Source organism: Vicugna pacos, chromosome 5 (assembly GCF_048564905.1).
Source record: "Vicugna pacos chromosome 5, VicPac4, whole genome shotgun sequence".
NCBI lineage: Eukaryota > Metazoa > Chordata > Mammalia > Artiodactyla > Camelidae > Vicugna > Vicugna pacos.
This window is the reverse complement of record NC_132991.1, coordinates 63460581-64037296: the sequence shown is the minus strand read 5'-3', so window position 1 is coordinate 64037296 and position 576716 is coordinate 63460581. Positions and strand designations below refer to the sequence as shown.

At 36.2% G+C, this 576716-nt stretch overlaps 2 protein-coding genes and 1 long non-coding RNA gene across 11 annotated transcripts; 2 read left to right on the top strand and 1 right to left on the bottom strand.

Moving 5' to 3' along the window:
- Positions 1–141327: 141327 nt before the first annotated feature.
- LOC116280463 (gamma-crystallin F) lies at positions 141328–143821 on the top strand. The gene is made up of 3 exons (XM_072960687.1): positions 141328–141336; positions 141421–141663; positions 143549–143821. Exons 1-3 carry the CDS (start codon positions 141328–141330, stop codon positions 143819–143821), a joined length of 525 nt encoding a protein of 174 aa, XP_072816788.1.
- A 154903-nt stretch (positions 143822–298724) lies between these two features.
- MAP2 (microtubule associated protein 2) lies at positions 298725–561702 on the top strand. Of its 9 annotated transcripts, XM_072961365.1 has the most exons (19): positions 298725–298973; positions 305657–305759; positions 361462–361510; positions 425527–425591; positions 462881–462958; positions 488399–488683; positions 509362–509475; positions 511657–511734; positions 523333–527088; positions 527282–527488; positions 527660–527794; positions 530663–530724; positions 534076–534246; positions 535208–535355; positions 539497–539837; positions 551909–552001; positions 553932–554013; positions 557466–557578; positions 557781–561702. In XM_072961365.1, exons 6-19 carry the CDS (start codon positions 488422–488424, stop codon positions 557994–557996), a joined length of 5778 nt encoding a protein of 1925 aa, XP_072817466.1. In that variant the 5' UTR covers positions 298725–298973; positions 305657–305759; positions 361462–361510; positions 425527–425591; positions 462881–462958; positions 488399–488421; the 3' UTR covers positions 557997–561702. The 9 variants fall into 9 exon arrangements, with proteins under 9 accessions (XP_072817466.1, XP_072817467.1, XP_031534086.1 ...); XM_072961366.1 differs by lacking the exons at positions 305657–305759; positions 523333–527088; positions 527282–527488; positions 527660–527794 and having other exon boundaries at positions 530666–530724; XM_031678226.2 differs by lacking the exons at positions 305657–305759; positions 523333–527088; positions 527282–527488; positions 527660–527794.
- LOC140696439 (uncharacterized) lies at positions 468951–485905 on the bottom strand. The gene is made up of 3 exons (XR_012072778.1): positions 485838–485905; positions 475464–475648; positions 468951–469177 (listed from the first exon to the last, which is right to left on the bottom strand). It is a non-coding gene; the product is annotated as an uncharacterized lncRNA (long non-coding RNA).
- Positions 561703–576716: the final 15014 nt, after the last annotated feature.

Below are 576716 nucleotides of genomic sequence, written 5' to 3'. Positions count from 1 at the left end.
TGGAACAGATCACGTTACTGACACTTGTTGAGCTTGGATTTACGAGTTAGCTTGTTAGCCCAGTAAACTGACACTAAACTTTAGATTTACAAGTTAGCCCGGCAGAACTTATATCAGTAAACCGACACTTATCACACTTAGATTTGTGACTGAGTTCGTTAGCCCAATAGACTGACACTAAACTTCAGATTTATGAGTTAGCCCAGCAGAACTCAGATCAGTAATCCAACACTTGTTGCACTTAGATTTGTGACTTAGCTTGTTAGCCCAGCTGGGCTTTTCCTTCACACTTAGTTTAAGAAAACAGTGTAGAATTGATTGACTTATGTAACTCAACAGTTCAAAGCTAGATATGACTTTAGGAGAATCTTTATCCAGGATTTAATCAATCTAACCAGATCCACTTTCTTTATTGTCTCAATTTCTTGGCTCAGTCTGAACAGATAGAGCCTGTTCTGTTTAGACAGAGCTAAGATTTTTTTAGATGCTGACTCTGAGACATGATTAAATGTGCAAAGATGTTATTAGGGGAAGTGACTATGTGAATGGAAATAGAGAGTAGGCTGAAAGAGTCTGGAGAGCCATCAGACCTCTGTGCAGTGAAGGAGAGAGAGAGGGTGAGAGAAACAGAGACAGAGACCACATAGAAGTGTCCTAGACCTCTGTGCAGTGTAAGAAAGGCTCAATAAGCTTTCCGGGAGTCCTTGAGCTAACATCAAGGAGCAAAGACCTCTGTGTCTTCTAGCAGTTCAGTCATTCGTAGGGAGCTGCCCTTGGTAGGCAAGACCTTGGTACAAGCCCAGTGATGAATTTTAAAATGCAGCACCTGGGACACTCTGTCAGTTGCATTCCTAGAGCAGGAGCTCTGTAGGCTCATTCTCATGGTTGCTATGGGCATGTTGTCCCATCACAGTTCCCAGAGAGCTGTCAGTAGAGTCTAGGAGATGTGGATCCTTCCTTGCATTCACTGAGAAATAAAGTTCACATCCCCACACTTTCAAAATTCAGATTCAAATCTCTTTAATCATAATTGGCTAGACCTGGTGGTGTGCTCAATCCTGACCTACTCATTGTGGCTGGGATTTAAATACAATATTGACTTAAGTCTAAGAGGACCTGCTGAGGAACTGGGAGAAACATGAGTCCTTCCCTATCCCTATTAGGTTGCTTTTGACTGCATATGAGGAAAACTCCAACTCGAATTAGCTTAAATGATGAAGATGTTTATAATCTCATATAATAGAAAGTCAGGGAGGAGGTAGATTCTAGGCATGGTTCAAATAAAACATTGCTCCATGTCTTTACAATTCTTCAAGGGTTAGCTGTATCATCAGACTGACTTCCTATGAGGTTTCAAGATGTCTGTCACCAGCAACTGAGGCAAAATATCTCTTTTGTTTATAACCAGCATGAGAAAGAGAAAACTACACTGACCATGGTGAGATTAGTTTCCTTAACCCATATGGACAGTGTGATGATCAATTGTATGTGTCAACTTGGTTAGACTATGGTGCCCAGTTGTTTGATTAACCATCAGTCTTGATATTGTTGTGAGGATAGCTTTTATGTATGACTAACATATCCAGTCAGTAGACTTTGTAAAGCAGATTATCCTCCGTAATGTGGGTGGGCCTCATCCAAACAGTTAAAGGCCTTAAAAGCAGAGAGGGAGGTTTCCTAAAGAAGAAATTCTGCCTCAAGACTGCAGCATAGAAATCTTGTCTGAGTTTCCAGTTGCTGGTGTGCCTCTCAGATTTCATATGCAAGACTACATCAAGTCTTATGTGAATTTCCAGCCTGCCTGCTTCCCCGTTTCAAACTTGCCAACCCTCACAATGGTGTGAACCAATTCCTTAAAATAAATCTCTCCCTCTCTCTCCCCTATTGGTTTTGTTTCTCTGGAGAATGGCTAATAAGGGCCACATGGGGGTAGATTAAATATTAGAACAGAATTTGAGTTCTGTGAGAAGCAAGAAGGAGGAAAAGGATGTGGAGTTGGCAACAGTAACATTTATTACACTGCTAGTAACTCTGCAGTCAGGAAATTCAGAGGAAGGTGGACTGGCTATTGAGAAGACTGACAATGAATAATCCTACAACCATATAGGTTTATCACATCAGATTTGGTTAAGAATATAAATAAAATTTTACCTTAATAAATTTTGATAACTCAAGAATAGTCACTCTAAAAAAAAAATTACAGATTTCAATTTCAAGTGAGTGATACAGGCAGCCACCAGCTCACCTAGTTTTGGTTTGAATCTTACAGTTTGAAAGGACTGGATTTGACACATCATTTGTCAGGGAAAAAAAGGAAAATGTAACTAGGACTTGAACTGATAACTAATAAGCTACACATATAATAAACTGTGAGGGTTATATTTTTACAATTATTGTATTTATTGCTATTATTATCTGATTTTATGATGACTAAATCACATTCTCACAGTGGATCATCTTTTTAGTCTTGGCTTCTGTGATGGAGTGGGCACAAACACATAAGACAAAAAGCATGCTTTTGGTACCATATCATCACTCTTCAACTTGCCACTACTTCCCTTTGGTCTCTGTGAATCCCAAGAAGGGTCATTGAAATAGCATTTGGCAAAGTCCCTGATGAAATGAAATGAATTTTTTAATGTGCAATCCAAATAATCACCAGCTCCTCTGTGTTCAGTCACACTTTTTGTCCTGAAAGAGGTCATTTCTTTGCTGAATGTACAGTCATTGCTTCAGTGTTTATTCCCTGATCCCCAAAAGACACACTACCATTTCTCTTTAGCACTTGTTTCATGTTGCATCATACTGACCGGCAATAGTGGCTGTGGCTAAAAGACAAAACAAACTAGAATTTTGTTTCTCAGATCAGACCAGGTATCAGTTCGAATGCTCACTGTCCTCTCCTTGCAGAACCCCTCAAGGTGGGCTTGTTTTTTCTTCCCTTTCTTCCCCAGAGTAGCCCATCATGTTTTCGGTAAGACAAAACAAAACAAAACAAAACAAAAGGAAACAAAACAAAACAGGAAAACTTAAGTGAAATTTTAAAAGTTGATACTAAACCCTGAGAATCCTGAGGTTATTGTGCTATGAGACCATTTCCTGGACTGTGAAATAATTTACTGATGAATTTAAAATAGCAATGCATTGGGTGAAATCCTACCAGTATGTTGTGAAGCATTATCAGAGCTCAGGAAACCAAGAATTTCTGCTGTAAGCTGGTTTTTTTGTTTGGTCAGTCAGTGATGGCAGTTCAGGGAAAACCAAGCTAGGTTGATTTTCAGTTTTCAAGTGTCCTGTCAAACTACTATAGTCAATTACAAATTTCAAGTACACTAATTTTAAATAAAGGAAAAAATTAGCATTTATTTGGTACTTAACTCTGTGCCAGACACTGTGCCAGGTGTCTTTACTTCTCTCAATATCCCCATTTTACTGATGAGGAAACAGAGGCTCAAAGAGGTTAAGCAACCCACCCAAGTTCAAACCAGTGTCAGTCTTCTACAGCCTGATGGGCTGAATTGTCCAGTGCCTCAAATGTGATTCATCATGAATCCCCGCGTTAACGGGGTGATCCTTTTCAGGGAGATGGTCATCCACAGTTATCGAACACTCAGTTTTCACTTGGTGCCTGCTGGGCAGTTTCATTTATGGCATCTAAAAATCCCTATTTTTCTAGATGGGGACACTAAGAGTTTGAGAAGTTAGGCAGTAAACCCAAGATCACATGGGTGTGCACAGAGGAGGAAGGAATTAAAATCAGATACCTCCGACCCTACCTCACTCCACAGGGCAAAAATTGCATCACTTTGGATAAAAGTGTACAAGACTTCAATATGCCAGTGTTATTGGGACTAAGTTATTAGTAACAATGAATATCATTTTGTAAAACAGCAAAGCACCTAAGAGCAGTTAATGACAAGGGCATGGAACAGACACATATTCATAGACTGGTAAACATATTATATCCTCTCCCCACTTATGGATGGGCTAAGAGAGTGTAGGTCCTGAGAAAGTGATTTAGAAAATGCTCCATACCCTAGTGTTCATAAAACCAACATCAATAAGTAAAGCATTAGTCTTTCTAGAAGAATCCATTTTCCTCTCTCCACGCTCCATCTCCCTCTCTTATATAATGTCAATATCAGGGCATTTTCACTGTGAATTAGCAACTATAAAAGAATTAATTGGGGTCTTCTTTGCAATGTATTAAGCCATCCCTCCTACCTTGGCATTACTATGTAAATGACACTTATATGTGAATGTCTTTTAAACACTTAAGTGTGTTTGAATTGAAAGTCTTGTTTTGATAACAGGATCTAAAAGTTATGTGACTGTATTTCTCTATTGATAGCTACTATTAAGTTGGATAACTTACATTATGCTCAAATTACAGTTTAGTTCAGCTTAACAAATATTTGTTGGATAGCTGTCATGTTTCAGGTGCTGGATTAATGGCTGGGGTTGTTTAGCTGAACAAAACTATGCCTGTCCAGATGCTCTAAAATAACAGATGAATAAACAGATGGTTCCTACTTCCTGGGATAAGAGATAAGATAGAGGAGGGCGCTGAAACGTGGGGATGTACAGGTGGCAGACTTCCTTGGGAGCAGATGACCCAGATTCCCAATTTATATATTTGCTCATGGTCCATCCTTTCTGTGGCTATTAGCTCTTAGAAAAGGAGGTCACAGCATGATAAACTCTACTTCCCTGTGTACATTATTTGCATGCTTGTGTCTTTCCTGCATAACTTGGTAAATTAACTTAGAAGGAGGAAGATTTGGTTTTTAATTTGGGTTACTGTGGACATTAGAATAAGATGGATTTTTAACATTGTTTGGGGATGAACATAACCACTGAATTGTGTACCTTCTGTATGATGTGCATATTGCATTATATTTGAGCTGGAGACTTCTGATTTGATCCTCTAAAGATGCTTTTCAGAGTACTACTTTTGCGTGGAGAATCAACCATTTTGAATTCTCTCATTCCTATTATTCAATAAATAAGCCATTCAGGTCTTAAATTAGAGCAAAGAATTTTCGTGAAACTAATAGAATCCATTAGCTCTAGCAAAGCAATTCATTAAGAGGGTGAAGATATAAGGAATTTAATAAATAGGTCAAAATATGGGGAAGCTTACCTTAAATCAGGACTTTAAATTATTTTTATTCCTTTTTTTGGATATGCCCAAGTGCTCTGATAAACATGCTAAAAGTGCATAGGAAATTAGAGGTTTTGATGAAATCACAAATTGGGTGATACTTGATCATCTGAAAAGACATTCAACCTCATTCATAATAAGAGAGATGCAAATAAAGCAAGATCAGTAGGTTGTTTTTTATCCTTTAGATGGAAAATGTTGAAAATTTCAACAATGTACTCTATGACAAGAAGGAAATAGATACTCTCACATATTGTTGTTGGGATTACAAATTGGTAAAATACCAGTGGAGGAGAATTTGGCAGTTAAATAGTGTATAAATTAATTATTGCTGGGTAACAAACTACACCATAACTTAGTAGCTTAAAATAACCACCACTCATTCAGTTTACCGTTCTGTGGGTTGGAAATTTAGGCTGCACTCAGCTGAGCAGTTCTTGAAATCTTCTCTTAGCTCTCACGCATCTGTCATCTGCTGAGGATCAGCTTGGCCGACCATGACTGGGCTATCTCACATATGTGGGGCATAGGCTGAGAAAGGCACATTGACTTGGCTCTTCCCTAGGTGGTGTTTTATCCTTCAGTAGACTTGACTGAGCTTGTTCACCTGGTGCAGGTAATGATCCCAAGAGAGTGAACAGAGCAAGGCCTTTTGAAACCTGGGATCAGAATTGCACACGATCACTTTTGCCGTATTCCATTGACCAAAACAAGTCACCAGGCCAGCTGATTCAACAAGTGGGGAAATAGACTCTATTTCTTGATGGGAAGCTTCACTGAGTCTCAAGGCAAGGGCATGTAAATATAGCTAGGAGCACAGCTGAGGACATATTTGCAAATAATCTACCACAGCTATTAAAATGAGAATTGCTTTTACCCTGTCACAAAGAAATCCCAAGTCTAGGCATCTACCTACAGAAAACGTGAAAAAGTCATGTGTATAAAATTATTTGTTGGAGCACTATTTATGGTCTTCTAGCTAAAGACAGAAAACAACACAGCAGTCCATCTACAGTTGATCGGTTCAATAAAGTATGGTGCATACAAGCGATGGCATATTGAGAAGTGGTACACGTGAAAGAAACATGTCTAGGAGTTGAAAATTGTTGAAGCTGGGTCTCAGCTCCCTGCTTTCCTCTCTACTTTCATATATGTATCAAATTTTTCATAATAAATAAGAAAAAAAGACCCGATTCCCCTTTTCATGACCCATATACATCAAACTAAGAAATAAAATGAAATAGAAAATGAAACTCACTCCTTAGTTTTTGTCAGCGAGTAATGCTATGTCTCCAAAAGGTAAACTATTTACCTCTAGGTGCTGTTAACAATTTAGCAGCATTCAAAAGATATTCATCGAAATTCCAGTTTTCTTGGCTAGGGGAGAGTTCTCCATCAACAAGCCTGATAGGATCTCCCCAGGGGCACAAATGTTACGGGGAGAAAATAATTGCATATTCACAGTAAACAGTCTCAAGCTTTCTACAACCCACATCTTGTTAAATAACTACTTGAACTGAGTTTTAGAAACCAGCAGCTGATGTAAAAAATGTTTGACATGTCTTTTTTCTTTGCCTTTGCTATATCAGCACTTTGTTTAAAACATGAGTAAACTGGGACTGTTTAAGACCTCATGCACCCCAAAGTTCATGTTTTATTCTGAACATGTCAACAAATTGTCCATAGATTTCTCAAAAATAGTCCTGATTCTCATATCTCAAGTTTTATAAAGAGCTTCTCTCTCATGCAATTCTCTGACAAATATCTCCAACCACATGAGTCACTGGAAAATACCAAAAGTGTCATATCTTTAAGGCAATAAAATCTCTCCCTTTGAATCTCTCTCTACTGGGAGTTGAGGAGCAGGGTTCTGTGGTTATCCCATATTTGGAATTAGAACTTTATTCTGAGGACTGGGCAAAGGCTTACAGATGTGTTAGTCCAATCAATAGAGCAAGAAGCATTTTTATGTTCCCAGTTTGTCAAATTATTCTTCTGGTCTCACAAACTGCAAATTATAACAGTTCTAGGGAGTCTTTAATTGGACTCTACAGTATCTGACTTGTTTTGATAGGTAGATGAGTACAATGACCAGATAGCAAGGAGACGGCAAATTAAAGTCACATTGAGCTATTCTAACATTTTGCAAGTGATTTTTGACTCACTATACTATTGAAAATTTTAATGATTGCTGGATTATATAGCTGCTTCTCCATGTTTATTTTCAACTGATTTGTATTTTAATTTTTTTTCATCAATTAATTTTCATTAAGTCACCAGGATCCTCTCTTATCTGTTTTGTAGACTTTCCCCATCTCCAGTTGCCATCACTCATCCCACACTCTCCTTGGACATCTCTGAAGGGTTTATGGGTCAGCCATCAAACTCTTGCTTGAGTCTGTTTATTATAAACATTATGAAGTATATAGTATCCAAAAAATATATAAAATAGTATAAAACATGTTCTTTGAAAACATAGTATCTACTCGCAAATTATTGAAAAACAGATTTTAGAATGAGGGCATTGGATCACATGGGTCTCTAGTCTTTGAAAACACAAACTGCATCTCTGATGAAAATGTATTAGTCAAAAAGAAATTCTGACGTTCAGAAAGTTGGAGGTGAGGGGAGAGACTAATAAAAGATGAAAAAATACAGTATATGAATTTTCATTCTATTTTATAATTGCTGGGCTGTTTAATCAAAGACCAAAATGTAAAAAATTTTTTTCTATCAACATACTTATTCTACTGGACTTGGTTCTTAAAGAATTTAATCAGGCCCAAGAGAAATAAAAATGTGAGTAAAAAGGAGTCTCAGTAGGTCTTATTCTTATCTGGTACTGCACTTTTTTGAATTACCAGCATTCATGTCTTTAGAAACATCATCCCTATGACATGGACATCAGCAAGAACATCAAAGTATTTTTGAAACCTGGAGAAAATGTGTGCCAATTAATTAACCTGTTTTTATCTGTGACTCTCTTACATGGTAGATTAAATAGGTAATTCTATAAAGCAAACTCCTCAAAAAAAATGGAAGCCTATTTTTTGAAGAAAGAAAATAAAAATTCTGAATTTAGCTCAAGATTAACACAGCATTCAAAGAAAAGACAAGAGAATTTATCATATAAAAGTGAGAAAATAATTAGTAGTATTTTTCTAAGGATATTGTGGCAGAGAATATTTAAACTGAGTCAGAGTTATGTTGTTAATTAGGTGAAGGACCCTAGGTAGCTCGCATAATCACTCTGGTTTCCCTCTTACAAATTGAAAGGTTCAAGCTATTTAAATTCAGGGAACATCCTTGAGATACTATTTTATTTCACAGAGGGGAAGATTTAAAGCCAGGCGTCATTATGAATACACAGCAGGAGTGGTTGTACTGAGCTCTTTTTTAACATAGAGTAAGGCTAAAAATCAAACATACTAGCCTTGCTCATGTTTTCCAGATTACCTCTCATTTTAACAGACAAAGTAACAGGTCACTCTGATGAAGATCACATTAACAGAAAATTAATATTCCTTAGAAAAATGTGTTTCAAAGCCTTGCATCATTTTAATGGATCTCAAAATAATTAACTTACCTACTCTATCAAGTGAATGAAATAACTCCAATGTTTTACTCTTTATTAATACTTCCTTTTCAAATTCCACCACACTTAATCTCTAATGTCCAAAATTCTTCTCAAAAGTTGCCTTCCTGTTTTTCTTGAATAGTTTCCTTCTGAAAACATGTGACTCACTTATCTGTATCAGAGTTTAATCACCATGGTTACAAGTTCTTTAATAGTGACAGGCAAAAGAGGAGTTAAAATATTTTCCTTGTTATTAAAATGCAGAAAGAAGAGCAATTCTCCATAAGGAACAGGAATGTGATGGAAAATAAAATTTTATTTCCACTTTATTCAGTAATGTGGTTAGTCAGTTTGTCAACAAATCTCTACTGAGTGTCTTCCTTGGGCAGGGCACTGATCTATGTACCTGTGACAGAAAGAAATTTCTTGTGCTTGAGGAAATTGTTACTTTCTAATAGAAGGAGACAGGCAATGAACAACCAGCAAAATAAATGGGTATATTAAATAGTATGTTAAAGGTGATTAGTGGTATAGAAAAAAGATGGTGAGCAGGAAATGGTGATAAGGAATGCTGAGGGGAAGAGTGCAAGGAGTCAACTGCAGACTTAACTAGATGCTCAGGGAAGGTCTCATTGGGGAGATATCTGAACAGACCGTAAAGATGTTAGAGAGTTAGTCATGAAGGCATCTCAGGGGAGGAGTGTTCCTGGTGGGGAGAGCAGTCTTTGCAAAGGTCCTAAAATAGCATGTGCCTGGTTTGTTGGAGGAAGAGCAAAGAGGAACTTCGGGGCTAATGGGCAAAGTGGAAAGTGGTCAGAGAAAGGATCAGATAGATGACAGGGAGCAGGAGGCTTTGAAAGTTATTGTAAAAACCTTAGCTTTCGTTCTGAATGAAATGTAGAGCCTTTGGGAAATTTTGAGTAGAGAAATGATAAGGTCTGACTTACATTTTAAAAGGATCAATTGCTCTGCTGGTTGTGTTGATAAGAGACTGACTGAGGAGGCAAGGGTAGAGGCAGGGAGACCAGTTAGGAGGCAATTGCAGGAATCCACGACGTGATGATGGTGGCTTACGCCAACATGGTAGCCCAGAAGTGATGAGAAATGGTCACATTCTAAACATGCTTTGAAAGTAGAACAAAAAGACAGTTGTATTTACTTCCTTGGAAGGTTGAGCTTACACCAAGGGTCCTGACTCTGAACTGAATTCTGCTGATGGAGTTGAAACTCCACGTGTTCAGGCTTCCTCCCCTCTTCTGCTGATGAAGGTAGAAGGCCCAGGAGAGCCATGGTATTAGTCCAGCATAAGTTATTCCTGACCCCTGTTAGGAATGGAATGAATTTACTCCAAGTGTGTGGGCTTCATCTTGTACCCTGTTGAAGGATGTTCTTTTACCAAAACAACAAATGTGTGTTTCATGTTGACATAAAATCTAAAGTTCATTCAGGAGGGGAAGTCAGTCATAGTCCTTTAAACATAATGTTTGTAGAAGTTTGTTCACTAAAGCATTTAGACAGTGTAGAACAGGGATTAATGGTATGATTTCTAGAGCCAGACTTGCCATTTGCAAATCCCAATGAGGCTGTTTTGCTACTCTATCTTACTTTACTAACCCTATCTTAAAGGTTTGTGGGTATTAAATGAAATTATATACACAAAGAATTTAGAACATTTTCTATACATAACAACAAGCACTATATAAGTATATGTGAATACTGTTTTCTTTTGATACAGAGTGGATGTAATATCATGTTACATTGCTGTGGCTGTCTTTGAACACCTCTCATCAGTCCTCTAAACTTTTCATTAGATTCTCAGTTAATTCCTCACCTGTGAAGAAAGTTAACCACCATCTTCTGCTCTCCTTTGTGTATATGTACCCAGAAAAACCTGGTTACTCTATAATTTCAAGTAGTTCCTTCACAAGAATGACTCGTAGGACCTATTCTATGCTACCCAACAGCCTCCAACTACCTATTTATGTTCCAGTTAGAGGTCCTACAATTATCTGAAATATATTTTAAACTAAACTTAGAGATTTCTGTTGTTGGCAATATGGCACACTAAACATTATGATGAGTTCCTGTTACATAACATCAAAAAATGCTCAGTGGAAATTTTTTTAAAATGTCATTTTAAATGAATCGATGAGCTTGCAAGAAAATCTGCTGAATGTGAAGTAAAGCTCTTATAAATGGAATAATTTTACCCCACCCCCAGTGAGGGTCGAGAATGCTACGAGCTATTCAAGAAAAAAATTATTTTACTCTTACATGGTCTCTTCTGGAGGACAGAAAAAGAAAGCATATGCTCTAACTTGTATTTTTATTATTAGAATCTTTTATTTATTTTAAAATTCAGGGACAATTATTTTGACTACATATAGTCTTATAAACAAAATCACATCATAGGACATAAGTTTTAAAGTAAAAATTCAGTCAAAAAAGCCATTGTCTGAATATACTCATAATCAACATGTTATTGAATATTCTTCCAGATGTAGAAATAAATAGCTAAGATTTCATGTACACATGCTTGTACATGCACATACAACACACTGCAGTATCTAAATAAAGTTGTATATTTTTACATAAATTTCAATAAATAATATATGATGTCTAACTTATTTATTAGCCTGGAAAAACATGATATCAAGGCTTGATAAAGAAGACTGAGAAAGGAATGATAAATTTCAATATTATTCAAGAATAAAGATAGGAAGACCCTAAGCAAACAATGAACTGGATCCAGCACTGAATTCAAACAAATGATCATATACTATCATGAAATGGGATTAATTCCAGGAATGCAGACTGGATTTAATATTGTACAAACAATGCAATTTTCATAGAAACAGATAAATGGAGTAAACTACATGGTCATTTTATTAGATGCAAAAGTATTTAATAAAACTAACATCCATCCATGATGAAAACCCTTAGGAAACTAGAAATAGAAAGGAAATTCATTAATATGATGAAGACAATTTACAAAAAACCCCAAAATTCAGTGGTGAAACTTTGAAAGCTCTCCCTCTGAGATCAGAGCAAGACAAGGAAGTCCGATACCTCCAACCCACTTCTACTCCTGTTCGGCGTGGCACTGATACCTTCAGCCATGCATTAAGTCTGAGGAAAAGTGTAAGGGTTCGAAAAGAAGGCACAAAGCCATCATAATTCCAAGATAACATGCTTCCGTATGTGAAAAAATATCCAAAAGAATTTGAAGATAGAATATTGGAATCAGTAAGAGGGTTTTGCAAAGCAGTTGGATACGAATCAATTGATGAATATTTGTTGCATGTGACATATTTCTCCAAGCTAGCAAAAAAGTATTAGGAAACACATTTTTTAAAAATTAGCAGTTTAAATGCTACCCAGAGTAAATATAGAGACAGATAGGCAAGGGCAACAATAACCTAGAATAAAATCAATACAAAGTGACAGTAAGAAATAGGCAGTCTTGAGCAAATCTTTCACAAAAGAGGAAATCCAAATGACTGGTAAACATATAGAAAGATTGCTCAACTTTATTAATGACTGGAGAAATTCAAATTAAAATCATCTACCAGTTACACAAACATTTTAAATTCTGACAAAACTGTCTATGTGAAGATGTGCAGCAAAGGGACCTCTCACAGTGCTGGTACGACTGTGCTTGATGTAAGCACAGTGCAAAAGAGTTCATCGTCTCTGTGTAAGTTGAAAAATATCCATATTATATAACCCAGCAATTCCAACCTTAGATAAAAATTTGTACATGTGCACCAAGAAAATGAAACTAATGTTTATAGTAGTCCCAAACTGAAACAACCCATTTATCTATTGATGGCACATCAGGTAAATAGTTTACAGTATGTTCATACAGCAGAACACCATATGACAATGGAAATAAAACTACAGTTGCACATTAACACAGATTAATCTCAGGAACAAAATATTGGCTAAAAGTACAGAGGAAAATATGTAGGAGGAATACGCTTGTCAGCAAGTTTTAAAATCAGACAAAATTCAATTATATGGTTTAGTGATGCATGTAGTGGTGATAAAACTATAAAGAAAAGTAAGAAATTTATTATAATAAAAGCCAGTATGGCAGTTACTACTACAGGATAGAAAATGGCGTATGACCTAGGAGAGGTGGGAAGTAGGGGTGACATTTACAATATTGGTGATGTTCTATTTCTTAACATAGGTAGTGATGGTGAGGAATTCCATTAATGACTGTTATCTCTCTATCCGTCTATCATCTCTCCGTCTGGATATATTTCACAATTAGAAAAGCTAGTTCTCTGACAAAAATGCCTGTGTGCCAACAAGCTCATTAGGAAAAACTCCTTTGAAAGTCAGCTTATTTGCCACTGTCTTCTGAGGTATTTCGTATCAATTAGCACCCACCTGAATGACTAAATCATTCTGAAGACAAGATTTGTTTAAAGAGATGTAATATGTATTTGAAAAGATAATCTTGAAAGATGAGGCTAATACCACAATTCTAATTAATATTTTGCTTTAAAAATAATTATAGTGGTCTGTCATTACTCTTTTCTCACATAAACTAAAGGCAAATTAGAAAATATACATTTATAATTTAAAATAATTGATTCTTTATTAATAAAGTAGTCCTTCATATGTCTTTATCACTTTTCCCAGATATTAAAGGCAAAACATGTTATTTTGTTTGTTTGTTTTGCTACCTATGCTGTTAGGATTTAATTAAATAAATGTCAACAGTAAACAAACTGTCTCCAAAGGCCATCATGAAGGCCCCCTAATTGCAGGAAAACCTCAAAGACACTTGATTTGAATTTCCTCAAGCACAAAAATAATAAATTTAATTCCACAAATGTAAGTGAATAAGTCATTTAAAAAAAAAACAAAATGGCAGAGTTTCAGTTTATCCATGGAGGATAATAACTATTTTTTCCCCACGCATCTCTCTTAAGCTGGCCTATGTAGATGCTTAGGGAAAGATCATTCCCACAAGACATGTACATTTCTAATGAAATGTAAAACTTTGGCTTCTTTAAATTACATTTAAAAGTCCAGGAGTGTGTATGGCATCTCTTAACAATGACTGTCAGTGATTTTAGGACCCAATTCTTCAGCTGGAAATTTAGTAAAACCTTGTTCTTTGTTTATTTGTTTTGTAAAATTTATTTTTTAAAAATTATTTATTTAAAAATATTAATGTACTGTGAAGGAAACTAGACACATCCAAGGAAGGTGTGATGTAGATTTTTATGTATTATACATATGATGCATTTTGAGTGACCAGTTGTGGACCACTAGAGCCCAGGGTATTAGGGGGAAAAAATCCGAATGGAATTAGTAGTTGTATTGACTGTTTACAAGTAACTCCCAATGGAAAGGAGAAGGCAGTGACCTTGCAAAATACAAAATAGATATGGTGATGGACACAGGACCCCACAGCAAGAGTGAGTCTAGAAGAATCAGCCAGAGACTCCCATAGAGGACAGTGTATGGCCCAGTGCTGTGTAGCACTTTATACCATTTGATGTGAGGCTTTGACAATGCACCTAGTTTCAGCACAACATTTCACAACCATTTGTGCGTCCTCAGAGAAAACTACATTGTCTTTCTTCATTTGGGGAATAGAACCTATATCCTTGGCTAAAAGCAACATTTTCATTTTAACTAAAAAGTTGTATCACCTGTTAATTTGGCAAATAGTGATGCAACAAAGAAGACATATTTGCTGGCTACGAGTGTGTGAAAGAGAGATTTGGTAAGCAGGAAGTGGGTTCCATTAATGCAGCACCTCTCATTCAATTTGTAATTAAAAAATATAAATGTCAAATACTAAAGAGAAATCAATTTGTTGGGAAGAAGATAGTTATGAATTGAAAGCTATCATTTCCAATACTGAGTGGGATCTTAAGAGTGATGCCAAAACCAAAGTGACTCAGGATGCATCTTATGAATTTTTATAATAGATTCTTAAAGAATATGGCATTTTTAAGACCCTGTGGCTGTTGTTAAAACTATGGAGTAAAATAAAAAATGTTAAAAAAAGACCCTGTGGCTGTTGTTAAAACAATATATATAAGCACAAATATTACGGTTGAAATTACATACTCACTCTCACTGTCAAATTTCAGATTTATATTTTAGATAAATATTGTGAGATTCAAGATTCTGAACCAGATATAGGATAGAGAAAAAATATTTTTCTTAATTTTTTTGATATTTGATTTATATACTCTGAAATGCACAAAATATATTTCATGGATTTTGGCAAATATATACACTCATTTCAAACAACAACAATCAATTTACAGAACATTTCTGCCACTAAAGAAAGTCCCCTGTACCTTTTCCAGTTAATCTTCCCTTTCTTCTGCCCTCAGAAATCATTTTTTTCTGATTTCTATCACCATAGATCAATTTTGCCTATTCTAAAATGTCATACAAATGAAATCATACACTGTGCATTATTTTGGGTCTAGCTTCTTTTGTTTAACATAATGCTTAGAGATTCATCCATATTGTGTATTTCAGTGATTCATTCCTTTTTATTGCCAAGAAACATTTCAGTAATATGGGATATAGGAATATACCACAATTTGTTTATTCATTTTCCTGTTGTTGGACATTTTAGGTTGTTTCTGTTTTTAGCCATTGTGAATATGGTGGTGGTGTGACATTGTTAAACATTTGTTAAGTAGAGATCCACAGTGTCAGAGGGTGAAGAGCCAAGATTCAACAAAAAACTGAAAGGAAAATTGAAATAGAGAATTTTATTACAGGTATTGGAGGATGTACAGGGCAATGCCTTGAGGGGCCACTTGGGGAAGTCAAGTCCAGGTGTACACTGAAGGAATATTTGTATAGAATTGATACTATTTCTTTCTTAATTATTTGATAGAATTCACCAGTGTAACTATCTGGGTTTGGCGTTCTCTTTGTGTGAAGGCTTTAATTATGAATTCAGGTTTCTGCAGCTAAAGAGCTGTTTAGATTTTCTATTTCTTCTTTTTAGTGACTTGTGTTTATCAAGAACTTTGTCCATTTCTCCTATTTGTTAAATGTATTGGCAACAATTTGTTTATAACATTCCTTTACTATCCTTTAAATATTTGCAAGACCTATGGTGATGTTTGCTCCTCTTTCTTTATATTGGTAGTTTTCTGTAAGACTTGGTGTCAGGGCCTCTTGATGTGCTTAGCCTTTAAGACAGCATTCCCCTCTATGGCTTTTCCTTTGCAAAGCATCAGGAGGCCCCTTGAGGTTATGCCCCTACCTAGATGGGCCTGATAAGGGGGAAAAAAAAGGTACCATAATACAATGAGCTGCAAATGTTAGCCAGCATGTGCTGACACAAGCTAAGAGAGTACCTGTGGGACTGGACACTTTTGTCGAATCATTGAGGGCTGGAATATAAGCCTGAAGAGAGGAGAGTGTGTGGGCTTGAGGGTACTTTCTCAGGATATAGTATTGAACACTTAGAAAACACCCCAGTAGATGGTTCCAACTTGCTGGTGGGTGGCTCCTGGAAGTCTAGAGAAATTGAGAGCTAATAGAGAGAGATGATGCAATACTTAAATTGCTGTAGGAGAAAGTGATGGAGAGAATAAAAGGGTCAGGGAAGTCAGCATGCTGAAGTGGATGTGTTGTGTGAGAACAAAGGACATGTTCAAGTTCTACCTTCCATAGGAAGTCCTGGAGGACACACCATTCTCAAGGCCATCAAGAATGCGCTGGGAAGAGAAGCACCACCATCATCAGTGGTGGCTTTTCAGGCCAGTACCAGTGGTATGAGAGGACTCTCAGAGGTTGGTTTGCTAATGGCAATGGGTACCAAGGGGGTTCAAACCAAGAGAATCCAGTTAGTGGTTCTTAACTGCTCCAATCCAAAGTGTTTCAATCATTGTAGTGACCAGCAGGGTCAGTATCTAAGGGGGCTTGACCTTCAGACAAATGTGAAGATGGTTAATGGAGCACAGCTTCCCTAGAAGAAATAGATGGACAGTTAAGAAGTACTGCTTAACTTACACGACGAGAAGAAAATCAGAATGGAGCTGTGAGGTAAATATTAACAGATGAAATGGAAAGGATGATCGAGACCTTTACAACGTGCCTTTTCCATGCCTTCATAAGATTACTAAAAGCACTGTGAACCCCTTCATGATATTTCATTAGTTGTCTGTGCTTTTATTCATCTAGATTTTCCCCATTTCATCAGCCAGTCAGCTGTCCAGCATGCTAGAACTTAATAAACAATTCATTTCAGTTTTTTTTCTGGGAAACTATGTAGTCTAGTCTTTGATCACAGAGCTCTGATGTTTATTAACTTAAATTTTCATTGAACTTAGAATAGACATGCAACTACAGTTTTCAATTCTGCACCTGCATACCTGGCAGTATTTGACTCCTGTCTCCCACTGGGAATAGAGTGGTAATGGACATTTCCAAGTCTGCTGAGGATTTTATGCATGACTCTTACCACTGTCTGTTTGATTTCTTTATATTTATTATAAAGAAAATTGTAATATCCATGTCCAGACAGCAAGAATTGTTCTGTCCATAATAAGGACTATTTTTATTTCACTTTACTTCACTTTTCAAAATCTCTGGGATAGCAGGACAATAACAAGAATGATTTTCTCCTTATTATCTCTTTGATCCTTCTTTATTTGCCGTGGCACTTGGATACTTTTTGCTTTGTCAGTTTAAGCATTGCATAACTTTGTCTTATGGCCCTGGATAATAACTTTTTATATATTGATGACTTAATTTATTGGATTTAATGTTTAACAAGCTTCTATTTTATAGCTAACACTTAATTGAGTGCTCAAGGTAGAACTGTTAAACCTTCTTTCAATACCATTTCTGGAGACATAAGGGCTTTCCTTTGTTCACATTTCATTATTAAAGCACACCAAGGTATTTGTTTCAATACGTTTGCTTTCCCCCAGCACAGAAAGCATTTGCATTTAAAAGTATCCATCAATATGAGGCACTTTTTATGCTAAGGAAACCATGTCATTTATAACAGAATAGTTCTGCTTAAAACTCCATGGAAACCAAATTCTCTCCATTTCTATCTTCAGCTTCCCAAATCCGTGTGTGTGTATCCAACAGTATAAAATCATGATTCTCCTCCCCTCCCCTTGCCCAGCCAACTCAAATATGGGAAGTAAGACACCAAACTGAACAGGTAGCCTGTGTGCTGGAGAGTTGGTCTTGTCAACACTGACTAGAACAGGATTTTCTGCCTTCTGCTTATAGAACCAATAACAAGCTCACTTCACTATAGGGTGCATATAGTAGATGGACAACCAGAAGGAGAAGAAAGTGACTGTGTTAAGTCATAATATAAAACTAGTGATGACTTTTACTTTGGATTGCTGACTTCCAATTTATCACAGACACACTGCAGAGCAGGACCGTTTCAGCCTTCTCTGTAGTCTAACTTTCTGGAAGGAGAAAATAATGGGAGATTCACAGCTACATTTCAGATGGTATTAATAACATTCATTTGTAAGTGATCAAAACCTAAGTTAAATCAGCTTAAGAAAAGAAGGAAATTTATTAACTCATACAAGTAGAAAGCCCAAAGGATGCACCAGTTCAGGTGTGGCTGAATCTTAGGGTTCAGACAATGTCATCAAGCTGGTATGACCTCATCTTTCAGCTCTGCTTTGTCTGTGTTGATGTCATTCTCTGACAGGCACCCCTGGTAGCCGAGGAGACCTTCTTGGCTCCAGGCTCATACATTAACCATTTAGTATCTTCAGGGAAGAAAGAGCTTCTACTCTGGTAGCTCTAGTGGAAAACACGAAACAAGATTGTGCTTTGTCTGGACTGAATCGTGTGCCCACTGCTGTGGTGGAGGACAGGGTCAGACCACCCTGACTGCTTAAAATGCCCTCATGAAGGAGGGAATCTGTTACCAAAAGAATGGGAAAGGAATGCTGGGTTGGCAAAACTAATGAATGTCTTTAAAAATCCCAAGTTCTGCTACTCTTAAACTATGCCTTCTTCCTTGGTGGATGAAAGTGTACTCCAAATTGGGAGAGCGCAGTGTCTCCAAGTTGGACAGTCCAAGTCACAGCCAACCAGCTCTAGCCTTGAGGAAAGGTAGAGAAAGAAAGGGCTGATGCAGTGGGCACTGTGAACTTTAGCTGGAGTCTCCTTGCAACTCTGTGCACCTATAATATCTGTATATACTTCTGTTCTACTGTTTTATAATTTCTGCTAGCTCATGTGTCTTCTTCACTGGGCAAAGAAAATCTTCAAAGTGGGGAATCTGGTGATTTACCTCTGTATTATAAATGTTTAACCCAATGTTTGACACTTAGCAGGTACTTACACTTCTGTTGAATAAATATATAAATGCCAAAATAATCTTTAAAAGGTTTTTTAATTATCATCATTATCATATTCAAAATCAAAGAAGCCTTATCAGTCTTGTTCCAGAATTTATGAGCCAAATCTTTTAGTATCAAAGATTTTATTATTATCGTTGTTGTTATAAATAACAATAGGAAGCCCTTAAATTTCACAGTGCTTTTTTTAAAGAGCTTTTACTACTGTTATATTTTTACTCAACAGTAATTTTTTTTTTATGTTTGATTTTATGTTTGTAGTTTAAAGATAATATGTTGTGTAGTTTTTTGGCATTTCTCCTGCTGAGTTTTCTTTGAGCTTCTTCAGTCTGTGGTTTGGTGTCTGACATTAATTTGGGAAGGTTCTTTGTGATTATTGTTTTAAATATTTCTTCTGTTCCGTTCTTTCTTTCTTCTTTTTCTGGTATTTCTACTGCATGCATATTATACCTTTTGTAGTTGTCCCACAGCCCTTGAATATTTTTTCTACTTTTTTTACATCTTTGTCTTCTTTGCTTTTTGTTTATAAGGATTTCATTGAGAAATCTTCAAGCTCAAGTCTTTCTTCTGCCATATCCAGTCCAAAATAAGCCCATCAACAGCAGTCTTCATTTCTGTTACAGTGTTGTATTGTTTTTTTTTAATCCCAAGCATTTTTTTTTTTTGGTTCTTTTTTAGGATTTCCATTTCTCTGCTTACATTGCCCATCTGTCTTGCATGCTGTCTACTTTGTCTATTAGAGCCTTTAGCGTATTAATGATAGTTGTTTTAAATTCCTAGTCTGATAATTCCTACATGCCTGCCGTGTCTGGTTCTAATGCTTGCTCTGTCTCTTCAGATTGTGTTTTTTGCCTTTTGTATGCCTTGTAATTTTTTCTTGATAGTGAGACATGATATACTTGGTAAAAGGAACTGATATAAATAGTCCTTTAGTGAAGTGGTGGGGGGAGAGAAAGTGTCCTAAGGTTCTATGATTAAGTCTTGGTCTTTTTTGTGAGCCTATGCCTCTGGACTGTGGATTTCACAAGTATTTCTCATCTTTTTTCTCCCTCCTTTGATGGGGCAAGATGACTAGAGCCAGCTGGAGAGTTGAGTATTTCTCTCCCTCCGGGTCAGTTAGGCTCTGATGATTCCCCAACAGGTTAGGCTCTGGTTAACTACTTTCTCCTGAATGCAGACCCTGTTTAGGAGAGTGGAGTCCTCTGGCATATTTTAGAATTGTTTCTTAAGTCCGTTTCCTGGAGGAACCCCAGGGGATTTTTTCTCCAATATTTACTGTGGGAATCTGATGAGACTTCTGGAGATAAGTCTTACAGTATTTTGGGGCTCCCTCTAGGTCTGGGCTCCCCTGGAGTTTTTAACTCTCAGAATTGTCTACACCAGGCCCTCAGCAATTCACCAAGTATGGGTCAAGTTTTTCTCCTCCGTTACTGTGGCAGCTTCCATTAGTGAGTTTCTGTTCCAGTAAGCTGTGACTTGCTGTATGTATCTCTCTGCCCCTCTAGTTTGGGAGCCCTGTGTCTTTCCCTCTCTTATGGATCCAAGAAGAGTTGTTGATTTTTCAGTCTGCTCAGCTTTTCACTTGTTAGGATAGATTGATTACTTCCAAGCTCCTTATTTGCAGAACCAAGAAACAGAAGTACAGCCATAAATTTCCCAGAGGTGTTATTATAACCCATATATTGAAGATGAGTGAGTTTACAACAGATTCCTATGGGTGTACAGCTAGTAAGTATTTAAACTAGTAAAAAAAGTTAAATTTCTTATTCTACAGTGGATTGGGTTTATCCCATTGTTCTTCTTCGTTATGGGTAGTTTATTGCAACATGAGATCCCAAGACATTTGAAAATAAAGAAGGCCCCAAAAGGGAGGAAGACGTAGAAAGGGGGATGGGTGGGGTCAGCAAAGTCATGATGCCATTATTCATGCTCTGTGTTAAGAAAAAAAATCACCCCATTTTCTAGACTGAAGACAAGGTATAATCCGTCAATCACAGAAACCTAGGTGCAAGATCCTTCCCAGGCAAGTACATTGAGAGCTTTTCATATTGTTGTGATCTGAAAACCAAGTGGCCATAATAAAGAAAAGAAAATACAAACAGAAAGATAAATAGAATGCAGAAACCCTACCTACTCCAGAACATATGCCAAGTAGAGTTGTTATTAACAATCTAAAGACTCAGTATGGGTTTGGTCAGCCCTGAAATTAAGGTTATTCAAATAAAATAGCTTGATCTGAGCATTATACTCACATTAATAACAAGAACATAAGGGTCCAATACTGTTCATCCTAAGGTAGCCTCTTTGATGGTTACTGAAGATTTAAATAATCACAGAAATGAGTGTAAACTACCATGAGTAAATTTGGGCATCAGAAATGAAAGCACAGCTCAAGGATGGCAGAGCTGAACATTTTTAGTGGTGCTGCCTGAGAAGCATTTCTCCTCTCTTCTTTAGAAGATAAGATAAATCTGTGAAGAGCTTAAAAATACAGCCTTTTATAGATAAACTCTGACCAAAGTGTCCAGGACCTGTCCCACGCCTAGTCCCTCATTTTGTGAAGCAGGACTCTTGTATCAGAATTACTCTAAATCTCACATACTTCAACTCTAACATTATTACTATTAATCATCTCTGATCTCTCATTTCTCCAATGCTGTGTCTAATATTTCATACATTAATTTCAACATTGACTATTGGATTTCTAAAACTGTTATTTTCTATGTGAATGAGTTTCCATTTATGTAGTCTGATATGCATTGTAATATTTTCTGGACTATTTGAATAATGTCTAGTTTTCATAAAACTTCTTGCTCTTTTCCTGGGCTAAAACTGTCAATAACTTTGAAATGTACTTAGGTGTCCTAGATATCCAGGAAAAAGACTAAGCAAAGACAATCACTGTAGTTTTTCTTTCAATGTCTTCTTACTTGTGATACATTCATTCTCAACATTGACAGACAACCAGCTGCCATGTATAAATGAGATACTTTCTCTGATCACCCCTCACCTGAAGCCCTCTCTCTCTGAAACACTTAAATCCTTGACAGTTGGTAACTGATCACTTTCTGCCATTCCCTAAGACATACGTTTTCTTTCATTACCATCTATTTTATTTTGTCCTATTTTCTGCATAAGTTTTCACAGCTCTATATATTTTTCTCTCCTCACAGTTTACACACTATTAAAATGGATGATTCATCCTACTTTGTATCTTTCCTAATTCTTATTATAATGGATACTGGGCATTGATCTTTGCTGATTTATTGAGTAAAATATATCAAGGTTCTCATGTTCCACAATCTTTGTAATCATTAGATTGAACACTTCTATCTCAACTTTTCCTAAGAGAAGAATATTTGCTGTTAGCTAGAATTTGGTTCCGTATTTACCATGATTGATAGGTCAAAAAGTACAGGTTAGCAATTTCCCGTCTCTTTCTCATTACTATCTTTTAAATACTCTCAAATTCAAATGCTTACAGAGGCCAATCAGATGACATATCTGTGTATCTATAATGAAGCTTTTAATTCCCAGGACACTCAATGCTATCACAAAGCAAAGAAGTTAGAAAAATGAACCTCTCTGATGCTGTACTCTGTATGTGTAGAAATTGGACAAAATGTTCTTTCAAGAGAGAAGAATAGCTCATTAGTGGCTTCAATTAGGTCAGCCCATTTATCTCACACAATGTCAGCTTCATAGCAGAAGCCAAATGAAAGAACCTTCAGAGACATTCACAGGAATCCAGGAGTCCAGAGGTCCTGCGTTATTATCAGATGTTTTCTGATCCATTAAACAATCACTGTGATTTCAGGAGTGCATCAGGGGGAAAAGTAATAGCAGGAAGACAATAAACATGGCCTAATTGGGTACTCACCATGACAGGTGGAATCCTCCAGACACAAAACACGGTATGGTTGAATCAATCAGTAACAAAGGGAGAGAAAACAGAAGGGTAAATGCTCTACACTTAGGTAGGATAAGAGAGGAAAATCCCAAAGGAGAATGGATTGGCATACAAAAAAACTGAAGGAACATTTGGAAAACCTTGCAAATCTTCATAGCTCTCAGGGAATATATTCTATACTCTGAAGGACTGAGATATAAAATCAAAGGATGATTCTAGCAAATGGCAAGCACAGTATGAAAAGTAAAACATTGATATTTTCCTCTTTATATTTTTCTGTATAAGCACGTAAAAACACTGATCTATAAAACATTGGTTTTGTGTTTTTATGTTGTTATGTGATGTACAAGCATAGAGAAGGTGTTCTCTCCAGCTTTCTGAGAGACAGTTCTCCACAGGCCTCTTGAGTTTCTGTATAGTGTCTGAGCAGTTGTCCTGTTCTAGACTGTCTTTCAAAGGTGTCTCTGTAGTGAAGAGTCTTGGATGATGGAGATGGTTTTTTCCCTAGAGCCATGAGTATGCTTACAGAGCCGTGGAAAACAGAGCATATATCTCTCTCTGGAGCGAAGGGAAGGCATGCTTACTGTCCACTTTAACCAGTTTGGGTTCCTTAAGCTCTAGGTTCCTCTCACATAATGTAATCTATTGTGGGTACAGGTGGCATCTGGCATCCTTCATTTTGCTATGTGGGAATTAGACTTTAGGAATCAGTGCAAAAAAATTGCTCATCATTTGGCTCCTATTATAGCTAATAAACTTTTTTTTCTGACCGAGGAGTCTCATGTCTTATATCAATATCCATAAAATTGTAACTCATACCATTCACAATTCTTTTTTTTAAATTGAAGTATAGTCAGTTATAATGGGTCAATTTCTGGTGTACAGCACAATGTCCCAGTCATGCATGTACATACATATATTCGTTTTCATATTTTTTTCATTGAAGGTTATTACAAGGTATTGAATACAGTTCCCTGTGCTATACAGAAGAAATTTGGTTTTTTTTAAATCTATTTTTAGTTTTTGATAAAGTTTAATTACTCCTTAAAATGTGTATTAGCACCTTCTTTTAATGAGTCAACAAAAAGCACATGCCCACAGTGCATAGCTCTGTACTCTTTGGCTAAATATATGGCTTCCTCTTTTTTTTTTTAAATCATAATCTACTCTTATTTGCTTTGTATGATTTTTACTGAATTATATCTTTGGTCCTTTCTCAGTGATAGAGAATCATTTATCCAAGTCACCATTTTATCAGAAAAAACATTATCCTGGAATATTAGCACAGTTTAATTGTATGTCAACGTGTCTTACTTATCTAGACTGTAACAGCTTTATAGTTACTTTCAAGTTGAAAGTTGAGACCATGTGTACCACTTTTGCATGTGATTTGTGTAGCACGTATTCCATTAAAATTTAATCACTTCAAATTTACAAGGGAAAGAATTGGTTTTTTGCTTGCTCATATTTCTTTAAACAAATTTGGATCATATCTTCAAGAATTACCATTATGCAATGGAAAAGTTAAAAGTAAAGATGAAAAGGAAAGATTACCTGACAAAATTAAATAAATATCCTTTTTATTGATAGTTCCAATTAGATGACAAAAAAAAAAAAAGGAGGGAAAACATGCCAGTTTGAGGGCAGGATAAAATGTCTACTTAATATTTAGTTACAGATGAGCCAGTCATCTATGCTTTGTATTTGTCTGTGTGGATTAACTATAGCAGCACATAAGAATGAATCTCAGGTGCTTCACAAACAAATGGCAAGTCATTGTATTCTGGTCCAGTGCTGGCTGACACGTAGGCTCAGGCTCCAGGGAACCCTTTAGGGACCAAGGAGTTGTCATTTGACTCCTCCACATTCTAAGGTCTCCAGTGAAATCTTCCACATAAGACTGTCCTCCCAGAGAAGAGAAAGGGTGAGAAGAGATCAGATCCACTTTTCATCATTATGGCAGAGTGGAATTCTTGGGAAGCACTCTCTGAGATGAAGGTTTGTGTTCAGGAAGATTTTGGGGGAGCACTCTTAGAATCAAACCTATGGAAGAGCAGAGGAAGCAGGACTGGGCAGAGAGAGAAGCTCAGCTGTGATGTAGTCAAAACAAAAGCCTCAGCTGACCCACAGGGAGCCCCAGGATGGCCCCTTGGAATTGTCCAAAATTTAGCCTAAAGGCCAGGACCCTCCATTCATAAGGTGATACGTCATTGAATGTAAATGTAACCAAAGAAGTCAATGTGACCCTGCGGGAGAGGAGGAGCAGGGAAAGGATCTCTCTTTAGGCAATAGCAGCCACTGGGAGTGGGTATTTAGCTGTGAGCTGTCAACACCCGCTGAGAGTGGCTGGGGGAATGAGTGCTTCCATCCTGAAGAGGGAGATCTGGGTGGCTCAACACGGGGTCCACTATAAATATCCTGCTTGGGAGTTGACTCATGTTGTTTCTGCTCACATTACATTGGTGAGAGCTTGTCAGGTGTCTTCAGCAAGCTCTGAGGAGTTTGGGGAGTGCTGCTCAAAGTAACTCTTCTACTAAACCCTCTGTACTTAAATGAAAATATAAATCTACATATTACTTACTACATTAAAAAAGTTTTTCTGGGGAAGAAATATTAGCTGAACTTAACTGTGTACTTAATGATGCACTTGCTTTACATTCTAGTCTTAGCTCCTTATAGCATGACAGATTAATAACAGTTTACAGAGTAGCACCTTGTCCGGGCACCACACTCTGAGGAGCATGGGTCTAGCGGTGTGCCTGGGTAGAGGAGGCTGCAAGGATGTGGTGGGCACTGAAGATCTTTGCCGCTACCTGGGGTTCCAGCCATCCGTCTCCTGCCTGGACCATTCTGGTTGTCCCCATCTTGATTTAGTCTCCCTACATCTCAAGTACTTTTACAGTCTGAGATCACCAGTTGCTTTTTTTCTTTTCCTTTTGTTGATGTTACATCAAATTTTAGCTGCTGGGGATTATTGCTGTTTCTGCTGCTTATTTCCCTAACTCCTGTAGCTCACAGAGAATGCTATAAACTTTGGCAAAATGGCTTGTGGAAACTGTTTAAAAGAGCACTGGGACAATGATGTTGGAGGCAGATACAGTTTAGGAGATCCTGGAAAAACCAGAGGAAGGTAATATATATGTATAAAGATTTTGTTTTAACTGTTTATTCTTTTGAAAAAGACAGTTGCTCCTTGGTCTGCTTTTTCATCTATTTTTGGAAAAGAATTGTAATGTTGACTGGGCTGATCTCAGAAATTGAAATCAAACAAAGTCAGGATGATTTTCATATATAAAATCGATTTATATCTTTTAACTATTTGATAGACTCTACTAAAGAGAAAATTATATAGTAGTTTGAATAATTTCATAAGGATAGAGAAATATAAGAAGAGAATAATTTAGGATTTGGATAAAGAAACTATTTACAGAAGAATGAACAGAATGACACTGAATGGTGTAGGTAAATTCTACCAGGAAGACAGCACACTTATATCAATCTTTATACTACAGAATAAAAAACTCTGTGGTTGTCTGATGAGCTGTTATTCAACAGAGGTAAGAAAGTTTTGTGCACCAAATGAGGACAAAATGGAAAAGATCTGGGTCCTTAAGAGTCAGCCTGGGGCAGTGGTGGCCCACCATCGACACTCACCTGGGTCCTACACCATGAGAGAAAAAAAATATGTTTTTTAGTTACACTCAGGTGACCTCTGGCAAAGTATTCTTAGCCTAACTACCAAACATTCAGTGTATTTCGTGGTAAGATTTCCAAAAGTGTTCAATTTCTCTCAACTTACTCCATTCATCTTCATTTCCTTTTTTTTAAAAAAAATTATTTATTTTTATTGACATATTGTCGCTTTACAATGTTGTGTTAATTTCTGGTGTACAGCATAGTGGCTCAGTTATACAGACACACATATATATATTTTTTTCATTTCCTAAATAAAAGGTGAATTGACTCATCTGACTAAATGATGTCTTCCACACTTCCACTCAAATTTATAGAATTTCATGATAGGAAAAATAAGGAGCCTTTTAAGAATTGTTTAGGGTCCCTTTAATCTTAACTCTTCTTGCATCTCATAATAAAAATTGTTTTATTTTTCTGATATGCAATGATGAATAGTGATTAAAATTTTGCTGCACTGGTGAATTGCATTATGAAATTGGTGCCCCCAAACCTATTACTATTAATAGCTTTTTTTAAAAACGAAGGACAAAAGTCTTGCCATCATTTAGTTATGCCATTGCTAATAGCTGCTTATCATCCGTAAGTTCTTTGCAGAAATGAATTCACTGAGGCAATTACATTACGATGGTTGCAAAAGACTGGACATTTAGAGATGACATTTTAACCTAATGTGGAATAGCTTCTGTTAGCAAAAATCTAAAGCAAAAATTGTAAATGTGTTTTGATTCAGTTAATGTTGGCATACTAGGTTCTGATCAAGTTTGATGAATTTCAAAAGCTGAAGATTTTCAAAGTTAAATTCAGATTGTAATTATACATTTTTACAACTCATCATCCAAAATAACTCCATGAAAATAGCAACACTTCTGTTGCCAGTCAGTTCATTGCCAGTCAATGGAAAAAGACCGAGTAGCCTCAGAATTAACTGTGCCAATTTAGATTAAAAATTTCTCAGCAAGTATCCTCAGAGTTGAATCAGATAACCACACCAATAAAAGCAACATATCTTTTTCAGTCCCAGTCATGCATATACATCATATATTCGTTTTCATATTCTTTTTAGGATGACTTTATACTCTTAAAGATTATTGAAAAGACCAGAGATATTTTGCTTATGTGGGTTATATCTATAACTATTTACTGTATGAGAAATAAAAACTGAGATACTTTAAAACTGAATTGCATTTCAACAAATTTTCAGATAATTGTGGATATCTGTTTTTGATACTACACCAAATCTGAACAAGAAGTAGTTTCCTAAAGATTAGCTTCAATGTGAAATCTGAAGCCATATCACTGGACTATGGTACATTAAAGTATACTTTTTTCTTTTACTTGAATGGATCTTTTGGCCATACAAGATTTTGAAACATCAGGCATTGGTAGTTTTGGAAAATATTGGTTTTCTGAGTTATGCATATCTTCCAGATGTCAAATTTTATTATCAATATCAAAAAATTACATTTGTTTAATATTAACACCCATCTTATCAAGATTTCTTTCAGGACTGGGAAGTTATCGAACTTATGGTGGTAGATGAAATTTTCCTGAATTTCTAATTTTTGCTTCAATGTTGTAATTTTATTATTGGCAGCAAATATTATGTTTTCCTTGAAGTGACTGGCTCACACCATTCATTTTTAAGAAAGTGGCAAATACTAAAATCTGAATAATCATAGCTTGTAAGTCATCTATTCTTTCTAAAAATGTTGTCCCATTAGGTAACATAACTTTGATGACTTGTTGATGTAGTCTAGCTTTCTCTGCAGTAAATCACTTCCCCACGCCCATAATTACTAATTAATTTGTAGGGGGTTATTTTGAGACTGCTATGTAGCCATCCTGTTCGTTGTCAAATATCCACTTATTACCTTCACTCCTTATTCATTTTTCTCTTTCTTAACCTCTTGAGTGTCACCCGCTCTCACCTTGCATGCCTCCCTCCCTGCACACTGCTTTTTTCCTAAGATTATCTGTGACCTCTTTCTTGCCAAATCCAGGGGATTCGTTATCTTCATTTGCTAAACACTCTGACATCTCTTGATACTATTGACTTTTCCAATCTCCGAAACTCTTCAATCATTTATGCAATGCTCACATTAAAAAAATTTTTTTTGTCCATTTCTTTGATCATTTCTTCACTGTGAATATTTCCCAATGCTTCACTGTGATTTCTTCTCTTAATAGTTTTGCCTCCTGAATGTTTTGGCTTCCATTTACCCAGATAAAAGTCTCCAGGTGGATTGGTGGAGCAGTAGTATAGAATAGGGAAAACAATGTTGTTGCTCAAAAGAGAATCTTTAGGGAGAGATGTCCTGCCTTTGAATTCTGGTTCTTCAAGCTTCTAGCTCTCTAGCCTTGATATTTAATTTAAATTTGCAAGACTTAGTTCTCTGAGTTCTTCGTGGTATCCCTGTTCTATGTCGTGTTACTCAAAATATGGAAAAGAGCCCTTTTCAATCACACATATGCAAACACATGCATTTTCTACTGAAAATTAGAGGCAATAGAATATCAGGGAAAAAAGCAAACCCAAATGCGCATATACGTGTCCTTGAAAGTCCTTCAGTCTTCCTTTGACCTCTAAAATTCTCATTCTCTATTTTGGGGTAAACACTTTCTTAATCTCCCTGGTCAAATTCAATTCCTCTCACTTTATGATACAAAGCAGATTAAAGCTCTGGAACCAATTTTGCCTATGTAAACACTCCACCGCTCCCTGCAGAACAGTGTGCCCTCCATCCCCAGACCTTCCATGGCACAGAACTAGCAGAGATGTAGATATTTTCATCTTTCCCTACTCCTACCTCACCAGTCTCTGTAATCGAGAGACCCACCCCTCTTACAGCTAACGTGACTCATGGGGCACCTTTTAGAAGTCAGAGTCACCATCAGACTTTGCATACCATTCTTTTTTGCATACACAAATATATATTTCTATGAAGAGCCTTAGGAAGTATTAACAGCTTATATCTCTAGGCTGTGTGACTGTAAGATTTTTATGTTTTTTATACCTTGAAAAATTGTCTGAAAATTTTGCAGTGAATGCCTGTTACTTTTATAATAAAAAAATAAGAGCAAGAAAAGCTCTTCAGTTCTCACCTCTCGTCTCACCTTCAGTACTGTATTTCCAAGAGACAAAGATGTCTCCACCAAGCTGATTAGAATTCATAAACACATCTATTTTCTCAAATTAGCTTTCTTTCCCACCTACTTCATTAAGCTTCATCTTGATTTTTCTGTAAAAGGCCCCGGGCTCAGTGGTTGGCCAGTCTGTGAAAGCTTACATTTCTCTCTTTTTATGTGTTCCCATAATAAGTAACAAGAGAGGTATCACGACATTAAAAAAAATAGTATGAGTTTGGAATTATAAAACTCTTCTAAGCACCAGGTGAGGTAACACATGCGAACTGTGTTTCAACTTTAGAGTACTGTCGATCATATATTGGTATATATTAGTTTTTATTTCCAAGAGCTTTGAAACTCTTCCAAAGGTTTGCTTAAAGTATTACATTTTGGGAAATATGTCCCAAAATACTTTTAAAAAAATGATATTCACAGAGGGCTAGAAATGATAAAACAGATCTAGGCATGTGGTAGGCAGCCTCTAACATGGCCCTCAGTGATCCTCACCTCCTGGTATTGGGGCCTTTCTCATGTATCCCCCTCCTCTTGAGGGTTGGCCGAACTAAGCGAGTGACTTCTATAAATACAATACGGTAAAAGTGATGTATATGTCACCTTTGAGATTAGGTCATAAAAAGACTGGCATCTCTCTCCTTCTGAGAAGAGCAAGCAGCCAATTTGTGAGCACTCCTACGGGGAGACCCAAATGTCAAGGAACTGGTGTCTCTGACTAACAGTCAGTGAGGACCTAAAGCCACTCAACAGCCACGTGAGCGAGCTTAAGAACAGACCCTCCTTACATGGAGCCTTGAGATGACAGAAACCCTAGTCAGTAATTTGCTTGCAATGTTGTGAAAAGCCCAGAGCCAGAGAACCCAGATGAGTTAGGTTAAGATTCTCCATCCACATCAACTATAAGCTGATAAATGTTTGCTGTTAAAAACTGCTCAATTTTCATTAATTTCTTACACAACAATAGATAGCTAATATGGTCCTCTGAAAAGACTACCGTTTAAACATAATGCATAAAATACATGTTAAATATTTTATACTTATTGTAGCATACAACTGAACAAATTATTTAATAGTTTTGAATCGGTATGTAATATTTTCCATACACATTTATTGGTATATTCTACATGTTTATAATTTTTATGTGTATTACTATGTGGTAATATTATCATCATGATATATCCTAACTTCCCTGATGAGTAAGAGTTCATTCTCTGGAACCAGAGTGCCTGAGTCAGATTCCAGAGACCTTGCATAAGTTACTTAATGCCTCTGTGAAACTGAGAGAAGAATAATGGTTACCCCATAGATTTGTTATAAGAATTAAATAAATTAGAACAGATAAAGTGTCTAAATAGAGCCTAGCACATAGTAAAAAGTTCAGCAAATGTTAACTTACTTTTATTTGCCATTGTTCATCTATTGTTGGGTGTTTCAGTTGCATCCAACCTGTGCTGGCTCCTGACTGTGTCTCTGATACCAGCTGCTTGGTTGCCTCTGAATTTCCTGCTGTTATGTTTTGTCAGACCCTCTTGTTGAAATACTCTGCAAATCTGTATCAAATGTCCAGTGCCTGCCACTTCTGTGAATGGCAGCAGTGTGGAAAGAATAGACGAATCTGAGAGACATCCGATTTCAAACTCATCTCTTCCGCTTACTAGCTTTGCAGTGTTCTACAAATCACTTACCTTTTCAGTGTCTCAGTTTCCACGTCTAAAAATAGGGCTAATAGTAATTATCCTTTAAGGTTGTTGAAAGTATTAGAGAAAATGTTTATTAAGGTAACGTTGATTGAGCCTCTGGCATTTGGTAGTTACTGAATAGTACTGCTTTCAAGATGTGGTTAAATCCTCCAGATGCTGCATCTGTTCCTCTAGATTAGGCTCCTTCCCAGTGCTTTCATCTGGGACTTCTCTTTCTGAGGTATAAAAAAGGTATAAAAAAGGAATTTATTTCTTCAAAAATGGTTGATTACTCACTCAAGTTGTTATGGTAGACCAGATGTCTTCACGTTAAAAATACTCACCCACCAAAAGATGTCAAGGATAGAATTTGTAACGTCCATTATATGGTTCATAAGATGTGTTCAGTGGGATCGTATGAGGATGTTTTTACTGATACACTACCTTGGGCCTTAACAGCAAAGATTCTGATTCAGCAGGTATAGGATGGCCTTTGTACTTAAAAAACTAAAGCACGACACTCAGAGCAAATCAATTCTCCAATCCTGTGAGTAGATTTCTCTAATCTGAATGAGAAGACCAAGACTGATGTGTCTGAAATCCTTCTCAGCAATGGCTGCATTTGAAAATGCTCTCTCCTCCCCAGAGTAAGTCTGAACATGTGACACTAAAATATTCTGGCACTTACTGCTTTTTAAATCAGAAAACAATTCTAAAGTTTTAAAAGAAATATTTCAGGAGAGCAAGAGTAGCCAATAACACCAAACATACAGTTTAAAGTAAATCCTATATACTGATTAGGACAGTAAATTGAATCGTTTTCGCTTAAATTGTATTGGCTGGCAATATAGCCTCCTTAGTGAAGACTAATGGTTCTCAAGCTTGAGGGAGCTTCAGAATCTCCCGGAAGCTTGTTAAAACAAGACTCACTCCCAGAGTTTTTGATATACTAGGTCTGGTCTTGGGCCTTGGGATGAGTATTTCTAACAAGTTCCCAGGTGATGCTGATGCTGCTGGTCCAGGGACCACATTCTGAGAACAACTGCTGTAGATAAAACCTGAGGATCGTTTCCTCTTGGAGGATGCTGACAAGAGTCTATCTCATCTGTCAGAAACACAGAGGTCTGCTGACAGTCTCGAGACAATCTATTTTTGACTCATCGTATTTTGTAAAATGCTCAGGATTTTCTTCTTGAAGTAAGAACTGAAACAACAGAAGAACATAGATTTTTTTTCCCCAAAAAAAGTTCTTAAAAAAGTAAGACCCTGAAAATAAATGTTTTTGTGCCCCTTTCAGCAGTTTTTATGACTCAGTGCAGAGGACTCAAAGACTCAAATCAGCTTCCAAGCTGTATTGGTCTCCCGGGGTTCTGCTGAACTCATCAGGCTACATAACACGCCTGCTCTCTGTGCTGGGGTTTGTGGTCTCTAATCGCTCACAGTCCTCTATGATGCCACTGCGTGAAGAGAAACTGTCAGCTTATAAGTCTGTAAGCAAGTGCAGAGAAGCACACAGGCCCCCTTGATAATCAAATGCCAAAGAGTTTTCTATTGCAAAGACTTCTTGTCCCTCTGGGTTCTCTCCCTGGCCATCTGAAGGTCTGCTAGAAGATTCATTAATAATAAATTAATTAAATTAGCAAATTGGTTGGCTCTTAGAGTGAGTGTTTCCCTATAAATGAATAATAGTACATCTTCTTGGTTGAAGTATGTTCTCTCAAAGACACTGGAGTCCTAACCCTCAGTACCTGTGAAGGTACTCATTTGGAAATAGGGTCTTTGCCGACTATCAGGTTAAGATGAGGTCATTAGAGTGAGTTCTAAGGTAACATGACTGGTGTCCTTATTAAAGGGGAAATTTGGACACAGAGACAGAACACCATGTGAAAACAGAGGCAGAGGTAGGAGTGTAGAGTGTGCTAGTCAAGGAATGCCAAAGATTACCAGCAAATCACCAGAGACCAGGAGAGAGGCATGGCACAGTTTCACCCTCATAGCCTTCAGACCTGCCAATACCTTGATCTTGGGCTTCCAGTTTCAAGAACTGTGAGGCAATAACTTTCTGCTGTTTAAGTCACTTAGTGTGTAGCATCCTGTGTTAGTCCTAAAAGCTAATGCATTAACTATTTGTGAAAACAAAATACTATTGTAACCTGTGCTATTGTCGTATTTTCATCTTATTAAAACTTTTCTGATTTTCTCTTCCCTGGTTAATTTTATTTGTTACTAACTGTCAGGGAAAATAAAATGTATTTCAACAAGTAACTGTTAGTGTGATTTTTCTCTGTTCTCTGATTGGAGGAAACAGATTCTGAGTATATTTTTATTCCTGCACTTTTTTTTTCTATATGCACTTGAGGCCTTAGATAACACTGCTTATGCATGCTTTTGCCTGAGATAAAACTCACTGGTCATCATATTTAGGCAGATTCAAACTTTACAGATCTTTTTCCTCAGATCAAAAGGCACTTTTTGCTTTTTTGGTCAGGCAGGCAGGCATATAATTTATTTTTTCAAATGGTGAGTCAGTTGTTCCAAATCACTGAGAGGTTAATTAATATTTCCCTACAAGAGGTATTTTTTTAAAGGAAGCAAATTTTATTTTCAGTAAGTTAATCAAGGGAAGGGATGGTTTTTGTTTTTGCTTTGTATTTTCCTGTTCAAAAGGAGAGAAAGTCAGACAAGGAAAAAAGAGGAGATTTTCATCAGATGAAAAAGTCAGACAATTCTTCTGTATTTTACCCACCAAGATATGTCCCTCTTTCTCCCTAATTCATTCTCTCATTCCTCTCCCTCACTCTCACACTATAATAGCACGATGAACTAAACTACAGTGAAAACAACCGTATAAGGAACAATATCTCAAATTTCTCTAATAAAGACCCAAATTATAAAAACAAAGTTTCCATTGTTTTTTGAAATGCTGAAACCCTCCAAAATAATTTTATAGATAGTTCTATGTGGTGGGTAAGTATTCAGAGGTCTTGGGCACTGAGATGAATAAAGTATATTTGCAACAACCCCATTTTTGTGCAGGAAGTCCTAGAAAATTTTCACCCAACCTGCAATCCCTTTGGGACTCTTTGGGGGCCACTGGTATTCTCCAAAGAGTAATTTTACTTATGTCCCTTATTAATTCCTACAGGTGAAGATGATGGATTTTCTGATCTACCAGTGAGGTGAAAGGCATACAGTAGTTTACTGCCTAAAACACCAGCAACTGGTATCACTAAGGGAGAGATGACTTTCTGTCCCCTAAGATCTACACATCCGTCTCAAATATCTGTGTGGTTCTGAGGTTCTGACCAAAGTGCCACATTTAAAATGAATTAACTCCAACAACTAGTGTTTGTAAAACTAAATGACTAAGGCCCTATTGAGATAAGACATTCCTGCTTCTGTTCGCACTATTGCCAGCCCCTTGTGACTGTTTTTACACCTCCGTCACTTCACTCCTAAATCACTTGGCCCTTGTAGGCATTACTCCTCCTGTAATTTTCATTTCCCAAGCCCTGCAATTTCCTTGAGATTCTTTTATTTCAGCATTTAAGCCTGCTGGATAATTTCTACCAATTTAAAAATTTCACTTAAATATGGGCCCCAGATTTTAAATATTTAAAACTGAGGTTTTTTTTTTCCTATAGAAATAAAATGATGAAATTGCATTGTAATTACTTGAAGTTTTAAGCTCTAATTTTATATTTGAGTATGAAGCCTGATAAACATAACTCTCATTTTAAGTTCATAGAATTTACTCATGAAGCCAGAGCTTGTTTTCAGGAGAATTTTTTCATGTGTATTTGTATCTATGTCATATTTATATCTATCATCATCTACAGCTAATCTGTGTCATCTATATCCATACTTACCTGAAGGGAAGACAATTTCTGCAGAATTCTGAAGTCATCTGTAGTTACCAGATAGTGAGGAATTACAGTGTCCTCTTTTCTAGTTACTCCTCTGAAGGACGAATGTTTTTTTAAGTCAAGACATGCCAGTATTTTTTAGTCCTAAATTTTTAAGTTAGCAATGCACTCCAAAACACGGATGTGTGCTTTTCAAATCTGGACTCCTCTCATTTCCTTCTGATTGCTAATGTATTACTAACCAAAAGAATCATTAAGTATGCAACTTAAATAAAGATCAGAATAATAATTTAGAATTCCTCTTCTTGATCATAACATACCCCGGAAACAATATGATTTTGTCTGAAACTCAAAGGGATAGGAAATACTTGTGTTAGATATTGTAAGTTGAAGACAAGTCCTTTTGTACTTGTGTGCTATTTTGACAACAATCTTCACTAATGGTTTTTTATTTAAAAATATATTTTTCTTGATTTTGTTATCTTCAAGGCTGGTAATATTGAAGATGATACATTTTTTTGTACATTTGGATTTGAACATGATAAAACTTGAAAATAATTTTTAAAGGTACAAACATGATAGTTGAAAGGCATTTGGTAGATCATTTGTACTTGCTTTTTCAGCTACTGTTCTTAAAATAAGCTGATTTTAAAAGGAGCAGGTCCTCCCAAGCTTTGCAATACTGTGATTTTCTTGTCCTTCAGTCAAAATCAGTGATTTGTTCAGAAGAAATAAGTACTTTTGATTTAGTAAGACACAAAACTTCATGATGATAAAGTACTTCATAATAAAAATCTTTCAACAGGTGATGACTTTCCATATAAAACTATTTAAGGAATATGTGTCTTGAAAAAACTGTTTTGTTCAATGAAAGACATGATTCAATCCAGTTTGGAGGTATGTTTTATTTTTATTTGCACTAGCCCCCCTCTTTACCTTTCCAGGAAGCACAATTTCTCATCCTTTAGAAATTATGGTAGGAAAAAATGAGTCAAAGTTATATAAATGCTCTTTAAGCCTGGATCAAAGTGGCATTTCTCACTAAAAAAATTAGGAAACTGAACTATTTGTGGCTTTTAATAATTTTATTCTCTTTACTAAGCTACTTCTTTACATCTCCTCTTGAAATCTCCCTCCCTACAACAGTCTTAAAAATGATTAGAGCATTTTTAAGTGAAATTTATGGAAGTCTGGTTATCATAGAAGAAAGCACACTAATTTTACATGTACATTTTGATGTACATTTTGATGAATTTTGACAAATTTATACACTCAAATAACTATCAGCATAATCAAGACACAGGCCATTTCCATCACTGAAAGATTTCCCTTGTTTGCCATTCTTTTAATTACTAATAAAGCTGTTACAGACATTCATGTGCATATTTTCCTGTAGACATAGGTTTTCGTTTAATTTGAATAAACACCTAGCAGTGAGATTGCTGGATCTTATGGTACATGTGTAGTTAAATCCTTTCCCAGAGTGGCTGCACCATTTTGCATTCGTGCTAGTAATGTGCGAGAATTCTAATTATTCTACATCCTCACCAGCACCTTAGTTTTGTCAGTTTTTTTACCCTAAAATTAGCCTTTCTAATAGGTGAGGAGTGGAATCATGTTGTGGTTTAATTTGCATTTCCCTAATGACTAATCATTTTCACAATCTTTTTGTGTGCTTATTTACCATCTGTATGTATTTTTTGGTGAACTGTTAAAATAATTTGCCCATTTTTTAAACTGAAGTATAGTTGATTTATAATATTGTTTTAGTTTCAGGTGTACAGCAAAGTGATGCAGGTTTATATATTTGTATTTTCAGATTATCTTCATTATAGGTTATTATAAGATACTGAATATAATTCCCTGTATTATATGGTAAATCCTTGTTGCTTACCTATTTTAGGTATAGTGTGTGTATCTGTTAATCTCATACTCCTAATTTATCCCCCAACCTTCCCCTTTGGTAACCTTAAGTTTGTTTTCTATGTCTGTGAGTCTTTTTCTTTTTTGTATACAGAGTCACTCATATTATTTATAAGATTCCACATATAAGAGGTGTTGTGTATTTGTCTTTCTCTCTCTGACTTACTTCGTTTAGTATGATATTCTCTAGGTCCATCCATGTTGCTGCAAATGGCAATATTTCATTCTTTTTTATGGCTATATGTACATGTCATGTCTTTATCCATTTATCTCTTTATGGGCACTTTGGTTGTTTCCATATCTTGTGGCTATGAAGGGATTCATTTATCATTTTGCAAGTACAAAATGACAATAATGTTTTTATTTAAAAATTGTTTTTAATTATGTGGAACCCTGCATAATTCTAATGAATACCATGCACTGTTGGTTGATTATTTTGTATAAAATTCACAAATATCATAGATGCTTTTATTTTGAGTAAGCAGATATAGAACTTCCTATGTGACATAATTTAGCTTTGTTTCTCAGTTCCTAATGCTGCATATTTTGCATCTCTGACCGAATTAGGCAAATTGCTTTATGCCTATTTAAGATAGTGAAATACCCCCTGGATTAAGTCTTTCTTATGTTCTGTCATCTTGGGTACCACTGACAGCACTTATTTTTCATTGCTATCCTTCATACTTTTCATAAACATTTCAAGAAAATTTATTTTTCTGAATTCCTTCTATTAACATTGTACAGGGGGAGGAGGGTATAACTCAAATGGTAGAGCGCATGCTTAACATGCTCAAGGTCCTGGGTTCAATCCCCTGGACCACCTCTAGGAATAAATAAATAAACCTGATTACCCCTTCACCCCCCAAAAATAAAAAAGTAAATAAAAAGTAAAAATTAAAAAAAAACAACCTAACACTATACACTGCTCTGGAGACACTGTAGAATCACACCCTCATCATCTTCATCAATGCTGTCAAGTAAGAGTGAATGGAATGATAGTAAAAAAAAGTCTCAAATTAATTATGATTTACAATTATCCACAGAGATAGCCAGTAGTATTTGTATCTAAATATTATAAAATAATCAAAGACTTTGGTTAAATAAATATATTATTACCACCAAATATAAAAGAATACAACTAATAAAGTCTGCCTAAACTATAACTAACCTCTCTAGCTCCATTTTGAAAAAAAAAAAGGTCATATAATCTATATCTTCCTTTAGAAGGATTGCATTTGTAGGCAAATTAGATTGATTTGTATAATTCCATTTAATTATAGCTAAACGTGTATGCTGAATATTTAATTAAAAAGTTTCTTTACAGAAACAAAAGCCAGTCTTTTAAAAAATTTTATTGTTTATTGCAGTGTAGTTGATTTACAATGTTAGTTTCAAGTGTACAGCGAGGTGATTCAGTTATACATATACATGAGTGTATATTTTTTCTTTTCAGATTCTTTTCCATTATATGTTATTACAAGAAGTTGTATATAGTTCCTTGTGCTATACAGTGGGTTCTTGCTGTTTATCTATTTTATATATAGTAATATGTATCTGTTAAACCCAAACTCCTAATCTATCCTTCTTATACTTTATGGAAATAAAAGCCAGTCATTTCCCCACCCCCTTTTCCCTTAAAAGGATTTAAAGCAAATAGCTAACAACAACTTCCACTCCAAATGGAAGTTCTGTTAAATGCCATAAACAGAATTGCTGGGAATATGACCAGAACCATGTCTTGTAGATTTTAGTAAGTTCAACATGTAAAAACGTGCTTTGATGGAACTTCAGGTAGTCATGATCCTCTAGGCCCATATGAAGCATCACCTTTTGAAGCAGAAAACATTCCTGGGAGCTAAGAAATCTGAAGCAAAGTCTTGGATTTTCTACAGTCTTTAAATATCAGCCTTACAAATTGATGGAAGTGCTGTTGAATGTATGTCTGGAGTTGTTCAAAATTGGGTCTGGCTATAATTACTGCTGTTTTGTTATTGGCTGCAGGACCTGTGGGTCTCTTCAGTGCAAAGGGTGTGGGCGACTTCTGGTCCCAACATATAACCCCACTTAAGAGAAGTCCATTTGGCCCCTTTGTTTGCTGACATTGGCTTCCTGTCCCAACAATTTGAAAGTCATCATCACCTCCAGCAATATTGCTCCACATGCGAAAAGAAGGTCTTCCTCTCTGGAGTCTCTTGGACATGTGGCAGAAAGAAGGGCACACCTTGGTCTGTTGGTAACTTTGTTATTCACATACTGCTTTGGGTAGCCACCCACTCTTACGCTGTGGCCCTGCTGCATTTTTCCTGTGTTCCTGTCTGCGCTCTGTAGGCAAAAATTACATGAAGCCTATGCTAATACTAATGGATTTACTATGGAGCAAAACGTCATAGTTACTGTATCTTGTCATGCATTTAAAATCACAATTCCTTGAACTCAGGCATCCTGCTGTAATGTACTCACTGCTTACTTGAAGCAATATTCATAAATGTACATGACTGTTTAACAGAAAAGAAAAATAAAGTTGAATGCAAGTATAGGTGACATGAAGAAGCTGGATGAAATATCTCTGAGAAATCTGAGCTCGGCAGCCACTGAGGACATGTTAGGTAGTTAGATAAATGGGGGCGCTGGACAGACAGGTGGAGGAGAGGGAGGATGGTCCGAAGACAGTGCTATGCCCACCTCCAGTAGAAAGGGACTTTACTTCCTCTAAATGAGTGCCAGCAAGAGACTGGTTAAAACCCGACAGCCACGACTGCACAGTAGCAGGAAGGACTTAACCAGACACAACCCAATGCTCAATGTATTATAATTAACAGTGCGGTTTAGCCGCCCAACCCTGCCCCATGGGTTTTTCTGTGCACACCATGGATAAGGACAAGTGCAAAGGGGTCAAACATGACTAAGCATTCCAGGGACAAGAGCTGTCAATCAATCAAGAGGCCACCTTGAGGGTATAAGAGAAAGGGGAGCAAAACCCACCACTTTTCCTCCCTTGGATCAGCCTGCCTCTCATTCTTGGAGGTGTGCTTTCCCTTTTTTAAAATAAATCTTTTAAAATCTCTTGCTATACAACGCACTGTCTCCTGACTGTAAACTTGTCTTTGGGGTATGATAAAAACGGGAATCTTTACCTTTTGGTGTAACAGACAGGCTCAGAGCTTTCTAGGCTAATCAAGGGCTGAATGGGGCTTTTGGTGGCATGCCTTGCCTCCCCGAGGAGTGCAGTTTGGTTTGCTGCTTCTCTTTAGTATAATGTGTGTTTTTCATTCTAGTTCAGCAACAGCTTTCTCCACTAGCTTGCCAGTGAAAACCGCTGAGTGAATCTGAATTTTCTCTAGAAGAAATCAACTATGGCTTATCTGCTTAGTGCCAAAGCCTGTCCTCATTTTTTGAAAACAGCGTCCTCAAAATTACCTGTAATGGCTGTGTGTGTGTGTGTATGTGTGTGTTTATGTGAGTAAACATGTGTATATTCAGCATATATTCATTAGTGTATTCCTGGATGATTCATGCCAGAATGATTTTTTTATTTGTTTGTCTTGTCTTCACTAAGATCCATTAAGCAAAAGGGAAGGTAAAATTGTGTATAAAGGAAGCTATTTCTGGTTTTGAGCTCATTCACTTACATAACAGTGTGAGTAGGCTGCTGACTCAGAAGCTTTCTTGCTTAAGTGATCTGGTAGAAAGATTTACAACGTTTACTTTTAATTCTATTAGCTGCTAAGTTCACTGAATTTTAGTATTTTTTCCAGAGAAAATCTTTATATATACAAACATATGTTATATATACATAACCTATACATACATATAATAATTCACATCTAAATATATGAGTATGTACAGATAACACATTTGTACATATACATGTAAGAATTAAGAATTTGGTGGTTTTCAGGGAGAAAAATCAAATATTTTCAAAATGATATTTTCATTCTTACTTTTCACATTAGCCAATGAAAGAAGACAGAATATAATTTGGGAGTTTTATTTATATAATATTTTACTCAGTAGGCTCACTGCATGCATTTGTTCTAGACCCTTATTATCTTCACTCCCAGTCCAAAGGAGGAAGAATCCATTCTTATGTTCTCTTTTGCCCTGATCCTTTTTCTTCTGCCTCCTGCTGCATTCATCTTTTTCCCAGAAGAATAAGCTCTCTTTTTCTCAGCTTCAAGTTCTCCTGCTTTAACTCTATATTCACAGATTGCAGTTTCATTATCCTCAAGCAAAGTCTTCCTGCCCCCTCTGGCACTAACTCAGCTCTCTCTCTATTTATTTCTCTTCATCACAGAACTTTGTGAAGGTCTAAAGTACTTCTACTATCCTTGCTTCATCCACTGTATCCTGGTTTCTAACCAAACCCCATCAATTGCTTTTTCTAAGGTCATCCACTTAAAACAACTGTGCCTAATAACCTAAATGAGTATGACTCTGCTTATTGTTGATGTCATTTATTTTTCAAAGCAATTAAATTCAGAAAAGAGCATTTATTAATTAAGTATTCCAGTTAATGTTGCTTTAGAGATAAACGATGTCGTCTCAAGGAACTTATAGCTCAGTGAGGACGATGGAACATGAATTAGGCAACAACTCATAAAGTTTAGTTTTTTGATAGAGATGTGACACTCATCATATGCTGATCAAGAATGTTTATTTATCTAGAAATACAAAATTTTTTCTAATTTAAAGAATTTCATGATTGACTAGACCTTGAGAAAGGGTTTGTTAAATTTGGGGAATGATGTAGCTTACAAAATTCTTTGATTTTTTTGGATGTAAAACATGAATTTTCAACTCAATAATAGTGTTTAACATAAGCAAATAAAGAATATCACACTTTTAAAAAATTAAGGAAAGTGGTTTAATTCCCCAAATAACTCCTTTCATATGCTATGCCTCGGTCATACCTTCTAGATTCTCTCATATTTGATAAAAACCTGAAAATTATTTTTACACCATTTAAATGTATATAACACATAATCTAGATTTCTGTAGTATTTAATGTATGTGTGTGTCTATATACAGATATAGAAAGAAGATTATTAAAAATAGGTAGATAGATAAAACAGTCTTCTTGATAAAATGGTACATGCCATTTTAAGAAGTATGTTAATTACTCATTTTCAGATATTTTTTATGATCCATGATAGGTCAAACACTGAATGTTTCAAGGAGAAGATGCATAAACCTACGGAGGAAAAAAAAGCTAGAACCCTTATGAAGACAGTTTAAATAAGATCTTACCTAAAAACCACCAAAAATGAGTTGAGACTGAAACCTCTTCAAAGAACAGGATTTTCCTTAATGATGCTTATAATCTGTATAATACACAACCTTGCATAACTGCACAGAAGACCAGCCTGTGAAGCACTAGGTACTGCTGGGGCTGCGCTCCCATGTCCATAATGTGGCCACAAGTAGTTTCTTCCTAAAATTCCCCAAGAACTTGGCCACATGTTTTGGTTTTCATGGACACAGCCCAGTGCTTCAGCCAACAGACATTTTCTACAGGCTAGATATGCAGAGGCCACAGTCTTGGAGGTGACGTGGTTTGAGAGCTCTGCTCCATGTGGGATAGTGACTAATGATCTTCACTCATACCTTCCTTTTTGGAACATTTTGATTTCAAGCGAGGTGTTGAATCAGGGACTGTATTACACATAAAGAAAAGGTAAAATCAGTGAAGAAGCTTGGTTATAATTGTTACAAAATCAGTAGAGTGGGAGGAAACAAAATCTGGCTTCTAAAGAATGACATGCAAGTGTCCAGTACTTACTTTAGATCACAAGAGTAGTGATAGTAACTGGATCAATTTCTACTGTTGTTTTGGTTCTTCAAAGCCCCAAAAAAAGTCTGCGTTTTCTTCATTTCTTGTGCTCAGATAATAAATGCCAGTTTACCTGGCCATGTTCTGTTCCTTATAATCTGAAAATGCCTGGTGCAGTATTTATGAATTATTAAGAAATGATTGAATGCTCTGTTTAAGTATCACACATTCAAACAGCAAGCCAAGCTTACACCATATTATTAACATAGAGCTTTATGCTTTTTCTAGTATTTTTTCATCAGCAGTGATAGTACTTTTGCCAAATAATGTGAGTAGCATTGTGTGCTATTGGTTGACATTCTGGGCTTCTGTATGTATGCTGGTATGGTAAAAATATATTAACAAAGAAAATGAACCAGTTACACTCAGAAAGATTGTTACAATGTGTATGCTTTTGAAAAGTTAAAGTTTAAGTGGATGCATCTGCCCTGATTTTAATGTGTTTATTATAAATCTAAATAAAATTACGGAGATTAGTATATGATTTTCACTAGATGGAGTCTAAGTAATTGGAGATTAAATATTTTTGCAAGACTTATTTTTGTGCATTTTAAAATTTTATGTTATCACATGAATTAATCAGCAGAAGCAAATTTGCAATACATACTTTTATTTTGGGAGAACTCATGAGGTTTTAGCTATTATTTTTGCACTTGTTGGCCAATCCATAAAGATAATTAAGTAGTATGAATATAAAAAGGAAACCTTCCTCTGAATTATTTCTTTATATTGACGTTCCATTTGGTGGTGGAGCACGCAATTTTGGCATTCCGTGTTATTTAGCACAGTGCCTTGACAATAGTAATGTCTAATAAATATGGACTGTATTCTTTTGAGTGATTTTAGACTCTATTCCAATTTCCCCTTATGATGTGCTCCTGCACCCACCATTAGTCTTTGCCAATATCCTTTATTGGAAAAAATACATCTTTCAATTTATGGAGGCACACAATGTTGGACTTCTGCTTTCAACACCTAATGACATCCCTGGAACTTAAGACAATCATTATTTGTATAGTAAGATTAGAATCAAAGTTAAAATGGAAAAAATTCACTCAGTTCCTAAGATATATTTGATTTCATAGAGCTAATATCCATTTATGATATTAAAGATGACTAGGGCTCTACTATAAACTATTCTATGTCTTTAACTTAGATTAATTGAATTTAATTATTAGCCTGGATCAGGGGTGTTAGCATTTTATTGTTCCTGGATGGAACTGGCTTTTTCAGCATAAAAAATGATGTAAATTATCTAATTTTTACTGTCCTGTGCATTTCAAAGCCTTGAGCAAATGTGACTTCAACTCCCAATCACAACTCCGTTATACATATGCTATGTTGAGAAAAATAACTGAAGTATAAATGTGAGAAATATTCTGACATTTTCATTATAACTTAAAAATTTTATGAGAAAATTGAAATACATAAAATGTAGGAAGTTGAGGAAAAGGCAATTAAATTGTTTTAGGATTCTTGCAATTGTAGTATTTCTAATTTCTAGGTCCTGAAAATACAGTCTAGTTTATATGGTTATGTTATTATGTGGTTCCTTGACTGTTGAACTCTTGATAGTTTTTCTTTCTTGACTCGTGGTTGGTAGATCTTCATTTATTCAAAACAATGTTTTCCATATTAAGAAGAGTTTTTCAGGGAAAAGTTACTTTAATTTCAATACAATTCAACAACAGCAATGCCCTATCAAATAGAAATAATACCCACAGTACATTCCAGAGATATATGTTCCCAGTTATTCTGTTGGAATTTTATCCAGTTGTTACTGAAAAGTTGGAATTTGAAATAAAAAGGGATATCATTGTCTGAATTAATTAACCATTCATTACCCTCTATATTGAAATAGTGTTTATTGAAGAACTGGTGAAAAAGTCCTTTAGGATATCAGTATATTTATTCTGACATTTTGTAGGCTCTCAAGTGTTGTAGCCTTCTCTCAAACGATAAAATCCTGGGGTTTCCATCAATATTAATCAAAGCATATATTTCTTTTTAGTGAAACTATATGTTTAGTGTAGCTTTATGAGAAAAATAAAAATTCCCCATAGGTGCAAGATTATGTTCTATAAAATACTCAATTATAATATTCTGCTAATTAAGACAGGAAAATAAAAAATAAAAAAATTTTTTAAAAGACAGAAAAATACATATAATTGCTTTCTGAAAAGGAAGTTATATTCACCTTATATAAGAGAACAGACATATATCATGCTTTTATCATTTTTTCCTAAGACTTCCCTTGGAAATGAGCATTTTTTCCTCTCATGATTTCTAGTAAAAGATTTTCAGTAAAGAAGTAAAGCTTTTATTTTATGAATTCAGCATGATAGGAAAAGGATGAGTGCATTAAGCAGCAAAATATTTCAATTGAATAAGCAAAATATACATGGTGATAGAATCATTAAAATTACATTTTGAATAATGCAGCTAATTCATATTGAAGTGTTTAAAGGAAGATTTTTCCTTTGTTCTTAACGTATTGGATTTTATTTTTTAAGAAGTTCTCATGAGTTAGTGCAAGGACCAAAACTTTTCTAATCTCAGCTCCGTCGCTCACAGCTCTATGGCTTTGCCCAGATCATGAAACATCTTGATGTCTCAGTTTACTTAAATATAAAATGGGCGTAGTAGCTCACATTTCATGATGGTTTTGTCAGGAGTAGTGATAATACATGCAAACTGACTAGCTATGTGCTTGCTACATTAATACATAATGATTCAAGTGATATAACTACAGAAACATTAAAAAAGAAAAAAGAAAACTAATGAAACACATTGAATCTCCCTACACATTATGAAATTCCATTTGAAGTTTCCCAAGTGTGATCATTGCAGCTCAATACAATCATTATTACTCAACACTTTTATAAGTGTGTCTGACACCACTCATTAAAACAGCTGCCTCCTTCTGGGAACTTTAATTGCCATGCAATTCATATGAAACCAAGAGCAGTATTAATGTGCTTCTTTTCCCCCTAGAATGATTGCCATTTATTGTGTGAAAACAAAGGAAAGGTCAAGGAAAAGACAAACGCACACAGTAGAGACCCAAAGTGTCATCGGCAGGTTTCAAATGATCTAGGACATCCTGGAGTAAGAGAAATAATCAGCAATTAATCAGTCCTTCATACTATGCTTTTCTGTAGGTAATAAACCTATGGGATCAAAATAAAAATGGCATTATCTTTTGCCTAAGGGGAAGATATTTAGTATACCAAAAATCAGTAAAAAGACAGAACAGTGAAGTCAAATGTTTGTACAAGTAAATAGCAAATGTTTATAAACACTATTTCTGTAATTTGCAAATGTTACTCAAATTCCCTGAGTCCTTGTTTACTCACCTCTAAAGCAGAGGTGTAATACCTCACTAGGTTATTGTAAGAATTAATAAAAACATGTGTGGGATGCTTATCTTCATGCCTGACACCTACTAGGCTCTTCAAAAGCCTTCTTTCCACTTTCTTCTCTCTTCTCTTATTTGTATAACACCTTGGGGAAAAATTCACCCTGTGCTTTTCAATCATTTGATTGAAATATGTTTCCATGTGAAATTTGGTCTGGAGTGTTACTTGGTTCTCCTGAACTCTTATTAGGAAGGACTCATTTCTCTTCCTGATTCTTACTAGTAGGACATATAATTTCTCTCATCAATTTTTCAGTCACATTTTTATATTTCAAAATGATAATTCTGCACTTGAAATTTGAATTAAACACCTTAAGTGTTCTTATGCTACCATTTTAAAAAGAAAAATGTAGCATTAGAACTCTCTTCAAAAAATTGCTACATACAAAATCCCTGGCAGGTGAATGTCACAAAAAGCACTTCTGACATCCTAGCTTCAAAACAATCGTAAAAATATCTTTGAAGTGAAAATGAGGGGGAAATTCAGCAAAAGAAATCGAAGAAGACAGGAAAACTGGACAAACAGAAAAACTAGAACATATTATACATAATATAATATTTTAAAATATTATATTTTGCATTTTTTTTAATTTGAAGGAAGAATTTATGTCTGACAAATGAAAGGGAAAATGAATTTTGAAGATGCATACAACATATAGCTCAACTAGAAGAAAATTAGTTGCAAGATTTAAAGATATGACATCAAATGGAAATAAAATTTAGTCATTTACAAACTTCTTTCCTGAGAATGTGTGGTACTAGTCTTAAGTAACAAAATTAGTTGTGTGAGTGTACATTCATACTTAAACTACAAAGGCCCATTCAGAGTTTTCAATCTAAAAAAAAGTGACATTGACTATTCTAAAATTTTTTAATTGTGTAACTTGAATTATAAATGAAAGTGCAGATTGCTTTGCTAGATAGTAGAAATGCTGTTAACCGTAGCAAAGTAACCATTTAACCTTAGGAAAGACATTAAGTTGAAATTCTGTCCCCTGTTGACCATTGTATGTTATAAAAGTAAGTGAGAACTACTTGAAGGCTAACTGATCATCTTGGGGAAGACACTTTGTTAAGAAATAAAATCACATGAAATCTAAATAGCAATGCTAGAGTTGCCCCAAATCTCCGTTTTACTAAATGAGATCCAGAAGAGTGTTTGAAAGCTCATTTTTAAAATTCAAGGACAGATTGGTATTTAATCGGGTAAGATATTGCTGAAAGATGTAGAAGAAGGGTGGTTTGTTTTAGCATCAATCAGTGTCCCAGGAAGTAAAAGAATCAAGTAGTTTGTTTAAATGGACAGAGTTTAACGAAGGGAATACGTATGTAAGAGTTGACAGGGCTAAGGAAAAAGAAAAAAGAGGTATTCATATAAATAGGAATTAGCAACCTTGGCCTCTGTTAGTACCCCTGGACTAAGCCATCAAGGTGAGGATATACAGTTACCATTTCTCTGGTGAAATCAAGAACCATGGCAGAAGGACTACCCTTCAGGGGTTAAATCATAGAAGAAGATGGCTGTCCAGAGCAGCTCCACCAGACAAGGCAGGAAACAAAGAAATGCCCTGAGCTCTTCCCCCTCCTACTCTCTGGCAGGTACCTTGCATGGGAGGAACCCAGTCTAAAGCCAGCCAGCGAGGGAGCCCACATACACAGCCTCCAGGGCACAGAGAAGGGAGAATACAAGTGGAAACTTGGTCAGAGGAGAAAAAAAGGAAGGAAAGAAGCATGACAGCATCAGTATTGAAAACAAGATTGAACATTGGATTATGAAATTGTTTGCATGCATCTTTCTCATTCATACATTCAGTCAAATCTTGGTAAAGTTTATTGAGTACCCAAAGAATGAAAAGCACTTTCATTCATGTCATAGCAAAGAGTTTACGTTAGCAGTGAAAGGTCTGGATTTGTTAAACATGGACACTGTGTTTCATCATATCAGTAGCAGTGTTTGCACACAGGGTAAGGGATTATCCAGTCAACGAGCATTTAGCTGGATTTTGTGGGGATTTTTAGAACATGAATAATGACAATAACAAAATGTAGAATTTATTTCTATAGTAGATACTTATAGTCTATGTGACATGTTTTTTTTTTTGCACATGTATTAGAATTAAGTATCAACACTTTTTTTTTGTTCTAAGAAATAGAAAAAATGAAAAGGAGTGCAAGTTTTAGGATGAGAGTTGCATATTTGAGACCAGAAATGAGACTAGACATTCTTAATAACTTCAGTGCAATAGGTATGGTGTACAAGCACCATTTAAAGATTTTACGTCAAGGATGGAACTTGAACTGGGGTCTTTAAAGACAGGAAGCATCTATGTAGACAGAAATGAACAAAGAAATATCAGTACACTAAAATTAATAAAATTATTAATAATATTAGCCAAGTCCATTCTAACATTTTCCTTATAATACATATTTTCAAGTTACAGCCAAATGGCTGTCTGTGAGGTAAAAGTTAGTAGTTGATGCTAAAGGTCAGATCAGAAAAAGAGTGAAATAAGTAATTGTTAAAATTAAAAAAATAATTTTGACTACTGAAATTTTTATTGAATTAACAAATTTCATCAGATAGTTTTTGAAAATATACCTTATTGAAACTTTAACTATAGCATCTCCTTTTCCTATATACTCTTCCCTCAATATGCTACATTCCCCACCATTTATATACACTTTTACTAAAATAAATATTCTTTTGCATAACCTTCACCTACAAGAACAACAACAAGAAATAAGTTAGCATATTGTATGGTACTTAAAATGACTGAATTATCTATGGATGTGGCCATGAGGAATCATTCAGAATATACTGATGGATAACAGATTTAGGCAAGTCTCATTCTTAATAATCACTCGTTTTTATTCTAGCTGGACTCACAGCCTTTTGTGCTTTTTAAACCAATTATTGGTATTTATAAAGGGTGAAAGCAGTGTTCTTTCCATTTCCGTTTTTGCAACTTTCAAAGAATATTATGACCAATGACCAATTTCAGGTAAACCACCAGGCAAACATTGCATTAATGGTTAAGAATGGAACAGAAACATCAGGTCTCAAGGCACAATGTCACAATCCTCAGATCACTCAACACTACGCATATTAAATCTGAAGTTTTAACCCACTTTTCCTATGGGATATTTGGTTTCTGTTTAGTTATTTTGCTGCCGGAAATGTTTTCTAGGCATTTTGCCCAGTTGGTTTTATTTCTGAAAATTTATTTATACCAAGTATCAGACTGAATTTCTGAGATAGATATTGGGGTTATGATTTTTACACTTATAATCATTATCAGTGGTATAATTTTAAAATTTTCTGAAAAAATGAATTGTAAATTACATGGTTTGCTCTTCTCTAGAGTACTATTTTCAAATGTCAAATCACTGTAAATAAAGTCAGAGAAACAATATACTGAAGTAATCAACTGCTGAATTTAGATGAAAATAGGATCTAAAATTCAAAAATGTCATAGTAAAATTTTATTAACAAATACAAAACAAAGTTATACAGAAACTAGATACATTGATGTTTATGTATTTATTAATATATTATTCACATTTGTGTATTTTATTAATTTAAGTCTAAAGCTATGTAATTGAGACTGGCTTCCTGTTCGTCAATATTTTCAAGAACCCAGAATTCACTTGTAGCTATCGCCAAACTGAAGTCTTTGTTATCTGCTTTGTCTTAGTCTTCCAGAAAGAGGACCATGAGACAAAGATTTGAGTGCAAGTACTCCTTTTTAAAAAGTGTATGGAACACTGGTGTGATTAATTTTATCTATCAAATTGACTAGGTTATAATGCTGATGTTATTTGGTCAAATACAGTCTGGACATTTCTGAGAAAGTGTTTTTAAGATGTGATTAACATTTAAATCAGTAGACTTTGAATAAAGCAGATTGTTCTCCATAATGTGGGTAGATTTTGTCTAATCAGTTGAAGGCCTTAAGAAAAAAGACTGAGAACCACTAAAGAAGAAGAAATTCTGTCTCTAGACTACAATAGAAATTCTGCCTGAGTTTCCAGCCTTTGGACGCAAGACTTCAGCAGCAACGCTTGCCAGAATTTCCAGCCTGCTGGCCTGCTCTGCAAATTTTGGACTTACTAGCCCCTACAATTATGGAAGTCAATTCCTTAAAATAAATCTCCATCTATCTATCTACTATGTATCTATCTGTCTATGGACTCCTTTCTAATACAACTGTAAGGAAGTTGAAAAGTATTAACAAGAAGAGAAGACAGCCAATAAAGAGCATGTTATTTTGGCAATAACCACAGTAGGCAAGTACAATGTGCTTTCTGCAGAAAACCTCAGGGACATTATTTAAATACATACCTCAGAATTATTTTCCCCAAGATGTGAGGAAGTTGAGACACTTAGACGTAATTTGCTAAAGGTCATTTGTTGGGGGTTGCTTCTGGAGTTGTTCATTCCTCAGCACTTCCATCCTTCCACTTCTCTGAGCACAGCAGTCCTCCACAGTCCTGAAGAAAAGCCTTGGGCAGGAAGATGCAGATGCTGGCAGTTGGAAACAAACCAAGGATGCACAGAAAGCATAAGTTCTGAGGGTTGTGCTCACAGCACTGTGACAGCCATGGGGCATGCTGCTCAAACCTTCCTTCAAGACAGAACTTGCCCAGAAAAGTGTCGTCACGGACACTCTCCAGCTGCAGCACCATTGGTGTGTGCTGTGGCATTCCTGCCAAGGACACACTCTCCTTGAGCAACACAAGCATGAAAACCATCGTTGTAGTAGGGCCTGGCAATTTCTGCCCCACGCCAGGCTTACTAATGGAAAGTCTTTGCTCTGAACCTCTCTCACGGGCTGCCTGAGACTTTCTCAAGTGTTGTGCTGTGTTTGAGTCTCTTCCTTTCCAATTTTATTTTCTCCTTCTTCTCCTTTCACAGATAGACCTACATCATGGTCCAAAATCTTTATTCCCAATTCCTGCCAATTTCCCCCCTTATCTTTAGCAGGCATTAGCCCTAATAAACCTATTGCACTTCTATTCTGTCTTGGCCTCTGCTTCCTGGAAAAAGCATGAAGCAATTTTGACTGTCTTGACCTCTTGCAAGTATCAGCTTGAGAAAAACTGAAACAATAAGGCCTTTACTTTTTCTCACTCATCTTCATTTCCCAAGTTCTTCTCCAGAGGGGAGGCTCACAGGAGTTGCTGCCCAATGATTATGAAGAAGTGAATTTGCACAGCCATGGAGTGCAGCTCTCAGACTCCGATTACACTGTTAGACTGTTTGACATTGTCCTACAATGTACTGGGCCTTTATATTTTCAGTATTTTCTTCCTCTTTGCTTATTAGATTGGATCATTTCTCTTCTCTGTCTCTCATCCATTTCACATTGACACTGTCACCTCACATCTCTCATGATCTTTGAGTGTGTTTTATATTTCAGATAGTTTTTTTTTTCATTTCTGTAAGATTTATTTGGCTTTTTAAAATAGTTCCCATTTTTTTCTGCTGAAATTTGCCAGTTATTCTATCACTTTGACCATCTTTTACATTAAATCCCTAGACCCTCAAACTGTCTTTGTTTTAAGGCCTTGCTTGCTGAGTTCCTCATAGGGGTCATCTTGTGGTTAGTTTTCTCAGTTGTTTTTTTTTTAAATATTGGTCACATTGCTTTTCATGCCTAAAAACTTTTGACTGTCTGTGTAACGCATATGACAGGTTCTAGAAACTCCAGATTCCCTTGTTCTCTACATAGTTGTGTTCTTTCTGGCAGTTAATGTGGCTCAATTCAAACACCCTCCCTCTGGTGAGCTGGGATATCATGGGGAGATCTCAACTCGGTTCCTTTATGCTTTCATTTGTTACTTTTTGGTTGTAAGTCTACCCTATGCAAGCATAATTCAGGAATCAACCAAGGGTTTCGATATAGTTTATGAATAGACTTTGTGGTTCCTTTTTCTGTGGCCACCTCCCCTTAGTTTGCTTGCATTTGTTTTGGCAGTTCCAAGTTTTATTACCTGACATTCAAAGTCATTAAATCTTTAGCTTTCTGAGTGTGTCCACAGTATGTAGTTTAAAGAGTGTCTTTCCAGTGAAAAGTTGTAGAAATCTGAGTCTCATAAAGTGCCATTTACTTTTTTAAAGGGTCAGATTCCCTTCAGTTTTTATCTGTATTATTTTCTGCATATCTGTAGGTGGCTGTACTTAATTGCTTCTTAGTTAAAAATAAAATATATCAGTATGTAGATGATGCTTGAAACCCTTCTAGAATATCTGAAGAGGCAGTAGTAAAGTGAGAAATGGAGAAAACTGAGGCTAGAAGCCTGGAGAAGACCTGATGAGACATACAAAGGGGATTAAAAGGAGAAGGCTGATTAGTAGAAAGGTGGGTTAGTTGTGTTAATAAACCCAACATGGAGAAAATTATAAGGAAAAAGACAAAGGTAAAAATGTTTTAAATCAGAGTGAGACTGAGTAAGAGAAATAAGTGCAGTTACATTGATGTCTGGAGTCAGAGCCCAAATCAGAGCATATCAAGAGAAAATTAAAAGGAGTGGAAAAGAGTGTACTGATGACATGTTTTAGAAATGAATTCATGTACGCATTTAAAAAATGTCTCAACTTTTTGGTGCAGTAAGTGCTTATTTTTCCTACATAACAGGAAGCATGATTTCAGGCAACTGCCAATGTCAGATCAGAAGTACAATATGGGGCTGAAATTTGTACCAAACTTCTTTTGTTTCCCATTAAAGATGGAAAGAAAGATCCACTTCTTTTGCTTTTTATCTGACTGCCCACTCCAAAGGAGGCTGGGGCAGTGTGTTGTTTAGGTAGGCACTTCGCTGCCCACGCAAAATCAGAGTTATCTTAGCAAAGACGTGGGGATTAAAGATGAGAAGACTCAGTAGCCTGGCTCCTCTCATACACAGGCCTACCTTTCATACTCCAAATTCTCCCCCAGGTGCTGCACCCACCTTGAAGTCCTAAATCTGCTTGTGAGTTACAGTCCTTTTCATCATTCATCGAAATAATGTTTGTCAGGCATCTGTTATGTGCCAGGTGCTGCTCTAAATTTCTCCCCATATATTAGAGACAAAAAAAGACAGACAGTCCTGCCATCACGGAGCTTAATTCCAACAAGAGGTCAGGTTATGTTCTCTAAATAGAAGTCAAATTACGTGCCCTTAACACACTGGTGGTGAAGGAATAGATGTGTGAAATCCCCATTTGGAAAAGGAGAGGACAGAAAATACGTGGAAGTCACTTTTGCAAAGCACACATTAACCATTGCTGGCTAGTGCACTAATTCTTTAGAAAGCAGTAGTGAGTGAAAGTTTGGGAATCAGTGATGGCTGGGTACTTTCCCACTGAAACTGTTACATTCTGACAAATTTCTGCTGGTTGATACATCCTGTCTTTCAATATGTTAATACAAAATAGCTTCTCTAATTAGTGAGTTTATATGTAAATTATATACTTAAGCCAGAAAGAAAAATTACAACTGCTGTCCTAGTGTGAATACTAACGTAATGAGACACCAGTTCCTAAGAGCACCTGGAATAGGTTTTTGGCTCATGGAGTCGCTCCTGAATGACACATAGAGGACTCCCAGAGGGCATCCTTGGTCTAGGCAGGAACACTTAGGCAGCTGCTGTCTTTGTTCGGCAGCACGTGCTCTTTTGTATCCTGAGTAAATGTTACATGAAAATTTATGAAAAAGCAACAGAGGAAAAAAGGTAGGAAAGTATGGGTCCAAGTGGCCAAATGGCTCTTGATTAGCACATAGAATGCTCTCATCTCTAAATGAGGATAATGCAGTGCTATGAATAATCTAGGTAGTTATTAATGTGTTTTCAATGATATCCCCATGCTGCTGTAGCCACTGATGGAAATTGCCTTGTTCTTAACAGCTCAGCAATTTAAAACGCAGGGGCTACAGTTCAGAGGTAGTTCAGTAAAGTGCCTCAAATTGCCCCATCATAGCATTCATGTTTCTAAGCAACCATTTCTATAGCAGTGTTCCACTAACCTATGATTATAGAAATTAGCACCCTCTACATACGGGGTTGAGTCATAGCCTTTCTGGAAATTTGAAATTCATCAAAATTTTGATTATTTTGACATCACTCATTAGTTTTACCCATTTCACATTTAAGACATTAAAAATTCAGGTGTGTTACATGGAGGGGGAAAACACATGAATTTCAATGAAAAAATACTAATGAAAGGTTGAGAAAGATCTCCACCTACAGATGCCCTGGGTCTAGGCAGAAAGCTGTTTCACCAGCTCCCCTTGAGGCTATTAGACTGCAGAAATGTGAATTACATCCTCAGGTCAGCAGCCTTCATGGCCTTCTCAGAAAGGAAAGCTTGAAAGTGTATGCTTTGAAGATGGCACAGTTGATAGTCATATAAGAGCTGACAATGCAATGAGGGAAGAAAAAAAATTTAACTGTAGGACTAACTGGGAATTTTTCACTTCGCAATAGTTGCCATTTTTTAAAATGGGGTTGGTCATGAGTCAGTAAGTTTGAGTTGATCTCCAAATGAGTATTAAGAAATTGTTAAAGAAAAACTGTGAAGGAGAAAGAAAGTCATGGATCCTGGTGGCTGAATGGTTCTTGATTAGCACATGGAATGTTTTCATCTCTAAATGATGAAATTCAGGTGTGTTACATGGAGGGGGAAACACATGAATGCCGCACTGTGAATCATCTAGGCCGGTATTAGCGCATTCTCTATGATCTTCCCACGCTTCTGCAGTCACTGCTAGAAATGGCCTTGTCCTTAACCGCTCAGCAGTTAAAACTCAGCAATTATAGTTCAGCAGTAGTTCAATAAAGTGCTCAGTGCTTCCGAATAAAGTTTCCTAAAAATCTCAGTTTACAGACAAGAGAAACTTTGAAGTAACAAAGTAGAAGAGCAGAGTAAACTGGCACTGTGTTTGAGGGTAGTGAAAATGTCAGAAGAGGAATGGAATGATAAATCCTAGAACATCTGGCTAATGAAACCATACCTAAAACAATCCAGTAATGTATCAAAAGTATTTTTTTAAGTGTGTGTGTGGTGTTATCTATGTATAGAACAGATTTGATCCAACAAACTTTATTACCCATTGTCACATAAGACTGACAGAAATAAATGATTTAGAAATCTGTTTGCACCCAAATTCTATAATCACTGAGAATTAATGACTGGTAGGACAGGGAACAATATAACACTGAGAAACCAAAGTGCCATTCCATAGAACTTTGATGTATCCAGTACTAAGGTGTTTACATACCTAGAAATTGTTCACTTTCTCCTCTGCACCTCAACCCAAACCTAGGGGAGGTCCAACAATCCAGGCAGGGAAACAATACAAGCAGAAGGTGGCCTGGGTTCTTTGCACCCTCACCCAGGGCCTTGGAAGAGTGACAATCTGTTTCTTCCTAATCTAGAGATTCTGCTCTCTGGGGCTTTCTCCCCAGTGATGATGCTGGAGAAGGCCAAGTGAAACAGGGAGGCTCTGTGACTTCCTGACCTATGACTGCACCCTGACTCTAAAGTCCATGGCAGAGCACCGAGCAGCTCTCTCAAGCACCCAAAGTCAAGTTATTCTCTCTTTACATGAGTCATAGGGTTTCCTTTCGTGGTATCACTTTGCCTGCAGAAACAAACACCCAGACTCCTTCTCAGGTATTTCCCCAAGCTTGTGTGCTGACACCACGCATGGCCCTTTCTCTCATGACTCTGTATTTCCTGTGCATGTGATTTTTCTATAGAGAAACTCCTTCTTCAAAGGGGTTAACTGAGAATGCAGTAGATACCAGGCTGACTTGGCTAAGATATTCAGCCATGTTCTTGGGATCAGTCATATTTTTAATTGTCTTTGCTCTTGGAATTAAGAGAATGGAAATTATTTCATATTCCTGCTAGTTTTCTTCTCTTCTGCCCCCTCTTTTCCTCCTCCTCCTTCCTTCTTCTCCTCCTTCTCCTCAAACCTCCCCCTCCCTGCTTTGCCTCTGATACCTTCTCCCCTTCCACCTCTTCTTCTTTTCCTTCCTCCCTCCCTCCCTTCCTTCCTGCCTTCTTCCCCTTCCTTCTTTCCTCTCTCTCTCTCTCATTTGCCTCTGACTTATTCATTGTTTTTAGATTTGAGGTCTAAAGACCAAAATCTTCATTTGTTTAATAAAAGATATCAGTAAACTTTAAATTACTAGTAAATAAAAGCAGTGAATTTTTTTTCCCCAAAATTGGCTTGGCTTTCCTTGTTTGGAGCTGATAAAATCTTCCTTCTGATCATCCTGCTTTAGGCAAGAATTATTTTTCATGGTTAAAAAACAAAACTGTTTTAACTGGGGCATTGAGTTACTCATTTCTCATAGTCATCCGTAGTCCTGTCTGTCACCAATTTGACCTATGAATGATTTGGACAGATTGCTTTTTAGCATAAAGGGAGCCATAAAACCTGTCATTGGCTGCGATGTTGACAGATTTAGAAACCATCAAAAGGTTAAAAAAGAAAAGTGGAGAATGTGGACAGTAGAACAAAATCAGTTCTGTGCTTTGGTACTGTCATAGGCAGGCCAGGGAGGAAAAATTATCGAGAAGGTGAATATAGGCAGGATGGCCGGTTCTAAGATAGAGAACTGAGAGTTTCCTGGAAGAGTAAGTCAGCCAATATTTTCTACTCAACCCAGCCACCTGACTAAACTAACATGGACTAAAGACTTTGTTTCAAAGTTGCCTAGCTAGGGCTGTCATAACAAAATATGGTGGCTTAAACAATAGAAATTTATCTCTTCGTGGTTCTGGAGACTGAAGTTCTGAGATCAGAATAACAGAATAATCAGCTTCTGGGGAGAGTTCTATCCCTGGCATGGAGATGACTCTTCTCGTTGTATTCTCAGTTGGCAGAGAGACAAAGCAAGTTCTCTGATGTCCCTTCTTATAAAGGCGCTAATCCCATCATGAGGGTCCTACTCTCAAGACCTCATCTAAACCTGATTATCTCCCAAAGGCTCCACCTCCAAGTATCATCACCCGGGGTTACAGCTTCAACGTATGGTTTTGGGGATGAAGGGAGAAAGAAACACAATTCAGTTCATAGCAAATCTTTCCTGATTATGTGTTAAAGATGTTCAAAAGCATAAGGTGGAAGAAAGTTCACAATCTTTACCCATTCTGCTCTCACATCACATCATGAACCAAGCTGAAAATATAAAGTACTTTGTGAGTGTTGGAATGAAAATTGCTCCAACCACCTCATTGCTCGATAGTACTCGTAATTTCAGGGACCCAGTTCAAAGCAAGAGAACTCAATTTTTCCATATCTCCATTGGGGCTATAATAAATTTTTAGAGCTGAGTAATTAGGAGACACTATTTCAGATGCACTTATTAGACAAATTTAGAATGTTATTTTTTTCTATAACGTTCTCAGGATAACTACACTCAAAGACAAATGCAAATTTTGATCTTAAGATTATATATTCTACAAATGCTTTTGCCCCATAGTTTAACCTTTAAATATTTACCTTTTGAATTCTACTTTTTGCATTGTAATTAAATTACTTTACAGAAAGATACACAACATTTGCTGGTCAATTATTGAGTAAATCATTACTTTTTTGATGAGTAATGGAGCTTCGCTTCATAAATAAAATGATAACTGGAAAGTTTAAAATTCTGTATTGTATTTGGTTATTCAACCTTTAGAATATAATGAGACTTTCTTATATTATTTAGAAAAGTCTATAAATTATGGATATCCTCTAATCAAAATTCTCAATATCTTCACCATATAAAACATAGAGTATCAAATATAAATATGGAATATAATCCATTTTGGTCATGGTATTTAATTTTTAAAATTTGGTTGCCATTTTTAACCCCATAGTTATAGCTATAATGATCAACTTTTATGACATCTCCATGACATTGGCTTTTGTTTAAACATGATTTTTTCAATGTAGTAATCAAACCATCTAGCAATACTCCCAATAAAATACTGTGTGGTTAAAATGGAAGAGAAAAAAATGCCTAGTAGACAAAAGGATGGCAGATCTCTGTTGTTGCTTTTCTGATGAAGTCAGCATAACTGATTATGAGCCACACCCACACAGTGAATGAAATCTAATTCAACAAAATTGTTCTTTGAGAAAGCTTTTACAACCTTTCTCCTCACCATCCGTGGCCCATAGACTTTCAGAGCTTACAGCCAAGCAAGATATTTTAAAAAACAAAACAAAACCCTTTTTACCCTTATTGCTCAATTTGTTTTGAGGTTAAAAAGAGGTCAGATTTGGGGGTTCCAGGTAGCAGATGTGAACAGCCAAAGTTCCCATTCCAACAACTAAAAATAAGCTGGGTGAATTACAGAAGTATTTTTAAAGTCATAAAAGAATAAAGAAAAGAATAAAGTGAAGACAAGATGAACTAAAATTCCAGAGAGGGGAGAATCCTTTCAGACTGAGTTGACAGCAGTAGACATTTTTCCTGAGGCCACATACTGATTCTGGGGCAACCTGCGGCTTGGAATCTTCAGATTAAGGTGCCCCATAGTGCATCATTTTGACTTCCCTTATCTGTTTCCCTCGCACAAAACCTAAGGTGTTGCTAAGTTTAAGAGAGTCTATCTATCCTGAGTTGGTCAAATCTGTCCATTACTTCCATGTTCCCTGTCACTATCATACTCACATCTTTATATAGATGTACTTCTGTGCTTGTATCATTTTGTTTGGATAACTTTTACCAAATAGGAAAATGTCCTATCTGTTTTAAGTAAGCTATCATTTTAATGTCACTTTACAGATACATAAAATAATACAAAATACATTATGTTGAAAGATGAATACATTATAATTATAAATTATCACAGTCAAATGAAACTTCCTTATGATTTACTGTCCATATTCTTTAGGGGAAAATATATTTAAAGCCAAAGTTAATGGGACGCTTTTGCCCCTGAAAGACTTATTCAGTAAAGGAAACAGAGATGAATGTGTTCAAGTAAATATGATAGAAGTTGTGAACTGAAGTGTTTCTGTTGACTAGCCTCAAATTTCTTTTTTAATCTGTAATTCCTGAATTTGGAGCTGTCAGTCCAAATGTCCAAGGCTCCACCTCCAGAAATTCTGACTCACCTGGGCTAGGCTGCAGCTTGATTTTACCAGGTGACCCATGTTATTCTGAAAGAGTGGCATACTTTGAGAAAATTTTATTTATGTATTATCACTTAAAACACTTTCAGCTGAATGTAAAGTGTTTCAATAGTAGAATTTTCTTCTGACAAGTGGTGTTAAAACCGAGCCCAAATAATTATATCCAAATATATATATGTATGTGTATGTATATGTGTGTATATATATATACATATGTGTATATATATATTTTTTTTTCTTAAACACTTGTATTTCAAGCACTGTGATACAGGAGTAGAAATGAGTAGCAAGTTATACAAAATTAAATGATTGCCTAAGAAAGTTCAAGGCCAAGTATGGGAGAAAGACAAGCAGACAATAATGTCAATGCCACAGGAAAAAATTTATGAGGTGTTATCAATAATATATACTAGAAATAAAAATATGAATGTGATATACGCTGTCCATAGTGGAAGAGGGAGTACTAAATGAAGGAAGGAGACACCTTGAGGGTAGATATGCAAGTCTTAAAAGTAACTTCACTGAGAAGGTAAACTCCTTCATAGCAAGTTCCTTTAGGAAAGATAGTGGTTTTTGTTAGCCAAAGTGTATTACTTCATTATTATAAATATTTCATACTTCTTTTTATATGGAGGTATGATGGATGGATTTATACTAGGAAAATAGCAGTTTGGGGCATTTCTGTTCGTGGTAGACTTTATTCTTCTTGGGAAGAATATTTCTATTGGGATCTTAAAAAGTGCTATTACACTCTCAATTGATTTTTCAATTAATTTTTTTTAATTGAAGTACAATTGATTTATAATATTATATGTTACAGGTGTACAATATAGTGATGCACAATTTTTAAAGCTTATGCTCCATTCATAGTTATTATATATTCTCTGTATTCCCTATGCTGTACAATATACCCTTGAAGTTTATTTTATACGTAATAGTTTGTACCTTTCAATCCCTACCCCTATATTGCCCTCCTCCTCTTCACTAGTAACCACTAGTTTGTTCTCTACATCTGTGAGTTCACTTCTTTTTTGTTATATTCGTTAGTTTGGTTCTATTTTTCAGGTTCCAATTATAAGTGAGGTGATGTCTCACTGTAGTTTGGATCTGTATTTCCCCGATGATTAGTGATGTTGAGCATCTTTTCATGACCCTGTTGGTCATCTACGTTTCCTTTTCAGAAAAAATGTCTGTTCCATTCTTCTGCCCATTTTTTTTAATCGAGTTGCTTGTTTTTTTGATCCTTAGTTGTATGAGCTGTTTAAATATGCTGGACACTTAGTTGAAGAATCAGTGTAATCTAGTGAGGAAAGGAAATCTTTCAACAAATGGTGCTGGAATAACTGAATACACGTAAGGAAAAAATAATGATCCCTATCCTCTACCTCCCAAAAACAAATTTGGGGTGGATCAGAGACATACATTTAAAGCTAAACCTATAAACTTTTCAGGAAAAAATACAATAAAATATCTTTATGACTTGAGGGGGTAGGCGATGTTTTCTTAAAACACAGAAATAACCATAACCATTTATAAAATATTATAAATTAGATGTCTTTAAAACCTTTTGTGAAATTCCAGTGGCCTCCTGAACCAATATTTGTCTCTTAGTTCTTATTTTTCAACATAGTTTATAATCTTATTAAACAATTTCAATATCTACTTAGCTTTGCTGGTCCAATGCTTCTATGAATATGGTGCCTTATATCTTTGTGCGGTTGGTGACTTTTTATTGGGAGCTTAAGAAGCTTGGGTTTAAAGTGCCTTCCTCCAGAGAACATTTGCTTTCACTTCTACAAGGTGCTTAGAGGGAATAATATCCTGAGTCTACAGGAAACTTGGGTCACACATGGACATGTGGCTAGAAATATCAGGAGCATTTTGTCCCCATTCCTGCACTCCACATGCTGAAACACACACACACACACACACACACACACACACTCCACACAGAGCCAAGGCGGAGACAGGTGATCTACCTTCCAATGGGTAGTTCACACACTTAGGCACTAAAGGTGTTATTATTTGGGTGACCTGTGCTTACATGTCCAGCCTAATTCTCCATCCTTCTTGGACCCTTGGTTCCTCCAGTGGTACCTTATTTATTATCGGAACCAAAGCTCTGAGTCAACAGTGGCAGCACAGACACTCAGAAAACATTTCTGAGGAATTTTTGTGAGGAAATATTCTAAGTAATTGTCGAAGAAATTTCTAAGAAAACCCTCAGGAAACATTTTTGGCCTCAAATTGTTCCCTTTATTTTACAGCCAATTACGTCAAGCTTTTTTTTTTAAGTCTATGTTATTCTAGCCTCTAGTAAAGACAGACATTCTCTTCAGAGCTAGTCACACATATTTGTCAGGGGAGGGGCTCATCAGCCTCATGTTAGCCTATGAAGAACATCAATGGTATTGAAGGTGTGAGGTCAGCTAATAAAAAGAAAATTCATTATGAGGAATTTTGTAGGAGTTTTTTTTTTTCTTTTCAGGGTTGGATTAATGATATTTGAGCTGAAAGAGACCTCAAGATTATCTGCTCCAACATTGTCCCTTCAGAGTCCCTTTAAAGGTTTAACCATATGTATTATATGCCTATAGTGTGTTTGACAAACTAGTAGGAAATGGAAAAAATTTAAGATCTAGTCTTTACTTGGTGGAGCCTATGGCCTAGTAAGGGATGTAGACACATTTCAATGTATTGTGTAAGACTAACAACAGAAGTACGCACCATGTATTATAAAATCACAGATAAGGAAAGTTACTTTGTCCTGTGGGTCATGGATGACTTTCTGGAGGAAGAATTGTCTAGTCTTGAACAAGGGTGGGTAAAATAGAGATAGGTATGATGGGTAGAGAAGGAGGTAAAAAGCATTGGTCAGAGACAACAGCATGGACACAGTAAGTGAGAATTAGCTGCACACCACACTGAGTCACACACAGAATAAATAAACTAGGTATTGAAAATTGTGAAGATGTGAATATTCTGAAACATAAAATGTGAAAAGGGATAAAGTATTAAAAGAGAAAACAATTTTTTAGCGATATTTTTACATGAAAGTACGATGGAATTAAGCCTGGTAAAGCCGCCTATATTTAAGTAAAAACTTCCAATCATATTATTAATGAATTTGGAAGTTTTATCACATTATTTTAAACAAATAGAATAAAATTTCAAATTTAATACTTAAATTTAAAAATTATTTGGACATTTTATACTTCCAGAAGCCAGATGTTTATTTTAATGTTTATAAAGTCCCAAGGAAAATAAAAGTAATATTTTCATGTATTTTTTAGTCACCATCTTACTCTCTATAAAATACATTCTGTGTTATATTACATAAGAGAAATAATTAAAACAGAGTTGAGATCAGAATATTCACTTAACTAGGCATTTGAGAAATTGTGGTATTACCTTTAGGTTGGAGTTATTGTGTGTGTATATGTATGTGAATGTGTTTACATAAATATAAAATCAAGTGGGTGGTCAGAGCATGACTTTTTTTCCTGGTTTATTTGATTGCCTGCATTTTCACTGATCTACAGCATTCCTGGTGGATCCTTTTTCTCTTGTTTTAGAGTTGTGATTAACATTCCGTAAGATTAGGTAGCTGATGATTTTATTAGAATATGGAAATTTAGAACTATAGAATTAACAAGATGTAGGGCTTGATATAGGTCTTCTAGCAGAAACTTACAACCAGAGAGATTAACTGAGTTGCCCAAAGGATCACAACTTATTGATGATCGGCTGTAAACTAAAGTCACAATCTCCTGTCTCTATGTTAGGGCAGTTACCATTATTAACCATCTATTAAGCTTCCGAACTTCCAAAAAGTTACTTGTAAAGTTTCACAAGGTGGTGTGAAGTCATTTAAAAAAATTCTTGGCAGCTAGATTTCTTGAAGAAAAATGTATAGTGATATATACATAAGGTGCTAGGAGTTGTGATTGCCACTTAATCATTAACTGATATTCTGGAGGATGAAGAACGCCCTCCAACATACAGAAGTTGAATCTGAATCAAAATTTTCTGTGTGCCTACTTTTTTGAGGGGGAGGGATGGACTGGTAGAAAGTTGTACTTAGCATTAGTGAGTAAAATTTTGCTTCTTGATGTTACCATTTTATATCACAAATAATTAGCAATTTAATTGGTTTAATTTAGTAAAGTGATGAAAGATCTTCACTTTAGTATTTCATTGATCATCATAATTAATCAGTCTCTCGAGTATCTTATATAAGCTACAAGAAAACCAACTCCACAACGAGTTCATATGAAATATCTCAAAAAGTGTTACACTGTTGTTAGAGAAAGAAGCATTTCTTAAATATTTACTATGTTATGTGATGAATCATATCTGTTCTAAATGATGACAAACTCAGCTTTTAAATTACTAATAAAGTATGTTCTTAATTACTTTGAACTACTAATTATGCTCCTGTATTTTACTCTTTTTTGGCCATATATCATAAGCACAATAAGTGAAGGTAATTGATGTAACACGTAAAATACTTCAGATAAAAGTGAAAAAAAAATTTGAAGACCACCAATTTTAGTATAAATAACTTAATTTTATTTTCTTATTTTACAATTTGAAGAGTGTTTTCTCCTACTTTCAGTAATTTGAAAAAATTTAAGAATTATAAATTATGTCTCCACAGAGCTATTGATATGCCTTAGGGCAAAATGATATTACTTATTTAAAATATTGTATTTAGTTACATGATTATAGTTTGTAATTGTTTGTGTTACAAAAATCTTATAAACAAAGATTAGGGGAAAACAATAGTAATATATTTACATAGAATAAAATAAGCTTCTTCACTGGGGAAAGATGACTGGGAAATTTTGAGCACATACTATGTTATGGTCTGAATAATTAACAAAGTAACCATTTTTAAAAAGAAGTGAAATATTGTTAAAGTAGACCATAAGACGACCAAAATTACTTATAATGTAATAATGTAATACTGTAATCAGAAGAAAATATAACTCCTTACAATAAAATATATTTTATTTTCAAAGGATCGGTTCCTCTTGGGAAAGCATTTTACAAAATATGTCAGAAGCCTTTAAAGGACTTATATTCTTTGGCACTGTGATTTTACTTCTAACAATTTAGCCTAAGGAAATATCTTAAAACATGGGGCATTAAAATAAAGGAAATATGTAAAGAGATTTAAATTTCTAAGAAAATAATTGGTAAAGGAGAAGATAGTCACTCAGAACAATAGTATGTGGCCATGAAAAATTATGAGTCTAAAGAGTTTATAGTAGCATGTGAACTTTGTTTTTGTTAGAGTTAACTGGAAAAAAAAGTAGCACACAAACTTGAATATAATTTGTAAACCCGACTACTTGAAACCAAGAGAAACTATTAATAGAAAAAAGTTAAAAAGAGATAAACAAAATGTTAAAAGATTTTTGTTGTTTGTGAGAATTTGGGAAATTATCCTTTTCTTTACACCTTCACATTAAAAGAGTTTCTATAAAGAGTTTTTATTTTTTATAATTCAAATCAACTTGTAAAAATAATTATTTAATAAAATAATGAAATAATATTCCAAATGTAGCATGTCTCTCTGTCCTTTCTTTTCCCAGTGTTACAGGGGGAAATCAAATAAAACAGCCCTTTCAACTTCTAAGTCAATTTCTTTTCCTTTATTTTTTTAACATTTTTTATTGATTTATAATCATTTTACAATGTTGTGTCAAATTTCAGTGTTCAGCACAATTTTTCAGTCATTCATGGACATATACACACTCATTGTCACTTTTTTTTCTCTGTGAGTTATCATAACATTTTGTGTATATTTCCCTGTGCTATACAGTGTAATCTTGTTTATCTATTCTACAATTTTGAAATCCCAGTCTATCCCTTCCCACCCTCCACTCCCCTGGTAACCACAAGTCTGTATTCTCTGTCTGTATTTCTTTTCCTTTAGCAGGAGTGTTTTGAATGTCTCTCCCTCACGTGCTCTGTTGGATATGCCATTTATTTCAGTTTTGATGCTGTGGATATTTTCATCATTAGTGTTTTGGGTATGCAATTGCCCAGCAATGTCTTTTCATAATGGGACAGGCTTCAAGTTCTCAGAACTTGCTGTGCAACAAACCATTTCACCAAATCACTATTTCAATATTCAGTGTATTATTATTCTATTATTTCATTTTGAAAAACAAAATCTTACTGCATAGACGTCCATGTTTGGCCAAGATGGTGTAATAGGGACCCGATGACTCTCCTGCCTGAAACGACCACAAAACTAACATATCAGTGTGTGTGTATATGTGTGTCACTGGTTTTCAACACTGGAGATCAGGCAACAAAGGACAGTGATTTCTGGGAGATGGGATTCAGCTTTCTCAAAAGAGATTGTACCACTGGACAGAAGTTTGACTTGACATACAAAAGAGAAACATATAAACCTGCCCCTAAGTAATATAGTGTACCCCAGTGTTAATTGTGGGGCAGTTAAACTGTTCAATTTATAACAATACAGAGGACAAATTGGGAAAGGAAGGTATTAGGGAATGTCTATGACTATGAAAGTTCTTCTTTATTAGAAATACAAAATAAACTATTTCTGTTTTATAATTTTATCTTTCTAAACACTTGAGTAATTGTCCCTTCAATACTGGAATGTCACGTTAATGAGGTCACTGGACAGAAAAGAAATGTACGAAAGCCCTGCTTTTCTGAGTCAAGCACTGGTAGTGTTGGACCTATTTGCTGGATTATTAGAGATTATCCATAGAATTTAAAAAAAAACTTAGAATTCTCTTTTCTTTACAAAGTTAGATCTCTATACTAAAAATTAGTGGCTCTGAACCACTCTTGACTTTGCTAACATTTAACTTGTGTAAGGTCCTTTAAATTCCAAAGATATTTATGCTAACTCCAAGCTTTTTCTCTTGATTCTGTTTGCTCTTGAATACACCAAAGAAAATGCATCTCAACAGGCTATTAAAAAAGAAATCAATAAAACTTCTTATTTTTCTTTAAGGAGAATGGATGGGAAGTGTGAAAGACACTGGTTTTAATGATGTTTAGCTCCTTTCCCTGATGGTTCTTTTTTGATCATTATTAACTGAAACTGAACAACTCTGAGGGACTTTATACTGTTTTACTTTAGATCAAGGTCAAAAGAAAAATAAAGTAGGATCAAGCTGAATTAGGCTGCAAATAATCACCTTGTAGTTTTTAGCCTAGTTGTTTTCATTGGAAACACAGAACTACATTTTTTCCCCTTTAATCAGATTTACTAAATTTCTACTTTTTTTATGGAGGTGGAGGTCTCGTGTGTACTTTTTCTTTTTCCATTACTGATTTCATCTGAAACTATTAATTTAATATGTTTTCTACTTACATTGTAGGAAGAACCATGTTCACATGCTCTTATCTGTGACTTTCATGAAGACAGCTGAAGGACAGAGTGGCCACGGTGACAGGAGAGTGCAGGTGCTGGAGTCTGTGCTGATGGTCAGTGGCATTAAAAAGGAGAGGGGGCAGCAGCTCCAGGAGGCCAGGAGCTCCCGTATGGCCTACAGTAGCCGGAGCAGGTCCCCCTGCTCGTTATCAGTGCAACTGCCGTGCTGCATGGGGGGTGCTCCTCTAGAGCACTGGCTGGGGGAATAGACCAGGGAGCTGGCAGGTGCGAGGGAGAGCTAGAGATTAAATCTCAGCTAATAAGTCTTATTAGATCTATACGAACCATAATGAGAGTACCGTTGATAAGAGCAAACTCAACTGAAATTGTGTTCCTTCTATCATCTGGGTGAAGACTTGGAAGAGATGTCAAGTCGAAGTTCTTACTTCAGTCATTACTGGACTGTACATATTTAATTGAATAAACTCATAGGTGACCATTTCATACTGTATTCACTTCCCTGGAAAATGACACCAGGGCATTCAAGAACAGAATCCAAACACTGCACAGTCTTTCTAAAGACAATTCTTGGATCCATAATAAGGAAAGTAGAGCCCCATGAACCTCAAAGTCCAGTCCTCTGATTTTGCAGATTTTCTGCTTTTGTAGATGATGAACCGCAACAACCGCTCAGCATCACACCTAAGGGAGTCGGGCTCCTAAGTTCTACTCTATTCAGTGCCTCGTGCCATTTTCACCCTAGGCTTTTCTTAAACAGTACAAACACTTTTAATGATCAAGATAATGGATGATAAGGCATGAGCTTGAGGCATAGAGGTGAGGTAAAAAAGTAATTTGCCAAACTTTTCCATATTGCACAGAGAAGCTATTACAGAGGTCAAGCCAAGCAGAGCAATGTTAACTCATCTTTACTGAGATGTTTAATTCATTAATTTATGTTTAATGTTAGGCCTATCAGTAATGTGAATACAATGATGGAAATGGCTTATATACTGTGATTTGTCTAGAGAAGAAAACTCCATAAAATTTTTCTTGACTTGGAAATTCAGCATTATTCTGAATGTTCTCCTATAAGCGAAGATGCAATTCCACCCCAATAAAATACTATAACTGATCATTTTCACAAAAGCCATTTACATGGTTTTAAACTTTTTGCATGAAACTGTACTATGCAGTGAGCAAAGAACCTCACAAGGAAGCCTAAGACATAACATTTTTTCAGAGTAAAAAACATAAGTACTCTATTCTTAGAATAAAAAATTAGGAAACACATGCCTTAATGTGCCATTCCATCAAGAAATGGAAACACGTGATAACTATTTTTGGAGTGACATCCTCCACAATAAATATACTCCTGTTAATTGTGATTGTTTAGGATTGTTACTACAGGCTAAATATTTAAATTGATGATATTAAAAAATTATTATTATGAAAAAGGTACAGAATTTTCTACACAGATTTTTTTTTACTCATTAAAATATATAGACACTGGTCTGGTCTTATCATTGAGGCAAATTATTATGATAAAATAACAAATACATTAAAAAACTTAAATAAAACAAACCAAAAATCATGTAATGATTAACTCATAAAATTAGGATTCTCCCTAAAATAAGGGAGTATTTTTTCCTTAATACTTGATATAAATTTAATTTTTTATAGCTGAGACAATATACAGCAAAATTTTTTAACTAAGGAGTTCAAAATAAAATTATACAAATTATTGATTTATCATGTTGCATGCAGTCATTGCATTAAAAAAAATCCTTAAAATTTTTGCTAAGGGAAAAGTCACTCATAGCCTAGCTAAGTTGTTAGGACCTCATAACTTGAAAAAAATTTATCCCTGGGAAGTGAGACAGAAAAAATCCCTATGAATATAAAAGGTCTTAACCTTATAATAAACTAAGGTCATTTTCCTGATTTCAAACTTTATGTCAGAATATGTTCATACATAAATTCTGATTATAATCAAGAAAAGGCTTTTTTTTCCTGTGCATAAATTATCTCAGATCAGATTTATTCAGCTGAATTTACTTGAAATTAAGTGTGGTGACCTCTGTTTTTTTTTGAAGATGGAGTGAGCTCGTCCTCCTGCTTATGATACTCAAAATCATGGTAAAGAGAAATGAAACAAACTGCAGAAGCCTCGAGAAGGGAGAAATAAGAAAGTAGACTGTCAAAAAACTTTGGGTGTTCAAGGAGAAACTTGGTGGGGAGCACCCTGTTTTTTGTTTTTGTTTTTCTTTTGTCTTCTATGTGTCCTGCTCTGGGCACAGTGCAGCCCTGAAACACCAACAGACACAGACAGAAACAAAGTGGAAACCAGCAGGATAAGCCTGCTGTCCCTGGGCAGGGGACCAGGAGAGAAGGAGGCCCTGCAGGACAGACATTTTGATGACACAGGCTTTGGTCCAGCTGAACACCACAGAAAACACTGTATCCTTCCACCACCCTGCTGCACATGGCTGCAGGCCCTGGGAACGGATGAACACAGCTCTGTCTTCTGTCTGGAAGGAATCTCAAGGTTGTGTGGCTCCATGCATCCTTAGACACGATAGGCCGACTTCATCTAATGGTTGTTGGAAATCTGCAGGAGCTGTGGGCACGAACAGAGCCTATTAAGTGTCTTGCCCAGGCAATGAGGTAGCTTCGTTTGAAGTCCTGAGGTCCCTCGCTAATCTGCCTTTCTACCTTTCAGAGTAATTTAATGATTATCCATTGTATTATGCCCAATGTTTTTGGTTGTGCTTGTCATAGAGAAATGAGGCTACATCATCTTACAAAAAATTGGGACTCCCAGAAAGCACTTTTGGTTTATTTTTTTAAACTGTAGCTAGCCAATTATAAAATTTGTCTGACAGTGCCAAAGACCCAGAGTAATCAAAATAATTTTTAAAAGGAAAAAGAAAACTGAAGAGCTTACATTGCTTGATTTCAAAGGTACAATGTATTGGCATAGGAATACTGATGAGTGGAAGAGAATTACAAGTAGAAACAGATCACTTATACGTGGCCAGTTTATTTTCCACAGCTGTGCTAATGCAATTATGAGACATGGGAAAAGATAATCTTTTCAATAAATGGTACTAGAAAAACTGGACAGCCGTGTTACCTCTCACCATTGATAAAAATTAACTCAAATAGATCATAGGCCTATATTTAAAAACTAAAATTATAAAGCTTTTGGAAAAAGTAAAGCTTTGGATGTAAAAATTGTCCAGTGAAGATAAAATCTTTTGGACGGCAGGAAGAAAGGGACTGAGAGAGAAAGGCTAGGGAATTCTCATATGTTGTTCTGTTACTGAGATGGAGCCTAAGGAGTGTCAGGAATAAAACAGCAGCTCCAGAGAATGGTTCTAACAGAGGAAAAGTCAAGCATTCCCACCTGGTAGCTCTGTGCAGTCCTGTGCCGCATCCTCGAGCCCTTCGTGGGTTGGTTATTAGTCTGAGAAGATGAACTCCTGTTAAGTAAATGAGTGAGCGTGACTGCCCCAGCACAATGTTGGTCTTTAGGAAGAGCTCTGAAGTAGCTATTGTGAACCGAGCCTTCATCGTTACTTTCTCAGTCTTATTGATTCTTATCTTGGCGGTGTCCTAGGGTACCTGTAATAACTACCCTCTACTCCATCCACGAGTAGCAAAGAGCTCTGACTGTTTCCACAACTATCCCCAGGTGTCCCTAGGTGCATTGTGATTCATACTCAGATTGCAACCTATTGCTATGTAAATGCTATAATCAGACGTTGAAGTAACATAAATCAGCTATAAACTCTGAATATATTCTGAGCCCCCTATGGTTTAATGAACAGAGAAGTTTCCTAATGATTCCAGAGTGCCAATTATCCACACACATGACTTCAGTTGGTAAAAAACAGACTTACTTTTGATGGTGTCTTCACTTCTGTTCTTCCCTAAACCCTTTTTTTAAAGCAGTGAAACGTGTTTAAAAAGAAATCATGGCAATACATGAGACAGATAAAAGCAAATGAACTCGATTCCTCAGATTAAATTTTAATTGTTTCTCTGAAGATACATTACTGATTAATGAATCTGAGGAGAACTTCTGAGAAAAGGCAGAGTTCAAAAAACACTGATCTCAACATATGAGTGTGTGTGCGTGTGTGTACTTAGCCGGACTTCAATTCTACTTTGTCGTTTTTTAACAAAGTTCCCTCTTGCCTTAAATTTGCATACTTGAAACTGGAAGTAGATGAAGAGAAGACCTGATGTGTAACAAGGTAGGTATGTAATCAAAACACCTAAGGTTCAAGTCCTGGTCGAATTCCTTGCAGAATGCTTGGACTGAGATTTGGATTACTAGTAGTAGCAAACTCAGTTTATGCTCATCCTAGACATGTACACTTGCCCAGTTTTCTGGATGGAGACATTTGAGAAATAGCTTGTGTTTCACCTAAGATCTGCAGCCAGGGTACCACTGCTGCTACCCGCGCAGAGCCCACTGGCAAAGAGTAATCACCACCCCTGTGCACTGGCTGGATTGGGTCTTCAGAACCATTGCTTCTCAAGCAGCTCTTTGGAGAGGTCAGTTAACTCAACAAGAAAGTGTGGAAGATTCAACTTGGATAAATGAGAGAGACAGGGGATTGGAAGACGTCAGTAGACAAATTCTTCTTCCTTTTCCCCAAAGATATCTTGGAAAGATGTCTCCTGACACTGAAAACCAAATGCACTGTTAGGAAGATGTAACCTGCTCATTAAGATTGCCCTCATATTTACTTTTCTTGGTTCATTCCTTCTTTCCCCTCACCCTTCCATCCTGGAAATTGGACTTTCCATTCAAGTATTATCAAATAAGCTTCCTTCTCAGGATGTGCTCACTTGGTCATCCAGAGTAAAACATTCCTATATGAAATTCATTTATAAAATCAGAGTAACTATCTAAATCACTAAATACCTGTCAGTATCCACAAAGATTAATTAATGAATTAAAGAATGAATGGATGGATAAATTTATTTATTTATTGAGGAAATATTTATGGAACACCTACCTTGCACTAGGCACCATTATGGGCAATGGGGATTCGGCAGTAAACAAACTGAAGGTGTGTTCTGCCTTCACAGAGTTCCCATTCCAGTGACAGAGCCACTGTGTGTTGCCCAAGCCTCTTTGCCCATGTGGAGGAGTTCGTCTCATCCTTGTTCTTTCTCTTGCCCTCATGAATGGGGGAGGGGACAACACCTGTAAGATGACTGAGTTGTATGAAGAAAATTGTCTGTGTCTCTGAATTCCTGGTGTTGACTTAGAACCCTGGGAAGGGACAACAAAATCAGATTCCTAAGTCTTGAGATTTGGGTCTTTGAAAAAACAACACTTCCACTGGTTTCAAACTAGGGCTAGGGTTAGATTTTTCAATCTTTAGAGAATGTCTGAGAAATATACCACATTCCTTTCTAGCAGAAATCAATAGACAGAATTGTCAATCTCATTATTTCCCAGCACGAATAAGGGGCTGTTATCCCTCCTCTCCAGACATTTCTTTGGCAAGAAAGTGTTACGCCTTAGAGATCACATTCATAAGATGCTCACAATATATTGAGTATGCTGCAAGGGCAACTGGGGAACACATATGTCCCTTTTGGAATTTACAGGAGCCGTAGTTATGAAGCCAGCCCCTTTGCTGTGGTGTTTTCACAGAAGCCATTCTCCAGGCAAAGCGGTGATTGCAGAGGAAGGGAGCCACTTCAGTTTGTGTTCAGGAAAAAGCAACAAGATTATAATACTTCCCAAATGATCTATAAAATAGAGCATTTTCAGATTTCATTCAACAGGGCCTGCCCGGCCAGCAGCTCTAAAAAGCCAATTACGGTATAAAGCTAATGTTCAGAGCTGTTGAGAATTAGAGATGGAGAACATCTACAAAGAAATTGTTCAAGCTCTTCCTGTGTCTGAATGGGAGACTGTGTTGCTTTTTAGTGGCTATGATTGTCAATTCAATTTTTGTTGTTGTTTATTAGAGTTAAAAGTCTTATTAATCCAAAACAATAGTTCTAGATTTATTTAAACAAAGTAAAAAATCAATCAAAATAATTTCTGTTTTAATGATGCATATTTCACTTGTGATTACAATACATATTTGCAGAATGGCTAAGGAGATAATTTACTTGATTTCAAGAGTTAAATATTGTTCCAACGTCATTGTTAATGTAAAATTCACAGTGTGTAGCTTCCATTATTGAGGAGTAATGTGCTATATTACACACCAGGGACACAATAAGTAGATTTTTTAAAGGAGTTGAAAAGAGTACTGTAGTAATAATGAAATAATGAATTTCATATTCATGGATGGTTTAACTATACTGACAAAGTAAATAATTCTTTTAACATGGCTTAACTTTCATAGAGTAACTTTAGAGGAACAAAATGTTTGTTATTTAGCAAACAAACAAACATGTTTTCTCCTTACCTTGTTTTCCTGTCCTTCATTTTTCTGTCCAGGTTCTGAGCTATTTAGGGAGGTTCTCTGCTGAGGTGCTTGGCAGGTGAGGGCAGATACCACACTCTTTGCCTAAGATGGGAGTTCCACTCTAGTTCTTCTACTGCCACATTTCTTTTCTAATTAGGGGGAAAATAAACCTCTTCGTGTATTCTTCCAAGAACCAAACAGGGTGAAACAGGATATGCTGTATTATGTCTGAGCCTCTGAGAGAAGTACGGAATAATGGGCATGACAGCTGCACCTGTAGCCAAGAGTTTTCTCCTAGGAGATGAAAACGTTTGGGAATAGGGTGGGAAGAGGCTGAATGTGGAAGAAAGCACGATCAGTAAAATTGATTTTTTTCAACTTCAAGATGTAACTGAGATGGCGAATGAAGGAACAAAGCTACATCAAAATGTCACTCTACTTTTTTTGTCTGTGAGCTATTTACAATATAGAGAAATAAGCTCGGGAATAGGACCTAATTGCAGGGTAGTGATGAATGTGAGATGTAAGAAATGGAAAGAAGAAGAGGGGAAAAGATATAAGATTTCCTACTCAAAATGAGCTTTCAAGTGAAAATTCTAAATCACATAAGTGAAAAAATATTTTAGTTAACAACAACATCAACAAGAAATTTATATACAGAATATGTACTTTGTCTGGCTGAAATTAAAACATGAAGAATGTTTGAAAAATTTCTTTTAGATTCTGAAAGAGACAAATTAAGAAATGACATTAATAAAAAAGAATGATAATGTTGCCAACACTTATATGGAGACCATTATGCTCCAAATATTGTTCTAAAAGCTTTCCTTTAACAACTCAATATTTTTTACAAAAACCTTAAGAGAAAAATTTCCATTTTGCAAATGAAGAAACCAAGAGAGGGAAGTTTAAATGATTTTCCCAGTCTAACATAGTAAGTGGCGGGGCTCAAATTCGAAACCCATGCAATCTGACTTCAGAAACTGGGCTCTTAACTACTGTGTGCCAAATTTGTTTTTTTAAATAAAAGAAAATAGCGAGAAAAATTTGAATAAGTACTAATAAATGTAAAAATAATCAAAAAGAAAATTTGGCAATAAAAGTTTAGTCATTTAAATGTCAAGTTGAGGAATTTCCCCTCTTTTTATTTCTCTGAAAGTTTTTGTCATAATGAGTTTTTAATTTTGTCAAAGTATTTTTAAAATATTAACTGATATGATCATGTAATTTTTCTTCTTTAGTCTGTCAGTGTGATGAATTCCATTGATTGATTTCTGAATATTGAAAGGCTTGCATCATTTCAATGAACACTACCAGGCCATCATGTATAATTTTTTATATAAATTCCAAATTCAATTTGCTAACATATTTTTAAAATTTTTGCATCTATATTCATGAGGAATATTAGCCTGCAATTTCCTTTGTTGAAATTTTGTAGAATTGGTAGTGAATTTTCACATGTGTGGCATAACTTTCTACTGGAACCATCTGTAACTAAAGATTTCTTTTGGGAGGGAGTTTTTTCAAATTATAAATTAAATTTCCTCAATAGTTATTCAGTTATTCCAATTATTTCATACTGAGTGTGTTTATTTATGTTTTCAAAGAAATTATCCATTTTGTCTAACTTATAAAATATGTGTATATAGTTATTTGTAGAATTCCTTTATCCTTTTGATGTCTGCAGGATCTATAGTGATATTCCCACTTTCATTCCTGAAATTACAGACTTTTGTCTTCTCTCTTTTCTGTGGCGGTCCTGCTAGAGGTTTGCTCCCCCTTTCCTAATTCTTTGGCTAGAGAAAGCAGGATTTTGTCGGGGCATTTTTGTCTGTGCTTGTCGGTGTTTCTAAGTTGCTGTCTTCTTCAGCTAGCTTCAGCCTCAGATGTACAAGGAGAAAAACAAAAACCTTGTGAACTCCCCACCATATCTTTCCCAGCCTTTCTGCCTTTTTCTCTTTACTTTTCAAAGGCTTATGTTAGTTTTACCTCCTGAGAGGAACAGGGAAAATGATGTCTACTTTATCTTCTTGGAAGTGGGAATCTTCGCCTTGTTATTTAAACAAGAAAACTTGGAGCTTTTTGTTTGTTTAGATGCAGCAATAAATAACTGAAACACTTACCAACTCATTCTATGAGTTTTTTAAACTTCATAGGCAAGAACAGTATGAAAATGGAAAAAAGGCATTACCCAGGCTTCCTTGGCCTGAGAAGACCAATATGTGACAGAGTCTCTGTGGTCTCCACAATTCACAAGCACATGAGAACTATCAGACCCTCACTGTTCCACTGCAATGCCCTGAGCTACATCGCCTATGTGTCTACTCCAACAGCCAGCTGTACTGTGTCCTGTTACCCATCACGAACAAGAGGCCAACTGAAACTTGGGAGGAGTTCATGTTTCAGGTGCTCAGCGGAGCTCAGTAAGCTCAGGAATTGGTGGATAGAGTGGCCAAGAGGATACACGCCCACAGAGGGAACTTGAATCCCTGTCTTGACGTATTTCTGATACTTCTGCCCTTTTGAGACATCTAGACTAGCTGCATCATGACCAGTCTAACAGACATATACATTCTGCTAGTGAGAGTGTTATCCTTTCTTTTAAATACTTGATTTGAAAAAAATTTGATTTGATTATAATTTGATTTGAATTCTTACCAGCTCAAAGCATGTATTTCACTTCCTTCTCACTCCATGCTGTTCTTCTGGTTCATCAATAGGACAGTCTGAAGTGTGGCTCCTGCACACACGTACAATGCTGAGTGGGTCTGGTACAGGGGAGGAGAAGGCAATGAAGACCAAGAGAGAAGACAGGCTACCAAAGATGAAATGCTCCTTTGGCACAAAATCTCATGATTCTGAGAAGTCCTAGAGAGGTATGAACTGTGGGCTGTTAAGTCATTCTGCAAAGGCAGCAAATGAAGTCCATCTAACAAAGTTATTATATTGGCTGTGCTGGACTAGAAGCCATCTTGAAAAGTTATATAGATCAAAAGTTATATAGGTCATCACAGCCCAATAACATGAAAATGAATCAATTATTAAATCCGTCTTCCACTTTCACTTTACCTTCCATAAACCCTTCTTCTCTGATGTTTGGTTACCAGAGAGAATGACATTTTCTGATTATCCAAAATTGTATTTAAACATGGAGAAACTAAGAGCACTTTTAAGGAAGCTAAAAGGGAATTTCACAGAGGTGTTTACTGACCTTTCAGGTAATGAGGCTACATAGGTGAGCAGAAGGATACAGACTGTCCTTAGGCTAAATAAAAAGAAATCCCTCTGGCAGCATGGTCTGTTCAGCCCCATTTCTGATAGAAAGGAAGTTATAGCTCTGGCAGAGACACACTTAGTAAGAAAGATGCCCTGGTCTGTACAATTTTTAGAGACTGGGCTCTTTCCTATTACATCATAGTAATCTCATAAAATCTATGATTATGATTACCAATTCAGTACATTGAACAGATAATATGCAGTAATAAGAATTCATCACCAAATGCATTCTTTGTAAAATCCTGATTCCTAATTAGTATTCTAAGAAAAGTGGCTATAATATATTTTAGAGGCAAATAAACACATTGAGAGATATTTTATTTTGTTTTATGTGAACTATGTGTGCACAGCTTACCTCAAAGTCAAATCTATTTCCTATATCCTGGAAATAATGTATGAAAATGTGACTCTTTCAATATATGGCTATTTTTCTATATTATTTTAGTGTTCTACTCAAACATTAATGTTGCTTTAAAGATAAATCTAGCATACCTGAAAGAATAAAATAAAATTGATGCCATAAAAGTGAAACTAGTTTAAGGCCACAATCCTATCAAATATTGTCAATTTGGTTGTTTATTTGCTTGCTTGTTTGTTTGTGGTGGGTCAAAGACTCTAATGTACCAAATTTTCAAGCTTTTCAAACATATAGCAAAAGCATAGAGACTTCTTTGGAATTTTTCCAAGAAGTAATATCATATCAAATCATGAATAAAATTAATCCAAACACTAGACAGAAAATACTGCAGAAAATATGCAAAGAATAAAATAGGTTGATTTAAAAGCAGTATCATATAAATGAAAATTCTAGATCCTTGCCCTTCAAAGGCTTACCCTCAATGAGCTCCTTTCAATGAAACTGAATTTTTCATAGTTTGTTCTTTATTCTTCATTTCTGAAAAGCTCAGTTTCTTTATTTTCATGTTTATAAGCTCGTTTGTTAGGTACAACCAGTTTGAGCTCAAGAATCGACATCTTGCAGGGCTTTCAAGATGGCAGAATAGAAGGATGTGGAGCTCATCTTTCTCTGAGAATCTACATCTTCATCTCTGATTAAATCTGCATTAGAAAACTGCTAATAAAAGTAAGTGCTATTACAGCACCAAATAAGTCTTCCTTGTTATTATGCAGTAAAATGTAGTTTTCCCAACTCTACCACAGTCCTAGATCCACTTTGATGACTCAAATACTCATTAGTGTGCATGGATAAAGAGTTGATACCTTTTCTATGGCCTTTTCTTCAGCAGTGCAAGAGCACTAACAGACATTTTGATTAAAAATTTTGTTTTTGTTTGCTAAAGGAGAAGGGAGCAGAATATTTAATATTAAAGATATTTAATTTCCCGTTGATATAAAGAGTTCCATTGGAAAGCAGGGTTAGAGTTAATTTGATATCAGAAATAATCGCAGGACTCTCTTTTTCCCATTATGTTGATATGCTATGCACAAATATAAATATCTTATATATGTAAACATGCAACATATGTTACTTATGCTTTGCCCTGGGACCCCCTGCCCATTGAGTGAGAAACCCTGTACACATATGCAGACACCTCCAGAGTATCAACTTAACACCCTATTTGTTTGGTTCTTTTGATGTTATGCTCCATTTTTTTCCAGCTACCTCTCCCATCAGTGATTTTACAATTTTGATTATATTTACAATTATGATTATAAACTCACCTTCTTCAGTGTCCTGAATACTTGAAATAGGGGTTGTTTATTTATTGGCTAAATAAAAAATAAAAACTATTTAATAGCCAAATTAGTCCATAAACATAGCACATAGTTTTAGTCATTTAGAAAATTTTGTCAGATAAATAAAATTGTAATACTCATCCAGTCTCCTGTCTTGGAAACATCTTAACCACCAAACAGAGCTGTATGTGGGAATTATGTCAAAGGTGTTTTTAAAAGCAGTATTAAAACATCTAGATTGAAACTCCAGATTTCTCAGAGGTGTGTCTGAGTGTACTGAACGTCTGGTACAAGGGAAATGTGCACAGTAATGTAATTGAAAATGTTAAGTTCTCTTAGAGATCTTCACCTTCTTCAAGCATGGCCTTGCATTCTGTTCCTAATTATCTACAACAGCATTTCTCAAAATGTTTCACAAAATTCTGGTTCCACAAATGTAAGATGGTTTTTGGAAAGAAAAAGAAGTTGCATCTGTAATAAATTAAATTTTAAAATTTCTTGACTAGAAAGGCTTCTCAAACATTTAAAATACATTTTGACTCTACTCAAAGGAGGAGACTGAGTATATGACGTTCACCAAAAGCAATTGCACCTTTTTTCTTGTGAAGCACGTCGCTGGGCTCGCTCCTCATCACACACAGGTGCGTGCCGATCCATGGTTTCCCATCAGAACAACCTGTTTTGCTGTGTAAAACCGTATAGGTTTATCTTGAACCTTTGCTCTGTGACCTGCTTTATATTCCAGATGTAACCCTCAGGACTGAGATCCTAATCCTCCATGTTGGTCTTATGTGGTCCTCGAAAAACATATGAACCTGGTAAATTCTGTAGCTCTTGTGTGTGAGTTTAATGATCAGAGTGGAAGCATCCTCCTCATCCTCTTCAGTAAAGAAAATCCTGTGTGAGTTTGGTTGGATAAGGTCGGGTATGATAAAATGAGCCAGTGGGAAATGGCTTCCCTCCCTCGGTGTCCACAGGAAATAGATGTCTCTTTTAGATGTCAGAGAGGGAGAAGAAAAGGTTTAAACTCAAACTTCTTTTTTTCTGTATCTGCCCTGCCTGTGAGGCCTGTTTCTTCCAGTCTGAGCTAAACTCACAGACTCAATGGCTCTATTTCAGTTTCATGTTGCAATTAAGTATTTTGTGTGTGTGTGTGATGAAAACTCGGCTGTAAAGAGGAAAGTCTTGCTCGTGAAGTGTAACATTGCTACACAACAGAACTGATTTTCCAACATTCAAGAGAATTCAGACCAGAAATGTATTCCTATGACGAGGATATTAGGGGGTGGGGAGAGGGAACAGCCAAGGGAAAACATGTGAAGTATTATGAGTACGTAATGGCAGTTTCAACTGCCAGCAAACACCTTCACTTTGGAGTACTCTAATACCCTTGCATAAATTAGAGCACCCCCAGACCCATTTCCTTGTTCCATGTTTGAAAAAATAGCAACATAGAATTATTTAGTGCATCGACATGAGTTTTGAGTCACCCCTTTACCCTCCACACACACAGCCTCTTCATGACCACACACACAAACACACACACACACCTTATGGGTAAGAAAACTCAGGACCATCGGGTGTCAGAGCAGGTGACCATCTTTATTCCATGGGAATTTAGTGAGAACACCTCCTCTATTGTACAGTCGGTCATATAGTTATGCAATTTGTTTCAGAAGGTCAGCTTTTTCTTTAGGGAGTCTCTGTTTCAATAGCAGCTAATATGCAAACTTTAAGATGAGACTGTCCTATTTTAGCCTGACCTAAACTACCTCTAAGGACTTTAAGTGTACACTTATTTATTGCATAAAGTGTAACAAATCATAAAAGTCTAATATGTTCTTTTCAAATACATGCACATTCTATGACATTTATAGTATATGCTATTTTGATATTTTAGTTCAAAAGCTAGGTTGATAAGGAATCAAATGCTGCAGTGCTTATCAGGTCATATACCCTCGGGCCTAACAGATTTGATGGAAAATGTTGATGTTACTATGAAATCTATTACATACTTAGGAAATCACTCTTATTGCTCTTTTCCTTTGATACCATGAGGGCTATGCCCCTACCTGCAATGCTAAGGCAGAGGGAAGGCTCCAAGTCTAAATAATTCCATGACTGCCACAACATAGAGCTCTTTCCCGGGTAGTCCTCTGACATCTGGCAGAGTGCCTGTCCAGGGTGGTTGTAGGTTTCACTCACCTATTCTAACTAATAAAAGCAAAATTTTGCTTGCCTTTGTTTTCTCTGCAGCCTGGAGTCCTGCCTTCATCAGATACACTGCTTGTATGTGCTGGCATAAAATGACCCAGTCGATACTTAAATTGCCAATAATTACAGGAGGATTTCAAACTTTAAGAGGGAGTTCATACAGTAGAAAAAAATTAAAGAGAAAATGGAAGTGCTCAGCTGAACTGATAAAGGATTTCTTTGTTTATTTTTTCCCCTTTGTTTATTCAGAAAGCTAGACTAAGGGCATCGTTGTGAGAGATGGCTCATTAGTGAAGCGAATCCTTGCGTCAGCTGGAAAGACAGCCGTACGTGGGAACTCTGACCCGATCGGATGCCATCTGCATTTCAGTCATCAGGACTGTATGGTGATGGAGGCATGAGCTAGTCTTTCTCACTAATTGGTAACTGCTATTATTTTTTAAAAGGAAGATCAAATAAAGATATTCATTCTATCATATGAGAATCAAATTAAACTCTAACAAACTTGAATTCAGCAAATGTTTGCCTCTGCTTTTAGTGTTACAAGCAAGAAACTGGTTGTCCAAAGGATCAAACCAAATCTTAATAAATGTTTTTTTTCTTCTGTGAGAAGACTAATAAACCATTTGAGATAAACGAACTCTTCCCAAGTCTCAGAACATCACTCAGAAATTCTCTTTTTTAAAGTGGTCGATCCATGTTAATTTACTCTGACCAGTGTCTATGAAAACATGTCTGACAGCTATGTACAGATATACTCCACGTGCGTACTTCTTAAATGTTTCAACCAAGGCCAGCTCCTAGACTTACTCTCCTGAGATGCTGAAACTTTGAAATGAATATAGAAAACAGCAGACGATCTGTTTAGGTTCTGGTGTTCTGACCTCAGGGTTCAGAGGGCCTTCTAGGATAAAAAAGAGTGTATTCTTAATGATGTCCGAACTTTGCTCTCTAGTAAAGAAAGGCCAACATTATCCCAAAAGACTGGGATAGGAAAGCCGTACAGTAGTATATTGCAACTTAGATTTTTAGTTTTTAGTGGATCAGTACTTTATGGAAAATCCCTAAAGTATCATTCTTTCATGTTTGAACGAGATTGTATTGTTTTCTCACAACAAATCCTAGTATCCCAGAGAAACTGCAGAGGTCAAGAATCTACCACCTGGAAAGAGAGACCATCTTTCACCAAGGGGTCTGTGAGAAGCCATGCTGATGTGTCCAATGTGCGTCCGTACTGTAATACGTGGCATCAGGGAACAGTAGGCTGTAGAGCACGAGTTTGTTCTGATTTCACACATCCTGCCTGATATCAGCCGGCAATGCCATGCCCGAACAAGGACAGTTAATGTACTCCAGGAGGGGTAGATCCAGGTTTTGTGGGTCCAGAAAATGATACACTCTGGGTAAACTCCTTTAAGAAAAAGAATCTAAAATCACAACTACAGAATGAGATACAAGATGAAATTTTGTTTATAATGAAAAAATGAATCACTATAAACTAGAAATTATAAGAAACTGACACAATACCACAAATATAAAATCCAGACAAATAACATAAGATTCTTATTAACCACTTAGCACTCTTTTGTATCTTTTTTCTCATCATCTTTTGATTGCATATTTTTATGCATTCTTAATATGTCAATGGTTTTATATTATTATTTTCCAATGGAGAAAGAGAATTCTGTCTTTAATGTGGCAGTTCTGACACCTTCATCTCCAACCTTGCTTCTTCCATAGCATACAAGACTGGGTGCTGGAGGACATGCTCATACTGCAAGGTGTCCCGCAGGTGAGCTGCACAGATGATGGAGGCATTGCCCCAGAAGCCTCTCCTGCTTTGAGACTGCCAGCATCAACTTCACTTCTATATGAAAGGAACAAACACATAAGGATATCTTACCTAATCCAAACTAGATGTAGTCACAAGTCTCCTTTCCCTTTAGCCAAATGTCAGTAATTATATTTCAGTACATCAACATAAGGTTAAAACCAAATGCATATAAAATAACATTTTAAAAAGTTTTTACAAAAACAAATGAGCACATGAAAACTTCACTAGTTGCCTTAATTCCATGCTAAATATTCTTTGGTGTCTCTACAGTTTTGTTTTTGGCTTCTAGGAGTACAATTTTGTTAGAAATGTTTTTGCCAAGACAGAACTGCAATGCCACTTTTTTAAAAAGTATTTTTCCTTCTTAATCCATTTGCACACTTTATAAGTCATTTAAAATATAAAAATATAATTTTGGAAAAATTTTTACATTTTTATTCCTGTCAAAATCAATTACTGAAAATGTTCCTATTATCAACAGAATTTATGCTATAATGAATTGACTAGAGAGTTGGTGTGGACCAGCAGTCCCAGTTCCTTTCATTTAACCTGGGACATTTGAAGCAGTTGGCTTGGGTTAATCTGGATATTTATAAATGTTATGGATTCTATGCTTTTCCTTAGATGAGAAGAAATCCAATTAACCAAAAAAAATTCAGGTATTAATTTTCACTTTTCTGCCCTTTTGACAATGTAAAATGATGCCTAATACTTCACTTTTTATGATTTTAAACTCCTGTTGATGATGGAGCAGGATCTTACATTGCAGGGCTGAGAAGGGACCAAGAAGGTAGTAGGAAAAGCAGAAGATGCCAGATAAGACTGTCTCGTAACCTGTGGCTTAAGATCATGCAACAAACATCCACCCCACCACCAACGAAAAGAAATACAATTGTCTCAAACCTGTCCACTGGGATGATTTCTTCTTTGTGTTAAGGAAACTAAGATATTATTTTTAACATTTTGAGCATTTAAAAAAGACTTTGACCTTGCCATCAATCTCATAAAAGCTCATCTTTAATTTGAAGGATGTAAGAAAAAAGAAAATTAATTAAAACTTTAAAGAAGCTTCTTAAGGAATCCATACTAATTTAGATATCTCAAGTTTATAAAATCTTTATGCAGTTTATACAAACTTTGTAGTACATTGGTGTCTGTTGTTTAATCATTCTCCATAAATATTTAGACAATGAAAGATAAATCTTGGAACAAAATTATATTTTATAAGTGAAAGTAAATTTTAAAATTGGTGTATTTTCTTTTATAGCACAGCTGTGATTTCTTAGTTATTGATTTTATACATTTTCAAGAAAGCAATCACTATGTTATTATTGTGAAAAATATGGTCTTTTTAAAAATTGATTTTCTATGTTTTTGTTAAGTTTCTATAAATACATTGTTATTTACTAAGGACAAGTGAGACATCTTTAAGCATCCCTGGCAAGGTCATGCTATGGTTTTTCAAAACTATTTTCTGCAGTGTAGTTATGGTTTGTAGGCTTAAAGTAAAAGTAAAAAAATAAAAAGAGTAAAATAAAACCAAAGAAGTCATGTCTGACTTTATCAAGCAGAAAGTTGTTTCTGTAAGCTCAATGTAAGCTCAATAAATACACAGAACTGTAGAGACAGAACTGACTCTTTCCAGACCAAAAGAAAAAAGAAAAAATCCACAGAGTATCTACTCACAAAATAAGAGGTACATGGATAATAGATAAAGCAAAAGAAAAAATTTAAAAAGTGACTGATTTTCCATACAAACAAAAGAGGAGTTTGCTATTATTTGCCAGCACTATCTTTTCAACCATGTCATCTGAAATAACACGGTCCAAGCTCCATTCTCCCTAATGATTTAAGTATGACTGGGCACACTGTTGAGCTAGCTGCTGTGAATTCAGTAAAGTTCTTCCAAGGAAAAACTTTTTTCCCCCTTTTTTTAAGTATTGAAAGAATTAGGCAAGAAGCTTGTCTATTAGTTCTTCAGCTGTCAGAGAGCTGAGGTGATTCTGAGAGCAGCATGGGAGCTCGGGGATTTTTCCTGGGATCCTTGGAGATGCAAGTAAAACACACAAAAGAAGTGTATCCGGTGGCAACCCGGTGGCACACTGGCAGATCAGGTAACGTTCTTTGATGTCCTTCTGACTCTGGAGTTTTTTGTGTATGAAAATCTATGATTTTTTCCTTTCAGGGGAAAAAAAAGCTTTACCACACCTTTGTTATTAAAGAAGACACTGGACCTAATGCAGCTGAGAATTACTAAGGTATAACATGAAATAATCTAAAATAATAGAAAAGTTATAAGTTCAGTAAGCATTCAATAAAAATTCAGATACAATATGTCAGTGGAAGTGTGGAAAAACAAAGAACAAAACCAATCAACAAAAAGCAGAGGGTCCAGCATTAGCAAAATTGGGTTATACTCCATGTTATATTAACATGATAAAATATCAAGGCATCATTAAAAGTTTTATGTGGAAGAACTAGAAATGTGTTTTTAATCTCATAAGAACATAATGAAATTAATACAGTATGTTCTTATGATTGTATCTATAAAACTTAAGCATCCAGGTAGGAAGTAAAAGGTAGAACCATGAAATATATGGGTTAGGATGATGAAAATATGTCATTTTAGTATGTTATCATTTTTCAACACATTGTCTTTTAAATGCAAAAAATGAGAAATATGAAGGTATTGTTTGTAGAATAGAGCAATGAATGAAGGTAAATTAATACAATTAAAGTTTCATGGAGATGATGATCAGACAAAAATTTGCCTTGAAGAGCAATACAAATCAAATAAGCAAAATAATTGGAAGAAACAGAGAGAAAAAGAAAGATATTCTATGAAGAACAATAGCCTGAGGTAGGTGACCTCTGCACTGGGTTACCAGACTGGAACGGGAAGTTGCTCCCAATTTCCCAACTTCCACCAGGAAATAAGATCAGAATTCAGTCGTCTTGCAAAAGCCATGAGTTATCCTCCGAGTGGGTAGTGGAATTGATAATGAAGGCATCATTGTAGTCTTGGATGAAGGGATGTCAGAGTGACAGCAGTGTTTGGAGGGTATGTCATAGACCATACACATTCTTTAATAAACTTCATTGTCACTCAACATATGTTTCAGAACCAAACAACAAAATCCATAATTTGTTAATGAAATTGAAACGCTTCAAATGACAAACTGTTTCCTAAGTGTGTTCTTGGGTAATTAATTTGAATGATTACTGCTAAATAATGATGACAAAATGTTAAATCACAAAAGTTTAGTTTTAAGTAGTGTTTTCTGTGAACACACATCACTTGAAATTTATTAAAGAGGTAAATAAAATTAAAAAGTCAAAATTTTGTTATTGCTTTGAATTGCTTTTAAATTCCCTGTGATACTCTATGAGCACATTGTGAGAGAAATACTGATAATACATATAACAACAAAGAACTCTAACTTAACCAAGAACACATACATAACTGCTACAATTCTATTAATAAAAAGAACCGTATACAAATAACTAGTGTATCTTATGGTCTGATACAGACATTTCACAATAGTAATCAAAATGGTCTATGAATTTATAAAAGCTTGTGCACCTTTCCTCAGTCATCAGAGAAAAGCAAATGTCAAGAGTTCCAACTATATACTCATCTGAATGGCAAAAATGAAAAATATTTTTAAAATACCAAGTGCTGGAAGGGATGCATAGCAGCGACCTTAACCCTCATATCTTCTCCTAGGATTGTAAATGGATGCAATTTGCAGTTTGGCAATATTTACTATACGCTTTTATATGATGAGCTTGTGCTTAACCTATGGTTCAGAAATTCCACTCCTAGGGATATCGACAGAAATGTATGTATGTATTTTCACAAAACACATTTACTAGAACATTCATAATAGTATTTTGTACAAGATCCCTAAACTGGAAATTATCCCAGTGCTCATCATTGTAGAATGAATGAGTAAATTGTGGTGTATTCACACAATGAAATGCTGTATAGTTATACCGTAGCATTCGTTGCTATACATCACTGACAAAGAATGATCTACAAATAAGCACAAAAATATGGAATTAATCTCAAAATCATTGTGTTGAGTAAAAGAAGCCAGATATGAAGTAATTTAATACACTATGATCACACTAATATAAATCGCAAAAACAGACGTAACTAATCTATGGTTTTAAAATGAGGAGAGTGTTTACACTGAGGGGGCAAGTTAGTAGTTAGAAGGGAACATGTGAGGAACCTGGGATATTGTTCTGTTTGATGCTCTGAATGATGTTTGTATGGGTGTAAGAGATTTGGACAAGTTTGCCTTATGATGTAAGTGCAATTTTGTGTGTACGTTATGCACTGAAGCCTCTTCTAAAATGCCCATCAGAGTACATTTGAGATTGCGAAGCCACTGTCTGATGTAAGTATAAATGCTTCCACCATATTTATTAAACATTATAAAATCTAATGAGTAGCTTTAAAACTTTGAAGATTCTTGTATGATTTCCACATTGAGTGATTTGTGTATGTGCTAATCTTTTTAAGTGTTTTAATATTAAAATTGGAGCAGTTTTCTGAAAAAAGTGTGTGATAAAAAGATGTTATTTAAACAATGAACACAATTGAGCTGTGAAGAAAGAGGAATTTTTCTTCTCTATTTATCTTACTTCTGTTGTTCAAGGAAATGGAAAATCATGAATGCCAAGGTCATCTGAAATACTCTAAAAGTGCAATTGGAGAGTAATTTGTGGGAGGAAGCAAGGCAAGAACTACAGACTGAGGCTCCAGATATCAAATATTCTCCAAATAGGCTTTTCCTTTTCTATTGTTTCCTTTCCTCTCTCCCCCTCCCCTTTCAAATTACCTCCTCTCTTCTTCTTTCACTTTCCCTACAGATGGAACTGAGACATTTTAGTCTCTTCTCTAAAAAAAATTCCATGCAATTTTTTCATCATTTCAAAAATTTTAATAATTATTTTAAATGTATTTAAGTATTAACCTGAAGGCTGTGTGATATTAACTATACACGTTCAAGTGAGATCCCTAAGGCAGAAGTCCTCTCTGTGGGAACAACTCAATGTTTAAAGTGCAAAAACATCTGAAGTAAAAAACCTTTATAGAAAGCCTGAAGATTTTCTAAAACTATCAAAAAAGGAACTTTACCTAAAAACCAAAAATTCACTTGAGGTTAAATGTTAAGAAAATTTTAAGAAAAGACTCTGCTCTCTTAATTTTCATAACTTTAGTCTCACAATAATTTCGATGATACAGATTTACATTTCACCTAGGAAGATTGCTTCTGTTGAGACTTTTGCGCTATCTGATATCACAGAAGAAAACTTCTGAATCCTCTAAAAGTCCTACTTCTGGAAACTTACCGTGATACTGAGCCTGAAAGGAAAATCATCTGCCCCCCTGTGCTACGTAAATTAAATTTGTTGATGGGCATTTAGGTTGTTTCCATGTCTTGGCTATTGCATATAGTGTTGCTATGAACATTGGGGTGCATGTGTCTTTTCCAATTAGAGTTCTCTCAGGATATATGCCCAGGAGTGGGATTGCTGGATCATATGGTAAGTCTATTTTTATTTGTTTGAGGAATCTCCATACTGCTTTCCATAGTGGCTGCACCAAACTACATTCCCACCAACGGTGTGGGAAGGTTCCCTTTTCTCCACACCCTCTCCAGTAGTTATTGTTTGTGAATTTTTTAATAATGGCCATTCTGACTGGTGTGAGGTGATACCTCATTATAATTTTAATTTGCATTTCTCTGATAATTAGCAATATTAAGCATTTTTTTATGTGCCTATTGGCCATTTGTATGTCTTCATTGGAGAATTGCTTGTTTAGGTCTTCTGCTCATTTTTGGATTGAGTTGTTTGTTTTTTTGTTATTCAGTTGTATGAGCTGTTTATATATTCTGGAAATTAAACCTTTGTCAGTCACATCATTTACAAATATTTTCTCCCATTCCATAGGTTGCCTTTTTGCTTTACTTATGTTTTCCTTTGCTGTGCAGAAGCTCCTAAGTTTAATTACATCCCATTTGTTTATTTTTGCTTTTATTTCTATTGCCTGGGTAGACTGCCCTAGGAGAACATTGCTAAGATTTATGTCAGAAAATGTTTTGCTTATGTTTTCTTCTAGGAGGTTTATAGTACCCTAAATTATATTTAAGTCTTCAAACCATTTTGAGTTTATTCTTGTGTATGGTGTGAGGGAATGTTCTAACTTCATTGATTTACATGCTGCTGTCCAGTTTTCCCAGCACACTTGCTAGAGAGACTGTTTTGATTCCATTGCCATTGTATGTTCTTGCTTCCTTTGTCGAACATTAATTGAGTTTATTTCTGGGGTTTCTGTTTTGTTCCAGTGGATCTATATTTCTGTTTTTATGCCAATACCACACTCTTTTGATTACTGTGGCTCTGTTATATTGTCTGAAGTCTGCAAAGGTTATTCCTCCAACTTTATTCTTTTTCGTCAGTATTGCTTTGGTAATTCTGGATTATTTGTTGTAGTTCTGTGAAAAATGTCCTGGGTAATTTGATAGGGATTGCATTAAATCTGTAGATTGCTTTGGGTATCATGGCCATTTTAACAGCATTAATTATTCCAATTCAAGAGTATGGGATTTCTTTCCATTTCTTTAAGTAATCTTTAATTTCCTTAATGTTTTGTAGTTCTCCACATATAAATCTTTCACTTCCTTGGTCAGATTTAATCCTAAGTATTTTATTGTTTCAGATGTGATTTTAAAAGGGATTGTTTCTTTACTTTCTTTTCTGGTATTTCATTGTTAGTGTAAAGAAATGCAGCTGATTTCTGTATGTTAAACGTATATCCTGCTACCCTTGTCTTTGTTTTTTTAAACTGTTACATCAGGCCCAAATCCTCCCAAGCTATTGGGTCTATGGTCTTCACTAATTAGTCTCCCTCTCTCAATCTCTAGTTCTCTCTTACATATTTAATTGGTTTCCATTCCTGAAAAATCTTTGGGGTCTACACTGCCACACTTTTGATAGGGGTAGGGGTTGGGAGGAGAAAAGAGATTGATAATCCTTGCTTCTTTGTCAAGGAATTTCAAAATCAGTTTTTTGTTTTTCAGTCTCTTTTGCATCTGATAAAGGGATCTTGTAAAACTTATACTTGAAAAATCTTAATTTGGTAGTGAGGACTGTGCTTCTAAAAGTAATATTATTAGCAGTAAAGGAACTGGATATTCGAACCAGTACCCAGAAAAGAAGTGTTGCTAAGGGACCAAGTCTTACACTGGAAATTAGAAAATCTGGGTTTGCTCTTATCTAACGATGAGTGATCCATGTGTAAGCCACTTTAATGTTGTATATCTCATCCATTAGTAATGAAGATCTTCTTTTCAGCCTCATGAGCAAATTATCAAATTTAAGAACCAATCAGAACAAAGAATATGATAAAGTGACTAGCTAGAAAAACATGTTTGATTAACAACCCTAAAACCCAAGCTCTTTATGTGTTAACAATGAAATCAAAATACACAAACATATTCTTTTGTATTTGAATCAAGTTTCTTAGTACTTTAAGTCACTGATAGTGTTTTATTTACTTATCTAACTCTTTGTTCCGTGTTCACCAGACTGTTTATACATAACTCAGTGTTCTTCCTTTGTAAAGAAGGAACTCACCTTAAAGTCCTGCTAGAGATTTATATTTTAAAAAGTCTATTTCTAGGTAGGAATGTATCTGTTATTTTTGACTGGAAAATAAAAGCTATATAGCCCATTTTGTTTCTCTTATTTGTAGTAACTACCAGAAAGCTTGAAGTTAAATTCAGCACCAACTACCTTAAATCTCCTCAACCCACATGCATTTTGATTCATTTATTTGGGCTCTGGTCTGCTTTAGCTTTAAATATCTTCTTTCACACTTTCTTTTTTTTCCTAAGCCACCTCTAGTCCTATCAGAATAAGAAATGGCATAAGTCCCTGGGGAAAGAACACGAAGTAGAGCTGGACATTTTTCTTACAGAAAAATCACTCTTTGTTCTTCCTATTCCATAAAAAACATTCAGCTTTCTGAGGAGGGAAAAATTGAAAGATACCTTTAATGTTCTTTTTTAATTGGGAAGATATATGTCATTTCCACCAAAGAGCTAGCAAAAGGAAATTATGAAGTTTTTGATTGCTAAGGCCAAAGGGAGCTTATGAATCACTGAAAGTAAGGGAGAAACAATTGTACCACTTGCAGAGACTCAGTTTGCTTTTCTCCCCATTGGTGAGCCAGACAGACAGTGATGGCTGTTCATTAGGTGAAACCAACCACAGTATTTAGTTTTCATTTGTCTTTTCTTCTTCTATAACTTTCAAGTACATTATTTTAAATAAGGAGGATAAAATAAAATAACATTTATTGAGCACTTATGCTATGCCAGAAAATGCTCATCATATTTTGACATTTCTCATTATCTCCATATTAATAAGAGAAGGTTATCAGGCTCAAGATGCTTAAGGAAATTCTTAAGGTTAAATAGGTATTTGTCTTTATAGCCTCTGTGTGTGTGTGTGTGTGTGTGTGTGTGTGTGTGTGTGTGTGTGTGTTTGGCACTACAGCAAGCCAAGCTAAATATTCTAATGTTTTTACTACAGTAAGGTGTAGCACTTTAAATTAACAGGCTAATAAGGCAATTAGTTTCAGTGATGGAAGAAAAAGAATCCCTCTGCATTACTGAACATATATTTGGAACTAGTTTTGAGCAGGCATACAATAGCTCTCCCTCCCTGTCTTATGGATGAGGAAGCTAAGATTTTGGGGGAGTTAAACAATACAGTCACGATACGTGGTTGTGAGAAAAGACAGGTTTCCAACCCAGCTCTTCATGAACTAAATTTTCAATAAACTGGGGAAAATTGCAAAAAATTGACTTAATTAAAACTACAGTTTACATATTGCTAGTGGACCTCAACTATTACTAACTTGGTTATCCATTTTATTATTTATGCAAAAGCAGAAAAGCCATCAAAACAATTAATGAGATGCATGTGAGACAGGCATATGTGAGTACACAGAAGCCTGATTTCTTTCCTTCTCTACCAACAAGTGCAGAGAGAGCAGCGTGGGTCTGGAAATGTTCCACAGCTTTCATCAGGCCAGATGTAAATAAAGTAATGATCCTGCTGGTGAATCCATCTTCCTCTCAGTTTTCTTCTTCTTTATGCCTTAATTGTTAACCACATCAGGCCAGTTTTTAGGATCAGATCAATTTAAAAAGAACTGCTCAGATTTCATTTTCTTATGATGTGTTAATTTGCTCTGCTTTAAGGGCCTGTTGGTTTGCTATTGCCACTGCGACAAATGACCACAGACTCAGTGGTTTAAAAAAAAATTTAATATCTTACCGTCTGGAGTTCAGAGTCCTAAAATCAAGGTGTTCTCCAGCCTATGTGACTTCCGGAGGCTCTAGGGGAGAATCCATTTCCTTGCCTTTTCCAGTTTGTGGAAGACAACTGCGTTCCTTGGCCTGTGACCCTCCTCCCAGCATCACCCTGAACTTTGCTTCCATCGTCCCATCTCCTTCTTTGACCTGCCTGCCTCCCCTTCCCCTTATAAGGACACTTGTGGTTACAGTGAAACCACCCAGATAATCCAGGATAATCCCCCCCCAATCTCAAGAACTGTAATCCTCTCTTCATGCATGTAAGTAACATATTCACAGGTCTTAGGGATTAGGATGTGAACATCTTTGGGTGGCCATTTTTCCATCACACCATGTAATATAAGAAAGAAAATGTTCTTTAATTTCATATGTACTCGTGAATTGGACATCTTGTTTTTGACAGCAATATTCAACATTTGTGTGAGTATTTTTCTATTAACATCTATTTTAAGGTAGACTGTATTAACTATGCTAACAATGAAACAATCCCTCAGTTTATTTCAATTCAACACACAATGACTGAATCCATTCAGCTGTCCTCTAGGAGTCAGGCAGGTAACCAGGGGTTCCTACATGGCATGACAAGAGATAAGACGATTTTGGAACACTTGGCTACTTGTTAACAATATATGCTCCAGAGGTGATATTTTGGGAGCAAGTGATTCAGAATATTCATTTATGGATTTGCCAATGATCAACACCCTCTACCAATGATTAGGCCTTAGTAAAGCCAGACCAATAGTTAACATACAGTACTTACATTTGTTGATTATTCTCATTACTTTATCTTTCTAGAAACTTTGGCAAATTTAAAAAATAGCACCTAAGTAGTTGTTCATCAGTTTGGTTCATTTTAAACAGTAGAAACATTCTAGGATGATTCCTTACATTATTTTGTGAGTGAGCATAACTAGCATTTGTGTATCACAAACTAAACACTTTTATGAAACATGTGCTATGTTAAATTTTAAGCTGAAGATGGCACATTATACCTGGAAGGCTGCTTTTCAGAATACTACATCTGAAGAGTCAATCCAGTTAGATAAATCTCATTCCAATCACTTAATTTTGCCATTCAACTCCTCAATTAGCTAGAACAAAGATTTTTTAAATTAAATTAATCAGATTAATCAGTATCCATTAACTTACTTATGTTTTTGTTTTTGTTTTTGTTTGGGGGGAAAGTAATTAGGTTTATATATTTACTTACTTATTTTAATGGAGGTACTGGGGTTGAACCCAGGACTTCATGCATGCTAAGCATGCTCTACCACTAAGCTATACCCACCCCTTTAGTATCCATAAACTCTCATTAAAGCAGTTCAGTAAATGGCAGAGCAAAATCCGAAGGAATTTGCTGGATAGATCAAATTTGTGCAAGTTAACTAAGTCAGTGTAATACAATATTGACTTTATATTTGTTGGGGATTCCCATATACTAATTGCAGATAAATGTAGCATGAAGTCAAAGTTGTAGAGATGATTAAAGAAAAGAAAAGAAGAGTAATATCAGCATCATGGAGACATAACATGCGCCCTCTGTCTCTCCCCTTCAGCCTACAACCCGTGAAACGTCTGTAACTCATCAAAGGTTCCTCGGTTCAGCACATCAGGATGCTAGAGAGTTCCACACACCTGGACATCTAAAGGTTGGGGGGGGGGATGGGAACATATAGAGGGGGGGATGGGAACATGGGAACATATATAGGAGGTGAAACCGGAGCAACAGTGCTTGCAGTCCTGGCCTCCCTGCCTTGATGGCTGAGACCACAGACCCAGAAAATCCGTAGCAGCTGGGGAGGCAGTGATTATGAATCTGGCCTCCTGGCCACAGCAGTGCTGGTGGCCACAGGGAACTGAGCAGCAGCAGCAGTGGGGCCTGGGACATTGGTCCCTCCAGTTGCAAAGGCTCATGTGACTCCAGACCCCAACCCCATCTGCAGCAGCAGTTCCCATGAACTCGACAACTCTGAACAAAGTGAAGGTGCCTGCAACCCCACTCCCAACACCCCACCCCACCCCACACATACAAAGTGGTGGTGTCAGCAAACAAGGCGACCCCAGATGCAGCAGAGGTGCCTGTCATCCTGATGCTCCATGAGGCAACGCCAAATGCAACAGTGACACTGACAGCAACAAGGCATCAGCAACCCCAGAGGCACAAGCAGCGACAAGGAGGGCACCAGGAGGACTTTTCCAGGAGAGGTGATGGAGGATGGAAAGTGCAGGGTCTCAAATATAGCCAGAAGCAGCACAAGTAAGGGAAACCTAAAATTTGTGCTATAGTGCCACCTACTGTAAAACAACAGAAAGACCTCTAATTACCAACCTGCTGAATTGTTAGAATAAAGTGACCAAAAAAAAAAAAAAAAAAAAGATTTACCTAAAAAGAAAGGTGTTTGCTATTTCAAATGCACTAGCAGAGGAAAAACTCATCAACCACCATTAAAAAAAAATATGGTAATGCAATATGACAAAAAGAAAATGACTATTCTCCAGAAACTAAATGTAAAGTCAAGAACATTTTGATCTAACCGATAGAGAATTCAAAACAGCTGTCTGAAGAAATGCAATGAGCTATAACAAAATGCAGAAAGGTAGTTCAACGAGCTCAGGAATAAAACTAATGAACAGAAGGAATATTTTACCCAAAATATTGAGACTCTAAAAAAGAACCAAAGAGGAACTCTGGAGCTGCAGAATTCAATAAATGAGATAAAGCATGCAATAGAAAGCACTGGCTATATAGCAGATCATATGGAAGACAGAATTACTGAGCTCATAGATAGAAATCCAAAAATGATACAGGTAAAAGAGGAGAGAAAACTAAATCCAAAAAAAGAAGAAATTCTAAGAGAATTTGTTGAATTCCATTAAGAAAATCAACATAAAGATATTAGGTATCTCAGAAGGAAAAGAAAGAGAGAAGGGAGCAGAGAGTTTATTTAAAGAAATAATAGATGAAAATTTCCCAAACTTGGGGAAAGAAATGGTTATACATGTCCGTGAAGCTAAGATAACATATAACTATCTCAACTCAAAAGACCTTCTCTAAGACACACTATATTAAAACTGTCAAAAGTCAATGACAAAGAATTTTAAAGGCAGAAGGGAAAAAGGATGGTAACTTACAAACAGACCTCCATTAGCCCATCAGCAGATTTCTCAGCAGAAATTATACAGGCCAGGAGAGAGTGGAATGATGTACTCAAATATTGAAAGATAAAAACTGTCAGCCAAAAATACTCTACCCAGCAAACTTATCCTTCTGATATGAAGGAGAAATACAAAGGCTTTCTGGGACAAAGGCTGAGGGTGTCCATCATTAATAGGCCTGCCTTACAAGAAATGTTGAAAGGAGATCTTCTACCTGAAACCAAAAGGCCAAACTCCACAAAACTTTTGAGTAAGGTGATAAATAGACAGAATCAGAAAATTGCAACTTTATATAAGTTGTTAAACACTTGATTTCAGTTGTTAAACACTTAATTATATCATAAAGATTAAAGAGCAAAAAAGCAGGAAAAATAACTATAGATATTTGGTAACAAATTCAAAATAAAGGGATAATTCGAGACAACAAAAACAAAAATGGAAGCGGGAGAAGACAGAACCCACAAAGGCAGATGAAGATACGATGCTGTCAGCATCATAAATAATTAATTTATCTGTGAGCTATTTTACACAAATCTCATGGTAACCACAGAATGTAAATCTGGAACAGAGACATGAAATACAAAAAAAGACAGAAAACTGAGAAAAACCTCAGAGAAAACCACCAAACTAAAATGGCAGACAGAAACAGAAGGAAAAAGAAACCATGGTGATGTAGGGCAACCAGAAAACAAAACATAAAATGGCAGTACCAAGTCCTCATTTATCAATAAACCCCCAAATGAAAGCGGATTGAATTTAGCATCCAAAAGACACAAAGCAGCTGGATAGATTAAAAAACAAGACTTGATTGTATGTTGCCTCCAGGAAACTCATATCAGCTCTAACTTTAAACTGGAATCTTAAATTTGAACTGGAAATATCAATATAAATACATGATTTTTTTTCTTAAAAATTCGTATATTTAAATTCTATCCATTAAAAAGTTGAAGAAACCAACGAACATTGATAAGAAATTTGCTTTAAAATAATTGAATCTGAATCAGATCAATTCTTCAGGATTTAAATGTCAGGTTATAAAACATAGAAATGGCAGAGAGGAATTTATATAACAATATAAGAATGCAGAAAGCAAAACCAGACCAAATTTTCCAGACAGATTACTTAATATCTTCAACAAGTAAACTGAAAAAAAAAAAAAGAAAGAGGGATAGTCTATAGAATAAAATGCATTCAAACAAATGTAATGTGGGAAATGTATTTGGATCCTAACACAAAGAAATGAACTATAGACAGCGACTACAAAACTATCAGGGAAATTCAAATAGGGGCTAGAAATTTAATAATATTAAGAAATTATTATTAACTTTTAGATGTAATAGTATCATTGTAGTTTATGTTTACATATATACATATACATACATGTATTTATATATGACATATTTATGCATACAAGTGTATAGTGTATAGAATTTGTATTAAAATATCCCAGTGAGGGGTAGGTAGCCATGAGTTAAAAATTTCTGAAGTTGGGTGGAGACATTAGAAGTTCATCACAGCATTCTCTTTACTTTTGTACATGCTTGTTATTTTCAATAATAAAAATATTATTTAAATGCAGAACTCGTTTCTCTTCCTCTCTTCTTTCTCCAGAAGATGGAGAAATAAAATTAAATGCAGAATAAGCCCTGCCACCACTTCAGCTCAGCACTAGCTATGAGCATTCCATAGGCAAAATAACACAGACAGCGAAAGGCATCCTTCTGTTAACACAGATCCAGGGACTACCCCTTTGTCCAAGACACCTATCATCCTTAGCATGATGAAGCAGCCTGCCTTCAGATTTAGCTAGAGGTTTTACATATATTTAAAATCAAAAAAATTTTTTGAACTTCAGTGCTCTTAGCTGGTGTGTGTCACGAGCCCCAATACTCCGTGTGGATTTTACACATTCTCATTATCTTCTGAGCTCAGAAGGCATATGCTAACACCCTCCACCTCGATCTCAATTAGGTCAAGGCCTTGTCTGCAGAAAAGGCTATTCTAAATGTAACTGTCCTGTCCCAACCCACTCCTCCTCTCCCTCCCTTATTCAGTCACTATTCATTCATCACACTCATTCACTCATTCAGTCACTATCTGGTCACCACACTTGCACAGAGCCTGTTCTGCAGCAGACACACTCTGCTAATTTCTTCAGAGGCTACAGGTGTGTTTGAAACATGATCTCCATTATCAGGTTGTTAAAAATACTAGAAGGGACAAACACGTGAATGCTTATGTTCCTGTCCAGAATATAAAACTGCTCCGAGAGAGGGAGAATCATTGGATGGGAAGAGGCACACCTGAGGCTGGCGCCGGTGTCCGCAGCATGCAGGGTCCTCCCTTGGTGTGGCTGAGAGGGCTGACATTCAGCACAGCGGCTTGGGTACCCACTCCTCCCCCACAGCACTAGTGGTATCCGGGGAACGTGCCAATTTAATTGACTCTCTCCTCCTCAAGATCCAAGCTGCAATTACATGGTCTCGTTATGTTGTTTGAAACAGATACTCGAAGGAAGGGTGGCGATGAGTAATAGGAATGGAAACTTAATAATTACAAGCGTAACTATACAAAAGCTACTCAAGCATGTTCCTTGCCACTAATTTTCTGGGTCTAATATGAGTCACTTTTCCCCCTGAAGAATTTGGAATCACAATGCTGGCAGGCTGCACTGCATCTAAAAAATGAATTTGTATTCTGCTTTCAAACAAATATTTTCGGAGTCCCTCTGCACTTCTTGAAGTATGTGTAGAGGTTGTAGGTTATTTGCATTGTATGAGGAGATTTGTAAGCATAAAAAGTTTTTTTTAATGCCTTTAGGTTTACAGTCTTTTAAGCAATTATTTTTTCCACCCAATCAATATTTAGAAGAAAAATAGTTCACAATAGCCCCATTTAGTCATGGCCATTCAGCTCACCAAATCCTTATTCTGTCTTCCCCAAAGAGACATTAAATCCAGATAATGCTCTACCCCTATTTTTCCTTCCTCTGTGCTGTGATCTTCATCTGACATTGATTACTGCACTACCTACTGTAAAAGTCAATTTTTATCCTAGTGAGTGACAATTGTAGGACTTCCAATAATAAGCTGACAACTCAGCATTTTTGCATTTTTCTCTTCGTGTGTCTTTTTTCTTTATAATTATATTCATTTTTATCAGTATGCAATACCTCATTACTATGTAACTCTCAACCTGAAAGATGTCTGGGCGACCTCTTTATGTTATACTTGCTTTCATAGCCCTGACCGTTGGAAAACACATATATTAACATATTATTCAGTCAGTTAACACGAACTTACCAGGCCCTACCATATGGTAAGCACTGTATTTGAAACCATTGGTATCAACTTTATCTTGCGATTCAATTTCACGTGGAAGTTCCACCTAATACAATTTCTAAAAGAAAGCTTACTAAAAAAATAAATCCCGAGAGTTTGACTGCTTTACTGCCTCTACAACACAATGGTGAATACCAGCATGCATACACTTAGATACGTTTGTTCTTGGAAAAGTCACCTTAGAACAAACAGATTTTTGTCTTAATTCAGGGTATTTGTGTTGGGAAGCATGTCTGAACCTGTGTGTGTGATTATATAGCTTCATTTGTATTTAATAGAAAGGAAACAGAACATACGGGCTGAGAAGTCAGAAAGGCCACAATTCTAGACGTTGTTCTGCCACTTTGACAAGTAACTGATTCCTCTGGGCGTCAGTTTCTCATCTGTAAATGGAGCTGCTACCAACACCTTGCCACTAATTTTCTGGGTCTGATATGAGTCACTTTTACCCCTGAAGAATTTGGAACCACAATGCTGGCAGGCTGCACTGCATCTAAAAAATGAATTTGTATTCTGCTTTCAAACAAATATTTTCGGAGTCCCTCTGCACTTCTTGAAGTATGTGTAGAGGTTGTAGGTTATTTGCATTGTGTGAGGAGATTTGTAAGCATAAACCTTATTGAATTCCCTTTAGTATGTTTTTCCCAGTTAGTATGTTTTTCTCAAGCTTGAATTTTTAGAACTTTCCCAAAGCATTTCCATTAGGTATTGTATAATTTACTAAAAATATGGTATATAAACATGATCACATTTTCAAAGCTTAACTGATTATAGGTGCTAAAAATATTCTTGAATCGTTGGTTTCACAAATATTGCTGAAGATGAAGACTATGCATTGATTTGATGTTTCTCATACACTGATGATACTTCCAAACTGATAGCAGTTGGCCACGTTTGGAAGTAATCTATGTCTGTGATATTTAGCAAGACAAACAGGCCTTTTCATGAAGTAAATCTGTGCTCTCATAGTTACGAGTTTTTAGTAAACCATCTGCATATGTGGGTGTGTGTGTGTGTTTCTGTGTTTCTGTGCGCTTAGGAATGATTCTAATTCATTTCAGAATCACAGACTTTTGACTCCAAACATCAAAAAAACTACAAGTGAATACTGAATTAAATATAACGTTGATTTAATAAAAGCAATGTGTTCACTTGTACAACTACTTTGTACAATCCTAAGGAACTACTGAAGCAAACACATTGTTCCAGAAGCAGCAATGGAGTCAAATTTATTCAAATATTTCAGTAGTACTAAGAAGGAACTTTTCCACACGTGCCATGCTGACTTTACAGTTTTTTTCCTTTACAGTACCAGGTTGACCTTTCATAGCACTCAAAACAATAGCAAAAGTTGAAATAAACCCTGTCTTTATTGCAATAACTTTTTGAAAGCCAGTGATACATACTTTAGCTGTAGAGAATTCTGGCATCTGACACACAGAGCAAAAGGAAAAAAAAAAAAAAGCTAAGAAAGGAGAGAGAGGGAAAAGAAAAAAGAAAAAAGGGTCACCTTCCTGAGTTGCATGTTGTCCAGTGTCTGAATATAAGTGTTACATGGTTTTTACCTAGTTTTCTAATTGTTTATGGGAGGACGGTAAGTGGTCTGGTCCTTGTTATTACGATGGTTAGAAGGCAAAGTTACCATTTTATTTAATTTTAATTTTCAAACTAGAAATGCTTGAAACTTTTAGTGTTCATACTATAATTGCTCTGAAAATGTGCAATAGTTTGTTTTACCCCTGCGGCAATCCACTTAAAACTTACATGGCTTTGCATGGTATAAAACTTCTATCTTGTGATAATTCTATAGAACTGATAAATTTATGACAATAAAAAGAGTCCCCAACTTTACCTTTTAGTATGCCTTGTAATTTTTTTCTTGGTAGCCAAGCATGACATACTGAGAAAAGGGGATTGCTGTGAATGGGCCTTTGGGTGATGTGGTGAAGTGTGAGAGGAGGGAAGCATTCTGCAGCTATAATTAGGCCTATAATTAGGCCTCCGTCTTTCAGTGAGCCTGTGCCTCTGGACTGTGAAGTCCACCAGTGCTTCTCAGCCACGGCTGCCAGCCCTAAGGTGGGACAGAGTGGCTGCAGTGCCTGGAGCTGGGTTTTTCCCTTCCCCCCAAGTCAGTTAGGCTAAGATAATACCCAGCAAGTTGGGCTCTCAAATAGATTTTTCAGGCATATTTCAACACGACTGCTTTGCTCTTCCCCCTGCAGGAAGCACAAGGGGACATTTCTCCGATATTCACTATTAGAATCTGTGAGAGCTCCTGAAGGTAAAATTCACAAAAGTGCAGGGAGTACCCTAAGACTGGGTGTCCTGGAGCTTTTACATCTCAGACTCATCCACACTGAGTATCCGGTGATTCATCAGTCACAGTTCAGGCTCTCCTACCCTGGCATCTGATCCTGTGGAAATCTTTGCTCCTGGGTTTCTGCTCTGGTAACTGCATTGGAAGTCTCCTTGTCTGTCTGTCTCAATTTGGGGAGCAATTGTTTGCCCTATTACCTCATTTCACTTACACATCTAAAAGGAGTTACTAATTTTTCAATTTGTTCAGTGTTTTAATTGTAGTTAGGACAGTGTGGTAACTTCCAAGCTCCTTTCATGCTGGACCAGTAACCAGAAGTCATAATCCCCAATTTTAAATAGTATTATTCTTGTTTCCCTCTCAATGTAAACATACTGTCTGACGTGGAGACTTTTAGAAATAGACTGCAATTGTTACATCCTCTTTATTTGAAAATACATTTTCCCCACATTCAATTCTTAAACCTTCATTTCACCAAATGCTCTTCATATCCCTTAGTAAAAAGATAGCATAAGAAGACACAACCTACTAATCCATTTGGTTCTCATCATTTTGCAGTGCCTCTGTTAAATTCTCTCTCTCTTACTCAGGAATATTAGCCCAGTGATCTGTGGATTCTTAGTGTGTATGTCTGTGTATGTGTCTTGGTGCGTACCAATACTGAACATCTCTATTCTTATTTTAGAGGCATGACTGAACAAGTTATGATTCCAATATAATGTACATTTCCATGATGATGTCATATCATTGCCAACATAATATCTTTGTATTATGTTACAGGTGATTTCTTTTGATAAGTTGGATATTTTAAATATACATAGAAATTTAGAAACTAATATTCTCAGTGGATGTGGCATTTGTGCAATCAAATTTATCTCTGCATTTTAAAGCTTCTTTTGCTTAATTTTGAATTAAATGTACTATTAATTTTTAATTATTTTCTTAATGACAGATAATTTGGGGAATGGCTTAGATCTTTTAGCTTTAACTTTCATTACACACAAACACATACATATAAGTAAATGTGAAATGAGAAAAAAATATATAAAGCACTTTATACTTTTTCACATTTACAGTGTCTTACAAGTTATCTTCTTCTTTCCTTTTATAATGAATCATATACTCATTTAATTTTACTCATGTATAACAAGCCAGATTTTGAACATTATCCTTCATTGAAGAGTATATGAGAGATTAGCATGGAAACTAGTGGTTCAGACATAACACATTTTAATTTGTTTTCTTGAGTTACAGTTCCATGCCTCATTGACCTATTTTTCTAGTTCATTATTTAGATATCAAACCTTTATTATTGATTACAGCACTCAACCTTGTTAATTTCATTGTGCAAAATTATGGTTTTAAAATATTATCATGGTCACATGTGGGTCAGAGGCAGTGTTTTTGCACATATACCATATCACTTAATAATGACAGGATTAAACTTTACAAGTTGATAGATCCCTACATGCTAGAATTTTCTGGCAGTGAATATCTCTATAAAGAGGTTTGTGACTACTGCTTATTTCACCTTCTTTAGCAGGATTTTATATAATGCAAAACTAAAGCTACAATCAAACCTCCATGTTGTGCAATCAATATCTCAAGTCACATTTTCTTCAGAAAATCTTTATCAACTGCTGCAAACCCAGCAGGTCTTTCCATTGGATTTTTGTGTTACTGTTTTTCAAAGTGTAAACATTGGACCACCTACATGAAATCACTTGGGGTAACTGTTAAACATGTGCATTCTTAGGCTTCACATCACAGACTTCAGTGGATTAGAATATTTGGAGTTGGAACTTGAGAAACCCAGATAATTTATAAGCTCCCAAAGTTTGAAAAATGTCACACACTTGATTTTACTTGTATATACTGTTTTCTAATTATTTCGAATATGTCAGTCTTCATTCTTCAAATGGATTGCCAGCTGTTTGAATAGTATTCACATTCTTCTGTGACTGTCTCGTGCTTAGCTAAATGTCTAGCATACAGCCGGTGTCGAATGAACACTTGAGGTTAATTTTTTGAATAAAAATCAAAACTTGTCCAGCTGTCATTTGATTTTTTGACCACAAATTATTTGACGAAAGAAAAATTATCTGCTCCAGCAACATAAAGTACCTTTCAACATAATGGTATAGAATTCTGCCAGGGCTTTAAAATATTATCTCTCTGATCTAGTTTGGATCAAATATCACTTGAGACAATTCTTTTGGCTCTTGTGTCCAAGTACATGTTACCTGCTCTTTACTTGTAGAAAATGTAGTTTCTCTTCTTCCTAAAAGCTTAGGTAAGACCCTAATTAGTGGATGTGATAAATCACAATCACACTAAACTCTTTAAAATTTCTATGACAACAGCTCTTTTACCTTTGCTGAGGTAAAATAACACTACTGAAGCAGAAATAAAACATTGGGATTAAAAACCATCTATTTAAAAGGCCCCTAACTCCCAACAGCAGTGCTAATCACCTTTGCCTCATTGGGTTATACTATGCTCTATTGAATTCAGCACTGATATAACCTGCTCTTGCTGTATTACCTTTTTCAACTGATGCCCCGAAAAAGCTGATTTTCCCCAATTGCCACTCTATATTTGCCCAACCCAAGGAAGAGACATGTCTCCATAAGGATTTTTTTTTAAATTGGGGTATGTATTATTGAACACTTTCCTGGGTGTGAAGACTTTCTTATGGAGAACAAATGAGGATGATTTCCCCCTTTACATACATCTTCTATAAAATAAAACAAACCAACAACAACAGCAGCAAAGTTTATAGAGGTCAAGGGGAGCTGAGGTCACTTGCATTTGTAGAGATCTGAGACTTCTTTTGTTTCCTACTGTCTTCAGATAGCCTCTTTGTCATGGTGCTAGGTTAGGTGAACTGGGAGTCAGCTCCTACTTGGAAACGTCCCACCTCTGTCTTTCTATTTCCTAAAAGCCGCGGGAAAGTGGACTAGCCAAGTTCTCAACCAAAATGAAATATGTTTAACAAAAGAAAAATCAGATTATTATAGCTGATACTTGTCAGGTTTGCTGTGAGCCAGGCACCATTCCAAGCGATACTCAAATATTAGCTCATTTATTTTATTCTCAATACGTATCATGATTTCCATCTTAAAAATGAGAGAACTCAAGTCTGCGAGTTTAAGTACCTTGCTTCAAGTCACTCCAAAAGTGTGAGTCCTGAGATAATACGTATTTAAAAAATAATTGCTCTCTAATTGTGAAGTAAAATATTTTTTAGAAGTTACACAGTACTGAAAAGTATTACTAGCAGAAATAGTAACAGTAAAATAACCAGTCTTAGTATTAACAAATAACCACAACATCATGTTAATAGATAACAAAAAAGGGAAAAAAATGGCTTACTTAGCTTTATTGATACAAAAAAGAGACATGAAATGAGAGTGTTTGGGAAGGACACTCACGAATAAGGAGAGCTTTTTGTTGCAACCTGTAGAGCCCTGGTCACATCTGCATGGGTTTTCTTATTGTTGGCTTATTTTATTAACACTGTTGTGCATTCTTCCCTTCAGGTATTTTTGTGTACAGGAGAGCTTCACAGTTTTTGGAAAATCATTATTTCTCTTAGTTGTCATAGTAGAAGCTGAGCGTATTGGGATTTATCTTGGCACTAAATTCCCAGGTCCTGTGACATGATAAAGTGATTTTGTGAGTATTGCAAATAAGCAGTAAATATTCAATAGCATTTTAAGACTTCTTAACTACTCCATGTCATTGTTCCCAAGATACTGATTAATGAGCAAATAGGAAAAAAAAATCTGGTTTAAAACATTCTAGCTAATAAAACACTGTCATTGGGCCTGGTTTTCATTCTTTTAGCTAGCTTGTAGGGACAAGTGTACTGTTTTAATTATTGGTGAAATGATTTTTACATTGACAAGAGTTAAAACAAAAGTTCCCAGAGCCACAGGGGAAATTATACAGTCTTCTAAATCCAGTGCTGTTGTAAATCTATTTATTTTCACTGGAATGAGCAATATCTTAGAAATTTTTGATAAGTTCTCACACTCAAGAAGCTACAATTTTTCTCAGAAGTTGATATGAAATGTCATAGACTCAGTCATGAATAAAATTGAAGTTGTGCTATCAGCCTGAAACTATTTCAGTATCACTGTCACAGAAATTTATGGAAATGCCCTGCATTTAGTAAAACAAAATATTTTAATTACCCCACATATGGACACACTTAGGAATAAGCAGAGTGTCCAGAAGTGACTCCAGGACCTTGCTCTGAACAATGAAGCAGGAGGGGCTGGAGCCGGTATCAAAGGCCAGGGACTTTGGTAGGCTGGCCTCTATGTCTTCAGGAGCTGGGCATCGAGCTAGAGTCCAAGGCAACTCCTGTTAAAAGCTGTCACCCCAAATCTAGACTGCCGGGCACCAAGCAGCGTGTGTATTCCTTCACAGACAAGGCTACTTTCCCATGGATGCCCTTTATAGACATGGTCTTTATAGATGGAAACCCAAGGATGAAGGGGGTCCCTCCAGCTGAAATATGGACCCAGCAGTGCCCATCTCTGACACGTGTCCCTGTGGGACGATTGGAGATGAGGGAAGCTGTACTTTCGCTCCTTTTATGACTGATCCTGGTCTTAGGAGTTTTCTTTTTTCTAACAAAATCTATTCTTTAATCCATGTTAATGTTGTAAACTACTCCTAAACTCTAGTATGCCACAGGGGACACCCAGAGGGCACCATGTGGACATGATATTATATTTTTAAAAAGTCAGTAAGTCACCTTCAGTGGAAGAAATTTCAAATGCAATATTTCTCTACTATATTGCTATGCTTAAATAAAATTGTACCCTGATTTTCATATACAAATCACAGATTCACAATGAAGACATATGCCTTTACCAAAATAAGTACAAAATAATTAAAACTCTGTTCCTGGAATTGGGTGTTTCCCCCATAACAAGATTATCTCTGTCTCATATACTTGAATACTTTTGGTATTAGCAATATTCCATTCTCAACTTTTATGATTGTAGAGAGATAATTATTTTCGCTATTTAATTGTCGATAATGTATCTATCAAGAAAGACTTGGCATTTTTTAAAACTTTTTTTATTGATTAATAGTCATTTTACAATGTTGTGTCAATTTCCAGTGTTCAGCACAATTTTTCAGTTATACATGAACATATATATATATTCATTGTCACATTTTTTTCTCTGTGAGCTACCATAAGATTTTGTGTATATTTCCCTGTGCTTTACAGTATAATCTTATTTATCTATTCAAGAAAGACTTGGCATTAATGGTGATAAAAGAGTATTTCATCTTTTCCCCTAAAATGGGTCAGACATTTTTGATAATTACCTAGTCACTATTTTAAAATATAATTTAAAAATCAGTGATACTTTTGCATGTTTTCAAAATAAAAATTGTGTGCAAAGGCACACTTTGAGACGTCTCAATCTCTTTGTGTTCCTATCACCTATATCACCCCTTAGAGAAATGTAGCAGTTCCTCATATATCTTCTGATATTTCTCCATGCCATTAATAAGCAAATAAAAATACAGATTCTCAATTGTCCCTTCCCTACATATACAATGTTTTACAGCTTGTTTTTCTCATTTAACAAGATATTCTGAGTTTCTGTGTATTAGTACATAAGGAAACCTAGCTGCCTAGTACACTGTGGAGACTAACCAAAGTGGTATCAAGCAGTCTTCTGTGCTAAAGTATTAAGTTTTGTCAAGCCAAAATAAAATTCACATTTTAAGTTACTGATTTTGACTGTCAAGTCAATGAACATGAGAACAAAAATCATGGAAATTGGAAACTTTATTATTATTATTATACATTGCCTAGAATTATATATAGGTACTTTTTTTTCATGTTATTCAAGCGTATACAAGTGAAACAGATGACAGTGTTATGACAATTATGCAGAACATGTATCACCCTTCTCTGGAAGGGCTTTCTGTTCTAAGGAAGGTGGCTTACACTGTGTGATAATAAATTGAACATTGATTCATTAGCTACAAAGCTCTTGGGTTTCATGCATTTCTTTCTCAGTTTTTGGCATTTTTGTACAGCTTAGCTATGTTCTTCTTTTGGAGAAATACAGTAGATCTATAAGTTGCTCTATAGACATTTTGATATACTGATAATATTTTTTATATTACTGGATTCAGTTCTACAATTCTAACACTGCAAAACAGTTGTTTTTAGAAGGGGGTCAAAGCTAGCTATACCTTAAAACATATGAAATGGATTTACTTAGTGTTACGTGTCAAAATTTCAAATTGGCCCTTTGATAGAAGAGGGTCAACTAAGATTTCAGACTTCTAAAGGAGACACTATTGATCTTTGTCCTTTAATTCTTCAGCCGCCCTAGCCGAAGCTATTTTAATCAAAACTGCAGCTAGCAACACAATTCAGAAACCACCCTCATTCATACTTTCAGAACAGGCAGTTCAACCTCCATAAGAAATGTGAACGTGAATGTCAGCAAAGATGTAGCTCTGGATGCTGGGCGTGTGGGACAGTAATCTCTCTAGTAGACAGAGGTTCCCGTTACAAGATGGAGCAAGGAAGATGCATTCTTTCTGCAGTGGATTTATGGAACTTCTTGGGGGGAACTTTTTTCTGTCTCCTCAATTCACCAGTTGATAGAAGTGTGTGGAAGGTAACAAGGCCATGGTCCTGGTATCCAGGCAGACATGCTCCATGAATTTTAGAGGTTGCCTTTTTATGATTTTATATTAAAATTGTAGGTCCACTGTTACTGTTACTGATGGTGACAAAAAAAGCATAGTGCAACTTTACAGAGCTTCTCCTACACCCTAAACCCAACACCCCCCACACCCTGCCATTCATCAGAATCTCCATAATACATCCTGTTTAAAAGAGGGAAGGGGAACAATAATTAGCTAGCTTGTGCTTTGGCTTTTGTAAATGAAGAAGAAAGAGGAACAAAATGACCATGTTTGAGGTTTATTTATCTAACCTAAACTACCAGTTTATTTTGTCCTATCTTGCTCATATAACATTTTTTGAAGAATCTTCGAGATGAAAGTATTGACTGAAATAAAATCACACAACATGAGAGTTGTGGGTTAGGTTTTATTTGGGGCAAAATCAGGACTATAGTTGGGCATCCCAGAAAGTTCTGAGAAACTGTTCCAGAGAGGCAGGGGGAAATTCGGTACATACATGATTTCAGTCAAAAGGGGACGTGCAGTCAAGCACACGTTTAGGCAGAGGCTTGCTGCTAGTCATGAGGAGCAGATGTCACCGTTAACGATTTTAGTGCTTTTCTAGATATGAGATGACTCAAGAATTTGGACTCATAAAATCTTCATCTGAAAGTAACTAATTATCTGAAGGCCTCTTCAGCCAGTTTTCTCAGAGCACAGAGCACCTCATTCTTGATCTCCACCTTGAACTCCTCTCAGGGAGCGTTGGAGGTCAGTGGTCGCAGCGGCTCGTGATTTCATCCAAGCAGCAGTAGTCGGTAAGTGCCAACGTGATCCAATCCTTGTAGAGGAGGGTGGCAAGTGCCAATTTTTAGTTAGCAGAAGCAACTTCATTTGTATTTATAGTGGAGTTTTAATTATCTTCCCAAATTGTAACTGGCCTACTTTTTTTCTGAAGTGCTAAGAAGATGCAGAGAAAATCTTAATTTTTACTGGAAATTCAGATCAAAGCAGCTGGGTTTTCAACATACGACATGCATAGTAATGTCATTATTTAGAAATATGGAATGCTAGTTTTTAAAAGGCAACGCTCTCCCTCTCAGTTTTTAAAAGACAAAGCTCTAAGTCAGTCTATATCCAAGAAAGCTACCGATAGCTTTTGGATCACAGAAGGTTGACTTTTATGAGACATCACATTAGTAAAATTTGAAAGAGTGCCATATAAACAGTAATACATTTATACTTTACATGAGAAATCCAAAATAAAATAAATCCAGTTCCTTATTATGCCCCTTAAATAATATAGGGCACAGTACATTTTATTTTGAGTTGGGCAGGAAGAGACTAAAGTATTTAAATGAGTGGCATGATCTAATTTATATCAGTATTTGACAAAAAAATCAATTGCTGCAGGAGTGATAATAAGCATCTACTAGAGATTTAAAACACTTTATGCCCAATAGATTATTTACTTCAACATGATAAACTAATTAACCAAAATCCTGTAAGAGCCCCAAATCTATTTTTTAATCCTTATTTATTCATTATTACCTCCTATTATAACTTTGTGACTAGAGGTGTACTAAGAAGATGAGCGACATCACAGCTGGTTACAAAAAAGGCAGTTTTTTTATTAAGGTGCTCTCTTGTGATAAAATTGTTCATTTTAATAAATAAAATTATCATTTAAAAATATCACTAAATCAGATAACATTTGTTAAATGAAATTACTGTTTAAACATACATCACAGAAAGAATTGCCTGATCAAGGAATCATAAAACAAAAAGAAGAGTCCTGCAAGTGGGAAAAGTGCATGGCCTGTTCAGAAGACAGAATAAACTCTTAAGCAAAAGGACACCTAGAATACCTATAAAACAACAAATGAAACTTTGGTAGGACTATTCTGAACACCATGTTATATGGAAATGTACACATTCCTCCTGTCATTCTCTATGTCATTCTCTTAATCAGTTATCATTCTGGTTTACTTTCTTCAATGCACTTATTGCTACTGGAAATTAATGTATTAACTTTCCTTCCAACTACTAGAATATGAGTTTCATGAGAACTGGAAAACTTTATTCAGCACTCCTGTGACTTGGCAGTCCAGAACATTTCTTGACATATAAAAAACACTTATAAATGCTTAGTTGATGTTTAGATGTGTTGATGTGTGAGCAGAATATATAAAAGCTGATGTCACCTGGGGCTTCTGGAATGGCTGAATGAGAAGCTAAGCAAATTCCCTGCCTTCTTGCACAGCAAGAGCAAGAGGTTCCAACAGGCACATTAGTGGATAAGCAGAAAGCACAGGAAGTTAGTACATGGCTAGAGGTCAAGTGTGGGCTTCTGTGACATTAGAAAATAGGACCCCTGGGTAACCCAAACAAGAGAGAAATCTAGGGCACTTACGGACCGACCATTTCCCATGGTCCACCAGGTACTAATGAGTAAGACTGGGGCTGGGAGGAACCAACCCACCTCTTCCCCTCTTTTCTCTCTTACAGAGTTAAAGCCTTAAGACGCTGGGCAGAATCAGGAAACAATTAAAGAGATTGATTAAAAAGGGAAAAGAGGGAACTCTTCGTAGTGATGGAAGCATTTTATATCTCGAGTTTGGTAGTTGCTACACAACTATATGCGTTTACCAAAATTCATATAATGATACCCCTAAAGAGTAGGTATTTTACTATTGGTTAAATATTCCTCTAAATCTGACTTTAGAAAAATTACTTTTCCACTCTACAAAGTAATTGTTATGCATTTAGACTATTAAATTGCACAGCTGTTCTAAACTAAACATCCTGTTGAAAGTAGGAATGAATGGTTTAGGGGTAGATTGAGGAGGAAGGTTTTCTCTTTGTTTTGTTGTGTTTTGTTTGTGAGTTTCTTTTAGGATGATGGAACTTCAACATGCGTGTATGTTGAGGAAGAAGGGCAGATAAAGCTGGAGAAGCTGAAGGTGAAAAAAAATAGTTGCTACTATCTAAGGAAATACAAATTAAAAATGAGAGGCTTAATTCTCCCTGTCACAAACAAGGGCAGTCTTTCCTCACTCTGTTTTCCTAGTGCATTAGTTTTAGAAAACCTGGTCATTGTAAGTTCTTTCTCTTACTCTGAAAAGAATATGAGTCATTTTAAAAATTAAATAAGCCTCTTAGCAGCTTTACAATCCAAGGATATCTTTCTCAAGATCTGGAAGCCATCTCTTTGAAATGTAATCATCAGGGAAGACAGCACCGCTGTGTCCCAGTCTTGTGGGAAGGTAGGGGCCTCACTTCAGTTGACACCTTGCTCCAAGTTGCAAAACTGCTCCCTCTCATAAAGATGTGACAAGTTGGTTTTTCCCATGGATAAAGCCAATTAACTAACACAGATGGTCATCCCAAACACTAGGTAAATTTAGGATGAACTATGCATGACCAAGAATGCTGTCAAGCCCTGTTCCTTGAGGATTATCTGTTATTTTTCCTGAGAACACATGTGTAAGGAGTTGTAACTGCTTGGGTTATAAAAAGGTAAGATTTCTTTCTCTGCAGTCTCTTTTGTGGGTTGCATGTGATGTGCCCCACATTCTGGTTTAACGCTTTTTCAATAATGAAACTTTTTCTGTCTTCCACATTTGTAGAGAGGTTTTCAGGGTTGAACAAAGATTTATTTTTAATTATACTTCCTAAACATTACCTTTTAGAGAAATATGCATCCAGAGGCAGAAAGGAGAGGGATAAACAGCACACGGGAGGGAATAGTTTATTTACAAAACAAGCAAGAAAAAAATCAGTGGACACGAGATTAATGATAAATGTCTTAGTCAGCTTGGGATGCTCTGACAAAATAGCACAGGCTGCTTGGCTTAAATAACAGGAATTTATCTTCTCAGCATCTCGGGGAGACAATTCAGCTCCTGGTAATAGCTCTCTTCCTGGATTGGAGTGAGAGAGAGAAATAGAGATAGAGGGAGAAAGAGAGAGAGAGAGAGAGCACTCTCGTGTCTCCAGTGTCACTAATCCCATTAAGAGGGCCCCATCCTCACGACCTCATCTAAAGTTAATCATCTCCCAAAGAGCCCACCTCCTGATACCATCACACTGGGGATTAGGGCTTTCACATATGAATTTTAGAGGGGTACAATTCAGTCCATAGCTGTCATAAACACTTATTATGGACAAAACTTAAGCAGTTATTACAATGGATCTATATTGCATTATATTACATATTCAATATTAGAAAGAATCATGAAAATTCTCATTAAATTGCACAATTACATTTATAATAATCTGACAAGAATCATCTTATTCTGAACATATTTTTTGTCTCCCTAAAAACCACCAGATCAACAGAAGGTAAAATTTAGATGTAGAATGTTTTTGACCAATAGTGTGGGACAGAATTTATACCACATAAAAATCAGAGAATGCTATAGTAACATGTATAAATTTGACTAGATAATTAAAGTATGAAATTTTCAAATTAGTAGTTTGTTCATATTCATACGTAAATGAATATGTTTTGGTCAGAAATAACTTCTTCTATACACAATTTTTCCTTCCTGCTTAATGAATCTTGATTAGAAAAATTCAGCAGAATGTGTGCCTCATATTTATAATTTTTTTTCTTTGAATTTGCATACACATGTATCCACTGTCCCTCACACACACATCATTAAGGATCATTTTTTAGAGTCAGAAAATCTCTGAAGGCCAGCAGTGAAGCTAAAAAGCTAAACTGTGGCTGGTATATTCTAGAGAAACTCTATATTCATTCAGTTCTACCTGTTTTCTATCTTCCTTCCTTCCTTTCTTCCTTTTTCTTTCTTTCTCTTCTTTTCTTTTTTTCCCTTCCTTCCTTTCTTCCTTCCTTTGATGCCATGGGAGTCAGGGAGGCCTGCTTACCACCTGGCCTTCCGCTTGACCTTCTTTGACACCATGTTGGTGGGGGATGGAGATACTTCATCAAAGTCTGGCTAGGGTGGACGTCTAGTTTCTCCCCTCAGCCTTTGCTGGTGGGAGTGGGGCTGCAGTTTTTCTCTGAGTTCGAAAGTTTTCTGTCTCTCTAAGCTGCCCCTTTTCTGGATCTTTCCTAGTGAAAGCAGACTTTTCTTGAGACTTTTTTCTGTCTGAGCCCATTGGCAAGTTGATGCTGCCCACTTCTCTAGTACTTGGGCTGGGACACACGAGGCAGAAAGAAAACCCAGGGGACTCAGCAGCATATCATTCAGGTTCTGAGGTCCCTAGATGGTCTGTCTTTTTTTTTTACCTTTCAGAGTCCTATGTTTGTTTTATGTAGAATGTCCAGGGTGGTTAGTTGTATTTAGCTGGAAGAATAGGGAAAATAATGTCTATTCCATCTTCTCTGATGCTGAGCCCAGAAACTGACTTTTTGTTTAGGTTTACTTGTATTTTCATATTTTCAAGTAATAATACTTATTCCTATCTGGGAACGAGATCTGCAAGTCTCATAAAAATGCCGTGTGAAAAATTAAGTTATATAGGCAAATTACCATGAAAAGAAATAAAAATATTGCCATTAAGAGCAAAGTACATTTTATATATTAAAAAAAAATGAGAAAATGAAATAAGTGATTTTCACTATGAGAAGTCAGTTCTTTAAGGCTTATGTGATTGATCTCTCAGAATGCAATTATTTTTTCTTATTGAAAGTTATTATGACAGTATTCAAGTATAACTTTTATGTGTTAGGCTAAGTATATAAAGATTTAAAAGCGAACACTCTGAAATTGCATTTTCTTTTCAGTCATATGTTAATGCAGTAGCACTATATCAAGTTCTCTGCCATGCCTTTTAGAAAACGGATTCCTGCAGACAGAGAGGGGCCCAGGAAAATGAGACAGTTAAGCAATGACATCATCAATCAGGAAGATGGGATTCTGATGCTATAAACTTTTCCATCAGAGGTGGAATGCCTTATCATTTATTACAATAGGAACTGCTGTCAGGATGTAGGAGTATCTGAGCACTTAGGTTCGAACAGTGGAGAAACAGCAGCACAGAAGAGAAGGAAGATGGGTAGGCGGTAAGATGGCACAATGGTCAGTGTGGTTGCTGGATGGAAATTTCCCATGTTTGAATCCCAGATCTTGTCACTGACTCTGAGTTCATCTGTGTTACTCAACCACTAAGAACCCTGAGTTCTTTATTTATAAAATAAGATTATTATAGTACCTGCCTCAGAGTTATCTTCAAGTGTAAACTAAATAATCTGAAGTTATTAGTTAACCTGATATTACTACTTTTCCTACCAAGGGGTGGGAGGAGGTTATTCTTTATAATGGAAATAAACTAATATTTTTTAAATGCTTACCGTGAGAACCAACATTCTAGGCATGCCAGCTTTGTTGCTGATCTCTCATATAAGGGCAAAAACACCACAAAATGAATGTTATAATTGAAATAGTGAAGGCTCAGAAAGGCTGAGCTATTTCTCTTGATTTCTGCAGTTAGTATGCAACAAAAACAAAGAAAGAGGAAGAGGGAGAAAAGAAAAAGAAAAAAATAGAATCAGATACGTTTATTCTATTTAATATGTGTCAGGCATGTTTCTAGACACTAGAAATAAAAGAGTGAACAAGCACAATTTCTTCCCTGGAGAGTTTTAGATTATAGTGGGGAAAGAGACAATGGACCACACGATTTCACAACAAGGAACCAAGGTCAAAGTTAGGGCTGGCCTGCGATTTTATGCATATGAGATTGTATTTATATCAGCTTAATGGAGGACGCCCAAGGGGCTTCCAAGGAGAGACCTAGGGTGGGATCTGAAATAAAGCAGAAATTTGTTGTCCTTTACCCACTATGTCATGCTGCCTGGGGCACTGTTTAGATTTCAGGCTCCAGTTGGGATCTGCAGCGTAGTTTCTTGGCAGCCCTCAAATTCTAACTGGCACGACAGAAGCGTGTTGAGGACATTTTGGGACTGGTCAGAATGAAAGGCTCTGCAGGGAAGAATGGATGACCCTGAAAGACCACAAGAACAAGGGTAAGTTTGGCTTTTTTAGATTCCTCCTATAGGTGAGATCATTTGGTACTCGTCTTTCTCTGCCTGACTTATTTCACTTAGCATAATGCCCTCAGGGTCCACACATGTTGTCACAAATGGCAGGATTTCCTTCTTTTTTCTCCAGTTGAGTGATAATCCCATTATATATATATATGGTAGTCATTTCACAGTACATACATATATCAGATCACTGTGTCGTATGCCTTAGACTTACACAGTGTTATATGTCAATTGCATCTCAATAAACCTGAGGGGGAAAAGAACAGTGATAGGTTAATAAACAGGTGGGCAACGGGTGGGGAGTTCATAGGAGGCAAGAGCAGAATCCGAACAGACACGATCAAGGACATTTGGCAAATCTCTGTGTATATCTCAAAAATGATACCATGGACTCCTGCATTTTTTGTATACAATTTTCCAGAAGAAATGATCTCTTTGCTCTGACTTGTGCTTGCATTTCGGTCGAGATTGCCAGCTGTAATCCACATTTCAAGGGTCAAATCTGCAGTCTCTATCACAATAACGGAAATCTCCATGTTCTTATCACGATTTCACCCTTTGGCAAAACAGTGCAACCACATCCCTGCTTAAACACAGGCTCATGTGGGTCCCAAGGCAGTTTCTAAATGGACAGGAATTATATTATGGGCCAAATAGCCTTAATTTAGGAGTTTTGGATAAATGATTAGTCTGGAAGGATGCCAGACCTCCGACTTCTTCAAATCCTTCCTGTTTTCGTTCCTGCTCTCTTGTTTATTTCTGATCTTTTATACCTGCCTGTTTCTCCAGTCCTTGCCTGTGTAATACAGCTTATTCAATAGCATGAAAAAATAAGAAACAAAAAAAGAAAGATCACGTATTACCCATATTCTCATCATTCAAACACACCTGCTATTAACTTACTAATTAATTTATTCTAGTTTGTGTTTTTTCTATGGATACAAATTCATTGGATGCATAATTTTGTGTGTTGGTTGGCTGAGCATTTGTCATCTTGAAGTTTCTATGTGACTCCTGACTACCATCCGTCTTCTACTTGAGTGTTAATGCCCGTTTCACAGTATATAGGAATCTACTTGCAAACCCTGTCCAGTGTACAATGTGAAGCAAGTGGATTGGCTTCAGCTTTTCTTAATGGAAGCTGGAAATTCAGAAACTCATTCAGTGTTCTTTTATAAAAATAAACATAAAACAGATTTTAAGATTTTTTTAAATATAAAGGTTAAAGATGGAAAAGAAGTATAAAGTCTGGGGCTGGCTGATTTGTTTCCTTATCAGCCTGTATTTAAAATCACAAAGCTAAATATATTATAACATGTCAATCAAAAACATAAATAGCTGTACACCATTATTCCTTGACACAACTAAGTTTTTAAAGTTTCTTCAATAAAAATGGAGCTGGGTAAAATGTAGCGTTTATTAAAAACAAACAGATAAAAGCGATATCAGCTTAGTTTTCTATGTGTTTGGGTGGTTTTAGCTATAACTGTTTGTAAACCAAAAGTGTTGAGGGAAACATTAAAAATATAAATAGCATATTTTAATAACAGAAGTAAAAATATAGCCAAACCTCCAGTTTGTGCCTTTCCTCCTCTCCTTCAGACCCTCAAGATGTATCAGTACGTTTTAGGGTCAAGAATGGCAGCTGCCGACAGTATTTGGGTCGGCAGTTTGTGGTGGAATTCTTAGACGATGCTCTTAAAACAACGTCTGCTGAAGTTCATTGTTGACCTGCCACAGGTGGAAGAGAAAAAAAGCCTCTGTGTCCTTTCAACTTGCTAAATTTTGTGTAGTGCCTCCTTGCTAGAATGTAAGCAGAAGTCTGCTGGAAGGGGATTCTGGAAAATACAGTTCCCAAACGTCCATTCCTTGTGATAAATGGGAGAACCTAGCAGAGGGAAAAGATGCATCTGGGCGCAAACAGCACTTCAGCCACGATTACACGGTCAAAACGCGTAACTGGGAATTTCTTCCATATAAAGATGGAAGTTGTATATTAGTCAAAGAATGGCTTCCCACTAGTCAAATTGAAAATTCTCTGAAAGGTATGACTTATCAAAACATTGTCAAGACAAATATTATCAAAAATATAGTTAAATTAAGAGGATATTGTGGGGAGGGGGTCCGACCTTCAGACAGCAGTTGGGAAACTCAGGATGTTAGATTTGCAGCCCAGTCCCTCAGAGGGACGGGGCAGCCCAGAGAGCTGGGACTTTTTGCTTATTCACTCTATGCTGAGTCAAAGGGAAGAGTTGCTCACAGTGCTCATGGACCCAAATGGAAGCCCCTTCCCATTTTGTGTGGTCCCTGGGGACGCATGAATGCCAAGCCCCATCGGCAACCAGAACTAGGCCTGTTAGGAGCTACTCCCTCGAGTGGCAGCCTTACGTAACAGCTGGGGCGCTAGATGTGTGGTCCAGACCTTCGGCTCCTCGGGGAGAAGCTGTGAGTCGGGTTCCCTCCAGATCGCAAGACTCTGTTCCCCGGGTGAGGTTTCCCTCAAGAGCGGAGTTGCCGGATTTCTCTCAGAGGGCGTTGGTCTGTGCGTAGCTGTGTGTATTCAGTGCGCCTGTGGGAGGAGGGAAACTCAGTAGCCTCCTGTGTCAACTATCTTGGTGACTTCATCTAATTTCTTTTTAATTTCACAAAAACGGAACATAAAACCACAAATTGAAAGCCAAGACTTTTTCACTGAGAACTTGGCAAGTTCGTTTTATAAGTGCAGATGGCCTGTTTCCCCTTCACTGGGTTAATGAGAATGTTATCAATTATTAAATGATATAAAGGCAAACACCTTTATTTCAAGAGGCAATTTCGTTTCCAACCTTGTTGGTATTTAATGAAACTTTCTTAAATGAAACACTGACAAAAAGACACTTTTGTATTTTATAAATCTTTTGTATCAAAATTTTCATCTTATATCTTCTCTTAAATTGAAGTTGAGCAGTCATGAATGTAATAAAAGTGTTCTCATCAACAAAGTCAAAATACAACTGTCTCCAAAATAAGATAACTCAGGTTATATTTTTAACTTTATTACCCATATAATATGGTTAAGTTGAAGTGAATTATTGAATAATTAAATGAATTGTGCATTTATCTCTGAAATAAAATTTGCAATTACTTCTGTTTAAATTTTGTAGTTCAAATTTCTTTCAGAAATATAATTTTCTTATGACAAATTTATGACAAAGTATGACAAACTTAAGCTGATAAGAACACATTTGTTTATTTTTCCAAGAGAGTGAACCCAAACATTTAAAAATTAAAAAAAAAAAAAAAACAGCTTTCAATGTGCCTTTTGCCTGCTAAAGAAATTAGGGAGATACAGAATGGTCATCATTCAAATAAAAAGGCAAAGGAAGAATTAATTATAAAAAATAAATTACTTAAATTTTCTTCCTTAAATTAGATTATTTTCCTCTGAAAGGGTTTCTGAAATCATACCAATTTATTCTCATTTTTTCTTTAAAGACTAATCATCCAGACTTTATCTTTTACTCACACACTTAGAAATCCAATTCACCTCAAAATGATACATTAGCATGTTTTTCAAAGACATATTCACAGGTGTGCATAATGTGGCTTATTAGCATAATCCACCTGCTTATGACATTTGGCAGTTCAGTAGCAAGTGATAAACATCTATTTAGGGTTAAAAGAAGTTCATGATCCATTAGCAATATTCAAAGGCATTTGAATCTGTACATCAAGCTCGTTACATGCTTATTAGTCTCGATGGTTAATTTATTCTCAGATTTTTGGAGCATATATCACTGTCTACAAATGCGTAAACATATTTATTATTAGGCATCACTTTGAATTATTTGTCATGTGAACCTCTGTCTTCTGGTATCATTCTTCACACACTGCCCGTTGCCAGTGTTGCCACAAACATGATCGCCACCTGCAAGTGCAGAAAGTGTTCTCACCCCAGAGACATCTTTTCACACCGTATTCTAAGTGACTTGGTTTTTAACAAGACTATCAAACTCTAGTCACAATCTGTGAGCAATTTATTGAATACAAGGGGATGGACAGTGTTCTCTGATAAGTAAGTTCATAAATATTACTTTTTCTCAAAAATTATCTAATCAGAAAACTGCTGGAACTAAGCTGCTGGAAAACAAGCTGCTGGACAACAGGCAGCTAGAAAACAAGCCACACCTAGATTCCCATGAGCTTGAAACATTGTATTCACACTTACTTGCTTAAAATGCACATGCTTGCTTTGTTTTAATATTTTATGCAGTAGATGACCTAGAGCACATATTATGCTAAAGAAAATTTGTGGTGAGCAACCCTGAGACTGACCATAAGGGCACAAAGGAGGGCGTATGTTTTCCTTAGGGTAAACAATGGACGGTCCTGGAAAGCCGGGTAATCCATTAACAGAACTTTGTTCTGGCATGAAAGCATGCTGTTTAACCCGAGAGAAATATTTGCTATCTCAAAATGTCCCGGAGGCAATCACAGACTCATAAATCTTATATACCCCAGGACGGTGATTGTTCCTGGAGGGATAGTCTTGGATTTAATCAATCACTTAGCAAGCAGAGTTTAGTGCTTACCACATGGAATATCTAAAGCCTTACCTCTTTGATCACAAGTTTTCCTGAAGCTGTATACTCCTAATAAATATGATGTCGACCAGGCTTTCGGCACTCTCGATCCACGAGATCTTGAGTCCCCTGGTCCCGTCTTTGCTCTTTACTTTGTCTCTTTGTTTGTTAAGTCTTGCTTCGTCTGTCCTCAGACATGGTCCTGAGCTGCGCTGGACGCAGCAGAAAACCATGAATCTTCTTGTATGCTTATCAGCAATAAAATACCAAGCACGTTAATTAGCCTAAAGATGTGGTTTCCCAACTAGTCTCACTAAGTCCCTCTTCTCTGAGGCTCTTTCCACCTAATGTTTACTTCTGTTAGACTAACATCTGTGGCAACTTGTCTTCAGTTCCTGGGTTCTGGGGACACAGATGCAGTATCACATTTTGCTTCTCTTTACCTGGGAAGCTGCTCTTGAAGTTACTTACTATGGATTCAATCCAGGGTCTATGGTAAAACAAAGTGTTGTAGGATATCTGGTCCCTTCTGCTCTTACAGTTAATTGTGATCCTTTGTCATATAACATTTTACATAATCTTTTAAAATAAATGGAAACAATTGACTTAAAAAAGAAAACCCTTGTCTTCAAAGAGGAGCAGAAAGCCAGATGTTTTGAGGATACCATATGTGATCAAGGGGAAGAAACATTACAAGTAAAGGAATCATAGACAGAAAGATGAGGATGTAAAAGCTGTAAGCTACTAAAGCTGGAGGCCTGGGATGTGACGAAGGGAGAGGATGGAGCCTATGGGGACTGAAACTGTAAGGGAGTGTGCAAGTGGTCCCTGATTAGCAGGGATCATGAAAAACATCCCTCCCTCAGGGACTTGGGAGAGGGGAACAAGAGCTGCAGCAAAAGTGTCGTAAAATTCGACCAAGAATCTCCCCTCCCTCAAACCACAAAAATGATTCTTTGTCGATGGACAATTTTGTTGCTTCTGGGGTCTCTGAAAGTGTGGAATTTATTAATCTCTAAACCAAGTAATCTAAAGTGTCATATTAATTTTTATGGGAAGAGAAATTATAAAATTTAAAATTTGTATTTGAATATAATGAATAAGAACATATAATGAATAAGAACAAAATATTTTTCTTCTAGTTCCTCTGAAATTTGTGGTTGTGTCTTGTGCTAATAGTTTAACAAACAGCATGGCATTTATGTGTTGACTCCATTATTCTTCTAACTGAAGCCTTGCTGCAAACTTCCTGAGGGTAGTCTTACCCTTGTCAAGAGGCATTCTGTACCAGGAGGGAATGCCGGTTAATTCAGACTAGTGTAAGTCTAAGGAAAATCTGTCTTGTAATGATATTTGCCAATTATTAATTTGTGTGTTCTCTCATTAAATATTTATTTAGTGCCACTTACGTGTCAGTCACTCTCCTATTTAACGGGATTCATGGAATTTATATATTTATTGAGGGGCAGAGAATTTATCAAATAATGAAAAGACTAAATTCCTTGTACCTGAAATGAGTGTTACAGAGGAGAGACTAGTCATTCTCCGAGAGCTTCTACAAAAGACTGATCTGGACTCAAATATCACAGAGGGTTTCCCTGAGAAACGGTGTCAGCTGGGATCAAAAGAAAAAACAGAGGAGAATGAGGAACAGGATTGGGTGGGGCATGTTCTATATAGGGGATGCCAAAGGGCAGTAAAGACATAAATGCAACAGCCCTGCAGCAGGTGGGCCATCGTATGGAGATGCTGAAGAAGGCATGTGACTAGAACCCACAACGCAGAGTTGGGAAGCTTGCAGTAAGTGAAGAAGACTGAGGGAGCCTGATCTGCAGAAACCTAGTAGCTCTCTGAAAGAACTTGGCCTTTGTCCTAAAGGAAATGGGAAGCTAACTACTGAAGAGTTAGGCACAGCTGGGAACAGCTAGCTCCTCCTAGCGGCCATACCGGAAATAGTCCTGAGGAAGCCGAAGAGAAGATAACCCTTAGGAGACCTGTGTATCCACCTACGCATGGCGTCACCTCGCCTTGCAGCACGAGCCCTTGTGGTTGTGGCTGTGTCTACTATTTTTCATTGGCTTGTTTGATTGAAATTCTCAGCTGACTCAAAAACTATGTTCACTTTTTTTTTAATTTCAAGAACAATAAATATGCCAAAAAAACCCAAAACCAATAAAACAAGGTGATGTACAAGAGGAGTGTGAGCTTGGCTGTGGGCAGCTATCCAGTGCTTCCAATTGTGAAAATCTCCAAGAACAGTCATTTTAATAAACAAAACCATTGCTTTTCCTTAAGGAAACTTGTATTCATTTTATTGTCACAGCAGAGATATTCTTTAAAACTGAAATAGAGTCAAGAGGTGTGTTTTGTAAGTTCTTTAGAACTGGGGAACTTATCAGGGCTTTTCTACACTGATAAGTCGTCTACACTGTGATAGCCTAGCCTAGGCAATGGCATTGTAATTGAATTGTTGACCTTTGTTCCTACATTCAAGGGAAAAAGCCACAATTCTTAATCCATAATCTCTTCTGTGTGTAAAGCAATATCCTTGTGAAGCTTTGACCCATTTTTGGAAAGGCTTATTAAATATACACATCAAAGAAATAGCTGCTGTTAAAGTTTGCCATGTTTCCCTTTTTTTAGAGGTTTGACATAATGTAGATTACTTAAGAAGGACTTCATGTTATGCTTATTTCATAAGGGCCAGAAGATTTGGAAAATAGATCACTGACTTGGCAAAACACTTAATTTCATATTAAAATTTTAATAAACAGGCCATGGCCTATGCTGCTAGGAGGTAAGAGCCTGGGTGACCTTGGAGAGTTCGTTACCCACGTTCCCATTGGAGTAAATGTTGGCCTCTCCTTTTCTTTCTAAACAGCACAGAATATGCAATGAGAATCACTGCACTCAGGGGGATGGTGTGGTCATCTGGGGTTACCATCAGGGCAGAGGTCCTTAACATTGCTGTCAATCTATGTTTTCTTGAAATAAACAAAATATATTTTAAAGCATTTACTGCATCATATTCTTCTTGCCACCAAGAAAGCTTCTTTTTCACCGATCAGGAAAACAGACATTACAATTGCAAAAATAAAAATAAACGATCTCCTAAATGAGGGGTCCACTCATGTGCCCGCAGAGAATAGCCAGAGGCTGAAAAGACAAGAGAGAACTCACTTCCTGAAAGTCACAGAGCCACAGGCAAGGGCTGCTGTTAGGGCCTGTGAGGTCAGTGGGGAGAGAGGGCAGGATGGACAGGAAGCTGAAACAAGGGCCTTGAGAAAAACATGATTTCCAGGTCAGAGTTCTTGAAATCACAGTGTGAGGAACAGCCCAGGAAATAAACAGAGACTAACTTTTCTCCTGGCATCACTTTCTTTTCTCCTTGTTATACTTTATTTAGAAGCAAAGTAGAATCAATAAAATATATTTTCAGGCAATCTGTACATTTCAGAAAACTTGTCATATTCATTCCAGTTTAAAAATTCTCTTAAGCTTGGTAGGAAGACTGGGATTTCATAATCACACTGATTTGCGAGAAGCCTGTGTAGGTGGGTCTCTGTTGATCTCAAACCAACTCTACTTCTACGTATCAGGCACACATGCTCCAGCAACGGATGTTGTCATGCCCTTTGCCTCATCTTCTTCCTTACCCATCAGTGATGAGGTGGGAATCAACTTGATAAGAAAATAAAAAGGATTCTTTGGTGAATGCCTTTATATCAGTAGATTTTTAAGAATTTCTAAGAGAGCTTCTGAACAGGAAATATGATCAAGGGAAAGGAGGTTTAATTTTTCTCTTTGCTCCCAATATCCCGATGTGGTCATGCCTGCATATAAGGTATCCTGATTTAAAAGCATGTACAGTAACTGTGGAGCATTATAGACATTCAAAATTGTTTGGAAACTTGTTTTTTTCATTAATTAGCTATTTATTAGAGAAAACTGTAATGTGGCTTTTCTTTTTACTATAATTGTGTCTTTAATCATTGTTCCTAGAGAGCGTTGAGAGAACAGAAGAGTGATGGAGCCCTAGGGAGTGTGTGTGCATGTGTGTGTGTGTGTGTGTGTGTTGTGTCTGTGTGTGCATGTGAGAGAGATTTTGGTGGATAACATGATGGAAAGTTCCTTCACATTTTCACAGGATGGGCTATTTTCTCCTTTCCCTTTTTTATCTTACTCTTCTCTGTTTATTGAACATGAGTTAAACAAACAATAAAAAATGTTTTTTGAATTAACCTTTCGATGCTAAATTTTTATTAAACTAACTTTAAGGTGAAAATATATTAGGAATGATCAGATCTGTCTACCCGTGGAGATAGATACATTTGATCAGGTGTAGAACCAGAAATCCATGAATCAGCAGTGGCCACTAAAGGCAGAAAATGGCCTCATATGAAAACAGGCCAGATGCAAAAATCAAAATACTCTAAGAGCAGTTCTTTCTTCCATTGTGGGGTGACAGCAACTTAGGTTAGCAAGTGCTTACTGTAACACATTTTGTTTTCAGGATTGTTAGTGCCAAATAAAAATATTCAGTGAGGAGATCATTTGAATAGTTTTAATAAAGTGACAGTGTGAAAAGTGGGTTGAAATTATATTTAATTTGCACCCAAAAAGTATCATTTGCTTACTCATACCAAAGCATTTCCTCTAAAAGCTAAGCAGTTTGCTAACTGGATTAAAAGATCATTATCTTCAAGCAGACTTTCAGAGGGTCTGTGAAAGCACCCTAGAGATAAGGAAATTTTGCTGTAGAAAATCTCCTCGATGTTTGCATATCGAGGGGCACGTGTGTTCTCAGTGACAGGGCTGTGAGCTTGGAAGTCTCAAGCCTGAGCCCACGTAACAGGCGCGCCGTGTGGCTGGAGGTGTTGAGTAGAGCAGTCGGGTACTTCGCAACCCCCTATATGGGGAAATGAGTCGATCAAGCCATTTGCTGGATCTGAATTTTTATTAAACACAATCCATCCTCAATTCTCTGTTTTTATTTTTCTTTAGAAAATTGGAGAGGAAAAGAGCTAACAAAACACCTCCGGCTAGGCTAGTAATAGATATTTTCTAAAGACTGATTGTCAGGCTTCTATTGGCATCTACCTGAAAGTCAAAATTGGCTTCTCTTACTGTCCTCCAGCAAGAAACCCTCCTTAAGATTTTACCTCTTCTGTGGCTCAGGTTTTGTCTACACTTTAGGGAACGTGGATAATCAACACAATTTAAACTAATACTATCCCACTTCCCTTACTCAGTCTTTAGAAAGTTTATGGAGGAGCTGGGATTTGAGCATAGAGAGACTCTTGTTTTTTACTGTAGGTAGACCCTTAAGAAAGGAGGAAATAATTAAGATTTTACCGACTGGCTAGACAGCACAGAGCCCAGTGTTTGTTGTAACAAACGAAGTTCAGTAAATCCCTGTTGAATGGATGAATGGATGGATGCATGAATGAAAGAAGATAAAAGGGAGAAATACATTAAAAATGAAAGGAGACCACGGTGAAATAAAAGGAAAGGGAGCTGATCTGAGAGGTCGGGGGTGTTGATGAATTCTGATCAGTCTAGTGGAAGTACCTGCAGTAATTTGGAAACAGAGAACTGAAGGGCAGTTGAAAAAAATAGGACTAGAATATTTTTCACAGTCATGGTTTTTCTGGTTGTAAAATTTATATACATTCATTGTAAACTATTCAGAAAATATGTGAAAATGTAATAAAGCATAAAAATCCATACTCCCTTATCTAGAGATAAACATTGTTAACATTTTCTATATTTGTAATTAAAAATGAGTCTTTGTGAGTTAGAGGAAAATCAGTTTTTTAAACCAGGCTTGATTGTGACTCTTTTTATATTTTAAAGAGCATCACATAATTTGCATTAGTAGACAACATAAATCTGTTTCTTTGCTTTGTGTCTTTTTAAATTTATTTTTTATTGAAATATAGTCAGTTTACAATGTTTTGTCAATTTCTAGTGTGCAGTATAATGTTACAGTCGTACAGATACATACATATATTGGTTTTCATATTCTTTTTTGTTATAGGTTACTACAAGATACTGAATAGAGTCTCCTGTGCTATACGGAAGAAATTTGTGGTTTATCTATTTTTTAAAAATATAAGTCTGTTTCTTACAGGGGCTGGTGGGAGAAAATGAACATTTCCAAGCCTCTTCTAACTTTTTGTTGTTGTTGCTGTTCTACTGTGTCAGGGCATGGTAGAATCATCCTGTATGCAAAGCTAGGCTTGTAGCTCAGGAGAGATTTCAGAGCTAAATTGCCCAGTAAAATAAAGTGGGAAAGACAGTATTTGGATGAAGCTAAAGGAAGGAGGGTCCCAAAGGAAATAAGCAAAAGTCTTTAGAAAGTAATCAAACACAGTTATAGTTTGGGCTGAAAGATAGTTCATGATCCAATATTTTATCTAACATTCTATCTTTAATTGTTTCTATTGGGCATTGCAAACCACACCCACCTCCTCTAATTTTCAGGAAAGCATATATTTTGGAGTCTATGTCCATGGAAACCAAGTAAAGAGATGATTTTTCCTATCTCTGGTAACATGATATACAAGAGGGCCACTGTTCATTGGATGGTGTTATAATCTATTTACTGAACTAAAATAGTGAATGTTGTAGCTTGCACGTGGAAAGAAGCTTTTAAAACAGGATCTGTTGCCTCCCATAGAAGCTCTTTCTCCCTATGCCATACTGCTGGTTATAATAAATGACTATCCTATAAATTACATACGACTTTTTCACTTAACAATAACATTTGTGTAAAATCTCAAGAAGTAGAACTTTGTCACTGTTTCTCAACCCTGCCAGTACGTTACAATCACTTGGGTAACTTTTAAAATATATGCTGTTCAGTCCTTACCCAAAGTTTCTGATTTAATTTCTTTGTAACTGACTTAGTTATAACTTGTGGAGACATAGATTTGGGGAAGATCAGGTCAGAAGAGCATGCAGAGAAAGTGAAACTAGAGAGATAGCTACCCAGAGCAAAGGAGAGAGCATTTGAAATTACCCACAGCGAGAGCACGGAAAAGGAAACAGAGAAACTAAAATTAAAAAGAAAGAAAACAAATCTAGGAGAGGATGGCTTATGCTATAATCTCTGGCTGAAGGGTCAAGAAGAATGAGGAGGACATAACGTCAACTGCTATTGGGAGTTAACTCAAGGACAAATCCCAGGATTTGGTTAGCAGATCACAGAAGAAGCTATTTAGGTGTGGCTGGGGAAATTCAGGGAGAGAGGGGGCAGGATCTGTTAAGAAAGAGATGGCATGGGGGAGGGGCCACGAGTGGACATAGCAGATGAAGAGGACGTCTTCAGTGAGTCGTACAGCACTTGAAAAGGGAGCTAGAAAAATAATTTAGAGCAAACGGATATTTTGGGAAGTGATGATGCTGAGAAAGCATGGACTCTAGGGTCCCAGAGGAAAGAGTGCCAAGTTTGGAATCAGACTGCTCAGTTTGACTCCCCTTTGTCAGTGCCACATGGGATGTGGTTTTGTGTGATCAAAATGTGTGATCTAGAGTAAATTCCTTCACCTCCTTATGTGTCAATTTTTTTGCTTCTATAAAATGGACATAATAATACTAGCTTATTGTGAAGAACACAAGGATAAATACAAATAAATGGTTTAAAGCAGCCTCCAGCTGTGTCGATTTCTTATTAGTTTATGTCTTTGACCCTGATTCATTTTTATTTTCATAGAAAATCACACCTAAAAACATCCCCACTTTTACTAAGAACATTTTTTCTGAAGAGAAAACTGGTGTTGCTGGAGCTCCCATGAATTGAATCTGGTCATTGAGTGAATGAGGGCCAAAGCCAGGCCAGTGGAAAATCCAAGTGCCTATGGAAAGGTAAAATATCCTCTTTTCACAGTAAAGCTGAATAGGTCTCAGAATTGATGACTACACAGAATCATTTCCTCCCTTTGATAATGGCTTTGCTTCCTTTAATTCAGATTCAGTCATTATCCTGTGGCTAAAATGACCCGTAAAAACCAGAGCCTCGCACACAAAAGGCAGTGCGGAGGGACCTGATGCGTCCATGTTTTCAGTATGTGGCAGGAAGCTAGGGTTACAGAGGGCGATTTCCCCCATGTTCTGAGAGCAGGCTATTAACATCATGCACCTCCCTTAATCTCTCAGACGGGCCTTTCATCTTCTCTTTTCCAAGTAATAACTTAGAGTATTAGATGTGAGTGCTCTTATTTTCCCTCAGCGGTTGTTCGGATGCTTCACAGCCTGCTCATTACCGCTCAGTTCTCTTTTTCACTGGACCCCAGTGATGCTGCTTCCCTGGTGACTCCTCCATGGCCGTCTCGAAGTAGTCACTAAACTCTCCCCAACTGTAAAACATTTCCTACTCTGAGAGACGCATTCAGTAACTAATAGAGCTTTGTATGCATATAATAGTTTTAATGCTTCTCAGCTCCTTACACTGTATTCTGCTTGTATCATTTGACTTTCAAGATTTTTATTATAATTTCAAATCCAAAGTTCTGTGGAGATGGATCTGTTTAAAGCTCCTATTTAGCAATTTTTTCCCCTAAATTATGGCTAAAGGTAGCTGCTAGTTTAGAACACATTGAAAGTGTTTCCTTCTGTTGCCATTAAAAGCCTTCTCATCCTTCCCTGGAGGCAGATGGACAGCCTACCAAGGACCCACTAGGTGCACAGATCTGTGCAGCAAAATTGAGATCTAGTGATGTATATGTTACAGAGGTAGGTTAGGTGTGGACGGGAAGGCCTTTGGGCAAGGACACGAAGCAGGTGCTTTGTAGCGCAGGCAGCTGCCCTTCTGTATTGATGTTCTATGCCTTCATGGTCGTCTTTTTCCTTATGGTCCAGTTTGCTTGGAATTAGAACTTCATTAGGTCGATTGATAACAGGACCAAGACAGATAAGAACCAGGTGACAATTTTGGTAAATGCCAGTAGACTGATGCACAGTATATTTTTTTAATTGTTTAAAAATAATTAGTACTTTTCTTTTCTCTCCTGAAATCTCATGGAATCATAGTGTCGAGGGAAGCTGCTAAGAAGAGACGCACAAACACATACACAAATAATTCAATTTTGGTGAAGTTATACAAAGTTTTACAGTTTGAAAAATCTAAAAAGAATCTCAATTTTTTGCACATAATGTACGTTTTTGTCATTTTGATAAACAAAATCATATTTGAACTTTACATACAAAGATGGGGAAATGGGATGGGGACTGTTAATTGAGGGAGAACAAAATCTTTTCAAAGCTTCAAAGTCACCAAAGTCACTCTCTGGCCTTGCACTTGTGACATTGTGTTCTTCACCGAGCAGAAGTGGAGTCATGAGTCTCTTTAGTCTCACTCCCCAGTTTCCAACATTCACTCCCACTTCAAAGCTCTCAAAGTATTCTGTTCACAGAGAACGTTATTCTATGAAATGAATTACTCCAAATTCTGCACACAGTGGAGCTGCCTTAGTTCCTTGACTTGGCTCCCAATTGTTCACTATGGGCTTACAACTGTGCAGATTTCTGGGTTGAGATATCATTAGGGATTCATGTCCTCCTTTCTGTGGAACCAGCATAGAGCAGTTCAGATGTTTCCTTGCGATAACTAACTATTTTTTGGAATCCTAGCATCTCAGAGAGGAAAGAGTTCTTAAAAGGTCATGGAGTCTAACATTCATCAGACATTTATATCCCATCTGTTCTCTCATGCTGGTTGTTAAAACATAACATGTTGATTTATCTCTACTGGACAAGAACTCACTTTCTCATAAAGTAGGCCATGCCAGCTCTGGGCAGTCTTGTGAGCTAACATCACTCTCCTAGTTGTCTAATGTCCATTCTACCCTTGGGAATGTACATCACTTAACACATTTCAACATTTCAGTATGTCTATGATGTCCTTGCATTGCTGTCTTTTTCTGCATTTTAGATGTATCTGATACCTTCAACCGTTACTTCACTAGCCTGATAATTCTTTAGTAAATTTGGTCTAACCAATTTTTGCTGAAGGGTAATGCCCGGGTCAGAACAGAAGACTTTCTACTGCTTCTTTAGTTCCTGGGCAGAACTTCCAGCTCAGTCCTGGATATACTAGTATCTGAAGCAACTTTCTGGGCAATGACCCATCCTTATAACTGTTCTGTGAAACAGCAAATTTGGCTTCACTGGAGGGATTAATGAAGCAGGACACAGCTGTTAAAAGTTTTCTTCCTGGAGACACTTACCTGAGATTTTTATCTTTGTTTCCCAACTCTTAAAAACTGAACAAGACTATTGACAAAAAGAAAATGAAAACTTGGTTCATTTATGTTCTAAGATTAATATATTTTTACTCAATTGTGTTATATTTGAAATTTCTTTGTCAGTATTTAATTTAGATTTGCATAATATTTTCAGTTGTGTGTTGTTGCAGATATTTTTATATACTAAAATGTTTTGATTATCATTATCTATTCTTATTACAGTATTTTGTATGAATGTCATCTCCTTTTTCGGCTCATTTTATCCCTATCCTCCCAGACTAGCCCAGAGCACTTGCACGCAGAGACAGCTAAGTTTTTTCCAGGCTAACTTTGTTTCTTGTTCAGAGCAAAGTCTTCCTGTTCATGCCCACGGCCAGGTTGCAGTAGAAGCCAGTGGACTGCAGGGTGGGCTGGACCAAGCAGATGAGGGAGAGTCCATGCTCTGTAGGTTCACACTGCTCACAAGAAAAAAATTCGTAACTATGTATGGTAAGAGATGTTAACCAGACAATGTGGTGATCATTTCCTAATAATATATATAAGTATATTCCTTAATTTAAAATAATAATAATGATAACCCAGGAAACCTGGAATTCTGAGAAAGCTGAGAAATCTGCTCCCATATGATCTTAAATGCATCATCCTATTAATCAGTTTAGGCCCTGAAGAAATAACTTCTCCCCGACACCTGCTCCCACCACCTCCCCAGACATTCCCAGAACTGCTAGGACTCAAAAAGCTCCCCTTCCCCCATTAGCTTATTAGGATCTGTCAGCCACGAGGTGGGAAAGGATCTTCATCTCTGTGTCACTCTGTGTCAATGTTGCCTTAGAAATTGTCAAAATTTAAAAATTCACAGGAAAGAAAAAAACACCTGTATCATCAAAAAAAAAAAAAGATTGGAGTCTGGGGCCCTTTGATGCATCTGGAACAGGTGGTGGGATTCCTTCAGCTAAGAAGAGGGGTTAACATGTGTTCACCTGCAACGAGGCTCTGTTCCAGCACTGTTCACAAACTATCTCATTTCATCTTCACAGAAGACCTGCGAAGCAGTTATTGTTAATCTCATTTTGCAGATCAGGTAACTGAGGTTCAGAGAGGCTAAAAAAATTACCCAGAATATTATAGCTACTAAGGCTGTTAAGAATGGTATTCTCGTGGGGTCATGTTCCGCCTACCTGAAAAGCTATGCTTTTTTTTAAAATTGCACTAAATTACCATGAATCCTATTTTTCTAAGAATAGGTACTTTATGTAACAAAAAACAAAGCGTTATGGCAGGTCCCAGGGGAAAAACAAAAACAAAAACAAAAAAACTGAAATTTCTCAGCGATATCAAGGGTCTTCAGACTTTTTCTCTGAAGGGCCAGATAATAAATATTTTAGGCCTTGCTGGCCACATGATCTCTGTTGCAACTGTAGCCATAGACAACACGGAAACAAATCGAAGTACTTGTACAACTTTAGTCATAAAAACGTATTTACAAAAATTATTTACAAATGCAAGTCTGAATCTAGCCCTACTTGGAGGGATCCATATGACGCTGAAGTGCTGGGCTGCCCACTAAGACCTCTCCCCTCCCTGTCACTTTGCTACTAGTCCACCCATGTGCCCAAGAAGGTCACCATTTGTAGGTGAGTCAAGATAACCCAGGAGTCTAGTCTATTTTACATAAGTCAAGATGAGCAAAACAGAATTTGCTTCTTCAGCTGTTAAGTATGTGCTTTCCATAGGTGGCAGACGTAATTTTCTGAACTTCCATGGATAATGTTTTAGATAGTTTTTCAAGGAAAACAACTAAATCAAGAATGAACATAAAGGGGAGGAAAAAAAAAAAAGAATGAGCATAACGTATTCTAACTGACTTCAGCAGTACCCTACCCTAGTCAGAAATGATATGCATAACGGCAGTAATCTGAAGGTTTCCTTCCTAGTATTTTGTCCCTGCCTTTTAGATAACTTTTATCTTACCCTATTTTTGTTAGATTTTTAGTTAAGCTTGACAAGGAGAAACAACTTTGAGGAAAAACAAAAATCATGAATTCTCCTTTTTTATTTTTAGTTTAAAAATTATAGGCTATGATCTGTGCAATGTTTTCACCCAGAACAGAACAAGTAGATTTTAAAAATAATTTAATACTAAGAGAAAACACAATGAAACAATTGCCAAATTGTCATCGTGTGGGAGGTTGACGTTTAAAGGATTTAAATGTAAAATTATATTTTTGAAAGGATATTATTTCTTTAATGTGTTAATTGAGCTATCTACAAGGAACAGCTCAAGGAAGAGTCAAATTAAATTTATCAATTTTTAAAAACTATCCATGAATGTTATTAACTCTCTCTCCTTGTAACAGGCTTTACCACGCATAGAATGGACATAAACCAGCAACTGTTCAAACTTGTGCTTTCTCAACAGAGCAATGATGAAGTTTAGATATTTACCCCTCTCTGATAAAATTGATATGACCAAGGAGAAAATGATTCTCATCTCCAGATCAGTTACACAATAATTTCATTCTCCTATGCCTCAGCACCTAAGCTAATATTAATCAGAGAATACTTCCTTAGGGTACCATTTTTTAATTGCTCTACATTTATGTAAAGATAAATGTCAATATTTATGCTGGTTTGAGTCAGATTTCCATTACTTGGGATCAAATGCATTCTATCTACAATCTATTTTGCTAACAATTGTTTGATACACTTTTATCATTATCTATTTTACAGTTGATGAAACTAAGGTATTCAAAGGGCAGATGATGACACTTAAAATTCTGGAACTTTATTCAGAACATAAGATCTGCTTCTGGTGGAGGTTTTCTTCTGTTCTGAGGAATACCCAATAATGCTGTATTTATTTTCTTCCTGTTGTGAGCATATATATATATATATATATATTTATACATATACTATATATATATATATATATATACTGGAGGACCCATCTAAGATACAGTGATTGTTTTCTAGACTAGACAATAATAATATAGTGCTCCCAGAACTTGAGATTCCCATGATAATTATGAATGAAGCGTGTTTATTTGGTCTCTTGTATGGAGTAGAACATCCATGACGTTAATGGGCTGACTTAATTGAAACACTAGCAGGCTACTCTTTTCCTTTTAGAAAACATTTTATTTATTTTCTTAGATGTATGCAAATATGTGTCAGGGTGATTCATTTCTCCAGCATTTTTTAAATAGTAACATTTTTGAGCAGTAATGTTGAGTATTCTGGGAACTTTTTGAAAGTACCATAGTAGAAATACAAATGTGCCTTTGTATTTTACCTTTCATAGTGTGAACAGAAGTACACTGGCAGCTGTGGGGCTCTGTTTAGCTATAAGGATAAAGATAACATGATGGAAAGAGCATTGAGCTAAAACTGAAGAAAACTGAATTCAAGTCTAGATTCTGATTAATTCTCTGGACCTAGTCTACACAATGAGAATGTTTGTCTAAATGACTTCCAAAACCTTTCCAATTCTGAGATGGCATATATTAACATGCTTTTTTTTTCTACTGAACATACAAAAGATGAGTTTGAATCTCAAGAAAATGTTCCTGACCTAAACTCTTACGGGACATCAAATGTTTTGCTAAGGGAAGTTGAAAATGCTACTTCACAAGAATTTAAAAGGGAAACTCATCTGCTTAGACTAAGACATGTGCAACTTCCAAAAGAGTCTGATAGTGACTCTAGAGGAACTTTCAAGGTCCTTGACCATAAGACTCAATTTCACTTGCAACTGTTCATGGTAACAAATGGGTGGACTCTCCTCTGCCTAATGCTCTTCAGGCAATGGTGTCAATATCTGGATATTCACTCAGCCCATGGAAGACAGTTTTCTGAATTTGCTACGTGATCATTAAGTTGGATAATATATAACACATATCATTCTGAGCCCTACACAAATCCAAGTCTTTATCTAGGAACTTTGTATCTAAGCCCAGGATTCCCAGGGCCCACATGGGGATAATTATAATTTCTGTTCTCATTGGCCAAAGCAAATAAAAGGCATTGTAATGCAAGGGGTATTGTCCTCAGAAGACTTAAAAGTTTCTTTAAAGGTTCTAACTTCCTTGACTTATGTAACATAACTGGGCATTAACAATCATGCTATGAAGCAGAAAAATACGATTTACAATCATAATAAAAATTAATAAGTAGACACAGACCCGGAAAAGACAGCACTGATAGAATTACAGGTGCACATACTAAAACAGCTATTATAAATATGCCCCATAAGTTAAAAATAGTAGGAAAAAAACCATGAACATAAAGAGTAGGCAAATGTAAGTTATAAAAAAGATTCAAGGGAAATTCTAGAGATAAAACGTATTGTATCTGAAATGGAAACACTGGATGTGACAGATAGCATATTAGATACATCAAAAAAAAAGATTAATGACCTTAAAGACAGAAATATAAAGTATGCTAAGATAAGACACAGGAAAGCCTAAAACTGAAAAAAAAATCCTCAGTAATTGAAGGAGACAAATATCAAGGTCTATCTGAGTGTAGTTGGAATTCCAAAAAGGAATGAGAGATATTTTAGAATATTTGAAAAAATAGTGACCTAGATCTTTCAATTTAATGAAAACTATTAACATACAGATCCAAAATCAATGATCCTGAAGCTGAATAAACATACAATGGCTCCAAGGCATAAAAGAATCGAATTGCTGAAACCAAATAATAAAGAGATAATTTTAAAAAGCTGTTGTAGAAAAGAGACACATTTTATACAAAGGCACAAACAGAATGACAGCAGCCTTGTCATCAGAAACTAGGCAAGTGAAAAGACAAAGAGTGGCATTTTTAAGGCACATTTTTAAAAGCCTGTCAGCCTGGGAATGTTCTATATCATGACTGCAGTAGTGAGTATAAGACCGTGCACTTTTTCCAGAAATTATGTCATTATGCCCTTAAAAGTACTAAAAGTTATTATGTGGAGATTAAACTTTAATAAGATGAATTTAAACCAAAATATTTAATGATTATGCACAGCAATAGAAAGCTAATGGTCTATTGCTTATTAGTTATTAAAAATTGAGAACACTATTGTTTCTGTAGGCAATTGCTGAGTCTAAGCATGTGGCTGGCGTGAAGTTTACAGTAAAGGTATATTACTTGAATCACAGTTAATTTTTATTATCCGTGTTTCGTAAGTTTTCTTTCAAAGACTCTGAGGAAAGCCTCTCCATATAAAAATAATTCTAAACGCATATGATAAAATTTTCTTTCTATCTTGGGGGATTCTTGGTTGCCTGCCATCCATGTAGGTAATCAAGTAAAAAAATCCCTTGTCTATGTGTGAAATGTAACCATTCTACACCAGGCTATATGCCATGAAGGTAGCTGGACATCTTGATCATCTTCAGATTGTGTAGGACTTACTGGGATGCACTTTACAGTGCACACTGCAGGGGGCTGCGCAGTCAACTGATAACGCATTACAAATGCCTGGCTCTTCCTACCACCCTTGCACTATGATCTCTTTACAGGTGACCAATATCTTCTCATTGTTTGTTCCACTGATTTTGGCAATTATTTTAACTGTCGATAACGGCCAGAAAAGGTACCTGAAGGGGGAGGGTATAGCTCAAGTGATAGAGCGCATGCTTAGCATACATGAGGTCTTGGGTTCAATCAGGTACCTCCTCTAAAAATAAATAAACCTAGACACCTCCCCCCACCAAAACAAGATGTTTAAATAATAAATAAAACATAAAGCTATTTAAAAAAATTTTTTTTGAGAAACTTAAAAAAAAGGTACCTGAGATATACAATAAATTGCTTTTTTATTTTCACTATTGAAAGTGCATCCAAAGCTTATACTTTCCTATTCTGTTTGAATGATCTTGGTTTCTGTGATGACCAATCACAAGAGGATTTTTGTAATCAGTCATAGATGATGAGTCTATTGGCATGTGTACTTGAGCTTGTGGGTCTCTGTATTTTCATTCTTGGCCCCTGTTTGTGTAGTAGTCATATGAATATAACAAAACTTATTTATTTATTCTTCTGTTGAGGGACAGTTATATTGTTTTCAGCTTTGGGGTATTAACAAGAAAACAGCTACGAATCTTTTGCGGATATGCGTTTTCATTTATTTTATATATATATATACATCTAGAAATGAAATAGCTTGCGTCATAGGACAGGAATAAAATTAACTCTGTGAGAAATTTACAAATTATTTTCCAAGTTGGTTATAAATACTACCCTCCCACCAGAAATGTTCAGATTTTTAGAAAACGTTCCCTCTAATAGAGCATTTTAAGAGGTGACATTCTATTGGTTTGTATTTCCCTGAGAATTGATATTTTAAGCACATTTTAATTTGATTATCAGATCTTAACACATCTTTTGTGAAGACACTGTTCATGTTTTATGCCTATATTTTTAATTGGTTTGTTTGACTTCTGATTATTTATTTGTAGGAGTTCTTTGAATATTTTTGATACAAGTTTCTTTTTTTAGATACACAAAATGCAAATTTCAGTACTACCTTGTTCCCCTACCCACTTCCTTAACTTTCTCTTCTTTTGGGGATAATTTCTACAAAATAAATTAAAAATAGAACATCTGATTTATGTTGAGGTTTAGAACAAAACACATACCCAAGATGAAATCTGCTTTGTTTAAATAGAATCAATTTCTCCCTCTCAAATGTCAATGCTGCTCCTGTTCTATCAAATTAATGATTAAAGTTAAATATTTCAAATATATCTGTCAAAATCCTTTTCATATTTTATCTTCCAATGTCTATTATATCTAATGTATGTACTGAAAAGCCCTAAAAGTGAAATCAGTTATAGATATATAGATGTTTAATTGAAAAGTTACAGCAAATAGTATAAAATATGGAATTTCTAAGATTGGGTGGGGTTTTTACTCCAGCTTTCCCTAATTTCATGCCATAAATTAGATGCTTATAAGTGAAAAGTAATTGATATAAATAATATACATAAATATATTATAATGTATATATAATAAATATAATAATATAAATAATAATCATTCTCAATTGGAGAAGGCTTTAAATCATTCTTCCCAGATGAAAAATAACTAGATACCAGAATCTTCTACATGGAAGGTGAATTCTAATTATTTGCTTCTTAAAAACTTGAAAAGAAACTTTATTTTTCTGTGAATATATCATTAAAAATAATTTTTGATGATGTATTACCATGTGATTTTTGGAATGTAACCTAGACAAATTTTTAAAAATTAAATGAGGTCATTATAAAAGACAATTTTCTTCGTTCCCACCAATCTGTTTACGTGACCACTCACTCTCAACCTTTACAGTCATAAAAAAAATAAAGAAAAAACAATTTTTTGACTGAATTCAAATCTGGTTTGCTTTTCACTTATCGAATGCTAGCCTTTATCCCACAATCAGAACACACTTTGTTTTGTCTAATCCACTTTTGTCCTCAACTTCCAGACAAGACATTCCAGACCATGAGCTCCATAAGGGCAAATATGTTGTATGATTTGGTTTAACAATATTTTAAGTCTGTATTTAAATTCACATTTTTTTTCTAATCAAGATATAACAACAACCATGGTCCTTCTACTTTAGCTTCTTGTCTTTGTGTTTTTAAATATATGTTAAAAGTCCCAGAGTTCTTGAATTACTAGACTTCTATGATGAATTTTACAAATGCAATTTGCATCTTTTCCTGTCTTAATAAAATCACTAAATAAATTAATAGAATACGTTTTAAGCATTCCCTTAGTCTATCTTAAAAAACCAAGGTTTCTTTAAAAAAATTTTTTTAAATTTATTCATTTCTTTTATGTTTAGCTATAGATTGTTCCACTTTACTTACAGTATTAACCAGGTAAAATATGGATAGACCTTCACTCCCCCCATGCCCATCACTACTGCGTTGCCAAAAGAAAATCCTTTATAATTACCATAGGGCTGCAAACTAATTTATTGTGTCCACTGTTGATGGGATGTGTTATTTTTTTTATATCTGGCAAGATAGGGAATCTTTTCCACCAGGAAGGATATATCCCTTCATATTATTTGGCAGGAAATATTATCCACAAAGGACATTTGAGAGTCACACATATGGAATAGTCTGTTGACTATTAACATCCCAAAGTGTATCCAAGAATTATTCAAATTAGTTGCCCTATCAACAAATTGAGAGAGCTGATTTATGGACAGGGATTGCCCTTAGGAAGGGACAAATTTAGAGAAGATATTTTTTCATCAGTAAAAAGAAAAATAATAGCTTAAATCAGGAAAATTAAAATAGTAATGAAGAGAATAATGACAAAAGGGATAATGAACAAACTATGCAAAGGAAAAATGTGACAATAAGGGGATAAAATATGTAGGAGAATGTAATTCTGATGACTCTGTATGGAAGCAATTTTATGCAACTGTCCTCTTGTTCTGAGGATCGTGAGTTAGCCAGCACTGAACTCTCTACTTCTAGAGTTTCCCTAGAAAACCTCAGTTAAGATCTTCAATGGGATTAGTAATATAATAGTATGTCAGTATGCCCAGAAAAATAACCTCTGGTTGAATATCATTGTGTACTTTCTTTATAATTGCTTAGGCTTTAATTAGCAATCAGGTTTAGTAAAGTGCATTCGAAATTTTTTTAAAAAGACATTAAATATTTAAAATAATTATGCTTTATCCCTTTTTGAAAAAAATAGTTTAGCAATTTCAAAATGTCTTTTAAAAATTATACTTTAAATGTAACTTTATTTTCTCCTCTGCCATTTTGGGAAGGAATTTTTTTCTGGTAAATACATATTTTTTTGTATTTAGAATTTGAATAACTTAAAATCCATACGATGCAATGTCGTCCCTGTTTCCTCTTTTTCTTATTGCCTTGAAGTTTGAAATTTCCTTTCATTTTTAGCATCTATTTTAGCTGACATAAAGGGCAGATGTATTATACATGTTTTGTACAGTCTGTATTTCACAACTGCTATCACAAAACTGATCAAGCATGAATTTACTTTAAATTATCTTCTGCTGTTAGCATGAATACTACAAATTTATTAAAAGCAAATCGTTCTCATGTTAAATATGCAAATAATTTGTAAGACCTTGATAGAAGACAATTGTGATGGATAAATTTGCCCTTGCCTCAACTGATTAATGTTCAGGCTAATAATATTTTGTATTTATCTACCTAGCTCCCTTGATAACCTTGGTACTTTTCTGTGACCAGTGTTAGGGAATTGCAACTGCCTCTTATTGAAACAAACTCAATTACAGAAATTCATGGTAGGTATAACATATGATTTAGACTAAAAATATAGTATGTTGGCTTTAAATAACTTATTCTCAGGATGCCTTAAAAATACATCAGGAAAGAGTATAATTAAGAAATTTATTATTTGATGCTTATTTTGGAAAAATAAACATTGATCAAAAGGTTCAAATAATAAAACAGTCAATTGGAAGAAAGTTTGCCACATCCTCTTGGGAAAACCTGTTGTAAGCCTTTGGAAGAAAGACCCCAGTGATTCAAGGTTTTGCATTTTCTTGCCAGTGTACTGAATATTACATGCTTTATTTGATGGTGCTCAGTTCCCCCACTTTACCTGCCTTATTTTCTAAAGGACTGTTGTTGTTGCTGTTTTCCCCCAAGAGTTTGGAGGAAAAGCTTAATTGCCTTGGTAGCACATTTAGGGTAGGCAGGATAAAACAGATTTATATCCTTGCTAACTTCTGGGCCCAATGTCTCTATACTATTTGTGTTTTTCTGTTCATACAGTAATAAAGTACTTCCCCATGATTTTCTTTTTTTTTTTTAACATTTTTTATTGATTTATAATCATTTTACAATGTTGTGTCAAATTCCAGTGTTCAGCACAATTTTTCAGTCATTCATGATTTACTAACTAATAAAAATTGATGCTATCCATTTTCAGTCTCCTGGAAAGTTTTACTTAAAAAGAAATCTACTCAGCACTAAGCTTTGCAGGTTAGAAGACTGAGGGTAATGTTGAAATTAAAAAAGTATTATGAACAACTGAACTATCCTTGATGATTTTTTAAAAAGTCAGATCAATAGATCCCTAAGTTAATCTTCTAATGGAACCATATCATCTTCAAAGAACCATTCAGAAATTGTCAAAACACAGCCCCAAACTGAAATCAGCTTCTAGACCAGACTGTGAATTTGTCAAAGCCCAGTTTTAGTGCATTCTCTCTGCCAGCTCTTCACTAGCTGGCACTTCACAGCCACTTTTCACTAGCTCACTGTTCATGGGCTAATCTCTGGTTGTCCAGAACTTTCCATGTGATATCCACCTCATTCTTGCACTCTTTGGCACAGTGCCATGATCCAGTGTTTCCAGACTTTATCACATCAAAATTTAGCAAGCCTGTGTTTCATGCTCACGAGATCTTTGCATGAGAAATCAGCAAGCTCTCTAGAGAAACTCATTTACACTGATCTGTAAAAGGATAACAATTCCATTATGTACTGGGGTTAGTAGGTAAAATATTTGTATTTTAAAGGGCATTATGAGAATCACAATTCCTTAAACCAAAGGTCTTCAAATATTTATTTTTTAAAAGTATCATTATCTAGTAATAAAACCCTGTTTTCAAATAAGTTTTTCTATAAAACAGATACAAGTGAAAGTGCTCTGGCTGAAGTAGAAGAATAGGAGAGGCACACACACACCCCACCCCCTTTCCCTCCTGCTTGCTCTCTGAGTGGCTCCAGAGCATCTCTGAGGAATTGCTGCAATTCCACACAGTCGGAAAATGATCTCATTAATGCAGTGGGGTAAGTGCTGGTGAGAATGTTAGGCACATAGTTTTCAAGAAAGGCTGATTTTGTTCCCCATGGGGACTTTTGAAAATATCTGAACACATGTCAGGTTGCCATAACTTGGGGAGGAAGGAAGTGGGTGCTATTGGCCTCTAGTGGATAGTGGTAAGGGTGTTGCTAAATATCCTCAATGTACAGGACAGTCTCCCACAAGAGTTTCCAGTCTAAAATGTCACAGTAGTGCTGAGGTTGAGAAAGCTTGCTCTAAAGAGAGTAGGGCACCAGGAGCTGCTAGGGGCCGGAGGAGGAGACAGAGCCTTGACAGGATGAAGGAAGACTCCAGCCTCTAGAGTCAGAATGTGACCAGGGCTTAACCAGAGAGTGACCAGGGCTTGTCCAGGGCTGGGAAAGGTAGAGAAGGCAGAAGCTTTGTAAAATGGTGGGATTTAAAATCTTGTTATAATTTGCAGGTTAACTTGCATTTGTCAGCAGCTAGATCCAAACAAATAAGCCTAGCACTTAGTAAAAAATATTAAACAGAAAGTTACGGTGTGACTAATAACCACCAGAGAGCCACCTCATGAACTCCAAATGTGAGGGTTTCCTGGCCTGTGGGGTGGCAGGCACCGGGCTGAGTCTGGAGGTGTCCCTGGTCCGCCGGGTCTCCAGGGAGCAGAGCAGAGCCAGAAGCCTAAACAGGGCTTCCTGAGGATCCAACTCCATCCCCTCCTTTCCTCAGGTGTAGTATCTGCTGCACCCGCTCATCCGCGGGGAGGATCTCAGAGGTTCTCTTAGAGGAAACCCCAATCCTCCTCTAAACGTCCTGCGGAGAAGGCAGGTGCGTCCCCACGCCCCCCAGCCTCACACCAGGGAAATGCTCTCTGATCTAAACGCCTCCTGCTGTAGCCCACCCTGACCTCAGACTCGGTCACTATCTGCTGTTGTTACTCTAAAAGACATCATTTTGAAATTTTAAAAAGTTAAAAAATACTTAATTACAATTATTAACTCTGTTAAGCGCTTTTGCCTGGTTCCATTTTCCTGAATAGGCTTCATCTAAAGGCCCCAGGGGCACCAAGTGACAGTTTTACGCGGGTCATCAGTTCGAAAGCTCTGGAGAGTCTAAGAGAAAACATACAATAAGTCCCCCACCCCACCCCCGCCGTCATTATATAGAAAAGAGAGAGAGAGAGGAAATCCTCCTCCCCCGGGGGCCCCTTTTGTGTTGTTCCTGCCGACGCAGCAGCCCTCCTGCTATATAGACCCGCGCGCCGGCCCCGCCGCACTGAGCTCGCGCCGCACGTGTGCTCCAGCCATGGGGAAGGTGAGCCCGGCGCCCGGGCCGCCAGGGGCCCCGCACACGGGGGCTGCGAGCCTGGCCTGAGCCCTCTCCTCCCCTTCCTTGCAGATCACCTTCTACGAGGACCGGGGCTTCCAGGGCCGCCACTACGAGTGCAGCAGCGACCACGCCAACCTGCAGCCCTACGTGGGCCGCTGCAACTCCATCCGCGTGGACAGCGGCTGCTGGATGCTCTACGAGCAGCCCAACTTCTCGGGCTGCCAGTACTTCCTGCGGCGCGGGGACTACCCCGACTACCAGCAGTGGATGGGCCTCAGCGACTCCATCCGCTCCTGCCGCCTCATCCCCCACGTGAGTCCCGTTCCCCTGGTCCCGCGGGCCCTCGAGTCACCCCAGCGCTCCAGGCGCGGGAGTCATTCTCTAGGGCGGTGGCCTTCTTTTGCCGGCCCTCTCTGCGTTCTCTTTCCCTTTATTGATATCTCGAAGGCTTCACTGAAAAAGTACGCGATGCAATGCTTTTAAGTGAAATTTTCTTTTCCTTTGCTAAAATTGAACTCACCTCTACTCGGAAAAAGTAGTGCATGGCCTTAGTTCACGGCCTCTACGGCAGAGGGGTGAACAAGCAACAGGTGGACCCACACTCAGGCGGCCTGAAACTGGTCACTGGGGCCGGTTCTCTCTGTCCTCTCAGTGAGACAGCGCTAGTAAGAGCAGCTAGTTCATAGAGCTGTGATAAGGTCCAAAGGAGACTGCCTGGCACGGACAAGCCACCCCCTCGTCCAATATCAAGCGTATATCAAGTCCTGCCTTGATTAGGCAAAACAAATAACCAACAGTGCGATTTCAGTAGCTCCTGCAAAGCTACCCAAATAAAGCCCCAGCAGCCTGGAATTCCACAGCTAGAGATGCTCTAATTTAACTATGACAGAGTCCTGTGGCCACTGCGGGGAAGTTTGAAACCCCGCAGAGGCTTTAATGCCTCAACAGGACCCAGACTGGCATTAGGAGCCTGGAAATCTAGGCTTCCACTTTCCCGTCCTGCCTCTTCTGATTATAGACCGAGAGCCCTAGTCAGTAGTTTCTCATAAAAGAAGACTTAGACTAGTTGCTGCACATGTGTTGGGCTGTTGTGAAGATCAAATTAGGTAACATACATATGAGTCCTTTGCAAACCGTGGAAGGTGCCTTGTTATCAGTTTTTTATACCTCAGAATGAATTGCTTATGACAGCCTTCCTAAAGAGGATTTAATGGTGGAAGAAGGAAGGCATGGAATGGATACCCACTCAGAAGGAACAAGCAGATAAAAGAAGAAGTGCTCAAGAAAAGACAGACAGGATTTGCTTAGGACCAACAGCCTACCTTCCATTTCCTTAAGATTTTATAATCTGTTGATCTAGACAGGCCTCATTCATCATCTTGAACTTCTGTTTTTATTAATTACCTAAAACTGCTTTTCTGGAGCATATACTAGAGCTGAGAACTGAACCCTCTGATGGCTCTTACTCTTTAGGATTTTGGAGCAGCAGGACTTAAAAAGAAAGGAAAGGATTAAGGATTTGCCTGGGCTGAATCAATCTGTACCTCACTTTGGGGAAAGCAGTTCGACTTCCTTTCTCCCCAGCCTCTTCTAATGTTACTGAGATTCAAAATCAAGCCTTTTGCCAGGGATGTATTTGTCTTTTTATTTAAATATCTAATTATTTTTATATCTTCCAAGGAGAGCTCCTGACTACCGTAAGTTTATAAAGGAAAGAGCAAAACAAATATAGAAAAATTGTTACTTAAGAATGGTACTAAATAGAGCCAGCATGTATAGTTCATATTGGTGGTGACCCAGAAAAACTCTAGGGAATACCATTCATGTCACTGTCTATGTGGATGGTGCCCTTTTGTGTTTTTAAAAAATTTTTAAATTTATTTTTGAGGGCATAATTAAGCTTACTTATTTATTTATTTTTAGAGGAGATACTGGGGATTGAACCCAGGGCCTTGTGTATGCTGAGCATATGCTTTACCACTTGAGCTATACTCTCCCTCTCCTTTTTGCATTTTGCAGTGTACAACCTATCCAACCATACACAGCAGCCCTAGTGTTGGCAGTCTCTTTCTTTAATTTTGTCACCTTTGATACAGGAAAGATAAAGCAATGCCCATCCCCCCAGGGGTGCGAGTGAGTGGTTGCTAAAGGCTAGGTGTTCTGACTTTTCCCCACCTGCTGATCGCTGAACCCACAGACAAGCTCCCATCGGCTGAGGATCTACGAGCGAGAGGACTACAGGGGCCAGATGGTGGAGATCACCGAGGACTGCTCCTCGCTCCATGACCGCTTCCACTTCAGTGAGATCCACTCCTTCAATGTGCTGGAGGGCTGGTGGGTCCTCTACGAGATGCCCAACTACCGGGGGCGGCAGTACCTGCTGCGGCCGGGGGACTACAGGCATTACCACGACTGGGGGGCCACGAGTGCCCGAGTGGGCTCCTTGAGGAGGGCCGTGGATTTCTGCTGAAACATTTTTACTCCACCCTTTTCTCCATGTAGAAGCTAATAAAATGTTTCCTGTGTGTTTCATGCAGTAAAGTGGTCCTCTTTTCCTTTTAGGCTCATTGGAAAGGTCCATCAAAATTAAAGCTGAGAATACAGTAGACTTGCTTACACAGGGTGGGGTGGGGTAGTAGTTAAGAGCACAGGCTCTGGAACCAGAACGCCTGGGTCCAAACCCATTTAATAGCTCGAGGCAATTGGCAAGTTACTTAGCATTTCTGTGCCTCAGTTTCCTAATTTGTAAAATTCGGTGTAATAATACTCTTCATTTCATAAGGTTGTAGTGTGGACTAAATGAGGTATTATTTTAAAATAACTTACACATTTTAGCTTTGCAGATAGTAGTTTCTAGGAAACTGTTCTGTAAGCTTGCTGTTGACACATCTCGTCACCTTCTTAGTAGAATTCCCTTTTGGAGACGGCATTAAGTAGGATGGCTAAGTGATATTGCTGTAGAGGGAGAAAAAGTCAGAGATAGAGAGATGTTAAGATAACTGTGCCAGACACAACTTCAGTGTAAATATATTTGACTGCCTGAATAAATTTATTAATATATATGTATCCAGAGCACAAATATAAGAACCAAGTGCCAACTTAATGAACAGTCCAAAGGACCCTTCCAAAAACGTTTCTGCTTAGGGGGGTTACAAAACACTCAGGTAGTGTGCACTGATAAAAATGAGCACAGAGTGACAGAAGTAAAGGTGGAAGGTACATGATCAGGAAACTAACATGCAGTTGTGCAAAGTTCTTAAATCTGTTATTGGCTAGGCTGATATTTCTCCCATACTGGGATCAATTTTTTATTACTTTTAATTCATGAATCAGCATTTGATAATGATCATAGCACTAAGAAAGAAAAAGGCAACATAGGAACCGACCATTTAATTGAATTCAAAATTTCTTTGCAGGACGATGAAATTCATCAAATGAAATCTGAGTGGGTATTCCCCATAAGATTTTCTTTAATTAAAAATACTACTGGGTTCAATCTCCAATACCTTCTCTAAAAATAAATAAACCTAATTACCCAACCCCTACCCTGCCAAAATAAAAATAATTAAATAATACAAAAATCAATCCATCAATAAAATATTAAAAAAAAAAGAAAATACTAGACTTCTCAATTTCAGATGCTTACCTGTAATTGAGAAAAGAAAAATTACTTTCCAGCTCAGGGGTTTGTCTTAATTGTAAAAATGGCAACCTCTTTTTGAAATAAGTTCTTGGTGAGCTGAATAGCTGTGATTAAGGAGGAACCACTGCATTATTTTCTACTTGAAAAAATATATACATCTGGGAGCTAGCAAAACTGTTGTTCCTCAAACCCCATATGTTAAAGGAATAAAATGGTCAAATGATTTATGCCTAACATCTTACTTCCCTAACACATGTGCATGTTCCAAGATATTTGGAGAAGGTCTAAGGACATTTAGATCTATGCTAATGCAGTAGCCACCATCACATGACTCTATTTGGCTAGACTTCATTTGGTTAAGTCTGAAGATGCGTCATCAGTGTAAAATACACACCAGATTTCAAAGACTTAGTATGAAAACTATAATGCAAAGTACCTCAATATTTTTCCAATTAATTTAATATTGAAATGATATTATTGTGAACATACTAGGTTTAATAAAATCTATTATTAAAGTTGATTTTGCCTGTCTCTTTTAACTGTTTTAATGTGGCTACTAAGAAAATTTAAGATTACCTTTATGCCTCTTATTATAATTTATTTCCCAGGCCCCTAGGCTAAAAAGATGAGTTTTAATTTATATTCAGATACAGCTTAGCTTGAAAATTGAGTTGTATAAAATCCTGAAAGTTAGGAGACAGAAGAGAATATGCTTAAGTTTTACAGTCATTGAACATCCATTCCCTTATTAGGAAAGACTCAATTAAATTATAATTTTCACCTCTTATGGGTCTGAGGCAGCGGGGGATGGATGCCCATACTGTCTCATCAGGTGGTGGTTCCATTAACTACACTGAATTGAAGTTTCCACAACAAATGTGAAGCGTCCTGCATTCTATGGATTCAGATCCCTTCTCTCCTCAGCTAATTTTCCCTACTCTCCCTCTCCCTGTCCTGTGAGGCCCTTCAGTGACAGGATTTTCATTCTGGAAGCTGACATGTCTGCCTCCCTTAACTTTTCAAACACTGTTGACATTGTTATAGACTTCGTAAAAAGTATGAAAAACAACTGGCTGAAAATATTCATCTTTGACTGTTTACTCTGGCTAAATCAATACATTATTTTTGAGCAAACTCACATGCTCGTATTTAGGGAAACAACCAGATTTTTTACGAGATGAAAGGACAGCAAACTACTAAAGAGATAAAAATGGTAAACACAGTAGAAACTGAGAAGGAACAGTTGAATATTCTGGAAGACACTGTTATCCAATGCTGGAACGTCAGGAGGCATGAGGGCTGAATACAAGCTCTGCAATCATGTTTTTAAAAGATTATGTAGGGTATTGTGCACAGAACTCAGATTGTCAAGGTTCAACAAGAGGACACCAGATCTCATTCATACACAGGGGTTTTCTTTACCATCTATTATTCATTCTACTTTTCAACTATTGAAAAAAAATCCGATAAAATGGAGTTTAATTTGATAATCCCTGAAATTTAAAGGATGTATATATGGTCCTGGAGGAAGGATAATTAAAGAGGGATCCTAGATGCTTCCTGCCTTATTAACGGTCCTGACAATCCATAGGCTTTTGCTGGTTACAAAGAATAAATTATTGTTCCAAATATGGGACGGCAGTAGAATCCTGCATTTCCATTATAGAGGAATTCAAATGGAAAATTTTTCCCTTCAAGATTCATGCCTTGATATTTTGCAAAAACACTTGAAAATGTTTGTCAAATAGCTGGATGAGAGTAGCTTTTTATGGTATTTGAAAAATAGAAACTAGAGAACTTGAGTAATCCATGAACTATATATTAATCTGTCCAACAAAACCTGAATATTGCATGCTGTTCTTTGTGGACAAAATGCTAATAGAGCAAAGGCAAAGAAAAAGACATCAAAAAAGGAAAATTTTTCTTTTCTAAGTCAGGTGCTAGTTTTCAAAACTCAGTTCAAGTACTGTTTTTTTAACAAGGTGAGGCCAATGGAATGTTTTCAGGATATTTGTTCTGACATGCAATTATTTTTATCCTGCGAATTTGTAGCCATAGAGAAAGATGCTGTCAGGCTGACTGACTAAAGGAATTCTCCACAGTCGAGGACACTAGAATGTTGATAAAAGACTGAATGAGGAGGTAATAAATTGTTTATGGCACTTGAGAGATAAAGAGTTACTTTTCTAAGAGTCATGTGTACTGATTGGTTTCATGAAAGACCTTTACCCTAGACAGAAGAGCTAAATGTCAAACTTCATAATTAAATAGAAAAAGAAAAACTGAAATATTTGATTTATAACAAATATACATTACTAATAGCTCAACCTCACACAAGAGGATCATTTGTGAGACCTATGTACCGATGTGTTCACTCACAAGCCCAATCAATTATAGTATCAACAGGAGAGGGAAAGAAGCATGCAGGAAGAGTAGATTTGTCTGCAGGATTCAGAGATTAGTTACTATTTTGTAGTTTACATATCAACTTTGTGAAAAACAAAGGCAGTGAAGCATTTTCAAAACTACCTTTTCAGAAACTCTCAGGCTACAGGTGCACTGTCCTCGGAATAGCCATTAGTGAAGGAGAGGACATCATACATTCCTCGATTTATGTAAAAAGCCATGCCTTTCCCACATCCCTGTCTTTAATTGGGCCAATGGGCTTTGTATTTGTTAAAAATCATATTCCTGATTCCCCATAGCTCAGCTCCCATACGAATACCTCCATGTTAGTCTGCTGTGCTTCAGGGCAAGTTGTCAGTGGTACGGTGAAGTGAGAATAGTCTTGGGGTTGGAAACCCCTGACTCCTTGCTTCTCCATGCACATCATCACATTTGGGCATATTATCAAATCTTTCAAAGTCATGATTTTTTTGTCTGTTAGATGAGGAGAGTGAGAAATTGTAAGTATTTGCCTTGCATAGTGCCGGGTGCAGACTAGGTATTTAGTAACTGTGGTGTCTCTTCCTTTCCTCATTGAAGCTGATTGCTCTGTTTTCCTGGTGATTCACAGTGGGACATTCGCTATGTTGAAAGCATTAGGAAAATCGTGGATTTCAGAGCCTCAAATTTACTCATCAGCCAAATAAAGATATTGAGAAAAGTGAGACTAACCACCCAGTAGAGTAGTTAGCATATAATAAATGCTAGTTTGATTCTTTCTTTTCTTAATTGAAAGGGATTGTGTTCGAGATTAATAGTTGACTATATTAGATTAACAAAATATACCAATCTAATCTTTCCTCTATTGGATTGCTTTTATCTAATGAGTTTGCATCACTAAATAACAAAATATTAGAAAAATAACTTAGAACAGAAAATCTTAGTTCTCTGAATTCCAAATCGTCTCTACTACATATTGATAAGATTACACCCAATGCCTTCCTATTTTAACTCCATCAGTAAATAACTTCAACCTGTAAAATATTCTCAAAGTACAATCAAGATGTGTGATCCATTGTGATCCTGTGCTTCGTTTGTCAGAAAGGAAGCTGATCAGTGGAGAAAAGGAGGGGTCCAGGAAGAGGATGGTAACATCAGAACTGAAATCTGCTCTGATCTGAGAAATAAATTTCTGGGTGGTTTTGTCTCCTTTGCTGCAGGTGCTATTATTGCCAGTCAATGCATCGTGATAGGAAACAAGTGCTAATGTGAAATGAAAATTTCTCTTTTAGGAACCATAAAATATGTTTAGGTAAAATAATGCAGTGAAAGGAGATGGTCTCTCTCTGGGCATCAGTGTTGACTGAATGCAGAGAAACCGGAAATTTATTCAGGAGTTTTTGGCAATTGATACCAAAAAATCTCTGAATATGATCAGGATTCTCAAATTCTGTCCAGAACTGAAACTAGGTAAGTGGTGGCTCCTTTTAATATTTTTTTAAATTGAAATCCACTTATTTCTAGAGTCGTACTCCTGAGTTGCCATATTTTATTCAGGCAAGTTTTTATGCATATTATTTGTCAAATGTTAGAAGAAAACAGCATTGTCACATTGTCACAAAAATCATTCGTCTCCGTATTCCTCATCAACTTCTCTCTCCTCCTTTCTGAATTTCCTAACAGTCAGATGTGGACATCTCCTGACCAGTGATGGCTGAGTATCCACCATCTATTATCTCCTTCCTCCTTCGTACAAAATGTGAACTGTGTTCAAGTCTCCAGCCTTCTCCATGTGCTCTGTGATTCTCGGGGAAGGCAAGTACATCTCCAGCTCCAAAGAGGTCAGTAGTCCTAAACCAACTGCATTAATCCTGCCTGCCTAGCCAATAAAGGAACCCAGCTTTCAGCCAGACAGAGCATGGCATTCTCCTGGTGACTGATACCAGATGAGAGTTGACACATGACCTAAACCAGCTCAACCACAAAAAATGTTATTTCATTTTTGGGGTAAAAGCTTTTTCTTTGTCCTGCTGTGTCATCTGGGTTGGTATTTCTGCCATCTTGAAACCTCGTGGGTAGGCTTATAATACAAGTCCAGAAACCACACTATGTTAACAAAGCCAATGCATGGAGGAAGACAGAACTGAGGAAACTGCAGAGAAGCCAGAGTCTTATTTTAAATATACTTGGAGACAACACCTCTCTCTGAACTTCCTTCCGTGTGAGGTGCTAAGTATCTTTATAGTTTAAGCTAATTTGAGATGGAGTTTCTATTACATGTAGCCCAAAGCATTAACGATATCTGAGAAAAGGAAAAACTGATTCTATCTTGAGCTCCTGAGAATGTCCTCATGAGTTTAATCCAATTGTGCTTTTCCAAATCCCAGACACTAGGTGGTTGAGATTTGGGCACATGATCAAGTTTGGCCCATGATGATCAAAGAGCTTCAGATCTGCAAACTGAAAATTTGGGGGACCGGAACTTTCTTTTGATTCTCCACTGGATCAGAATAAGAATGAACTCAGTTCTGGTGACGACCTGAAACCAGTGAGTCCCGTTTCTCTTATGCCATTTTAGATTGGATTTTTTATTCCTTGCAACTGAAAGCATCTTACATGAATCTTAAACCTCTAAGAAATACTAATTTTGATATATTTCTGGTTGAATTTCATTTATCATGTCTGTGATCAACTGCAGGCATTTTTCCAAAAGTTTGCAGGATTTATAAAGGCCAGAAACTCGTTCATTAAAAAAAATTTTTTTTAATCGGGAAATTAACATGAAGAAATAGGCAACATATTTTTTCCTGTTTAAAGTTTACAGCCAGTGGAGAATGTTCCTAGAGCTCTTCCTTTACTCAATTCGAGCAAAAGGAAGCAGCAGATTGGTCAGGCGCTCTCTCTGTTTTCCAAGAGGCCATGAGGCAGCCTGGGGAAAGTGAGAGGTCACCTTGATCATACTGCCGTGAGGTGTTTTCACTTGTTTCAGGTCAGGCACAAACAGCCCCTGTTCTACATTAGGAAAATAACAAAATTGATACCCGCAAAACTTATCTGTCTAATAACATGACATATTTTTATGCTTTTAATGCTGGATTTCAAACCATCCTGCTGGCACCAGAGAACTCAAAGCCAAGAAACTCTCCGAAAGGGAAAAGACACACAGCCCCACGAGGGCCTTCAGTGCTTCAGTCTTTGCTCCCAGCACCATTCATCCTGCTCCCACTTCTCATGGGAAACGAACATGGATTCAAGTTTGTTGGCATGGAATCTCTGCGTTAGTCACTGTCACACAACCCACTTTATCTAACAATATGCTAAACAGAAACTTTCTCACTTAGAGTCACTTTGATCCAAGATACCCAGATAAGCCCTGAGGACTATTAAAAAAAAAAGATGAATAAATTCTGGAAATCGAATGTGCAGCATGGAGACAATAGTTAACAATACTATATTATACACCTGAAAGTTGCTAAGAGAGTAGATCTCAAATGTTCTTCCCCCAAAAAATGGTAGCTGATGTGATCGATATGTTAACTCACCTTATTATAGTAATCATTTTCTGATATGTACATGTATCAAATCATGATGTTGTACACCTGGAAGTTAAAGTTCTGTGTCAATTATGTCTCAGTAAAGCTGAGGGGAAAAAGAAAAAAGAAAAAAAAAAAGACCTGCTGGGAGGTTTTTTTATATTTCTATCATTCAGAAATATTTTTGGAATTATTTTCTTTTTGAAACCCTCCTATGATATTTGACGTATTCTTTTGACAGTTGCTCACGATAACAAATTTCCTACTGAATGTAGAACAGGCTTATTCATCAGCACCCATGATTAAGGAGAACAAATTAGGTGAGTGATTTAACTGGGCAATAATGGTTTTTGATTAAAAAAAAATTAAGTGAGGCTCTGAAAAACCTATGTAGGTAAGCAAATGCAGATTATTTTTTCCTCTGATTTGAGTAGGACCATGAAAAATACTTGCTATCATCTTCAGAAAAAAATAAAAATGTCCAATAAAGCAACAAAAATTTTCCTCGAAGAATGCTAGTCTACAATCCCTTTGTACTCCTTTGGTTATGAAAACTTTTTCCCCTTTAAGAATATTCTTGGGTGGAGGATATAGCTTAAGTGGTAGAGCGCTTACTTAGCATGGATGAGGTCCTGGGTTCAATCCCCAGCACCTCCCCTAAAAATAAATAAACCTAGTTACCTCCCCCCACCAAAATAAAAAATAATTAAATAATACAATAATAAAAAATAGAACATAAGCTCTTTTAAAAAAAAGAGTATTCTTTAAAAACGAATTTGTGTTTGAGTGGGAGAGTTGGAGTATAACCTGCTAAACTAATAATAAAATATAACTTGGTGAGGGGAAGTGGGACCTAGAAGAGATGGTATTAAATACATGATTGTTGAAAGGAAAGGGGTCGTGTCTACCCAAGAAAAAAATCTGTATCTTATCTGAAATCTTGCTTAGGTGTTACCTATGAAACAGGGAAAGAGTGGATACTGTGCGATAAAACCACATAACAAAAGGCTCTCTCAGGTGATGGGGAGAGATGCAGCTCCAGGTCACTATAAATGGTAGCACTTACTGTATCTCAATTTGATCAATTCAAAAGCTCCCTCTACTCCAGACCTTCTCACATTCAGAAAGACTTTATGGCTTCCTTTTTGTTGGTGAAGACACTTAGACCTTTACAATTTAATACATCACAGGTTGCTTTCGATTTCATTCTCGGGGATACTGCTCATTTTCTGTGGCATGCGGGGAACAAAAAGTGACTTTTTTTTTTCTGTAATAGATAAGAATTTTAAGTACATTTTCCACATCTCCCAGTATTTTTATTTCAAAGATTTGTCAGGTCTGTCTCTGAAAGGGACTGAGATGACTTTGAGATTAAAATATACAGGGAAAGAGGCACTTAAGTCTAAAACATACCAGATTCCATTTCAAATAAGCAAAATGCACTTTAGTTACTAGTTTACTCAGATCTAAACACTTGGGGCAATGAAATAATTGTCTCCAAGCTCCGTGTCATCTACTGCGAATAAAGGAAGCAGAGTGGGCTGCAAAATGGGCTTTCATTTTCTCCAGATGCACGATTTTTGTTTAGACTGAAACCCCAGCTTAAATTTACCATGAAAATCCTTGTTTACAAATGGAAGAAATTTCTACTGGAAAAACTCATAGCAGGAGATAGTTGCTTCCTGGGAGCAAGCGGATATATCCTTCATCAAGTGAAATCAATTGTACCAGGAGTAACAGGACTTGGACACTTGGAAAAAACACAGAGTAACTGTTACAAGCCAACAATTAAAAGACATGTAAATGAATTTAAAATGGGCAAAAGGATCTGAATAAATATTTCTCCAAAGACGAATGAAAAGATGCTCCACATTATTAGCCATCAGGGAAATGCAAACCAAAACTGTCATAAGATGACACTTCACACTCACTAGAGTGGCTGTAATAAAATAAAATTAAAAACAGATAATGGGGTGGGGGGCAGGGTGTATATCTCAGAGGTCCAGTGCATGCTTAGCATGTGTGAGGTCCTGGGTTCAATCCCCAGTACCTCCATTAAATAAATAAATAAATAAATAAATAAATAAATAAACCTAATTATCTCCTCACCCCCAAAAATTAAAAATTAAAAAAAGAAAAATAAAAAAAATATTTTAAAAACAGGTAATAACAAGTGTTGGAGAGGATGTGGAGAAACTGGAACCCTCATACACTGCTGGTAGTAATGGCAATGGTACAGCCGCTTTGGAAAACAGTCTGTCAGTTCCTCTCATAGTCAAACTTAGATCTACCATGTTACCCAGCAATTCCAATGCTAGATACTTACTCAAGAGAAATGAAGGCATATGTGAACATGAAAACTTGCAAAAAAGTTCATAGCAGCATTATTCATCATCACCTAAGATGGAAAAAGCCCAAATGTCCATCTACTGTTGAATGGATAGACAAAAATATGACATATTCATACAATGGAATATTATTCAACAATAAAAATAAATGAAGTACATGTTACAACATGGATGAAACTTGAAAATGTTATGCTAAGCAAAAGAAGCCAGTCACGAGGGCTCATGCATTCTATGATTTAATTAATAGGAAATGTCCAGAACAGAAAAATCTATAAAGATAGAAAGTAACTTGGTGGTTGCCCAGGGGTTGGTGAGTTATTAGGTATATTGGAATTCTATCTTAATAATAATAAGATTATTATTAATCAAAAACACAAAGGAAGCCTTCAGGGTAGGTGGCTTACAAAGGCCACAGACAAAATAATCTTATACTTTGTTAAACAATTTTTTTCTCTTGTTACTAATAACTTTCTATAATTTCCTGCTCTACAATAGGATTTTATATTTGATCCTTTAGCATAGTTGGTAAAAAGATAATTTTTTGAACATATGGATGTGCATAACATGTTAAGTCATTTCCACAGTGCCCCATGCAATTATTAACAGATGTGCAAAGAGAAGCCTGGTTTTCTGATTTTCACTCTATGACATGGTCTCTTAGCAACACAACCCTTCAAGTGTCTGGTTCCCAATACTCGAGTCCAGAAAATGAAATTGTATTTAGAAAGCAAGGAAATATAGTCACAAGGATGTGCTATTAAAATTAAAATGTATGGATTTTAGAATCCAGACCTTTAGAAAATACAGTATCAAGAAGTCAGAGCTCATTCAAGCTGAAGTTGAATGGAATCATTTCTTATCTCAAATTGTGATGTTTTAAAAGGTCCTTTCTTTTGTTCTTCCTTGCAAGAGTGACGTCTCAGGGGGAAGACACAATCTGTTGGCTGACAGCTTTTTTTTCCTTTGGCCTCTCACGCGTGGACTTTAAAATTATATTTAGAGCTCAGCGTATTATCAGGACGAAGACATACTGGTGGAAAAGAAGATAACAGAAAGAACAGAGTGCTCTGAAACAGTAGGAGGAGGTGCTGAAGGTTGAAGAGATCTTTCTGGCAACTCAAACTCTCATTTCCATCAGCTCTGCCCTTTTTAATAGCTCAAACCAAATGAAGTCTTTAACGTCATCTCTGTTCCACAGAGGAAGAGCAATGCCCTCTGGCTGACAGGGATAAAGAAAGGCAAAGATGTTCCTAGAATTTTTCTCTGTTTGCTCTTTCAGATCTTTGACTTCTTGTTTTTGTGTGTTCCTATTGGCATTTGTGTTACCTTAAAGTCTCTGGGCTATGTTGCAGATGTTCTGTCTCGCTGGTATCTCGATGCATTCCCTCTGACAGAATAGGGACTCAAGAATGTTGCTGAAGGTTTGGTCTTTGTTTTAGTAGGTAGCGGGTTTTTGTTCCCTTGCTTTTATACTGTCAGCACCTAAAAATCCCAATTTTCAGAGACGTACATCTTTGTCTTCCTCCTGTCTCTTCACAAAATGAATTACATTTCTAGGAAAGAGGACCTATGCCTACTTTTAGACCACGGTTTGTTTTTTATTAAAATAAGTTGGGAGTTTGGTATTAACAGATGCACAGTTCTATGAATAAAATAGATAAACAACAGGGAACTACTGTATAGCACAGGGAATTATATTCGATTCCTTGTAATAACATATAATGGAAAGTACTCTGAAAGAAAATTATATATGTAACTGAGTCACTTTGTTGTACACCAGAAACTAGCATTGTAAATCAATTCCACTACAATAAAAAATTTTTAAAAATCAGCTTGAGAGGTGTAGAGGTTGCTTTGCAGTTGTTGTGTGATGCTGTGACTAATGACAGGAAGAAGTAGAGAAATCTGATGGGAAATTAATAGAACGAGCAGTCACTAAGGCTTCAGAAGAAGATGTTGAACTTGTAATACATTTGTTTGTGTGTTGTTTCAATTGGCTGTGTCTTTGTTGGGGACTCACTTCACACTTCGGCAGATTAATAGTGTCCAGGTAAGTATTGCTGGCCTCTGGTGATCCGAATTAAAAGGAAGCTATGTACAGCTCTTCCCAATCCCATCTCCACCATGTGGAAAGGAGATAAGACTTAGCTAAACATAAATGTTTACTAGCAAGCAGGCAAAAAAAGGGGGGAGGCAGGGGACAAAACTTGAGCCAGAGAAAGCACATGGCAAAGCTACCCACAGCAGCAATCCTTGTACAGCTTAAATGTTTTGTGGCAGAAAATTCGGTCATAGAGCTCCATTTCTGGCTCTCCTTTTTCAGAACTTGATTCTTGTCTTCTTTATTGTTTTCATAGTGTCTGCTTTTCTGATAGTGACAGTGTCACTTCAATTTTGGAAGTAGAGTATAAATAAATTTTAAAGTGGATATTGTGTGAGCTTCAGAGCCAGGCAGTGACAAACTGCTCCTTTAAAGAAGACGGCCGTGCCCACTTAAGCCTCACCTAATGCCCTGCTCGCTGTTTTGAGCTATTTCACTTGTTTTTACAACCTAACGTAGCCTTCTTCTAGGCTGTCAAATCACGCCATTCTTTCCTTCAAAGCCTGGTTTTCAATTTATATTGCTCATCCTTCCTGTTACTCCAGTGTTTTAAAAAAATCAAAAACAACAACTCTTGGATTGTGTTTGATTTTTCTTCTTTTTTTCTTTCTTGGTTGTTTTTTAGCAGAGGTACTAGGGATTGAACCTAAGACCTCATGAATGCTAAGCATGTGCTCTACCATTGAGCTATACCACCCTGCCCTGATTCTTCTTGTACTATTCCATATCTAGCTCACCTTTCAGCTTTTTCCTCAACATATATCCAATAATTGCTCACTTCCCATTAGCTCTGATACCTGCACACTGGACTGAACTCACCATCACCTCTTGCCTAGATTATTATAATAGTTTCATAATAAAGCTCTTTGCTTCCATCCTTTCCTTCTACAGTCTATTTTCTACACAGCAGCCAACGTGATCCTTTTATAACATAAGTCATATTATGTTACATTTCTGCTAAAACTCTGCCAAGTATTTCCATTCCACCAAAGTAAAAGCGTTAAGTCCTTCCTGTGACTGACATGTCATTACATAACCTGTTATCTTTCTAGCCCCCTTGTCTACTATTCTGCCGTTATTTTACTCTGAATCACTTACACTGAGCAAGCCAGCGTGCTCTTTCTTTAGAGCTTTTTCTCTAGCTGTGCCTTCTGATTGGTCAATTCTTCTCCAGATTTCTTGCAATTTCTAGCAATTTCATAACCTTCACGTCTACTGAGATATCACTTTCTGGTCATCCCATTTGATACTGCAACCTACATTTCACACTCAACTCACCTCCTGCCCCAGCATGTCTAGTCACCATCACTTTACTTCTTTTTAACCCATAGAAATTGCTTCCCTCTGACATATTCTGAGTTATTTATTTATTGTAGCCTGTCTTCACCCACTAAATTAAATTTCTTAAGAACATAAGCCTTTGTTTAGTTCATTGAAGATTCCCTTGTCCATTGAACAGTGCCTGGTACATGAAAAATAAATCAGTGAATCAGTATATTCATGTTAAGATACTCAGCCACTGAAAAGGAGTCTTGCGCTGTGGTAGTTCATTAGTCGGTTTTGTTAGAATACTTGTTCTTCATGGAACCTCGTGGACAGCAGGATGCTGATGCTGACACATATATTTACTATCCCCGTTATCTCAAACAGACTGCCTGATAGAGGCTCATTTATGGACCAGTGGGTTTTTAAATAAAAAGGCCTAACTCATGACAACTGTTTGTCATCTGCTTTACCAAATGCTGTTGCAAAACAAGAGAGATGGATGAGTAAGCTCCATGATTCACCTATATTTTTCCCTCATCTGCAAACACAGTCCTTTGACTCTTTCTATTCCATGAGTCATTCAACTTTTTATAGTTTCCCCATTTCTCTCCCTCCTTTTCCTATAATCAGCCTTCGATAAAAATAATAAAAAACATTGTAAATGAAATGAAGATATAGGTAAAACAAATCAAACCAAAACAGAAACATTTGATGCTATGGTTTGAATTTTATGTGAAATTTTTTTACATCTTTTTTTTTGTATATACCTAAAATGTAGGGATCTTTACAATCTGGGCTAGTAGTTTTGAGATGGTTTTATGTATGTGTGTATATATGTGTATGTGTTTGAAGGTAACTTATTTAATTTTATTATATGAATTTCAATTTCCAATATCATACATCTGTTCTGGAAATTGGGGAAAACAAAGGGAAGCATAAATAAGAAATTAAAATTACAAAATCCCACAACTGAGAGGTAATCACTGCTTACATTTTGTTAGAGATAATCACTGTTTACATATCTGTGTCTTTAAAAAATGTAATTTATTTCCTCTTAAATTTTTTCCAAAAGTAAAATTATAGTTTTAACTAGAGCTGTTTATAGTTTTTGAGTTTTAAATTTTTTGAACATATGATACACATGTTCTATAAAACTGTATAACAGCAAACAATATAGAAAAGGGCAAAAGAAAAAGTCTGAAATTCCTCAATTAAGAGTAATCATTTTTTAATTCATTAGAATTTTTTTCAAACAAGTCTCTTTACTCTGAAAATAGGATAGATAAACAGAAATAAGTTTTTAATCTGACATCATTTTTTCATTCTATTTTTGTTGAAAATATGAGAGAAAATGTTCTTGAATTTTGGATGAGGAGTAAAAGGAAGATTTGTGCACTATTGGTGGGAATATAAATCGGTGTAGCCATTGTGGAAAACAGTATGGGGGTTCCTCAAAAAAACTAAAAATTGAACTTCCATATGATCCAGCAATTCCACTTCTGGATATTTATCCAAAGAAAATGAAAACATTAACTCAAAATAATCTAGACACCTCCATGTTCATTACAGCAATCTTTACAATAGCTAAGATATGGAAACAAACTAATCATCTGCCAATGGATGAATGGATATGGAAACTGTGATATATATGTGAAGTAAGTCAGCCAGAGAAAGACAAATACTGTATGCTTTCACTTGTATGTGGACAAAAACAAAACCAAAAAACAAGTTCATAGACACAGAGAACAAATGGTAGTTGCCAGAGGAGGGGCATGGAGAGGTGGGAGAAATGGGTGAAGGGGGTCAAAAGGTACAAACTTCCAGCTACAAGATAAATAAGTCCTAGGGATGTGATGTACAGCATGGTGACTAATTAATGCTGTTCTATTGCATATTTGAAAATTACTAAGAGACTAGACCTTAAAAGTTCTTATCATAAGAAGAAAAATGTATAAATACATAAGGTGACATATTTACTAGACTTATTGTGGTGCTCATTTTACAATATATATAAACATCAGATCATTATGTTGTACATCCTTGTTGAGGTTTTTCTAGATGGTTAATATGGTCAGTATTTTATTTGGGACTACAGAGAATAACTTGTCAAGATGTTTTCCCCTTTTTCTTCAGCAATTCTTACTATACTTTGTCTTCACTCACCTTTGCTCAGGTTTCTTCAGAGATGTTTTCGTAGATCCCATGTATTTCTTTTGACTGCTGCTTTTCTTTGAATGGGAAGATTTGTCTGTGAGGTGTGAGCTTGGGTGGTTGGCAGTTTGATTTTTAAAGCACTGTCTTTCATCTGAGGAGCATACTTTCTTTCAGTTTTCAGTGTTCAGGGTTTATATGGGCCACAGAAAAAACTCTGAGGCCACAGGTCCTCCAAGGTTCCATCAGCTAATCATTACTTACTGCTTTCTCCACCAGACTTAATCTACCAATCTCTCCCTCGGACACACATCTAGGTAGGATGCACTAAATATTGTGAGTCAGCATAGTTCCCCCTTCAAATCCACATATTTTGCAATACAAACATCACTCAAAAAACATTGCCCACTTCTCTAGTCAAATCACACCCCTCGTATTTTTGTACACTATCTAAAATTCTCTCTCTTTTTTCACTTCTAATATTACTTATCCCAACAGAATGCAAACACTTGGATTTTGCTGGCCTTGCTTACTGTTATGCTACAGTGTCTAAAACAGTCCCTGGCACATAGTAAATGCCTAAAGTCTATTAAATAGTTTCATTAGTTGACAAATTTTGTCTCTTTTCAATATTTAATTAATCAAAGATAAGAATAGCTTTAGTTGTTTAAAATACAAAGTTGTTTAAGGTCAGTGGGTTTTCTTTTATGTATTAAGGCAAGTATAATATGCAAATAGTTGTACATTTGTACAAATACAGGTGTGCATTGTATCATCTCTAGCACATGGGGGAGGATTTTAAATCTCAACCCAAGGGTAAGAAACGATTTCTCACTAATTTGATCTCTGGACTAGATGTAAAATACACCTATGCCTCTATGTGTAATTTTAAATCTTCTACTAGGCATTTTTGCACCTTGTTAATATAAAAATACTTACTGAAATTAAAGTAGGTCACTGGAGATGAACTTGTTACTAAGCTCCGATACTGATCAGTAGATACTAATTGGGACCTATTGGGTTTTCTGATATTATTAAATTTCTCAGTTACATTCAGCCAGCAAATATCTATTTAACATTTATTATATGTCAGTCTCTATTGCGGGCATTTTGGATGTGTCAGCCAACAAGTGAATAAAAATCCCTGCCTTCACCAAAACAAGGCAGGGACAGGGTGAGCCTACACTTGCATGAACCTGAGAGTGAGCATCTCCTTAAATTTTGCAAACTAGATCTCTTGCTTTCTTCGTTCTAGGCCAGCTCTGTGACATGAACTGTACATTCTACAGGGGAAAACTGGCAACAAAGAAGATTAGTAAGTAAAATATATGGTATTTTAGATTATGATAAATGCTGCAGGATAAGATAAAGTAGGAAAATGGGATAGCAAAATTTTTGTTTGTTTTGGGGTGGGGAGATTTGCAGTTAAGGATGTTTGGGGGTGGTCTCCTTGAGAAGGTGGCACTTGGATAAGCCTGAAGAAGCAGAGGTAGTGACTCCTGTGGAGGCCTGGGGAAGGCATTGCAGACAAAGGAACAGAGAGTACAGAGAACTGGGGCAAAAACTTACTTAGTGTTCTAGAACAGAAGGGAGGCTAGTGGTTGGAGTGCAGTGAGCAAGCAATAGAGTCATGGGAAATCAATGACAAGAGTCAGGGGTTGGAGATTAGACCACTATGAGGACTCTGGTTTCTATTCTGCATGGCAGGGAAAGCACTGGAGAGTTTTTAGATGAGGATTGTCATGGTCTCACGTATTTTAACATTAGTCCTCTGTTGTTGTCCAGAGAAAAGACCTTAGGGTTACAAGGACCAAGCAGTGAGATCAGATAAAAGTCTATTGCAACAGTACGGGAGGTGAATGTATTCCAGATCTATTCTGAATGTAAAGCTGCAGGATCTACTGTAGGTTGGGATGGAGGAGAAACGGAAACAGAGACCTCAAGGGTGACTCATGGTTTTAGCCTTAGCAACTAGAAGAATAACATCATCATTAATCGACAGGAGAAGGCTGCTCAATTTGGGAGATGTTAGGTTCAAGATGTGTATTAAACATCTAAGTGGAGATGTTAGGTGGTCAATTTCCTCTAAGAATCTCGAGTTCAGGGGGCAAGTTCATGTTGCACACGTAAGTTTGACAGTCATCAGCACACAGATAATATTTAAAGTCATGACATGGGGAAAGTGAGGGTAAATATGAAAAAGAAGGTATTCTGGACTACCTCCTTGTCTTCTCCAAGGCATAGAGGAAAGGAAATGAGAGGAAGCCAGCGAAGGAAACAGAAAGAATGTGTGTTGGGCAGGGGTGGGTTGTGGAGGAAGAAGAGGAAAGAAAACCAAATGAGGGGTGTTGTCTTGAAAGTGACATGAAGGAAGCATTTCAAGTGCGTGTCGAATACTATTGTTATGTTGGATGTGCCCAAATCATATGAAGATACCATGGACCTTATCAAAACCCAATCTCACTGGAAAAATGAAGAACGTTGCTAAATATTACACGGGTTTGCTTTTTTTTTAGTACTCTCTGTACTTCTTGGATTTTTAAAAACATTTTATTTAGACTTTTATTGGTACAAGCTGAGGGGATACAAGTATAATGACGCGTGGTCCCTACTGAGATCTGCAGTCTGATGAACATCTTCTCCATCCTACCACTTTGTGTGAGAACGGAGGGAGGCAGAGAGAGAGAAAACAGGCTTCTTGGCAGGACTACCGTACTGTAAGTACCCTCATCTTACCCGGAGGACGTTTCGGTGACTTTTTATTGACCAGTTGAGTCCAGAGAATTCCATTAGAGCTGGATACTACAGTAAACTCCTAGGGATGAAATTTCAGATATTTCCAGCATTCTGGTTTCTAAAAAGGCAGGCTTCCTCTATAGTTGAAATTCAAATTTATACCAAGAGGATTAGAAAGAGACTAAACTACTACATTCTAATATTGCAAAGAGTCATTTTCTAAAACGATTGATATTTAACATCAAGCGATTTTTTTTTTAGCTTTTAATTACACCTGAATTTGGTCATGACATTTTGATAGATTTAGACAATTTTCAGCCTTCCCACAGTGATTCGTCATTCTCCCCTTTTGACAGTGAGTTCTTCCCACACAGAGAATCTCAGGCTTAGGGGCCTCAGTTGAACAAATATAATGAATGCCACCCAGCCTTCAGTTTCATGTTTAAACACATTTAAAGGAATTATTAATGACTTTGAAATAATGAAAGGAGCAGAAAGAAATTGCTTTCCATTATGAAGAAGAGAAGATCAAAATACTTCAGTCAAGTCTTCAGGAAAAGTGAAACAAGGGGAAAGATGTGGGGAAGGAAGAGAGTGGAAGAGCAGCCAAAAGGAGAAACCACAAAAAGAGGGAAATGTCTGATCCTCTGCACATTTCTCAAAGAGCCATTCCCCCAGACAGCAGGTTTTAAGCTACTCCTAAGTGGCAGGCATGGTGGGGTGCATCCTCAAAGTGATAGATGAAATGCATGAAAGGGCAGATATTAATAGATCAGTTTTCACACTGCAAAGTTTAAAAACAAGTCAAAGCAACAACAAAGGCATAAATACATTTTGTTGTATTCTTTCTCTTAACTAGATACAAATATGGAGTTATCTTTTTTCCTAGGGAACATTATTTAAAATTAAGCTTGGGTTAATTTACTTATTACTCAAACAAATGACACAAAAAGCAAACAAAGGAAATAGCTTGTCGTCTGAAATATTTTTATGTCAAAAACAAGCTTAAACATTTTGAGGCGTAGGGTTATTATTTCAGAAAGTCATGGTCCTTGACGGCTAATTTTGTTGTGGCAAAAATGTTATGGTGTAATTTCCAGTTTTTGCTTGGGAATTTAGAGAACTAGAAAGAATATTGCTCCTTGTCCTTACAGCAAAGATAAATTCAGACTAATTACAAGTTCATGAGTTTACTTAAACCCATCAGACAGCTGAAGAAGCCAGAGACAGGGGCCTGCAGAGAAAGGCAGGGTACTTGCTCACCTGTGGCCCCACCAGCCAAACATGGTAAAAGCATTATTCAGCTAGAACAGTGGATGGATGAGTGGAGGCTGAATGCAGGCTGGCAAGAAAATGTGAAGCCCTTGAGGCTAGAGATGCGGAGGAGGTCCATCACTCTGGCAAGCTTCGTTTCCCCCACTCTCCACCTGCAGTGGCACAGCTCTGGAGCAGCAGGTGCTACAGAATGATGAGAAACACTACTTGGAACCTTCACCTTAGTCTCCTTTAGAGACCAACAGCCTTAATCTAAGGGAGAGGAAGATGAGAAGAAAAAACAAACAAACCACAATAATAAAGCTATGGCCCTTAAGGGGCTGGTGAAAACCCGCTGCTGCTGGGGAAAGGGAGCAGAAGTAAACAAACATAAAAATCCCTCTACCCCTAGGAAAGTTTCTTGGTTTTGACATTATTATTTGGAAATAAGGGGAGGGGATAGCTCAGTGGTAGAGTGCCTACCTAGCATGAGCAAGGTCCTGGGTTCAATCCCCTGTACCCCCACTTAAAAAAATAAGTAATTACTTCCTCCCCTAGAAAGAAAGAAAGAAAGAAAGAAAGAAAGAAAGAAAGAAAGAAAGAAAGAAAGAAAGAAGATAGAAATGGAGGTAGACTAATCTTTGTTGTGGGGGCTGTTCTCTGTACTGAAGGACAGTTAACCAGGAGCACCACCCAGTTGTGATAAATAAAAATGTCTCCAGATACTGCTAAATATTCCCTGCACTGAGGATGAGCTCACAGTGCAAGAAGATTAATGTAATCTCACACTGAATGCCTAGCAGGAAGAAAGGCACGCCCATGTCCAAGCAAAATGTTTACCTTACTCCTCTGTTCTACATGACATATGAAAAAGGAAAGCAAACCAGTTCTTTGCCAAGAGAAAATTAATCAAGAGACCAGACTCAGGTAAGGCACAGATGTTGGAGTTATCTGCAGAAGAATTTAAATAATTATTATTTATACGGTAAAGGTTCTAACAAAAGGGGTAGATAACATGCCAGATCAGATGGGTAATTTCAGCAGAGAGCTGGGACAAAAAGGATGAATCAAGTGGAGATGCCAGAAATTTAAAAATTGGAAAAAACAAAGCAAAAACAAAAGAAAGAAAACAGAGAGATGAAAGATGCCTGCAATGGGCTCATCAACAGAATCAGCAGAGCCAAAAAAGACTGAACTTCAAGACAGGTCAAAAGAAATAGCTCATACTCAAATACAAAGACTGAAAAAAAATGACTGAAGCAGAATGAAACAATCAAGAGCTGCAGGAAAATACCAAATATTCTAACACACACAGAATTGAAATCCCAGGAGATGAGAGAACAGGACAGAAGAAACATTGGAAGAAATAACACATTTGAGTTGACCAGAAATAACAATAGACATTGAAACACACATGTAAGAACCTCAGAGAACAATCAGCAGAGTGAATGCAAACACACAAACACACACACACACACACACACACGGGTGTGTCATATTCAAGTTGCTGAAAAGACAAAGAAAAAATTAATAAATTAATAAAATTAATAGGATCGGGCAAAAGTAGGAAATTATCTCCTTGGAATTAGAGTATTACTGCTATTAAAAAAGAAATTGTCTTAATAAACACCATTAAAATTCCCCAAATGAATATGAAACATAAAGATCGATGTATATGAAAATCTTTTGTGATCCTGTAAACTAGAAATAGACAATCAGAAATTGAAATTTTGAAAAAGCAAAATCACTCATAGGAACACTGAAAACAAGAAGTGCTTTGGGATAAATCTGAATAGTATGTTCAAGGCCTGTATGATGTCTGAACACTTAAAATGAGAAACCATTGCTGAGAGAAATTAAAGAAGACCAAAATAAATGGAGAGATACACCTTGTTCATGGCTTGTGCCACTAAATATTTTTAAGATGTCTACTTTACTTAAATTGATCTGTAGATTCAGTACAATCTGAATCACAGTCTCAGGAAGCTATTTTGTAGAAACTGACAAGCTGATTTTAAAATTCAAATGCAAATTCAAGGGATCTAGAAGAGTCAAAATAACTTGGAAAAAGAACTAAGTTGAAGGGCTAGCAATACCTGATTTCAAAAGCTACTGTAATCAGAGGCAGCATGGTATTGGTGTTACTGAACCTGGGTCCCGCTGCTCGCTGCTCAAAAATCAGTACCTGAGAGAGGCAAACGGTGGTAGAAAGGAAAGTTGCTTTTAATGAGAACACCGGCCATCTGGGAAGATAGTGGACTCAGTGTCCCCCAAAACCATCTCTGAAGGTTCTGCCCAGCCATGAAAGTTTTAAAAGGAAAAGGGGAAGTAATCTGTGTTGACCATTGAGACAGAGGGTCAGAGTCATCACTGTCCCCTAATGTGCTCAGATTTGTTGACTTCTTGTGATTTTTTCGGGGGGGCGGGGGAATGCTATCTTGTTCACACAGTTTGTTAGCAAGATTACTGAAGAGGAAGCTAGGGAAGAGAGCTGCTCATCTGTTTATTACTTATTCTTCATTCCTACTTTGTTGATCTATGGAGAGAACCATAGGTTAGGCAAAGTATAGTGTTATTTATCAAGATTTGAAAAGTGTGCTTGGCCAGAGATGAGTGAGCATGGGGGTGCCTGGTTTAAGGTTAGTGACAAGACAAAAGGGACCAACTGTAGAGAGCTCTTTCCTGCAAAGAGCTCTTTCCTGCCAAAAGCTGCCTACATTGTCATGAAGGTATCTCAGTAGAACAGAACAGAGAGTCCCAAAATAAACCATAGTCTACAAAAAGAAAAATATTTGATGCCTTGGGTTAGACCAAGATTTCTTACCTATGACACCAAAAGCAGGGTCCATAAAATAAAAATGCTGATGAACTGGACTTAAATTTTTAAACTAACATTTCAAAATAAAAAGTTAAACATAGTTAGCTTAACTAGATTGCAGGACGGGAAGAGAGGAAGAATCAGAAGTGAGGCCAGCCTTGCTTCTTTCCCTTTCTGAGGACCAAGGGAGGGCATTTCCAGTGAACACTAAGAACTAAATCATGTGTCCTGATAACCCTCCAAGCCAACTTAAACCCACACAGCATTTCTTGGAGAGAAGCTTGTTTTTGCTACCTACTCACAGGGATATCAGCTCTTTCTATGAGGTTTTGTTTGTTTGTTTGTTTGTTTCTGGCCATTGTCATCAACAGAGTAAAATCCATATTAAGGGTCAAAAGGTTCAATTCATGAAGCATATATTCAGGAAGTAGTACAAATCCTAAAAACAAACTTAAGATAAGATCCCTTTTATTTGATTCAGGTGGGAAAATGTCAAAATGTCAAAATGTTTCCTGGAGAAAGCCTCAGATAAATATTTTTCTGTTTATACAGGCCAGCAAAGTGTTTCATGAAAAAAATAATGCATTGTATATATTAGGAAAGATTCCATTACAGTGAACCAAGTTCACATAGGATAATTCTTTGAAGGGCAATGATAAAGTAACTTGATATTTGTATGATTTTGATTTAAATCTCAATCACGTTCATACTTTTTATGCCTACTGACTTTATTATTTGTCTAATGTTTTATTAATGCTATTTTTCTTGGGAAAACATGCACATAGAAAACATTATGCTTTTGCTGCATATTTTGAAAAGTAAAGATCTATATTTATTATCATTTCATTCATACTAAGACAAGGGAAAAACAAGCCATGTGTAGGAATTTCTGCATTCAATTCAATTCAATGACACAGTATTATGAGATTCACTCAAATTTGTTTTGAATGTGTTTTCTCATTAAAATAGTTTTTGAGATTAGAAAGGAACATCACAATTATAGGGAAAAATAGTTGAAAAGTAAGACTAAAACATTCGCTTACTATCATGCCAGGACATTTAAACAAATGATGACCTTGAAGGCTCATGCCTCAATTCCAGGTGGTTTAAAATTTCAGTGAGAAGGGAAAAGTTGTAAAACCTTTAAATAATAATATAGGAGAAAAATCTCCCTGATCTCCTTTTCTCTTGAAAGAAGGGAAGAATTTATTAAACAAGATGCAGAAAAACACCAATCATAAAGAGTCTAAAATTCGTATTTATAAATTCTTTTCATCAAAAGAGTTTCTTTAAAAGTTAAACACACATTTAGTCTATGATCCAGCAATTCCAATTCTGTTTAAACTAGAGAATTGAAGACATCTTCATATAACCTGTGTGTGAATATAGGATCATTATTTACAATTGTCAGTAATTAGAAACAATCTAAACGTCCTTCAGCGAATGACTAGATCAACACACTGTGATATATCCAGTCAATGGAATACTACTCAGCAATAAAAAAGGAAAGAACTATTGATACAACACTGATGAATCTCAAATGTATTACGGTGAATGAAAGAAAACAGACTCAAGAAAGTTACATTCAGGGTGATTCCATTTATATGACATTCTGGAAAAGGCAAAATATAGAAGAGAAAACAAATCAGTTGCTACCAAGGTTCAGAGGAGGGAGAAGTGTCTGAATATGAAAGTACAGAACATGGGAATTCTTTGGGATGTTAAAATTGTTCTGTATAAGGTGGTAGTTATAAAAAAAATGCATATTTAAAACTCATAGAACTGTATGCCTAAAAAAATGAATTCTGTTGACAGCAATTTTCTAATTAAAAATAAATTTAAAAGATAGTATAAGGAGATGTACAAAAGAAAGTATAAAGATGTATCTAGAACCCAGAAAATATAAATGAACTCACAAAGAAAGGAGAAGAAAATCTCAATGGAAGAATGGATTTGAAGAGGTACAGCACAGAATTAAAACAAAAAAACAAAGGGCCATAAAGGAAATGATATGCTTGTACTCATTACTAACCAGGAAAATAAAATCATGGTAAGATATCATTAGTCACACCACAAATAGATAAAAGTCTTGTTTTAACAAGTGTTGGTGAAAATAAGAGCCAACAGTGCCCAGAGACATGCACAGAAATGTTTATTACACCCCCAAACTGGAAATGTCCCTGGTATCATGAAGAATTCATCCTGCTACACAGTGACTTTATGATTATTTTCAATTAGGGCTCATAAGTAAGGGATACTTTTGGGGATAATCTGTCAGTCCTCACTCCTCTCTTAGACTGATTCAGGAAAGGCAATAAGATGTGAGAGAGCTTTCTGACCACTTTGCAGAAAGTCTGCTCCATGCCCGAGAGAGCCACAAGACCTGGACAACATGTTGCCTTTAGAGCTCGTCCCATCAGGCTGTCACGCCTGCAACCAGGGCGGTCAGTCTACAGTTGGCCTGAGGAAGAAGCTCACATTAAGGATAGCACAGCCTAGGGACAGAGAGAACCTGAGTCCCTGATGCTCTTACTCGTCCATTTTAATCAACGAACTCCTAAGTCTACCCTGCTGCGTGATGTGTTCTATTTCTTCAGCCACGTTGGATCAAGGCTTCTGCTACTTTGGATGAAACTATCCAAACTGCTACAAGAAGCAAGCCTATGGACACCAGTGCTTGTTTACATGCATAACGTCCTGTGCCATGGATCTAACCAAAAAAACATCAGGGTACACTCTTTAGGCTAGATCTTGCCACAGGCCACACAATGATGTGATGTATTTAAATGCATCATAGTTTATCCTCCTGACTGTTTGTAATCTTTCCAAGTAATTGGAGAGTCTTCCTGTTGTTAATTTTGAAGGCATAAATCACAATGCCATCCTGTGTATGTGGCGCTAAGCTAATATATGTCTTACCTTTTATTTTCTGAAAAGGAAATTTTAACATTTTTAAATTTAAAAATGTATACAAATTATCCAGGTTTTACTAGAGAAAAAGTTACAAATTATATACTATTAAAAAACTATCCAGACATAACCGCTCTCAGCATTTTGTTTTATATATTTCCCAAAGTTTTAAGAATGTATAAGCACATATTTTTACAAAAACGGGACTAAATCATGCTCGTTGGTCTGAAATTTGCTTTTTAAAGCTCACCACTACATTAGGAGGCTCTTTCCAACCATGTTTTAATTCATCTGTCTGATTTATCTGGAACTACATCAAAAATGTCCTTGGATAATTTTAACAAGTATTCAATGTAGAAGAAGTAAATCACTGACCCAGAAACATTATCAAGTTCTCTTCATTTACACTAGGCACCTCCAAAATCAGCACTGATGAAGTCTTGAATTAGAATAACAGAAGACTATCAGTTAGACAAACTTTAAAGAAAATAATTCTAGAAATACCTTCCATTACTCAAACCAGGAAGTTGTGAGTCATTCTCTGATTATACCTTTATAACTGATTTAAAACATACATTATGTTGATGCTTTTCTCTTTTTGGTCAGTTCTTGGCCAGGAGACACAAAAAGATCATCATTTTTCTTATGTACATTATATGATATTAGCTTTGCCTTTAATCTTTTCTCTCCCATATAACAGTGAAAATCTACTTTCTGAGCTCTGCCATTAAGTGCTGCCAAGAAGTACCAGTAATTTTACTGTCTTGAGGTCAAGATCTATAAAAATTAACCTATCTGAAGTGTTACTATGGAGACAGGCAGATACTGCCTTGCAATATTACCAAAGACCATCTAAACGCTGCTCTCACTCATGTACTTGGAGAAGCCCTAGAGGTTAGAGGGCTAAGAAGAGAGCTGTTGAATCCCAGGGAATGGAAGATATCCCGATATACCGGAGTGGTTTGGACTCAGTGTAGTTTCTTTGCCCGGAGAGCTATTACATTGTATGCCACAGAATTGGTTGGGTTTTACTTTGCTCTCCAGTTCTCTCTCTCACTGCAAAGTTCATCCTGATCCTTAGTTCAAGGCCCACTAATGTCATCAGTCTGCAAGGTCCCCCATTTCTCAATCCCATCCAACTCCACTCACCCACACTAAGTAGCTGGGAATAAGGCATCTATTTGAGGACATAATCATTCTTAATGTGGCCTAATACCTCCACACCACTCTGCAAGTGGGCTGCACAGTCCACACGTCCACCAGAACTGAGTCTCTTCCAGTAGCCAACGTCCAGATGCTATGTATTTTTTTATTACACATACACTTGACCATATATATCTTGATTAAAAAATCTTTTAATTATTGCCATAACCTGCCTCTGAAATAGACCGTCTCCTGCAACGCCCCCTTTCATTTGCTCTGATTTTGCACTACTCATCCCGCGTATACCCTGTGTCTTACAGTTTCCCCAGGGCTCTGTAAGTAGTGGACTTTAAAAGCTTGCCCCTCTCTGAGCACTATTGCCATGATCTGGATTTTCTCTGCCCCTTCTCTTCCAACAGAAATGTGACTACTTCCGTAGTCTTTTTTCCCTTCCTGAGAAATGGCAAAAGAATGTAATGAATTAGTCCATGCTGGCGTCTCAAAGACCTTCAATCTCTCTGCTGATCGTCTTGGCGGCTTTGCAGGAGGTGAGCACTATTATCTCAGCCTGGTTGCTGGTGCTGTGAGTCGCGGTGGGGAGCACCGCGTGGGGGCGTCCTTTTCCAGTCTACCGAGAGATTCCTTTCACTCCACACCTTCACCTCAAACTGAACCTAAACCATAAGAACTAAACCCAGTATCAGAAGCCATCAGGAAGACCCTGCAGCCTCGTTAGACAGATGTTTGTCCCAGCTCTAGAACAACAATTGTAATGTGTAAAAAACAACACTAACAATAAAATAACAAAGGATCTTTTTGAAGCCCTGCTATGGTCCAAGGATTTTATCTACATCTTCTCTATTCCACACAAACACCTTACAAAGTAGGTAATATTACACACATTATAAGAAGAAAATATTGATATTAAAACTAGTTGGAAAAGTGATGAACTGTGATTAAAGTCTGTAGTTTAATAGTTTTGTTCCAATGTTAACGTCTTGCTTTGGATAGATGATCCATGATTTTATAAGATATTAATTTTGGGGAAAGTTGGGCAAAAGGCATATGGGGATTTTGCACTATATTTCCAACACTTCTGTAAATCTAAAATTAATTCAAAGTTAAAAGTATTTTAAATGATATTAAGGAATTTGTTCAAGGTCAGTTTTCCACTCTAACTTGAAACAGTAGAAATACTAGACTTGTAGGCAGAGAAACAGGAGGACTCCTGGGTTTAGAAGGAAACGGGCTAAGTCCTGCTCAGGCCAGAGGAAGAGTGTGGAAAGGACACAGCTAGAAAGGTAGACTACCCTACTTGTAATCTGCGTGGAGGATGGGAGGACAAAAGGAAGGGACCGAAGGAAAGAAGAGGCACTAGGAAGGCATTTGTTGGGACAAGACTCACATGTGAATTCCTGCTGCTGTCACTGCTCCTGCTACAATTACTTCTCAAGGGGAGGCTGATTTGGGAGTTCCACTGAACACAGTGGAAAAATCAGTCAGCTAATGTCCCTTGAAAAAACAAATTTTATATATTCTTTTCCCCCCATATAGTTCCCGCTCCCCAGTTGGCAAAATCACACGCACACGCACACAGATGCAATGAGACACCATTTCTCAAGGTCTTTCTATGGGGAAGGAGTAGGATGCTGTAACTTTCAATCTTTTTATCAGGCCAGAAACAGCAGGGGGTCCACTGGAACAGTTCTCATTATAGTTCAAAGACTTACGAAATATTTAACGTAAGAAATAAGGAAGTGTGAAGCACATCCAAAAGTGCCAGTGAGCATTAAATGAATATCCAAACAAAGTATAAAGTACAATTCTCTGAGCTATTTAAGCTTGTCAAATCACCAATTTCCAGTTTTACAAGATAATGGCAAGTTTCCATGGATTTTAGCCAAAAAAACACATCTAAATGACATTGCAGAATTTTAAATTGAATGCAATTTTAAGGATGAGCTAGAAAATGAAATTTGCTGTGTTGTCTTTCCAAATATCAGTGTGTTCTATCATTTTTTAATTTATTAAACAACACATAATATAAATGCAGCAATTTTGAAGTATACAGTACATTACTGTTAACTGTACACACATTGATATCCCACAGATCTCTAGAACTTTTTCATCTTGCACCACTAAACTCTGTACCTGTTGAACAACTCCCCATTTCCCCTTCCCTCCCACCCTGGCAACCACCATTCAATTTTCTGTTCCTGTGTCTGGCTGCTTGACTATCTCATACAAGTATAATCATGTATTTCTGTGAATCACTTTTGTCACTTAACATAATGTCCCCAAGTTTCATCCAAGTACAATGTTCTGAGGCAGGGATGTACTTGGTATGTTAGAGTCATAGAAAGAAAGATGACACGTTTAGAACTTGGTGGGCAACAGCCAACATGGTTTGAGGTGAGGTAGGAAGGTTAAGTAGGTTTGGTGCTTCGTGTTTATACATCAGGGTATTTGGATTTTATTCTGTGTTAATAAGAAGCGATGAGATAACTTTCAGCAGGTAAGAGGGCTGACCCAATTTATGTTTCGGTGACCACGCTGACTGCTGTGCGAAGAAAGGGCGGGGAGATGCATGCAGGCAAACACAGAAGCAGCGAGGCTCCTTAAAAGACTATCACAGTGACCCAGGGGTGAGATTAGGATGATAATCTTATTCTCAATGGAGAGAAAATGAATGGAAGCAAGGTGTTCCTTTTCTTTTTCCTTTTGCCTCCCTTTTCCTCTTCTCCCTTTGCTCCTTTTCCATTCTTTTACTTTCATTTCTTTTCCATATGCAAAGGGAGACGTCCCTACACTACAGTATATTCCTCCCTCCCTATGGAGGCTATGCTTTGTTATTTGGGCAGGAAAGGCTCATAGAACTCCTGTGGTCAAGAAGTGAAGGGAAAAAAAGGCTAATATCAGCAGAAAGCAAAAGCTGAGCAATCGGGAAACCACACTGATGGACTGGGGGTGCTTTACCACCAGAGAGGGCGCAAGGGAGGAGGTTGTGAAGCAAATCCAAGAACAAGATGACCAGAAGGTGCTCTTTACTTAAAGGAGTTGAAGAAGACTCATACAGCGTCCAGATCTTGGGTCGGGGCTTAGTGAAGGAGCGAGGCAGGCACAGGAATCCATCCAGCGTACTGCACTCTAAAAGCCAGGACTAGGACTAGAATCAATCTGGCGAGCTTCAAGGGAAAAAATGACAAGCCTTTTTATTAATCAAATAAAGTGCCTTTTTATAAAGCCAGCTTGCTTTGGTGGAGGGGAAAACTTGACCAGAACTAACAGAGTTTTCCTTCGCTTTTCGTTTGTATCTGTTTCTTCTAGAAACAGTTATTTTTCTCCCTCCTCTTCCTGTCACATCCACACATATGAGGTCATTTGCTTTCACTTCCTGTAATTATGAGTACAATTATGAGCATAACTATGAGTAACAGTAAACAGTCACTAACACCGTCAGTACAAATTAACTACCTATGTATTCATAGGCAATTTTTTGTCTTTTTTGTTTGCTTTTCTTGGGGACAAATTCTATGTTTCTTTTCTTTTCTTGGTTCTCCAATTATTTTTGATGAGTATTTATTATCTAGGAAATTTATGTTATCAATCCTCCATTTGCTTGTTTTCTCTACATATTCTCTAACCAGCAAGCATTGTTGTAATAAATCCCCAAAGCTGACAACTTACACATCTCATACGTTGTATATATATATTCTTGTGTTTTGGAGGACCTTCGATTCTCTTTCCCACTTCATAAACCCAACATATGTTGGTTATTTGGTCAGTTTTATTTTTTGGCTAATACACTGCTAAATACCGATCCCTCTTTCTTACTCCATTTCTCAGATATCTCCCTTGTTCCCTGAATTATTGAGGTTGGTCGTGATAACCTAGGTTTCTCAACTTGGACTATTTCAATATCCTTCTCTCTAGCCTTCCTTCCAGACATTTATTTTCTTCCTTTCTGAAACAAGAAATGTGAGTGAGAAGAAAACACAAGAGATTGAGAATAAGAAACAGATCTGCCTTCCCATTTTACATTATCTGGCTGGCAAGTCTAGAGAAAATATTTTGAATTGGTTTATTTATCACTACATGTGAATATTGCATGCAAAAAAGAAAGTCTGTAAGAATTATACTTCTACCTAAATAGACATTTCTCTAAAGAAGACATCCAGATGACCAACAGGCACATGAAAAGGCAATAACATTGCTAACTATTAGAGAAATGCAAATCAAAACTACAATGAGGTATCACCTCACATCAGTCAGAATGGCCATCATTCAAAAGTCCACAAAAAATAAATGCTGGAGAGGGTGTGGAGAAAAGGGAACCCTCCTACACTGTTGGTGGGAATATAAATTGGTGTAGCCACTGTGGAGGACATTATGGAGGTGCCTTAAACAACTAAAAATAGGCTTAAAATATAGTCCAACAATCCCACTCCTGGGCATATCCCCAGAGAAAACTCTAATTTGAAAAGACACATGCACTCCAACGTTCATAATAGCACTACTTACAATAGCCAAGACATGGAAACAACCTAAATGTCCACTGACATATGAATGGATAAAGAAGATGTGGTATATTTATACAGTGGAATATTACTCAGCCATGAAAAGTGAAATGATGCCATTTGCAGCAACATGGATGGACCTAGAGATTATCATACTAAGTAACTTAGAGAAAGACAAATATAATATGGTATCATTTATACATGGAATTTTTTAAAGTGATACAAATTTTATTAACAAATCAGAAAAAGACTCACAGACATAGAAAACAAGCTATGGTTACCAAAGAGGATAGAGTAGAGGAGGGATAAATTAGGAGTTTGGTATTAACAAATGCACATTACTATATATAAAATAGATAAACAAGGTCCTACTGTATAGCACAGGGAACCACATTCAATTTCTTGAAATAAGCTATAATGGAAAAGATTCTGAAATATATATATGTAAATATGTTTGTATATATATGTATAACTGAATCACTTTGATGTACGCTTAAAACTAACATTGTAAGTCAACTACACTTCATTAAAAAATAATAAATAAATTGGAAGCATAAATTAAAAAAAAAAAAGAACTACACTTCGACTATAAGTTTTTACTGGGCACACATCCTTCACTTTCCTGATGACATCACTATCTTCTAATCCTACCAAAGCTCCAGAGGAGCACAAATTATTGGCGGGGTCGACTTTGGGTGTTTGCTGTTGCATGTTTGCTCCACCTCTTCCTCCTTTGCTTCTCTCATCTCTCCTCACTGCCTTGACCATGAACTCGTCTTGGTTCCAGGCCCCACCTCACATTCACAGATCCCCAACAGCCCTACTGTGACCTTTGTTCTCACTGCCCCTTGTCCTCTCATCTCTCGGACTGGGTTACCCACAGCCCATGCAGAAAACTCAGTTTTAGGTTCTGTCAAAGCAAAAACTTCACCAAAGTTGAACAGGTATGGAAATTTTTATTCAACATCCTGCAACATGTTTGTGCTTGATTCTGCTGAAACAAAAGACAATTTTAAGAGCTGGGGTGATCATAGAAAAGTCATAAGCCCTATGTGCTTGCTAATTTGGCTTTTCTCAAAGGAAAAGAAAAAGAAAGCTTTCTCTTATCTTCATGACAGCCTGGAGTTTTACAGCTTCCAGAAAAGGGCCCCACCTAAGCTCGGCTCCTGTCTTCCCACAGAGACCGGGAGATAGGGCTGCTTGCCTCCTTGATGATCACATTTCAAAGAGAAGCCTTCTAGGGTTTCAGAAAGACAGTCCTGGGTTGTAAAAGTGACAAGAGATTTTTAAAAAAAAAAAATTTATATCTCAAAAGGGAAAAGAAAGAATTACAAGTTGTCTAAAATAAATGCTCTAAATAAAGGCAGGTCCGGGCCCATAGGCAGGAAGACCTTCATCTAAAGTTTGGTCAAGCTGAGGGGAATTTTAAGGCAGTCCCTGTCAGTTCATTTTACTCACAACAGCATCCATGAATAAATATCTACACAGTGAAAGATACTGGACGGTCCCAATCGACATCACCTTAGCTTTAACTGTAATATTCTCCCAATTCATTTGTCATGTATTCCCTGGGATAAGCTCCTTTTTCTCCTAAACCATGACTACTTGGCTACCTCCTGTATCACTGCCTGGGCTGGGCTGGGCCCCTGACATACCACGTCAAAATTCAATTCAATCCAATCGAAGGAAAACAGGATTAATTTTCCTTGCAAAAGAACTTCAAGTCCTGTTTCATATTACCCTAAACAGAAAATTGTCAACTCTTCTCTTTTGTGAATTTCTGAAACCCCCTGGAGGCTCTTCTCTAAATAAAACTTGACTTTGATTGCTCCTACTGCATGATACAAGTGCCTGAACTAGGTTAAAATGGAACATAGGGTCATATGGAATGGAAGGCTCACAGATGTACAAGTGCGGAGCCAGTCTGGTTCAATGCAGTGGAATAGTGAATATAGACACTTGTGCCAGGCTTTAAATATATGCATTGGTCCCTGCCTGTCCATTCACTCTTTGAGACAGACCTTTATGCTGACATCATCACCTGGCTCTCTGGGGCGCTGATTTGGTTGACATACATCTGGTCCCCCATCCACCCTGTTTGCACAACCACCCACATCTTGGCAGCCTAGCTCTCTGAAAACACACAGCTGCCTGATGGGATGACTCAGGACCGTGCTGACCGAAAACAGCCTCTGGCTTCAGCTGGCAAGTAGCTGTGTGTTCAAGGACAGTGTTCAAAGTCAAAAAGGTTTATGCCCGGGTCTTGTTAAGAAAAATGTTACCTCAGAACTATCTATTCTCCGAACATATGACATGTGTCCTGACTTCATGTCTTTCTAAATTCATGCCTGTTTGACCAGCAGTACTGTGAATCTCTCTTGCTGTTCTGCTGAAATTTTTTCCACCTGGCAAATTCCAACTGTCAATTTTGCTCAGAAATCATCACTCCTATAAAACCTCCTTTGATTTCTTGTGAGGCTGAAACAACCGGCGCTCCCATATGCCCACAGCACTTTGTAGATACGGCTCTCCTGGTGCTTACCTCATTGGCTCTTACTGCTCTGATTGGTTTTCTGACTCTTCTGCCAGAGTGTGGGTTTTCAAAGCTGGGGGTGTGTCTTACTCATCCTTCTCCATTTTTGCCAGAGCATCTAGAACAGCATGGGTCACAAGGAAGATTCTCCCCAAGTGAAGCAGTTCCCCATTGAGCACAGGTGCTTTATAGCTTCAATAGTTTTTAATCTCTTCAGGACCCCATCCTTACAAGGTTCCCATTTTGGATGAGGAAAGAGGCTCAGGGATGGTAAGTATTTGCCCAAAGTCAAAAAGTAAGTGGTGGAGTCAGACTTAAAATATATGATTATCATGATTATATTATACGGTAAATAAAGGATGAACTTATACTAAAAAACTCCAAATTACATTTTCCATTTAATGCTTATTGGGTATCTGAATAAATGAAAAAAAAATTAGGAAGGTTACTTTTCTATTAAATTAAAATTTTTTCTTTTATATATTCATCTACTCCACCAATTACTCTTGCCTTTCCTTGCAAAGAAACTGAGATGTGAGATTTAAGAAAAAAAAAATGTTATGACGTTCAGTCTGAATCATTAATTTTCTTCACATCAATCTTGTTTGAAAATAACTACTTGAATTAATTCATTCTGCCAGGCTCAATTTTACAACACTGGACTAATTGAGATTTACATTTGTCATGCAGAAGTCCTTGTATGTGAGTGTGTGTGAGTTTGTTTAAGTGTTCAAACACAGCTTGGCCATGTATCTTTAATTTTCAACTTGACTCAAGAAATTAATGGATCAACAGTCTTTCAGAAGAAGGTAATATCTTTTCGGCAAATGGGCATAACTGCCTTACATGTCTCATGTTCACTATTTTATTTTAGTATTTTTTGATATGTCTTGATACATAAGGATAACAGAAGCTAAGAATTTAAATACTCAATTGTGGTCAAAATAAAAATTACTCTCCATGCTACTCCCATTTGAATATGCATAAGGTATCATCCTGGAAAAAAAGATACTGTAACAAATAGAATGTATTAGTTTTCTATTGCTGCTGTGGCAAGTCATCACAAGTTTAGTGGTTCAAAATAATGCAAACTGATTATCTCACAGTTCTGTGGGTCAGAAGAATGGGTGGCCCAGCTGGTTCCTCTGCTCCAGACCTCACAAGGTCACAATAAAGTGCTGGTCAGCCTGGCTTCTTATCTGGAAAATCTAGGGAAGGATCCACTTCCAAGCTACTTCAGATTGTTGGCTGAATTCAGTCCCTTTGATTGTAGGATTGAAGTCCACGTTTTCTTGCTGGCTGTCTTTGCTCCTAAAAGCTGCCTCAACACTTTGAATCTCTGACTTTCCCTTCTGCCACATGTCCTCTGCCTCCAGCCAGAGAATCTGATCATCTCTTAGGCTCATGCAAGTACTTCAGGGCACCCAGATAATTCCACTGTTGGAAGGTCTGTAGCCTTGATTATCTCTGCGAAGTCTCTTTTGCCATATTCCCAGGTGTCAGGGATGTGGGCATGAACATCTTTAAGGTTGGAGGTGGGGCAGCATTCTATCTACCACACAGAGCAAATAAATAAAGGCAAACATGTAGAACAATTTCCTGATGATAGAAACCCAAGTCTGCAAATGGAAAAATTAAATTTATATACTACAAAAATCTATGAAAAAGGATGAGATGTATTATTTTTGTTGGTTGCATATTTGATTCATATTTTTTGAAAAAAATTACTGAGCAATATGTACCATACCAACTCTAAGTAAATAGTAATTTTAAAAACCTTGGAAACAGAAGGAGTGCTATAAGATGATCATTAACATTAAATCCAGTTAAACATAAAAATGACTTTTGTTAGAAAAGAATCTGTATGTATATATGTATGTATATGTATAACTGAATCACTTTGCTGACCACATGAAACTAACATTGTAAACTGACCACACATCAATAAAACTTTTCTAAAATGAACTCAGTAAAATAGTTTTTGAAGAAAACCCAAATCTGTGCTTTACTAGCAGTGATTGTTGTTCATGGACATAGCTAGATATCAGGGGATGAGATGTTAGTCACTGGGGTGACCCCAGTGTATCATTCAAATTAAAAAGCAAAATATCACTTATACCTTTATCTAGAATCTGTTTGTGAGTCTTCCAAAGGCCCTGGTCTAGTCTGATAAGAGAGTACTTGAGCAAATATACAATTTGGTTTCTCTAAATTGTTCCGTTTTATTTCCCATTTTTAACAGGGAAAGTCAAAGGGCTTTTGAAGTGAGGATTCCTTTTCAGTTTACATTTTTCACCCTGGATTCTTGCAGAAATGACCCAAGATGGAGTTCTATCTTCTTCAGATTAATCCTATAGGTACTGTAACAGCTGCCCCTTCTTATGTGTTCTGCAAGCCCAAAATTTAAAACTGATGACAATTTACCCTAAGGAAAAAAATCAGAAAAGCAAACATGCAGATCAAGGAATTACCAAATAAACTAATTTAAAATAAAGTTAAAAAACAAAGATGGACAGGTATATTCAAAGATATATCATTTAATAGTATGAAATCAGTCTTATTCTCAAGATATTTAATATTTTAAAAAAGACTTCCATACACAAAAGTTGGCATAATTTCCAATTTAAATAATACAGACTATTCAAGGACAATCAAGTGAAAATATCTGGGAAGTCAGGGGACAGAAAAGAATTAATTTTTATTTTCCTTTGAACTACAGATAAGCAATGATTTAAAAATACGGAAAGATAAGGTCAAATGCAGCAAATATCAATTGTCCATCTCTTTTCTCATAAGCACATGTCTAGTAGAGTGGTTCTGCAGAATCTCTCTTGGTGGCAAATCCATTTAACTCTTTAATGAAAATATACCAAATGGAAGCCCTAGCAATGCTTTACACCGAGTCTCGCCATGAGTCTTCATTCTCATTTAATTTTCTGTTCCCCTGTATATGTGTGTCTTTCCCATCTGCTCCTCACAAGGTGCTCAGCCCTGAAGTAGGTAACAGAGATACAATATGAAAAGAAGGAGGAAAAGAAAAAGAAAGAGGAAAAGGAGGGGAAAAAAAAAGAAAAGGGTAAGAGCTTTGGAAACTCCCATTTTTTTTTCACATGAAAATGCAGTGAAAGTACTCAAATAAGACGTATTAATTGTTATTTTAAAGCCTTAGAACTAGCCACCTTAGGCTAATATTTTAAAATAGAGGGTATGCCCATTGTGTTTTAGTGTGGGTCATTACTAAGAGGCTGATGGCTGAACTCAATTATCCTCTTACAGCTATTTTTATACATGAGTGTTCTTCAGACTTGGGGAATAAAATGTGAGACTTACCTTTCCTCTAGTTTTTAATATGCCTTTCAAATATTCTTCTTTACGTATACACTCAAGCTATTAAACTTACCCCGATAGCTGCTAGAATACGGGCTTGAATGAATTCACCTGGTGTCTGACACTACATTCCCAGCATCTGTAACATAAACTTTAAAGGATAAATCGGCACAGTAGAGACAATGAGAATTAAGTAATGTTTTAAGTCTTCCAAAACTATTCTATGCAATTAGTTCTAGGCTGACAATTAAAGGAAAAAATAGAGGAAGGAAAATAAAACAACCAAAATAATGAAAGAAGTTTAATGAGTTCTGAGTTCTATATTATCAGTTGACCCATGACTTTCATGCCTTCTGTCTTTCATATTAGGTAGGGGAAGCAATCCCCAGCTGTACATAAATTCCATCCCAGTTATATGTTTAGGCTAGTCAAAATGGCTGTTCTCTTGCTGTCTGTGATCCCCTGCTCCCCCGGGCCCTGCTGCACTCACATGACCATCCAATCCTCTTAATTACAGGACTTGTTAGTCCCCGGTAACTGATGAGCACATCTGACATCAATTTTCCCTATAAATGGTGGCCTCCTCCCCGGAGTAGAGAAGACTACTGCCATGTCCTGCCTGCCGTCTGTCGCATAGGGTGGGGTATCCCTCTAGGATCTTTTGTGTACCAACCCCCGTCCAGTAAGTCACTGATGTCTCTGTCACTGTCTCCATGCTCTTTCCTCTGCCTCGAGGCTGGGCAACTGCAAGGCTTGCAGGCCTGCAGGAGGCCGCTCAACACCAATGATTCAGGTAAAGGAGATGCGACCACCTCAAAGTCTGTTCAGAAATTCCAATTTTCATCTAAACTTTTATCTTAATTCCACCAGCAGTGGCATCTCCATATCTTCCCAGTCTAATCTTAGCCCTGTTAAGACTTCACCAACAGGCTGAATCACAATGCATTGGGTTCTTATGTCAACGAGCCCCAGGGAGGTTTCTTCCCCTACGCCCGCCGGCATTTTACCCACACAGGTGCTCTGGGGTCCCGGCTGGGGGTGGGACCAAAAGTCCCTGTCCTCTTTGTTGTCAGTCTATACCTTGAGTAATCTGCCTGATCATCACCCCAGGTGTTTCCTAGTCAGGGAACTCATTATAATATTTGCCTTACAACTTTTTTTTTTGAACCCAGGACCTCATGCATGCTAAGCATACACTCTATCACTGAGCTATTACACTCCCCACACCTTCCAACATCTTAAATTCCTCCAAACTGGGGTAAACTATTTCTGAACTGTTCTAATTATTCCTGAAATTTATTTCTTAAAATAGAATTTTAATCCTAGAGCAACAGAGCAAAGTATAAGACTTTTCAAATTACAACGCAAACAAAAAGTTACCTTTATTGTCATTAAAATGAAGTCTAGCAACCAAGTTATGTCGACATAGAAAGCCCTCTCACACTCAGGACCCACCTGTGACTCCCTGACAAAAAAGGTGGAATTTATAACAAATACTTTTCACCCTTTCAGCTTAAAATCACAATTATTGCCCCAAGAATTGATAGAAATAGCCCTTTTAGGACAGAAGACTCACTCCCTTAACTTGTGGGAGTCTCGATGCCTAACAGCTTACAGCTGAGTCTCTGTTCCTGGCAATTATTCTCTGCCCAAGAGAGTTGTCTAAATGGAGCAAAGGACAAGGCAAGCTTATGGCCACCAGGTGACTTAGGAGGCATTTGTGATACAAGTAACTATATAACGAAGTCCATGTATGGTCTCAAAGGCAACAGGCTTACAAACAGGATGCCATGACGCAGATTATCGATCTGCTGGGTAACGGTGTGATCCAATGCCCTTGGAACTGATTTCGTAGACACTTTTTTAGCTTGCAGAAAAAGTAGAGAATTTTGCAAGCACTGTTTTCACTTGAGATTTCTTTTGGCTTTCAGATAGCTCTAGGCCATGTTATTCAATATTAAAAGAAATGCGCTGAAGTTTTGCGTACATGACAACCACAGGCTATTAAAGACTTCGGTCTCTTGCAGATTTTGCTCATCCAGGAAATGAACTGCCAGAGTATGTGATGAGACTAGAAGTTCCATTTTGAAACTCATAATATGTGTGAGCATCTTTCTGAAACTGTAGAAAATACATCTGCTTTTAGGGTAGACAGAAAAATATGCAAACTCATATATATATAATATTATATATATCCTGCCCATTCAATGGGTCCAAACAGATGGTAAATACAAGTAATTTAAAGACTCTGTCTTATAGGAACCAGAGCCAATCTAACCACATAAATAACGCAAGTGGCGTATTTGTATCTTATGTTTATCAAAAATGTCTGACCCGTTGGCTATGAACTGTCAAGCTGAAGTGTATAATGGCTTTTATAGCAATAGACAGACATCATCTAATATCTGACGAGCATCTACTGGGTGCCAGTCAGTGAGCGAGTTATGAAGAATCCATTCTTGCCCTCAGCCCAAAATCTGGAGTAGGATCCCCATATAATTTACATGGGTTCAAAATAAATGGTACATTCTTTGGCATTTTAAGTTAAATTTTGTAAATTTTGAATTCAAAATTATATTGCTTGTGATAGTTCAAAACTTCTCTTACATTTAGTCAAGTCATCAAGCTTATAAGCGATATTAAACCTACCAAAAACTTAAGGAAAATTATATATACAATAATACTTTAGAAATCTTATGATTAAAATAAGACTGGATACTTGTGGCAGCCACTACCTTTCAATGTTGTACTGGAATCCCACCAATGCAGTAAGATTGGGGGTAAAAGAAATAAGCAATGTACCTATTGAGAAGAAAGATGTCTTTTCTTCTTTTCTTCTTTTTTAACAGAAAAGTGCTGGATGCCACATCAATGCTGGTATAAGAACGAGAGAATTTTACACTGGTTATAAACAAACAGTACCTAAAACAGAAATGAAACGGTGGTGATTAATGGTGCCTAACACTTTCTATACGATTACTATGTATCAAGCACTGACTAGGGTAAATGCTTTTCTTGGGTTGTCTCATGTAATCCTCACAACCGTCCAATAAAGTTTTCTCTTGCCATTATCACTTTACAGAATAAGAACTAAGTTTCCGAGATGTTAAATAACACACTGCTAATACTAATTCACCGCTAGTCTGTAGCTTAAGCACACCCTAATTCAATTGTCTAACATTCCAGGTCATAACCTTGGCCACTGTGTTTGCTGTCTTTCTTCCCCTGAAGGATAATTTTATTTGGCCCTGTTATACCCCATCAGCCAATAGTACAATTGTTAAGCCCAACACAGCCTGCTCTGAATATCAGTTAAACGATAAGAACAGCATTTTTGAATGTTGTGGGAAAATACTGTACCAGAAACACATGACTATTGGTCTTGTGTGTCTTTATCCATGTGAACTCCACCATCTGTACTTGGCTTTAGATATCTCTTTTCCTTGGAACACAATTACCTGTTTAAAGACTGAAAAGGATTAGAAACAAATTTCAAGGGGGAAGAGTTTCTTCTGAAAGATGAAGTAAAAACTTTTTCCTTCAAAAATGTATTGAGCATCTATCACAGGTGATACAAAACTGTTCTAATCTACCATGGATCTAATAGAATTTTAGTCTGCATGTTTCTCCAAAAGAACTAATTTAGTTCATCAGCTTCCCTCTAAGTTCTTCTTAAATAATTTCATTTACATCTGGGGTTTCAACTACTCTCATTGAATTTAAACCTTAAATACACACCTTGACTCTAATTCTCTTTCTAAAATTCTAGATCAATATATCCAATTACATGCTTGTATTTCTTCAACAAGGCTACTCAAACATCTACAAGTGAATGTATTTTCTTCCTCTTCACCCAACCTCACCTCACTCTTTCTTAAATTATATCTATTTTGTGTTATAACTCACTATTTATTGTACATTAAACATTTGTTATGCACTAGAAGAAAGTGGATGACTTCCTTTTGGACTTTTAAAATAGTGTGTCCATTAACTCTGAGGCTACTTAATTAGCAGTACTAACTATGTATTGTAATAAACCAAGTTTATTTTTCAAAAATACTATCATACTTGTACTAATAAAATTAGAAACTGTCTTGAATATAAGGAATACCCTTGTATTATTCAAATGACATAATAGCTTCAGATAAATCAATGAAATATCAGAATAACCATAACTTAAAATTGTAGCCTGAGAATGGTGGAGTTGAGGAAAGATTGGTCTAATGACAATGTTTTAAAATGAAGAAACTAATGGTCAGGGAAATTGTTATATGTAAACATCAATTTAATTTAGCATTTAGATTTTCTTGAGGCACGAAATACTTGGTCACATTTCATATAACATCATAAATTATCATTTTTATATAATTCACAAGCCACAGCCATAAATACACATCAATTATTTGTTATTTAAAGCTAGAAGCAAATTGTGATTATGAATACAAAATATTGTACATATAATCCTGTAGTGATTTCTCTTTTTGCTCAAAAAAAAAAAAGCGACTCTCCATTAGTATTAATTTCATACAAGCAGCTCTCCATTGAAACACTTTTGATGGAGAACATACGTTGTTATAGTTCACTTGTACCATGTATAAGTAAGAAATGTTCTTAAGCATTTTATGTAAGTATCCCATGGGATACAAAGGGTTTAAGGACCATCTGTTTTGTACCAATGTCATGTAAATTTAGTACCGAAGTATTTAAAGATAGTCTTCAGAACTTACATTTCTCCTACTAACTCAGTAGCAAAATTCAGGGTAAATTATAAGATTAGATTACATTCAATAGTCCCTTGCTCATATAGGTAGCTAAAGCATGAAACACAAGTGGCTTGGGTTTACAATTAATTTTAAACCTCTGACCATATTGGTTAGCGCCAAAGAACTTAGAAACGCTTTTCTTTAGTAAAAATGACTGACAGGTAGTTTAAAGGGGAATCGTATTTGGGAACAACGGAACTTTTACCGAGTCATCTGAAAGCCAAGTATACTGTGTTATTTCATAGCATACCAGTATATGAATCAATGATTTAACATGCTCTGATTTCCTTTGGACGGTCTCAGCGCGCCCCCTACCATTCTGAGGTTAAAATAAAAAGTAACTAAAACGAAATACTGAGCTAACTCTCTTTAGCATCCCTTACTACACATACTTCCCTTTCACTCACAGAGAAAGCTGAGTGCAAATCTGACATTTGATTTGGTTTAATGGATCTGCGGATGAACATTTATTTGCAAATTGGAGATTCCATTTTGTTCCATTGTGAAATAATCCCACACGCATTGTCTAAACTGTTTGTTTTACTGTGAAACCTACAGTCCCCACTACCATCACTAACAATTCCCTCTGTCCCCTTCCCTCCGTCTGTATGTGTCTCTCTGTATGTGTAAATGCGTGGATGTGTTAGGTTGAGAGCCCGCGCGCGCCTGGGTCCCGGCCTCCGGAGGCTCCAGCAAGCTGGTTGCAAGGGGCACGGGCGCGAACCTGGATTTTAGAGCAATTTGCACCAGCCTGAGTGAGGAGCAGGGACGCTCTTCCAGGGACCCGGGGGAAGCTCCACGTTCGCCATTTGGCCGGTTCACGGCAAACTTGTGACCCGGTGCGCGGCGCAGTCGGAGTCCGTGCCGCCGGGGGCAGAGGCTGGCGGCTCGGTCCGGTCTTGCCGGGAGAGCTGCTCGCTTCCCGACCTTGACTCGAGGATCCCTGCGGCTCCTCGAGGCTGCAGGAGCAGCGGGGAGGCGCTCGCGCTCCTCTTCCGAGTCACTCTTTTCCCGCCGCCAAGAGACCTGAGAGCAGCCTCTCCCTCCCTCCACTCTTGTCTCAAGTTCCAGCGCCCTGTTTGGGGCGCCCTGGGTGCGTGGGGGAATGGTCGGAAATTCCCCTCCAGTCCCGGTGCTGACCACGTCACCGAGACTTGAACGGTGCGGTTAAAGGTCTCCGAGACTAATGCAATCTCAATCAAAATCCCAGCAATTTATTTTGTGGATATCCACAAACTAATTCTAAAGTTTACATGGAGAGGCAAAAGACCCAGAATAACCAACACAGTACTGAGAGAGAACAAAGTTGGATGACGGAAGTTACCTGATTTTTAAGGCATGCTATGAAACTATAGTGTAATCAAGACAGTGCACAGTGTTGTTTTGGAGAAAGAATAAACAAATAGATCAGTGGAATAGACTGGAGAGCCCAGAAACAGGCCTTCATATATTTAGTCAACTGGTTTTTCGAAAAAGGAGCAAAGGCAATACAACAGCAAAGATAGTATTTTCAACAAATTGTACTAGAACAACTGAACATCCACATGGGGGGAGGTGGTCGGGGGTGTGTGTGGGAGGGGGCATGAATCTAGATGCAGACCTTACACATCTCATAAAAATTTATTCAAAGTGGATCTCTAACATGGATGTAAAACACAACACTATAAAATTCCTAGAAGATAATGCAGGAGAAAATCTAGATGAGGTTGGCATTGTTAATAACTTTTGGGATGTAGCATCAAAGATATAATCCATGAAAGCAAGAACTGATAAACTGAACTTCACCAAAATATATATATATTGTTCTGTGAAAGATAAAGTCAAGAGAATGAAAAGACAAGTCACTGTCAAGTAGAAAACTTCTGCAACAGACATAACAGCACTGTTATTCAAAATATACAAAAACTGTTTACAACTCAACAGTAAAAAAACAAACAACCCAACTAAGAAAATGAGCCAAAGAACTTAACATATCCCCACCAAACAAGATACATAGATGGCAAATAAGCATATGAGAAGATGCTCCACTTCATATGTCATCAAGGAAATACGAATTAAAACGAGATACCACTACATACCCAGTAGAGTGGCCAAAACCCAAAATATTGACAACACCAAAAGCTGATGATAACAGAGCAACAGGAATTCTCATTCATTGCTAGTGGGGTACAAAATACAAGCCACTTTGGAAGACAAGGAAGACATTTCTTATGAAACTAAATATACTTTTATCATATGCTCCAGCAATCACATTCCTGAGTATTTATTTACCCAAAGGAGCTGAAAACTATGTCCACACAAAAACTTGCACACAAATGTTTTTAGCAGCTTCATTCATAATGCCAAAACTTGGAAACAACCAAGATGACCTTCAGTAGGTGAATGAATAAACTGTGGTACATTCAGACAATGGAATATTATTCAGTGCTAAAAAGAAATGAGCTCTCAACCCATGGAAAGACAAGGAGGAAACCTACATGCATGTTACTAAGTAAAAGAAGCCAATCTGAGAAGGTTACATACTATATGATTCTAACAAATAACATGCTGGAAAAGGCAAAACCGTGAAGACAGTGAAAACATCAGGGATTGCCAGGGGTTGGGGGTGGGGGGTGGATTAAATAGTTGGAGCATAGAGGGTTTTGAGGGCATTGAAACTCCTCTGTATGAAAATGTTAGACTTCTCATAATTCTTGGAACCCTAGTTAATTTGTGTGGGTTTATAGAAGAAATCAGTGCAGCACATTGGGACAAGGATGCTTGTGATTTAAAAATAAGTTAGAAGGTGAAGGCTATGACAGATATGTGGGCATGTCTGTATGGAAGGGTCAGATACTATAAACTGGAATCAGCTTCCCATGAATCTGTGTGCTTTGATCTTCAAAAGTTATACTTCCCAGTTATCAGGTAATTCTGAAGTAGAGACTCTCAAAATATTATCTGAACATAAAGGACACTGGCCAGCTTCAGACGAATAATTAAGAGTTGCCACTATGTCACTATAGGAACTATCAAGATTCATTTTGCCTAGGAGGTTATCAATCAAAAATTCTCAGCATTTACTTGACATGCAGTTTATTTCTGTATAAATAAAAAAGAACACCATTTTCGATTTGCATAGATAATACAGAAAATGGTATGTGACCTCTTTTCAGATAAGTTCCACTTCATTAAATGTGTGGTGCCTCAGAACTTCAGTCTGCTGTTTTTCTTGTAAAGTGAAAATATATCGATTCACCACTGAAAGCAATTTGTGTCTTTCTTGTCACTGAGAGAGCATTTTTATTCCTTTAGCAGAGATTAGTTCCATTATTGCATCTCATTAAAGATTCAAAGCAATTATTTCATGGAAGGATATGTAAGTATCTCAGAAAAAAGGCCACAAGGCCAAACATACTTCAAGTTCAAAGAGACTTAAGCAGTTTATACATTAATAAACTAATTTAAAAGGTAATATTTTATTCTCTGTAATCCTCTAGCCAGTGTCCTAGGATGAATTATCTCTTTTTTTTTTTTCACTTTAAGAATATGTAATGGGAATGGAAGAATATAGTGGCTCAGGGGGTGGGTGCTGGCTTGCCCTTTTTACAATGTGTACAATTGAATTAAGATTTATAAAAATAGAAAAAGTTCTATAACAAGTGTGGCATTCATGTTTCTGTTTTTTTCCTTTTTCAGTTTTATTAGGTAGAATTATTACAGTTTGATTGCACATACACATTATATTGCATGTAAATACATATATACAATATACTGCACATTTTTAAAGTTTTCTTATTGAGCACTGTTATGAATTCAAACATCCCAAGATATAAAAGTGATTATCTTAAGAAGGAAGCAGTAAATACTGAGGAGGAAAAGGAATTGTGGCCTTTAAACCAGAGGCATAATACCATTTCAATAAAATGTAAATATTTTTCTTATTGTTTTTAATCTACCTAGTGATTTTTCTTTGACATAAAAAATGTTGCATGAGGAATAAAATCTTTACAAGAATGACAGGCCACTTTTTCTTTACACTTATTTACATTTTTTCAATATTTCAGCCGAAATATATAATGCTTGAGATAAGTTGAAAAACTGTTTATATCATGCTTCCAAATTCTCAGGAACTTGCTCTAGAGAGTTAATATGTTTTATTCCACAACTTTGTCATTCAGCGTGTTGAAGGTTCTTAAGTTTCCCCTTGCTCTACCCCAGTGTGAACATCTCTACAATGATTTAAGACAATGATATAGTTATTTACACTTTACTTATTTTAAAAAGGAACTGAGGTAGCTTATCTGGTGGTAGTAAGTAAAAACTGGACTCTGGCTTAGTGCCCAGGGAAAATCACTTTACTCAAAGTTAAGTGACCTAAAGTTTAAACTAAGAAATGCACATTCATTATAAACTGTAGAGAATGTGCTATGGTAGGTACATCTGAAAATAATGTTCTGGTTAACAACAAACCATTCAACTTTTATAGATATTTCACATGGGTTATTTTCTTTTTCAAAGAATTTTAACATCACCACCATGCAGTGATTACAGATATAAAAATCATGAGTTCCAATCTCCAAAACCAAATTGGACCCTTAGTTAAAATGTGTATATAACATGAACCCGAGTGAGCAGCAGGCCCAGAAAGTAGGTCAGGTGGCAACCATGCCTAAACAGAAACAGATTCTTCAAATGAAAAGCTAGGGAAACTACGGTTTGAAATGCTCAGAGTTACAGACGGTGGCACTGTGCCTTCTGGCCTCATGCTGTATAAGGCATTTAGCAATGAACAGCACTGGAGAGATGGGTGGCCTGAACTTGGTCACACTGCCCTCGGTGTTGCAAGCCCAGTTCAGCTGAAAATGAGAAAACTACATTTAAGAAAAGGATATCCCAAAGCCTAATCTTTCAAAATCTTCTGAATAATTTTTGTAGCCTTTTATAAAACAAAGATCAATCCTGGAAATGACTCCATGATATATTAACTCATTCTTTGCAACATTTTGGTAAAAGACATGGCTGTTTGGTTTTTCTAGTCTCATAAATGTAGTTTCCTTTCAAATCACAGTATCTTATTCTCTTCCAAAATATTCATGTATCTACACACTGAAGGTATGTTATACAGATTACCATCATCATCTAGCCAGGGAAAATGAATAGATGATAGATATTTTCTGCAAGGGACATACTATACCAATTATCTCTAAACTATATATTTTGAATCCATTTTATATATTGAAACCTTTTAAAGTTTAAAATTCATTTTAAAATAGTAAACCAAATATATATCTTCTATTATTATTTTATCTGTTCAATGACTTTAAAGAAAGTAAATATGTTTTTAAAAGGCAGGTGATCATGTCATACCTGTTTTTAAGTCCTGAGATTGATTAACTAAAGAACAGGCTAAGTTAACTGGGCCTTCTATGACTAATTAGAGAAGTCACAATGCATTGTCGTTCAACTGTATAAATGTGACTTTCTTGTGGTTCTTCTTCTGTGCCCTCATATAACAGCAGTATGCCTGTATGCGCAAAGAACATATATACTTGGTTCACTTATTAAAATATATGTCTATATATACACACACATATACTTGGTTTAATATAAACTGCTCTCTATGAGAGCCCATGCAAGGCATAAACTGTTTCAGTAAATGTTATTTAAAAGAATACAGATTGGCTTCAGGGTTATTTTTTAGAAATTTAATAAAGGTGATGGTTAACTGCAGGGTCACATGTGGGAAACTCCCTGAGGAATTGCATGCTGTATAGGGAGGAACAATGGGTTTCACTCATCTCCAGTTTTCAACTGCATCTTCAGTTACACCACTTGAAGTACTATGTATGGAGGTGTCAGGTAATAGTCAGTAATGTATTTTATCTTTAATCCTCACAACAACTCTGCAAGGTAGCTATTGCTATCCTAGTGTTATCGACAAAGAAACTGAACCTTCTAAGTGTTTAATGAACAGCCCAAGGCTCAGAGCTAGAGAGCTGTAGTGCTGGTGATAGTCTCAAGTGCTTTGCCCTGGTCCCAACCCCTGCCATGACATTACATCATGGTACCTCCTTTGAAAATGAAATTTCAACCACATTTTTAGTTAAGAGGAAGTCTGAAGGAACACTGAAAAATATTTTAACACCTTAGTACTAAGTAGACTATATTTTTCCTAAATATTATTCTACAGAATAATTTTTACCACCATTTATTCTCCTTATATAATTTAAATTATTTACTATTTCATATGCTCAATCTCTTTTTATTAAGCGGATGCCATGAAAAGGGGGGATGATTTTTAATTGAGAATGTTTCACTTGGAGAGATCTTAAGAGATCAAAACATTCATCTCCAAGGCTGTCCTAGGAGGGAACGATAAGAGCACAGATGGGTACATGGCCATTATTGCACATGTAACAAGTTACACATGATGTTTACTTTGGAAAATATTTATGGAAGTTAATTTTCCATTTAATTAGCTAGCATAACGTAACTGGATGTTCCAGAAAATATACCCTTAATTATATCTCAAGTTTATGATGATCTATGTTTTCTCTCTAATCATACATATCCAGAAGAAGTAGACAATTTGATTAACTCTGATGCAAAGGCCAATATTTTACCTCGGTTTGAAGATGGAATATACTTAACATCTTTAGAGTTGACAGCATTTCAGAATAAATGTTCTAAAGGAATTTTTTTCAATCCTTATGTGTAAAATCTCAGCAGACAAAATAGCAATCTCTTAGTGCAATAAGGCAATGCTTTCTGTTTGATATCAAGTTCCAACTTTCAATAACTGCTGGACAGAATCCAAAAAGCATATCTGAGAACATATATCTCAAGAATGCACTGCAGGCTTTACAAATATTGAAAAGGAAGTAGAAACATTTTTTAATATTATTGGAGCAAATAAAATTTTCCCCTGGTAAATGTACTTTATATGTGAGATATTATTTTTTTATTGAGTAAACATTTGAAAACTACTTGGGTCAACAAAAAGAAATCTACAAATAGTGAAGCAGTCAGAATTACCATCATGCATATCTTTTCCAGGATTTTAACCTAGCTAAATATACTAGTCCGTATGTTTAGGACTTAAAAAGTTGATACTTTATGAACTGTTTTCTCACTTTCCTCCATTTTTAACTTTTCTCAAAGCTTTTATGAAATTCTTGAACTTACAGTGAAAATGTCAGCATATTTCTAACTTTTATATATTTGTAGGGTTTTTGTTGTTTTATTTTTGCCCAGTAAAACATGTGTGTAACTGAATGAATGAATTAAAGTTATATTTGCAAAATGCTTTGAAATCCACACACTAGTAGAAAGTAGGAAAAGTATACACATTTTCATATGACCTGTATTAACCAGTTATATCTAAAAACAATAGAGTTCTCTATCCCTTATGCTGACTGTCTACACAAACTAAATCAAATTAAACGATCAAAAATAGATCTAGGTTCTACTAGAGCTCAAGTCAATCTTAGGAACCTAAGAGAGGTGTCAGTTTTGTCCAGGAGACAAAAATGCATCTGCATAATTTAGTGAGTTCATCTATTTTATTCTGAATTTTTGCTTCTCTGTGCACAGAGTCAGTGATTTTCTTAAGTCCCTACGGTGCCCTCAGGGCACTAAAAACAGTTTGTGATCATATTCTACATTCAATACATAAAAGACATTTTCCCAGAAAGAGGATGAAGATGGGAGCATATGGTATAGGGAAGATGGGAAAGGGAATAAAATGCAGACAAGGGAACCACAGCTAAGGCATCCTCCTAATTAATATGAGCTACAGAAACTGCACACGGGATCACTGAGAATAGTCACAATATATATATAGATGATTCAAATGAGGATTTTCTTTTTTCACTTCTGTTACTTAATTGCTTGAGTGGGCTGAAATGTCAGTCCCAAAACAACAGCTAAAACTCAGAGGCACTTTCAGAACCAATTTGACTGTTCTGTATGTTTCCACTCATCAGTTTGTGGTGACATGAAATTTTAACTGCAAATACGCCAAAGGTTTGTAAAAGTATTAAATCTTCAGTTAGCCAGTGCCTATGGAGAAAATGACGTATTTGTCTATCTAGAGTTTATCTAAATTTCCAAGAAAGAATTTAAAAAGTATATATTTCAATTTAAATAACTATTTAATATAATGTAGATGATAAAACCCCTTCTCTACATTTCCTAGTTAGTTTTCTTTATAATAATTTTTTAAAATCTGCTGTTATAAAGAAGCCTGATATTTCAACAAAAAGCATTCAACTCTATTCATATAATTTTGGCAAAAACACAGTCATTGGAATTATATACCATTAGAAATAGCATAAAGCTAAATGTTAATAGTATGGTGTGAATAGTATGCTGTTAGAGTGTGTGCTATATAGTAAGATATAGTAGCATTGATTTACTTCTTTCATTTTTATCATTGCATAAACTTTGTATTAAGATTTTCTTACAAGAAACAGGGTATACCAAGGTCACCTGATAGAGAGTTATTACCTGAATGTCAGAAATGCCTACAGAGAATTGGAAGACCAGTGGTAACCATTCAAGATACAATCAAAACTTATCTGAACCAAAAGAAGTGCCAGCAATATGAGCATCTCGTCATTCCCTTAGAAGCCAGCTGTCCCATCTCCCCGCTGTAGTGACTCAACCCTACTTATAAACCAGGTCGTTGTCAGTTTCCCCCTCAATAACTTGTGCTTATACTTTCAGTTCTTACTTCTACTGCCCTCTCTAGAACTCAAAATGGCCCAAGAAACAGGATCAGAATAAATTCTTTAATCACTGTACAACACAGAGCATCCTTACTGGGCAGTTATCTCCTAGGTTGCTGGGCTCTGGTACATCTAGCCATGCAGCTAATAATTAAAGAGTCATCCTTGACCAACTCGGAGGTTACAAGTATATATTCAGGACCACATTCATCAAGTTGAGAGTCCAGCAGGCAAAGATGGCGGCAACTCCAGCGTTGTGGTTCAGGGTGATATGCTGCCAGGAAGGCGCTCTGTCCTAAAGATGGTACTGCCTCTGAATACGTGTGTCACTACAACTGGTGGCCCCCCAAAACATGACCCTCATCGCCTGTTCTTGTAGGCTAAATTAACAAAAATGACTAGAAGTTCTGCAATTTGTGTTACTTCAGTTTTAAGGAGGGAAGTTGTGGTTGGATCTTTCAAAATGATTTGAAGTAACAATAGATTAAGAACTACTTTTTATTCCCATAGGGAACCAACATAAGTGCCTAACCTGGTTACAACTCCAATCCATCTAACTTGAGTGATATTTTTGGTTTAATCTTGTTTTCTTTATAAACAGAACAATAAATTAATTCATTGTGTTTTGCTACTATTTGGAAAAATATACTTCTATAGTCTATTAAAGGGCTTGGCTATTACCTAACATTTACAAATATAGGTATTGTTTGTTACCACAGTGGAAAACAATGAAATTACAATTAAATTTGAAATTCACATTTACTAGTCTTCCACTCTTTTTTAAAGAAAATTTAACTTTTAGAGCAGTTTTAGGTTGACAGCAGAATTGGGCAGAAGGGACAGAGCTTTTGCATATATTCCTTGTTCCCTTACATGTATAGTCTCTCTTATTAACGATATTCCCCACAAGAGTGGTATGTTTTTTACAACTGATGAACCTACAGTGAAGCATCATTATTGTCCATAATCCAGAATTCATTTTAGAGTTCACTATTGGTGCTGTACATACTATGTGTTTGGACAAATGTATAATGACATATATCCACCACTATAACATTATACAGAATATTATCACTGCCCTAAAACTCCTAAGAATTGTTTATTCATCCTTTCTTTACACTGCCCCCCAGGAAACACTAATCTTTTAACTTTCTCTATAGTTTTGTCTTTTCCAGAACGGCATATAGTTGGAATTATACAGTGTGTCGCCTTTTCAGATTGACTTCTTCCACTTAGCATTATACATTTAAATTTATTCCATTCATTTTCATCTGATAAAATAGATGAAGATGATGATAAATCGCAATTCAACAGCAGGATACTTTGCAGCGTTATATGAGAAATACCGAGAAATAGAACTTTTTGTTTTGTTAATATAAACTTTGAAATACAAGTCCTAAATGAGAAATGTCATAAACAACATCCAAGCAGGATACAATGTGGGCCCAAGGGGCATCTCACTATCTTCTATAGACACACACACAAATAATTTATTCAACTCTTTATCATGCGAGCAAACATTATTTCACATAGTGGTTTTGAAATCTGACTGTGAAAAATAAAATATCTCTAGTGATATACAAACTGATCAACCAACTATGTATGATATTCATGTAATTAAAAAATTTCAACACATTTACTTTCTTTTCTAAAATAGCACTGCTTTTTCTTTTTTGATTAAATTTTACATAGCATCACTTTTTTTTTTTTGAGGGGGAAGTAATTAGATTCATTATTTTCTTAATGGAGTTACTGGAGATTGAACCCAGAATTTCATGCATGCTAAAAATACACTTTACCACTGAGCTATACCCTCCTCCACATTTACTTTCTTTACATCAGTGTTGTTTTGTAATTCCAAAAGGTAAAATTAATACCTTCATGCTTTAATGACAATCACCAGAACATTTTCCTACTGATGACGCAGATTGCTTTCGGTTTATGCTACAATCTATTTACATTTCCTTCTTTTCTTATAGTAATTATTTATTTTTATAGAGAAATAAGACATGTCTCTTACATATAAAAATCTTATGTGAAAAAAATTAAGTATATATATGAAGTGTCTTAGAACTTAGAATAAAATGTAACATTGGGTATGAGGTGAATGGATGGTAAGTGCTATTATCCATGACAAGTTAATTCTGTGAAGCTTGAACTCTCACAATTTTCATTACTAAAAGTCATAAGAACAATGTCTAAATGTATATCCTTAACTGCTATAAAAAGACTTGACAAGATAGAACTCTAAAATCTCACATTCCTTTTCACTTGTATGTCAAGGCAATAAAGCCATATAAAGCTTCTCACCATGCCATTCAGGGAACTGCTCCATGCAGAGAGATCCTGACCATGACAAGGACTCAGGAAAAAAGGAAACAATGTAGTACAGACGTCATTGATTATGGATATAGGAATCTGATGCTGAAAAGTAGGCTTAATTTGTAAATCTTTCATTTTCATGACAATAGAAATTGCCGTCAAGACGTGGGATCCTTGGACTTTCTGTTTCAAACACTGGAGTAATTAATTGCAGCAGAATGATACATACAGTCAGCACTTCGTGACAAGTGTGAAGCAGGGAGAATGCTTCAACATTTCTTTCAGTTATGGGTTAGTGTGACTTCCACATGGGCAAAAGGAATCTTAATCCCTCTACTTCACCCTCTATGCAGTGATTCTCAAATCTGGAAATATTTTTTTGTTAAATAAAGATTCCTGGACCTCCATCCCAAATGAAATTCAAGATGTGAGATGTGAGATGTGAAGTACAGAAATATCTGCATATATTTTTTTAATGTCCTGGTCCTATTTTCATGAAGTTGGTACAATAGTAAGAAGAATGAATGAATTGAGAGACAAATTTATTTTAGCACCTAGAAATTAAATCTACCTCTTCCTAGAGACTTGCATTCATTTGAAGTAGCCATGTGGTATCACACCAGTTTCTCTTCTCTGCTGAGCTTTCTCTTAATTATTTCTGTGTGACCATTTCCAACCTGGAAAGTATTCCTCTTAACAGCAAAGATGGAAAGATTAATCAGTTCATTTATTTTTATTTTGTCTGTTCAAAAATGCCTACCTGGCAGCTCTTGTGTTCCAGGCACTCATGTGCTGGGGTAAATGGGCACAGGCATACGAATGATAAACAAGCACATTTTCAAATCCATAAACCACAACTGTGTTAAATGCTAAATGGGAAAATGCAGCAAGCACTACCTTAGTTAAGGGTCAGAGAATGCTCCCTCTTCCACTCACAACAAACCTCTCCACTAAGGCATAAGAGAGCTATGTCTCTTATGCCTCAATGTCATACTTGTTGGTTTTTATTTGAGCTAAACAATTCCAATCAGCCTGCACTTATTCTAAGGTTAGGCTTCCTGAAAATGGCAAGCTTTACGTGTTAAATTAATCTGTAGTTAATTAGACTAAACACTAATAATTTTTAAGATTTTTAGTACGTGGTTTCATTATCTTAGACTTTATTTAAAAAAATAACTTATTCATTAGTCATTTGGAATTTGTTGTTTTATGACGTTAGTGGTTAAAATACAATAGCAGAGCATGAATATAAATCCAGAGGAATGAGTCTGCAATTAATTAGTTTTAGGATTTACAGTATTGGGTGTCAAATTTGAAGACTAGGGCTATCCTAGTTTTTCTTAAATAATTCTTTAAACTTCTTGTTTCACCTACAGGTATAAAATCTTGCTAGAATATAAAGATTGCCTTATTGGTTAATTTAAAAGATATTAGAAGTACAGGGCTGTGTTCTTACATAACATTTACAATTTAAACTAGTTCTAACAATAGATATACTCTCTCAAGCAAATGTTAAGGAGAGTTGTTTTTCCAGAAATTTTAACCTGGCAGGAAATACCACTTAACATGTCATATGCTTACTTAAAAAAATGCCACCAAAGAAAGAAAAATAATGCAAAAGCAAAAAATAAATTTTGAGTGAATTTGGGGGTATAAGTAACAGCTTAATTAGATATCTTAGAATATCCCACATTCAAGCCCAAGCTGTTTAATCGCTTAGAATAACCTGAAAAGGGAAATCAAGGCTAAAAATGTTGCTATTTCATTTCTTATTTCATTTATTGTAGCATAAAAAGTAATAACATAGAAACTGGCGCTAAATTGTCTGGGTTTAAATTCTGGCTCCATCTATTCCTAGCTGTGTGACTTAGGGCAAGTTACTTCACCTCTGTGCCTCCTAATTTGAGGTCATGATAGTTCGTTTTTATAAACAACTTTCTAGGTAAAATTTTCATGTGTTTTTCATTCGTTTAATTGTAGTAGGACATTTTTGTCAAACCAGGGTGAAAAACAGCTTCAGCTTCATCTGTCACAGAGTTCAAGGGTCTGAGTCCCCCACCCAATTTGTTAAATGGTCTTAGGTCTATTCCTAGCTACTCAATTTTTACAATAAAAAAGATCATAGGATGTTTGTTAATATGCAGAATTATGGATAACTAAGTATTTTCTCTAACACTAAAAATCTAGATATTTAGAAATATTTGAAAGCATACCCAAATTTTAAACTGTTGTATGAAAGTATTTTCTGTCCTTCTTCTCCCATCACACAACCTATTATTCCCCCTTAGGGAATTAAAATTTTCCTTGACTGATTAGTGAGGCTGGGGAAAAAAGTGAGTTTTGCCTGGCTCAGACCCTTTGGGAGATATCTGCTTCGAGAATATATGGGCTCTGCCCTGCTCTACATTTAGTCCAGCAATTTTAGCGAGAGAAGACCCAGGTGTTTTCCATCAGGCAGATTTGAAGACCTGTCATTCTCTGACTGGTTTAATGGACCGAGCAGATATGAGGTAGTGCAGTAATTCCTGGCATGGTTTTCTGGTATATTGGCTCTGCAACTGAGTTTTGGATGGAATTTCTCAAAAAACAACTGTGAGCGAAGTTATTAGGGCCTGCAGGGTGGCCTCACCCCAAGCCAAATTCCATTTGTCTAAGTAGTTCTCAGGTGACCTTAAACACAAAGAAGAAATAATACCATTATCACATCTACAAACTCCAACATAAATATTTGTTGTTACACAGTCTTGTCTCATAGAACTACTTTTTTAAATAATTCACTGCTCTACTCAAAGTATTTATTTAAAATCTTTTCAGTATCTCTTGTGTAATGCCACTACATTTTAGAGTAGGACAGACTGTCGAGACAGTTTGCTGACTACTTCCATGCCATTTAATATTAACTAACATTTCCAAGGAAACATGCTTCTTAGCATTTTCTGTCCTGGTGAAAATTGTATAGATTTAAAATGTACAAAAATTCAAAGTTTGCATTAGCAATCTGGAACATTTTAAGAATCTGAGAGAGGAGCATATTCTAAGGTATTTGTGATGGAAGGCCAATGATGAAAGGTACAGAAATAGATACAGATATAGTTTCCCCACTTCTGGGATTCACAGTACAGCCAGCTGACTTCATTTAATTCATCATTTCCTAAACTGACTTGACTATTAAACATATCAGCTCTCAATGTTTATAAACAAAAAATTAACAGCCCTATGAACTTTTATTTCAGTGAATATGTCTGGAAAATATTTGACGGATTGAGCCTATATAAGAATAGTCTACTTGTTTATTAAATTTCTATATAGATTGAAAGATCTAAAGTAGTTTTGTAGAAGTAAAAGAACTATTTTAAGCTATTAGCCCTTTAGTTCCCTTTGTTCACTTGAAGGAAACATACCACTTTGACAGAGGCTTCAAGAACTTGTACACAACTGTGAATCTAACTTTTCCCCATAGTAATTTTATGTTCACATTTTCTAACAGTAATTGTCCACCCTCCTGGGGAGGTGGTGAAGTGAGCTACTAAGAAGTAGCAAAGGACGCCACTCCACACTGGGCTGAGTCATGTCTTGGTTAAATGGGTACTGGGGGGAGTTATTACCTATTAAAATTTTTCTTCCTTTTCCACCAGACCCTTAACATTATGAAATATGGTATTTTATTCAAATCACAAGTCATTCTTTCTGAACAAGATGTTGCATTTGATTACAGGACAGGGAAAAGCACAGAACTAAAAAATATGGAAAATGTTCACCTTTTGTGAAATCATCTTGCTTTAAAGACCTTTAAAGGCTGTTGGCTGAAGAAGCAATTGCAATCGCAAATTGTTTTTGAATGTCTTTGGGTGAGCACTTTTGCAACTACAAATAGAAATTATGTTAAACTTTCTACCATAGCTTTGATCCACAATGGATTACAAAAAAAAAAAATCTAATGATTAAGTAATGTCAATTGCAAAGATGACGTAATAGGGAAAACGTTTCATTTAAAGTAAAAGAAAATTTCAAATGATCATGCTAATAGACTATTACTAGTTTACCATAAGCCTAAGTCACAGATAAATATAAAAGTCTTACGTATGATGAGCTGTATATATCTTTCAGACTACTTCAGGTTTCAGACTTCATAGTTGTGTCCAAGATGTAATATACCTATTAAGAGAAATTACAAGCAATTTTTAATTTATTTGAATTACTTGGCCACTTATTCTTTATACTAGATATAAAGTAGGAATAGCATGATAAGGTAAGAGACACAAATTTTTAAATCATGTGAATATTTTATAGTGCACTGCTGAATAAAGAAACCAGAAATTAGAAACAGTCACAACAAGCATATGTCAAGACATGATATGTGTGTGTTTAATTAAAATGCTGATATATATATATATATATCAGGAAATATATATATATTAGAAAATAAACATATATATTAGGAAAAAAGTCTAAATGTGGACATTAAAAATCACAAATTTCACATAAGATTATTATGTTGTGATCATGATTTTGGAATATAATGTATTTCTATGAAATAACGTCTTGGAGAAAATTATTATCATTTATGTCTTCACCTTAAAAACCCAAGAATGAAAACATGAAAATGAACTTATAGTGCCATTTATAAAAAAAGATTACTATATTCCAGTGTTGGTTGTTGAAAATTTATTTAAATGTAAGGTTATAGGACTAATGAGAAAAAGTACCACTTCAGTAGAGGAAAAAAATTCTGGTTGTCCATTTGACAACCATTCTGGGAAGCAGACCAATGGCCCTTACCAAGGATCTGCACATCCTAAATCCTAGAACTCTGAATAAATTCATTTATAATGACAAAAAAGAATTTGATTATAATTAAAGATCTTAAAATAGAAAGATTGCCCTGGATTATCTGGGTGCACGTAATCTAATCAGTGAAACTTAAAGTGGCTATGGTCAGAGAGGGAGACGTGACTCCTGAGGAATGGTCGGAGAGATACGATGCTAACTCTGAAGGTGGAAGCAGGGGCCACAAGCCAAGGAATGTGGACATACTACTGAAGATGGAAAAGGCAAGGAAACAGATTTTCCCCCAGAGTCTGCACCCCAGAAGGAGTGCAGTCCAGCTGACATTTTGATTTTAGGCCAGGAAGATATATATCAAATCTCTATGAAATTATAAGATAATAAATGTGTGTTGTTTTAAACCATTAAGTTTGTGGTAATTTTTTCAACAGCAATTGAAAACTAAAGCAACCATTTTATTAAACTTTTATTTGAGAAAAGGAGAAAATTTAAGATATCATCAAACAGATACAAATGCTTAAGAGAAATTTATTCAAGGACTGTTTCATGTGCATCTGTTATACAATACAAAATTACCACGTAATGCCCACTTATCTTTAGACCTAGTGACAATCACCTGCTATTTGCCGTGTTCTATAAACTAAAGTGATGGCACTTAGGCTCATTAAATGTTCTATATTTATAAAATCCTGACTAAATTACTCAAACACTAATGGAGTCTTTTTTCCAGCTTTATTGTGGCATAATTGACAAACAAAATTGTAGTATAGTTACAAGTGTACAACATGATGATTTGATATACATATACATCGTGAAATGACTCCCACAATCAAGTTAATTAACACATTTATTTCCTCACATAGTTTCTCTCTCTTTTTTTTTTTTGGTAAAAACACTTAAGATCTACTGTCAGCAAATTGCAAGTATATAGTGCAGTATTATTAACTATAGTCACTATAGTCATATATCAGAGCCTCAGAACTTATTCATCTTTGTAAAATGACTATGACTCAATAAAAAATGTTAAAAAAAGAACTTATTCATCTTATAATTAAAATTTGTACCCTTTGACTAACTTTTGCCCATTTCCGCCCCCAACCCAGCCCCTGACAGTTACTTTTCTACTCTCTGTTTTTATGAGTTCCTTTTCTTTTTTCTTTTTTTATTTTAAGACTCCACATAAAAGTGATACCAGACAGTATTTGTCTTTCTCTAACTGGCTTATTTCACTTAGCATAATGTCCTCCTGATTCACGTGCACCTGAATTGTTGCAAATGGTAAGATCTTCTTTTTAAGACTGCCTCATACTCCATCATATACATATATATGGAATGAAAAGGATCATCTACTGCTTCCTATCCCAAATTATACACGGCACAGTGTTGGGGAAGAACGTCCTTCCCTGAAGTCCTACACCGCTCTACCGAAAGGTACCCATTAGAATTTCTGTGGACATGAGAATGCCTGAATAATGGCGAGATAAAAATTGGTTAAATGGCTGTCATTCAAAATGCTTCTCAAGTGACTTTGGTTTGGAACAACACCATGAAATAATGCTTTTCATTTTATTTTATCGCTAATTGCAAAATAATAAATGTTCATCGCAGATATATAGAAAATGCCAGATGAATAATAAAATTAAAATCATCTGAAATCTCATTACTAACTGTGGTGTTTAGTATTTTTCCTGCTACATAGGTATTTAGAACATGTGATTTTTTACAGGATCGAAATGGTATAGTATATATAATTACTTATTTTTTCCTCTTTTGTCATATTTTATTAAGTTTTCAGAACTGTACACATTTTTCATTTAAAATCTAATGAGGTTGCTACTCATTTCTCATTTCCAATTTAGAATGCCTGTGTTTTTGTTGTCATTATTTTATAGGATTTTTTTTTAAATCTAACTACAAAATGTATTTACTAATTCTATTATTTTACTGTTTTACAATTATTATTAATATAGTTGGATTAAATAAAAACTTTTTTCTCTTTCTTTCCATAAGCCTACTTTATGAAAATAATTTGAATAGATCAAATACATCATTTATTTTATTTTTAAATAATTTCAAGTTTTGAATTTTCCTATTATTCATGCTTTGGTAGTGTAACAAAAAGATTTGTTCTTTAACATGTTTGGTTTTTCAGTGTTTTGTCTAATTTTAAATACTCTGATAAAATAGGTTTATTTTCTCCCAAGAAATAGTCAATTACAAGAAATAGTCAACCCAAGAAATAGTCAATTACAAATTCTGAAATAATTAGCTGGTGGTTATTCAGACCCTTTATGTACTTACTTCTTTATTGCCAACTTCCTCTGGGAAAGATGGAAAGGCATGTTGACTCTTGCATGACCATTATGTTCATCATTTTCTTTTTTTAAATATGCAACAATATTTGCAGTGTAGTTCAGCTCAAAAAGATTCACAATGATTAGTGCTTCATTATTGTACAATCTCTTTGTGGAAGTAAAATAGTTTTCTAGTGAGAGGCATTATAGTGTAGTGATTAAGGGCTCAGACAAACTTGATTGAATCCTAGTTTCACCAACAGCTTCGGCAAGTTAATTACTCCCTTATTTCCTTAAATTCCTTCCCTGTGAAAAGTAGGATAAGCATAATATCTACCCCACTGTGCTCCTGTGAGAATGTCAGTGAATTTTAATATGGCAAGTTTTGAGAGGTATTATTTTGGTTTCCACTCAGTTTTAATTAATTTGTAATTTCCATAATGATTACTAAGATGGGTATTCATTTCCAAATATAGGGGGGTTTCAAGTCTAATAGCATCATAGTCAGAGAAGTAAGCATTATAGCTGGTTTCAGTTAAATGTGTCCTAAAAAAAATCCACTGTTTATGTGAATCTCTCAATTTTCTTCCAGTCACTCAGTCATAAGTTGCCTCATATTTTGTGAAACTATATTGTTAGGTCCTTATAAACTTAGGATTATTATAATGGCTTTTTTCTAGACAAAACTATCTAATTAATAAGACTTTAAGATTTCAAAGTGATGGCAGGTGCATTTCTGTAAAAATACATTTTATCTTGAGGTTCATGTCTTAAGAAATTTGGAGAAAGACTAAATTTGAGTACTGAGTAATCCATATAAGGAATTTTTGACAGAAATTCAGAAACTATATTTACTTCAGCATCTAAGGGAGAGAAATGAAACAGAGTTGGAGCCATCACAGAAGCTGGAGGATAGTGATGTTTGAAGGACAAGAAGAGTCAAGGAAGAAAGTTTCCAAAAAGAGGACGTGATTTTTCTTAAGATTGTCAATGCAATGAGAATATTAAATGACCATGGAATTTATTGATTAGCAGTGTAATTTAGTAGTGATTTTATAGAATAAAAATGTAAGAGGTAATTCTAATATAGCAAATAAAGGCTTTTTTAACATTGATGAAAGAGACTAGCAAGATTTATAGCTTAGCCATCAGGATGAATGAGCTTCAGAGGTCAGACAATGGAGAGACATAGGGAAGTAAAAGGGTAGTACCATAGCCCACAGATCTGAGGGCTAAACAGGGCAGAAAGGGGGGTCTCAGCTGGATGTTCATGAGTTGGTAACACGAGCATACGGGATAACCAGACCATGAAGTAAACAAATTAAAGACCAGGTTTTGCCATATTTTGAAGAACACTAACTATGAATTAATGTTTTAAAGTTATTAGGAAAGTTTAGTTTAAAATGAGTTTCTAACCTTTATCTCTTTATTAGATGAGACATAATTTCTAATCAGAGAATTATAAACCTAAGATAATCTATAAAATATGTGAATCAATTGGATTGTAATTAAATTTAAAAAACCAATTTTCAATATTTCCACATAAAATTGGTTTGGATAGTCCATGCCAACAAATAATTGAAATTCTTTAAATAGAATAAAATTTTTAGTAATGAAATTATGGGGCCTTCTCTTTGGAAATTCTCCTGGTAAAGTTTGTCTAAATCATGTGAGAAATAAGAATTTTAAAAGCTTCAAAGTCTGCAAAATCAAAAATTGTAAGAAATCTGTTGTTTCCAGATTGGTTGTACAAAATGGACTGTGACAAAAACAATAAACTATAGCCAGGAATTACAGAGAAGCTTTATGAACACATCTCCTTTTGTATTTCAGATAATGTTTCCTGTGTCTACAAAACACACTCAATGACTTGGAGCTAATGGTGTACAAGCAAAAGTAAAAGAAGCAAAAGCATGCCCAGAACTAATGGTATCCAAATTTTTCAAGGATAGGTTACTATAATCTATCATAATATTATCTATAGAAATAGAATATATATCAATATATGAATACATATCAATCAAGGTCCTGTCAGAATACAGGAAAACATGCCTGTTATTTTAACAGAGAGAGGATTTAATAAAAGGAATTGTTGAATGGGTATTATTAGAAAGCAGAAAAGGCAAAAGAAAAAGATGATGGTATTGCTGACAAGAGGTAGTGGTAGTCAGTGAAGAAAGAATAAACCACCCCTAAGTCTGGGGGAATGAAAGGGAGAGTTTGCTATTTTAGAACAAAGATCCTTGGACGAGGGGCTACACAAAGCTGGGACTCAGACCTCTGTGCAGGGGGTGCTGTTCAGCTCCTGCTGGTGCCTAGGAAACTTATGGACGAGGTCCCCCGAGCTAGAACCAGACATTGGAATGAAGATTTTTGTCACTTTTGAGCAGTTGACTTCTAAATATGTAGTGAATTTACTTCTAAATATGTAAGAATCTGATTGCTGACCCAATATGTACATTTTAAATTTCAACTGCCATTATCAAAAATTATGTGTTGATTTATAATCCCATCAACAGTGTATGAGAGTAACTTTCCCCACAGTGTCAAAATAAGATATTTGCTAGCACTTGGAAATATTTAGTCTGTAGGGAAAATAGAATGTTTTATATTTATTTGTATTCTTGGTTTAATTTATATGTCTAACTGGCAGTGAATATCTCTATATTGGCCATTTATGTTTCTTCTATTTAGAAGACCAACATTCAAATGTAATTTGTGTTTACATTAATAATTAGTATATATTCAGAATAGTAATCATTTGTCTATTATATACTATGCAACTAATTTTGTTTACTCTAATAATTATCTTTTTTTATTGAGGTATAGACAGTTTACAACGCTGTGTCAACTTCTGGTGTACAGCACAATTCTTCAATCATACATGAATATACACATATTCGTTTTCATATTCTTTATTTTTTAACTTTGAACAGGGACTCTATGTGAACCAAGATTTTAATTATTTGTCATCTATGTCCATATGAATTCCTCTTTTTTCTGTTTGTTTAACAAATATATTTTCCTATACTCATTTCTAATCAACTTTCTCTGCACTTAATGTTTATTGGATAGTCTGATCTATTATGACTGATTGTTATGTATTACATTTCCATATGTGCATTTGTCAGCTTTTTTTGTTCTTTTATCTTTAATTCTTCATTGCTTTCTTTTTTTCCTACATTCATAAAACAATGATGTATTTATATAGATCTATGGAATTTTTTTGGTATATGTAGGCATCCATACATTTTTAAAAATTATGGTTATTATTACCTATCTTTCTCATTTGATATCTTTTAGAATAAACATCAAATTTTAGAAGAATTGCCTAAATGTCATAAATCTAATAAAAATTCTGTTAAGTTATTCATTATGATTGCATTAGACTAGAGACTAGTTTGAGGAAAAACAGAGTATTAATACTCCAGGAATATGTAATGAATCTTCATTCATTCATTTTCTTTCATGCTTTTGAGTAAAGTTCTTATAAATTTCTTGTTATGCATTTTAACTAAGTATTTTGAGCTCTGAGATTTTTTGGTTTTTCTTTTTTTCTTTTTTTTTCTCTCTCTTTTTTTTTTTTTTTTGCTATTATAAGCATCTTTTCCCCCTTATATTTCTAAATTGTATTTTGCAAGTGTTATAAAACTAAACTATTTTTTTATTTGTCAATATTCTACTTTATCATCTTGAGTTTTAATATGTTTGAATTTTAAGTTATTTTCTTAATTTTCTAGGGAAATGATCTTATGGTCTGTAAAGTGTGCTGTTCTTCTCTTTTTCAATATTTATGTCTCTTATTTAATTTCTTTTGCTTACTGCATTAGGACCTCCAGCTAAATAATACTGTTGTCAGAATTTCTTATTTATTTCTGAATTTAATTAAACTTCTTCTGCATGTTCATGTTAATTTTTTTTCATAGATTTCTCTCAAATGCTATGGTGGATTAAAGACTGCCTCACATTCCTTCATACTGTTCCCATGGAGAGATGGGTTCTATGTCCCCTCCTGCTGAATTTGGATGGCCTTGAGGAACTTTGAAAGGAGGAAGACATCAGGTTCCCTGGCCTAGACTCTTAAAGATTAGCAGCTTCTACGTCTTGTCTCCTGGAACATTCATTCATTCTTAGACTCCTGAGCAGCCATGTAAGAATGGCAGCAACCCTAAGAGCACCACACTGTGAGGAACCCAAGATACAGAGGCCAAGTGTATGCTCCGTAGGTAAAAGCCCTGGGAAACTCCTAGTCAGCATCAGCACCAACGGCCAGCCTATGAGTGAGCCATCTTGGATGACTGTGCAGTTGACTTCTACAACGACAAAACTCCAAGTGAGAACTTTCCAACTGGTCTCAGTCAACCCACAGTAACATGAGAGATAACAATAAACTGTTGTTAAAGCCACTAAGTTTTGAGGTGGTTTGTTTACACAAAAATTGATTACAGGAATGGATACTCTTTATTAATTTAAGGAAGTTTTCCTTCCATTTCTAGTTTGCTAAGTTTTAGGGCAAAATACTCCTTTTAAGGTATAAACTGCATGGACTACATGGATAAATCTAACAAATAAGTTAAAATGGCTTCACAAATGGCTATCATGAAGATAGAAGGAAAGGATACATGAATTTCTCAAGAATTTTTATGACTACAAGAGAAGCTAATTTATATTAATATTTTAATTTATCTGTATTTATTTTTATTCACTTCAGGCAAAAATACAAGTTTAAAACTATCAACACATACAGAGCCTTTCAAAATAGCTCTGTGTGACTGAACATGTCAAAAGATTTTTGTCATTTTAGTAATTAGGTGAGAGAATTGATCAACAGAAGCTATAAGTGGAAAGAGAGTAGATGTGATTATTGGAACAAGTCCATTTAAATATGAATGACCTAACGGGTCCTTATAAATCTATATGCCAATACTAAAGATTTTCTACTAATTATAAAATGAATAAAATTAATCCAATAAAGTGCATAACACTTGAAAATAATCTTTCAAAATTGTTATTAAAGTATTAAATTGCCAGAGGAATTGTGTGGGGAGGTAAGCTGAGGAATTGGCTTCACTGTCTCATAAAAAAGGCTGCAAAATACCTTGATTCTTTTGAGATAGTCTAGATAACTGAGGAAAGGTAAGAATTCTTACTTGAACAGAAGTAATATTCAGGACAGGAATACAATGAATATAAACTCCATAAAAGCAGTTTGGAGGTTCTTCATAATGGGATAGCACATTTTGATGGAGGAATGGTAAGGGAGTCCCCATCAAACTAATATGACTTCAAAAGCTATCTTTTCTATTTGGTGTCAGCCTTCAATGTGTCTCCATTGTCAAAACAAACAAACAAATCTGTAGAGCTTGTGCATTGACTTGGGAAGAATTTCATTTGGTTTAATATCTTGCTCAAGCAATCCAATCACATTTTTGACACAGATGAAAATGTGCTTCTGGTTTTAATGTAATCTTTCTATTGTGGTTAAGAGAGACTTCAGTGACTTTGAAGTTGTATTTTAGCTTTTGAGCTTTTTTTTCTTCTTCTTAACATGAATGGAGGGATAATAAATTGATCTCAGTCAAAATTTGACTTGTTTATACATAATGTTATTATATTGTAGAAGTTTATAACAGGTAACAGGATGACAACCTTGGAAGAGTAAGATTTTCACTCAACAAATATGGGCAATGGTGTTTTCACTGCTTTGTATTTTATGTTTCTATTTTTTAAATTTAGTATGTCTTTTGGAACTATGGTTTTATTGAAAGCTCAGGAAGTTGAGAAAATACGAATGCTGCTTCGTCGAATAAAACATCTTGTATTCCTAATGAAAGACAAGAGTTTATTTACTAATCCCCAAGCTTTGACCACAGGACTCAGAATTCCTGGTTCAGAGTCACTGGCTTTGATGAATAAAGCAGAGCTACACTGGACAGTCTCTGGACTATCACATTCAAATCATCCTTGCCCTCAGCTTGGTTTAAATGGTGACATCCAGCATTTTAACAAGAGAAAAAGGAAAACAGTGAGGAACCACATGAGGTTCTGTGGACAAGGAAATCATCCAAGTGGCACCAAGTGCTCTTTCCCATTTTCACACCCAGCAGAGGACACTGGCTTGGCGCAGGCAACTCTCTCAAGATGAATACGGCTGCTGACATTTGTGATACTACTGACCTTTCTTGGATTATGGAATAAGCTGTTTTAGAGGATCACATTGGGGTCTTGTTTAGTCTCAAGTCATAACCTGCATAAGCAGGATCTGCACCACAGCGGCCTCCATTCCCAGGTCAGGGTTGGGTCCTCACTCTGCTGTCTTGGGCTTCCCACTGCAGTCATGTCTGCTAGAAACAGGCCTCTGCATGCGCCTTCCCCCGAGGCTGCTACGGCAGAAGTGGGGGCTTGCCTTTTGAACCTCCTTCTCTCTTAACATCAAGTAAGAAGAGGACCAGTGACGCAATCACTTTATATAACATGGGAATCATATTTCTCTAGCCTGGCTTCCTTATTTAAAATAAAATAAACTCAATGCCTAACTTTTAACGTATTCAGTACATGTAGGCATTTCTCCGAGATATTACGGATTCGGTTCCAGACCACTACCATAAAGCAAAATCATAATAAATTGAGTCATGCAATTCTTTTAGTTTCCCAGTGTGTATAAAAGCTATGTTTATACTATAGTGTAGTCTATTAAGTATGCAATAACATTATGTCTAAACAATAGTACATACCTTAATTTAAAAATACTTTCTTGTTAAAGAAGTCTAAGCATCATCGGAGCCTTCAGCAAGTCATAATCCTTTTGCTGATAGAACGTCTTGCCTCAGTGCTGACTGATCAGGGTGGTGGCTGCTGAAGGTTGGGGCAGCTGTGGCAATTTCTTAAAATGAGACAACAACAAAGTTTGCTGCATAAATCGACTCATCTTTCACAAACAACTCCTCTGTAGCATGCAGTGCTGTTTGACTGCAATATACCCACAGTAGAACTTCTTTCAATTTTGGAGTCAATCCTCTTAAACCCTGCTGCTGCTTTATCAACTAACTTTATGTAATATTCTAAATCTCCTGTTGTCATTTCAACAATCTTCACGGCATCTTCACCAGGAGTAGATTCTATCTCAAGAAATCACTTTTTTCATTCATCCAGAAGAAACAACTCCTCATTCATTTTAGCTTCATCATGAGAATGCAGGAATTCAGTCACGTCTTCAGGCTCCACTTCTAATTCTATTTCTCTTGTTATTTTCACCACATCTGCTGTTACTTCCTCCACTGATGTCTTGAATTTCTCCAAGCCGTCCTGGAGGGTTGGAATCAACTTCTTCCTGTTACTGTTGATGTTTTGACCTCTTCCCATGAATCACGAGTGTTTTTAATGGCATTTAGAATGGTGAATCTTTTCCAAAAGGTTTTTAATGTCCTTTACTTAGATTCATCAGAGGAGTCACTATTTATGGCAGCTATGACCTTATGACATGGATTTCTTAGATAATAAGACTTGAAAGTCAAAATTACTCCTTGATCCATGGGTTGCAGAGTGGATGTTGTGTCAGCAGCTTGAAAATAACATTAATCTCATCATTCATTTCCATTAGAGCTCTTGAGTAATAAGGTGCATTGTCAATGAGCAGTAATACTAAGAAAATAATCTTTTTTTTCTGAGCAGTAGTTCTCAGTAGTGAGCTTAAAATATTCAGTAAACCATACTGTAAACAGATATGTTGTCATCCAGGCTTTGTTGTTCCATTTATAGAGCACAGAAAGAGTAGATTTAGCATAGTTCTTAAGGAGCCTAGGATCTTCTAAATAGTGAATGAGCATTGGCTTCAACTTAAAGTCATCAGCTGAATTAGCCCCTACCAAGACAGTTATCCTGTTCCTTTGAAGGTTTGCAGCCAGGCATCAACTTCTCTTTAGCTACAAAAGTCCTATGTGGCATCTTCTTCCAACACAAGGCTTGTTTCATCTACTCTGAAAATCTGTTGTTCAATGGTGCCAACTTCATTAATCTCTTAGCTAAATTTTCTAGATAACTTGCCTGCAGCTTCTACATCAGCATTTGCTGCTTCACTTTGCAATTCTTTGTTATGGAGATGACTTCTTTCCTTAAACCTCATGAACCAGCCTCTGCTAGCTTCAAACTTTTCTTCAGCAGCTTCTTCACCTCCTTCAGCCTTTATAGCACTGAAGAGTTAGGGCCTTGCTCTGTTAAGGCTTTGACTTAAGGGAATGTTATGGCTGGTTTGATCTTCTATCCAGACCACTCAGACTTTTCCCATGTCAGCAATAAGGCTGATTTGCTTTCTTATCATTCATGTGTTCCCTGGAGTAGCACTTTTAATTTCCTTTAAGAACTCTTCATTTTCATTTGATGCTGTTTTATACAAGATACTTAGCTTTTGGCCTTTCTCTGCTTTCGACATGCCTTCCTCACTAATCTTAAACATTTCTAGCTTTTTATTTAAAATGAGAATTTAAAGTGAGAGACATGAGTGCTTAATTGGCCTAATTTCAACATTATTGTGTGTGTCTCAGGGAATTAGGAAGCCCTGAGGAGAGGGGGAGAGTTGGTCAGTGAAACAGAACACACACAATATTTATTAGGTTCCCCGTCTTATATGGGCATCTTTCATGGTGCCCCAACACAATTACAACAGTAACATCAAAGATCACTGACCACAGATAACTATAACATATATATTCATAATGAAAAAGTTTGAAATATTGCCAGAATTAACACCAAAATGTGACACAGGGACACGAAGTGAGCAAATGCTGTTGGAAAAATGGCACCAATAGACTTGCTCAACTCAAGGTTGCCACAAAGCTTCAATTAAAAAAAAAAAAAAAAGGACCTTTAAAGCACAATAAAGGTGAAGCACAAAATAACGAGGTTATGCCTATACTGGATTTTAACTCCTCCTTTTCCAAGAGTACATAATTACAGAAATATTCTGCTGCAAACTTCCCACATTTTTAGGCTGCTACTGTTTCCTTTTTCTTCATTATACCAACTGGAGATAATTACAGGTAGAACTTTAAGAGATGTTCTGTGCAATACATCTTCAGAACTAATAAATTTAGAAACATATTGCACTCAGGATTAACTAGATCTCCTACATTCTGCAAAATGTTCTCTAAAAATTCCTGCCAGTTTCTTTTTGTGGGAAAGAAGAGACAGTCAATCTTATAAGTGTATTTAAAAATTAAATTACTTCATAAAATGGTGGATAGCTAATAAAGTACATGTATAATTCTTGGACATTTCCTTTGTGATCACTTGGTTTTCATCCCTAAAGCCAGCACTTTCCTTTTAATGATTAATTTAAATTAAATTAAGTGCACTTTCAGATCTTTAGCTTGAAGGGATGAATAAGAACCTGTTTACTGCTCCAGCAGATCTATAGATCTAGCAGATGTCAACATCAGCATCCATTCGTCACAACAGGAAACATACTGCCTCCTTCACATGCGTGGGCTCATTTAATTCTTATAGCATCTCCATGCAGTAGACATCATTGCATATTTGCATCCCATAGGGGAGAACAATTTGATGTTAATTAACCTGCCCAAAGCTACATAATTCCTTAATAACTGAGCCAGGATTTTAAAAAAATCTTTCTTACTCCAAAGTGAATGTCTATAAAATACACTTAATCTGACCCCTTCAAATGGGTATTTCTCAGAGCTTCAAGGCTGATCTTACAAAGCAGCCATCTCAGTAGAATGTCCTAAGACCACCATCCAAAAATACCTCCACCAAGTATCTGTACAGAAATCTAAAATTCATCTCTTTCAAATTGTACTGTTTAATGTAAAGGATTGGTCCTTATTTCATATACCCCTTAGAGGCAACGTATTAAATCTTACCTGCTAATTTGCTCTCTATTATCACATCTTCTCTTTCTTTCCTCTTCTCTCAAGAAAACATTTTTTCTCCTTGCCTTGGACTGCTGCCATCCTTTCCTACTTCCTCTAGGGCAGTGGATCTTGAATAGCGTTCCAGGTCCTCACGGCTGGGCTCTGTCTTCTAAGCCTCTCCTCAGCCACAGAAACTAAGTCTTCGCTTTATGCTTCTCATATCGCATCTATTTAAATTACAGCTCTCAAGGCTAAACAATGATACAAAACACTTCTCTAGCATTTTTTTTCTCTCAAATATTCACCCTTTCTCTTGCACCTCAAGTCTCTAACTTTTTATGCTATTTCCCTCCTACACACTTAGTGAGCTACCTTGCTTTAAACTTGGGGATGATGAATAAGATCACTGAGCATTTTTCTTTTATTCTGAAATAATGAGCATTTTATTTTATTTTATGTGCTAGAGTTGCCATAACAAAGTATCACAGACCAGCTGGTTTAAACAACAAAAATTTATTTTCTCAGAGTCTTGGAGGCTAAATGTCTAAGTTCAAGGTGTCAGCAGAGTTGGTTTCTTCCAAAGCATCTCTCCTTGGTTTGTAGATGGCTTTATATTTGGCCATAGACTATATGTGGAGATAGGATTTTTACATAGGTAATTTAGTTAAAATGAGATCATTTGGTGAGACTTAATGTAATTCAATATGACTGGTGTCCTTATAAAAAGAGGAAATGTGGACACAAACACACACTAAGGGGAGAACATGTGAAGACAAATGGAGAAGATGACCAGCTTCAAACCAAGGAAAGAGGCTGCAGAAGGAACTCAGCCTACCAACACCTTGAACTTGGTCATTTAGTCTCCAGGGCTGTGAGAAAATGAATTTCTGTTGTTTAACAGCCTGTCTGTGGTTTTGGCAGTCCTAGCAAGTTAATATGTTGGTAATTTTTAAAAAATGGCTTCATTAAAGTAATGGAAGCAGAAAACAAATCTGACTGAGAGGAAGAACTAATAGGAAGCAAGAAAATAAGAAACACAAGTCATAGTTATATGAAGAACCCAAAAAGAACAGTATACTTCTTGAATCACTCTTATACATTCAAGAACCTTATTTTTAAATGAAATTTTAAATATATTATCATCTACAAATTGCTACAAAAGATAAACTCCATTTTATTTTGTCTTTGGAAGCTGTTTTATATCAATAGATATTCAAATATGAGAGTCTTTAGTGTACAAATAATTAGCATTTCCTTAAGACACTAATTTGGAATTCGTGACCATTCAGTCTGAGGCTAATATGACATTCTTCTCACTTTCTACGAGGAATCTAGCAGTTGATTATGACCAAACTCACTCTGTTTCCTAAATTAAAAGTAGGCAAACATTTTCTGCCATCTGGATTGATAATAAAACATCAAGTGCAAATCGAATGATTCTCAAAAATCTGTGCCAAGTGGTAATTTCAGTCACAGTTGAGAGAGGCTCGTGGAGATCATGAACAGGTGAGAGCAAGAGAGAATAAAACATCCTGGCCAATGTGAAAGCTACTGATTATGATAAAGTGATAATTCTTTTAGAAATAGAATATGTCACTACTACACAAAGTCAGAGACCCAGATGTCAGACAAATGTAAGGACACGGGCAAGTTCAGACCACACCAGGGAAGCAAGAGAAAGGGCATGCATGACAGGCTTATGCATTCAATTTCCCAGGTCAATCAGAAGGGGCCCAAGGAAGCTGACAGGTAAGTGCACGGTTAAAGCTGAAGATATGTGTGAAAAATATGCATGTAGTTTGAACAACATACTGGGCTCATCTTTAACACTTGGGACATGCATCCTAAGGTTCAGCGTGTGTGCAACTAGCCCATGAGTTTTAATTTCAGGGAAGAAGTCAGCTTTATGGGCTTTAGTCATTTTCGTGGGAGGGTAAATGACAGCTGGCTGATAGTAATGCCTCCAAGAATACAGCCGCCTTCTAAGGTCCCTGTAATGACAAGAGAGGGCTAAGAAGCTGCGATTAACTAGTTAGGTGAGCAAAGAGTAATGTCTGTGTCAAACCTTACCATCCTCTAGAAGCCAACCCCCATGCACTTCATAAATGCAGGAGAATGACAGAAGAATTTAGGGGGATCATAATTAGGAGTACAAGTTCCATGTCCATTTCCAACTTCTATCTGCAAATTTTTGAGGCAAATATTAAAAAGGAAAGGGTCATTTGTAATGGGTAACAGGATCTATAATTCTCTTAGAGAAGTGTCTCATTGTTACCAAGCATCTCAAGTCAGTTTCGTAAGAGTGATAATGACAGATGGCCAACTCCTCCAATGTGTTCATGATGTCACCAAGTTTTAAACAATAAAGCAAAAAAAAAATCCAATTTGTTTTAAGAAGTGATTTCATTTCTAATAGTTAGCATTTTGTAAGCCTTAGCAGATAACAGTTCAACATAACATTGAAAAAATTAGCTCACAAATTTCATATATCTTTTCAGTGAACTGAACACCTAAAATAACATCTCATAATTTCTCAAAAATTATACTTAGATAATGATGAAAATAATCAAATTGTCATCTGAAGATAGAGCCTTTGTTTAAGTTCCCAGTACCTGGTGAGATTAAATACTTAAAGTAAGATAAATTATGATATAATGCTACTCAATCTGCTACAACTACTCAAAATTTTTCTTTTGAAGGGCATTTAGATAAATTAACTTTGCATTTTCCTCTGATGTTATATCCTCAATTTGTGTCTTTAGAATCTATAACTCATTTTTTCTCATATGGTAAAATTACTTGATTGAATAAAATAAATCTCAAAATTCAGAAATCAACACCACCTTTTCTTTGCAATTTTGACTGTTGAATGATTCCCATCATTACCTGAACACAAAGCTAAAGAAACAAGAAATTACATATTTTAAGTGCCATTTAAATCTTTTCCTTTAAACTATTCTTTTTAGTTGAATAGGTTTCTAAGAGAAGAACTATCAAATTCTTCTTTTTTCTCTGAAAAGACTTATCACTTGGATTTTACCATTTACTTACACATTAGGAATCCAAGTCACTAATGCATTAAAATCTTTAAAAGGACAAATATCACCATCAGGTTAGCATGAGAAGGTAGCATACTCTGCTTGTGACATGAAGCAGTTCAGAAGTGTGCGATGACTCACATGGGGTTAAAACAAACATGTTCAGACATGGCACCTCTTAAGCATTGGAATGACAGTGCCATTTGTTCCACACTTGCCCCAGTGATAACTTTATTCGCAGGTCATTAGAAATGTACATCAATGTATAAAAATATGCAAACACATTTCTTCAGTGAAATTTCTCAACATTCTTTGTTGTAGTAACCATCTGTCTCCTAACATCATCCAAACCCACAGGTCTCTTTGTAAAGAACCAGGATGCCATATAATCACATACTGAATTGCGGACATCATGGAAAGCAGGATTTCCAGAAATATTTGCGCTCACCTTCAGCAATACATCAATCCCTTATAAGAATCTGTTAGCAACTTATTGATTGTAAGCAAATGGACAGTTCTTTCCTCTACGTCCACAAATATTGGTTTTGTTCAAGGAAAGTCTGAACCTAGAACTGTTAGGCTTCTTTGGCTTTCACAGTTGCCAAAAATAAAATTTTAAGTGTATTGTCTAGCTTAATTCTGAGGCCTGTCTTCTCACTTCATCCCTGTCTGCCAACAGCCCCACCAGTTCACCTCCAGCTACCTGTGCTGGGACACAGGTTTGGCACAGTATTTTTAACTCTTGTCAACTCTTACTGTTGCATATTGTAATTATTTAATGTGGGATTAGCTGAATGATGTCTATCATAAAAAAGTATTGTTGCAGAAATGCTGTTGTCTTCTGCCGCCTTCAGTTTCCTGCTCTTCAATATCATACACTTAAATTTTCCATAGAAAGGAGTAAGTAACAATTTATGTCAACCACGATAACTCGAACTGCTGAGAGGAACAGAAATGAGGAGGATTTTTGGCAAAGCGTGATAACCATGTGGGAGCAAGTGGGAAATAGAAATTCCCAAGAAGCAGAGTTTAGAAAAGTTTACAGAGAGATGGTTAAGTGAGAAAATGATACTACTTACTGTGGTTTTAAAAAAAAGTTAAAAGAAAAAAAGTTAAAAAGAAATTTTGATGCATTCAAAAATAATATTTCGATTCAGTTAGATAGCTCAGTAAATGGGGAAAGCCTGTATCTGCAGGTCCCCCAAATAACTCTTAGGTGTATCTGAGACATTCGTATATCCAAACAATAAAGCCAGATTTTTGTTTTCTACATCAACTTAATATCAAATATTTCTTATTGCTAGTTAACATCAACTTAATATCAAATAAACTAGCAGTAAGAAATATTTCACTGTGACAACGCTAACATATATGGTTGAGAAAAGATTTTTGATTAAGATGTGTGATTTAGTTTCCCAGCGTTAAGAATAAAATAAGAGAAAAGTAGATCCCTGTTCTTAGTTCTCTGTCTGAGATTAACCTTTAATTCTATGGATATATTTTTGGGTGTTAACGAATTTCCCAGCTTTATATTAGTACAAGTCATACTCTGCTCTCAAAGAGTTCACCATCTAACGCAAAGAGAAATACAGAGGCAGTTAATAAACAACAGAGTAGCTGATAGAAAGGAAAGCAGCGCGGCAAACCATTTACGTCTGTGTGGGGCTGCTAGAGGTTTCACAAAAATAGTTACACTACTTCTTAAGAGAAGACTTACATGATGAGGTCTTGAGGAACTCCTGCAAAAAGAGCAACCAGAGTCTGTATTAAGTAGAGGAGGATAAAGCATTCATGAGTCATTTCAGCATTTTCAGTTGAGAACAACCCCATTTAGAGTGGTTTTTATCTCTTTCTCTCATTCAGTCCCACTTAGGATTACTTGCCTTATTGTTTTATTACTCCTAAGAGTAAATACTAAGTTGTTTTAGGACAACCAAAGAACTGTCAAAGTCGGACTGGTTTGTAGAGACTTGAGGGACACTGAGGTATCCTACAGATCTGAGATAGTAACCAAATTTCAATGTGATGCAAAGCTTGTAAATGGGAATCTGTATCATTCTTGGGAAAGAGTTAGGTCTCATATTTTGTGATCCAAAAAATTACCTTGCAAACCTTTTAACATTGTGGTCTTGCTCTTATTACTTAGAATTCAATTTGTGTGTGCTGAAACCACCCCATGACAGCAAAGTAGCTATGTTCTAATAATTCTTGAGGTTATTATGATACTATTTCTCAGAAGATAATGCACTGACGTACTCATTTTCAGGATCAAAAATACTCAAGGTGCAATAGTGTGCACCATGAGTTTCAGACTGCTGTACAGTCATTAAAATAAATTCCAAGAATACACTTGCTTGGAAAATTCTAATTGGTGTGATTACTCTGGAACTGGAAATAATTCTTCTAAAAATATAAAGACTTATTTTAGAAAATAATCAATGGTAGAACACAAAATTGCCAAATGAGTCATTCAGTATAATAAAATATCTTTCCCTTGAATTCTGCTAAATATATTATCAGATTCAAAGACAGCACATTGAAAATTATTTTTCAGAATTTTTCTAAGAAGATCAAAATATGCACAGGTCAACATCAACAGAAGAGAGGGAAAAAAAATCTAAGAAATAAAGACAAGTGAACCACTTTGGAACCAATAAGAACAGATTAGGAATTTACTTAGAATTTTATTTCCTAAGTTTCCATCTTGAAGTTTTGAATAATAATACAGAATAAAGAAAGTTATTTTATTATCAGTTATTTTAAAACCAGTAAATACTAACAAATTATTTCTAGACTTGTGTATTAATAAGCTGTCTCCACAAAAATGTGCATCTCAAACAATGCCAAAACTCAGCAGCATATGACAGGAAGTATTCATTTCTCATTCACCTGACACGTTCTGAAAGCTCAGCTAATTTCAGAGAAAGATCAAGGGGGCTTGTATGCAGACTACAGATCAGTTTGTGTCTACTCTACGTGTCTCGCGTTTTTCAGACTCTCACAGGCTACCCGTGATGTTTGTCTCTTGGCAATGGCAGAAATGCAAGAGACCAAGCACTTCTCAACGTTCTGTTTGTGTCCTATCCCTGACAACACATTGGCCAAAGTAAGTCATGTGACCAAGATCTACATTAATAGGATGGGAAAGATCTACCTCACATTTGCCATGAGGCTATGGTAAGGGTGCAGATGCCATATATGGCTACCAAGAAATAAAGAATGAAGACAGGTAACTAAATCTGCCACAACCTTAACATGCTTTTATCCTTGAGAAGGAAAAATTTTATACATATTGCTAAGAGTCTGGACCTTAAAAACAGTGTTCCTAAGAATTAATATATGTGGGTAACAGTAAAATATCCAAAATTAAAAACAGAAATGCTTGGTCTAAATATAATACTATTAACATCAAAGGAGTATACAATTTGTCACCTATAGAAAAAAGGAGAAAATTATATAGCTAAACAGATGAGATGACAGAAGTGAAAAATATTAAAATGCTTAAAATAGGAAAAGAGATGAGACAAAATAGGACAAAAATGGGATAAGTGAGAATTATTAAAAACCAACAGCAATAAAATTAACATGGGTAGTGCAGAGAATCAAATCTCTGGAGCACAAAATAGAGTAGAATATCAGAAGAACTCATTTCCTTGTGGCAGTAGGACTAAGTGCTCCAGTTTCTTACTGACTGTCTGCTGGGAGTGACCTCCAGTTTCTTTCTATGTGGACTTGCCCAACGTGGTCATTTAATTATCCAGCAAGGAGAGCCTCCAGAGCAAGTCTTCTAGCAAGATGGAGTCTTATATAATAAAACATAATTATAGGAGTGACAGCCCATCACCTTTGCAATATCCTATGGGTTAAAAGGAAGTCTCAGGTCCTGCTCACACTCAAGGAGAGGGAATCACAAAAAAAGCATAAATACCAGAATGCAAGGATCATGGAGGGGCCACTCTGGAGTCTGTCCACCTCTAGAAGTACCAGTTTTGGCTCAGTAAACATGGTCACTAATAAACTGTTGGGAAGGTCATCTAGAGGGCATGTCTGCTGGTTCATCTGAGCGCTGGACCTGGGCAATCAGGGCATCCTCACTCAGTCCTTGGAATGTATATTCTGCTCACCATCCCACCGTGGGAGCTGTTCCATGGACATAGCCTTGAGTGGGTAAGGTGTTGTTGAGACCATCTGGAGTGAATACATGACTGAACCCAGTTACAGTCTCTCCATAAACTTATTTAAGATTCTGGTAGGCAGGCAGGAGTCCTGTTAGTCCTGTGGCCACCCAAGACAAGCTTCGTATGTAGATTCCCTTGCTTATTAAGCCTACTGCCAACCAATCTGGAGTGGTCCGCCTCTTTTTCAGGTCTCTCCTTGCCCTCCATGTATGGGAGCCAGTTTGCTAACCAATATAAATGGAGGCTCAATTTCACCTGTAATTTATATCCCGAGTTATCAAACTACAGCCCATGAGCCAGCCACTTGCTTTTGTAAATAAAGTTTTATTGGCACAAAGTCACACACACTTATTCATGAATTGTCTATGGCTGCTTTTCTGATACAATGGTGTATCTGAGTAATTGCAAGAGAGACTACAATACAGCACTTCATAATATCTGGACCTTTCAGAAAGTTTGCCAGCCTCTGATTTAAATAGTGGTTTTAGCATAGGTTAATTTCTTTGTTAGTTAGATTGATTAACTATATATTTTTCCATAGTTTTTGAAAAAATAGATGCAACCTAACAGATGAAATATGAGATGATTAGTGCCAAGCTTTATGAAATTGGAAATTTGAATATTTTCTTGTAGTAATATAGCACCATCTCGTGGAATGTTATGGAAACTGTGGGAAAAGTTTATTGAAGTACTGTTAAGTTACATTTTAACATCTAGAATGCTTTGATGTAACTTCTAAATTCTCCTGAAAATAATATGTAAAAATAAGTCCCACTTATTAAATTAAAAATATTTATAAAAGTTAGAAAATACATAATCCAAAATATTATTTTCTGGACAAGGAAATTGGTCTTCTGAAATTAAATGACTTACTTAACCTACACAGTAAGTTTAAGTGGGATTTTAGAATTTTTCTATAAAAAAATGAAGGTGCATTTATGTATATGAGTGTACATATTAATTAATATATTGAATTAAATATTTAAGTAATATTTTTATTTAAAAATCAATTCAGTAAATTTCAATGGAACTTTTTATTTAGAACAGTTTTAGATTTACAGAAAAATTGCAGAGAAAGTAAGCAGAGCTAATTTTTATGGACAGAAATCTAAATGGCTTACATCAATACCAAAATTGTGGTGAGCAGGGCAGATGCTGCTTTATGTGTCTGAATGGCTGTCCTGGGAAAGATGGATTACACTATGTTTCCTGTGGCCCTGAGGTATAGAATGAGTTCTGATGGACCAAAGATACAGGGTGACAGTTTTGTTCCAAGGCAAACAACAACAAAATCACCCAAAACATTCTAACTGAAAACAGAATGGGCAATCTGGTGAGTAATGTTTTCTGTCTTAAGGGCTAAGCAATCAGAAAAATCAGACTCTTCTGGGGAGTTTGGTAGAGCAAGGGATGTTATTCAATAGTAGGATGAAAGATGACAGTTCGTCCTGAAACCACTATCATGTATTTGAATTTGTATATTTGAGATGTAGAAATGCAGGGAGGATGTAAGTGACTTCAAACCATGAATAGTTAAGGGTGCCCATTTAAAGATTAGGTTAAGTGCATTCTGGTATATTGTGTTAGGGAGACAAATGCCACCTGTGTCTCACAGACCAGGAAGGGCAAACAAGCAGAAATCTGTGGGATGTATCCGAACTTTCAGACATACCCAGACCTAATGAGGATGCATTCTGCTGGTGGAAGATGCTGATCATTGTTTATCTAAGAAACCAGGAAGACCTGGACAACTATTCCAAAATACCCCCTTGCTTTCTCATTGACACATTCTCAGCTCAGAAAACTGTAAAATGTGGAGGTTCATAAAATCCGAGGACTGAAAACAGTTATTAACATCATATGATGACTTTATATCCTAATCATAAGAGCAAGAATTTCATCCTAGAGTACAAATTTGATATTTTAGTACTTTCAGCCTACTGTTTTAAATCCACATGTATGACGCATTTTGATGCCCACCACCCTTCCAAGGAGTGCTCAGATGCTCAGAAATGTGCTTTGCAGACTATGACTCTGCACACCAGTCCATCTCCCACTGCCATGTGCATGCTCTCCTCACCTGCCTTGGGCTAGGAACTCAAGGTCGTGCTACCCCACTGTGGGGATGCTATTCACCGCAGTCCTTAGCACAGACACTCCACTCTGGGTACATATGGGCACCCTCCTCAGTCCATTCAGACTTCTATTCTGTGCCTCCTTCCCACCATTTGTAACCCAGCATGGGCTCTGACTCCCCGCATCAGATCTGTTCCCTACAAGGATGCCCTCCTCACCCTCCTCTGACACCACTGGTGCCTTCTCATGCCAGCTTCCTCTGTCCTTGCTCAGTCTCTGCCCTGAGCCATCCTTCAAGGCACAGACGTCCTCTGCATTCCTCAGACTGTCTCTCCTTCCCTACATTTCTCTGCCCTACCTAAAGTTTCAGGACTAAGTTGCTCTGGAAAATTATTTAGTAATGAAAGAAAAGGAAGGGAAGAGGAAGGAAGAGGGAGAGAAAGCACACATTTGGAAAAGGTTTGGTTACTGTTCTGTAAACAAAGAAATATTTCTTGCTTTCTCATGGATAAATGTTAATGTTAAAATGTTAAAAATGTCAGTTATTCTTAGGATATATTTTAAACTATATTGCATCACCTTATACATTTGGCCTCTAATTTTATTCCATTTATCTTATTTAAAAAACGGAAAGCTCAGGTTTTGAAGCTGACGGGGCTAAATCTGTTTTTCTAAACAAGAGCACACTCCATGATTACCACACTACACTAATTATTAAAGCACATGATAGTATAATAATTTTAGGCATATTTCAAACGTACATTTCCGCTTTCTGAAATATGCATTTTCTCCTCTGCTCTTCTTAATTTTGTATTAACTGACATTAAAGAAATTATAGAAACTCGAAGTAGGTTTAGCATTTCCCAACATTGCTGTAACAAAGCAAAAATGGAATGAGATCTCATAGCAGAAAATAAAGACAGAAGCCAGTCCAGAGATACGGGAAGATGAAGTAATCCTCTTTGGGAATGACAAATCAATTTCATTTGAAGGAGCATCTTCAGATCTTAAAAAAACAATTTACAAAAATAATTAAGGTTTTAAACAACCTAGGAAAGGAAACCACTTAGATTACTTTCTTTCAAATAATGATGGCTTGATATTTGGGCTCTAAAACACACACACATATACCTATGACTCTAAATATTTAAATTAGTTATTGTTTGGGGTGGGGGTGGGTATAGCTCAGTGGTAGAGTGCATGTTTAGCATGCACAAGGTCCTGGGTTCAATCCCCAAGATCTCCATTTAAAAAACAAAAAAGATCAGTATTTAAATTAGTTATTGCTCAAAAAATTACAAACTATTTAGAATTCAGAAAATGTCCTTATACGAACTCTGTTGTAAATGGTTATTGGTTTCCATTCAGTGCAGACTATTTTTTTGAGAATACATGTATACTCATATGTAAATTTGGTAAATGTGGTTATGATTGGATGTGATTATGTTGTCATAATACTTTATAGATTTTTCCCTGTCCTTTTCAGTAGCATATAGGCCATACAGAAAAGTACATGGTTCTCTAGATTCAGAAATGAAGGAAGAAAAGGTATTATAGAATGCAGTGACACCTCAAGGGACTTCACTGTGGGGCAGATTCCCACTTGCCACCCTCAGGAGTCTTCATTTTTAAGAAGCATCACACATAATTCTGTTACATAGGTTGCACCAAAAAAACCAGATCTAACAGTTTGGTTTGGTTTCACAGTGCTCACAGAAACAATAACAGATTCCAGTGGAAATGAAGTATTGGAGAGTTTTATGCATAAAGGTTATTTACATACAAATTGAGTATTTGTCCACTGGAGGACAAATAATAAAATATATTCCACTGAAAACCCTCCCAAAATAACTAGGACAGTGCTGTCAAAAAGAATAATGTATCACAGTATACTAAAGAGAACAGGTTTCTGCAAAATCTTGAAAGTCAAAGCTTACACTCTACTTTTAGCATACAAATGATATGTACTCTCCAAAGCAAAATGATATTCCTTTTCCCAATATGAGAAACTATATATTTTGAGTAAAATAGAAAACTAGTATTCAATAAAGCATTGATCATTGAAGCATTTAAGCTGATGAACGTTTACATTTGATTACTTCTCAGTTTCATTCTTACTTCCTTTCAGTGGTAAAACATGTCCAATTCCCAGCTTTAGCACATGTCCAGCTCTCATCTTCAGCATAATCAATTGACTATTTACCCTTTGTCAAAACTGTAGGCAACACTGATTTCCATTTTGACAACTGAATTGCATCTATTATACTAAAACTCACAGTTTTTATTACATAAATATATTGGAGAAAGTTCTTTCCAATGCTCCACTTCACCATGCCACCCACTTTCCTGACATCACTTGCCATAAATCAATTCAACAAAGGTATTGTGAGTGATTTTTAGTATTATCCATCAATTTTACTTTTTTTAAATACTGAGGAACTCAGAATTAAGAACTTACCAACAGCTGGCAGAATGTGTACTGCTCCAAAAGCTTCACTGTTTGCATTTTTTTCCTATTTGCGTTTTTATCGTTCTGTGAACGTGTGCCTAGTTTGTCAAATAAGACTTAAATTTTAAGTATTTTTGTAAATTGCTTAAATATACATTGTATTCTATAATTTTAAAGGTATATAACAGTTATACAAAGGGAAATCAAAATGTTAAGCTCGCTGGAAAAAAATTAAAATAGAAGGCATATAGCACCATCTACTGATAAATCCATTTATTTATAACACAGCTTAATTTTATTTCATTGAAAATTAAAAATGAAAATTACAGGAAATATCATGATTCTACTTATTTGCGGATATTCCAAGGATTTTAATTCCTAGTCTATTTGGTGCTGATGATGATTGTTATTGATATAATGCAACAGGGAAAACAAGATAATTTAATACAAGTTAGCAAGAGTCATGTTTTAAGTGTGCCAGATGTCAACCTAATGCCTCTCAGCTCCAATCTCCCCTTCATTGTCTTGCTTGTGAAATTGGAGCTGAAACATTCTCTCCTCCCGGCTGGCAAGATGGTAAGCTTCTCCAGTAGAGGGACCCTGAGGGGCACAGCATTAGGAGGAAGGGGTTCCTCTTTCTGGTTCCAGCGTGCTTATTTTTGCTTCCTGCTCCTAGAGTGTTCAGACGGCGAGTGGGACACCCAGTTGAGCTCACTCCCAGTGAGTTTCCAGGACACACCCGTGGACAAAGACGTCCAGAAAGTCCTGCAGGCAGCACAGCGGCTTCCCAGCAAGTTCAACAGCACCCGCAGGGGGTGACTTCCAACACGGGCAAAAAATGTGTTCCTCTGGAGTGTACACAGAACTCTTACTACAATAGACTATATTCTGTGCCATAAATAAACTCTTGATATATGGGAAAGAAAGAAAATCCTGTAAAGTATATCCTCTGACCAAAGCAGAATTAAATCATAAATCAACAAAGGAAAGGTATCTGCAAAATTCCCAAATGTGTAGAAATTAAATAATGTTTCTAAATAACCAGGGATCAAAGAAGTTATAAGAAAAAAATTAAATATTTTGAACTGAACGAAAATGAAACTACAACATATTAAAAATGTGCTGAGTCATCACCAAGGCTGCAGGAATTAGTTGTGCACCTATTTGAGGAAGCCATTTAAAATCTCAGTGCCTTCATTTACCTGATTGTAAGGTTAGCAAGTTGAGTTTGGGTCTTTTTCCAGCTTTTAGTTTTTATGAATTTAAAATGTGAAAGCATTAAATCTGAAAATGCAACCTCAAAAAGATTATAGATAATAATATTGGAGAAGAACTATGAAGGATCTGGAATTTTAATTTCCTTATAAAATACTGATTGAAAAGAAGTGTTAGTCTAGACTTGCAGTTTTTACTTTACTTCTCAAAATCTAAATCCCATCGTGTTGGCAGACTAACAAGGTACTCCTTGTCATATAACCTCAGGTGGATTAGTGAAGTAACATATTGTATGATGTCCTTTGCAATTCAACAGCTGAAAAAATGTGTCCAAGCACACTGAAATATCTCACTGTACCCTTGTTACTTATTGCCATGAATAGAAAACTATGATTTTATATGTTTAAATTATTTTATACTTTCTCTTGGGTAAATTGGCTCAAACTTATATTTTAAGTTTTGAAAAATAAAAATAAAAAGGACAACTTAGAGTTGTCATTAGTGCTGGCTCAAATTTAACTGCAATATGATTAAATAAAATATTGCTCCATAAATTATTCTTTAAAAGGGAGTTTAAAAGAGATCTTTTTTTTTTCAGATGGAATCTCTGGTTGAAAAAGAAAAACTGCATTAGCCATAAGCTTGCTCTAATATTTTGAGATTTGCTTAGTAAAAAGTCTGCAGCTCCTCCCTGCTCTGAGTATGAAGAGTATGAAAAGCTTAAAGTATAGCAAGTACAGAGCAAGAGTTAGGCCAACTAAAAATAAAATATCTTAAGTCTTTATTGATTTGAGTCATGTATAGGTGCCAGGTGCACCACGTTCTAAGCAAAAACTGTCTTCAGGGACCTTTAAGATCAGCTGTCATCAAGTAAGAAGTAAAGAATCACCTCAGCTAGAATTGCCACACATTCTAGACTGATACTAACAATTGTGTGATTTTAGACAATTTATTTTACCTTGTTTTGTAAAAACTGATTTGTAAAATAAAGGAAATACTTCTAGCCCTCAAATTCACTGGTCCTATGACGATAGGCATTCTCTTTCTTTTAAAAGCTTCTCCTTACATCATCTCTGGCTTAAGCATTACGTAGCTTATACTGCTATTTGATAACCATTTTATTTGTATATCCCTCCTCCAAACCGAGATTTCATTAAAATGATGGTAAACACAGTTTTTAAAGGCCTAAATGACAGTGAAAATGAGAAATGGGAGACATGAGCAGAATATCAATCAAGCACATTATAAAATCTTGAAGATAAGATTCAAAAATGGTTTCAGCATAATACAGAACAGTCCATTTGTACCTGATGCTGGGAACATTTTCCATCTAATAGCACAGTTTGTGACACTGCACTGGCAGAAAAGGGGGGTTGTTCGCTCATGAGATTAATTCCCTTAGAAAAGAGACGACAAGGAGTTCCCTCCCCACTTCCTACACGTGAAGCCACAGTGAGAAGACAGCTGCCTATGAACCAGGAAGCCACCCTCATTGGACACCAAATCTGCTAGCACTTTGATCTAGAACTTCCCAGCCTCCAAACAGTGAGAAATAAATTTCTGATGTTTACAGCCACCTAGTCTATGGTATTTTGTTATAGCAGCCTAAACAGACTCAGATAGTTAAATTATTTAATTATTTCTTTAATTCTTCCAAAAATGTACACACACCCTGTTTGTTTTTTAAGTACTAGATCTTGGAAAGACCTTTAATCAAAGTTCAACTTCAAAAAAACACTTTAGTTGAATCCTGTGTCCTGCCCTAAACATCGTAACTCAAGGTACCACTGCCATCAGGAGGTACAATTGTGGCATAAAGTTACAGAAAAACTTTAGCAACCAAAGAAAATGAAATCTGTTTAAGAGAAGAGAAATATCACATCCTGCTCTGATTTTAATGGTGCCAAAATTAGGGTATCCAGACCAAAATTGAGAATAATACTTAATTTTGATCACCCTAAATGGTCCCATGCTGTTCACATTAACTTTGTTAATACATGAAGTAGTTTAGCTGAGTGTGAAAAATAATAACCTGATTAGTATTAATCCTAATAATGATAACTTAATTTAAATAGCACTTTATCAAAACTTTTCAAGATTTAATATGCAGTAAAGCGTACAGATACTGGAATCAGAATGCCCAAAATGGATTTGGGTCCAACACCTATAAATTGGGTCAACTTTGGCAATTCGTTAAAATTCTTTCTACTTTGGTTTCCTCTTTTGAAAAATGAAGAAACTAATAGTCCATTCATTGAAGGATTGTTGTGCCAAGTAGTTATTATATGTGAAGAACTTTTAACCATGTCCAAGATAATGTCTTAGGTGTTTTTATATGAATTTCTTATTCAGCCAAAAAAACAAAACCAAAACTTTAGTGGGGTTAGAATGCTGTGAATTCTCCATACAACGCATAAGAAAACAAAGCTAGAGGTTGTCTCTTTACCACAGTTAGGGAGTTTCAAATTAGTCTTTGTCAGAAAATCATTAAGAAAAAGGTTGTAAATAAACCCAACCAATAGTTAAAGTCTGACCCTGAACAAAAACTGCAAAATTAAGTTTCTGATTTAGAAAAAAATATGCGTAACATTGACCTTACATGGCTTTTGTTTAATTGTACTTGAAACATGTGTTTATATTTTGTGTCCTTTTTTTCCATTTTTATACATGACACTGAGATATAGTTAATACACTTTACTGAGATAGATTTTCAGTGAGGACTATGTAGAGCCTTCCTCCTTGTTCCCTACTTTCTTCCAAAAACCCCAACCCTTCCATCCTCACCCTAGATTGCTCACATAAAATTTTAAAACTTAATTTATCAGTAATAATAAAAACTTTCAGAAGGCCTGTATACCATGCGCTTTACATAACTTATTTTAGTTGATTCTTACAATAAACCCATAAGGAAGACATTAGCTCCATTTCACATATAAGAACACTGAGGCTCAGAGATGTTTAATAACACATTCGAAGTCATAAGCTAGCCAATGAGAATGCCAGGATCTGATCCCTGTGCTCTAATTTCGGAGCGCGTTCTTTGCAGTATGCCACGCCGCCTCTCAAAGACTTGAATTTACATAAAGAAAAATCTACTCATGCCATCTCCAGCTCTGTGTCTCCACTCCCTTTTAAAAAAAATCGCCCTGACTTAACTGAACAACTTAAAAAGTTGTTATAGGAGTGTTGCATTATAGTTATATAACTCTTATATACAGAAAAAAAAAACCAATTGAGGGGCATTCGGAAGACATATTCTCTGAAATTTTCCATTCTCCCTGTGACCATTACCATGTGAATAGCCCAGACTAGCCTGCTGAAGGACAAGAGACACGTCATCACCATCACCCCAGCTAATATCCAAAGGCCAGACAGACAATGCCACTCACTATGAGGCAATTTGACTCAATGTTTCCATTGCATTAAGAGAGCGACTTTTTAAGGCTGTAGAGCATACATCTGACCTGCAGAGGGCACCAGTGGCCCAAACAGCAGAACTTCGTGCCTCTCATTAGACTCAGTCTTGGAAAAACTCCCCTTGCCCTGTGAACTCGCTGTGGATTAAGGGGATCACTGAAAGCCAGCGCTACCACTCCTAGAGACTTGAGCATCATCTAAGACTTTCATGACAGAGTTTTCAGACTGGCCCCAAAATGATATATTTGCATAGTGTAGTTACATTGAAAACTTTGCAAATTGTTTATGTCGTTTATTTTTAGAGAAAATCAGTGTTTTTCAGAAGATCAAGATACAATTCAAGCTCTAAAATCATTCAATCCTCAATAATGTTATAATAAAAAAATTCTAATAGTGAAACCTTAAATTTACCCTAGCCCAAAGACCTGTCTACCTGACCTAGCAAAACCCCCAAATCATATACTGGAATATTATTATGCTATTTTCTGTAAACATATTTCTCCTTATTAAGTTAACATCCTTTTATTCACTCAAGTTGTTGCCTAGGAAGGGTATATCAAATGCAGGGGCCAAGCTGATGAAGTGCGTGCTCTTTAGCATCAAACCGACCTGGGTTCAAACCCTATTTCTGCCACTTATTAGCTGAGTCACCTCGAGACTTTATGTCTCTGAGCCTCAATTCTCTCATCTATAAATAAAAATAAAAATACTTGCTTCACATATCATTGTAAGAATTAAGTTAGATAATTGGCAGAAATGCATAGCACAATGTTAAGTGCACAGAATAAGGGCTGAGCAAATAATGGTTATATTATTGAATAGATACTATTGATTTGTAACTAGTATATTAGCAGTTCTTGTGTGGTGCTTGTTGTAAGGAGGACAAAAATCTTTGATAAGTGTCACTACTCTAATATTTGAATTATTTTATACAGTTTCTAGCAAAATCTTTAGCCACATTTCTGTCTTTAAGATTCACCTTAAGTCAAAGAAGAAAATGTTCTTAGGGCAAGTGGAGAGTGTAGCTGTTTAAACATCCATTTGCAAATCAAATATAATTTTCAAGATACTAGAAAAATTTATTCTCTTCAAATTTTAGAAGATTAAACCTTGTAATTTGATAAGCAATTTAATAAATTTATAATTTGGTAAATAATTTAAATGGTCTATGAAAAAATGTCATTAACTAAATATAAAGTTAGCTTAATTTTTTTGTCTGAATTATGAAAAAGTATGAATTACCAAACTTTCACCAAGTTTGAAGAAACCTATTAAAATAACAATGTAAGCAGGGAACTATAAGCTTGAGGTCAAGGCAACAATCCTGAAATAAGAAAAATAAAAATATTTTATAATCATAAATGATAGTAAATCACATAAGCTACCTGTCAATAATATTTAAACATCAAATTACAGATCATTAAAATAAAACTGTAAAAAATGTAAGTGGGAATAGATAGAAACACAATAGTTGGTGACAATCTAATCTCTATGCGCTTAGCACAAAAGTAGATCCAAAACATGAGAATCTCAATAAAAATAACTAAGCAGGTCTTACAGATATGTATCAAATTCAATGAAGTGAAAATTAAATGATGCATTTTATTTTTTATAATCGCATATGATATTTTAATATTGACTATTTATTCCAAAATAAACTGCTAATAAATATCAAAAAGTAAATGTTAACTTCATTATTATGTTATTATTGATAGTAACTAACAAAAATGTAAATAACTGAGGAATAAAATTTGCAATTAACATATAAAACCTATACAAAGAAAAAATTTTAAAGTAATTAAGGGGCATAAGGAAAACTTACTCTTGGAAATTTTCAGTTCTCCCTGTGACCCCTACCACATGAACAGTGCTGGCTAGCCTGCTAAAAGATGAGCGATATTATCACCATCACCCTAGCTAACATCTAGCCAATGACCAGACATGTGAATGAAGCTATTCTAGGCAATCCAGCCCCAGCCAAATTGCCAGCTGACCACAGAATAATCATGTGGCTGATCCACAAAAGTAATAAACATTTTCTGTTTTAAGCCACTGACATTTTGATTGGTGTGTTACACAGCAAAGTATAACTGATACAAGATTTAGGCAAGAACAAAGACAAGTTCACACTTTCTTCTGACATGGCCTCTATCAGTGATGGCATAAAAGAAATACAGAGCTTTGCTTTGCTGAACTTGAGAGTGTAGGATGCCTCTGAAGCAACAGCAACCTCCTTCCTACCATCACCAAAAAGCCAGCCCAGGACTTGCTCTTTGAGTTTCTCAGGCATGACACAGCCATAGTGAAGGTAATGTATTAAATTCTCCACGTCATTTCCTTACAACCTCTTTTTCTTATCTGAAAGAAAAGGAAAGCACCTTGTCTTTTGTTGTTTAGAAGAACCATAGAACACCAATACTCTATGCAAAAATTCCCTTTAAATTTCCAATCATCTATTTCCTTAGCCTATTCAAGATCCGTTAGAGGTAGGCAATCAACCAATGATAGAAACAAATATTCTGCTACAACCTTCTTTACGTCTCACATTTCACTGTGGATTGTACATCTACCATTATAGCGCCTCAGCCAAAATTTAGTCTAAAATAGTTCTGTTGTAATGTCCTTTATCATGAATTTATAGAATCTTTGCATAGAGAAGCCCTTTTGCCATTTGACTGAAATGCAGATGCTTTAAAGAGAAGTAATGAGATGCATTATTTCCCCTTCCCACTTTAATCTGGCTATTGTTCCTAGTGCTTTTCTTTTCAAGACCTTAGTAACCTCCATGGTGCTCAATCCACTGTTCCATTTCAATTCCCATATTACTCAACCTCTCAGGAAGATTGTACACAGCAGAAATATTTTCCACACTTGGTTTGCAGGACACAATATGATCCTGGTTTTCCTCCCACTTTGAAGTTGATTTTGCTCATCTTTCTTTGTTGTATTTACTTCCTCTTCTTAATCTCTAAATGCTGGGGCTCCCTAGGTCTTCATCTCCCACCAACATTAAACCCTAAGTGATCTATTCAGTAACATCACTTTAAATGCCATCCACATTACAACTAATGATCCTCACAGTTATATGCCCTGCTCTGTCCTCTTCCTCTGACTTCCATGCTTATCTACTTGACATCTCTACTTGGCTATCTCATAGCCATATATAATATGTCAAACACAACTTGATCCCATCCCATACATAAATACATTCATCACTTTTTCTTCTATATCTTAATAATAAATAATAATAATAATAAAAGAATACTGCCATTCACCTAGTTGCTCAAGCCAAAATCTTTGACATCACCTCTGAGTCTCCCTTTTCTCTCTAGTCTCCCTTTTCTCTCTACCCCATTGTTTTCTTAGTAAATTCTAAAAAATTTCTACTTTCAACCTAACCAAATACAACTCCTTCTTACCAATTTCCCACCTACTACCTTAGTCCAGGTCACTACATCTCACACCCAGATGATTGCAATAGCCTACTATCTGGTTTCCCCACTACTCCTCTTCAAGTCAGACAGTGTCATTTCCTGGCTGAAAATCTTCCAAAACTTCCCTTAATATATCAGAAAACCCCACAAATCTCTCTACAGCCTTTAAGACCACACATGATTTGATCAGTGGCTATCTACTCATGTCCATGTGCTTCTTCTTCCCATATGCTATTCAAGCCACACTGGTCCTTTCTGGTTCCAGAACATATCAAACCTGTGCCTGACTGAGGACTTTGCATCTGCTGTTCCTGCTGCCTAGAACTCTATTAACACAGGCATTTCCATGGAGGCATCTCTCACAATGTTATGATCTTCATTTAAATGTCACCATTTTAGAGCAGCTTTCACTCCTCTCCCTTCTATATCTTTACCCTGCTTGGTCCTTCAAGTACTTGGCATTTCCAAGACACAACTGACATGATATGCTATGTCTATTTGTAAATCTTCCATCTCCTCACTAGAATGTAAATTTATGAGGAATGTTTTCTATGACTATGCCACATGTCTATGTCTTAAACGAAACAACACATTTGCCCACAGGCAAAAATTCAAATGCCATAAACAGAGTCAAAAGAAAACAGACAAGCTGTGAAAAAAAAGTTTGCATATATGTGAAATACATAAGGCTCATTAATGACATCAAGAAAATGTATAGGTCAATAAAAATGCATAGGTCAATAAAAAGAAGAATCGAGTAGAAAAATGAAATCAGGACATGAAAGGGCAATTTACAAGAAGAGAAGTACAAATGTTCAATAAACATTTGAAGACGAGGAGGGGTTACTGGCATTTCACAAGCGTTACCTCACACCATCCTCAGGATAACCTAGTGTGGTATGTCTCATTGTGACTGTCACTGTAGAAAAAAAAAGTAAATTGAAGATGAAGAGAAGTTAAGCAGTTTGCCCAAGGTCAGAATACTAGGTCAGATGTCTGTATTATGATATTAAAAGATACAAATTTTATCTCTCAGTGGGAAAAGCAAGGAGAGCATTTTGCAAAGTACGACTCCACCCACATATTCAAACAAAAACAAGGCTGTGATGTCTATAGATGCACAAATGTATAAATGTACAGGAAAAGTGCCTGCAAGGGTAAAGACAAAACTGATGGCAGGGGTTCCCTCTGGGGATGGAATTTGTAGAGGCTGGAAAAGTCACCACATTGTCACTTGGCTTTTTATGTATCATTGATTTTTTTTAACAATAAGAATATACTAATGCATCACTTTTACAACTTAATAATTCCTAGTTAAAAATAAAAATTACTTTTAAGAGAGATTAAAAAAGAATATTTGTCTTCTTCAAAAATTAATGTTCTACGTAGGCTTCAAAGACAAAGCCTAAGGGGCCATGCATGAGAGACTTCTGCTTCCCCTTCATGTTAATTTGCCTCTCTTCTTTTGGTTTAGAAAAAGAAGTGTGGCTCATGTACAGAGTACACTCAAGTCTTAATAATTGACACCACAAAATACACAGTGAAAACTGACATGTGGAATTGAAAGCTCAGTGTCATACGTCAGGAAATGATAACTGGACATGCTGGTTCACAGGATTCATCTTAATTCTTTGCCATCAGAATTAAATGGAAAGCTAATATTCAATATGTGTCCCCTAGAAAATTGAAACGATGTCCATACAATTACTCTTCTGTTGTTACTACTGCAAGGGAGGAACTTGATCAGGAAGATGAAGTTGAGGTCTAAAGAATTCTCAGCATCTGGATTAGTACTCTTGGAAGAGCCATCTCTATAACCTCATAGCAACAACTGTTCACAGGTTGCCACCCATTCTTACTCCGATGTTATAATCTTTTCAGCTATCAAGTATATAAGGTGAAGGAAAAATTTAGTTAGATGGGGGCTGCACCTGGAAAATATAGGTCAATACCTGGGCACCAGAGCACTAGAAAGGATAAGAAATCATATTTATATCTGCTTATATCTATACAAAGAAACTCTAGTAGAAGAATATGTAGAATACTGGTAATACCAATTATCTGTGGGAATGGAGGTAGGGCCCAGGCCAATGATAACAGAAATGTGAACCATATAAATATATCTGTTCAAAAATATTTTAATTACAAACAATGTACCAGAGAAAACTAAATTGGATATAATGAAGTTTGATGACAGCTTCCGAGGTCAATATAAAAACAGATTTGGAAATCCTTTTGCCTCTGGCAAAGTTTTGGTAAGAGAAACCATATGCCTGCTGGGTCAGTTAAGAATAATTCACATCTTTATAATGATTTGCCTACAGTTTATAGATTTAATTATTTTCCTAGGTGTAATGAAGGATTAGCATCCACTTTAAAATATTCCATTAATTATCTAAAATTTTTAAAGTTCTAAGAGACAGTCTCTTCCACTACAGAATTGCTTTATCATATCCATTTCTCCTAATTAGCTCTTTGCTCTTTGGTCATGTTTCTCCTGGGATGAACTGAAAGAGAAACCCCATTTTCAGAATTAAAAAAAAATTACAAATGGGTTTGCTGTATTTCTTAAGATTTCTAAACATGCTTTCTTTTTAACCCTGGAAAACTGGCTCCTCAATTCTGAAAACAAGTAAAGTTGAGATATACCTGACTTTTATTGTCCTGTTTCAGCTACAAGAAAGAAGGCTTAAGAGTCTTATTAGAGTTCCTCAACTATGGTGCTACATTGGGTTTCCCAGAAGCTGATCTTCTGGAGAGGATCTGTGTGCAAGTAATTTGTTCAGGATGTGCTCCTCAAGACTATGAGTCATACTAGAGATAAAGGTGAGGTCTCTGGCATAAGTCCCATCGAGGGGAGCTCCCACCTGATCCTCCAGGGGAACTCTGGAGTGTGTGGTACACCTCATAGTTGTCCCCAGCAGGAATGAGGAAACTGAAATTGAATATTCCCACATGGGAGTGGTGGGCCACATAAATTAGGCTGAAGAAGAGCCTGAGGTCTGGCCATGGAAAACATACTGAAAGCCAACAAGTGAAAGGTGTTTGGGGAAGCAGGCAGGGGAGAAAGGTTCAGAAATGTACAAAGGAATCAGGGGCTGGAAATGGGGTGCCAACATTACCTGATGCAATTATTCACCAGATCTTAATCCCAGACTCAAAATGCATTTATGCATAATCTGTGTATAGAGCCAAGGCTATTATGCTTTTTCTAATAGTTGCCATATCTAACATGATAGACAGAATTCATGTGGATAATTTGACAGATAAAATTCCAATCCTAAATAGCATAAAAGAAGCTATCTTAGCACCTCTATTTTTAATATATTTAAACAACTTGGCAAATTCATTAAATTAATGAGTTGTGAGTATTATAAAAAGAAATGTTCTTCTCTATGGTGATGTCTTCATTGAGTAGCTGCAAATTAAGAAATCTGAAGAAACTTAACCTGCTAATTAAGTGTTTCCAAAAATGTCATATTTGGTTAAACTATTATAGAGCTAAAATTTCTGGATCTATTTTTTAATGTTAAGTGGAACACTTGAACAATGAATTTATGTAACAACTACTGTATCAGGGACGTCCTGGGCATTAGATATAAAATGAAGAACAAACTGAAAAAGCTCTTTATCATGGAGCTCACTTTCCAGAATGGGAATACAGACCAAAAATAAAGAAAGGAATATGTGACATTATTCCTAATATTGGCATGTCCAATAAATAATATAAAATAAAATGGTGTGATAGAAAATTAATAGGAGTCTAAAACCATACATGAAAATAAAACTAAAATGTTAACATAAGAAAATATAGACTGTTATTTTTGGAACTTTGAGGTAAAAAAGGACTTCTTGTTACCCCCAAAACAAACCATAAGGCAAAAATAATTGTATTTTAACACATCAATATTAAGAATGTCTGATCAATAAACTGAACCATGGACAAAGTTAACTAATGACAGACTGGGAAAAGATATTTGTAACCTCTAAAACTCAATGAGGATTAGTATATAGACTATCCCAGGAATTCCTAAAAATCAACAAGAAATAAATTGCTAGAAAAAATGATCAAAGGATATAAAAAAAGGACAAAACAGGAAATTTGATTGCTAACAACAATGTGAAGTAATACTCAGCATCATCGGTAATCAGAAAAATGCATATTAAAACAAAGTATCACTCTAAACATATTAAATCAGCATAAGTTTGAAATCAGAACATACCAAACATTGGAAAAGATGCAGAGAAATGGAAACCATCCTGCCCAGCAGGTAGAAGTACAGCAGTTACTTAAAGAACAATCTGGCAGACGGATGATGCCAAACCCAGACAGACTATGACTCAGCGATCAGCCTTTGGGAATATATCCCAGAGGAAAAATTGTTCAGGCTACATGAGTTCATTTTTGAGGCAACAGGGGGGTCAGGGGCAATCTTGGTATCCAGTAAGGAAATGTATAAACAAAATGTGATGATTAAGCACCATGAAATACTCTGCAGTTAAAACCAATTAACATTCATATAGCAATTTGCCTAGTGTCAAGTGAAAAAACTGAGAATAATAAGCTCTGTAGTAATATACTAGTTATATATATTGAAAATATACAAATACAAACAATACACTGCATATTGTATGAGGATATTTACATATCCAAGATAGATCAGCAAATAGTATAGTGGGACTAGGGAAAGGAACAAAGTCGAAAACAGAATTAAACTAAGAATAGCCTTGCACAGAAAAATTTCTACAAGGACTAGCCTCCAATTTTATATTTAGAATCTCTTGCAAAACTTTGACTTCATTTTTATCATGTTTCATATTTACCATGATCCATGTAATAAATTAACTCATTTTACAAACTCTCATGAGGGTCTCCTAAGAACCAGACTTTGTGTTGAGTGTTAGGCTTGAAAGATAAATGACACAAGGAGCATGTGGTCCTATTGGGGGACAGAACGCATATTTAGTAGTTTTGTGTCTTCAGATAAGTTTGGATATTTTATTGTCATGTGAGGAATGTGACAGCTATTTCATTGAAAGTGAATATTTTCTGCTTTTGGATTCTGGAACTCAGATTTAAATTTTGAATGCATTAAGAGTAGCTACCTAATCCCAAATCTCTGATTCAGCAGTCGCTGTCTTTTCCCATGGGTCTTGGTCTGAGTTTAAAATTATTTCGAGTGTCTGTCTCAGATGTGTATCAATACCATTAGTTACCCTGAATCCTTTTAGAAAACAGATGAACTACAAAACACAAGACATTAAAACAATTAGAAAACTATATTTAAATGCAAGCATTTGAATGCTTTTTATCCTGCATTTTCCATTGTTATCCAACATTGATATTGTACATCAACTTGGCAAAGTAAGTGAACCATACGTGTATTACAAAATATTTCTGGGAAACCTCAAAAGTTCCAATACAAGAGCAGCTTCAAGGAAATCTAAGCACAAGTTTGGGGAGGAGCAAGAGCATCCACCAATGATTGGACTCATAAAGTACAAACAAGACTGGAGTAAGCAGCAGCTGCAGACAATAAATGTTTCAGTGGTTTTCTCTGTAATCTCAGAAGTGTAGCAAATGACATTTTACTCATGCCCTAGGGCTCCTTCTGACTAAAAGCTCATTTCCTCTGTTTGAGCCGTGGAGAGTCTGCAGGCTCACCCTAACTTGGCCGTTTTCAGGTAGAAGCCTGACTCAACCACCAGCTACAGCTTCCTGTTGTCTCTTTAACCTTTATCAATGCAGAGAACCAGCACCTCTCCAAGTCGGTGTGAGAATTACCGGCATCGTAGTGACTCTCAGAGGCATTTGACAAAAACAGAACAAAACAACAACAACAACAACAAAAACCACTATGGCAAAGAGGAAATAATATCCTAACAGTCTTACTATGAAACGTAAATATAGGACTGACAGTAGCATTTCTGGGTTTTGGACTTGTCTTTTCTGCTTTATCTTCATATTTAATTAACTGGGCACCTTCTAAGCATACGAACATGTTTAGTCTTGAAGCAATCCTGAGTGACAGATATAATTTTCCTCATTTTATTTTAATAGATCATCGAAGCTCTGGAATATTAATGGCTTGTACAAGATAACATGGCATTAAAGTGAAGCTATTTATAAAGAATGTTATTAGACCTGCTATTTAGGCCACGGAGGATCTCAAGAAATTAAAATCCCAGCTTATTTGTAATTATGTATATTTACTGCAAGGAGGATGGTGCATGAGGAAGGAGCAGAAATCAGTTTATGCAACATATCGACTCGAGTTCAGTTATCCAAATTCCATGATATAGAAGAATCTTCATTAATACAAAGAAAATCTGCTTGACAGTTCTCAAGACAGAAAATCTGGCCACATTAACCACTCATTTTCCAAAGGGAAGAGTTTGCTTGGCATGGCTTGGATATCCCTTGGTGTGCTGTAGTTGTATTAGGCAGTACTGGCCATCTATCTCTGTGGGATCAGCCAAAAAAACCCTACTGTCCTTAAACCCAAGCAAGAGGGACTTCTACACCAAGCCGCTCTATTTAGAGGGCTCCGCATAGCATGCTTTTGCAAGATGATAAGTGTACTGAAGACACAAGAACATCCTGTTGGGGCAGAACCCACAACCTGAGTGTCCTCTCTTTTGATGAAGACCCTTCAAGCTCCAGTAAAGCTTCTGAACATCTTTTGCTCTATGTTATCAAAAGAAAAACATGCAGACAAATGTCACGAAGGTTTATGGGTCTGACTATGTTGCCTATGTTGGAAAAATATAATGCTTCAGAGTGTGGGAGAATATTGAGCAGTTTAAGCCCTTAAGTAATTGAAAAGACCAAGTAATATGGCAATATTCTCACATATCATGTTTCTAATTCTTACATTATTAAATATTGTTTCGCAGGAAAAATGATGGTCCATTTTATTGTCTCCCTTTATATAACCATTTGCAGAAATTCACAAATTAGTGGGGTATTTGCAACCACTGCAAAAGGCTACCAAAAAATATTTTGTGATATTAAATAACTTGTATATATATATTAAATAATGAGAGAAAGAGAGAGATGAAGTGTAATACTAGTTTTTTCATTGGCAACTGGGAAAATGCCAAACACTAGAACTGTAGATGATTTTTTCTTTATAAAAGAAATTTTTAACTGTAGTTAAATTTTAAAAATTAACCTAAAACTTTGAGATTTATCAAAATAATGCTTACTTTAAGTTTCAATTTATAAATTCGAATAATTTATAGATAATGGTATGTCAGCCTCCATTTGTTTCCTTGATGCAAGATGCCAAACGTTAGGAACTAGCCTGCTTCAGGGTCAGGCAACAGTCAATATAAAGTTGACTATGATCAGGGCAGCAGCTTCCCCTCACAAAGTAGATGGCACTGGCAACAGCCACCGCGATGGGGAGAGACCTGGCTGGGATGACTTCTTCCCAAAATGTCTGTGTACGAGGCAAGCACTGAGGATATTCGGTCTCTTCTTTCGGCTCATCTAGAACATGACAATAACTCATGATAGATATTTTTTGAGCTTTAAATCAAAGGTCAGGAATCTTTCTGGGACAGTAAACTTCTTAGTTCCTCATGCACAATAGAGGAAGTGGGTCTAGGGTCTGCCTCACAGAGACAAGCATTTGATCATAGGAGTGAATCATTGCTCTCCCGTCTAATCCTAGTGTGGATGACAGGGTGTGGATGCTTATCCCAAGTCCGGTCACAGTCCAGAGACAACTGAGAACAGAGGTGAGCTAAAGGCCATTTTGACTATGCCCTTCCGTGACCAACAGCCTCTTAAAATCTCCTTTTGAAAGGAAAGCGCAGAAAGAGATGGAGAGATTAATCCCTAGGTGATAATTAGCTAGACTTATCCCTTAGCTACCATGAGTTAAGGAGGGAAATTCAGGGTTGTAAAAATGATAGGAATAGTAGCAATAATTACATCTACCAGTTATTAAGCCTCAAATATGTGTCAGAGACTTGACAAACATTAATTAACACAGAAAACATGTGACAAATGCGTGCACTATTGAAGATAAGAGAACTGTGATTAAGTAAAGTGAAGTCAGTTACACAGAGTCACAAAGTAACTAACTGCTGAGCCAGGATTCCAACTCAAGCTTGACTTCCAAACTCAAGAAAACATTGACCTTTTCCCAAAGCCCGTTGCCTCCCTTGCAGAAGGGAGAACGTGCAGAGAAGAGAGCCTTAAAGAAAAGTACAGCTAGGGGTAATGTACAGACCATCTAGGACAGTGCTTTTCAAACTTGATGGACATTGGAAGCACCCATAGCTCTTGTTAAATACTAATTCTGTTTCAGTAGATCTGGGTGGAACCCAGCATTCTGCATTTTCAAAGCTTCCAATAACAAGTATCTGGTCCAATTCCATTAATAACGCAGATGAATAAAGTGAGGTCCAGAGAAGTTAGGTGATTGTTTCAAAGCCAAGCAATTTGTTCATTGTGGACAGATTGCTCTGGTACTTTTTCCAGTTCCCTGCACAAGTTGTTCAAAATGGGCGCACCCACATTGCTAGAGCAGTTCAGTCTACCCACATATCTGCTCTGGATAAATCCTGGTCCCGCATCCCTGCAACTTCATACTATTATAATATGTGGATCTGACATTCTCATTGTCTCCTTTCATGTCTGCTACCATGTTAAAGATCGCCTTGCTTTATGAAGCAGATTCCTAGAAATTATGGAGAAATTGATTTTTTGGTTAAATCATGTTTTAAATGCTTTGAAAAATCTTGTTCCTTTTTTTTCAGTAAAGAGTCATACATTCTATCAAATATGCAGAAGTTTTTAGAAAGTCTCAAAAGCTGAGATTTTGTTTCCCATAATATCTTAAAGCAGAGGAACACTAGGTAATTAATGGAGCTTACAAGCAAAATTAACTTATTCTAGACTCTAATTTGATCACATGGCACAGATCCACCAGTTATTAATAATTATATTAATAATTTTAATATGTAAGATTGTGTTATCTCCATTCAGAGATATTGTCTTACACAAAAGAATTAGCAACTCAAATTTATCTTTATTTCTCAGAGCTCATTATCTCAATTTAGAGAAAACTTTCTTCTGATCAAAGCATTGTAAGTAGATTTCTCTAGAACCGACTGCAATGCAGCCTAATCTTGGCAAAAGGAAAAGTAATTCATTTTCTAATTTCAGAAATCCTTTAAAAAACAGTGTCAAAAAATAAAAAATACCAGTGATGTGTCATAAGTAAAGTTCTTATTAGAGATGGGGCATCCTGTGGAATAAACATGTACGGGAAGTAATAAATTCCTTCAGGCAAACTGATTTTTATTTCTCTGAGTCATTCTAACTGGGAGCAAAGTATTGCCCTTGAACATAATTTGGCCTATTATCACAAACAGAAATGATGTTTATATATACTATTTTTTTGGCAAATCACATGTTACACTTGCTTGAGTATACTGAGTAATTTCTGGAGAGCTATTTGAGCTGACTGTGTTTTAAAATCAGGTCTAGCTCCTCTTTTGCCTTCCTCTGCGTGGTTGCCAGCTCCTAAGCAGCTTTTTCATGCCAGCCTTAATCAGACAGGATCACAGCAACCCTAGCGACCGACCGGACACCGTTCTTGCTTTCCCAGCGCACTGCAGCCAGCTAGCCCTTGTTCTGTTCTGCTCCTCTCCCTTCTCCTCCCTCCCTCCTTCTGTCTGCCTTTACGTAATTTTACTTCCTTGTCCTTTCACTAAAGGATCAACCTGAGGATTAAATATGATTAAATTGTACAGAGTTTATTACAGTTATTATCAGGAGAAATAATGTAAGTTGTTTTTGCCTCTCTCCTTTGCACATATGCACAAAATTATTCCCTTTAAAATTTTTAGATTGCAAACAAGTCATTTAGAAAACTGTCACATCATCACAGTCTAGTCAACCTGCATTATTTGCCATCTCCTCACATAACAGACAATTGCACATCTCTCTGCCTAAGCCCGGTTCCGTACTGTCCCCAGTGAGAATAAATCTGATCCATTCAGACACCTGTAAAATGCTACTCCTCCCTCAAGACCCAGCCAAATGCCACCTCCTGGCATCTACTTCTGTCTTGTACGTGGTCTGCCTGGCTTTACTCCCTTGAAAGACTATAAGGTTCTTGAGGTCGGTGCCAATGTCTTGTTTATCTTGTCTCTTCACAGGGGCTGTATTAGTGTCTTGTTCATGATGAAATTCACTACCAGTTTGATGGAGGTGAGAGGATAGCAAATGTCAATGATTCCATAGAGAATCAGTACTATAAAAACACCCAACTTCCATGGAGCGCCACTCTGGATGGACCTAGCCAGTTTCCTCGTCACTCATTGCAGGTTTTGAAAAAAATACTTGAATGGATCGATCTATGTTGATCACAACAGTGACTCTCAAAGGGTGGTATTCAGATTCTGATATCAGAAACAATAGGCGCTCTGGTTTGGAGATTGCTAAATCCTGTCTGAGATTTTCTGAATCAGTATCTTTAGAGAGATCATCCAGGAATAAGGATTTTTTTTAAACAACCACTCTACGTGGATCTTAAGCATACAGACCTTCGAGAATCAATGATTTAGAGGAAGGACATTTCACCTTCTTGATAGCCAAGGGCATGTAAGAGCTGAAGGAAAATAAAACTGGCTAGTAAAGAGAGAAACATTATACAGAATGCGACTTTAGAACATATCTGACTTAGTCTGTTCTAGGGTAGATTTCTCAAAAGCAGAGAGAAGTGTAAAACAGAATCTAATATCCCTTCCAGCTAAATGTTCCCCTAATTTTTGTCACAGCAGTATGCGGGCCATGGTTTTCATTTACAAGACTGGAAACTGTTAAATTTCCAAAGACTGATTAATATGCCTAACTATAAAAACGATGGAGAAGTAGTTTAGGCAAAATTGTTCAAAATTAATCTCCTGTTGTTCTGTTTTAAATAATATTCTGCCATTCCCCACACATTTTTTTCTCTTTCCTAATATGTTTTCCTTATTTTTTTAAACCCAAGCAGCCTGTGATCCACGAAGAGTCTGTTGAAATGTCATATGGAGTTTATCTTTTCTTCTAAGAGGAAGCTCTCAAAAGGGCAAAAGCTCTGTTTTGCTATATATACTGTGCAGGGTTGTAAACTCTCTGGAACCTGGGTGATAAATGCTCATATAATGAGTGTTTTCCCTTTTCCGGTCAGTTTCACATTGATTTCTTTTCTTCTAGTGAATGGATGAAGGCAGACAGATTTGCTAAAAGATTTAATAGTTTCTCGGTTTATAGTGAATATTTTTGCTGAAAGTTGATTATTTTCTGATCACATAATTTTTCCTTTTTTTCTTACAAGAACATTTACACATCGATAAAAAGGTAAAATGAAATGCTTTTTGGTGCCTGGTCTGGGTTGTAGGTGTTAACTGCTGCGTGTGCATGTGTAAATACTTCTCTGATTCTGGAGAACTGTGCCCTGTCCTCTGATAGTTAGGTATTGCCACTGGACTTGTTTGGTGAATGGAGTGGGAGGAAAAGGGACGTGTCATTTCTGGGTGGCAGCATTTAGTTGCTAGTGGTTGATGCAGATGGGGCAATCACGGGAGCACGCGTCAGTATAAAGGTGCTTCTCCTGAGAGTTAAGATCTAGGAACTTGTTTTAAGGTTGCAGAGCTTTGTTTTCATTTCTTTCCTTTCATTAGTTGCCAGTTTCTCCTCAAAACACTTGTTCTTAATTACCAGGCTAGACTGCCCTAGAAAACTGAGGAAGACATTGAAAAATCTTCCTACTTCGCAGAAATCTCCAGGATGAAACTCTACCTGACATTATCTCATGCCATTCGACCAGTTCTTCTAGGAGGTCAGTCTCTGGGGTGTTTTCATTCAATGTTCCCATCTATGTGTGCCTAATCTCTTAGGGATTTCTCAAGGTCAGGGTGCCTCATTAGTCTGTTGTACGAGTCTGCAACTAGCATATTTAGCTAACAAAATAGTTTCTCTTCCTAAAATTACAGAAAAATGGGTTATTTCACTGGAAATGGCAGTAAACTTGGTTTCTGGCTCCAGAATCTAGTACTTCTCTCAACCCTGTTGCTTTAGTCACCTCTGAGATGTACTGAACCATAGTCCCCAAACATAATCCAAAACAACATGCTTCAAAAACTAAAACCAATCTCAGAATTATACTAGTACAGCAGAAGAGTTTTTAGTTTTTATCTTAGAATATATCGAGATAGTGAATATATACAAAATGTTTATAACTTTATGTAAGGCATAAAGAATAATGATGTAGGTGCGGGAGGATATAGCTCAGTGGTAGAGTGCATGCTTAGCATGCATGAGGTCCTGGGTTCAATCCCCAGCACCTCCGTTAAAAATAAGTAAATAAATAAACCTAATTACTTCCCCAACCAGTAAAACAAAATAATTTTTTAAAAGAATAAGGATGCAAAAACCTTTGCACGATTCCCATCCAGTTTAATGTTTAATCTCCCCAATCCCATCTACTTATCTCCATTTAGAGTTAAACGGTATCCTGAATTTAGGGGATTTCATCTTCTACTTTTACTTATAGGCTTACCATCCATATTTGTAATGTTTTGTGTTTTTGGTTTGAACTTGTGTGCTTTTGACCTTCATAAAAATAGAATTAGACTATCAGTATTCATATATAAGGTATGTTCCATTCAGTAGTTTTATCATGAGGTTTATTCAGGTGGCTGCATATAGCTCTCAATCACTGATTCTTTATTGCTATATAGTATCCCACTGCATATTTCAAGGTATATGAAATACACATATATTTATCCCAGTATTGATTGACATTTGGTTTTGGTCCAGGATCCTTTCTTTGCAACTGTAGATGATGCTCATCTGAAGAGTCCTCTGCATATACTTTCAAATCAAAGATGATACCCATGAGCCACACAAACAGGTGTTATTGAATTCAGTTTTTAAAATCTGGTATGGTTGTGGTAAGTCACTGCAGAAGCAATTTGGTACAGGCTATTTTGGGAAAGCACACAGTGTCTAACAACCCTGGATGTCTCCATAAATTATCATAGGACATGGAGATAATTTGGGATGAGGAAGACAGGAAAATGACTTCAGAATTCCCCACAGAGCAAAACTGAATTGACTGGAAGCAACTGGGGAACTAGAGTTCATGCAAATGTGACTCAGCCCAGATGCAGAAATAATGAGAAGAAAAGCCCTTTCCTGAACCAGCTGGAGTGGAGAGAAGTGTGGTGAGTAAGAACCTTGGAGAAGAAGGTGAAAGGTACTCCCTGTGTTAGGTAGAAAGTACCAGGCAAGGAAACTCCAACCACAAGGAAAGAGAAGAAGCCTAGAATCAGAAACAGTTTAAGAATCACAAATATTTTATTTTCGTTTGAGGAAGGAAAATGTAAAATGTAACAGATACCAATAATTGGCACCCATGGCAATAACTTCTCTCCACAGTCATTGCTCTGTTGTCTCGGGCACATTGAAATGTTTACGTGTGAAAACTGGCAGTAGGAGCTAAATAACTGAGGCAAATAGAAGGATAAAAATTGAAACTTTGGGAGGGAGACAGAGAATCCCAGGAGCCTCAGAGCTGTGTGAAGGAGAAAGGAGAAAAGGTAAATTGGATCAGGGGAGCAGCAAAAGCATTCTTGGGAAAAAGACCTGTAAGTAAGCATTTTAAGATTGTGTGGTGTCTAGTCCTCCCTCATTTCCCCCATAGAGTATTCATAAAGGTCTGCATTGCCCTCATAGCTTTCATATAAATGGATCTATAAGGGGGAACCTAGGGATTGTCAAGCTATATGCCTCAGCCCACCTACTACAAGACATACAGCACAGAAGGACAGAGGAAGAAGCACAAAGGCCCATGAAAGAGTAAATTCCTGCAGTCTGGAGATTAGCTATTCTTTAAGCCATAGAATTGGAGTTTTAGCTTTGTGGCAATCCTACCTAGATTTCACTGGGCAAGAATGACTCAGCTAACATCTTGATAATATTAGTCTATATCCCTATAGAATTGTTAATCAATATTTTAGCTACGCAAGAGATTGCATGCATTCTTTTTCGTTGTCAAAAAAACACAAAGAGGAACTAAGTAAGAAAAAAGTGAAAGTCTCCAATCAAACCTTCCAATCTTTCCCTGATCTTGGAATCATCCCCAGATGTCTACACTGCTATTTATTTGATAGATTTCCTTCTGGAGCAGTTTCTTTCCATTTCCATACATATATTCTGCAGACTTTTTCATATCTTTGAAAAGCTCCTTTTTTCTAATACTGTCATTTCACCAAGAGATTATAAATGTGAAGTTTTGTACTTTCTGTATTAGGAGGTTGTCTGAGTTAAGAAGGGCAGCTCTCTTAGGGATGCTGATCCTAAATTAGACTCATAGTTGTGTCTCCAAAGGAAGGGAAATACTCTTTCCGTATTCCTAAAAGAACAATGTTTGTTAATAACACTTAATGGAATACTGCCACAATGTAAGCCTTTTCTAATTGAATGACCGAAAACATGGGTGAAAAGAGCAGAGAAATTTTTGCCCCTTCCCCAACTTGGGTGGAATCTTATTTTCAAGTGATAGTTTCTAGACAGAGTGGTGTGCCTTCTAATCTCCCTTGAGGCTGCTATCCACATTCTCAGAACATGAATTAGGGAATTTGTCATTGCCTCTATTTCCCTATTTATAATTAGAAATATCTTAAGGGAGGATGAGTCCTTCATTCAAGTTTTAGAATTGCTCAACCAAATCTTTCTGCCTATAATTTCCTTTTTACGTATGCATAAGAACATGCAATACGAATCTATCTAAATGAATTTAAAATAATTTCCTTTTCAATAATCATAAAATAAAAATTCTAAGTGAAACTATTATGTCAGAGTTTAATGGTCAGTGTTCTGTTTTTATTAGTGGTTCACAAAATAATCATGTATCTTACAATTGATAGAATCTTAGACTTAATGAAATCTGGTACTTTTAGCCTCTGTTGGAGCTAGAGGACCGGCATGTGGGCCAACTTCTAGCAGTAAAACATGCCTCTGGGAGACTTAGTATCAGATATGACCTATGTGAATAAATGGCCTTCCATTTTTGGTGGCTTGAGTGGCAGATGATGTGGTTGGTTGTGGCTGCTGTCTGGGCTGACTGTGCCCAGACAGTACTCTAATCTGTTTCTTCAGCAACTTGATTCTGCGAACTGTGTAACATCCTGAAACAAATTCCTTTTATGCAGAGATGAGCCCATGGAGATTTGCTGTTTGCAGCTAAGAGCCTTAACCAATATATTGATTACACTTGAGAATACAGTTCATAATAAAGTTGCTAGAGTAAGGATATATAATGCATAAATGATTTGGGGTCTGGATATTCATTCGGGAGATAGCCATGTTTGAGGCCCACCTCACACTATACATGAAATAAATTCCAAGGATATAATATCTAAATGTACAAAATAAAGTTAAAAGAAATATAATGACAATAATTAGTATTTATAAACGTATTGAGAATCATGCATAATTTGGTGGGGGCATCAAAGAACATAATCTCATTTTTGTAAACAATTTGGTATTATCTAACAAGATATTAAATACACAACTCTTTGAAGCAATGATTTTACTTCTAAGAATCCTACAAAAATAAAATACACATTTGCAACGATTTCTACATAGAAGTATTTATGACAGCACGGGTTTGTTACAGAAAATAAAAAATGAATCAACCTATGGCACTGACAATAAGGGAATTGTGGAATAAATAATGGTATGTCTCATAATGAGATATTTTGCAGCATCTTTGAAGAATGGGGCAGATCTCTATGTGATAAGCTTGATGGTTACACATGATACAGTCCAGTTAACGTGTGTGGGAATGTATACATGTTGAGAAAATGTTTGCTTACATTAAAATCTTGAAAGATGCCCAACAATGATCATCCTTGGGGCAGGGGAGACGGGTAGGAAGGGGATGAAGCTTTAACATTTTATTCTGTATTGTTGGGATTTATTATAATGAACATCATTGCTTTCATAATTGAAAAGCAATAAAGTTTGAAAAATAGAAATAGTCTCTTGCAAGGCAATATAAATACCTTTTCTGCTTCTATGGAAAAAAGAAAGAAGTTTCTCCTGAGACTCTTAGCTATAGATTCACTGTAAGTGATTAAGATTCTATGGGACTTTTTTCTGGGAGAATGAACACACCAGTTCAGTGCAGGTAGCTATTGTTCAGAGCACTGTTGCCAACTCTGCTTATATAGTTTAGGGTCTTCATCGAGACTCACATACCCATCTGGCTGGAGTAACAAGTTTACCTGTGTTTTCATAGATTAAGCCACATCATTCTTTAAAAATACATGTATGTGATAGATATAAACAATGGGAAGCAATACATGTGTCTCTTTTTTGTTTCATTTTTCTGAAATTCGTTTTAACCCAAATCTGGCATTTTTGTGACAAAAAGATTTGTTATAAGCAGAAGAAATGGACCTAGATCAATGAGATGTATATTGACTATAAATGAAGTAAATAGTCATTGCTGGAGGAATATTTTGATATCTTCATATTTAGATATTTTCTTGTAAAGTAATAGCCAACTGCATTACAGAACCAACTAAAGAAAAGTAAACCTACAAGCAGATAAAACTGAATTTTGCTTTGACATTGAGAAATCTCAAGCAATTAAAACTGACAATTATCTCAGATTAGAGAATTTTTGAAACAAGGGGTTGATTTGACTGATTCATTTTAAGTCATTAAAATGTATCTGTCGAAAGCTTCTGTCTGACTCTTAAGCTGTTAAACTTCCAACAGTTGAAAGTCAGTTAAAGGAAAAACAAATCTATATATTCAGCTAAATAAGAAATGCAAACAATATCTTGATATTCTTTGCTGTGCTTTGAAATTATATTCACAGCCTTAAAGGTACTCAAGTGGTTAAAATCATGTTATGAAATCCCAGTCTGTCCAAAATGTAGAATAGATAAACAAGATTATACTGTATAGCACAGGGAAATATATACAAGATCTTATGGTAGCTCACAGAGAAAAAAATGTGACAATGAATATATATATGTTCATGTATAACTGAAAAATTGTGCTCTACACTGGAATTTGACACAACATTGTAAAATGATTATAACTCAATAAAAAATGTTTAAAAATCATGTTATGAAAAGCAATATGTATTGGTGATATTAAATATGCATATTTGCCTATGACTTACAGTTCACTGAACCTTTATACTTTAAATGTGAAGAAACTTTGTGATGCTAAATAAGGGAAATACATGATAATATGAAAAAAATCAAGTTGTTATTGGTTAGAAAATAAAATATGTGTTTGTATTTACCTTAAAGTTTTCTAGCTACATCTCCTCCAGAACATGCTGATATTAAAATGATCGTGCTTTGACACAACAATGACATCTCAGGCAGGAGTAAGTCCTTTTCCTTGCACGTTATTAACCCTTCTTTGTTGCTAATTTTTCTGCCACTTAACATAATTTTAATATTGACTCCCATTTATATACTTCCAAAATGTTAATCAAGTCCCTTCCAATTTCAACCTTGTATATAATTCTGTGTGTACACAAATAGGATGTCTTATTGGTCTTTATATTCTCCCAATGCATAGCCCAGTACATTGACCAGAATGCCTCATCAATAAAAGCTTTATGATTAAATGATTGACAGCTAGTGTGTAGCTTCACTAAAGATATTTTATCATCTTGGCTATAACACAATAATGCAGCTTTTATTTTTCAGCAACTGAATGTTCCTGCTTCCACAGAAACCTAAGCTTTTGGTTACTGTGACATGTTAGTGAAAATATAAGTATATTACACCTCTTTCTCTAGGAGGAATTCCACCTCAATTCAGAGATGTAGAATCCTATAAACTTTGTACTGTTTGAGAATCTACAAAGGTGTACTAATGCATATGAATCTGACATCAGAAAGTTTTTACGGAAATTTGGGGGAAAATCAGTGTCATGTTATCTACTAATCTTATCTTTTCTCTTCTGAAAATTATATTTTGAAAATTTCCCAGATACCAGAAATTATATTACTTGTTTTGGTTAAATAATATGTTTTAGATAAATTAAATTCCCTCTTTAATTGTTAGCTACTTAAACATTGTCAAATGCTATTGCTAAAGCATAAAATTAACAGTTCTATAAGTATTTATTTATTTGTTTTATGTTAATTTTGCCCTATAATTCTAAATTATCATATTCAGGGTAATGAAGATTGCTTGCTGATTCTCTAAAACATGATTTCTCCATCTCCTTGGAAGTTTAATAAAAGAACATGAAAGTTTTGTGTTTCTTTCACTGATAGCTAATGTTTACCTAGCATAAAGAGTTCCCAATTATAAATTCAAAACAAAGACAGATAAAATACCCCCTATATCTCTGTAAGGCTTTTCCATGCAAAATACTTACGGGAATTAAAGGAAACACAACAACCAGAACAGATTACTGCCAGAGAATAAGATTCGTCGTAATGAAAGAGGATGTCATATCCTTCCTCCGAAAAGAAATAATCATTTAATATTTACAGTTTAATCTTCGCTAAACATTCATCCTTGTTTCTGAGTAATGGCAATACTATTGTTCTTACCTTCACATCCCTGGATTCCTCTTCCTTTTATGCAACCTTTGAGATAGATAAAAGAGATCTCATTAGCTCTTACAATAGATTATGTTGGATTTTCCCTCCCAAGTACTTTAAATAAACTACTAACCCAAAGGACAGCTGAAACAGAGAATTTTAGACATCATTCTTTAAGTCTTTAAAAGAGAGATATGCGATATGTGGATAGATCCTTTCTTAAGAACAATTATGTCAAAACACAAACTTGTGACTAGAAAAAGATAGTATTGAGCAATTATCACTTATTAGCACGTTAACATGCATTTACTATTTCACATTGTTTTATTTTTATTAATATTTAGCACGTGCCTATTACTTAATAAAATCAGCAAATGTCTTTTGAGAACTTACCATGCAAGACACCTGTGTATAGAAAGAAAACAGACCTAACTCATATTCTCAAAAAGTTTGCAACCTAAAGAGACAGACAAAAATAAATTATAATCACAATTATATGTGTAATAATTGCAAGTAAATTTATTGCCTTGATAATGACTAATGGGCAATGACAGTAGCAACTCTTTATCTAATATTTATTATGTGTCAGGCATCTACTCACAATCAAGAATGTCCTTACCATTATTCTCCCCATTTTACAGATGATAAAACTGAGACAAAGAGGTTAGGTAATTTTTCCAGTGTCCTAGAGCTAGTATGAAGCATAGCTGTGATTGACAGTGGTGTTGTGGGAAGAAGTTGACTAAAGAAATTAAGTAGTAGTGTTTTGACTTGATACTATAGTTATAAAGACAAAAAAAAAAGAATCATATAAACTGCTAGCTCTCAATGGTAAATCTGTTTCTCACAGGCATATATGTTAGCAATCTGAAATTATTTTATATGTGTACTAGAGTTAAACAAATAAGTAAATATATTGTAAATGATGAGAGCCACATCCCTCACTGTTAGAGAACACTACTCAGCAATGTAAAGTTACAAATACGCACGAGGTACATGCTAGAATGAATCCTGTGATAGTGGATTAGAATTGGAATACCTGTAAGAATTCATTTTATGTTAAGGTATATATTTTAATACATTATATATTTTAAAATATGCAGATAGACAAATAGATGAATAAATGACACAGAGTATACAGAAAGAGAAATATACTGACTTTATTGTGGAGAAATCTGACAGTAACACCTAAACTGATGCTCAAGATTAATATAACCAGTCATAACACATACTGGTATCACTTAACTCTAATACACTAAGAAGGGCACACCTCCTCTGTAAATTTCATCCTCAAAATTCATATTCTCAGTCTAATCATTGGAAAATATCAAACAAACCCAATTGAAGAACATTCTACAAAACACCTGATCACTACTCTTCAAAAGTGTCAAGGTCATAAAAGGTAAGGAAGGACTGAGAAACTGTCATAAGTTGAAGAAAACTAAGGAGACATGACAACTGAATGCAGCACAGTGTCCTGGATTGAGTCCTGGAACACAAAAAGGGCATTAGTAGAAAAACTGGGGAACTTTGAACAAAATCTCTAGTTTCATTAGTAGTATTGTACCAATATTTACTTGTTAGTTTTGATAATTTTACCATGATTATGTAAGATGTTACTATTAGGGGAATTAGAGTGAAGAGTAAATGAAAACTCTACATATTATTGCAATTCTTCTGTAAGTGTAAAATTTTTTTGTAAAAGTTGAAATGAAATCCAAAAACATATAAAATGTGCCCACACAAAGGTTTATAAACAAATGTCTACAGCAGCATTGCTCTTAATTTAAAAAAGAAAAACCTAGAAATAACCCTAATGTCCATCAATAGTTGAGTGAACAAATATACTGTGACATTTATACAATGGAATATTACCCACCATTGAAAAAAGCTACAACATGGACCATTGTCATAAACTTTACACTGAGCGAATGAGACAGGCATCCAAAAGTAACTACTGAGTAATCCATTAATATGAAATTGTAGAATAAATAAAACTAATCTATGATGATCGAAAGGACATAAGTGGTTGCCTGGGGCTTGTGGTAGTGGGAGTAGAATACTGACTGAAAAGAGAGATAATGTAACTTTTAGGGATGATGAAAATATTCTATAATTTGATCAGGGGTGGGTTCCATGAATAATTATATTTGTCAAAACTTATCAAACCATACACTTAAAATGGGTTCATTTTATTGTATGTAAATTACATCTCAATAAAGTTGGCTAAAAATTAAGAAAAAGTGATCAACAAAAGATTTAAATTATATACTTTGCTAATTTCTCACGGTAGTATCACCTGGCCATGATTTCTGGGGCCCATTTGGCCATGGTTGGCATGGCCCCAGAACTATTTTCTAAGGAGAACTCCTCTGCCACTTCTGTGCTGAGATGGAGGAGACATCTCTCCAGACAACTGTCTTCATTGGCTTCTTCAGTTTCAGTGAAAATTTTGATTTGTCTCCTCAATCTGGCACAGTATCAAAGCCTGTGGTTCTGTCCTTCATTCTCAACACAAAATAGCTGCCTTTCAGGTCTCACCAAAAATTAAACCCTGAAGCACCCTGTTGCTAATTCTCATTAAAATTTTGACTATGATAAATAATTTTACTTGGAGGATTGCCAGTATAAGTAGTTATTCTGTTCATCCAGAAGTATAAATTCTTTGGTCCGCTTGGATTTTCTTCTAATAAATCGTACTTTGGGATTAGACCATCAGCTTGAGTTCAGAAAACTATCAGGAAAAACATAAAACTCAATATTGTAGCTACTCATTTATTCAACTTTTTAAAACTTGATTTATGACATATTAACTTTGAGGAATCTGTGAGAAATCCAAGTGGCTATGCAATGTGGGAATGGAGTTTCTAAGTCCCCAGAGGTGTATTATTTTCATTGAGGAAAGATAGCCAACAACATTTTTAACAATAACAAATGAGGCATGAACACTGACCCACCAGCAGGAACACCTCCAGAATGTTAGAGCACTTCTTAAAGCATCCCTGCTTTTCCAAATTTCACCCCTGGTTACTGGATGGTGAGGATGAGCAGAGAACACTGAGGGATGGAGAAAAGGCATTCAGGGAAAAGGCCGTTCACCCATCAGCAAGGAAGTGTTTCCTCATTTTAATAACCAGGATGGCCATAATAATGCATACTCACTGAAAAGCCATCCTGAGTGCAGTTGAAAATACTTATTAGCATATAAGCCGATAGTTTATCAATGAAGACTATTGGGAGAAATTTCTTCCAGAATGATGTAAAGTGATACAGTTCTTAACTATCTGGTTTTTAAAAAACGTATCCCATGGAAATACTGAATCTCAAAAATCCCTTTCTCTCTCTGGTTATTTAGAAGCTTAGAACTGTATCTACAGCCAACTCTAGTTATTATATTAAATATTTTAAAACTTGATACCTTGTATTCCTGCATGTGGCTGTGTTTTACTTTCATTCTAACTTCTTATTTATCTTTTGAATGCTCCTGCCCATCAATTTATGTGTATCATATTGTACACATTTCTTAAAGAAACCACAAAACGTTTAACATTTTAATATATTTTAAATTAAATATATATATATACATATATATATATTATACACACACACAAAGGATAGGTTAACTTATGTGAGTTGGAGAAAAGGGTAATTTCTGAACTAGGAATTGAAGACAAAAGTGTTTACTTGGTAGACACAGGGACAAGGACATTCCAGAGAGCAGTCACAGTATATTTAAAGGCATAAATCTGTGAAAACAGCATGGCATGTTGTTGAATTACAAGTAGTTCATTTTTTATTAGAACAAATGGATGGGGAGAGGAGAGATTTGCAGAGGCCAACTCACAAAACAAAAACAATGAGTTTGGACTATTTCCTGTACCCAACAAAAATATAATGAATAATTTTAAGCATGAAGGAAATGTGAATTGATTTGCAATTTAGAAAGAAATACTTTAGAAGCAATATAGGAAATCACTTTGAGGTTGGAAGACGTTAGGATCTGGGATATAAATTAAATGGCTATTGAAATACTCCAAGCGAAGGATGACAAAGAAAAAAATATGTTCACTAAATTTTTGAGATTATACAAAATCTACAAACACTATTAAACATTTCAACATTGCTTCATGTGTTTATACCCACAGCCAGAGCATAAGCTCCCTTAGTAGCAGAATCATGTATGTATTTCTTATGAGTTCTCTCCCACTGTGGTTAGCACTAAGAGTACATTGAAAAAAAATGTTTTCTTTGATCTAAAAAATTTTTAAATGTTTTGAATCATTAATCAATTACTAATGTCAGCTGCTAGTAGGAGACTAGAAATTAGTAGCTTTAATATGGTAGAAATTCATTTCTCTGCATTTAAAAATATATTGTCAAGGTAAAGCAACAGTGGTGGGAGTGGCAGCTCTATTTGTTATCAAGGATCCATTGTATTATTGTTCTGGGTCCCTAGCCTTAGCAAATGGCTTATATTCTCAAAGATTCTTTGTGGGCCGAGGTGGCAGCTGGAGCTCCAGCCATCATATCCAGGAAGGAAACAGAATGGAGAGAATGATGGGCAGAAGGGACAACACAGGCCGACTATCTGTATTCTCACTCCAAGAGGTTTTCTTCCCACTGAACACTTCCCCACCTAACTTCCCATCTGATACTTTCTGTTAACATTCTTTTATTCTCAGTGGTTGGGAAATGTAGTCTTTCCACAGGGCTCTGTAAATCCCTAAATAAAATTAGAAGTCAAACTAAGAAAGAAAAGTTGAGTGACTATTAGGTGGGCATTTCACAGTCTCTGTCACAAATAGCTGTAGTGCTCTCAGTATTTTAATACTTTTTCTTTCATTTAACCCAAAGAATGTTCTGCAGAGAGTCACAAGACTCCCTGAATCCATACCCAGCTCCAGCGGCTACTAGCTGTGTGAACATGGGCAAATATGTTATCCACTCTGTGTCTCAGTTTCTCCATCTCTAAAATGGGGATAAAAATGGTATCGACATCATGGGTGGTTTTAAGGATTAAATGAGTTAATGCATGAATTCACTTAAAAGAGTATTTGACTGACTATATAAGGGTTTTCTATTTTTGTTACGTATATTCTACCAGGGAAGGTCTAATTGTTATTTTGGGTGGCGACGTGCAAACTTAACTCCTCTAACTCCAAGCTCAGTGATCTTTCTACCCCCAGCACTGAGTCCCAAGAGAGGGATGCAAGGAAAAGATCATAGAAAAAGAGAGACAATAAAGCCCAAACACTAGCGTCATCCCTTTGCAATTTTGCTTAGGGCAAGTGCATGGCTAGGTAGTCCGTGGCTTTCAATATTTAATAAAGTTTCATGCAGCCCCCACAACCTTGCGTACCTAAGAGAAAAGAATATCTCAATCTGTCATTTAAAAAAGCATTTGTCAAGATGAGACCAGCTTATGTATTTGAAACTGTATTTCAAGCATTTAACAGTAAAAAATTTTTGTTCTTCTTGCTGCCTAAAAGCAAATTTCAAACCTTCAAATGGTTTTATATGCTAATCATAATAAAGTGGCTTTAATTCTAGACAACAGCTGTATTCTCTGTTCCTTTTCACGGTGACCTGGCATCACTAGTTGGTTAGATTGTTTCTTATGTGATTGGAGTTTTGTCAGGAATTCTCACATCCTACACCTGTTGGCTGAGGCAATACCACCTCAGCTCATTGATTCAAAGCACTGGAATGAAACCAACAATTGGGACTGAAACTGTAAGTCTTATTGACAACAATGGCATCATAGACTCGTGAACCACAGCTATGACTTTGTGTTGATAACAAGTTGTGGCTAGAACATTTTCCTTGCAATTAAATTTCTGAAACACTTCTTTCTTAAATCAGAGCAGTAACCCACAATTAAAGCATGTTTCTAAACTTCCTCTAGCCTCATTTATGAGTATAACATTATATTAAACACATTAGAACTGGGTATTCCAGACAAGTGTTGCAACTACTATAGGGTGTGCTTCTTTTAAAGTGAAATTATCTGAGTCTATTGTGAAGACAAAGCAATTATCTCAGTCTATTGTGAAGACAAAGAATCCATAGAGTAAAGTGAAATCCATGGACCTGTTACCCTTAAGAAGGAAAACAGTCATGCTATGAAGAAATACAAGCATTTGGCAGAGAAGGCTGCTAGTCCATCTTCCATCTCAAGACATAGCCATCTAACACGGGCAGCTATGAACAATCTAACACAATCCCTTTTTTGTTTTCTTATTTGTTTGAAAGTCTGGGCAAGATGCATCCCAACTTTGTATTCCTTTTTCCTTTACTACATCATGAAGATGATAAAAAAAAAGTATTAGTACTTGAAACTAATTAATTTTTAATTGACCTGACTGTAATAAAATGCTGTACAAAAATGCTAAGTACAATATAAATTATGGATGAAAAGCAGTCATCTGGCAGCTTGCATTACTATGGAAGCATTTATAGTCTTTTTCAAAACATTTGGAGTAGGGTATGTCAGGACAGAGGGTGCCAAAGTGCAGAATGGGTGGAGATGCTTTTCATTCAGAAGTCAGAGGTGCAAGAGTCCAGGCTGATGGTTCAAGGCTGAAGTACTTTCACAGGTGCTCATTGATTGGGCCTCTTCCTCCCATGTTTACACACAAATGAATAAGCATCTTTATATTTAGCATCTACCTATTCAATTCTACTCACTTGAATCTGCCCCTTTGCATTCTTTGTCAGACTTGTAAGTCCATCAGCCATAGGGTGCGAGAGCTTCTTGGGGTTCTCCATGGCCTAGACCGTGACAGCTATGAAAGGAACACCTATTGATTAATTTTATAGCAAATGTCACATGTAAAATGAGAAGCACATATTGTTAAGGAAACATATAGTGCACAGCATCTGGCACTAGTAAACATTTAAGAGAAATATTTGTACTTAGTGAATGAAAAGTTCTGAACAAGAACTTAATAGAATATGGAATTAGGTGTTTACGACTTAGGTATGATAACTACATACTTAAATTATAACTATATAAATTAATGGAAATATGCATGTAAAGAGAATAATTTCTATCACAAATATCTTTAAATTCTCACTCCTCTTTAAGGAAATCAAATCTGGAAATGATTTATGATGAGTTTTAGACATGGATTAGGCAAGAAGATGAAATTCAAAGCAGGGAGTCCAGAATAAAGGAAAAGCACAATATAAAAATATTGACAAATTAACATTAATTTTAGAACCACTTAAATAAAAATAAAGTTAAGCATGTATTGTTTCAAATCTTCCTCAATGAAATAATTTTTTTCAACTAATCAACCAATCATGGAACCCGATAATGTCAGAAAACAAGGCTTTGTCTCAAATATATATGAAAGAATTTTACAGATCTTCAGGCTTTATAGAAATTTTATTTATGTGCACTCTTTTCTGTTTTTATCAATAATTCACAAAGTCAGTAAAAGAAGGTTTCCCTGAGAATCAAATAACTGACTGGTGTGTAGTTGGTTCTGAAGCCATGAGGGTATATACTGTGGCTTGAAAGGAGAGAACACAAAATCCAACGATCATCAATTGGAAGTATAACTCAAAGAGCCTTCCTTAAACTCAGTGGCTTTACCAGGAATACCTAACTAACTAACTAACTAGCTAACAAACTCACTCATTCACTCCCTCTTTCTTATCTCAATCTATGTATGCGTGTGTTTAAAATATTTAGATATACATGCACTGTGATTTTATATACTATACCATGTATCTTGTGCACATATGGCACACATACAACATGTATATGCCTATAAATACACAGTCACACATTTGTCCACGGAACACTGAACGCTCCACTTCCCCCTTAAACCTATTCTTATATACTCAATTTCCAGCCAACAATGTGACGTTTCAGAACCAAAATTACTTAAAAGAAACTTCACACCTAACTTCTGCCTTCTTACAGATTTTCTGTGGCAGCAGGTTTTCAAACTTTACTCCTGACATTTAGAAAGCCTTACTGCTGATCTCAGATAATGGAACTTAACACCTAAATTTTTGAACACTGAGTCTACTAATCAGTCTACAATATATCCTTGTGAAGTAAATAATTACAATTTTCACAGATTTTTTTTCCATGACACAACTGAGACTTGGTTACATAAAGTATCTAATAAAACAGGACATTAATGAAACTTAATTCAATATTATCATTTACAGAGAGGGAAGGACATAGGAAAGATGAAATGATAGTTCAATAAACAATTATTGGGCCCTTATTATGTGCATTACAAGTGAAGAAGAAAAAGAAATCATTTCTGCTTTTAGTGTGATTACAGTACAATGTGAATACATGTGAAGAGAGATTTGTTTAAAGCACATTGGAAGCACAGGGGTAGGAGTGACTACCTGTTGTTTATAGGGGAAAGGTAGGAAATATGTTCTTCTAATAACTTAATGAAGTATCTTGAAAAGTAAGATTTCACTTAGCAGACAAAGAGAAGGACATTTCTACAAGAGAATCATGACATATCAAGTTATACAACACTTTTTTCAGCCAAATAAAATCACAGCTGTAGAGTAGGTCTGAAACAACCCCAAGGTTTCAGTAGGAAATTGCAGAACATATAGAAACCACATGATGAACAGTCTTTATTCCTCCTGTGGAATTTAAATCTATTTTTGGCCCCCAGGAGCTACTAAAGTTTACATAGGGGAGTGAAGGACACGATCTATTACATTCCAGAAGACTTTCTCTGTAAGTACTGGTTCAATTCATTAATTTGAACAATAAGGAGAATAAATTGAAGAAAAGAAGATCAACATTAAGTTGTTGAACTGGGTATGAAGAGATGGTGGTAGTTTCCATTCTCATTTTAGAAACAGAATTAACAACACTCAGTGACTTTAAACATAATTGATGACTTTCCTTCACTATTGGCTTCCCAAAGTATGCCAAGCTTTTCCCTCCCAAGCCATTCATAGATTTATTTGGGGGGCAGGGTGGTATAGAGTAGCATATGACCCAGCTCACTGGATTGCTGCACCAAATGGACTATGTATAGATTTAGAAATCATATAACTTAGTGTTTCATTTTAAGACATTCTTATATGAAGTTACGGTACTGCCAACCTCCTAACTTAGAGCCTAGAGTTAAGTCAAATTTACACAATCAATATCTAGTTATCTCCCAAATGAAACCCAGACTAAGACTGATTGACTAATGGAGCTACAGAGGGAACCAGTCAGATACAATACATTGCTTCTCATTTCTGCCTTGCGTCAGAGAGAAGGAAGAGTGTGAAGAGTCAGGAAGGGTATTTAATTGCTCTTAACTTTGTGGTTCCATAAAAGCAATTAGAGAGGTCAGTTAATTACTCCATGATTTTCTGAAAACCTTTCCATTTTTAGTTTCAAATGAACAGTTCTTGCTTTGGGGGCAAAAATTTGGAGAAGACTAATGTATAATTTTTATTTTATCTTTTCATATAAAATAGCAGAATGTTAAAAATAAGTTACCAAATAATGAAAAATTGAACGCTTTTAAAAAATTATGTCTCTGATAACTGAGCTAATATTCAAGCATTTGTACATATAAAATGGCAACCCCCAAGTCCTATCAATAAAACGTTAGCTTAAAAATGAGGCTTGGCCAAAGAGATATTCATTGTTATTAATGTGATTATGCCCAAACCTTATGCATCATATGGGAAGTAATTAACTCATAAATTAGCCCAATACTTTTGAAATATTCTATTTTAAATACTCTTGTATTAAAATCCATTATAGTTTGAGGTTTGATATAGAAATGTATCACAGTGATTGTTTTTCCTCTCTAGTGCTACATTAGAGTCTGAGGTAGGAGTCTTGGAGAAGAGTAATGTTCACCAAGCCATTAGGTGCAATGACGAAAACAGAAAGAGGGACGGTTGACTAGCATCATATGTGCCTTCAGTGCATGTCACATGTCTTCATAGGGGAACCTCACATTTCCCCTAGAGTTCTCCATGAGGAAAACTCATGCTCGTTTTCAAGTCTGAGGTCTCAGAAAATTTCCCTACTTCCCAAGGTCTCCACTATAAGAATCAAGACAAGATTCTTCAGCCATCCAGGAGACTGTGGAGTGCAATGCTATAATCAGAGTAGTAGACAGATTGCTCACTGGTGTCAGGCATAGAGAAGCTATCATGCACCTCAGGTCCTGGTCTATTCTTCGCCTTCTTATTCATGAGCTTAGGCATATGACTTAACCCAGCTGTGTCTCAGTTACTCCCCTGTCAAAAGTGTGAGAATTGTAATTATCTACCTCTTAGGGATGTTATGACACTAATTAATGCCTCAGATCTCTATGACTAAAAATCATTCTGCACAGATGTTAATTACTATTATTCAAAGAACAGCCATAAGGCCAGATGCAGTAGAAGAAGGTGTTGGGCAGGCTTTCAATCTCTTTAATGAAGGCCAAATAGCAGTTAGTAGGAAAAATAGTGGAGAAAAATAAAACAATTAACAAAGGACTTAAAATGCAAGCATTATATGAGCAGAGCTTAAGCAACCAGGCATTTACTGAAAATGAATGTGCAGTGCATGTTCCATAACTGAAAAATCACTGGAAACTTTAATGGCCTGGAGCAATATGTCACAAAAGAGAAGATGCTTTTAACAATTCCTGAATCCTAGTGGAATGAACAAATCGTGAAGGATACTGCTATACTCTGTATAATCAAAATGACTAATTCACTTAGAAGGCACCATGTGAGTTCACCTGCCACTGATCTTTAATTATGTATAGTATTTCAAGATGTCAAAACTAATAAATCAAAAAAAAACTAATAAATCCTTAGGGCTTACAGAGGGGAACAATGGTCAAATTAGAGAATTTCAGAATCTCCCTTATTTGTTACTTTATAATTGAGTAAAGTAAGATATTCTTTCTTAATGATGTTTGAAAGGCTGATATTTTAAAATATATTATGGTGATTTTCTTGTGATTTCTATAATTGTATCCTGACTTCTGCCCACAATTCACTGTCCAGCTATGCCTGGGGAAACTTGAGGAAGACAGGTACTCAGTTCTCTCTGACAGATCTTGTATACATACCATGACGTGGTAACTCTTGTGGGGTGATTCCTTAAATTTTCTGGATCAAGAAAAATAGTCTGAGCAGAAAGGTAGGGAATTCTAAAGTCCTTTCCATTCTAAGATTACAGACTTCTTAGCACCCACATACTGCCGATTATTTACTTCACATTTTGCCCTTTCTACTAAGACTTCTCTAAGATGACGTAAGTGTTCTCAGCATTACAAGCTGCTGCAATAGTCTAAGGGCAGATACGTCATGACAATGACTGCAGTTGTGTGGGAGTGAGCCAAGCAATAAGCGGCCCGGCTGAAAGACTGTGGAACTTTCTCTGGGGGTCAGGTCGTTATTCAACGTGTCTAAACTGTGTCTGACAAGTGCTTGTATTTGTGTTTGTGGAGATCAGATTTAACATGAATTGAACGTGTGCTGTATGCCAATCATAGCCACGGCTGTTTTTCCATTTCAGATTAAAAAAATAAAACAAACAGAAAGACAAGTATAATGGGTGTTTTATTCCATTTCTGTCCAAGGAGGAAACTGAAGTGAGAAATTAAAAAACATCCTAAGATAGTTTAGCAAAATAAGATGCCTTTGGCTCCCAGTCTAGTGATCTGCCATCTCTACCCATGGCGTCCTCTGATGTCATAAGTATGTAAGTATCTAAAGAGGCTCTATGAAGCGTGAGTTTGCCACTTCCTGATGGACCCTGCCCTAGATCACAAGGCTACACCTAGACATATTCAAGAAGTAAAAGTAGTAGCCAGCTTGAATTACATTAAATAGCAGTGGCAGAAAAGATGAGACAAGAGGCTAAAAGATTGGCTGTCACCAAATCACCATGGCTGGGAAAACTACAGATTCGTCCATGTCTACAACCGTAACTATGGAGAATCTATTATGTATCATCTCTCCTAAGTCCAGGGATGGCAGAACATTCAAGAGACACTAGATCCTTTCCTTCAAGGGGTTAACCATCCATGAAGGAGACAGTCATGAAACAAATAAGTCAACAAACATTTAATTACAAGTGTGAGTTGTGCTAAAATGAACATAAACATTTAGTTACTATAATACCCAGTACATATAAAATAGCTGATATTTGTTCAAAGTAGTTGTATTTTATTCACCATAAAAATCTAATTTCAATTAATGTTCTATATCCCTATACCCAAATGGGATTGCCCGCTGCCTTTCCTCTGGATTTTCACAGTTCCCAGGACTTCCAGTGAACTTTAAGGCTCTGCATTGAAGGAAGATAGAGTTGGGGGTGTAGTTATCATGAGGAAGTAATAAACCAGATGTCAGGAAAGCAGAGAGGTTGAGTCCAGAATAAGAAAACTGTGGACCCTGCCATGTGGCCTGGATCAATTCCCCAGGGGATTAAGAAGTCTGGTGCCAAGTCCTAGACAACCCTGACCAAGAACAAAGGGACTTTTTCTCCTGAATCTATAGGTGAAATGAAATTTGCAGGTTGATCTCAATGACAACTGTTCTTTGAAGTGGTCACTGTGACCACAAGCATCTCATTACCACTCACTCAGCATCTGAACTTGTATAAGACTTGGAACTGTCAGTATTTGTAGATAGCAAGTGTGTAGGAGCTGAGACTTTTACATCTGTTTGTATATGAGCCTTGATTTCTAGAATATTCTCCCTCTTAAAGTTCTGTAGATAGCAAGTGTGTAGGAGCTGACTTTTACATCTGTTTGTATATGAGCCTTGATTTCTAGAATATTCTCCCTCTTAAAGTTCTGTTTTAACAAAAGTTCTGTTAAAGCTTTACAGGTCTCTGAATTATGTTGTCTCTTCCTTACTGCAGAACAGCATTATACCTAGTGCACTGTCCTTTGCCAGCTCAAATAATGGGGCAGAACAGCAATATAATGGGCTATGATAGCAATTCCTAACCCATTCCACACCTGACTGACCCCAGGAATGAGTCAATAAGGCCTGTAGCTCTGTAATGAGAGCTTTGTAGCTCAACAGTGGAACACTGAGGCAGGACATTGCAAAAGAAAACCTAGGAGATGTACTAGAGCAGTTACAGTGGCTATTAATGTTTATAAAAGCCCAATTCATTCTGTAATCTGATCTCTGTGTGGTACCCGAAGCTTCCCTTGCTTCCTTTTCTGAATCACGTCTCCTTTTCAAGTTCTCTATGCCAAAATAATTGAGGCCTTCTTGCTAAAATGAGACATACGAGATTTATAACTTTGAGTTCTCAAAAGGAGGAAGTAGAATGAATGAAAATAAGACTCATCATTTAAAATTAACTCTCTCCTGCTGACCCCTCATTCTACGCTCAGATTCTAACATGCGTATCTGGTAGGGAGATGTCAGTGAGGATTATGATTCCACAAATAATTTTAATTATTTTAATTCTTCAGCAGTTTCTGATGGGATTCAACTTTTTAATCCTAAAAATCATGTGAGGTAACTTGAACACCTGCCCCATGATCTCAAGTTGACTAACTGTGAAAAGTTCAGCACGTACCTCTTAAGGCCTAAGTGATATTGCAATTTGATGGAGGATAGTATTGCTGTGAGCTGAACTGTGTACTCCACCCCAAACTCATATGTTGAAGCCCTAGCCCCCAGTGTGACTGTATCTGAAGATAGGGCTTTTAGGAAGTTAATTAAGGTTAAATGATGTCATGAGAATGGAGTCCTAATCTGATAAAATTGGTGGCCTTCTTAGAAGAGGAAGGGAGAGCACTCTCTCTCTTTCCAAGCACACACACCAAGGAAAGACCATGTGAACACTCAGAGAGAAGGTGGCCATCTGCAGGCCAGGAAGAGGCCCTCACCAGAACTTGACCATGCTGGCACCCTGATCTAGGACTTCTAGCCTCCAGAACTGTCACATAAAAAAATTCCTGTTGTTTAAGTCTCCCAATGAGCTGGGAGAAGTTGAATGTAGTGTACCACTACATTCTCTCCACTCTGCCTGCTTCTCAGCCAGGTGTCCAGGATGACCAGCTGTGGACAGAGGTAAAGACCTATGGGAGTCTGAAGTTCCAGTTTGTCAACCATTTGATAATCTTTGCATGCCTACTTACAACCATCTAACTCACAAACTGTTGAAGGGTATTCTTATATGACTGAGCAATTTCTTGGGGGAACTGGTAATCTAACTCATGATAAAATTAATTTCTCTGGCCTGCCCTCAGCCTATATGAGAAACTCAGAAATGACTGTCACATGGAGATGGCCTCTGCCCTCTCTTAGAAATGCTATTCTAACCATCTTCCTTCTCTGCCAAAGAATTCTGCTGCTCCACAAACTCTAGTCAAAAAATAGTCACCACATGGAAGCAATCTAAATGTCCATCAACAGATGACTAGATAAAGAAGTTGTGGTATATTTATACAATGGAATACTAGTCAGCCATCAAAAAGAATAAAATAATGCCATTTGCAGCAACATGGATGGACCTAGAGACTGTCATTCTAAGTGAAGTAAGCCAGAAAGAGAAAAACCCCCTATGATATCACTCATACATGGAAAAAAAAAAAGAAGACACTATGAACTCATCTACAAAACAGAAACAGACTTGTAGACACAGTAAACAACCTTATGGTTACCAGGGAAAGGGGGTGGAAAGGGATAAATTTTGGAGTTTGAGATTTATAAATTTTAGCCACCATATATAAAAATAGATTTTAAAAAATTCTTCTGTATAGCACAGGGAACTATGTTTAATATCTTGTAACAACTTTTAATGAAAAAATATGAAAACAAATATATGTATGTATATGCATGACTGGGACATTGTGCTGTACACCAGAAATTGACATACTGTAATTGACTGTACTTTAATAAAAAGAAAAGAAATAGTCACCAGTTCCCTAATTAAAGACTCACTCAAAAATCTTCATGGACAAGTAATTTAGGGGCATGTAACTGCATGAGAAGATGAGTTCAGAGCCCCCAACCTCCATATTGAGGAGGGTGGACTCCTGTACTCCTTTCTCTAAATCTCTTCCCTCTGATGCTCTTCTCACACTCACACCCTTTTGCTCCACCTCACCAGTGGAGAGACAAACCAGTTCTTCTGGTTCTCATAATTTCTTCCCCAAAGGCTTTATTCTGACACCTAGCCAGTCTCCACTGAAATGTCAACCTTCTGTCTTTTCCCCTCCCACACTCCCTACCTCCGTGGGTGTGCGCACATGCATGCCTGCATGTGTTTTGTGATTTTTTTTTTACATTCATATATCGAGACTGGAGAAGTGAGAAAGAAAATAAAACTCATTGTTCCTTTTTCATAGGTAAACACTTCACAGCTCTCCCTCTTCTATGTAATTTCTATTGCCCTGCTGCAGATAAAGGAGCTTCTATAGATACCCAAGACAGGTGCACAATTGAGTTCCTGATGAGACATTTTCTGCTCGGCTTTGTAAATAGATTTGACAACAGCTTCCAGGAAATTGCATCCTATGTTTCAAAGCTAGACCTGGCTGTCAAGCATGCTGAGTCATAACCATTGAGTCAGAGAGTTCCATGCTGTAAGGGAATTTTTCTAAGATTAGCCAACCTCTCTGCACTGGGATGAGGAAAGCAGCAGAGTTCCCCAGCAAATGATCCTGAAGAGGTAGGAAAGCCCTCCCTTTTTAAAGGGTTTGTCATTTGTTTCTTCTTCAAGGTCCTATCATTATTGTCCCAAGAGTTAAACACAACTCTGAGCTTAACCTGGGAACTAGAAGCTTATAACTCAGATTGCTGTTTTTCTCGTAAACATAAATATGGAAGAAAGTAAGAGATGTGACATGAATAGTTTAATTAAGCTTTTGTAGGATTAAAATAAACACATAGTTAAGGCCATGAGACTAGTATTAGAGATCTCAGTATTGCAAAAGTAAAATATTAGCCATAGAGCCATATTCTTCTTTGCCTTTAATCCTTAGATGATCACAAATAACCAAAAGTCTACTGATATATTAGAAATGGTGGCCTAGATATGACAAATTCAAACATTATCAGGACCCACAGGTCTTAAATTAATTGGACCTCACAGAACAAGGTGAGCTGGCTTTCATCTTTCAAAAAGGCCATCATTTCAAAGAGTTGAGTATAATATTTCAATGTAATTTAGCGTTAAAATATATATAAACAAAAAAATTAGTTACCCTTTCTTAAGTGGCAAATATCCAACCTAAAATCATTACACTAATGCTGATCACACTTCAGAAACCCAGGGACCTCCTGTAATAAGTCTGTGGTCTCTATAAACTGATCTCAAAGGGGAAGGGACCAAAGAACTTGCAGGTATGTTTAAAATGACTGAGAATACTATGAATCTAATAATCAAAAAACTTAGGCCCACATTTTCACATTATATTCATGCATTTCTCAATATGTGATGCCAAAGTAAGGTCTTACATTAAATCATTATTTCTTTTTTTGCTTTCTATTAATTATTGAACAGAAACAAATAAAACTTGATTATATCCCAATAACGTGACATTAAAAAAACAGTCTACAGAGTTATCATTTTTTTCTCAGAAATGGAAAAAGTTTTCCTAACAAAAGTATTATTGGATGAGGATGAATATAGGGTAAAATTATTTCTACTACTTTACCTTCAAATTTTTCATCAAAATTTCATAATTAAACTACTTTTCATTTTTATGAACACTATGTTATTCATTTAAGGAAATAATGATAAATGTACTTGAGGCAGAGACTAAATACAGCTTTTTTTCCAAATAAAATGTACTTGAGGCAGAGACTAAATACAGCTAACATTTTTTAAAATCCGAGCTACTTACTGCTTCTTCCCTCAGTTCCTTTTGATCCATTTGAATAAGAAGGAATGTATAGAAGGGTGAAACATTCTTTACTATTAAGGACTAAATGAGGGACATTCACAATTAGTGGTAAAATAACAGTTGCCCTAAGAGGCAGAGGTACAGAATGTTGGTAGCTCAGCTCTACTATCCATAAGGTGTATCCCTCAGATCTGACAAAGAATTTAAGGAGTTTCAGGCAAGGTTTGGATCCCCCAAATCTTCCCCATCATCTACTGAAGCTATCAAAATTCATTATCCTGGATCTTGAGACATTTTGGTGATTTAGTCATCCATTAAAGCGCACAAAGCTGAACAAGAGGATATGCTTTGGTAGCAAACAGTTTTGGGGAAGAGTAAATAAAGGTGCAGGTAGATGCTGGTTGGAAAGGCAGAGTGAGACAGAAAGGGCTCTGTGATTGAGGAAGCGGCCGAAGAAAGGGAAAGCAAGGGAGCAAGAAAGCCATACTTTGACATCTAGAAGCCCTCCTGTGCATGCCATGCACTAGGTGTGATATCTTGAATTACAAGTCCTGATTTTTCACCCTTCCTTATATCCACCCTCTTTTCCACATGCCATTGAAGTTCCTTCTCCTAAGTCAGTGTGCCCTTTTCTGCCATTGACTTTGAGCTTGGTCATGTGGCTATCCCAAAGGATACTAGCAAACGTGATGCAAATATGCTTGCACATTCCATTGTCTTTCTATGATAGCTATGAGTAAAGTATAATGGAGCTAGTGCAAAGGTCCAGGGAAGAGTGGAGAGACATGTGGAGCACAGGTGAATTCAGTCTGCATCTTGGCGCCAAACCCCTGCAGACCTGAAAATGCATGAGCGAAAATAAACGATTGCTTCTTTGAGCTACTAAGTTTTGAAGTGCTTCTTTTGCAGTCTCATTGTGGCAATAGCCAATAGATACATTGATCTGGGAGCTGGAAACAAGACAGTAAACAAGACATAACCCTTGCTGTCAAGGGATTTACCACGTGGTAGATGATACAAATTAGTAACCAGAAAGTAAATTGCTGCCAACGATACTATGAGATATCCAACCTGATCCTGGGGACTCAGGTGCCCTGGCTCAAGTAACATCTAAGTTCAAACCTGAAAGATGAAGAAGAATGAGCAAACATAGAGGGTTGGAGGGGAGCTGTGATTTGATAGAGCACTACAAGTTGAGGAAATGTGCAAAGATGTGTAAAGACGTGGGCATGTGAGAGAGCACAAGGTTTTAAAGGAATTGTGAGCAACAGGAACATGGAGTTTGAGGTAAGGAACAACAGCCAAATGATTCTAACCAAAGGGTATACCATGTAAGAAGGACAGCAGGAATGGGTGTGAGGTTGTGGTACAGTACAGTAGAAAGATTCTCAATCTGCTAAGTCACAAGACCAGAGTTTCACTTTATTCCTTTTCTAACTCTGCTTCCTTGTATATGTCACATCTGAGCCTCTATTATTTGGTTGTGATTCAGAAATAATGAAACTCACCTAAACTGTTGTGAACATTCTTCATAAATTATAGAACTCTATGTAAATGCTATTATATTTGATAATAACAATATTATCCATCTATAATGTTGAGAAAGATAAAAATAATGAGTAAGATAATATGATTGCATATAACTTCCTATTTTTCAATTTTTATTATTTTAACAGGAATTTTAAGAGTGTGTATAAAGATAGGCATAGATAAAATTTTTCTAAAAGTAATAGAACATTCTCGGTACTCATGTTATTCTCCCAACCAAAACGTTTCTCTGCCCCCTCTAAACATAAACACAATGCTGGATTTTGTGTTAATTCCCTTATTCTTCTTTATAATTGTATTGTTTGTGTGTGCTTCCTTAAGTGATATCCTGTTTAGTTTTGAAAAATTTACTTTCTTACTGCATTTATCCCTGTATGACTTGCTTCTCCACTCAGCACTAGGTTGTGAGAATCATCCATGCTAATGTGAACAGACTCCAGCATTTTTGCTATGACACCCAGGGATGCCAGGCACATTCTTCACCATGTGTTCTGCTGCACATGTGCAAGGATGCTTTGAGACTCTGTTCCAAGGAGGGCAATTGCTGGGTCATAGATTATGTACATTTTCAAATCTAATAAGAGTATTAATTTTTTTCAAAAAGGTTACCGCAAGCAGTGCTTATGAATTCACACTGATTCTTTCCTTGCTCGCATTTGTTATCGTGCATTTCAATTTTGCAAGTCATCCTGGACCCATCTCTCCTTTCTGTCTCTCCTTCCTTGCCTCCCTCCCTCTTTCATGTACTTTCTTCTTTACCCTCCATCACCAACATGGAAAAAAGGTACTCATGGCTAAAGTTTCTAGGGGGGAGAGTGCAGGCAGGGGAGTGGGGAGCTAGAGATGCTTTGCAAGCTTTTTAGCACAGGCATTGCTACTTCAAGTTCCATGATGAGACTATCGTCAGCTTGGCAATCCTTATGGTATTTTTCTCCAGACTGCTTTAGCATCGTTGATTGCAGAAGGACATTTAAAAGGTGACCACCTGAATCAGAGTTAGTGGTCAATGTCAAATGCTCTAGAAGCAAAGCTGCTGTTTTAAAAATCTGCACCAACCATGTTTTGGAAGGTACGCAAATAGATGAAATCTTTTTCTGAGGACTGCAATCGCTGACTGCACTGTTTCCATGGCAACCCATCCCGGGCAAGGTATTCCAAAGACTCTTTATTTAAGAAATATCACAGCCCCAGGGAGTCACTAGTCATGTCAGACCACCATAACCACAATGGCAAAGATTATCCCTTGCCCATCAGAAAAGGATAATCCTTCCCCAGATTTCATGAGTTTCTGACACATCTTGAGAGGAATAAAATTCCATCCCGAAGCTTTTCTATTCATTTTGCTTTCTTGGAGCTAATAGAGTATTCAGAGCACAAAGCAGGAGGAAATGGGGGTTGGGGAATGGATTCATTCTGCCTCCAGTGGTTCTATTTATGTGAGCTATCTGGAAATATTCAACACAAGGATTCAGAAGGCCTAGGTTTTAATCACTCCTGCTGACTGCTTGATCACTCCTGCTGACTGCTTGATATTAATGCTTGAGTTCGGGGCTCTTTAAAAATGACAGAATTGACCTGGTTTACTTCAAAGGATCTTCAAGTTATCATCTGAATAGTGTGATGCCATGTACTACTATCTGTCATATAAGACTTCCATACAAACTTATAACTCCCTTAGAAAAAGATCAGTAAGAGTAAAGTTGAAGTCCTAAGAATCTGGTCATCACTGCACCACATTTTTTTTTTTTTGCGTTGTATAAGATTTTCATTTTGAAACAAGTTAAAAGATATGTTTTTATCCTGTACAGTCTCTTCCGTTGGAATTTAGGAGGATCGACTTTTGTAATTCATCATGTCACAAAATGTAGCTCTTTTCAGTGCTAATCACTGCATATTCATAATCTCCTCTGACGAATGTGAGAAAGTTAGAGTGCCCTGGTCATCCTCTAACTTTACACAGCAGAAATGACATTAAATCTGAACTTCTCTGCTCATTTGCTCACATCACTGACTTCTGCTTTGGGCCTCACTATTTGTGAAGGTGTTGCCCAGTGGATAACAGGATGGGGCTCTGGGAGTGGACAATCTGGTCTCTATTCCTGGATCAGTCCCTTCCTGGCTCTTTGATATCAGGCAACTTCTATACCTTCTCTGACCTCAGTTTCTACACAAGTAATATAGGAATAAGAATGGTACTTCCATCCCAGAGTTATAAGAAATAAATAAGCCAATTCTTGTAAAGCACTTAATACTGCCTGGCATATCATAAGCATTCAATAAATATTAGCTATTATTACTTCATCATTTCAGAAGCATTCCTTAGGGTACCATTCAGTGCACTAAAGTGCTCATTTAATTGATACCAGTGAATTTGCCCAAATGCTTATTTGCCTTCAAAGTAAGCAGTTCATTGCTTACTTAATTGCCTAATGCACTCTACCATATTTCAGTCTACTTGAATAATAGCACGTCTATTATGAAGAATTATTATTATCATTTTAGAAATTATTAGGAAAATTAATGCATATAATAAATATAGAAAGTTTATTAAATTTAATTCTTTGGAAATATTGGCAAACTATTGTTAACATTTATAGTGTTTAATATTTAAGAAGCAGTAAAAATAAGACAGTCTCATGTTTTCTTTAAACAAATCTATTTTTCAGTCTATCCACAGTCAGTTTCTCTGTATATCTCACAGTAATTCAGACACAAGATTTTTCCCATTTCAGTTTGCAAGTGAATTTCAATTTTACAAGCTCTTCTGGTCCCCTCCTTTTCTTCCTTCTTTCTCTCCCTCGTTCTCTTCTTGTGGTTCCTCCCTTCTAAAGTCTCCACTTACTAAGGCTAATCAAAATTGTTCAAAAGTGACTTGAGCAACTGGTAACTACAAGTGTCAGGAATCCAAAGGAGAACTGTCTCCCATAAAACCATTGCCCACAACAGCATCTGCATTTTTATTTAATCATTTTTATTATCTGTTTAATTTTGATACCTGATTATTTTCTAAACAGATCAAAGGTGGTATTTTGTTTAACAATACATTTTCTATGTAAAAACATTTTTTTAAGTTTTTGCAAAGTGAATCATCAGTGTCATTTTTTCTTTCTTTTTGTGTGTGTGTATGTGTGTGTGTACACATATATATATATATATACGTATATATGTATATATGTATATATATATATATATATGGATTATCTATCACTTAATGGATTTCTTTTAAGCAAGTCCCATCTGTATTTTTCCATCTCCAACAAGGGCACAACCAGGCCAACTGCAGCAGGAATGCAGTGAGATATTTGGAAGGATTTCTACATTGTTGTGGCTGGCAAATCCTGGGGTGCTTTACTTAAGGCAGAAAGCTCTTTCTCTGAAGTTTTTAGGAACAGGATGAGTAACTTGTCTGGGAACAATGCCATCTTGAATTCTGAAGGACAGGCTGGAATTTCCAGATCATTTAATATAGTTCCATCTTATCACATGCTTATCAAATATTCAGTGCATTCATTGATGGCCAGCCTCCTCCAAAATACTGAAGTAATCAAAATGTGGCTTGCTTGACTTTCTCTGCAGTGTAGTGTTACTCATAATATTGCCTGAATCCTTACCAGGCAACTGGTGTGCTTATCTCTCAAAGCCTGTGAGCCATCCAGTGTGGGAAAAACTAAGACAACGAGCATCACCCTATAAAGCAATCACTCGTACATAAATACTTACATAATTATATTGACTTCTCACAAAACAAAACTTTGAGGAAGATATTCTTCTTCCCATTTTGCAAAAGGAGAGTAAACCAGCTTATTCAAGGCAAACCAGCTGACTCCAAATCTGCTGCTTTTTCCAACAAACTAAGTTTTTCTCTATCGCCCAGTAACTCCCATAAATTGACCACAAAGGATGGTTAATTGGGATGTTTCAGAGACTGTGGAAAAGCAGGCCTGGAAGTATAGTTGCGGGATAGGAAGAACTTTTTCCAGCACTCCTCAAATGGTGGTAAATAGCCATGTTCATAGTCTGACCATGCCTGTGCTCAGGATTTCAGATTTCTCTGAAACACAGTAGCCTCCACTCTCCATGGGGGGAGGGGTATGCTCCAAGACCCCCACTGGATGCCTGAAACTGCAGATTGTACTGAACCCAATATTTACAGTCAGCCCTTGAACTCAGAGATTTGGAGCACTAACCCTTACACAATTGAAAATCCACCTATAAATTTATAAATTTACAGTTGGGCCTCTCCATATCCATGGTTCCACATCCACTGATTCAACCAAGCATGGATTCAGCCAACCATGTAGCACTGCAGCACATATTTACTGGAAAAAAGAAACACGAGTCTAAGTGGACAAGCAGAGTTCAAACCCGTGCTGTTCAAGGGCCCACTGTGCCATTTTTTCCCATACACAACTACCCATGGTAGTTAATTTGTAACTTAGGCACAGTAAGAAACTAATGCTAGCTAGTAATAAAACAGAACTATTATAACAATATATTATAATAAAAGTTACGTGGTCTCTCGCTCTCAAAATATTTATTATACAAGTTTAATGCTTTTTCCATCTTAACTAAGCACTAGATGCACTGTGGCTGTAACTTCTGCAGTTTGAGGTGTGACCACAAAACAAGTGTGAATTTCCCTTTTCCTTCTTCATAATTTCACAGTTAGAAGATTCATTCTTATTGTAGATCTTAGCAACCTCAGCATACGATATTTTTCTTTCCTTACAAAGTTGAGAACTTTCACCATTTCACTTTAAGGAAGCACTTAATAGCTTCTCTTTGGCAGATCTGAATTGCCAGCAGCCTTACTCTTGTGCTCTGGGGCCCTTGTTAAGTAAAATAGGGGTTACAGTGAACATAAAACCATCATGATACCAGGACAGTTGATCTGACCTCTGCTAAGTGATTAACGGGGATTATACTGGACAAAGGAATGATTCACATCCCATGCAGGATGGCGCCAGATTTCATGAAGCTACCCATAACGACATGCAATTTAAACTTAACAAGTTGTTTATTTCTGGAATTTTCCATTTGACATTTTCCGACCACGGTTGACTGCGAGTAACTGAAATCGCAGAAAGTGAAACAAAGGATAAGGGGGAACTACTGCAATGCCATTTGTCCTTAGGCCGTCACTTGCATGGCTGTGTGAATCTTGGAGGAAAACAACAGCTATTCTTAATTCAGTAAGTTACTCCACCAGTCATTTTGCTCATGGCCAAGATAGATCATTCCTTAAATCTTTTTATTCATTTACTCCACAAATACTAAGAAATGCCAGAAAAGGAAGAGTAACACTATTCTACTTAGACATAATAATTATTTTGAAATTTTGGCCTCAGCATCTTTGCTACACTTGTAAATAAATGGAAATCCTTTAATGTTACAAAAGTAAATGAGTGGAGTAAAGTTTCATCAACTGTTGAGTCATGCCTGTATGTTTGCCTAATGATTCAAAGACTCAATTATTTTGGAATGAAACTCTTCATCATTATGTATCAATATACCCTTGGACAACTTCACTGATAAAAAATTAGCATTTGTTAAAGTAAACATTTTTGCTTAGAATTTAAATTGTATATTTAAAACAGTTAAAATTAGTCATCAGTGTTTAAGTGATGTGTTATTTATTTATTAAATATCATTATTAAGTGTTAACATGTTTATTATGTGCTTTGCTCAGAGTCTGACACTGAGTAACAGTAAAATAAAAGTTATCATTATTTTTATAAATCTAAAGAGCATAATCCTATGTATTCTTTCATTTTGTTAACTTTTATATTTCTCTTCTCATGGTAATTTGATCCATCACTATTTTTTAAAAGACACTTTGCAACAGTAAAACAACGGAAGTTAAAATATATATAAGTTACACTGCAGTATTGTTATATATGCTTACTATATATTTCACTCTCAGTTCCCATCTATTGTAACTCCTTTGTAGAATCTTCATATTGATCTATATTTTAACATTAAAAAATGATTTATTAATCTTTACAAAAGCATATGGGGATTAATGTATTGAGTGAAACCTTTTACTTATTCAGTTCAAGATTCAATGAAAATAAATTTTTTAAAAATTCTGATTATAATTGTGTGTATGTGTCATCACAATTAGATTATGTGCTACCAGAGGGCAAATATTTTATTTTCAGTAAGTTTTACATTCACTTACTCATTTATTCATGTAAGAATTATTTATTGCAAACTTATCATGTGCTAACCTCCAACCACACTGGAATCCATGCATTTATCTCCATTTTCACCACTACCACAAGGGTCCTATTCAGCAACATCTCTCACATGGACTCTCACAACAGCCTCCTGAATATTCTTCCTACCCACAAGAAAGCTCTGGGTTAATTTATGACTGTCTTTACCAGGAGATATGTAGGATGTTGATTCATTAATTTCCTCATCCACCTTCCTTGTTAGAAATCAATTTGTTAATTTCTTTGGATATCAATACAGATATATGTGTATATATATATAGAGAGGGGGGTATATGCAGATATTTATATATGGAGAGAGGGGAGACAGACAGACAGAAACAATAAGAGACAAGAATTAACGGAAAGGAGGATCACAAAAATTATTTGAGTGAATAAAATATTTAAGTATACTGAAGGAAGAAATATAATACAGTTCTAGGTTATTTCTATTCACTTTTATAAGAAAGATCTCAAACAAATACGCTTAGGCATGTTCAGTAAAAATATCACCATCCTTTAAAAATTGGTTAGAGTGTACCTACAAAATGTACCTGAAGGATAATTACAGTGGATTTTGAAAAGAAAGAGTGGTTATGATGTCCACTTATAGTTAAGAGAAAATACCACTGGAGGAGGCATTTTACTTTGTTGGCTTTAAAGCAGAAAGTGTACTTGATGTACATCCAAAGAGGTGTCTAATTGGTTGTTATAAAATGGGGGACACAGTCAATAAGAATAATAAGTATTTATAGTGTTGAACAGAAATGAAGTGGAAAACTACATTCATGGCACTGAGCCCTTTGACCATGTTACAAAGAACAGCCATTTTGAAAAGAATTTTAAAACATCGTGACTTTAAAGAAAAGTAGTTAGGGGAAGTATTTCATATTTACATATACATTTGTATTAAACAATGTCTTTTGTGTATTTTCTCATACTTTTATTTCGGCATGTATTATTTTATTTTACAGTAATTTATATAACATGTGGGCATAGAAAATGTAAATAATTTAAATAAGAATTAAATAAATAAGAGACCCATTTTATTTCATATTACATGCAGTAAATCTTATATATCATGAGTATTTTTCCCTCTATTACAAATTCAAGACAGACTACAGATCAAGATCCTGAGCTCTGAAGTCAGAAATTCTAGAATTATATTTTGCTACTTACTATTTTTGTGCTTTTGCTTACTCAATTTCTCTAAGATTTAATTGCCTTATAAATATAATGAGGGTAATAAAAGCACCTACCTCTTAGCACTGATGTACAAACTAATGGGATTATGCATAAAGTACTTAGCTTAGCACCTAGCACATACTAATGCTCATTATATTATTTTTATCATTTTAATGGCTGCATATTATCCCATTATAATGTTATACCTGAATTTATTTAACAAATCCATCTGGATGGTTACTTAGGCTGCTTCCAAATTTTATCATTATTACCAAAGCTACAATGAACATTTCTATCATAAAATCTCTATCATTTTTATTTTAATGTACTCCTATGTGTGGATGGAATTGCTGGTCAAAAAGCATGCCCATTTGTAGAGCTCTTTAGTCATTTATATTTGGTTCAGGAAAGAAAAAACAAGACAAAAAATTAAATAAATAAAGGTGCCTCAGTTGTAGAAAGATATATATGCCTGATAAAATTTCAACTCCACCCTGAAGATGGGAGTAAGGGTAAAAAAATTAAATTCACAACATTACACCCATAACTAATGCAACTTCAATTAAAACAAATAATGTAGATTACATGTAGGTTATTGGAATAAGACTTACAAAAGCCATGTATAATACAAAGGCTAAGCATTCCAGAGCATTCCAGCCTTGGGACAGCAGCCTGAAATAACTCTGCACCAGTTCTTTCAAGAGAACACTGACAGACATTATTCAAGGAAGAGAGAAGAAAACAGAAATATAAAACATGTCAGTACCAAAGGAATGGGTGGGTTGAAATCCTGTGAAATCTACACATAGAGCACAAAGTTATATATTTATTTGTAACTGGAAGAAAAAATAACACAGATTATGATGTATTCTTTCATAGGACTGATACTTCAAAACAATAGATCCATCAGTTTCTGAAGAAAACAACGTTAAGTCTAACATAAAATTAAACCTGATAGTATTTCAGCTATGCTTAACTCAGCAAGCAAACAAAGAGATGAGTTGGAGGTCTACTGAAGCAGTGTGGGCAATCAGTAGCTAGACAAGACTCAGGGGACTGGGGATATATCCTGTCCATTCACACAGACTCCTTCATGTTATGATGTTTCTATCCCGTAGCTGTGAAGTATTAGTGTCATGGAAAGTTCCAAGGCCCAGTGAAGTCAATAGTTACAACTATAGCAAACCCATGACTGCAGAAAGCAAAACAGTACATGATATCACATATGCAAAGTTTGCAACATAATGCATGTTCTAGGGCTGTGTGAAAATTGCAAAATTTTCAAAACAAGAGGAACTGAAGACAAACAAATGAAAAATAATACAATGAAAGATGTATTTCTATATTCTTACTTTCAGATGATACTGCATATTTCTTTTCTCTCTTTAGGTAAAATATTTAAGTATTAAATACTTAGTAAAGCTAGTTTTTAGAGCCACAAAAAGGGTAATAAAAACATATACATTTACGGTTTATTGGATCCATGTTGGGCAGAAGAAAGTAGTTTAAAATACTACCTTAGTTTTTCTATAAGGTACTCTAAGATGGAGTTAGAAAATCAACTGTTAACTGGATGTGGGCTAAATATACTCAAAATAGAGGCCTCAAATTATCCTATGAATAAGGAAGCCTTATTCATTAAAAGCTACTACGTCTTAAGCTCTGAACTACTTGTTGTATATAACATTATTTCCATTAATCCTTCCAACTACTCAGTGAGGAAGGAGAATACTATTTTCCTACTTTAGGTAAGAGAGTCTGTGTATTTTGCCCAACATCACACAGCTGGTAGGAGGTAGAGCCAGGATTCAAATTTAGCAATTTTTTGTGATTTCAAAGCCTCTTATTTTAAACACTCTACTATCTAACTTTTGGTTAGAAATAGCAACTCACTTTCAGGGTAGAGCAGACCCATAAAACCTGGTTGCCTGTCTAAATCTCAGATTTGTATATGGGATCAAAATAGGTTATATAATCTTGATATGGGAAAATCAGGCATCACCCTCATTAACCAAACTTCTAGTTCAACTGGAAATTGTAAAGACTAATAACTCAGCAAAAGGGATTGTAGGAGAGATGTGTCTATCTATAGCTTAAATAGATCTGATCCTTGTCTCATTAAAAAAAATTAATTTATTAATTAACGCCATTAAAAGACTAGGATGCAGAATATACCTGAGAATGTGGCTAACTAAAATGGGGGATATAAAAACAAAGCTAAGGACTGGGTGAAGACATTTCAAGGATTAATGATTAGAAAGAAAAAGTGAAATGTGATGAGTGGGAGTGAAATAGGATACTGAGAAATGTTAAGACCATGTGGTTGCCAAGGAGACACCAAATCGTGCTGTGAATGACCTAGCTAGGAGAAATATTCATAACGGAGAAAATGGTTTTGAGAGAGATATAAGGACAATCACATTTTAAAGCAGCATATGGGGAAAAAAGACACACTAGAACATTTGGTTTTTGAAAGCGTAGTAACAAAGAAATGTTGTGGGGAAAAATAGCAATAGATTAAAGAATGCCAAGGTTGGAGAACTGTCTGTGTAAAGGAAGACATACCAGAGAACAATAAATGCATTTTCAGAAAAGGGCACTAGAGGATAATTATCTAGTGGAGAATACAGAGTGACTTTGCTGGTGTCAATGAGCATCAGCAACCAGAAAAATAACTTTTACGCTCACTTGCCCATAACAAAATTACTTTAAGCTCTGAATAACTTCCTTTCTGATTCACAAGACCAGATCTGTAGAATCCATTTATTTATCCCTATCATTTAATGCATTCTGCATTGTCAGCCACCAGGTGACTGCTGATGTTGCATGTTTATAAAGCAAGACCCAATCACTATGTATGAGAAAGTATGAGCAAAGCACACAGTACACAAAAATGCATTTTTCTAAAAATTCGAATATTTCATTTGGTTTATCTTTACATATTAGATGGCAGCCAGCACAATGCCCTATATATACTAATTGCTTACGAATTGTGTTGAACAAAGCACTAATACTAACTATTCACTAATCATCATTATCATTGGTAAAATGGGGCACTTTTAGAGCATGATCTAAAGAAATAAAAACTGTGAGGAACAGTTGGGTTTTTTTAAATAAATGAACTATTTGGCATTGTTTATATTTTCTCATTTTTTTGTTAGATTGGTTGATAAAACTCAATCTTTAATGGAGCAAATTTTAGCCATTCCTTTCTCTTAGTCTTCAAATAATAAGAAGCTGTAAGCCTTTACACAGCTCAAAAATTCTTTGAAAAAATGATGAAACTTTACTTGGTAGAGATTGAGAATATTTTTGATGGTATCACCTTCTACACACGACTAACACCTCACCAACTTGTATCAACATAAGAAAGAATTGCTTTTTGCTTAACTTGACTGTATTACTTGGTAAATGTAAGAGGAATGTGTACATGCTTATCTACAAGGGAGACAATGCTCCAATAGAGGACCCTGTACTTCTCAGAAAGAATCACACACACACACAAAGGGAATAAATGGAAATTCAATTGGTCAAAAAAAGAAAATTATACTAGGTAAAGAGATCAGTATGTTCAAAAGGAAAGAACTTTATCGAGAACAATATCCAATTTTCACTTTAACAATTGTAAACTTTCACATTTCTTCCCCGAATACCATTGTTATGTATATTCTCACACTGGAAGTAGTATTATAGCTGCTTCATTTCCGATTTTAGGAACTGCCATGATATTCTCTGTTAAACTTGGTACTCAAAATGCCTCATGAAAAGTTCAAGCTCTTCTGTCTTTAAGATCTTTCCTAGCAAAAGCATTCTTTGTAAAAATAATCACATTTAACTCATAATAATGATGATGTCCCTTTTTTCCTCAACCTTTATTTTTAAATAGTAGATGCAATATTAGATGCAATGCAATGCAAAAATCATATTTCAATGAAACTGGTGATTAGAAGGCATCCAGCTTATTTTATTAGCTCAATTTAGAGCAGAATCAGAAACGCTATTTTGACTTTCTGTGAATACTTTTATTTAAGGATAAAGTTTAAAGACTTGTGTAATAAAAAGTGATTAAAACATATAATATAAATTTTTTAATGCAGCTTGGTCAAGATTTCACATGTTAGTCTGGATTTTAGTTTGATTTAAATAATAAAAGTTACTGCATGGTAAAATATGTGTATATTCTATTTTATTTAAAATAAAATTAATTCCTTGACTTTTAAGCTGACATGTGTTCTGGATTCTTCATGTGAAAGAGCTAAATTAAAACAGATGATAAACAAGTATTTTGGGACTTGTGTTATAGCTTACCTCTTTAATTTGAGAAATAATATATCTTCAAATGTCCAATATAGCTTAGGTCACAGCATGGTTAACTGTTTTTTTTTTTTTCCCTCTTTTTTCTTAGTAATTCACAATAAAATGGCAATGGACTGGTTGGGGCAGCATATATGACTAGGAGGCTTCTGATACTCTTCAATTTATGTCAAACTACATTTATCTCTGCATTTTTCAATCCTATTGATTAAAACACAAAGACTTATTCAGAGTGCCACAACAGTCAGTGCAAAATTATTTGGCCTCTAGATATTTGAAGACCTTGTCTTATGACCTTGCCAAGTATAATGATTTTTGAAAAAATTACACTCAAACCAGAAATGCTTTTCATAATTATATTGGCTACTCTAAGTATGACGTCATCATTTAAATATGTGTTGGTGTTTTGAGTAGGGGTGTGTGTGTGTATGGTTAGGTGGGCTTGCAAGGATGAGAATCTGAGACACTAGGAAGAGAGTATAAATGATCTATAATGTGTTAAAAATCATATTTGTATTTTGTATTTGTCATTTCTTTTACTCTCAAGTATTGCCAATATTACTTTTGCATAAGTATAAAGAATAGGCAGCTGCTGCAGTGCTGAAATCGTTTTTCTGCCGAATTGGAGGTGGGTTGGAATTTCACACTGTCCAAGGTCTGAGCATGCTCAGTAGCAATCATCATAACTCAGGGCCGGTTAAATGCAGCACAAAAGTACTGTTGTTTGTTGACGGAAAAATACAAAACCTCTGAATTATCCCCATTGGCCTTGGGGCAAACTGACTTGTGTGTCAGGAGCAGTTCGACCCTGTGCCTTTTCCAGCACAATTGTACTCAGCTCGTAAGAGCAGCTCCATGACACTGCTGATCAGTTTTATTACAGTTGGCTTCTAAGCACCTGACAAGATATGGAGGGGTAACCTTGCTTCTCTTGGCAGCTAGAGTTTACGGTATCCTGTGCTATAATCTTCATCCTATATATCTTCAGAGCATTGTCACTTCACAAGAATAAATATCCTCATTTTATGTTGACTAGAACATTGCCCTGCAAAACTGGAGGTGCAGCCAAAATATCCTTGATCAGTGAGAGAGTATCATTCACACCGAACAGGAAAAGTGCTATTTTGCACCAGAGACAGTTTATTAATTCTCTATAGCAATGTCTCATTTTCAAATGGCTTCTTTTGAAGTGCTGAGTTGTACATAGCATTGAGAAGAACTAAATCATAATGACTCATGTTTGGAGAACAGCTTGTTTTCATATTACAGCGTAATCAATTTGGATATGATACATTGGCACACAGCATTTATTTCAACCTCATCCCATTGCAAAAGTTAGAACACCAAAACATGCACATGCCCCATGCTCTTGTAGATAAGGCTGTGGAAATCATGTTCATTACTTTCTGCCATTTAGAAAGAAGAAGTAAGGCTGGTGATTTGGCTATTGCTGTTGACAAGTGGAAGTGAGGAGATGTTGGATTTTCTGTGTCTGTCACTAGCTGCATGATTGGCAAGAGGCAGCTGTGGTGTGAACAGGAGTGGTTCCCTGATAATACAATCTCATTTAGGGCGCTGTTCTTAAACTTGTTAGTTACAAACAGTGGCTTCACCATTTGTAGCTTTCTGGTTGTGACAGAAGTAAGAGCTCCCCTGATTGGCCAACCCAGAAGTGAGCTTCCCATTCTCATTTGAAGGCCAGGCCTGAGCCCCATATTCTACTTGTTCTAAAAGTGTGTACATATTTTATTTACTGTATTAAATCCCTTTCTGCCTAAAGTATTCTGAGTGGGTTTTGTTTACTGCAAGGTAATTCAGACAGAAATACTCTTGCTTTCCATAGGAAAACTCAAAATTGAATAATGTAAAGACATGCTAGAAATTTCAGCCTCTTTAACTGAATAGTTTACTGTAGACTGATTCTCCTCAAGAAGAATGAGAATAGTTGGACAAAATATAAACATATATCTGTATGAAAGTAGCTCCAAATGAATATTGATAATATAAACCAACAGTAATAATAAGGTATTTTTGTGTTTTTAAATATCCAGAGAAGTAAAATATATGACAATTCCACAAATGAGTCAGGAGGGGATAAAAGTGGAATTAAAGTATTCTAAGTTTCTTGCATTTCCAGGAAGTGGTGAAAGTATGTACACAGGTTGTAATCACTAGTATAATCACAAACAGGCCAATAAAAGAATGTATAACAATATAATAGAGGTAATATGAAATTTAAAAATAGTTGATTAATCCAAGTAAAGGTAAAAAAGAAAAGAAAAAAGAACATAAAGTAGTTTGGACAAATATAAAGCAAATAATAAGATGGTAGATTTAGCCTTCAAAGTAAGTAAATTATAGTAAATAGAAACAGACAAAACAGATTAAAATTGTCAGACTGGAAAAAGAACGAAACTCAATTCAATGTTGCATACAAATTGTTCATGACTTAAGAGAACACAAAAGGACTAAAAGGAAAGAGAGTGGATAAAGACAAATCCATGTGAACACTAGCCAAAAGAAAGCTGATGGAGGTATTCTAATATAAGACAAAGGAGACTTTAAGATATAACCACCAAAAAGAGAAATATTTCATAATTACAAAATAGCCAATCAACCAAGAACATATAATCATTCTGAATGTATTTAGCATAGCCTCAAATATTTAAAGCAAAAATTGGTTGAATTAGGGGTGGGAAGGGATAAATTTGGGAGTTTGAGATTTGCAAATATTAACTACTATATATAAAAATAGATAAAAACAAATTTCTTTTGTATAGCACAGGGAACTATATTCAATATCTTGTAATAACCTTTCATGAAAAAGAATATGATAGTGAATATATGTATAGGTATGTATGACTGAGACATTATGCTTTACATCAGAAATGACACACTGTAACTGACTACACTTCAATTTTTTAAAAAGCTAATGAAAAATATTTCTCCCATGAGAATGAATAAATGTTCAAAAATGTTTAAAAAATGAGTAGAATTAAAAGAAGAATTAAGTAATCACAATTGGAAGTTTCAACACATAGCCCTCAAAAACTAACAGAAAAAGCTAATGAAAAATCAGTAGGAAAGAAAATATTTAAAAACATAAATTAAAGGTTGATCTAGTAGATATATATATAAGAAACAGTGACTTGTACAACTGCAGATTACACATTAACTTTAAGTGCAAATGACATAGTTGACAAAATTAACCACATGCTGCATCATGAAAGAGTAGTCTCTGACTACAGTAGACAAATATTTTTTTAAAAAGCTAGAAATCAATAACAAAACTGAAATGTAAAGATGTTAAAATTTTTTGGAAATGAAACAATACTAAATAACCCATGGGACAAGAAGGAAATTACAAAGGAAAATAGAAATTATGCCTAACTAAATGACAGTTAAAATATGACAAATATTTATCAGATGGAGCTGAAACCATGCTTGGATAGAAAATTATTGTTTTTAATGTATATATTAGAAAAGAATCTCGCCTTCTATATCAGGAAGCTAGGAAAAGAATGCCATATGAAACTCAAAGAAAGTAGTACAACATAAATAAGAAAAGTAATAGAAAAAATCAATATGGTAGGAAAAAATTATTTTCTATTTCAACAAAGACAAAAATTGGTTTTTCAAAATGACTTTAAAAATAATAGAGTCTTGCTCCTGGGTATACATTTGAAAAAAGTAAAAACACTAATTCAAAAAGATACATGCACCCCAATGTTCATAGAAGCAATATTTACAATTGCTAAGATATGGAAGCAACCTAAGTGTCCATTAGCAGATGAATGATTAAAGAAGATGTGGTATATAGTACAACGGACTACTACTCAGCCATCAAAAAGAAGGCCATTATGCCATTTGTGGCAACATGGTTGGACTTGGAGGGTATTATGCTGAGTGAAATAAGTCAGACAGAGAAAGACAAATACTGTATGATATGACTTATATGTGGAATCTAAAAAAAACAACAAACTAGTGAATATAACAAAAAAGAAGCAGACTCACAGATATTGAGAACAAACTAGTGGTTACCAGTGGGAAGAAGGAAGGAGAAGGGTAATATAGGGGTAGGGGATTAAGGTACAAACTATTATGTATAAAATACACCAAATGGATATACTATACAACACAGGGAATATAGCCAATATTTTATAATAACTATAAATGGAGTATAACCTTTAAAATTATGAATCACTATATTATACTACCTGTAACATATAATATTGTACATCAACTATACTTCAATAAAATAAAATAATCAGCCCAGAGAACCAATGTTCACTAATGCTATAGGAGGTATTTATCAGCAACTATAAATTATAAACTATTATAATTATTGCTTTTTAGAGTTAATGAAGAAGTGTTTTCCTTTTTCTCTTATATTAGAATTACAAAAGCTGAGTTAGAAAAGGATATCAGCTCTTTAGTCTATGTACAGTCAGAAAATCAAGAAGATAATGTTGTGTGCTTTGTTCACCCAGATAAAAGGACATACACAATCTGCAGTGTAGTCACCAAAACTCTGCCCTGCTGAAGCCAAGAGAAGGCCTTTGTTATGCCAGTGGAGTAGGATAATTTTTTGAATCTTTGGTTTGTGTTTTGCCCTAAGTACACCTCAATAGTTCCAAGAAGCCAGCCAAGCCCTTAATATCTTAAAAGGCACAGAGTGGAAGTTGCTTGCATTCTACAGCTCTTCCTGACTTTGGTCAATGCCTACACTCACTAAAGAAGCCTGTCCATGTGGCATGGAGGCAGATGGGATAGCTGGAGTACCTTCCAGGGCAGCAAAAGGGAAGAGGAAAAGTTTTCTCAATATTGGAAAGAGGTCAGGATTCAGAAGGCCCAGTGAGACACAAAATAGGGCAAGACAAGGGGGCATCTGTATGGTACACCAAGAGAGTTGGATGCTTAGCTCCCAGTCCTTTCAAAGACTCTTGAACACCAAGCATGGACTAGAAGCAACAGAGAATCAGAGCCTAAAAGGACCAAGCTAGCTGGACAATGGCCATCTCCACATTATCCACCCGTGAGATCCACTGATCAATGACCACAGCTATGATCTTCACTATGCTTGGCCACCATTTAAGATCCTGAAACTTTGCACAATGTTTGGGACAGGAGAGCAATAATAATAATTATTTTTAATTCCTATCCACCCCAAAGTATGAGATTTTAGTTTAGTGAATTTATAAAGATGTGCAATAGTTTTTACACAAAATTTTTTAAAAAATGACAGGGCCTTGGAAAGGTTATGAAAAAGAAACATAAAAGGTACAAATAATGAATATTATGAATAAAAATTACATGCAAAATAATTAAGATATCATAAACAACTTAATACCAATAAATCCAGAAATTTAGAAGAGCAAGACAACAATCTGCAAAAATATAGCATATTAAAAATATATCCAAGTGGAAATAAAAATCTAAATACATTTAATAAATACATTTAATTTCTAATTTAACAACTTTGCCACAAAGGAAATACCAGGCCTAGGTGGCATCAATGGCAAATTCTTCCAATCATTTATGAAAAAAAGAATACCAAACCTATGCAGATTCATCCAGAGATAGAAAAGAAGGAAAATTTCCGAAATGGTCTATAGGACCAAATAAACTTGGCACTAATGCTTGCTAAGAACATTACAACAAAGAAAAATTATAGATTAAGTCCTCTCATAAACATAGGTGTAGGACAGTGAACATAGAACATGAACATAAAGTATTAACAAACCAAGTCCAACAACATATAACAGAGGTGATACACATAATCCAGCTGAATATATTTCAGGAATTTAAGATTGGTATAACATTTAAAAATAAATAAACCTCCTCACCATATTAACATAATAAAAAAAGAAAAATTATATAATTATCTCAATAGTTGTAGCAGACAGAATAATGTTCCCCTCCCCTAAGGATGTCCACACCCAATCTTCAAAACCTGTGTATATGTTACTTTACGTGGCAAGACAACTTTGCAGGTATAATTAGCTTATGGACCTTGAGATGGGAAGATTAACCCGCAATACCTAGGTGGGTCCATCCAAATAACATGAGTCCTTAAAAGTGAAGAACCTATCCCAGCTGTGGTCAGAGAGACGTAATGTAAGAAAGATTGAACTTGCCCCCACCACCACCTGCCGCCACCCATACAAGCTTTAAAGATTGAGATAGAAGGCAAAAAAATGCAGTAGCATCTAGACGCTAGAAATAGTACTCAGTTTGCAACCAACCTGGGGAGGTGGGAGTGAGAGAATTTGGTTGTACAATCACAAAGAACTAAATTCTGACCACACCTGAAATGAGGAAGGAAACTGATTCTCCCCTACAATCTCTAGTAATGAAGGCAGATCTGCAGACACTGATTTTAACCCTAGAAGACTTATGCCAGACTTCTGACCTATGAAAGGGCAAGATAATACATTTGTCTTGTTTTAATGTACTAAATTTGTGGCAACTTGTTATTGCAGTAATAGAAAACTAATACAAATATATAAAAAGCATTTGATAAATTTCAATACTCATTCATAATTTTAAAAATTATTTTTAAAATAGTAAGTAGTATTTTTAATCTGATGATGGACGTCTACAAAAAATTTATACATATTTATACAAACATCATACCTAATGGTAAAATATTAAAAGTATTCTCTCTGGGATAAGGAATGAGAGAAAGGTATGTAATATCATGACATATCCAACAGTGTGCTGGAGGTCCTTGCCGGTAACAAAGTCAAGTAAAAAAAGTAAAATTTATAGGGATTGGAAATAAGGAATAAAACAGATAAAATGATTATGAATACAAAATTCCAAAAGAATCTCTAGGGGAAATTATTAGAATTAAAAAGTGAAGGTTATTTTTTATGTTATTCATTTCACTGGTTGCAAATTTATATAAGAATTAATTACATTTTTAGATATCAGCAACAAAATATTCAAAAACAATTTTTAAAATAATATCATTTATGAGAAGAAAACATCAATCTCTACAAATTACGCAAAATATGCAATATCTCTTCACATAAAATGATATAAAATTACTGAAATGTATCAAATAAGACCTAGTTCAAGTTGTTGATTTTTTTTAAGTGATCTACAGACTCAGCATAATGTACAATTTAGTATACTAATTCCAAATAGTATATGAATATGTATAGGTTCAAGGGTAAAAAATATAATTTTAAAGAAGAACCAACTGTTTTGAGTGTGTATTCTATTAATGGTCAAAACTGAAAATAAAGCTACATTAACTAAGACAGTGTGCTCTTGTCACAGGAATAAATAGACCAGACCAAAATAGAGAATACAGAAACAGAATCACAGATATTAGATCCCTGAATTTTGATGGAAGTGACACTCACTGAAAAGGGAGAGTGTTTTCAATAAATGGTGCTGAGTGAAGAGGAAATTCATGGTTTAAAAAAAGACTTTTATATCATACCATCAACATTAATTTCAGGTATATTATTCATCTACAAATAAAACCTAATAAAAAAGCTTCTGGAAATTAAATGGAAAAATGCCTTATGACCTCATGTTGGGGACAGCCAGGCTGAAGAAATATCCTTCAGAATATGCTCTCTGACTACAGTGAAAATAAATTAGAAATCAATAAAAAATAAGATATCTAGGGTAATAAACAACACATTATTTTGAATTTAAATGATACAATTTTAATCACAAGAGAAATCAGAAAATGTTTTGGATTTAACGATAATAAAAATGCAACATAAAAATGATGAGAAGCAACTAAAGCAATATTTAGAGAGGATTTTAATTTAATTGCTTATATTAGAAATAAATATTCAACATCCAATCAAAAATTACTAGTTAGGCTAAGATGCAAGAAAATAAGACTTATAACAAAAAGAAATATTACCCAAAAGTAAAAGAAATCAGAAATAAGAGAGATGATGAAACTAGGAATGAATGGGTCTTAAAAAGGCAAAAATACTAATGTTCTAGTGTTTAAAGAAAAATATAAACACAGTGAAGATAAAATCGGAAAAGTCAAAAACAATGGAACTTCTAGATGCATCCAAAATGTAAATTATCAGTAATATCAATGTAAACTATAATTATCAGTAATTATACTAAATATAATGGATTTTCATAGTGTAGATATTGGCAGATGGATTTTAAAAATTGTTTCAAATATACGCTGTCTATATGAGAAAGATTTTATATTCAAAGATACAAAAGGGTTGAAATATAAATCTATAAATAAAATCCTCTACAAACTTCTATCAATTCAAATTTATCAACATATAAAAAGGACTATACACAAGGATCAAGTGTGACTAATCTCAGAAAATGCAGGATTTGTTCAACATATGAAAATCAATCAATATAATAAACCATTTTAATATAATTAAGGACAAAAACCACATGATCATCTCAACTGATGCAGAAAAAGCATTTGACATCATCCAACACCCTTTTACAAGAAAAACACTCAACAAAGGATGGGAATTTTCTGAACCTGATAAAGGACATTCATGAAAAACCCACAGCTAACATCACACTTACTAGTAAAAGACTGAAATATTTACTTCTAAAATCAGGAACATGAAAAGGATGTGTGCTTTCACTGATATTCAGCATTGTAATGAGGTTTCTAGTTAGGGAAACTGAAAAGAAAAAAAATAATGACATACATATTAAAAAGGAAGAGCTAAAACTATATCTATTAGCAGATGACATGGTTTTGAATATAGAAATTCCTAGGAATTAACAAAAAACTACTAGAGCTAATAAATGAGTTCAGCAACTCTGGAGAAAACAAGATCCATTATATTTCTATAAAGTATCAACAAATAATCTAAAAATAAAATTTAGAAAATAGTTCCATTTGTAATAACATCAAAAATAATAAGATACTTAGAAATAAACTTAACAAAAGAAGTATAAAATTTGTACACTAAAAATACCATTGAAAAAGTAATAAAAACTTAAACAAATGTACACACATCCTGTGTCCGTGGATTAGAGACAATATTGTTACAATAGCAATATTCCCAAACTAATAGATAAATTCAGTGCAGTCCCTATCATTGAGACTCGTATTTACCAATCTCAAAAATTATTACAAAGTTATAGTAATTAAGACAGTGTTGTGTTGGCATAAGAATGGACATATAGATTAATGGAACAGAAATGAGATTCCAGAAATAAACCCTCACATTTTTGGTCAACTGATTTTCAAAGAATATGCAAAGACAATTCAATGGCAAAGGAATGGTTTTCAGGAAATGGTACTGGGGCAACTGGCTATTGATATGCAAAAGAATGAACTTGGAGCTGCACCACACACAATGTACAAAATTAACTCAAAATGAATCAAACACCTAAATGTGTCTGGCTGCTTTAACTCAGCAAAATGTCCTTGAGGTTTATCTTGGTTTTTGCTTTTATCAGTATTCTGTCCCATTAATTGTGTAATAGCATTCTAGTGTAGAACTATGTCACATTTATTTATCTGTTCACTAGTTTATTAACATATGGGTGGTTTCCAATTTTCAGCTATTATGAATTATGCTGCTATGTACATAAAGATAAATATCTTTGTGTTGATATGTTTTAATTTTTCTTGGGGAGATAGCTGACAGTGTAATACCTAGGTTATATATAAGTGCACATCAAATTTTTTAAAAGCTGACAAACTCTTTTCCAAAGTAGGTGTACAATTTAAACTTTTACCAACAATGTATGAGAATTCCATTTTCTCCACATCCACCCTGACACTTGGTATTTCCAGTCTTTGTGATTATATCCTTTCTAGTGTGTAAGTACTGATATTTCATGTTTTGAATTTGTATTTTCCTAATGGCTAATGATATTAAGCATCTTTTTTATGTTCTTAGTAGACATTACTATATAATCTTTGGTAAAGTATCTATTCAAATATTTAGTCTTTTGAGGGCGTAAGAATAGGTTGTCTATCTTATTATTGAGTTCTGAGAATTCTTGGACATATAATTGTTGTTTTGTAAACTCAGGAGCTTCCCAGGTGAAATCTGAAACTGGCCCTTGGAGGAAGAGACTGGAAAAAGAGGCAGAATACTCCAGATTGCTAGATGGCAGGACTAATAAGCAAGGAAACTTACATACAAGGCTTGTCTTGGGCACATGCTTGTCAGAATTTTAGAAGTTTATATAAAGGCCTTAACTTGGTTCAGTCACATATACCAACCAGAGAGTCTCAACAACACTTTGCTCTCTCAAGGCTGTGTCCTTGAAAATGGCTCCCATGGTGCAAACGGTGGGCAGAAAGTACATCCCAATGATAGGCGCAGGGATGAGGAGCCTCTGATTGCCTGTTTGGCACAAAGGGCAACTGGCTGTCATGCCCTCTTAATGATCACCTCCAACAATGATTTAGAAATATTTCCTCCCAGTCTTTGGCTTGTCTTTTTTTGCTTTCTTTTCTTAATGAAATTTTTCAAGAGTAAAAGCTTTCAATTTTGGTGATATCAATTTTTGTTTTCATTTTGTATCACAGTTTTGGTGATATGCCTAAGAATTTTTTGCCTAGTCTGAAGTCACAAAGATTTTCTTTTTTTTTCTACTTTTGTAATTTTATCTCTTATATTTATGTCTCTAATCCATTTTGAGTCAACTTTTGATACACATTTTTTAGGGTCACATAGAACATTAAGTGTAGAGACTCTACACTTGGCCATAAAACAAAATAGTTAACAAAATAGCCTCAAAATAGTTAAGAGGATTAAAATCATACAAAGTATTTTTTCTACCACAATAGAATTAGATTATAAATTGATTATCAATTAGTATCTTTCAAATACATTCCTATGTGCAAATGAGACAGTCACAAAGGAAATAACAATATATTTTGATAAATGACAATGAAAACACTTCATGCCAAAATTTGTGGAATGAAGGTAATGCTATGTCTAGAGAGACATTTACAGTTCATTTATTTTAGGAGACAAAAAAGTCTAGACTTTATGATATAAACTTTTATCCCAGGAAGCTAACAAAAAGGAGCAAATTTAAAACCATAAAAGAAAAAAAGAAAATCATCAAGATAAATACAGAAATGAAAGAAATGGAAAAGACAAAATGATTGAGAAAAGCAATGGAACTAAAAGCTAGCTCTCTGAAAATCACTGAAATTTATAAGCCTCTATGCAGACTTATAAAGAAAAAAATAAAAGACATATCAATTATAAGAATAATAGCAGGGGCTCACTAAATGATACAAAATGATCCTAAAAGTATAGAAGGATAATAAATAACTTGATGAATGCAAATTTGACAATAATTTATATAAAATGGGTAATTTCTTAAAAGGACATAAATTATCCCTGACTCAAGAAAAAATAGGAAAGTTGAATAGCACTATATCTATTAGGAAAATTGAATTCATTACAAAAAACTTCCCCACACATAAAGTTTCAGATTTACATCACTTCAGTGGTAAATTTTATGAAACACTTAAGGAAGAAATAACACTAATTTTAAATACAGATGAGGAGAAAAGAAAAAAAACCTCCCCAATTATTATAAGTCCAGCAATACCTGATGAAAAAAAAGGAAAGATTTCACAAAAGAGAAAACTACTAAGAACATAGATGCAAAAATTCTTTAAGATATATTTGCAGAACAATCCTAATATATATATGTATATAATTAACAAATCAAAATTTATGACAGGGTTCTACATTGGTCTAACATAACAAAAATTTATGTAATTTATCATACATTTAGAATAATGGATAATAAAGGAAAAAAACAATATTTTCATCTCAGTAGAGAGTATTCAAATACAAATTAATGATAAAAACTCTCAGCAAAGTAGTAATACAGGAGAACATCTTCAATCTTATAAAAGGTATGTATAAAAAATTACAGCTAATGTGATAGGCAAAGATTAAAATCCGAATGTTATCCCCCTAAGATCAGAAAAAGTGCAAAGACATCCTCTTTTCATCAGTTCTGTTTAACACTGTACTGGAGGGGCTAGCCATTGCAGCAAGTAGAGAAAAGAAAAAGAAAAAATACGCATACAGTTTAGAAAAAATATTGTTTTTGCAGACAACATTGTGTACACAGAATACCCTACTAAATATTTACCCGAACAGATTCTGGAAATTCTGAGTTTAGAAAATTCATACAATGCCAGACTACTCTAAAAAATTAAATGTATTTCTATGTACAAGCAATGAATAATTAGAAATTAAAATAAAAAACCAGTACCATTTATAATAGCTCCAGGAAACATGAGTTATTTAGAGATAAATTTAAAGACATGTGTGTAAAACTTACCCACTAAAAACAAAACATTGCAGATAAATATTCAGTAAGATAGCTTAACAAATTTAAAAGTAGACATAGTAAGAAGTATGCTATCAGACTACAGTGGAAATAAACCAGAAATTTATAACAGAAAGATTACTCCAGAAATATTTGGAAATATCTCCAAATGTTTACAGATTAAACAACAGACCAAATAACTCATGGGTCAAAGAACAGCCTTGGGAGAAATTTTAAAATATTTTGAAGTAAATGCAAATGAAAATACAGCCTATCAAATTTTGTGGGAAACAACAAAAGCAGTGCTTAGAGGAAAATTTATAGAACTAAATGCATATATTAATAATAAAACTATTATTAACAATAAAAACCAGTGCAGAAATCAATGAAATTGAAAAAAGGAAAATAATTGAGAAAATCAACATAATCAATCAACATAAGTTGGTTCTTTGAAACGATAGATGAAATTGACAAACCCTAGCCATAATAACCAAGGAAAAGAGAGAAGATACAAATTATGAATATTAGAAATGAAAGAGGTGTCATCACTACTGATCCCATGGACATTAAAAGGAAATAAAGAAATATTAACAACTCTGTGCCCACATATTTGATAACATAGATGAAATGGACCAATTCTTTGAAAGATACAGTCTATCAAAACTCAAAGAGAACAGAATCTGAATAGGCCTATATCTATTTAATATATAATAATTAACAATCTTCTAAACATAAAGCATCATGCTCAAAGTGTTTCACTGGTGAATTCTACCAAATACATATATTTTTAAATGGCACCAATTTTATACAATCTGTTCCAGAAAATAGAAGCAGAGGGAATACTTCTTAACTCATTCTATGAGGCCAGCATAACTTTAATACCAAAATGAGACAAAGAAATTACAAAAAATGAAAAACATCTTTCATGAACATAGACATGAAACTCCTCAGCAAAATATTAGCAAATTAAATCCACAATGTATTAAAATAATTATACCATGACCAAGTGTAATTTATTCTAGGTATGTAATACTATTCTAATATTAACAGATCAATCAATTTTACCTGTCACATCAAGAGGATAAAAAAGAAAAGTCCAAGAGGTATAAACTATCAGGTATAAAATAAGATACAAGGATGTATTGTATAATTTGGGAAATACAGATAATATTTTATAATTACTATAAATGGAGTATAACCTTTAAAAATTATGAATCACCATATTGTATACCTGTAACATATAATATTGTACATTAACCATAATTCAATTTAAAAAATATGATATTATAAAATAAATACATAAATAGGTAAAGTTTAAAAAAAGGTCATATATCTTATCAATAGTTGCAGGAAAATCATTTGATAAAATCAAATCCTCATTCACAATTAAAACTCTCAGAAAACTAAGAATAGAGGGGAACTTCCTCAACTTCATAATGAACATCTACAATCTATAGCTAACATCATATTTAATAGTGAGAAACTAGATGCTTTCCCCCTGAGATTGGGAACAAGGTAAGAGTGTCCCTCTCACCTCTCCTGTTCAACATCATACTGGAAAGCCATGCAAATGCAAATAAGACAATAAAAGCAAATAAAAAGTATACAGATTGGAAAAGTGGAAATAAATTTTTTTATTTACAGGTGACATGTTTATACACGTAGAAAATTCCAAAGGATGTACTAAAAAAAAACTGCCTGGAACTAATAAGAGACTGTAACTAGGTTGCAGGATACATGGTTAATATACAAGTCAGTATCTTTCCTATACACAGCAATAAGCAATTGAAATTAAAAACATAATACCATTTACATTAGCAACAAAAAATGAAATACTTTGGTATAAATCTAACAAACTTTGTGTAAGACCTGTATGAGAAAACTTAAAAAAAAAATCTCATGAAGGAAATCAAAGAAAATATAAATAAATGAATGGGAAGATTCAGTATTGTCAAGATACTTTTTACCAACTTGATCCATAGACTCAACGCAATCTCAGTCGAGTTTGTAGTAAGTTACTTTGTCGATACAAATAAAGTTATCCTAAAGTTTATATGAAAAGGAAAGAGACCCAGAATAGCCAACACAGGTTTTAAGAAGAACAAAGTTGGAGGACTGACACTAACTCACATCAAGACTTACTATAAAGCTACAGTAATAAAGACAGCGTATTGCCAAAAGAACGACAAATAGACCAATGGGAAAGTAAACAGCTCAAAATAGACTCACACACATATTTTTAATTGATCTTTGATGAAGAAGGAAAGGCAATCAAATGGAGAAAAGATAATCTTTTCAACAAATGGTGGAAAACTATGGAAATCCACATGCAAAAAATAAATCTAGGCACAGACCTGGCACCCTTCACAATAATTAACTCAAAACAAATCACAGACCCTGCTATAAGCTGAATTATCTGTGTCCCCATCAGAATTCATATGTTGAAACCTAATGCCCCATGTGATGATTTTGGGAGGTGGGGTTTTAGGAGGTGCTTAGGTCACGAAGGGGGAAACCTCATGAGTGGGATTGGTGTTTTATAAAAGAGGCCCTGGAAAGCTCCCATGCCCCTTTCACCACGTGAAGACACAATAAGAAGGTGCTGTTTATGAAGAAGTGGGCCCTCACCAGACACTGAATCTGCTGGTATCATGCCCTTAAGATTTTCTAGCCTCCTGATCTGAGAAATAAGTGTTGTTTATAAGCAACCCAGTTTATAGTATTTTTATTTGAGCAGTCTGAATGGACTAAGAACCAAATGTAAAACAAAACTATTAAATCTTAAAAGATAATGTAGGAGAAAATCCTAGTAATCTTGGGTTTGACAAAGAGTTTTTAAATACAATAACAAAAGCATAATTCATGAAAGAAAAATTGATAAGTTAGACTTCATTAAAATTAAAAAAACCCTATTAAAAGAATAAAAAGATAAGGCGCAAGCTGGGAGAAAATGTTTCCAAAACACATATCTGATAAAGAACTGTATCCAAAATATATAAAGAACACTTAAATCTTGACAATAAGTAAATAAACAACTCAGCCTAAAAAAAATGGGCCAAAGATCTAAATAGACATTTCATCAAAGAAGATACACAGATGGCAAATAAGCATATGAAAAGATGTTCAAAATCGTATCTTATGAGGGAACTGCAAATTAAAACAGCAATGAGGTACAAATATCCACCTATTAGCAAGGTCAAAATCCAGAACACTAACACCAAATGATGTTGAGGTTGTAGAGCAACAGGATTTTCATTTATTGCTGGTGAAAGGTATAACCACTTTGGAAGATAGTTTGGCACCATCTTACATAGTTATACATAGTCTGCTATCCAACCCATCAATCAAGCTCCTAGGTATTTACCTAAATGAGTTGAAAATACACAAAATACACAAAAACCTAATCTTCAATGTTTACAGCAGCTTTATTCATAACTGCCTCAAATTAGAAGCAATTAATATGTCCTTCAATAGGTGAACACTCTAGCAGGATTCTTATTTCTAGGAACCAACCATATCCTATGTATTTATCTTTTTGTTTTGGAGAGAGGTAATTAGGTTTATTTAGTTACTTACTTATTTTTAATGGAGGTGCTGGGGATAGAACCTAGGACGTCATGCATGCTAATCTACCACTGAGCTATACCCTTCCCCCTCATCCATATCCTATGTATCATTTCATAGTGCCCTAAGACTCCCTTCTTCTCAATCAAAGCCACCTTCTGAGGAGGAATCCTAAGTCCTCAACCTCCCTGCTACTTGGTACGCGCTGATACTTCCAACCTCACCACAAGTTTTGCTGGGACATGGGATGAAGCTGGACAGAAGGAAACGATACACAAAGCATGGGGTGTGATTTTAGAGACCAGGATTTCAGATTTTGCTGTATTAGGGCTTCTAATTTTTACAGCCTCCCATCATTCGATCTCCTTTTCCATCTGAAAATTGAGGGAATTGGACTCTATGGATAATTTAAGTGACAAAATCAAATTATAATTACTGTTGATACTGCACAGACCACACCTCACTATCCTGACTAACCTTAAAAACACTGTTAGTACTCCATATAGAATCTTGAAACAATTCTAAGTTGTGTCTTACCTGTTGTACTTATGATGAAGTGCTATTCTCTTAAGAAGATTCCATTGTAAAGAAATCATCTGTTTTCTCAGTTGGTCATATCTCTTTCAGAAGTATTTAAGTGGTGATTCTTTTAAATGATGACATTTCAAGGTCAATATTTTCTGTGCTAATTCATTGTTCTTGTATTATTCTTCATGTTCTTCAGAATTTTCTTATTCATTATCTAATTATATCCTCATATTAAACATGCCAGAGGCTAGGACTGACATTTTTAAATCCTCATTTGACACATTCATACACTGAGATTTAGATTAAATGAACTGAGTCTGCATCACTCAGATATCCAGAATGTAACGTCCATGAAGGCAGGGATTTTCTTTTAAGGCAGAAGGGCTGAAGGTTCTGTTTTATTCACTGTTGTTTCCACACTGCCTAGAATGGCGCCTGACACACAGCAGGTTTCAAGAAACATTTGTTGAATGAATGAATGAATCAAATTAGTGACAGAGTTCAGTCTAGAATTCTCTAAACCTTCAACCATTGTTCCTTCAGTACCGACTGAAGTTGTTCTCTGTCCTCATGGTCTCCCAAATTTTCCTCTTTTCTGGATGCAACTGTCCTTAGGTTTGTGGAGGAGGCAAGGCCAGTGAGCCTCCTCCCCTGAGGGGCAACCAGCAGGGAGAGGGGGGCGTCTATGGGAGACTCCTCCCTGAGAGACTAAAGCTGACACTCCCCTTGAGTTCCTCAAGGACGTCAGAAAAGAAGGTGCGCCGGGTCCCTCTGTCTCGAGGGCGCTGGTCTCACTTTGTTGCTGGTGGCGGTTGTGGAGGGGGATTCTCTGGACAAGGACCCGCAGCCGCAGGCCCGCCTGGGGCCTGCGCTTGGTCGGCGCGCTGAGGCTGCCACCCTCGCGGTCCCCGCCGGGAGGCTGGCGGGCTGCGGCGGGAGGCGGGGCGGCGGGGCGGCCGCGCTCCCCCTCCCTGACGGTGCGGCTGTGCCCGCGGTTCGGGTCGCGGATTTGGGCGGGGCCTGCGGGGGGGGGCAGGAGGCGGGGCCTGCTGGGGGCGGGGCGGCCGCACGGGGAGCCGGTGGCCGGGGCGGCGCTCAGACTGGGCCGGGCGCTCCGGCTGCGCGGGCTCTTGGCGGCCGCGAGGACAGCAGCAGCATCCTCCTCTTCCTCCTCTTTTTCTTTTTTCCCCTTCCGCTTTTTTTTTTATTTTCTTTCTCCTTATTTTTCTCCTTCTTCCCCTGTCCCGTCTCCCCCTCTGCTGCTTCTCCGGAGGACATTAGGTCCTCAGATCCCTGAGCGGTGGCAGCGGCGACTGACCGCGGGTGCATCCAGTTCTGCGTCCAGGTAAGAGAGCCTTCCCGACTTCTGGTTCCACAGAGGGTGCTTCTCCTCCTGCCTCGCCCACGGCATAGAAGGAGCCCAGGAAAGGAGCGGGAATGGGAAGGGGCTGTCTCGTCCTCTGGCCTTGGAAGCAGGCGCAGGTTGACCGACTTGTCCAGCCTCTCACCTGGCGGAAGCCTCAGGCCCGGCCTCTCTGGGTGTCACTACCATAGAGCAGGGGATCAGGGCAGCTACCTGGCCTCTATATTTGTAGACGAGTGTGTGACCTTGGTAGGTACCACTTTGAAACGCCCAGTCGGGTTGGGTTACCTGTCTTGAGAGCTAATATTACCTGAGCTTTAAAAAGACAGGGAGTGAATTATACAAAAATAATGGGGAAAAAGGGATTTCGAGGTAGAGGATTTTTTTTTCTTTTTGGTCCATCTAACTGTAGAGAACTACACACTGACGAATGAGTAAGTCAGGGAAGCTTTGTCAGTTTGTAATCATTTTCCCTATAATTCTCCCAGAAACAGCTGGAAGAGCAAGATTGATGAATATTTATAATTTTAGAAAAATGAAAAATTAATATCTGGTCTTGTTGGAGGGCGGGACGCGAAAAAAATGAGTCTGGATGAGCTTGGACGTCCACATAGTCATTCTTTTTAAACGATAGGGGTGGAAAGCAGCATCTACAGTCCATTTACTCTTCTCTTTTCTTTTTTTTTTCTTAAAAGGCGTTTTGGAGGCTGCAGTGCCAGCTGCCTTTCTTCCCCAACCTCCTCTTTTGTCTAAGGATGGGAATTTAAAGAAAGAGTGTGTGAGAGGAGCCAGGAGTGGGGATGTGTATGTTTGGGTTTTTGTAGGGGGGTGGGGGTAGTAAAACAGACCAGGTCAGAAAAAAAACATCCTTGCAAACTGAAAATTGATGTTATACTGCCTGGCATCAGGGTTTCGGGATTTTGTCAGAAAATAAAAAAGCTTGCATTAGCAACAAGCCTGTTCCTAACAGTTGCTGTGTGCTATCAGCTGTAAGCACTTAGCAAAATGCTTCCAGGACATAGACCCTTTAAACTGACTCAGTGTGAAAGATTTTTGTTTAAATGTGCACACACACACACACAAGCATGCACACACGTGTGGTGGTATACACCACACATGCATAAACATGCATATATAATACGCTATATACCTAATATTGCAATAGGGAATGAATACTTAAAAGATGAATCTTCAAATGTTTATCTTTGAAGGTTTGGGGATTATGGTGTGAATAAACAAATATATGTTTTGGGGTATAATTTTGAATATGAGGCAGAGGGATTGATGAATATTGGTAAGGTGCTAACTTAAATGTTAAAAATATTATTTATTTTAAAATGATTCGTCTGGAAGAGGAAATGACTGCAAACTGAAATTGAGGTTTGCAGCCGCAGTGAGGCGATGGAGAACAAAGCCTTTTATGTGAAGCACATTATGCAAAATATCCCATGCTGAAGCTGCAGGTACCAGCCCAGTATAAAACATAGCTCTGTAACTCTGTCATTTCATTGTGGGCAATTTTAATTTTTTTAGGCAATGAAAATACATTAAATAAATAAAAGCTCTTTAGAATGCCCAAGAGGAAGATTATAGTCTTTGACCTGAATGTGACACAAAACATCCATTTAACTGGACAATTGGTGTCTATGTATGTATTTTGGTAGAAATCTTTATGAATTTGCAAACAATCATAGGTGCTTCAGTCACTCCCTCTTCATCCACAAAAGCATTTCCCCCGCAAGAAAAGGTGAAAAGCATAAAGACTTTAAATAAAGAGTATTATATTTGTGTGTGTATTTTAACATTGATTTCCTGGTAATTTTATATTATTATCACAGATTTACATCTGGATTCACAATTTGCATATTATCAGAGCTATTGTGCTTTTAGGATAAGTGGTACATGCTGTTTGTCTGTGGTGTATTTAAATTTAATTTTTAGTATTTCACAATATGCTATAATTTAATTTCTAAAAGTTTTTTATTTTTATTTTACCCATAAGTAGAAAATTGCTTAATTGGAGATATAAGCAATTTAAAAATTGAACTTTCTTTTTTTAAAAATATAATATTTTGAATGAACACATTCATTTTCATTTTCTTTGTTTCTCTCCTCTTTTATCTGCCCCGCCATCCCTCAATAAGCTGTTTCTTTGTGACTCGTGACTCTGTCTATGCTGCTTTAGGCTTCCAGTTTTGTCTAGACTATCAAAAGCAGAGCCAGTGTTCTCAGGAATTTCGAATTTAGGATTTATTATTTCTCTGTAGCAACTCTCCCAGGATGACTTGTTTACAGCACCTTCTCAGGGAGGAGAAGGAGAAAGAATGTGCTGAGAGAGCATGACCCAGTGAAACTGGCACAGCCATTACCTCATCATAGTAGCTACTTGAGATTCATTGACAGAGCAGGCATCCTTTCAGTGGAAACCAAGCACCAGGAGCACACCCATCTCAAGGCAGAAGGCCTTCTCTTCCCATAGCAGCCTTTACTAATGTTGCTCTGATGAGGTTAAAGGGGTATTTTCTCTTTTATGTATTTGTTTTCAGGGATCTTGAACTTGGTCAAAAATATGCAACCAGCAATGAAACTTGGCACAGCATCCTCTAAACCCGAAGGAATAATTTCATTCCTTTACCACTTTTGGCTTAAATCAATTTGCAAATTTTCTAAACATCAGAAGGGAGAAGGAAGAAAAATGCTTATTGGTGTATTTTTGCGTATTTTCTTATGACACATTTTTGGGGGTTGAATTTTACTAGCAACTAGATAACAGACTGGACTGCTATGCCTCTGAGAAATGTAGTTGCACTGTTGGACTTTAAAATAAAATAATTACAGCATTTGCTTAGATGTACACGTGACAACATGTGGATCCTTAAAATAGCCATTGATGTCCCCTGTGAGACTGATCATATGAAGCCAATTGGGGATTTTAGCATTCAAGTTGATCACTTTGATTAATGAATTCCTTTCAATGTTTAATTTCCTTTTAACGGATTAAGATAAAGAATTTGAAATAACGTTACAGTGGATGATAACACCATCTCTAGGTCGATACCATATTCCTTAATGCAAAAAGTAGGCATTTAGGTAAGTTGTTAGTAATGCATTAGTAAGTGTCATCCAAAGATAAAGTTCTAAAACAGTTGTAAACTCTTTTGTCTCTGATATATCAGTTAAAAAATACTTTTAAGCTCTTTGAATCTTGTCTGATTCCCTCAGATACGTTAGTTCTTCTCCTTTAATTCTCCCTATGCCTTTCTTGTCACCAGTGCCTTGATCTACTCAATCTAGACCTTATGTGCGGGTAGTATTTTGATCATTTCACCAATTTTTCCCCTCCCTTCACACCATTCTTTCTAATCTTATATTTGAATGTTAGTCTTCTTTAGGCATTTTGGCTTTAATACTAACTCTCAATACAAATTTAGCCTTTACTTTTGTTTAGGAGAGCATTCATTCCGATTTACTTGTTTGCTTTATTTAGATCTACTAGGTTTCTACTAGATGCAGAATATCATACTGGGGACTATGTCAAAAGAGACAAAAAGTACGATGGGCATGGCTCCTGGGTTTAAGAAATTTACAAATAGAGTTGGAGGGATTTATTTTCTTTTATAACGGGGAATAACTAAGAAGTAGCATTCAAATGAACAGCTATTGTGAGATATGACACACATATGCGAGGGACCCAGAGGTGATGTTCCAGTGCCTGAAAGACAAGCTTTTATGTATCAGTTATGTAAATGTCCTAATGTATATACCTTGTATACCTATCTTCTTTTTTCCATATAAAGTCTCTCTGTATGATTATATAAATATTTATATGTATATAAACTAGAGAATTATAAAATGTAACGATCTTTGAGTGTGTATGTATATATATACATACACATAAGGAAGGAACTAACAGTCTCTCAAATGCTTCAGCCAGTCAGCTGAATCAGCTGTAGAAGGTTAGATCATTAAATGCTGGACAGCATATAAACATTTCAATTCAGAGTATTTTGAGAAACAACTTTTGATGTTCTCAAGAAATAATCAATCCCAGGAATTGATTCTAGGCACCAAAGCAGTTAAAGAACTACAGAATAAGAAGCGGTACACAAAGGGCCAAAATCAAGGGAAAGGGTCTGTGAAAAGTTTGCATGAGTAGGTGGAGGTAAAGGAAGATGAGGGACAAAAGCAAGTTCTCAGCTGTGGTCCCTTTAGGATGGAGTTGTGCCTTTGTCTAGGTGGGTGGAGAGGGAAGAAATCTGTTTTGTTTTTCTACCTCAACATAATATTTTGTGCGAATCCCTCTCCTGTCATTACTTTGAACTAAGGCCATAAGTATGTCCTTGTAAAATTTATTAAGGATGCTTATTGGAAGCAATTCTATAGTGAATTAAAAAATTTAAAACAATGTGAACGCAATTAGTTGGCTTTTATGAGAAACACTTTGAATGTAATCTTTGAACTTAATCTTTCCTTTGAGTGGTAGTGTTTTACCTGTGATACTTTTTACTTACTCATTTTAGTGAAATTCTGTGGAAATTAAGACAAAATAAAGATCTCAAGATTTCCTTTTTCAGTTGGTTATTAAATTTATATTGTGGATATTGGGGAATGTTTTAAACAATTTGTTTTCCATTAATACACACCAGAGGGGACCACTCTTTTTTTTTGCTTTTTGTTATGTTAATAAGCCTTTTAGAGAAAATAATTTGACTTCTAAGATAACACAGCTTGACTTTTCCCTTCCTTCCTTTCTTCTTTCTTTCCTTTGCTCCTTCCTTTCAGTTTGTATTGGCAAAATAAAAACACTGATTATTAGAAAATGCAAATATAGCCTACTATTTTTATTGCAATTCATTTTCTGTTATATCTGTATTTCTTATTTAACATGCAGTTTTATACCAACTTCTCCTTTTCAGGGCTCCATCCCTATCTTGGCCCCTTCTTTTGACCTTGACTTTTATATCCTCTAGCCTTGAATAATCTTTTTCTTATATACCAGTCTTTGATCATGCTTCCTCACTCCAGAAGGCCTTTCCGAATCAGGAAGAAAAGTTACTGCCTTGTTTCTTTCCATTATTTGTGCCCAAGTTTACCCCAAGTCCTTTATCGTATAGACAATTGCTCAACCCAACTGTGTCCCTACCAGCCTTCTTCAAATTAGTTAAAAAAGAAAAATCCTGCAGGTGAAAACGGTACACCTATAAAACTTACTGCTTTTAAAATGAAAAATTTGGTTAACCAACTGCATTTTGTTATTGTATTCACCTGACATCAAATAAAATGGTTTCCCTGCTTTCTTTAAAATTAAATTGACTGGTAAACTCATTATGTGTCAGATAGTCCGTTGTCTTTATTTTATGTTAGCTAATTACACCATGTTCAGCTAAGTTGAACTAAATTAATTTTAAGTAAAATATTCCCAGTTATATTGCTTTGTACAGCATCATCATTAGCCATCATGAATCTATCCCAAAATGATCATAAAACCCAGTACTTGAATATCGTGAGTATATTTCATTGCTTAATTTCTTACATTTAGAGCAAACTTGTATGTAAGTATACAAACAAGCTCTTTTAGTTTGAGATAGAATAATCATGCCACTATGAACCCTTTACATTGCATTGCTTTAAGTATTAATGAATTTATAGTTGGTCACATCGTATTGTAACATTCGCAACAATGCTGTATTGTGTTGTTAATGGGCAGCAGTGAAATTATATAGTGAATTCGTATGAGAAAATATTTCTCAATTTTATTGACTAGAAAGCAGCACAATTAAATGATGCTCAGCGTTGAAATTTTATTATTTTGTGTGTTTGGGTATCATGCCTCTCAAAATTGTAATTTAATCTTTCCTTTAGAGCATACATTTTTGAAGAGAACAATATTTTTAACAGTATGCTGTCTGTTTTTTTCCTGTTGTTTATGAGAGCATATTCCTCTGGCCAACTTTGAAAACAAGTAAAAAAAAGTTTTTAGGATTCAGTTATGCATTCTTTTTATGTTAATGTTGTCTAGTATAGCTAGGAATAGATTTGATTCTGTAATTTACTACACATACTTACATTATTTGAACAGGAATATGCAATGTGTAGCATACAGTTTCTTTGCTCAGTGGACAAGAGTATGGAGTCATAGAATCTGTAACAACTTATTATTCGACCAAATTTGTCTACCTTGTGTTTCACAAAGGGCTAGCATGGTGGTATTTGTGTGTGTGCATGTGTTCGTGTGTGTATATGTGTGTGTATATAATAATTAGAGCTAGCCTTATATTTATATGTGCCATTTTTTATAGTTGAGATAAATTGTTAAATACTCAGTTGATTTATAGAAAATTAAAAATTACACTGTGGTGTTCTACATGAGAAAGTGTGGTATGAAATACAATTTTATAGGAAAAACAATGGCATAAGTATTCTTTAATGCAATCAAATTAGATGAATTTAACTTTTACTGTATTTTTCTCCTTGGAGAGAAATAACCAAATTCCATTGTCCATTATTTAAATCAGATGATGAAGTTAAATCTTGTACTCAAAATAAAAGCATCTCGATGTTGATCAAATGTCCTAAATTGAAATACTGGTCACTTAAATTTATCTTTTAAGAAGTGCAGTGGTACTGCTTTTGTATGGAAAATGCATTTATCTTCATTTAAACAGGAGAAGCCAGGATTGATGGAACTTAAGAAATTTAGCTTCCAAGAAAGCATTAAGAAAGCACTAAGCATCCTACTGGAAGCTAAATCGCTTATGAAACAACAAAGTGAGTATGATCTTGGGTTTATTTAAATGGGTTTGGCCATTGTGTCTCAAACTAAAACTTGCCTCATTTATAGATTACATGATGAAAATTATTATAGACCATTCAGTGGTCTTCAGTGAAGCAGGTTTTGTATGTTTTTTAGAGTTCTTATCATTTTCAGATTCAGTCACTAGTTACACGATTTTTGTTTTGTTTTGTTTTGAGTAGGACCACATTAAATGAGGGTGGTCCATATCAAATTTGTAAATTATGAAAACTTTGTACAATCCTGGACACTCTCACTGCCCTGTTTCAGCCCCTTCTAAATATTCTCATCAGATTTTGTGATAAGAATCCAGAGTTTTCTATTAAAAAACTGATATTGAAAATGAGTAAACTGATTTTTAATAAGGTCTTTCCCTTTTGCTCCCTAATGTATTTATAGTCTGTATAACAGAGCAGCTCTTTGTAACCCTATTAATTAGTGTGTTAGAAAGATTATGTACTTATACATCTGGAAACATAAAATGTCATAAAATGTACTCTTTACTTCTGTGCCTCTGCCCCATGGCAGAAGGGACATCAGTTCCTAAGACTTGCTAATTGTATGTGAATTAGATGACGTTTGAAGAGGAAGAGGGCCTGTCAAGAGCAAATAGTGTGAACCTCTGATGTGCATACAAGTAAACTGCTCAGGGAGTGGTTAAGTGACTTTCCTGAGGTTCTGAGTAGTGGAACCATGCCTAAGACTTACTCAGGTCAAACTCAGCTCTTGGTCAAGTATGCCAGCAAAGAACCATCCCACTCTGACTCTGCTTCCACCTCTGGTTATATTTCTGTTCTCTGAGCTAAGGGTGGGGTGATGTGACAGCCATACCTGTCCCACTCTGTGACTCAACTGTGACTTTCATATGGATAGAAAAGAGGGAGGGACTCAGAATTCTGTGCCATTCCAACCAGCTCCATGCCAGCTACACAACTGAAAGTGGTGAAACGCAATCTGGGCCAGGAAACACTGACAAGGTTGCTGCTCCAGGGCCATTCCTGCGGTTTGGATCTGTTAGGAAAGAAGTCTAAACTCTCTGGGGAAGTGTGCCCAGATTCAGGGCACTTGAAATGCCAAGGAGCTTTTCTCTGAACTTGAACTATCCATATTGATGCCTCCAGATTGATTGAGATTGTGTTTAAACTTGGCTCTGTGTGCAAGGGGAATCCAACAAAAATAGCCAGGTTGAAACTTTTTTTCTGACCTGTAGCACCGTGAAATTTGCTCAAAAATAGCTTTCATTTTGTGTCTCCCTAGCTTTAACAGTTTTAGCTAAAAGGAAGTGAGCTAGAAAGTCTGTGGGCCTCTGTGTCTGGGCCTGTTTCCCTCTTTTCAACTCTCATGTGTCTTCCTGTTTCTCTGACTTCAGTGCTCCATTCCTCTTGGTTTTTTTTTTTTGCTTCATCCAAGGAGACAGCAAATTAAATAAGAATTAGGTGTTTCCATGGTTACTGTGTTCAGTAGAGCTTCACCTGTACCCATGTTGCTTAGGCATTATAGAGTCTAAAGTTGACAAATATTTGAAAGGCATGAAAAACATCTTGGAGGAAAGAAATTAAGCAGAAATCATGCTTAAATATTTAAGAGGAAACATATTCCTAATTATTGAAAACTGAAACTATACCACTATCTAGGAAGTGAAGGAGTTCTAATGTCATCCTTCTGTTAGGGAATGTCATATGTCCTTATTCTCTACAAGAGCGTGTTTAATCACCAGTCAGAATTGGAGTGATTTTTTTAAGTCACTGAATAAATGAAACACAATTCCTTAAAATACATTTCATGCACATTTGTGAAAGAATAGGCTGTACATACTGTCTTCCTCTAAAGTTCCTTTATTTTGAGTCATAAATACAGGAAAAAAGCCATTTTAATAGCACATCAGGAATCTACACCTTTGAAGGCAAATCTTTTAAAATAAATTCTATGCTCATCTTAGACGTGGTTTATTGAATTTGATATTCTGAAAATCTAAATGTTCTGTAAAGAATTAAAGTACTGTCTTTTTAGTAAATGATGCTCTTACTTGGGAAGAACATTTTAATCCTAAACATTTCAGGGCAAATATATACTCTGTTTTTCTTCCACTTAAATATCAAACTAGTGTGCCCTAAGTATTTCTAATATCATGGTCCATAAATTAATCATACGTTTATTCAACAAATGGTTATTGGATCTTTAATACATAGCAAGAACTTTTCTGAATGTGTAGAAAATTGGAAAAACTATTCAAATCCCTGCTCTCATGGAGTTTTTATTCTACTAGTAGGAGACAGAAATTAACAGGTAAACTAATAAATGAATGAACATTTTGACATGAAAAATGCTCTAAGAACTATAAAACAAAAACATAACAACAGAGCTTGTCTGAGATGGGGTGAGCTGCCCTTGGAGATATGAGTAATGAGAAGCAGCCAGGCATATGAATGTCTGGGGGAAGAGTTTTCAGGCAGAGAGAACAGAAGAAGCAACAGCCTTGAAGCTAGAAGAAACCTGGCATATCTGAGAGACAAATACAAGGCCAGTGGCACTGGAGTCTAACAAACATGTTAGAGGGTAATGGGGAAGAAATCAGAGCAGAAGGCAGGTATCAGGCCACATATGTCCCCTTGACCGTCATAAGGGGTTGACTTTTATTCAACTTGCAGTGCATTCTAATTTTTAAGGTAGTAGTAGAAGCAAAAATTTTTTGAGAATCTCATAGAAGCTTTCACAGATTAATTATATCTTCTAAGTCCCTGTAGATATATCTGTATCTTATTCACTAATGTGTTAAATCACAAGAGAGAAATCATTTAGAAAATTAGAAATCAATGGCAGAGACAAGATTAGACTTTGTTGATCTGATCTAATAAATTCTCTAAACATAGGTAGCCCAAATTGTGTCATCTTCTTGAGATAGCGGAGAATTACATGTCTGAGTAATTTTAACCCCTTGGAGTCTTTTTGTACCTGAAACTACATTAAAAAAAAAAAATCGAAGCAGGAAAGTACAAGTCCATGTTTGAGAAAAGTGATCAGATCACTGTAGTTTCAATATAAATGTTTTCCTGGCTATTTCCTCACAGCAGCTTTAGTTGTAAACAAAACCAGGTGCCAAGCAACAACTAACATGGTACCGAAACTTATAAATAAGTTAAATAACAGAGTTGTATGTATCTTACTTCTTACAGGCAATGGCCTAAATGTCCTGAGAATTTAGTAAATGAGCTGATCCAGTTTCACGACGGTCTTGAATCACCTCTGTGGGTGATGATTAGTGTACCTCTTCATATATATTACCTGCACTAAAATATCGGATGCATTTATTCAGATATTTGTAGACATAACGTAATGCTTTATTCAACTTCGTGCTAAATACAGTTTGCCAGACACTTGATTGATTGTACTTTTGACATAACTCATGGCTGTTTACTTTATTCTTAGGTATTTCCTCAGTAGAAAACAGAACTTAATTTTTTATTCCTTTATATAATGTTATTTATAGGACATTTTCAAAATATCACATAACTTATGAGAAAATAGCATTTTTATTTCACAGTAAAGAATTGAATTACTGTTGATTTTTCTTGAGGTTTCTTTTTTGACTTCCATTTTGTTTTGTTTTTAGGATTAATTAATTATATGATGTAAACAGCTTTAATATGGAACCATTAGATAGACTGATATACTTATCTCCCAGACTTGCAATTACTCAAATTAAATATTAAAAACATGAATAACAAACCAACAAATAATTCAAATATATATTAAACAGTTTATAGTGTTCTTAGAATTGTGTTTAAGCCTTTTAATATTGAGATATCAATAAACATCAAATATAAATATCAAATATAAAACAAATATAAACATATTAATGAAAAGGTTTTAAAAAAACAAGAAAGTAATTGATTTTCTTCTATGTCTACAACCATGCTTATGCTGTGGAATGTAAAATAGGCAATATATTGTTCTCCTCTGGTTGCCACTCACTAGAGACACAAGACATAAAACTAATCCTAAAAGAACGTAATACATAGTAAGATAAAGGGTAAAGAACCCTAGTCTGTGCTGTAAGTGCTATGCTTCTTCAGAGAGGGGGGATCTATCACCACATGCAGAAGCTAAAGATTTCGTATGGAAGCAGGACTGGAGTGGGGCTGCATGCATAGTTGGGTTTGGAAAAGCACTCAGGATAATAGCAAAAGCAAAGGCATCAAGGTGACAAAGAACAAGGGAAACCAGATTGCCTGCTCTTGGGGGTTCATTTTGGAGAAGAGTAGAATGGGTAGGTGGTCTTGGATTTTAGAGGTCTATAAATGCTGGGTTCAGTAGGAGCTTTGGTTTTATCATAAGGCCATTGGAATCAGTGAAGGATTATGACTTGGGCAGTAAGGTGAGGAATGTGATGTTTTAAGATTAGCAAGACAATTTGAGAGGTCTCGAATTTCTACATATGGTGTGACAGAGACATCAACCTATTTAGAGGGAGACACTAAGGGACTTGTTTGGGAGCTATAGTTGCAGATATTTTTACAAACAACTGAGAAAATATCAATACCAAAGAAGGGAGGTGGGTGATGCTGATTGAGATGGGGTGAGGAATGCCACCTCTGTCAAAGGGTTCAGAAAGAGACCTGAGGAAGCCCCAAAGAGTTAGAAACCACACAGAACTGCAGTCAGTGAGTAATATGAGCTCCTATTTGGATTATGTCATGGGCATGCAAAGTATGTATTTTTAAAAGGACATCGGCGTTGGCAAACAAAGCAAAGAAATAAGGACCCATTTCAATATAACTCCTTCTCTGATTTCTAGGCCATATTGGAAAGGGACTGCATGACTTCACAGATTACTTCAGTAAACAGTCATTGAAAATCAATGATATGTGTGTGTATTAGTAAGTGAACATAGATTTTCTTGCAAAAATTACAAACACATCTCGCCTTTCCCATGTTATTATGCCCCTCAGAGGTTCGTCGACCTGCAGAGAAGGTTATATATTAGGACAATATACTCCCACCAGTGAGCTGAGGAGCCCTGGTTCAGGCCGAGCCATGTCTGGAAAATGCTCCTACTCAGAAAAGTGCTGTTGACTTAGACACCGTGGCGCTTATTCAGGCCATTTCTGGACGCAAGTCAGAGTCCTTCAGTGAAAACTCACCTTACAGTGAAACAGCTCTCTGGTGGTCAGATTCACTGTTACCATCTTGATAAAATCTAGATGTGCATGTATCCACAACACAGGATGTAGTCGACATAAAAACAGTAGTTCAAATTTGGGATAACTGTGTTATACAATTATTTATAATATAATCTAATAATAGAATAAATATGGACCCCATGTTGGAAAAATCTATAGCAACTCTAAGAAAAATTTTATTTCATTTCATTTTGCACTTTAGTATAATTTACTGACTTTTATTCTGTCACTAAAATTAATAACATTGAAAAGTTAAACATTTGAAATTGTACACAAACATGATGACTCATCACTGAAGGTCTGTAAAAATTTCTTCTCGATTTTGGATGTTAGAGAGGTTAAAATAGAGAACAGAGAGGAGAATCATGGTGATGACTTTGTGTAACTCCAGCTTTACTTTGCGTTGTTATTTATGTGAGCCCACATTGATGCTCTGTTTTATTTGTCATTTATAAGACTACATGCACTTGACAACGTAGTTCCACAACTACCTGTATTTTTTTTTTCCAAAATTAAAATAGCTTTATTGAGTCTTTTATGGGAAAAATGGATCTGTTCACACAGTTCAAATTATCTACTTCATTGAATGAAGACTACATTGAGGAAATGAGAACTACTTTTTAGCCACTTAAATATGAATTATCTGTTTATATCTACTTAGTGACAGTAATGGGTACATTTCTCATCTTTCATTCTGCAAGGAAGTTGAGAAGTGTTTCTCAGAGCTTGCAGAGGCCTTGCTCATCTCCACAACTGCTTGTGATTGTTACAGTCCACATTCATTAATCCCTATACTCCTTTGAATAAGGTGTTTTGTGTGTATATGTGTGTGTGTGAGAGAGAGAGAGAGAGAAAGAGAGAGAGAGAGAGAGAGACAGAGAGAGACAGAGAGAGAGATTTACATAGGGCAGCTGTCTGCATAGACTCAGAAAGGTAGTACCCCCAACAAATCTAAGTCCAAACCAAACTACAGCCTTCTTGGCCCTTGTTTCATTATCTTTAAAATGAGGATAGTTGCCAAACATCTCTCAGGTTGTGTGTGTGTGTGTGTGTGTGTGTGTTGTTTGTGTGTTGTCTGTTTTAGAGCTATGAATCTGGAAGTCAAATTAAGGCTATCTCTCAGGACAAGGATATGTTGTTCCTCAGGAAGTGAAACAGAATGAACAAAATGGTCTACATGCCAAAGTTGTAACTCCAATGTGAAAGGCAATGTGGACAAATTTACCATCTACAAGAAATGTCTAACCCTATGGGTCATATAGTCATTCTAGAACAGCTGGAAAATAAGCCCTTTGGGACATAAAGCTAAGCAGTTCACAAAATTTTAAGTCAATGTTAAGTCATCCCACTAGTTAATACTGAATTATACAGCATGAGTAGACATGGGCAGTGCACTCAATTTATTTGGAAGATGTAAATGAAAATAATATCTTACAGACTCTTATTTATTTTATTGTTTGTTATAGTCTATATAGTGACTTTATCGTGATGAATTAAACACTATCTATTACATTCTGTTTAGATTCTCTTTCTAGATCATTGTATATAGGCTGTATACATTTTCATAGAGTCAGTTCACTTTTTAAATATCTTTGGAAAGTTCAGTCTTATTTTAAGGTAGAGAATATGATACCTTAGTCACTGCATAATGTTTATTTGCTTGTTTGCACAGTACCTACAAGATATCCCTACTATCAAGAAAGTTGTGTGGATGAGGGGAATGATCAATAAATATTTTTCAATGAGTGAATGGTTTTAGAGAAATTAGTTTAGAACACTGAAGAATTTAACACAACTTGTTTAATAGTATACCAAAAGGAAAATCGTCACTCTTTTTTGAGGAGTAGTAAAATTGGAGGTAATCAACATTTTCTTTTTCTCTGAAAATAACAATTCCATTTGTCTAAAATACCCAATCTTTGCCTTTCTTTAAGACATATGAAACAATATCACTCTACCCTCTTATTGAGTTCTTGGGAAAGTCATTTGACTTCCTGGGCCTGAGTTGTCTAATATACAAAGTGAGGGGATAAATTTAATTGTCTCCAAGACCACTTCACATTCTATGGTTAATTGAAAGGACATTGTATTAATTCACACCTTTGCACAAATCAGTTTGTTATGTTAAATAGCTTTTTGCCCACCAAAGATTTGAGTGATTAGAAAACTGGACAGATAAGTTTTTTAATTAAGGGTAACAGTGTCACAAAGGAAGGTTGGAATTACGAGGTGCCTTTCAGAGGAACAAATCTATACATTGTGAGCATCTACTTTATATTCAACAAATGTTAATTAAGAATCAGTTATGAGCCCCTGACTGTGATGAGCCATGTTAACAATAGGAAGAAACAAACTAGACTGCATCCTTACCTTCTCAGAGCTTGTTCTCAAATTGAAGAAGACAGAGCTTCACATCCTTTGGATAATTAAACAGGCTTTACATGAACACTTAACCAAATCACATCGCTGCTTTACTTGTTTAAAAGTACTTAGGGGAGGAAACATATATGTGATAGCCTTAAATAAGAGCCAGGTCCTAATATAGTAATGTGTACAAATGAGTGGTACCAATAATCAGAGCTATTAGAAAGGTGAGACTGAGATAAAGTTTTAGGAAAAGAGGGGTACAACTCTATATACTTGGCAGATGTTTGCCCTTCTCTTAGTTGGTGTGGATTTTAAAAAGAGAAAGGATTGTTCTTGAAAAGATTATTTTGCAATAGAAAGGCAATATAATGTTTTATTCACTAATGTATGTGATACCGTATTTTATTTCTTGTGTGGTAAGTTTTAAAACAACCCATCAGACTTACTATGGGTAAGACTTAAATCCTTTAAATTTCTTGCTAGCTCTAGATGATGTTCATATATCCATTTAAATTCTCTGAGAACGTCTTCCACTTCAAATGTAAGCACTTTAGAAGACATGATGTTTGGAAAGGAAGGGAAGAAGAAGGAGGCGCGCCCAAAGGGTTTATTGTACCAGTTTTCAAAGCAGAGGCCAGCTGTTTGGGAGCTAGAATTAAGTTGTAAATTTTCAGAGGGGAATAATGAGAGCCATTCCTTTCAGACAATGCCCAGTGTAATCACAGTGAGAAAATGATGCAAGATTTTCTGCTATGCACAAATTGGGAATGATGAGTTGAAAGGCTGGAAGGAAAGTGATTTACAAGGAAGTAAGTGGACACAACCTACAGATTGTCTAGTACTCTGGGCAGTTGAATTAATGGAGGAACAGTCTTTCAACTCTGCTGGGACTGAACCCAAATTAGAAAATACCGTACACAGAGCTGAGGAAGTCACTGCTAACGCAGTTAGTACCATAGCTGGACTGTAAATATAGTGCTGGCATGAGCTGCATTTCAACTCATGTGGTTTCATGAATCAAAACAGAAGTCTCTGAATACAATATAGACAGTGCCACATGGGAACAAAATAGAAAGATTATACATGACCTTGTTTAGAATTTTCTGTATTAACCATAGGTCAAAAATCCATGAAAGTTTTCAAATCCAAGGATTTTCACAAACAAATGAGATTTTTTATTACATTTTTATACAAATTTAAGTGCTTCAGAAAAAGTCCAAAAGGCTGTATAACTCATATAGGCATATTTTCATTTCAACTGACCTAATTCTAGTATTTAGTGTCAATCAGACATCATGGTCTGTAATGAAGAAATCTAATATCAACAAAGAAAGAAAACTATAAATATATTGATTTATAATTGGGTTTTATACAAACTATGAAAGTGAAAGAAAAAAAGAACTTTAAACTCTAAAATTTGGAGGTGTGGGGGTCTGATACATTTTTATGAAACATTCATACATGATTTTGAGTTTTACAAACCAGAAAGTTTATATGGGCTAATTAATAATTTCTGTAGTGTTGAAACAGCTGAAGACCAGATTTCAGTTAGTAATGAAATAATAAGGGATTTGATTAGCAAATAAATGTTTAATTACAAACTTAAATTTTGGTATCTCCCCCAGCATCTACACACACAGACTCAGACACAGACACACACCCACAGTTGTTATTTTACATCCATCACTCTTACTGGCTGATCTGTTTCATTTTCAAAGCTTTACAACCACCTGAGTTCTAATAACTCTAATCTGTATCTGAAACTTGGGTTTCTTTCTGAGAGTCAGACTCATAATCCCCACTGTCTACCAGGTGGCTCTGCTTGGGTTCTGTAGGCACCTGAAACTCATCATGTTCATAATGAAACTTACTTCAACATCCATCCTACATTTCTTTTGCAGTCCCTATTTTAGGTCATGAAATTATTCCAAATCAAAAACAAAAAGTTATCCTAGGCTCGTAATATATTTCTTAAATATGTATTTCTTTCACATTTTTCTTCTTTTCCTCTCTACTCTCACTGAATTGATTCTCCAATTAGCCAATTAATTTTTCTGCCTCCAATCTTTTCACACTCTGTTCAGTCTTTAGGTGAACCAGCATGATCTTTCTAAACTGTATGTCTAGTCAGATCACTCTTCTGTTTAAAATCTTTCACTGTCTTTGTAATGTAACCAGTAAAGCCATGCAAATCTATAAGCATGCTAACTCTTGCATCTTACTTTCAGCTAGTCCCTGCCTATGTTTTGGCCTCAGCACTATCAAACTGCTGTAGTTCTTCACACATTGCTTGCTCTATTCTTCCCATTATAGTTTTTTTTCCCCATGGCTAATTACTTTTCATCTTTCAAAACCAGATCAGTTTTTGTAGTTCTCTCCTCCTACATGTTTATGCCTCTTGAGGGAAGGAGCTATGTATTCGTTATTGTAAATCCGGAACCTAGCAGAGTGCCTGGCAGACACTACATTATATAATTACTAGTTGAACTGAACGATGCTGGTTTATGGTTCTGTTTAGCTTTTGCTACTGATTGCATTGATTGAATGGGTGCTTGTCTACTGCATTGAGTTTCCATCCAGGGAGCTAACTTCAGTCAAATTCTTTGGTATACCAGGTGCTTTTCCCACAGTTCTTGCCCTGTACTCCCAAGCTCTTCCCCATCCGCTCTCAAAGAGCAGTTAATTCATTTTTATACCCAACCTTGAGTAAATTAAAGACTTCTTCACCTTAGATAATTCCTTTCTTAAAGGCTTCTTGTGAGAGTTAATATGAAAATGGTAGCCCAATGTCAGACTTAGCGCTGGAAGTCAAGTATTCAGTGAGTTTTCAGGAAAAAAAAAAAGACGTAATGTTTTCTAAAATGTTTCAGCACTGCTATTGGAAAATAAGAATGTTTAACTGCTGTTAGGAAAGAGGTGAGCTGAAACAGTCAGCTATCAAAGGACCAGGTTATCGGTCTCACTTTCCTTACTTGGCATGACTTTGAATTCTTTACACTAAACAAACCTCCAAGCAAAACTAGTTCTAAGATTATACTATTCAACTACTAAGGAGGAATTATTTAAGAATTTTCTATTTATAATAGTTAAATATTTTGCTTAAATGACAGTGATATTAGCATTTCACAAGGTCAACAAGGTTGCTAGTGTACTTGAAACCTATATTGTTTTGCTTAGGTTAACTTAATTTAATAGCAATAAATGATTTGCCAAGTAGATTAACCATTAAAACCAGCAAACTGATCAGAAGTTTAGCGTATTTGTCTCAAATCGGTGAGGGAAATTAGGACCTCCCTCCAACTTTAAGTCTTTCGTGGGGACTAAAGTATGAAATTTATATGTCTATTGTATTCAATATTTGTCTTTGCTCAGGGATTAATTATATTGTTCAGTCTCAGTGAATAAGTAAATTAATAATTTATGTCTAAATAATATAAGGGGACATATTTGCAGTGCCAATTAGTATCCTGTAACTAAAAGTTTTGAATTACATTTACATAGGGCTGTCAGGTCAAGTATAAACATACATTGCAATTAAATCCAACCAGTTTTATTTTTTTATTTATTAAAAATTTTTAAAATTGAAGTACATTCAATTACAATGTATCAATGGTGCACAGCACAATGTCCCAGTCATGCACATACATACATATATTCACTTTCATGTATTTTTTCATGAAAGGTTATTATAAGATATTGAATATAGTTCTCTGTTCTATACAGAAGAAACTATTTTTTTTGAAATCTGTTTTTATATATGGTTGCTAACATTTGCAAATTTCAAACTTCCAGATTTATCCCTTTCTCTGGTAACTGTAAAATTGTTTACTATGTCTGCAGGTCTGTTTCTGCTTTGTAGATGAGTTCATAGTATCCTTTTTTCCTTTTTTTTTAGATTCCACATGTGAGCAATATATGGTATTTTTATTTTTCTTTCTTGTTTACTTCACTTAGGATGACAATCTCTAGGTCCATCCATGTTACAGCAAGTGGTATTATTTTATTATTTTTTATAGCTAAGTAGTATTCCATTGTATAAATATACCACAACTTCTTTATCCAGTCATCTGTCAGTGGTCATTTAGGTTGCTTCCATGTCTTGACTATTGTATATAGTGCTGCTGTGAACATTGGGATGCATATCTTTTTGAATTAGAGTTCCTTCCAGACAACCAATCAGTTTTATGTGTGAGGAGGCAGGGCTATTGGTCTAAAATTTGAATTTGAACTGGGTTGATACTTTGAAACAAGATCTTTAGTAAGTTTTTGGTTGCAACTTAATAAAATTACTTTAAAATAATTTGTTAGTGAGAAAATTAAAATTAAAATATCACTTAGATCCCATTACAGTAACTTCTACAGGGATATGTGCATTGTTTATTTAACCTGGAATTTAATTATGATGAATATTTTTCAAATTGAGTCATCATTGAGCCTTAGTTTGTTGTTCAGATATCCTCAGAAGAAATGTGGAAAACACTTGGTTTCTGCATTAAAATTTTTTGATTGGGAGCAATTTTTAAATAGTGCATTTTTAAGTTCTAAAACATTTTATAAAATGCCACACCTTCGAAAGTATTTTGTTGTTACATTTTTAAAAGCATAAATCAAGGAGCTACGATCATGGATCGATTACTAACATTACCCTGAAGAAGACATGGTTTATCATCTTAGTGTGAATGCAACCTTGTTTCTGCCTGATTCTATAATCAGTAAATTTTCAAGAATGACATGGTTTTAAAGCCTTTGGAATTGGGGCATAATATATCTGGATCATTCGTATTTGGGTTTATAATCTATGAGAATATTCAGATTGTGATACCTAGTCACATAGTACCTAGTTAGCTCTACTTAAAAATGGCTCCCTCTTTAAGAAATTTTACAAATCACTAATAAAGCATGATCTTATTCTAACACATCTAATGGGCAATATGGATACTAATATCATTGTTGTCTTTTTGCTCTCTCAAAAGGGATTTATGTTTGCATTTTAAAAAAACCAAACCAACCAAACTGACTGTGAGATGCACCATGTAAATTTCTGCTTGGGCAGTGGTGATAATGACTGTCACATGTTTGGGTTTTCTTAAAACCCTAAAGCTATATGAGACTGGCTTTTCAGCAGAGAAATTGCAACATATTTACAGCATGTAGCCAAAAATATGGGTGGAGCCAAGAGAAAAGTTAGTGTTCTTGTTTCCTATGGAAAAGCAAAAAAATCACTCAGAACACAAGATCCCACTGGGCACATAGATAGTCTGCACTGAGAGTAAAATGTTGTTTTTATGTAACATCTTAACTATGATGGCTTAAGATCAAGAAAATCGTGTTCTACCAACAGGACTAAACTTGGGAATAATAATCAGAAGCACTGGCAGATCATTCAGACACCTACATCTTCCTAGAAAATTACTCATAATAGCAATGTTGCATTGAGATTTTAAGCAGCATGTTTAAATAATATGTGGGTTTAAACTCAACCAGACAACATAGGAGTTCTTTTTTTTTTTTTGTCTACAGACCATAAAATATACCATAAACTGAACAAAATGCCACATGGCTTTTTGACAATCATAATGTAAGTACCTCTGCTTCCTGCCCACTCTAGAATGTCATAAAAAATATTAGTATTCCACCACAAGATGCATCAGAACCAAAAATTTAAAAATACTTGGATTTGGGAGATATGTAGTTATTTACAATTATTAAATTTAATGCTATACTATAGCTATAAGCTTGACGTGTTGTTAGAAGTGAAGTTACTTAAGAAAAGTGTCACTTTTCATATAGTTCCTCAGAGTTCTATTCATTGACTAACAAACCTCAAATACAGAAGTAAAGGAGACCTTAGTAGACTGCTGAATGTGGTCCTGGCAGACCGTACCTGACTCGTTTAGATTCATGTTGGCCTTTAGTCAGTTTGATGGTAATTGTGTCCAGGGATCTGCCTTGGATTTTTTACCTTCTTTCACTTAGCTTTAATGGTACACTGTAATACTTTTCCTTTGTGTTGCAAAAGAAAAATCCCAGTGATAGCTTGGATATACTTACCTTCCCTGCCACCATTGCCAAACTCAGTTTTTTTTTTTAAATAGAGCTTCTACATTAAGTTGTTTTGAAAATATTGGATAAAAATGAAACTCACTTTAGAGGGTAGGTGTAGTTCAGTGGTAAGAGTGCATACTGAGCATGCATGAGGTCCTGAGTTCAATCCCCAGTACTTCTATTAACCACCCATCTCCCCCCCGACACACACACAAAATAAATTAAAAAAAAAATGAAACTCACTTTAAATTTATAATGGTGGAAAGTTTTTTTATGTTGACAGTCAATCTAGAACTACTCAGACATGAATGAACCAAGGGAAACAATTTTTAATAGTAACAACAAAAGCATCTAAAATTACATTATTAAAATGGGCAGGTGAAAGAGGAGGTTCCAGCTATCTTATCTCTCCACTCAAGTCTGAATAAAAATACCTTGCCTTTTTTCAGATCACAGTAATTGTTTTCTTCTTCATGGAACTAACAACAGAGTGAAACAGCCTGCCCCCTCACACCATCCTGTTATTCTATTTAAGTAGAGTAAATTCTGCAGAATTGAAGTGTTTGACCCTCTATTAAAATTTAATTAGTCCACGCCAGGTTAAAATACTGAGAGCTGTATACATTTTCCAAGACTTCAAAGGTTTGACAGTGTCGGTTTGATTACAGGTGTTTTCCCAGATCTTACCTCTCTAGGTCTTCTAGGTAGTTTAAGACTACGTAAGTCCCTTAAGGCCAACAATTCTTTTCTTCCAGCAGAGCTCCAGCTTGTCACTGGCCACAGCGTGCTTTCCCTTTCTGGAACTAATATCTAGGAAAACAACTGGAGGAATGCAGGGAGACACCAAACTAGCAGCCCGACTTCTCCCAGACCTGAGTTCTACATGGACTGAGACTGTGGCCTGGCTACTGCCTAGCCTAAGACATCCTTTGTGTTCATCTCCAAGTGACATTCTGCTCAATTGATCATTAACTTTCTGTCTGGTAAAAATATGACTTTTTAATGGCTCATAAGCCTTCACATTTGATCATAGGCAAGAGACCACCTTCATGGAATGACTGAATACTAGCCCACCAGTCTACCTTGAACCACTGAAATTTTGGTAACCATGTCGCCTTAAACTACCGGTTGTGCTCCTTGAGCTCAGGATTCCACCTTTTCCACTTTGCTCAGGCGAAAATATGTTGCAGTACTTAACAGCAAGCTACAGGAATCTCCCTTACTGGCATCTTAGTAAAACTTTCTCATTCATAGGGAGAAATTCTTGCTAAAAATCCAAGTGGTTAGTGAAAGAAGGAATATCACAGAGTCTGGAGAGTCTCAAGGGACACTCTCACTTGCTGTTGCAGAGGGCAGCCGTGTATGTCTTGATGCTCTCTTTAGTGATTTTGTTGACTCCCAAGGGTCACATAGCACATGACTATTTAAGTCAATGTCAGGTTGTTTCTGACCCTCTAGATTTGAGGGACCTGTACTATCAGAGACAATACTAGTCATGTCCTGATCATTCAGAGTATAGTGGGTAGTATTCCATGCCCTAGCTCAGAGGGATGCAAGCCATTCTCTTGCATGTCTGGCAAACCAGAATTCTTAATGATGCCAAGGATTAATAGGACAACATCCCAGGACCATATACTGGGAATCCAGAGTCTTCACTGCTTGTATTAATTTCTTGTGGCTGCTGTAACAAATTACCACTAATTTGATGCCTTAATAGAAATTTTCTCTCACAGTTCTGGAGGCCAGAATTCTGAAATTAAGATGTACAGTCTCTAGGATAGATTCCACTCCTTGCCTCTTTCAGCGGTTGGTGTTCTTTGGCTTGTGACTACGTCACTCTGCCTCCGTTATCACGTGGCCTTCTCTTGTCTCTCCAGTCTCCTCTGTGTGTCTCTCATAAGGATACTTGCCATACGGATCTGATAATATAAGATGATCTTTTCATCTCAAGATCTTTAACTTAGTTACATCTTCAAAGATCCTTTTTCCAAATAAGGTAACATTCACAAGTTCTGGTGATTATGGTGTGGACTTATCTTTTGAGGGATCATCATTCAACCCATTATACTGTTTTGGGTTTTTTTCCTGGAAAATGTGGTTGCCACTGCATACCATTTGTGCTTATAGTTGTGGTTTTTGGACTAAAGGAATACAAAGACATGGTATCTAAAGCCCATATTCATAATGTCATTATTAGAGTCCCACAACTGACTCTGATAGGTCTTGAACCTACTTCCATTAGGTCCACTTTTATTTAATGCCTGATTTTCTAGGAATTAGATATGGAGCTACCCAAGTTCAGCATCTTGGCCTAAAGAGGCAACTGGAATCCCAACTATTAGACTGTAAATTCCTTGGGTCTTATTTACCAGTATATCATATAGCACATTGGATGGGTCATAGTAGGTGCATAGCATACATTTTCTTAAATGAAAGAAGGAACAATAAGGTCAGAAAGCTGTTTCAGGTCCAGCAGACACACGTAGCAGGGAACAACCTGTCATGCTCCTTATTCCAGGACTACAGAAATACTTTTGAGAAGGACTCATTAAGAAAACCAGATGTTCAGAGAATGTCCTTCCTTCTCCTCTTTATAACCCAACTCTGAGTTTTCATTTCAGGTCCCACCTCGTCCGTCAAGCCTTCCCACCTTCTTAATCTATACCAGTGACCTCAGAATATTTTGCTAGCATACCGTATTACTAAAAGAGCAGTGAACATACTACTTAATACAAAAAGGGCAAAAGATTTATGCAATCTGAAGAGAAACTAGACTATACTACCTAATACATATTAATTTACTGTATTTTAAAAAGTTCTATAGATACAACTATTTTATATAATTATAAATATAAAAATAGAAATTAAAAAGGGAGATAAGCATGAAATAAAGAATTTATTTTTCTTGCAAATCACAATTGTATTAACATCTTAAAGGAAACTATAACTTGAGTGAATTTTACCACTAATGCTATTGGATTTAATCTATATTGTAAACTTCTTGATGATTGCTTGTTTCTTTGGCTGACTTCTTGTCAGATGTGTATAGGCTTTCATTGTCTTTGAAAAGATTTTGTACTGAAGGCTAGAGACATTCTGTTTTTATTGGTTTTTTTTCCCCCATGTATTGTTTTGTTTCCAGTATTACTTTCCATTTGCTGTTACTGCATGGAGACATTTTAAATTTACTTATTCATTTTGTGTTAGAGCATATAAATAAAAAAAACCTCATATCCACTCACCTGGGTGCACATAAACAGTTATACATGTTTTCATAAGCCAAGAGCATTGAACAAAAGGAAAAATCTCTTATTCTCTTTATTAGGGACTATGCAGTCGTCTTCTGGGTAGGTCACTTAGTCTTGGTAACATGTGGCATCTGACGTATAGCCCAAGTGAAGACTCTAGGTCAACTTACATATTAAATATTAGTAACATTTCATTGAATTTTTCCCCTTAAGAAAAAAATTATAAATGGACTTTCTAGTATTTACTTCCTATACTGTAATAGAGACCAAATATTTTTACAGTATCACTTAGTACTTGAATGCCTAGGACTTTTTATTATTTGCTTTTGTTCAAGTATATTTATATACTTCTCAGAATATCTGTAAAAAAGATCATATCTTACACTTCAGTATCCTATGTATCATCTAAAAGCATCTTGTAAATAGTTGATGTTCAACAGTACTGTTTAATTAAAGACTGTAGCTAACTGGAAAATCCTATTTCTCTATGATTTTTTGATTCATTATAAGTAAAAAAAATCAGAATCTAATAAGAATCAACTTAATGTAGCTTATTAAAATGGGCAGTAGAGTAGATCGTATGAAAAAGTATTTGCCTTGTATGGCAAACTATAGGCTACTATACAATAGCTATAATTATTAGAATTTCTAAGTTCTCTTGTGAAAGAGCTTTCTTTTCTTCAAAGCTATTAGTAAGTTTGAGTTTTACCTTTTATTTCCCCTGCTGAGTATATAAGACATTATCCATTGGGCTAGTAACATGAGGGGTATAGTCTAAATCCTCATCATTTGAATCTAAACAATTGAGTTACTTATTCACTGTTACTGCCATGTTACATCTTTTGATACTGAGGGGTCTTCAGAATGAAGTTGGGCCATGTTAAGGGGAGAAAAAGTTCATAGAAGATTCATCATTTACTCCTCACCCCTAGTGACTCTTTCCCCCTGGTGCGGGGAAAGAGTGTAACCCTCAGGGTCTACCCCATCCAGGTTCCTGTTCCCTGTGGCTTCTTGTTGGTTCAGCCAGTGGGAAACAAGAATAGGTGTTCAGCAGGTGGGAGGGGAAGAAGACAGTCAAGGTCAACCCTCTTCTGCCTCCTTGCCTCTTGCTGCTAAGTTCCTAGGATACCTGTGTTTCTTGGGTAGAGATGATGCTCCTTCCCACCCTCCCGCACCCTCCTCCTCAAGGGCGCTAGCTTTCATGGAGTCTGGTTACACTGTTCCTTCTTGCTCTCACGTCCCAGGGATGATAATAGCTTCCTACTTTTCAAGTCTCTGGTCAAGCAACATCCTTCGCTGGTTTCCTTAACTTTATCCGCACCTCTGTAAAGGATGCTTCATCAAAACCCCACTTTTCTAATTGAACTGTGACAGATACACATGCTGAACAAGGTTAGAGTGTTTAATACAGATTGGCAGCAAACCGGTGTCTGTAGGCACAGCTGCAGGAGGCTAAGAATAGCTCTGTCCACAGCAGCATCTTTTTTTTTCTCAGAATATTTGCAGTTCTAAGCTCCATTTGGGGGGCTCAGTTTGGACTTTAGGTGCCAGCTTTCTTCTTGCAAACTAATTCTCTCTCTACTTTCAAGAAGAGCTTGATACTGGTCAGAAGTTACTCTTGTTACTTGAGTACACAGTGTTTTAGAATTGGTGAATTTTAAAGAAGCTCAAGTCACCTAGCATTCACCTTTTCAACCTTCTTTCTCTAATTCTATGTAGGAAACTGTATTGACTGTTAAAGGGATTTTAGGCAGCACTGAGTTGATGTGGAAGTAATTCAGGACCCAAAAGAACACTCCTGAAATCAAAATAGGTCTATTTGCAAGTCTTGCTTTCAGAGTAAACTTGATCAAGGCTCTGGGGTTAGGAGTAGGGAAGGGTATGAAGTGACAGATAGGTATTTTTTTCCTCTAGGATTGGATCTGTGATCTCTCAGAGTAGACAGAGTAGGGGGAGGGTTGACATATATGCAGATGTTAAAGACCTGTTTCTAGAAGCTATTTGGTTTCCCCAACTTCTTCAAGGAGATAAAACCCACTTTCATCTAGTGCCCTGGCAGCTTCTTCTCTCTAGAAAGGCGTTCTGTCGGGAACTCTGCTGTCTCTTTTTGAGCATAGCTCAATTTTCTTTCTTTTTTTAATCTAAGGATTTCCTTATACATTTTGTATTTTCTCACATACCTAAAATAAAACACAGTATTTTAGGACCCCTTTATGATATCCTGGGGCACCTCCCTAGGCATCCCATTTTCTTTCTACCTTTGATGATGACATTTCTGACAAAGTACATCTTCAGAATGAAACTTTGTCAACTGGATCAGAATAAAAGTATATTAAAGGTTGGATCCAAATTTTTGCATCCTCAATAGCAGTATGTGCGGTACCTGCAGCACACGGTTCCATCCGTCATGATGTTCCTCTTCCTTCAGTTCTTAGCCTGTAGACACACCTCAGTACCAGCTAACAGTTCTTGATGTAAATTGAAACATGGAGGGAGGCAGAGGGGAATGTTTTTAATGTCTTGCCAAAACACCTTTGCTGCAACCTTATAGCATTCTTTTGTTTTATAGTCAAAGGGGATACACTCAGTTGGTCATCATCCTCTACAAACACTATTGATCTTTTTTGACTATAATTAATGATTTACACCCATCCATTTTTTCCTCTTTACTATAAAAAAAATTGAAAATATTTAGCCTTAGCCTTTGTTTCCTCATAATTCTTGTATTCCAGTCCTACAGTTGTTTTCTTTGTCCCCCTCTGTTTTCTCCTGCTTATCTATATTTTGAAGATAGAATACCAGAAAGTGAATTCTGTAGCTTATATAAAAACGTGTTTTAGACAGTGGAAATGTGCCTTATGGTCTTTGTGTTTTATACTCTGTTATTACATCTCAGAATGACAGTATAATTGTAGAGATGTTATTGTTTCTTTTGTAAACTATCTGAACATCCGGATATTTCTCTGCTTTAATGATGCATAATCAGCCATTATCCATCTTATATTTATGCTTTGGTTTAAGAAATTAATGACAAACTGGCAACGGTAATAATAATTTGGCACTTTTCTTAGCACATTCAATCCTGAATTAGTCAGATTTCATATATCCAAAAGGAAACATTTTCCCCCTAAAAAATAAAATGTCAGAGTCTAATCATTTAATATAAAAATATTTTAAAATTGAAATGTACAGTTTTAATAAACAACAATGTGACATAACAATTTAAGATGGACCGGAAGAAAGTTAGGATTACATATAAATACCCACGACTGGCACTGATTGTATTTGTTTTCTGACAGGATAAATCTGAATCATCCCAAACGTTTCTGTGCTCGTCTGACATCAGAAGTCTTCCAGAGAAAGATTCTCTTAGTAACCAAAATACTAATTTAGAATTTTTTATATTAATAAATTATTTTTCCAACCAAGAACTCCCTAGTTCTGTATTTCATGTCATGAAAAGCAGTGTTTCTCATATGAGTAATTGTCATGTTGTGGGCATTAGTAGCTTACACAGATGGGACTAGGTAGAGTCACCTTTCTACTGGAATTTTTTAAAAATAAGGAGCAAACTTTAATGCCATTATCTCAGCCCCATAGTGAGTGAAAAACCTTAATCCTAAAATCAGAAAAAAGGGATTCTGTATTAATGGTGTGAGGCAGGATTTTGTTCATCTAAAACTAATATGTTAGAAAATCATCATTATATTCACTGAGTGATAAGTATCTTAATAAATTTCATGTGTGGGAAACTAAAACCATCTATTTTAAAATATGGAGTATATAATAATATGTGATGATAGCTAATTTTTACATACCACGTAAGGTTTAAACATGTGCCTTGCACTTTTTCCAGTGTGTGTATGATCATTTACTCCTTAGAATAACCTTATTAAGTACTATGATTAACCTTATCATACAAATGAGGAAACTGAAGTGAAGGAGATGTTAAGTACTTTGTCTAAGGTCACACATGTAGTCAGTGGTAAGGTTACAATTTCATTTCATAATCTTAACAACTAGAATCAACTTTCTTCTCTAAAATCACATATGTTTTCTTTCATGTCGGTTTGAGTTCAGGATGTCCATGTGCTCGTTGATTGATTTCTCGATGTGATTCTGTTAATAGATTTCTATATTTATGTGATTCAAAGAAATATTTAGATTAGGTGACTTAGGTAATACTCTCCCTTTTATGAAGTTATTCTACATTGTGTGGGTATTTAGTTTTTATCAACTGTCACATTTTAAAGGTGCATTAAAGTATAAGGATGAACGAGTTGTCTTATCTTTGAAATTGCTCAAGCTCTATTCTCAGTTATGTGAGGTCTGTACTCATGATAACTACAGTTAAGGGCAAGTTTGTTTACTGTTGTTCTGTATTCACATTCCTTCCAATCATCTCCGAATGTTCAAAATATAGATGCATCTTTAGGAAGATTTCCTGACAAAGTGCAAAAATGTTTAGTGTTAACATGTAGAGCATTAATAAACATAGCTGCTTTTATTTCTAATATATTTAGAGCTGGATAACCCTGGCATATGAATATTTTAAAGAAAACTTCTAGTAATATTTAGAAAATCTACTTAGGAATCTTCGGGCTGAGGAATGGACTTCATGGCCATGGTGATTCAGAACAACTGGATTTTTATTCTTACCTGTTAATCATTCACCTGGCTCTAAATTTGATTGACTGGCTACCACTCTAGTATTACTACTACAACTACAACTACAACTACTATAATTCTAATAATGATCTTGTTAGGTTGGTTTACCCCAGTTTTATTGTCAGCTTCTTAGCACCAGGGTCAAAACCTGAGCAGCTTTAATCTAAAGCAGCAATAAAAGGAAGCAACGGTCATTCAAGCTCCTGGACATCTTGTCCCTCTCATGCCTCTGAGTACCCCTCAAATGGACTCTTTCACGTGGTAAGGCACATCTGAGATGCTAAATGGTGAATCTTGCCACTTTGAAAGGGGGAGTTGAAAGGGTTTGTAAAACCTTTCAGTGCAGCCTAGGAATTTTATTCTCAGGCTGAGGGGATTGGTTCCCTGCATTGAATTAAAGGATGGCAGGGCTGTAAAGGACTTTATTTTACTAAAGGAAGTTATTCAGAATAGAAAAATGGTCACATTGTAGGAATTTTAGGAGAAGAAAATTAGTAATCTCCCTTATCCCAACACACAGATAGACACACACACACACACACACACACTCATACAAATACCCACAAAGGTTTTTAAAAAACCCAAACAGATGGATCATTTTAATGAGAATCCTATCCCCACCAATAAGTGACCATCTTATTCACAATTAATATTTATTTAGTGCTTTATTGTCTAAAAGTGTATTTTACATGCATCATTTCATTGAATCATTACAACCTGTTTTGAAGTGGTAGTTATTACTTTCTTGGTTTTACAGATGAGGACACTGAGTCTTAAAGAGAAAAAAATCTTTGTTTATGGTAGCTGCCCAGAATAGCTTGTGTGTGGGTATTGACTTCTCTGTTCTACACTTCCCTGGGTCTTGTAAAATCCTCTTAAATGATCCACCACCTAGTTTGGAGGGGTACCTGTTGACTAAAGTATCTCAACTAGAGAGCAGAGAGCCAGCCAGCAGGAAATTACTACATATATGCACGAGAGAACCTTGTCATCACCCATCTTTGGAAGCAAGAATGATAAAACACTACAAACTAATGGTGTCTACAGAAATTCTTTCAGTTCAGATTTTTTGAATGAGTGTGCTACTTATAAGTGTACTGAAAAGAGTGCTGAATTCATGGTCAAAATAGGAAGGTTTCAACTCCAGTTTTTCTAATTGTGAGTTCTGTGACCTGAACATGTAACTTATTCTCCCCAAGCATTAATTTCTCATCCAGTAAAAGGATGAGAATATCTATTCTGTAACCTTCATAGTATCATCAAGAAGACCAAATTCAATGCAACATATGAAGATTCTTTGAAAACTGCAAGATAGCTGAGAAGTGTTCTAAGGTGAGGAATGGAGGCAGGGGTAGAGGTTGGGTCAGGATGTGTCCTAAGCATGTAGAGACCTGAGTTTTCTTGCCACTTTGACACTTCTGTCTAGAGTTAGGATGGTCCAAAGTGAGTGAGGAACTGTGTGCCACAATATTCCAATGTCCTTATCCACCATTCAAATGAATTGCAGCTGCAAAGGAAGTTGTCTTCATGGCATGTTTTTCCTTGATTTTGCTAGGACTGGTAAATATGTCTTTTTGTTAAATTAAAAAAGGTCACACTGTGTAACCACTATTGGTTATTAGTGTGTCCTAAGCATAAGGATAATAAAACAAATAAGGAGGTAAAATTTTTACCTCTGACAGAAGTCCCTGCTGTTAAGATGCCAGGAATTCCATTTAATAAAGTAAAGTCATTATAAAGGGCTTGGCTTGACTCCCAGAACAGGAGGTTCCCCAGTGAGAATCCACCTGTTAGCAAAGTCTTCATCTCTCTGTTTGGAGTCACAGAAGAATGTACATTATCCAGAGGAAGAAACAGAGGATCTGGAGGGATATTACTTCCCCCACACAATTCAAAGACTGTAGAGTTATACCTCTATTAGAAGATAGGATGTATTCCAACTATACCCTCTGTTGTTTGAAACTTTTTTTAAAAGGTAGAAATAATATTGGAAGCAAAGGAAACAGGGAGACAGAGATACAGATTAATACCTACCAAAATATGGTCCATGCACAATCATTCAGTAACTAGAACTCTCTCATGCTGAGGAGTTAAAATGCCCATTGAGAAATGGTTGGAATTGGCTAAGAGGATGTGTGACTGACTTTGAATAATAAAGCAAGTGGGAGTTTGGGAACGCTGAAGATATTCTGAATCACGAATTTCACACCAAGTCAGTCTTGTGTATTACTAATCACAATAATAATTCATATAGGTAGAGCTCTGTAGTCCCAAGCCTGGAAACTTTAGGCCCCAAATCACACAGGCTATCTCCTGCATATTGGAAGTCTTACGAAGTTGTATAATGTATACAGTGCTCCCTCTACCTTCCTGATAAGCAGTAGACGGCACTGGCTAAGAGCACAGGATCTAGGGCGGCTTTGGGTCAGTTACTGAACCTTTCTATACTTCATTTCCTCACATGTCAAGCAGGGATAATAATTACGCCTATCACATAGGGCTATTGGGAAGATCACATGATTTTTTGTATAGAAAAGCCTTAGAATAACTAACAGTAATGTTATCTGATGAATAATTATTGAACAGGTTTGAATGACAAGCAGATTTAAATCTATTGCTACTTGTGAAATTAAGTTTACCTCCATTAGACATTTTTCTTTTCCAGTACTTGGGCCCTTTCATGCCCAATCTGTGTGATGTGGTGACTAAAGGCATGAGTTATGAAGTCAAATTGTTTGTGTTGAAATTATGACTCTACTCTTTATTAGCTGTAATCTTGAGTGAATTACATAACTTATGCCTGTGTTTCCTCATCTGTAACATGGGGATGATAAAAATCATGAAGTCATTTTTTTGTGGTTAACGAGTAAATGAGATAAGACATGGAAAGCTCTAGAATAGTATCTGGCACGTGCTAAGTGCTCATTCAGTGTCAGCTGTTATTATCACTATTTTCCTCTGAAACTTTCTTTCTGTCTGTAACTGAGAATACTATATACTCCCTGAGTATCTGCTCTTTCCCAATGTTCAAGACCAACCTGATCTACATTGAAAGATACAGGTAATCTGTAAGTCATCACTCCATATCACAGCGAAACATCATCTTGTCCTCCAGGCAAACACTGACCTTGTTGTCCAGCTTTCATGCGTGGCTTTCTAATATGGTCCTAGTGTCCTGGTTTCTAGTGTAGCACTCAGCTGATCCTCCCTTAGGACTCTCTTGCACCCCTGGGGTCCTTTATTTCTGTCTTTCAGGACAGTCAGTACCTGAGATTCATTGGCAGACCTCTCTGATATTCACTTCCTGCCAGGCCGCCATGCATTTTGACTGGTAGAAACTGGGGACTTCAAAGCCCTAATCCACAATGCCTATGAGATTGTGCTGAATGTCCCATGGGTCTTGGGCCCATTATGTTTGACTATTCAGAGGGGCCTCTATTCCTTCTTGAAACCCTCCCATCTGCATAAAGAGTCTATCCAGGTCTCAGCCCCTCCTGCTCTGTCCTGCCCACTAACCATAGCCTCAGTGAACAAGCAAGAGCCATTGCTAGATTAATTGATATTCTACGTTTCCAACTCATCTCATAAAAACAAATATTTGGAGATACAAATAAGTAGACGGGATTTTCTCAACTCAGCATCTAATTCTCCTTCTTTAGAAATTATATCAGTGTTTGTAGTAGGACATATTTTTACTTGTGAATACAAGTATATTTCATTGGTGTGTCTCTGTGTGTGCGCATATGGATGTGCATAGTTTTCTCAATAAATTCTGGAATTATATCATTAATAAAAGGAGAGATACATAGAAGAGAGAAATTGGTCATTATAATGTATGGAGATTACTAATATCTGACTAATTTTGTTCTCAGTGACAGTCTATGTCAGGCTATACCTATTCAAGGGAAAACAACATGAGTGGTTTGACAAAGAACAAACTGGTTCTTTGGGGTGTGGATACTGGTTTCATAATGGAGATGCTGGTTTGCCCCAGAAAATCATCATAGTGCAATAAATTGTGTGACTCAGGTATCTTAGATCTCAAGGAGAAAAAGTTCTCTTAGTAGCTGGAATCTGGGTGAACTTGGAAGGTTTTTTTTTTTCTCTTTCTGTTTATTATTTTCATTTTTTAACACATTAAAAGCAAATTTCTTTGGCTATGGTAAATAGAGTTGTTCAAGTCAGTCATTAAAAAATGAGAAATGTAAAGATATAAACTAGTTCTACTGGAAAGTGAAAACAAACAACTTACTATAATACTCCAGAAAGCCTGATAAATAAATAAATGTAATTATTGTTACTAGACAACCATTCATAATAATTCAAAGTAAAAGTAATGCAGTTGTTTAAAAATCTATGCTGTCCAAAATTAACTTCAAGTGAGTACTTAAATTTGAATTAATTAAAAGTAAGTGAAATTTAAAATTTAGTTCCTCAGTTCCCTCTAAGGCTCCCTATGGCAGTGGCTACCATGTTTAGCAGCTCAGAAAATTCTGTGGGCCATCACTGATTCACATAGTTTCATATTAGATCATTGAAGAAGGTTCAGTTGGCACAACACTGCTTTAAATAATTCCCGTGCTTAAGATGTTCAGTTTAATAGAGCCTTAGTTTAATGTTTTTATTGTTTGATTCCTTGGTTCCTGATTCTCTGGTTTTCCAGTTTCTTCTTGTGCCACTTTTCAGCGCATAGAACCTCCTCATGCAATCAGTGATCTTTTTTATTCTGGTACATCTCAGCACTCTTAGACATGTTATTCCTCAGGATTGTTCTTTTTCCTCTGGTTGACGCCCATCTTTTAAAATTTAGTGCCGCTATCACCTGGCAGGTAACCTTGCCTACACTTCTCTCTTTGTGTTAGGTGTCCTTAGACTCTCAGAGTCCCAGTGGCACCTTGGGCTTATTTATTTTATGACTCATCACACAGATCAAAACTGTCCTGTAACTCCCTTCCTATCTTGAGTTACTTTATAGAAAATCCTAGTTATGTATATGAATTTTACTTATGTTCATTGTTGGGCAACCATGAAACTTTTGATTCCAGTTTTCATTTTAAGAATAAATGGGAAAAAAAGAGGAAACTGGTGTTTGGGTGTAGAAAAATAAGTAAAGTGAATGGCAGGTGGTAGAATTTTCAAGGAGTCCTTAGCAGGAGAGATCAAAAAGAATACAGGAAGCAAAGACAGGTTTCAGAACTGCACCCCAGAGGGATCCTTGAGGAGGGGGTCCAGTGTGTGTAGAACAGTGCTTTATAATGGACATAGCATTGAAGAGTTAATGCCACAGAACCCATGTTTTGGGCCAGGGGTTTGAAAAAAATTGATTCCAATTAGGTTATGTACAGGTAACCACAAACTTTTTCAAGCATGTACGGTATTTTGTAACTCTAAGAACTTGGCAGAACCAAGGAACTGGGATTCAGTAGACAGAAGAAGTCAACTGCTGGTCATTAAATCACACAAGCATTGGCCAATTAGAAGACCACAGCATACCTCTTACTTTGGATGTCCTCATCCACAATATTTTGTCAGTTATTGCTAATTACTAATTATTACTAATTTGAGATGTATGAAATATCATTGATTTAGTATTTTGCTAGAGTTATGTCCCTAGTTGCTTGGGTTTAGTACACATGTATATATTTTAAAGAGATTACTGAAATTTTTTCTGGCACTATTTCTCTCAACTTAGTTTTAAAATCTTCAGCTGTAGATCACCCTACATGGTGGCTTTCAGGAGTCCAACCTTTTTAAATGAGGAAGAACTTGTGTGTAATTAACTGTTTATTTGACAACTTTTCTATCAACCCCCAGCAGAATAACACATGTGCGTGAGCCCATGCACACGTACCCACACACGCGTGCACACACGCTCGTGAGCAACTTGAAGACAAGGATCCTTCTTTCCTCTCTATATTTTCAGTATCTATCTCATAATGATTATTTGATCAATGATGAAAAAGAGGAAAGGCAGGGAGATTTGGAAGAAAGGGTGAAGAAAACTTTTTATACCGAGTCATTATACAATCTTTCTATAATTTGGTTCTCATCACATCACACTTACTCTTCACTTAGTAATATGGCCTTTTAAAATTCATTCTGAGAAGTCATGCTATGTCTAATTTGCTTTATTTTATAGCAACTAATAAAACCCAGCTTGCTACCATTTCTTAACTTTTATTGCCTCACAAAAAGTGTCCTTTTAATGATACATCCCTTTAGCACTTTATGGCCCCCTTCTAAGTAAGGTCCCCTTCCAAAGCCAGGAGATACCTGAGAACATTTTTCTCCTTTTTTTCTGATCTCTCTCTGAGGAGACAGCAGCTTTTAACTTATTCTTTCCTTTTGGATTTTTAAAAATTAAAAGCAAGACATGCTAGTTAATTAGTAATCATCATAATAACATACATCAGTGAGATACAGTAATGACACATTTAAAGTAAAACATCATAAAAAGGTGTGCACCAAAAGACTAATGCCTATATTTGACATATCAGGAAACCGAAATCCAGAAATACAAGCTCAGCTGCACAGGATCGGAGAGAAAACTGGGCTTATATCAGAGACACTATAGGACAAATCAGAAATAGATTTAGTTCCTGTTACGTCATAGGTCACCTACTACAACACCGTTTTTAAACTGTTACTAAAAGAAATAATTGACATAATCTATGGTAGTTGTCTAGTCCCCTTTCCTTATCTCTGTAGGTACCTCTTTATTGAAGATTGGACAGTATGTAAAATACTATTATTTGCCTAAGTCAGATTAGAGACTGTAGATTCAGTGAAGTAAATAAAATTGTCAATGTTAGGGATCACTTGCTTCTGAACTATCTCTTGGTCCCTAGATTTAGGATGGTTTACAAGGTTTCAGGCAGAAAAAATTTCTCCCTCATTCAGGAACATCCAGTTCTCAGCATGATGAATGTTACAGGTGCTTAAATCACAGCATTTGGGAATGTTTAATGAATGACTAGGGCAGATGGACTATATTATTTTTTTTTATCATGAGTTGATCTGTCTACAATTGCAAGTCTGAAATTTAAGAGTGTACTCTGTGCCATTCCAAATTTCATGCACGATTGACATGGTCCACTAAAATTGATTAATCCTTGCATCTCAGAACCAAAATAGGACCAGCTTTCTCCTTGTTGACATGGCTGTAATTTTAATCTAATTTCTGAGGAGGAAATGGCATGAGTACTTTGAATAAAAATAATATAGATTTCATTAGTTATTCATAACCATCTATCCCCTACCCTTGAATTAATGTGCTAAAAATCCCTACATGTGATTACTTACAATAATTTCAATGGAAATAACTTAGACTTATTCAAATTATGTTGTTTAAGAAAGAAAAATGATTGTAGACAGACTCATTTTGTAATATTATCAGGAAATATTTTTTGTTTGGGTAGAGTTTGAGAAAGCTTGAAGGAGTAGACCTTTTCATTTTCCTGAAAGAATGAACTGGTAAACAGAGATAACTACAGATAGTAAGTTGTAGACTTTTGGTTGATTTCAGTAGTGATTGATTAATTCTAATCTGGAATTCAGTTAACTACCCCACATTCAGTATTTATCACAAATATTTTAATAATAAAAATGTCCAGCTATTAAAGGTTACAAAGACATAGATTTTATCTGCTAGTATCATAAGTTCATTATGAACAACTAATAAAATTTTTAAAATACAGAGACATAAATTTAAATTGCCTGTATTATTCCCCTAACTGAAATAATTTTGTAACATTTTCTTTAAAAAGTGTTCTTTTTTTAAATTAGTGTGAGCACATGGCTGTGTGTGTATATGTGTGTACACTAGCCCACACGGATTATTATAATTGTGTGTGTGAATAATTGTACACTGTTCTATACCCCACCCTGTTCATGTCATGTCATAATATGATGTGTGCATTTTATCGTAAGAGTGGACTGACCATTCTCTTGCTGTTGGGCACTTTAGTTGTTTCCAAAGATCGTTTATTAATATAAGCATAGAGCTAGAAGGGGGCTTAGAGAGGATTTAATCCAGTCTCTTTCCTTCATAATTAGATTTTATAGTTAGGACTAAGGTTTAGAAAGGTTAATTGACTTAGAGATTTTTTTTTCTTTAGAAAATAAATGTGAGTTATGTAATTCCAGAAATACTTTTTTCTTAAAAAAATAGAAATGAAAGAAAAATAAACTCAATCGTCAAGGCACATTCAAAATAGAATAAAAAATGTGGATGAGTAATCTATCATTGGGGTGACTAATATATCATTCGCTATAAATATTTTCTTCCCATTTTAAAAGGCAAATGCATTCATGTAACAACTTTTGTAGTCTCTATCACTGTAAGAGGCACACAAAATATGGCATTGTATGAAAATCAGAAAATGAATCTAGTCTATTTCTTCAAGCTAAGTTAATTGCATGGGTATAAAGTGAGCACATGTTGAAAAGTAAACAGTTTTTAGAATTCTTTCCATTCTAATAATCTAAGTTATTGCAATGAGCAATAATACTTTTTCCACTCTAGGATGTAGCTACTTGGCATTTAACTTATGCTTCATTTCCTTATATAGTGTTGTGAACACTGTAATTTATGGCTTCTACATCAGTCTAAATGATAGTTTAGACGGTAAATGCCCTTAGGTTTAAGACACATGCAGTTCTTGAGAGTTTTGCCTTTTCTGTTCTAACCAATGCCCAATAGTGTCCAGGGGTGTGATTTTTTAAATGTAAGTATGGCAATGGGCTATACTTCATTCTCCAAGAGCAGTGTGATGGTGGAACCAAGCCTCTTCAATGATAAAGGCCTAAGTCTGCTGATGTCTAGACTCAGTTAAGACTACTGGATAAGGAGTCAAAAGTATCAGAAATGCTGGCACTTATTCTAGGCTATGGGGAACATTTCCTTGCCAGATTACCTAAAGCTATCATTTAATGTATAGATTCAAATATCATCAAACTTTAAACAGGCTGGTTCCTATAAAAGTCCCATAACACTTATGAAGAAATAGTTTTTAGTGCAAAAAATACTATTACAGATTTTGTCTCCGTGTCGGTAGAATAAAATTTGAGAATAAAATTAGATTTTATTAGCTATTCATGCCTGCCTTTGCCACCCAATGAAATGGAGTCTCTAGTATTAGCTTTCTCTCATTCTTTTTCTATCTTTATCTTTATCTCTGTCTCTGTCTCTCTATCTCTATCTCTATCTCTGTCCCTCTCTCTCTCTCTCTCTCCTGGATTCCTTACTAACATTTCCAGCCTCCAGTTCACATTTTCCCCTGAATGTTCCACTGGTACTTCAAACTCAATATGTTCCAATCAGAACTCGTCTCCTCCTCCCAATCCTATCTCTGTGACTTGTCATGTTTGTATTTGCACATAATGGAGTTCAGTACTTGGGCCTTGAAAGAGTGAACTTCTTTCTTGGTAGTTGAATAGTCCATTCTCAATAGAACTGGTCTAAACTTGGGCTAGCCTTACCTGGTTATTAATGGTGTCATATCTCTCAGAGCAAAGTAGTTGAGTTTTTAAGAAAACTCAAAAATTCCATGGAGGATTTTTTTTTCCTGTTCAGTGTTTTTAAACACACGAAGCCTTAGATTCAATTGACTGGGAGTTCATCTTTTCAACTCTCAACCTCACATGTTTTATGGCTCTTGTGTTTTCGCAAACTATACCAACAGATATAATGATATGGTATCCTTGCCAGAGGGTTTTATGGATAGTACCCAATTATCCCATGCAGATGTCTTTGATCTGAGTACATATCACCCTGACTTAGTAGGTGAGGAAACAGGAAGCAGAGGCACAGGGAGCCAAGCAATGTGTATGGGATTTAGAGCCATTCTGACAACTCCAGTGCCTAGGGCTGCCAACATGTGGGAGCATTTCTCTGTTGCTTTGAACTTCCAGGATATGTTGCTTATGAATGTTCTAGTATAACATCCAAGATGATACTATCAGGACCACACTGTGATCCCCAGACTGAACCAGATCATGGAATTTGATTAATAAGAATCAGATCGTTAGAAGAGATCTTGGATATCATCTTGTTCAGTTACTTATGCATGAATCCCCTTTAAACAAATTTATGACCTGAGTTCACTCAGCCCTTATTTGAATTCCTTCAGTGTTATAGGGAACTTGTTATCTCTTAAGCTAGCTACCACATTTTCCTCATTGCTAGAAGGAGCGTCTTAGGCCAAACCATCGCTTGTGTTCTTGTAGTTTTCATTCATTTATGCAAATTCTTCCCTTAAGCTACCCATGTATGTCTGTATGTCTCATAGTCTTCCATCAATGGTTGTTCCAGGACAAGAAGACAGATACCATGCCCCTTCTCTCAACTCAATATCCTTAGTTCTCTCAGATGTTTCTAATGTGACACAAATTTTTATATTTCATTTTTTCAAACCTCCTTTTCTGACCATACTCAAGTCTCAAGTAAATGTATATACAGTATACTTTTTTCAGTGATGACTAATGGGCCCTTCCTTCTCCATCATTTTAGGAAGAGAAAAATCAGTGATATGCTACTTCCTCCCTTCACACCCAACCAATCTCTCCTTTTATCTTTTTCTGTTTCCATCTTTCTGTCTTCCTCTCTTTTATATACACACACGCACACACACAAACTTCCATGCCTTGCTTCCTACTCAGACTAGGAATTGCCTAGGCAAGTGTAGCTCATGCTTGCAGACTAGTATTATAAAAATAATTTGGCTTTCAGCTGCACACAGGAAGATTTGAATTCCAGCATTGCCACTTACTAGCTAACTCAGTGCACTTCTGTTTCTTCACCTGCAAAATGGAAAATTAAATTCTTTTCACATTGGCAAGTAATGACGTGACAATTAAATGAAGTAGTAAATGGGAGAGTGCCTGTTCATAATAAAAGCTCATAAACTATGAGTTTCCGTTCTACCGTGGGTCTACATTCGCAAGAGCCTACCTACCAGTTTTATTATGGTTTGCTGCATCAAACACATATGTTTTCTTTCAGAATTTAGTCATCCCATATTTTTTTAATATCACAAATCTTCAGTATTCAAAATTAGTATAGCATGTTTGAATTTAAACACTTGTAATTGAAAGAAGTGAAAATCCAAACAATGCTTTGGGTGAGGCAAATGCTGTGCAGGAGATGATCACTGGAAGCAGCTTGTAATGTAGATGAACAGTGCCCCTTGGAGCTGTTTTAAAAGCAAAAAAAAAAAAAAAGATTTTACATATGGCAAAGTGCTTGTGTATATTTATCCAGCCCGGCATATTATCAGTGTGTCTTCTTTAGCAGTTATGAGCTTGTGTTGTTCTATAATTACACATAACATTTTTTTTTCTTCCCCCTTGCAGACTTCTGCCCTATTTAGGGGAAAAAAATCATTAACCCTTTTTTTCTTTAATAATTCCCTTTCCCCTTCCTGTGTTTCAAAAGAGATAAAGTCACTGAACCATAGTGGGCAATAACAAAACCTAATTAGGAGGAAGCCCTGTCTTTCTCACCAACAGTTTCTCAGCCTGACCCCCATTGACACCCTGACTGTTCTGTCTCCATCTTGGCTCCCATTCACAATATGCTTTCAACTCCGTGGTTAGCTAGGGGGACCGAGTGTGGCCACACTGACTCTATTTTCCCCAGGCTAAGACACCAGGATTCCAAAAGTAAATACTGAAAGGGAACACCTTCCTGAGGGCCAACTGTTTAAGATCTTTCTCCATTTATTTTATCTAATGAACACAAAGGCTTGCTTTAATAATCTTTTACTAACTGACTTCACTACATCCACTCAGCAACAGAGACTTATTTTCCCTGTAATAGGATGCAAGATTAGGGGAAATGGGTTGCTTCTTGTCTCAAGTATTGTCTTTATTTTTGAGACAATTGTCATACACAAGGCATATATATATACATATATATATATTTGTGAATTAAAATCTATAGCTGAGTCTACGTTGTTATGAGTCACCATTTCCATACAATATTGTGAATCTTCACTGTTTGTTAGTACTTTCATATAGAATTGGGTAGAAGAAAGGATTAATTTTGTGTAGATGTTTAATGTTACTTTACAATGATATATCATTGAAAATAAAATAGGGGGGGGTGATATAGCTCAGTGGTAGAGTGCATGCTTAGCATACACGAAGTTCTGGGTTCAATCCCCAGTACTTCCATTAAAAATAAACAAATAAATTAATTAATTATCTCGCCCTAAACAAAAAAAAGTAAATAAATGAAAAATTTTTTAAAAAGAAAGAAAATTAAATAATTGGGGGTGTTAACCCCTAATTCAGATGGAAAGCGCAGGAAGCTACACATTCATTAATATGCAACAAATGTTCTATTTATCTGTTACTGAATATTACTTGCAGATTAAAAGAGAAAAAACTTATTATTTCCTTTTCTTGGAAATTTTAAAAACAGGTTCGCCAGCTAGTAGAGAATGTAGATATATAGATGGTTGTGTTGTGATTATAATTTCTCTGTGTATTTTGTTTTGTTTTTATAAAGAAAAGTGTTTGTACCCATGTGTTCAGCAACAACAACAACAAAAAGGAGGACAGGTCTACTCGTCCTCCATATTGGCGTAGACTAATCTTGTAAAAACACAAATCTACCAGTTTCCGTGTCCTTGAATAAAGGTCTTTAGTAATTGACTGCTAATTGTTCTAAAATTGTAAGTAAATTTAGTAGAGAATATTAGTAGTTTAAAATTATTTACTAAAAGTTTTTAAGAGTAGTGGGAGCATTGTATCCAAATACTTAAGTAATTGGTGTCACACCCCTGCCTCCCACCCATTTAATAATAGAATAAAGAGGGGAAAGAAGGATATTCTACAAGGAAGCTCACTTTCTTCATGGGATATATATTATTATCTCAAAAAGGTTTTCCATCCTTTGAGAATAAGGGGTTGTTACTTTTAAAAATACCAAATAAGGAAACATTTTAATGATAAACTTAGAAGTACGTAAGCCTGATCTCTAGCATTTTCTGGCTTTAAAAAGTCCTAACAGAAGGTCATGTAAATGAGGTATTTTTATTTTGCTGCGATGATAAAGAGGAATAAGTCAAATTTTATGGATAAAAGGGGTTTCAAAGTCAACTGTGTCACTGTTTACCCCCTCCCCCCCACTTTATTGTAAAGATTTTTCCATTGGGGTTAATATACTAGATATGTTATGAAAAAGAGGGCAAATACATATTATGTAGCTATTGATTTTTAATTTTCATTTGGAGCCCCTCTGGGATATTATTGCTGATGAGCTCAGAGCAAATGTGTGTCTGGGCCTTTAGCCAGGGATTTAAGTCGGCAACGAGGTTTATTAAGGAGAAAATGGGTCCCTTAGGATCACTGCAAGTATACAGCACCAAGCCTAAAAGTACAGTCAGGCTTTCTGCTTCCTTTTGTCCATAGTTCTGAGGGGCAGAGCCAGCCCTGAGTTTTGTGGGCCTTGTAAAGTGACCCTCCTCAGGCTAAGGGCTAGGTGACTCTCAGGAAAAGGGAAAGCTTTCAGTCCACGCTTTTCGTTTCTAAAAGATTGAAAGCAAACTCCATCAAATTACTGACAGAGGAATCAGCATTGAAATGCCTCTTTGAAAGAGAAGTTAAACACCAATTACTAATGAGTATTTGCCTCCTAAAACAGGTTTGAGGGAGGTGGGAAAAAAGTAGAGGATTGTGTAACACGGGAATGAATAGTTAGGACGACTCAAAAGAAAGTTATTGCCACTGCTGAAATTGCTTTGTCATTGTTTTGCATCTAAGAACAGATAACTGTAAAGTTGTATAAGATAGACCATTGAATAGAATCCTAGCATTGAGTTAAAAGGGTGTTTAGAGGTCTAGTCTAGACTTGTTTTATGGAAAAGAAAATTAGTGGATTGGCAATTGTCAAGCAATATGAAGGGGTTCCAGGTGATGTTTATATACGTATTTATTGTTTTTATATTCTTCTGATTCTCCCAACTTCAGACTAAGACTTTTGAGGTCTAGGAGTGCAGTCTGAGTTCCAGAACCAAGCTACTGCACCCTGGCCTATCTCAGGCCAGACCCTTCTCAAGGTGTCACAGAACATTGTCCCCACCTCAGCGATTCTTGGACTTTCCACCTAGTTTGGTCTGCTCTGTCTCCGCCACCTAATATCATCAGTGGAGCTGGTTTTATCCTCTGTAGATCCCACATATTTTACACAGTGATTGGCAAGCTGTGGTCTTACTAATTATTCTATGCTGAGAAAATAAATGACCAAAAACTGATTTATAGCTTTCTACTCAGTGATATTTAGAAGATTTATTTACAAATAGAAATGGTTTTTTCCTTTATTTTTCTGAATATTTTTATGTAGAATAATTAGTTGATGAAAATCCATTTCTTACAGAGTCGGGAACTTGAGGGTGAAGAGACTATAGCATGTCCTAGGAGGCAGAAGAACCATAGAACGTATTGGAAAATAAAACTAAAATTATAAAATATTCTCTTAAAAGCATCTTGTCAAATGATGACAACACATTTATACCCTGTTAATAGCATATATTTTTTAAAAGCAGTATTGCCTATTTCCTCTTAGGATTTCACTAGGGGAAATTATTAATATTTCCGGCTTCTGTGTGTATTTACTGTATGCAATCCTTGCTCTACTGTTTCTCTTTGGTTTCACCAGTTGAGGGTCTTCCTCCCGGTGCTTTGCTCACATTTCACAAACCTGATTCATGGTGTTTCCTGACACTGAACCAATCCAGTGTCAGATTTAGAAATCAGTACTCATTACCTTAAATGCATCCTATGGTGGTTAACCCAAGGGGAGCTTGAGATACGGGCATTCCGCCAGGAGGTGAACCAGAGCAATTTTGGTTACAGCTGATTTGTGGTTTGATCTTTGCAGATATACTTAACTTTGATCTCAGTTTTAGGAAGTCATCGCAGTTCAGTGAAGCCAAATGTGGTAAGTGCCTAAAGACAGTGACTTCAGTGCATATATTTTATCAACTGGATATTTTTTCTTAGCCAAAAAGAAAATTATGACTCCTTCATATAACTTACATGATGGTAGAAAGGTAGTCATATAGCTTTAAAATAATTAATAATTGATTATTCATTAGCTCTGGAACAATGCATAACCTATAGGAAAAGGATTCTCAATATTGGTTTCTGACAAATGGTTCCCCATTACATTCAGAATTCCCCAATTTAGAGATCAGTATTGTTATGAGAAAGAGAGAGGGGGAAGCTGTATATTTTATATATGTTTTTATAAAAATATTACAAAATTTTAATATTACATACATATTACAAATATGTTATTACAAAAATTAAATGTGCATATAAATAACAGGTAGAAACTTCACTGAATCACAAAATAATAGGACAAAGGGGTGCTGCTTAAACTTTGAAATAGCTGACTTTCAGATAAATAAGATTAGTATTTTATTACACAGTGAGTAAAATGCACAGAAATTGTTACTTCAAGCTTACATACATATATAATACACTTTAAACCTATAAATAGGCACAAAGAAAGCATCAATCATTTTCTCAAATCAGGCAGTAGCATTTCTGAATACAACTTAGCCGTGATTTATCCTTTCCCTTCTAACCAGGATAATTTCAACTGTGATGTAAGAGAGACTTTTGTAAGTGATAGCGTTTCACTATGTTATCCTTCCTTGAGTTGAAAGCATATTTTATCTACCTAATAATTTTCTGTGAGTGTGGAGAGGAGTGAGTTTTTAGCAGTATTCCTTATCTTGGTTCAGCAGGCTGAAAAACTGACTTGTAGTTATGTATTCTTAAACACAATCTATTGTAGTGAAGTAATTTGCTTATGTCATGAAGTGTTTGTAAAGGAGGTAACATCCTACTATATATTTATACACATACATGTCATAGACAAATCACGTCAGTGATTATAAAACCACCTTCTAATCAGTTCTTTGGGTTTTTGTTGTCTTAAACTGTCTTCCTTTATTTGTTTATATTTGCAATATGAAACAGAAGCTCGGCACAAACATTCACACACTCACACCAGCCTGGGGAGAGGGAGCTGGGACAATGTCGCTTGCAGCTGGGCTGGGACAAGGTCACTCGGCAGCTGGGCTGGACCCCAGACCCTAAGGAGTGGGAGGGGGACCCCAGCCAGACTCCCCGCCAGAACCCCACCCCAGCGTCCATGGGAAATGGGAGGGTGGTCTCGGTGACTGCATCAGGGCTAATCAGTTCTTAAAGATACATATTTATAAGATTTTGTCTTTTGTTTATTTATTGCAAAAAATATAGGTTATGGATGGAATTTTCTTCTTACCCTTTTTATTTAAACCACTGTATTTAACTCAACTGAAAAAGCCAAGTCCTTCCTTTTCACTTCTACTCCAATGCAGTTGTCTCGAAAGCACAATCTTTTATATTAAGGCAAAACAATTTTTTTTATTTAGTAAGAAATGTTTAATTGATATATTCTTATTTTAAATAAGAATATATATGATAGGAAGGGCCTTACAAAACTTATAACCAGAAATTATGTCAAATAGTGAAGTGCAATTTAGGGGTCAAATTAATTATTGCTCTGTTTAAATGGGAACAACCACTTTTCCGGTTTCACGCCTATCCATTAAAAAGACAAACTTTTTTGAACTACAGTTTTTAGCTTCTATGTATGTATCAATTCTAAATAAGTATCAATCTTTGTGTCTATGCATTCTTCTGTTTTTAACACATTTTATACTTTAACCCTATGCAATTATCTCAGCTTCCGTTACATATAATAGGATATATTTATATCTCCTAAGTAAAAGGGACATGAATGGAGGTAGGTCGCTGTCATATTCCAGAGCCTTCTTATGAACGGTGTCTAGGAACACTGTAGGAGAGAACTAATGTGAAGTTAGGACATGCTGGGTTTTTATCAAACAAAGCTTTGTGTTTCTCTCCTACAGAGTGGAAGAAACATTCAACAGTGAAATAATTTTATCCTTTTAGACTGAATGTATTTTACTATAGTGAGAACTTCTTGTCTCGAGAAACAAGTCCTTTATCTTCCAAGACAGAGGAAAGAGCCTCTAGAAGAAACAAACATTTTAAAAAAATCCTGTAAAAACTGTTATGAATTTTAAGCTGAGGCCCTCTCCAGGGACACGATTGTGGATCCTAATTTTGGAAATAAGAGTTCCGTCCATCTAAAAGAGGTAACAGTCAGAAATCTGAGTCATTGACTTCTGACGTGAGATGGTCTCCCATACTTTGGAATGAAGCATTTCAGTAAACAGATGCTGAAGGAAGAGGTTCATCTACAGAAGAAGGTAAAATAGCCAAGCCTACACCAGTCCTCCCCACAATTTTTTTTTCCCTCATTCTGCTATACTTAAAATTCAGGCCGTAATTTAGGAAATATATCACTGCTCACCACTGGCTATCTTGAAAGTGAAACATACTATTCTGGTCAAAGCCCCACTTCCCTAATGGTGATTAAAACTGGGCAGAGAGCCCAAGGTAATAAAAACAGTCTCAGAGCTTTTCCACTAACCTTCGTCTGGGAAAAGCAACACTGGAGGTTTTATTTCGTGAAAAAATACACAACGTCCATATGATTAAATGCTCTTCAGTTTCTTTTCAACCACAGGCTGCACATCCAGGCCTTAATCGTGCCAGCTGTTCTCTTAACCCATCGCCTAAATATTGATCTGGAATGTAATCTGTCTTGATACAAATCCTTTTAAGTTTTCTTTTTTACAATTCATCTCTCTTATAAACCAATCGAAACATCTTGTCTCCTTAAAGAAAAGTGAGCTCTTGGAAGAAAAAATAAGAACAAAGATTTTTTTTTCATTCTGCATGTATTAAGGCAAATCCTTTATTCCCGTCTAAATTGAATTCAGTTAAGTGTCCACAGACTTCACCACAAAGATTGGCTGAGCTATTTTTCTTTTTAAATGAGGCCAAGTCTTGTTGGCACCCATGACGAAGACCATCCTGTGGGAGGGCAGGTTGCCAGCAGGTTTAACATTCACGGCCAGGGTTAACGACGTCTGCTCAGCTGCTTCCACGGTCAGCAGTGAAGCCACCTGGCAGGCCAGGGGCACACCTCCTGCATGGATATTACTGCCTCTGCTTTTCAGATGCTAGATATGGAAACAAAGAAAGAGATCCATTCACTGTCTCGTATTAAAAAAAAAAAAAAAGAACGATGGAATTGGGGAAGCTGGGTGAAAGGCACACAATAACCCAGGCCAATTTTGCAAGCTCTTATGATGCTTAAATGATTTCAAAATAGTAGTGTGGGGAAAAAAAATAGGATAATTAGAACAAGTAAAAATGAAGAAACCGAATTATAATGCATAAGCATGGCTTTATATTAAAAAATCAATTAAAAATTAAGGACAGAATAAAAATAAAACACAAGTATTTTTTCTTTCTTCTGCTTTAGCTACATACACACGAGTCTTGCTCTATGCCTTAAATCCTTTATAATTACACTTAGTGGGGTAAAAAGAGCATTAGTTTTAACCAAAGCAAAGAGGATTGTAAATGGATATTTGTCTGTCTCTGTCTCTATCTATGCCTCCGTCTCTTCCCCCACCACTCTTTTCTCCTTCTCTCCCTCCACCGTGACAGTTCTGACATTAAAAATACTGCTAAATCACTCTGATTCTGTTGCATTAGGAAAGTACCACTCAGGCCAAGTTTTCTAGAACCTGGTTCAGATCAGTTAGGTGTGGGGAGAAGAAGAAGGAAAAACAAAGAAATCATAAAAAACATGCTATTATTGCTTTAGTTACTTGTAAGGGAAGGATGTCAGTTACCATGGTTAAGAGCCCGGCTTCTGAAATCAAACAACTCAGATTCAAATTCTAATCATGCCTCTTACCTTTAGTGCCTAATATCTTTATTTTTAAAACAGAGGTGATCATAATATTATCTACCGTGTAAGTTTATTGAAAGGAATATATGAATTAATATATTCAAAGTACATAGAAGAGTACCCAGCAATGAATACTCAGTGAGTATTAACATACTTAGTGAATAAAGGCAAATATTCAGTACTGCCAAATCCTCAGAATGTTTCTGGATATTTGAAATACAGCTTACAAAACCTCACTTGAGAAGATCCTGCCATATGAACAGTAGGAGACTTGTGTTGTGGACACCCAGCACATCACAGCTTGTGACTCTCTGGTTGCACGGTCCACTTTCCAAATGTATGTCAGGCCAGCACATGTAAATAATTTAGTTTCTGCTGGTGTTTATCATACATTATTAAAATACCAGCTTGCAGTGACTGCTATCTTCAAGTCACTCTAAGGTTCTGCATTTTTACTTTGCTGGTATGTTTCCCACTTCTTCTACAGATTTAGTTATACAAATACGCATTTTAAAAATTGATGTTCTGAGATATTTGTCTTAAATTTGCCCACTGGACATCCTCACTGTCAATGGACCAGCTGAAATTCAATAGGCTGAATAGACTCTTCCAGGGTTTAAGACAACTTTGTAAACAAGTATCTAGCATTTACCCAGTCACACGGTTTTAGTGGCTTGCCTTCACTTAAGCAGTTTTATTTATTGAGAAGTAATTAGCAAAATGTTCTGGATCATGAATAAATGAATATTAATCTCTGATGCCCTAGCATATGCTGATTTATTTTCAGGTTACAAAAGCGAGTGGTTATTTTCCTTAAAGTAGTTTTTTCAAAGGACACATATCTCTCATTTATGTAAGGCTCTATATTTAGTTAGAATTAACAAAAGAAGGAATTCTGTGGGCTTTCACTGAAATTGTCATCAGAATCTGCTGAAATAATATTACTAACACTATAGATAATTTATATAATACTTCATTACAGCAACTACATTGACATTTACACTACTCTGACAGTGGTTGATATAATTATATCTTGAGTCATGTTACTATTTGCTAAATGTGTAGGAACTATGTCAGTAAAGATATTTGATCAATTGTCTAAGACTAGACACTGAATAAAGAAAGAGCTTAAAATTTGATGCTCAAATGATATGGTAGTTAGATTTGTTTTGTTATTGTCCCTATCTTTTAAGGTCACAATGCTGATTTCAGAGAGTTCTCCGAGCTAAAGGCATGATACGTCAATGAGTAATAAGAGTCTGGAGGCAACAAATTATAGAAAAATTCAGAGATTCTGGTAATTAAATGGAATATATCTGATTTCTAGCTTGAGATGGAAAAATAGCATAACTTTGCACTATATAAACCAATAAATATGTTAGTTCCCAAAGTTCTATAACCAAAAAAAAAGAAAAATGCAGCCAAATTAATTTTTGAAGTTTGTTAAATAAATCTTTAAGGAAGACTGTCAGTTATAACTTCTCTCAGCCTCAGTAGATGTAATCATCAGCAGGTGTAATCACTGAACATTACAACTTTTTTCAAATTCTACATCGAAATAAAATTGAGTTACTAGTAGGAAGCCCAAATGATTTTTATATGATTGAACTCATGAACTTTTTAAAATTAATGTTGCTGTTTCCTCTGTTAAACTTGAATAAGTCATACCAATTTAATTAAGGTGTGACAGTTGAAGCTGCCTTTGACATTTTCACAATTTTTCTCACCATTCCTTACTTAGTAATATACATACTGAAATAGCTGCTAGGCTTTTAATGAAGTATGCACATTGACTAAGAGTAGTTAATTAAAACAAAATCAGTAGGCAGTCACATATATCAAAGGGAAAGCATAATATTTGGCCAAAGATGAGAGACTTCCTTAGGAGAAGGAACTTTAGAATATAATAATGTAATCTAGATTAGTCGACTCCACTTAGTACTAAAAATAATTGGTTTTATTAACTAGAATCTTTTATTCCATTTGGGGGTAAATGACTAAATTCTAGTTTACACAGGGAACAATAAGACTATTGTATGCTTTTTGTACATTACTTTGGAATAGTGTGGAATTGTTGGCTAAGTCTATGGATACCTGGCAAAATATTCAGATGTGATTACAGGCTAGTGTTGCTTTGTTGCTGGAATTGCATGTTTTTTACTTTAAAAGTAACTTGCATTGAGATGACCTAAAGCTTTTTTTTTTTTTAATGTACTCTATGTTATAGTCCATTGGTAGGCATTGGCCAAACATGACCCTCCTTCTTGTATCAGGCAAAACATATTACTTGAAGTTAATTATAAGATTTACTATCAGTGTTTACCCATAATAATCATTATCTTTCATGTATAAATAGCAAAAAATCTTAAATGAGTTTAAACTAAACTAAAAATAACCAGAAGTTCTACTGGTACAGGGATGGCAGGATCCAGGTTCTCCAATGAAATCATTACATCAGTCTCGTTCTTACTCTTGTTCTCACTTACTTGTATTCTCTCTCCCTCTCCCTGAACCTGTCTATATCCCCCTTCCTCTTTCTCTCACCTTTCCTGCCTCTCTGCCTTCCCGTCTTATTCTCTCTCCATACCCCTCTGCTCTGCTTCGTCTTAAAGTACTGAGCTCCTTCTGAGGCTTTCTCTCCATAGTGAAAAGATAGAGAACAGTAGCCTCAGGCTGATACGATTGTAACATATAGTTAACCCAGTGGAAAAGAAACTGTCTCCCATGCAGTGTTCATTCTCTGATGGAGAAGACTCCCTTTGGCTTGTGTCACAAACTGGGTTTCTGTGAGGCCGACTCTGAGACAGAGTTTGGCTTACACAATATTTGTTGGTGTCAGTGCCTGTGAAAGACCGGAACTGGAGTGGAGAGAGGGAGAAGTTGAGCTGCTATGCCGGCCCAGTTGCAGCCTTCCCCAATGAGAGAATGTTTTTCAGAGTTGCCTCTCATTGGTGAAGATGGCTGGGTCTTTATATCCCTGTGTGGATCCATCGTTGGGTGTGGGTGGCCCGGGGAAAGAGGGCAGTCTCTGAAGGGGCTCAGTACTGAGTATCCTCTACCAACAGCACTTCCCGCAGCTGGGACATTACATTAAGGCTTTTGGCAATGCCTCACAGTGTCCACCCAAGCTTGGTTTGTCCTGAATTCCCAGCTCTCAACCAATCAGTTTGCCCAGAGAATGACATCCGTGAATCAATCTGTAGTTTCCTAGGGCTGAGACTGGGATGGGATGGGATTGGATTTTGTATTGTCAACCCTATCTAAAGCATATAAAATTGGTTCCCCTCAAAAAAGGTGAATTCAACTCCATGTATACCATTATATGCATGAAAATCCCTAACTTAGGCGTCTTATGATGAAGCCAAGCTGTCTTTAGGTTTCTAAAATAAAGGAAAGTGTAATGATAGATTTTTATTCAGAACATAGAATTTGGATATGTTTTAGTTCTAAATCTATCCTCTCCTTTGTTATAAAACATTTGTTAGCTCACAATATAATATAAATAAAAGCACAGCTGGCTTGCATGAACTTCTTATTCATATAAAGTTTATGATATTGTAGTTTTTTTTGAGTTAAGGTATGTAAGAATCCTATTCATTTATTTTTTCAAAATAATGCATTTGTATGTATGTGAATAAATCTTATAAGGGAACACACATGGGAAAGGCTGAGGCTAAGTTATTTGACCAAAATCTCAAAAACAGTAGTGGAATCAGTGTTGACACCCTATCTATTCATACTAACATTTGTAGTACCATGGTAAAGACTGACCATATGTCTTAGATCTTACTAAATTGTAACCCCCTGAAGGTGGAGTGTTATTGCATACCTGTGTCTCTTAGATCGCATACTGTCCAACCCTGCGTGTTGTAGACACAGAATATTTGCATAAGTGAATGTACAAGTTTATGCTTATAAAAAAGATGATAATCATGGGTAATTAAGCCCTATATTAAGTAAAATCATTAATGTCACCATCAGAAATCCAACATCACATTCATTGACTTCTGTGTTAGTACATTAAGCCTGTAAGAGTCCGGCTTATGAAAAACCAGGTCAACCCTATGTCATCTGACATACGTGGCAATATGTGTTCAGGTTAATATATTATTAGTGAGGATAAGTATCAGTCACAAGATGTAAGCAGATTTGCACAGGCATGTTATAGAATGAAGAAAATTTATTTATGGAGCCCCTATTTTATGCCAAACCTTCTGATTTGCCCTGAACATACATTATCTCATTTAATCTTCAAAGAACTCTGGGAAATAGGTATTGTTATCCCCATTCTGAAAATGAGGAAACTGAAGCTCAGACATATTAGCTTCTGAGATAATTGTAGGATTCAAACACATAGAGCCTAGGCTCTCAGCATACCAGCTGCCTTGAATTTTTGTTTCTTTCTAGAAGGTTCAAAAATATTTGTAGTAATAAAATTTGAATACTAACTACCACAAGATAATAGTCTGATTAAAATGAGCTATCTACCTATTCAGAATCATAGCCTGTTTTTAAGGAAATAGTACCATCTGAAACAGGTTGTAATTATCTTGTTTTCCTATAATTTTTATCTTGCTATTGCTACAATTGCCCTATCAAATAGGAGTGGATTTTTTAATATCCTTATTTTAGAACTTAGAAGCACAAAGTTGCACATTAACAAAGTAGTGCATTTGGAAATAAAGTCATGAAGGTGTCTTTAAAACTTTGTTAAATCTAAATTGTTGATATCACGCTAATGACTATAAACATGATCTGAAATTCTGTTTTTAGAATATATTTCTTAATGCAGGACTTTTGTATTGTAACAACAGGAAAATATTTTATAAAAATTATTTTTGTTTATATTTTTATTACTAGAATAATGTGTGTTCATTAAAAAAACAAACCTAAAAATATGAAAAAGTGAGCTAAATCTAAAAGAAGAAAAAAAATCCCAGCATTGAAAAGTGTACCTTGTTTTAACGTTGATTTTTAAGCTGGTACTGGTACCATAATTCAATAGCACATTTACCCTTTGTTGAAAAAAAGTTGTTCTTGAAATTACTATATATTTTGTTGGTATATTCTGCCTATTATAGTTCCTGTTTATAGGAAAAAGATGCATTTCGAAAGTTGAAACCAAAATGTCATAAACCACTGCTCAGTTTCCCTTATGGCAATGCCAGGGTTTGTAGTAATCTTTTGAAAAATTTCCAAGTCACATCAGTGTGCTTTGCCTTAAGAGCACACACCATTTACTTTTAACCATCCTTTCATCGTGGGGAAGATTAAATAGAAGGCATGGAGCCTGGAAGGTGGGTGACAGCGGGGAGAGGTTTCCGTAGAAGCCTCAGAGCCCTTCCAGAAGATAGATTATGCAGCATTTTCTGCCAGTCCCCTTAGCTTCACCCAGGTTATCATCCCATCAGAAAACTTGGTGCTGGACCTCATCGTATTTCTGACAATTTAGATGACCTTAGGACATTCCTTTAATCTTCCTAAGCTTGGTTCTCTTTTCCAAAAACAGAAGTAAGGACCTTTAGACCCTCTAATCCATCTAAGGATGTTATAAAGAAAAATTCATTTGTGTTTGTTAAGAAAAATGATTTTAACTCTTATGGAGGCCATTTGTATTGACTGTGAAGACAGTAAACTGACTTCCCCTGAGTGCAGGAGGAAGCCCAGGCTGCCTTCTTACAGCAGCAAGTGTTTACTGAAATGTTGTTGGTACTTTTCATTTCAGTACTAGGAAGTCAAGGTGGTTTCTTTGATGCACCACTACACTGACTCTTATCTTTCTCAATACCTTTGCTTGGGAATGAATTACTGCAAGTCAGGACATACTTATTTTGTGTTTTCACTCTTCTGTTAGCAACTTGGCCTTCTTGATTTGGGATTGGCCAGAAAATATTGCCTCTTCAATTATTTAAATATCTCTTTTCCACTATTAGTAATAGTTAAAAAAATAAAATTTATGTATGAAAGAATTTAAATCTTCTAGTTCTGTTTCTGAAGCTCACTGAAACTCGCAGATGAAAACACAATAGCATTTGTGCAGCATGACTGCAACCCTGACACACACGTAATTGGGTTCCTTAGTACCAACAGGGAGAGGCCTGTTGACTTTCTCCAGTGCTCAAGAGTGTATATAGTTATTCTGCTGTTGCCCTAGGTCCATCAAGCACTGAGGGCTCTGAGAAGTGACAGGGTGACCTGCTGTACAAGCTAGTGCCGCTGTCTTCATGTGAGTCACATGGGACCATGTTTTGGTGTTGCCTGATGGCTGTCAGAGCTCATTTCCCTCTCTGCCAACTGGCTGAAGACGTGTGTACTGAAAGGAATTTTATCAGTGGTGTATTGTAAATGATTTTGTCTCTGGCCCAAACAAGAAGAGTTAATCTGGATCCCACCTTCTATAACTTCTTTTTAAAAAAAAAATTATGTCAAAGATTTGGAAATGAATCACATGTTATTATTTGGAGACATTTCATTTCATAAAGGTATCAAAAATTAGGTCATTTGTTTTCTTTTGTCTCTCAGTTATCTTTTTTTTCTTGCATTACATTTGACACTTTGGCAAGCTGACAATTGAGGATAGCCCATTACTAGAGATTACCTTTTTTTTCATTGGGAAGCAGGTGTCATGCCTGGTAATGAGTCAGAGCCAACTAAATTTAGGTCAATAGGCATACCTTTGTTTACAGGATTAAGCACAAGTATACATGTGGCAACACTGAAAGTCCTATATATAAGATGTTAGTTTTAGAGTTGGCACCAACACTACTAGTAAAACCCACACTAGTTCCCAAATAGTATTTTTTGTGCACTTTCAGATTTCACATGTATTTGTTACATTTACTCTTTCCAACTTAAGGACACTTGTATCTGCCAGTTGAAATGTTCTCCTTTGAAAAAGCAGAGGGTGAAGGTCTAGCTTTCTTGCTATGATGTGTTATTTCAGCTTCTGCCTCTTTCTGGCTGCTGAAATTGGGGATGGAGAAGATTCTCAAGTACCATTCACTCACTCACCCCCTTCCCTGCTTTCTTTTCCTCCTATAGATCACCATTCTCCTATGTACTTATGTTCACTGGAGGAATCAAGCTCCCAAAGAGCAGGAAACTTTTCGTAACTTACTGGCCACCATTATAGCCCAGTCCTAAGAAAAGTGCCTACCATGAAGCAGATACTCAAAAATCATTAGTTAAAAGAGTGAATAAGCCCCAGTGTAGTTCATTTGTTTGGGAACACATTCTTACAGTAAAATAATGGTGAAGCTGTGTCTTGGATCACAGTTCTATTTAGCAGCATAGACGTTCTATTTAGCAGGACTACTTCAGTTATGCTCAGGATTAAATAGACCAGATTGGAAATTTAACTGCTGTTTGTAATATTTCCCTTATAGTTTTAAATAATTGGTTAACAGAAGTATAAGTATAGGACTACCTATATGGGAATTATAGTGAAAAGATGTACAGTTAATTTAAGCTATCTTTATTCTACTATAATGATTTTTGATCCACTGTTTACTTTGGGGGAAATTTAAAGCTTTAACTCTTGATTAGTACAGTTGAGGGATGACAGAGTCTGAGAAACTAATGTTTAGTGTGTGGTAACAGCAGATGTTTTCTACATGGGTGCTTTTAGACCTAATAGGAAATCCTAACTTTTGCTATAGCTGTATTTGTTCCAGACATAGGATGTTTGATTGTAATGTATAAATTCTGACCTCATTTTTGGTTCCTTGTATCTAACATGTAATGCAACAGGAATATTAAAACTGATGAAAATATTCATTATAATAAACGACTTTTTTTTTGAAAAGGAAACAAAAGACAATAAAGTTTTCTTTGTGATCACACTACAGAAAAAAAAAAAACCTTCTGTTCTTTGCAAAAAAAAAAAAAAAATTGTGAAGGCCAAATCTGTGTTTTTCTTTTCTTAAAAGAAAAGAAGGATGTTGCATGAATTACAATGCAACCAGTATCTTTTTTTCGTTTGTTTGTTTGTTTTCTGCACCTGTTAAAAAAAAAGTACAACACAGTCAGTATGAAGCTACAAAAGAGTAGCTGTTTTGGGGAAGAAGTCCAGGCCATGGACCTCTGTCACCTTTGGCCCAACTCAATCTGTCTTATGAAGTGGATGTTGTTGGCGCTTCAGAACTACTCTGAAGTCAGTCCTTTTACACCTCTTTTGGGAATTTGAAATTTTTTATTAAATGAATTCAATTATTCTGGAAATTAGTTATAACAGCAACATATGTAGGAATTCAGTACACCTGAATTCACCCTGGAGAAAGCCTCTGACTTAAAAGAAGTGGGTCCAGAAATGTGTGGAATGCTCCAGTTTGGCTTGTTAGTTGCCTTACTAGAGTTTTCAGGAAATTAGAGTTTTGGGGAACAGATTTACTGTATTGTTTAAGGATTGCCTATAGCTGTACATTCCTTTGAAATTCAAGCTTTACTGAGACGACAAAATAACCTTTTGATAATCTTAGAAAAATGTGTACTTTTGAATTGGAAAAAAAAATCTAGGTTGTAGTATTAATCTTAAATAAACATCCTGATGTTAGACCCAAGGTACATACCGCCTGCTCAGTGAGGGCCTCACAGATATCCCACATCTTTTCAGATCTCAGCTGTAAATCCAAGTATTACTGAGAAGGTGCTCCATTAAAGATTTTGAACAGTTAATTAATAATGCATTCACTTTACGATAAAGCTATTTCAAAGATAACCGTGGATTTTGAAGACTAATGATCTGAGTGAGCAGATAGGTTTTTGTACTGAGAAAAAAAATAAGCTCATTGGCTTTTGCAGATTCCATCTTCACTCAACTGTACTATCTCATCAAAATAAATACAGCCTTATTCAGACCCATTTTAGCTCTCAAATAAAGCATACTTCTTCCTGCTGTTTTTCATCATAAGCCTTGAACAGGTCAACTTCTTAAACCATTTATATGCCTAACATTGATAGCACAAAAATTACACGGAAGGAACAATAAAAGGACGTGGGATGAGGATATATTAGGCCTTTTTGCCATAAGCTTCTGAAAAAATAAATGCTGCCATCCTCCAAAATTTTTGTTCCACTGAAAAAACTTAGGGAAAGAACTACAGGAGTCTGGGTGCTTCCTATTTCAAAATTTTGTCATTTGTTTTCTTATGGTGTTTCCAAAGCATTCTTACCCTTATTGTTTCTGCCTGAATTTGAATATGCTAGAATTCCTTAAGGAATCACACAGGAAAAACTACCAGTGCCTTCACTTCAAAACAAAAGATGAAAAAAATATATAAAAATACGCCGGCCAGGCACCACATATATGTATATATTTCACCTTATCTCGGAGTATAGTTGTCATTTTTTGCCTTCATAAATGGCATTTCTGTAATATCAGTTAATTATCAGTTTTAATCCATAGGTGCCAGATATTTAATCTTTCTAAGCTTAGTTTCCTCCTGTGAATAATAATGGTATTTGCTTTATTTGTTCTTGTGACGATTAAATCAATAATGCTCATGACATAGTTTATACAATGCCTGGTTTATATGAAACAAAGATTATTTCCTATTATTGTTATTTTTGTATTAGAGATAGTACTGTAGTTTTCATAAAGCAAATTCCATGACTGAGGCATTTAAAACTTCTTCCATTTTAAATGGATATTTATTATTATTTTTGGTTGCTACATCACCTGGTCGTTTTTTTCCTGTATTGTGACAGTAGATGGGTGAATTAGATACAAAATCTCAGCATGGAACTGATCCTCTGTAGCCTTCACCTCTATTTCCAAGCATTGTCACAGCAGCTGCGGCGAACCTGTCAGAGTATGTGTTCCGAACATTCCATTAAGCACCATACCTAGTGCCTTGCTTCCTGGTTTGCTGTTTTATGTGAATAATACGAAGTCTAGAGGTGAGATTAGTTGGAGTGCCCATGACTCAGCCTCTTTTTCTGGGGAGTGACTCATTCCCATTTATAGATCCCCAACTTTGTACCGTATACCACGCTAAGTGCTTGAGATACAAACATGAATTTGCTGGGTCACTGACCCAGAGCCACCCACAGTCTGGGCAGGCAGAATGTGGCGTTCATCACTAACAGTATGGGCTTCCACAGAGCCAGTACCCTGTTATACCTATCTGTCAAGGCAAAGTGTGATTAAATATACAATAACGGTAGGCTGGCTAGACAACCTAATTCTATGATTTGGAACACACATACACTTCTGATCCTATATTGATGTATTTTAGCCTCATTATATCACTGCAGTGTTCATTTCTTTCTGTTTTAATGTTAAGTAAGGTTTCACACTTCTGCGTATCACATAAAATCATACCCTCCATGAATAAGTTAGTTGTCTGATGCATACCTTCCTTTGATTATCCTGCAGGAAATTCAAACTTAATGGGTCTCAAAAAGCCTATCACCTTCTTACTTTCTCTCAGCAACCTGTTCTCCCTCTAGCCTTCCCTGTTTATAAGAATGACACCATCTTTCTGGGAATCTGTTTGTCCCCAACTCTTAGAATTCTCTTGGTTCCTTTTCCCTGTCGCATGCCTGTCATATCCAACCAATCCCTAAGTCCCACAGGTTATACACCAACTCAGAATTCATATGTTGAAGCCCTGAACCAATCACGTGACTGTATTTAGAGATAAAGTTTTAGGATGCTAATGTTAAACAAGGTCGCAAAGGCAGAGCCCATATTTGAAGTGACCCAGTAAGGACGTAGAAGGTGGCTATCTCCAAGCCAACAAGGGGGCTCTTACCAAAACCTGTTCAAACTGGCATCCTAATCTCGGACTTCCAACCCCCAGAATTGTGAGAAATATATTTCTATTGTTTACATCACTCAGTCTATGGTATTTTGTTCTGTAGCCTGAGCGGATTAAGACACTCTCCTATGCAGTGGTTGGGGCACTCTTCTTTGTTTGCATTGGCACTGTCTCTACCCAAGCTGACTCTTCATTACCCATTACTTGGACTTCTGAAAGAGTCACCTAAAGGGTCTATTCTTTAATCTCTCTTCATCTCTGATTCAGTCTGCACAGTGTTGCCATGTAAATGTCCCAATTATGTCATTCTTGAATAGAAAACTTTCAGCGGTTCACTTTTGCACACAGAATTAATATTTAATTCTACATCATCCTCAGATTGTCGTTCAAGGTCATTACTGCCTAACTTTGGCTCAGTTATTGCTTTTCTAGTATATCATACTTCAGCCCGGTAGGACTGCAGGCATTTTCCAAATATCGCTTGGGTCTTGCTTCTTTCATTACTTGTTTCTGCTGAGTCCATTGTTTGAGTTGGTCTCATTCCCTCCCATTATATCTCCACCTATTGAAATCCTTTGCCTCCTTCAAGGCCTGCCTCAAATGCACCTTCTCTGTGAATCCTTATCTATATAACAAGATTTCATTTTCTCTCTTCTTTGATCTCTCATCTCCATAGCTCTTTGTCAGTATTTCTTTGTGACAGTGGCATATTCTGCTTTGTATCATGGCCTTTTGTCTTTTGCCTTTCATAACCACCCCTATCCCACTAGGTTCCAAGTAAGCTCTTTGATGGTAAAGAACACTGGATCCTCGAAATACTAAACTACTATTGTTTTTAAAAATGTTCTGTATTTTAACAATATGAGGATTGTATTTATTAACATATAAAAAAGCACTTAAATATATTTTAAAAATAGAATCAAGTTTTAATTCTAATTTACAACTGTAGTAGTCCCTACATTTGTATCTGTAAATTGAAACTCAAGCAACAACTTTTCTATTACTCAGGCAGTCACAGTTTCTGTAAATTGAGACTCCTGTGCAACTTTAAGAAGAGAGAAACACAGGAAGTGTGAAAGGTGGTTTGCAATTGACAATTGAGCTTGATAATCCAATAGCAAAAATATGTCTGCTATTTTCAATTTTTATTCCTTGTGAGATGTAAGCAGGAATATTTCAGTCTGATACAGGGTTTATAATTCAATCTCACCATCACGAAATGATTTGTAGTAGATATAAGATTATTTTTCATTGGAAAAAGAGGGGGGAAAAGCTTTAGCAATTAACTCTCAAGATTATTTTCCAACATTTTCCCTACCGTTTTGGTGTGGAGAAGGAGACTTAGAGGATGAAGAAGTGGTGCTTTTAATATGCGAAGTTAAGCTGCCTGGAAGCAGATGCTATTGAAAAGAATTTCATTTGAGTTATGCTGTGGGCATTGTTTAGCAAAATACTACACAGAAAGTCTTGACCTCTGTGTTTGAAATGGCAGATGTTCACAGTGAGGGCTGAGCCTTAGGGCAACATAAATCTTCACTATTCTGTGCCTATTTGCTCAATAACTGGGTTGGGTGGGAAAAAAAAGGGTTCAGAGAGTTTTTGACAAAGCAGCTGCTCTAGGCACTGCAAATGGATGTGTTCCCCTTAAGATAAGAAAAACAAACAAGCAAGCAAAAATCCCTAGACAGTGTGAGTTCACCAGGTCAAAAATGAACACCTCTTCTCCCTTCAAACTGTTTCTATTGTATATTTTCAATGCAAATCAAGTGGGTCAAGGATGGGATTTTTTTTTTCTTATTTCTGCCAAAAAGGGAATTTTCAATTATTTCTTTAAATTTGACAATAGCATCAGAAAAGTGCAACACTAAGCACTTTCGTTCATTCAACAAATATTTATTCTTCTGTGTGCTGAACACCTTGCTAAGCCTGTGGGTTCAAATACTAGGTTCACATAATTAAAATAGCATTAATATCTTAAACAAAGTTTGTATCTGAAGCATGCCATATTGAAAAGAAAGTGAAGAAAATGTCTTGGAAATGGGTTTGGGTTGGGGAAACAGTGATGGGAGCAGGTTGGAATGTCCTCCCAATCATATTATGGAACATATCAAACAGCCAGGTTCCAGCATCACAAAGTCTCCACAAGTTTCAATTTGCGTTTTCTGTGACAGTGTATATTTGAAAGTGCATGCAAAAAAAGATAAGATCCAATCTATTTAAAAGAATATTAAGATGTTAGGGTATCGATCTAGTATGCCAAAGAGCTCTTAGCAAGAAGTGGCTGTGATCAAATAGTGAATCGAGACTTAAAACTGCACACAAACATGCAGTTCAATGGAGTCTTTCCTTGACTCCAGGCAACTCGGGAACCACATTTTCTTAGTGAATGAAGACTGATAATCATCATGGTTAAAAATGTACACACATACAGTCTGCCCATACCGTGTTCTTTGCCTTTCATCCCCAGTGTTCATGCATACTCTGGTACACATGGCGCACATGAACATGCACACCTACGTGTCCGTGCACACCGTCACATGTTCAGTCACTCACTGTGTGGAATCTCTGTCCTTCCCAGTCTCCTAGTATTTTCCCTCTGATTTTAGGGAAGTATTTTTCATCCTCTCCTTTTATATCTCTTTTTACTAGTCTTTTTTTTTTTAATAATCTCTCCTATTTCTCTCTTTTCTTTAAATTTGTGGAGCAAAAAAAAAATGAAGCAAAATAAAGCAAAAAGCAGTGCTTAATAGAAAATGTCCCAGACTTTCTCAGTTTATGACATTCTGAATTTCTCAGTAATTTTTTTCATGGTACCCCTAGACTAAAGTACCTCACAGTTTCATTTAATTAGCTTAGTAAGTAATTAGGTCTTAACTTCTTCATCTTTTGAAAAAAAAATGCACATAAATTGAAAGAAAAAAACTGTTTATTTTATACTTAGAAATAGTTACTTACTAGTGGGATATGAGTGCCTGTTGGGTACTGCCCAGCCCTCCAACCTAAGAGCCAGATTGAATATTGTCATCCTCATTCTTACTCCACACTGCTTTTCATGCAGTATTTGCTTTTGTATCACAAATGCCATCAAAACCCCAACTTTGCAAAGCTATGGCATCATTGAAAGGAATGTAGCATCATCCAATATTGAAACTCTGAACTCATCTAAGATAGTAGTTTGTGTGGTCCCTGACGGATATTACTGTTTTTTTTCAAATATTGAAAATATTTCACCCTTCTCTGAATTTACTGTGGCATCCTAGGGTGCCATGGCACACAATTTGGGAATGTTGGCTTTATAGCAAAAGAATATTTGTATCAAAATAAAATGAAGTCAGATATTTGCAGTGGAAGTAGCCATATCAAAGCCATTAATCTTCAGTCCCTCAAAATGCCTGCAAATCCTTATTTTTTATCTAAATTGTATGGATACAGTTTCATTCTTATATGATAAGGGCATTTAAGCACCTGCCCTTAAGATTACAAATCAAGAATTTCATTTTCAGTCACACTTCTTTGTTTACTAGTATTTCCTTTATATTATTTTTCAGTAAGGATTGTGTATATTTAAGGTGTACAACATGATTTGATATACATATGTATAGTAAAATGACTACTACAGTCAAGCTAATTAACATATCTCAAAATCTGTGAATATTATTTTAGACTATTTGTTTCATTAAGTAATTATGATTTTAGGTTAATTAGCCTTTGGACTTAATCTAGGAGTCTAATAATGAACCACTTATAACAATATTATATGGAACATATTTTAACTTCCAACCAGTTACTCACAAACATATTTCTAAAACCTAACGTGGTTTTTTCATATTGGAGCTTTAGCCGTGGATGCACCCTGTAGCAAGCCAAGAATCCCACTCTGTCATTTTAAAGTTATTTTCTTTACTAACTGTCCAAAAGACAGGCTGACTTTAGGCACAGAAGCTTGGGGTTTGCTTTTGCCCTTTATAAACTTTCTGGTTACTTCCAGTTGACAGTGCCTTCTCAGCATGATTTAGTAGGAAGACTTAGGTGTAGGAAAATAATGGGAAGATTGCTAGGTTGCCATTGGAATTGTCTTACATGACTTTTGTTACCTTTAAGCAGATTGTTGATCCTGCTACTTTTAATATGCAGACTGTCTGTGGATGTTAAATCCGATTAAGGATCCAAATGCATCTGCTTTATTATTTTTAGTTAAACATCTTTCAAGATAAATGGTAGTACATTCAGTACAGAATTTGTTTAAACAACATATTTTGGTTGATGTGATAGAACATGAGCATAAGAATTGTTCCACTTCAAGTAAATAGAAACTGCTAAAAATAAAAATAGGACCCAATTTGAACATCTAATATTGTTTTAAAATGAAATCTAGAAAACATGAAATTTAAAGTTTTGTAACTATATAACCGCTGCTTGTAAATGGATGTGGACGTATTGTCAGTGGTACATTTTCTGCGCAAGGGTGCAAGTAACTTCGTCTTCCTCACTAGTAAAATAACACTAAATCATTCCATTAATTTAATTTATGGGATATTTTTCTGGTTGTCTTTCAGATTTATTGATCTGACCCCAAGTATCTTGTGACTGCTGGCTGGAATTAAGGTTGGTGTTGTGTTTATATTGATTATAAACAAACTGTGAAATAAAATAGAGGCATCTTGGGCCTTTGGACAACTGGGTCAGAGTACTCTTGTAAGTTGTGTTAGAATGCTGAAACTTGGTGAGAACTGGATATATGACAGACTTGGGGCACTTACAAACATGTTTTCCTGAACAGTGTTTGTTTTTATAGTTAGCATTTTTTTGTTTATCAAGTTTCATTTCTTTTACCTGTCTTACTTGCTGAATTTTGATGAAATAAAAAGATCCAATTCTAATTCATTAATTTAATAAGTACACAGCAAAAGAATGAGTTCTTTGTAACATTTTAAAGAATGGTCAGCTTTCTGAATTCACAGCAAAATAATTTTGAAGCCCACAGTTTGGTAGCCACATTTCAATAAGGATGGTAGAGTTGAAAAATTGCTCATCAATTGCAAATTTCAACTAATTAGCCGAGTTTTAAGATGCATTCCTTTTGTTCTGTTTTCTCATCAGTTGGTCCTGGGAGACTCAAAACTAGCTTAGCTGAGTTCAGAGTAGTAACAGAGCCTCAGAGGGCACTCACATCAGCAGGCTGAGAAGTTCATTTGTCCCTCTGTTTTCTTCTCTAGTACACGTATCCAGACTTAAAACAAAATAAAAAACTAAACCCTGAAAGAAATAAGGGCTTTTGTTGCTCAAGTAAGAACAAAATGCCAGGTGTTGCTAAACTTTTTGTATAGACTTTTGATTAATAATTAACAGAAAGAAAAACATTGGCTTTCCCTTTATGCTTACATTAATCAGGAATTGAGCCTTGAAAAGCCCATATTTACCCTTCAGGTTGCAGTGTCTAGCAGGCACACGGTAAATATATATCTTTTTTGGCCTCAATTCTGACCTTGCTCCTCCACCCCTAATTCATCTCTCTCTCTCTCTCACACACACACACACACACACACACAGACACACACACACTGCATGTGCATGTGTACCCAAGACTACTGTTATTTCTCTTTTTCATATACAGCATGTGCTTTCTTATTCTTGAAATAGGAAGGGATTGTAGAAAATAGGATATGTTGGAATCATACCTACTGATAATTGGCAACTTACTAAGGAAAAAAAGCAACATGTCTATAAAAGTGATAGAAGTCTATTTGTAACCTGCATTGTTTCATTATGTGTTCATATAGTTTAGAGTTGAATTTACTTAAGACACTAACATTGGCTTCCTTTTATATTAATTTCTCAGAATATTCTATGTAAACTTGCATTCATTTAAACATGGAATTTCTTGTAAGATGTTTTGGACTTTTTGCTAATTTTCTTTCCCTGACAGCTTCTACCCATCTGCCAACTAGAAATTACAAGGAAAATGAGATTTTTGGCAAAGTGTAAATCTTTGAATCAGGAATATTTTTAATATTTTGAATTGTTACTTTTAAATTTTAATTAAAAGTAAATTGTATTTGTCCTTTTCCATTTTGGATTTTTGTTTTGTGGTTGATATGATCAACATGACAACTTGAAGTCTTATCTCATTTTGGCCACTTTTCAGAAAGGAAAAAAAAACTAAAAAGAAACATGTAAAAAGAAAGGAAATAAAAGATTTTGATTAAAAAAACTATAAAAGTAATAGACAAAAACTTTTCTCTATCTAATTATCTACTCATCTTCCATATGGAGAGTTTCTTTTGTGGGAATGTGAGCATACTTTAAGTGTAGTCTAATTGTGAAAAGTCAGGATGACTTTCATATTCCAAAATAAATATATTGATCAAAATATATAAAATATACATAGAAATGGAAACATGTTTGAGTGTCTCATATTACCAGGTCTTCCCGTTTGGGTATGTGTGGTTCAGTATAATCCATATTGTTTCTCTTTCCAACTGAGAATGAAAAGATACTTAAATTAAACTTGGTAATCAGTTATCTAAATTATATTTTGGAAAAGCAGCTAGATGTTACAAGGCTTTTAAAAAATATATTAAAAAATATTAATTCACCAGAAACAGCCAGATTCTCAACACAAAATGTGATATATAATGAGAATTACTATTCTTTACTTAACTGGAGCTAAGTTCTTTTGCTTCAGGAAAAAAAAAATAGAGATTTCCCTCATAGAAAAGCTTCTTTTTCTATAATATTAGCTGAAAAAAAAAACTAGTGTTGCTAGATAAAAGCAAGTTGTTAGTAGGGATATATAAAATAGAGTATCAGAAATGTGCTTGCACCTCTGCACAGCAAAGGAAACCAACAACAGAATGAAAAGGCAGCCTTCTGAAAGGGAGAAAGTAATTGCTAATCATATATCTGATAAGGGGCTAATACCCAAAATATACTAAAAAAAAAACATGTATAACTCAAGAGTAAAAACCAAACAATTCAATTAAAAAATAGACAGAGGATATGATAGACATTTTTTTTCCAAAGAAGACATACAGATGGACAACAGGTACATGAAAAGATGCTCAACATCACTAATCTTCAGGGAAATGCAAATCAAAACCACAATGAAATATCCCCTCACACCTGTTAAAATGATTGTTATCAAAAAGATAAGAAACAAGTGTTGAAGAGGATGCGGAGAAAAGAGAATTCTTGTGCACTGTTGGGGGGAATATAAATTGGTGCAACCACTGTGGAAAACACTATGGAGGTTTCTCAAATATTAAATATTATTTAATTATTAATATTAAAAATAGAACTCAAAATATTAAAAATAGAACTACCATATGATCCATCAGTTCCACTTCTGAATATTTATCAGAAGAAAGTAAAAACACTAATTTGAAAGGATATATGCACCCCCATGTTCATTGCAACATTATTTACAATAGCCAAGATATGGGAAAAACCTAAGTGTCTGTCTATGGCTAAATAGATAAAGATGTCATATATTTGTGAAATGTGTGAAGGGAGTCAAAATTTATAATCTTCAAGTTATAAAATAAGTCATGGGATGTAATGTACAGCATGGATACTGTTGTTAATAATACTGTATTGCACCTTTGAAAGTTGCTAAGAGGCTAAATCTTAAAAGTTCTCATCACACACACAAAAATTCTATAACTATGTATGGTGATGAATGTTAACTAGGCTTATTGTGGTCATCATTTCACAATATATACAAACATCAAATCATGTACACCTGAAATTAATATAATGTTACATGTCAACTATACCTTAATAAACGTTTTTCAAAATATCCTTGCAATATTTCATCTAGTCTAAAATGTGCATTTTTCACATTAAACTCTATAAAATCAAAAAATACCATAGTTAAATTGGCAAATTGTTTTTCTTCTTTCTTGGTGGCAAATAAAGTGTGTGTTACAATGGATTGTATGTTAGATTCTATGAAATGCAATATTACTGAATGTAGATTGGAAAAAAGGTTAAATTTCCTAAAGTTATTACAAAAGGGATACAGAGTAAAGTCCAGAAACTAGAAAGCCAAGCTTGATACTGATTCTTACACTACACTTTTTACCTTTTAAAAAAATGTGTATTTATTTTTCTGATTTTTTTTATTATTAATACAGCTACCAGTATTTTATATTTCCCTCCACCTTTTGTCTTGCTTTGTTTTCACAAAATTGAAATTAATCTTTGTATCATCAACTTCTGATTTCTTGAAAATGTAATTTAATGACTGTGTAATATTTTATCCTATAGATATTCCATAATTCTTTTCACCATTTACTCATTGTTGGACATTCAGACTATTTGCAATATCTCAGTATTTTTACCTGGACTTGGGTCTCTCTCCTAATTCTAGTCTATCCTTCTGCCTTGAATTCTGATGCCTTCTATGCTTCCTGACTTCTGAGCTGCTTATAGACAAGTTGTCTGATTTTATTATCTTGTCTAAAAAATGGGAGCAAAAATAACATACTTCATTTAAAGATTACATGAGATAATATATACTTACAGATCTTAACTGGGGAGGATTTCAATTCGTTTATTAAATCTCTATCAAAGACTTTTTTTTCCCCATAGTTTTCACATAAGTAATACATTGTGGTGTTTCTCCCAAGACAGGGAATAAAACTAATGAATATCTTTAAATTATTGTCATAAAATATGTAAATGAAAGAAGCCAGAATCATCTTTCTATCTGTCTATCTATCTATACACACACCCATATAGTAGCTTTAAACTGAGCAGAAAGTGATTTCTCTCTACTCTGCTGAGTGCTGTTATTATCTTTTATTAAAGATACTGTTAACAAACTAAGCAACATATTGCACAATTAAGCAGACTTTCACTTAAAAAAATATAGAAAATGCTAATACTCTAATACTCTGATATAATGGGAAGTGGGAGAAGGATATTCTTATGTCTTACCAGTAAGCTGCAATGGTTTGAGAACTCCAAAGTCAAGACAAACAAGTCTTTGACCAGCTAGTCGACCTTCAGTTAGCACCTCAAGGAGAAGCTCTATTTCCCCCTAACTTGCTTCGTGTTGCTTCACACATCTCTCATAACATTCATTCATGCTTCTTTCTATTGTGATTATTTACAGATTTGCCTTATCTCCCCTAGCAACTCATAGCAACTGGGGACATCACCTTGTGCCTGTGTCCTAAGTAGGACCTCATAGGAGTGGTCACCCCAAAAATGCTTATTGAACGAATTATAAAGATTAGAGGCAACAATGAACAATTTTATTACATATTTGTAAACTAAATACATAGCTAAATAATATATATGTATACATATGTGTAATAATTACTAATCACTGTGTTCTCTCCCTTGGTGATGGAAAAAGTTGAGCAAAACAGCAAGGACTTTCAAAAAAATCACCCAAAAGACATCTGAAACAGTAACAATCATTCAGTTTAATTTGGGGAATTTAAAAAAAGTGAAGGTGTAAGAGGGATGATTGTTTTGTCATTCTACTTTACTCCTACATCTATAATATAAAAATATACTTATGGATGAAAACATATCCAGAATTGTAATTATCGTAATGAAATGGGATAAAGTGACTTTGAGATTCTGGAAAGGTTTGTAAAATGCCTGATTATTTGTTTACCACTTTAAGGCGAGCTATAGAGCTCGCCTTGAATCAGATTTCAAACTGGAAAGACCGGTTAGTCCTGGGAGAATTTGTGTGCAGCTTTCTGAACTCTGAAGCATCATAAATACTTATTTTCTTATTTTTGTAAGCAGTAATCCTTTCCCGTTACAAACATATACGGTCAAGAAATAGGCCACGTGATTTGGAATGGGAGAGGCAGAGAGGAGGTTGCAGTGGGGGCGAAAGGCAAACTTGCTGTCACTCCTCAGTCTCTTCGTATAACCTAAACAAAGTGCCTCAGAAACCTGTGTTTCCAGAATTGCTCCTTTATTTTGACAGAGTCTTAACATCCTGAGGAAATAGGCTTGTTGATGCCACAGAGGATACATAGGAAAACACAGCCCGCTGGAAACATCTTAACTAGCAAGTAACAGATCCATTTTTTTCCACATGAGAAAAAAGAAAATTCTAGCTGATTCTTTTTGTCTTAAGTAAATGTTTACAGTATCAAATAGCTACAAGAGACAACCCCTTGAATATGTTTTCATACAAACCCCATGCTTATGAGATCAATCCTGTGGATTTAATGCACTGACCAACTAATTTTTATTCTTTTCCTGAATTCATCTGAAAGAAAGAATGCCATTCCAAAGAATGGCACAGCTGGTCTTTTTGCAGACTATTTACATCATTAAAGAATATGATGACTTTAATTTGGGCCTGTATCTTAGTAAGGCACTTTGGAGGATTTAATAACATAAGAAGTACATTTTCTTCTTCTGTAAGAAAGAGTCCATTCATTTAGAAAGTCTTTATTTCTTTTATGGCCTACTTATTGCAAGTAAGAACTTTATATTATTAAAAAGGGATATGCTTTCTTGTTCCTCAGCTTCTATAAATCTATATGAGACTGACTAAGTTTCATCAGTTATTCATCTACTATTAGAAAATCATCAGTTGAATAGCAGAAAAAGGAATATTACATATAATGCAAACCAAAATGGATTTGGTTTCACTCCATATTATTCAGTGTCTTATGACCATCAACTTCTGTTGATTCAGTCTTTGCTTTGTTTACTTTTCTTTCCACTATTTTAAATCTCATTAGTGAAGAGCTGAATTTTTAAAAGATACTTAATACATTACACAAACATTTTGTCTATATATCTACTTATGTGTCCCTCTTTTTCTCCCTCTCTCCTTTCTGTATTAGGGTAAAAGTTGTATGTCTGTCAAGTAAAGTTCATAGTTTAAAAGTAGAAGAAGTATATTAGCTAGTTTTTAGAAGGCAAATAGATGTCTGGAACTTTAAGTATTACCATCCTCATTTTATGAATAGAGGAACTTAGTCATTAAACTGGATACAATTCTTATAATAGACTATTTCTTGTGAAATGTAATAGTTCTTAAAAATATAAAGTCTTTTTTGGGATAACATTAAATAGAAAAATACACATGTACCAAGTGTAATTACTTGCTTATAATATGCATATATACACCATTCAATGGTGGCTTCATTTATAAGATATTAATCTTAACAATGATAAATGAATGCACTTGATGTCTTTTGCCTGAAGATATTTTACTTATAGAGTGGAAATACTTTTTCAATCTTGTCCTTAAATATGTTGTCATGTGTTAGGGCCTTGCCAGAGTGCTCTGTAGGTATGAGATGAAGGTACAAGAATGAGTTTGCCCATTTTAAAAAAAACACCCATGCTGGCATCTGTAAGGGGTCTTAAGCCAGCCTTAAAGAATATCAGCCCCTTAAAGGTGACTAAATTAAACAACAGGGATAGAAAACATATATGTATCCTTGGAGGAACAGAGGGCCTCATTTCTGAAACCATTAGGGAAAGGAAAATTACATGAATTCTCTTCTCTAGTTGTGATTCTTATTTTTATTTCCAAGTTTCTTTTTTCATTGTTCAAGTATTTTAGATAAGTTTGGAAATACGGAAAAAATGAGTCATTGAATAGGATGTTTAATTAGATAGACAACTTTATAGATCCAAAGACTTAAATTTCACTTTGACTTTCCATTTCTCTTAGGGACTCAGAGATCTAACAGACCATTTGGCATTAATATCACAAATAATAATAATTGCCCTTTGGGGTTTTCTACCTGTTTTAACTATTTGGAAATGAAGATTTAAATCTTTTCCTATTCATAGTATGTTTGAAGTGAAATTAATTAAAGAAATTGTACTTATATACATTCAGGCTAGGATATTATATAAATGTTTCAGTGGAGTGTAATCACCTGTTCATCTATTTCATACAAGTATTGCACAACATACAAAATCCATGTTACTAAACAAGTACTTTGGTACTTGAATAATCGTGCATCAACTATAGATGTAACCTCCCCGCTCCCAGGAGTTGCCTAAATAGTTTTTATTTACCTCTGTCACACATCATTCTACCCTTCCACCATATGTGAAATTACTGTTTTTCTTTTATATTATATAGAGGATGAGCAAATGTTTGTTAGTTTTCTAATTTTCCTCTACCTAGGTAGTTTTAGTAAACTTTCTTGTTGGTTACTACTAAGGTGCTCAGTTGCAGAAGAATGAAACCAAGTTGCAAAACTTCTTTTAACTTTGTGATTAGAAAATATAGAAGCTATTGACCTTTACATAAATATAAAAGAAGATGCAAACGTCAATTACTTCATTGTTCAACAAAGCAGCATAGAAAACTTTCAGAAATGTAATGTTTTGTCACCACAGTGTATGGCAAAATACCAGTCTGAGACCTTAAAAGTGTTTGAAATGTGATTTGATTTGGTTTTGCTTTCAGAACGTTTTCTAAGGTAAATGGTTTCTCTTTAGATTAAACACAGTATCTTCTCTACTTCAATGCCATGATTTGATCAGAGATTTTTTTACCAATTCATCATGTATCTCATGAAGACACATTGATATTGTTCTTAATACTTACCTCTTTAGTTCACATTTGACACTGTCGTAAATAGTGTCCACCCAGCTAGCCAAACAATGCACCATCTTCTTGGATGTAGAAGTTATTAGCTAAGGCGACCCCACATCGAAGTGCACAACTTCACAGGGCAGGAGGATGAGGAGGGTTGGGGGAAGGAAGAAATGTGCCCAAGGAAGATAATCGTTTATGTAGAAAAAAGTCTAGTCATAGATAAATGCCTGAGAGCCAAACAGAAATTTTTTGAAAGGAAAGAAAAAAAGAAAAAGTAAAACAGCCCAGGTGATAACCCTCTTTTGCCTGATCTAGACTTTGGGAAATCAGATTGTTTTCCTCATTTTCATAGTTTCATGAGAGTTCATAAATGATAGTATTTCTAAACCATGGGTTGCTACCTATACCTTCCTATTAAAATCTGCGTATTTGAGGTAAGCCTACATGAGAAGGTGCAGTTCCAATGAAACAGAGAAGTTATTACTAAAGCAGGTGTTGAGAATACACTTGTAGTTCATTTGAGTGCTAGGGTCTGGGGATGCTTTAGAAGTATTAAAAATGGTTCCTTTGCTCTCCAATAGCTTGTAGTCAAGTTAAGGGAAGGGAAAGTGAATGCGTATAAATAGCAACAAACACAGGGCAGTACAATCAAATACTAAGTACAGACATAACTTTCTAGAGAGATCCGGAAAAGATATAATTTGTTATGAATTACAAGGACTTCGTGAACAAAAAAGGAATTTTAGCTGGGTTTAAAGGTGAATAGAATTTAAATAGAGGAGTGAGAGGTAGAAAAAGAAGGGCATTTCTTAAAAGGATTCTACAGAACAGAGACAAAGGACAGAGGACTGGGAAACCTGAAACAGAGGATATAGAGCAAGTTTACTTTGGACCTGAATTTTACCTCTTCCATCTCTCCTTCTGTCTCAGTCTTCCATTTTTTCTCTTTCAACAAATATTTGTTGACCTACTTTTATGTGTATCTTTTTTTTTTTAAACTATGAGCAGGAATCCAATCCATCATGAGATTTTTTCTTGCTCTTTTTGTATATGAAGAATAGTTATATAGAGAAATATTAGCATGGAGGTCTGTTCCAAGAGCTTCCATTAACAAAATTATGTTTTGAGTTAGATTTTGTGAAAAGAAAAAAAAAATAAACGCTAATATCTTGACACATGAGAACTAAATGTTCCAACTGACATTTGTACTATCTGGATTTATTTTATTTTGGTATTAATATTACCAAGCTTGTTTGTAATTAGAGGTAAATGAAATAGTAAAATTAAATGCTATATCTCTTTATTAAATTTCACATGGGAAATTTGGTATTTCACCATTTAAATTGTTAAATTATCTAAAAAGACTCCATTCCTGGGAGAAGGGTTAATTGGAATTGAATTTGTTGGGGAAATATAATTAGGAACAAAAACTTCTCCCAACCCAGAACTCCTTTCCACAAAGTTGGTAGAGAAAGAAAACACTTTTTAAAAAAATTTAAAAATAAAAATAAAATTCTCTGTGGTAGAACACATGCTTAGCATGCATGAAGTCCTAGGTTAAATCCCCAGTACATCCATTAAAAACAAAAACGAAAACAACAACAAAAACACTTCAGTAATGAATAAGCTTTACACTAGAATGTGATGGGTATCAGTGGGAATCCACTAAGAGATTGCAAAGATCAAAAGAAATTTCACCCTTTTATATAGCCCAGCAGATACAACCCATTACGTACATGCTTTCAAGAGAAACAATAACTGGTCCTCAAGTAAGAGGACTAAATTTTCCTAGCATTTGGGATGGCCATCTGTGTTAGCTAATTGGCTTTCTTCAGTGGAGACTATCTAGTACCTTTATAACAGGAAGTGGTTTTACAATTTGGAGCCAGAAGCCAACCTAAGTTAGGCTATAATCCTCTCCAGCAAAAGCTGGGAAATGGAGGAGCTATTCCCCCTCGATGTTTGCATTTCAAAATGATGGCGCCCCAGTCTTTATAAAAACATTTCTGAATGCGAGAGTGACTGAAGACTTAATTAGCCATTATAAAGATTTCCATGTATTTGAAAGGGACTGTGCAAGAAATTCCAAAAGAAAAAGGAAAGGGCAAGGCTCTAACCTTATTTTTCAACAGGGAGAATTATGCCCCTTATTTTTAATTTGTACTTGCCCTTACAATGAATAATATTACTGTTTTTTAAGAAAAGTAGTCAATGGATGGTGTCAGTTCTTCAGTACTGCTAATATATTCTAAAACAAAGAAGAAATAGGATTTACAGTGGAAAGATTTAAATAAAATCTCTTTTCCTTACTCTCATAGTAGCCTGGTTGCTGGATAAATAAGTGGGGTAAGACTGCTCAGATTTGACCTTTATAAGGGAAGGCTGGCCTCTGCAGAGAGCAGAATGACAATATAAAAAGAATTATTCCTTTAAGTGTGTTTGAGATTGGACATTCACAGATTTCTGGTGCATTTAACTTAAACTCTCCTCAACTAAAGGACTTCTGGTGCTCATTCAAATGCTAATATTTAGCCATCTGCTTTTTTTTCCCCCCCCCAAGCAAGACAAGCTGGAGGTCATGTGACCCTAATTACAGCAATTATGAGCTTTCTGGCAGTAATCACTCAGGTTACACCCAGAGTGAGCATCTGCTGAGGATAAATAGATCAGGAGATTACTAAAGCCAGGCTTCCCTATAAGATAGCCAATGATTCATTTCTTAATATGTATACAGATACAGAGCTAAACCCCATATGCTCTAATCAGAGCACACTTTTTCCATACTTGTTGCTTGTTTTCTTAAAATTTCTCTTTAAATTTAGTAGAAACAGTTTAAAATGCATATCTGTGTGTGTGAATATAATTAGCATTGCAAAGAAGGACATGGAGAAAACTATAATAATGACTAATAATGACTAATAATGAAGCAGCAGCCTTCGCCTACACACATTTTATTTCTCTGTGCAGGGAGAAAAGAAATAACAAGGGCTCAGCCTTTCCAGCAGAAGTATTATTTCATAGTATTTTATTTTGTTTGGTTCTATTAATTTGGGGATGAAGATCTGACTTCTAATTATAAGGGTGTATATTTAAGGGAAAATTCTTAAGACAACCTAAGGCCTTCTGGGAGTCATTTTTTCACAAGACGAAATATTTTCCCTTTCACAAGGCCATTTACTTCTCAAGGAGTTATAGTGTCATAGATAGTTTTTAGCTGTATTTTTACTTTGCTCTTTATTACACTTTTCAGACTCACAGTTTTAAATTTCAGTGTATGTCACTGGATTTATGTTGAACCTGGCCCATATCACTCAATACCCTTCGAACAAAACTGCTGATTACATGTTGGGATATGTGACAGTATCCTGTCAGTACTGTCTGGTTGCAGTAGTGCTGATTAATGACAGAGAGATGAAGGATCACACATGGCACCTTTGGAAAATCCCTCATTATGCCAACCTGCCTCCAAAGTCAGGGTTAGAGCTTTTTGTAATTTCCTATTTTAGTATTGAGTCAGGCTAAACTTATTTCCAGTCTCTGTAAACTGACACCTAGTAAATTATTTATTCATTAAACAAATGCTTTTGTGAGCACCACAGTGTGCCAACAAGTGTGCTGGGAGGGAACACGTCGGGCACAATCCTGTTCGTTCTTACTCAGGCGGTAACTCAGGCTTTGAGTACATCCGTGAACCGCACAGCACATTTGCGTGATGCCCCTGAATATAATGTGCGGTTTGCTAAATGATTTGTCCCCACCTATTTACAAGTTAAAAATGCATCAGTTGATGGCTTTTAAAAGCCTTTGTGTGCCAGCGCCTGTCAGGTCCCCAAATCCCTTCTTCCTATTTTTCTCTTGACAAAGAAACCACACAATTTATTCTTCAGGAATAAAAGGTGTCTGATTGGATCATAACCTTTTCCTCCCACCTTCATCTGTCTGTCTTTATGCTTCTGCCTTGCTTCTTGTAAATTCTTTAATCTTCAAAAAAAAAAAAAAAGAAGCTGCTTCAGCTGTTAAGAGCTCTAAGGAGCGATCTCTCTCCCTTCTAACTTCCCAGAGTAGGAACGGTAGAGAGGCTTTGCCGTACTAGAATTCTGTCAGCTGGGACTCTGCCGCTTTTAAAGATAACATTAGAAGCATCTATGATCCGTCTGATCTGATAAGCCAAGAAATTGGGATTTTGAGATCAGTATTTTAAGCTTCACATAATCCATTCCCTAGCATATTTCAAAGGAGAAGCTTCACATGCTAAATTCAGTTATTTTCATAAGTACCAGCTTCTCTCTGATACTATTTTCAATAAATGATAGATTAAATATTTGATAACGTAATTTGGTTGTTCAGCTTTACAAGACAATAGGAATAAAATCATACATCACACATAAAAATCTTTCGGCAGATCATATATTTAAAGTTTGAGTTCAGAAAATGTTGTCTTCATAAACATACTTCAGATGAGGAGAGTTTGTCCAGTCACATTTAGAGAAGTAGCAAAACTGGTGAGCTACGCCTCACACTGGATACAAAACCGGACAGTGCATTTCCGCATCTTTCCTACCAGTGCTGTGGTACAAAGAATGGGGCTCCCTGTGTTTCACCACTGGATCTCATCTGTGATGTGAGAGAACATATTAAGGAAAGAGAAGCTTAGACACCAAGAGCTAATCAGAGCAGAAAGCATGACCATGCACTTGTGAATCAAGGCAGAAGTCACAGCATTATAAACATGGCCAGAGCAAAAATGATGGCATTGGCCATAAAGGAGCATTCTGAACTCTGAAAGCAGAGGAGGAGAAGTGAGCTGGAAGAAGTGTTACAGATGACTGTAAGTGATACTAAATCATGTCACTGAAGTAGGTTGACGAACCTTAAATCTCAGATTGTGGAAAATATTGCCCCCATCTTATATGATGTTTCAAGAAATGTTTGGGACAAATACTTTTCAAAATAGCTAGAAAGTGCTATGAATATCGTCAGTATTTTATGAAGTAGAGTCACTGATTGAGGGTTCAAATCAGAACATAAAATAAGTTTCAGAGTTATTAATATATGTAAGAGTCTTGCAGCTGTAGAGCTCTCCCAGGAAATTGTTATTAGCAGAGGCATTAATTAGGGTCTTTTTTACATGCTTTTAAGTGGAAGTTTGTCTTTGTCTTTGTCTATTTTCCTTTGATCAAGTCTTATGTCTTCCTCATTCAGGGAAAGTAATCATTGATGCTGCTCCTTCAGAAATCCAGGTGTTCCATTCAAACCTATTACAACTTATAGACAGGAAGCACAGACCAATAAATCAATGAGGCATCAACTCCGTCAGCTCAGTACAGCCCACAGTTGTGGGTCATGAAATAAGAGTCGTTGTGACTCTCAGGAATTTACAGTTGTCTTTGCCTGTTTATCTATGGTTGCCTGAATCCCATCTTTAGATATGATATATTGTGTGCTTATGCGTAAGGCACAAATTAAATTCTGGTATTTGTATTCACCTTAAGCTAGTTAGCACCAGTAAATAGTTCTCTGGCCTCTTCTCTTGCCACTGCCTCTCCCTTTTATTGTCATTTTTTTTTTCTTCTGTTGAGATGAGTGCCCAGTCATCAGTTTCTCAGGGGAGCCTGCACTCCACTGGGCTAGATGTCTTGGCTATGTAATCCCGTGATTCTCCAAAACCGATCTCTCACTGCATTTTACTTTATTCACATTCCTTAGCATTTATTTTTCTTATTAATTATATTCGTAGTTCTTTGAAAGCAGAGACCATTATGCCTTGTCATCACTGTCTTTCTGAAACCGTGCACCCTGCCTGATAAAATTTTCGTACTCAGTAAGGGTCGATTACTCTCACTGTCACTCACTCCTCTTGTTGGGTTGCTGTTGTTATTATTCCCAGTGCCTTGTGTGCCCCTCTTTGTTGCTGCCCTGAACACCCCCTTTCTAACCACCCTGTCTGGGCTGCCATCAGCCTGTGTCTTCTGGCTGTTGGAGGCTGGACCTACATGCCAGGTCCCTGTCTCCTCCCCTCTTGACCCACAGGAGTCCCTTCTCCTTCACCAGTAGAGGCCCCTATCATACATAGCATTCAATGAAACTACAATTATTTGCCCTTAATGGGCACAGTAAATAAAAAGAAATCTCATCAAACTGCATAAGAGGAATAAGCAGACGTGTTCGGCTCCATTTGACTTTTGCTTTCTTTCTGTTTCCTTTGTCAGGCGGTCTGAGTCAAGGATACAAGTGCCCTAGATTTCCAGATTTGTCTTCTCCAGATTCAATGCTAAGCCCTTAGTGCCGTTTGTATTTTAAGCTTAAGTTTTATAAAACTCTATTTTCAAAGGCTATGACTAACTATGGATATACATAAAAAGAAAGTTAACGGAAATAAAAAGTCCCCTTGAAATCTATTTTTTAAGGCTTCTCTTATTTAGAAAAACAAAAGCTACATTGCCTGCCTCACCAATGACTTGTGCCAGTGTTATGTCTTCCCGTTTGCTCAATACTCAGAATTTAATTGGGCTTATTAAAAAAATACAGTGAAAGAGTTTAATGTATCAAAAGCCTACATAATGCAGTGTGAGTAAATGTTATTTGACAGCTTATTTTAGCATTCTAGAAAAGTTGGCATGGAAACCTTGAGAAGGCATTTTAAATGCTCGATACATAAAGATTTTCAATTGAACATCCTGGTTATTTTATTTATTTCTATTTAGAATCAATTTTAATATTTGTTTCTGTCTAATTCTAGGAATATAATTATTTTCCATGGGCAGAGGCAGCTTGTTTAGTCTAATTGTTTAAAAGAAATATATTTTATTAGAAAATGATAAGGTGGTAGGCAGTCAGGGGGATAACTTTTAAGAGTTAAGCAATTTTTTTCACTGAATACAGATAAAGACCGTGGAATCATATTGGTTCAAATGCTTGTTCCGGCACTTACTGGCTATATGACAATGACTATGTTAATAGTCTCAAAAAATTGAGATTAAAAATTGATTCAATAGTAGTCAAGGAAATAAATGAGGTAATATATGCAATGCACTTAGGAGAGCATCTTGCATAAAGGACACATTCATCAATTTTTATTCTTATATTTGTGAAATATGAAGAGAATGAGTAAAAAAAAATCCACAAAATACTTTGATTCAGAGTCCATTTCATCAGCCATCCTCTTTTTAATCCTTATATCTTTTCCCTGAATATTGTGAAATGGTGACTATAAAATGTCTCAAGAACTTCACTGATTTATATATGAATAAGCTTCTGTGGGTGAAAATAAGAGTGTGAAAAAAGGCTCATTAATTTTTTTCTATTCATTACCTGTTGTGCTATTCTGTTAGTGACTGGGGCTCTCTTACCCCATGATAACTAGTGGCCATCAGCGTCCCTTGGCATCTGGAGACCTGGGTTCAATTCTTGCCTCTTTTGCTAAGAAGATGTGTGATCTTGCATAATGAATTTTAACTCCTGAGACCTGGGTTTGCTTATATATAAACAGAATAGAGATAAGTCATATGGTTTCTAATGTATATAGTTTTAGAATACTGTTACTGTATCAGCCCAGGGTGTCAGGACAAGGTCTGAGTTTCTGGGCACCATTTTTACTTGACACCACACACTAAAGTCAAGTATGATATTGACAATTATATAAAGATTATTTTCCATTTTTTATAGCCATGAATCTGCCATCTCTGCAGGTATGTCCAGAGGCTGTCAAACCTGTCAATGACTTTGTTAAGTAAATTAGCTTCTAATTTTAAAAAAAAAACTTTAATCACAAAATATTTTGCAAGTTTGATGACACTGGTTTTCCCCAAAAGCCCTAGGAAATAAATAACAATTATTTCTAAATCTATTTAAAAATATACAGAGATCAGTTTCCCGTATCCATATTTAGAAATGACATTTCTTAGGCATAAAGCAATTAAAAAATAATTGGGATGTTTTATACCAAAATAACCAAATGATATGAGTAAGCTATGAGGAGAGAGTAACCGGAAGGGGCAACTTCAATACCACAAAATTTGCCAGTGTGGAGATGACTATCAATTCAAGGATGGATAATCTGTAGGCAATGACTGTGGCTGAGCTGAAGGGAGATTCTGTCAAAGCAAGCCTAGTCCTCAATGAGCTGATCCTTGAAGTGACTTCAGTTAGGAACAAAGATAGTCACGCCTTTGAAGGGAGTGTCATGGCATCATTATATAGACCTTACTCTTCAAAAGCTCCAACCCCTAACTAAAGTTTCACTAAGATATTAGAAGAATCTCAAGGAGATTAACTTGGGAAATTTCACTGGATAAAAACCTCTGTTGTCCTTTCAGAAAATAAGTATTCGCATGGAATTCTTCAACGCTATATACATACGTAGCTTTGTCCAAACTCTTAGTTTCTACATCAATTTACAAATTTTTTTTTTCCCCTCAAGAAAGTCTGGGAAAAAAATCTTCACTATAGTAACTGATTAGTTCCATTTCCTGCAGTACTTCTTTTCTTGTGGTTGCTGGTTTTCAGCCAATTCTATTTTTGCATTTATTTTCTCCATCACATTCCTTTTTTTCTGAGTAGAAGAATTTCTGTGTTTTTCATTTTGTCAAAATAGAATTCTTCTCATGTCTTGTCATGACTTTGATATTTTCAAAGCTTACAAAGCAATGCAGAGGAGATAGGTCTACAAAATTAAACATACCATGGGCTTTTAAAAAAGAGCTGATAACTCAGAAAGTATTTTCAACCATCAGTGGATTGGGAATGCCCAATCACTTTTTCACAAGTCCTGTGCATTTGAGTGCTGAGTGTAGCAGTCAGCTTGATGCAGCTGTGGTTTAAAAGAGGAAACTAGGAAAGAGTCTAGGAGGTGACCTCATGAGAATGCAGGAAATCAAGAGATTAAATAATAATAATACATACTTTATTTCACTGTCTGAAAGTGGAGAATTCTCAAAATGGAGGGAAATGCAAGTCAAATATGCAAACTAACGTCCACATAGGAGCACACGAAAAGAGGTACTGGAGTTTTTGATACTTTTCTCCTTTTTGTTTTTGGTTTTTTTCTTTTTCCTTCCTTTTTTTGGTATGTTTAGAGCATACTAGACTTATTTGGATACATGAGCATTTGCATTTCATGATGTAAGCGTTTACAAATTTATAAAGGCTAGGACTCTGCCTGGGAGGGAATCCTCTGTCCTTCTGCCTCTTATACTGTATGAGAAAAAATAACCAAGGAGTTATCTTAGAATTCATAGAATTTTCCTCCTAGTTGAATTATCTGTGCTAGATCCTTTCAGAAGTATTGGCTGACCTAAGTCTTGACTATATTCTGCCATACTGAAAGTGAAAGAAGGAAGTGTTGCTTTAATTGGAGCTATAACTAAGTCAAATAGTATTACTCTTTTCTGACCATGATCATTGCGTGTTGGAAAAATTTCATTTCTCATCTGAAGTACGAAATATGCAAACCTCTTTCCTAAGCCCGATCCCCCACAGCACATCTGTGGATGGAGTATAGTTCAGAATCTATAAAGCTCACTGACCACAAAACGAACAAATACTTTGTCTTCTCTCCCAGGCCTACTTAAACTGGATCTGTGACTATATAAATACGGTAGACCTCTAAGCTGGAGGGCTCTCATGAACTCTACACCCTCACTATCTAGAGTTCTTTATCCTAATCTTGGCATCTGGAAGATGCTCAAGTTACCGGTTGGAATGGTCTCAGTTTTTTACGGCGGCTCTTATGTCTGGTATCTGGTGGGCATCCTTCCCATGTCACCCTGTGTGGAAAATGAACACTTAAATGCAACCTCCCCTGTCTGTTCTTTTTCTCCACAGCACTTATACATTGTAGGTATATCTGATGTGCTTTATATTTATTTGTGTAATTGTTTATTGCTTATTTTCCCTTAGCCATGGTGTTTAAGAAAGCAGGAGCATGTCCTGTTTTGGTGAGACACTGATGAGTCCCTCACCCCAGCCCAGTTTTGGGGCACACAGTTTGTGCTCAATGAATGTTTATTGAGTGAGTAAATCTAGTTACTATCTTCATGCACTCACTGATGTCCACTGGGCTTTGGTTTCCCCCCTCAGACACATCACTCTGCCTGTCTTCTCTCTCCACTTCCCATAGTTCGTGTGCTCAGAGGTGGCTTTCTTCACTGCAGTGAGTTTACACAATTGATTAAGGAACCACGTCCGTAGCTTTTTCTCAGGTGCTTAGTATAACACCGCATGTGGCTGTGCTCTCCCAGGGGTGAGGGGTGAGCTCCTTCGTTGGCTTCCTTGTGTTCTTCCTTAATGTAGGACAGTGGTTCTCAAAATGTGGTCCCTGGACCAGCAGCATCAGCAACACCTGGGGACATGTTAGAAATGTAAATTCTTGGGCCCTGCCCCAGACTTAGGGAATCAGAAACATGTGAATTACAGTCCAACAACCTGTTTTATCAGCCCTCTAAGTTGATTCTGATGCTAAAACTGGAGAACCAGTGACAGGACACAGGCTATATCCCTGACTTTGTTTTTAGCTTTTCAAAAACTGATTTCTCTGAGTTCATTTCTTCAGAGGATCCAGTAAGGACTTATTATACTAAACGCTTTATCTGGGTTAATGCAGGAGCTTAAATTTTATTTAGTAAGTTGTGGACATGCTGGACAGAATCTATTAAATTATGTGCTTTTGTAGAATTTTGCACTGCAGAAGCTGTCATTTCTTTTTCCGGAAAATATCCACAGTCAATTTTCTAGAAGACTCGACTCTGCTTCCCAACCCCCTGTTATGTGGCTGCCTCCATCATCCTCATGGCACATGTAATTTCAACCCCAGAACCTGCTAGAAGTGATCCATTGTTCTTCAGAGAAAATATTCAAAATAATTAATTGGGTCTAAGGCTAAAAAATAAAATATTTTAGAACAGGGTATATTATACAGGTATTGTTTTTCCCTGGAAGTTCTGTGTAATTCTGTTTTAGAAAAAGAGGAATGATTGTCCCTCTTTTAAATTTTTTATATTAAATCTGCTTTAATTTACAAAATAATACAATGTTGCATTTATTTTTAAAATTAAAACCATTTCTATCATTTATGGGAAGCTCTTTTAGATGTCACATTTCACTCTTGATTATAATTTTGTTAACATATTAACAATTCAGTCTTTTGCAGACTTGACTTGCAGACCTTTTACTGTGGCTAAAAGAGCACTAGGATTAGGGCTCTCCCTCAGTATTTACACATATTTCTCCTTGGTCATTTTCTTTGTACACTTTTAAAAGCAGAATCGCATCTCTAGAGTCTCTTTCTGGAAAAGACCAATGAATTACGGTTTCTTAAGTATCTTTGTGTCCAAACTAAGAGTAACAATGTCCTGTTTATCCCTCAAAATGAAGTCTGCCTGGTCTAGGTGAAAACTAAGGATTGTTGGTAAGAAAGCGGGGATGCAGATGAAGCAGCAGCAGGTGTCAAAGATGCAATATTGGAGCAAAAAGGGCATTGCATTTTGAAGAGAAATAAGCAACTTTTGGAAGACTGGAATTCTGTTATGGTCAGGATTATATTTAATTAGCAGAGTATTCAGTCCAAATCAGCATGTAGTCAATGCATTGCACATTGACTAAACTGAATAAGTAAATTCAGCAAACAATTGAATGTGCACTCTGATAAAGAGGTAGCAATTGAACTCATGGGACGAGGGACATTGATTGGTGTGAGGGAGAAAAACATACATCTCCTATGAAGATCATGTACATTACTGTTAAGTCCGTTTAAATAGCTCTTCAAGAAAAAACATGGGTCTGATAATTAGGAATGCTATTAATAATAGTGTATCCGTCTTATAATGACAAAGTGTCCCATAAAATCCTTTTTAAATTGTTTTTAAAAGTAGAATTCCATTTAAAATGAGTAAAAGGCAAGCAAATTCATCAAATTCCTAAAGGATTTTAGCAGGATAAAAAAATGCTCCTGAGGGAAGCAATAAATACTTTGAGCAAATATACATATGTTACTAAGTACCTATAAGATATTTATTTCTCATTTTAACTATAAATTTTAATTATACTTCTATCTATTTTAGACGAGTCACTCACATCTGGGCAGCTGAAGTAATTTCTTAGGATTATATATGGCCTGACAATTTTTTTTTCTTTTCCATTAGTAACTATGGAAGGAAAACAAATCTAATAATTCTGTGAGTGTTGAGAGCAGTGCGTTTCTTAGATATATTTAATTTTGACTACATCCATGAGAGAATGATGAAAAAACCTGAAATAACAGTAAATTTAAGTCAAGCCTAGTTTGGCACAGTGCACCATTATTCAAGGACCCAGACGCCCTGTAGATTTTTGCCCTGCTGTCCTCAACCTGCAACTTCCATTTTATGTCTAAGATGGATGCTTCAGTGCCTGCTGTCTCATCACATACACATTCCTGGAGAGCAGAGAGAGGACAGAGCAGAAGGGCGCCATCCTACCCTATGCTCAGACACACCTCTTGTTCTCAGTCCCACTGACCAGAACTTAGTTATTTGGTCATACTTTGCTCTCAAAGTGAAATGGGACTTTATTCAGAATAAACATGTGCCCAACTAACATTTGAGGATTCCTTTGACGAAGAAAAAGGGGAGAATGGATAGTAGAGGACAATTTGCAGCCTCATTAGAATTTGGTCTCTTTTCTTTGTTAATCAGAGGAGAAAGTGCAGATTTTGGGGGCAGCAGTGAATGTTCACTGTTTAGTTACATGTTTAGAGGACAAATATAGACAGGAAATTAAATATCTCTTGCAAATTGTGTAATTTGAGTTCTTAAAGTTGTCTATCATGTATGAGGCTCAGTATTTTTCTCAGCTTGAAATAAATCATAAATCTTAGTGATTTGTGTTGATAAGAGGACAAACATTTATGAAGTTCCAGGTAGCATGCTAGGTTCCTGACATGTATTAACTTTTTTTCTTTATAATCATGCAATAATATACATATTTACCTTCTTTTATAGTTGAAGAATCTGAGCATTAGAAGAATTAACTTGCTCAGGATCACACAGATAATAAGAAATGCAGTTGAATTTTAACACATGTCTGTATGATTATGAAATATGTGTTCCCCCCATATTTTTGTGTATCCCAGTAGCTTCTCAGTATCACTGGCACCGTAGTCAATATGTTTTATCCATCTTTAGATTCTACTTGTTAAGAATAGCACCTGTAGCTACTACTGAATGCCTGTTATGCAGAATCTATTTTTGCTGATGCTATGAAATACATATTTTTCTTTAATTTGTAGACTATCCAAAGTCATATAGTACCTTTGATATGTTTAATTTCTGACCAAATCCAGGTAAATGGCTAAAATTTTATTGAGCAAATTAGGTGACATGATAAGTAGGAAATTCCAAACAGTTTTTTCTTCATAAGAAAAACAGAGAACCTAAATGCCCATCGACAGATGACTGGAATAAAAGAATAAAACAATGCTATTTGCTGCAACATGGATGGATCTGGAGATCGTCATACTAAGTGAAGTAAGCCAAAAAGAGAAAGAAAAATACCATATGATATTCCACCATATTCCACTTACGTGGAATCTAAAAAAAAAAAAAAAAGACACAAATGAACTTATTTACAAAACAGAAACAGACTCACAGACATAGAAAACAGACTGACTGTTACCATTGGGAAAGGGGGTTGGGAAGGGATAAATTAGGAGTTTGAGATTTGCAGATACTAACTACCATATATAATAGATAAACAAGTTTCCTCTGGATAGCACAAGGAACTATATTCAGTATCTTGTAGTGACCTATAATGAAAAGGAATATATATGTATGTATATGAGTGACTGAAACATTATGCTGTACACCAGAAATTGACACAACATTGTAAACTGACTATACGTCAATAAAAAAAAAAAGAAAGAAAGAAAGAAAGAAAAACAGAGGAAGGGGAAAAAAAACAGATTAATAGGAAAGAAAAGACAATTTTCTTCTCTTTGTTTCCGAGTTCTTATTGCACCTGAGTCTCCTTATGATGTGGGCTCATTTTGTCCCCATTCTGTGTCCCCAAACATCTACTCCTCTTTCAAGATGTTTTCCTCGTCATTTCATAGCATGGCTTTTAAAGCTATTTAATGTGAGAAATCATACCAGTGCCACTGAGTTCTTACTACATTTGAGTACCATTGTAAAGAAAATGCAAACAGTGCATTTATAAGCCTAAAAGAGACTTCCATGAAATAAGTTATAACATAATTAAATGTGCATTTGCCACATTTATGCACGTTAACTTTGAGAACTGATACAGAAGTTGAATAAAATTTGCCTTCAATATTGTTGAGATGTTTATTGGTTGACTAATATGACTCATTTTTCAGTGTAGTTTAAATGGTTTTTAAAATTTAAGTAAATGCTGAAATTTGAATAATAAAGTTTGCAGTATATGGATCACTGGTTTAAACTATTTTTGCAGATATTTATTCTGTTTGTAATGCTAAATTTAAGTGAGTTTAATTATCCAGGAACAGTTTTGGTCATTAACCAAAATAGGGCACTCTTACGCAACTAATCTTAGGCTCCTCAGGGAAGAGTCTTATTGAGAATCGAGTGTCTTTAAACAACGTCATTTCTTTTTAAAATACACATGTTGATTATTTCCTTCCTTCAGCTAATTAGAAAATAAGCCCTTGGTATGGCTTAAACTCTCATATGATCTAGGTTTTACTTGTTTCAGATGAGCTCTTCATCATCATAATCATCATCATCATCATGCCTGATTTTTAATGAGCGCTAAAACCCAACCATGTGTTACTTCATCGAATTCTTCTAACAGTTCTAAGAACTAGGTAATATCATAATTCCCATTTTAAGGACGATGTTCAACAATTTCTCGATGGTCTCACGGCTTATAACTAACTGCACCTGGATTTAAGTGGAGACTTTTCTGAAATCCGGAGCCTGCCATCTACACCTGACTGTGACGCCCATATATATCAGCTCACGGATTCTTTTGTTGTTGTTATCATTATTATTATTATTGAAGTGTAATCAGTTTACAACTTTGTGTCAATTTCTGGTGTACAGCATAATGTTTCAGTTATATAGATACACACATATATTTCTTTTCATACTCTTTTTCATTATAAGTTACTACAAGTTATTGAATATAGGTTCTTCATTCTCAGAAGCTACCATCACCCTGATATCAAAACCAGACAAAGACACTACCAAAACAGATTCTTAAATCTGGAACTGTCCACATTTACGTGACCCTCTTTTAGTGCTTTCTCACTAAATCTCCTGTATCCATGTTTAGCTGGCCCCCTGGAATTCAGAGTCACAAAGTGACATCCTACACCAAAGTGGAAGTGGACTAGATCTATAGGCTTCTTGCATCTGCCACTTTTGACTCATTGGTTGATTGTTTAGTTGACCAACAAGCTTGATGAATTTTTCACCAATGAATTCAGTGGTGAATTTTTAATGTACCAGAAAAACTAGGCTTACCTTGCTCTCTGGTGAAACAGCTGCAGTTTGGGGACCTCTCACCCTTCCCCACACACCACTTTCCCTTTCAGACTTCTTTTCTCTCGAGGATTCTGTGCTTCATTCTGTGCTCATTGCTCCCTTTTCACAACTTCAAAATCAAGTCTTGTCAAATAAGATTTACTTTCACATTATTCTTCCCTGCTGCTACCACTTCCTCAGTCAAGATATCTTTTAAAATCTTTTTTCTGGTTTCCTAGTTGTTGTTTTTTTTCACTGTGGAAATTCTGTAAAGTACAGAACAGTATAAAGAAGCAGAAAGAAATATAGAGCCCCGCCTCTGCCACCCAGGTGCTGCCACGGTGCACATTTTGGCAGATTTCCTTCTGACTTTCTGTTGTATGAGAAAATTCTAAGGTGTGAGGAATTATTTTATTAATAGAATACAGCCCTTTAAAACAAAGACCTGATTGTCAGAGTTTACTTCCAGTTCGGATTAAACAGAAGTTTCTGGGGGTTCTGGGGGTTCACTGAGGAACTAGATTGGTTTGTTAGGGAAACTGATGTAATGCCACCCACCAGGGGAAGACAACAGAGCTGTTCACAGGTCAAGGCCATTTCTGAGAGAATGAGGGTAAAAAAGAGTGAGGGTAGCTGGTCCAGGTGAGAGAGATTTTTCTAGGAATTCTCTCACACAAGGAGGGTAGCAGCAAGGACCTGGTCCAGCTGGAGGGAATGGGAGCTGAGTGCTGGTGGAAGGAACCAGGGGCTCCCAAGAGACCAGGGCTCCAAGGAGCCAGCCGCTGCCTGGCTGCCCCAAGGGGCTATGCAAAATACCGAGATAACCTGCGAAAATGTGTGGGACCTCCACCTTAAAACATAGGGCAACTTGATTGTTTCTGAGTCCTGTTAAGTAACTAATGTGAAACCTTTTGTTAGTTTGCCATTAGTAACAGCTAACATTTCTTGAGTGTGCCTCCAGCAATGCCTAATCTGTTTGCTGGCGCTATCTCCTTTAGCCCTTAAAACAGGCTGGTTACTGTTAGGATCTCCCTTTTACAGATAAGGTGTCAGAGGCCTTGAGAATTGATGGCTTTGCCCAAGGCCACTTGGATAAATAGAAGAATAGGAATTCCAACCTGGGGATTGTCCCATCACATGGACTATGATTTACACTTTGTCTGGGTTTATGGTGAGATGCTAATCTACTAGAAGAAATTGGTGTGTGTGTGTGTTGGCGGGGTTGGGGGGGACTTTCTGAATGTCCTCAAATTAGTGTGCAAAGGTAACATTGCTTAGCCCTTCTAAATTACTTTATAAAATGATTTATAAATACATCAGATACCCAAACTGTCTCCTGACTTTGAAGTATTCTGGGCTTTTGAGTCTGTCAAGAACTTTTTTTTTTTTTGAGATGAACCGCAATTTTGTTCAGAGAGAACATAGAATTATTTAACAGGAATATTTTTCTCAATTGCCACAAATGCCACAAGAGTTATAATTCAGTATTTAAGTGAATCACTGCTCTGCAATAGCAGTAGTTTTCAAGATAACCTGTAGTGACATGAAGAAATAGGAGATTACAACTTCTTGTACCTTGACTTGCATGTTATTGAATAGAATACTTGCATATTCTATTAAATGGAGTATTTGCATTTAACTTTTTTAAAAAAGCTTTTTTTGAGATATAATTTACATACCATTCATTTCTCTCATTTAAAGTATACAATTCAGTTGTTTTTAGTTTATTCAGAGATATGTGCAGCCATCACCACAGTCAGCTGTAGAACCTTTTTATCCTGTCAAAAAAGAAGTCTTGAGCCCTTTAGCTGTCACCTTCCCAAACTACACCCCGTGCCCCCAACTCTAGTCCTAACCAACTATTAATCAACTTTCTGTCTCTATAAAGATTTCCCTATTCTGGATTTTCATATGAATAGAATCATGTAATTTGTGGATTTTTGTGACTGACTTCTTCTGCTTAACATACCATTTCCTAAATTCATCCAGATTTTAACAGCTACTCAATTGTTCTTTGTATATTTTTTATATAAGTGTTCTCACCCTTGATGGCACTAAAATTTATTTATCCTTTATATCTGAATGAGGTTTGTGTGCCCAATGTACAGTGAGGCCAAACAAACCAAAATGTTGGAGTTTGGAGCAGAGAAATGTTTATTGCAGAGCCAAGCAAGGGTGGCTTAAGCTCAGAAACCCTGAACTCCCCAGTGGTTTTCAGGGAAGAGATTTTATAGGCAAAATTGGTAGGGATAGGGGAAGTTCTGCAGGGCGTGTAACCCTCCTCTGATTGGTTGGTGGTGAGGTAATTGGGTGGTGTTCCCGGAATCTCAATCATCAGCCTTATGGTTCCAACCAGTCTGGTTTCCTCGTGCTTGTGCTCAGCCTGAAGTTACTGACCTCCATCTGGGTGGGCCCTTAGTGTCTGTAGAAGAACTCAGTGATGTATCATTATGTAAATCCCTTGAGGAGGAAACAGGACCCTGCTTTATCACTGCACTATTGTTTCTTGACTGCTCCTCCTTTGTTTCTGTGTTCCCCATCTTCCCTAATTAGTAACTGTTTGAAACTGTCCTTGGGAACTCAGGGAGGGTCTGGAAGACTGAAGCCTTTTTCCTACAATGAGAAACGTGGGACACAGAAAGGCTTTTGTACCTGGGAGGACCCCTACAGAGTTCTGCTCGGTTTCAGTCCCCCCTTTTTCTTTGATACTCGTCAGTCTTGGGGGGAACAGGTGTTAGGCAACAAAGCGAATAATGATTTGGGTAGAGAAGTTAATTATAAACTAGGCCGAGGAACTGTTTTATAGGGACTCGGTTTCAGGAGCACTCAGAATCCTAAATTTTGCAGTGTTGCAGGCAGGTCTGGTTCTTTCAGAGCCTCAAGAACACTGTATTACTTTAGAAATGGTTACATCCTTCTCAGCACGTTTTCATCCATCATAAACATGTTTTTCAGCATGTTTGGTTCAGTGCAGTCTTCATCTATGGTAAGACTAATCAAAGGCTTTGAATTGGAGTAAAAGAAAGCTGTGAAGCAAATAATGAAAATGCAAAATGGTCAGTACATTTTGGGGCGGTTTATAGTTTTAACCTCCATTAATAAAATTGCACAGCCAGAGTAAAATTGGTGATAAGTAATGTATTACTTTTGTATTACTTCTTAGGTTTTCTTAGTTATACGATGCTGTTTGTGTGCTGCTATGTATGTACTATGTTGTGTATATTAATATGTGATATTTAGTGCTTTCAATTTCAAATTTTACTTACTCTCTCTTCCTGTGTCTTTCCTGTAAACTGACCTGTTACACAGCAAAAACTGAATTGAGATTAAATGTTTAGATCTTTGCTCCATTCATTGTACCTTAGCGAGTATTTATACAAATATTTGGTAATACATTGGTAAACCTAGAATGAAGTTTATTTAAAAAAAAGAAACTTAGCTTTTTCAAAACTTTCTTAGAATGAGAGAAATTATTGATAAAAGTAAATTATAATAAATTGGCATTTTAATTTTATGCCTTTTTTATTTCAGCACTGTCTCAGATTGAGATAGCTGAATTTTGAAATTATTCTCCCTAAGGATTTGTTAATCACCGAGCGGATACCATAAGTTGGACTAGGTGTTTTCACGTATGTCTGAATTCTTTATGACATATGCAAACAACAAAATACACAGGCAAAATGATGTCACATTTTCATAGTTTTATTGTTCCAGCTATCTGAGTAGCCCCTGCCAAAAACTTTAATGGATTTATCATTATGCTTCATTTTGAGTTTGAGTTGGCAATCAGGAAAATCAGGCAACTGAAAATGCTGATCTTCCAGGCAAAGTCGGGAGATGTGATACAGAGTTACAGGGTCAGTCATGGATTCAGCTACACTGCAAATCAAAATAGGTACCTGTAAATAAATAAATAAATATAGGTGATGTGAGCTTGTACTGGGAAAGTATTAGACCTATCAGTAAACACCAGCTCATTAAATGCGTCTGCACTAACTATAAATGATCTCTTAGAAACTGATTATTTAGAAGGGAGTCAGAGCTTCTAAAATAATAAACACCACACACTTGAAAGCTTTGGCTGAGTCACAGGTGGTTTTAATTCCAATATACTTGGGTTCACAGTAGTAACTCTGGAGATTATTTCATGCTTTCTAGACCTTCAAAATTGTTGACCTCCTCTTTTCTGATAGCTCTGGAATCGTGTTTTGATATCTGTTCAAAGAATATGAAGCCTCATTAAGACTCAATATTATTGATATGTTAATTTAAAAATAATTGCATTCCTCTCAGGCACTTTTTATAAGGAAAAAAATTTTTTTAATTGAGTTGTAGTCAGTTTACAATGTTGTGTCAATTTCCAGTGTAGAGCACAATTTTTCGGTTATACATGAACATACATACATTCATTGTCGCATTCTTTTTCACTGTGAGCTACCACAAGGTCTTGTATATATTTCCCTGTGCTGTACAGTATAATCTTGTTTATCTGTTCTACATACGCCTATCAGTATCTACAAAATTTCAAACTCCCAGTCTGTCCCTTCCCACCGGAAAATATTTAACTATTAGAATAGGAAGCTATTTCAAAGTATCACTTTGCAGCATAAACTTAGTTCTTTGTTAATCTAAAGAAATTTTAAAATGTGATTATAACTGTGTTTTATAAACTCATGAAAAGTCTAAGCAGTTAACTGGGCAGAAGGAACACGTATTTGTGTCTATCCAGGATGGAATTTTCTGCATTCACCCTTTGTTTCCATTTCCACTCTACTGAGGTGCACCCAACCTGCATTGGATTTATTTATCAGTTTTGTGTGCCGATACTCTGAGGCAGCTCGCAACCGTGGGGACATACGTTTTGTAGGATTTTTTTTTTTTCCTAAGTGATCAAACCACGCTGACCCAAGAGTAAATAGTGAGTGCAGTAAACTGATGATATTAAGGGCAAACATATTTTGAAAATCCCGGGTATATCCCTGAAATGAACATATTAGGCTTTTCACTTTATTTAGGACTCTCATACAGCCCTAGGCATCAGTTCCAACGACGACATGTACATAAAGATATACTTTGCTGGGATGTTATGAGAATTAAAAAGGCTTAGTTAATGTTGAGGTCTTGACCTTATAAAGTACCATAGCTTTTTATTAAATTTTTAATGGAGAAAATACCCAGGACTGTATTATATAAATGCTAAACTTCAAAATTTAGCTTTTTCTCTTTCCTTAAAATTTTCTCAAACTTTGTTCAAGCCAGTAATCACAGAAGGTGGTTACTGCATATTTCTGGTGTCCTCTAAGCTCACTGTTAGTGACAGATTTGGGGCTAAATCTGCTATTCAAAAACCAACATGGCTTTTGTGTAGTTTGGACAAGTAAAAAAATATGTCTTTCTTGAGTTTGTCAATAACAAATTTGCACTACTCTCTCATTACAGACATAAAAAAGCACATTACATTTCAGAAATTATAGTTAAATTTTGATATTGATTATTAAATGTGAGTATACTTAGATTGCAATATTCATTTAAATGATATTAATGAGTTCTTTTCAGAACAAGTCAACAGTAATGATGAGGATCACAAAATCTTAGAAAAAGACGACCAATGAAATCTTCAGTCGTAAAATTAAGTCCCAGTTTTGGGGTATTCTTTAGGAAAAGAAATCCTTTAGAAACAGTAAGATCACGAAATCACTTTTATATTTAATATTCAAATAAGCATCTCAGCATAAAGGTCAATAAATTGTTTTCCTTAGATACTCTTGAAAATATTTTTTTCTGCAGAAAATATTAGCTGCTTTAAATGTCTTGTCTGGATATTCTAATTTGTGTCATGAATAGGTCTTTATGAGTGGCTGAATCATGAAAGAGTGGAGATGAATACAGAATGAATTAGACCCAACAGGTTATTACATATGGGTACATTCACATAGATTATAGAAACATTGTTCAATTAATGTTATGTAGTCTTTATATTTGGCATTCTGTAGGAACAGAAAAATTCCATACATTTTAAGGAAACTCTCAAAGTGATAACAAACCTCGACAATTATAGGGTGAGCAGGTCGAATGAACAAAAAGTTTAAATAAAAATTTAAGTTTTTAAGTTAATCTGGAATATCATCACTTACCAAAATGATGCTGCTTTCTGTCTTAAACATCATGATGGATCACACAGAAAAGATGTTTTAATATTTTGTTGAAAACCAGTTGTACAGGTATAGTCTGGAATTAAAAGTTGTTAGTAAAATGTGCTTGATTCTTACAGAAGGAACCACTGATTATTTTTCCATAACTAACTTAGTAACAACAATGATGTTCTTTGTTAGGTGTTCTAAGACATATCTATTTAGGAGTTAGTTAACTTCCTTCTCAATGAGCAAACATTAGGTTATTCAGCAATAATTTGATGGAATCAATGTGATCCATGCTGTGAAAGAAGTACTTGCTTGTTTTTGTCAGCATCTCAGGTTAACAGTGTGTTTTTATTAATGGCAGAGGCAGGGGGGATAATATGGAAATTTAATATAAATTTTAGTCCGAAGTATATCAGGCATTTGCATTCATCTTTCCAATGTGTGTGGCATTTCTCCAAACCAATCTATAACCAGTTCCGTCTGTCCCCAAAGTCACATGCAGAGACAAAGACAGATATCTTCTGCCCTTTAGCTCTGACTCACTGATTTATCTTCTTTTTGAACAAGAAAATAGCAAAGAGTAAATAAAGCACATTTCATTATTATTACTATTTTGCTGAAAAAGATTTGACGAACTTGTTGGCATGTGAGCCAATGATATAAAATAGCAAAAATGTCAAAGTAATGGTGGGAAACTCACTAACAGCTCTTTCAGTCTTAACGTCTATCACCACAAAGGTCATGAATCTAAAATATCAACCTACTCCCCCTGCCTTGTTCCCTCCCTTCTCTAAACATTACTTTCAACATGCAGTTTACTTATCTCATCATGTCATAAACTGTCTTAACTACCTGTAAAGTATCCCACAGAGACAGTATTCACAGGCACAAATCCAAAAAGTCCAAGTCCCTTCAGCAAAAATTAACCAACAGGTTTGTAATGTGACACTCTGCCAGAGATGACCTGTGCTCACGATCAAAATATTCTACACTGATGCTCAAGTGAGGTGGATCGGTTGAGTCCACCTGACTGTGACCTTGAGCGAGTTATTTAATCTTGGTGAGCCCGATACTGTTTTCCACCTGAAGATTAGAGAGAAAAATCATATGCGGCGTGTTTGGCCCAGGTGCCAAACATTAAATATGATCAGTATTATCATTTCAGTGCTTCTTGAGCAGCAGAAGGGAAAGGAAATTATGCTTATATTGGCCAGTTAAACAGCTTCCTGATAAAATACACTGAAGGCTGAATCAGAGGCAGGTGAAGGAAATAAGTAATATATTTAAGAATATTAACTAGCCTTCATTGTGAGTCTAGGGTTATTTCAGGCCTTTAAAAGGACTAGGCTTAATTACAGATCAGTCAATACTAATGGAATGACTGCTAACTTCATACTGTGATATGACAGTGTGATAGATAGTAATCAGGCTGTAGTCCAGGCACATAACCCAGTGTCATTGCCCTCAAAGCCCTTGAACTACAAGGAGACAAAACTAATAAACGTGCAGAAATCATACACAATAGACACATACCTGTAGTTAGTTTCTAAAGTGCATCATCTAGAAAGTCATACAATTTGTCTTTTGTCAAATTGGATGAGAGATTTTGTTTCATTTAACCATTTTATCTAAATGTAGTCTTAGTACAGAAACAACCAGAATTTGTTTTTCTTCATTATGCTTCTAATTGCCTTATTAATTTACACATGAGCCTTCCCAGGTATAAATTAATTCAAATTATGTTGAAAATTTTATTGTGTTGTTCCTTTTAGTGACTCATTTTTTTAGTTAAACTTGGTTATGCATTAGTTTTCAGCTTTAAAATTTGGCATGGAGGATATGAATTTATCTTGGGGGAAAACATTTCACTTGATCATCATTTTAATTCAGAATGTATTAGGGATTTTTGAATAAAGATTTTCCTATAATTAAAGAAACTTAATTAGGATAAGGGGTACAATAAGCAGAAATCTGTGCTTTACTGAAGTTATGAAGTCTTAATTATTCATCTTAACTACCACTTATTGGGTGGAGATTCTGTTTGTGCTTTTACAAGTAGACTCTCTTCTCTGTAGTTCTGCAAGGTAGGTGTTAATAGTTTCCCGATGAGACACTTGAAGGTCAGAGAGATTAAACAACTTGTCCAAGAATATACACTTTATATCATGAGGCCTGGATACCTGTCCAGGTTTGTACGATTCCAATGTCTGAGATATTTTCACTTCACCCTTCTTTAATATAATTCACTTTATTTAGTCTATCTTTCACTTAAATGTGGACCTGGAACTCACAACATATGGTAGATTGGTTCAAATGGATTGTTTTGCAAGAGAATAATTTGAGGTTTTTGCCATATTTTTTGGAAGAAAATCTCAGTGTCTAAAATCATAGATATAACAAAATATGTTCAATAGAAAATAAAGATGCAATGTAATATATTTATCATTATCTAATGAAATAAAACTGTAACAAGCCCTATTTGGTGGTAGATATAACATACGTACATATTAAGTATGTAATGGGATGTAGTATTCACAAATATCCTTTGATCCCAACTCCTCTCTACATAATCAAGGCTACCTGAACTAACATGGTGGGTAAAATCACATTTGGAAAACATTTAAAACTATTTTGCATCTATTTCTCTATTTTAGGATTGTTTCAGGTTTCTTTAGATGCCACACATGTTTTAAAGATTTTAAGGGTAGTTTAGAATGATACTTTTTTCCTTCTCTCAGTACTTCTCTGTGTACAAAACAGATGATTGAAATCTTGGCTTTAAAACTGCATACAAATTTGGTGTCAGGTTTTATTTTGTAATTGTTTAAAAATAATAATTGTGTCATAAATATATAAGGCCTCCCTCTCTAAGAGATTTCATTCTGTTTGTACCTCTTTTTTAAACCTTCCTTTTCTTTTTTCTTTCTTTTCCTTCCTTTTCCTTCCTTTCCTTTCCTTTTCTTTTCTTTCATTTTCTTTTCTTTTCTTTTTTTCTCTTCTTTCCTTCCTTCCTTTTCTTTCTCTTTCTTTCTCTTTCTTTTCTTTCTCTTGTCTTCCTGCCTTCCTGCCTTCCTTTCTTCTCTACCCAACAATCTTGAAAATTACAAGAAAAACAAAATGACAATGAGAGGTGTCTTCATGGCAGTGGAGAAGAAAAAGGAATGCTTTTTCACTTTTACTGTGGAGGGGAGGGATGATTTTACTTATAGAGCCCAAGAGCTTTAAAATAGTTATTGTTTTATGTATAGCTCTTGAAGTTGGTACCTTCTTCCATCTTCTGTTGATGTTTTCTGTCTTCCTGTATCACTACTTAAGCCAGCATAGGAGGATGGAACCTTGAGCAAGTGATTTACCTCTGAAGCCAACAGCACCTCTTCTATAAAATGGAGCTGCCTCATCGTAGATTTTTTTTCTTCTCTGAGAATTTAGAGATAATCTATATAAAGTACTGACATTCAGTAAACACTAATATATAATAGCTATTATTTGCTTGGAAACCACTGACTTATTGGGTAAAGGCAGAAGTGTGAAATCATGATCATGGACTGCTCACCCTAGATTCCTCATACATTTTCCAAAAATGCACTAACCCAATTATGTGATTTAATTCTGTGTGTGGTCAGCATTGCAAACCACCAATATTTGTATGGCGGTCAAAGCATATATTATATGTACCTTAAAATACAATTGCAGCAAGTACTTGATTTTTCAGAGCTTGAATACGCAGCATCTAGACTACATCAGCCTTTGTTAAACTGAAATGTTCTTCTGCCATTTCACTGCTCATTAAACTGTCACTTAGAACAGGAGCAGTGAAAAAGGAAGCAAATAAAATAAAATCCAAACTATTTTTTCTACTTTTTAAAGAAAAACACTGCTGTTAATTTTTTAGGGGATTTCATCTATGGGATAATGTAAGATTTCCTTTTTCGGGTGGGTGGGGGAAATCTAGCAGGGATTGCATTATTTTACACATTTAAATTAGGTTATTTATACTCTACCAGTTACTGAAGGTAGTTGTGAGTTTCCTGCAAAGTGCTGAACCTTAATTTACACTTTACCATCTGTCTATGTCTTATGGATTTAATAGATTCTACCCCATAGGATCCTCTTGTAGATGAAATGAACCTTTGGAAAGGCATCCACTTTTGTAAATTTACCTACCCTTCTCTACTGGGTCTCTAAATCGGCGACAGAAGTCCTAGTAAAATACAAGAGGCAAGTAATTATTATTTTTAATGCTGCTTTATTTTTTTCTTATTTTCAGAGTATAGAGCTTTGAATAAATATTAATAGTTGACCTGGTGAGAACAGTATTATGGTAACAATGCACCTGAGAGTATTGTAACATAATTAGTCAAGTCACATGGCTAACAGGCTATTCACCTGAGAGTTTGTTTTCTATATAAATTAATCATGGATTTTCTCCTACAGGAGTAAAAGATGATAAAAAAATGAAATTAAAATTGATCTTATTACTTGTTTATAGTACACAGCTTGCTGCATTTGTGTTTTATTTTTGTTACAGTTTTAACTGCTAATTTAAAAAAAAGGTGAAATTCAGGATTTTTTGATGACATCAGAACTGCGTAATTATGTTACATTGTGGGTTGAATGTGAGAATTAAATCCACATATAACACTAGATGATGTTTAACAAGCTTAATTTAAGAAATGGAGCTTTTTATAATTAATAGTCATTTTCATTTCACATGTGTAAGTGTGTTAGTATATATACATATATATTTGTATGGATGTATATGCATGTAGGTACACACTACATATATACTCAATTATACAACTAAATATATCTATATCTATATCTGCACATGTATCTATATGTGTGTGGGAGAGGATCTTTAATGCTACATCTAAAAAAATGCAAATGATTATGTGGTTACATATTATCAATATATGGAGAAAAATGCTTGGTCTGTGGAGTCAGAAAAAGCTGAATTTCAATTGAATCTGCCCCTTACTGCTTATATAATTTTTTCATCTATTTGAGCCCCAGTTGCCTCACCTGTAAGTTAATACATATCAAAAAAAAATATTTGTGTGAAGTGAACAAGACAGTATGAAATGTGTCAGGCACAGAACTAGCCTTTCCATGTTAGCTGACCTTCCCCTAAGAATGAAGAAATACAGAATTTGTTAGAATCTCAGAAAGCCATTCTTTGTTAAAGATGAGATAAAGAATATGATATGCTATAGCTTCCAAAACCATGTAGTTTTGTTATGTAACAATTCTCCAGATAATCCAGGTTGTAGAAAAATTAAGTAACCAAAACTCTCTTTTCATTCTTTACTGATTTTTGTCTTTGAGTAAGATAGGAAGATTGTCAAAAATATGAAATTGTGGGTTTAAACAGTCCACTGGCCAGGAAAATGCATCAAGCATGGAGCATGCGTTATGTCCTTCCAGTAAGTAAATAAATAGAAAAAAATTTTTAACAAGATACATTTTTAAAAAGAAATTAAATAAAATGCTCACATTATGTTCAACTAGGGAAAAAAATTACTCCAATTATATGTATCCTAAGTTGTATTTTTATTTTAGTTTACTATAAACTGGTGTAAACATATCTTCACTTTCTAAGATACTCATGCTGGCCGGTGCAGGGGTTGTGTGGAGAGAGATGCTCCCAGAATCATGACCCTTGAGCAGAGGTGGCTTTGGAGTGACTGCTTGGAAGGCGTTGGCATTTTCCTGCTCTTCATCCGATCTTCTCACAAAGCCACTCCCCTCAAAAAGAAAACCAAAAAAAAAATACTCACTTAAATTAAAACGATATGTTTGCTCTGCTGATGTAAAGTCCCCAGACCATCTCCTTCTACTCAGTCCTTAAGTTCCTCACACTATAATTTTATACTCATCACCACTTTCAAGGTAAGTGAGCTCCAAATAATCAGGCATTCAAGTGATAGCAATGCTTAAAATACCAGCAGATTTTAGATCTTAAAAGACCCAAAGAAGAAAAAATTATGCTGGTAATAAAAATAGCTGTATTTCACATTAACATTGAGGGTTCTGGAATCACATCACTTGGGTTCAAATTCCTGCTGTATCACTGTCTTGCTGTGTGTCTTTGAACGTATTATCTAACCTCCATGTGCCTGAGTTCCCTCTCTCAAGTAGGAAAAATAAAACCACTGAGCTCATAGTGATTGTAAAAATGTTGTAAGGATTACATGAGAAATTCTATTATATCTCAATAACAGCAACAAAAAAAGAAATCCATGTTATTTAGCACAGTGATGTTAAAATAAGGATTAGTTGTTGCTGTAATTTACATTATTACTATTATTAAATGTTTGTCATATTGCATAGAAACAAATTTGTGATTGTGCTTGAAGGCTAGAATTCTTTTACATTCTTAATACTAGAATATGGTCAGTCTTTACCAAAAATGATATTCATTGTGCAACAACCTTTAAATGGAAGAAAGGAAAGAAATAAGAACACAAGGCTTCTCCTTTTCCCATTTTTTCCACTCAAACAGTGGAGCTTTATATAGTGCTTTTCTCAATAAAGCACCAGAAATAAATTGACTGCTGTTCATTATCTGGACACAAAGTGTCCTGATTGCTTCAGTTCATCTAGGCATGTAAATTATTCCACACTAAATTAGGCTTTAGGATTCAAGCATCAGTAGGAAAATATTTCCTGAGTGACTTAACCAAATTTGCATTATTGTAACAAAAACTTCTAAGGCATTCCTACAAGGAACAAAGCACTCTGCTTTGGTGGGGACAATAAGGAGTTCCACAAACCTTGCATTTTTATCTAGGTACAATTAACTTGTGCTCAGAGGGGCAATTAAGATGATGACCTGCCACAAATTAATTGCATTTTAAATTTGTTCTCTTCCTGCTACTTACTAGACCTTCTAGCCTCTTTCTGTATTTTTTCCTTTGCTAAACAAATAGCAGAACGTATGCCCTTGGCTGGATCTACATAAGAATTTATGATGCATTTTGGCAAATCTGAATGGAGAAGCTTTTTCAGATGTCATAGAAACAATGACACAAGTACAAAATGTCAGAAATATATTAGTCAAAAATGAAATACATTGTTCAGTGATAACATTAGCTATCTAGTGTCCTTGTATCTTTTTACATCTTTCTATATTTTTAGAATGTTGACTTTTTTCCCATCCAACTCTTAGCCTCATGGTCACAAGATGGCTGCTACACCTTCAGGCATCATATTTGTATTCCAGGAAGGGAATAAAGAATGGTAAAGGCATTCTCTTTCCAAAGATTTGTGTTTTAATTTGGGAGAAAAGGCTTTCTCTAAGAGACTTTCCCTTACGTTTTATTAGCCAGAACTGGACCTTTTCCTCAACCCAACCAATCTCTGGTTGAGGGAAATGGCTGTTGAGTAGACAGTGGACAGTCTCTGCTGCACCTCTATTCAGTCAATGAGAAAACCAGTCTGTTCCCTAGAACAGACTTGCACAAGCCTCACAATTAGCTGCAGAGAAATGTTAACTGGCCCCTAGTGGCTTCCACCTTACCAAGCTGCACTCTTCCATTAGTCAGTCACGTGTTCATTGAAATTCTCTCTAGAACTGTGTTATTATTCTTGAAAGTCAATTTCAGTTACCTTTAAGGGATAATTAAAAATATTTAGTATATTGACAAATAAATCACCATACTGAATGTCTGGAAAAAAACACTTTGTCAAGAAATATTTCTATTTCTTAGACCTTTAGAGAAACTGATGTAGATTTAAATCTGTCAGAAAACTTCTTGAAGCATATTGTTTTCTTGTCTGCAGCTACTGTATATTCTGCTGCCTGCTTATCTTCATAGTAACAATCACAAGTTGGATGCTCTTTTTAGCTGTAACAAGACGATGCTGAATAGACCAGCTGAGAGCTATTTTACAAGAAAATTTAGCAATCACTTTGTGGTAATGGATATTGGTTTGTGGCACATCCGTTCCAGTTTCTGCCTTGTTAAACACTTTAAAAGCATCTTCAGTTTACTCAGCTTCTCCTTCTGACCCTCTGGGAACTACAGGTTTTATGCATCTTTGCAACTGGTAGTGAAGAAAGCCGAGCTAATCTTAATTGCATATTTTGTCCATTGACATTATGTAGAGAAGGCTACCTGGACACCTTTTAATAACTTTCGATTTTATGCTGCTTCAAATGCTGGGAAATATGCTGATCCTTTATAACACAAAGTTACAACATAATCTGTTGATAGATCTTCCCAGAATATGTTAAAAGGGACTTTCGATGGTTTAGAGAAAGGAAGCATGCATTTAGTTAATTTCATTGTTGTCAGTGCTGGTGGAAACTGTAGCTGTTAATTAGTCATCTTTGCATTTTACATCAGAAATAAAGTATGATTGCTGTTGGAATAAGATACTTAATAAAATGCCAAATTTAAAAATAACAGCCCCTGTCTCCTGCTCCTCCTCTGAGATTATCAAACCATACTCAGAACATTGAAACTGTTCACAGTATCTATTTGATGGAAAAATGAATGTTCAGGGAGTCCATATGTTTGTGATTATAGCAATAAAATACATCCTGCTTTATAAAGTAATGTTTATTCTAAATTTCAGCAGTAGACTGTCATGAGTGCCTTATTAAAAACATATTACTAGGTCAAGTTAGAAAAGTTAATTGAAAGATTCAAAGAAATCAGAAGCTGTTGCATATTCTGTCACAAAAATATTTGATCTTTCTGATACTAATTCCTGCACTTGACATTTTCTCTGAATCTGAAACAATACTTCTGAAATACTGATGATGAATATGAAACAGACTCCTGGATAGTATTTCTTAATTTCCAAGCCAGAGCTAACCAGATATACCTAGAACCTTTAGGAAATGTTGCAAGATACACTTTTTAGATGATTAATAAATAATCAAGATTAGTTATTGCAGTTAACTAAAGGCTGTAACAGTTTCAACATTCAGGAGACCCAAGAATAGAACTGGTTTTGTCATGGATAAAATATTTCTGGAAACACTTCCTACTTGTCACAGTTCTCATAATGTACTTTTGCTTGATTTAATATAATTAATAAAACTTGTTAAGTTTAGTCAACTCAGTTCCCTCAAAATGAATGCTAAATTGTGTACATAACTTGCATCAAGGATTTTCATGTAGGTAGGATCTCCTAGTCACAATGAGGTCACCCTGATCCCTTCTCATATTTCTTCTTGTAGCATATTCATTTCAGTTTTGTTCTAAGCAAAACATAATCAGAAGATACACGATGCTGATGCTTTCTAGTTTCAAACACCATAAAGGACATCCTATAAAGATTTCATGTTATTATGCCACTAACTCTCTCTTGGCAAAGAGAATAAAATTTAGGTACAAAGTTAAAGGGCTATGCAGGAAAAAATACAACCCGTCTTTTTTTATTAATGGAAAATTGAGGCCTACAAAAAGAGGGCCTTGCCTAGGATTAGATAGAAATAGACTGTGAATGAGTATCTGTTAGACAACATCATTTGAGTAAGAAAAAGTGTTCTGATGGTCCATCAGTCTCTTCCTGAGTCTTTATTTTGGATCAGTTGCTTTTACCAGTTTCATCTATCAATTTTCATTTCATTCCTTTTAAAAGTAGCATACATGAAATATTGTCTTTTTAAAAACATTCTCTTATATTGCATTATTCACTCTGGAAAGATGACTGTATTTTCTTGCTAAGGTAAATTTCATAATCATCCAAGTGTTTTAGTTTTGAATGTGCTTATCGCGTCCTTGTATGGAGCCCAAAGAGCTCTAAAGTACCTGTACTGTTTTAGAAAACGTTTTGATAATTCCATTATATGTAGAGTTAATGTAAGTGAAATGCATAATGCTATTTATTTTCAAGATTTTGTTTTCTGATTTAAGTAAGAATTTCCATTTAAAAGACTAGCACTCTGGTAGAGAAAGTACCTATGTTTTGAGCAAGTTACATGCACAGAAAGGCTCTCTGTGAAAGTCGTAAATGATTTCCTTTTTAGGGAAGCCAGAGTGTGATGTGGACTATTACAAAAGAAAGAAAACTAACATTATTGGAGGGTATGATGTGCTGTTACTCTGTACGCATCAAATTATTTATTTCACATAATGATCTTGTGAAGTAGAGGTTTACTGAATCTAGGCTGCTTAATTTCCCCAAGGCTTTAAGAGCTAGCAAATAACAAAACTCAGTTTTAGATTTAAGCCTTCTCCCAAAACCACGCACCACTCAGTACACCATAATGCCAGTAAGATTAAACGGCTCGAACTGAACAAATACACTTTTTGATACAATGAATTATTTCTGTTGTGGAATCATGGTACAGGAAGTTTTTGCCAAGCAGGAAGGTTACATAAGTGTTTACTGAGAGCATATATTCTAATTTCTTTCTCTACTGTGAAAGTGGTGAATAGGAACTTTTGTAAATAAAAATACCTATAATAAAGTAAGACTTAACTATAGACAGCCTTAGCTCTTTTCACTGTTTCTAAGTTACTGTAAAGTTGTTAAGCCCTTGCCTGTTATAAGCAAAAACGTCTTTCCAGCCATTTGGAACCTTGGCTTATAACGACTTCCTGCATCCATTCCATCTGCTTCTATTTTTAACTGGGGTTTAGAGACAGACTTAGCCCAGTGCCAGGAGCACAATATATTTAAATAATGCTGAATTTATGCTCTTAATAACATCAGTCCAGTGGCTCTAACCATTTCTGCAGTTGTGTCACTGCCATCATTTCCTTTCCCTAGATAATGTCTTCTTTTAAAGGTTCATACCTACTTTTAAAATTAACTAAAATTAAGATTAATTTCACTTGAAGGAATTTTTTGAGAATCCAACAAACAGTATTTGAGAGAACTGAGTGTCACAAAACAGAGTTAAAATGTTAATAAAACATAACACATTTATTTTTTTACGGAAGAATCTGAAACTTTCGAAGGATGGTAGTTTGCTGGTAACCTGGCTCTCAAAGGGAGGGAGACTGAGCAGGACAAAAACAAGCTCTGATTGTAGTCAGCCAGTTTCTGTGTGTAAAGACTACCTCTGGAGCCAATTTCAAGCTGCCATCGTGATGCTACTGACCACAGAGTTGGGAAGAGACTCACGTAACTGACTCTCTAGAGCAGGTAGGAGTGCATACACACCACGGTCCTGGGTCAGATGGGTGTGTTCAAGGTGACAGCATCAAGGTACCTGTTCACAGAGGAACCTACTGAGATCAAAGGCATGGACAGAAATGTACAGTTCTACTTCAGTTAATGATCTTTTGGCTCTTTGACTCTCACCACGATATCTATTTAGATCTCTAATAGAGCGTTTAAATTCAATCTTTTGGGTGTTAATTCTAAACTCTCCCCACCCGATCCTGGCTTTTCTCAGACTTGGAGCCCATGGCAGCCAGTTGTCTCCAAGAAGAATCCTCTGCTTTTATTCTGCCCCCCACCCCAGTGAAACTCACCCCTCTGGCTGCAAATGTCCCATATTCTAGCCATGTGGGCCATGCTCCCCTCCACTCCCCTCTCCCCAAGGATACAAGTTCAGACAAGTATAATCATGGTTCATTGTGAGTTAATATAAATGCTGTTACACTAGGCTACTGAGGAGCAGAGTGGAGAAGAATGAAGGTCTAATAGGTTATCCTGGGGCTAAAATTTTAGAATCATTTCAATAACAGGTAAACTGAGTCATCAGAATTTAAACAATTAATTACTGGTTGAAACACACAAACACACACACACACACGTTTATTTACTTAGTTACTTATTCTTTGCCTAGTTTCAGAAAGGACTTAAAGTGTCAGAAAGAATTTAAGGTTAGCCATTGAATAGGAAAATATAATTATACAGTCTTGGTTCACAGGGCTCATAACTAAATAGAAAATCACAGATGATTTGTATAGAAAGACAGCAACAGGGTGTTCATGCCCATCATAATTATGATCTTATGTCTGTTTTTTGTTTGATTCTATGTTACTGCCTAGAACTCTAGGATGGGGGAGTCATTTGATAGAAAACATTTGATAAACAAGGATTTATTTCCCTTTAAAATGCATATATTCTGAGAAAGCTAATATACTAGCAAATGTCTATTCAGTTCAGTTACTGATTTAATTTTTCAGTATTCCAGGTAGAATCTGCTGTGGGGTGAGTTTTAATGGAGTTTGAAAGCTAAACAACTTTGTATTACGGAAAATTCTGGGAAAGTGGAAAGACATGAATATGGTTCTTTATTGATGTCAGGGCTTATGATTGGGCTGGAGGTAAGATGAATTAGCATTGAGAACAGAGAGAACTACAGGAAAGGTTCTAATCTTCTGATAAAGAAGACGTTTATCTATAAATATTCAACATGAAGGAGTCAAAACAGAAACTCAACTTTATTACATCACTTTACAACTCAAGTTCCTTTCATTCATCCATTCAGCTTTTGTGAAGCCATTAGAGTGTTCCAGGCATAGTGTTCCCCAAAGGCACTTTCATCTTAGATTTGTACTATGATTCAACCACATTATGAGTTAAATGGATTTCTGTGGGCTAGCCAGGAAGCCCGAGTAATATGTAATATTCTTCATAAACTGGGGAATGCTGATATTCCACCCCCATCCTTCACTCAAGAATGAATTAAAAACTAGTCACATTCTCAACTTCCGCAGTTTGTAAAGTATGTCAGTCGTAAGCAGACAGGGTTAGCAGTTGTGTTCTAACTACCCTGTTAACAGTACTAGTTCTGGGAAACCTAGATTTTCTGTTTGAGAAGAAAATGGTAAGAGAAAATTGTTTTAAAGCATTCTTCCTTGTGATGATTTGTGGTTTTACTATTTATTGTTTCTTGGGGCAAGCTACTTACTTCCTCTGCTTCAGTTTCAATATTTATAAAATGGAGATCATAATAGTACCTGCCTCCTGAATTTGTACGTATTACGTGAGCCTTGTAAAGTGCTGAGCACAGTGTCTGGCACATAGTAAGTACAGCAATTCTGCCCTCTAATGCTTAGAGAAAAACATGGGGACCAAAAAAGTAATGCCAGGTCTCAGCCTGATACACCTTACACACAAACACACACACACACACACACACACACACACACACCCCACACACACACGGCAACATAATCTGGTTTATTACTTTATTATTAAAAAAAGAGAAACACGTAGTGGAAGAAATAATCAAAATGGAAAGAAATGTTTCAACTGGAGATAACCCAGCATACAACCACTGCAACCTATGTTGACATATTAAACCTACAAGTTTTCTAACCTGCTTTCTAAAAGCTCTTAAATGTAAATGCATTATAAACCACATGTAAAAAATTATGCCTCTAGTGCTGATTTTTTCAATTATTAAGAAATGAAAAAGAAATAAAGTAGCAATATAAGTGTAATGCTTATTATTCTTCTAAGAGAAATACAAAGTTAGTCATTGTATTAGTCATTAGTTTAGAATTACAGATTATTCAGATCAATAAAGGAGCTGTTGGGCATTGTTGAGGTCTTCCAGATGAGGAAATCAATGTCTTTTAAATCTTCTAGTTTGATAGAAGGCATTTTCTTTTCTTTTGAACTTTGCTGTACACCAGAAATAATTGACACATTGTAAACTGACTATACAGAAAGAAAGAAAGAGAAAGAAAGAAAGAAAGAAAGAAACTGAAGCTACAAAAAATATATATAATAATTTAACATCCTCAACTTGATAAAGAATATCTAAAAAAACATACAGCTGACTTAGTTAATGGTGAGAAACATGAAGCCCTGTCACTAAGATCAGGTACAGGACAAAGATGTTTCCCATCACTACTCCTTTTAAACATAGCACTGAAAGTTCTAGCTAATGCAGTGAGACAAAAACATAAAATAAAAGGTAAACAGATTAAGAAGGGAAAAATAAAACTGCCTTTGCTTACAGATGATATTGTCATCTATGTAGAGAAGCCAAAAGAATTGACAGAAAAGTCTAATAAGTGATTATATGTTCATAGTGGCACTGTTTATAATAGCCAAGATATGGAAACAACCTTAATGTTCATAGACACAGATGACTGGATAAACAAGTTGTGGTATATTTATGCAATGGAATACTACTCAGCCATAAAAATGACAACATAATACCATTTGCAACAACATGGATGTCCCTGGAGAATGTCATTCTAAGTGAAGTAAGCCAGAAAGAGAAAGAAAAATACCATATGATATCACTCATATGTAGAATCTAAAAAAAAAGAAAAAGAAGACAAATGAACCTATATATAAAACAGAAACAGACTCACAAACATGGAATACAGACTTGTGGTTGCCAGGGGGTAGGCAGATGGGAAGAGATAAACTGGGAGTTTGAGATTTGTAGATACTGACAGGTGTATATATAAAATAGATAAACAAGTTTATACTGTATAGCACAAGGAAATATGTGCAATATCTTGTAGTAGCTCACAGTGAAAAGAATATGAAAATGAATATATATATATTCATGTATGACTGAAGAATTGTGCTGTGAGCCAGAAATTGGCATAACGTTGTAACGTGACTATAACTCAATTGAAAAATAAAATTAAAAAATCACTGATTGTAGCAAGATTGCAAGATATAAGATTAATATACAAAAGTCAGTTGAATAAGTGGGATTTGAAATTAAAAACACAATACCGTTTATATTATCATCATGAAAAAATGAAATAATTAGGTATACACCCCACAAAATATGCACAAGATCTACATGAGGAAAACTACAAAACTCTATCAAAGATATCAAAAAACTAACTAAATAAATAAATTACATGTTTTTGAATAGGAAGACTTAATATTGTCAAGTTGTCAGTTCTTTCCAACTTGATCTATAGATTCAGTGCAAGCCCAATAAAAATTCCAGCAAGTTATTTTTGTGGATATTGATGAACTGACTCCAAAGTTTATATGGAGAGGCAAAAAAAAAAATAGCCAATACAATATTGAAGAAGAATAACAAAGTTAGAGAATGGACACTTCTCAATTTTAAGAATTATGATAAAGTTATAGTAATTAAGACAGTGTGGTAGTGGCAAAAGAATACACAAGCAGATCAATGAGAACAGAATTGAGAGCCTAGAAATAGACTCACATAAATATAGTCAATGATCTTTGACAGAGAAGCCAAGGAAATACAATGGGTAAAGATAATCTTTTCAAAAATGGTGCTGGAGCAACTGAACATCCACATGCAAAAAAAAGAATCTGGGAGACAAACCTGCACAGCCCAAGTCCAATGCAGTCTTCGCTTTGGAAACAAAGCATTGGCGAGACATCCTAGTGCTGACCTAATGTCCTCTTGTCTGCAGGGTTCAGACACATGCCGAATGCTGGATAGTCGGACAGGGCTCTTGTTAGAATCTGGCTTAGCTCAGGAGACTGTACAGGTTGGAGGATAGGACAAGGCTTTATCCCTGTGTAGATCAAGCATTACAGTGATGCCCCAGTGTCTCATCACCAATCATAAGGAATTCAGCTGCCTCCCAGGCCGAATACAGCTCTTTCGTCTTGCAATGGTTTTCCTGGGGAGGGAGGCAGCAACTCAGCAAGCATCACAGTTGGTTCTTGGTGAGGGTGTGCTCCTCCCTCACTCATGTGTCACTGTCAGATGACTTGAATTGATAATGCTGAGCCTCTGTGAGGTTGACCTGATGGTGATATATTCATCTTACCTTAACAATGCCTGTTAATCTGCTCAGGGTCAAATTCCTGGAAAGAGTTGGGTGAGTGGAGCAGCTTGTTCCTATATACTCCTGGAAAGCCTCCAGAGTTGAAAGGTACCGTTGCCAGCAACCTGCTTTTTTGCTCAAAGGTCCAGCACCTTGTTTGGAGCCTGATAATGATTTGAAGGGAAAGGTGTAAGCCATATTTCTGCTCAACTCATCTGAAGTTAAGAGGTCTGAAAAAAGAACAAAGCACACATAATGGAATCCAACTCTTAGAGGATGTCAAAAATGGAATTTTCAAGCCAGTTCTTACAACCTAGCTGTTCAAATTAGCGTGCAATCTTTTAGCCTTTCTAAATAAAGATTGTGGTTAAAAGAAGTTTATAAACCTTCACTGAAAAAAAAAATAAAGAATCCAGACACAGACTTTACACCCTTTATAAAAATTAACTTAAAATAGATCACAAACCTAAATGTAAAATGCAAAACTATAAAACTCCTATTAGATAACAGAGGAGAGAACCTGGATGATCTTGGGTATGGTGATCCTTTTTAGATACAACGCCAAAGGCTTGAATTGTAAAAGAAATAATGGGTATGCTGGAGTTCATTAAAATTAAAAACTTCTGTTCTAAAAAGGACAATGTCAAGAGAATGAGAAGGTAAGTCATAAACTTGGAGAAAATATTTGCAAAAGACACATCTAATAAAGGACTGTGATACAAAATACGCAAAGAACTCTTAAAATTCAGCAATAAGAAAACAAACAACCTGATTAAAAAATGGTCCACAGACCCGAACAGCCACCTCGCGAAAGAAGATATACAGATGGTAAATAAGCCTTTGAAAAGATGCTCCATATCATATGTCATTAGATAAATGCAAATTAAAACAAGATTTCACTACATATCTATTAGCACGGTCAAAATCTGGAACATGGACAGCACCAAATGCTGGTCAGGATATGGAGCAGTAGAAACTCCCTTTCATTGCTGATATGAATCCAAAATGGCATAGCCACTTAGGAAGGCAGTTTGGAGGTTTCTTATGTAGCTAAACATACTCTTACTAAGTGATCCAGTAATCATACTCTTTGCTGTTTACCCTAAGAATCTGAAAACTTTTGTCCACATAGAAACTTGCATATGGATGTTCAAGCTGCCATGTTCTAACTCAGTCATGGAGTATAATCATGCTCAAGAGTGAATCTGGAGTGAGGACTCTTGTCCAGTACAGCTACTATCCAACTTCAGTCTCAAGCATCGTTGGAAGCCCCACCTAGTCTTCCTCAAAGTGGGTCTACAAACACCAAAATTAGTCTGTAAAATGAATTCATTGTCCTAGAATCTTCAGAAAGCCTGGATCAAAAGGGGCCTGGGGACTGAGAATGAGTCAGGTGTTCTTCAGCTTAGATTAGGGCCCCTTTTATTAGGCAGGTAAAGGTAAGAGGTTGAAATGATGTGGAGGTGAGAGTAAAGGTGGGAGGAGCAATGCAGGAGGGTGGAAGAAGCCGAGAATATGGTTTCAGGAGCCCAGAGTTGGAATCCAGCTCATCCTGCTCTGTGATCTCCTGGCTATGAGAAACCCTACTGAACAGCTTGTAACATTGAACTCTAAACAATTTTACCTACCTTTCTCCACCATTTTATTGTGAGCCTTTTGCAACTTAAACAATATCTTTATCCACCCAACTTTTAATTTTGAATAATTTTACAGCTACAGAAAAGTTGAAAGAATAGTACAATAAATGTCTGTGTATTCTTCATTAAATTTACAAATTAACATAGTACCATGTTAATGTTATCCCTCTCATACTGTATATTCTCTATACACTCAATTTTCTTCTCAAGCATTTGAAAGTAAGCCGCAGATATCGTGGTACTTCACCTTTAAATATTCATTCTGTTTTCTCTAAAGACCCAGACATTCTCAGATCCATAATACCATTATCAGAAACAAGAAATTAACATATATTCAACAATGTCATCTTATATACAACCCCTATTTAGATTTCCTCAATTGTCCCAAAAATGTACCTTATTGCTTTTTTTTAAATCTAAGAATCAGTACAGGTTGCCATGTTTTTTTAGTCTCATTTAATCTAGTGGAGAGCTCCTACTTTGTATTTTTTCTTTCATGACATTAATGTTTCTGGAAATTTCAGGCCAGGTGTCTTGTAGAATATTCCACATAATGGAATTTTTTGTTAGCTTCCTCATGATTAGTTTCAGAGTATATATTTTTAGGGGAAAATCGGTGAACTTGGAACTTTTTGGCAGTTAGGTCAGTACTTTCTTCCCTCTATAATGAAGAAAGAATCTGTATGAGATGCTTTGAGGCCATGGGACTGTCTTCTCCTAACAACTATTCACCCAGTTGTTTTAGCGTAATTCATGAGTCTTGCCTGTGTTCATTATTATATTGGGAGTGCAATGGTGATTTGAAAAATATATATATATAGATCGATCTATCTATCTATCTATCTACCTATATCATTCTTTCTACCCCTGTTAATTAGCACTCTTCTTTAGAGGAGATTTTGCCACTGCTCTCCTTCTTTAGGTTCCTCTATCTTTCTCTCTCTCTCTTCCCTCCCTCCCTCCATCTATTCTGCCAACCCCACCTCCTCCACCTATGATAAAATATCTCTGTAGATTCATGGGTTTTCTCGTAACAGTGTCTTATAATCCACTGCCATCATTATTGTACTTGATGCCTAAATTATCTCCAGTTTGGCCAGTGGGAGCCCTACCAAGGCAGCAGAGGTGTCCTGACAAGCCCCATTAGTCCTTCAGCACTTCCCTGTTTTGTGGTGCAGAAGATGTCCAGGGACTCTTTGTACTTTCCCTGCCCCAGACCTGGAGTCACCTACCATTTTCCAGGAAGTTCTAGTTCATTTTAGTGGTAAATGGTATTTAGAAACCAAGACTGGGACGTCATTGCTTTGGGGGTAAAATGAAGTAATTGATGGGAGACTACTTAGTAAAAAAAATATAAGGCGCCACCCTGTCGCGATTGTTACCAGGGTCATCAATCAAGCATTCACTTTTTTGGAGCAGTGCTAAATAGCAGCACCAAAATGAGTCTCCCTGTGTTTAGAAGATAATTAGGAGACACAGGACATGTGTGAAGCAGGGAGGGAAACGTAAGCCAGCTTTGTCAGATACAGTGTGGATTCTTATCTGAGGGCTTAAAGAGAGTAAATAGAACAGAAGAAAAAACCGTTGACTGTATTCTCACCTTTTCCTGAAGTTGCTTTGTTATTTAATTCTTCAGATAGAAAAGTATAAAGTGTTTTATAAAGTATTTTATGAATCAGCTGTAATTTTTTTTTAAAAAACCTGAAATGGTCACCTGAAAAGTTATGAGACATAAATGTGTGATTTCTTCTATTTTTACCTTTCTTGCATTTGTTTAATAGGTACTAAAAGAACAGTGTAATTTAAAGAATTCTGAAATTTTTTAAAAATTTGCAAATGCATAACTTTTAAAAAATTTTCCTGGTGGAAATAGTACCTGTGTCACATTTGAGGAGTTAGTGTGGTGGCATCTTTGAGTTTCATTGTGGGCAAATAGATTATTGTAGGTTTTGCTTCCTGTGACTTTATTACAAATAAAAAACATAGTTGTCTATAATTTAATTTGTAAGATTCACACTAGAAATATCATTTGATTTAATTTCCAGGCTTTCCTGCTTGTTCTGCATCTCTTTATACTCTCAAATTAAACCTTTTTTTAATGACAATCTCCTATGAGAACATAGATTATGGTAAATTGTCAGAGGACAGAGATCAGTGAACAGGGGGATGCTTAGCAGCTCATTATTTCTAGGGAAGGAATACAAAATAGCCAGGATATCCAGGAAACCGCAATTCTTTTATTTTTAACTTTGCCAGGACTATTTCTTTTGACCATGATGGTAAAGGGAGGGATGAGGATGGAGTAAGGAAGACATACATAGAGACCCAATGGTTTTACAAGTCCTCTCTTCAAAGGAAGCCAGGCTGAAAATGGAAAAGAACAAAGGACATGTGATTGTATGCTCTATGTTGGAATGTCCTTTACTTCTATATTTTTGGTTTTGTGTAAAATTCAGATGGAGGAATGCTGAATGCCTGTGTGTTTGTTGGGCACACTGAGCTAAGTGAGGAAAGTGATTGGGTTTGAGAGTGCTCTGTTTGACCTGTTTCAAGAATTCCTCATTTTCCAATACTGAGCAGAATGAGCTACTCTTAAAAAGAATTCAAAACATATGCAGAAAAATTGGGGCTCATGGTAAAACTCATCCTAGGTCGGTTCATGAGACTGCTTCAGTTTACTAGCAGTTTGTCCTTGGAGAACTTATCTAGTCTTTCTGTGTCTCAGCTTGACCCTTACAAAATGGAAATAATAAAAAGATTTTCATAATAAGGTCCCATTAATATGTGTAAAGTGAAGGCAAATGCTACAGTGAAGGCCAATGCTAAGTACCCAACAAATATTAGTTCTTACTTTTATTATTTATATTTTCCTAAGTAGAAATATTTTTAAAAAATCATTTCTCATCAATATGGGATCATTTCTAAACAATCCAGTCAACACGTGAATAAAATACTCAGTCCTCAAACAATTCTCCTTCAGAGGCGATCTGAATCCAGTTTAGGATTAAGGACACCCCTACCCTCTGACTACCCCCATGCCAACCTCCCCATTCCAACCCAGAATAGTTCTCTAGCTCACAGTGGAATTTCTTGGCCTCTCTTAAACTAACTCAACAGTAAGTATGGAACTCCTAAGCTCGGAAATCAGTCCCAAGCTCTGTAGACCAAGTTCATGTTAACATATATATAAGCATATTTGTCTGTGGGTGCTGGCTGTGCTGTCTCCAAATCCCTGATGGAGGTCTGGTCCTTAAGATAAAACTGTGAGAGCTAAAGTAATGTTGCACTTTCATCTGACATAAATAGGTTTTTTATTCATCTTATAGTTGCTTTGCACTTGAAAGAGCCAGCTTTTTTCTGTGGCTGCCAGTTCATAAACATCAAGTACAAAACTCACAGGAGATGATAGAAATATAGCAAGAATGATGAAGACAACATTATAATTTTATCAGCAATATTTGTAGATTATATTTAAAGTAAATATCATAAATCCAATCTTGGGATCTTTTTTGTATCTTCATTTGACTCTTAGCAGTTAGTATGAAGTGAAAGTTAGTTTTTCCTTAAAATATCCTTGATTAGAGCAATTTTTTTCTGGATGTGACCTGTCATTACTGGCTGTAGCTAATAAAGAAGGGGTGATAGGAAAGAAAACATCAGCAAAAAAAAAAAAGGGAAAACAATAAAGTAAGTCATTCTTAAAAAAATGAATTTCTAATCTTAATATAATCTTTAATTATAGAAGATGTTGTGGTAATTCATTATGCTTATTCTTGACACAAATTCAAATTCACACATAGTTTGGCCCTTCACCCCTCTTTTTTTAGAATCCCTGTTGTTTTCATTGGCATAAGAAACAAAATAACTTTGCATTTGGTGAAAATTATCTTATTTTTTCCCCAATCCTCTGTTACAATGTTTTTTCAAAGTGTATTCCATGAACCAGTGGCACCAGAATCACCTGTAGTGCTTAATAAATACACACTAGACTCACAGGCCACCTCTGAACTGCCAAGTCCAGTCACACAGAGGTGACATCCAGGATGCTGGGTGGAGCCCAGCATTTTAGCACAGCCCTGTGGAGTCCAGAAAAAAATAGTGTGAGCCACAGCTGTGCTCTCCACTTCACAGTCTTTCCCCCATCAATGGACCTGCAGGGAGTGATGGTGGATTTCATGTCATAACCTTGCAGGGCCTCATTGCATAACGTGTTGTAGCTGTGGCTGGTATTGGTGGTGGTGGTGCTGTGACCCACTGGTTCTAAGAATAGAGTTCTTCAGAGTCTTCATTTTGGGGGGCACCTGATCATCAGAACATGAAAGTCCCTGTTTTTGCTTCATATTATTTTAATTTCTCCCTCTTATCTCTGACCCCCACTTCCATTCCCCCTCACCATGTGCTGTCATTGCAATATGCTTGATGGACATCTGTCCTTGGTGGAGATGCCATTCTGTTTATGCCTTTTCCATTCAGTACTGTCATACGTTCACCTAGTTCAGAGCTTCTAACAGCTGTGCAGGACCCTGAGACTCCTTCTGCCACCTTTGACTTGTCCTTGCCCCTCATGTAACCACCTCAGGTGCCTTCAGCTCCCAGCATCATAAACACTGGGTTCAGCCACCTCACACAGGTTCAGTCCACTTGTAATCAGGCCTCAAGAGCACCCTCACTGTTTGCTTTCATCTGTTATTAAATTCAGACTTTAAAATTATTTTCCATTGATGGTGTCCTAGTAAGCTGGCTGGATAATAGGGATTGAGAAGAATTGCAAAATCAATGGCAAATATCTTTAAATTTCACTGTAGAATGAGTTGGATGTGGTTCTCCTTCTATCAGCTATTTCCAGGCATGATTTATAAACTCTTAAAAATATCAGTCATAGTTGGTGCTTCCTAACCCAAAGGGGTTTTTTTCTTATATTTGTTATACAAGTTTGTGATCTTTCTCTTTAAGGCCTTTAGCTCTTTGTTTGCTAACTCTGAGTTACTTAGAATGTGTGACAGGAAGTTGTAAATCCATCCTCGCTGGTACAAAACATGTGTCCTATACTAAGGGCACCATTTTTTTTTTTAAGGGCACCATTTCTTAATGAAATAGACACTCTTCATACAGAGGTCAGAACTGAAGATCGTGTTCTCCTGTCATTTGCCTGTGTGTAGTATCAGGGACTCTAGATCAAAATGCTACCACTGAATCTCTTGTCTCGCTGCACAGATGTTAAAAAGAAAATTATTCCGAGCAAAGATATTTTATGTAAGTAGTCAAGCATTTAACATAAAGGAATGCAGGCAACCAGTCAGCAGTGAGGAAATGCTCTTTGTTGTTCACTGTCACTCACTGGAGACTCACCATTCACCTCCAGGTGACATTTATTGAAGGTGACATTCTCTCTTTCCGAGATAATCCTCACGATAGGGTGCACTTAATTTATGCTGTTGATGAGACTGAAGTGAGCTCATTTGCATATCGTCACTACATGTAAATCCTGAGTAGAGGGCCAGCCATCCAAATTAAAATATTCCCTGTCAAGGACCTGCTGTGTCCGGCAAATTCTGGAGTAATGCTGATTGCAGGTGGTTGGTGAAGATTGATGCTGTTCAAGATTTATAAGGCTGCTTTGGAGGGCATGTGAAACTTAAGATTTCTTTAGAACAGTGTCCCTGTTTAAAACTGCTCTTGTTCAGACCCAGCTGGGCATTCAGTAATGCCAGCCATTGAATAAGATCTTTCAAGTGCCTCAGGCTGCCTCACCTGTCAGACTGGCTCACTGGTTTACAAATGAAACCCTGTTTGCCTCCAAAGCGCTTGTTCCTCTAACTCTTCTCTGCCCTTCTCCCACATTCTTTCTTTTCCCCTTTTTGATTTGAGTGTCTTAAGCCTCCTAACACACATTATCAGTTTTCATTTCCTTCTTTTCTTCAGGTGATGCACATATCACTGCATCAGTCTTAGCATTTCTATGCTTTTTTTTTTTTATCATCTTCACTTCACTCTCTCTTTTTTTTTTTAGTTTTCCCCTATTGTAGAATAAGTTTCTCTTTCATTGCACTTGACATTTTGGGGGGAGGGGTGAGGAGCAGGTAATTAGATTTATTTATTTATTATTATTTTTTAATGAAGGTTCTAGGGATTGAAGCCAGAACCTCGTGCATGCTAAGCACACACTCTACCACCGAGCTACACCCTCCTACCCGTTGCACTTGACTTTTAATGGAATGTCTTGACTGCCAGTTTCTTGAGCTTTCCCTTTGTGCATTTTTGGTGCATTTAACACAGGTTCCACTTCCCCTTCTCTCATCAGCTAATTGATCAATCGTACATTTGAGTAAGCAGCTCCGAATTAAAAGAGGAAATTATAAGAAAGTTATAATCAGCCTTTGCTGTCAAGAAACACCTGTCATGTGAGGTACCTTCTTTTTTTTTCTAATATGGCATCTGTGTGCCCATAGGTGCTCCAGCGGAAGGTATCTATGAGTTGGGCATTCTATTCCCTTTTCTTTATATCTTTGATTCTGTTGTGTTCAAAATAAATAGGTACCATGCTGTGGTACAACGCCCAGTAACCATAATAACCATACACTTTTCCCCCATCTCCAATTCCATTTTTTTCTAAGCCAACATTCACAAAACAAATTAACGTTATTTGTTGTGCACCAATGCAAAAAGAGTCTACTAGATATCACAGAAAGAAACTGGTGTGAAACTCACAGAGTCGGCCCTCAACTAACATGAAACCGTAGGACCTTGGTAGAGGAAAGTTTGTCTAAATAATTCCTTAGATATTTTCCTGTTTCCTTGACCATGCTCCCCCTGACTGTGGGGTAAAAGGAGAAGGAAGAGTTGGAAAATGGTAGGCAAGGAATAAAGAATGGGAGAGGAAGGGAAAAAATCACAACAAGAATGTGGTGGTTTAAGAGAAAAGTTAGTGGTCTCAGGGATGTGGAAATTTCTTTCCAGACAGATTCATTGATCCTGATGTTACAATGACTACCTTTGCAAAGAGCATATTTTCACAATCCATTTGAAAAATGTCACAGTAGATGCACAATGTCTAGAAAAAAAATCTTGAGTTTTTTTTTTCAGAGTATTAAATAAAACACTCTTATTTCTTCAAATATATGTTAGCTATTAGACGCGAAAGGGGGAAAAACCACTAAACTATGGAAAATGATAGTATAAATACACTATAATTTCAAACAATGCCATATAGAATCCTTCCCACATGAACTCTTTCTAACCAACTGGATGGTACTGTTGAGAAAGAATATTCATTTATAAGCATTGATCATGTGTAATATTTCCTTGTAATTTAAAAGTCAGTATACCTTTTATCTAGTGTCTTTCACAGCTTAGAAATCTAAAGATAGGATGAAACATAAAAATGCCCCTACTCTTTCATCATTATAGTTCCTCTTTCTTTGTACACAAGGGATTTGCTCTCCATCATTATATTCTTTGGTCCCAATCAATAAGAGGGTTTAGGACCTGAGTGCACATTTAGATATACCATTGAATGTATTCTAAAAACAAAATTTAAAGTGTGTGTAGTTCTGACACACTGTTTTATTTAAGCTGTGTAAAGACCTGTATCACAGTTCTTAGTACTATGATCCATTATTTCTCTCCTGCCGTCTCTAATGACCCCTGCCACAAAGACTGAAAGAAGAGGAATGATAGGGACTAAGAAACTTCCTATGTTTTTCTTGGTGGCTGTCACCCTGGAGTCTTCTCTCCCTTAAACAGCAGATCAAATAAACATGGATTTCATGAATTTTCAGAATGTGGGTTTTAGCTACTCACAAAATAAATTTTTGTAATATATACATTTTCAGAAATCATTTCAGTTATGACATGGCATTTATTAAACCATCACGGCAGATGTTTTATGATTTGAACTGTGAATTTTTAACACTGAGAGGAAATGCTGTAGGAGCTTGCAGAATTTAAGCCTTTTCAGAATAATCTAGTCATGTCAATGTTAAAGATTGCCGAATTCAAATGGATTGGCACCAGCTGACCTCTCAATTACTGCAAGCTTTCCAGTTGCCGAGTATTGAAGGACTGACAAAGATTTAGAATATTGAAGTAACTCAATCTTCAGAGCTTGGAGAACAGTAAACAAAATAACTCCTTTTAGCAGCTTTCAGAAAGAAATCAGGACTTTAGCTGTAATGTCACGCAACACAGCACTTAATTTTGCGGCATTTGATTTTGTGTTATCCAGTCTTCCATTAAACTCTAGTGTTCCCACATGTGGAGACATTAGGTAAAATGCAGGTTCATTTCCTACTTCCAGGAAGGTCAGTCAAGAAATTCATAACTCCTGAAGATGATTCTGCTTGACTGACCGTTAAACGAAAATTGTATTAAGTGAGAATTCTGCAGCACTGATTCTCATAATTTTCATGGCTTGCCCATTTCTCCTGTAAATACGGTTTCCCCATGGGCTGGTTGTGTCTCTGGTAGTGAAAGGAAGCAGTCTGTGTCAACTGCTATGTGACTGGAAAGATGAAGCTAAATATGCAAATTATAACTAGGGATTAGCAAGCAAGTGAAAAAAATACTAGAAGAACATAGATAACTGTTTTAAAAAAAAATACTAGAAGAACATAGATAACTGTTTTTAAAAATCTGAAAAGGAATGATATACTCAAAATAGTTATAAATATGCCAAAGATGAAAAACCTAAAACTTGTATATTAACCAAGACATAAACTAATTGAAACACTTATACCATGTGTTTAATCTAGTGATTTCTGAAACTTAAGTGTAGTCAATTGATGGGCTCAGAATTCAGGTTTTTTTAGGAGATAATTCATGCTTTTTGTATATGAGTTTTAGTCCTACAATTTCAGTTATTTATTCCTGCAGGTGTGAGCTCAAAGAATACTTACTGTGTGCCAGTTACATACCAGGCCCAGTTCCAGGTACCTGGGATACACCAGTGAACAAAATAGGCAAAGAGTTTTGCCTTCATGGAACTTACAAATGAATAAGGAGAGATAGACAATAAAGAATATACATAAATAAATTATATAGTATATTAGAAAATGACAAGTATTATGCAACATAGGATAAAGGAAATTAAGACTGGGAATTGCAGATTGCAGTATTAAATAGGGTGGTCAGGTTCAGCCTCCTTGAGAAGGTAATATTTAAGGAAAGACTTGGTGGATGGAATGGAGTTATTTGGAAGAAAATTACCCACACCCAAAATTTGACTATAAATAAATTTAGATAAGACATGCATTACATAATATGATAGTGATATGATGATCCCTGATGTAACCTTTAAGTTTCACCATGGTATTTGATTATTTCTAATTTGATATAATAAAATGAGCTAGTGACTGACTATGTGAGACAGGTATTTTATTCTTATAACCTATACTCCTCTAAGACATAGGTTAATTGTAACAAGGTGTTTAAAAACATACACAATAAACTCAAATTGTCAAACAATGAAGTTTTTAAAAAGCAACATGAGCATATATCTCATGCATGTGACTCTATATACGCTACCAAGAATAGACCAGAGAGTAAATAAAAAATTACAGTGTCTTCCTCAACTATAGGAATGCTTGTGTTCACACATATACATCATTTAAATATGAACTGATGGAATCTGAAATAATTCTGAAAGTAAAAATTCTTGCTTCTCATACTATCTCTTACACACAGCTAGAGTAATTCATAGTCTATCTTAAAAACTTGTCCTAGAAAAATGGAAAATTCTTAATTCTCTGTTTATTTTCTCTCTCCTTTTCTGATACCTTAGAAGTGTTAAGCTGAATTACAAACTAATAAGTTCAGAAGTCCAGGACTGAATTGCCGTTCTACCGCTAACCAGCTGTGTGTCCTTGTCATATTACTAAACCTAACTGGGCCTATTTCCTCAACTGTAAAATGGAGGTTCCTAACTCTCAGAGCTGTTGAATAAAATAATGTGGTCAAAGAGGTTGACACATTATAGGAACTTAATCATTTATGTTAGAATCATATCTCGTGCTTTTTTATTTGGTCAATATTAGAATAACCGAGTATAAACAGCTGAAGACCAGACAGAGGCCATGTGTAATATCGGGCATTATATTATCACAGTGATTTTTTTTTTGATATTATGATGATTTTTAAGAAAGGAAAGAGCTTTGTGGCGCTGTGTGCTGGGAGAGTTCATGGAAGCCAAAAGAGGACAGAACTTCAAATGGACCAAAAAGGAAATGTAAGATTTGGATTCAAAGAAAAGAAGTAGACTGTTCTTGAAATAAACTGGTGATTATGGTAGGCGTCAGTGGGCAAGGGGTTTGTGTGAAAGGAACAGCGTAGGAAGCACCTTCACTGCCTGTGTTGTTGTCACAGTAGTGCAGTTCAGTGTGTATTGCTACAGACATGCAGTTGCTTGACTGGTTGATGTATTCCTAAGATACACGTTTGACTGCACAGCTTTTCACTTCACTGTTTTTCACTTCACAGTCGCCTATTAATTTAAAGTCCATGTAAAATATCTTCTCCCTTTAAGGGAAATATCCCCTTACAACTAATTAACCTTACACATAACCATCTTAGGGCCTTCATTAAGCAGCCATGGTTACATGTCACATTTGTAAAATATGTTCATACCAGAACCCTTTTGCATAATGTTCACTATAGATCCTAAAATTTGTTGCAAACAAAGTTTCTAAGCCAATGGCACCGTAATATTCTATTATTATTATTATTATTATTATTGTTATTATTATTATTAAAAAGAGTTGCTAGTTCAGTTCATCAAGTCATAATCTTATTACCCTTGAAGAACTACATTGGGAATAAATGTAGTTTATAAACATCTTCAGATGTTGAAAATTATAATGATAGGACAATTGAAACTGTGATACATTGCTGGTGGGAGTGTAAATTAGTGTGAGCACCTTTGGAAAGTGGCAGCGTCTATTAAAGCTAAATATATGTCTACTTTGTGACCCACTAATTCCTTTTCTAGGTGTACACCTGAGAGAAAGAAATACATTTAGAATAACAGATTTAAGAGTACTAGATAACGGTATAGTTACTATTTCTATTATTAATGTGTTAAAGTACAAATTATAGTAATTATAGTCAATTTTAAAAAAGCCATTTCAAAGCATTTTGGCCATGAGACAGTATTTATTAATTATCCTAACTTAATTTAAAGTTATTAATAATTAAATTAATTAATAATAATCCAAAAAATAAAATTTAGCATATTTAACACCAATAGGTGTATGATTTATCAGACAAGCTCTTTCTCAGAATTTAAGAGCTGATAGCCCCAGGCTAGATACTTTGCTGAATTCAAAGAAAGTAGAAGGCAAGTGCCTGTTTTAATTTTTTTTTTTTTTTTACTAAAGTATACTTGATTTAAAATGTTATGTTACTTTCTGATATACAGCACAGTGATTCAGTTATACATATATATTCTTTTTCATTATAAGTTATTACAAGATATTGAATATAGTTCCCTGTGCTATACAGTAGGACCCTGTTGTTTATCTGTTTTATATATAGTAGTTTATATCTGCTAATCCCAAACTCCTAATTTATCCTTCCCTGCCCTTTCCCCTTTGGCAAGCTTGTTTTCTATGTCTGTGAGTCTGTTTCTGTTTTGTAAATAAGTTCATTTGTGTAATTTTTTTTAGATGTAAGTGATATCGTATGATATCTGTCTCTGTCTGACTTACTTCATTTAGTATGATAATCTCTAGGTCCATCTATGTTGCTGCAAATGGCATTGTTTCATTTTTTATGACTAAGTTATATATATATATATATATATATACACCACATCTTCTCCATCCATTCATCCATCAGTAGACATTTGGATTGCTTCCATATCTTGGCTATTGTAATTAGTGTTGCTATGAACATTGGGGTGCATGTATCTTTTTGAATTAGAGTTTTCTCTGGACATATGCTCAGGAGTGGGATTGCTGGATCATATGGTAAGTCTATTTTTAGTTTTTTAAGGAATCTCCATACTGTTTTCCGTAGTCGCTGCACCAAATTACATTCCCACCAAAAGTGTAGGAGGGTTTCCTTTCTCCCACACCTTATCTAGCATTTATTGTTTGTGGACTTTTTAATGATGACCATTCTGACTGGTGTAAGGTGATACCTCATTGTAGTTTTTGTTTGCATTTCTCTAGTAATTAGCAATATTGAGCATTTTGTCATGAGCCTATTGGGCATCTGCATGTCTTCTTTGCAGAAATGTCTTTTTAGATCTTCTGCCCATTTTTTGATTGGTTTTTTGGGTTTTTTTGCTATTGAGTTGTGTGAACTGTTTGTATTTTCTGGAAATTAAGCCCTTGTCAGCCATATCATTTGCAAATATTTTCTCCCAGTCCATAGTTTAGTCTTCTTGTTTTGTTTATGGTTTTCTTTGCTGTGCAAGAGCTAATAAGTTTGATTAGGTCCCATTTGTTTATTTTTGCTTTTATTTCTATTGCCTTAGGAGACTGACCTAGGAAAATATTGCTACACTTTATTATGTCAGAGGATGTTTGACTATGCTCTCTTTTAGGAGATTTATGGTGTCCTGTCTTATGTTTGAGTCTTTAAGCCATTTTGAGTTTATTTTTGTATGTGCTGTGATGGAGTGTTCTAACGTCATTTATTTACATGCAGCTGTCCAGCTTTCCCAATACCAGACAAGTCCCTGTTTTAAATAAATGTATATCCTTTCATGAAAATTACAAAAAATATTGATTACACGGGAAAGGATGATTTATAGTACAAATGAAAGACAATATTCATAAGGCAGATTGAATATATAGAACAAGGAAATCAATATAGACTCCAAAGATTTTTCTTATGCTTAAATACTCCAACTCATCCACTAATGTGATTTTCACATTTACTTGCTCAAAAAATATTTTTGAGTGCAACTGTGTTCCAGGCACTGTCTTAGAGGTGCTTTGGGTAGATCTGTGCTCCAAACATATAGAAATGACTTCCTTCGTGGAACAAGAGAGTGAGGGAGGTAATACATAGTAAACATAATAAGTAAAAGTTTATGGTATGGCAGAAAGTGATAAGTGCTATGGAAAAAGGGGAAAATGGAGCAGGGGATGAAGGGCTGTGAGAAGGACATGGCTGCAATTTTCATAATGGTGGTTAAGAAAGCCCTGGTTGGGAAAATGATATATGACCAAAGGCTTCAAGGAAGTAAGGAAGAAATACCTCCATTATTCATAATCCTAAAAAGCTTTAAGAAGGGGGAGGGTATAGCTCTAGTGGTAGAGTGCATGGTTAGCATTCACAAGGTCTTGGGTTCAATCCCTAATACCTTGTTTAAAAATAAATAAACCTGACTACCTCCCCCACCCCCACCAAAGTCAAATAATTAAGTAATATAATAATAAATAAATATAATATTAAAAAATTTATAAACTTAAAGAGTGAAACAAATACATAGACCAATATACTTAAGAAATGAAACCAAGAGTTTTCCAGAAGACCCACAGGGGTAAGCTAACTGAATTTGGAGATATAATTGAATCAGATTCATAAAGATCAGGATCCGAGGTAAAGCAGATATAACAGAGGGACAGAGACATGATGTCTCATCAAGGTGAGAAAAAGGAGTGTGAACTTGGACTTCTATTTACTTCTGTGTTCCTCTCACTATGATTGAAGTTCCTTGAGGAGGAAATGTTGTTCCCTTGTTTCCCATACCTAGAACCTATCAAGTGTCTGAAATACGTGTGTGTGTGTGATTAAAATTGGTTAACTGACAAATCGTGCTAGACTACATTGTGATTCATAAGCATAAACATAAAAAATCATGAAAGTCTCCCAATTATCTGTCATCTTGAATTCTCAGATTATAACATACTTAAAGGCAAGAATTATACTTTACATACAGTGCTTATTCTACAACTGACATGTTAAAAGTAAAAGCTCCTCCCACTAAACAAACCCCTACCCCTTCTCACTGACTGCACCAGGTATCCTCAAATATTAAATGACTCCCAAAGACTATTACATATCTTTGGAAGCTGAGCTGTTTTTTTAAACTGACCAAGACCATTATATGTGCTTTGTGAGATCTTGATAAAATTGTGACTCATGTTTCAAGAAATGACAGTCTTGTGCATCATTTTTATGCTCAGAAGTGAACAATAGAGGACAGCATATTAAAACAAAATATTTGCTTTGAAAAATAACCTTAATGTCCAAAAATCACTGAAGACAAAATAGACATTTAATAGAAAGATCACATTTAAAGGGACACTTTTTGGAAAAGAAGCTTAACCACTACATAGGATTCACTGAAACCTGAAGAAACCTGAAATTTCTTGTAATTATTACCGAGGGTGGTGATTTTTTTTTTTTTACTGTGATTAATTTATAGCTGGCACACTGGGCACAGGGAAGTAGTGGTGGTATGTTAGACATCAAAAAAGGCAATATGACTCTCCTTATCGATGAGTTAACCTAAAAGCAATGAATCATAAGAACTGAATATTGAAAGAACATTTTAGAAAGGAAATAACTGGTAAAACATCAAGGTCAAAATCCTACTCATTTTTTACTAAGTAGCTCACAAAGATTTTTAACAAATCTTGCGCCCCCCAGTGGTTATTCTGAGTGGGTTTTTTCTGTTTGGTTGTTTTGTGTGTGTGTGTGTGTGTGTGTTTGTGTGTGTGTGTGTGTGTGTGTGTGTGTGTTTTGTTTTTGTTTTCGTTTTTTTTGGTTTTTGGTTTTAATTTTACATGCGCTCTTAATTTTGCAGCTTCATTATTTTGGGTAACCCCAGGAAGGTTCTGATAACTAGGAGGAAACTTGGGAGGCTGATTCAATTCGATTGCCCAATTTCATGCTCACAGAAAGAATGATGCCAGGGATGCTAGAGTGCCTAGTATATGATGATTAAGTTCAGGCTCGACAAGATAGGTTCACAAAAGGGCTATCATGCTTGATTCCTCTGTTTGACAGACTAGAAATGAAAGAAAAGCAGTGACATAATTACCCCAGTTTCTGCAGACCTCCAGTACAGCACAGCACGGATATTAAGCAACGCTAGTCCTCAGAATGATTGCAATGCATAATTTTAAAGAGGAAGGTCGCTGCTTTAGCAAGTAAACGAAGGCTTACAAAATCAAAGACAAAAGATGTTTCTGGAATCTGTTTTGCTTGCAAACAGAATGGAAGAGAGCACAGAAAGAAAGTCAGTTGGTGAGAGAAGAGAAACAGGGGACCTGAACCAGGAAACTGGGATGGTGTCTCTCTGTTGGACCTCCAGTCAGCTCTGTGACCTTGGTCAGATTCCCTGGGACTCAGCTTTCTCCTCTGTGAAACAAAGGGTGTGGACTAGGATGGGTGGTGTTCATGAATCTAGGAAATGATCAGAGGCAAGGTGTAGCAGGATCCATCTCACACAAAAGAACCAAAATTATGAAAGTGAAATTAGCTGGTGATAAAAAAAATGGAGAAGAAAGGTGACTGACAGAGAATGCAAATTCATCCAGATACATTCAAAATCTAATATAAAGCTTAATAGAGATGATTCTTTCCAGAAGGAGAATAATGAAGCATATCATTGCCTCTGAATTTCCTCCACTGTAGTCTCCTTCCATCTTCTCTGTCATCACCTTGTTTTTTTCCCTACTTTCTGTTTCCGGTAACTATGGTGATACTCCCTCCCAGCAACCTTCTTCACAGCTGGCCCTTTTGGTACGCATGGAATCTTGCTCCATTCACTGATGCAGGGAGCTGACAGTACTGCCAGAATGTATTTATTTATTAACATTTTCCCCATCCTTTCTGTCCAGGAAATAAATGTAGGGAATTATTCCACACGTAACTTCCCTACATAAGGGGCGCTGTAAAACAAGGATACTCAACTGTTAATTTCAGTTGCTAACATAAAGGGGCTACTGATTACGCCAGAGATTCAATTCCCTGCCTTGGTCCTCAGGGACTGCAAAGTCCCAATACTCAAGCTGGTTGTCACCTCCATTTGCTTTTGTATGTAAACGGAATAAAATAGATGGCCCCCAGAAATCACAATCAACCCTGGTTTCCTAATCCTCTTTGTTTTTTGCTGCATTCTCCCTCGTAAGGAATCCATTGCCAAGTGCGTAATTATCACAGTTAGAAGGGTATCGAATTTTCCACAGGAAAATATACATAAATATACACATTTCTCTAGTGAACACAGTTATTTATTTTGGAATCTAAATAAGCAATATATGATACTCAGCTTTAAAAATATGTCATTATCTGTCGATGACAAAACATCAAAGAATCTCTGATGTCACGAATGCAGATAATAAAAATTCCCATAAACTGTCGTTTAGTCATGTCCAGTTTGGGTAGCCCAACTTATTTGTAATCCTATATGCCGGAAAACAGTTTCTCTATTTAAACATGGGGTGTGTGTGTGTGTGTGTGTGTGTGTGTGTGTGTGTGTGTGTGTCTGGCGTTAACACAAAGGAGAACAGATGATGACATTCATAGGCTTATAGACTCGACTCCTGGGGACACACTTGGATGGAGGCAATTAAGATGACTGTCAGGCATTTGATACCAGAAGCCCCTGTGCAAACTGCTAAATCATACGCCAGGGCTACATCTTATTGTCAGTGAATGATGGCGGAACTGGGTGGCTTGTCATCATTCTGGAAAATTCTGAGGCTAGTGAGCTCTCTCTCCCTCTCCCACTCGCCTTATTTTCCTTTTCGCCACTGCGGGGACTTTTTCTAATTTGCAGCTTCCCTTTCCCCGACACACACAGACAGGAGCTGGTGGCTTGCAGACTGCGTCTGTCTGGAGCTAGAGAGTCACAGCCAGCCCGCGGAGATAATGCTCAGGGAGAGGGCTTCTGCAGCAGTTCTCAAAGGCTAGACTTGGGTGGTATCGCTGCGTATGCGCTGGTAATGGTTTGGGTTTTTTAAATTTTTATTTTGTTTTATGCTTAATCCGTTTTCCAAAGGATCTGCTTTATATTCTTTCAAAGTAAAATGCTTAAAAATTCCTTCTTGGGCTTCCTAAAAATTCAAGTACTGCGTTTTTTTGTGCTACAGATTTCAAGACTTAGATTTATTATCTGGATATAAAGAATGAATTTGCTTACTGGTGAGTTACAGTTTTCAATATTTAGCTATTAAATTTATGTGTGAATTTTTTTTCTTTTGTTTCGGTAGACTCTTCAGCTTGTCTCTAACCGAAGAAACATTGATTGAGGACTACTCATTCAGAAAATTAAAAGGTACCACATGCTTTGTTTGGATGTTTAAATGAGGGAAAATCAGGGAAGATTTGGAATGTTTTATTTAAATTAATCTCTCTATTGTTGGTCTTTTATCCTTAAGCCTACGTTGGTCATTGTCTATAGCATGTATAACTTGCTACGCAGAGAATGCCATTATCCAAGGCTATTTTGTTCCTAAACTGTCTAAAGAATTGTGTTTTTTTTTTTTTTGTCTGTATTGAAAGTTGTTTGCAAATATCAACAGTCTGGCTTATTGGGGGATTTTTATTATTGCAAGTTTTTTTTTTAATGTCCAAAATTCTCTATCTTAATGAAAAATTTAATCATTTTAATTTAAGAGAAATACACTGAGTCATGATTTTATCTGAGAGAATCCTGCAAGTAAGTGATATTTTTTAAATGGCTAAATTGAAATGGCTTGCCCTTCCCAGGTAGAATGAGCCCTGGAGAGGAAAGCTCAGGGATGACTCAGTATTGTTGGGTTTTGCGAATAAAACATTGTAACTTCTTCACCGATGCTTCAGTCTTCGGTACTGTATATATTTAAAGGCCAAGGTTATTAGTTATTAAAGGACCCAATTTTACATATGCTTCATTCGGCATTGACAGAGTAAGAAAGTAATCTGTCATCTCACCGTGAAAGGAGTTGAATCATTGATTCTGGGCCTTATGCCTTACATGAAAAATATTAATCCTCAAATTCAGCATTGGGATGTGTATTGATTGGAGGAGCTGATTATGAATATTACCTTTTCTTTAATTCTTGAAGATTGTCTTTGACTTTAACATATACTCATGTCAGTAAAAACCGGTATTTGTAATTAGCCTTTTGAAAAATGGAAGACATTTTTCTGCCTTGCTGAGAAGATCAATGCATCTTTTAAATCTTTCCTTGGCATTCACATAGTATTTCCCCTGAAGATTATCAGTCCAAAATACTTTATGCAGAAAGGTTAGGTTTTTAATGTACTCAAAAAATGGTTAACATTTAACTCCTGATCTGGAAATACCAGAAGTATGCAAGTGTACACCTGTAAGGGTGAATATTTGTAGCAGTTGAAGGAGACAAATGCATTGTCCTTGTTTAATTTTCTCTGCAATGTGTAATTATGAGAAGCTTAATTTATTCATTCCACAAGCACTTATCAAGGGCCTGGCTGCTGTGGGTAGTTATTGTGGGAGAGAGGGAAGGGGCAGGTGCCATTGTCACCCTACTTCCAGAGTGGAGGCAGCATCACATAATGTTTTTGCATAGGAGAATGAATTCATTAAAATAATTCAGTGTGTCCTAAAAGGGGAAATTGCATTATTTCAGATACTGAACAAAATCTAATAGGCTTGTCTCAGAGATATAGGAAATATATTGCATTTTTTCCCTCAGAAATTACTCAGTGGAATCATGTATGAAATCCCCAAATAGGACTTACTATTCCTCCAGGATATTTTAAAACCCTTGGGACTATTCTTTCTTTTTAGATTTCACTCAGAATAAATGAAAACATTTCATATTTGGTGAAAAAGTCTATTTGGTATTTTCCCATCAAACTAAATTTGTACAGTATATATTTCAGGTGATACTGTTTGCTAATCTTCAGACTCATTTAGCAACTTATTGTATTAACTTTGAACTTTGGGGTATTTACATGAATTGGAAAAGGATGAAGTGATTATTTAACCACTAAAAAATGTATTCAGTCTATCGTCAATAGGAATTAATCAACACTGTTGCAATTTATCTGGGTATTGGAAAAGTGACATATTATCTCACCAAAAGCTTCTTGTTTTCTAAATTTTCTGGGACCATTTTAAAATTCATCTTAGAGTATGTTGACAGATTTAGTGTCATAAACCACAGAATTCAAATAGTCCGTTACATTGTCAAATCAGAAAAGAATTTGACTATTAGAGTCTAAGAGAGTCAGTGATCTATATCACGGTTTTTCGAATCAATGTCGTCTTGACTTTAGGTAATTCCTTTACTGATTTTTTTTTACTCATATCTTCAGCACATAGAATAGTGCCTGGACCACAGCAGTTCAGTAAATATTTGTTTAATTATTTGATGGATAAACGAATTTGCCAGTATTTTCCGTTACGTTTCCATTTTGTTCTTTTTCATGAGATTGCACACTGTTAAACAGACATTTGGTACATTTTTTAGCTACCCAAAATATTCATTAGATGTCTCTAATTAATCAAATTGATTAGATAATTAATACTGAGTAGAAAGTCAGAGGAACCGTGTGTAGAAGTTTTTCAGTCTATATGGAAAAAGATTTTTCTGGTTTTAAGTTAAGATGGAAAGAATTTTTGAAATGTCCCCTTTCACTGTCACCAGCTAGGGGAAAGATGCCAAACTGCAGCATGAGTTTTGCTTTATGGACGCTTCCTAAATACTACTCCTAGGCTTGGCATTGTTTATTGCTCTTCGTGCCTTCAGCCAAAATTTTGCTGCAGCAGATGGGGGTGGGGGGGACGCCCGCCCTCTCTCTCTCAATGTAATACTAGGAATGATGTCATAATCTTCTTAAACGCTTGGTTGCTTATTATAGACTACTGAGTATGACATCATTATATATATATATATATACATGCATACATATATATGTATAATCTGTAAGGAAACTTCTAGAATTATAATAGCTTAATGGAATGCTGTTCTTTCTTGTCATTTATTTTCATTAATAAAACTATGTATTTTTTATTATTAACTATGTGCTAGATAATATCCTAAGCCCTCAACGTATGTTAATGCATTTCTAACTCTCCCTATAATTCTGGGTATGGCCTCCATTTTATGAATGAACTGAGATTCTAACTGGGCAGTCAACACAAGTCTGGCCTGAAGTCCTTCATATTAACCACAGATAACTACATTTTTTTCCTAGTAGATTTTTTGGCTCATAATCATTATTTTAATGTTTTATTATGCACATGATATATATGTTATGGAAATAAGGTTAAAAGTATGTTCATAGATTCTTGTTTTTGTGTGTATAAGGTAGGAGTAAATATATCTTCAAATACTTAACTGTAATATTCAAGCTCTGGTATGTTTTATATTTTTAATACATATTTTATATTTAACATGACAATTTTTATTCTTTACGGAGGAATGTTAGAGATAAAATAGAAAGTTTTTCATAAAGCATCTCCTATGTCGTTACAAAGAAATCGTGTTACTGAATTGCATCATCTATACGAGAAAATTAGCCAGAGAATTCAAGTGCTGAATAGTATAACTTGCAAAGGTTTGATTTTTTTTTTTAATTGGGATAATGGCAGAAGTTTCAAATGGCCAAAATAGATAAACAAGCAGGGAACAATGTCTATACAACATGAAAATACCACATTCAACCTTAAAGTACAACTAACTCACCCAGAAAAATAACTGAGGGCACTGACAATTACAAATACATGTTAGGATGCTCTACTTGGAAAGGAATATATATGGCAAAACATTTTCCAAGTTCAGCTGGGTGCAGCAGAATAAAACCGGGAAGTACCACACCAAGGCTCATTGGTACCATAAGAGACGCATGAATGATTTTTTAAGGAATTTTATTGCAGAGCAGAATTACTAACAATTGAGAAGAGACTCAACTGTGGAGGATGACTCTTTTGAGGTGGAACCTAGGGATGAACAGAAGTATTCAAAGGAGAGATAATGCATGGAGGAGCTCCAGGAAGAATAAACAACATTAGCAAATGAACCAAAGGAAGTGAACATGGTTGGAAAGTGTAGACTGCTCTCATTTATACCCTAGAATGCAGGGTGCAAGAAGGGTGTTCTTAGAAGAGAAGGATGGAAAAGTACGTGAATCCTGTTAGGTTGGACCAAATGAAATGCCTCATATTTTATCCTTCAGAACTACAAAATTAAAATTTCATTCAGTTCAACCTAATACACTAGAAGAGGACCTTAATGCCAAGTTGAGAAAATATTTTCTTATTGAATGAAGAGTTTTTGACTGTGTTTTGATTAGGAGACCACAATGACCTGAACTGTGTTTTCAGATTACTTATTTTATAGCTCTGTATGAGACAGGGTTGTGTATGAGAGTATACTGAAGAAAGAATACTTGGAAGCTATCACAGGATAATCCAGGAAAAAATAAAGGCTCAAAGAGGGTGTTGATGGTGGGACATTAAAAAAGAGGTCATGAAAACAAAAGATGTTTCTGAGCTCAAATTTATACACTGAGAATCGCAACTGCTTGATTGGTAGTTAGGAGGGAGGAAGAGCAAAAGGACTCGTGGTAACTCTAACATTTGAAGTTGATAGCTAGAAAATTAAGTGGAGGAAGGTAGGTAAAATCTGCTTGAGGAAAGAGGCCTTTTTTCATTTCTATTATACCCCTAGCCTCTAGAAGACTGTGTGGTACATAGTAGACAGCCAGTACATGCTGACTGAATGAGTGAGAGAGTGAATAGAAAATGAAGAGGCAGGTGTAGACCGTGTTGGCTGGATGTAGGTGGACTGGTCTGGTAGATTGCAGAGAAGAGAAATTAGGGAGATAAAGTGTGGAGGATATTATCAGGAAAGATGAGAAGAGGACCAGAGAGAAAACTCTTGACAGCACTCTCATTTAGAATGCAGAATCAGGGACAGGTTGACAAAGTTAAAGGAAGATTTAAAAAAAAAAAAAGGCAAAGAAAAGAGAAGACAGTTGAAGTAATAGAAAACAAGGCTAAAATTCAAATTCTCCAGAAAAACTGAAGAATGAGATTAAATAAAAGACTGCTGGATTTATTGTTTATTTTGGTCATGTTTTCTGTTATAAAAATAATAAATTGACATTTTGTAAAATTCAGAAGAGTGTTAGGGAGGAAATATTAGCCATCCATAATTACACAATCCAGAGGCTGTGGTTAACACTTTCTAAACTTTTTGGCTTCTTTTCATCTGTTGCATTTAAATTTACGTAATCAGGATCAGAACAATACAATTTGAATTCTGCCTTTTTTCCACCAGAGTGTCTTCCGCATCTCTTATAACATTTTGCCACCTGCATAATGTTCTGTTGTGTAGACATCGGACATGTTTATGCCCTATTGGTCCTAATTTTTCACTATCGTCATAATGCTGCAGTGGAATACTGTGTGCATTACTCTTACACGATATTTCAAATTATTTCCAGTGGATATTTCTAACAACAGAGTCACTAAATTTGATATTGTCAAATTCCTAGTAAGATATGATTTGCTAGTTTTGAAATTAGCCTCAGCTTTCCTCCAAGATAGGGAATCTGAGATCACGTTAGCACCTGCGTGTGCCAGCCTCTGTGACAGGCACTTTAATAATCACAATGACTCTGATGTGGAGTCTGTTATTGCCATTTAAAAAATGAAGGACCAGAGACTGAGAGAATTGCACAAGTTTCAGGACCAGATTTGAATCTGGGTCTGACTCAAACCAGTTAGACTGTGGGGATAGAAGCAAGATCTCGAGAAGTGAGTAAGTCAATAAGGGTATGAAACCAGTAGGAAAACAAGCTTAAGAAAGCCAGGATTCAAAGGAAAGAGAGACAGAATACGTAAGGTAAGGAAGGCAGTGACTGCAGTGGGGCTCTGCTCTCATTAACGTGGGAAGTCCTAAGCTGAAGGGTGGGGGGCAGATAGTGACTGGAGGGGGCGGGGTGGGGGGCGTGCATTGTATGGAAGCAGAAGGACAAACTTACAGAGCAAGATCCTAATGGAAAGGAGATCTAGACAAGGATTTGGGCTTAGCAAGCAAAATTCACCTTCCCTACAGATAAAAGTGAGAGAAAAAAGAATGAGATTTTCTAGTGGTAAAGAAAAGATATTGGGACCTTACTTATCATCCGGACTTTATCTTAGACTGGAGAAAAATTCACCTAGTCATTTAGTGAATATTTAATGAACACCAATTCCATGCCCTTTTCCTGCCTTAATGAAACTTTCTTTCTAGACAAGGGGGTAAATAACCAGTGCATCAACAAAATTGATAGGTTACTGAGTCAGCTATGCAGAGAACAGATGATAAGATATTAGAGTAGATACTGGGAGGTAAGCTTCTCAAACTTCACAGCAAAGATGGATCAGCTGGGGATCTTATTAAAATGCAGATTCGGAATCAGTGGGTCTGAGGAGGAGCCTGAGGCTCTGTATTTTAACAAGCTCCCAGGTGATGTTGATGCTGCTGGACCGCGGACCAGGCTTTGACTAGCAAGAGGTTAGAAGCCAGATGACTAAACCAAAAACATCAGAAATGATTGGAGCCCTTGTTAGGAGCAAGTCAAATGTGAGCTCTTCTCTTAGTGTAGCAGCACTACGTGCTTTTAAACCTCTTTGATGGTGTGGGAGAGAATGGTCCCTCTTTACTTCTGAGCTTTTGCAGTTCCAGCCAGTTGTTTTGGGAAAAATCCATTAAACCAGCTCTAATGAGCTACTAACATTTCATTCTTTCTACCCAAGCTCAATGCTTATTATACCGGGTAATGAATTCTTGTGGCTCAGGTTTGGGGATGTGATTGCATATAACCCTTGAGCCAGTTTCTTAACTCCAGTTCTGTTCCCTGCTTCATAATTTTTTTTTGGACTTTTAACCTCTTCTTTGCCTCGATGTTCCGCACACCACCGCCCTGCTAAATTCTCTGGCCCCCGAGATCTCAACACCCCTTGTGTTCCTCTGTGCTTAACGTGAGGTTTCCACATCCCATCTTCTTGTCACCCACATCTGAATACAAGCCATGGGAGACTCTTCTTAAAGTCACAGGAGGCTGTTGAGGATAGATTCTGATTTAATGAATGCATTTTTTTTTCCAACAAAATCATTTCCCTTTAAAGGACTGTATTGGCTGGTGACCGCAACCTGCATTCCTCTGAATAAAGGATGTAAGTGTTTATAGATGATTAGAGCATTCAGAGGGGCTAAGTGTTCCCTGGAAGCCCTGATAGACTCCGTCTGTAGAGGTGTTATCTTTCTGCCTCTATTGCTAGGCTGTAACTCTCAGTCCTCTCTTATTGCTACAGGAGCATGGGAGTCTTTGTTTACTTCCTTCCACACCACGCTTTTCAGCTATGAAATGTCTAAGAAAATAACAGATCAAGTAAATATGACATACTCATCATCAAGGAAAAACAACTTAAGTGCATATTAAACATCTCTGATGTCCTCATAGTTATTAACATTTATCCTTTGTTGAAAGGCTTGTTCTATCTGTAGACCATGTCATGACCAGATCTTTACACCGTGTCACAGTCGTTTTGTGATTTGGTGTTCAAAAGCCAAGGAGGCATGAGCAGTGTCATTAGAAACTTTAAATTGAAACTTCCAGTGAAGTTTCAAATTAGTTTTCATATGAACAGAAGTCAACTTAAATTGGAAATGACATTTCTTCAAGGAGAACACTTAGGAAAAACCCCTGAGGAAAGAGACCGTGTCTTAGGCATCTTAGTACTTGCTTGCTGACTACACAGCAAGTGCCCTTGATGCCTATGCCAAGTCAAAGCTAAGAAAATGAGGGTCGTGCATGAGTGTGTGTGTGAAACTCTAGTCTTTCTATAATGGGCAGTACTGGTCTTCTTTGCATAGTCAAACTGGGCTTGATAAAATTTCCGGAATTTGAATACCGTGCCTGTGCTCTTTTGCCATTCATTCAATTGTTCAGAGTCTCAGACTAGACAGGGAAATCTCTGGTGTTTCTGATGCAAACTCTCCCACTCTCAAAAAAAAGAAAAAAAAGTGGTGAATCAATCCTCAATTTTTGTGGATTCCATTTGGGTCTGCCTCAGATGGTTTGAATTAACCTTTCTTCAGATTCTCTCTGGTGTTAATGACTCTGGATTATGACCATTTAAAGCAGCGGAAGTACACTGATCCACATCTGGCAATTGTTAAAACAAAGCTACTCCATTTAACAAATTACAACCAAAATATATTTTCTTGCATTGTGTAGGAACTTAGGAAATGCTTCTTTAGGAAGATCTTATGTTTTATTTCCAAAATAATCAATGTTTGTACTTAGTTTTCTTTAAAAATATTTTCTTGTTCACTGTAGGATTTTCTCATGTTAAGAGTTCATGGTTATATATGTAGAATAAGCTGTAACACGTAGGCATTTGGGATTCTTCTCACATAGTGCCTAAGAGCGGCTAGTTAGCTCAATTTTGAGCAAAGCTGCAGGTGAATTTCTGATATTATAGACTCTTTAAAACCAAATAACTACACAGCCAATACTTTAAATGGTTAGGGAGAGGGATCCTTAAAATGACTGAATTTCCAAGATTATATTGGTATTTGAGGAAATACGAGACGTAACAGTGAAAAGAATATTTAAATCATACAAGCACTCATAGTCCTGAGTAATTTATATAACTCTGATCACACCACTCTACTTTTCCTCTGCAAGATGGTGGAAGGCCCAATAAATCAAAGGGCTATAATAAATGTAATATGTAGCTTAATGTGTGCATGCATTTTTAGTTCTACTCTGTAACATTATGCTCACAGAAAGAACCAGGATGTAGACTTTGGGTTATACAATTGTTAAAATAATGTGACCAGCTAAGAAGTTGCATTTAGATTTTTTTCTTTTCTTTTCTTTCTTTCTTTCTCCCTTTCTTTCTATGAAAGTACAGTCAGTTAGTGTGTCAATTTCTGGTGTACAGCACAATATCCCAGTCATGTATATACATACTAGATTTAAAAAAAAAATCTGTACCAATTTTTTAAGTGATACAAAGCATTTTGTAGTATGTCACATCCCAAAGCTCACAATAATTTCTGGAATAGGAGTGTCAGATCTTGTTATATTTATTACAAATGAGAGGACTGATGTTTGAAGAATGCAATGACCTGCCCAAGTCACTCTACTAGAAAATGGTAAAGCTGGGTGCATATCCTTGTTCTGGCCCTGAAGTCTTTACTTTTTAGTGCTGTGCAGCCAGAACCGATAAATGAATGTATTGTCCTAAATCTAGACTATTTTAATAATGCACTGACTTGACTGCTGAAATAAAGAACCCACTTCAAGGTAGCTGTGACCTCCACTAAATGGATTATTCTACTCTCCCAAAAGGCCTCTGCTCTTTAGAGTCCTGGATGAGCATGTCATGGAGCTCAGTAAATACTAGTAAAAATAACAGTTCTCACTGAAATGGTTTTAAACTTTAAAATATGAAAAGGAGATAAGTCTAAATAAATCACAGAAAAAGTAATTTTATTGATTTAAATAGCACTTGATGGAGGGATAGTTTAATAAGAATTTCTCACTTAGTTCTAAGTTTTACAGAATTTTAAGGAAGTGGTAGATAACTCAGCCAGAAGCCAGGCTCACAAAGAAAGTGATTAAAGCTTCAGAAAATCAGATCTATGGAGAAACGTTTTTAAAAGCAGGCATTATGATTTGCCTATTATTAGGATAATTATAAGAGCTTATGAAGAATTTTGAGCTGGAAGCCATGGATCTCGGTTCTGATCTCAGATGTAGACATGGAAGTGTATCATATGTAAAGAAAAACAATCATATCAGAGGTCACTGAGTTGGGTCACGATTGAAGTCAGCGTCTCGAGGCAGACACCACCAGGAATGAAAGCACTGAGGACATTCTCGTGGTGGTGGCCCACCTCTTCCCCAAATTCTTCTTTCCCCCACCCTCATCCAGGCTCTCATTACAGCATGCCCGGGATACTGAAATGCTTTTATCTGCTCTCCCTGACGCAAACACCATCACCCAGTTAATCTCACTTGAAGTATAAACTGTAATATAAGCTCTTTGTCTTCCCATTTTTTCCCCTCCACTGGTTCTTGTTTGCTCTCTTGGGCTGTGCTGGTCAATATATATGGTAGCCACTAGCCACAGGCAACTATTTGAATCTAAATTAGTTAAAACAAAAAGTAATTAAAAGTTTACTTCCTTAGTCATGCTGTCTGTGTTTCGAGTGCTCCAGAGCCATGTTATTTTTCTAGAACGTGGCATCTCATAGCACAATTCCATCATCACAATGTTTCATTGGAGACAGCATGACCAGCCCAAGCATCCCAGGCCTACACGGACTTCTCATCATCTCTCACCACCCTTAGCTCACACTCCACTCCTCACGCTCCTCTTCTCCTCTTCCTCGTCATCATTACTACAATTGTAGTTAAAATAATAATAGCTCGTATTTATTTAATGTATATTATGTGCCAAGTACATACATTTTCAGAAGAAAAAGAAGAGGAAGAGGAGGAGGAGAACAGACAGGAGAAGTAGCAGCAGCAGTAGAAACCACCTGCAGAGTATTTTCTTTAATCCTCATTCCACAGAAGAGGAAAATGAGATTTAGTGATGTTAAGTATATTTATTTCACAAAGATTAATAGGTAACAATTAGTGGAGGTTGAAGTAAAACCTTGATCTGCTGGCCCCAAAGCTAAACCTTTTTACCCTGTACCAGTGGTTCTTAACCAAATACAATCCCTCCCCCCAACCCCCAGCCAGAGGTCATTTGAAAATATCTAGAGGCATTTTTGATTGTCATAACTGGACAGGAGCTACTGATAACTAATGTGTAAGGGCAGGGGATGCTGCTAAATATCCTACACTGGACAAACTCCCTACAACAAAGAACTGTCTGGCTCAAAATGTCAGGAGTGCTAAGATTGTTTATTTTCTATCTCCTTTCACAAGAGTTTAAAGTCTAAAAGTATGGGGACTTTGCTTTGTCGACCGCTCTTTCCCCAGAGCATTGAAAACAGCTTACCATAGAGTAGGCATGCAATGCATGTTTTTGAGGTGAGTGATGAATTTATTGTTTTTTAATTAACCAAATACCTGCACCTGGTAAAAAACAATCAAGCCAAACAAAGGGACCAAAATAAAATCAGAGTCTTCCTCCCTAAACCCATCCCCAACCTCGTATCCCAATGAAAGGCATTTTAATGACTGCTGTTCTCTTAAGATTTCTTCTGATTCAGATTCAGTGACTCTAATCTCTTGCAACCTAATTTCTTTCTTGTAGACTGAGGTCACCATACTCTTTCCATAAAGGGGCAGATAGTAAGTACTCTCAGTTTTTAAAGGCCATACAATCTCCATTACAGCTAATCATACAATCTCTGTCACAACTACAGTGTGCTCTGTTATGTAACACAAAAGAAACAGATAGTCATAGCAGCACTATTTACAATAACCAAGACATGGGAGCAACCCAGAAATCCATCAACAGATGAACAGATAAAGAAGTTGTGTGTGTGTGTGTGTGTGTGTGTAATGGAATATTACTCAGCTATAAAAAAGAGTGAAATAATGCCATTTACAGCAACATGCTTGGACCTAGAGATTATCATACTAAGTGAAGTAAGTCAGACAGAGAAAGACAAGTATTACACGGTATCAATTATATGTGGAATCTAAAAAAAAAGAGATATAAATAAACTTATTTATAAAACAGAAATAGACTCACCAGCATAGAAAACAAACTTATGATTACCAAAGGGGGAAGCAGTGGGCATGGGGCGGGGGGGTTTGAGGAGGGATAAATTAGGAGTTTGGGATTAATATATACACACTACTGTTTATAAAATAAATAAACAATAAGGACCTACTGTATAGCACAGGGAACTATATTTACTATCTTGTAAAAACCTATTATGTAAAAGAACATATATATATAAATATGTATAACTGAATCTCTGCTGTACAGCTGAAATATTGTAAATTAACTATACTTCAATAAAAAGTTTAAAAAAGAAAAATAGATAGTAAGTAAATGAATAGGCATGGCTGTGTTCCAATAAAACTTTATTTACAAAAACAGGTGGTATCTGTATTTGACCCATGGGCCATAATTTGCCAGCCTTTCTTCTAGGCCATATTCCTCTCTCCCTGTAGTTTCTATCTCATGTTATCTTTTTTTGTATTCCATTTCTGTTTTATTGGAGTTTCTCCTAAAGGCATTTATTCATATATGGCAGGTTAATGATAAATTTGAGTCCTTACATGTTTCAAATCATGTCTTCATATAGTACTCACATTTGATTGATAATTTGGCTAGACATGCAGTTTTGCTCTATTTTATTTTAGCATCCAGCATTATTGATAAGAATTCTTATGTCAGTCAGGTTCTCATTCTTCTGTGAATAACCTTGATTATTTTTCTTTATAGTAGGTTTTAGGGGTTTTGTGCATTTTCAGAAGGATGTGTCTAGATGAAGGTCTTTTATCATTTATCTAATTTGGCAATGAGATTATTTCTCTGTTTTTCTTTTTCTGGTTATCTCTGCCTCTGTTTCACATTTAGGGGATTTCTATTGACAAATGTTAGATTTACTGTATTGATCTGTTTCATCTCCTTTGCCACATAGTTTTAAAATCCCTTTTTCACCTTTTGTACATTCAAGGAGTTTTCTTTCTTCTTATCAGCTGAATTATTATTTGCCTTTAGCCCTGCCAATTCTGTTTTTAAATTAGTTTGATGAGTTACTTATTTGAGTAATCGTATGTTAATTCCCAGGAATTGTTTCTTATTCTCTGATTGATACTTTTCTATAACTCATTTCTGGAAGGAAGTTCGTTTTTAAAGTATGGAATATTCTTTCACATCTCTCTGACAAAGATACCTGTAATTGTTAAGTTCTCTTTTGTTCCCCTGAATCATCTCTATTTCTCCATGAGTCATTTTTTAAAGTATTCTGCCTATTCATGCTCCTGGTTTTTCTGAAATATCTTGATTTGAAGAGTCTTCTTGTTTGTTTTAGTGAAGGAAGAACTGGGCTGAGGACCATAGGTAGCTGTTGTAAGTTTCTCAGCAGTTGCACAGATCTGTATTCTCACTTCCCGTGAGGGCTGACTGTTAGTTCTGGGTACGTGAGCACAGTCTGTCAGGGAGCAGACATCCCAGGAGTTGCGTGGAGGTGAAACTGGCCAGTGAGCAGGTTAGGATCCCCACCGTTCCACGATGTGTTTCAGTTCTGCATGGATTTATCTACAGCAGACCTGTTTCCAAAACTGACCACTTGCTTTCCTTAAAGACTTGTCCTTATCTTCACTGCTGGGGGCAAAAGCTTCTTCTGTCAGCTAAAAATGTCGTGCAAAGGAGAAGAGAAAGGGTCTCAATGACTCTGATCATGTTTCTTAGTGCATTACCACGATACTAATCTCACAGCCCCCCTGGACTCCGTATTAGAAGACTTTAAGTTTGGAGTTTCTCCAGGTTTCCTTGGGATAGACCTGCTGTCAACTCAGGTGCTTCCGGCAGCAGCTGCCCTAGTGTTTTTTCTCTAGATTCTATCTCAGCCCATCTGCATTCTGACTTCTGGAATATCTTCAAAATTTTTGTGAGAGTTACATTATTTTTCAACATTTTTATCGTTTTAATGATAATTAGGAGAATGGAGAAGTGTGATGACTCTTCATGGTTCAGTTCATATTTAATTTTCCTTATTCTGAATTTATATAGCATCAATATATGTTTAAGTGGCACTTTTTTGTACTAGTTACACTGTTCTACCTTTACTGTTTACTAGCTAGTGGAAAAATTATTTCCCTTTTCAGAGCCTCTTTTTTCTGTATAATAGATATGGTATCTGATGTTAATGGTTGAGATGGAACATAAATGTATGTTGAAAGCTGTAAAGTAGAAAATAAATATAAGCTATCTTTTTCTTTTGTTTTTAATGGAAGTACTGGGGATTGACCTCATGCATGCTAAGCATGTACTCTACCGCTGAGCTTAAACCCTCCCCGCTAAGTTATCTTCACATGTAAGACTTTATCATGGATCCAGAGTAACAAGTAAATTCAAACCTGGAGATTAGCCAGTTACAAGAAAACTCCTTCCCTACCCAACAGAAATTACAAGATGATGCAAGTTGAGGCTAGAACTAAAACACTGTGTGAAATGCAAAAGAACAAGAAATTATGCATTAGTAGCAATACTAAAATAAGCAGTTGTTCATGGATGTATTTTTTTAACATTTTTCATTGAGTTCTAGTCATTTTACAATGTTGTGTCAAATTCCAGTGTAGAGCACAATTTTTCAGTTATACATGAACATACGTATATTCATTGTCACTCATGGATGTATTTTTCACCTGATAGAAAGACAAAGATAAAAGCAGACTAAGAATGTAGTTGATACACTGTAGTTAAAATAAATGTGAATTTTCCGGTTTAGCATAGAATATATGTTCTAATGCTGTGTGACCCTTTTGCTGGGCAAAATTAAGAATGTGAATATTTATGTAATAGTGAGTGTAATTTAGTCCTGCTAATTAGCTGTTACTATTCCATATGGCTTCTGGTCTCTCAGTGAGGTCGGAACTTGAAGGACCCAGTAAAAGGAAAATAAAGAAAATGAGAACAGTAGAGTAGCTTAATTGTAAAAGTTGAAAAAACATTAAGAAAAAAATTAAATGTAGAAAGAAAGTTAAGAGTCACTGCAGTCTTTGACTTCAACGTGCTGTGGACCATTTGTGGATAATTGATAAAAGGAGTATTTTCCCTAAATTATTAACAGCTAGCCTCCTATGGATAGCCTTTATTCTTGGAAACAAACGGAGAACACATCAAACAGACAGAACATAAACTAAATCAATGTGAATGCATGCTGAGTGATGCACAGATGATGTGCTATCTGAGTGCTATTAATTCTCATTTTATGCATGCGGTTATTATTCTAAAATCAAATGTCTGTAGAGGGTAAGTCACCAGCCACAGTTAAATGTTAATGGATCCAGTGACATAATTTAAATTCAAGGCTTTATTCAAAGGAATGTGAATAAAATGCATTTGTTTGGCTTTTTATGGCCACTGTTAAAAGTAAAGGAAATGAAACCATAAACAACTATGCTCAAATATTGGTATAGCTGAGGCCGCTTTGTAGCAGTACAAAACCATATTTATTGACGGGGAGGCTCTGTTTAACTTAGCCAGCCCATCTAGGTTGTAATTGAGGTCAAAAAAATGTACTTGGCAACTCAGGCAAAATGCAGAGTGCTAATTCAAAGTGAGCTCATTTTGATGTGGTTTAATTTTCTGCTGTTTTAAAAGGCTGGTACAATTTATAAGTTTTGTTTTTTTCTAATCCATGCCTATGGCCTTAGCTCATAATTAATGTGGCACAGATTACCCCCAGTATCGATGATCTCTCTCTTCCTCAGTAATGACTCCAGCTTTTCAGAGGTTCATGATCATACGGCCATTCAGAGTGAGATCCAGAATTCCAGCCTTCCTTGCGTGTAGGTGTAACCATATGACTAATTTCTGGACAGTAAGAAATGAACAGAAGTTGTTTGTGAACCTTAAGCCAACGGCTCAAAAGGAAGGAGTGTGCTTCTCATCACTCCGTCCTCCTTTCTACTGGTGGAAATTCAGATGTAATGGCCAGAGCCTCAGCAGCCAGTTTGAATATGAGGTAATCTCATAAGGAATTTCCATTTTGTTGAAGCCACAGTTACTTGGAGTTTTCCCAGTACTTACAGCCTACCCTAGTCATCATTGGTATAACAACTCTGCAACCTTGTATTTATTTTCAAAGGCTCTGAAATGTCATTTTAGCAAGTATTGTTGTTTATATGAACAATGTTTTTTATTAAAATTGTTATTTAAAATTTACCAATTCAGTCTGTTGCCAAGTCCTATCCATTCTATTTCCGAAACATTTTTGAAACCCATCCATTTCTCTATCCCCATCTCTATCTATGTTAGTTGGTCTCCCATCACCTCTGATCTTGGCAACTGTGACCGCTTCCTGATCAACTCTTGCTCCATACAAGCCATTATACGGATAGTAGCTGGACCTATCTTTTAAAAATACAGTATAACCATGATATGCCTGTGTTTAAAGCCATAGTATTCATAATGACTCTACAAACTGCTAGGAGGCCATCCTTAATCTGGCTTCTTCCTGACTCTGCAGGCCCATCCTGAGTTTATTGCCTCGGGGCTATTGCCTGTTCCTGTTTTTTTTTCTTTTTAGTCTTTGCCTAAAGCATCCTCTCTAAGCTCCTCACCTCCCACTCCACTCCCATTTCCCCTGCCCCTCCACTCATTTAAGTCCTGCTCATTGGTTAGGTCTCAGATTTCACGGTTAAGCCACATTACGCGTCCCAGCCTGTGGTCTAATATAGGTGTGCGTAGCACGTGCTCCCGTAGCCCTCTGTGTCTCTCACTTACATTTATCAGTTTAATGCCTCTCTCCCCGACAAAACTAAAATGACCATGAGTGTCTGTCCCATTCCTGATCCCCAGAATCTACTGAAAGAACTAGGACAGAGTCAGTGGTCAAAAAACAATGCTGACTGACAGACTGATCCATTATTTTTTTCTTTTTCCTTAAAAAGCATAGCTAACTGACATCTCAATCAAGTTCCACTTATCAAAATGTCATCCACCCTCTGGGTCTCCCAAACCATGCATGTGCTCTCCTTTTAAGTAGATACTTATTTTATTTTTCTCTCTCTCCTCTTTTTCAAAAGACTATTTTTTTAGAGCAGTTTTAGGTTTACAACAAAATTGAAAGGGAGGTACAGAGATTTCCCATCTAACTCTTGCCCCCACACATGCACAGCTCCCGCAGTATCAGTGTCACTTATGAAAAAATGGTTCATTTTTTTACCAAGGATGAACATCGATACATCATAATCACCCCAAGTCCATAGTTTTTACCTTGTCTCCCTCACTGTGTTGTACATTCAATGGGTTTGACAAATATATAGTGGTGTATCTGTATCAGTATAATATAATACAGAGTATCATCACTGCCCTAAAAAATCTGTGCCCCACCTATTCATCTCTGCTTCCTACCAGTAATTACTTTTCTTGTGATCATTTACTAGACTTTAATTACAGTTATTTGTTTACAGAATTCTAAATTACTATTTGGGAACACATTCTAGAAAATATGAAGTCTTAAAAAAAGTTTTTTTTTAAATAATAACAGCCTCTATTTAAAAAACTATTTATTATAATTGCCTTCATCCCAACAGAGCAGAAATTTCTGGAGGCTACAGCTATTATTGTCTTTTGCAAGCAGAATGTCTGGCACATAAAAGGCATTTAACAAATGCTAGGTTATAATGTAGTCGAATAAGTAAGGCTTTGAAGTTAGATACCCTTGAGTTCAAATCCAGGATCTGGCCCTCATCAGCTATGAGAAACCGGAAATTTATCAAGCCTTGGTTGTATAAAACAGGAATGATAATAACAATGTCATTAGTACAGTGCAGGAATTAATGAAGATAATTTACATAGCAGGAGCTCTGTAATTGGTAGTGTGTATTATGACTTTCCAAGTTTGTATTTCTCCACCTTCTTCTTCACAGGCAAGGTAGACGCTCAGTTTTTTCTTTATGTTGTTTTGATGTTGAGTGATGTAAATTTGATAAAGACATAACCTAACACTAAATAAAAGATAAGACCTATAAAATAAGTGTGGAAGGTACTGCACAGTTCTGCTTACTGTGCCCCTCTCCTCCTTTCTGCCCACCCCACCCCACCAAAACAGAAAAGACATTGACAGGTGAAAAGCAGCAAGACAAAAGGTGAAATTGTGCTAGATCACCCAAGTTACCAGAAGAGCCTGGAAATTATACGGTTTCTAAATTACACCACCTGAGGCCACTCTGCTCTCAGGGGAGAAGCTGGCTTGAGGAGGTGTTAAGAGTTCAGCTGTCTCCCGTGGGGCTTATCTGCAATGCAGATCTTTCTGAGCCTTTCCTAGCCATTGCAGCCTCCGGACCCGCCAGCTGCTCTCACTCCTCTCGGCTGGCTTAACAGGATTTGTCTTCTCTACAGCCTGCTTCCAGGGTCATCCACCACCAGAAGCTATTCTCAATAGATGTTTTTTCCCTCCGTACTTGTATCAAAATCCCTACCAATCCCCAAAGCTGCAAGGGTCCATGGGTACCTGAGTCAAAGAAAGGTAAATTATTGAGCAATTGTTTTCACTCCCTGCCTCTTGCCTCACAGACGTGATCTTTTGCAGGAGCTCTGACTGTCCCTGTTGCAGAGTAAAGAGTGGCACAACAACCTGTAGGGCTGGTGGAGCCAAGACACTGTGGGTGAGCCTGGAGGCAGCTGCCTGGAATTTGCAGGCTCCCCCAGGTGCTCATGCTGCTCCGTGCTACTGATTTCAAATGCTCTGCTGTTACTTCTTTGCCCAACTCCATCAGTTGAGCCAGGATTGTGACTGTGCAGCTTCTCCTGCAGGTTAAGGTTATGATGAATTTGCATGCACAGATTCATGCTCAGCTTTTTATGACTAGTAAACCTATTGCTGAGGGGCTAATAGCTCAGGTCCGTTCAGGTTTCTGCTTCCCCCCTAGACAGGTGTGTGCTCTTGGCCAGTTACTCTGAGGGGATAGGTTTCTTACCAGTTTCAATCACACTTGCCTCAGAGTTGTGAGAAGTACAAGTCACAATGATTGCGAAGTACTTAACAAATTTTAATTTTTAAAGACTTAGATTTTGTATCTGCAAATTAAAACTGGGTTGTAATTCAGACTCTCTACCTAACGACATTTCAACTACAAATCACTATCAGTACTTAGATACAGTCGATAAATGGTGACTGGTATTCCAATTATTTGTATTTATATTAATTTATATTTAGTGTCAAACACTAGTTATAGTTAATTAATCTTTTCCAGTTTTCCCTCTTTTTTTCCTCTCTTTTATTTTTTAATCAAAATAAGGTAGGATTTTATTTTTGGAACATTTTCATCTTATTCCTTGTTCTTTTTAGGCTTAACTTTAGGTTTCATACTTCAGGAAAATAAATTTTTGAATCTAGAGGGAAAAGTGCTGTTTGTTTTCGTAAGATATTTAATAACCTTTGACATGTAAAACATTGCTTTTAAAAGAAGGTAAATAGCTGTTCATTATTTATAAAGAGAACTTTTATGAATTTTGTCCACAGTGCAAAGAGCTTGGAAATCAATATGCTCTAAAGGTATGCTCCTCAGAGGTTTTTTGGTTTTTGGTTTTTGTTTATGTTCATTCCCACTTGTGTTGCTAATGATTTACCAAGTGTGTAAATGAGAAAAATGCTGATAGATTCTGGGTTCCATCAATAATGTTCTTGAGTTTACTACGAATCAGTTCTGAAAGGTCAGATAATATTTGGTTGGCAATGTATGTATTTTGCTAGGACTTGCAGATAAAAGATAAGGGGAATTCAACATCTTAGTCTTCTTTGAAGGAGTACTAATATTTTTTAAAATAAGTCTTAATTTTCAAAGGCTTACACTTTGTACCCACAAACTAAAATTAAATTGCAAAACACTCTCTCTACTTAATGACGTTTAAGGATGGGAGGGGTTGTTTGCTTATGTGACGTGCATTAACTCTTCCAAGCTAAGGTTCAGCTTCATAAATTCCTCTTTTCACAGACATTTTGTGGTGAAAAATCTCCCAAACTAATTTATACATCTGATTCAGCCATATAATTTTGTTGTTGTTTTTCTAGACTACTTGTTCATCTTTTGAACTTTAATCTGTTAAGAAATTGCCCAGTATGCCCAGCCTTCAGTTTTCAGCTCAAATAAGGCTCAGCTATTTGCTTTTTGTATGCTCCCCTAAAATGAAACAAATTACCTCTCAGTTAAAAAGAAAAAGTTGGCAAATTACATTCACTGTTGATGTTAAAAATACTGGATCTTAGCACTTTGAAGAGCTAGTGTAAATAGGTCAATGAACACAGAAATAAATCCTAAACTTCTTTTACTAGTATTGATAATTAATACCTACCAATGACGAAAGTGCATAGTCACACTGACAGTCTCTTTTAACGAGCTCGCAGAACAGGAACCAGCTCTCCTGACAACCACGAGAGACCGAGAAGACTCAGATTCTTGTAGCAACCTTGGTGGATTCTGGGCTTGCCAAACCTGGGCTAGCTCTCCACTGGGGTTTTCGTCAACGTGAAGAGCGACCTACAGGGCTTGGTGCCACTTCTCTAAAGTAACTATTGCACATGGGAAATTTACTACCAAAGCCTAAAATGGCTTCACAACTTGCCCCATTTCTGGAAATAGGACGCAGACTGGCAAGAGATACTTTGGTGACAACATCGCCCCAGCAGCCCTAGGAGGGAGACTGATGACTCAGGCAGACATCTCAAGTTCAAAAATTAGTAGTCTGAATCGAGACCATTTACAGCAGAAACTGCTCAGCCTTAAATTTCAAAGAAAGAGAAGACATCCTTAACAAAGAGGACAGCTGGCTGTGCACAGTCAGTCTTTTATTAACTCCCCGGGACTCAAACTGGCTTCAAGCATGGGGCCAGTAATAGCTGGATAGGATTGCCTATTCAGACCTTGGCTTCAGACCTGAAGTTAAGAAGTTTCTGGAAAAAAAAAAACCCTTCTTTTAATCAAGGATATAAAAAGTACAATATGGCATAGCTCGTAGCTATTATTGTTTTTTCAACCTCGCATGTTGCCCATGACAGCTGCCCAAGAAGACCATGACACTAATGGATACTCACCAGAGAGAACTTGATCACCTCCAATGTGCCTTCATAGTTATTGTCTCATTGTCTCACTTAAGGAAAGTGGGGCTTAGCACAATCAATGGAATATATACGAACATTTAAATCCTCACTAATGATGTTCCATTGACCTTGTAATGTAAAAGAGGGAAATAGACACAGAGGAAGCATTTAAGGGCACAATTTCAAAGCTTCTCTGCTTGGTGATGGGCAGCTCCTTTTGCTCAGTGTTAGGAACTAAGTGGGGAGAGGAGTCCCCCCCCGTCTGGTTCCTCTGTAACCATTTCTCATCTCTGTGCATCATCCTTTTTCGACTACGTAACAGAAAAGCCACAGTTTTACGTATTTTTGACAGAGTCTCTCTCTCTCAATTTTGGGGATAAATTTAATATTGTGAAAGAACCCTTCTTGTTAGTAACCATCCCAGTCTTTTCATCTATGGAACAACCCACAACTGCTGCTGCTTGTTTCAAAACTGATCTAACCATCGAAGGGCTCTGTGTACTCAGGTGGCAAAAAAAAAAAAGAATTTGGAACCGTTTGTATAATGTCAAGGTAAAGCCACAGATGTCCTTTTGCTGGACAGAGGAATGTGCAGTTGCCTGGGGGGATATGTTACACATTCCAGCGAACTCGGAGTTCTGCCTTGCTGAGACTTGGCAGGTCCCGTGGTCTGCTGGAGGATTTTGTTTTATATACTGCATGCATTCACGAGTTTGCACTAATTTTCCTGTGGGATTCACTGGGTCTCTCTAGCATTCAGGAGAGGAACCTGGAGATCAGGGTCGGGGCCAAGAAAGATGAACAGACTTAGACTCTTAGAATGATAGCCTTTGTTTAATCATAGCTTCAACTTAGTATTCCCAGCAGATACTGAGCTTCATTAAGTCTGTGCCCAGTGCCCTTGAAACAGGAATGCTGAACAAATCCTTGTCTTAATCTGTCCTAATCCAGATGAGCTAATTTGGTAGTTTGGCCCTTGAGTTAACTAAAATGACTGTCACACGGGGCATTCAGTGCCTTATCCACATAATCACAAATTGTAGCAAAAAGAATTTTGCTCTTGGTCTTAAGAATCTTTCCAACATTCATTTTGGTGATAAATTTATTCTCTGGTATGAACATGAGCAGTTAAAATATAATTGGACTAAGGAAAGGGAGATCTTCTAAAATGTGACTATCTTGCTTTGTCTCGGAAGCTTTTTGTAAAGGATTCCCATAAAATTGTCTTTGATATTTCACTGGACTAACTTAACAATGGCAGTCTGTTTGGTGGAGAGCAGCTGGGATCTTCCATATTGTGCAGGCAGGCAAGCCTATAACCCTTTGTGCATGAGTCTTATTTGTGGGGAGAACATTGTTAAATTCTTTTATTGCTTCAGCAAAAATAACAAATAATTATCCTGCTTTAAAAAAAATACTGATAATTATAGTTTGCCAGGCATGTTGTAGAAGGGGACAGGAAAGACAAAGTGTTGCTGTCGGCAAATCCCAAAACAGAATACTTCTACTATTGAAATAAACTCCCACATGTAATGGCCTCCCCATAGAAATGCTGAGAACTTCAGGGGCTGTTCAATAAGGCTATTTGGTTATGGTATATTATGCGTAATCAAAGAGATGGGGATTTTAAACATAGTAAAGAATTTCTCACTGTATGAGTCCAGTAGAAATATACTGAGAGGGAGAGAGAGAGAGAGAGAGAGGAAGTGAGTAATAAATAAGCTCTGAAAGAATAATAATGTACATAGAAATACCTGGACTGTTCTAGAAAACAGCTTTTAAAATACAGTTTCTTCTAGCTGCTATTGGTAAGCACTCTTCTCCACTAAAATATTTTTATATCAATTCAATATCTTAGACAGTTTTATATGACTTTTAGACAGCACTTATGGAAATAGATTTACTCGAAATTAGGTCTTTAGCATTAAACCCCTATCTCAAAGGTACGTGTTTAAAGAGGACCTCAGTAACTGATAATAATTGGTATCAGATAAGAGGACATTTAATGAAACTCTTCCTCAAGCACAGGTCAAACTGCACATAGTGAAAAAAGTGAGACAATCTTTAGTTTCAAAAAGTAAAGTTAGGTATTATGAAAAAGGTTTATTATAATTCTTCATAGAAATATTTATATTATAATTACAACAATATGGTGATTCTAAGAAAAAGAAATAAATCAAATGTTTGGTTTTGTTGAGAATAATTTCCCCACAGATTTTAGAAGAGTACAGTTCAACATCCTTCATGTCCCATTTGATTTTTTCAGTGTCTCTTTAAAAAAACTGTTTTTGTAAAAATATCAAAAAGCTTAACCAATTTCCCTAGTTTCTTTATAATAGTTGTAACATACAAACAATTATCTGCTGAAGTGAATATTATGTCCTCATTTTTGTGGATTTTCTCCCCTACCCCTACTGGGAAACTGGTCTAACCATACCAGATCTTCATTTTTCCATGATTTGTCTGTTACTTGAGCATTTCTCCAACATTGTCTTCATGCTCTTCAAGAAATCCTGCATCTTTTGCAAGATCTGCAATTTGAATTTGCAGCTGAATAGTATCAAATTCAGATTGTGTTGTCAGCTATTAAAGTCTTCAGACAGTCATCTGGGAATCAACTAAATAGCAGAGACCTTGACCTTCTGAGAAGGGATAGAAGCTAGTGTTAACCAGAGAATAGATGGGTGTTCAAGTGCATACTCTTCTTATAAATGCTCAGTTCATTGATCAGTGACCTATGTTCATGTTATGATGAGAGGATCCAATAGAAAATAATTTTTTTTCCAGATTTGTAAAATGGTCTTCCTCACTTAAAATCATATATCAAGCCTTTTCATTAAGAAAGTATCCTTTTGCTTGACAGCACAACAGTGAGTTTTAGTAGAAAGTTCAGTCTTTCTGATTTCTGGCTCTTTCAGAACGATTACTTGAAGACTGTTTCTAAATATATGTCCATGGGTAAAAATATAAAAGAAATGCAGAGTTGCCAGGTACGACTACACATATTTAGTTCTGGGGTACGTTTAAAGAGCAGGTTTCCTCTTTGTATTAACATGTGAAGAAGGAACAAGGAAATTGAAAAAGTGTTAAAAAATATAGTAGATTCACTTTGCGGACCCACTGTAATCAGAAACTATTTAATTAGCATCTGTCTTTATTAAATTGGGCATATAGAGAACCTTTAGAAAATTCTGGACAAATCGCTCTTATTTTGATGACATCATTTTGAACCTAATACATAATTGACATTTCATAGTTAAGATCATGTCTGTGAGTCATATATTTTTGCATCTATGAGACTGCCTTTCCTTTCTGAAGTTAAGTAACTGTGTAATTAAATTGTCACTTAAAGAAACAATAACCACAGCAGAAAGTCAAATGCTCAAGTGACTCAGAATGACACAATGTAAAGCAGATCTGTTATTTGTATTTTAAGAGGACTCCACAGTAAACTTACAGCATTGATGATATGAAATATATCAGTTATTGTTGTGTTCCTATTAAACTCCAGCAGAGACATTTATTAACCTTAAATGTATTTTGAAGTTGTTCTGTTTTTAATGATCAGATAAACTAATAGCATCTGCCAGTTGGTATAATGAAATGATAACAAAACTCATCTAATCTCCAACATTTTTTTTATGTTACACTGTACGTATTCAAAGTGCGTTTCCAGTAGGTGGCATTCTACATTCAAATTGAACTGGAAACTATATAAACATTGGATATAATTTAACATTTAAAACATTTTCAAAAGTTGAGAGATGTTCTGAATATTTATTTTTCCCTTCCACTCTCTTAAGAGATATATACTTAAAAACAAGGAGAAACAACTATTCCATTGACAAAGATGAATTAATGAAAAGATACTGTAAAATTTGATCTTAGGGTCAGTCCATATCAAATAAATTTTTGATATATAAGTTATTCCTTTCATTTCTTTTTTTGATATCTTCTTTTTTTTCTTTAAACTTTTTTTGTTATAGTCATTTTACAATGTTGTGTCAAATTCCAGAGTACAGCACAATTTTTCAGTTATACATGAACATACATACATTCATTGTCACATTCTCTTTTGCTGTGAGCCACTATTCCTCTCATTTCAATGATGTATGATGTAATACCATAGGGCTGCCTTACCCCTGTGAGTATGCTGCACTGCTGGATCCTGACCAGTCGTACCTTTTTACTCCAGCATTCTCCAGAATCCTCTTTCTGAAAGTCCCAGGCTAAAAGCTTACTGCTTAAACCTGCTCATATTTCTGGATACTGTCTTCTTACTCCCTTTGCTATCCAAACTCCTGTAACATGTCCTCTCCACTTACTGCCTTATTTTTCTGTCCCATTGTCTTCTAAGTGTTTTGCTAGGTGTTTCTTTTTTCACCCTGCTACTTGGTAAAAATGTTTTTTGAGCGATCTTCTGTGCTACTCTTGTTAAAATGTTGAATGATTGCCTTAGCCTTTATGCTGAATGACTTCTCTTTGTCACAGCAGTGATGCAGTAGAAAGAATGAAGACTTGATTTCAGTCTTGACTCTACCACCCACAGTCTCTCTGACTGTGAGAGCTCAGACAAGTACTAAAACATCTGTAGACTGTCAAAGATTAAATACTGTATATGTACATGAAAGACATTATTCATGGCCACCCATTTCTCCTTGAAATCTCTTTTTCATTAGAGTCTCAGTGCTGACTTGTTCCTTCATTATTGTCTTTACTAGCTTTCCTCACCCTGCCACCCTACCATTGGTCCATCCCAAGACTGTTGGTCCATCCCAGGACACTTGTTCCAGAGATAGTTGATTTCAGTTTAAGATTAATCTTCCCAAAGAACAATTGATTTATAACATCGTACCTAAAACCTCCAATAAATCCCTCTTACTACAGAATTAAATACACAGTCTTCCAACCAGGGTTCCAAGTTCCCTGTTGTATGGCCTCAACCTCCATTTCCAATTCTGTCTCCCCCAATTCCTTGTGTATCAACCATTTGTAGTTCTAATGAGAACTTCTTTCTCTCCTCATTCTCTCCTCTTTTTCTCTTTTGCTTCTGCCATCTTCTCAGTTTCTTCTTCAATCCCCCATCCTCTGCTTGCCCAAATCATATGTGACTTTATAAAGCTCATCTTAAATACCGTGCTGTCCTGAGTAATGGAAATTCAACAAAATCTTTCCTTTGACTCAGCAGAGTTCCTGGTTTGTACTTTTCTTTCTATACTGTCACCCAGTGTTTTGTGTTATAGTTAATTACTGTCTCCAAATATGATTATATAAGCTCCTTGAAATCAGGGAGGGTGTTTCATGCATTTTTTGACATGATCTAAGTAGACAGGGTATAATTCAGTGTCTAATATACAGTAACAAATGAAGAAATATTCAGAATGAATAATCTGAATGCTTTGCTCCATTTTGGGAAGATTTTCCCACTGCTTAGGCTTACCTCTTTGAAAACTTACTTTTTAAAAAAATAATATTTACCTAATTATTTAGATTTTAATATTAAAACTAGGAATTCATATAATAACCACTCGGTCATTGGTTTTCTTTTTAATAGCTGTATTGAGAGTATAATCACATATAAAATTCAGCCTTTTAAGTGACACAGTTTAGTGATTTTAGTGTATTCAGAATTATGCAACCATCCCCACTATCTAATTTTAAAATATTTTCATCACCCCAAAAGGAACCCCATACCTATTAGCAGTCACTCCCCATGTCTACCTCACATGTGCTCTAGGCAATTGCTAATCTAGTTTCTGTCTCTAGGGCTTTACCTCTTCTTCTGGACATATATAAATGAAATAATACAGTAGGGTCTTTTGTGAGAGGCTTGTTTCACTCAGTGTAGTATTTCTGGGGCTCATCCACATTGTAGCAAGTATCAGTACTTATTGCTTTTCATGACCAGATAATATTCCACTAAATGGATATACCACATTTTGTTAATTTGTTCATTGGTTGATGAACCTTTGGTTGTTGAATCACTGATTTTTAAAACTGAAAAGGATCCCAGTGATTATTTACTCAAATGTTCTCCTTTTATGCATGTGAAGCTGAAGCCCAAAGAGGTCCTCCTAGACCTCTATCTAGGTAGTTACTGAGTTTCTTCTTATTGTAGATGCTAGGTCAATGCCATATGATGCAAGTATTCATTCATTCTTTTATTCATTCTTTCATATGGTTAATAAATAGTCATAGAGCACCAAGTCCTTATAGTCTGGATAGCAAAAACAAGTAAGGACCATGTCTTGCCCATGAAGCTTACAGCCTAATGGGGAATAAGCTTATAATCAAATAATCACATAAATAAATGCAAAATTAAAACTATGACAAGGGCTATGAAGGAGAGATTCAGTATTGACTTTATCGGGGATAATAATTTAGCTGTGATCTTTGAATAACTGATAACTAACTAGGCAAAGAGGGCAGAGAACAGCATTCCAAATGGAGCAAGAGCACATGCAAAGGCCCCATGGCTATGGGAGCATGGCCTGTGCAGGGGAATGCCAGGAAGCCAGTGTAACAGGAGACCTGAGGGTAAGGAGAACACGGTGTAGAATGAGGCTGGAGAGATAAATAAGACCAGGTAAGGCAGAGTACTCCAGGACAAGGAGATAGTTTTGGTCTTTTTCCTAAGAGCACTGGACCGTTAAAGTATTTTAATCCCAGGCGTAATGCAAGCAAAATGAAACTGGGCATTGCCTAAACATTTTTCTTGTAGGGCTTAGACACATTACAAAAGGTCAGACTTGCTGCATAGTACATATCTATTTTGCCAAGACTTGTGGTATAATTTAATGTGGAAGAATATAAAGTTTGTTTCTACCGAATTCATTGTTATCTAAAGTAGAAATTTTTGTTCTTTTCATAGAATAAACAGCCTCCTCATTAGAATTTTCCAATTCAATTTTGTAAAGAACTATTCTTTCCTAGCCTCCTACAGAATAAGCAATCAAAGCTACTTGAGAAGCAATAAATAGGTATATAAAGGTCACATGCATAAAAGGTTTTCCATTGCATGATAACCATGTAGACCTGTAAAATCTAAGGAGTACAGAAATAGTTCTCTAAACAGTAAATGGTTAACACCTAATTCTTTAACCTAAACGCTTTTAACTTGAAGTCCACTGTCTCCCAGGCATTACATGAATGGGACCCAGGAAGCTTTTGTACAAATAAAGTTCATGCCTACAAGGGTGTGAATCCAAAACTTTCATTAAATTTTATAGGGTCTGTCACACACAAAAAGCTAAAAGCCAGGGTTTTTGAGAAGAGAAACAATCCATAAATTATTAGGAAAAAAATATTGGGGCTTATTTTGTATCAGTTATAGAAGTTAAAAACAATAATAGCAATAACATTTAAACTAACAGCTCTATGTAGATATATCTGGAGAACAATATCCTTCTTTTTTTAAAAACTGATATAGTGACAGTTAAAATAATCATGATTATGCCGATAGGATTATCTATGAGATAGCAGTTAGTCTCAAACTGTGATCCCCAGATCACCCTCTTAGGGATCATATTGAGTACTTGTGAGGGGTATAGATTCCTGGACCCACTCCAGACCTCTGGAATCAGAATCCCTGGAATGGGAGAAAGGAGTCTGAACTTTTAACTAGAATCCCAGGTGATTTTGATGTTCACCTATGTTCACAAAGTGCTATAATAAATAGCAACATAATAAATAGCAACACCTTTTCTCTATCGAATGTTTTGATAAAACCAGCCTTACCCAGTTCGTTGAGTTGTATGATAATACCAGTGCCATGTAACAAACACTGAATGTACATCAGACCCTGTGCGAGAAACCCTCCCTAACCTATCCCTAGTTCTTAAAACCATTCTGCAGGCAAGTAGATATTATCATCCACAATTTATAGATGACAAAATTGAACAACTTGCTCCATAGAGGTCTGGCTGTCCCCCAAGCCTTTTTTTCCACTCTATCAAGCAGCCTTTTGCTATAACAGCTATACTAGTGACCCACTGCAAGAAGTATCCAGAAAAAATAAAATGAAAGGAGTTATGTATGAGTCTTACAGCCCCTGTTAACACCCACTGAAATCCACAGTCATCAACAAAATTACAGATTTATAATGAACATAGCATAACACGTGAGCCTTTTTTGCTAAGTACAGCTGTCTGACACGTTTCTAAAAGAAGCTTCTAGAGGTAACACTTTATAGGCAGAAACAGTATAAATATAAGAAAATTGCTTCCAGTTGTTATAATTTAACAAGCAGAGAATATAAAGGAAGACCAAGCATTACATTATATAAAGTGACCCTAAAATCTGCCAGCGTGTATCACTACTGAACAAAAACAAACAAACAAACCAAAACAAAAAAAGAACAGAAAAATAAGAAAGCTCTGTGTAGCCCCGTAAAGATGCTGGAAGACAGGTCTGTGGGGTTTCTTTAAAACATGAACTTTTACAAGATGTTTGCCTAAGGTTGATTAGTCTGTGTTATTATGTGTGTGCCCTCTTGCCTAAATTGTGTTTTATTTCATTCAGTACCTTTATTGGGCACTAATAATGAAATTTATCCAAATTTTAAAATCCTGACAATCTTCTCTTTATGTATAGGCTTTACTTGAGAAGAGTTCAAATCTCTTTGTTAATATAATAAATATAATTTAATCAATTCTTGCAATTTTGAGTCACAAAAACAAATTTTCTAGTTATTATTCTGGTCATTATTTTAAAAACATGTTTGAACTTCAAGTTATGGAATCATCAGATTAAAAAATTAAATAAAAGAGGCTTTATTATGATGGCAATGATTTGTTTTAAGATATCTCCACAGATTATTTCATTTGGGGGAAAAGAATTTCAATTATTTAATTAATTATTTAAGAGAAATGACTGTTGGTTTGTATAATGTTCAAAACCAATTCTCTGGGAAACTGGAAACCAGAGATTTCCCCTGGGTCTGTTATGACTGCGTTTGTTACCGGCCATATAATGGCATGGTCCCCGCTGGAAACGGCTGTTCTGTAGCCATCTGTAGCAAGTAATTTGTTAAATGAATGAGAGGACTATTAAATACACAGCTATATTTACACTGAAACTTTAGAAACTGTTACGTGGTGCTGCACTCAGTCAATACCATATTCAAGAACATGGTGAGAAATGAAAGGTCTTTTGTGAGAGTGTGTGGGCTCTTTTAAGTCATAAAAACATTAGAATAAGTTCCCAAGGGAATCTTGAGGACAGTGAAGCTTATAACTTCCTTCTGACACTTAAAGGTCCTTATCTTTTGTTCTTGCCGTGCAGGTATATGTGTTGTTGTCTTACAAACGATTTAATAGGAATCTGTATTCCAGATTTTGGTATTATTTGTATTTATATCGGAATTAACGTGTCCTCACCCCTTCATGTCTGTGCTCTACTGTGATGGCTGTCAGTGAATTTCTGGAGGCTATTGTTAAGATTACCTTTTATTAGATCAGGGCCTCGTTCCCCTCTGTGGCCACCAGGAGATCTGCAAAGAACCAGTGAGAGTAGTTGGAGAGCTTGGAGCAGACTTCCTGTGTGTGGGAAAAGCATATTGAGTCCATGCTAACCAGATAGAGCATCCAAAACACGAGGCAAAGAGGAGGTTACAAATGGCTTCCAGTCTTTTTATAAACTGTTTTGGGTTTGTTTGTTTGTTTTTTCATTTTTCTTTAGCTGAATGACTTTCAGCTTGGCATTGCATTAAAAATAAGGTGGATATGAGATAGGAAAAGTAAAATCATAAATAAATTAAACAAAACAAAACAAAACCGCTGTACTGTGGGATCTGTACTCCTTCACAAAGAAGGTACTTCTGAAGTCCTTAACGTGAAGCCTCTGCTAAAGGTGACATAATGCCAGTCTCTCGGCGCAGGGCACACTCAGGACAGGCTGTTGGAAGATCCTGGAGAGATGGAGGTGGTCAGTGGGAGTCGGGGAGAGCAGCCCAGCACATGGCGTTAGACCACCCTAAGACTCCAAGTCTTTTGTAGTGTAATTATGAGAAGCCACAATTTTAAAAAGACTACATTTTCTAAGTTGCAGTAATTTTGTTTAAAGGCTGTCGCCTCTTCATTGACCTAGAGTTCCTCTAGAAACCATTCGCAGAGTGTGAGGGTGAAGCCGTACCTCTGAAGCAGACTTTTGTGCCTGCAGATACCAAAGGTGGCTGATGCAATCCCAGGGGAGCCCAGGAGACCCCCCCCAAGCAGGGCATCGGCAACCCTCACATTTCCATCGGGAAAAAACAGTAATTAGAGCAGCTGGAATATTTGCAATCTCATTGGCTCACTTGCTGTTTTTTTTTAAAGCTTCGAATTGACTCTTATTTTTATGTGTTTTTGTATAAATCAGACACAAGTAGCTTGATTATAGATGTTGAGTGGCCACTAGGAGCTTCAGATAAAAGCCTTGCACGAACATGTAATGCTTGGGTCCTCTGGTATCCGCCTCCAGCCCCGCAGTCCCTATCTCTCTGTGCCTCTCCTCCTGTGTTGGTATCTGCCCTCTCTCCAATCCAAATGCCCTTCATCTCAGTGGTGTCTATATATTTACTTAAGCCTAAGCCAAATAAATAAAGCATAATAATAGAACACCCTTCTGAAAAGAGCAGAAAGGAAGGGAATTGCATGGCCACCAACAGAATAATAAAACAGGGAGGGAAAAACGTTTTAAAGAGCTCCCTAGCAGACAATCTGCCTCCTCCTTTGCCTCCTATTTATAGGGAGGCAATTTTTTGTTGTTACCCAGCGTCTCTGTGCCAAGTCCTCCCCTTTTGTTCAGTGAAACCTTAATGATCTATCCTTGTGTGTTTTAATATTTCTAAGAATACCAATGGGGGAATTATTGTATCATACATGCATAAATATTGCTATAGAATTTCCAGAACACCTATGAGTTTTAATATAGTAGATTCCGATATATTTCAAGACTAGCACTTATTTTGATATATTTTCTCAGCCAGGAAGTAATATTCTCACTCCATTAAGAAATCTTCACTTTTTAAAATGGGTCATTACTGGCAATTTTTTAGTAATAAACTGTTGGCTGCCACTGTTAAGAGAATAACTTGGGGAGGAAAAGAAGGTATTTCAAGTTAGCATTACAGAAGGGGGAAGGGTGGGTGCCAACTCGGGCCCCACTGTGCTAAGTAAGTTATCACGCGTTGCCTCTTGAACAATATGCAACAAAAAATGAGGGGCCTGAATCAGCTTCACTGTAAGCTCCTCCCTAAGACTCCAGTGAGTTGATGAAATCCCTCTGCTTCCAGAGCTTTTAGCTCTTTGGGCAAAAATTAGATTTGCCAGAATTTCATTTTTCCAGTCAGATGGCTGTGGCACAGCATGTATTTTCCTTTCTCTGGTGGAGTCCTCTTTTCTAAATGCACGCCTTTTCAAATGATCCAGCAGTCAGGAATGTCAACCTCAGAGAGTGCAGAACTCAGGCGAAAAACAACATCAGTCCGTTGAATTCTTACTTCTTTGGGCCACAGCTGGAGTTTCAGTGTTCACATTGACCTCAAAAATAGCCTGGTGCTGTCGCCCGGGTTCAGCCAAATGCCTTCCTGGTGAAATCTCTGTTTGCTGCTGCAGGTTGACAGATGGCTCCCAGCAGGTGAACTTGGGGCTATTAGTGAATGAGATGCTTTTTCTATCTGGCACAGTCCTTCCCAAAGACACTCTGTGTCCTCAAAACTTACAGAAGGCATTTGGCAGCCAAGCAGAACTGAAGAGTTGAAGCTAAGAAATCTTGTATTGGCATGAACTTTGTTCATGTTAATTCATAATCTCCTCACAAGTGTGTGGAGTCATGCAAAGTGGTAAAGAAACACTATTTGAAGACTGATATTGACCCATCACGATTTCCCACAATTGTCAGAGCACTTTGAACAGATGATTTTATGTAGTTCTTGCAGCAACTCAGTAAGGGAAGTCTCACTGACAATCTCCATTTTACTGTTAATAAAACTAAATATCCAAAAAGTCAGAAGGTCTGCCCAGTATTCCACAACTGGTCGGTGATAGGCCAGGGTTCCAATACAGCTTCCATATCCAAAATGTGTGTCATTTTCGTTTCTAAGACCTAGTTTAATCACATTCTAGTCAGAATGGTTGGGAAAATAAATTGCTAGCACTCTTTCATTTATCTATTCATTCAGCTTTTACTAATCACTCAATTTCAAATCAGGAAAACAGTAAGCCTGGTAGATAAGGAGATTTCATTGCTTAGAACAGAGGAGTTTATGTACAAAAATTTAAAGTATCAGCATACTTTTTCATTTTGGGGGGTACAGACCTCAATTTTTCATTCATTGGATGAATAGTTATTGCATAAGTGTTTGGTCCCAGACAGGGAGGATAGTAGTACAAAAGAGGGTGTGCACAAAAGAAAATTGCCTCTGCCCTCTTGAGCTTGCACATTAGTTGGGGTGTGATGGGTAGAAATTAACCAAGTAAGTAATGCCCGGGGCTCCTGAGGATGTGAGGAAATAGACAGCGGGAGGAGTACAAATTGCCAGCACCTCTGGAGACAATTTGATAATATGGCGGCCTTACTGGAAGTGCATTTTACATTCTTATATGGCTTAATGTTTTTTGTCCTTCGTCTGTGTGTGTTTTGAATTCAAAATACTATGAAAAAAATAATTCATATATTTGGTAGAAATTAATGACCTCTAGGATTGAAATCAAGCAGGAAAAAAACGGATGGGGATATGAATTTGTTTCCATTTCAACAAGCCTTAATTAATAACACAAGGTAGTTCATATCAATGCCAAATAAGTGATCAAAACCAAGAACCATGCACCAGCAGACATGTGGAGGTGACTGGGGAGGTTTCATAGAGAAGGGAGCTTCAGTTCAATAAGGAGTGACTGAACCTGGGGGAAGTAAGGAAGAAGGGAGTAGGGGGAGAGAAGAGAGGAAAGAAGAAAAATAGGAAGCTAGAATGAAAAGGGGAATTAATAGGTTTTGTAAAACAAGTAGTCTAAGAAGGTATGAAGGCTTGTGATGGTAGAAAGTTGGGGATGAACTTGAAGAAGTACAGTCTCAGCATAGAAGCCCTTGAGGCCAGGCCTGGAAACGTAGTTTTTATCATTTTGACAGAAGAGTTTTGAACGAGAGAATGAAGTCATTAAGTGACATCTGGCATGATCAATTTTGTAGCAACCCTGTTTCCTTTGTGCCCCCCACCCCCAGTCCCTTCTCCTCACACCACGTGAACAGGCACATCTGCATTAACTTATTGCACCATTTTAAAAACGGTTAGTGTTGCCATAAAAATTAGAAGCAAATGAACAGATGGCTTTCTGTCAAGCAAAGAAGTGTTATTTCTTCAGAGATATTCTAAGCAAAAAGCAGCAGTGCCATATATCAAAACGTGAGAACACTGACACATGTGCCCTCTTGCTGTCCAAGGTTCTCTATGTTGCAGTGCCGATTTATATTATATTTATTAAATAAAATATTTATTTATATATATTCAATCAGAGTCAGCGTGTGTTAACAATTTAGAAAAAAAGTTTTTGGCTGATACCACAGAGCATTACTTATTTTCAAGGAGGGAGGAATCTAAATACAGCCCTAAAATAGCCACTGGACATCTCACCACACCTCTTCCGCTCTGGTGATGGAGATTTTTACTACTCACCACATCTCCACTTACCCTCCATGTTTCTCTGCCCCTTGTCCTGAGGCAGAGCTGTAGGCTGTGGGAGGGAGTGATGTGTGTCACTGCCATGTCAAAGCGTTAAAGAAGCCAAAGCGCAGCCAAAGCGCAGCTGTCCGGATGCCTTCCTCCCTGCTGCAGTAGTCTCGGAGGCCATGAGTTAAGCCACAAGAACAATGTACCCAGATTGCTCTGTCACTGCCTAGGGGAGAGGTGGCCTGGAGAGTCACCCTACGCACAGTAGGATTTGTAAGAATAAAGGATGTAAGCCTTTATTCTGTAAAGACTCTGAGACTTAAGCCTGACTTTTCTGACTAATCCAGCCCTTTATCCTTCACCTATCTATTTGTATCCTATTTTTACTGCCCTGAATTATGTTGAGATTTTTTGGACAAGACTAGATAATTTCGACTAAGTCATCTTAATCCAGTCTGCTGGTCCTTGGCAATAGCCTGGAGTAGCAGGTCTGGGGATTAGAAGGGAAAATTCTTACCGTCTACCTTACCGAGATTCTCTGGTCAACTGGAGACACTATGCCTTGAAGAGGGCTTTTGTTAATTGTCCTTAGTTATTTCACGTGCATATCTTGAAGTATGTTTCCTTTGCAAGAAGCGTAATGTTCTCCTAAAAGGAACTTGGGCAAAAAGCACCAAGGAAAGAAGATCCTTCTCTGATCTGTTCAACTATCTGTGAGTTTGGTTCACTGACTTTCAGCTACTCACAAATGACTAGTGATAATGAACTGCTTCTAACCCTTTAGGGAACTGAAATCGTTTAGGAGCATGTTCGACGAAATGGTTTACTTTGGTAGCTACTCTCCTATTTAAACTGCTTGGATTGTGGATATTTTCCCAGCAGTATTGGCAATTTAGTTGAAATCTTGTTATCCTGGACAAGTGAATTGAAGTACGTGAACTGTTCAAAATCTCATAAAGCAAGCTGATAGAAGAGGTAAGGAACAGTGTTATTATTGTTTCTTTGAGAGCTAACCAAGTAGTCAACTCTAGCCAGTGAGCTTAAGTTTAGCCTTCAGAACTGCTATTCAGGATTCCAGCAACTTCAGGCATCTCAGTGTTTAGGTTTTCTGACATGTTTCTGTCAAAACATGAACAATAACCAAATGATAGTTTTGCTAGAATGTGTTTCAAAGATTAATGAAAAGAATATCGTGGTTTAACAATGTAGGGAAGATTTCATCAGTATTTTGTTGCTTAATGAAACATAAATTCTTAGTATCAGGTAGGAAAAACACACCTTGATAATATCTTCATGGGAGTCTGAAAGTCTGCATGAATTTATGGTTCTAACTTCAATCCCATTGGTGTCACATAACTTGCACATACTCATACCACAGTCAAACGTGTATTATATGCAGCTAAGTGTGTGCACATCCTATTTATCTGAGTAACCAGCTGATAAAGCTGATTTTGTTTATGGCTGAACGAGTGTTTATCTTGGGTTCCTCCTTAAATGGTTTACTCACCTTACTTGGTGAGGCCAACATTCAGCCTATTCTGTATCATGAATAGCATTGTTAACCAGTTGACTTTGTCAGGTGTCAGTCATGATTGTCAACAATGCCCTAACCCAGCTCTAAGAGGTTCTGGCAAGCGGCGTAAGCGAACCTGATAGAAATAATGGTGTAGAGAACAGAGGCGGAACTGTAGCTGAGTAAATTTCAATTTGTTCAAGATGCGGAATATGCTGAATAATATATGTGCTAAGTACTTCCAGTAAATTGCAAGTTGCTGTTGGTGAAATACTACTTCTCAGAGAAACCACAAAGCCCTTATATTTGAAGTTGTCTTTAGTCAGAGTTGAAGACCTAAAACCAACTCTTAAGGTCTATGAAGAGCTGGTATTGGGCTAGAAGGCTTGGCCACTTTCTAGCTGTGTCATGCTGGGAATGGCAATTCAAGTCTCTTGGCCTCAGTTTTCTCATCTGTAAAACAGAAATAATAAGAGTTACCTGTCTTAGAGGGTGATAGGGAGGAACAAGTGAATTGATACCTATGAAGTGCTTAAAACATTGGCATATAAATAAATGCATATAAATATCTGTTAATACTATTTTAGGGATGTTGCAGCCATTCTATAGAATGTATCCAATGCTAAAACTGTGCCAAATAATATTCTTAACAAAAACTGTGTTAAAGTAATTTAATCATTTTGATGTGGAATAAAATATTGACTTCTAACTGTGCTATGTTCATTTAAAATGTCTATTCAATTTTATGTGCCTTATGGAATAGGCCATGAGTCACTTCTTAAAAATAATTCCCAGATGGCATTTATCTTTTTCTCATAAAATAAAGCCTAGAAAAAAAGACATTCATTTTCATTTTATAATAAACAAAAAACACAAAGCAGCATCTTCCTTGAGAATATGACAGGGTCCATTCTACCAGGAGTGAAATCACACAGACCTTGATGAAAACACACAGAGATGCATAGATTTAAACACCTGTTGTAAGAGAGCAGGCCTTAAAAATGGGCCCCAGCTCTCCCCCTTAAGGACACTCATTTATGTGTGAGGTCAAAACATGCCTACTAGCTCTGTTTATTTCTAGGTACCCTTTTAGCAAGAACTATTCTGTATTGATCTAGTGGATTAGCAGAAATACTAATCCAGAATGACTTTTAGGATTCTGAATGTCAAAATAAGTTTAGTACTGTCTAGAGAAAATATAATTAGTGGATAAAAAATTCCTCTGCATCCTGTGCTGGAGAGAATCAATGCAAACTGGGCTAGAGGCCCAGTCCTTTAAAGCACACTGGATATAATTAACGATTTACTAAGACTAATGTATTCTCTTGGGAGAGAATACAATTGCCTGCTATTTATTAACTGAAAACAATCCTAACAATTTAAAATATTAGTTTTCCTTGGATATAATACTTATGAAGCTTCAGTGGAGTGAAGTTAAAAAGTGAGGAAAAATCTGCAACAGTTAGCATTTTTACTTCTATTCCAAACACTAGGAAGAGTACCTAGCTGGCTGCTCAGTGTTTGACTATAAAGACCATCGTGGAATACCTCTCATAGTCTCAATTTCCTAATAAAAAAAGAAAGCCACAAGTTGAAGTTGGTATTGATCTACATGATATAAGTGATGTACATGGGTCATAGATTAAATTAATGATTTTCCTAAGTTCTTTTTTTTTTTTTAACAGAGAGAAACCAGAACCTATTAGCAACCCTTTGAGAACACAACATAACGAACTTGACCATTTTACTACTTCTTTGAATAGGTAAGATCCTATCCTCTCTGCAATAAAAGAGTTACACACTGTTGTGAAAAACAACTCTTCGTTAACCGTATTTTTTTTAATCTTAATTAAATAAATATCAGTTCACTTTGATAGTGGAGAAATATGCATGCATTCTACAGCTAATTTAAGGAAGAAAAAATACATAATGCATTTACTGAAAGAGTCATAAGCAACATTTATTTTGTTTGTACTTGCTCCTTTATAGTGGTTGCATGAGTAAATAAAGGAATGTATACACTTTACAAATAGAAAGAATATTGTCCTTTATTTTACATCTTTCTTTAAACTCAGAATTCCTAGGTAATCAAATGTCATCACTATTCAGCCCCAACACCACAAATTTACTTCACCAACCACAAGGACATTCAGTACTGAATATTCAAAGCTCTTCCATCACTACCCTGCTAAAAGCAGTCCTCACTGTACACATTAAAGGATACATCTGCACACCTACTACTGGGGGACTATAATGAGCAGTAATAATATTAGTAGCCACCCCTGTCTTCCTTACACCATAATGACTGAAATAAAATGCACATCCTAAAAAAAAAATTTCTATGATAAAGGCAGAATAATATTACAGAAAGAATACCCATGAGTGATTTCTTATTCTAGGAAATGAAGAATGCATTTTCATTGACTTTCTTGTTATGAGAAGTACTGAATATCCAATCGCAAATTGGCCATAGCACTGTACACTTTACTGTTTTATTATTTCTTTATTATTTTATTTTTAATCAAGAAAATTTACAAAATTTTCAAAGTGAAATATAGAAAGTATTTATATATTAAGATAATAAATACCTAAGTATCAGCCACATGAATTTTTTAAATGTTAATATTCAGTTTTTTTTGAAATCTTTTCTACAGAAATAAACCTTTCCTTTCTTCCTAAAGTTGCACAGTCCTGAAGATGATATAACCTTCCTGTGTTTAACGATTTCCTAACCTTAATGACATGTGTATAAACAATATGCCATGCAATCATTTATGTTTTAAAAGTTTTCATAAGTGGCATTATTCTGTAGATATCTTTTGCAACTTGCCTCTACTCAACATTATATTTAGAGATTCATCCATATTGATACATAAAGAGTTAGTTGACTCATTTTAACAGTCATAAAATTGACTCATTTTAATGTTTCAATCACCTGGTGCTTAGTATTATTGATTATTATTTCTAAATAACTTGCAGCATTTTGAAGATTTAATGCTACAATGGTTAAAGCATGGCTTTCAAAGCGTCTTTCAGATTTGTGTATAAGAAATATGAAGACCTTAATATGTGTTATTGTACCAATTCTGTTTATGTTTCACTTTTTCCTATTAGAAAAGCTTTTTTTGGCTGTAAGGATTTTGCTAACTAGTGGTACTCATTTCTTACTGCTTTTGCCATAACACAATAATTGAAATCTGTTTTATTTCCCCATGGATGAAATACTGACTATTCTCAAATACAATGTAAATACTACCTTTGAAATTTAAAAGATACTTAAAAGAAAATCAGTCATGTTTGGCCCATGTTAATTGTTCATATTCCCTTTAAAAATCATGAAAGAAATATAAAAAAAGGATTTTTTTTCTAATTTTCTCTAACACTACATTTATTTTACAATTTAATCTAAGGTAAATGAAATATCAGTATATAGTAGTAAGATTCATAGACATAGACTCTTTTCATAACTATTTTTTATTTTCTGAAGGGAGTAAATTTCTACTCTGACAGAGTCAGGAGAGAAAACAGATAAACTAACCTTTGCGGGACAAATATGAGTACAGATAAGACTTTACGTAAGCCTCACAGGTCATAAGTGCAATACAATTTTGCATATGGGAAATCAAGGCCCATATATATCAGGAAACTTAGAAGATCATACAGTGATTACAGAACCTGGATTCAAACTCATCTCTCTTCAGACTTCAAAACTATACCACCTACCAGAAAAAGATTTGGGAAAACCTAACCTGTTTGATACATAAATAGCAGTTTCATTTATTCCACCAATATTTATTAGGATTCTTTTATCAGAGTTGAGGGGACTAATGTTAGAAAAAAAGGAAGACATGATATCTACCCAGAGCAAGAAAACAGGCTATTGGGAGTAGTAGAGATTCCTTCCATGATACCATACGTGTGACTGTTTAGTTACGTATCTCCATGTTGCTATGTCCTCTTAACACTGAATGGCATAATAGGGGTGAAAATGCTTTGTAAATGACAAAATCTTTGCAATCACATCCTAATATTACTAATTATTCTGTAAAATTTAGAATTGAACGTTTCAAACCTGATACGTGTATTTCTAAATGTGAAGTTTGATATATGTCTCTGACATTTAAGCCTTACTACTTTATATCATAGCGACTTTTGTAAGCCCCATGTAAACATGAAAGTGTAGTAGTTAAACAAGCCTGACAATTGCTTATTTTTGGCCTCTGCTACATATGAGAGGCATATTATTTAACCTTCTTAATCCTCATAGCAAATAATGACAGTAACACGCTCATCACTGCCCAGAATCTGGTCATTTCTCATTGTCTTTACCTGGATCGTTGAAATCCACTCTCTCTCACCTTGACCACTGCAACAGCTGCCTGTGCTCAGTCTTGCTCTCCTATAATTGATTGTTCACATAGTCTGATCCTTTATAAATCAATTGATATAAATCTTCTGTTCAGAATCCACCAATGGCTGCCCATGATAGAATAAAGCCCATATCCTACTGTGGCCAGCAAGGTGCTATGTAAGTTGACATCTTCTACCTCCCTGATATCATTTCAACATCTTCTCTTCCCACTGGGGTCAGAGATGTGATATTCTGAGCTGTGTTTGGAATGGTGTCTCTATCTTACTTGTTGAGGGACTAGAGAGGTATTCAAGGGTTATTGTATATATTGTATATGCCACACACAGGATCTGTAATGGACATCAGTGATGGCTGTTGTCCTTTTAAAGATTCTTTCAGTTCGTCTTATTAGAGTCCGTCATTTCTGAAATGCTGAGGAGTTTTCATACATCTTTGTGACATATAATTTTATAGCATTATGACAAAGCTTGATTCTGCTATATAATGTTAAATCTTAATTACAGTACCAAGAACACAGAGACGAAGTAGCTGAGTGGAAATGAGAAAACCATTTTAAGAGCAAAAAATGTTTACTTTATTATTCCATGACATCTTTTATCTAAATAATATTAAGATTTGCCACAATGTGACATTGCTTAGATTTTGCTTTATCTTCGGAATAGATTTACATCTTTTCATCATCCATAAATGGGTGAAGTTTATCCTTTAAGACAATATTCTGTAAATTAGGCTGATTTTTTTTTGTTTTATTTTTATAATAGTCCTTAGGAGCAGCACTTGATGAGTGTTTACATTGTTGAGAACATTTGGCAAGAGAAAGACAAGCAGTAGGACCACAGTACCCTGACAGTGAGGGAAAAGAGGAAAAAAACCTGGTATTTTCACTGTCTTCTCCGAAAATAAGTACCTCGACTTGTTCTGATTACTATCTCATCAGCATTCAGCTCTGGTCCATGGCACTCTATGTGAATCATTTTAAAGGCAGATTAAACATTCTAAAAATAAAGTCTACTGGTAAATTAGGATATCAGATGTTCCCTTTATGAAAGCCTTTTCTAATCTGTACTATCAGCTGGCAGCCATACCCAGGCCCCAGACTGTTCGGGCTCCTACTGAGCAAGAACCTATTCCAGGGGTGAGGTTTTGAAGAGGGATGTCTCATGGTTAACTGGAGACAGAAAGAGGGAGCATTGCCCACATACTCTGGCAGGAGTTAAAATAACAATAACAGTCCTCCTACTTAACAGGCTGAGTCATAAGCACATCCTACTGAGTTCTCTGCGATTCCAAGCAGATTGTTTGGGCTGCAATTCTGTGGGCAGAGGTGGGCACCACCTGCCACAAAAGGCTCTAGTTCTTGTTAGGAGGGAGCTGTTATTAAGTCTTGCCTTTTAGCAGCTTGGCCAGAAGGAGACAGGGAAAGACCAAAATTTGGTGCTGATGAGCACTTTTTCTAATGCTTAGACTGAAAGAATGATTATTATGCATTGAGTTCTTTTGCTGGCCATGACTGCCAGTAGCTTAATAAGGGAGGCTTATTGTGGGAGTTTTTAAAAGCCAAATGTTGTTGGATGTTGGCTTTCAGAAAATTCTGTAGACTAGCTGCAGTAGCCTTGTCTCAGTCAAGTTGGGGAAGGGGTCAGAGCCCATACAAGGCTACTTTCTGCTTAAGCAGAAGAGGGAAAGTGATTATGTGGTTACTAAGGTACCTGATGATGCAGGTGCCAGACCCTTACTCCCTCATCGCAGGCCTTCAGTACACATACCCACACCTTTCAGTGGCCTTTGATGAGTTCCCCTTTTCCTGACTCTTGTATAACCTGACTCTCAGGCAGTCTGGCACCATTTGACTTTTTCATATGGATCAATCATTTCTTTTACATACTTAAAAGTTTTGTGTAATATAAAGGCCCAAACTCACTAAAGACCTGTCAAATCAGACTTCAAGGAACCACTTCTGGACAATCTCCAATCCCTCTCTCTTACTCAGTTGCCTTTCCTTCATTCTAACCACAGCAGACCACCTGCTGCTTCTTCAACTGAATTATTTCTCTTTGTACATCACGTTTTTCTCTGTTATTTATTGCCTTTGTGATTTCTGCAACTCCTGCCTGAATACCCATTTTCCCCTTGTCTGACTTACAGAAGCCTATGCCTCTTCAAGTGTCACTCTTTCTGTGAAACTTTCTTCTCCAGCCCAAAAAGTGAATTGCGCCTTTTGAGGGAGGAGGAGGCACTTCCATAGACCTTTATGTGTATCAAAACTACAGGAAAATCATCTTGCTGTGTAATTATTTTCATCTATGTCTTTCTCCCCCAGTCCTCAGAGGCAAAAGTTTTGTCCTCTTCATAGTTGTGCTTCCAGAGCCATGTTATTATATTCAAAACAAAATGATATTTAATAAGTTATTGTTACTAGTTTATAACAACAATAAATAATGAGGAAATAATGGTTGAAAGAGTAAGTAGATGGTATGTGGATGAGGGATTAAAGGGGTGGAAAAGAAATGAGCTGTAGCCCAAGGTAGCAGATTTACAAAACAGGTTTATGGTGGTGGTGGTTTTGAATTGTCGTTTCTTTTGTGTGTCTGATTGTTTATTGTGGATAAAAGAAAAGAGTATGTTTATAGTCAGAACGTAGAAGAAAGAGGATGCCGACACTGATTTCACAAGGGAAGATTTATGGAAACAAAGCTTTGGAGGAGGCAGGAAAAGATACATCAAAGAACAGGTAGAGATATTAACATTAACGAAAGCAAGGACCACCTACTCCTTTAAGGCAAGGTGAAGACAGTGAGGGAGGACGAAGAGGACTGCTGAGACAGGAAGTAGACCAGGTGTAAAGGCTTCTGTCTTCTACCATCTCAGGAAAGGCAGTGCTTTCACTTTGTCCTTGGCAAACATCAGACTGTCCTAAGATTCTCTGAAAATGATTGCAAATTCTGTCTCCACTTTGGCCACAAGACGGTATTAGAATAGGACCAATGTGAAGGCTGGGCCAACTTTGCTCCATCCATACCAAAAAAGTAGAGGGGCTTGAAGAAGGTAATTTAGGAGGAGTAGCAGGAAACTCTTTCCTCACTCTGGCTCTCTCACTCCCCTCCTCCAACACCCAGGGGCTGTTCTAGCTGCTGTCAGAATTTGCTGTGCAGGTAGTAAAGGGGGATCGTTTCTGAAATTTATTTCGTTTAACCCTATTACTTCTATTAGTCTTACCCTTGCTTTCCCTAATCTCATTGTACATTTCTTCAAGCTTTTCTCCAAGTATATTAGTTAGGTTTGGCTAATGGCTAAAACAAGTAGACTCAGAAATGTTTTATAACTTTATTTCTTGCTCATGTAGCAGTTCTGGGTGAGCATTTGAGTTGGGAGGCTGTCTTTCCTCTTCATAGTCAACCAGGCATCCAGACTCCTTTCATTTGTGGCTTTACTTTGTTGTTGTCTCCATCCAGCTGGTAGAAGGGCAGAGACCAAGGAAGAACAAATAGAAGTTGTATAGGAGCAAAACCCAGAAGTGAACATATGTCTGCTCACATTCCATTGGTTAGAGCTGAGTCATGTGACCACATCTAACTGCAAGGGAGGTTAGGAAATGTCATCCTGTGAGGGGCTGAGAAAAAAGAAGAAAGGGGTTTTGATAAACTATTAGCAGTCTCTATTATACCAAAGGAAAATCTGTCTATAGAATTAATATATTTGCACTTTGGGATCAAATAGCTCAAGCCCTGGCAAGAGTAGATGCCATTCTTACCATAGAGATAAAACAATAAATCATAATTTCAGTATCATGTTAAAGTAGTAAATGTATTAGGTATATCAGTTTATTAAAGTTAATTCTTACAATGCTACACAAATAACATATTTTTAAAAACCTTCCTTACAGAAATAAATGTTGTGCCCAAAAGGATAATGGCTCAAAAAGCATAGTGCCTGGTATTGTTGTTGGTTTTCTTCAATAACTGCTTGGCAAAAGAATCAAATGATTAATTCCTAGATGTAGAAAGCATCATTGTAGAACGAAGTAAATATTTTACTGTGATGGGTTTCTAAAATTCATTATAAAAAGACATGAATTGGGATGGTCAAATAAAAACTAATTGGAACTGAAGAAAGATAAGCCCTTTTAAAGAAAAATAAGTAAAGGTAAAATATTGAGGAAAAAAACCCATAGATGGTACTTTTGCAAAAACTTTTTAAGGAATTTTGATTTTTGGATGAACTCACAAATAATCATATATAGGCCTTGTATTACATTTTTTTTGTTCTATCAGTACTGTTTATTTGGACAATAGTAAATATTGCTGTTTATATGGAGGGTAGCAGTGCATCTGATTATTTTATATGAATGGAATATTGTGTCACAGTGTCACATAAAAGCCATTCTATCAGCTAAACATGCTACAAAATCAACTTACCTGCTAATAACTCTGTCACAAAGCTTCAGTTTCCTGTGACTGTGGAACCTGGGTTTTCATGAACATACTGCATTGCAGTAAGTGTATGATCATTGTTTTTTCCTGGAAGGTTAAAACTCCTTTTCCCTTTGAGAATGGGAGGGAATCTAATCAAGTTCTCATGGCATCAGAGAGCATTTTAAAAATGAGGAAGCCCTAATAAAAACGGCCCTTCCTACAAGAATAGAAGGAAAAACAGTGTGATGTGTCAGCCTGTGTGGGAAGGAGGAGACGTAAGAAGCAACGGTCCAGGATGGCTGAGCCTGGAGGCTGATTCCTTCCGAGTGTCTTGTCCGATCCTTCTTTCTGAGAAGTATAATGATTTACTTAAAGCTGCTCATTTCTTCTGATTAATTTTTTTATCTCTTTTTCCTTTCTTGCCCACCCCCTGCACTTTTTTTAATGAACGTCAAAGACGCCAGTCATACCGTGTGCTCAGTAACTACTGTAGGAAGCAGTTCGATTCTGAGACAGTTGTGGTCTGTGTAAGAGAAATTTAGAATTCACTAAAGCAAATACTTCAGTGAGGAGGTGCCAAAGCTTGAGTCATTTAAAAGCATTGTGAAAAGAGCTCTAGGAAAGATCCGGTAGTAATCAATCTTGAATAAAGAGCAAAGGGCCAAAACAATCAGAAAGACCTTTTTCTAAGACAGACCGCTGTGGTACTAGACAGTCCTTGCTGCTGGGAAGCAGTGTGTAAGCTTTTTTGTTTTTGGCTTTTGTGTTCCTTTCTGGCATATGTTTACAACTGGAGTGGTTGATTTTGAAACCTTAGAATTCTGAAGGAAAATTTGTTTTAAAAGCAAGAGGTATTGAAAGATATAGTAACTTAAGATAATATAATATACATGCACACTCAAATAGAACATACCTATACACACACGTGTATCTATGGATTATTTAAATATACACTGCAAAAGTGTTACTTGAATGGAACACAAGGGCAGGGAAATTCTTCAGTGAAGCTCTGTAGGGAAGTAACGTATTGATGTATAATTTTCATAAAAATTTCTCATTGCAGAGCTGAGTAACTATATTACATAGTTTAATTGGGTCTCATTTATTTATTTTTGCTTTTATTTCCTTTGCTTTTGGAGACAGATCCAAAAGAATATTGTTGCGATTTATGTCAAGGAGTGTTCTGCCTTTTTTTCCCTCTCGGAGTTTTGTAGCATGTGTTCTTACAGTTAGGTCTTTAATCCATTTTGAGTTTATTTTTGTATACAGTGTTAGAGAATGTTCTAATTTCATTCTTTTATGTAGCTGTCCAGTTTTCCCAGAACCACTTACTGAAGAGACTGTCTTTTCTCCACTGTACATTCCTGCCTGCTTTGTTGAAAATTAATTGACTGTAAGTCTGTGGATTTATTTCTGGGCTCTCTGTTCTGTTCCATTGATCCATATGTCTGTTTTTGTGCCAGTACCATGCTGTTTTGATTACTGTAGCTGTGTGATATTGACTGAAATCTGGGAGGGTTATTCCTCCAGCTTCATTCTTTTTCTTCAGTATTACTTTGGCAGTTCTGGGTCTTTTGTGATTCCATATAAATTTTAGGATTATTTGTTCTATTTCTGTGAAAAATATCCTGGGCAATTTGATAGGGATAACATTTTATCTGTAGATTGCTTTGGGTGGTATGGTCAATTGACCATAAATGCATGGGTTTATTTCTAGGCTCTCTATCCTGTTCCACTGATGTATGGGTCTGTGTTTGTGCCAGTACCATACTGTTTTGATTACTGTAGCTTTCTAGTTTAGTCTGAAGTTAGGAAACATGATTCCTCCAGCTCTGTTCTTCTTTCTCAAGATTGTTCTGGCTCTTGGGGGAATTTGTGTTTCCATACAAATTTTAAAATTATTTGTTCTAGTTCTGTGAAAAGTGCCTTGGGTAATATGGTCATTTTAACAATATTGAGTCTTCCAATCCAAGAACACAGTACATCTTTCCATTTAAAATATTTGTACATAGATAATACACTGAAAACCCTCCTTTTATTTTTCAAGAGTTTAAATTATGACAAGTCTAGCTTGCAACTATTGTCCCTGGCATCCAGAATCTACTGACTTCTTATCCTCTTAGCACCCTTGTGCCCAGAGCTGTCATCATCTCTCAGCTAACGACTGCAGCTCTCTGTCTGCAGATTTGCCTCTCTGTCTCCGCTCTTGCCCTGCTGTGTTTTGCTTTCGACATAGCAGCCATAAGGTGCTTGAAACTGTTATTACCACCCTTCTCAAGATTCTGCAAAGACTTTTCATCATACTTCTTCCCCCAGCTTTATTGAGATATAATTGACATATAACATGTAAATTTAAGGTGTACAAAGTGACTGGATACATTTACATACTGCAAAATAATTACCACCATAACATTAACTAATACCTCCATCACCCCACATAATTATCATTTCTTTCCTGTGGTGAGAGCATTTAAGAGCCACTCTGTTAGAAAGAAAAATACCATATGCTATCACTCATATGTGGAATAAAAAAAAAAAAGAAAGAAAAAAAGAGGACACTAATGAGCTCATCTACAAAACAGAAACAGACTTGCAGACACAATAAATAATCTTATAGTAACCGGGGAAAGAGGGTGGGAAGGGATAAATTTGGGAATTTGAGATTTGCAAATGTTAACCACTATATATAAAAATAGATTAAAAAAAATTTCCTCTGTATAGCACAGGGAACTATATTCAGTATCTTGTAATAATATTTAATGAAAATAATATGAAAATGAATATATGTACATATATGCATGACTGGGACATTATGCTGTACACCAGAAATTGACACATTGTAACCAACTAAACTTCAAGAAAAAAAGAAAAAAAAGATCTACTCTGTTAGCAAACTTTGAAGTATATAATATACAGCATTATTAACATGGTCACCATGCTGTACTTTGGATCCCCAAGCCTTATTGGTCTTATACCTGGAAGTTTGCACCCTTTGACCAACATCTCCCCATTTCCTCCCTTTCCATCATACTTAGAAATAAATTCAAACTCTGGGCCAAGTTCTACAGGATCCTACACGACCTTGCTCTACTTAGCTCTCGTAGCACTCTTCCTGCGTCTTGCTCCAAGTCAGCCTCAAACACAAGAGTCCCACTGCCACCTCAGAGCCTCTGTACTTCAGTGCCACCTCCTTCCTGGAGCATCCTTACCTGGTTCTTTCTGTAGCTAGCACCCTCCACATCGTTTGGGTTTTTCCTCCAACCTCACCTCCTCAGAGATGCTTCCTTGACCACCCTCTGAAAAATATTGCCTTCCTCTCTTCTCATCTTAAATTTTGTATTGAATTATTAAATGTTAAATTTAATATTTAAATATAAGTTAATATTTAATCAGATTAAATATTAAATTTAATATTTTATTTAGGTGTTTGATCACTGTATGATTACCTCATTAAAATGCAACTTTCATAGGATGGGAATTTTGTATGTCCTGTAGGGCACTGATTGGCCTACCTGTGTCTCAAAATAAATACCTTCTATTGTACCCCCATCTGCAGTCCCACTGCTGCGACTTTAATTCAAACTCATATATGCCCTCTCATTGATTATCACATTATTGACCTTCTGTATACTTTTCCTGTGTCTGACTCATAACTTTCTACAACCCTTTCTCTGACTCATCTTATCATTCATTTGCTTAAAGTTTCTCAGTGATGTGCCATTAATAATGTTAAAGTTTATACTACGCAGCCTGACAAACAGGATGTTTCATCATCTGAACACATGCTTTTCTGCAGCATGTCCACTACTCCTGTTTCTGGCATTCTGAAACTTTCCTGATGTTTCCCAGCATATTTCCAGTTCTCGTCTACCCTTCTGTCTCAGTGTTGCTTTATGTGCATAGAATTATGCCCTTGTCCACCATGAACACCTTTCAAGATCAAAAGCATGCTTTGCCGCTATGAAGTCTCCAGTGAATTTTTTTATTTCATAGGAACTTCCACAGAATCCTTTATCCCTCTACTAAAGCATTTATCATACTGTCACCTAACTGTGTGTTGACATGTTGGTTTCTCTCAATAGCTTCTTAAGACCAAAAGCTGAGTCTTGCTAGTATTTGCATATCCTCAACATCTAGGAACCACGTCTGTGATATAATAGGTGTTCAATGAATATTGCTAAATTTCACCATCAGAAGAGAACATTTTCTAACCTCATATGTCTCTCTTCTACTGCTCATGATTAAGGCACTTGTGTCACTTTTTTTTTCCTTTTAATTAAGCATGAGTGAGGCAGTCTCTTTCTTACTTATGAACTATTCCTAAAAGACTTTTATTTTTTCCTAAGAGATTTTGGTTTCCTTTACATTTAAGGTCTGTGGTGCCCTGAAGGAGATAAAGCTATGCGTTATAATTTGCATTATCCTGAATTTACTGAGAAAATATTCGTGTTTAAATGAAATGTCTTTTCCCCTTTGCCTCTACAATTAAAATGCCAGACATGGAATATAGTGTTAGTGTTAACATTTCATTCTAGTTTATTTTTTTTAAAGATAAAACAAAGAGAGGTAAAAAGTAAGAATGATGAAATTAAATCTTGCTGCCTAGAAATTCTCAACCAAAATGCCCACTGGAAATACAGATCTCATGTGAAGTTGTTCATAGCCATTTTCTTGGAGTAATGCAATTATCTTATATCACTAAGTTGCTTGATCCCATCTTGCGTTTATATTTTTTACATAGCTTAAGGCTGACTTCCTAACCTAAATTTGGAGTATTTCCTCACCTTGATTTACCTACTAGTTTAGCTGAAGTGAAAGATTTTGAAAAGTAAGAGAGGCAAATTCTTGGGCAAAGTTGTTGCTTTTCCCATCTATTTCTGTCAGATACTTTTCAGTAGTCTCATCAAGTATCAAGAGAACCGCCAAGTGGAAATGACTAGTCTACAAACACTTGATTTGGCAAAATGGAGATCTATGAGCCAGGCTCTGAAAGTACAATCACCCATGTCCTGATGCCATAGTCTGGTATTTCTCTTTTATGATAGTGTATCACTTTCTTTATAGGCTTCTAGAAATAATGAAAACATTTCTCATTGTAATTATCAATGTCTAAGGGTTTTGAGAAACCTTATTAAGTAGATTTTGTGAACTCTGTTTTGAAACAAAAATCTATTGTATTGAAACAGTAGATTTTAACAGCAGCCTTTAAAAAGAAGACCATGTAGTAACAGTCCATATATTTGCCTGTTGCTGAGAAGCCATTTCTTAATCTGTGGATTTACTTTCGGTACCCAAGTTCTTCAGCACGGAATTAAAAAGAACTTCAAAACATGTTTTAGAGATGAACAGTAGCAGAGACAGGAAGATTCTCCAAATTTGCTTATTTATTGCTTCTATAAAAAAACGTTAAGGTGAATTCTTGGGTTTATAGATTAGAAATCTAAAAATCGAAGAGTGCCAACCAAAATCTCAGACATAACTTACCTGAATGAAACAGGGTTAGTGCTGCCATGTTCCTCTTGCCTTAGTTCGTCGGGAATCCCAGGCAGGTGAGGCAGAGTCCACGGTGGCCCTCTCTCTCTTTTCTCTTCAGGGATGTTATCACCAGCAACACCTCTAACCTGCCCAGAGCTTTATCATCAGCTGTCACCTTCTCTCCCCTTCTCCTACTGCCATTACAAAAGCATAAAGTTGCTCTTGTTTATCAATGCAGTGGTTATAATGAAGTGTTAAAAATGTATTGGGTTTAATAAAAAGTAAGCACTGCACCATGAATATATTTTAAAAATTAATGTGCCTCAAGTTTTTTTATGATTTTCACAGAAATGTGTTTCATTTAAAAACTATCCTAGCATTTTTTACATTCCAAATCATGTTTTTATGTGCTTTTGGACAGGTCCTATTTGCTTACTTGCCTATGCTGGGTCTATTTTTATAACAAAACGTTTTTACCTGTGAGCTCACTATATGATATTGCCACATCTGTGCTATATGTACACTAAGACTTTTACATGTATAATTGGAATATTTGTCTTTGGAGAAAAATTAATCATTCTGGATATTTGTTTACTTGAATATTTTTTTCCAGCTCAGTTTTCAATCATCTCAAACATAGACTAATTACATATATTTCAGGCCTGGAGGATTTAGCAAATCTATGTCACATCATACCACTCCAGAAGCTTAGAACACAAGTCACAAGTCATGAAAGTTGAACTGTTTTCTAGAATTCACTTCGGGTTATGCAAAGATATGTCAGTTCAAAGAGATAAGTCAGACAGAATATGAGGACTGACTGACCCAATTCGATCAGACATGAGTTGTGAGGGAATTCCAAATGATAAGGATTCTGCAAGGGTTTTTTTTCTTTTTTTTTGGAGCCCAACTCAACTGATGGAGGGAACAAGGCTACTTTCAACTTAACCCAGAATTCTCCTGAGTCACAATTACAGTCAGCAGATGCACAGCACAATATGGCACATGGCCTGCCCTAAATCCAAAAAGGAAGAAAAGAGAAAGAAAAAGGAATTTGATCTGCTTTCTGTGACTCACACTTTACTTTTATATGACTCAGATTTTACCTTTCCCTAGAAGAAAATTAATATTTAATATAATTAACTAGATTTTGGACTATGCCTGGATGTAGTGGTTTAGTATATTTAAAAATGCATGTAATACCAATATTTTATAACCATCTACTTTTTTAAATATATGCGACTCAGAAGGTTTACATTCATGTAGCACCTGTGATGTCCTCTATCTCTGCATTAACCGTGTTATCTTGTAATGTATATATTTCAAACACATCCGCCCTCGTCAGTATAGTGTGAGCTGTTTGTGGCCCGAATCCATAATTTAATCATTGCTGTATTCCTAGTACCTAACAGAATTCTCATGTAAAGCTAATATTTAAGAGACATTTACTGAATAAGATTCTAGGAAGCATAATAAATAAGTTGATAATCAGTAAGAATTTGAAAGTTAAATGAAGGCTCAGTACATGCTTTGTTAAAACAATTTAGAAATAGTGCCTCTTAAAGTCCATGCGAGCCCTCTGCCTTTATCTCAGCATTCTCCATTTTCTTGTTCCCGTGTCTCATCAGATGAATGCAGGCCTGACCAAGTTCATGTATCTGTAACCTGCTGTCACATTTCAAATAACAAATAAATAAGTAAAATTTAGGAAGTGGTGTCTAAAAGAACCTCATAAGGCTCATACTGAACCAAAAAAAAAAAAAACATGAAGAATTCTGTCTTATGGTGTTTAGCAAAAATCAAGTAAAATATTCCCAAACTCATAGTTTAATGAAAGAGTGCTCTTCAGAACATGGTGTGTGACATGGTTCAAGAAATCTGAACTTGAGTTACAAACTGAACTCAAGAAAATAATAAGGTAAATGCCTGTCAAAGTATTATAAAGTGTGATACTTTATCCGCCCCCTCCTCACAACAGATGGAGAGTAAAATTTATAGGAAAGCAAATGTTAGGTAGGTAGATAAAATAGAGAAACTTTAATTTGTAAGCAGTCTGTTAAAAGAAGAAAGTTAGGTTTTGCTTTAATTAATTAAGTTTTGAACATAGACTCTAGCCCCCCATTGTAATCCCAATCCCACTACCACAGTCCAGGACTATATGCGCCTGTTCTAAAGCGACTGTCTCTGAGAGTTCCTTCTATATTCAGTCACGCGTTCTTCCAATTCACTGTAATACCATTGCTGGATCAGTCATTCTAAAAAATAAACGTGGTTATGCCACATCTTTCGTGGGTGCCCCCTGGCCTTTGGGGCAGAGCCTAAGTACGGCTTACTTGCACCCCGTTACGATTCCACCATTGCCTGCCTGTCAGCCTCATTTCCCTGTCTCCCTCTTCACTTCTGGACCATGGTGAGCAATCCTGTGCTCTACACGTGTTCATCATTCATTTGTGTAGTAAATATTTGTTGTTGTGCGTACTCCGTGCCACGTACAGAACCAGGTGCCCATGTGCAGAGATGAAATACTGTCCCTCCTAGAGCTCACAGTCTATTCAGGCAGACAGAATAGGGAGGGACGGCTAACAGAGTGAAAACTGGAGTTTGGGATGCCAAAAGAGTACTCATTGTGGTATTTTTTGGAAGGTGTTGCCTAGCCCAAGTCAAAAATAACATAGGATGTGGTCATCCAGACTCTTTCTTCCTAGAAACTTTCCCTTGCTTTCCTTGGCTAATTCCTACTTGTCCTTTAAACTCAACGCAGATGTTACCTCCTCTGGGAAGTATTGATTGACCTCCCAGTGTGGCAGGAGCTGTCCTTGTGCCTCCACAACTTCCTATCCTAATCTGCATAACAGCATGGACCGCACTGTGCTTTTGTCGTTGATTTGTCTGTAAGCTCCATCAGGATAAGTGCTGTATATTTTTTCTTGTATCCCCAGTGCATTCCCTATGACACGTAGGGCCTTCCCATTAATGTTTAGGAGACATTTTTCCAACAATCAATGTTTAATGAATTAACATTTGTAATCTCAGTTGCAAGGCATTTTAGCAGCCATAGAGGCCAACATCCCCTTGATTCTATAACATTCATGACAGGATGAGCATTCAACGTGTGCTTGAACACATCTACTGAAAGGAGTGCATTCAGTTCAAAGAAATGCAGAAAACAAATGCTGTGACTAATTATCCTATAAGTCTATATATACTTCCTATATTTGGAAGGAGATTTTACTCTGAACATGTTAAAAGGCAGAGCTTCAGTCACATGGCTTGTGTATGTGGAAGGAGAATTGTTCATGGAAAGTTAAAGGGACTGAGCAGATCGGGTATTGTGGCAGGAACAATACAAGTGGGATCTTGCTCATAACTCCCCAGGACCTCATCTTTCTTTCTGCCTTAAATGGCTAAAAGCAGATCCTATTCATGGAAAACTATAATGTATTTAGTTTTTAAATAAATCCTTTACTTCCGATTCTCCATCCTTTTTTTCTTTTCGTGATTCAATTTTCTTCTCCAACTTTTCAGGGTTTGTTTGTTTTTTGTTTTTAATTCTAGCATCTTATTTCTTGATATTTAGCACAGCCTCTAGGTTCACCTGGATTATGACCCTGCTCCCACCTCCTGTAAAGAAATCTCTGAAACATCTTGTCCTCAAGTACTGATTGTTGTTTTTAGATTGTAGCCTCTTTCACACACAACCAGTGCCTTCCCTACAGGGTGGTTCTCAGGTGTCTGGAACTAAAGGATCTTCAGTGGTGGTGGTGCCTGTATATACTTAGGACCTAATTTTTTCTTTGGAAAATCTGTAGTTCCAATGGAATGGGTTGATGAAGTTAGTGTCCTTATCTGGACTGGATTCTCTTCCTAGTTCCTGCCCCATTCCACCAGTCTCACTGCTTAGTGAGAGTGTGAGCAATGGAATGGATATTAGTAGATCTGGCTTCTCATTCCAGATCTCCCTGGAAGTGTCTAACTTGGCCAAATAATTTACCCTCTCTGGCCTCAACTAGTTTTTCAATATGTGGCAAACCATGTACCAAATCCTATTGCTAAAAATATTCAAATAAAAGCCACAAGATAATAACAAATAATGAGTAACATTTGTTGAGCACTTCCAACTTGCCTGAAAGAACACTTTATTTGTACAGCCTTACCTAGTTCTACCAATAATCTAACACTGGCTTGTTGTGTACTCTGTGTCCGTCATCATCAGAAAGAATGATGCACCCACCCACTCTCTTTGTGTGAATTGCTTGCTAATCATGGTGCATGACGAAGAATGAATCATCTTTATTGGTATTTTATAATCAGCCTGTAAAGAGCAGAGAAGATATGAAAGAAATAATCTGGATCTTCAGCCTTTTCATGTCATTGAGAACTTTTCCCTCAATTTTTGCAAAGAAGACAAAGAGGAAAAATGCAGGGTGACAGTGAGTTAGTCAACATCTATTTAAGCTTAGAACTTTTCAGCATTTGTAACTAAAGCCATGGAGTCTGCAGAAACTTCTATTATTGTTAGGGACCAAAACAAAAGTTTCTGTTTTGTAATACTGAGATGGTAGTTAATAGGAAAAGGCATAATTGAGCCTACATGGAAAAGGGAAACAATATTCATGTGCTTAATTGTATTATACAACTGGTTGTTTTATTCTTTTGTTCATCCTTGGATATATATCAGTACAAAATTATATTCCCAGTGTTTTTATTGAACTGGCACATTACATGATGACAGGGCAGGACATATCACAGAAAACATTCTAGAACTGTTCATGCCAAGTGCATTATAAAAATGGAGACATGCCTATCTGGCACACAGTGTATTTTTCCTTTAGATTTTCCAAGCTTTCATTGTTTCTCCTTTTGCCAATTTTTGAGAGTATTTAATGTTGCCTGGTAATAACTATAATCAGTGACTATTTCTGTGCTTTGTGATCTTTTTCTAATGTTATAATCCAAAGAAAAACAGTGAGGTTTGTGGTTTTATGGGAATCCCAAGAGAAAAAGTTCTACCCTACTAAGTGGCATTTTCAGCACACATTTCAGCTATGTCAATATAAATCATTCAGTTACTTCTTTGAAGGCTGTGCTAGTTCAGAATGTCACATGGTCACACCACGCCTGTTACCCTACATCCATCTTCCACAGGATCTACCAGGTAAAGATTATAACTGAATTTGAGATATTTTAGGCAGGTGTACTTTAGTCCTAAACCATTAATAAGTGCCGAGAAGTATCTAAAATAAATATTCTAAAGACATCTTGAAGATATTAATAAACTGATCAAGGACCAGTCACTGTTTTCACAATATGCAGTAGGATTTTCCAGTGGGTATTTCAGACATATGTCTGAGATATTTCTGCTTCCCTCAAGTAGGATTAGACACAACAGAGAACTGGCATATTCCCACGAAGCTGACTAAAAGCAGTGATTGGACTCCATCATATCATTATAAATGTCCTGGACTCAGGCAGTGAGAGTTTCAGCTTCTAGTTGTGAGAATGATCACGTGACCTGTCAAGATAATTAATGCCTTAACCCTTAGCTCCAGTTACTCTACAGGGGTGTTTCGTGTGTGCATTTCTGTCACTCCCTGTTCTTTTCTGAAGTCCTGTGCAGCAGGCCTGCCTGAAAGCACCCGTCTTCAAACTTCAGTGTCTCCGAGTTGAACCTGTTAAAATGCCAGTTTTCAAGCCCTATACCCAGAAATTCTAATTTATTGGCTGAAAACACTTTAAGTTGCATTGGAAGGGATGGTCATCAAAGAGCATTTCAGTTTCATGATTTTAAAGCCTTTTCTGAGAAGGGGTGAAATGGTTTATCTGAAAGATACCTCTAAACCTGTATGCCCATGGTCTGTACTGTGTGTACCAGGTCTTATTCAGGTCTAATAGTTTGTTCTACTTGGTGTTATTTTTCATATGCTCTCCATGGAGTTAGAACCTGAGTCCCAGTTCTCCTACCATGCCTGAAAATTAGGTGTCAAAGCCATTCTTCTCTCACTGATTGAGCTGCTGTTGGCCAAATATGCATGACTAACAGAATCTCTTTCCCCCATCTTTCTCTGGAGGTAGGAGGTTGACAATTAATTCATTCAACATTTGACAGATATTTGAAACCCAGCTTATGACCAAATGACATTTACCATCATGGTTTGCTTGTGTGCATCTTACTTTTACATAACCCTTTGCGTACTTTTCAACCAAGTAGGTAGAAAATTAGAATATTTTTTTCAGTTTAGATAGATAGAGATACAGAAATAGATATAGATACATATATATCTCTCTATATATAGATAGATATCTTCTATTTGCATTCTTAGCCCTGGATTTGCCCTGAGAAATGAAATGCATTAGTAGCTCAGGAAGACAGCAGAGCTGTCAGGGCCTTTTTTTTCTGAGTGTTTCTGTTTACTTCTTATTTCTTCCATTTACGGTGTAGAAAATGTGACAGCTGTACCTTGTTTTCTTATATCTGCAAGCCCTCAGGACAGATGTGCTCAGGAACTACTGTTTGGTACCCTTAAGTAAATATATCTATTTGCCACTCGCTTTAAAGAACAGAAAATACAGGATCAGCAAATACTAACAGCATATCAAATTGTTTTATGTACAATATGCAGGCAAGTCCAATGATAGATCAAGGTCCAAGTGAAAATGCTTCTCTTTTTAAACTAGCCTTTAAATAGATTCAGTTCTAATGTATGCATATGGTTTTATAACCTTTAGTACCAACAAAAGTGTGCTATTTGGCCACCCTAAGAACGAGAAGTCATTTGTCATTCTAAAGTTACCTTTCACTTATTACCAACATTTTTGCTTGGATGGTAATTAAAAGAATATTCTAGGCAAAATGGATAAAGGGGAAATACTTAAGTAATGCTATTTTTTCCCAAGAAATTGTACTTTCATTATCTAGAACATTAAGTAAGGTTTTAGAAAACATTTTGTGTGGAAAAGATTGATGTCTTTTTTGTATTTTATTCACTTTATGTACATGAAGGATAGCATGAGAGCTGTTGTGTGCTGAACGTTATTATATAATTTGCTCAAAAGATTGATGCCCTAAAGTAAAATGTCAGAAAGTGACAGATACAGTTATGGTTTATTTAGAATATATATCCTTCCTGACTTGAAGAACCATTTGCTAAGTTTTATAATGAAATTATATGTAAAATAAGAAACAGAACACAGTACCAAAACCTTAGAATGAGGTAAATACTTCTGTTAAGCATTAAAGAAGTTCCTGGTAATTAAGGGGAAATGTGGGAACACATATAATGCCTGATTGTCTAAGAAATACTAGAAATCAGCAAAATAATATCTTATTTCTAAATTCCAATATACATTAACTTATTGTCTATATCCTTACACAAGGGACAATCATATTACAAAAGATAATGTTTTTAAGATTGGTTTTACAGATTTGGAGGTAGACTTTCAGGTTGCCTGTGAGCAAATCCAAATTTTTTCTCATGCACACATGCAAATATGAATTCATATAAATATCTGGACAGATAAGTAAAGTCTCAGAGTTTTGAAACATAGAGCTTTATAGTCTTAGGCCTGGACGATTTTTAAGGCAGATGCACTTAAATGTAAGTGAATCTCAATATAGTAGAAATCTATAGTAGAAATTATTCACGTTGTAATCAATATTCAAGAAATCCAAGTAAAAGCAGTGCTGACTAACAGACCTACACATAAATGGATCTCCAGGATCCAACATTAATTATCATATAAGATAAAATTTTTTCTATTAAGTAATTGAAAATTGTAATATATCTGTCCCAAACCATGAATTGAGTTTTGCTGTGATAGCCATGTTTTATGTGGATTTGGTTATTTCCTTTTTTTCTGTTTTTTCTTCTGCTCTTTGTGGTGTTATTCCTTCCACTCTTTTATTTGCATTCTCTCTCTCTTTTCTCTTTCTTGGTATTTCTTGATTAGAATTACCTAAGAGGTTTGGCTGATTGTAAGGCTCCCGCTCCATGGTTCCAAGCCTTCTAATCAATATGAGGGAAAGTACTTACTTTACTCTGCAGCATTAAACATGTGTGCATTAAATCTGCCTAAAAACAAAACTGAAGAATTTGACATATGTTAAATAGATAAGAAATTGATCCATATACCATCCCAACTTGGAATTCAATCTGTAGAAAGACTTTTCATTCTGGTTACAGCAGTTTTATTATGATGATATAAGATGTTACAAGTTGAATCATCAGCAAGTTAGAAATCTGATCAATGCCATGTCACAATGTCTGTCATTGTAACCAAAGGTTAAGGACAGGTTACCAAACACTGAAAAATCTTACATTTTTTTTCATAATTATCCATCTATGAAATGAATCAGAGTGTAGCCATAATCAGTGGGTTCAACAGCTGGGATGCAAAAAACATGTATGCTCTTACCAAGAAGCATTAGATTGAGAGAACCAGGTCTAAGGCTTATTAAGGGGAAAAACTAGAAGAACTAGAATTTTTAAAGCTGGGATTTTGATGAAGGAAGAAACAAGTCTGTCCTTACAGAATTTTCAAGTATCAAGAGGAAGTTGTTTAACAAGAAAGGGTAGCAAGGATTGAAGCTCACCATTCAAGTCTATAACTAACATTGCTGATGGCACAAGCTCTTCCCTTAGGTTTTTTGTTCCCAACTATCTATCTTATTTGGAAAGAAGACTTGGGTCCTGTTATATGTAGCATAATAGCCATGACATATTATAGTCAAGTGAAAACCTCATTCTCATGTAAATAGAAATTTGAACTTCTTGGATTTTTTTTAAATCCATATTGCAGGTGACTGTATCCTTATTTGCATTGGCATTTGTATTTAGCCTTAGAACAGCTAAGATTTCATTGCAATTTATTATAAACTGTAGGTCAGTGTCTTGAACTTAGTACCTTTTCTTTTTTAAATCACTCACAAGTTTCCTCACTCATGTTATCAAGCTCGGCTTTTGGCAGGAGGTGAAGGAGAAGAGTTCAGGCAGCTTCCCAGCTCGCTCAGCCAGTCCCGAGGACTGTGTGCCCAGGAGGTCAGCGGTTAAGAGCAGCTAGGATTTGTGGTCTTTCGCAATAAGGAGAGAGGAGAGTCTTTCCCATTCCACATTAGGAATGGAATATTACAGTTCCTGGTACCTCATAAGTTTCCTTTTATAGATTTGGATGGGATTTGCCTTTCTCTCAGCTATCTTGTCTTCTTTAATTCCACAAGCACAGTTTTCAGAGAGATTCAGGTAAAAGTTATATTATACATTAGGATAAAGAAATTAAAGGAAGCTACGATCACTTTTAAGGATGTTGTAACACCATTTTGAAGAGTAGAGATCATTTGTGACCCCAAAAGATTGATTAGGAATTTAAGTGATATTACCATGAATGAGTGGTATTTTAATAATATTATGTTGTGATTGTAAGGGTGGAGGACAAACGGTGTCTCCTCCAATTCCAGCTGCTTTTCAGTAAAACTGAAAAAGTCATTCCAGATCATTTTCTGTCAAAGTAGTTTTGGCAGAGCAATGCCATTTCTAGCTTGAAATCTCCTAAAATGATTGTCACTTAGTAGATAGTTAGACTATGTACATTTCAAAAGCTCAACAAATTAGAAAGTGATACCTGATTAATCTGCATACATTTTAGGGAGTATTATCTGAATAGTCTTATCAGGAAGCCAGACAATGCAGTTTAGAAAATAAATTCACTTTATTTGTGCCTCTGATATTAATTGAAATCAACATGGCCAGCCCGCCCCTTCTTCTTCCTCCATTAGTTTTTACTGATTAATTAGAAAGAAAGAATCCAAAACTCTAAAGTATTAAATACTAGGGAATTCATTTTTTGAATGCCTAGTCTCTTGAAAACAAATTATCTTAACATTTTAAGTGGATGGTTGCCAAGTAACACACTCCTCATTTAGCGTTGGTTTTTCAAGTTCAAGACGAAGAATTTTAGTCACTGACAAGTCTTTTCCAGATAGCCCTGGGGGAAGAATGGCCAATTTTAGCTGCAAGTTGTGGGTGCTCGTATTGTTTTATTTCCTTTGAATATCTGTGACTAGAACTCCCAGAGTTAAATGTGGGCTAAAGTGTAAATCTACGTACTTTCCAGGTCCTTTTGGAGATGTTAATAACATGGCATCAGATAAAAGTTCCTGTAGACAGTTGGTTGGGATACTTTGCACACCACTGCCCTTCCCTGAGATTCCCATGTGCAGTAGGAGAGCAGAAGCTCTCAGGAAGCTTGTATTATACCTGCTCATGTAACTTAGCAATTCTCAAGTTTATTTGAGCACTTCACTGCTGGTGGTCTTCCATCCAAAAACACAGAATTAAAGACTAATCATGAAAAAACAGAAATTTCAATAGAGAGGCATCTATAATTTACCTGACCAGTACTTCTCAAGGTCATCAAAAACAAGGAAAGGCTGAGAAACTCTCACAGCTGAGAAGAACCTAAAGAGACATGGAAATTAAATGTCATGTAGGATCCTGGATGGGATTCTGGAACAAAAAAAAAAATACACTAGGTAAAAACTAAGGTAATCTAAATAAACTATAGACTTTAGTTAATAATAACATATCGGTGTTGCTTCATTAATTATAACAAATGTATCATACTAATATAAGATATTAATAACAGGGGAAATTGGGGGGGCATGCAAAATCTCTTACTATCTGTTCAATTTTTCTGTAAATCTAAAACTGTCCTAAAAATATAAAACCTAGTAACTTTCGAAAAAACAGTATTAACATGGCATGTACTTGTTTATGGGAAACTTTTTCTATTTACAAGTGTTCACTCTGCACAAAAAATAATTTGAACCATATAAGAATATGGAAATTTTAATTAAGCTGCTCTGGTAAAGGAAAAGTTAAAAAAAAAAAAAAGACCTGTAAAGATGAGAATGCTGAGCCAACGGTCTTACTATCAGTAAATTATTGTGATCAAGGTCACAATTTGAATGTAGATGACTTATTCAGTTCATTAGACATATGTAGATGCTACAGCAACTCAGAAGAAACGCAATCATTAGGCTCTCAAATTAGGTCCTTTGATATTTGACTAGAAGACAATGGCAGAATGGAGTCTAGAACCTTGCAGGACCATCTTTATAAAAGACGGAGCGAAGTTTCCAGATGTACACGTGGAGGGGTTAGTTCTGAGGATGCACTCCTCCCAGCAGGCTCTCATGTCTCAGACATTTGTCATGTCGGGCTTGGAACATTCATTCAGTTCTCTATGATATCTGGGGACAGATTTGCAAGTAAGCCTTATTATTGGACTTCGCAAGTTTTCAGGCTCCCCTTCCTAGGCCAACAATTCCAGAAAAACAACTTAAAATATTGCATAGCTAATGACTGGTGGTGTGATGACTGTTAGTATAATTATAATAACAGTAACAAAGGTAGTAACTACTGTTTACTGAGCATGCCTGCCAGGGGCTGTGCTGAGCCCTTCATTTTATTCTGTTTAAACTTTGCAACAAATCAATAAACTAAGCATCGTTGTCCTCATTTTGCAGGCGCGGAAACTCTTCTGTGCATGCAGTTCTTTGCACACCATCAGTAGTGTAGGGATGCTCTTTGGTTTACTCACGAGCCCTTCAATCAGTGTTTTAAAAGTTAAACTTCTTATATCCTGTCTGAATATGCTCATAAGGGCGATAAATAGAACATTATGGGAAGTAATTTGCCCGGGGGAGGTTTGGTGTCGTCATCAAATTATTTTAAATACATTGAATCATCTAGTTCTTCCTGGAATGAACAGAAAATTAGAATAGGGACCTGAGGATAGCATCAAAATTCAGTAAAAAAGAAAAAACCCAGAGAGATGCTTGTTAGGAATCTGGTAAGAAAACTTACTTTCTTTAAAGCTTAATTTATTTGTAGTGTTACTAAGCAGAGCTTGGTAGCTAGAAGTAGATTTGTTTCAAGGTTTTTGCTTGAGTTACTGTTTCTGAAAAAAGGAAAATATTCTTAGTTTCCATCATAGACCGTCATTGACTATGTCATCATCAGTGTGGGGACAATAGACCATCAGTGAAGATACATTTCTGGCAACAGCTTTTCAAAACTGAGTGACGTATCACCTCCCGTCAGCTACATCTCTAACTTTAGTGGCATCGGCATATAAGTGAAGGCCGGGCAGTATCATTTGCTTAACGTGTACAGAACACCTACTCCATGATTTATTCAAACTTTACTATAATTTATAGCCACTGAATATATGTTAGTCATCTAACTTGATTGACTTAATTGTGAAATAATACTATAAGTTATGACATAAGCCTAAAGTTATAATTTTTGTTTTCCACGTAAGATTTATACTAAGAGAAAATGCCATTCCCTTTAAATCTATAGATAAAGTTTGGGAAAGTTTGCTGAACAATTAAGCCAAAACTATCTTTCTTTTAATACACAGTATCCAGATAACATATCTACCTCTGGTTTGAATTGAACATCTTAGAAACTGGAAGGGCTGATATATTGGCCATTGTCTTTTCTAGGTTTCAGAGAGTTGTAAGTTAAGAGTACTTGGAGTAATTCTCTGTAATCCAGCATTTCCCCTCAGCCAGTCTTTCCCCCACCATTTTCTATCCAGTGTTCTCATACTACAGATTTTCTCTATACTAGAGAATTCTGTTGCTGTAGAGTCAGCATTATATGTCAGTGAAAGTTAGCTCAGAAAGGCCAAACATGAGTTTAAAACAAAAACAATATATGTGAACTGATAGTGAGCTTATATTAAAAGAATGGATATTTTAGAAAAGATCTATAAAAACCAAGGTGTTCACAGTGGCTACCTCTTGATAGTAAAAGTATTGAACATATTTTTTGGACCATAGTTAACCACTGAGTTTATAATTTTTCTCTATCTTATTGCTGCTAATACCAGATAAGTTCTCCCCAGAGTGACAGCTGCCATTTTTCCTCTTCCAACCCCAGGAGAGGTCACAGGGCATTGAAGAATGGCAGATGATCGGAAAGATGAAGCAAAGGCGCCTCACTGGACCTCAGCTCAACTAACAGAGGCATCTGCACACCCACACCCACCTGAGATCAAGGATCAAGGTGGGGCAGGGGAAGGACTTGTCAGAAGCGCCAATGGATTCCCGTACAGGGAGGATGAAGAGGGCGCCTTTGGAGAACATGAGTCACAGGGCACCTACTCAGATACCAAAGAAAATGGGATCAACGGAGAGCTGACCTCAGCTGACAGAGAAACAGCAGGTAACTACGGGTTCTGTCACCAGTGCTTGTTTTGTGCTTTTGAAGTCTGTTTAAGCTGAAAGTGAATTAATTTACAGCCCTGATCTTCTTTCCCTACTGGTAGAACTGAAATTCTAGTCGGTCAGGGGAAATACACACCAAAAGAAGAGAAGAATTGTGTGGATTAGCCTGACACTCCCCCAAATTAGTTGTATTCTCAATCTCATCTCCCTATTCGTTTTTACCACTTAAATTTTAGTAGACAAATGGCTCAGTGTATGTGTGTTCTGCTAGTAGCCATCAGCATTTTAATTCACTGAAAGAAAACTTCACAGTTTCTTATTGATTCCCTTGAATGGTATTGGACTTAAATCTGATTGATTGCACAGAAACATGTTTACTTTTTAGGGTGGAAAGGAATATAGAGTCCATCTCCCCAACTTTAAGAAGAGAAGAAAAGAAAAGAAAAGGAAACAAACACACATAGAGACACAGGAACCATTTCATACTTTCTCAGATAGCTTTTTAAGAACTAATATACAGATGCTTGAAGAACAAAATATAATTTAATCTTAAGTACTTCCTTTCAAAGTGTAATCTCTACCAATAGTCCTCTTTACTGTTGATAATATTGTCATTAATGGCACAGGGAAACACTAGCCTGCCCTGTAATATTCTTCTCCATTCTTTTCCTTTTTTCTGTGATTCAGAATTTAATGCATTTGAACACAGGCACTTGCAGACATGCTACTCGAAAAGGAGTAAGTAAGCTACTAGGAAGAAAGACGATGCCCCTTTCATCATCCTTTACTTGTTCAAAGATCTGGTTTTTTTACACTCAATTAGTTAGCAACACTTATCCACTCTACACTCAGTTCAAAAAATATATTTAAATTTTAATGGGGAAATAGGAAAGGTATTTCAAAGGAGGAAAAATTACATAAGTACATAGTGTGATTTTTGTTAATCTATTCATTCAACAAACTACTGTTGCACATTCTCTGCATACAAGCTGTGTTAGTTTCTGTGCCGGGGCATGTGCAAGACACAGTCTCTGAACTTCACGGAGCGACTGATCTAGTAGCAGACGTGAGACCTGTGCATAGAATTAATTCAAACACAAAACACAGTGTGTTAAGTGCCAAACAGAAAGGCAGAATTGAAGAGGGGTTGTTTCCAAACAAAGTTTCCAAATTGTGCAGAGTAGCGTCTTGAGTTGCCACGGCACACGCACAGGAGTGTGGCAGGAGTGTTTCAAATACTCAGAGGAAACAGTGATACTCATTGGCTGTCAAATACTGTGTGAACTATTACTTCAGGATAGTTTAGTTTCAACATTAGATCGCACCACATTTCTTTTCAGGATGTCCTATCTTTGTGAAGCTGGTTTTTGGCAGTTGCAGTGATAAAAAGCAAATACCCTGCAGAAAGAAATTTATGTGGAATAGGAAAAAGAGGGTGACAGAGTCCAATCTTATTCAAGAGTCTGAAATGCTGTGCAGTGCCCAACAGACGCATATATCCCATTAGGATAGAGTACATAAAGTGAATGACTCAAGAAATCATGTCAATAATAATAATAATAATAATAATAATAATAATAATAATAATAACAACAACAACAATGTTATTATTATTATTATTATCCATGGTGGTGGTGGTGTCAACATGGACCACAAGGGCACTCTTGATCAAGGAATATTTTTCTTCAGCCGAGTGTGATATAGTTTGAAGAGGGTGGGACTTGGGTGTCAGGAGGACTAACTAGGAAAGTGTTGATGGGACTGAGGCATAGAGTGGAGGACGTGTTGAAACAAAATGGTTGTGGGAAGGAAGGAGATAATGTGACAGACCAGGATTTTTCTCATCATCATATCCAGCAGCACTTGACATTATGCCTCAGGGACTCAATAAATGTGTGTTGAGTGAGTGGTTGAATGAATGCATGCAAAAAGAAAAAACAGTTCTTTTCAAATTAATGGTGAAAGCAATTGAAAGGTCCCATTTTGTCTCTTGAACTCTCACCAGTTGACTCTCACTGACTATTACGGAGGCTTGTGATATACTCGAGGGAAAAATCACTGCAACGTACTTGGTCAAGCAGTAGAGAACCAACGTCACTCACTATTTCATTTTTTCAATGGCCTTAATTAAGTATTTAAGAGCATCAGAAAAATCTGTTTGCCAGGTCAGTGTGTCCTCGCCAGCTTGAGAAAGTAACATAAATTAAAAAGAGACTAACATGTTTCTTTTAAATTATGGGTTCAGGACCATCCAGACATAATTTCTGATTCAGCTTAACATATATCAGATGAATTTTACATAACTTTGGAAGAAGAATTACATAAGTTTTATATGTTTGTTTAGAGTGACGAAAGTTGTAAACAGCGAGCTGTGGGTTACCAGAATGATGTTTTTCAGTCCAAACTCTGATGTGATTTTTAAACCAGTCTCCCTCCAGATAGGAGGCCAAGTATTGAATCCATCAATTATCCACATGTGGAAAGTGGTAGGAGAGGAAAAATGTAAAATATTATCTCCTCATACATACAGAGGATGTTCCAGTGATAAGTTAAAATGCAATTAAACTTCTCTCCAAAGTTTAGCTTAATAAAATAATAAATTGTATCATTGACGGTGTATATGTAACTGTTTCACAAATTACAAACAAAAATCATCCCCAGGAAAAAGAAATGTTCTCAAATCTCAGGTATGGTCTTTAAAAATGCTATCCTTTGATGATAGAAGTCACTGATACAAGGTGGCATTGTATTTTGAGGTGATTGTTTTAAAGAGGACCAGGCCATGTACTAGCCCACTCATATCATTCCATATGATCTATTGGGATATTGCAATTTCCCCCTGTAACAGATATTTCTCAGGACATTGTTAACATGAAACATTTCTCAGTGACATCAGGTCCTCGGCTATGTTATAGTGTCCAGGCCATTGCCAGCTGAATCCAAAGATCTTTTTTCTATTTTCCTTCTTTGCTATAGTCTTCTCTTCATTTTTAGAAATGTCTTTTCCTTAAAGTTATCAATTTTTATTAATCTCTATAAACAAGATCACATAATAAATGAATTGCAATCATCACATCTCCCTCCAACTTCCTCTCTTCATCCGAGTGGGCTTACTTCAACCAAAGGTCTACTTCATTCTCTCTCATTTAGGCTTTTCAGCTTCTTTTCTGGGTCATAATAATTTTTTATTTTTAAAAATGCAAGCCTACAGTCAGCTTAACTTTGATCTTATGCATTGGGACGGTGGCGGGGAGACAGGGGAGAGGGTTGGTGTTGGGCAGGACATTCTGGAAGGACATAACACTTTGAATTACATTTCTTTACAGCTTACCCTTCTAAATTTTGTCTCTTTCCTTGTAATTTAAAGCTAATCCATAGAAAAGCAGATAGAATTATATGCTCACCTATTAGAGCATAACTGTTTTACTTTAAGAATTTTCCTTTCATTTACTTATTAAAGGGCCCTTTTTAGAAGCCATGCCACAGAAGCCTAAAAAAAGAAATGAGAAACCATTGAGAAATCAGGCCACTTTGGAAAGTTATTATTACTGATAAGTGAATAAAACATAAGACTAAAGTAGCCATTTTAAAATTGGTTTGCAAACATGAATAAATAATTATAAAGGCTCGCAATAAACCCTTTCTCTCTTTCCCGTCCACTTATCTTTATTTGCTCAAGCAAGAGAAATGCATTTGGGTCCACACAGAGTTTCAACTCTGAGCAAAAATTAGAGCCTCATCTCTTTAGTTTCTTATTCGTGGGTGGGGCCCAGAGTCACACTACAATTTATATCAAGGTAACATCAAGAAAACTGGAAGGACGTTATCTTGTAGGACGACTTGTAGGAAAGTCCTCCTCTTTCCAGGTCTAGTGACCTGTCCAAGACCACGTGGCTACTCAGCCCCTCTCTGTAGCCCAGTGCTCTTTCCGCTGCCGTGCACTGTCCGATTCAGAGCCACACAGCCAGCTGCAGCGGTTCTCACTCACAGCCACCAAAGACAGTTCTTCCACTGCAGAACCATCACATCCACACATCTCTAAGCATGGCAGAAAATCAGGCCTTTCTTCCCAGTTTTCAGAATAAATGCAGATAGAAAGGAGGCAATTCTGAGAAGTTAACAGATGTCAAAACTTTGAAATATTTAAACTCATGCTTTCGTGATTTTGACTATCCTAAGGTACAGTGCTTTAAGTACCAGTAAGACACACCAGTCACGGTAGAAAGTGCCGTCATGACCGTCAAAAGCCAGCACCAGCTATCTCTTTGAGTGAATGTAAAGGTTAAAGGGCACTTCCTCAGTAACCACCCCTTGACTTCCATGGGCTGCTCTGTTTCCCCAGCATCTCCAGGGATTCTTTCCTGGCAGGTCCAAGCGGTAAGATCTATAAAAGGTCTTCCGCGTTATCCATGGTCCCTTTTTCAGAGCTTTTCAATGGAGATGCACCTTCTAGAGCCTTGCCTGCCCTTTCTCATCCCCTTGACTCAAGTAGCCAAGTGATAAACATACTCATATAGCCAAGTTTATTGTTGCCGGAATTGTAAACTTAAGCTTGAAAACAGACGGTGGAGGAAAATGTTGTCATCGCTCACAAGCAAAAATCTGAATATACCTTTAAAAGCTTCTATGCTTTCCCTTTTCAATCTTAGAAAATTCAAACCTGCCTTTCCTTACCTCCTTGTTCCCCCCTGCCTCCTGCCTCCATTCTCAGACTTGAGATTTACTGGTAGGAGTCATCATTCCATTTAAGCTATGGCATGTTGTATATAATATACAGGAATGTACGCAGAGCCAAATAGGACAGAACTATTTCTCCTGGGAAATGACTGAGCCATCCACACCACCCCCCAAGGCAAATAAACAAGCTGGCCTAACAATACAAGAGGTTGCAGATTTTCCTTTCCTTGTTGCCATGCCAACCACTCATTGCTCAAGCTGCCATTTCCCTGAGCTCCGCAGAGAGAGGAGAGTTATTTAGCATTCAGGGCGGATCTGCAGAAAAGCACACGGCCTCACTGTGAAGCGTCTGGGTCTGGCGGCACCGATGGATGAGGAGAGAAAATGGGGATCTTTTCAGTGTTTTCCTTCGAAAGGTTAGGCATCTGGGGCTAGAAAGAGTGGAGAAGACCAGGACTGATAGAAAAGGCCATTCCGTGAGGTTCGTATGTGTCACGTTTGCTTTGTCCTCTGTGGTTTCTCTACCATTTGAAACAGTTTTGGGGTATTAGCTTCAATCATGTGTGGCTTGTCTTATCGGTAAATAGAAGGACCTGAATCTAACTGGGGGCTGGCCTACGTGGACATCATAATACAGAACTGCCTCTCTTACTCTTGGTAAGATGTGAGCTTGTTTATAGCAGGCATTGCTAACTAGAGCTTATAATCTTGTTGTTTATAATCAAGCTTATAAAATTGGAGGAAAAGACAGGCACCACACACAATTGTTTGTTTAAATGTGCAGTTATAGGATAGTTCTTCCTATAAAAATCTACCTCGTATCTATCTTTGCTCTTCAGCCAGAGTCCTAGAGTGGGATGAGATTGTCTTAAGCCGATAATTTTGAATCAAAATTTAAGGAAAACCTGGTTTCTCTCAACTCCTTTTAATTAAACCCGGTGACTCAACAAATAAAATATGATTTTATTCCTCTGAATTTTAACTACCTACAAACACTTCAAGTTGTGAAGAGCAAGGTTCTTATCTAACACAATATAATTTGATGTTCAAAAATTAAGATTAATTTGCATACGCATGTACTTCCATGTATGTTCCTCCAGAAAATTCTTCCCGTACACTTGTAAAAATATTCTTGTTTCTTTATTGTTTTGTTTTGCGTTAAATGCCAGAATCACATCACAAATGCTAAAAAAAAAAGAAAGTATTTTATCATTCTCTTTTGTCCACTGACACTTTTTGAAGAATTACTGGGTTGAATTTGAATCTTAATCAGCACAGCAGATTTGAGCTAAGAACAATTCAGACCTACTTGTAAAAATTGTGTCTCACTTGTGTCTAGATGTAAGTAAAATTTAATACTATTGTATTTTTCACTTGATCCTTTCCCCTAATTCTGTATTTTCTAAGATGTTATCAAATGTTTAATTTGCTGTCATGTTGTGTTATCATATTTTCCTTCTAATGTATCGCAATTATTTGAAGATTTTAAAATCTCCACTTAGAAAAGAATTCTGGACAGCTCATAACATCTTTTTATTTGTAGTGGGTAGATGACAATAATCAGTCATGGAAGCAAGTCTTCCTGGATTCGTTTTTGGACCATCTAAGCCTGTCTTTTGGTTAGGATTACGCACGGCCCTTATCTGTCCCTTGTTCAATTTCTAAGAATTCTCTCCTCCCAAAAGAGAAAAGACCAAAAAAAATTTTTAATAGTAATTTGGAACAAATTAATCACCCAAATGTCTAGAGAATATATTTATCATCAATCAATAATATATTTTGGGGTAAAGTGTGATGTATATATGAATTGATTATATTGCTTGTATATGCCAGAGAAAAATACCTGTCACTGTGTACCACATACCACCTTGAGGGTTGGTTTTAGGTCTGGTTTCATTGCTTGTGGGAGATTAGTAGACCAGGAAGTACCTAGCAGTCATCCCTCCTCCCTGTTTCCTCCCCAAGCTGCTTGAGATGAACCGACTTTCCGCTTCAGTGTGTCAAGCCCTCTCGCTCCCTCACACTTCACTGCTCCTTAGCACATTACATCAAGCGCTGCTTTGACTGTCAGGGGAGTCTGGAAATTCATACCCGGAGCAGATGAACAGAACAACTGGTGCTGCATTGCAGACCTGGTCGTTTAAGCATGATCCGACTTGGCATCATGAGTCCCGAGGGGGAAAGGACACTGAACCACTAGCTGCCCGCTCACTGTGTGGCTCCCCTCGCAGAATGAGTCACCACCCAGCAACCCTCAGAGAAAGTACAGTTCTAAACCCAGCCATGCTGATGAGCAGAGAATGAGGAAAGCATATGTCCTAAGCTCTCGTGGCAACTTTTAACAAATACGCAAATGCTATGTGAGTATTAGAACACGGAAATAAGAGTGCAGCGTCTGTCTGCTTTTACAGTTGATTTCAGCAATGCTCAAACTTTAGAAGACATTAGGCAAAACTACACAATAAGGGAGCAATCAAGATTCAGAAAAATCACGTATAATAGAGATGATTCAGTCTCAGCAGCCTGAAAATTAGACTCAATAATTTTTTCAGTCCAAATTTTCTATTTGGAAACACAGGTCAAGGCAGTGCCAGGATGTGAGTACCACTGATTCTTGCATAAGTGACCAGTGTGAATGGTCAGTCCTCTGATTGAACTGACAGTCTTCTCTTTTGCAAAACAAGTTAATTTGCCCAAGCAATCTGCTGTGGTTTCATTCGCATGCAGCTTTGTGAAACAAGCGATGGAAAAGTATTTTGAAAGGATACATATAGCAGAAGAGATGATCAGAAGTCCATGATCAAAGGTCCAGAGCTGATTCATTTTGTTTTCTCAAATGAATCTTCCTCTTTCAAACATTCCCATGTCCCATGTTTATATCTTGCTAATAATGTTCGATTATATCGAACATTTTACTGACGTTACCTGTTCCTTGTTTTAATCCCCATCACTAGGTGGTAAGTGTTTTGAGGTAGAAGTTGTACTTCATTCCTCTTCTTGTTCCTTCTGGTATATGAAGCAGTGTTTATGTTCTATAGTAGGTGCTAATAAACGTTTTTGAATTGAGATAAAGAAGAGAAAGAGCTAGTATCCATGTTCGGTTTTGAGAATGAAAATTACATAAACAAAATGTGGCTACAAAAATTATGCCACAGTGTAAGCAGTACGTTTGTGGGAAAGACTATGTTAGAAAGGAACATTGAAACCAAAAAGGCAAATAGAAAAACAATGAACAGAGGCTAGATTCAAAGGAAAACTGTCGAACTGTTGACTAGGACAGAAAGAAATTAAGTAGGAACTCTGAAATGCTATAGTTGAAAGCAGTGTCGTGGAAGGATACAGCAGATGGCTTCATGTGTTCTGAAAATGAGAGTGAAGTTTCGGTGTGAAGAAAATATATCTTTGACTTAAGATAGCAGTAAGACATCTGATTAGAAGTATTTTCTTGATGATGGAAATAACTGAACTGGGAAGAATATGAAAAATCAGGATAAATGACCTTTCTAAGGACGTCTATAGTCTAACAGCTAAGACGTACACGGATAGTGAACAACTTTTCACGTTCGTTCTTGCAAAATTGCGCCCAGTGTAATATTTGTTGGCCTCGATAGAAAATGAACTGAAATATCCTGCAAACAGAAATGTACAATGCACATTCTTGTTGATCCTCTGGCTATAATGTAAGGATTGCCTCACTGCTGTAGGTCAGGAGCACACATAAATTTCCTTTCTGACAAATGGACAAACTGAATCTTAAAGCAAATGGATGTTCTAAGTCATAGACTTAATTATTACCTCTTTCTTAAGGAAAATACCAGTATTGTCTTGGAGAGGTGTTACCCTGTTTTTGAAGGTCAACCTGAATAAAATATCACCAATGTCCTTTTATTCTCTACGTCATCTTTAAGTCTATAAAATGACTTGAAAATGATGAGTTCTTAGGTAGTAAACAGCATTTCCCTGTTGAATAACGGGAATATTTATTCATTAACTTCAGGAAAAAAAAGTTTCAATTTCAATTAGATATATTTATCTAGGTTTGTTATTTAAAAAAAAGATAAGAGCTTTTCTTTTTGACATATTAAAATGAAAGATTCTCCCATTTACATTTTCTAATTCTAATCATTAATTATTTCATTATTTAAAAGACTTTATTCTTCTCCAAGGAGAAAATAATAAAATAAAATAACAAGGAAAACAATAAAAACAACTCCAATTACTTTTATAAGCAATTTTTAAAACGAATCAATTCATTGGATACTTTTTCTTCCTGTTGCATTTTACATGTTACTATCCTTTATCTCAAAGCCAAAGTTTATTTTTCTCTTCCTTTAAAAATTAGGTATCAGTTGTTTTTCTGATTAGGTTGAAAAACCGAGATTTGTGACTAAAGCGTTGAAAAGATTGGAATAAACCAGCTCTCTTGCGAGCTTTTACCAGAACACAAAAGCTATATAGGGAAACCTACCTTTTCTCAAAAAAATTACACTTACTTAGCCTAAGTCACAAAGCATCTAAGATAGTTCCTCTAGGCCATTTCTTACCTAATTCTTATGTCTTGATTGTAATAAAAAAGAAACAGAATTGAGTTCGAAGCAAGTACACATGTCACTTTCCAGAGTCACATTCCAGGAGGTGAAGTTCAGTTGGGATAATAGTGATCTTTGTCCTCACGGAAATATCTGCCATCAGCCTAAGAAAAATTTAGTACTTGAAATGCATTGTGGGCCATCTTGAACTTGCACATACGATCTGAATGCAACATTGAAAACACTGCTCAGGAACTTGGCTGTTTTGGTGACACAGGTTTCCTTTTTAGTTGGATTTCATTGTTTACAGGTGAATTGAAGGTACTCTAGCTGATAATTCAGCATCTTAGGCCTGAAATCACCAGAGAAGGTTAATTTAATTTTTTTTAAGTGAAGGAATAAAAACCTCCCAAATTATGTTTAATTTTTTTAAAGTAAATTTTAAAAGAAAGAGCATTACTTTAATTCTAACTTAATCTCCTGTGCTTAAGTAATGGTGTTTCAATTTTCCCTATGTTCTCTGATGCAACTGGATTTGAAAAAACTTATAAATACAAAATGCTTTTTTTTTCACTAGGTCTGTAGAAAAATAAAAATTACCAAATATGCTTGCTAGAAAATATTTTGAAAAATCTATCTGATTAAAATGTTGAGATGTTTCTTTTATTTTATTCTATAAAATTTTGAGTACAGTGCTTCAACTAATAGAATGATTATATTAAAACTTTAAAGCTGTGCTTGTCTTCCTATAGCTTTTGATCACCTTGTTACTGTCAAACCAAATCATTCCCACCTTTCTGTTTCATGTTGCATTTCAGAATTATCCAAAAAAGGGGGGGGGGCAGAAACCACAAAATTCCCTGGTTTCATAAGAGTTTTTCCTTTACAGCAAACTTCTCTTTAGGAAAACAGACCCAAATACAAGCTTAAATAAAACATTTTTGAAGGGTGGAGGATCTCTGTAAAAGTTGGGAAGGAGTGATTGATAAACTAGTAGGGGGATGATAATGAATCACGAAAGCCAAGCTATTTTCAGGCATATTCTTAGAACCAAAAATTGGTCACCTCTTCATGATCAAGGCTACTATGTATGAAATATTGAAATTGTAAGTTCATTTTGAAGAAAAAAAGATAAAAGTCCTGACTTAGAAATGTTACTTTAAGTGTCAGGAAGAAAATAATATCTATTTTCATAGTAAATTGATTTTTCATTGCCATATTTTACTAAGAAAAATTCAGGACCTTTTTATGAAACTTGATTTTCCATACCATCAGGAAGCCCCATATATCTCTTCCATAGGATTGTGTTTTTCATGCCAAATGAAACTGTGTTTTTGAGCATAGTATAGCATATGATTACTGTAACGTCTGCCTATTGGGGAGGCTAAATAATGCAGTAAATAGAACTTGCCTTGAGCACCTTTCCATTTGCTTCCTGAATCCTGGTTCTTTGTTTTCTGCAGGTTGTCAGCAGTCACCAGCAGATACCTCATATGTTCAGGATCTGCAGCCCCACTGCAAAGCCTAATTGCCTTTCCTCATGTCAGCCTGCCTACCCAGATAGCATCCATTCCTGCATTTTTTTTCCAGCTTTGCTGCTCCATCAAAATTGATCTACCTTTCTCTTTCTGCTGAGCTCCTGCAATAGGACAATCAGAGCTGTTGCCATAATGAGTTGCAGTTTTAAACTTCCTAAATATCATTTGCTTTCTGCTATAAAGCTTCAGTGTCTTCAAATAAAGAATGAGTACTTTGACAGATTTAAGTATGAGATAGATGGCACTCACAATTTGCAGTTACGTCTTGAGGTGTGCTTGGTAACAACGAAACCCAGTACACAGAGAAGAGACATAGACTGAAATAAGTAAATAGCACTGAAGTAAAATCATTCATGTAAAACTTTATTTCAGCAAATCCCTAAGGGGTATTTTCTAAAATAGGATTTGTGTGTTATTTGCAAATTTCTGAAGATAAGAAATTACTTGTCCTTGTTTGTCTTAACATAATGAACACCTATTGGATCCCATGATTGGAGAGAAATTCATTTAATAGTATTTTCCATGGGATGGATTAATCAATCCAGAACATAAAAGAAATTTTTATTTTAGCATAATTTTTGGCATAAAGAAATTTTAAAATTCTATTAAAGTCTTTGCTTTTTGCTATCATAATAGCACCAAAGACAAATATAACATTGGACTTAACACTTATTTTCTTACTTAAAAAAATTATTTTCTTACTTTCAAAATCTCTTGGTTTTGCTACTTAGAGACCCTGGGGAAAAAAGTCTATAACTATTGGTAATTTTACTTCTTTAGACTTTTTATTTAACAAACATTATTAAAGGACAAAAGGAGGATGGCTCAAAATTATCTTTCTTCTTTATTTTTTGTTTTATTTTCTTTTTCACCATAGCATTTTAGTTGTCAGAATTTCATGATGTAATTAATTCCATTGTGCTTTCCCCGCAGGATAATTGAAACATGGTTCTCCGGTTATGTGTATTTAGTTATAATTTGAAAAGTATAAAGAATTACCATGTGCACGTAGCAACATAGTCTGTCAAGTCTTTCAGGACTGATATAAAGAGAATATTTGCAGACAGTATTTTATATAGCTCCAATGGCAAAAAAAAAATAAATAAAACAGGCAGTTGTAGAAGATGGAGAATCACTCATTTAAAACATTTACAGTTCCTGAGAGACTTGCTAAGAAGAAAGCACACAGGCGGCTGTTGTATGTATGTTGCTATTTGCACATTCATTCTTAGAACCACATCAGGCCTGGAGGTTTAAGCAAACTGTACTTACACAGAAGTCATGTTGGTCTGTCTGTTTGTTGATTGAATGTACCCTGTGATGTATTGTGAACAAAGTGATTTTCCCATCACCTGGTTCCTAAATTCCATATGCTTCCAGGTCAGGAGGCCTCCAGAGATTGACTTAAGTCATTATGCTGGGGATGAGTTAGAACGACCAAACCAAAGGCAGCTAAGCTGGTGATTTTTACTGTTTTATTGTAACAGTTTTTCCTGGATTAACTATGTAAGTTGATAGAGGTAAACAGTAAAGACTTTCCCTGGTGTCTAGAGCACTTATACTTTAAAAATTCATTCCAATGATTTTTTTTTTATAATCTAGAACTTTTTCTCATCTTTCCATCATATCCTCCATGTTTTCGTTGGTTTTCCTAGGTTTTACAACTATAGAAGCAGTGATTTCCCCATGTGAAATCTTAGACTCACACCCGGTACCCAAGTCCTTTGAGGTACCCAAATACTGATGAAACTTTTGAAGACATTGAGAGACCTTTACGTGCTTGAATGCTGACACGTGCACACATTCACACACACCCATACACACTTGTGTGCACTAGTGGTGTTCTACACACACACTACATTTTATATTATTTATCTCACACTCTAAGGATGAATTTATTCAGGCTTTCTTAGTTTTATTGATATTTCATCTTTTCATTAATGTTATTAATAATGCTAGTGCTACATTCCTTTGACTGTGTGTTCAAGACTTAATGCAGAAAATAATCCAATTTCTCACAAGTCTACAAGGAATAGTTCAGTTTTAATGGTTTTGACAAAATGCAAAACTGAGCATTTCAAAGCTCTGAAAGCATTATCAATTCCCTCAGTGCATTAATTATCATATTCAATTTATTCATATTAAAGCAATTTGAAAATTTCAGAGGGACAAATTCCCCAAGAAATTTTTCTCAAATTGAGATCAATAAAATATTACATGATTTAATTAGTAAATGTTTATTATATGGGCTACAAGCAACAATATAAATATGCACACATGATTACACTGAGATCCCCCAGCACCACGAACAGCATAGACTTTTAACTAGAATATGTAAGTATAAAGCTAGACTATATTTATTTGCTCACTTTATTTCTTCTGCTTAAATGTTCTTCAAATTTTCTTTCTTCCTATTTCCTGCTGGACCCTTAAAATTAGAAGCAAAATTATCCAGTAAGTACTATTTCTGATCTGTACTTTGCTTTTCTAATTACTTTTGATTCCGTACTATAATACCCTTAACCTGCAGTAAACCATCCTTTCACTAAAACCGTCTTAATTTACTATGCCTTCCCCCTTGACTAAATTTAAACGTTAGGCCGATTCTGTTCAAGTTCTCAAAACTTCATTTGAGTAAGTTAAATTGTCAGTCTAAACAAGATTGTGGATTTAAACACATGGGCTGAAACAGGAAAAAATGGAGAGAGAGGGAACATTCTCCTATAATCACAGGCTGTACTCCCAGTGCTAGCCCAACCAGGTTGCAGATGCACTTCAGAAGAGGGCCATATATGTGACTGGATAAATCAGCTAAAATCTATGGCCATTACTAAAAAAAAAATCTTACAAAAAACAAACAACATGTCCTGCAAGGAGACTGCCGCACTTTCAAGCACAATTTAAATGTAGGAATACCGTATCTTCTTCATCATTGTATCTCCCATAGTGACTAAGCAAAATTCCATCCTCTGTAGTGGGTGCAGTATAAATCCTCTTAAATTTAAGTACCAGTCAGAACCAAACCTTGTGCAATCATGATTCTGCATCTTAAAATGCATTTATCTCCATAGACTACCTTTACTGCAAAGGCATTTCTCCCCATAAATTAAATAGATCCTAATTTTAATCAGTAAATCTGTAAAAGAAATCTTTGGAAGACAAAGCTGGTAGGCAGAGATCTACAGCTGCAGTGTTGGCCAAGGTGACCCTTTGGGATCAATCGGAGTCTGACGAAGGAGGGAGATGCCAGTGCTGGTCTCTAATTAGTGCTGAGGTGCCAGGGAAACAAACGCAGCAACAACAACAAAATACAATCTGCTCTTTTAGTTTCCTTCATCACCACTTGATTATAGGAAATAGCTTCAGAGAGACCATTTACTCTCCAGATTAAGCACGGAGTAGGAGCAAGGAGCTTTCCTCCTTTCCCTGTTTCTATGAATGTATCCAGGGTGTTTGTTCAGCAGAGTGCTTCAAACACAGTGCTTTCCTTGTTGACTAGCTTCCATCAGCAGTAGCAATTAGCACCGGTTTCCTAGGCAACCATTCTGTACCCTACTGAGAAAAACGCTTTCTTGACAGGAGCACTCTGTCTAAAACTGTTTTGTTTTCCTTTTTTCACGAGCATACGGTAGGCTTACTTGTCATTTCTTTTAACACGGCACTATTATGCCCGTTATTCTTAAAAGCAAAAACACTTAACTGGCTTTTGGATCCCATGTGGTTGAATTCATTGTCTGCAGCTCTTACTTCTCTCTTAAACAACCTGAAAGAAATCAACAAAAATATGTTCTCAGGCATATGCCTACTTGCTGGGATTCTTTTGTTCACAGTCTAATTGGTGAGCCTGTGCAGGTTCAAGTAATCACAGCTGGTCCTGATGAAAACCCAAAAGGTACACATTCAAAATCAGACTTCTGTGTATACCAACAATGTCGTATGTTGCTCAGAACCAAGATGGTATTGTCAGGGCCACTGAGAAAGTTTCAACTCCATTGTTTTTGTTACAAATTAACCAAACAATATTGATTGATTAATATAGCAAAATAACACAACTAAAAATACACGCTAAAACAAGGCCTGAGACTGTCAACAAAATTTGAAGTGGTAAAATACTGTGAACAGAGGAGCATAGTGGTGGTGTGGCATGAATCAGCATCATGGAAAAAACCAGAGAGCTGCAACCCAACTGTAAATGCTGAATAGTATGGTACACGGATAGAGTGAAATGTACTGTATCATATTAGTCCGAATAATAAGTGGCAGGAGACTGATATACTGTCTCTTAGGAGTGACCCAAAATTGAGGCAAGGAGGTACTCACTGGGAAAAGTGACAGAATCGTCCCAATGTGTGACAAAAACTCTCAGCTCTTCACAAATGATGATAGTAGACTTGATGATAACAAGACAGTAAGAGTGATTAAAACAGTGATATATAATTTAAATAAGCACTTGAGATATATATATATAAATATATATATATATATTTCAGTTAATTGTTACAACACACTGAAAGATGAATGGTACTGCTGTTCCCCTTTATACATAGGGTGGGCATCTGAAGGTTAGAGAGATTGTCATTTACTTGTAGCTAAGAGATAAAGGGAATTTGATTCCAGGTTTTCTGACACAAGAACTTACTATGATATAAAATGTTTGTGCTACACTGATACAAATCAAAGTGATATCCAAATGGGACAGGACGTTGCCTTTATCTATTATTTTGCCAATTTTCCAACCTGAAAAATGTGTTACTGTGTGAAATAGATGATATTGACAGGAAATGCAGGTGCCTCGTGTAACAACTTGTTCAGTAACCTTGAATCACAGGTTTATTCATTATTTGGGAGAATGTATGTAGCTTAGCATGATATCTTTGGGGTATTATCAAGTAGGTTTCTGCGGATGAGAGAGTATCTCAATTAGTTTCTTATACCTGTTTACTCCGATTGGTGGTATATGTTCCACCAACATTTCCCCAATAACAAGAAAAAGACCTTGTTTCTTTCCAGAATTCAATTCAAGCTAGTGAAGATTACTTTCATCTTCTTATGAATACTGATCCTAACTCTGTCACCCAGAATACGTTTATCAGACAGACTTCACTTCTTACCTTTAGATGTTTCTCTGTGTAGTGATGACATGATGTCACTACAGAAATTTAAAAAGTATTATTCATTATACTTACTCTGCTCTGTTCCCTGGGTTGGATCTTTAAATCTTTTATTTTTTATCAGCCTCTAATCAATAACATTATTTAGAGATTATAAGATTAATTTGTTTTAAAGAAGTTGCTTTTAATGTTTTCACTCTGATTTACAGGCAGATCATTTATCAGATTAATTCCAAGTTGCCATTCATTTCATTTAGGCATGACATGACTTACAGCCACACCGTGAGATATTTTTGTATTTCTTATAGAAACTGTCTCATTACCATAATGACACGGCTGGTAAAATAATACCAAGTTAATATTCAAATACTGATCGTAAGTATTCTCACTGAAATGTGAAATCCTTACATTAACAAAGTAGAATAAAATACATATTTCACACACTCCTTAACTAAGACAATTTCTAACATAAACTAAAAACGTCCACTTCCAGAAATTTTAAGTGTTCAAAAGACAGATAATTGGGCCTTTCAAAATTTCAGATTACGGTAAGAAGTGTCGTATTTTCAGCTGTGAAGATCAGTGTTACCTTTCAGTAAGTATAATGAATAATACTTTTCAGTTTCTATGTACTTTATATTCATCTTTATTCTTCTGAACAGCTAAGTCTTATTCAAAATTTTATTCATGTTATGTTTGGAATAAAAAATAAACTACATTAGAAAGTAGGAAAGGGGTAAGGAGATAGAAAAAGTAAGCAATGAAAAATTAAAATGCAGTCTAACTTCTTGTCTCAAAAAGAATGTTTCATGTTGCTAATTGTTCTCAGCAGTAGATGGGGGTTATTGTGCCTTTAGGAGTATTGTCTAGGAGACAGTCCTAAATTGGGACTTACTGGCAGGAATCTAGAGCAGATGGTAGCCCAGGGCCCCCAGAGCCAGGGGAGCGGGTATGAAGCCAGAGAATAAATAACAACATCCCTCTAGCTTTGTCTAGAAAAAAACAAAACAAAACAAAAAAAGACCACTGCCCTCGGCCATCAACATCGATGCTCACAGATTAACCATATTATCCGATATTCATCATAGGGCTAGCCTAGTTGGATGGGACCCTTCCTGCATATTTCTGTTGCTCTTTCTTTAAAGTAGGGATGTGTGGCTAGGAGAAAATAAAAACATCTTGATGACGAACTATTTGGATGTCTTTTTATTTTAGTTGCTTGATGTGCCAGGCCTGTTACATATTTTTATACTTGAGTCCCCACAACAACTTGTGAGATGGTTACCATTGTTATTTTCATCTTATGGTCAAGGAATTGGAACTCAATGAGTTTGAGTGATTTTCTTAGTATGAAGTAACTAGGAACTAGAAATGCTGGAGTTTATAGCCCCATTTCTCTGAATTAAAGTTCATGCGACTTCCTCTAATGTCCACTATAAAAGACAGTAATCCCCTAGATAGGTAGAAAGATATAATGGATGGATGGATGGAGGCATTTAATAAATACTTGTGGAATGAATAAATATATAATATTATATAGCTAATTATATATAGTATGATTATGTGTATAACATGTACACAGTGTACCTCTTATGTTATCATTTTTATAGGTCTGATTTTGTGACTGTCTTCCTTTGCCTTTTGTATGTGTTTGACACATTTACCATTAATCTTCCCTGAACTTTACCTGAGCTCTGAGTGAATTTGCTCCCTTTCCAGGAGCCAGGCTACAAGAGTGAAGCTTACTCTGGAGCTCTGCTGATTAGGCCTTCATTGGGAAAAGGCCATCCTTCGCAGGGGAAGCTGTCCTCTCCACATTGATGACAGCCCTTACTTAGAGGAAGATTTTTAATTGACTAGACCGATTAAAACCCCCAGAACAATCCTATACTCATGTTTTCCTAAATTCACTGTAAAATTAATATTTAAAAATATGTTACTTCCTGTTTTTAAAGATTTAACAATATTATTTTTCCCCAGAAATGGAAGATAATATGTCATGAACTTGGAACCCACACAGCCTGTTTGATTATCCTAAAGGAGCATTTCTTATGATCTGTTAAAATCTTTTAAAGAAAAAAAAATTGGTCAATTCTCCCAAGATTAGGCTAAATTATTTTCTTAACTAGTTTTGATTAGATGCATACAAATATAAAATCAACTGAGTCAACTATGAAACTCAAACACATTTATAAGTTAATGTTCTCTGAAACAACAAAAGCAATAAAATTCAAATGTCCTGCTACTTCCTATCTAAAATTGGTACAACCAAGTTATCACTTATAAGTATGTGGTACCAGTGGATACAGTCTATTTTATTTAGGTTTAACATGTCCTTACTGCCTGGAGACAAGTAATGATTCAATTTTCTCTTCACTTATCTCTGTTTTAGAATATTTTGAAAGTTTGTACAGTGCATAATGTCCTTTGACCTACATCTTGTGTGAATACATCTTTTACTGTGTTAAGTTCACCTCTGTTCTATTTAGCCAACAACACGTAAACTAATTCTCCATGATGTCAAAATTATTCTAAATACATTCTCAAACAAAGACTGAAATAACGTAGTAGAGTTGTAATTTGCTCACATAAACCAGGAGATACTTGCAATATTTGGGGGATTATTTTCTCAATTTAAACAAATTTAATTTATGTTAACTACTCTCAGACCCTGGAAAATTAATCAATAGGTACAGAAGGATCTAGGACCCACATTTAAGAAAGACTGTTCTAAAATGCATCAAAAGCTTAAACAAGAATATAGTAAATGACATAATTGGGGGGGTGCTTAAGTTAGTAAATGTAGTAACAAGCAGGGATTATTTCTGAATTTGTGTAAATACCATGGACAAGCCTTTCATGTTCATTATTCATCCTTCCAAAATGTTGTGTTAAGCATCCAGTCTAGGTAAAGATCAATGAGAGAATCTTCGAGAATTATAACAATGACAGAGAGAGTGTCCTAGACTTGAGGAACTTTACATAGTAGGAGAGATAAGGCTTGTGTGCCAGCACAGTTCCACGCAAGATGTACCTATGAAGTGCAATAGAGAGGTACCAGATTTCGCATACATGCATGCCGACAGAGGTATGCAGGAGTGACCCAGAAGGTACAGCGGTTCTAGGTGTGTCCCAGTTTCTGCAGTGCTTGCTCCACCTCTCCGTTACACCCAGTTTTCCATAAAACACCTAGCTGCTAGAAGTTCTAAAAATCACTCTACTGATTTTTAAATATCTGAGTTTCATTGAAAATGAATATATGCAAGTGGCAATTCTCAGAACCTAATTCTTTTTGTAATAATATCGTTCAGTGATGTAGACATCTAAGAGCTGTCTCCAAGTGGACTTAATTTTCTGTAGCCCTTTTTGCAGTATTCTTTCCCATTGAAAATGTCACTGTGGGAGACCAGCCTTTCAGAGACTGTTCAGAGAAGCCCTACCCAGCAGCCTGGCTTCATGAAAACACCCAGCCCTGTCTCCCGCTCTGCCCTATCTCCTGCTCTGCCCTGTCTCCCGCTCTGCCCTGTCTCCCGCTCTGCACCCCCCTCACTAGCGTGGCAGTTAGTATTCCTTACAATGCTTTGGGGATCGTTACTGTTACTTATGTACCTGGAATAACTATGAAAACTTCTGCTCAAACACAAAAATGGAACAAAAATGCTAATAAATCAGTACTGTCTCTTAGAAATAAAACATCTTCTTGAGGTAAATTATCTATTACAGTATCTAACTTGGTCTACAAGATATATAGGTAGGTAGGAAGGTACATAGGTAGGTAGCTAGATAGATAGGTAGATAGATAGCTATTGCTCAGTCGTGGTCAATCACTTGTTACATAGTCTCAAAATATAATCAGGAAGAGCAATAGTGCAGGTTAGATAGACAAATAGACAAGCATGTCTGAGAGTATGTTTCCTTGGTTCTTACCTTTAAAAGAGTTCGTATATTTCCATTGATCATTCCCACGTGACTGTTAGAGAATTTTCTGCTTTCCTTCTGTTCTTCTGCTTAGGAGAAAGAATAGCATAATAGTTAGGAAACCTGTGTGCTAATAAATAATGTCAGTTGACTCCATCAGCTGTGTGAACTGGAGCAAATCTCAAAACTATACCCAGCCTTTATTTCCTCACCTACAAAATGAGAGGATTTAGACAAAATCTTCTCTGAAAGCTATTTTAGCTCTAAAATTGTGTGATGCTATAAATTAAATTGTATAGGATAAGACATCCTTTTAAGGGTGAACTGAATCATTACTATTGGATATTGTAATTATCCCGTACATTTTTGCAGGAGTTGAAAACAAAATCCTTCCTTGTTTAAACTAAATTAAGAATGCAAAGTGTATTGTCTTAAAAGCTGCTTTATGAAAAATACTTGGTGTATAAGTATGTGAAGAGAATTTGCTGGAGCCTTGCTTAGAAATTAAAGCTTTTTCAGGAATTTTAATTAGACTATCAGTACCTGCTCTCTCTCTGGATGCCTGAAGTTTGAATTAGGACTCCAGCTTCTTAAAATTGTACTTCAAACGTGAAAGAAATGTTAAATCACATTTAGTTTAGTTTCAGTATCTAAAGCATTTGTTTTTTAAATTCTGTGTTTATTTTGCTTAACTCTCAGAATGCCAGCTCCTTTTCTCTCTCTTTTTTGTGGTGGGGTGTGTGTATGTGTTTTATCTGCAGCTTAAATTCTATTGTACTTTTGGAGGGAGGAAGACAGTAAAAATGAAATTCTAATTGATTATATTATTTGATTATTTTTCTTCTTTGCTATCTGTTTTGGATGTCTCATCATTTTATTTTATTTTGTCACTGTTTATTACAGAGGAGGTGTCTGCAAGGATAGTTCAAGTAGTCACGGCGGAGGCCGTAGCGGTCCTGAAAGGTGAACAAGAAAAAGAAGCCCAGCATAAAGATCAGCCTGCAGCTCTGCCTTTAGGTAAATGAGAAAGAGCCTCAGGTCAGGGCCTGTGTCTGCTGTACCCTAATCACAAGATCAGGTCTCCATGTTCAAAGATATTCCATATATCATATTTCACCCCAAATGGTGACACTCATCAAACACCTATTACAATGCCCTGGGACCTGATTTCACGACAGGCTCATTGTGGTGTTTGGGTAACCTTTAGGACAATAAATTTATAATTAGATATTGCCCCTAAATTGCCCTTAATTTTTTTTTAAGACCACTAGAAGGTTATAAAAATAAAGCCAATACATTTGATGGCATGGCCTCTACTCATAAAGGAAATATTCTAATGCTTTAGTTAGAGGTGATTATTTACCTTTACAGAGTTTGGTTAATGATTGTCTATTCCACAGTCTCTTTTGGGTCTTCCTAAACAGGCTACATGAAACCTATAGCCAGACGTTGTTAGAATCATCAGTGACGTTGTACCCCATATAAGGTACTGCTCTTCACTTGATTCATTAAGAGCAATGAAGTAGCATTTGCCCTTTCCCTCCATCACAAGTCAAATGCCCTACAGGGCCAAACAGGTAATGTAATGGTGCTTGCCTAGGAAAGCACTCTCAGCTAAATCCTGCTGTCCATACTCTCACATAGATGGATAGATAGATAGATAAATAGATAAATGGACAGACAGAGACAGATGCTAGATATAGATGTATATACCTGCAAAGATATAAAAAAGGAAACTCTCTTAGGTCAACATGTATGTTTATTTCATAGGTACGTATAACTAATCCATAGAAAGGTATGGGTTTTATTTATTTGTTTATTTTTAACACCTTTATTGTGGTATGGTGCCTGTACAGTAAACTATACATATTTCAAATGTACAATTTGATGAATTTTGATAGATGTATGCACCAATGAAACCACTACCACAATCAAGATAGCTAACATTTCCATCACTCCCCAAGAGGTGCAATTTTCAAAAAAGGTATGGTTTTTAAAGCCTAAAAATAGTACATATCTATTTTTCTCTCCTACACTCTTATGTATCCTTAATGTTTGATTTTCTGATTAGCACTCCATTGTTTATTAAAAGTTAAGCAATAAAAATTTCTCCTCTTCCAGAAATAATAAATTCTACTCTTAACAGTACTCTCATTATTTTCAATAAAATATTCTTGGATTATTTTTCTCATAAAACAGAGGAAAAATTATCTAAAACATCAACCTTCTTTCTGTGGTTTACTTCTGTTATTTGAAGTAAAGGAAACTGCCCCCAGTTTTTAATTTGAAAGTTTGAAATATGCTTTGGAAGCCCACGGGGTCAAGGAACTAAAACATTGCCTATCATCCAAAAGCTGCCTCTACTAAGTGTTTTATGAAACTAAAATCCACATCATCTTTAAAATAGATTTTACCACTGGCTTTGACTGATTAATATTTCCTTTTGAAATCCCTTACCTTCATATGAGTGGTCATAAAGAGGGTAAGTAAGTGTCTTGAAGAGGAAAACTTGAATTTAAGTGCAAATGAATTCCGTCTTTTAGAACTTTCTCTTTGGTCCTTCTTCAAGTGTAATGCCAAGGCCAGAGCTCATCTGCCGCTGGTACGGGTTTCTATCTGAAGGTTGCCTGAGGCTGTGACAGTTTCATTCTTCTTTTCTGAGAATATGTACTGAAGATGGGCTTTGACTTTATACTCAGTGGACAAAATGTTGTTTAAAAAAGTATAGTGCCTGAAATCACTATATAATCTAGATAGCATTAGTTTCCAGATCAAGGATGTGGACAATAGAGAGCCCTAATATTTTTCCAGTCAGTCAAGCCAAACCCAAACTAAACTGCTTGAGTGTGTGTGTTTGAATATAGTAGTTTACGACCAGAATGAAATACTGTATTAACTGAACAAACAGACACAAATTAATGGGATTAATGATCGGATTTTAGCAGCCATGTCTAATCCATTTTTATGGAGAAGACAAAATGATCTTCTTTTTAATACTAAATGCTCTTCTTTTTTTTTTAGGTTTTCAAAAATATGTGAATGAGGTAATGGGGCTTAAAATAAGTCAAATGCAGCTTACTATTGATTCTTTCCCCGAATCTCATAGAGTCCTTTTCACAGATGGCAGGACAGCCTACACATCTACTGGCCTAATAGGATTCATTGTTGTATCTCATTTTTCCATTGTTTGATCTTTAGCAGCTGAAGAGACAGCTAATCTGCCTCCTTCTCCACCCCCGTCACCAGCCTCAGAACAGACCGTCGCAGTGGAGGAAGGTAAGGCCCGTTGGACTTCTTGAGGTTTGTCTTCTAATAAAGGGTGAATAACCCTCAGTCTGTAAGCACTGGACTTCAGTGTGGATTAGTGTGTGACCCAGCTTGGGAGCTGTCTCTTTCAAATAATCAAGAAGAAACAGTTTAAATAAATGTATAATCATTTACCTATACAAAATCAAAAGTAGATAAATATGGTCAATAAAAAAGGAAAAATCTGCTTGATAGAGGAGAGGATAACTTTGTGTTTAAATGGCTGGAATAATTACAGAGAGTCAGTTTACTTAATGTAGAATGTTTTGACGGAGAAGATACAGTTTAATCTTATGAGTGACTGCACAAAAATAAATTTATTGATGAAATCAACACTTTTTTTACAGAAAGGTTGGCAGGAACTGTCTCTGTTTTGCTCACTGTTATATTGCCAAGGGCTTCCCCAGGGCCTGGCCCATAGCAAACTCTGAATAAATATTAATAAATAAATGAAGAAGTCAGTGAATGAATCTGATATTGAGAGCAGTGAGCCGGAAGCTGAGATCATGGCTTCTGTCCTGCTGAGACCTGTTATTGTCCATGAATCTATTTATGCATTTACTCAACTTCGAATGCCATGTCAGCCTTTCAGTTCTCAATGATAAAGCAGGGGGATGCCTTTGAAGAATATTCATTTAGAATCTGAGATGAAAGGCACTGTTTAAAAGCAAACCATTATTGGTTCTCTGACTTAGATCAGTTAACTTTTGTCTATTGTTTGAGAGCTACAGAAGGCAGAGGAAACCTTCATTCAGCTCACTTGCTGTTTCAATATAATTTAGTTTTCATATTACTGAAATCAAAATTTTGATACTTCTCCATTTTATTCATTTATTTCTTCACTTATTTTTCCTTCTGTTGTCCCTTTTAGAGATCACTTTACTGTGTTAAAAAATAAATAACATCACAAAAGACTCACTGTCTTTTTTACAATCTGTAATTAGATCTGTTTAAAATCTTTGAAATCCTAAATACAGATTTTTCTAAATTATTAACTATAAACTATCAATAAATACAATTTATTTCTGTCACAGACTTATAAACTTAAAAATTTTTTAGCAAAGTCTTTCTTAAATTGAGGCCATTTTTCTAATTTTACTGCTTGAAATAATGTTAAACAAACTAAATCATTGTAAGGAATAAAAGAAAATTTAGGGACTATGATCAGTGCGTATCATTAGTGTCATTACAGACACTGATTATTATTTAGTTAATTCCCTGAAATTTTTTGGCCTATGTTCATCCATTCATTTGGTGCATGTTTATGGAGCACCTGCAGTATTTCCTGCTCTCTTCAACTTCTAGTTATACACTAGTGGGCAAAACAAACACAATCCCTGCTTGTAAGAAGCACTTAGTCTGGTAGAGAGCAGAAATCCAACAAATAAACTTACAAATAATCTCAAATTGGGATAGCACTAGGAAGGGAAAGAACAAGGAGCTTCAAGATAGAAGAAGGGAAATCTTACTTTATTGGATGGTGAGGGGACAGTTTGGGAGCTGATCTCAGAATCCTGAAGGAGTGTTGGCCAAGCAAAGATGGAGGGAAGGGGCATTGCGGCAGAGGGGCCAGGATGTGCAAGGGCACTCAGGTGGCAGGAGAATGAAGTATTGTGGGATCTGAAGGAGTCCCACGGCCAGTGTGTGAGAAAGGGGTAGAGCAGTGAAGGAGTTTGAGAACAAGCAGTGGCTGCTTGGTTCAGGGACCTGGATTTTACTCTGAACGCAGTGGAAAGCTTTCCATGACAGCTGCACTTCCCTCAGGTCATTGAAAATGCTTCTGAACCTGAACTTAAGGCTATTTGAGTGTCAGAGAATCCTCTTAACACGGAGAGGGATATGTTGTTGACTCCAAAGTTAGCCAGATGTCACATAACTTACTCTTCTTACTCTTACGTGGGAGCTGGAGCCAAAAAGACAGTGGGGCGCTTCCATCCACCTGGGGATTCACCCAGTCTGTTTCTGGAGGGTGATACAATGGATATAAGGAAAATATAAATAAAATATGATTTAGGTAACGTAGGTGTCACTTTCCAGAGTAACTATTCCCTTACGTTTCGGGATTACTTTCCCCAAACTATTTCAGTATATTCAGGGAAAATATCAGCCTACTTCCTACTGAAAACAATTTGGAGTATATTTTATTTTTAACATTTTTCAAGCTAAACATGTATTTTTATTGAATTATTATTTTTATTTTTTAAAAGAAAGCATTAACTTGTATGAAGGCCTAATGATTTACTTTTAAAAGAATAACCATATTTTTGAGTTATAGAGAAAAAGGTATGTATTTTACAAACTCTACTTCATTTATTTAAAAGACCAGGTAATATTCACACCTTAAACATGTGAGAGAGATGTAATCGAGACAGTCAAATTAGCCCTTCCCTTTTATTTGAAACCACTCTTAAAGTATGTATAACAAGTTATTTTGTTTTGTTTTATTAGGAAAAAATGAATGAAAAGTCACAAGACAGAATTCAATTTTTCAGTTTTTAAAACCAATCGGTTTGTAAAGACTAAGCCTAAATTCCGTTAATCATAGCACATTGGGTAGAAAGCAAGCAGGTGGATTTTTTCATCTAGGAGAATTTTTATCCTCATCGACACACCTTCAGAGCAACTTTAATCTATAGGCAGAGTGAATGCCACAATCCAGTCCTTTATACAAGTGTAAGAGAGCTCTTAGATTAAATTGAGTAATTCAGTGATTTTTGAGGATATGCTTACTTTTTATTAATTATCAAACATTTTAAAAGCTGTTCTTTCCCAAGAGGAAGCATGACAGCTTCCACTAAAAATAATTAATATGTTAACTACTATCATGTATAAATATTTATTTATTATAATTGAAATAATACTAATAATTCCCAGAATATGTGCTTATCCTGGGAAACAAATGGATTTTGATGGAGAAATTAAGGGGGGAGGATATAGTTCAGTGATAAAACATGTGCTTAGCATGCACAAGGTCCTGGGTTCAATCCCCAGTACCTCCATTAAAAAATAATAAAATACATAAACCTAATTATCTCCACCCCAAAAAACAAACAAACAAACAAAAACCAAATTGATGAAGAAATTAAGCAAGTAGCACACTTAGAAAGGAAACCCAGGTACAATGAACCAAAACTGTACTAGTTATGTTTTTCAAATTAATCTCCTCTTTCTTTCTGGTCTGACCATAGTAGTTGTCATTTGGACTCAACTGTTAGAATTTGGAAGCCCGTGAAAGAACAATGGAATCATCTGAAAACAGAACCAGGAATCCTTCTGCCCTCTTAGGTTTGCTCCAGAACCCTAGGATGATGATTCCCTGTGTCAGTGGCATGGCCACATTATACCTGCTAGTCTGAAGCAATTTCTCTCCATATCATTGGGGCAGCACACGTAGTTAGTAAACTGGGGAGTCATCAGTCAAAAACGTGTAAAATGGAAAGGGCTTAGAGATGGTGGTAAACAATGTCAGTGGAGCCAGCTGTCCCAGGCCAGGGGACAGGAGCTGTGATGCCAGGACAGGCAAAATCGCCAAGTCACTGATACCCCAAGAGACTCAGTTCTCTCATAAAAGTGACTACTCCCTTGTACCAAAGGGGGCTGACATTCCAAGGCTGAATTTTGTGTCGGGAACCTTACTTTAACCCAATATAAATTTTCAAATACTTTTTTTAAAAAGTTTGTATGAAAACAAATTAGGGGAATGTGTTTCTCCACTGAAGTCAGGTAAGCTTCATTTTTGAAGATTTATCATTATGCGAAAGAACTATGTAAAAGTCCAAGGTTCATAAGGCCACCCTGTCCTTTAAAATGTCACATTATTAAATGAAACATTGTTTTGTGGCAAAAGCAGAGTCCTTCAAAATATGTGTACTTGCAGTAAAAGGAAGCATTCAGTCCTGACCTTAAAGAGCAAAACTGTTATGAATTCATTTTTTTCATAAATCTCAAGTCTAGCTTTGATGTGTCAAATGAAAGGAAAGAGCAGAGGTACATGGCAACTTGTCTGATGTACTGAAGGCAGAGACTAACGTGTATGGAACTGAGATACATGGCACTTTGTCAGATCTCTTCCCATTTAATCCTCTGAGCAACCCACATGGATAGATAATATTCACTTCCACTCTTGCCCAAGATGTCATAGCTAGTAAGTGGCTTACCCAGCATTCAAATACAAATCTAAGTCCCTGCAAACACAGCCTCACTGCATCCCTAAAGCTGTCTCTTATCTAGGCTCTTACTGTGGGACTATGAAAGGGAAGTGATTGTCCAGGGAGAGGTTTTTTTGTTATAAGCCACACGGGACTGATTTCCTTTTTTTTTTTTTTTCCCCAAATCACTTCCAAGTAAATCATTCATTCATCTATAATGTATTTATTTATAATTATGTATTGCACCTCCATTTGAATATGAACCAAGACCACCCACCACACACAATTCTGTAGCAAATGAGGATCTCTTGTCTTCGATCATTATCTCTGGAACCTGGTGCACTGTTTGGACTTAGCCAGTCATGATCCTCTAAGCATCAATTCCCTGGCACGTCTCTGGGACTTATGTAGATGGGCTGCCAGCTTGTAGGTCCTAACCAGAGACTTAGTGCATACAGCTCATAGTACCCAGAGAAGACTGGGCTTTGCCATTCTTTTTCAAGTTGCTTGGTTAAGGGCCAGAAAAATACTACAGAGAAGCTACTTTTCCACTGAAGCACTTGAAGTTTTCGTTGTTTTTGTTGTTCTCTGATTGGGCAAAGTCTTCAGAATAGAAAGTACTGTTTCTTAGAAATGTTACAGATCTGAAGCAAGACTCTGGGCTGTTTCCATGTTTTGGTACTTTCAAAAAGAGCAACAAGAAAGAGGAAGCCAAAGTCTTCAAAAGGTTAAAACATCCAAGGAGTATTGCCTTTAAACTATCAGTTCTCAGCTTTACATTCTTTAGTTTTGTACAGTAGTCTGCTCTGTTCCCCAGAAAATGTTGAAAAGCAGAGAGGCACATATGCCATTTTCACTTATTGATTGCGCAATCTGTTGAACGTATTAGAAGTTTTAGAAGGAAGTTGCGTACCTGGGGAGTCTACAGCCTCGGGACTCACTAGAGGAAATATGAATGGCTGGGAGCATGTGACAAGCCCAGGGCTTCTGATTCAGCAGTGTTGCAGGCCACATCTCAGACAGTTGTCAGCTCGGCTGAGAAATCGTGCCGAGTTGAACTAAGAATATCAAATGTAATTTTAGGTTTCTTCTATCCCTTGATATAATAAGCATCGTGGCTGAGAAAGTTCTGAACATCCATCCAGAAACAAGTTCCATGGAACCATCAGTAAATAATGTGCTCAAAAGATTAAAGTATTCTCTCTTGAAAATGTTATTTTCGTATCCCTCTGATTTCAGGCTCATTTCCAGTTGTCAGCACTCAGTTGGCTGAAAATAAATTAGTGCCCGAAAAATACAGTGCATTTTCAAATTAGTGCTGCAATTCTGTCCACTTAAATTTTGCTTGAAATAAAAATTATACAGAGAGATACTACAAATTTTGTTCTTATTGAAAGTTATAAAATTTTAAAATTATTTCTCTATATAAGTAAATAAATAGTGATTAGCAAATTTAGTAACCTGCCATGTAGGCCTGAGATGCAGTGTCTGCACCACATCAACAGCCAAATATTGTTCATTGTCATCATCCTCATGGCTCATTGATGTTTGCAAGACTCCAAATGTTAAGCAAACTGTTGGATATACACTCATGTATCTAAGGAAATAGATTTAAATAATGCAGATTTCTAAGCTAAGACACAGGAAAGGACAGAAATGAGAGCAGTGCCTTTAGCATTTCAATGAGCAATATGCAATGAGGGGTTTGAGATATAAAAACAGCCAAAAGCCAGTGGTGTAAATTAAACCACATCAAAGAAAATCTTAATGAATCTGAAGCCAACTCTGTAGATATTCTCCGCTAAGTGTATCTCTATTAAGTTTTCAGAAGAGAAACAGAACACAAGAAAACAAGTGTGTATTACTAGGTACTTTCTTAAAACCATATACTTTCACAGCCATGCAAATAAGAGCCAGAGTTCTAAAGGATGCCTAGGAGTTTGCATCCAAAGAAAAGGCTGTCCTGACTGTGCTCCCCTTAGTAAGGCAGGAAGGAAAAATAATGCCTTGTAGATTTTTCTTAACAGGATTGAAGTTAAAAATTACTTTCTGCTTAAAGTCATTAACTAAGAATTAAATTAACCAAAATGCTAACCATGTGAGATAATTAAGGTTGTACTTCAACAGGACTATTTTCCCTTGTAATTGTACAGGCATCAGATCCTAACAACTTTCCTCTTTTTTAACTTACAAATATATTGATGGAAGCATGAGAAAAATGAATGTAATTGAATTTCTTCTAAAAAATGCATTTGCATACTGCTTTGTTTCTATTCCAGTGTTTCTGTGGTTATTTTGACTTGTCTGAGGGGAATATAAAGATAATGTCTATTATGCAGTAGGTGTGTCAGAGCATACGATTCATTTAAATCAAGGGGAAAATTGCTTAAGGGATAGTTGAAATTCAGTGGCTACTGAAGCATGGAACATTCACTGTCTCCCATCCTCCATCAGCTTGGTCTTGCCAGTTCCCCTCCATCCTGCTGTGCTGCTTCTGTGGTCCTGTGTCCTTGTGCAGGTGTTTGTCTTGTCTGTCTGATCTTGTCTGTCTTGTCCAGTTCTCCCTGCAGTTTCTTCCTGTGTGTCTGTTTGTAGATGAAGGGGCTGAGGATCAAGTGGGTCCTCTACACAGGTTCCCCAGCCACGAACCTGCCACCAGCGGGGAGAGGCGTAGACTCCTAGCCCCCTCCATCTCGGTGTCTGTGCCTGATGATGACCCTTGCAATTCCGATGAGGAGTACTATGAGCATCCTTTGTTCAGCTCACAATGGACTGCCTCTAGTGCGCTCCCCAGTGTCCCAGCGCAGAGTGCAGAGGCCCACTTAGGCCAGGAGAAAGGTGAACCCAGCATGGTCCCCTTTTGCTCCTCCTCCCCAGCCTGCAGCTTTGACCACATGCATCATACTAAGTGTGCCATCACATGTGGGGTGGGAGGGACAGGAGCCTGTTTTTCCATATGGAGGTGAAGTCCCTACATAGCTTATGTCTGTCTCCATACCTCAACAATTTATAGGTAGGAAGCCTTATTTGAGACATGGGGGTACTTCCTTTTTTCTGTATCATTGCTTCTGAGAAGGAAGCAAAAAAAGTTCAAATGAAGTATGACTTCTTTCTGCCTCTTGCAAATAAATCACTAGGGGAAAAATATATTCTTTTACCCAAACCAAAGAAGATGACCTTGAATACAATTTTTCCCTTGGATGCATAATATTACTAGGACCAGACTTAAATAGAATTAGGCTTCTTTTTAGTGCTATGTTAATATGATAGCTTTTTAAAGGGGAACGATTGAAGAATCTGTTTAAGGTAGAGTAAATGTTATGGAATGAATTTATTTCTCCAAATCACTTGGTCATCTACAGAAACAATAGAGACTTCCCTGAGTGACTAAATCTTGGTCCAAATTGATATAAATAGGATAAAAGGAAGGAAATGCTCCAACACTTTGGTCATTCCAGCCTCATGAAGTTGGAGACGCTAGGGTATAATTGGCTCTTGTGAGGATAAAATAAGTGGGCAGTGGGCTGCAATTTGCCTCATTCTAACAAGGTAGTTTTTATAAGGAAAAAATTAGAGCTAATTTTGTTCTTGTTTACTTAAGTGAAGAGGTTATTTTCAAATAGGGAAAAATAACTTGCTTAAGGAAAGAGTTTATTTTCAGATGGAACAATATTTAATGTAAGGGTAGATGATTCCAAGGCAATGGGAAATGAACTCGTAGTTCACCAACTACATTCATGATAATAAACTCCTTCAGGAGTCCTTTGGAAGACAAAGAGCTCAATGGCTCAGACACTCTGATAGGGAAATATAATCAATATTGAATAAAACTAAGGAAACATAAAACAATTCAGAAAAATATGTGAATTTGTGAATAAAGAACAGTTGTTGAAAATAAACATGATTTATACAAAGTGAGAAAATGGAAAGCTAAAAAGTTACATGGATTTGGAAAACATGTAAATTAAGTTGATTAGATTCCATCCAATAAGGTGACATTAGTAAAGCAGTTACATTAAAAGTCTCTTAGCTGTAATCAAAATCTCTAATTCTATGACATAATAAAAATGGCCTTAATAATAAATTAGAATCTGAATGTTTAAGATGTTACTGACATAATTAAATTACAAAAATGAAAATGTCTGAGTGCTAAATGTGAGGAAATAGAAGTAGTTCTCTTTTCCCCTTCTAAGAGTTTTAATATTTCTCAAAAAAATCCTTTCCTTTCCATCTGTAGTCTTTCTCATAGGACCATTTAAACAACGTATAATTGTTTCATAGGAATTTTATAAGAGTCTTCCATTTGCAGAACTGTAAAACAGCTTAGATGTTTCCCTGAAATTTCTCGAGCAATAAAATGGGATTTATTTTACTGGCATTTGAAGGGTAAATGAGAAACAAATGAACACAATAATTCATAGCCTTTAGAAACTTATTTTTTTACATTGTAACTGTTAACACTTTTCTGTGTGATATACATCAACTGGGAGGATATTTTGGCAGTTTTGTTGCCACTCAATTATCTTTCCTTACTGGTTTTGTTTTCAATTGCAGAAATGAGACTTTATGATAATATGCACATTTTCTTATTCATTGTCAAAGGGAACTCTACAAGAACTACGTTACTGATATTTCTGTGGTTTAAACAATATGATAACAGTTGCGTTCCAGAGGTAGACTTTTCTAAGTAGTAAGTGAAATTAAATTTTACCTGGACCTTGTTTTTTCAAAATATTTTACTTACTCCTCAAAAATTTTTATATTTTCCAATCATAAAATGCAATGAAATTAAAACAGATTGAGCTAGCTAGTCTTTTGCCTTAAAAATACTAAATAAATTACAGTTTAAATAGTCCTGATGGATTTCATAATAAAGCTGATAATAAGGTAGTTGATTGGATATTATTTTGAGGCCAGGATTTGTATTCCCAAAGATTTTTTTTAGTGAAGTTTGTATGTTTTAAATACAGTAATCAGAAATTCGTTATGTAGGGGCTTCCTGCATTGGAGAAAACAGCACATATCTAACAAATTTGAAGGTTTTTTTCAGTACATCATCAGTGCATCTATCTTTTCATAACCATCTGTTATCCAGCAGCCCCATTTCTTATTTCCAGCAAGCTTTCCACATGTGTATAACTTACTGCCATTTGCACTGAGGGTAACAGAGCAATAAAACCCTTTCAGCTCTCAAGTTTTAAAATAAATAGCCTTTTAATGAGACTTTAAAAGGCATCATCATTAGCAGATTATACATACTAATTTTGCAAACAATACATAATGTCCGTTGTATTAGGATATTAATTTGCTCATCCAAATGGTAAAAGAGGTTCTCGTGAGGTCAATATAATGGAGCTGAAAGTGTTCATTAAATAATATTTCTGTTGTTTCGTGTGTTGTTCTGTGGTCATGATGTCAACATCTTTTTCATCCCTAAGAAGAAGAAGCGCTAGAGAGTCCAATGGCTGAGGAAGAGAAACCTGCCACTCTTCCTGGGAAAGAGTGTGGGGCTGCCAAGGCCTCAGACCAACACAAGGGCCTCAGTGAGGGCCAAGTGGAGTCTAGTACGGAGGCCCAAATAGTTCCTGAAGAGAGTGCCCCAGCAGGGGCCCCCCAGGAGGAAAGTGTAAAAGAGGTCACGGAGGTGTCTGCAGAAGTAAAAACCCCTTCCTCTGCCGGGGAAGGTGTGTCTTTCTTAGGATCTGCATGTGTGTTGTTGCAAATGATCTCTCCAGCAGCTTACCAACCTGATGCCTTTCCAATGCTGTTCCATCGCTGGGTCTTCTCATGATGCCAAGACCACTGTTTTTAAACTTAATGAGCAGACATTGTGGCTTGTGCAGGTGCTGTGTGGCAGCTTGGTTTTCCACTGCTGCAGCCGATTCCTGGTTTGACTTTGCCATGATACAATACGCTTTGCAGCCAGGCTGATGACGCTGTGTGAGCTTTTTTTCCCTGCCTCCCCCCCCCCGCCCCCATCTCAAATGTTTGCCAGTCACATTGCTAATACATGTATATTTTTCTTTTTATTTGAGGGGGGACAGCAATTCATATGCTTTCTTTCAAATCGTAGAGTTGAATTTTGGCACATACAGGCTTCAGTGGTCGAATTGTTTTTGTTTGCAACCGCAATGTGCTGTATTTTTTTATGCTTCAATGAATACTGGTTTGGTTTCCTTAAAAGTTCCTGCTGATGCTTCTCATATCATTTCCTTTCCATGGCAGCCAACACCTTTGATCATCGCCATATCTCTTGAGTTTTCATTCATCTAACCTTTGCTACAAAGTTCATAAGATATTTCCTTTCTGTTGTGACAACAGGACACACAAGTATCTAAGATAATGATGACCCATACACTTGCTCTTTAAGAGATGATTGAATTTTATTATTTTCCCCCAAATCTTTTTCGGATAACTACATTTAGCCTTAGTGACCACAATGAAATAACTTTGACGTTAAGAGACAAGTGAGACTCTGAAGCCTTTTGGATTGATGAACAGATTAAAATTTAAAAGAGTCATTTAATTTCTGTGAAGCATCTCCAAAGCCAGGACTGGTCAGTGCTTCACTAGTTGGTCATGTTCCAAGGAATGAGGTCATTTCAAGGAGAGAAAGATATTTTAATGTCTTTTTAAAATCATGTTACTCACATGACTTCCCAGTATTAATAGTATATTCAGATTTTCTCACATCTACCATACACACTAAGTAATGATTAGGACTTAAGAATTTTGAGATGTGGTAGAAATTGACTTGTCAATATTTAGGTCATATCATATAAAGTCAATAACATTTATTTGTATTAATGACGTTTAATTTCTGATGACTTCTAAAACTTTATTCTAGTAACCTTTCAGTGCCCAGAAAATTGGTCCTGGCATTTGTTGATCAAGTTAACTGAAACTATTTAACACATATTATTATAAATTAATTGGCTTCTGCCCATGGCCTGCCGATTCACTTTTAAATGAGAAAACAAATGCTTCATTGATTGCAGTAGAATTCAATTCTTTTCCATATTTAGATTAGTATATAGATTTTTTGTACCCTGACATTGGTTATATATTCAGTATTCTTTAATTTGTAATTTTTAGAAGGCACGTGAAATTTTTTTCTACTATGGTACACATCACATACTGTTTAGAGAGACCAAACAAAGAAAAAAAGATTACTCAAAATGTACTCTTATTACAATTCCTGTACACATTAATTCACGATGGCAATTCATTTTAGCAATCATACAAATAAATCTCAGTCCTGACATTTTCATATTGATGTTTAGATGAGTAGCATGCTTGCATGTTTCATAGTTTTTCTTTATACCCTACCATTCATTTGTCATTTCAAAATACAATTTTAAGCTTATTGCCTGAAAGCACTTGCCTATTATTTGTTTAAAAATCAACCCAATTACTTCAGGTTTACTTACAGCCTCGAAGATGGAGTTCCCAGATCAACAGGAATTGACTCCCTCTCCAGCCGAGCCATTAGACAAGAAGGAAAAGGAGTCAGAGAAAGAAAGTAAGCCTGGTGAAGACCTTAAACATGCTGCCTTAGTTTCTCAACCTGAGACAACTGAAACTTCCCCCGAAAAAAAGGACATGCAAGGCACAGGAGAAGAGCAAGCACCACCCACTCTGTTTGGGCACAGTTTCGAAGCCAGCCTAGAAGATATGAAACAGAAGACAGAACCAAGCCTAGGGGTACCTGATATTGGCCTTCCTGCAGAGCCCCCAGCTGCAAAAGAGCAAAAGGACTGGTTCATCCAAATGCCAGTGGAAGCCAAAAAGGATGAGTGGGGTTTAGTTGCTCCAGTATCTCCTTGCCCCCTAACACCCATGAAGGAAAAAGACGTACTGGAGGATATCCCAAAATGGGAAGGGAAACAATTTGATTCTCCCATGCCAAGTCCCTTTCAGGGTGGAAGCTTCACTCTTCCTTTAGGTGTTGTGAAGGATGAAGTCATTGCAGAAGCATCACCCTTTGCCCCTGCCCTATTACAGCTGGATGACAAAAGATCTCTGGAAGAAACTGGTATCCTAGGGACAACCAAAGATAGTTCTAAAGTTGAAGAGCTTCAGAAGGATCAACCTGACAAAATGACAGAAACACCAGCCTCAGAGGCAATTACCTCACCCAAAGATGCTCACATTTCAATTGTGGAAGAATGTGTCCCAGAGAGAGTTTTAGAAGAGAAAGGGGCAATAAAGCAAGAGAGTATGCAGATAAAAGAGACTCCCACCCTCATTGGACAGGAACCTACACTTACTGAAAAGGAACCTCACCTAAAACTCGAAGAAAAACCTACCGTATCTGACAAAGAAGCCACACCTAAAGAGAGCGAACCCCCAAAATTGACAGATGAAGAAATAGGTGTAATTCAGCCCTCCACAGAGCACACTTACTCAAAAGTAGACCAGAAAGGCCAGGAACCTACCACAGATATACCAAAACAGGACTCATTCCCTGTAAGTTTAGAGCAAGCAGTTACTGATTCAACCATGACCTATAAGACACTGGAGACAGTCATGACCGAACCAGCTGTACTGAGTGAAAAGAGTGCAGCCCAGGAGCCTTTTGAAGAAAAAGTTGCTGACAAAGACAGTAAAGTTGAAGCCGTTGGAGCTGTGACATCAGCTGAGCTTGACATGCCATTTTATGAAGATAAGTCAGGAATGTCCAAGTACTTTGAAACATCTGCTTTGAAAGAAGAAGTGACAAAAAGCATCCAGCCAGGCAGTGATTACTATGAACTGAGCGACACAAGAGAAAGTGCCCAAGAGTCTTTTGATACCGTGTCTCCCACATATAAAAATGGCGACAAGGGTCTTCCGGCAGATAGAGAATCCCAGCCCAGCGTTCCAGCACAAGAGGCAGGGTATAGCACTCTTGCACAAAGTTATCCATCTGAGTTGCCTGAAGAACCCAGTTCTCCTCAAGAAAGAATGTTCACTATTGATCCAAAAGTGTATGGGGAGAAAAGGGATCTCCACAGTAAGAATAAGGATGATTTGACACTAAGCAGGAGTTTAGGACTTGGTGGTAGGTCTGCAATTGAACAAAGAAGCATGTCAATCAATTTGCCCATGTCTTGCCTGGATTCTATCGCCCTTGGATTTAACTTTGGTCGGGGGCATGATCTTTCTCCACTGGCCTCTGATATTCTAACCAACACTAGTGGAAGCATGGACGAAGGGGACGATTACCTTCCAGCCACAACGCCTGCAGTGGACAAAGCCCCTTGCTTCCCAACAGAAAGCAAAGAAGAAAAAGAGCAGATAGAGGGAGAGAAAGCTCCAGGAGAGGAAAGTACCCAAGTGGAGACAACGTGTGAGTCACCTTTCCTAGCCAAAGATTATTACAAAAATGGCACTGTCATGGCCCCTGACCTGCCTGAAATGCTGGACCTGGCAGGCACAAGGTCAAGATTAGCTTCTGTGAGTGCAGATGCCGAGGTTGCCAGAAGGAAGTCTGTCCCATCAGAGACTGTGGTGGAGGAGAGCAGCACTGGCTTGCCCCCCGTCACTGATGAGAACCATGTCATTGTTAAAACTGACAGTCAGCTTGAGGACCTGGGCTACTGTGTATTCAATAAATACACAGTCCCACTCCCATCACCTGTCCAAGACAGTGAGAATTTATCTGGGGAGAGTGGGTCCTTTTATGAAGGCACTGATGATAAAGTGCGGAGAGATTTGGCCACAGATCTTTCATTGATTGAAGTCAAACTGGCAGCTGCTGGAAGAGTCAAAGATGAGTTCAGTGCTGAGAAAGACACATCCCCACATATCCCTGGTGACAAATCGGGACTGGGTAGGGAGCCTGATCAGGAGAGGAAAGCTAATGATAAGCTGGATACTGTGCTGGAAAAAAGCGAAGAACATGCTGATTCAAAAGAACATGACAAGGAAATGGAAGAGGCGGGGGATAAAGTTGAAACTTTTGGGTTAGGAGTAACCCTCCAGGAATTGTCAGCCAAAGAACTGACTGTATCAAAAGATGCATCACCTCTCGTGGCTGAGAAAGTGGAGAAAGTTCTTAGTTCAGTGCCAGAGGCAGCTGAGGTTGAACCATCTAAAAAAGCTGAACCAGAACTAGATTTTGCTGCAAAGAAAGCTGACCAGGGTCAATTAGATGTTAAAATCAGTGACTTTGGACAAATGGCCTCAGGGCTAAACGTAGATGCGGGAAAAGCAACAGAGCTGAAACTTGAGGCTACCCAGGACCTCACGCCTTCATCTGCAGCACCTCAGGAGGCAGATGCGTTTATGGGAGTTGAGTCTGGCCACGTGAAAGAAGGCGCCAAAGTTAGTGAGACAGAAGTCAAGGAGAAGGTGGCCAAGCCTGACCTGGTGCACCAGGAGGCGGTAGACAAAGAAGAATCCTACGAGTCCAGCGGTGAGCATGAAAGCCTCACCATGGAGTCCTTGAAAGCTGATGAGGGCAAGAAGGAAACTTCCCCAGAATCTTCTCTAATTCAAGACGAGATTGCCATCAAATTGTCTGTGGAGATTCCCTGTGCACCTGCTGTTTCAGAAGCTGATTTAGCCCCAGATGAGAAAGCCGATGTCCAGATGGAATTTATTCAGCCGCCAAAAGAAGAAAGCAAAGAGACCCCAGATATATCTGTCACCCCCTCCGATGCTGCAGAGCCATTGCCAGAAGCCGCCAGAGCGGAACCAGCAGAGGCTCCGAGCGAGGAAGAAGAGATAGAAGCCCAGGGAGAATACGATAAGCTGCTCTTCCGCTCAGACACCCTTCAGATTACCGACCTGGGCGTCCCAGGTGTCAGGGAGGAGTTTGTGGAGACGTGCCCAGGTGAGCACAAAGGAGTGATTGAGTCCGTTGTAACAATCGAGGACGATTTCATCACTGTAGTGCAAACCACAACTGATGAAGGGGAGTCGGGCTCCCACAGCGTGCGTTTTGCAGCCCTGGAGCAGCCTGAGGTGGAGAGGAGGCCATCCCCCCGTGCCGAAGAAGAGCTGGAAGTCGAAGAGGCAGCTGAAGCCCAGGCTGAACCCAAGGAGGGCTCCCCAGAGGCTCCGGCTTCCCCAGAGAGAGAAGAGGTTGCACTCTCAGAATACAAGACAGAAACCTATGACGATTACAAAGACGAGACCACTATTGATGACTCCATCATGGATGCGGACAGCCTCTGGGTGGACACTCAAGGTGTGCAATCTTTTTTTAAATTTTCTTTCAAATAAAACCCAGTAACCTAAAGGAATTTTTTTTGTTTTAAATATTTTACAATGTCCCTTTGTTTCTTGATTTTGCACTTTGTTAACTAGATGAAGGATGTTGTACATTTGTTACTAATGATGTCACTGTTGTTGTTGTTGTCATGGTTTGCTTTGATCCGCAGATGATGATCGGAGCATCATGACAGAACAGTTAGAAACTATTCCTAAAGAGGAGAAAGCTGAAAAGGAAGCTCGGAGACCATCTCTTGAGAAACATAGAAAAGAAAAGCCCTTTAAAACCGGGAGAGGCAGAATTTCCACTCCTGAAAGAAAAATAGCTAAAAAGGAACCTAGCACAGTCTCCAGAGATGAAGTGAGAAGGAAAAAAGGTTCATTTCACAATCACTTCTTTAAGAAAATGTTTTTGAAATAGTTCATTATTACTCTTTTGTAGAAGAAACTGCATAATCGTGGTAACTATTGATGAAATTTCGTTTGGTTTTGCTCCAAGTGTTCATTTTTTTCCTGATGGTATGCTTTTTGTGTTTTCTCATTCATAGCAGTTTATAAGAAGGCTGAACTTGCTAAAAAAACAGAAGTTCAGGCCCACTCTCCCTCCAGGAAATTCATTTTAAAACCTGCTATCAAATATACTAGACCAACTCATCTCTCCTGTGTTAAGCGGAAAACGACAGGTGACTGTTCAATTCTGCAATGTGGCTGGCAAACATAGACACGTGTTTTTTTTTTTAACCTCATTACTGTGGCAGCTTCATTTTGTTTTTCTTCCAAGAATCTCAGCAGTCATGAACAATTTCGCTATTAAGTGTCTTGTATCATTCTTCTTTTTTTTCCTTCCCTCCCTGCAGAAGAGGTCATGACCATCTGTTTCTTTGTCATGCTCAGACTTAACAGTGATTGTATCTTGGCATTGTGCTCTAGTGTCACGTTCTGGGGATTCCTATTTTCATTCTGTGTGTTTGGTTAGATGATGGCGATGAATATAACCGTGGTATGCATTCTCATTATTTTGCTTATTTATCTCCCTCGTGCTTCAACCCATATGTACGTACTTGTCCTATTTTCTATATTGTTACTGCCAAATCTGTTACTGATGTTGATAAATTTCCTGAGAACCACCAAGAATGCAGAGTGATTTTGAGATGGAAAATGCAAAGCAAATCTGGGGTAAAATTGTGGTTGGAGTTATTTTGCTTTTGGATGAAAGGGGAAAAAATAAAGGAAAATGAAATTGTCTAGTAATCCCATCAGATTTTATTTTTCATATCCCAAATTAGCCAGGCTTTCAAACGATGTTATTGTATCTCTTAACTGACATTTTATCCATGGGATTTTTTAAAATATGTTGGATCCAAACTGCTATATTTCCCTATATAATTTAGTATTCAGAATTCTAGGATAAAACTCCTTCCCTCTAAATATCTTAGAATGTGGTTTATTTCTATTTTGCTACCTTCTTATTGTTCTGTCTTCTTCAAATATACCTGTTTTTTACTGTTTACAAAAGTAGTAGCATGAAGGAGTGAAACATGGTACAAACTATAATGAAAGCCCATACATAATATCTATAATGCAAACTCTATTCCTAAATTTCAGGGCAAAGCATTTATTTTAATGTACAGTTATAGTAGGATAATCTTAATTTAGAATATATTTCATTTTAGCATTGATTATGGGGCACACTTGGAGTCTACAAAAGAAGATATTCAGATTGCTAAATCAGAAAGGAATATTTTCCTTCCCATTATACATTAGAAGTGCCTTTATGTAAATCTTTGGATGGCTTTAAAGGGTTAAGAGCAGCATTAACCCTTGGAAGAGAAAGAAAATCAAGGCAATCGATGGTAGCCACTAAATATTTCAAGTATTTTTATTTGTGTTCTTCATATAGGAATCATTTCATGTGCTTTTTTTCCCAAGATCTAGTGTGTTAAGGCAGGATTTGAAAGTGGAAGGCTTGTAATTATAAACAAACTTTGATGATGAAAGTTTAGAGTGAGGAGTTCCTCTAAGTTAAGAGTTAAGGATTAACATGACATCTCTAAATCTTATAGCCCATCTTAGTACATTTTCACTGAACTTGGAATGTTTCTTCTAGTTAGACAAATGATTGCACAGGTAGAATCTCTTGGTTTGGGCATAAAAATCCTATATACCACCTGAAAAGGTGAAAAATATATTAAGATTGTACAATATCAGAAGAAATATCAAATGGTTTGGTGAAGTGCCTGTGTGTCATTGGTATTCAGTTTGCCACACTGAGAGTATACTGCCTTTTTAATTCATTCATTAAAGGAAATTTAAGAGCTTTGGTCTAATTAGGATCCTCGCTTTTTTCTTTTCAAATATTAAGATACTCAAACAGAGAGCATGTATCAAACAAGAGTGCCATTGGCTTACAGCGAAGTATCCTTGTCACAGAAACGTGAGATGTAGTATAAAAGCAGTAAAGAGGCATCATTCATGATACTTCTTTAAAAAAATTAGTTTCAGAATCATGAATACTCTTACTAGCCAGTCCTAAATTGCATAGAGCATATCGTAGACCATTATTTTGTGTTAAACTGCATATGACCTAAGAAACCTTTTTGAAACTCATTTGGAGTGCTTATAAGGGTAAACACTTTTTTTCTAAGGGTTTTTCTCTTGTGAAAGAAAACGAAGGTGGAGCTTATGCCTTTTATTTTCTAAGCCCAATTTTTAAATAAGGATGGTTTTCCAAAACACAAATGGTTATGTTCAATCATGAAAGATACTTAAGTCAGGTCAGGAAAGTTGTCAACAGAAATTATTGATAGAGGTGGTGGAGTTGAAAATTGAAACCAGAGGTATAAAACAGCACGAAGAGAAACAACAGTAACAGATGTGGTCATAATTTCCTCCAGGAAGTGCATGTGTAAAACATATTCTATATTACTGAACTTAAAATTCCTCTCATGTTTTCTTTTCTTGACAAGCTATTTTTCTTCCTTTACCTTCTTACATGGTGCGTTTCCCATCAAGCAAATGTGTCATTCATATTGTGAAATGAAGGGGTGCAGAGGGAAAGGGGTTGGCACATGTGACAGTTTAGAGTATAAAATGCAGAAATGTCCGTAGGTATGCCAGTGGCTACATAAAGAGAGTTTGGGAATCTCCGTGAATACTCTTTATATGATACCAACCCCAGCAACCAGTCACTCTCCTTTTCCTTAAATTCTGCAGCATTCAGATTACTGTTCTGTGATTTCCATTCCAAAGGATCTATCTGTATCTATAGTAATAAGAAGGTACAGTGGTAACAGATGGAAAATGACTTGGTGTGCTTACCTGTGCTCTGGTAAACACCAGGTTGTGTTAATTAGCACATGCTATAGTGGGAGCCACATCCTATTATATTATTATTCAGATTTCTTTAGTTACTGAATTTGAGTCTCAGTATAAGCAAAATCCGTTTTGCATTTGTTGACACAACTAAATATCCGAAAGGTGTTATAAATGTACTTCCAAGGTCTTTAGCCACTAAGTTTGGGGTTGTTTGTTTGTATCTTCTCTTTCAACAGCAGCAGGTGGTGAATCAGCTCAGGCTCCCAGTGTATTTAAACAGGCAAAGGACAAAGTCTCTGTGAGTAAAATAACCTTTTCCTTGTTCTTCATTTGAAGTTCTCTTTGGTATTAGTGGCAATGTTTTAATAATTTTAGATATAACTTAGACTTTAGAGGTTTACTCTTTTAAATCATTTTAAATCATTCACTCACCCAGAAGGATTCTCAGTGTAAGCATGTCCTAGTATCTTTTGGAATGTGATGGTGGTTGGTGAGGGCAGAGCTGGGATGTAGGCTGCCTCTTTGTTAGTAAGACAAAAACATATGAAACAATACAATGATCTGGCTAATTGGGGAGCCCAATTTATTTACTTTTCATAGAATCAAGATAAACCATTATGATCAACACAACTATATTTTACAACATTTAAGAATATGAGAAAAACAGTGTATATGAGCAAAAATAAGTAATGTATTATTTATTATCCTTATCTAAAGATAATTGCAGTTACCATTTTGATGTAAAATCTTTTAATTTTTTTCTACACATTTATACGTTTAATAACAAAGATGAAAATACTGTGTATCAGTTTTTCAATTAAACAGTAAAAAGATTTCCATGTCATTAAACAATTCTTGTACATCATTTTAGTGACTACATAATATGCATTTTACTTTTTTATGATGATATACTTAATCAATTTCCTTTATTTGACATTCAAACTGCTTTTCTATTATTTTAGCAATATTACTGTAGAAATCTTTTGGCTAAACCTATGAATGTATCCATATGCATTTCCTTAGGAATAATTTTCTAAGGAAAAATCATTGTTTAAAGAAGAAAGTCCATATTTAAAGTTTTTGCTACATATTATCAAATTGTCCTCTAGAAAGGTTCTCCAGCTGCATATGAACTTTTATGTCCTCTAGCTGTAAATGAACATGCCTGTGTTCATCATTATTACTAGATATTCCTATATCTTTTCTATATTTGCCAAGTTATGGAGATGAAATTTTTTATTGTTTTAATTTGATTGTATTAATGTTTAGCTTCTTCTATGTTTGTAAGTCTTTTATACTTCTTGTCTTGTAAATTTTATTTTTTATATTATTAATTATGTTTTTAAAACTTTTGAAAGACCAAAGTCAGCACGAAATATGTTACTTCTTTCTCACTGAAAGAAAAAACTTAAAAGACTACTAATGAAATCCTAAAATTACAACAAATAAATTGAGTGATGTTAATTAGTAATGTATCACAATGTTCTGGGTCTTAGCCATCATATATGTTATGTACATCATTATTATTTGTTTAGCTTTTTAAAAACTGATAAAATTTTAGACTTCTGCTTTTTATTGTGAAAAATAGGAATCCATTTTCAATGACAGCCAAACCTTTTATATCATCTTGAACCCAAGGGACTTTATATTGATAAATATATATATGTATATTTGATCTATATATATTTTTTTTCAAACATATTCCTGAACATATGGCAAGCAATAGAATCAATTTATTGCTTTGGTAATTGTCGCCTTTATTTTGACCACACTGTTGTTTCAAGGTTTGTACTCTTTACCTTCTGTTTCTGATGGGGAGCTAGTAGTTTGTGTTGGTTAAGAGCATGGCTGTGAAATAGACTAGGTCCAAATTTTGAACATTTATTAGCTATATGATCTTTTCCTTCCTGTGTCTTAATTTTTTGAAAATAAGGGGAGGAGTAAAAATTCCTGTATCATAAGTGAGTTATGAACATTAAATATGATAATTTTATAAAACAGTACACTCTATAGTGCTTAGAACATAGTATTTATTCAATAAACAGAATAGTTGTTGTTATTGTTATTATTATTATTATTATTATTATTATTATTATTATTATTATTATTAAAATAGTGGTTAGGAAAGGAATTTTTAAGTGTACCTTGTTTGAAAAACCTTTGGGAAATTTCAAGTCCCTTGGTCTTCAAGTAACTAAAGAAGAATTAAGCATTCAGTGCTTACACCTCAGACAGAAACCATATGCATCTGACACGAAACTAACTTTTTTTTCCCCTGTAAATGCCCATCTCATCCTTCTGGAGAGACTAGACCACCATTCTTTCCAGCTTTTTTCCTCATTTTTCCTTGTAACCTGATCCTCCTCCTATGTTTCCTAAAACCTTGTTTATCTCTGATACTCAGTTCATCCATCAGTACAGTTCTCTCTGATTTTTTAATTGATCTTTATTGTGAACCGGATCTATAATCCTTTGTTTCATTTGGGTTTGTTTGTTTGTTCATTTTATCTTGTGTTTGTTTTATAGCAAGAGATTAGTAGTTGTCTTTCATAATTTGAAGCAATCCAGTTACTGTATTTTTCTTTCCTATACCACACTTGAAATTCGCGGTTTTGTGGGTAGCATCAATCAAAAAAGAATGACCTGCGGTGACCCAGTTACATTTCCCACTCAAGGTGCTGGGTCTGTAAAACCAAAAGTGATTTGTGCAATCTGTGAATACTGATGCCTCTATTGAAGTGGCTTTGGAGTTAAAAAGGAGACAAAAATCTTAGATTCAATTTCTGTTTTTGTAACAACTAAATCATTTTAATTATTGGAAGGTAAAATCTCCTCAGCTTTGCCATACTTGTCTGTATTTTTAACAGTCTCCCATGAGATGTGTGGCATTCCAGCCTAGCTTTCTCCAAAAGCCGTATATATACATTCAACCCACTTACACTTGGACTTGTCAACAGTTTCCCCAGGCATTATCAACACCTGTAAGATAAGTCCTGTGGTTTTTATGGGCAATCTATTCAGTGCTAACTTTCATTTTTAGAACTTACAACACATTATACAAACTGTAGTCTATACATAAAAATGTTATTCTATGGTATAACTTGGTCTCTGGTATGCCTCTTACTCATAAAATGAACTCATTATATATAAAATCTGCAATTTTCTAATGAAATCAGGGTAGATAATCTGAAAACACAATTTCTCAGCTTAGAAAAGTATTTTCCATTATTAGGCCTTAAATATACTTTGTTCTAAAGTTCTTGAAATGCAATCAAAATATCGATTATACATACCATTTAAGGGCTGTGTTTAGTAAAAGAATAATTCCAATAGACTCTCAAGGTATTGGTATCATTATAAGACCTATGGGTTAATCAGAGACCTTATGCATAGAATTTATAAGTAATATTTTAATCTATAGTCTCACTATATGAGTATTCTTAAGTTAGTTCTAGTTAAAAAGAGTTCAGTGAAAATCTCTTGTTCTCACATAAATATACATCTCTATCATTGGTTATAACCACTTATCATGTGTTCTGATTAAAAGTAGTCATTTAATTTCTTATATGTCTATGTGTTTTTTTTAATTTTCCTTTTGCTTCATAGTTTGGTTTATTTTGTGCTTTTGTTTGTTTTCTTTCATGGCTAGAATTCTACCTTGTCAAAGATTCCTGCCTTACAGGGTAGCACAAAGTCCCCACGATGCAGCTCAGCCAGCCCTAGTACGACTAAAAGGGCTACATTTTCTGACAGTTTATTAATACAGCCCAGCTCAGCGGGCTCCACAGACCGTTTGCCATACTCAGAATCAGGGAACAAGGTAAGGCAGCAAGTCAATCAAAGGTGCAGAAAGGAACATAATTTGGGAGAAGGGTATAGGATGCAATTCAGTACCTGTATGAAAGCAGAAGCTTTCAGTTCTAAAGTGTTTGACATACAAACAACAGACCTTATTAAAAACAAAGACAAATTGAATGTTTCAATAGTTATGAATAGTTTAATCATTAAAAAATAGAAAATGTCTTTTTCTAAAGTATACCATGCATAATTAATTTACTATTTATTTGATATTTAATAAGCATACAAATAAAATATATTATGTAATATTACATATATACAATATTGTATACTCTAATAACACTAAATTATATTATACATAATATAATAAATAATTTGGACTCAGCGTCAGACACATCAGGATGTCATGCTAATTCTGCTATCCACGAACTCGGTGATCGTGGAAAAATTATGTCAACTGATGAAACCTGTTTCCTCAGCTCTAAAGTAAATATAATATTTTCTTGGTAAAGATTAAATTATAAAAGTATGTAAAGTGCTTAGCGTTCCTGTCACATAAGTGCACAGTACATGGGAGTAGCCACCATTAAATAAGTGGTTGAATTTGCATACAGTGCCCTACTGCCAGCCCTTTCTGATTCGTACTTTATCATGCTGATGAAGGTTTTTCAGTAAGATTACTAATTACAGAAAACTTAACTGAGTACATTCATTTTACTCATGTTATCATCTAGAATTTGAATTTCACAATCAATTTTTGGCACTAACTCCAAAGTAATATATTTTTATAAAACCTCTAGGCAAATCGAAACTCCAAGTTTTGAAGCAGAAATGCTTCTAAGTATATCAAATTCAGTAGGATGTTTTAAAAGAAATTCATCTATAAGCACAGGAGGAAAAATTAGCCAGAGCAATGTAATCACTTTATATCATTAAAACGAAGATTCACAAGAACCCAACATTATTTCGTTTTCCCCAATCAGGATGGAGTAACCAAGAGCCCAGAAAAGCGCTCTTCTCTGCCGAGACCGTCCTCCATTCTGCCTCCTCGCCGGGGTGTATCGGGAGACAGAGATGAGAACTCCTTCTCTCTCAACAGTTCTATCTCCTCCTCAGCACGGCGAACCACTAGTAGGTTTATTTTGGTTTGGCTTCCTTTTCAATCATTTTTAAAAAATCCTTTAAGTGGAGTAGCTTATAATGTATTTATATTTTACATTTTCAAATAAAACATGCATTAAAAGTATATTATATTGGTCCTAAGAATCAGAAATCCAGACTACCAAGGGGTCCAAAACAACTGTTGAGTCAAAACAACTGATGGAATAAATGAATACATGCTGCCTTATTATCCATTTAATCAGTAGAGTAAACCAATACCCAGGGATTTCTTTAAATATAGATCTATTATATAAGCTAAACCTTTGTTAGAATTCCAAATTCTAAAATCTAACTAAAAAATCAACAATCAAAAATCAAGGATCCTGCTCAATTTGTTAAGAATTTGCATTCCAGTGGGGCTGTAAACATAGCACATTCTGTGCAATAGCTTTGATCTCTTCTGATTTCATAATGTACTGGTTGGCGATTATCACAGTTTATGTAAAGAATATAAAAATGTTCCAGTCATTATCCACTTATGTGTCCGTTGCTACCAAAACCATCTAGTAATTCAAATTATTTTCACAAATGTGTTTCTATTACCACAAAAATAAATACCATTTACTGATCACATATAGATGCTAAAATCTTAACACACTTTTTTTAGTCAATTTAATTAACAATGCTTATGGTTAGGTATTTAAAAACTCATTAAATCTACTGATGAGAGAACTGATCTTTTAAAGATAGTAACTTATCCAATACTACACAGCTAGTAAGTGGTTGAATTTGGCTTTTAGCCCACTAATAAATTCACAACCTATCCTCTTAATATTTATTTGGAAGAAATAGTGCTAGGGAACTGTTCTGTAGAATCACTTGGAGAATACTATCCCTATCATTTAAAAACTATTACAAAATGATGGAAACATTTGGAGAATCACATCTCTGTCGTTCAAAATCCATTACAAAGTGGTGGAAATCGCTACTGCTATCACATCGTAGTTGACTTCGCGACTTATTTTTTAAATATTTAATAATAATTGCCCCACTTCAAGTGTGACTATTTTGTATGACACTTAAACAGTGTTTCGTTTTGTTTTGTTTTTTTGCCTACAATGAAAGTGCTTATTATAATGACAGCAATTGTGCCTTACACTGTTCCGTTTCGTGAGGCATTAACATCCTTTGAAATACAGGCTAGGAACACTTGGAAATCACTGTAACTCTTTTTCACCTTAACGCATATAAAGTATTCAGATGAACTAGCAAAGAAGACATTTCAGGGTTAGTAATCTCCAGAGAAAAGAATTTAACTTCAAATATCTGGAGTTGGAATTAGGCATCAGCAATAACACCAGGGATGTTGAGACAACATAAAGGCACCAAATGCTCCCCAAAGGCACACCTTGAATTTTGCTTGTATTTGTTGCTATGGAAGCAAAATGGCACTTTCTCCATAAATCCACGTGTTTGAGCCATTATGCTCTGCCTTTTAAAATGGATCTGTATACAAATTACTTTTTATGTTCTGAGCCAATTCTATTTTGTCCTTCTAACTTTACTTACATTCATAAGTATGCTGCATTGTATTATTTGGTAATAAACATAACTGATACTCCGATAATCTAAGAACATGGGTCTGTTTTATTTCTATAGCTAAAAGGCATAGGGACAACTAGCAGAGCAAGCAATTTGCTTCCTCCCATTTGCCTATCATCTTAACTGCACACTAGAATGTTCTAGCATTTTGTACAGCAATTGAAGATTTAAAGAAAATGCTATGCAGGAAGTTCATTTAGCCCAAGAAGAGGGAAAGATATTGTCATTTAAGAGTTGACAAGATGAATAAGAAAATAGTGTAATAGAGTAATCCATAAATGTTTTTAATTGTTTTAGTAACTTAGATCTAACCTTTTCTATTTCAGAACAAATAAACACTCAAATTTGTCATATTTGATGACTAGAACTAATTTGTTATAATAAAAATTGATCATATTTATGGAACAGCAGTGTTAAGACCTTCTTAATATTTGTGATTTTTTTCTGCTCATTCTCCAGATACAACACAAAACCTTCATCCTTTACTTTTTCAAAGCTTAAAGCCATTTTCTAGGGATAAAGAAAAAACTCTTACTATTAGAAAATTATATTTCTTTTAGTAAAAGTTGTTATGCACATCCAGAATATTCCCTCAACTCAATCTCTATAAAGTGAAAAAAACACCTCAGCACACTGAAATTCTGAATCAAACTCATACCATTAATAAAGAAAATATGTTGAACTCCTACTGTTCAGACCCCATGAAAGACATCAGCGCTAGCATAGCAGCAAGTAATACAGAGATGACCCCTCTCCCCAAAAGACCTGAGCTATCCAAAAGTAACAAAGTGATGGATAATACTTTTGAGGAAGAAATAAGGTTTCTGAAGAGATTTTTCAGGACATGGTGACTGACTCAGACCAACATCAAAACTTTGGTCCATGAACAAACTTTGTGGCCAGGAAGCTACAAAAAGCCAAGTTGAATGTGGTTGTATTATCCTGGTCTTGAAATGTCATATTTGTGGAAAGCAAGAAAAATTATTTGTTTATCACTTTACTCTTCTCATATCCCATTTTATAGTGTCAATTGAAGAGTGTACCTATGCTTTGCCTCTGCCAAAAGACCGAAAGGACACAGGGCAACTTTCATGTGAAAACTGTTGACTGAGAGAGCAAATAAAATTGTTCTGTTTCTCCAGAAGACGTACCCTAGACCAGTGGGTAGACTTACCTTGTCTGCACACTACAGTTTTCTAAGAAGTGCTCTTGAGTTTCACTCCTTGGAAATATTTAAGCAAAGATTAATTGTCCCCCATCTCAAGAAGAACTTTCTATACTGATGATGAATTACATCATCTTAAGACTCTTAAGATCCCTTTTACCTCATTGACTTTAAAAATTAATGAGTTATATCTGTATCCTCTACAAAATTTCTTGAAGACTGGTTGATTTTACAAAGTAAACATAATCTGTAGTAAAAAATTAAAATCATGCCCCTTTATAAAATACTTTTAAAAGTGAAAGAATTTGTATAATAAATGTAAACAACATAAATCAATATTCTATTATTGGTATTATTTTAAGAGAAAAGATTTTTAGAGTTAAGAGAAAGTTCAACAAATATTAAGCTAAATATCATATCTGGCTTAGAGTTTAGTATCATCTGGGTAAACGAGCCTCAATGTCCCCATTGTTAAATTAGAAATAGTAAGAGCTGTCTCTATTGCATGTGGGTATGTTTGGTTATCAAATATTTGATATTCACAAAAGTGCTTTGTAAGATAATATGAGAGAAATGTGGCATAGGAAAACGGGGAAAGGAATTAAATGATAAAATGAAGTTAATGCCAAGTTGAGGCAAAGAAATGCATCTTGCAGTATCTTGAATACTTGACAGTGAGGGATTATTGATTTGACTCCAAACTGCAAACCAGTAATGAAAAGTATAGAAGAAAACACAATCTGGTGCAAGATTCTTTGTGAATATGGTGCAAAAATAGCCTACTTTTTTTTTTCGGTAAATAAGAGCTAAGACAAGTTTTCTTATAAAGGAAATATATGCAAACACAATCTGGGACAAGATTCACTGTGAGTAAATTGTGACAACATCCCACTTTTCTAAGGAGAGAACTGATTTTTTTTTTATTAAGAACTGAATACTTTTCTACACAGGCCAAAAGTATATGATCTAAATACACAGTTTTATATTGTATATCAACCTGGATCTTGGAATAAACTTGCTACACAAAAGAACAAATGGTCTGCATATCATTCAAGGAATCCTCAGTAAATTTGAGCCCACAAAGAACATTCAGTGCAGGCTGTTTTTCCAACTAAAGGCTGACTTAATGGTCACATAAATAGAAAATACTTTTTGACACACTCCTAATGAGAATTAAGACTAAATTCCAGGTATGATCTTCGCATTGATAGCAATGCATGTTCAATCAAATGTCACCAAGCTTATGAATCTAAGCATAGAAGGTTCTCACCTTTTGGCATTGCTGTAATCTTAAATACTCTGAACACTTTAGAAATGTAATGAATATGGATTCTAACAATCGGCAGGAAGACCACTGTCTTGAGGGGGAACTTTCTGACACTGTGGTTTTGTTTGTTAATTTAGGGTCAGAGCCAATTCGCAGAGCTGGAAAAAGTGGTACTTCAACACCCACTACCCCTGGATCCACCGCCATCACTCCTGGCACCCCACCAAGCTATTCTTCACGCACACCAGGCACTCCTGGAACCCCTAGCTATCCCCGGACCCCTCACACACCAGGAACCCCCAAGTCTGCCATCTTGGTGCCCAGTGAGAAGAAAGTCGCCATTATACGTACGCCTCCAAAATCTCCCGCGACTCCCAAGCAGCTTCGACTTATTAACCAACCACTGCCAGACCTGAAGAATGTCAAATCCAAAATTGGATCGACAGACAACATCAAATACCAGCCTAAAGGGGGACAGGTAAGAATCACATGAACATCCATATTTGCTGTAGAAGTAAAATCCCATTAATCATCATGGGGCCCATCCTCATATAATAGGCTAACTGTTCTTAAAACAAAAGGGAGATGGAGGTTTTAAAGAGTTACTGGTTCTGATTTATTTCTAAGAGTTTGGAGCTTATCTGAGAAAGCTAGCTTATAAAATATGGTGGAAATCATATGATACATCCATCCCTTCTGGTTATTTTTAGATAAAAATTGATTTAACCATGTAGAAGCCTCTTTCAGTTGATCTAACAGATCTTTTCTGAGTGTCCCTCTATTGCTTTGTGGATTTTAACTTAAGAGATTAAAGTTACATCTCTGGTATGAATTTGAGTGATCTATTTTGGATCCTGACTGTGAGCTCATTTGACTGTTAGCGATTGGATTTTTATCTCCTTCCTTTTCCCCGAGGATTTCCTAGGACATCTTCTACCATTTCCCCAGGTTCACACCAGATCAGAGCATGGTTCGCCAAGTTTCTTTTCTCGCTGCTATCGCCTAAGCATCGCAAACAGCAAATATTTGTGTAGATAATTAACAGACAGTTATGTGTGGTTCTATTAGAACTTCTATGTAAGATTAATTGTATTGAATAGAGTTATTAGTAAAACTCTACTATTAACTCTTAACTTCAGCTTCAGAGCAAACATTCCCATTTTTTTTCCAACCAGGGGACTTTGAGTTCTACTTTAACCTGAACCTTGCTTATACTCTTATGTGTTTGGACAAAGCAATTAGCCTGGAAGGAGACAATACAAGTATCATTTAATATTTCCCTTGTGATATTGATATACCCACCGTTTGGCTTTTATTATCAATGAAGAGATAAAACACTCATCCTTGTGTGAAAGAAGAAAGAAAGCAGTAATTTCCTTTATACATTAACAAATTTGTGATGCCTTTTCAATATCTCAAGAAAGGCTTTCTTTTTAGCCTCAGTATTCTCTTCTTCTGCCCTTTTTCTTGTGTCTTATATTTTCTGCCACTGATTTCTGGTTCCCTCTTTCATGCCAAAAAAAAAAAAATGTATTTTCAGCAGGTTTAGAAGAAATATCTTGCCAAAACGTGAAGCTATCAAGGACTCCGACTCACTGTTGAAACCAAAATTTAATATTGCTTTTTTCCTTTAGCAACAAACTTCTCTGCTTTCTCATTATGATTCTGCTTAAGAAAGTCCAAAGAGTTAAGAAAAATTTTCCTCAAAGAAGGGAGGAAGGACTCACTATGCCCTTTTCAGAACAACTATAACATTCTATAATAATATAGTCACAAAAAGATGATTTTTCATAGAAAAATGTTATTAAAAATATGAGCTACAAGAAACACTTTTTAAGCAAAATAAAAAAAAAGAAACAAAAACAGATTCTACCACATTTAAGCCTATGATTCCAAACATCTCCTACTCTTCCATTTACCGTAGTTTTGCATTTCCAGAAGGAAGTATTTTGAGCCTTTTGAAAACATCCAAATGTCATGTTATTTTTATATTTATACATAATTCATTGAAAAGAGTAAGTTGAATAAAATTGATTTAGTACCAATTTGAAAGTTTATCATTTTAGCTTTTTTGAGCTACCCCTTAAAATAGAGTAATTATCATATGTGTTTAAAAGTGATTCTCTTTTTATAAATATCCCAATATTCCAGTATTCTCTTTAACTAAATGTGAGATTTACTTGCTTATCTTCTGGAAAATATTGATGCTTAAAAGAATCTGTTTTTTCTTAGAATCACAATGGAATATTAATTATCTCAAAGATATTTTATTGAAACTAAAAAGAAAATCTAATAGAAAGGGAATAATCATTGATACAATTTAACAATATATGAGTTTATTTTTTAAAACTCTTCAAGTTAGAAAGATAAAAAAGTTATTTTAGCCTCAGCTTTGCTAGAATCATGAAGTTAAACCAACCAAAAATGTAAAGACTTATTTGTTTTCTCTTTCTGCTTCTTTATATCTGGCTGTGAATAATTCTATGTCTAATTTTAATTGACTTCTACTATATTTGGTAATTCATAAAAGAGGTATCAAGATGTTCTTTTGAGCAGAACTAATGCTGCCCTAGAGATTATGGTAATTAAGGGCTAGTGAAGACATATGACATAAAAATTAAAGAAAGAACAAAAATAGCCTCAAAATCACTATGTCATTTGAAGAAAATCTCTTGCTCCATGATGCAAGTGTTAACCTGATGCAAAAGTGTCCTGTCGCAGCTTCAGATGACTTGGGAGAAATCTAGAACATTGGAGTTAGTTACAAAGTGACTTTTGTTGGAGAAGCAGGAGATAATTCCTCACCAAGATAAGAAAAAGATGGAAGGAAGGTACTTGCCTTCTGTTTTGTGATAGATGGTATCAATGCATTTAAATTAGAGAGGAAGTGAATTGGGAAGTTGAGATGCACTACAGCTGAACTGTCTTGGTAGGAAAAATATCTCATTCAACATTTTTAACACCATTCCCCAAAAAGCCTCCTTATACTGTATGATCTTCTCAAATACAGGGCATGAGGAAAGGGTCTTCTTCTGTATATGTTAAACTGGGGATTTTGACTGGGCTATAAAGGTTCAACTTTATAAAATGACTATGAAAAATGTTTATGCTAAAGCTTCTTAGAAATTATCGAGATGATATGCTAAAGACTCTTGTTATCTGATTGAGAATTCATAAATACACCCTGTTGGGGAAATTGAAGCCAGTAGCATGCTGTCCCCAGTCGTAAATTGTATATACTATTTGAATGGACAGTGGCCAACCCAGAATCATTGAAGAGGACAGGACAATAACAATACTTTCTATAGGAGCCAAGTTTTGTCATGGACACGTCATCTATAGTTATAATGAAAAACAGTCACATAACTCTTGTTAATGAAGATGGGAGTAAATTGGTAGATGTAACCTTAATGCAGTTAATTCAGTTCATCTGTACAGGCTCTATTGTCATAATATTCAGACTGGTTTGATTGCATGTATATGATTTAATTTTAAATGCTTTATTATTGTTGTTTTAAAGTTTGTGCAATCCCTAAGAATAGGCAGAGGAGATGTATAATAAAAGATATATGTGTCTTGGGAATTCAGCAGCTTTCCAAGTAGAGAAGCTTTATTATTTATTATTTGCCGCAGTTTGAACATCTACTGCTCTTGCATATGTACACATTTTTGCTTATGGCCGTTATCTCTTCTGTTAAAGTCCAGTTTTCTATTGTCAAAGAAGCTTGGCTCAGGGCTCAGTTCAGCGAGGCAAATCAATGCCTAATGGAATAGATAAGTTAGCTGAAGATATGAGGAGCTTTCCAGAAAGCAATAAAGTTAATCTTTTCAGCTAAAATGTAAATTCATTCTACTGGAAAGAACATATGCAATCTTGGATTCACTATAGATAGTGAGCCTGGTTAATTTAACTCAAGGCATAGGTAAGACTATCTTATTAAGTACATTAGTTTGAAACGATCTCAGTGTACTTAGCTCCCTAATCTATAGTAGATCAAAATCCAAAATTTTAGAATACACGGTGTTAGCTTTTTAAGAACTCAGCTGCTTGGTTTAAACAAAGGTACGAAAATAAACGTGTTTATCTAAATGTGTGGTATAAAAAGATTTCAGCAACAACTCAATGAATGGTACTTTTTTTAATCTATGAGTCAGGGTTTTTTTATAGGCACTTTAATTTATATGGAGTACTCCTACATGTTTTGACAGGTTTCTTGTTTTTCCCCCACCAGGTTTAGAAGATACAAAGCAGAGTTTTTATATTCTTGTGATAGTCGAAAGTTACTAATAAGGTGGTTTCACAGAGGCTGTTTTTTCACTTAGCTTGTTGGAGAGCGTGGTTAGGTAGGTCATGATCTCTTTGAAGCCATGTCTATGGATCTGATTGATTGATTGCCTTGTGAATTATGGACTTCTGCTTTATTCATGGAGCTGTCAGTCATTTTTAGGTCAGCAGGGCTAAGATGGTGGCATCTTCAAGCAAGTCGTTCCTGTTCAAGGAAAGAATAGTACTTAGCTTTCATGTAAAGAATCTTGTAGAATTTGTCAGCCTGTTACTTTCCCAGTCAGTGTTGCCGTAGCATTTTTTAAAAATTTATTTAGATAAATCCATTAGACTAGAACCTATGAAGCATATCCTTACATTCTAGGAAAAAAGCAATCTTCATTTCTATTTCTCAGGTCTGTATGGGTCCACTGAATTAAGAAAAATTGGCACTCAGAGATATTCAGCTCCTTATAACCTAACTTTCACATTTTCAAAGAAAAGAAATAAAAGTCCTCACATCTTAGACATAGGGTTTCTAGTATCATCCTTTAATGGCAGAGCTATAAAATTAGGTTCTGTAATTTTGTATTTAATGAATATCACTTGTCTACAAATACGCAACTTTATATACCTTAGTCTTTTTTTTGTTTGCTTCAACTTTTGTGGCACAACACTAAAATGGTAATTGTATCTAATACTCCATTTCATGCCAGGTTTATCATATCAGGACTGAAATTTGAAGTCTCTGAACTTTTAAATATTTATATGAAACAATTTAATGTAAATAATATGTCATATTAATATACCATTGAGAAGTTAAGACCATTAAATTTGAAAAGTTATGTTGCATTTTTTCATATTTTTTGTGTTTTCCAACAGATTATTTTTAAAATAATTCTAAAAATCAAGGTTTTAAAATATTAATGAAATATTATTTCTAAAATCAGCTTTGTCATCTTTAAAGTAACATGGTGAGCTGTCTTCTGTTTCCTCAATAATTCCAGAAACTCAGAGTTGTACATTTATTTACTCAATCATTTATTCATCAGTACTCATTTATTGAGTACTTATTATATTCCATGAGATGTACTAGGTACTGAGAATATAAAAGTGAACAAAACAGACAAAAATTCCTGAAATTCTTACCTTCATGGAATTTACATTTCTGGAAGGAAAAGTAAGCCCCCTAAGAAGTTATGTAAGAAAAACATGTAAGAAAGTATGAAGGGGAGAAATAAAGCCAAGGAAGAGACTTCGTATATGTTCAGGAGAAATTGCATTTCTGGTAGTGATGAGGAAATGCCTGAAGAAGTAATATTTGAATAAAGATTTTTAAGGAAGTGGAGGAATAAGCTACATGGATAACTGGGGAAAAATATTTCAGGCAGAGAAAACCACACATACAAATGCCCTGAGGTGGAAGCAGGCCTGGCAGGTTCTAAGATCAGTGTGATTAATGCCATATTGATGTTTGAGAGTAGAAAGTTCACATTCTATTATCATTTTTAAATATTGTTACACCTATTCAAATAATAGAACTTTAATATTGCCAAATCAAAAATCTAAGAGGCTTCTTTTTTTTATCTCCCTTTCCCTTATCCCATATCCTGGCCATCTTTAAGTGGTAATGATTTTGTGCCCCAAACAGCTCTTAAATCTGCCCATTTCTCTTAGTCTCCTCTGCACCACTATAGCACAGGATACATTAACTCTTGCAGATGTGGCTGAGATAGTTGTTAACTGGTCTCCATGCATCTGTTCTTTTCTCTATCTGATATCTCTCGATACTGTAGCCAGTGCCTCTCAATACACTGTACATTCCACTGTATAGCTGGGTTATTTAATGTCTGTCTTGTCTCACCTACTAGACCGTAAGCTCTGTAAAATCAGGGGTGGTTTTTATTTGTCCTCAGGATCCAGTACATGTGAGTTTCATCTTGTCCTCAGGGTCCAGTACATGGTAGGTATTCTGTGTATTTGTTGAATGAAAGTTGAATGAAGGTAGTATTCCATATGCATGGAGAGATGCATTCTTTCTAGTGACTTGTTGAGTGAGTATGAATACCTAATGCCAATACAGTTATTACCCAAAGAAATTTCCCATGTTTGGGCCACAGTGAATTTTGGCTAAAAGAGTATTAGATCAAAGTGTAAGAGCTGAGTTCTTGGTACAGGTTTTCTACTAAATTACTGTGTGACCTTAGATACTGGCCTCTGTGGTCCTTAGCTTTCTTATTTGTAGAATAGAAGCAACAAAATAATGCTTGTTTTTGTACATAGTACCTCCTCATTTATATAGACTATGGGGTTACCTTTAAGCTCTCAAATCCATGGTTCTACTTAGAGTGTGACAGTATTTTGCATTGCAGCTCATCAAAAAAATTCATGTAGCTACTCTAATAGATTCCATAAATATTTGTGCCACAAGGGCAAGCTGAAGTTGAGTGAAAAAATAGTGTTTCTGAAATAGGAGTGTAATTGGGGAAGAGAGAGCAACGGAGAGAGGAAGGAAAGAATGAAATGAGTGAACTATGGAGGTGGAATCCTTTTTATATTTTCTTATAAAGTTTTAAGCATTATCCTGAGACCTTTTTGGCCTTTCCATGATCATTTGAATGAGTTACTTTCAATTTTATATTCAAGAAATAACTGAATTAATTCTGGAGACAGCTAGTAAATTATAGCAAAATAGGATTTTTTTTCTCATATGAGATTATGATCGTCACCACTGTGAAGGTCTACCAAGTGCTCTTAACATGTAGGCAAATTTATAAAGTTATAACTTTTATAAACAAAAAGAGCAAGATTACAGCATATTTAGTTTTTCCTCATTTGCATATTTATTCTTTCATCATCTGCTAAGACTCTGCTGGGAACTCTATGACAAAAGGGAAATCGATGACAGTAACACCTGGTCTCCACAGTCTTGGCAGAAAAGAAGTGTTTGTTTCCTTTTCTTGTCCTCCCTGAGTGTCTTGCCTTTATTTAAAATCTTTTCAAGTCGTTTCTTTCTGTCTCCTTCGGACTAGAAATAAGTGCTAAATACGACAAATACTAAAATACCCCGTTAACTTTAAAATACTGTCAGTCAACCCAGCATGAAAAAAAAAAGAAACTATTCACCAATATACATTGCTTTCTATTGACAAGGCATTTTTTGCTGTTAAAGTTATCATTATCTCAAAATGAAGTCTCCTTGAGATAGGGGACCCAGTCTTACGTAACAGCACTTTTATAACTATAATTCGAGTATCTTTTGTAAGGTAATGCAAAGTTCTCAAGCTCGACTTCATAAATATTAACTATTAAAAACTATGGGAAAATTATTACTTTAGGTTTACAAAGTTGAGACCTGTAGAGTCTTTTTGTTTATTATTCCTTTACAAACCAAGTAAAGGCTTGGGAACAGCCTTGACTCTCAGGTACCTGTTTTCAAACAACTAAACAGACTCTTGAAAAGTTACTTTCTTACCATTTTGGTCCAGTATTCCTTAAAATATCTTAAAAAATGAAACTAAAGAAAAAAATGTAATGTCAAGAAATTATGGCATATGAACTTGATAAAACTCATTATCTGTTCGTTTTCATGAATCACAGTAACTGTCTTGTCTATAGCTTTCCTTCCAGTGTCCATTAACAGACCACTTAAAATATTTAACGGTGGGTCTAATGACTAAACTCAGTATCTGTTTCACCAAAAAGTTCTTTCCAAATGTTTCAGCGTTATCCACTCACCCTAGGGTTTTCTCACTGTGGTGCTACTTTCTGTACTTTGTGACCCAGCCTACACAGGAGAATTGAGCTGATGCCTTCATGGGTCCTCTACCCTATCCTTTTCCTTTAGAGTTCTGTGGGACTGTTATGTTTTGACATAAAATATTATATCTCTTTAAATGTGCTTGAAATATATTTATTGTTTATATTTGATATACTTAGTTTTGAAGAAGTTATTGGTCAATGTAGGTAGAGTTCATTAAAATTTGGAAAGGACTGTGTACCTGTATGCATTTTGCCCAGAGTACAGAGCTGTTAATGGGTGAATCTTTGAAGAACATTATCAGCTCCAGGGAACATTTAATCTTCAGGAATATCTGATGTGGTCATATTTCTGTTTTAATGTGTGATGCCTCTGGACTCTATAGAGGCTGGATGGTTTTCATTAAAATCAAATGTTATGGAATAGGAAACACTTTTGAGAAAGAGAAAAAAGTGTTTTGATAATGCAAGGTTTCATAAGCACTCCTGTGAAATGATGCAAACCCAAAGGAAAACCTTAATCCCCTATTGAACTGAAATTGAGTGTCACTGTCCATCACCTTTCCAAAAAAAAAAATTCTTTCTAAGACAACCTTGGATGGAGAAAGAAAGAAATGATATTGTAATTGAGGTTCATAGCTAGAGGATGCCTGAGGGGCCTGGCACCAGATTGTGATGTTGCTAAGAACAGAATCCAAACTTTTGGACTCCTAGTTACTTTTCATATCTTGCGGTCTTGAGCTGACATGTGAATATTTTTATTTTAAAAAAGCAGCAGGCAGAGAGTGTCCAAAAAAATCAAATTCCTATTTGCTCAAGAAATTCACGTTGACATTGTGATTAATGCCCCGGGTTTGTAAACTGTTTTACTAAAACTATAAGGTAGGATTATATTTTCTTTCATTTTACATCTTTCATATTTCCAACTAATCTCTAGTTAGAAAGATTTACTCTTGCCTGCAGGCATATGTCCTGCATTTTGTCTGCCTGTCCTTTCTTAGATGGGGGTGGGGTGGGGAAGCTAAGTTCTCTAAAAGAGCAATTAAACTTTCATACAGAGAGAATACAGTGGCAGATCGTTTCAACCAAACCATCATGATAAAATTCAGCTAGAGTCACACCAAGAATATCCACAAAGTAGCTACTCTGTTCTTTCTTGGCATGGTGGAGGAATAGACAGAATTATTAACAAAAAGTAAAATAAAATAATTTGGATTAATTATTCAATTACATCAACCTATTCTTTATAACTCTTCTTTCTTACATGACCCTTATGTAAATGAAAAATCAATGATATATGCAAGTAAGTCACCAATATTTGCCCATGAGAATGAAATCCTTTTTTGCCAGCCTCCTGCTACAGGCACTGATTTGGCTGAGCATTGAAGGTTGATCTGTTAACAGACTCAGCTTGGAATGAGGGCATTCTGGCAAGAGTGAATAACATAAAGAAAGCATAGAGATGAACTTGAAGATGTAAACAAGACTCTTAAAGTAAGGACTGTAACACAGTCCAGACAAAATGTGAAATATTAAGAGAGGACTCAAAAATCAGAATTGCTGAGAATTCTGATTGCCTGGTTAAAAGTTCTGGTTGATGTAATAGGAAATAGGGAGTTTGGGAGAATCTTGAACTAGGCAGAGCTTTAGGAAAGTGATCCAGTTGACATTTAACTTTCACTGGAAAGTATGCAAAAGGAAAAATTGTCACATTCTTTGCATTAACTGTAGAAGTAAAAATTTTGGTTGAAAGAAATTAACAAAGATTAAAATGTGGTTTAGAGTTAATCTTGGATAATGATTATTCAAATATTTTTCTCCTTCATATCATGAGTATAGAAAATTAGTTCATTTGTCAGATATAAGTTGGTTATATTTTTTCTAGGCAGTCTCTCAGATGTTAAAATAATTTTCCCTTGACATAGGTTTTAGGACAACAAAAGCTCAATGAAAATTCCTCCCCAAAGAGAGTAATTTTTATTTTGATTTATCCATAGAGAACAGAGAGCTAAAATTCAACTTTGATAAAACTAAAAATCAAAAAATTTTAAAAACTAATCTGAAATAAAGCGTTATCCTTCACAGCATCCATCTCTTTTTCTATTTTATGGAATGATTTCTGAGAACTTCTGGTATTTGTGGATTTAACTAAGGCGTTATTTGTAAACGATCCGAGAGATGTTTGGAATGAAGTATTTTGTAATTTTGCTGAGGCATGAGCCACACAGACTAGGTGGGGGCTCAGATACGAGTTGTCAAGCTAGAGCATAAATCTTAACAAACATCAAACATTCACTGCCCAAAGTGGTTTTGTTTCTGTCCACTCAACCATCATGCAAGATGGTGAACGTTATACCTTGCATTATTTTGGACAAAAGCAATATACTGTAAAGTTATTGCAAATATGGAACTATGTAAAGAATGTGCCATTAATGCATGTCAGAAGTCTGCTTCACATTATAGACTGAGCATACATGAGTTGAGGTCTACCACTGAAGAAGACCAGCTAGGGGTTTCACTAGAAAATCTATGGTTCTCTAGAAACTCTCGGGGAAGTCAACAGAAGTTGGCCTTTAAGTTTTAGGATTTTAAGATTTAAATATCTTTAAATAATGCTGGCATTGCATGTGTCCTTTTTGGGTTTGAATCATTTGTTTTGGAAATCATAAAAATTGTCAAACAGTTGATTAAATGTGAAGAGTCAAATTTATGCAACTGAATTTGGAATTTCCGTTTTTGCAACAAGTGAGTCAGATTTAACATTTGGCTTTTGATCACTTGTTAATGAGTCACTTGATTGGAACTCTAATGATCTCTAAATTAAAATTTCTAAATGAAATATGAGACCCAGTCTATCCCTGAGTATTAGAAAAATGACTTAGATGAATTCATTGCCAAAATCATTATTAGATCCTTATGGAGAATCATTTAGAGTATTATTATTAGAAATAAGAAGTAAAAAATATTTGCTTTCTAAAAATAACTTACCTGGGAGGTTTGAAATGTAGTGACCCTTATTGACTTTAGCTATCTGTTTAATGTAAAACTCTCACAGTGCCACTACACTTACTGTTAGATATAGAATCTGTGATATCTCCCATTTTTTAAAATTGGAATTTTTATTATGCCCTAAAGAGTGGCCCGATCATCAAATATTCTGAATTCAGGTTTTGACAGAAGGCACTTCCCTGGGGCTGCTGATGGGAGCTGTCGGTGATACTTCCCTGTAAGGAACAAGCTGTCTTGTCAGTGTTAGGCAGACGCTGCAATTTAAGCTTTATCTAGTTAAAAATAGCCAGGATTTACTGTCCTCTTGAATTTTATACTCTTTTTTGCAAATATCAAGAGAAGTGATACCATTCTTGGAGACAGCTTTATATTTAGGGTAAATTTCTTTTTTTTTTTTTTTTTTAATGAGGATAAACTGCCCCCTAAAGCACTGAAAACATGATTTCTCTTTAGCTACTGGGGGGTAGTTGTAGCCGAAGTGAAATAAAACAAACAAAAAAGTAACAACAAAGGTAAACCTTTCCTTCCATGCTTACACTGATTATCTGCCCTCCAAGACGTGCAAAATTCAGAAGACACGTGAAAGAAATCACAAGCGTTAGTACTTCACACATGACATTGCACCAGAGTAATACTTTCCTAGATCTGGTTTTGCTAGTGTCTGGATTTGCTGTTGTCTTCAAGATGAATGCTGAAAACAGAAATAAACCCTAACCTCAAATCTGCTGGGCCCAACCAAGGCCTGGACTACTTCTACCCGACCTAGTACAAGTCAGCTGACTAATGGTCCTTGGTCTTCTCCCCTCTCAGAATGGGAAGAGTGCTTCCACACTGAAACCAAGGCTAATGGCAGTCGTCAGAGGCCTCTCAGAAGGCATCTGACCCACATCTGCAAGGAATCATAAAGCCTTTTCAATAAAGGAGGGCCCAGAGCCTCCTTGGTGACCCTCTTGGGAAACCAAGTCTCCTTCCCTTGAATGAGTGAGAACCCTTTGCTAAAGCATCCAGACAGGCCAGTTGTGAACCTCACCTCTGCTACGTGGACCAATCATCCAGTCACGTTAGGTGTAGCAGGTGATTCCTCATTGTGACGGCTAACGCTGCAGGGGGTAAGGGAAATGGGGCACTGGTGTATCCTTCAGGACCCCGGGCTGAACTAGACTACTGGACCTTCCAGAGTGTGGCCCTGATTCTCAGTGTGGCCCACAGTATTGGAAGCCTCCTCCACCCAGATAATTCAGTTTTACTTTTCTATTTCTCTCCTTGTCTCCAGATCACACCTGCCTGCAGCTGGGATACCTAAGATCTCACACATTTGGCCTTTGGGGGTAGGGACGGCAAACGGCTCATGTTTATATGCTAGATCTGCTCTTCGGTTTCGGTGTTAGTTTTTTCTCTTACATGATGACGTAGGTGGAAGGGTGTTGGGAGCCTCTTAGGCACCACACATTTTGCTTCCCTCCATCCAGCATGTTGAAAGAAAAATGCACAGTGAAGTTACCTCCAATTCCTTTTAGGTTAGGATTTTAAACAAGAAGATCGATTTTAGCAAGGTTCAGTCCAGATGTGGTTCAAAGGATAACATCAAACATTCTGCTGGGGGCGGAAATGTAAGTAGAAGCTTCTGTCGGAAGCTGTCCTGAGTGTGTGGAAACGCCTGCACAGCCAGCACTTCGTCTCCTTTCCTGCTTCCCCCCAGCACACTCCCCCTTTCTCGTTGCTGCTCCACAGGTCCCTCGGGCTTGGGAGCTTGTCACCCTCGCACTCTCGGTAATGGGCTTCCCATCCTTCCCTGTAAGATCATCAGTGAGTTTCTTGCTTTTGCAAGGTGGTACGCTATGGGATTCAGGGAGATGGAAAACCCTCTTTACTTGCCAATTTTGTTTGCTGGCCTTTGGCTTCAAGGTATTTTCTCACGCTGTTTCTACTGCCCTGCGAACGTCAGCTGGACACACGCTTTTCTTGCTCCATTTAAATTACTCTTGAGGCAAAGACTGTTGTGCCTGAAAGTACCCAAAGTGTATAATGTCAATCTTTTGTGCTTTATTATTCATGAGAGTTGGGATATCATTTGGAATAATACACAACTGGTGAAGCAGGGCTCATCTGTAATTCAACGTGAAAGGATTCAAGTCCCAGTACACCCTTCGTCTTGATGGGATTTTTTTTTTTCTGTCTCTTAAATTGAGTGGAAATAATATCCTATGAGAGGAAGGAAAAGGTGAATCCATGTTTCTCAAATGTGGTTGAGGAAGAGTTGAAACAGGCAAACTCCAGCTAAAGTAAGCGTGGTTCTCTGTAAAATTAGAACAGTGAAACAGGTGAACAGGCTGACTCTCTGTACTACAGATCCTGTCACCTAAACTTCAGATTTTGGCCATCTGTGACTCAAGTAATTTACAGAGTAGCCAACCCAGAATTCTCATCTGTCCAGTAAGTCTTGGCTCCTTGTTCTTCAGCCGGGCAGAGGTGAAGTCAAGCAGTGAACGGAGAGACAAGCCAGTGCCTCCTAGCAGGAGCTGTCACCTGATGTTCAGAGTAGCTCCACGGAGCATGAAAGTGTCACATGTGGGAAGACCACACAGCAAGGTTTGCTGGGCTCCTTCTAGGGTACAGGGCTTAGTATTTACAGGGACATGGTTGCCCTCCTCCCTGTGGCCCTGACTGTGCGTGCACACCACGTGGTGCTCTCACAGGAGCCATCTCAGTCCTGGTAAATAACTTGAGGGTATAGGAGGGTGGACCCAGCTGCTCTGTGCTGTAGGTGCTGCTGGTCAAAACACCCACATAGAAAAGGATACATTGAGATAACTGATGATCTTAAAGTAAGTGGGGGAGCTTCCAACCTCTAAAACAGTCGTCCTAAACTTTCCCCTAAAGAAGAATCACTTGTTCAAGTCTGCCAGTTCCCTGGCCTCATTTCCACAGTGTCCGATTCAGTAATACCCATGTGCTCTGATGCAAATGAACCAGGAGCCACACTTGGGAACCAAGATAAAATCATTTAAGTAAAACAGAAGAAAAAATGTTGCAATCACTTTATAAATTGGTGTGCAAGAAAATTCCATTCAACCAAGACATGACAATAATATTTTAGAAAAGCACGTTTAGAGCTTTCTTGTTGTTTCTTAAAACAATGTTGGGCTTTTTTAATTTATGAGCAGTGTTGGTCACCTTTAAGTAAAAAAATCACTTTTTAAAGAATAATTTCTCTGTTCATGTGGCTCTTTGCTTATGGAAAGGTTAACACGGTGTGGCTTCATTCTCTGAGTGGAAGCTTGCCTTATTAATCCAGGTGTTTCTGTCCCCTTGTGGCATGATCTGTTTTCTACTAATAAAATCTTCTATTCTAGGACTTTCTTTCACTTGGGTTTTTCTTTCCAACCAAACATATGGGAGGCCATATGGAAGACTGTATTTTCCTGTGTGTGTCTGTTGTTTTATGTTGTGGGTTTGGATATGTCTCTAGATTTTATGTATGAGCTTGGGGGCTTGTTCATGTCTAAACTATTTTAAGTGTATTTTTTGTGGCTGACACAGGTACAGATTGTTACCAAGAAGATAGACCTGAGTCATGTGACCTCCAAATGCGGCTCCCTGAAGAACATCCGCCACAGGCCAGGTAAATGGTGCTTTTTAGTAGTTTGAGAGATACTAATTGGATTCAAGAAATCGGCAAACAAAATATTTGTTGCTGTGAAGTATCTAATTGGAAGGACATTTCCAAACCTGATACTTCATGCTTTTATTAATAGAAACTTAAATTAGAAATTTCAAGCCATCTCCATTTGGACAAGTGAACTCAGTTACCACGAACAGGCCACATATCATAGGACATGTTAAAAACTAAAAGGTACATAAGATTCATTTATCTCTATATACTTGGCATGCTTGTTGGAGCTCTTCTGAAATATATAGCCGATAAAATACATCGGGCCATGTATTCATACATAACACATGGACTGAAAGGAGCATTTCCAAAGATTTTTCAAGAAATTGTTTTTCTACATTATGTGAAAAAAGGACTGGACTTATGCAAAGCTGAAAAAATGTATTTTTCAGCTGAATTTCCCAGATCCTTTAGTAGCTCAATAAGCATTGTGAATCCTTAGGAGAAGGCAGTGTTTCTCCAACTCATTCGACTGTGCTTCTTGTTTTTCTAGAATCTCTCATAGGACTAGTGCTCTGAAGTAGAATTGTATTCGTACTTTCTGCGGTTTTTTTTCCCTCTTTAATTTGTGAATCTAACATATTGAGCCTTTTTTTCTTATTGTGTAATATGTTTTTGCTAAATTCCACCTCCATGCATGTGTAAATAATGGACAACTATCAAATTTGTAATTTTCTTCAGAATATTTTGACACAATTGATAAATACAATTGAAGGACAAGAGGAAGCAATCAGTTTTAACCACCTATGCTTGGCATCTTAATTAAACCAGATAATAAGTTATTCCCATTCATCGCTGTCTCAGATGTTATCAGAACAAGGTAAAAGAATGGTTGAGCCCAGTGAGACTTCTAACCAGATTATTAAGAAGAATTTATTAGTTAAAAAACAAAGGTAGATAGGTAAGTTTCAGAACGGATACATGCATTGGGAACATGTCTAGAGATTGGGTTTCACTTTGGCAGAGTATTCATAAAGCAGATCAAGGAGTTAGAAACTCTGTATAAAGAATCTCCATTACTAGTTTCAGAGCTGCTACCCTGGAATCAGCTTCTCTGTCATTCATGAGACAGCAAGGACACGCTCCCACATGGAGCCCGTCTGTAACTTAAGACCGCAAACACTTAATTTACTTTGTACTATGCCAATAGTGTGATGGAAGTATTTGGCCACACTGCCTCTTTTCTTCCAGAACACAAAAGAAAATACTGGATTCTTTAATTCAAGACAGTGAGTATACAATTAGTTAAATTCACCTGGGATCTGGAGAAAAATCTTACATAGATAAGGAAATATTCTGTGTAAGACTTGCTGGTTAGAAAAGGCTACTGTCACGGGCTCTCACATATTTCTAAATCTAGCTCTTGCTTTATAATAAATCAATCAGATGACTAAATCCATAAAGAAGTGTTAGCACAATGATCCTTGACAACAGCAAGCTTTTCACAAAGTTACTTTGGAATGTGGAATGTCTCAGGGGAAAAGAAAGGAAACAATTCAACACCTGGAGGCACAGATTGACATATCTGGTCTTATCAGCTTCACTTTAGGACATAGGAAGCTTGATGAGAATTATAGTCTTTCACAGTTTCTGTTTCTGATGCACCAGAATTCTTCAGAACTCAAGGCATAGATCTCTGAATTCAAATGGGCTTCTCTAACAGTTACATAAAAATACCTAATAGGGCTTCAACAAAAATAGACATCTCCAGCTTCCTTTTAGAATATATTTTGGGTCAATATTACATTGTTATTTTCTTCTCTCTCGCAAAATACAATTCAACAAAAATGTTAACTGGGTTACCTTGTCACAATACATCATCATAAAAGAAAACTTGAAAAGATCATTTCTATCAGAGGCTACCAAAAAATAGAAAAACAAGATCCCCAAAAAGTTAACCTCACCTAGTTGAAAGCTCAATGTCCTCCAGCCTCTAACCAAGACAAGTATGTTTTATGAATCACACTAATCCTGTTACAACCAACAAGTGAGACCCACGGCACCCGGTAAAATGTAGGAAGGATAGCAGCCCCACACCCTGTGAGGGGAGGACCACTGCTTGTCTCCTGTAAGCACGAGTTAAATGATATCATGCACATCCTAAGCCTTCAGGAGAAGAATGAGTGAATCTTCAAAATGTAATCCAGTAACACCATACGGTTTCAAGGTGCCCCTGGCTAGGTAACTGGATGTTAATAAAAATGTCTAGGTATCACATGAGAAAAATACCACAAGGCCAAAGAGACCTGTGAAGCTTTAGCTGACCTTTCTCTTTGATCTACAGAGATAAATAAGCATCAAGAGTCCAAAACTGAAAAGCCTTTTCCATGTTTCCATAGAGTCAGTCCCTCAGGTATTTTTCCCAAACCGAAATCCCAAGACAAATGCAATGAGAGTAGAGGATCACATGGCTCACCACTGGCCTTCCCCAAAATGCACACAGACAAAACCAAGTTTCTAATGAAAGTGAAAGCTAACCTCTTAGGTGGAGACAGGCGAAGGCATCTAATCCAGCTTCTTTCCAGGTCAAAGACATCAGCAGACAGACTCAAGAACAGGCCAAAAAACAACAGATTCCTCCTCAGTGTAGAATTCCTTGCAGTCACAAGCCTGAGAAAGGCGTGCAGAGATGGGGAGTGTCACTGAAGGCTGGCTCGTGGCACTCGCACCTATCAGCACATCCTCGAGTGTCAGACTCATTAGCATGTAAGGAAATGGCATGATCAAATCTCTGTCTCAATATCATCAGATCAGAGTCAGTGTCGGATTGGTCCTCTGGCATCTGTACAAGAATGAGTTCGCCTAAAATTCTCTTCCTTTCACTCCATCTGTTTAAAACGGAAGTTCTTAAACAACTTAGCTCTTGACTCCAGTTTCCTCAGTCAAACTATCAATGCTGAAAATTTACAAATGAGTATCTCACCCACGTATGCACGTATATGCTAGCCTAATTGTTCTTTGGACAAGTGACCTAGTACCATGAAAAAAGATAGCAAGCTTCGTTTCAATTTAATTTGCTCCCTTAGGAATAAGAGACTAAATGTTCCAAGTTTTAGGAAGCATACATATGATACTTCCATTACACTCTTAAAAAAAACCGCCTCTGATATCTTAGGCTAGACACGAGTCGAGGAGAAAAGTATTACTGTGTGAAGCAATCCATATAATGGTACCGAAAAGGATGGTACAAGATACCATCACTCTCTTGGATGGTATGGAGAAAATGGTATGAGCTAGAAATTCTTAAAGATTCCTTTTACACCCATGGTCAGAAGGATAGTAGAGTTAAGTTTGTGGTTTGCAGATGGTCTGTCTACTATAATCATTCTGTGGAGATAGTTACCACAAATATAAGGTTTAACTTTAGCAAGGCATGGAAAAAGCCTTTCTCCTCTCATACACAGGTGGTGGGCGTGTGAAAATTGAGAGCGTGAAACTGGATTTCAAAGAAAAGGCCCAAGCTAAAGTCGGTTCGCTTGACAACGCTCACCACGTACCTGGAGGTGGAAACGTCAAGGTAAGAAACAAGATCTTAAGCCAAGAGCTGATCTTGTCTTTTTTCTTAAATCCTTCTGAAATACTCTTCATCAGAACGGCTCCCAGGAAGCAGAGACAGCAGAGCTGCATAGAAGTGACGTATCAGCTCTGGGATATAGAGAGCGAGCGTGGGGACAGTTAAGACGCTTGAGTTAATGAGGACTGATGCTTGTCTTGAACAGATTGACAGCCAAAAGCTGAACTTCAGAGAGCACGCGAAGGCCCGTGTGGACCATGGGGCCGAGATCATCACGCAGTCCCCGGGCAGGTCCAGCGTGGCGTCCCCCCGGCGGCTCAGCAACGTCTCCTCTTCCGGAAGCATCAACCTGCTCGAGTCCCCTCAGCTTGCAACCTTGGCCGAGGACGTCACTGCCGCACTCGCTAAGCAGGGCTTGTGAGATACTTCTCACTTAGCGTTGAAGTAATACTATTTAGGCATGAGCGCTTGGCAGGAGTGGGCTCTGAGCAGGTGTTATATTCATTCTTTACAAACCATGAAATAAATAATCTCATTTCCAAACTGTAGTAATTGTTACCATTTTATAAAAAAAAATTGAATAGTATATGCAGAAATTGACTTGATTTCCATTTGCAACAGGAAGACACTGGCTTTACATGAGTACAATTGGACAATTATTTTTGCTCTGCTCTGTTTTGCATGGAGTATTATTATTTTAAAAATTGCATTTCTACCTTTCATGTGCCTGAAGGCTGTCCACTACATTCTGAAAAGCCTTGTTAAAAATCCGAGCTGCTCATTTCACTATTCTGTTGCTGGGTCAAAAGATAAAAGCTGCCCATTGTAACTTATTACAGGTTAAATTAAATCAAGGAGGCTGATTGCAGAAAGGGAAGAGCATGTAAGAAATAAGCTTTTTTTTTTAAGCGTTATTTTGTATAAATGGGAAGAAAGATTCAATTAAGTTATTAACATTTGGGACCTGGATAGTTATATCAGAGTATAAGTCAATCCAATAAATTATTTAACTAATTAAAAAATAGTTACAAAGCATCTGAGCTGTGGTTGAGGAAGTGGTGTAAAGTGCATCTCTTAGGAATGAAGCACTTTCGTTAGGATGGACTCGTGTCTGATTAGAATGTCAGTTGATCAGCTAGATTTGTGTCCACACTACCAGTTTCACATTCCCTTTCCATCTGTCTGATACAGTATTATAGATATAAATATATATATATTTCTCTGTGGCCATTTGTGATACTTCCTCATATACTTGAATATTATACTTCCTTATTCACAGTATCTGTGTCTCCTGCACCCTTTGGTGTTGCAATTTTAGGTATGTGAAAGTAGATGTTAGCAAGGTTCTTTCCCTATTTAAAAAAAAAAAGTTAAAAAAGACAAAAAGTTTTAGCATGAAGTTGCTTTCTGTAACAACTCAAAGCTGTTACCCTGTTTTAGTGCCAGATACAAGTCTCTCCCGTGATGCTAGAAAAATGTATTTTTCTTTACTTTCACCAACATGGAATTTGTGGGGGTGGGTCCAGTTATACATAAAAGGGTTTACAGATTGTTGGTTTAGGATTATGGATTTATCTTATTTTGAATCATGGAATAGTTTGGGTTTTATTCCTGTAATCATTCATGAAACAGACTTCTTAAGAGTTCTTTTCCTTTTTTTTTTTTTCCATTTGCTAAAGTTGAAACTTATAGTGGGAGTTTGGGGCACGTCACCCCATTCTTACAAATAGTACCTGTTTATTAAATTATCTAACAGAAGTATTTGGCTTTCTTACCCAAAGTCGAGATCCCTTGACCTGAAGAGAAATAGATGGTATTTTGAGAAGCTGTAGGTACACAGCATTGGAGATGCAGATATCTAAATCTGTTTTTTCAGGACTCCAACATTGCACTCTATAAAGCAACACTGTATTACTTACTATTATTTATCAGTAGATAATACTATTCTGACTTTATATATAGTCCAGAAATCGCAAATCAGTTATTTCTTCTCACAAATCATTCATCTTAGATTTATGAATAAGCAATGAAATAGTCAATAGCCTGAATAAGGCAATGAGTTACCAGGATGGATGGATGCTTTTTAGTAGTTTATCTGTTTTGTTTTGTTTTTTTTTCCTTGCTCAGGGCTGGTAGGCTGGATCTAAACAGTTAAAGGCAAATGGTCCAGTAGTTGTTTGGTCCCTTTGAGCCAAATCAGTTCTCATATATAAAGGAGGAAATGATGAACATGGACTGAGGCAACAAGCTAGGATATAGTAGCATCTTAAAAAGAAGCCAAGGGATGCAAAGACAGAAAGACACGGATCCCATTTTGTGACCCATTGGACACTGCAACCAATGTGACTTCCATAAAAGAAAACTAAGAGCAAAAGTGCACCATTCATTCTCAACTAAGAGGTTTTACGTAGGCAAACGTTTCTGAAGCGATTTATAGGTCAGTTATTTTATAGCGCAGTCAAAAACTTAGAGATGACTAATCAGGCCTATGGATGTGTCTATTTTCTGCCTGATAATTGCTGTGAGTTTTGGTTTGACCAATCTGGGCATTTTATTTTATTCATCAGCTTCCCTTGAAATGCACCAGAAAATAGGAGAAGGAAGAATAGCTGTGTGGAGGCTTATAGTATTTTCTTATGTGTTTGATAGTGTTAGATAGTGATTAAAACTCTAGAAAGAAGTTAACAGCTGATTAGAACAGTTTTAAACTGTGAAACAAGTATTTTTTTTCAAACTGGTTTAAAATGTTTATGAACACTAAGAATGAGTAAACATGCTCTACATATTAAAATATTTCTTACAAATACATGTCTAAAAGATTTTTTGAAGTACCAACAAATTAGATTTGGCATTAAAATAAATGTTTGCTTCAAATCACAGCAAAATTATAATGATTTATAAAAATATAAATGCCCTTGCTTTGTATAGAAATGCAGTTCTTTATAAAAAGTTAACAAAATGAAACTGATCATTTTGTAAAAGAGGGAAACACAGGCTAAATGTCTTCTTATGGGAAGAAAGGGTGGAACCCATCTTGCCTTCACTCTCAAGATTAACGACACAAATTAAGCTTTTTGAACACCACTCTTGTGGGGACATCCATACGCTGATCTAGAAATCAAAGCTTCATAGTTCCACTTCTAGATCTATTAATGCCAGTTTCTCTCTGGCTTTAGCCTTTGAGAACCTGTTTAAAGATACATAAGTAATCCAGAGCTGTGAAGAGTTAAAAGGCCAACTCTCTCTCTGGGTCACCTGCAGCCAATAATTGGGTACCTTACAATGATGCAGGAGAGATCCGAGTTCATGATGAGTTTCAAAGGCCATGTTCATTTAGGAACCAACTCTCTCTGGATTCTCCTGCTGAGTTCCAGCAGGGTGATGGGCTGAAATCCCACCCACAAGCGAGACACCTGTGTAACACCAACTAGGTATAGCTGAAGAAGGCTGAAGCGGGCCCTTGGTTAAATGGAAACATGGACTAATGGTAGCTGGCCTTCTCCACACACTCATAGAGTCATATAGAAGGAAATGGGACTATCAGCCAAAATATAACATCACGTCAATAGCATTAAACAAATAATCTCAATATGGTTGATTCTGACATAGTTGCAACTATAGTATTTTCTCCTATTTTTTCATGCCACACAAAGGAGGAAAGTAAACTATTCATGGTCTAAGTAGCCAGAAAAGATAGATTTATGGCTTGCAAAGGCAAATTCTAGGCATTCCTTCAAAGATTGATGCACTAAAATCAGCACTGATGTTTGGTTTTTCACACCTAGGATTTTTAGCCTGGGTATGTAGGTTGAGGCCAAGTCCCTCTGCAGGAAAAAGCTTATTTTTAAACTCAGAAAATGTCAATCATGGAAATCTACTTCAACTTTAGCAAAAAGAAAAAAAATCAACAAAAAGTATACTCTGTATGCTGGGATTCCAAGGTTCCAACATGCCGCTACAAATCTGTGGGGGGTTTCTTTCTTCTGATAATTCTAGAGCCTGTTACCATAGAAAGGCATTTCTCCAATGGCTGGTTGTAGTTAGTTCATGTTTTTCAATCAAAATTTGCAAATGTATTTGTTGCTGTATAGTGATTGTTTTGCAAAATAAAATTGCTTGTCACCTAACTGATAGTTTGGGATTGTTTCTTCTTCTTCTCTGGAAAAAAAGAATAAAAAATAAAACAAAGTAAAATAAAGTAAAATAAAATATATTGCTTTATCCAACCAAAGAAAAATTTTGAAGAGATGGCTACAGTTATATGCTGAATTCTCTACTGTGTCAGGCGCTATCCCCACTGTATTAGCAGGATGCTATCTGTTACAGGTGACAGAAACTCAAGTTGGGCTAAGTATAAAGGCAAATTTTGGGGCTCAAGTAACCGACTAGGTAGATCTAGTCAGGCACTCAAAAAAGGTCATTAAGAATCTTTCTTTTTTTAACTCCGAATCCAGGCTCTCAAAAGATGTCACCAGGAATTTTTCTTTTTCCAAATTTTAATTCTGCTTCCTCTGTGTTGAATTCATTCTCAGGCAGGCACCCCTCTCATAATGATCACTGGAAACTCCAGGTTTCACAACCTCCCCCCAAAAACCTCTTTCCAAAAAGCACTAGCCAAAATGCAGGGTCTGAAAATCATTGAACTATTTAGGTCACCTGCTCAATTGTGCTGATCGGCCAGGGTTGGGTCGCATTCCTACCTCCATCACAGCTGGTTGGGGTGGGTGGAGAGGAAAGCGAGAATGGCGTCATCTGAACTGCATAAACTAATCATGGACTGGAATGCTTTCCTCCAATTCAAGTCAGGCTGCTACCGCCAGAAAAGAGAGAAATTGTTGCTTTGCAGGCCATGGAAACACATCCCCTCCATCCACACACCCTGTTCTCTATCTTTATTCATCCTTCAGCTCCTTGCTGCTCAGATTGTGCCCAGGCTTCACCTGGGAGCTTGTTCTGAGCAAATCCTCAGGCCACACCCAGACCAATTTACAGCATTCCCCTAGGTGATTCCTCTGCACATTAAAGTCTGAGAAGCACTCAGCTCATCCAGTCGCCATGAATACACTTGAGGAGAAAGAGCTTCATTGCCACCTACTCACAGGTAAAAATGACCCCTAAGACTATTTGAGACGACAGCATCAACTCTGATGTAAAAGAGTTTAGTTACCAAATGGTAGAAATGTGTGACAGGTGGAAGAATCACTTTTGAATTGGAGGTTTTCTAGACATGTGTCATTCTCACTTGGCTGAAACCTACTTCTTCTACCAATAATGCAGATTTGGTACAATCTAGCCAAAATCATGAGTAGGATTTGCATCTTGAACAAGTCAAATTATTACTTAATAATTTTTTAAGATTAGCATCTGTGTTATCCTTCCTAAAGGAAGCCTTTAAACCACAGGGGAGTAAGACATTTATTTGTCTGGTAGCATGAAGTCTTTTTTTTTAAATGACATATAGTTGATTTGCAGTATTGTGTTAGTTTCAGGTGTACAGCACAGTGATTCAGTATTTTTGCAGATTGTATTTCATTATAGGTTATTACAAGGTATTGGATATAATTCCCTGTGTTATGCAGTAAATTCTTGTTGCTTATCTATTTTATAGATAATAGTTTGTATCTGTTAATCCCACACTCCTAATTTGTTCCTTCCCACCTCCCTCTCCCCTTTGGCAACCATAAGTTGTTTCCTACATCAGTTTCTGTTTTGTATAAACATTCATTTGTGTTATTTTTTAGATTCTACATGTAAGTGATATCATGTAGTATTAGTCTTTCTCTGTCCAACTTATTTCACTAAGCATAATACTCTAGATCTAATCATGTTGCTGTAAATGGCACCATTTTATTCTTTTTTATGGCTATTATGATTAATATGCATTATATATATGACAGCTTCTTAATCCAATCACCTGTTGATGGACACTTGTGTTGCTTCCATGCTTGGCTATTGTAATTATGAACATTGGAGTGCATGTATCTCTTTTAATTAGTGTTTTGGGGTTGGGTTTTTTTTTTTTTTTTTTTGATACATACCGAGGAGTAGAATTGCTGGATCATACGGTAGTTCTATTTTTCAGTTTTTTAAGGAAACTCCTCCATACTGTTCTCCATAGTAACTGTACCAATTTACATTCCAGCCAACAGTGGAGGGTTTCCTTTTCTCCATAGCCTCTCCAACATTTGTTATTTGTAGACATTTTAATGACGGCCATTCTAACAGGTATAAGCTGATACCTCGTGGTTTTGATTTGCATTTCTCTAATAATTAGCCATGTGCCATAATAAAGGTTGATTTGTTGTTGTTGTTGTTAACAAGGCAAAGAAGAATGTCCTTGCCTTGAGAAGAGACCAGTAATTCAGATATAGTGTAGGATGGCAGGATAACTCTCTACATAGTGTATTTTTGGGGGTGGGGGGGGAATGTTTCTCTTTCATGATGTGGCACCTATGATGTAGAACTATGACCCAAACAGTTCAAGGCTAGAATGTTGTCCCTGTCAAAAGTACACTTTCCAGAAACCTAAAAATTATTTCAAAATACTGTCTTCTAGATTTTCTTAAATACCTTGAAGAAACATCATAGACACAGCCCTAAAGGCTCCTTTTTTCCTCTCATGCCTTTGCATCGCAAACACACCACAGCTGTTCCCACTTTGCCCTCAAATTCTATTAAAATTTCCTGCCCCAGGCCTAGCTGAGGTAATAGACCTGAGGCCTCCAGATGTGTGTTTAACCTTCACAGTGTTTTCAAATTCAAGAAGGTTCACACCCACACACACTCCTAGATTTGGATCTTTGAAAAGTTAAAAGATTTGGCAACAGTGGGCCTGTGCTGGTTCATAACAATTGGCTGGAGCTGGTCCATGAATGACGAGATGGGTCCGTTCCCTGCACTTGTCCTGTTATTACTCCCAGCCCACGTTGTTCCCTTTCACTTATTACTGTGGCATTTCGAGTCTGTAACGTCTGGCCTAGACCCACTTGTCTTTCCCTCTTTCCCATTTTCTTCCTCATTCTGTGAAACAAAAACCCAAAAGTTCAAGCCCCAATCCTAGAGTAGGGGAGGGAAAAGGTCAGGTTGGGCAGATCAGATCAGAATCCGCAGAGAGCCTGGGAGCCTGGGAAATCAATTTTTAAGACTTTGGCCTTGTCTCAAGGAAAAAAGAAAAACAAATTTAAGGAGTTTGTTGATTTAACAGTAGCAACTGGTAATTTTCATGTCCATGATAAACACATTTAAAATTCTGCTCCCACCTTTAATATTTCTCAATAAAGCAGAGAAAAAAGAAAAATACAGTGGGGTTTGGTTCCTTGCTTCCCCACCCTATGATAAGTAAAAATCTCATTGTCAAGTAAGAAATGGCAAAAAAAAAAAAAAAACAAACAAAAACCTATCATCTTATTCAGTAGGCCTGGATTTATGGGCTACTTACCTATTACTTTTAGAAGCAGAAGAAAGGCACAGAGGAGAGAAGTTCGTACCTAGTCAAGCGAGTGACAGGTTCTTAAACCCAGGGTTGATCTGCTTCGACATACACTACATTCAGTTGAGTAAGTTGTTATAATATTGAAAGACTTGCTGCCAAACCTCTTCCTCACCAATGCCCGCCTTTCATCACCCAGACCTATCCCAGGCCAACCTCCTCTGGTTTTAGCACCTAAGAGGTTACTGCTCATACAGCAGAGAGCCTCCAAGATCCTGCTCCGGGGACCCCAAAAGTCCAGCCTTTCAGGCATCACCAGTTGCTATGATCCCCTCAGGGTCCCTGGAGGACTGGCCTGTGCATCCCAGCTATTCCAGGAAGCTTAGATTGTCTATACTGGCTTCTAGCAGCCTGCTGGTCCACCAGCCAGCCTGCCCAGCTGGACCCCCACAAAAGAGACAGCATTTTCTGGGCTCCTGGTGGGTAGGTACCTGGTGCTTATATAACCATACCTTGCTGTGGTCACCTGCTACCAGTCTTCATTTTCCCCAGAACATCCCTCCTATAGTTGCTGGTAGGAATTGAAGTCACCACAAGACTTTAACTCTCACCAAAGCATAGAGATGGGCAACAGGCACTGAGGAGGTAATGGGGGCTCCTGAGGCCAACAATAGAAGGAGGTTGTGAGCAACAGATAGGCCCCATGGGACCATGTGAGATTAACATTGTCTAAGGTAAAGCCTTAGCCTTTGTATGGTCCCCGTTGAAATTCACTTCCATCTAAAACCCATCAAAAAACCCAGATGAAGTGGGCATTAACATTAATTTTATAATTATTTAGTGATTGTCTCTTATGGGCATCCTTATAAACATATGTTAACTCCTTTGAGTACTGTAATTATCAGTCTCCCCATTTTACAGATGATAAAACTGAGGCATAGAGAGACGTTGTTTAAAACTTAACAGACAGAGATGGAATTTGAATCCAAGCAGCCCAAGATGTCTTATCTGGTCTAGTGAATTAGTTGTGACCCAATTAAATATTCAAATAAACAGTTTTCCTGACAATCAAGAATAAAGATAGCAAATATATATTATGTAAAAATACCAGCATTATAAGGGCTATAGAAGAATGTTCATGTTTTGCTGTTAATTCAGTAAATGGTTAAAGGTGATTATGGATCATAAACAATGTCATTTATGTAAAGAGAAATTCTCTCTTTAAAAAAATATAAATACAAGTCATCCAGTGACAATTAAATAGGAAGTCATTAGAACAACTTTCTGCCATTCTCTGTGTCAAGTCATGGCTCATACAAAAGGCATCATTTAGCAAGTAACATGTATGTCAAGCAAATATCAACCAGCCATTTCTAAAATTCAGCAATGTATTTGGAAACTATTAGGAAAATTGGATGAACTATTTGTGCTACAATACACATTACTTGACAAGTAATTCCATAATTCATATTGGTTAGAGAATAAGAGCATTTTTTTCTAATGTATGTGTTAACATGATAATGTGCCAGTTGCTAAATACAGTTGGCCCTCCTTATCCGTGGGTCCCGCATCCCCAGATTCAACCAACTGCTGAATCCACATATGTAAAATCTGTAAGTACAGGGGACCAACTGTACCACGCTGTTTTACATAAAGCATTTAAACCTTCGCAGATTTTGGTGTCCACAGGCGAGGTGGGTCCTGGAACAGTCCCCAGAAGATACTGAGGAATGACTGTGTTTTAACATCACCTTTGCTTCCAGCACTGTGCAGCTTTCTTAAAGGCTGTTTTTCTTTCTCTAGTATGACACTAATAACTGAATTAAATCCCTTGCTTTCATTATAAGCATGGCATGTCACTTAGATTCTCCTTATAAAACGAGGGTCGACAATTCATAGCATAAAATGTGAGAACACCTCATCAAGCTCTCGATGTGGAATGCACACTTTTGTTAGTCTTATTTGATTTTTAACATTAGTAAACAAACAAACAAACAAAAGATGATTTCCATTAACATCGGAAAACTAAGATACAAATAGATACCAAGAGGACTTCTCAGTCATTTTTTTTGCTTCAACTGTAGACAAATCAGAAAGCACTCATTATGTGGACACCTGAGTATTAATTTTTCCCTTTTCCTGTGTAACCAACGTGTTGAGCAAGTGTGACTCATACAAATTGCGATCAAAACACAGATTTATTTTTGTCTCTCACAGTTCCTCTAAACATTATGCAGTGGAAGAAAGATGCCCCTGCCTCAAGCTGAAGACTTGGGCAGACTCATGACTTCTTAGTCACTCTCGGATAATAAGTCTTTTGGCTATAAAAAGATTCTCAATTATAAAAAAAAAAAAGTCTCAATTCAGAAATGAACTATCTGACCCAAGGAACAGTCAACACTCCGAGGCTGATGGGGGTGATCTCTCTACTCCTGCCCAGCTCAGGTCTCCCTTAGGCAGCAAGCCTGCTTTCTCCTTGTGGACTTGCTTTCTCTTTTTCCTGCCAGTTGCTGCTTTGGCTCCCTCCGGGGAGAAAGCTGGGAAAATAAGGGGAAATAAGGGAAGAGGAGATGCCTTACTTGGTTGGAGACTGGGCATCTGTGTCTTGCAGGTGACTGAAGCAGATTTTTCCTCTTTCTCTGTGGGCTTCCAGGGGTACACCTCCAGCCTCTTCCTGCCGAGGCTTCTCTCCCATCCAGGCAGGCTTACTGGATAGGACACAAGACAACTTTCTCCAGCTCCCTCTCCTGCATGGCCCTCCCCAGGCCCTCTTGGATTGCCTGCCCTTCTTATTCCAGGAGTGGAGGCAGATCCCAACTCAGCAGTGCCCCTGCAGCCCCACAACCAGGGCCGTTGGCCCTGCTCTGGCTGCTAGATTTCTCCAGCCTGTGTGAATCTGATGCCTGCCAACATCAGGGAATGTATTTCAACAGGCTCCAACCATTAGAATCCTCTTTGTATTAAGCTTAGGGTTAGAGGCAACATCTCCCCACAGCTTCCCCAAAAGAAAAGAGTGAATTATAGACAGCCTGTCATCTCTGCCCAAAGAAACCTCTCATCAACCTTCTCTTGTCAAATCCCTCTCTGTGTCCCCCTTTGATGCCCTTAATCTGACAAAAACAAAGCCCTGGAGATCATTTCCTTTGGAAATGTCCACATGGAAAGGAACAATATTTCACTCTTGCTTTTTTTTTTTTTTTTGCATCCTGATGTATCCTGATGTCAGTCAGGCCAGCCCCACAGTAGATTCTCAGGCCAAAAAATAACCATTTCTAACATCCTGCTGTCTTGTCTTTTCTAGAGTGCTTTTGGCTAGAGTAGTCTCATAATGTGTACACCTTTTTAAATAGGAAATGAATAAATGCCACAAATACTTTTTGAGTGGTACATCCTCATCTGGTGCAGTGGCCTCAAGGCCTTCAGAGTCAAGTGAGGGAAACAGATCACACACAACACACCACAGCCCAGGGTAAACAGTAATAAATGGTGGAAATCAAGTTCACATAAAACCTATGGGGAAAAGGAATCCAGGAAGGACAGGGGAAATGGGGGGGGGGGTTTCTAAAGCGGTTCATAAAGGCATGAGTGAAGGACACATTCTGAGAACATGAAACCATTTTGTGTATCTGGAGCAGGGGTGGGTTGGAGAAAATGAGGCCAAGGGAAAAAAAAAAAAGCTTGGAGATAAATATTGGGTCTCCTCTCATATTCACAAATTTGGGTTCTATTGTGGAAGCTAGAGCAGTCATTAAAGATTTTTGAGGAAGAGAGATGACGTGATCGGATTGGAGTTTTAGAAGAATAATTTTGGCAACAATGTGGAGATTGAACTGGAAAGAAGAGGCTAGAGCTGGGGAGACGGAGGAGAGGTGACTAAGAACCTGAGCCTGGAGAGTAGCGGCAAAGATCTGGAGGAAGAAAGATGCTTGAGGTACTCTTGAAATAAAAGGGGATAGAACTTAGAGACCACGGAATGTGAACTGGTTAATGGAGAAGGAGAAATAAACTTGAGGTTAATAATTTGAGTGGTCAAGTGGATGATAATGCCATTAACAAAGATGAAGTATGAGGTGGGGGGAGGGTATAGTTCAAGTGGTAGAGCGCATGCTTAGCATGCACAAGGTCCTGGGATCAATCCCCAGTACCTCCTCTAGGAACAAATAAATAAATAAACCTAATTACCAACCTCCTCCAAAAAAAGATGTATGCAGGTGGAGAAGATGAGGTGTCAGTGGAGTATTCACAAGGACATCTCAGAAATTTGTTAATTCATATCTGGATCTTAGAAGTGGAAGATGGATAAATGAGTATCAGCCCAGATTCTGGATGGTCCCAAGCCAGAGAGAGTAAATAAAAGGAAGAGGATTGGCTTGCCCCAGTTGAGTCTAACCCAACTATACCGATCATTTATGAGCGATGCTCTAGCCATTCACCCCACAGCATGGCTCTCTCTGAGTTCAGGCATTATCCCTTAGGATAAATGAATCTAGTTGACAGGAATGCAGTGTTGGTGACGACCCCAGGTCTGTGACTTCCCTGTGGTAGATCTCTGGACATGCTGCTTGTTTTAGGGAAAGTTAGAGGAGTTAAGTTTCAAAACGTCATGAAGAATGGTCCCTCCTTCTCAGTTCTTCCTATGTCATCATCAGCACTGCTTCTCAATTTGTCCATTGCCCCTAAAACTGTTTTTATCTCAAGCTGGGAAAAGGTCTTTTTTTCCTTATATTTTTATTTGTTCTTGAAATCCACTCATTAGACACCAGGTAACTTAGCTCTGTTTATTCTGTTTAGGGATGAAACATCAAGTCATCTAGAAATAACACTCTTAAAATCCAGTCAACAAGGACCAGTACAAAGTGATTAATTTTTCCATGTTACCATAATACTTGGCATTTGTTCTCCCTTCATAACCTGAAACAGAGCTTTGAAAAATGCCTCACATACAAATGATATTAGTTCTGGAGAATGGATGAGCTCATGCACGCTGGGCTCACAAAAAAGAAAAGAGTTAAAAACCACAAAATGAAACTTGTGTAAGTCCTATATTTAAGGGGCAAGCAGAGATAGGGAAAGAAAGGGGGGGGTGATTGTAAAAACTAAGGGACAGCCATTTGAGGGATCGTACTGAGAAAAAAATGTCACAGAAGCCCCAAGAGTAGATGTTACATAAGGTTAAAATCTGCAGGGATTCTGCCAAACATGAGAAATGAGAAGCTGTTGAATTCTAGAATAGATCATTCAGTGACTTTGCAGCACAATGGTGGATGCTGTAGATAGAACAGGCTTCTTGGGCTGCACCTCTTCATTTCACTTATGTATGACCTGGGGCAAATTATATAACTGAGCCACTGGCAAAGAAATACCTTCTCTAGGTCTGAAAGGGCAATCTGAAATGAATTCTCCACTCATACCTTGGGGAACTTTGAATATAAGTGTTTTCTTCTTGAAATGTCTTTCTTCCAGGGCACACAGTATCTGTCAACATTGTCAGATTGGTGAGAAGGCAATCCCCCTACACTTTGGCAACTCACCCTGTCAGTCCGATGGCTATTTTTGAAAACCCATTTCTCTTTCCATGGGTTCACAAATACTTGCATTTGCTATCTTACTGGAACATGGCAGCTAACTCTCATACTGGCTTTGAAATGAATCTAAGCAGATTTATTTCTTATATAATAAAAAGCATGAATAAAAATTTTCAAAAGAGTAAACAGACTTTGATAAGCATATGAAGCAGCGCACCAGGATCTCAGGGGTTAAAAGAAAGTGACTAGTGTCCGTTTTACTACTGATTCCTTTGTTGGTCTTAAATCTTTTAACCAAAGCTTTCAGCCACAAAAATGAAGATAATAATTCTTCCTTACGTCCTTGTGTTTTAGCCAATTCGATTTACAGATTCTTAGATGAAGATTACTGAGATTTCTCATTTAAACATTTTAAGAGTGGTACGTGATGAGCTGATGAATTTAAATCCCTCTGCCTCTGGGCCAGTTGGGAAAACCACAGTAGATTAATTTTGGTTATATGATTTACTGTGATTTCTTCTGCAGATAGATTTGAAAGCATTATACAATCATGCAATCATTTGTACATAATCGCCTTTGAATTATATTCTATTTTAATCTCATTCCTGCTTTTGCACACACATGCCTGTGAACACACTTTAAATATTCTATAACACACCCATTCTAAAATTAAGTTAGTTTCCAATTTCTTGGGAAATGAGAAGTGTTTCTAACGACTCTAGAATACAAGGGGGGCTAAGTTTGCAGCTAGTTCTTACAGCAGGCTTGTAGCTCTTCCTAATTATGTTGACTGTGCTTTCATTCCTGATGCCAGACGAACCATCTTGATGCAAGCAGGATGGTGCCTGATTAGAGAAGCACGTTAGCAGCAATACAAAGTGCTGCAAAACAAGAAAAATCCCAGAGGAGATGGGGCATTTATCTATGCTTTATAAGGGAACTTTTCACCAATGAAAAAAACGGAAACCATATTCAATATCAGAGCACAAATGAGTGGCTTCCACTCTTTTTAGAACATGGATTAAATATAGGAGAGCAAGTAGAATACTTCCTCCTGAATCTTACAGCCACATCCAATATCATTCCATTTTTATAGCAAATTTTCTCACCAATTTTCTAGAGAGACATCAAAGTTTCACAGAATCAATCTCATGCTTTGGAGAGGAAAATCCTAGCTGTTTTTATCAGTGAAAGAAATAAACATTGAGAGAAGTCTGTTTGGCTTGTTAAAAAAAAAAAAGTGCTAGAAAATCAGAGATGAAAATTACCAAATGTGGCTCAGCACGAAGCATGGGACAAGATGAAACTCCCTTGTTGTTTCAAAGGTATGTCCATCACAGGTGCCATTATTCTCTATTCAAGACACTTCACCGAATCAGTTTTCTTGTGTTTGAACCAATGGCTAGGGCTTTACTCAGCGATTCCTGGTACCCCAGCCATGACACCTATAGGAGGAACCCATAGCAACCATTCCTCATTCCTGGGTTGATGGTATTTTTCTACCTCACTAGGCTATAGCCCTAACACTATCAGAAAGGGCATTTCCCAAATCATTCTTTTGAAGAGTTCAATCTTTTTCTTGCCAGCGAACATTTTTTTTTCAGCAGACAAATGTCGTCCTTAGATAGACTGGGTAATATCTCTCGATGTAAAGTGTGCTTGTCTGTAATGGAGGGGCTGTATACATTTTATATCAAGGGATCAGAGAATGATTGCTATGTGTGTGATGTCAGTCTTTTAGCATCATTTCCTTGAAAAAGACAAATTAATGATCTCTAATATAAATTAGTAGCCATAAACTGATGACAGCCAGTCTTGAAATGCAAAATGAAATTGCATAGTCACTGCTTAGTATTTCAGCAATCTGTACGCAGACACACAGGGGTCAATTATGGTTCTCATTGCTGATTACATTTTTAAGGGAATCAAAGTTATTGCCCTTCAAGATGTCTTCCATGTTTTTTTTTACATGCTTACATTGCTTCTTTTAATCTTCACGATAACTCTATAAGTACCATTATGTCCATTTTATGTTAAGGAAAGAGGGACTTACAGAGCTAAATAGCTTGTCCAGTATCACACGGACAATAAATGGTGACACAGTGAATTACTTGGATCTCTCTGATTGGAAACCCCAGTTTTCTTATTAAACTCTGCTGTATCCCAGGGAAGGCATCTGCTATTTATAGTAAAAGAACATACTAAGGTTTACTGTTTTACTTTTATTAAAATAAAACATTCAACCTGATGTTGGAAGGAATCTGTGGCATAGAATATAAAGAACTTACTGGTTAAGTAACTTTGGGCAATTTACTTAATTTTTCTGTGCCTCGGTTTCAACACATAAAACGGAGACACTTTTAAGTGTATTAAAGTGTAATTAAATAAAAAATGAGTGAATAGCTCACAGGATGTTTGGGAATTTTAAATGAAATAATGTGTAAGGTTGTCTAAGAGAGTACTTGAAACTCAGTGCTAAATTTTCTGCTGTTCCAACCTTATATTTTTAAATTGCATTTAATAGAATACCACAACATATAATTTTTTCAAAAGAACCTACTATACATGTTCTTGTATACCAAGCTGTTCTCCCCTAAATAAGTATTATGAACATCTTTCAGTTCAATACAGGTTTGCATTATTCTTTTTAATGACTTTATTGCATTCCATTTGCTGGGTATACTATAACTTACCTAGCTAATTATATGTGTTTGGACACTTGATCTGTTTGCAAATTTTCACTATTATAAATGATTGTCATTTCTTATATCTGCACAGACGTCTAATTATTTCCTTAGCAAAAATTTCCAGAAATGGAATTATTGAGTTAAAGGGTATTCAGATGTATAAGAGCTTTTTATATGTGTAGCAAAACTGTCTCCAGGAATCATGTACTTTTTATTCCCACAATAGAGGGATATTCCCCCACATCACTTTTTATCTTTGCCGATTTGTTGTGCATATGTTAGTTTTTCACGTTTAATGATTTTGATAACAATTGATGAGACATTTTCTTACTAGCAAGAAAACACATTAAAAGCAACCAATAATTAAGATCAGAAGTTTATAAACTCGTTCTACCAAGAGCCAGATAATAAATATTTTAGGTTTTGCAAGCCATGCCTTCTCTGTCCCCTCAACTCTACTTGGTAATGTGAAAACAGCCACAAACAACACATAAACAAATGATCGAAACTGAAATTTAAATTTCATATAATTTTGGCATGTCATAATTTTATTCATCTTTCAATTTTTTTTCATTCAAAAACGTAAAAACCATTACTAGCCTCTGCAGACAGAGGACTGGATTTAGCCTAGGTTGTGCTTTGCTGACACCAATTTGGATAGACGTCATTTGATTACACATGACTCCTGCTGTCTGATTTTCCTGTAACAGAGGCAGGGGAGGAGATAGGGGGTCAACTGTTTGAAGAGATTGGTGCCCTTTAGTCTTAAGGAAAGAGTTGCACCTTTCCACAATCCAAAATGACTACAAATCCTGCTCTCTAATTTACAATCAGTGAGGACTTGAGCAACTTAACCTCTCTGAACGTCAGCTTTCCCTCACTTAGAATGAAGTTGGAATCATCCACAGGGTGTCCTTAATTCATGTGAAAGCAGTTAAGCAGTGGCCAATATTCTTCAGTGTTCTGGAAAATTCACACAGGAGGTGTTGCATTAATATATTGGATACATGAGTTAAAGTGGACAGCTAAATTGATATTTATTCATAAATAGTCACCTTGCACTGCCTTCCTTACAGCAGGAATTAACCTTATATTCTTGTCCATTAAAGTAATTATTCCTTTGCATTTGTCTGGTGCTTTTAGATTTACTACACATTTTCAACCTTTCATTTATTTAATCCTTAAAACAATCCTATGGGGTATATGTTCTTGCCACATTTTCTATAGTGAAAAATATGATATGATGTAATGATGCAAGATTATACAGAAGACAGCTAGTTAATGAAAGAGATATAACTGAACACAGGTCTTCTAATTCCAAGCCCAAGCTTCTCTTTACTACACGCAGATGGATCCTTTCATATTTGAAAAGACAAGGTAGCTGCCTTTTTGCTGTCCTCTTATGCTGAAGCTCTCACTCCTGGCCTGACTCTTGGAAATTGTTATGGAGTCAAAACTCATTCTGTTCACCACACAACAAGCCAACAAATTGGGAGATGAGGTGTCAAGGCAAGGAATAAGGACTTTATTTGGAAAGCCATCAGACCAAGAGGATAACAGTCCTGGAGAACCATCTTACCCAAGTCAGAATGCAGGCTCCTTTTATACGGAAAGGGGAAGGGGTGTGATTGATTGTTGCACATTTCTTGGTGTCAGAATCATTTGTTCTTGCAGCTGTCCACGAAGGTCAGGTCACGATGTTCCTGTAAACCTTCAACAAGACAAATATTATTCTCTATTCTGCAACTTTTTATCTCTCTGTGAATGGAAAAGTGTTATACCTTTAGAAGTCAGAGCCTTGAGAATGAGCTACCCTGTATATTTCAGGCTATAGGCAACTTTCTTTTACAAAAGGTGCAGAACCAGCAGGTCTAAGCCCAGGAAACAGAGCACAGGGTTAGAGCTAAAGGAACAGACCTAACATGGAGTCAAATTCGCTATTCCCTGTTACAATCTGCCCCTTATGCCCATTTTTCCTGCTGTCATAATCACAGTTTAGAACATGAACTTTCTCCTCATAACTCCATCACACTTTATGGAACCGCTAAGGGGGGAGTCAAAGACAGCTAAACCCTAGGCCAAGGGGCATAGAGGAACAGGCCCACTGAGCGTAGATGAGTTACACCAAGTAGTACAGCCTGAACTGATGAGGTGGCCTTTGTGGCACCCTTGTCCATCCACTAGTTCCCGCTCAGTGAGGCTTAAACACAACTTCTATGTCTGTGAGATTCCCCTTATAATATCCCCTTCTGTTTAAGCTAGTCTGGAGAGATCTGTTTCCTCCAACCAAGTAAACTCAAAATAAAACACACTGGTTGATCCGTAGAGCATTTTTTATTTTCTTCCTACAATATGTGAAGACCTATATAGATCCATAGGATTTTCAATCAAAACCCACATTAAAAGCTACATATCTATGTAATGCTGGGCACATTTAAAAAACATGATCAAAGTAGGCAAACTGGGTTTTGAATTATTTCTCATGGAAGGCAAAGAACATTAATTATTACTAACCATGAAATTTATTTTAGATGAGGCCTATTCCATGACCAAATGTTGATGAAATGCTTGAAGGTAGAAATTAGAGGATTGTGTTTTCTTTTGTGGCAATTGTTTCTGGTTTTCCTGATGATAAAACTCTACTTTCTTGGCTAATCCTATTTTTGTGGTAGTTGGAGTTATCTACTTCTGTTTTTTAGTTTTTTTGTGTAGTTGCCTTTTATATATTAAAATAATGAAAGTCAAATAATTGTCAATTTGTGCCTTTAATGTGTTCAGTTTTCTCCTCCGGCCTGAGCTACTTACCTGCTTTTTTCTAATATTCCTGCATGTTGACTTCAGTTGGATTAGAGCACAGTGGTTCTTTGCTCAGTTTGCACACTGGACACCAGCAAGCTTTGTAAAAATATTTGGAAACTTTCCCTTCCCCATTGATTCTGACTTCATTGATCAGGGATATTAATATTTTTAAGCTCCTCTGGTAAGATTCGAATCACCAGGATTAAAAACCAATGGTTTTGAGAAATCTATCAACCTCTTCTAGAATCCAATTAGTCACTAGGGTTGATAAATGAGCAGTTTATTTCTCGATCAGATAAAAGGATATTGACCCAGATGCACAACACTTTGGATCAGGAAACAGAAGAGGTGAATTTTAATACACCTGTAGCTCAGCTGTGCAGTGTGAAATGAACCCTGCACAGAGGGTCTCGGGCAGGCTAGCTTGGTCTCGGTTCCCTCCAATGGGAATGATTATGCTGAAAACAAAAAACAAAGTATCCTATCAATGATTACTGCTTGCCTTTTTAACAGAGAAAACTGAGAGCCTTCAGAGTTTGATGATATTTTAAATCAAGTTCCAAATGTTTCTGCAGATCAAATTCCCCTCCACTGGGGTGAAAGCTCTGCCCAAGGTCGCGATGCTACGTTCTCTGGAAGCAGACTCCGAGATGCAGTTCAGTGCAAGAAATAAACTGTATTCACTGTGGAACAGAGAAAGC

Coding starts and splice junctions, on each gene's coding strand:
- LOC116280463 (XM_072960687.1), top strand. Junction 141,664..143,548: donor CCTGCCGCCTCATCCCCCAC/GTGAGTCCCGTT, acceptor CTGAACCCACAG/ACAAGCTCCCATCGGCTGAG.
- MAP2 (XM_072961365.1), top strand. CDS start 488,422: ATGGCAGATGATCGGAAAGATGAAGCAAAGGCGCCTCACTGGACCTCA. Junction 535,356..539,496: donor CTCAGCACGGCGAACCACTA/GTAGGTTTATTT, acceptor TTGTTAATTTAG/GGTCAGAGCCAATTCGCAGA. Junction 554,014..557,465: donor GAACATCCGCCACAGGCCAG/GTAAATGGTGCT, acceptor TCTCATACACAG/GTGGTGGGCGTGTGAAAATT.